This window comes from Phyllobates terribilis, unplaced genomic scaffold, assembly GCF_046119375.1.
Source record: "Phyllobates terribilis strain yellow unplaced genomic scaffold, ASM4611937v1 Scaffold_4__5_contigs__length_816908805, whole genome shotgun sequence".
Classification (NCBI taxonomy): domain Eukaryota; kingdom Metazoa; phylum Chordata; class Amphibia; order Anura; family Dendrobatidae; genus Phyllobates; species Phyllobates terribilis.
In genome coordinates, this window is record NW_027362764.1 from 726,637,358 (window position 1) to 727,203,982 (window position 566,625).

Sequence of the window (566,625 nt, forward strand, 5' to 3'; positions counted from 1 at the left end):
TACAGGAGGAGCAAGGACCCTGCCCGCGAGGGCTCACATTCTACAAGGGATGGGTGAGGATACAGTAGGTGGGGGTAGAGGAGGTCATGCAGTAATGTGGTGGAGCGGTGGTTACTGCAGGTTGTAGGCTGGTCGGAAGAGGTAGGTCTTCAGGTTTCTTTTGAAGGCTTCCATGGTAGGCGAGAGTCTGATGTTTTGGGGTACGGAGTTCCAGAGTAGGGGGATGCATGGGAGAAATCTTGTATGCGATTGTGGGAAGAGGAGATAAGAGGGGAGTAGAGAAGAAGATCTTGTGAGGATCGGAGGTTGCGTGCAGGTAAGTACCGGGAGACTAGGTCACAGATGTATGGATGAGACAGGTTGTGGATGGCTTTGTATGCCATGGTTAGGGTTTTGAACTGGAGTCTCTGGGCAATGGGGAGCCAGTGAAGGGATTGACAGAGGGGGGAGGCCGGGGAATAGCGGGGGGACAGGTGGATTAGTCGAGCACCAGAGTTTAGGATAGATTGGAGGGGCGCAAGAGTGGTAGAAGGGAGGCCTCAGAGCAGGAGGTTGCAGTAGTCGAGGCGGGAGATGATGAGGGCATGCACTAGTGTTTTTGCAGAGTCTTTGCTGAGGAATGCACGGATCCGGGAGATATTTTTGAGTTGGAGTCGGCAGGAAGTGGAAAGGGCTTGGATATGTGATTTGAAGGAGAGATCAGAGTCCAGGGTTACCCCAAGGCAGCGAGCTTGTGGGACTGGGGAGAGTGAACAGCCATTGACGTTGATGGATAGGTAAGATGGGGGATATGAATTAGAGGGTGGAAAGATGATGAACTCTGTTTTATCCATGTTGAGTTTTAGAAATCTGGCAGAGAAGAAGGATGAGATGGCGGACAGACATTGTGAGATTTTGGTTAGTAGGGAGGAGATATCGGGTCCAGAGAGGTAGATCTGTGTGTCATCAGCATAGAGGTGATACTGAAAGCCGTGAGACTCTATGAGCTGTCCCAGGCCAAAGGTGTAGATGGAGAAGAGCAGAGGTCCTAGAACTGAACCTTGGGGGACACCAACAGATAGGGGGCGAGATGAGGAGGTGATGCGTGAGTGGGAGACGCTGAATGTCCTGTCTGTTAAGTATGAGGAGAGCCAAGAGAGGGCTAAGTCCGTGATGCCAAGAGATGAGAGAATCTGTAGTAAGAGGGAATGGTCCACTGTGTCGAAGGCAGATGACAGGTCAAGAAGGAGGAAGATTTGGCGTTTAGTAGGTCGTTGGTGACTTTGGTCAGAGCAGTTTCGGTCGAGTGATGCGGTCGGAAGCCAGATTGCAGGCGGTCGAAGAGGGAACAGGAGGAGAGGTGGGAGGACAGTTCAAGGTGGACATGTTGTTCTAGTAGCTTTGAGGCGAAGGGGAGAAGTGATATGGAGCGGTAGCTAGTCAGAAAGGATGGGTCAAGGGAGGGCTTTTTGAGGATGGGTGCGATTGCGGCATGTTTGAAACATGAGGGGAAGACACCGGTTGTTAGTGACAGGTTAAAGAGGTGGGTTAGGGTTGGGATGAAGACTGTGGTAAGGTTAGGGATGAGGTGGGATGGGATTGGGTCAAGTTCGCAGGTGGTGAGGTGTGATTTGGAGAGTAAAGAGGAGACTTGACCTTCTGTAATGGTGGAAAAGTGGGGTTTGGAGGAGGAAGGTTGAGTAGATAGGAGGAGGGGTTGTGCAGACTTTAGGCAAAAGCTTTGTCTGATAGTGTCAATCTTCTGCTTGAAGAATGAGGCAAAGTCTTCGGCTGAAATCAGAGAAGAGGGAGGAGGTGCTGGGGGACGAAGGAGAGAATTGCAAGTGTTAAAAAGCTGTTTAGGGTTGTGAGACAGGGAGGATATGAGAGATGAGAAGTAGGTTTGTTTAGCTGTAGTGTGTGCGGACTTGAAAATAGTGAGGCATTGTTTGAATGCGATGAAGTGCTCGATGGAGTGAGACCTTTTCCATCTCCACTCCGCAACCCTGGAGGCCTGTCGCAGTTCTTTAGTAAGTTTGGTGTGCCAGGGTTGCCTGTTGATTGTGCTAGATTTGGTATGTGTGAGAAGGGCGATCGAGTCGAGAGCTGCAGCTATTGTGGTATTATATGAAGCGGCAGCAACATCTGCATTGTGTAAGGAATTTATGTCTGTAAGAGGGAGTAGGGATTCAGAGAGTGAGTGTAGGTCAAGGTGTTTGAGGTTTCTGCGAGCGTGTGTAAGTTTGTGGAGTGGGGTTTGTGCACCTGGAGAGGAGAGGGTAGAGAATGTGAGCAGGTTATGGTCAGAGAGAGGGAGGGGTGAATTAGAGAGGTTAGATAGGGAACAGAGGCGGGTGAAGATGAGGTCCAGTGTGTGGCCATCTTTATGAGTAGCTGCTGAAGACCATTGAGCAAGGCCGAAGGAGGAAATGAGGGATAGGAATTTAGAGACATACGAGTGGGAAGTGTCAATGGGGATGTTGAAGTCACCCATTATGATAGTGGGGATGTCAGTGGAAAGGAAGTGAAGCAGCCAGGTGGTGAAGTGGTCTAGGAAAGTGGTGGCTAGCCCTGGGGGTCGGTAAATGATGGCCAGTTGGAGGTCAGAGGGGGAATAGATGCGCACACAGTGCACCGCAAAAGAGGGCAGTGATATTTGGGTGAAAGCGCAGGTATCTGACAGGAGAAAACCTACGCCTCCGCCATGTTTGCTGTTGGGGCGGGGGGTGTGGGAAAGGTGGAATCTGCCATATGAAAGTGCAGCTGGGGAGGCTGTGTCAGAGGGGGTGAGCCAGGTTTCGGTGATGGCGAGGAAGGAAAGTTTGTTAGTAATGAAAAGGTTGTGGATGTAGGAAAGTTTGTTGCAGACGGAGCGAGCGTTCCATAGAGCTCCTGTTAGAGCAACTGAGGAAGTGGGGATTAGTTGGATGGGTATGAGGTTAGAAGGGTTGCGACAGTTTGTGGAAGGTTGTGGATAGGAGGTAGAAGTAACTGTGGGGATATGGCGAGGAGGACCAGGATTTGGAGAGATATCTCCAGCAGTGAGGAGGAGCAGAGAAAGTGAGATGAATGGGGAGGATGGAGGGAGAGATGAAGAGTTTCTTACTATGTGTAGGCATTTGAGGGGTTACTAGAAAGTGGAGGACTATAGAGGAAAAAGTGAGAGCTAACAGAAACATAGTTAAAAGAGAGTAAGTGGTCAAAGTGTTGGTTACCTGACTCATGCCCTGACTAACTGCCTCTGAAATAACTGCCACTTATCTCCGAAGCCACTTTGCACAAGAAAACGCATGCACAACCCAGCACGCGTGCACCCCTTAAAGAGCTTCTAAATATATAGGGCACACTAAATCATCAGGTGAGGGGCATTGTGGGAGCTGCTTGTGGCTAAATTATGAGCTGGGCATCTCACCAGGAGATGGCTGGGTGATCAAAGACAGAGCTAGGACTCTGCAGGCTCTGCAGTTTAGCACCTCTAAACATCGGATAAAATCTACAGTGGGGAAAGGACAGACATATGTGAGTATTGAGTGGAATGGGACAGATAAAGCAGAAATATCAAGCGGAGAGTCCAGTGAGTTGAATCAGGAGAGCAGAGCATTAGATGGCGGCATATACAGCAAGCAGAGGAATTATGCCAGAGAAGAGCATGTACCTGTGTGAAAAGAGAAGAAGAAGACGGGTGTTAGTCCATGGCCTCTGAAATAACTGCCACTTATCTCCGAAGCCACTTTGCACAAGAAGACGCGTGCACAACCCAGCACGCGTGCACCCCTTAAGGAGCTACAGATGGTGTTATGCTTGCATCAAGAATTTGTTTAAATTTCATTTTATCCATTCTTCCCTCTACCCGTGAAATGTTCCTCGTACCATTGGCTGCATCACAACCCAAAATCATGATTGATTCACCCCCATGCTTAATGATTGGTGAGATGTTCTTTTCCTGAAATTCTGTGCTTTTTTCTCCACACTTACCTTTGATCATTGTGGCCAAAGAGTTCAATTTTATCCTCATCGATCCACCGGACTTGTTTCCAAAATGCGTCAGACTTGTTTAGATGTTTTTTTTGCATACTTCTGACCCTGAATTTAATGGTGAGGACGCAGGAGAGGTTTTCTTCTGATGACTCTTCCATGAAGGCCATATTTGTACAGGTGTCTCTGAACAGTAGGACAATGTACCACAACACTAGAGTCTGCTAAATCTTTCTGAAGGTCTTTTGCAGTCAAGCAGGGGTTCTGATTTGCCTCTCTAACAATCCTACAAGAAGCTCTCACTGAAATTTTGCTTGGTCTTCCAGACCTTATCTTGACCTCCACTGTTCCTCTATATTGTAATTTCTTAATTACATTTTGAACCGAGGAAAGGGCAACCTGAGATCGCTTGGCTATCTTCTTATAGCCTTCTCCTGCTTTGTGGGCCTCCACCATTTTCATTTTCAGAGTGCTAGGCAACTGCTTAGAAGAACCCATGGCTGCACTTTTTGGGCTCAAGATAGGAGGAGGCTGTGTTTTTATAAAGTTGGGAAATTTTCATCACTTGGCCTTTCCCTACGATGATAGTGAACAAGCCATAACCCTAACAAGCTAATTAAGGTCTGAAACCTTATTCAAAGTTATCTGGGCAAAAAATTCAGCCTCTAGATGTGCAAAGCTAGTGGAGACATAACCCAAAAGGACTTGCAGCAGTAATTGCAGCAAAATGTGGTCCCACAAAGTATTGACTCTGGGGAGTGAATAAAAATGCCTGTCACAATTTCCAGATTTATACTTTTAAAATATTTAGAAATTACAAGTATCACTTCCTTTACACTTGACAAATACTTGCTACTTATTGTTGGTATATCACATAAAATCCCAATAAAATACATTTACATTTGGGGGTGTATCATGAAAAAGTGTGGAAAAGTTCACGGAATATGAATACTTCAAGGCACTGTAGCTCATAGCTGTAAAATTCTTTAGCTTTACTTCCCGATCACGATAATGATTCATTAGCTGCAGATATGGCAGCCGTCGACAACTAAAACATTTACGTCGTAACATAACAAAAAGCAACATACAGAAGCCAATCATGCAAGATAATTTTACTTATTACTAAGCCTCTAAACTACATGAAATGTTAATGTAAGTCATCATTATGTACGCTAGAGTGGGTAACACACTGACAATAAATGTATAAGCACTGCCTGCACTGAAGACATGAAGTTATAGACAGGAGAATGGCAGTCATCGTTGTAAGCTGACGGGATCCTTTGTTCTTGTTTTTTAGATTAAAGCCATCAATAACAATGCATGTAGAGTTTCATAGCCCCACAAGGAAACAGAACATACTGTACAAACTCCATTCAGATGTTGCCCTAAGTGGGATTTAACCCAAGACCCCAACTCTGCAAGTCAATAGTGTTGTGACGTCTGTCAGAAGCTGTAGGCTCAGAAATTATGTTGAAATCGCTGTGCAAGATCCTGGACAAGTTGGGCCATGTATTCCATTTGATCCACCACTGCTTGGAGGGGATCAATAATTTAGTGGCCCAGTTCATCTGTAACGTCTGTTAGAGACCGTAGGCTCCAAAAGGCTACCTTGGACAGATTTGGCACTTGCATTTCCACCTTGCAGGTTCCAGAGGAACTCCCGCATTAGCCCTATAACCCCTGTACAGGGATCTGGATTTACAATGGGGTCCACTAGATTGCTTCGATGGAAGGGCAGATAGCTGGAAGAGCTATCCAAGGGCGAGAGAAGTCAAGGTAGCCAGGTCAGAACCAGGAGGGCAGTCAAGGCATAAAATCAGAAAAGAAGACAAAGAATGGCCAGAAAAAGGCCACAATGAGAACCAGGAGGGCAGCAAAGGTACAAAATCAGCAAACCAAGAATGATGAAGAAAAAGGCTGCAGTTAGAAAACAAGAATTCATCAACTAAAGTAGGAGAAGAGAAGATAGCACAAGACAGAGCCAGAAAATAACTTTAACTGGCAGTGAGAGTCAGAGGTTCAGGGGTTTAAATAGGTGTTAGTCCCACACAGGGCTCACAGAAAGGGGACAGGAATTTACCCAAAAACTAAATGATTGAGCAGCACCAACATATCTGGGAATTAAACAAGACTGCTGCGCAGCAGCCTTGCATTGCTCACAATAGTGTATTAAAGCTGTCAAACAGTCACAAATCATGCGCACAGGAGTGACTTAAACATAACACCCGAGCACGCTGAAGATACTCGGAAAACACCCGAGCATGCTTGTAAATCTTGAGTAACGAGCATGCTCGCTCATCACTAGTCCCCACCCAAAGACAGCTCCAGGGATGCCCAAAATTAGGTGGTCCATTTCAAAGCAGGATTTGCCTGAATTTTCCAGGATTGTTTTTGAAAATTCCAAACAGTTCACCCAAATACAAAACTGTAGGCAACTCAGCTACACCAACTTGTTTTTTATTGTACTTTTATACCAATCTATCTTCCATAAAGTTTTCATTTGATTGTCTACCATTTGTTTCTTGCTCTAAAGCCAGATTCAGCACATTGCCCGGTGTATACTGCAGATATGCTTCTGATAATACAATACTGTATGGGGACAGATCTACTAGTGATTGTTCTGTGCCCATTGTTCTTCGTCAACCTGTGTAAAGAGGCCGGTAAACAAGCGCCGAATGACTTCAATATTGTCGACCGTGCTCGTTTAACGGGCTGAACGTGTTTGAGTGCGATGGTGCAATGTGTTAGCATTTGGGGCCCCACTTTAAAGTTTTGCCCAGGGCCCCACTTTTTCTAAAACCGGCATTGGACATCACTTTGCAGCCAATGACCTCAGTGGCATATGCCATGAGGCCGGTGAGCCCAGTGGTTGTCTTTGGCAGTCATATAGGTTAAGCAGGACACCACCACTGCAGCCGAGTCTTCAGAAGACTGGCAGAGAGGACCAGAGATGGGATATTGGAAAGGCATGAGTTAAGTGCTTGAGTATATCTTGTTTAGTCAATTTAAATTTGACTTTAATTAGATTTGTTGTATTTGTTATTTCTTTGCGCCTAAGGTGAAAATTAAAAATGCTAAAAGATTCAAACACAAAAGGGCCGATTCATCATTGTTTTTGCATCTCTTTTTTGGGGGAGGAGTAAAAATAAAACTAAGACCATGTTCACACTTTAAGTATTTGGTCAATATTTTACATTAGTATTTGTCAACCAAAATCAGGAGTGTAACAATCAGAGGAAACGTATTATAGAAACACTTCACCAGTTATGCATTTATCATCCACTCCTGGTTTTGGCGTAATATACTGACGAAATACTGAACATGTGAACGTAGCTTAATAGTAACTTTTTTATTTTTATCTTATTCATTGTTGAATTTGTGCCTTTCATTAAATCAACTCTACTTAGTTTCAGCTCTTTATTTTTTTGGCGACATTTTACACTTATTGAAAGGATCGCTTGACTTTTTTACATTAAGGGTTAGCAAAAAACAAATAAAAGAGCAAAATAAAAGAGCAACTTTTGAATTTACACAAAATTCACCAAACATCGTGGTCCATTTTAGTGAATTTGTCATAAGATTCGACAGTGCAAAAAGGACGACAAAAAAATGACTGGAATAAAACACAAATAATTAACTTGGCCCAAAATGTCCTACGTAAAAGAAAACATTTCTCCATAAACACATATGGGCTGCCCTTTATTGATTTTGTGCCATTTTTCTGGAGTATAAATGGTTTTATTAGTGACCTTTTTTTAGTGTCCTATTCATTATTTAATTTGCACGTTTTTTAAGATTATTTGGTTTCATCTGTTCTTTTTTTTTGTTAAACATTATGACTTTATTTTGGTTATTAAGATACTCCAGTACCCTACTGGTGTTCAAAATATGTCTGGTTTTTGCACAGTTTAAGTTTAATGCACAATATTTTAAAGCTATTTGACAGGATTGTGCAACTTTGTTTTCTAAAAGGTAAAAATGCAAAAAAAAAATTCATTTTTTAATTTGCGTCCTTTTTATCAAACATTGTGCGCCCCTTTTAAAGAATGAAAAAACAAGAAGTGATCCAGCATCCATAAGTCTTCTTTAAAATCAATAATCCTTTATTGGAAAAGTATTTTAAAAATCATATACAGAAGAGTCACAGCCCCCATGGGAGGAGGTGATGTACAGACGCGTTTCAGACTTTATGGTCATACAATGGTCATACAATGATTAAGGACCATAAGGTCTGAAACGCGTCTGTACATCACCTCCTCCCATGGGGGCTGTGACTTTTCTGCATATGATTTTTAAAATACTTTTCCAATAAAGGATTATTGATTTTAAAGAAGACTTCTGGATGCTGGATCACTCCTTGTTTTTTTCCAGCTTATCTCCCGGGGCACTTCCGGCTGTTCCATGCACCTGATGTCTAAGTAAGTTAAGCTGACTTTTTTTCTCTCTTGTTCCTTTTAAAGAATATGGCATAAAATCTTCCAGCACAATAAGAAAGATAAAACAAAAATAACTTAAAATGCATGCAAATAATGAATTGAGGCCATCATTTTCCATTTTGTTTACTATTATTGCAACACATACAGCTCCATGTACTGTAGTAGTTATGGTAAGTCCTATTTGAGGCATAGCTCCAAGATGTTCAATAAGGAAGAAGAAATGCATGGAGAATGCCAGGCATTCAACTGCTTAGCAGAGGGTTTTTTATACAATTGAATCATAGAATCATAGAATCATAGAATGGTAGAGTTGGAAGGGACCTCCTGGGTCATCTGGTCCAACCCCCTGCTCAAAGCAGGATTCACTAGATCATCTCAGACAGATGTCTGTCCAGCCTCTGTTTGAAGACGTCCATTGAAGGGGAACTCACCACCTCTCGTGGCCGCCTGTTCCACTCATTAATCACCCTAACTGTCAAAAAGTTTTTTCTAATATCTAATCTGTGTCTCCTCCCATTTAGTTTCATCCCATTGCTTCTAGTCTTTCCTTGTGCAAATGAGAATAAAGATGATCCTTCTACAATGTGACAGCCCTTGACATATTTGTAGACAGCTATTAAGTCTCCTCTCAGTCTTCTTATTTGCAAGCTAAACATTCCCAAATCCTGCAACCGTTCCTCATAGGACATGGTTTGCAGACCAGTCACCATTCTGGTCGCTCTTCTCTGAACTTGCTCCAGTTTGTCTATGTCTTTTTTAAAATGTAGTGCCCAAAACTGTACACAGTATTCCAGATGAGGTCTGACCAAAGAGGAGTAAAGACCGATAATGACTTCACGTGATCTAGACTGTATGCTTCTGTTAATACATCCCAGAATTGTATTTGCCTTTTTTGCTGCTGCATCACACTGTTGACTCATGTTCAGTCTATGATCTATTAGTATACCTAAGTCTTTTTCACATGTACTGTTGCTTAGCTCTATTCCTCCCATTCTGTATATGCTTTTTTCATTTTTATTGCCCAGATGTAGTACTTTGCATTTTTCCCTGTTAAAAACCATTCTGTTGGTTGCTGCCCACTGCTCCAGTTTATTTAGGTCTTTTTGAATCCTCTCTCTCTCTTCTCTAGTATTAGCTATTCCTCCTAGCTTTGTGTCATCAGCAAATTTAATCAGTTTACCCTTAATTCCTTCATCTAAATCATTGATAAAGATGTTGAACAATACAGGTCCCAGGACGGAGCCCTGTGGTACCCCACTTGAGACATTCATCCAGCTGGATGTGAAGCCATTTACAACCACCCTTTGAGTCTGATCACTAAGCCAGTTATGAATCCACCTAACAGTTGCCTGGTCCATTGCATACTTGGTCATTTTTTCAATAAGGATGGTGTGAGATACTTTGTCAAATGCTTTGCTGAAGTCAAGATATACTATATCTACAGCATTTCCCTGATCCACCCAGTCAGTGATTCTGTCATAGAAGGAAATTAAGTTAGTCTGACATGACTGGTTAGTTACAAGCCCATGCTGACTCTGGTTAATCACTTCATTCTTATCCATGTACTTACATACATGTTGTTTAATAATTTGTTCAAAGATCTTTCCTGGTATAGAAGTCAGACTCACCGGCCTATAGTTCCCTGGGTCCACCTTCTTCCCCTTTTTGAAGATAGGAACAACATTTGCTCTTCTCCAGTCTTCTGGGACTTCTCCTGTTCTCCAAGAATTTTCAAAGATTATGGAGAGTGGTTCTAAAATTTCTTCTACGATCTCCTTCAGTACTCTGGGGTGTAATTCATCTGGACCTGGAGACTTGAACTCATTTATGTTAGCTAAATATTCCCTCACAATCTTTCTGTTTACAGATTACTTGGATTCCTCTATTCCTTTAAAAGGACAGTGAAGATCAGTTGATGTTACATTTTCTTTCTGAGAGAAAACAGATGCAAAATAGGAATTAAAAAGTTCGGCCTTCTCAACATCCTCTCTTACCATTTCTCCATTTTCATCCTGTAAAAATCCTATAGCATCTTTGACTTTTCTTTTACTTTTGACATACCCCCAAAATACTTTTTTATTGCTTTTGACATCTCTTGCAAGCCTTAATTCATTGTCAGCTTTAGCTAACCTGATACGTGCCCTACAGGATCTGCAGACTGCATTATAATCTTCTTTAGATATGCCTCCCTCTTTCCATTTAATAAACATTTCTTTCTTTCTTTTTAGCATGTGTTTAAGTTCTGTGTTCATCCATCCTGGTTTCCTTAAATGCTTCCCATTCTTCCTACTTTTCGGGATTGTTAACGATTGTGCTTTGAGAATCTCATTTTTAAAAATTTCCCATCCTTCCTGGACATTTTTGTCCTTAAGGACATCCAGCCATTGGATCCCTCCTATTCTCTTTCTGAGTCTCTTAAAATCTGCCTTTCTAAAATCTAACCTTGAAGTTTGAGTCTTCACATGTCTTCCTCCTCTAGTTATCCAAAATTCTATAATAGCATGATCGCTGCCTCCTAGGGTCCCAGCCACCTTTACCTCCTCAACCATTTCCTCCCTGTTTATAAGGATTAGATCCAAAGTAGCAGATCCCCTTGTTTTCTCCCCTACCTTTTGGAAGATAAAGTTGTCAGCAAGAGAGGATAAGAATTTGCTTGACCTGTTAGTTTTACTTGAGAGAGATTCCCAACAAATGTCTGGATAGTTGAAATCTCCCATGACCACTACGTCATATTTTTTGGAGAACTTGGTCATTTGATACATAAAGAGTTCATCCATATCTTCAGCTTGCCCAGGTGGCCTGTAGTAAATGCCTACAATGGTGTCCTTTCCGTTGTTCTCTCCTTGTATTCTTACCCAAACAGTTTCCACAGAACTCCCAGTCTCTGAAGCTTCAATCTCTGTGCAGATATACGCTTTTCTAACATACAATGCAACACCTCCTCCTCGTTTATCAAGTCTGTTTCTTGCAAATAAGTTGTATCCTTTTAGCCTTTTATTCCAATCATGTGTATCGTCCCACCAAGTTTCAGTGATTCCAATGACCTCATATTCCTTTTCCTTCATTAGTAGTTCCAATTCTCCTTGTTTGTTGCCCATGCTTTGTGCATTTGTATAAAAACATTTTAGTTTGTGATTGGTTTCTCTTCCTCCCATATTTTTATTATTTCGATTTTTTTGTCTTTATTCTTCTTTTCCACTTCCAGTAGCAGAGATCTCAATAGTATTTGTCAGCTGTATGGCTTTTTCTGGCCTTTTGCTTCCCTTCCCACATTGTTCTAGTTTAAAGCTCTTCTGATGAGTGTAGCAAGGCGACTTCCAAATACATGTTTTCCAGTCTTCGTAAGGTGCACCCCATCTCTAGCAAGTAGTCCATCGTATAGGTAATTCATTCCGTGATCCAGAAATCCAAATCCTTGTTGACGGCACCATCGACGTAGCCAGTTGTTCACCTGTAGAATCTTATTCCACCTCATTGTTCCATGGCCATCCACTGGGAGGATGGATGAGAAGACCACCTGCGCTCCCAATTCTTTCACTTTCTTGCCTAAGTCTTCAAAGTCACTGCAGATGGTTTCCAGGTCCTTTCTTGCGGTGTCATTTGTCCCCACATGTATTAGCAGGAATGGGTAGTGATCTGTAGGTCTGAAAAGTCTTGATATCCTGTCAGACACATCTTTAATTTTTGCTCCTGGAAGACAGCACATTTCTCTTGAGGTTATGTCTGGTCTGCAGATAGCGGCCTCTGTTCCTCTTAACAGGGAATCCCCCATGACCACCACTCTCCGTTTTTTCTTCACAACATTCTTCTTTCAACATCCAGGAGTATTCTGAGGGCTTACAAGGTTATTCATTGCTGGCAAAGTCTTATTTTGCTGTATTTCTTCATGGTTCTCCTGCGTAAGAGCATGGTACTGGTTCCTGAGCAGTATGGGTGCTGACTGCCTCTCGATCCTCCTGCTTCTCTGGGTCACATGCTTCCATTCCTCTGTTTCGTCAGGTGCAGTTCGAATTTCTTCTCTTTCTGAATCATGAAGAGATAATTCTGCTCTGTCTAAGAACTCTTCACCTTCCTTAATGATTTTCAAGGTAGTTAACCTCTCTTCTAGATTTCGCAACTTTTCCTCCAACAGGGACACAAGCTTGCATTTCTGGCATGTGAAGTTTGGCTTTTCCACTGGCAAGTCTGTGAACATGTAGCAGGATATGCAGCTCACCAAATGGCTCCTGGACTCTTCCATGTTCTTATTGTTAATGTTCTGAAAACAGTGAAAAAAGCTTAAAAAAAAAGCCTCAAAATGCGCGCGCCAGTAGGCGCGCGGTTTACCGATGTCCTCTTTTCAGCTCCAACAGCCAAAATCCAGTGTTCTTTGAGCTCGCGGAGACTCTTCACTTACCCCAAAATGCAGTGGGAATACGCAAATTATCTCCTCAGGACTCCTCCCCTGGTTTACCGATGTCCTCTTTTCAGCTCCAACAGCCAAAATCCAGTGTTCTTTGAGCTCGCGGAGACTCTTCACTTACCCCAAAATGCAGTGGGAATACGCAAATTATCTCCTCAGGACTCCTCCCCTGGTTTACCGATGTCCTCTTTTCAGCTCCAACAGCCAAAATCCAGTGTTCTTTGAGCTCGCGGAGACTCTTCACTTACCCCAAAATGCAGTGGGAATACGCAAATTATCTCCTCAGGACTCCTCCCCTGGTTTACCGATGTCCTCTTTTCAGCTCCAACAGCCAAAATCCAGTGTTCTTTGAGCTCGCGGAGACTCTTCACTTACCCCAAAATGCAGTGGGAATACGCAAATTATCTCCTCAGGACTCCTCCCCTGGTTTACCGATGTCCTCTTTTCAGCTCCAACAGCCAAAATCCAGTGTTCTTTGAGCTCGCGGAGACTCTTCACTTACCCCAAAATGCAGTGGGAATACGCAAATTATCTCCTCAGGACTCCTCCCCTGGTTTACCGATGTCCTCTTTTCAGCTCCAACAGCCAAAATCCAGTGTTCTTTGAGCTCGCGGAGACTCTTCACTTACCCCAAAATGCAGTGGGAATACGCAAATTATCTCCTCAGGACTCCTCCCCTGGTTTACCGATGTCCTCTTTTCAGCACCAACACCCAAAATCCAGTGTTCTTTGAGCTCGCGGAGACTCTTCACTTACCCCAAAATGCAGTGGGAATACGCAAATTATCTCCTCAGGACTCCTCCCCTGGTTTACCGATGTCCTCTTTTCAGCTCCAACAGCCAAAATCCAGTGTTCTTTGAGCTCGCGGAGACTCTTCACTTACCCCAAAATGCAGTGGGAATACGCAAATTATCTCCTCAGGACTCCTCCCCTGGTTTACCGATGTCCTCTTTTCAGCTCCAACAGCCAAAATCCAGTGTTCTTTGAGCTCGCGGAGACTCTTCACTTACCCCAAAATGCAGTGGGAATACGCAAATTATCTCCTCAGGACTCCTCCCCTGGTTTACCGATGTCCTCTTTTCAGCTCCAACAGCCAAAATCCAGTGTTCTTTGAGCTCGCGGAGACTCTTCACTTACCCCAAAATGCAGTGGGAATACGCAAATTATCTCCTCAGGACTCCTCCCCTGGTTTACCGATGTCCTCTTTTCAGCTCCAACAGCCAAAATCCAGTGTTCTTTGAGCTCGCGGAGACTCTTCACTTACCCCAAAATGCAGTGGGAATACGCAAATTATCTCCTCAGGACTCCTCCCCTGGTTTACCGATGTCCTCTTTTCAGCTCCAACAGCCAAAATCCAGTGTTCTTTGAGCTCGCGGAGACTCTTCACTTACCCCAAAATGCAGTGGGAATACGCAAATTATCTCCTCAGGACTCCTCCCCTGGTTTACCGATGTCCTCTTTTCAGCTCCAACAGCCAAAATCCAGTGTTCTTTGAGCTCGCGGAGACTCTTCACTTACCCCAAAATGCAGTGGGAATACGCAAATTATCTCCTCAGGACTCCTCCCCTGGTTTACCGATGTCCTCTTTTCAGCTCCAACAGCCAAAATCCAGTGTTCTTTGAGCTCGCGGAGACTCTTCACTTACCCCAAAATGCAGTGGGAATACGCAAATTATCTCCTCAGGACTCCTCCCCTGGTTTACCGATGTCCTCTTTTCAGCTCCAACAGCCAAAATCCAGTGTTCTTTGAGCTCGCGGAGACTCTTCACTTACCCCAAAATGCAGTGGGAATACGCAAATTATCTCCTCAGGACTCCTCCCCTGGTTTACCGATGTCCTCTTTTCAGCTCCAACAGCCAAAATCCAGTGTTCTTTGAGCTCGCGGAGACTCTTCACTTACCCCAAAATGCAGTGGGAATACGCAAATTATCTCCTCAGGACTCCTCCCCTGGTTTACCGATGTCCTCTTTTCAGCTCCAACAGCCAAAATCCAGTGTTCTTTGAGCTCGCGGAGACTCTTCACTTACCCCAAAATGCAGTGGGAATACGCAAATTATCTCCTCAGGACTCCTCCCCTGGTTTACCGATGTCCTCTTTTCAGCTCCAACAGCCAAAATCCAGTGTTCTTTGAGCTCGCGGAGACTCTTCACTTACCCCAAAATGCAGTGGGAATACGCAAATTATCTCCTCAGGACTCCTCCCCTGGTTTACCGATGTCCTCTTTTCAGCTCCAACAGCCAAAATCCAGTGTTCTTTGAGCTCGCGGAGACTCTTCACTTACCCCAAAATGCAGTGGGAATACGCAAATTATCTCCTCAGGACTCCTCCCCTGGTTTACCGATGTCCTCTTTTCAGCTCCAACAGCCAAAATCCAGTGTTCTTTGAGCTCGCGGAGACTCTTCACTTACCCCAAAATGCAGTGGGAATACGCAAATTATCTCCTCAGGACTCCTCCCCTGGTTTACCGATGTCCTCTTTTCAGCTCCAACAGCCAAAATCCAGTGTTCTTTGAGCTCGCGGAGACTCTTCACTTACCCCAAAATGCAGTGGGAATACGCAAATTATCTCCTCAGGACTCCTCCCCTGGTTTACCGATGTCCTCTTTTCAGCTCCAACAGCCAAAATCCAGTGTTCTTTGAGCTCGCGGAGACTCTTCACTTACCCCAAAATGCAGTGGGAATACGCAAATTATCTCCTCAGGACTCCTCCCCTGGTTTACCGATGTCCTCTTTTCAGCTCCAACAGCCAAAATCCAGTGTTCTTTGAGCTCGCGGAGACTCTTCACTTATCCCAAAATGCAGTGGGAATACGCAAATTATCTCCTCAGGACTCCTCCCCTGGTTTACCGATGTCCTCTTTTCAGCTCCAACAGCCAAAATCCAGTGTTCTTTGAGCTCGCGGAGACTCTTCACTTACCCCAAAATGCAGTGGGAATACGCAAATTATCTCCTCAGGACTCCTCCCCTGGTTTACCGATGTCCTCTTTTCAGCTCCAACAGCCAAAATCCAGTGTTCTTTGAGCTCGCGGAGACTCTTCACTTACCCCAAAATGCAGTGGGAATACGCAAATTATCTCCTCAGGACTCCTCCCCTGGTTTACCGATGTCCTCTTTTCAGCTCCAACAGCCAAAATCCAGTGTTCTTTGAGCTCGCGGAGACTCTTCACTTACCCCAAAATGCAGTGGGAATACGCAAATTATCTCCTCAGGACTCCTCCCCTGGTTTACCGATGTCCTCTTTTCAGCTCCAACAGCCAAAATCCAGTGTTCTTTGAGCTCGCGGAGACTCTTCACTTACCCCAAAATGCAGTGGGAATACGCAAATTATCTCCTCAGGACTCCTCCCCTGGTTTACCGATGTCCTCTTTTCAGCTCCAACAGCCAAAATCCAGTGTTCTTTGAGCTCGCGGAGACTCTTCACTTACCCCAAAATGCAGTGGGAATACGCAAATTATCTCCTCAGGACTCCTCCCCTGGTTTACCGATGTCCTCTTTTCAGCTCCAACAGCCAAAATCCAGTGTTCTTTGAGCTCGCGGAGACTCTTCACTTACCCCAAAATGCAGTGGGAATACGCAAATTATCTCCTCAGGACTCCTCCCCTGGTTTACCGATGTCCTCTTTTCAGCTCCAACAGCCAAAATCCAGTGTTCTTTGAGCTCACGGAGACTCTTCACTTAACCCAAAATGCAGTGGGAATATGCAAATTATCTCCTCAGGACTCCTCCCCTGGTTTACCGATGTCCTCTTTTCAGCTCCAACAGCCAAAATCCAGTGTTTTTTGAGCTCGCGGAGACTCTTCACTTACCCCAAAATGCAGTGGGAATACGCAAATTATCTCCTCAGGACTCCTCCCCTGGTTTACCGATGTCCTCTTTTCAGCTCCAACAGCCAAAATCCAGTGTTCTTTGAGCTCGCGGAGACTCTTCACTTACCCCAAAATGCAGTGGGAATACGCAAATTATCTCCTCAGGACTCCTCCCCTGGTTTACCGATGTCCTCTTTTCAGCTCCAACAGCCAAAATCCAGTGTTCTTTGAGCTCGCGGAGACTCTTCACTTACCCCAAAATGCAGTGGGAATACGCAAATTATCTCCTCAGGACTCCTCCCCTGGTTTACCGATGTCCTCTTTTCAGCTCCAACAGCCAAAATCCAGTGTTCTTTGAGCTCGCGGAGACTCTTCACTTACCCCAAAATGCAGTGGGAATACGCAAATTATCTCCTCAGGACTCCTCCCCTGGTTTACCGATGTCCTCTTTTCAGCTCCAACAGCCAAAATCCAGTGTTCTTTGAGCTCGCGGAGACTCTTCACTTACCCCAAAATGCAGTGGGAATACGCAAATTATCTCCTCAGGACTCCTCCCCTGGTTTACCGATGTCCTCTTTTCAGCTCCAACAGCCAAAATCCAGTGTTCTTTGAGCTTGCGGAGACTCTTCACTTACCCCAAAATGCAGTGGGAATACGCAAATTATCTCCTCAGGACTCCTCCCCTGGTTTACCGATGTCCTCTTTTCAGCTCCAACAGCCAAAATCCAGTGTTCTTTGAGCTCGCGGAGACTCTTCACTTACCCCAAAATGCAGTGGGAATACGCAAATTATCTCCTCAGGACTCCTCCCCTGGTTTACCGATGTCCTCTTTTCTGCTCCAACAGCCAAAATCCAGTGTTCTTTGAGCTCGCAGAGACTCTTCACTTACCCCAAAATGCAGTGGGAATATGCAAATTATCTCCTCAGGACTCCTCCCCTGGTTTACCGATGTCCTCTTTTCAGCTCCAACAGCCAAAATCCAGTGTTCTTTGAGCTCGCGGAGACTCTTCACTTACCCCAAAATGCAGTGGGAATATGCAAATTATCTCCTCAGGACTCCTCCCCTGATGTTTTGTTAGGTTCTAAACAAACAGTGTACATGTGCATAAAGCTTATGTTCCTTATATAATACAAAACCACTTGACAATAATAACAGTAATACTTCAAAGAGAAGAATTAGAGAGTAAGGAGCTAAACAGCAAAAATAAAACGATGATGTTGGCCCTACCCTTAGGGCCGAGGTTGACAATTTCAGGACAGTCTGCCCTGTCGGTAAAAAAATTTAGGTTGTCTATTATTTTTTTTAAGCTAAAGAAAATTCTACAGATCATTTTGACTGTAATTGTCAAAAGTTTACAGTGAATGAAGCTGATTTTTTCATATCAGAATTCTGGTCTGTAGATATGTATCATTTACAATGAAAAGGATTTATTATGGTTTTCCAATATGTCTAAAAAAATGTGTGATTTTTGTCCAGAAAAATTAAAAGTCAGGTTGGCAACCCTGTATATTGTGTATCGGGAATCACTCATCCTTTCTACTTCTTTAGCTAACTACGTTGAAAAAGGAGAGAACATGAGTATAAAGGCATAAACGTCATTATTTTATTCAATGAAAATTACATAGCAAGGTTTACATAGTATTATAAATAGGGGGTATAAAGTGCAAGGTGTCGGGTATTGTAAGAACACATGGGCGATGGGCCAAAAGTATATCTCCGTATGGATATTAGTGGTGGGTGTGCGATATTATGGCATGGGAATCGCCACTTCTGAAAAGCTGCTTTAGCCTAATAAAGCCCTAGTGGGCTAAAGTATACGGGCAATCCCATATTACATGTCACCTTTCCCTAATTCAATCATGGGTAACACTCACCAGGAGATCAGAATTGTAGATGACTACGACTCGGTACCCGGGCCTTTGCCTGGCCTTGGGGATGTCGCGGTGGTCGGCTCCCGGGCCCGTACCCTGGGGTCAGCTTTTAAAAGGGGATTATTTGTTAACTCTATGAAAGTTTGTGACGCCACCTGTGGTTTCTGGTGAGAATCACCAGCGCTGTGGCAGTCCACTGAGGCCGGTGATAAGGCAGCTCGATGGTATAGCTCCCCACAGATGGAGCTAGGCCTCAGTGCAGCGTACGGAGAGGGGGATGCAGGACAGGCGAGACCCAGCCGGGTCAGAGCAAAAACGGGGACGGACATGGTAGTCACTTCAGTACCTTTTACTGGTGGAAAATCAGGCACATCCCGGAGCACTGTAGGGTGAAGGGTGCATATCAGGATCCTCCCCAATGAGCGGGTGTAGGGCCTCCTGTTGGGCTATGTTCACACGTACCGTTTTTGATGCGTTTTTGCACTTTTGCATTGCTTTCAACCAAGACAAATGCATTCACCAGGAAATGTCATTTTAACATTTTACAACCTTATCTGGCCATGTGGTGTGTGACACATCATCAGACACATGCATACAGTGCTGAAAAGACATGGGAACAGCATGGGGAAGACCTCTGGAAGCATCTCTGACTCCCAGGTCACTGCCTAAAAGTGTGCCCATCATAAGTGATCCTTGGCGCATGCGAAGATGCCTCCCGCAATGCACCTGTCACTGCAGACATGCAACAATCACGTCCTTGTCCCAGTGCAGCGTTCAGTTGTCCCTACCCATTCCTTGGAATGCAAGCGCAAGTGTTATGATCTGCTACAGGGACTAAGGAAAGACAGGAGAACTGTCCCTACAATAGAACTAAACTAGATCCCTACGATGTAACGGGGAACCTGATCCTGCGATCAGACCCGCTAAAGTCCTCGGCTAGTCTGTACGAAGACCTATAGATGTGAGGGAGGGACACCTCCTAGCAGAAATAGTAGCAGTCAAAGACAAACACACAACAAAAAGCATAGAGGTCAGAAGACCTAGCAAAACTAACAGAGAACGGCAACAGAGCACCAAGCTAGCTCAAGAGTAGTAAATACAATGAAGTCCAGCAAGACCAGGAGGGCGGAGCCGGATTAAATAGGCAAAAATGGTCATGTAACCAGCAAACTAAAAAAAACCTAACAGGAGAGTTCTAACAGTACCCCCTCTTCTAAGAGGATCCTCCGGATCCCCTAGGCCCAGGCTTACCAGGAAACCTCCTGTGAAATGCTCTGACAAGTCTGGAAGCAGAAACATAATCCGCCCTCACCCATGAGTTATCCTCAGGTCCCAAACCCTTCCAAGCGACGAGATACTGCAAACTCCCTCTATACCGTCTAGAATTTAGGATGCGGGAAATTTCATATTCCCCGTCCTCCACCACCGGAGGAACAGTGGCAGAGGCGTCACCATCCGACACATCAGCTTTTTTCAACAGAGAAACATGAAACACCGGGTTAATCTTCCAGGACGTAGGAACCTCCAACCTAACAGCAGATTGGTTAACTATCTGAAGCACCTTAAAGGGCCCTACGAACTTGGGACCCAATTTTTTAGAAGGAATCCTCAATCGCAGATTCTTAGAGGACAACCAAACCATGTCACCAACAGCAAACAAAACCTCTTGCCGTTTCCTATCAAAGTACCTCTTAGATTTTTTGTTAGCCTCCTGAAGATTACCACGCACATCCGTCCAAACTCTCTCCAAATCACCGGAAAAACTCTCCTCCTCAGGCACAGCCGAAACCAATTTGGAGAATGACCCAAAAGACGGATGTCTCCCAGAACAACAAAAAAAAGGCGAACACCCAGCAGAAGAGGATGTATGGTTGTTAAGAGCAAATTCAGCAAGTGGCAGAAACTCAGACCACCCCTCTTGATTGTCTGCCACAAAACAACGCAAGAACTGCTCAACATCCTGGTTCTTCCTTTCTGTCTGGCCATTAGACTCAGGATGATATCCAGATGAAAACGACAAATGAACTCCCAACCTGTCACAAAAGGCACGCCAAAAACGAGCCACGAACTGAGGTCCCCTATCAGAAACAATGTCAGTAGGAACACCATGTAGTCTGACAATTTCCTTGACAAAGGCCTTAGCGAGTGTCTTAGCGCAAGGCAGTTTGATGAAGGGAACCAAGTGACACATCTTGCTAAAACGGTCCACGACCACCCAGATGACCGTGAAACCTTCAGAGGGGGGAAGGTCAGTAATAAAGTCCATAGCCAGATGTGTCCAAGGTGCACTAGGAACCTCCAGAGGGCAAAGCAACCCCGCAGCAGGAGCATGCGAAGACTTGGATCTAGCACACATAGTACATTGGCGCACCCACTTAATGACTTCCTTCTGCCATCCAGGCCACCAAAAACTGCGACCCACAAGTCTCATGGTCTCAGAAATTCCTGGATGACCTGCCACCCGAGACTCATGACACTCAACAAACAAATCTCTCCTAAAGGTCCTAGGCACAAACAACCTCCCATGGGGAGTGTTAGATGGGGCATTCTCCTGAGCTTTAAGAATCTCATCCTCCAAAACGGAGTCTAAAGCAGCAATCACAACACCTTCTTGTAAAATGCTCTCCTCTTCCTCCTCAACACCGACCATGGGAGAAAAGCTGCGAGACAAAGCATCCGCTTTAACATTCTTGGTACCCGGGATGTAAGTAACGGAAAAATTAAACCGCGAGAAAAAAAGTGCCCACCTAGCCTGACGGGCATTCAAGCGCTTGGCAGCATCAAGATAGATCAGATTTTTATGATCAGTGAAAACCTGAATGGGAAATTCAGCACCTTCCAAGAGGTGACGCCAGTGTTCAAATGCGAGTTTAATCGCCAGCAATTCCCGATTACCAATATCGTAATTAAGTTCAGTCTCAGAAAATTTTTTTGAAAAAAAGGCACAGGGATGTACTCCATCCTTGTTTTCCTGAGACAACACCGCACCGACCCCCACCGAAGAAGCATCAACCTCAACCAAAAACGGCTTAGTCACATCAGGCTGCATAAGGATGGGAGCAGAGGTGAACCTCTCCTTTAGAAACACAAAAGCTTCAATGGCCTCAGAAGTCCACTGAACCGCATTAGCACCTTTCCTGGTGAGATCGGTCAGCGGTTTGACAATAATAGAAATTTTTTTTATGAATTTTCTGTAATAATTGGCGAAACCCAAAAACCTCTGTATCGATTTCAAACCAATAGGCCTAGGCCATTCCTGCACAGCTTGAACTTTAACCGGGTCCATCTCAAAACCTTCACTGGAGATAATGTAGCCAAAAAACTAATTCTCTGTACAGCGAACTCACATTTCTCCAGCTTAGCAAAAAGCGAATTGTCCATTAATAACTGTAATACCTCACGTACGCTCCGCCAATGAGACTCCAGATCAGGCGAATAAATCAGAATGTCATCCAAATACACAACCACATTTTTGCCGATTAAAGGTCTAAGGATGTCATTAATAAGATTCTGAAAAAATGCTGGAGCATTGGTAAGACCAAAAGGCATCACCAGATTCTCAAAATGACCCACAGGAGTGTTAAAAGCAGTCTTCCATTCATCACCCTCCTTCATGTGCAACAAATTGTATGCCCCCCGGAGATCAATTTTAGAGAACCACTTGGCCCCCACTAACTGGTTAAATAAATCAGGAATCAATGGCAGTGGGTAAGGATTGCGTACAGTAATTTTATTAATCTCACGAAAGTCCAGACAAGGACGTAAACCGCCAAAAAAATCCAACAGCCACAGGAGACTTGGAAGGCCTAATGTGACCGGCGGCCAAGCTTGTCTGTATGTATTCCTCCAAAGCCTTTCTCTCAGGAATAGTAAGATTAAATAAACGACTTTTAGGAAGAGTCGCTCCAGGGACAAATTCAATGGTACAATCATAGTCTCTATGGGGAGGCAAAATTTGTGACTCCTCCTCAGAAAAAACTCTCCAAAAATCCTGAATAGGTACAGGCAATTCCCCTTTATCCACAGCAGCAATACGTCCGTTACAACACTTGTCATAACACTTAGGGCTCCAGGACTTAATTTCATTGGTAGACCAATCCAGTACAGGATTGTGCAATTTTAACCAGGGTAACCCCAATATTACTGGAGAAGGCAAATTATCCAATACCACCAAATCCAAATTTTCTTGGTGAATACCATTAATAGTGAGGGGAAATTCACAGACCTTATGAGTAACACTCTTCAAGGGAGAGCCATCAACAGAAACCACAGCAATAGGGGATGACAAAGTTTTAGGTTCTAATCTAAGTTTTTCCAAGAATCCCCCATCAATCACATTCAGAGTAGAACCACAATCCACAAATACCCGAAATTCAATTAATTCATCCTGAGCAGCAGTAGTGGCAGATAGGAATACTCCCTTAGAATTTAAACAGGCAATACGGGCATAACTGACCATTTTTTTTTCTTTCTTCATACGAAGCACATAGTTCTTAATAAAATGACCAGAATTTCCGCAATAGAAGCACAAGCCTTCAGAAAGCCTGCGGTCTTTTTCCTGAGAGCGGGGTGTCATCGCCCCAATCTCCATCGGCTCTCCATTGTCAGCACAGACCCTCTCAGGACTCGGAGCTGACATAGCAGAGGATTTGCTCTCATTAACCCTTGCACGCAGTCTCCTGTCCACCCGTATAGCTAATTGCATTGCCTCCTGCAAGTTTCCAGGTGTGGGATAAGCAATCAGTAAATCCTTAACCCTTTCACCTAGCCCTGCAAGAAACAAGCTTTTCAAAGCTGAATCGTTCCACCCCACCTGGGCAGACCACCGACGGAAGTGAGAACAATATTTTTCCACATTACCTGATCCCTGCCTCAAACGTCTCAATTCAGACTCAGCAGATGAGACACGATCAGGATCATTGTACAACAAACCCAAAGCAGAAAAAAAACTATCCACTGATCTAACGCACGGATCACTAGGTTGGAGAGAGAAGGCCCATCCCTGAGGATCTTTGCACAAAAGTGACATTATGAACTCTATGCGCTGTGATTCATCACCAGAGGATCCGGGTCTCAAACGAAAATACAATAAACAAGCATTTTTAAAAGAAAAAAAATCTTGTTGTTCGCCAAAAAATAGATCAGGCAGACGTACCTTTGGTTCCACAAAATGCGCTCCAGAACAGCTACTCACGTGTTGTTGGAGCTCGGCCACCTCCAGAGAGAGTCCCTGCAAGCGTTGAGCCAAATCTTGAACCGAGACCATGATGGAAAACTGGAGGTCTTTCCTTAGAGAAATTTTTTTTTTTTTTTTTTTAGGGCTGGACTTACTGTTATGATCTGCTACAGGGACTAAGGAAAGACAGGAGAACTGTCCCTACAATAGAACTAAACTAGATCCCTACGATGTAACGGGGAACCTGATCCTGCGATCAGACCCGCTAAAGTCCTCGGCTAGTCTGTACGAAGACCTATAGATGTGAGGGAGGGATCCCTACAAGAACTAGGGACTGGGATAAGTTGGACACCTCCTAGCAGAAATAGTAGCAGTCAAAGACAAACACACAACAAAAAGCATAGAGGTCAGAAGACCTAGCAAAACTAACAGAGAACGGCAACAGAGCACCAAGCTAGCTCAAGAGTAGTAAATACAATGAAGTCCAGCAAGACCAGGAGGGCGGAGCCGGATTAAATAGGCAAAAATGGTCATGTGACCAGCAAACTAAAAAAAACCTAACAGGAGAGTTCTAACAGCAAGTATGCAGCCAGCCACCCACCAACCCACAGGCTGCAATACTACTCTGTGTTCCAAATTATTATGCAAATAATATTTTCTCAGATTTTCCCAAATTACCTATATGAATTGCAGTCATTGTAATTTTCCAGTTAAATAACTATTAGAGTACAATTGAAAGGTTTTTGTACAAACTGCCTATGATAACAGTATATTTTTAAAAAAATAAAACACTCAAACTGCACTCAAAATGCATGTTCCAAATTATTATGCACAGCAGAGTTTTCAACCTTTTCATTTTAATAAAGAACAAAAAAATGGTCATTTTTGAAATTATAAGCATTAGCAGGTTATTACAAACTGAAATCAAACAGTTTTCAACTCAAAACTTTATTCTAGGTGATGTTACATTTGCACATAGGACCGCTTGTTCGAAAGGAGCTTCTGAACTCTCTCGTCCATTGAATTTGTCAGGTTTTGGATGGTTTCTGCTTCAATTGTTTTGCATGAGGACAGAATACCCTCCCAGAGCTGTTGCTTAGATGTGAACTGCCTCCCGCCATCATAGACACTTCTTTTGATGATGCTCCAGAGGTTCTCAATGGGGTTGAGGTCAGGGGAGCATGGGTGCCACACCATAAGTTTGTCCCCTTTTATGCCCATAGCAGCCAGAGATGCAGATGTGTTATGTGCAGCTTGAGACGGTGCATTATCATGCATGAAAATGATCTTGCTGCGGAATACACGGTTCTTCTTCTTGAACCATGGAAGGAAGTGCTGTTTGAGAAACTCAACATACATTATGGAGTTCATCTTTACCCCTTCAGGGATCCTAAAAGGGCCGACAATCTCTCTCCCCATGATTCCAGCCCAAAACATTACTCCACCTCCTCCTTGTTAGCACCGTAGCCGTGTTTGCATGGGGTGTCCATCAACCAGCCATCCTCCACTCCATCCATCTGGACCATCGAGATCATTTCATGCATGATAATGCCCCATCTCATGCTGCACATAACACATCTGCATCTCTGGCTGCTATGGGTATAAAAGGGGACAAACTTATGGTGTGGCCCCCATGCTCCCCTGACCTCAACCCCTTTGAGAACCTCTGGAGCATCATCAAAAGGAGTGTCTATGATGGCGGGAGGCAGTTCACATCTAAGCAACAGCTCTGGGAGGGTATTCTGTCCTCATGCAAAACAATTGAAGCAGAAACCATCCTAAACCTGACAAATTCAATGGATGAGAGAGTTCAGAAGCTCCTTTCGAACAAGCGGTCCTATGTGCAAATGTAACATCACCTAGAATAAAGTTTTGAGTTGAAAACTGCTTGATTTCAGTTTGTAATAACCTGCTAATGCTTATAATTTCAAAAATGACCATTTTTTTGTTCTTTATTAAAATGAAAAGGTTGAAAACTCTGCTGTGCATAATAATTTGGAACATGCATTTTGAGTGCAGTTTGAGTTTTTTATTTTTTTTAAAAAATACTGTTATCATAGGCAGTTTGTACAAAAACCTTTCAATTGTACTCTAATAGTTATTTGACTGGAAAATTACAATGACTGCAATTCATATAGGTAATTTGGGAAAATCTGAGAAAATAATATTTGCATAATAATTTGGAACACAGTGTATACTGCCAAAGTTTTGACAGCTGCTTGCACTTGAAATGTGGCCTTTTAGGTTCGTGGAGGCGGAAACTGTCCACAATCTTATGGCGGCGGCGACCGGGTATCCATACTCGGTCCCCAGCCGCCACTATTTGTCCCGTTGTCGTCTCCGCCTTCCACAAGCACGGGTCCCACAACATTACCCGTGCCCTCCCCAGTGCACTTACTGGGAAGGACCACCTAACCACAAACACGTGGACAGGTGAATGTGGCCAGGGACGGTACGGAGCCAGTCCACAGCTTTTTTTGCTGAGATTTGTATTTCAGCACAGCCATATTCTTTAGCTCGGTGAAAAGACTGGCATAGAGGGAAACCGTATCTACTCTGGGTGTCATTTCTCCCAGGAAGTTCTCTAAAGCAGCTTTTGCAGAAGAAATGGCAGCCCGTCCAACATCAACTCGCACTTCTCGGTGGTGCTTTGACACACAAACATCTTTCTTTGCGCATTTAATTTCATGACTACAGAGTTGGGCAATGACCTGATCTGCAATCCGGTTTGAGAAATAACATGCATAAGCACGTCCGATCCACATAAAAAAAAGCTGCCATAGAGTGTCCAGGAACCTTCCCCCACACTTTTCTTAGCCAGGGTTGCTTCTCGGCAGGGTTGGACGGACCCACCAGAAAACCGGAGACTCCTCCGGAGGGCCATGGCTTCTCCTTCAGGATAGTTCATAGTGCCGATGTGAGGTCATGATGATGATGGAGGCCACCATCTGCTTAGTTTTCTGTTACTTGGAATGCAAGTGCAAGTATGCAGCCAGCCACCCACCCACAGGCTGCAATACTAAACTGCCAGATTTCTGGGCAGCTGCTTGCACTTGAAATGTGGCCTTTTAGGCTCGTGGAGGCAGAAGCTTTTCACAACCTCATGCCTCATGCCTCGTGTCCATACTTGGTCCCCAGCCGTCACTATTTCTCCCAGTGTTGTCTCCGCCTTCTACAAGCGCAGGTCCCTGAACATTACTGCTGGTACTTTTCTGTGGGAATTTGCTTGCCTCCTACCAGCCTGGAATATTTACAGTAAACTATGGTACGACGCCATGGTATTAGCACTGCCCCCAGTAACAGTAGCGAAGCCATCCCCAATTTCCTTCTCAGGAATTTTATTTGGTAGACTGAGTGGCTGCCCAAATACATTATTTTCTCACAAAGGAGCTGAAGATAGAGTGGCAGTAGGTGCAAGTTTCTCCAGCCTGTTAGATATTAGAGGGTGAACGGCAGCACATTGGATCAGTGGTTAGCACTGAAGCCTTACAGCGCTGGGATCTTGGGTTCAAATCCCAGCAAGGACAACATCTGCAAGGACTTTGTATGTTCTCCCCTTGTTTACAGGGGTTTCCACCTCAGTAAAAAAGCAGCCATAGAGTGTCCGGGAACCTTTCCACACACTTTTCTTAGCCAAGACTGCTTCTTGGCAGGGTTGGACAGTCCCACTTTAGCTCGGTGAAAAAACTGGCATAGAGGGAAACCGTATCTACTCCGGCTGTCATTTCTCCGTCACCAGGTTCCGCCCATTGTCACACACGACCATGCCTGCTTGTATGTTCAGCAGTGAGAGCCAAAGATCAAGCTGCTGTGTTACAACATTCAACAACTCTGCAGCGCTGGGTGGTTTGTCACCTAAGCATTAAGCATGTAATCTTCAGCACAGCCTGTTGCCGCTTGGCCAAGGCAGTGCTGCAGTGCTTTCAGCTTGTGACTGATGTGGTCATTTCGGAGATGGAGGAGGAGGTGCAGGAGCTGAACAATGTGATTACATTGAGGTTACATTGGCGACTCTGTTTTTATACTAAAGAAAGATCCTACTGTTTTTTTTTATGTTATTTTTTAAGGCAAATGCATTCACCGTGAAATGTAATTTGAACATTTTACAACCTTATCTGGCAATGTGGTGTGTGGCAAATCATCAGACACATCCTGTTTCATTGATGATGGAGGGACTCTGAAAGACACATAGAGCAGGGCCACAGTAACGAGTACGACATGTTCCCATTAGAAAGGAGAGAGTCTGCTATACAGTTATAGGGCATGCAGTGAGTCCAGTGGCTGACCAAATTTAGGAAAAACCCCACTAATAAGTTAAAGACACATAGAGCAGGGCCACAGTAACGACAAATTTCCATTAGATAGGAGAGAGTCTGCAATACCGTTATAGGGTATGCAGTGAGTCCAACGGCTGACCAAATTTAGGAAAAACCCCTCTAAGAAATTAAAGACACATAGAGCAGGGCCACAGTAACGACAAATTCCCATTAGAAAGGAGAGAACCTGTATACAGTTATAGGGTATGCAGTGAGTCCAACGGCTGACCAAGTTTAGGAAAAACCCCACTAAAAAATGAAAGACACATAGAGCAGGGTCACAGTAACGACAAATTCCCATTAGAAAGGAGAGAGTCTGCTATACAGTTATAGGGTATGCAGTGAGTCCAACGGCTGACCAGATTTAGGAAAAACCCCACTAAGAAATTAAAGAGACATAGAGCAGGGCCACAGTAACGACAAATTCCCATTAGAAAGGAGAGAGTCTCCCATAGTGTTGGCCTATGCAGTGAATGCAAGGGCTGCCAAAAATTTGGAGGCACTTCAATGCCGCTTGGAACAGACGTGGAGGAGGGCCTCATAAAAAAATGTTCCCATTAGAAAGGAGCGGGCCTCCTATACTTGCAATGCCCATGTGCTAAGTGTATGGGCTGACAAATATTTACCCCTTGGGGTTATACATGAACATACTGTATAATTTTTTTTTTTTACGGGCATTATAAACACCCTTTAAAAAAATTATGTAGGTGCCGCATCACGGACCACGGTCACCCTGGTGATATGGTGGTGGAGGATGAGGAGAAGGAGGAGGACAAGAGCAAATAGCCAAAATCAGGACGCTTATACCCATGTCTGGGTGTGAAAAGGTGCATGGGAATACACCTCCCAAGAAAAGACACTGGATTTGAGTTTATGTTGCGTTGCTATCATTCGGTGGTGTTGGGAAGTCTGGCCCAATCTAGCCCTTGTTCATTTTAATAAGAGTCAGCCTGTCAGCATTTTCAGTTGACAGGCGGATGCGCTTATCAGTTATAATTCCACCAGCGGCACTAAAAACCCGCTCTGATAAAACGCTGGCAGTAGGGCAGGCCAGGACCTCCAAGGCGTAGGGAGCAAGTTCATTCCACGTATCCAGCTTGGATACCCAATAATTATAAGGCACAGAGGAATCACGGAGGACGTTGGTACGGTCGGCAAGGTACTCCCTCAGCATCTTCCCAAACTTTGCACTCCTTATGAGAGTACCCCGCGCCTCAGGACCCGTGCGATGGGAGGGTCTGAGAAAACTTTCCCAGAACTTTGACAGTGTTCTCCTGCCTCTGCTGGATTGAAGTTGTGTCTCTCTCGCCTGTACTCCTTGGTTGTCCAACGAAGTGTGCCCTCTGCCGCCAGCGTTTTCAGATGGGAATTTTTTTAATAGTTCCGCAACAAGGGCCTTCTGGTACAGCCCCATTTTTGTAGACCTGTCCGCCTCAGGAATAAGAGATATAAAGTTCTCCTTGTAGCGTGGGTCTAGAAGTGTCACCAACCAGTAATGACTGTCACCCAAAATTTTGAGAACTCGAGGGTCATGGGAAAGGCAGCCTACCATAAACTCAGCCATGCGTGCCAGACAACTAACAGGCAAGACTTTCGTGTCCTCACCAAGAGGATGACTGACCATGCTCTCCTCCTCCTCCTCCTCTTTGTCCTCTGGCCATCCACGCTGAACAAACGGTAAATCAGCTGTGCAGGTAGTACCGTCTATAGTGCATGAAACTAGCTCCTGTCCTTCCTCCTCCTCCTCATTGTCGCCCAATCCACGTTGGGATGAGATGAAGCTGGGCTATGTGTAATCACCCTGTATGGTTCCTTGCTCCATCTCATCATGCTCTGCCTGAAATGCATCCTCTTTGATTGTGAGCAGAGAGCGTTTCAGAAGACAGAGAAGCGGGACGGTGACGCTAATTATGGCGTCATCGCCGCTCACCATCTTGGTGGAGTCCTCAAAGTTTTGGAGGATAGTACATATGTCTGACATCCATGTCCACTCCTGAGGTATTATGTGTGGAGTCTGAACTGAATACCGACGGCCTTGTTGATGCTGGTACTCAACAACTGCCCTCTTCTGCTCACGAATCCTTCCCATCATCTGCAGTGTAGAGTTCCAACGCATGGGGACATCACACACCAGTCTATGAAGCGGAAGAAGCAAACGCTGCTGAAATACAGCAAGGGCGGCGGAAGCTGTAGCTGACTTTCTAAAATGGGCACACAGGCGGCGTACTTTAACAAGCAGATCCAGCAGATCCGGGTAGGATTTGAGAAACTGCTGAACCACGAGGTTAAGCACATGGGCCAGGCATGGTACGTGTGTGATCTTGCCTCGCCTCAGACCCGCCACCCGGTTCCGGCCATTGTCACACACGACCATGCCTGGCTGTAGGTTCAGCGGTGTGAGCCACAGATCTGCCTGCTCTTTCAGAGCTGTGCACAACTTTTCAGCATTGTGTGGTTTGTCACCTAAGCATATTAGCTTCAGAACAGCCTGTTGCCGCTTGGCCGAGGCAGTGCTGCAGTGCTTGCAGTGCTTCCAGCTTGTGACTGATGTGGTCATTTCAGAGATGGAGGAGGAGGCTGAGGAGGTTGAGATGCAGGAGCTGTAGACTGTGGGGGCAACCCTGATTGACCTAGGGCCCGCAATCCTTGAAGTCGGGAGGACGTGTTCTGTCCCAAGGTCCGACTGTGTCCTGGCTTCCACTTTGTTAACCCAGTGTGCCGTCAGTGAGATGTACCGTCCCTGCCCACAAGCACTTGTCCACGTGTCCGTGGTTAGGTGGACTTTCCCGGTAACTGCGTTGTTGAGGGCACGGCTAATGTTTTGGGACACGTGCTTGTGTATTGCGGGGACGGTACACCAGGAGAAATAGTGGCGGCTGGGGACTGAGTACCGAGGGATGGCCGCCGCTGTCAGGTTGCGGAATGCTTCCGTCTCCACGAGCCTAAAAGGCAACATTTCGAGCGCAAGCAGTCGTGAAATGTGAGAATTTAGTAGTGTGGCCTGTGGGGCGTTGGCCGCATATTTGCGCTTGCGTTCCAAGGACTGGGGTATGGACAACTGAATGCTGCGCTGGGACAAGGACATGGACGTGCCTCCTGATGCTGCTACTTGAGAGTGTGCAACGACAGGCGCAGGGCAGGAGGCATCTTTGCATGCAGCATGGACAGGGGATTGGCTTGCATGCACAACAACGGAAGAAGCAATGGTGTCACCCGCAGGCACTGTTCCTGCACCCTGGGGTTCGGCCCACAAAATCAGGTGCTTTGCTGCCATGTGCCTGATCATGCTGGTGGTGGTCAGGCTGGTCGTTTTGCCACCCCTGCTGATGCTGGCCTGGCAGGTGGTGCAAATGGCCTTTTTGGGGTTATTGGCAGATTCTTTAAAAAGCAACCAGACTCGGGAAGACCTAACAGTTGTACTGGCAACTTCCTTCGTGTTGGTGTTACGGGGAACGGTTGCCTGCGCTCTGTCTGCGGCCACCACACTGCTTCTTCGTGACTGTTGGGGTGCTCTGCCTCCCTCCTCATGTGTGCTGCTGTCCTCGCTCTGCATGTCCTCCTGCCAGGTTGGGTCAGTTACTATATATGAATTCTTGTTAAGTAGAAATTTGTAGTCTAAAATTTTGCAAGTCAAAGAATAAGAAAAAAACTTTGTGGTGGGCGCTGTAATGATCAAGACGAGAGTGAGAAGGTGTAAAAAAATCACATTTATTAAAAGACAGCAACATGTTTCAAAAGTGATCTGATTTGTTCCTCGGGCTAGGCTTAGGAAAAGATTAGATCTATTTTGAAAGGTGTTGCTGTCTTTTAATCATTGGGATAGCGCCCACCACAATGTTTTTTCCTTATTTTATGACTTGCATTTGTTTTAATGAGCCGTTATGTCGGCTTCAGCAGGTGAAAGTAGCAGTCTATATGAGGAATATCACATCACTGCTTCTCTCACCAGAGTTGTGTCTGACCTGCACAACTCCAACAGGTGAGCACATTCCATCTACTCTTCGCTCTTTCGTATCACCAGGACTTCCCCATGGAGCACTCGCTCCTATTTTGTCTTCCAGTAGCCTAAACAATAGCTTTTCTCCTAAGAGTTTCATTAGGGTGTACTTTTGCAACATGATCTTGAATGAATTTGTTAGCAAAATTATTTTTGGGTTTGCAAAATAACAAATCTTTTTTTTCAATGAATTTGTAGGAGTATTTTGTAGTATGGTATCCCATAGAAAATATTGATTCTAAAACGAAACTAAAAGGTTTTTGGACAAATCTGTTGGGGTGTACTCATTTATGCTGAGCATTGTATGTAATACATTTCAGAAGGTCACTTCATACACTGGAGTTTATTTTCTTTGGTATGCATAGCATTAAGTATGCCCCTATTTGTTGTGTTTGTTCCGGTCAAGCACCTATTGGTTACATTTATCTTTTACTCTATTACTCTATTCTTGCAGATAGAGGTGTCTTAGCAACCCAATTGCTTTGTACTCTATATGGGATATTGTATTCTTTAAACAAAACAAGTACAATACATAATTGGACCTTTTGAAAAGACACAATCAAGGAAACGCATGGTAAGTCCATTACTGTTTTAGTTGTGTTAGTTACATCTCTTGAGGTCAGTATACTGAAAGTGGGTTGTGTGTCATTAGAATATTCTTGCTTATTTCCAGAAACAGCGCTACCCTTGTCAATGGGCTACATCTGGTATTACAGCTCACATTCATCTATACACAGGGGTTATCCCATAATTAAAGTGCTGTTTAATTGAGAGATGATGTAAAATTAAGTATTTTACCAATTGGATGTGTTTTAAAATAATTTTGCTGTGTCCAGCTACAGAGTTCTTGTACTGCACTGCTGTGATTTATTGAGGCGAGCTCCAATGGCCTCTCCTATAACACATATCATTGCTACATAAAAGAAAGGAAAAGACAGAGACGAGTAATGTCATAAGTATGGAGTCATCAACAGGGAATATCTTCTCAGGGAAGATAATAAGTGAATATTCTCTGCTGATGGCACTGGCTGGGGCTACTCCACACTTATGAAATTACTCCTCTTTGCCTTTTTGTGATAGTATTTGCTCTAGCATAGGACATTGGCGCTCACCTCAATCACAACAGTCTTTGTGAGAGCTCAGTACTGAGCACTCATATTGCCTTGGTGTGATTTATTGATGTGAGCTCAAAGGTCCTCTTCATGTGAAAGAGTGGCACGGTTTCTGGGAAAAAAAGGGGCCTTGTTTTTCATGCAAACCTATTATTAAACGTATGTATAACTATATGTAAAAAACAAATCCAATTTTAAACTATGCGAAAGGCAAACCTGATTAAGGTGCAAAAGCTTACACTAAAGCTTATTGTTTTTATTTCCCAATAAAATTGTTTCACAACACATCGTATCACTCTGATGGTAGCGCCACTCTTCCTTCTGGTACCTTTGTGGCTGGTGATGGTAGCTCCACTCTTCCTGCTGGTACCTTTGTGGCTGGTTTAACTTTTAGATTACCTTCCAAATCCCAACAGCAGTGGGAAGTGGAGGATCCCGGTTTAAACCTTATGGGAGGAGTAACTGTAAAAATGTAGATAATTTTAGTAAACATGACCCAGTGTCTAATTTTACCAGATTGGCTTGCTTTGTGCCATAATGCTGTGCAAAAATTTACAGGTAGCTTAAAAGTTGAGCAATTCTATGATACTGCTCTGGCATCCAATCTGGTCCTCCAAGGCAACCAGCATTCACTTCTGTACCTGATATTTTTTGGTCTGGAAGCCAGGGCACCTCTTGATCTTAGTAGGCCCCACAATGTCATGATGTTGAGTGAGGCCTAGTCACTAGGTGATGTGCATTGTGCTGTGTAGTCATGATCTTGCAGGGTCTAGTTACCACAACAGATGCCTTGGATGCTATGGAAAATATGCCATGCACAAAAGTGAAGACTAGCTTCCATGGAGGACCAGACTGGGTGCTGGTGAGAGCAGCATAAATAAAATTGTTCATTTGAGTTTATCTCGCTAAATACTTTGCAACATTTAACTGATGTTGATATCAGTAAAGAACCACATAGACATTAAAGATGGCTAAACCAGTCGAAAATCTGGTTTGTATGAGGGCTTCTCGACTCTCTCCTGATAGATAATATTGGAGGAAAGAAGGATTGGGCATTTGGAATATTAATGCCCAATAATTTTGTTTTCAGGTAATAAATGCCACTTCTAGAATAGCCTCTAGCTCTTTGATCATGGACTATGATTAGCCGCAAAGTGATCAGAAATATGGTTTAGTTTCAGCAAATTCTAACTTTAATCCCATCAGACAGAATTCAAGGAGCAAGGAGACATAACGATGGCGTAGTGCCCCCATGATGTTTTACAGCCTTTGGAGTTATGTACATTTTCTGAGGTTGTTACGTTCGGCAACCCCCTCATGTTGTGTTTTGTTTTGCTAGGCTCAGCTTAACTCAGTGAAATCCAGGTCAGTGATGTCCAATGGCATGTGCAGGTCAAATCTGTTGCTCCCTGGTGGCGCCTTCTTCTTTTAAAATGGATTGGTTTTCTCCAGAGAGCTAAAGATAAAAATAGCTGTTTTTTTCTGCCAGTCTTCTGCCAACATATGGAGAATGAAAAAGAAGAATATTACTGTCAAGTCGATCCCTGAAGCGTCGTGGTCATGTTGTCCTCAAGAGCGGTATGCCGAATTCAAGCTGACACCTTGAGGGAAAGAGCACCGAGACAAGCTGTTACATGGAGTGAAGAAGCGGCAAGGTCAAGTGGACATCTTCAGGAGCACCAGAGCAAGCTATCCCTGGAATGGCTTTGACGTGCGGGTCATGCATTCCTAGTTCAGCGGCAGCTGGAACTGAGAGATGGAGGATCAATTGAGCAATTAGATTAAAGAGATCTGTGTTGGGATAGTAGTTCTGAAGGTGCCTATCTGATGCTCTAGTGGCTGAAGAGGAAGAGAACAAGCATGCGGGCCTACAGGAGAAAGCTGTTTCTGAAGGGGATATCATAACAGCACCAGGGGCTGCTTCACTTCCAGAGGAGTGATTTTAAAAAGAAGCCAGAAGACAGAAGAGACCCAGCATCGCTTATTCACCGCCAACCAGGAAGTGGAATAGTCGTAGAGCTGGTTGTAGACACTCTTCCACAAGCCTCGTTCCCCAGATGTCCACTGTGGTAAGGAGCAGTCTCCCATCGGTGCATCACCAGCAGGGGCAAGATATTTGTGAGATCATGTAGGAAGATAATAATTATGTTTTAATTGGTTTTATTTAATGATTTTATTAAAATGGTTTCTCACTGGGCAGATGGCAAAGCGTCTAGTCAAAACTCCCCTGTGTCAGTTTGGACTGACAGTGCTATATCCACCCCTATGGTGGACCTTAGTGTAAGTTCACAGCCAACATTGGAGAAAGCTTTTGCTGTAACCGAAGCATGTGCATACATGCGCCAGTTTTATGAGACAAATATCCTCAGTTGTGCTCAGGTTTATTCCACTACATTGATGCTACTTTGGAGGCATTCTGTATTTTCAGAGGCCACACATGGTTTCAATATGATGAAATCTTAAGACAAAAAATGGTGATTCACACCAACATGAAATGGGGGTCTAAAGTTGTAGGACTTTGGCTAAGTCTTATGGTGTCTCAGTGGTCTGGGTATGTTCTGAAGTAAGCTTCTTCTTCTCAAAACAACATAAGGAAAGGTATATGCTTTGTATATAAGGAGAGTCAATGTAAGTGACTTAATAACTGTCATTATCACCACAAATGATCTTTTTGTGGTGGCCCACATCCCTTACTTCGCTTTTTCAGAAAACAATCCTCAAATGTCTCTAGACAATTGGTTCAAAAGAGCACAATCTCCAGTGATGATCAAAGGCAGAGCTACTGTTTAACAACTTTAAAAATGTATTAGAATTTTTTCATTCCCATATTTGAAAGGGTAGGTATTGTTGGATAGATAGTTTGCCATCTGAGTCACACATTTTTTAAATAGTTGGTGTGAAATTACAGAAAGAATTGTCTGAATGTAAGATTGCACGTTTTTAGTTCCCCTCCCATTCAGAAATTTTAGGTTGTCACCATTAGGCATTGTCCCCAAAATACAGGTGCGTTTTGTATAATCCATTATTTATCATTCCCTCAGAAATAGTTATTAAATGACCAAGTGGATAAAGAGTTGTCATCAGTTAACTATTCTTTTCTTGATGATGCATTGGGACAATGGCAAATGGTTAATGGAAAAAGCTGATGTCAACAAGTGAATAGTTCTAAACCACTTAGAAATACCATGGGCCAAATTCATTAAGACTGGTGTTGTGCATGGTAGTCTTAATGAACAGTCTTGTTGGAGTATGATGCACCTAACTGGCATCTCTTGTGCATCTTTTAACTGAACTCATTGACTGGAGTACATCTCTAGAGTAAGTTATACCACAAAAGTGGTGTAACTTTTCATGAATTTGATGGGCAGGCTTAGTCACATACCATCCAGTCCATATTGGCGTAGCTAACTTGTACGGGCAGTAAATGGTCAAAAGTTGCAATATTCTGAGTTGCGCAAAAATATTGTGACTTGTTAAAGTGTCTTACACCAGAATTCTGATGTACACACCTTAATAAATTGGCCCCCATGTGAGTATCCCAATACCTGACTCTAAACTATCACAAACTTGGTTGATTAATTACTCCAACATATGCAGGATGTCATTAATTATTACACAAGTTTTGAAGAAACAAGCCAACTTACATTTCGCAGTCTTGATGATCCTCTCTTACATCATTTAGCATCATACAACCAGTGGTAACAACATATATTGATGTGCTGGGTCTCTCCCAATTCCTGTCTCAAGTGACGCAACGTTTATGGGGGACGTGCCTTTCATCGTACACCAAAAAGGCAGATGTCAAATCAGAATTTAATTTATTACCTTTAAATCCAGAGGGATTTAACTCTTTGGGATTTCAGTATAATAATTTGTATAGGTGCTTGTCCAAAGAAATATCACTTTCTTGCTTTTATTTTGACGCATTTGCATCATTCATAGTGTAATGTTTAGGAATTTTGGAGAGGGTGGTATTATTCATTATTTAGATTAATTTTTTTTCATATTGGCCGGGCTGATTCCAGTGTTTTTATTTTCACTTATTGGAAGCATTTGTTAATGTTTGTAGGAATATAAATATTCTTTTTTTCAAGTGATAACACTGTGTTACCAAGTTGTAGATTAGAGCTTTTAGGCTTATTGATTGATAAAGAGTAAATGGAATTTAGACTTCTGGAAATTAAACTATTGAAGATGTTGGTTTTGAATAAGAAGATGTTAATGCTTAAGAAAATAACTTTGAAGGATATGGAATCATTATTGGGATTATTAGCGTTTGCTTCTAGAATGATTTCAGTAGGCAGAATTTTATTCTGGTAGTTTTTTTTTCGCTGCTGATGGTCTAAAATTTGACGTATTCTAATATTTGATTAACTAAGTAATTGAAAGAGGATCTCAGTGTTTGGCTGGGTTCAGATGGGCTTTTTTCAAGATCCATATATCGATTGTAATGCCCAGATTGTCTGCGGATCACCGGAATCGAACTAACAGCCTCACAAATACCTGGGACGCAGTTTATGGGAGGAGCGGTTTGTGGATGGAGTGGCTTGGGTTTCTTTTTACAGATGCATCAGGAGCTTTTGGCTTTGCCGCATTCAGGGATGGTCTATGGTCATCAGAACCCTGGAATGAAAATTAGAGCAAAATGGTTTGACTGAGAATTTATTTCTATTGGAGATTTTCTTAATTGTACTTTCTTTGGTAACTTGGGGTAAAGCTTTTAAGAATAAGCAAATTCTAGTTCATAAAGATAGTAAATGAGGTTTATTTGCAATTTATTTGCCTTTCATCAAGTTTCATAGTTTTATAAGGTTCAACGTAGACATAAGTCTAACGAATTCAACCTATAACCTAACATGTTGATCCAGAGGAAGTAAAAACCCCCATGGGGCAGACACTATTAGCTCCATATTAGGGGAAAAATTCCTTCCCGACTCCACATACTGCAATCTGACTAGTTTACTGGATCAACGTCCCATCACAGAATCTAGTGCCCATAACCTGTAATATTATACTTTTCAAGAAAGGTATCCAGGCCCTTCTTAAATTTTAGTAGTGAATCACTCATTACAACATCATGTGGCAGAGAGTTCCATAGTCTCACTGCTCTTACAGTAAAGAATCCCCGTCTGTGATTATGAATAAACCTTCTTTCCTCAAGACGTAGAGGATGCTCTCTTGTCCCTGTCGCAGGCTCAAGTGTAAAAAGATCATTAGAAATATCTCTCTCCTGTCATATATTTTACATTGTAATAAGATCACCCCTAAGCCTTTGCATTCCAAACTGAATAACCCAAAGTTTAGAACTTGTTTTGTTGTTGTAGTCCACCCATTCCCTTACTAACCTTGGTCACTCCTGTTCAGTTATGTCATTCTTATGTTATTCTTATTTTTCTTAATGAAAAAGTTATACAATTGTAAAGTAGTTGTAAAATGGTGACATATTTAGTTTTATCTTGTTTAAAGATGAATGTATGGCTAAAAGCAAAAATAGCGATTTAGTGAATTATCTCTCTCGCGCATAGTGGCCCGAACTGGCACCTCACACAGAACGAGAAGGGGTTCCTTGTCCAGCTCATCTCTGGAATTTATTCTGGGACTAGTTAGCAAACAGATTAAGAATTCTCTCGCTCCCAAGACTTTGGAAAGTTGCTCTTTGTCTTGGAGTATGTGGTGGGCTTTTTGTGTGGGATTGTAGATAGAAGATCTTAACTGTAATTTAGAGGTAGTTTTTTCCTTCCAGTGTAATATATATGTAATTTAGTGGACATTGGTTTAAGCCCATCAGCAGCACATTAAACAGTGGCAGGGGTTTCTTTCATTTCAAAGTTGGGTGGGTTGCTGCCGTTAAACAATTATTTTTAAGCTAGGCAATTTTCGAAAGTTTTTCTAAACTGAGGAGTACTTGTGATGAAAGATGATCCATTACATTTGGTTAATTGATAGAGTTAGTTGACATGTTACAAATCTAGATGTATTTTTTTCCTTATGAGTATGGTTTGTTTAAGAATTCATTAAAGTCTGTCGTTAAATTTTTTAACTGTGAAACTGTGCAGATATTCATAAGGTCCAAAACAGATCAAATTAGTAAAGGCGTGTGGTTGAGATTGGCTAGAATGGTAGACTCTCCGGTCTGTCCTGTTATAACAATTGAAAGCTATCTTCGAGTTAGATGTACAATTACAGGCTGCTTTTAAATTCATTTTAATGGGGTTTCATTGTCTAAATTTCAGATTAATTTGGTTCTTTAAAAATGCTTACAAGACATTGGTATGCAGTCACTGAAATTCTCCTCCAATTCCAAGATGAGGTTGCGAGGCTGAGTTTAGATGCTGCTATAATTGAGAAGATTGGTATGTGGGATTCAGGTAGGTTTAGGTCACACAGGTCAAATTTGGCCCTCAGGGTGATTATATTAGACCCGCAACGCTGGCACTGCCCCCTCAAGCTCCCCCCCCACCCCCACCCGGCATTTCACTTTACCATTACCTATATATTGTATAGAGAACTATTTGGAGCCATTATACTGCACGGAGGTCTATCTAGGACCCATTATTCTGTAGGGAGAACTATGTGGGTCCCATTATTCTGCATGGAAGACTATGTAGGGCCCATTATTCTGTATGGAGGACTATGTAGGACCCATTATTCTGTATGGAGGACTATGTGAGGCCCATTATTATGTATGGAGCAATATGTGGGGCTCATTATTCTGTATGGAGGACTATGTGGGGCCCATTATTCTGTATGGAGGACTATGTAGGTGTCACGCACAGTGTAGGAAAGACAAATTACAACACGAAGGGAAGAGGAGAAGGGAGCCCAGACCCTAGAGAAAGGGGAGTGGAGACCTCCTAGGCTGATCTAATATCACCCTTTCTCCCCTACCATCCCTATATTGGTTCCTCACCAATCGATGAACAGGAAACCTAAGCCCCGTAAATCCCTAGAGATAGGCCCTGGATAGGGAAGGGGGGATGAGCACTGGTCAGCCCCCACTATAAACTAAAAACAAAAAGGGAGACAAACACAGGGAGAAGAAACTGAGCCGACTTCAGAGAGATTACACCAAACGTTCTCCAAGAACCAAAGAGGAAGTTAGCAGACTGCAATTGTTCCAAGCCTTCACAAGGGAACATGTGAATATCACCGGCCCCTCCTTGCAGCAAAATGAAAGTATTTAAACACCCAGGCCAGGGTGTCAATCAGAGCAGGAGGGAGGTAGCCGCTGGGTCCTAAGGAAAGACAGATTTAAGAAGCGTCTGTAATGCCAAACGAAGTGACCTTCTGCAACCAGCTGCAGAACGACTGTCTGCTACATCTGACACACCTGTGATAGTACCCCCTCCCCTTCTATGAGGGGCACTCAGGACCAGGTTTCTCAGGATAAGAGGTGTGGAATGAACGAACCAGCCTGGGAACATTCACCTCTGATGCTGAAACCCACATCTCCTCAGGACCATAACCCTTCCAATGCACTAAGTATTATAGGGAACGACGATGCAGAAGAGAATCTACAGTCCTCGAGATCTGAAACTCCAGATTACCATCAACTATTATTGGGGGTGGCGGTAGAGGTGAAGACTCAAGAAGTTCCACATATTTCTTGAGTAGAGACCTGTGAAAGACATTGTGGACCTTAAGGGCCTGAGGTAGCTCAAGACGAAATGCTGCTGGGTTAATGACGGCAGTTATTTCATAGGGACCAGTAAACCTAGGTCCCAGCTTCCAAGAAAGAACTTTCAACTTGATATTCCTGGTAGACAGCCACACAAAGTCATTCACATTCAGGTCCGGACCTGGCAAGCGTTTTCTGTCAGTCATAAGTTTGTATCTGTCTCCCATGATCTTCAAATTACTCAGAACCCCCCGCCACACTGAGGAGAGCGACGAAGCAAAACGTTCCTCCTCAGGGACTCCAGAAGCTCCTCCCCTACTAAAGGTACCAAACTGTGGATTGTAATCGTATGCACCAAAGAACAGTGACCCGCCAGTGGATTCTTGAGGATGATTATTAATGGCAAATTCTGCCAGTGGTAAGTAGGATGCCCAATCCTCCTGATTTTCGGAGATAAAACACATGAGGTAGGTCTCCAAATGCTGATTGACGCGTTTGGCCTGTCCATTCAACTGAGGATGGAAGGCAGAAGAAAAAGACAGCTGCACCCCAAGTCAAGAAAAGAATGCTTTCCAGAACTTGGAAACAAATTTAGTCCCCCGATCTGACATCACACTGGAGGGAACCCCGTGAAGCTTCACGATCTCATTTATAAACACCTGAGCAAGAGTCTTGGCATTTGGAAGTGCCAGTAATATGACGAAGTGAACCATTTTACTGAATCTATCTGCAACCACCAAAACCACCATTTTGCCTGCAGAAACTGGTAGGTCAGTAATAAAATCCATGGACAAGTGTGTCTATGGCCTACTAGGGACAGGTAGCAGAGGAAAAGTACCTGACGGACAGGTATGCAAAACTTTAAAATGCGCGTAAATACTACAAGCAGATATGTGTTCAACCACATCCCAATGCAACCCCGGCCACCAAAAACTACGAAAGTGGAGGTCCACGGTTGCCTTACCACCTGGATGACCAGCAAGCACAGAGTTGTGATGTTGCTTAATTACTTTGCAGTGCAGATTAGATGGTACAAATAATCTTCCTGAAGGGCAGGAGGCAGGAGCATCCTCCTGAGCCTCCAACACCTCACCCTCCAGTTCACCCTCTAGTACAATGCCAAAATGACTACCCTCTTCTGTAATATCGGAGCAGGGTTCTCATGGTCAACACCACCAGGGAAGCTCCGGGACAAAGTATCAGCCTTGACATTTTTGACCCCTGGACGAAAAGTGACAGCAAAATTGAACCTAGTAAAAAACAGGGACCATCTAGCTTGCCTAGGGTTGAGACGTTTAGCTGATTGAAGATATGACAGGTTCTTATGGTCAGTAATAACAGTAATAAGATGGACAGCCCCCTCCAACCAATGTTGCCATTCTTTGAATGGCAATTTGATTGCCAAAATATACCCATGTCATAATTTCTCTCAGCCGAAGACAATTTCTGAGAAAAGAAAGCGCATGGGCGCAATTTACCAGGGGATAGACCCTGAGACAACACAGTCCCAACCCCTACCTCCGACTCATCAACTTCCACAATAAAGAGTTGGGAAACATCGGTTGACTGAGTATTGGTGCTGTGGCAAAACAATTCATTAAGGAGGAAAAAGCCTGCAGGGAGGCATCCGACCATTTGGAAAAATCAGACTCCTTCCTAGTCATGTCGGTAAGAGGTTTCACAATTACTGAATAATTATGGATGAATTTCCAGTAAAAAATAGTAAAGCCCAGAAAACGTTGTAGAGCCTTCAGGTTCTCAGGACGGTCCCAATCAAAGACCGTACGGATCTTCTCCGGATCCATCCGAAAACCTGAAGATGACAACAGGTACCCCAAAAACTGCACCTCCTGGATGACGAAAACACATTTCTCTAGCTTGACATATAGTTTGTTATCCTTTAATATCAGGAGAACCTGTTAAACATGCCACCGATGTGTCTCAAAATCAGGTGAGCAAACCAAAATATCGTCCAGATAGACCACCACAAACATCCCCACCAAATGGTGGAAAATATCATTTATGAAATGCTGGAACACTGCAGGTGCATTGGTTAAACCAAAAGGCATAACCAGACTCCTGAAATGCCCTTCAGTGGTATTGAACGCTGTTTTCCATTCATCTCCTTTTCTGATTCTAACCAGATTGTAGGCTCCCCTTAAATCCAACTTGGAGAATACCTTAGCTCCCACAATCTGGCTGAACAAATCTGGAATCAGAGGAAGAGGGTATGGATCTTGGATGGTAATTTGATTTAATTCCCGGAAATCTAGGACGAAATCTGGGACGAATGCCGCCATCTTTTTTCTTCACAAAGAAGAACCCTGTTGCTACGGGCGAAGATGAGGGTCTGATATGTCCCTTCTCCAGACTTCCCGCAATGAAATCCTTGGCTTGCTTCTCAGGGCCAGAAAGATTATACAGTCTGGACTTTGGTAGTTTAGCTCCGGGGGTCAGGTTAACAGGTCATATGCACGATGAGGAGGCAAATCCTGACACCCCCTCTCAGAAAAACCATCCTCAAGACCAGTCAGAAAAGCAGGTAAGATTTCCGTAGAGACTGTAGAAAGGGAAATATCTAAACTGTTCTCATGGCAGTAATCTCCCCATTCAATGATCTCCCTGGCTTGCCAATCCAGCAACGGATTATGTTTCAACAACCAGGGTAGACCCAAAACAATTAGGGTGGGAAGGCCATCCAGGACATAGCAAGGGATTATCTCACAATGAACCGACCCCACTCTCAGTTTTACATTATGTACAATCTTAGTTAGAGCTTTCTCTGCAAGTGGCGCTGAGTCGATGGTGAAGATGGGAATAGGCTTGACTAAAGTACAGCAACCAAGACCATGAGTTCTCACAAACTTAGCATCAACCATGGTGACTCCAGCTCCACTGTCAACAAACACAGAAATGTTCTCGGTTTTGCTCTCTAGCACCACCTCTGCTGTCAGAACAAACCGGGAACTGCTGGTTGACGATAAATGCACCCATTTGCTTATCCAACACCAGACTACCAAAGGTTAATCGAGTTTCCGGCCCCAATAAAATGTCTCTTTTTCCCACAAAAAAAATATGGCTTTTTTTTTGCGAATTTCCGGGGAAATGTACAATGCAGAGGCACCCCATAACTGCATGGGTTCCTCCACCTCCCTCAGTACTGGTTCACCGCCAGACCGCTCTCCCGGCAAAGGGGCATAACCCCGACAAGAAGGCACTGGAGAAGGTGGACTCACCCACCTATGCCGAAGGCGTCTATCAACACGTATAGCCAACGACATGGCAGCCTCCAAGGGCCCAGGGGCTTCATACACTGTCAAAGCATCTTTCATCCTTTCAGTAAGGCCCTGACAAAATTGGCTTCTAAGAGCTGAGACATTCCATTTTGTAGCCATTGCCCATCTACGGAATTCAAAGCTGTACGTCTCCACAGACCGATTACCCTGCAGGAGTCGACATAGCCTAGACTCAGCCAAGTCGATTCGGTCAGAGTCATCATAGATGAGGGCCAGGGCCCCAAAAAACCCCTCCACAGACTGGAGACAAACCGAATATTGAAAAGTAATCCTGCAAAGAAAAGGCCCAGAATTGAGGTTCTCCCTGCAACAGTGAGATCACAATTCCCACTCGTTGCTCCTCACTTCCTGAGGAGTAAGGACGAAGTTTAAAGTACAGTTTGTAGGCCTCCTTGAACACAAAAAACTTGTCCCTACCTCCTGAAAACCTGTCCGGAAGGGCAACCTTGGGTTCAAGCTGGACTGGCCTACCTGCAGAGACCCCAACATTAGCGACCTGCAGCCGCTGATGCTGCTGCTGAACCTCACAGCGGAGGTCAGTCAGATCCAGAGACAGACAATGCAGCTGCTCTGCCAGCTCTGCAACCGAATCCATAACCAAAGGAGAACGAATAAAAAAAACACGCCCTAAAAAAACAAACACACAAATAAAACCACGTGTCAGTTTTTTTTTTCTAAATATGCACGGCTGGTGATAAGGTCACGCACAGTGTAGGAAAGACAAAGTGCAACACGAAGGGAAGAGGGGAAGGGAGCCCAGACACTAGGGAAAGGGGGAGTGGAGACCTCCTAGGCTGATCTAATATCACCTTGTCTCCCCTACCATTCCTATATTGGTTCCTCCCCAATCACCGAACAGGAAACCCAAGCCCTGTAAATCCCTAGAGATAGGCCCTGGATAGGGGGGATGAGCACTGGTCAGTCCCCACTATAAACTAAAGACAACAAGGGAGGCAAATACAGGGGGAGGAAACTTAGCTTGAGCCGACTTCAGAGAGATTACACCAAACGTCCTCCAAGCACCATAGAGGAAGTAAGCAGACTGCAATAGCTCCAAGCCTTCACAAGGGAACACGTGAATATCAGCGGCCCCTCCCTGTAGCAAACTGAAAGTATTTAAACACCCAGGCCAGGTGTCAATCAGAGCAGGAGGGAGGTAGCTGCTATATGCTAAAGTAAGACATTTAAGAAGGTGTCTGTAATGCCAAACGAAGTGACCTTCTGGAACCAGCTGCATAACGACTGTCTGCTACATCTGACACACCCTTGACAGTAGGGTCCATTATTCTGTATGGAGGTATTCTATAAAGAATGATAAGGAAAAACTTCCTCAATAGTAGACATTTTTTTAATAAATATGAAGGTTGACCCGCTTTCACGGGTGTGTCAGAAGTGCCAAACAGTCGTCATGCAGTTGGTTGCAAGAGATCTCTACGTTTGGCATTACATACACCTTCTTAGAGGCTGTCTCTATAGGACCCAGCGGCTACCTTCCTCTGGCTAATTAACACCCTGGCCTGGGTATATAAATGCCTGCTGTGTTCCAGAGGGAGGTGCCGGCGATATTCATTACTCCTTGTGAAAGCTTTAGCAAGAGCAGTACTTTTTCCTCTCTGGAGCTAGAGGACATGTGCACACTTGTCTGGAATCATCTAAAGCTAAGCAATTTCCCCTTGTCTAAACTCCCTTGTTGTCTTTAGTGGTCAGTGGGGATCGACTAGTGCTCATCCCCTCCCTTCCCTAGCCAGGGTCAAACGCCAGGGAAAGACAGGGCGAGATACGCGTGCGGCGACTGGTGAAGGACCAATATAGGGACATTAGGGGAGATAGCGTGATATTCTATCTTTTTTAGGAGGTCTCCACTCCCCCTTTCCCTAGAGTCTGGGCTTCCTTTCCCTCTTTCCTTTGTGTTGCACTAAGTCTTTCCCATACCTTGCTTGAAATTATTGCCGGCCGAGCTCATTTTGAAAAGGAAAAAACAAAACAAAAACTGACACTTTGTTTTTTTTTCTCTGTGCGTTTTTGGGCGTGGACCTTTGAATGACCTCCGTGAATGACCTCCGCTGTGAGATTCAGCAGCAGCATCAGTGGCTACAGGTCGCCAATGTGGGGGTCTCTGCAGGTAGGTCTGTCCAGCCTGAACCCAAGGTTGCCCTCCTGGACAGGTTTTCAGGAGGTAGGGACAAGTTTTTTGCATTCAAGGAGGCCTGCAATCTGTATTTTAAACTTCGTCGTTACTCCTCCGGAAATGAGGAGCAACAAGTTGGAATTGTGATCTCTCTACTGCAGGGAGATCCTCAGTCATGGGAGTTTTCTTTACCACAGGACTTGGTTTGTCTCCAGTCTGTGGAGGGGTTTTTCGGGGCTCTGGCCCTCATCTATGATGACCCTGACGGAGTCGCTTTGGCTGAGTCTAGGCTACGTCGCCTTCAGCAGGGGAATCGGTCAGTGGAGACGTACAGTTCGGAATTCCATAGATGGGAAACCGATTCCAAATGGAATGATTCAGCCCTTAGAAGTAAATTTTGTGAGGGGCTTACTGAAAGGTTGAAAGATGCCTTGGCAGTATATGAAACCCCTCAGTACTTGGAGGCTGCCATATCGTTGGCCATACGTCTTGATAGACGCCTTCAGGATAGAGAGGCGAGACCACCTTCTCCGGGGCCTTCTTTTCGGGGTTGTGTACCTTCGCCGGGGGAGCGGTCTGGTGGTGAACCAGTACTGGGGGAGGTGGAGGAACCCATGTAGTCAGGAGGTGTCTCTGCATCATACATCTCCCTGGAGATCAGCATAGTTGATGCTGAGTTTGTGAAAACTCATGGTCTTGCTTGCTGTACTTTAGACAAACCTATTTCCATCTTTGCCATCGACTCGGCACCACTTGCACAGAAAGCATTTACTCAGATTGTACATAATGTAAAACTGAGGGTGGGGTCAGTTCATTGTGAAATAATCCCTTGCTATGTCCTGGACAATCTTCCTACACTGTTTTTTTGGGGGTATTTCTTGGCTTGTTAAACATAATCTGTTGGTGGATTGGCAAACCGGGGAGATTATTGATTGGGGAGATTACTGCCATGAGAACTGTTTAGATATTTCTCTTGCTGCTGTCTCTATGGAAATATTACCTGCTTTTCTGTCTGGTTTTGAGGACGTTTTTCTGAGAGGGGGTGTCAGGATTTGCCTCCTCATCATGCTTATGACTGTCCTATTAACCTGACCCTCGGTGCTAAACTACCAAAGTCCAGACTGTATAATCTTTCTGGCTCTGAGAGACAAGCCATTAAGGATTTCATTGCGGAAAGTCTGGAGAAAGGACATATCAGACCCTCATCTTCGCCCGTGGTGGCAGGGTTCTTCTTTGTGAAGAAAGAAGATGGCGGTCTACGTCCCTGTTTAGATTTCTGGGAATTAAATGAAATTACCATCCATGATGCATACCCTCTTCCTTTGATTCCTGATTTGTTCAGCCAGGTTGTAGAACTAAGGTATTCTCCAAGTTGGATTTAAGGGGAGCCTACAATCTGGTTAGAATCAGAGAAGGGGGCGAATGGAAAACAGCGTTCAATACCTGGAAGGACATTTAGAGAGTCTGGTTATGCCTTTTGGTTTGACCAATGCACCTGCGGTATTCCAGCATTTCATAAATGATATTTTCCATCATTTGGTGGGGAGGTTTGTGGTGGTTTATCTGGACGATATTTTGGTTTACTCACCTGATTTTGAGACACATCGGGGGCATATTAAGCAGGGGCTCCAGATATTAAGGGATAACAAACTTTATGCCAAAATGGAAAAATGTGTTTTTGCTGTTCAGGAGGTGTAGTTTTTGGGGTACTTGTTGTCATCTTCGGGTTTTTGGATGGATTTGGAGAAGATCCGTGAAGTCCTTGATTGGGAACATCCCGAGAACCTGAAGGCTCTACAACGCTTTCTGGGCTTTACTAATTTTTACCGGAAATTCATCCAGAATTACTCTGCAATTGTGAAACCCCATACTTACATGACTAAGAAGGGGTCTGATTTTTCCAAATGGTTGGATGCCTCCCTCCAGGCTTTTTCTTCCTTAAAGAATTATTTTGCCACAGCACCTATACTTAGTCAACCCGATGTTTCCCAAACTTTTATTGTGGAGGTTCATGCATCGGATGTTGGGATTGAGGCTGTGTTGTCTCAGGGTCCTTCCCCTGGTAAACGGCGTCCATACGCTTTCTTTTCTAAGAAATTGTCTTCGGCTGAGAGAAATTATGACGTGGGTAATAGGGAACTTTTGGCAATCAAATTGACGTTCGAAGAATGGTGACATTGGTTGGAGGGGGCGGTCCATCCTATTACTGTTATTACTGACCATAAGAACCTGTCATATCTCCAATCAGCTAAACGTCTCAACCTTAGGCAAGCCAGATGGTCCCTGTTTTTTGCTAGGTTCAATTTTGTTGTCACTTTTCGTCCAGGAGTCAAAAATGTCAAGGCTGATGCTTTGTCCCTGAGCTTCCCTGGTGGTGGTGACCATGAGAACCCTGCCCCGATATTACAGAAGGGGGTAGTCATTTCAGCACTGTATCCTGAACTGGAGGGTGAGGTGTTGGAGGCTCAGGGGGATGCCCCTGCCTCCTACCCTTCAGGAAGGTTATTTGTACCATCTAATCTGCACTGCAAAGTAATTAATCAGTAGTAGCCAGCTTACCCAGATCGTAGTTTCTCCTTGGTCCGATCATCTGCCAGGGATCCGCACGGAAATGAGGGAGGCACACCCTCCTGCAATCGCTTGGAAAACAAATAAAGTGTAGCGGAGGAACCCTTATTTTGGCATTTTTCTTAAAATATTTTTATACTTCAACAATCCTTAAAAGAACATCATTCCTTTTCGGACCAGATATGTACATACAGTGGGCACTTTATAGCAATATAGAGGACACAGCTGTCACGGGTGTGTCAGAAGTGACAGACAGTCACCCTGCAGTTGGTTGCAAGAGATCTCTACGTTTGGCATTACAGACACCTTCTTAGAGGCTGTCTCTAGGACCCATCGGCTACCTTCCTCTGGCTAATTAACACCCTGGCCTAGGTGTATAAGTACCTGCTGTGTTCCAGAGGGAGGTGCCGGCGATATTCATTACTCCTTGTGAAGGCTTTAGCAAGAGCAGTACTTGTTCCTCTCTGGAGCTAGAGGACATATGCGCATTTGTTGTCTAAAGCTAAGCAAATTCCCCTTGTCTGTTCTCCCTTGTTGTCTTTAGTGGTCAGTGGGGATCGACTAGTGCTCATCCCCTTCCTTCCCTAGCCAGGGTCAAACGCCAGGGAAAGACAGGGCAAGGTACACGTGCGGCGATTTGTGAAGAACCAATATAGGGACGTTAGGGGAGACAGGGTGATAATTGTGATAAGTCTTTCCCACACCTTGCGTGATACCTGCGACTTTGTCCAAGTTTTTAATTTTGGCCCTATGTGTATTTGAGTTTGACATCCCTAATTTAGGTTGTATATTCGACCAAATGTAATTATTGATTATTTTTCAGTTCCCAAACAGGTCTTTGTGTGGATATCCCGCCATTCCTTAGTGTTCTGCGCACAGAAGAGGACGGATATGTGCAGCTATGTGGAGAAGTTGTTCATAGATATTCCTTGTATTACTCTTTTAGTGAATGGGTTATCAGGGTTTGCGTTAAAAGCCTGTTAAAAGGTGGATTGCAGACTTTGCCTCCTCCTAGCATATTGTGGTAATAATATTGGAAAAGTGAAGATGCATGATTTGTTAGTAATAATAATAATACTCTTTATTTTTATATATCTCTAAAATATTCCGCAGCGCTTTACATACATAATCATTGCTGTCCCCATTAGGGCCCACAATCTACATTCCCTATCAGAATGTCTTTGGAGTGTGGGAGGAAACCGGAGAACATGGAGGAAACCCACGCAAACATACAAACTCCTTGCAGATGTTGTCCTTGGTGGGATTTGAACCCAGGACCCCAGCGCTGCAAGGCTGCATTGCTAACCACTGAGCCACCCTGCTAGTAGAATTGAATAAGGGATCTGGTATATCTGAAGTATTTGTTGCCTAACCAAAATTAGATTTTCCCTGAGATTGTGACAAGATTTATTTGGAATAATTCCCAGTCTTCCTTATTTTTTCTACAACGGAAGAGGATTATTAGTTGTTTGGCAAAATATTTGCTTTCATTTAATGGATTGTCCCAAGTTGACTTTGAAAGTTTTATTGCGGGTCTTTATAGGGAAGACCTCATTCATTTATATGAAATACAATAGACCTTGATTTACTTATGGATTTTAAACCATCTCTGAGAAGTCTGTGTTTGCCTAGTTAACCTTCTTTACTGTGTGGACCTGATCATTTACCTATTCTTTATGAATTGGTGGACTATTAGTTTAGTTAATTATTGAAAGGTTTGAAAGGTGTTTGGTGGGGGCCTGGATTGCAATCTCTTTTCTAATTAATTTCTAAGGTCATGGTTGGGTTTTGAGGTCACATCTGTGTGCGGCCGGTCAAGTTCTTACACACCAGACTTCCCCAACCACGTCTTTATGGACTTTGCTATGTGCACTGGGCACAGTCATGGGGAACAGAATAGAGACTTCCCCAAACTGTTCCCACAAAGCTGAAACCATACTGACGCGCCCCTAGGCCTGTGTCGCGCTGCGTTGCGCACGCGGGAGCTTACCCGGAGCCGGATCTCTTGAGGGTTGTAGTCTCGTGGCGGCGACCCGGTCCGTGCCCAGGGAGTCAAACTGAGCGGCGATGTACTAGCAGTAGATGGTTGGTGACTACGCCACCCGTTGAATGCAGCTATGGAGCTGCCGCTGCAGGGCAGACCGCTGAGGCCGGTGGAAGGATGGTGCAGCGTGGATGGTATAACCCCCAACGGGAGGGGTATGGCCTCAGGGCAGCCGACGTGGATGATGGGGGTAGCAGGAACCACTCAGAGACGGTGCGGTGTAGTTCAGGGTCTTTACTGGTGACAAAGATAGACCCTCCCGGAGTACTTGCTAGTGATAGGGGCCTGGTCAGTCCTTGAGCAGATGGGATTTCCCCTGGCCAGGCGGAGTTGTAGGCCTTCCCAACTAACTGTACTCTTCTGGCTACCTTGCTAGAGGCGGGAATAAGTAGCCCACGTCCCTGAGTGTACCGTGTGGTGCTCACCCGTATGGCCGGTGACTCGGGGCCTTCTAATGGCTTCCGCTCCACGATGGCGGTGCTGGTCCCACGCGTGTGACCGTGCCTTCGGGCTTCTGGGCCAGAGGACCTGAAATCCTCTGCCGGACGGTTTCTGCTGCTGGGTAGGAGTTAGTCCCCACAGCCTCGGACTCCGGGTCCGGTTAGAAATCTTCTCAGTCAGGGCGAGCTCTGCAGCTGCCAGCCCCTGACTCCTTGTAACACTGCTCCCCACAGAGCTCCTGATGTTTCTTGCTATGCTGCTTCTCTTCTCTACTCTTGTTCTGTCTTCTTTCTCACTCACTCTGCCTCAGCCCCGGGTTTATATAGGGGAAGTCCTTCCCCTCCCAAGACTGGGCAGGAGGTGTGGCATGCACAGGATCCCTGACCAAAGGACCTCCCACCTGCTCTCAGACGTAATATCTCTATCACTGTGGCAACCAGACCCCTGGGGTGTCACATTCCCCCCTAGTGAAATTTAGTACTCCGGGACTAAACATATTTTTTAGAAAAACATAACAAGGTATAGCAATAACAATACAATAAGAAAAACACATAAGATGGTTACGGCGTGTCCGCAACCGGGTGCAGTTTTGAAAAGCAAGGTGTCCATTTCACCAAAACAGGGAGACGTAACCAGGTAGGGGCCTGTCCTGCCCCGAGTCCTTAACAGTCTTTAGTCCATCCTGGGTTACGCTCCAACTATGTACAAGGATTCCCGGTAAATCCACCAAGGACTCCTAAAAAGAACTAGAAACACAAAATTATACACAAGCAACTATAAACAAGTAAACATTATAAGATAGCTTAAACATTTAGATCCTCCAACGTGCGGGTAGCTGGCCTCTAGTGGCCCTAGTGGACCTACGGAGCTGACTGTCTGGCCCTGAACTACAGGGTGTAGGAGCTGTCAAGGGTAAACTGGGCAGCTGTCTATGGGCCCTCTGGCTCACTAGGGGTATGGCAGGCTCACTATAAGCAGAGGGTTGATTTTCCGGGTCTGCTTGTGTAGAGTCTTCTGCCTCCTGGACCGGCTGTTCTTCCAGCTCTACCGGTTGCTCCGTAGGTTCTTGGGATGATGGTTGGAGGAAGGTGAGTACGGGTACCACAACTGCACCATTGACTTGAGTCCAAGACCGAGGGAAGTCCCCGAGCACGGTACTAACCATATCTTCCCTTTCCTCTACGGGTCGATGGTCTTCTTGTTCCTCTTCAGGGTTCCTCAGTTGTTCGGGACACTTCTTCAGGTGGTCCCGGGATACAATGGCTGTGGTTTCCCCTCCGTCTTTACTGATGGTACAGACCTTCGGGTTTTCGTGGCTTGAGGGCAGTACGGTGTACGGGTCCTTCTCCCACTGGTCGTCCAACTTGTGGAGCCGTCTCTTCCTCTTCAAGACCTGCTCTCCGGGTACCAGGGGAACAGCGGGAGCATACTGGTTGTAAGTTTTCTCTTGTCTTTCCCTAGCCTGACAGAGACTTCGCTCCACGCTCTCCTGTACTCTCCGGTACTGCTGCTGCCTCTCTGTGTCCCAGTCTGTTTCTGGTGAAGTGTCCTCGGGTGTCAGGACTCCCATTTCCAGGTCAACAGGTAACTTACCAGGTCTTGCCCTCATTAGGTAAGCCGGGGTACAGTTGGTGGAACCTACCGGGATGTGGTTGTATAGGTCCACCAGATCGGGCAACTTTTCAGGCCACAGACTGCGTTCTTCCAGGGGCAACGTTTTTAGAAGATCCATTACCACCTGGTTCATTTTTTCACAAAGTCCATTAGTCTGCGGATGGTAGGGTGTCGTCCTTATCTTCCGGCAGCCATACAGATTGCAGAATTCCTGGAAGACCTCCGCTTCAAAGGCAGGTCCCTGGTCCGTCAGCACTTGGTCCGGGTACCCGTGTGGACGGCAAAAGTGCTGCTGGAAGGCTCTAGCTGCTGTTTGAGCCGTTAAGTCCTTGACGGGGACGACAACCAGAAACCGGGAGTAATGATCCACGATGGTTAACGCGTAGACGTAGCCACTTCTGCTTGGGGTCAGTTTTACATGATCCAAGGCTACCAGTTCCAACGGTTGCCGGGTGACGATGGACTGCAGGGGAGTCTTCTGGCTGGCGCGGTCCTTCCTTCTCAGGTTGCACGGGCCACAGTCTCTGCACCACTTCTCAATGGTTCCCCTCATGCCTACCCAGTGGAATCGCTCGCGCAGCAGGAACTCCAGCTTCTTCCACCCGAAGTGTCCAGCTCCGTCGTGGTATGCCTCCATCACCATGGCTGCGTCTCTTCGTGGCACCACTACTTGCCAGAGTAATTCATGCGTCCGGGAGTTAACCATTCTGCGGCACAACTTCCCTTTGTAAAGGAACAGTCGACTCTTCTCTGCCCATAGTTGTTTGGCTTCCTCCGGAGCGTCTGGTTCAAGGCGAGCCTCCGGCCGAGTCAGCATCTCCTTCACCAGTCGGACGGCAGGGTCGCTGTCTTGCGTTTCCGCCCAGTTGTAGTGAGGTAAGGGGTTCAACGTAGCAGCCTGCTTACTCCTTACCCGGTGGGAATACTGGATAGTCCCATGACGGTGGAACGCAGGGAGTTCAATCTCTTCCAGTCCCTCCGGATCTTCTCCTTCGTCCGGCAGGTTGGGCATCCTGGACAGGGCGTCCGCGTTAGTATTGGAGCGCCCTGCCCGGTATTTGATTATGAACTCGTAGTTGGACAGACGGGCCATCCACCTCTGCTCCAGGGCACCGAGTCTTGCCGTGTCCAGGTGTGTCAACGGGTTGTTATCCGTGTACACGGTGAACCGGGAAGAAGCAAGGTAATGCTTAAAGCGCTCAGTGACTGCCCATACCACGGCCAGGAACTCTAGCTTGAATGAGCTATAATTCTCGGGGTTCCTTTCAGTGGGTCGCAGTTTTCGGCTGGCGTAGGCGATTACTCGTTCTTTCCCCTGCTGGATCTGGGACAGTACGGCTCCTAGCCCGATGTTACTGGCGTCGGTGTAGAGGATGAAGGGCTGGCTATAATCCGGGTACGCCAAGATTTCATCCCCCGTGAGGGCCATCTTCAGCTGGCGGAAGGACTCTTCTTCTAGCTCTTCCCATTTGAAGGGCGGCTTCTGGTTCTTGGCCTTCCGGGACTGGCCTATCAGGAGGTCCTGCATAGGCGCTGCCTTTTTGGTGAAACCGGGAATAAACCTTCGGTAGTAGCCTACCAACCCGAGGAACTGCCGCACTTCTTTTACGCTGGAGGGGCTTGGCCATCCCTTAATTGCGGTGATCTTATCGGGGTCGGGAGCCACTCCGTCAGCGCTCACCACGTGTCCCAGGTACTGCACCTTTGGTTTCAGGAGGTGACACTTGGAGGGTTTCACCTTTAGGCCGTAACTCGCCAGAGCTTCGAACACCTCCGCCAGGTGTTTCAGGTGGTCCTCATAAGTTTTGGAGTATACAATGACATCGTCCAGGTACAACAGGACCGTCTCGAAGTTTCTGTGGCCCAGACAGCACTCCATTAATCGTTGGAAGGTTCCTGGGGCGTTGCAGAGTCCGAACGGCATGCAGGTGAACTCGCTAAGTCCCATCGGGGTGGTGAATGCGGTCTTCTCCCGGTCCGCCTCTGCTACAGGAACCTGCCAGTACCCGCTAGTGAGATCCAAGGTAGAGAAGAAGTTAGCAGACCTTAAAGCAGCCAATGACTCCTCTATCCTTGGTAAGGGGTACGCATCCTTGTGTGTGATACGGTTGATTTTCCGGTAATCTACACACATCCTCATGGTGTTGTCTTTCTTTTTGACTAAAACTAGCGGGGCTGCCCAGGGGCTACAGCTATCCCGGATTACCCCAGCCTCCTTCATGTCTCTAAGCATCCCCTTGGCGTGTTGGTAATGTGCAGGGGGTACGGGTCGATACCTCTCTTTTATGGGAGGATGATCTCCCGTGGGGATGCGGTGTTCTACCCCCTTGACTCGCCCGAAGTCTAACGGGTGTTTATTAAACACTCTCTCATACTCTTGAACCACCCGGTAGACTCCCTGTTTCTGGTGGGAGGGAGTGGAGTCAGTTCCCAAGTGTAGTTGCTGACACCAATCCTCCATTACTTTCTTAGAGCCGTTACCTTCCTCCGGGTGAGATGGAGGCAAGGGTTCCACAGACTGTATAGAGTTTTGGTTGATGGTATAAAATTTTGCTAGCGTGGCATACCGGGGCAGGTACACTTCCCTCTCCCCGATATTGATTATGCGAACGGGCACCCTCCCATGGCGTACATTGACCACCCCCCGTGCTGTCAAAATGGTGGGCCTACTGTCTGAGTAAACTGGTTCTACCATTGCCTGGTAATCTCTACCTCTCAGACCAATAGCTGCCCGGCACCAAATCATCATTTCACTTTTTGGGGGCATGGCAATAGGGAAAGGGTCACACATTCTTACGCTACCAATCTCACCGCCGGAGAGTTCCACCTGTTGCCGTCGCATCAGTGCCCGGATCTCTTTCTGGAGCACTCGCTGTTCGCCGGAGCTGGCGTTCTTGGCAACCTGCTGTAGAAGGAAAATCACTTCTGCAAGACAATTCTCAATTACATTAGTTCCTAGAGTTATTTTTGGGTGGCTCTCATGTTTGTCAATGTCTACAATGATCAGTCCCTGTGCTGCCAGTTCGACTCTACCGATTTTGATGGTCACCTCTTTAAATCCGATTTGTGGCACGGGCTGGCCATTGCTGGCGATGATACTCAAGTCGTCGTCAGGGTAGCGGGTAATATCCGAGTCATTCCAGTACTGCTTAAAGAGCACGTACGGGATGGTGGTGACCTGTGACCCGGTGTCCAGTAGGGCACTCATGGGAATGCCATCCAGTACCACAGGCAAGACTGGACGTCCTCCCACATATCTGTCGCGCCAGTTCGATGGGCCTGGTGATCTTTTTCCTGGGGGTTGGCCCTCTACCCCAGGTTGTGCCCGTTTAAAGAACAGTACCTTTCCATATGTCCGGGTTGATTGCAGCGGCGGCAGATGGGTCGTCCGTCCTCGCTGTATCGGTCACTGGGTCTTCCTCTGGCCGGTGGGGTCCTCCTTGGTCGACGCCACGGGATGTCCTCCGGTCCGGATGCCAACTGGATCTTCCCTGGGGTGGAAACCTGTAAAGACTGCACAGTTCGGGTTAGCGCAGCAACGCTCTTAGCTAGCTCTTGGACCTGATGGCGTAGGTCTGGAGCCGGGTCATTGTCCAAAGCCTGCGCATCAGCTCCCACAGGCCCTGCCGACAAGGGCGCCGCCTCCTGGTGGTAAGTGATAGCTGGGCGCCTGTGGGTCACAACGCCACCCGGTGCCGGTTCTCGGAGCACCCGGATGGCTCTGTCCTTGAACTGTGCAAAGTCTAGATGGGGATCCTGTAAGGCCATTGCCCGCAACTGGGTTCGGTGGGCATTGCAATATAAACCCTCTATAAATTGTTCAGTCAACAGCCTGTCCTCGTTTCCCACCCCATCAGGGTCGGTCTGCTTTATGGCCCTCAGGGCCTCTTGTAGGTTTAGTGCATAGTCCCTTATACTCTCATGCGCTCGCTGCTTGCACCCGTAGAATCTAAGCTTAATCTCAGCTGAGGTGCGGGTATCAAAGGTGTCCTTCAGCCGGGTTAGTATCCCTGCGACAGTCTTCCTCCCAGGTGGCCAGGATTTTACTTCCCTTTTGGCTGCCCCAGTTAGTTGGGCCACCAGGATGCTCACTTTTTGCTCTTCTGTGAGGGGGTACACCTGGAAGAGGCTATCCAGCTTTTCTCTAAAGTCGTGCAGGGTATGTGACTCCCCTGAGTACTGGGGTAGCCAAGCTGCTCCCGGGATATAGGGCATGGTGAAGGGCATAACTGCAGCAGCGGTGGCGCTGGCGGCGGTTGAGGCAGTGAAGCTCTCCTCCGTATCCGACATCTTCCTCCCCCCTAGTGGACCGTGGCCTACCTTGCGATGATCCTGTTCCGTAGGCCGCGGCTCCGCAGTGGATCGTCAGGGTTGAGGACCTTCCGTCGCGCTCCGGTGACGTCGGCGTCTGCTGGGCTCCTTCCAGGACCTTACGCAACGTCCGGACGTGAGGCGGGGCTTCAGTTCTCGCGCGCTTTCGGAGTCCACGCCCCTCTTCTTCCCGCGCGGCGTCCTCAAGATGGCGTCCAATGGCGGGAAAACTCCACGGATGGCAGGAAGAAGGTCGAAGATGGCGCCGGATGGTGGGAAAACTTCGCGGATGGCGGGAAGAAGGTAGAAGATGGCGCCGGATGGCGGGAAACCTCCACGGATAGCGGGAATCTTCACCACTGGTAAGTTTGAACAGTCTTTGCTTTTCAGGCACGCAGTACCCGGTGGTTGCGGGCACAAGATCCTGCCGACTACGCCAAAGTTGACGCGCCCCTGGGCCTGTGTCGCGCTGCGTTGCGCACGCGGGAGCTTACCCGGAGCCGGATCTCTTGAGGGTTGTAGTTTCGTGGCGGCGACCCGGTCCGTGCCCAGGGAGTCAAACTGAGCGGCGATGTACTAGCAGTAGATGGTTGGTGACTACGCCACCCGTTGAATGCAGCTATGGAGCTGCCGCTGCAGGGCAGACCGCTGAGGCCGGTGGAAGGATGGTGCAGCGTGGATGGTATAACCCCCAACGGGAGGGGTATGGCCTCAGGGCAGCCGACGTGGATGATGGGGGTAGCAGGAACCACTCAGAGACGGTGCGGTGTAGTTCAGGGTCTTTACTGGTGACAAAGATAGACCCTCCCGGAGTACTTGCTAGTGATAGGGGCCTGGTCAGTCCTTGAGCAGATGGGATTTCCCCTGGCCAGGCGGAGTTGTAGGCCTTCCCAACTAACTGTACTCTTCTGGCTACCTTGCTAGAGGCGGGAATAAGTAGCCCACGTCCCTGAGTGTACCGTGTGGTGCTCACCCGTATGGCCGGTGACTCGGGGCCTTCTAATGGCTTCCGCTCCACGATGGCGGTGCTGGTCCCACGCGTGTGACCGTGCCTTCGGGCTTCTGGGCCAGAGGACCTGAAATCCTCTGCCGGACGGTTTCTGCTGCTGGGTAGGAGTTAGTCCCCACAGCCTCGGACTCCGGGTCCGGTTAGAAATCTTCTCAGTCAGGGCGAGCTCTGCAGCTGCCAGCCCCTGACTCCTTGTAACACTGCTCCCCACAGAGCTCCTGATGTTTCTTGCTATGCTGCTTCTCTTCTCTACTCTTGTTCTGTCTTCTTTCTCACTCACTCTGCCTCAGCCCCGGGTTTATATAGGGGAAGTCCTTCCCCTCCCAAGACTGGGCAGGAGGTGTGGCATGCACAGGATCCCTGACCAAAGGACCTCCCACCTGCTCTCAGACGTAATATCTCTATCACTGTGGCAACCAGACCCCTGGGGTGTCACAATACCATTGTGTGAAATGTCTCGATATGTTTATCCATTGATATTTCTATTTACTGTGACTAAGGGGCCAAGTTGAAACCTTGAAAAACAACCTTATAGCATTATTCCTCCTCCACCAAACTTTACAGCAGGCACAATGAAGTCAGGCAACTTGCATTCTCTTGGCAATTTCCAAATCCAGACTTATCCATCAGATGCCAGATAGACAAGTGTCATCTGTAACTCCACAGAACTCGTTTGTAACTCCACAGAACTCGTTTTCACCAGAGTCCAGTGGCATCTGCTTTACACCGCTCGATGCGATGCTTGGCATTGTGCTTGGTGATGTAAGGCTGTTTGCAACTTTTTGGCAATGGAAACCATTGCCATAAAGCTCTCAGCGCACAGTGTTGGTGCTGTGCAAATGTTAACCAATTCCAAACACTGCTATGTCTAATGTCAGAAGCTGGTCTATGAAGTAGATTCAGGAGCTGACCCCACACCATATCTATAAGATGCCAGCTTTAAAAGTATTGATCGGAGGTAAGAGCTGATTGCTGCTATTTAGTCCTTAAATGCCACTGTCAGTCTCAGCAGCATTAAGGCTGGATGATCCGTTCCATTTGCCCATCAGCCCTACTATGACTCAATCATGGGGCGTTGATGAGTAATACCCCATGCCTGGCATATTGGTACTTTTGTGAAGTCCAGCCATGAGCAGGGCTTAATAGGAGACCATGATTTTCGCTACATACTGTAATATTGTATTATTGTAGTATTTAGATCAAGCGATCAAATGATCACAGATTCATGTCCCCTAAAAGGACTAAAAAAAATAAAACATTTTTGTAACAATATAAAAAAATAATAGTTGGAATCACCCCCCTTTTCCCACTTGATAAATAGAGAAGTTAAAAAGCTTAAAAATTAAACTTATCTGGTATTTCTGCATCTGTAAAAGTCCAATCTATCAAAATATAAAAATATTTAACCTGTATGGTAAACGATGTAAAGAGAAAAAAAATCAAAACGTAGTATGTACTCTGAAATTGTATAAATAACAATGTGCCACTTCGGCGACTCTCACAGGCAGTAAGCGCTGCCCTACTAACTGAATCCACCGCTCTGCTCCTCCCAGTCTCAGGTCATCTCGCTGAGCTGCCTCCTGCAGCATTTCCAGGTCTGCTGTATCCTACTGCTGCTGGTGAGTCTCCACCTGGTTATAGGGAGGCGCGGCCAGACTTTGCAGGAATTTAACCACTTGTGTCCTGCAGAGTTTAGTTTCCCCAGGCTATCCCTAGGCAGCAGGAGATTTATTTGGCAAGTCCTCCCACCGCTTCTTGCCTGAACGCAGGTTCCTAGTTGCTTGTGTCTAGGTCCTGTTGGTGCATGTTCATTCTATCTCTCCTGCTATCGACCCGGCTTGTATACGGTTTATTCTGATCTCTTCACTCCTGACCTCAGCTATGTATATTGAACCTGTGCTACCTGCCCTGATTCGCAATATCTGACCACGTCTTTGCCTTCGTCTACCTGTACCTCATACTCGTGCCTCTGACCCACCGGTCAGCTTCTGCAGACCCGGGGACTGTCCCTGAGTGGTACCTTGTGACTACCTGTGGCCAAGGCTAGTCTCACAATCAGAGGCTCTAGTGAATTCTAGGTAGTTACTTAGTTACGCCCCCTTCAAAGTAAGCCCGGCCAGTGGCGCAGTGGGTCCACAACCACCATCATTACACAATGTTAGCTCGGCATGCAAAAAACAAGCCTTCACGTTGCTCCATCGATTGAAAAATAAAAACATTACAGGTCTCAGAAAACATTTTTTTTCGGGACTTAAATGAAAAAAATATATGCAAGTTTGACATCTCTGCAATCGTATTGACCTGGAAAATCATGTTGCCAGGACATTTTTTTTCCATACAATAACCATAAGAACTTTTTTTTTTCAACATTTCACCACACTTGAATATTTTCCCTACTTTCCAGTAATTGGCATGGTAAAAAGAATTGCGTCATGCAAAACTATAACTGTATGGCTGAAGTTTGAAAAGTTGAATCTGAACAAACCACATGACTTCTGGAACAATGTCCTTTGGACAAATTATACCAAAGTGGAGATGTTTGGCTGAAGTGTCCTGCGCCTCGTTTGACGAAATCAAAATAGAGCATATCAGCACAAACACCTCATACTAAGGCTAGGGTCACACCACCGTATTTTCCCTCGTCCAAGAGAATCGGTCCGACTATGGTAATCACTCTGATCAGATTGTGATCATAGTGTGATCTGATTTTCTCGGATGAGGAGAATATGGAAAAAAAAAATTCTACATCTTCTCTTTTCAGTCATCAGAGTGCAGTCAGATTTTTTCCACAGACTCATTGACTTGCATGGCCGAATGTGATACAAATGTTGGATGCAAATTGGTCACGCTGCTATTTTTTCCTCAGGAGATTGTCCACGGAAAAATTTGACATGTGCATAGCCCCATAGACTAACATTGGTCTGAGTGCGATCCGATATTTTGTCAGATCGCTCTCAGACTGAAAATATAGTTTTCTGCACTTCCCCTAATTGTCAAACACGGTGGTGGATGAAAGATAATTTGATGATTTGGGCTTCTTTTGCAGCCACAGGATCTGGCCACCTTGCAGTCATTGAGTTGACTATGAACTCCTCTCAATACCAAAGTAATCTAGAGTTGGTTGGAAAAGAAAAGAATCAAGGTGTCACAATGGCTCAGGTAAAGTCCAGACTTGAATCCAATGGAAATGCTGAGATGGGGCATTCTGAGAGCTATGTGTAACACCCCTTTAAGCCGCCTCCGTGGGCAGGGTGTCCGGTAGTTCTCACCTCAATATGGTGCAATGCTTCCACTCTACTCTTGCTGGGAGCTGTAGTGGGATGCAGGAGGATCTTCTTCTTCTGCCAGGGGTCGACTCGGGAAACCCCTGTCCACGCTCCATACACACTCACAAGAGATGAGGTTGAAACAATAAACAGGTTTATTTACAGAGGAATAAATGGTGTTAAATTTAGAGGGCATAACAAGGAACAGCAAAACATAAAATATCCCACAATCTATGATACAGCTTCAAAATGTTAAAGATGACACTTCCCCTTTAAGTGACAGCAGACACACTCCTAACAAATAACACGCAATAATGGCTGCAGCAATGCCAGTAACACAGTCCAACGATGGGGCCAAGTTGCTGTGATTGTTGGCGCACTTCGCAGAAGCCGTTTGTGCATGTAGTACAATAGGAACAAAATCCCCTCAGCAACAATTCTCTTATTAACTCACCAACAGTGGAACCACAAGTCCCAACATTAGCTACTCACTCCTTGATGTAGCAGGTTTGGGATCCCACAGGGGTCCAGTGTGGGGCTACAGGGCCTGGATGCCTTAGACACAAGAGATGGATTGTGGACTCGTTCCTTTAGTTAGGCCAGGCGGCGATGAGCATCTTCTGGTAACCTGGCTGGTCTGCGGGTGTGGCCCGACTTAGAATCATAGAATCATAGAATCATAGAATAGTAGAGTTGGAAGGGACCTCCTGGGTCATCTGGTCCAACCCCCTGCTCAAAGCAGGATTCACTAAACCATCTCAGACAGATGTCTGTCCAGCCTCTGTTTGAAGACGTTCATTGAAGGAGAATTCACCACCTCTCGTGGCCGCCTGTTCCACTCATTGATCACCATAACTGTCAAAAAGTTTTTTCTAATATCTAATCTGTGTCTCCTCCCATTCAGTTTCATCCCATTGCTTCTAGTCTTTCCTTGTGCAAATGAGAATAAAGATGATGTTATGCACACGCCCGGACTGACTGGCGTGTGCGGTTGTAGTGGTTCCACTGGACCATGAACCGGAGAGTGCCTGGAGGGGCGTAACTAAGTATCTGGCCGATCCGACCAAGATGGCACGACGGCATACGACGCCAGTGCACCAGGGAGAAACCGGGCAGAGGGACCAGGTGCTACTCCAGGTCAAACTCCGGACACGGGGGTTGACCCACACAGGGATTACTGGAACAGGCTGGTAGGCTGGCACACAGACTGGTGGGTATAGGCAGGCACGACTGGTATGCAGGCAGGCGGGTAAGCAGGCAGGGGGGTACAGGCAAGCACAGCAAGAGTGCAGACAGGGAGGCACTAGCAGGTAGGAACACAGGCGGGATAGGACCCAGTACACACTGGGACTCAGGAATAATACAGGCAGAGGGGTACAGGCAAGCACGGCTAGAGTGCAGACAAGGCTGAGCAGGGAGGACAGGGCTCTGTTCACACGGAACAGACAGGAAGGGAAAGGCAGAGCCAGACACCCACAGGGTACTTGCAGTGAAGTAGCGAGTGGACCGCAAACTCACAAACGGGAGTACAGAGACAACAGGCAGGAGTTAGGTACGAGTTCAGACTCTGCAGAAAAAGGAAGGGAACGGACATAGAGGCAAAACAGGTAAAGGATAGGAGAGAGTTCAGACTGGAACTGAGTGTACGGAGGAGACCGACACTGCAGCGGGATACAGGAGCGGGTCTGGGAATACTGCCCCCAGAGAGGCGGGACGAACAGGCAAGGAGCGTGTTCAGACAGGACAGACAAGATACAGGAGCGGGTCTAGGTAATCGGCCCCTAGAAGGCGGGAGGAACAGGCTAGGAGCGAGTTCAGACAGGACAGACAAGATACAGGAGCGGGTCTAGGTAATCGGCCCCTAGAAGGCGGGAGGAACAGGCTAGGAGCGTGTTCAGACAGGACAGACAAGATACAGGAGCGGGTCTAGGTAATCAGCCCCTAGAAGGCGGGAGGAACAGGCTAGGAGCGTGTTCAGACAGGACAGACAAGAGAACAAAGAAAGGACTCAGTTCAGACACGGGAACTAATACCGCAAAGCAGGAGACATACAGGACTCAGTTCAGACACGGGAGCTGATACCGCAAAGCAGGAGACATACAGGACTCAGTTCAGACACGGGAGCTGATACCGCAAAGCAGGAGACATACAGGACTCAGTTCAGACACGGGAGCTGATACCGCAAAGCAGGAGACATACAGGACTAAGTTCAGACAGGCCTGGAAATACAGCCTCCAGGAAAGGCAGACAAGGAAACAAAGAACGGGACCTGGCACCTACAGAGTGCAAGCACACACTGAAGGAAACACTATGCTCAGGCAGGGATAGAAGGGAGCTGCTGAGCTATATACCAAGTGACAGACAGCAATAGGCTGAGGACGCACAAGGGGTGTGACCCACAGCAGGTACAAAAGGCAGGAAGTGATCGGGCGCCGCCCTTAAGCAGCAGAAACAGACACAAACAGACAGCATGGAGGGAAGCCAGAGAGACATTCTGGACAGGAGATCAAGTGCGCCCTCTTGCACAGTGGGAGATGGACCACCATGCAAGGACGCCGCCAGGTATGTTACAGTACCTCCCCCCTTACGCCCCCTCTTCTTCAGGCCTGCCAGAATCTTCCGCAGGGAATTCGAGGACCAGTTGTTCACTGGGTTGGAGGGGGACAGAGACTTAAGGGTAATCTCTGCTTCGAGGTACATCTTGTCAAGCTCACAGGAAGAAATAGACGGGTTATCAGGTACATAATGAGAAAAAGTCACTGTCTCTTTGTTATCTGGTGGTATCCCGGAGGATTCAGGAAACAACTGGAGGTCCTCCGCCGGGTCAGAAGAGTGCAGAGGCTCAGAGAAAACAACTGCTTCAGAGTACACTAGGTCGGACTCACTGGAGGAAGCGGGCGAGGTATCGGGTACCGAGTATAGGAAAGTCTCTGTCCATTCACCACCAGGTGGCACCCCGAAGGGTTCTGGAGACAGCTGGCGGTCCTCCGCCTGGTCGGAGGGGTGTAGAGACTCAGGAGTAACCTCTGCTTCAGAGTACACTAGGTCGGACTCACTGGACGAAGCAAGCGAGGTATCAGATCCAGGATATAGGAAAGTCTCTGTCCATTCACCACCAGGTGGCACCCCGAAGGATTCTGAACACAACTGGAGGTCCTCCGCCTGGTCGGAGGGGTGTAGAGACTCAGGAGTAACCTCTGCTTCGGAGTACACTAGGTTGGACTCACTGGACGAAGCGAGCGAGGTATCAGGTACAGAGTATAGGAGAGACTCTGTCCTTTCGCTACCAGGTAGCACCCCGAAGGGTTCAGGAGACAACTGGAGATCCTCCGCCTGGTCGGAGGGGTGTAGAGACTCGGAGGTAACTACCACTTTGGGGTACCCATTGTCAGGCTCACAGGACGAAGCGGACAAAGTATTGAGTACCGGGTGTAGAGAAGTCTCTCTCCATTTGTCATCGAGTGGTATCCCAGAGGGTTCAGGAGGCAACAGGGGATCCTCCGCCAGGTAGTAGAGGTGCACAGACTCTGAGGTAACCACAGCTTTGGAGCATCCTTGGACATGCACACCGGTTAAAGAGAAAGAAGCATCTGATGCCGGGTGCAGGAAGTTCTCCTGTGTGGAGTCTGGATGGGCAGAAGTCTCTTCGGCCAGGAGAACTGGTGCACTACCCACGCACATTACCCATTGGGGTTTCTCCGGGATACAGGGAGATGAAGCTTCAGTAGGGACTTCAAGGTTGGGGTCAGGAGGTCTCAGGGAGGACAGACCCTGGCGTGACGGCTTGCCTCTAAGTCTAGCACGTCTGGACTGCCTCTTGAGGTTGAGAGAAGTATTCCGGAAAGCGTAGTCACCCTGTGAGGATTCTGGGTGGGCAGTAGTCTCATTGGGCTGGAGGACTATTGCGCTACCCACACACATTACCCGTCGGGGCTGCTCCGGGATATTGGGAAGTGAAGCTTCAGCAGGGGCTTCCGGGTTAGGATCATCGAAGACCATTAGAAAGGCCACCAGGAAGGCCATTAGGTCCAGGAGGATCGGATCCTGTGTTTCATATAGGGGGTTGATCCATTCCAAGGCATCACCCGCCAGGTAAGACATAATAAAGGCCACTTTAGCCCAATCGGAAGGAAAATAGAGAGGGTAGGCCTTAAAGTGTAGCATGCATTGCTCCACAAATGCACGACACTGTCTTGGATCCCCATAGTAACGTGGCGGATCCGCAGGAACGAGAGCTGATAGATCCATCTGGACGGTGCTTAATTCGCCTGGAACTCAGCTAAGGGAAAAAAAAAAATTTATTTATTTATTTTAATGCATGTATTCGCTGGAAAACTTCTCAGAGGGCGAAGGCCGTGGGGCTCAACGGGAACCATGGCCTGAGCATGCTGTTATGCACACGCCCGGACTGACTGGCGTGTGCGGTTGTAGTGGTTCCACTGGACCATGAACCGGAGAGTGCCTGGAGGGGCGTAACTAAGTATCTGGCCGATCCGACCAAGATGGCACGACGGCATACGACGCCAGTGCACCAGGGAGAAACCGGGCAGAGGGACCAGGTGCTACTCCAGGTCAAACTCCGGACATGGGGGTTGACCCACACAGGGATTACTGGAACAGGCTGGTAGGCTGGCACACAGACTGGTGGGTATAGGCAGGCACGACTGGTATGCAGGCAGGCGGGTAAGCAGGCAGGGGGGTACAGGCAAGCACAGCAAGAGTGCAGACAGGGAGGCACTAGCAGGTAGGAACACAGGCGGGATAGGACCCAGTACACACTGGGACTCAGGAATAATACAGGCAGAGGGGTACAGGCAAGCACGGCTAGAGTGCAGACAAGGCTGAGCAGGGAGGACAGGGCTCTGTTCACACGGAACAGACAGGAAGGGAAAGGCAGAGCCAGACACCCACAGGGTACTTGCAGTGAAGTAGCGAGTGGACCACAAACTCACAAACGGGAGTACAGAGACAACAGGCAGGAGTTAGGTACGAGTTCAGACTCTGCAGAAAAAGGAAGGGAACGGACATAGAGGCAAAACAGGTAAAGGATAGGAGAGAGTTCAGACTGGAACTGAGTGTACGGAGGAGACCGACACTGCAGCGGGATACAGGAGCGGGTCTGGGAATACTGCCCCCAGAGAGGCGGGACGAACAGGCAAGGAGCGTGTTCAGACAGGACAGACAAGATACAGGAGCGGGTCTAGGTAATCGGCCCCTAGAAGGCGGGAGGAACAGGCTAGGAGCGAGTTCAGACAGGACAGACAAGATACAGGAGCGGGTCTAGGTAATCGGCCCCTAGAAGGCGGGAGGAACAGGCTAGGAGCGTGTTCAGACAGGACAGACAAGATACAGGAGCGGGTCTAGGTAATCGGCCCCTAGAAGGCGGGAGGAACAGGCTAGGAGCGTGTTCAGACAGGACAGACAAGAGAACAAAGAAAGGACTCAGTTCAGACACGGGAACTAATACCGCAAAGCAGGAGACATACAGGACTCAGTTCAGACACGGGAGCTGATACCGCAAAGCAGGAGACATACAGGACTCAGTTCAGACACGGGAGCTGATACCGCAAAGCAGGAGACATACAGGACTCAGTTCAGACACGGGAGCTGATACCGCAAAGCAGGAGACATACAGGACTAAGTTCAGACAGGCCTGGAAATACAGCCTCCAGGAAAGGCAGACAAGGAAACAAAGAACGGGACCTGGCACCTACAGAGTGCAAGCACACACTGAAGGAAACACTATGCTCAGGCAGGGATAGAAGGGAGCTGCTGAGCTATATACCAAGTGACAGACAGCAATAGGCTGAGGACGCACAAGGGGTGTGACCCACAGCAGGTACAAAAGGCAGGAAGTGATCGGGCGCCGCCCTTAAGCAGCAGAAACAGACACAAACAGACAGCATGGAGGGAAGCCAGAGAGACATTCTGGACAGGAGATCAAGTGCGCCCTCTTGCACAGTGGGAGATGGACCACCATGCAAGGACGCCGCCAGGTATGTTACAGATGATCCTTCTACAATGTGACAGGCCTTGAGATATTTGTAGACAGAGCTATTAAGTCTCCTCTCAGTCTTCCTTTTTGCAAGCTAAACATTCCCAAATTCTGTAACCGTTCCTCATAGGACATGGTTTGCAGACTGGTCACCATTCTGGTCTCTCTTCTCTGAACTTGCTCCAGTTTTTCAATGTCTTTTTTGAAATGTGGTGCCCAAAACTGGACGCAGTATTCCAGATGAGGTCTGACCAAAGAGGAGTAAAGTCCGATAATGACTTACATAGTTTATAATACATAGTTACATAGTTTATAAGGCCGAAAAAAGACAAGCGTCCATCCAGTTCAGCCTATTTCTTGTGCACTGCAGCTATTCCGCAGCGTTGATCCAGGGGAAGGCAACAAAAAAACATGCGGTATAGGCCAATTTACATCATTGAGGAAAAATTCACTTCCCGACACCAATCGGGCAGTCAGATTAAATCCCTGGATTAATTAACTAAGCATAAGATGTAATTTTATTGTTCTCAAGAAAGGCGTCCAGGCCTCTCTTGAACTCTTTAAGTGAGTTGGACATCACCACTTCCTCTCCCAGAGAGTTCCAGAGTCTCATGGCTCTGACCGTAAAGAATCCCCTTCTATGCTGGTACAGAAACCTCCTTTCCTCCAGACGCATAGTGTGCCCCCTCGTCTTTGTCACCATCCTTGGTATAAACAGGTCATGGGAGAGATCTCTGTACTGCCCCCTGATGTATTTATACATGTTTATGAGGTCTCCCCTAAGCCTTCTCTTTTCCAATGTAAATAGGCCTAATTTTGACAACCTCTCTGGATATTCTAGTCCCTCCATTCCCTTTATTACCTTAGTCGCCCTCCTTTGTACCCTCTCTAGCTCCAATATGTCTTTCCTGAGCACCGGAGCCCAGAACTGTGCACAATATTCTAAGTGCGGCCTTACCAGCGCTTTATACAGAGGAAGAACAATGTTCTCATCATATGCCCCTATTCCTCTTCTGATGCATGCCATGACTCTATTTGCCTTCACAGCTGCTGCCTGACACTGGGCACTCCAATTTAATTTGCTATTAACCAAGATGCCCAGGTCCTTCTCCATGTCAGATTTCCCCAACGGTTTCCCATTTAATATGTATGGGTGACTGCTGTTTTTCTTTCCCATGTGCATGACCTTACATTTATCGGCATTGAACCCCATTTGCCATTTTTTGGCCCAACTCCCCAATTTATCTAAATCCTCCTGTAGCTGTGCCCTATCCTCATCTGTATTAACTACTTTACAAAGTTTAGTATCATCTGCAAATATTGCTATTTTACTATGCAACCCTTCCACTAGATCATTAATAAATATATTAAATAATATAGGGCCCAAGACAGACCCTTGAGGCACCCCGCTAGTAACCCTGACACACCCTGAGCTTACTCCATTGATAACCACCCTCTGCTTTCTATCACTCAGCCAGCTATTTACCCACTTGCACACATTATCCCCCAGACCAAGCATTCTCATTTTATATACCAACCTTTTGTGTGGCACGGTATCAAACGCTTTGGAGAAGTCAAGGTATACAACATCCACTGACTCTCCCCGGTCCAGCTGTGAGCTCACCTCCTCGTGGAAGGCGATCAGGTTTGTTTGGCAGGAGCGATCCCTCATGAATCCATGTTGATATGGAGTTAGACAGTTATTATCATTAAGATATTCTACAATAGCATCTCTAAGAAATCCTTCAAACAATTTATCCACGACAGACGTTAAGCTGACTGGTCTATAGTTCCCAGGGTCACTTTTAGACCCCTTTTTGAATATTGGTACAACATTTGCTTGGCGCCAGTCTAGTGGGACAGTCCCTGTCCATAAAGAGTGCTTGAATATAAGATACAGCGGCGTGTCTATCACATTACTTAATTCTTTTAGTACCCGGGGGTGTATGTCATCTGGGCCTGGTGACTTGCCTATTTTGATATTATTTAGGCGTTTCTGAACTTCCTCCTGGGTTAGGTGGGTGATATTTAGCGGAGGGTTTACTTTATCACTCTGCATTTCCTCCCATAAATTGTTTTCTTTTGTGAAAACAGTGGAGAAGAAGCTATTGAGTAGGTTTGCTTTACCCTCATCGCCCTCTATGATTTTACCCAGGTTATTTTTCAATGGGACTTCACGTGATCTAGACTGTATGCTTCTGTTAATCCATTCCAGAATTGTATTTGCCTTTTTTGCTGCTGCATCACACTGTTGACTCATGTTCAGTTTATGATCTATTAGTATACCTAAGTCTTTTTCACATGTACTGTTGCTTAGCTCTATTCCTCCCATTCTGTATATGCTTTTTTCATTTTTATTGCCCAGATGTAGTACTTTGCATTTTTCCCTGTTAAAAACCATTCTGTTGGTTGCTGCCCACTGCTCCAGGTTATTTAGGTCTTTTTGAAACCTCTATCTCTCTTCTCTAGTGTTAGCTATCCCTCCTAGCTTTGTGTCATCAGCAAATTTAATCAGTTTACCCTCAATTCCTTCATCTAAATCATTGATAAAGATGTTGAACAATACAGGTCCCAGGACAGAGCCCTGTGGTACCCCACTTGAGACATTCATCCAACTGGATGTGAAGCCATTTACGACCACTCTTTGAGTCCGACCACTAAGCCAGTTATGAATCCACCTAACAGTTGCCTTGTCCATTCTATACTTGGTCATTTTTTCAATAAGGATGGTGTGAGATACTTTGTCAAATGCTTTGCTGAAGTCAAGATATACTATATCTACAGCATTTCCCTGATCTACCCAGTCAGTGATTCTGTCATAGAAGGAAATTAAGTTAGTCTGACATGACTTGTTAGTTACAAACCCATGCTGACTCTGGTTAATCACTTCATTCTTATCCAGGTACTTACATACATGTTGTTTAATAATTTGTTCAAAGATCTTTCCTGGTATAGAAGTCAGACTCAAAGGTTTATAATTCCCTGGGTCCACCTTCTTCCCCTTTTTGAAGATAGGAACAACATTTGCTCTTCTCCAGTCTTCTGGGACTTCTCCTGTTCTCCAAGAATTTTCAAAGATTATGGAGAGTGGTTCTAAAATTTCTTCTGCGATCTCCTTCAGTACTCTGGGGTGTAATTCATCTGGACCTGGAGACTTGAACTCATTTATGTTAGCTAAATATTCCCTCACAATCTTTCTGTTTACAGATAACCTGGATTCTTCTATTCCTTTAATAGGACAGTGAAGATCAGTTGATGTTACATTTTATTTCTGAGAGAAAACAGATGCAAAATAGGAATTAAAAAGTTCGGCCTTCTCAACATCCTTTCTTACCATTTCACCATTTTCATCCTGTAAAAATCCTATAGCATCTTTGACTTTTCTTTTACTTTTGACATACCCCCAAAATCCTTTTTTATTGCTTTTGACATCTCTTGCAAGCCTTAATTCATTGTCAGCTTTAGCTAACCTGATACGTGCCCTGCAGGATCTGCAGACTGCATTATAATCTTCTTTAGATATGCCTCCCTCTTTCCATTTGATAAACATTTCTTTCTTTCTTTTTAGCATGTGTTTAAGTTCTATGTTCATCCATCCTGGTTTCCTTAAATGCTTCCCATTCTTCCTACTTTTCGGGATTGTTAACGATTGTGCTTTGAGAATCTCATTTTTAAAAATTTCCCATCCTTCCTGGCCATTTTTGTCCTTAAGGACATCCAGCCACTGGATCCCTCCTATTCTCTTTCTGAGTTGCTTAAAATCTGCCTTTCTGAAATCTAACCTTGAAGTTTGCGTCTTCACATGTCTTCCTCCTCTAGTTATCCAAAATTCTATAATAGCATGATCGCTGCCTCCTAGGGTCCCAGCCACTTTTACCTCCTCAACCATTTCCTCCCTGTTTATAAGGATTAGATCCAAAGTAGCAGATCCCCTTGTTTTCTCCCCTACCTTTTGGAAGATAAAGTTGTCAGCAAGAGAGGATAAGAATTTGCTTGACCTGTTAGTTTTACTTGCGAGAGATTCCCAACAAATGTCTGGATAGTTGAAATCTCCCATGACCACTACGTTATATTTTTTTGGAGAACTTGGTCATTTGATACATAAACAGTTCATCCATATCTTCAGTTTGCCCAGGTGGCCTGTAGTAAATGCCTACAATGGTGTCCTTTCCGTTGTTCTCTCCTTGTATTCTTACCCAAACAGTTTCCACAGAACTCCCAGTCTCTGAAGCTTCAATCTCTGTGCAGATATATGCTTTTCTAACATACAGTGCGACACCTCCTCCTCGTTTATCAAGTCTGTTTCTTGCAAATAAGTTGTATCCTTTTAGCCTTGTATTCCAATCATGTGTATCGTCCCACCAAGTTTCAGTGATTCCAATGACATCATATTTCTTTTCCTGCGTTAGTAGTTCCAATTCTCCTTGTTTGTTGCCCATGCTTTGTGCATTTGTATAAAAACATTTTAGTTTGTGATTGGTTTCTCTTCCTCCCATATTTTTATTATTTAGATTTTTTTGTCTTTGTTCTTTCTTTCCACTTCCAGTAGCAGAGATCTCAATAGTATTTGTCAGCTGTATGGCTTTTTCTGGCCTTTTGCTTCCCTTCCCACATTGTTCTAGTTTAAAGCTCTTCTGATGAGTGTAGCAAGGCGACTTCCAAATACACGTTTTCCAGTCTTCATAAGGTGCACCCCATCTCTAGCAAGTAGTCCATCATATAGGTAATTCATTCCGTGATCCAGAAATCCAAATCCTTGTTGACGGCACCATCGACGTAGCCAGTTGTTCACCTGTAGAATCTTATTCCACCTCATTGTTCCATGGCCATCCACTGGGAGGATGGATGAGAAGACCACCTGCGCTCCCAATTCTTTCACTTTCTTGCCTAAGTTTTCAAAGTCACTGCAGATGGTTTCCAGGTCCTTTCTTGTGGTGTCATTTGTCCCCACATGTATTAGCACAAGCACTATCTATAGAATATATTGCTGTCTACTGCTCTATTTACATGTGCGTTATGGGATCCACCTTCTTGTGATCGGTGGGGTTCCAAGTGGTTGTACTCCCAGTGATCATATTTATTTATGGGAAACCCACTTAAAGTTTCTGAGACCCAATTCAAAATCTATAAAAGAAACCCCAAGTATCACATATAATTTAAATTACCGGTCTCCACATATAGGGCAATAAGACATCACTTTTCAGGACATGGGTGTGACTGCATCCCTTTTACCTGCTTTAGCTATACCCCTGGATAATATGATGACTTTGATGTAGCAGATACAGTACAGACCAAAAGTTTGGACACACCTTCTCATTTAAAGATTTTTCTGTATTTTCATGAGTACATTCACACTGAAGGCATCAAACTATGAATTAACACATGTGGAATTATGTAGCGCCGGCGTCCCTGCCCTCTGCTAGGCAGGGACGCTGTTCCCCTCACCCCTCTGCTCCGAGCCCGGCGTCCTCCTCCCGCTCTGCTGGCAGCGCGTGCTCCTTCCCGGCCACTGTGCTTAGGGCGCGCGCTCCCTCCCTCTTAAAGGGGCCGCGCGCGCCGTCCTAAGGAGTCCCCGGCCAATGGCCGGAGGACTTCACCATATATAAGGCACCTCCTCCAAAATGGAGGTGCCCGAGCAATGTTGTTGCACAGTTCACTACTCTGCTTCAGTCCTCAGGTCCCGTTGCCAGTTACCTGCCAGTTACCTGCCAGTTACCTGCCAGAAACCTGCCAGTTTGCTGTCTGTTTCCTGCCTGACATTCCTCCTACCTGCTTGCTAGCCTGAGGTCCGACGGTCTGCCTTCCTACTCCTGTCAGTCTGTCTATGGACCAGCTTGCCCGCTCACCTGGGAGCGCACATCTGCTACCTGCCTGCTAGCCTACCTGGAGGCTCCGCCGTCACGTGCTGTGACCACCTGCCATTCCAGAGACTCCTGCCCGCTCACCTGGGAGCGCACATCTGCTACCTGCCTGCTAGCCTACCTGGAGGCTCCGCCGTCACGTGCTGTGACCACCTGCCATTCCAGAGACTCCTGCCCGCTCACCTGGGAGCGCTCATCTGCTGCCTGTCTGTTGACCTACCTGGAGGCTCCGCCGTCACGTGCTGTGACCACCTGCCATTCCAGAGACTCCTGCCCGCTCACCTGGGAGCGCTCATCTGCTGCCTGTCTGTTGGCCTACCTGGAGGCTCCGCCGTCACATGCTGTGACCACCCGTTTATCCAGAGACTCTCGCTTGCTCACCTGGGAGCACACATCTACCATCTGCCTGCTAGCTTACCTGGAGGCTCAGCCATCACAGGTCGTACCTTCCCTTTACCCAGAGACTGCCCCGGTCACTTGCCGTGACCTCCTGCCTGTTCATCCAGAGACTGCCCCGGTCACTTGCCGTGACCCCCTGCCCGTTCATCCAGAGACTGCCCCGGTCACTTGCCGTGACCCCCTGCCCGTTCATCCAGAGACTACCCCGGTCACTTGCCGTGACCTCCAGCCCGTTCACCCAGAGACTGTCCCGGTCACCTGCTGTGACTGCCTGCCCGTCTTCCCTGGTCGCCACCCGCTCCCTTACAAGGACCGCCCCCTTGTATAGTAGCTCAGAGGTTCCGCCTCCCAGACCCGTTTCAGTTTGCTCGGGCCATGGAACCCAGTGGCACCCAAGCTCCCTCACTCTCGGACCTGTGTCATGAACTGTCCCGTCAGAGGTCCCAACAGGAGTCCATCCTGGGTCACCTGCGGAATATCAATTCTCGCCTGGACACTCTGACTGCTCCACCAGAAACCACCGCCAGTGCCATGACTCGCAATCCGGCAGCTCCGCTGCCCACCAATACTATGGTATCCTACCCCGGACCCCGGCTTTCTGCACCTCCTCGCTTCGGAGGCGACTCCGCTCAGGCTCGGGGCTTTATAAATCAGTGCACCCTGCACTTTGAACTCCTGTCCCACCAGTTTAACTCCGACCGGGCCAAAATTGCCTTCATCATGTCCCATCTCACCGGGGAGGCCCTGGCCTGGCTAAATCCTCTATGGGAGAGAGGAGACCCCCTGGTGTCCGACTTGCCTGCCTTTCTCACGGCTTTCCGGAAAGTCTTCGACGAACCTGGACGGAAGACCTCATCCGCATCATCTCTGCTACGCCTCCGTCAGGGAAGTCTCACCGTGGGCCAATATGCCATACGGTTCCGTACCCTTGCCTCGGAGCTGGCCTGGGATAACGACGCTCTGGTATCTGTCTTCTGGGAGGGTCTGTCCGGCCGTATTAAAGATGAACTCGCCGGTCGAGACATTCCTACCACTCTCGATGACCTAATAACTCTTGCCACCCGGATTGACCTACGGTTCCAGGAGCGTGCCAAAGAAGTCACCCGTGAGAGGAGGTTTCCACGTCTAGCTCCTACTTTTCAGAAATCCGTCACTCCCTCCGTTTCTCCCCAGGTACACTCTCCTGAGCCTATGCAGGTCGACCAGACCAAGATGGTCAAAACCCGTCAGGACTTACGCCGTGCCGAGGGGAGCTGCTTCTACTGTGGCAGTAAGGAGCACCGGATCCGTACCTGCCCGGAGAGGTCGGGAAACGCCTGTGTCTAGGTTCGCTCAGAGAGGTCGACCTAGACAAGAATAAATCCTCTCCATCTCTGCTGCTGTCAGTCTCAATTATCTGCGGGGAGAATCGTTATTTCGAACTAGCCCAACTTGACTCTGGAGCGGCCGGGAATCTTATTTCACAGGCCCTGGTAGAAAAATACCGCATTCCCACCAAACCTCTGGCTATCCCATTATCTGTCGCTGCTGTGGATGGGGGCCTCTTTCCACGTCCCATCCAACTCATCACCGAATCCATAACTCTGCAGGTGGGAATGCTGCATTCTGAGAGCATCTCTTTTCATGTTCTGCCTGGACTCTCTCACGCCCTCTTACTAGGTCTACCTTGGCTCCAGAGACATGCACCCGTGCTTGACTGGCAGACCGGAGAAGTCCTTCGCTGGGGACAGGACTGTCATAAGACTTGTTTGGTTCCTGTTCATCTCGCCCGTCCTTCTCCTACCCCAACTAATCTACCTGGACTTCCGATTCCCTATTGGTCATTTGCTGATGTCTTTAATAAAAAGGAGGCAGAGACATTACCCCCTCATAGACCATACGACTGTCCTATCGACCTGTTACCCGGTACTACGCCTCCCCGTGGGCGTATTTACCCATTGTCCGCTGCTGAGACCCGGTCGATGTCCGAATATATTGAGGAGAATTTGGCCAGGGGATTCATCCGGAAATCTACCTCCCCGGCGGGAGCAGGCTTCTTTTTCGTAAAAAAGAAGGACGGCTCTCTCCGTCCCTGTATAGACTATAGAGGCCTTAACCAGATCACGGTGAAGAATAAGTACCCCCTTCCGCTCATTCCAGAATTATTTGATCGTCTGAGGGGGGCTAGAATCTTCACCAAACTGGACCTCCGTGGGGCTTACAACATGGTCCGTATCCGTCAAGGGGATGAATGGAAGACTGCATTCAACACCCGGGACGGCCGCTATGAATATCTGGTAATGCCCTTTGGTCTCTGTAACGCTCCTGCCATCTTTCAAGAGTTGGTCAATGACATCTTCCGGGACCTTCTCTACTCCTGCGTAGTGGTGTACCTGGACGACATCTTGATCTTCTCTCCGGATCTCCAGACTCACCGGAGAGACGTTCGTCAGGTCCTGCTCAGGCTCAGGCAGAATCACCTCTTCGCTAAATATGAGAAGTGCCTCTTTGAGCAGACCTCGCTTCCGTTTTTGGGCTACATTATTTCTCAGACCGGCCTACGAATGGATCCAGAGAAACTGTCTGCCATCGAGAAATGGCCCCGACCGGAGGGGTTGAAGGCCATTCAGCGGTTCCTGGGCTTCGCCAACTACTACCGCCTCTTCATACCGCACTTCTCTTCCCGGACTGCCCCAATTTCCGCGCTCACCCGTAAGGGCACTAATCCCAGAGAGTGGCCGCCCGAAGCAGAGGAGGCCTTTCTTTCCTTAAAACAGGCCTTCTCTTCCGCCCCGGTGCTTCATCGCCCAGATGGCAACAAGCAGTTCTTCCTGGAGGTTGACGCCTCCTCCTCTGGAGCCGGAGCGGTACTTACCCAAAAATCATCTTCCGGGAGAATGGTAACTTGTGGCTTCTTCTCCAAACTCTTCTCCTCTTCTGAGCGCAACTATTCCATAGGAGATCGAGAGTTATTGGCCATCAAGCTGGCATTGGAGGAGTGGCGTTACCTGCTCGAAGGGGCTCTTCACCCGGTAATAATTTACACTGACCACAAGAACTTGGCTTACCTCCAGCATGCCCAGAGACTTAACCCGCGCCAAGCTCGGTGGTCCTTGTTTTTTGCTCGCTTTGATTTTATTCTTCATTTTCGCCCGGCTGACAAAAACATCAAGGCGGACGCCTTGTCCCGATCCTTTCTGGTGTCTGATCTCGAGGAAGAACCGAAACACATCATCGATCCCGCCAGAGTAATGCAGGTGGCTCCCGTGAGTCTAAATCGTCTCCCTCCCGGTAAGACGTTCGTATCAGTACCTGATCGGGAGAAGATCCTACACTGGGGTCACTCGTCTAAACTAGCTGGCCACGCCGGTCAGAAAAAGACCCTCCAGCTTATTACCCGGCACTACTGGTGGCCTACCCTGCACAAGGACGTAATAGACTTTGTTTCTGCCTGTGTGTCCTGCGCCCGCAACAAGGTTCTGAGACATCTGCCAGCCGGTCGCCTCCTTCCGCTCCCAGTACCTGCTGCCCCCTGGCAGCATATAGCAATGGACTTTAGAACTGATCTCCCCGTCTCTGCCGGTTGTACGGTCATTTGGGTGGTCGCTGACCGCTTTTCCAAGATGGCTCATTTCGTTCCCCTGCCAGGCCTCCCGTCTGCACCCGAGCTGGCTAAAGACTTTATCCGCCACATCTTCCGTCTTCATGGCCTGCCCCTCCACATCGTGTCGGATCGTGGGGTACAGTTCACCTTACGCTTCTGGAGAGCCACTTGTAAACTGCTAGACGTCACCCTGGACTTCTCCTCCGCTTACCACCCACAGTCTAATGGTCAAGTGGAGCGGATCAATCAGAACCTGACCAGTTACCTCCGGCACTTCGTTAATGCCCACCATTCAGACTGGGTGGATCTCCTGCCATGCGCCGAATTTTCTTACAACAATCACGAGAGCGAATCTTCCTCCAAATCCCCGTTTTTTGTTGTCTTCGGTCAGCCTCCTCGGATCCCATTTCCCGTCTCCACCTCGGTGGACAATCCGGCTGCGGAATCTCTTGTTAACAAATTTTCCTCCATATGGGAGAGTACCCGATCCGCACTCCTTCTGTCATCCGAGCGTATGAAAAGACATGCTGACAAAAAACGTCTGGATCCTCCTCAATTCCGTCCAGGGGATAAGGTCTGGCTCTCGTCCAAGTATGTCCGGCTCAAGATTCCTTCCTATAAGTTAGGGCCTCGGTTCATCGGTCCTCTGGAGGTCATCAGTCAGATCAACCCGGTGGCCTATAAATTGAAACTCCCGGCCAACTTGCGGATCCCTAACTCCTTCCATGTATCTCTCCTCAAACCTGTGGTACTTAACTCTTTTTCCAAGTCTATAGGTACGCCTCCTGCTCCGGTTTCCGCTGAAAACGAATTTGAGGTAGAGAACATTCTGGCCACCAAAAGGGTAAGAGGGAAGACCTTTTTTCTAGTAGATTGGAAGGGGTTTGGTCCTGAAGAGAGAACGTGGGAGCCCCGGGAGAACATCCATGCCCCTCTCATCCTAGCTAAATTTCTCTCTGGCCTAAAAAAGGGGGGGCCTAAAGGGGGGGGGTACTGTAGCGCCGGCGTCCCTGCCCTCTGCTAGGCAGGGACGCTGTTCCCCTCACCCCTCTGCTCCGAGCCCGGCGTCCTCCTCCCGCTCTGCTGGCAGCGCGCGCTCCTTCCCGGCCACTGTGCTTAGGGCGCGCGCGCGCGCTCCCTCCCTCTTAAAGGGGCCGCGCGCGCCGTCCTAAGGAGTCCCCGGCCAATGGCCGGAGGACTTCACCATATATAAGGCACCTCCTCCAAAATGGAGGTGCCCGAGCAATGTTGTTGCACAGTTCACTACTCTGCTTCAGTCCTCAGGTCCCTTTGCCAGATACCTGCCAGTTACCTGCCAGAAACCTGCCAGTTTGCTGTCTGTTTCCTGCCTGACATTCCTCCTACCTGCTTGCTAGCCTGAGGTCCGACGGTCTGCCTTCCTACTCCTGTCAGTCTGTCTATGGACCAGCTTGCCCGCTCACCTGGGAGCGCACATCTGCTACCTGCCTGCTAGCCTACCTGGAGGCTCCGCCGTCACGTGCTGTGACCACCTGCCATTCCAGAGACTCCTGCCCGCTCACCTGGGAGTGCACATCTGCTACCTGCCTGCTAGCCTACCTGGAGGCTCCGCCGTCACGTGCTGTGACCACCTGCCATTCCAGAGACTCCTGCCCGCTCACCTGGGAGCGCTTATCTGCTGCCTGTCTGTTGGCCTACCTGGAGGCTCCGCCGTCACGTGCTGTGACCACCTGCCATTCCAGAGACTCCTGCCCGCTCACCTGGGAGCGCTCATCTGCTGCCTGTCTGTTGGCCTACCTGGAGGCTCCGCCGTCACATGCTGTGACCACCCGTTTATCCAGAGACTCTCGCTTGCTCACCTGGGAGCACACATCTACCATCTGCCTGCTAGCCTACCTGGAGGCTCAGCCATCACAGGTCGTACCTACCCTTTACCCAGAGACTGCCCCGGTCACTTGCCGTGACCTCCTGCCCGTTCATCCAGAGACTGCCCCGGTCACTTGCCGTGACCCCCTGCCCGTTCATCCAGAGACTGCCCCGGTCACTTGCCGTGACCCCCTGCCCGTTCATCCAGAGACTACCCCGGTCACTTGCCGTGACCTCCAGCCCGTTCACCCAGAGACTGTCCCGGTCACCTGCTGTGACTGCCTGCCCGTCTTCCCTGGTCGCCACCCGCTCCCTTACAAGGACCGCCCCCTTGTATAGTAGCTCAGAAGTTCCGCCTCCCATACCCGTTACAAATTATATACTTAACAAAAAAGTGTGAAACAATTGAAAATATGTCTTATATTCTAGGTTCTTCAAAGTAGCCACCTTTTGCTTTGATGACTGCTTTGCACACTCTTGGTATTCTCTTGATGAGCTTCGAGAGGTAGTCACCGGAAATCGTCTTCTAACAATCTTGAAGGAGTTCCCAGAGATGCTTAGCACTTGTTGGCCCTTTTGCCTTCACTCTGCGGTCCAGCTCACCCCAAACCATCTCGATTGGGTTCAGGTCTGGTGACTGTGGAGGCCAGGTCATCTGGCGTAGCACCCCATCACTCTCCTTCTTGGTCAAATAGCTCTTACACAGCCTAGAGGTGTGTTTGGGGTCATTGTCCTGTTGAAAAATAAATGATGGTCCAACTAAACGCAAACCGGATGGAATAGCATGCCGCTGCAAGATGCTGTGGTAGCCATGCTGGTTCAGTATGCCTTCAATTTTGAATAAATCCCCAACAGTATCACCAGCAAAGCACCCCCACGCCATCACACCTCCTCCTCCATGCTTCACAGTGGGAACCAGGCATGTAGAGTCCATCCGTTCACCTTTTCTGCGTCGCACAAAGACACGGTGGTTGGAACCAAAGATCTCAAATTTGGACTCACCAGACCAAAGCACAAATTTCCACTGGTCTAATGTCCATTCCTTGTGTTCTTTATCCCAAACAAGACTCTTCTGCTTGTTGCCTGTCCTTAGCAGTGGTTTCCTAGGAGCTATTTTACCATGAAGGCCTGCTGCACAAAGTCTCCTCTTAACAGTTGTTGAAGAGATGTGTCTGCTGCTAGAACTCTGTGTGGCATTGACCTGGTCTCTAATCTGAGCTGCTGTTAACCTGCGATTTCTGAGGCTGGTGACTCAGATAAACTTATCCTCAGAAGCAGAGGTGACTTTTGGTCTTCCTTTCCTGGGGCGGTCCTCATGTGAGCCAGTTTCTTTGTAGCGCTTGATGGATTTTGCAACTGCACTTGGGGACACATTCAAAGTTTGCCCAATTTTTCAGATTGACTGACCTTCATTTCTTAAAGTAATGATGGCCACTCGTTTTTCTTTACTTAGCTGCTTTTTTCTTGCCATAATACAAATTCTAACAGTCTATTCAGTAGGACTATCAGCTGTGTATCCACCAGACTTCTGCACAACACAACTGATGGTCCCAACCCCATTTATAAGGCAAGAAATCCCACTTATTAAACCTGACAGGGCACACCTGTGAAGTGAAAACCATTTCCGGTGACTACCTCTTGAAGCTCATTAAGAGAATTCCAAGAGTGTGCAAAGCAGTCATCAAAGCAAAAGGTGGTTACTTTGAAGAACCTAGAATATAAGACATATTTTCAGCTGTTTCACACTTTTTTGTTAACTATATAATTCCACATGTGTTAATTCATAGTTTTGATGCCTTCAGTGTGAATGTACAATTTTCATAGTCATGAAAATACAGAAAAATCTTTAAATGAGAAGGTGTGTCCAAACTTTTGGTCTGTACTGTACATCGCCCCATCAGATTGCACACTGGTGGTACTGATGTTATTGTGATTACCCTTCTTGTTGGGGTAATTTTACCATATTTTGTGAAGGTGTAAGGGGATGGAGGAGTGAAGAGATGCACACAATCAAGTTTAAGCCCAGTGTCTGCGAACAAACATCATCATCTGCTGAGCAAAGATGATAAGAATAGAGATAAAGGAGACAATGACAATGCTAGGAACTGAAGAGCGGAAAACACATCCCCTGAGGGAAAATATTAGAGGAGACATCAGGTCAGGTGACAACTGTGGTGCAGTTAATAATTATAAAAAGCCTGGGAAGGAGGAGTCGGCGCATGGACCTGTAGCAGGAAGGACATGCGGTGCAGCGGAGTGGCCTATAGCCGCCATTCCGAGTAACCAGAATCGAGTGAAAAACCGAGTAGCCGGATGCGAGTGAAGGGCCAAGAAACCAGATCTGAGTTAAGGACCGAGTAACCAAATCTGGGAAACCGGAGCCAGAGACCCAAGCTGAGTGATCTGAGCCATGACCGAGAGAAACGACCAGGCCGCAGAGATAGATGAGAGTTGTTAATTCCAGTGTATATGTACGGTACAGAGTGTGGGCCAGGGCCTTGCTTCAGGGAACGAAGATGGCAGGTGTGAAGAGCATACTGTGTACCAAGTAACTCACCAATCTAGGACTTGTGGCCTAGCGGGCAGTATCATCGACTCCCGTTAGAGCCTGGGTGACATTTTGAATCGTTTAGAGAAAAGACGACGGCAATGGGCCAAGTAGTGAAACTGATGCCCATTAAGCACTAGGAGTAGGCATTACTCATACCAGTCCTTTACCTGTAAATATAGAGGACAGTATATACTGTATATATATATATATATATATATATATATATATATATATATATGTATATATATATATATGTATAAAACGCTGTGTAGATATCCTGTTTAGTTGGATTATCGTGTTCGGATTGTGCCATTGTTCACTATTACCCTTGACATCGTACCTACGTATGTATATATAGATATTCATGTTAGTCAAATAAATAGTTGTTTGTTAAGCACCACTACCTCTCCTTTGTCTGTGCTGTTGCATTCGAGTATCTATTAACAAAGGTCCATGGATGATCTGTTTTAGCGGTGAGCATTAATGTGCACTGATAAAACTTGTTGCAAAAAGTTCATTGTAAGTTTGTTAGTGGAATAACAGCAGGTAAACGTCAGATGTACTATGACAATGGCAAATTCCATGAATGAGATGAAGCGCTCATTGTGTCAGCCAGTTGCCACGGGGAGATGCAATATAAATACAGACAGCAAGGTGGCAAAGTCACACAGTCTGCCAGCAGAGCAAGAGATACACCTGTCCTCTCCAATAACCTCAAAATCTGGTTACTGACATAGGGTCACGGGCCAGGTAAGTAACTACGGAGATATGGACATGTAATTCCATTTATTACATACTAATTATACAGTTAGTAATGGGAAAGATAGATAGATAATAGATAGATAGATAGATAGATAGATAATAGATCGATAGATAATAGATTGATAATAGATAGATAGATAGATAATAGATCGATAGATAATAGATTGATAATAGATAGATAGATAGATAATAGATCGATAGATAATAGATTGATAATAGATAGATAGATAGAGAGATAACATATAGATAATAGATCGATACATAATATATAGATAGATAATAAAAAGATAATAGATAGATAATGGCTAGATAGATAATGGCTAGATAATAAATAGATAATAGATAGGTAATAGATACATAATAGATAATAGATAGATAGATAGATAATAGATAGATAGATAAATAGATAGATATGAGATAGATAATAGATAGATAGATAATACAGAAGATAATGGATAGATAGATAATAGATGGATAATAGATAGATGATAGATAGATAGATAGATAGATAGATAGATAGATAGATAGATAGATAGATGATAGATAATAGATGATAGATAGATAATGGATAGATAGATAATAGATGATAATAGATAGATGATAGATAGATACACAATACATAGATAGATAGATAATGGATATATAGATAATAGATAGATATTTCATTTTGTAACAGTTTGTGTTCAGTGTTGATAGAAAATTGGCAAATGTAACTACTGAACAATCAATATTTATCACATCATTCATAACATTCCAATACCTGAATACAAAGTGTAGGAAAATTCTCATTAGGGCTCGTGCACACGGCTGTATTTCCGGCCTGAGTACTGTTCGTTAAAAAATTTGATCGCACTCGGGCCAATGTAATTCAATGGGGCAGTGCAGATTTTTTTTCACTGACTGAATCTGAATGTGAAAAAAATCGCAGCCTGCACAATTTTTCTCCAAAAATCAGCTGAGATTCACCCATTTAAGTCTATGAGTGCGAGAAAAAAAATCAAATGGCATACAGAGCCACAATATTAAAGCATCTGATTTTTACAGATACATTGAAATTCTGTAACATAGGAAAATGTAAGTGGTCCTGTAAATGATTTATAGCTGCTGAGTTAAAAAAACAGATTGTATATACGGATGACAAGTGAGAAAAAAATGGTCCCACTTTTCTGGATGAAATGTGAACAATTTTTTGAGCTGTTTTGTGCCCTTAACTTAAGGTATGACTAGTAATGGCTATCACCTTTCTACTACCAATAGTGATAACTGTAATAACCAGTCTGTTTCAATTAAATTTTGTTATGAGAATTTGGGATTTCTAACGTTTCAACTTTTCCTAACCGTGTGGAAAATCCACAGCAAACACCAACTTGTGAAAATGTCCTGAAGGAATTGCAAAGAATTTGATGCCTGTTGCTTATCTTGCTGATTGAAAACCCACCCAAGTGTATTGTTGCCAGCAGATCCATGTGCGGGCGGGAGAGATTTGTAATCTCCTTTGTTGATAGCAATGTCTGTTTAGTTACCAAGGATGAGATTAATTAAGTGACCTTTCCACCCAAGGAAATGTGACCTGGGAATATTTTTATGGGAACTTTTAAAATGATTAAAAAAAAAATATATATATATATTTCTTTTTAGCACGCATCATATGATATATAGTAATGGATGTGGTAAACTGCTAATTAGTCTGACTCTTGATTTGGAAAATTTATTTCCAAATATTCTACTAGGGAATTTCTGTTAACTAGAAAACAAGATTAGTCACAAAACATGTCTCTTCCTTTGGGGGACAGCCCTTAAAAAGCAACCATTGTTCTTTTTTTTAATTCATATTTATAAATCAATAGTACAGGAGATAATAAGAAACTTTGTAATATATCTTATTAGAGAAATTATTTTCCTCCTGAACTGATCTTTCATTTTTAATATTCCCAATTTACAGGTAAAGTATTCAGTGAATACACATTTTCCCATTCCTGACATAAGAGGTGACAGTTGGTGTTCATGAAGTTCTATGGAGAGGGGAGGGAAGAGGGAGGAGCTAGAAGCAGACACGCATTTTGCGGCCAGTTCTCCTGAAATCACAGTAACAATTCTCTATAGAACTTTATGAGCACTAATTGTCATGCCTTCTCAGTAATGGGAAGACAGATTTTACTTGTGAATTGAGAATTTTGAGAATGAATGATGAGTCCAGGAAGAGAAAGAAGCAGATTTCTCTGATAAGATGTATTATAAAGTTTTTTATCTTCACGTGTACTATTGATTTATAAAAAAAAGAAAAGTAACATGACGGTGATCCTTTAAATTACAACAGTTGTAAGGTTCCTAGGAGTCCTATCAGTGGGAAAACCTGTGATAAGCTAATAATCCAGATGTGTTACAGAAATTATACAGTTGCCATGTATCATCATATAGTAATTACTGATTAATGATGGATTCCCCTAATCTAATATTATGGCATAAAGCTAGAACATACTATATGCAATGTTACGTCATATAGCTGGAATATACTATAGCATTCATATTGTTTAGATGTAAACCCTAGGATCCCTGATGATCCCCGAAACAAATATTTCAAACCAAAGCCCCTTCAGCATTTCCCCTGCACAGTAGCCTTTCCCCTACACAGCTGCACTTCCCCTGCACAGCAGCCTTTCCCCTGCACAGCAGCACTTCCCCTGCACATCAGCCTTTCCCCTGCACAGTATCAGTTCCCCTGCACAGCAGCACTTTCCCTGCAAAGCAGCACTTCCCCTTCTCAGCAGCACTTCCCGAGCACATCAACCTTTCCCCTGCACAGCATCACTTCCCCTGCACAGCAGTACTTCCCCTGCAAAGCACCACTTCCCCTTCTCAGCAGCCTTTCCCCTGCACATCAGCCTTTCCCCTGCACAGCAGCACTTTCCGAGCACATCAGCCTTTCCCCTGCACAGCATCACTTCCCCTGCACAGCAGTACTTCCCCTGCAAAGCACCACTTCCCCTTCTCAGCAGCCTTTCCCCTGCACATCAGCCTTTCCCCTGCACAGCAGCACTTCCCCTGTACAGCAGCCTTTCTCCTGAACAGCAGCACTTCCCCTGCACAGCAGTACTTCCCCTGGAAAGCACCACTTCCCCTGCACAGCAGCACTTTCCCTGCATATCAGCACTTTCCCTGCACAGCAGCAATTCCCCTACAGAGCAGCACCTCTGTCCATCCCCATGTAGGTCTCTGTGCAGCAGGTGGCTGCTTCTCTGCTGTGTAGAGAAAATCGTGACACTATCACTTGGAACAGTTACCAGGTGTAGATGGGGGAGCAGGCATACTCTCCATGATGATGGAAACCACTACATTCTGGGAATTCAAATTGCTGAGGTAACTGTCCAACGCTCAGCGAGTGCTCCCAGTAACTCACATTTGGCCCCACTTTTTAGAAGCCAATTACTTTTCAGTCACTTCTTAGACATAGATTAAGTTCAGAAGTGCGCAGAACTTTCCACAAATTTCAGATGTGGCTGCCTCGTTGTGCAACTCTTTGTGCCTGTCCACACGAGTAACGAGCGCAGGAGCTACCTGCTATATACAATAGTCTGTAAACCGGACCAGTCCAGCACATACTGTGACTTTTCTCTACACAGACTTGAGGTTCATGTACTGTTTGTGCACGGTCCATAGCGGATACAGAAAGCACAAAGACTAAAAATACAATGGAGTGACGACGAACCCGTACAGTGATAAGAAAACATAGGAACTGCAATTTTCCCCCACGGAAGATATTTTGCAGAAACTTTGTAAAATCCATCCTATTTACAGTGGTGCCTTAAAGTTTGTGAACTGTTCAGAATTTTCCATATTTTGGCATAAATTTGACCTAAAACCACATCAAATTTAAACAAGGAAAATGATCCAATATCACGTCCATGAGTGATATGTAAAAGTATGTGAACCTTTGCTTTCAGTATCCGGTGTGACCCCACCATATGCTGCAATGACTGCATCTAAACGTCTTCGGTAATTGTTGGTTAGTCCTGTACATCGACTTCGAGGAATTTTAGCCCATTACTCTCTATAAAACAGCTTCAATTCTGTGATGTTGGTGGGTTTTCTCCCATGACCTGCTCGCTTCAGGTCCTTCTACAACATCTTTATAGAATTAATCCTGAAGGGTTCACAAACCTTCAAGCACCGGTGGAGATGAGAAGATCGATTCGCTGGACTCCGATCCAGCGTCTAGGTCAGTAGTATCTAAAGGAGAAGAAAGCAATACAATATCAATGTGTATACCTGTGTATAATATGAAAGATATTTTATTAAAAACTAAAAAATCTGTAAAGATCATAAAACCATAAAAATCCCAAGAAAGATCCACAATACTGAGATGCCAGCATAAATATGCATGTACAAAATATACAAAAAAAAGGAAATAAATCCTATATACAAATATGGGTGACAAATATTCAGGAGTAAAGCCCTTAAGTGTTGTGGATCTTTTCTTGAGGGGTTTTAATTGTTTTTATGGAGTATTGATTTTTTTGCTTTTCAGTAAAAAATCTTTAATATTATATACAGGCATGCACATCGATATTGAATGGCTTTCTTCTCCTCCTTTTGGACATAAAATGTTATACTGATGTAACACCCTTATAATATATCTTTGGGCTGTACAACTACTGTTCCTTATATATTTAGGTCAGTGGTACCTGGTAGCCAGATGGGAGACCTGCGAGTCTCTTACCTTTTAGCGTCCCAGCGCGGCATTTGATTTGCCAGGGCTGGTGTGACGTCACAGGGGACGCCGAAAGGTAAGAGATTTGCAGGTCTCCCGTCTAGCTGCCAGGTACCCCTGACTGAGACACTGGACCGGCGGAGACCCCAAAATCGATTCTTTCATCTCTAAGCACCACCATGTGAATGGCGTTGTAATACAATCACAGAAATATCGGCAATAAATCTCCCAAAGAATCCACATGAACACAAAGAGAATATGCAAACTCAGTGCAAGTTTGCAAAAGTTTCTAATGAGTGTGACAACGATACTGAGCTGACGGCTTTTCAGTTGCTATCTTTTTCATGCACGACCAGTTGTAGTTGGTGCAGTCATTAAAAACTGGAGACATTTCTCATCAGTAGCGATGAGCAAGCATGCTCGTTACTCGAGATTTACGAGCATGCTCGGGTGTTTTCCGAGTATCTTCAGCGTGCTCAGGTGTTGTGTTAGAGTCACCGCGTGTGCATGATTTGCAACTGTTTGACACCTTTAATACATAATAATAATAATAATAATAATACATGTGAGGAATGCCTGTTTCTTAGACATTCCTCACATGTATTAAAGCTGTCAAACAGTTGCAAATTATGCGCACGGCGTGACTAAAACATAGCACCCGAGCATGCTGAAGATACTCGGCGAGCACCCGAGCATGCTCGCCGAAAGGGTTAGGAGAACATACTCGCTCATCACTACTCATCAGTGATAATTTAAAAAAATTATTTCAGTCTCATATGTTACACTAAGGGCGCAGTCAGATGGCCATATAACACGGACAACGACTGCATGGCAATGCTCGGACTGACCGGTGGCCCTCCTGACCCGAGCGTGACCGCATGTATTTCTATGGTCGGGTCAGGAGAGCCGTCAGCCAGTCTGAGCATGGCCATGCAATGGTTATCCATGTTATATGGCCATCTGACTGCGCCCTAAAGACAACTTGTACACAGCGAGCGCCTCCATACCTAACCCTTCTAAAATTACTGATGAATGTGCCAATCTCTGTGTATCAGGAGGACACCTGCATTATGTGTATTCCTCCTGACATCCGAGGGCCCCTGTGTAACAACTCTATGTGGCTCCTTGTCCTTGTTTCCACCTGCTAATCTGATAACAGCAGGTGGCTGGTAATATTTTTTTTATACCGCACACCATTTTTTAAGATTTCAGTGAGCCCCCTCGCCTGTCGGGCCCCTATATTGTAGCACATGTTATCCAGGTAGTAATAGCTAGAGATGAGCGTTGCTCTACTCGAACTGTTCGCCAATCTCAAATTCGAGCTGTTTTGGGCGGTGTTCGAGCCGTTCGGCGAACACGAACAATTTGAGAAAAATTCGGCTGTTCGAGGTTATGTTCGATAACTGTTCGTGCACCAAAATCATAACTGGATTTTTTCTCAGTAATGATGAAAATTAATGTTAATACGCAGTTTGAGTGTACAGCGGGGCGGGGGGAGGGGCAGGGGATGGATCTCTGCAGGAACAATGAAGATCTCCATTTTTTTTCCTCTTTCCCACATTTACAGTGGGGAGGTGCAGTCTGTCAGCCTATCAGCAGCGCACACACGGAGCGAAGTGCTTTTTTTCACACAAGCAAGGGCATGTGTCATTGGCAGTGTATGTCACATGTCCTTGCCCTATAAGACCAAGCCATTTTCCCCGTCGCCACCATTTTCTCACTGCTGCAGCTGCGTGTTAGACGGCACCGCTGTTGCTGTGTGCGCTATACCTTGTTAATTTCAAGCCAATTTTCGCACAAATCTACAGATAGCTTGGGAGTAGGGAATAGTTGTGATTGCAGTCCTTTTAAGGACTAGGGTACAGCATTTCCTACGACTTTTATCAGACAGGTCTGTGCTCTTAAATAGATAGATTGTGGGAGTAAAGACTAATTGTAATTGGAGTCCTTTTCAGGACTAGGTTACATCAGTTCCTATCAGTTTTTGCCAGGCAGGTCTGTGCCAGTGCTGTGCAAGTTTTTTTCACAGCATTTGGCTGAATCTAGCAAAGCTAATCCTTTTTGGCCTATTGCAGAGTGTGTTAGTCAGTGGAGTAGCCTATCTGTGTTGCAAGATATACCACCTGTGTATAGAATACCAATTTTTTTACTGCACCTAGTGAAGTAAAATCTTTTGGGCATAGCATCATTCTATTAGTCCATCTATACTGACCTCCATCAGGTTGCAAATTGAATATAATTTTTTTCTGCATCTACCTCTGAAAAAATATTGGGCTTCTAGCTGTGTGTGGGACTTGTTGTATTAGTCCATCTATACTGACCTCCATCAGGTTGCAAACTGAATATATTTTTTTCTGCATCTACCTCTGAAAAAATATTGGGCTTCTAGCTGTGTGTGGGACTTGTTCTATTAATCCATCTATACAGACCTCCATCAGGTTGCAAACTGAATATATTTTTTTCTACATCTACCTCTGAAAAAATATTGGGCTTCTAGCTGTGTGTGGGACTTGTTCTATTAATCCATCTATACAGACCTCCATCAGGTTGCAAACTGAATATATTTTTTTCTGCATCTACCTCTGAAAAAATATTGGGCTTCTAGCTGTGTGTGGGACTTGTTCTATTAATCCATCTATACAGACCTCCATCAGGTTGCAAACTGAATATATTTTTTTCTGCATCTACCTCTGAAAAAATATTGGGCTTCTAGCTGTGTGTGGGACTTGTTGTATTAGTCCATCTATACTGACCTCCATCAGGTTGCAAACTGAATATATTTTTTTCTGCATCTACCTCTGAAAAAATATTGGGCTTCTAGCTGTGTGTGGGACTTGTTCTATTAATCCATCTATACAGACCTCCATCAGGTTGCAAACTGAATATATTTTTTTCTGCATCTAGCTCTGAAAAAATATTTGGCCTTCTAGCAGTGTGTGGGACTTTCTCTATTAGTCCATCTATACTGACCTCCATCAGGTTGCAAATTGAATATAATTTTTTTCTGCATCTAACCCAGCCAATAGTTTTGGCCTAATACCACAGTTTGGCCACTCAGCTCTGCTCGGTTCCCATCCATTGTTTTTTTGTGCAAACAACTCCAGAGTTGTTAATTAGTTAACCACCAAAATGAGTGGAAAAAGGCCTGCTGCTGGTGGAAAGGGGAATAGGTGTGTTGGGAAGGGGAAAAAAGGTTGTGTCCATGGGGTAGGTGTTAAAGCAACAGTAACATCTGCAGAAGAAAGACCATCTTCCAGCCAAACTAAAATGTCTACTTCTTTTAGCGGACAATGTGATAAGATCCCTTTCTTACGGCCACGCCAATCGCTACAAATTCCAGATGAGGCACAAAAACAGCAGGTGCTTCAACGGATATCAAGTGCTCCTTTAAGTGGGCTCTCCTTCACATCAACTTCAACATCACAAATACTCCAGTCCTCAAAGGTGTCACCCCAATCGCACTTGCTTCCTCACAGCTCCCAAATCTCCAGCTGCCCGTCTGAGTATGAGGTAGAACAGATGGTTGAGTCTGCAGAGCTGTTTACTCATACTATAGCCTGGGAATCAGAGGTCGACTCCAGCGCTTCTGTGAATCCAGACGAGGAAATGATCTGCACTGATGCCCAGAATCTTTATGAGTCGGATCCAGGACCAGACGCAGAAGGTTCTGACCATAATGTAGACCCTCATTCCCAAACTGTAACTCCTGTTGGTGGAGACAATGAGGAAGACGATGATAAGACTCAAATACCTGATTGGAGCGACAACTTTAGTTTTTTGTCAGGGCAGGAACAGGTTGGCTCTGAGGACGACGGGTGTGATAACGCACAGGGTGATGATGATGAGGTTGGAGATCCCACTTACTGTCAACCCACAGTCAGCCAAGAGATGAGGTCAGCAGAGGAGTTGGAGGAAGATGCTAGTGACGACGAGGTCAGGTTGCGCCTTCCTGGACAGAGACGTAGTACTGCAAGCACGTCAACAACTGCATCCTCAAACACAACTCTGCCTCTCACCACAAGTCGTGGTGGCTCTTCAGGTCGCATGGGTGCTAAGCCTTGCATAGCCTGGGCATTTTTTCAGATCGATAAAGATGACCCAACTCGTGTTATCTGTAACATTTGTCAGCAAAAGCTAAGTAGAGGCCAAAAAATACATAGTTTGAGTACTTCATGCATGAACCGGCACATGGACATGAAGCATAAGTTGCAGTGGGAAGCTCAGTGTGCTACAATGCGGCCTAGCCGGCCGGGCCAACCACCGTCTGCCATATCTTGTGCATCCGCGGCCTCTTCATCCTCTGTGACTGGGGGGACAGCAGTCACACCTGTTTTGGGGCGCAGACCTTCCACCTCTTTACCCGCAACAGCCAGCGTGATTGGCAGGTCATCATTTTCTTTGGAGGTGGTAACACCAGCTGGTGTTGAGCGCTGTCCGACATCGATAGCACCACCTTTGGATCAAGGCAACCTAACATGTCCGCCTGCATCTTCCTCACAGACCGGCAGTTTGCCGGGGACACCCTTATCAACCCCGTCTAAGCACAATAGCCAGCCCTCGGTCCCTCAGATGTGGACAAGTAAAAGACCATTTTCTCCTAGCCATGAGAAAGCTAAGAGGTTGAATTTCACCATCTGCAAGTTCTTGGCTACAGAAATGCTGCCTTTCCGCCTGGTGGACACAGAGGATTTTCGAGACCTTATGTCCATCGCAGTGCCCCAGTACCAGATGCCCAGTCGGCACTACTTCTCAAAGAAAGGTGTGCCTGCGCTCCACCAGCATGTCGCACACAACATCACCGCTTCTTTGAGAAACTCTGTGTGTGACAGGGTGCATTTCACCACAGACACTTGGACGAGTAGGCATGGACAGGGGCGTTACATGTCGCTGACTGGGCACTGGGTAACTATGGTGACAGCAGGACAAGGGGCTGCTGTCCAAGTCTTGCCGTCCCCACGAGTTGTGCGTCAATCCTCTTTATGTCAAAGTTCCTCCACTGCTTCTGCCTCCTCAACCTCCTCTCGGTCTTCCACCTGCACCCAAAGCCTGTCTGGTCATGCCACAAGCTTTCTAACTGCGCAGAAGGGATCCTGCACACCTCCTTACTATGCTGGCAGTAGGGCTCAACGTCATCAGGCGGTTTTTACATTGAAATGTCTGGGAAATGTGAGTCACACAGCTGAGGAGTTGTGGTCAGCTCTGGAGAACCAATTTCATGAATGGTTGTCTCCACTGGACCTGAAACCAGGGAAGGCCGTGTGCGACAATGCTGCAAACCTGGGTGCGGCCCTTCGCCGGGGCAATGTCACACACGTGCCTTGTATGGCTCACGTGTTGAACCTGGTTGTCCAGCAATTTTTAGCCCACTATCCCAGACTAGATGGCCTTCTGCAGAGGGCACGGTCGCTGTGTGCTCACTTTCGCCGTTCACATCCCGCAGCTCAGCGACTTACATCTCTACAGAAGTCGTTAGGCCTGCCACTTCACCGGCTAAAATGCGATGTGCCTACCCGGTGGAATTCAACTCTGCACATGTTGCAGCGACTGTGGCAGCACCGACAAGCCCTGGTGCAATACGTTCTGACGTATAGCCTGGGCCAACGAGATCCAGAGGTGGGGCAAATCACGCTGGAGGAGTGGTCTCAGATCAGGGACCTATGCACCCTTCTGCACAGTTTTGAAATGGCGACGAAGATGTTTAGTGCTGACGATGCCATTATCAGCATGACTATTCCGGTGATTTACATGCTGGAGCACATGTGAAACAGAATTCGGAGTCAGGTGGTGGCACAAGAGGAGGTGGAGGAAGTAGAGGAGGAGGAGTTGTATGCGGTAGGGCTAACATCTGCAAGGTCCAGACGGTCGGCAGCACCAAGGCGGCAGGCATGTGAGGGTGGGGGAGATGGTTTTACCAGGGCGCATGGTAGCAGCCAAACTAGTGAGGAAGGTGCAGGAGCCCAGGAAGAAGTGGAGGACGAACTGATGGAAGACTCATCAGATGAGGGAGACCTTGATCACATTTCTGTTGTGCGAGGTTGGGGGGAGAGGACAGAGGAAGGAAGCATGATTGTTACCTCGCCACCAACACAACAGGGACTTGGTGCTCCTGGATGCGCAACACACATGAGTGCCTTCTTGCTGCACTACCTGCAACATGACCCTCGAATTGTGAGAATTAGAAATAATCCTGACTACTGGGTTGCCACACTGTTAGATCCCCGGTACAAAAGTAAATTTGCAGAAATTATTCCTGCCATAGAAAGGGATACACGCATGCAGGAGTATCAGCAGAGACTGTTGCAGAATCTTACATGTGCTTTTCCACAAAATACCAGTGGTGCACATAGTGAATCTCACAGTTCCAACTTGCCAACCGTGGGACCGTCAAGTGTTCAGCACTCAAACCGTAACAGAACCACAGTATCTGCTGGTAACATCAATTTTGCGGAATCATTTCACCACTTTTTTAGCCCATCCTTTGCAAGGCCACAGTAGACAAGAAGTCTGATACATAGTCAACGCCTAGAGATGATGGTACAGGAGTATCTCCAAGTAAACATTGAAGCCACGACTGTGTCACTGGACCCTTGCTCTTTTTGGGCTTCCAATCTGGATAAATGGCCGGAGCTAGCCACTTACGCCTTGGAGATCTTGTCATGCCCCGCAGCCAGCGTTCTGTCTGAACGTGTGTTCAGCGCTGCTGGTGGTGTGCTGACAGATAAGCGCACGCGGCTCTCCACTGATAATGTAGACAGACTCACGTTCATAAAGATGAACAAATCATGGATCCGAAACGACTTTTCTACCCCTGTGTCATCCTGGGGAGAGTAAAAGCTTGATGATTGGTTAAAATCACCCTACCAACCGTTTTAAGCTTTCAAATTACTAATCATGTTTATCTGTATCTTGGCTGGAAAATAATTTGGGCTTTGTAGCAGTGTGCAGCACTGATTCTATTAGGCCATCTATAATAAGCTCCACCAGATTTAAAATTACTAATCATGTTTATCTGTATCTTGACTGGAAAATAATTTGGGCTTTGTAGCAGTGTGCAGCACTGATCCTATTAGGCCATCTATACTAAAGCTTCACCAGATTTAAAATTAATAATAATTTTTAGCTGCATCTAGCCCGGAAAATAATTTTGGGGCTCCGAGATGCGCAAGACACATAAGTGCCTTCTTGCTGCACTACCTGCAGCATGACCCTCATATTGTCAGAATTCGAAGTAATTATGACTACTGGGTTGCCACACTCTTAGATCCCCCAAACTTTTCGATCAACCTTTTCATTTTAATAAAGACCAAAAAAATGGTCATTTTTGAAATTATAAGCATTAGCAGGTTGTTAGAAACTGAAATCAAACAGTTTTCAACTCAAAACTTTATTCTAGGTGATGTTACATTTTCACATAGGACCCCTTGTTCGAAAGGAGCTTCTGAACTCTCTCGTCCATTGAATTTGTCAGGTTTTGGATGGTTTCTGCTTCAATTGTTTTGCATGAGGACAGAATACCCTCCCAGAGCTGTTGCTTAGATGTGAACTGCCTCCCGCCATCATAGACACTCCTTTTAATGATGGTCCAAAGGTTCTGAATGGGGTAGAGGTCAGGGGAGCATGGGGGTCACACCATAAGTTTGTCCCCTTTTATGCCCATATCAGCCAGAGATGCAGATGTTTTATGTGCAGCATGAGATGGTGCATTATCATGCAGAAAAATGATCTTGCTGTGAAATACACGGTTCTTCTCCTTGAACCATGGCAGGAAGTGCTGTTTGAGAAAATCCACATACATTATGGAGTTCATCTTTAGCGCCTTCAGGGATCCTAAAGGGGCCGACAATCTCTCTCCCCATGATTCCAGCCCAAAACATTACTCCACCTCCTCCTTGTTGGCGCTGTAGCCGTGTTTGCGTGGGGTGTCCATCAACCAGCCATCCTCCACTCCATCCATCTGGACCATCGATCGCTGCACGGCACTCATCCGTGAACAAAACAGTTTTGAAATCAGTCTTCATGTAATGTTTGGCCCACTGGAGCCGTTTCTGCTTGTGTGAAGTGGATAGAGGAGGTCGACAGGATGGCGTATTCACAGCTGCAAACCTCTGAAGGACCCTGCATCTTGTTGTTCGGGGGACGTTGGAGGCACAAGCAGCTTCAAAAACTTGTCTGCTGCTATGACAAGGCTTTTTTGCCGCTGCTCTTTCAACCTGACGTAATTGCCTGTAGGAAAGAGTCCTCAATTTGCCCTTATCAGCACGCACACGTGTGTACTGTGAATCAGCTACATACTTCTTGATTGCCAAGACACTTCATCCTGATCATCGCACAATGTTGATTGTAGTCATGCCTTGACCTAAACACTCCACAATTTGTTGCTTCTCAGCAGCCGACACATCCTTTTTCTTTCCCATTTTGGCAGAAAATGTAGGCTGCTTAATAATGTGAGACAGCCTTCTTAAGTAGTCTTGCCTTTCATTGGACACACCTGCCAAACTAATTAGCACAGGTGTCTGCAATTGCTTACAGTGATATAAAGAGCCCTGACACACATCACCATCAATGAGTTTAACTGACAAACAAACAAATTCTTCCCTTATCACTCCTAAACACTTTTTGCATAATAATTTGGAACACAGTGTACATGTGCTTTTCCACAAAACACCAGTGGTTCACGTAGTGAATCTTACAGTTCTAACTTGCCAACCGTGGTCTGTATGGAGTTGTTCAATAAAGGGCCCAAAATTAAGATAACATAGATGGGAGAGGTCTCTATGAATAGGAATTCCTAAGTATTTGATACCCTGTGAGGGCCAGGCAAAGGGAAAGTTGGACTGGATGGAATCCTATATGGATTTGGGGAGGGAGACATCGAGGGCCTCAGACTTCGCTGCATTGATTTTAAAATTTGACCATGTAACAAAGTGATCTATTTCAGCCATAACAGCATGGATGGATATATGTGATTGAGTGATATATACTAGGACATCATCAGCAAATAGAGAGCACTTGTACTCGGTGCCTCCCACCTCAATCCACCTAATATTGGGGTTATGGCGAATTGATGAGAGCAGGTGCTTCGTCACTAGGATGTATAAGAGAGGGGACAGAGGACATCCCTGCCTTGTCCCATTGGTGATTATGAAAGGTGATGAAAATGTTCTGACGCGCCCCCTGGGCCTTGGGACACCCGGAGCCGGACCCTTTTTGGTGGATGCTGGTGGTTGTAGTCTCCGTGGCGGCAACCCGGTTCCGTGGCTCAGGGCGGTCAAACCAGTGGCGGAACTATTTATGTGGTTTTGATGTTTAAATGTCCGACTACGCCACCCGTGGATTGCGGTCAGAGTGAACCGCCGCTCCAGGGCAGACCGCTGAGGCTGGTGTTGTGGGTGCAGCAGAGCGTAGCATAACTCCCCACGGGAGGAGTATAGCCTCAGGGCAGTGTATGCGGAGGATGGGGGTGATGGTGCAGGGCAGCAGCAGTAATGACACGGAGTCAGTGATGCAGTCCAGGGCCTTTACTCACAGTTCTTATTATCCAGACCACGTCTGCAGGTAACGGCTGCCCACGTCGTACTGTGCTCACCAGGTGAGGGGCTCAGACAACTCCCAGATAACTTTGGAGTGCTTCACAGGACCCCCTTTGTGTGTCCTTTGTCTGGCCTTTCTTACCAACCCTTCTGTCCGGCTGCCTCGGGCCTCCTCTTGGTAAACTTGGCGCCAGTTTCCCTGACCCTATGTGGTGCCTTCCTAGCGGGTGTAGCGAGGGGCTGCGCCACATAAAATGTCACAGCCTCCTGTTTCTAGCTGAGGGTCATTTCCTGCCTCCACTAGTTTCGGGGACCGGTCTCCCCCTTTGGCCTGACCCCTCCACGCAGGTGGATTCGGGCGTGCGGTGGCGACTCGCCCGTCCGCACCCCTGAGATCCCTTCGTTCCTCGTTCCTGGAGCCTTCTCCGCTCCTCTTCCTTCCTTCTCCCTCTTCCAGGCCTGGGCCTCTGTTACTAGGCCCGCCTCCGGAGCAGAGCTCATGCAGAGCCCCTGCTCCCTGCCACTTCTGCTCAGACTTCTCTGCACTGAACTAAGATGGTGCCCACCTTTTATACTCCCTTCTCAATGCACCCAGGAACTGCTTCCTCCCTGCTCCTGCACTACAGGGTTCCCCTTCCTCAGTGTTCCCTCCCCCCACTCCAGCCAGGGACAGGGACTGTCGTGCCCATCTCAGGGGCATATTGGTCGCCCTGCCCCACGGCAATGTGGTGTAATGCATGCAGGTGTCGGGTCCTGATCCACACTACATCCTTACCTGAGAGTGAGATATCACACCTCTGGGTGAGGTGCAATACCTCTGTAGCAACCGAGCCCTCAGGGTGCTACAGTTCCATTTATCTTCAGCCTAGGTGACGTATTGCGATACAGGGCCGTGATTTTGGCTATAAAAGGGTCCCCTAGACCCCTACCCCAAGCTTTTTAAGAGAATCATATATGGCGTGCCAGGAGACTCTATGGAATGCTTTCTCAGCATCCAACGAGAGTATCTAATTACAAATTTTTAACTGCATCTAGCCCAGGAAATACTTTGTGCCTAGTAGCAGGGTCTGCTAGTCAGCGGATTATCCCGGCTGTTAAGCAAGCTACACCACCTGTAGTTTGGACACTTCATTTTTTCAAAGGAAATGCTTCGGGACCACGGGATACTCAGTGAAGAGCATCAGGAGGCACCCCAAGGCATAGGGGCTCGGACTGGCAGTAGGATGCCTTGCGGTGGACAGCCGAGCTCGATCCTTATAAAAGCTTTTTAACTGCAGCAGCTTTAGTGGACGCTACTGGAGCTGGAATTACGCGGCTGCTGGCATGAGACTTGCCCTCCAATAGATCCTTGTAAATGGATTTAAAGTGTATTTATTCAAATTAGAGAGACAATTTAAATTAAAAAGCTTAGAGCTGCCTCCACCACAGGGGGGCTCGCTCGACCCACCAGCGGACAGGCACCAGTATTGGGAGAGGGGGGCTGGCCGTCAGGGTTCACCGCGGCTCTGGCACAAACCCGGCGACACGGAGGTGGCACGGGCAGGAGCGGACTGAACGTGTCGGCTTCTCACTTTTTGGATTTTAGAAGGGCATGACATGCCTATATCTGTGTCTCCCCCTCCTTTTACTCCTCCACCTCTTTTCTTTTCGCATGACTATATGTACTTGTCACTTTTCCATGTGTTAGTTGTGTCTTCTGAGCAGTTTGTCAGCTTTTGGACACCTTTGAAGGTGTTTTCTATGTGTTTCTATGTGTTTTTGTTTGCCTGCCATTGGTTTTAACGGTGTTCGAAGGTGTTCGACGAACAGTTCGACGAACAGTTCGGCGAACACACGGGTGTTCGACGAACCGAACCGAACTCGAACACTACGGGGGTGGCTCAACACTAGTAATAGCTCCTTTCTCACGTTTCCTTTTGTCACGCTTCTTCCTTATTCGCCTAAATCTCCATCGGCCGCTTACTGCAGCTTTACATAATCTAAACTAAATCACCGTTTCCTTTACTAATCTTCAGTGAGATAATTATCCTAAGACTTGATAATTCTCTCCATCCCTCACTACAAAGCCTACTGTCTCTCTCGAGTCCCTATGACAAGCCTTAGGGGCTTTGATATTCCTCCTTGCTGCATATTTAGATATACATTTTAGTCTTTAGCCTGTTTGGGTCACTGTGCGTGAAGTGAGGAGAGCATTTTACCTAAGGCTGCACTACCCTTCCTTTCCTGCAGGGGCATCATTTTGATAAGTATGTTGTCTGTCGCACCCTTAGCCCTTATAATATGGTATTATTATTATTATTATTATTATTAATAATAATAATAATAATAATAATAATAATATCATCTTAGGCAATTGCCTTTTAAGTAATTACAGAATATTCATAAATTGTTATTGATTAGTCTTTTACACAGTCTGAAAATGGATGCTAAGTTTGGCCAGAAAATACATGGGCATAGTTATCAGGGGTAGCCCTGATGGATGAGGAATCCCAAAGGCTCCTCTGCCACATATGAGGACTATAAGGTAATGAATTACACATATTAGGTAGGGGCCTTGTTACAGATTATGGATTTGGGCCTATACCTTTCAGAATTAAAGGGGTTATCCAGGACTTTTATTATTTTTGCACATGAGGCTAGGAACAAACAGGCAGGTAGAAGGGATTGTGTTCGGCACATCCGTCCAGGTGATAAAAAGCTAAATTTTATTATGTGAACATCAAACTTTTAAAACAAAAACCTGACGTGTTTCTGGCGCACTCAGGCACCCTTAGTCATAGGATATCTTCCTGAAACAAATAACAGGATATATATTGTAAGGTCACAACTGGACAGGTCATGGACGGGAGGTATGTGTCCCCAAGGTGCCAAGCTTCAGTGATGTAGGAACTGGAGAAGTAGGCTCCAGCACACCAGCACACCATAGTGCCGAGAGGTATGTTAATGAGCCTGGATTATGGGTCCAGGTTTTACGAGCTTCTGAAAGAGCTGGGTGGGGTTGGCTGCTCACTTACCTCCAGTCCAGGTCTTGGAATGTCTGATTTAAGGCAGCTGGTGCTGTCTCAGTCTGTCTGTGTGTTTTGCAAGGTGAGGAGACCATGCTTCATGGACTGGTTATTTTTCAGTTTTGTTCTGGAAGAGGCTGTTTAATTTGTTATTCTGACTGGTTTATGGACATTTAATAAACCGCCTGTTTGATTGCACCGATGAACTGCATCCATGTGTGTGAACCTGCGTCTACCAAAGAGCCCATCCCTCACAATATACACTGCTCAAAAAAATAAAGGGAACACTCAAATAACACATCCTAGATCTGAATGAATGAAATATTCTCATTGAATATTTTGTTCTGTACAAAGCTGAATGTGCTGACAACAAAATCACACAAAAATCATCAATGGAAATCAAATTTATTAACCAATGGAGGCCTGGATTTGGAGTCACCCCCAAAATTAAAGTGGAAAAACACACTGGAAAAACATCCAACTTTGATGTAATGTCCTTAAAACAAGTCAAAATGAGGCTCAGTATTGTGTATTGCCTCCACGTGCCTGTATGACCTCCCTACAACACCTGGGCATGCTCCTGATGAGGTTGCGGATGGTCTCCTGTGGGATCTCCTCCCAGACCTGGACTAAAGCATCCGCCAACTCCTGGACAGTCTGTGGTGCAACGTGACGTTGGTGGATGGAGCGAGACATGATGTCCAAGATGTGCTCAATCGGATTCAGGTCTGGGGAAACGGGCGGGCCAGTCCATAGCTTCAATGCCTTCATCTTGCAGGAACTGCTGACACACTCCAGCCACATGAAGTCTGGCATTGTCCTGCATTAGATGGAACCCAGGGCCAACCGCACCAGCATATGGTCTCACAAGGGGTCTGAGGATCTCATCTCGGTACCTAATGTCAGTCAGGCTACCTCTGGCGAGCACATGGAGGGCTGTGCGGCCCTCCAAAGAAATGCCACCCCACACCATGACCCACTGCCAAACCGGTCATGCTGAAGGATGTTGCAGGCAGCAGATCGCTCTCCACAGCGTCTCCAGACTCTGTCACGTCTGTCACATGTGCTCAGTGTGAACCTGCTTTCATCTGTGAAGAGCACAGGGCACCAATGGCGACTTTGCCAATCCTGGTGTTCGGTGGCAAATTCCAAGCGTCCTGCACGGTGTTGGGCTGTGAGCACAACCCCCATCTGTGGACGTTGGGCCCTCATACCACCCTCATGGAGTCGGTTTCTAACTGTTTGTGCAGACACATGCACATTTGTGGCCTGCTGGAGGTCATTTTGCAGGGCTCTGGCAGTGCTCCTCCTGTTCCTCCTTGCACAAAGGAGGAGGTAGCGGTCCTGATGCTGGGGTGTGGCCCTCCTACGGCCCCCTCCATGTCTCCTGGTATACTGGTCTGTCTCCTGGTAGCGCCTCCAGCCTCTGGACACTACGCTGACAGACACAGCAAACCTTCTTGCCACAGCTCTCATTGATGTGCCATCCTGGATGAGCTGCACTACCTGAGCAACTTCTGTGGATTGTAGAGTCCTTCTCATGCTACCACGAAAGCACAACCAACATTCAAAAGTGACCAAAACATCAGCCAGAAAGCAATGGTACTGAGATGTGGTCTGTGGTCCCCACCTGCAGAACCACTCCTTTATTTAGTGTGTCTTGATAATTGCCAATAATTTCCATCTATTGTGTATTTCATTTGCACAACAGCATGTCTAATTGATTGTCAATCAGTGTTGCTTCCTAAGTGGACAGTTTGATTTCACGGAAGTTTGATTTACTTGGAGTTATATTCTGTTGTTTAAGTGTTCCCTTTATTTTTTTGAGCAGTGTATATATTGTGGTAAAGCGACCTGCTCGGCTCTCCAGAGGCAGACACAGGACACATGGTTTGGGTAAATTCCCTGCGGGATAATTGTGCAGCATAAACTCCAGCAGCGTCCCATAAAAATAAACAGTCCCTCTTGGGGTTAACGGGAAAACAAAACAGTCCTCTAGCCAGGAAGGCCTTTGCCGGCTGCAGATAGTCCTGTGAAGTTTCAGCAACACCAGTCCTCCGGTGTTGCTCTCTGGCGTCAGCCACACACAGCCTGGAGACTCCAATCTCCATACCACACACTCCACACAGGAAAACAAACTGACTGAACATTTAAACCCTGTTCAGCCCCACCCTGAGGGGAGGTATGGGGAATGACATCCCTCCCAGCTCTACATCATTCCCATAAAACCACACCCTTTCAGTGAGTTAACCCCAAGCATATAACATGCTGGCAGAAAGTTCATTGGTTTGAGTACACACAGGCTAGCAACCTGTGTGACACATACCTCCCCTCATATATCAAACCAGTTACTCTGCCACACAATATACCCAGTGTATATGCTAGAAGCCAATCACAGCAGCAGAAACACTAATTACATTATAGAGACAAAAGCGGCGTTCATCCAATAGAAAGTCATATGGAAAAAGTCAGTTCTACAGAAGACATGATGTATATTGTATTTATACATGTGCAAAAAGTATATAATAAATATAGAACAAATCATTTTTACAGTTCATACCATGAGGGTATTGTGTATCTAGTTGTAAGATCAAAAACTCTTCACGCAAAGCAAAATGCCTCTGCCAATCACCTCACATACTGGGCGGGTAACCCTTTCTATGCACCAGGCAGAAGTGTTTTGCCGCACCTGAATGACCACTATTGTTGCTATTGATGTTGACAACATGCTCAGTAATTCTTTTCTTCAATTTCCTTATTGTGCAACCTATATACCGTTAATTACGTGTTCAGCATTCTATGCAATAAGCGACATGATAAGAGTCACAATTGATGAGAGATTATATATTGTACTCTAAACACTGTGGAGAAGAAAAGGATTGTTTTTTTTTATTAATGGCAAGATTATAGACATTACACCTGCTGCCTGCAGCTTTATGGAAGTCCTTGCATGAAAGCCATAAGGAAGATGGTTGTGGTTGTAGTACCATGTTGGTTGATAACATATTGCCTAGTGAGCGACCTCTCCTAGCTACATACCTGCGACCACCTATTGTAATAGTGCGTAAGGTATTGTCTTGATTAACAATAGGCATTTTAAAATAATCTCCTTTATTTCATTAAATTGCATGTTATATCCTGTCGAAAATGTAACTAAGAAGGAAGGATCAGAGGAGTTAATGCAGCTTTTTGGTTTATATAATAAATCAAGCCACAATTTTTTCATTGTATCTTTAAATGCATGTTTGATGCTGAGTTTATTACAACCACTACCTGACAATCTGTCACTTATGATAGCACCTTCCTTAAGAAAATATCATCACTTGAACAAATCTGTCTGGCCCTTGTAAATTTGCCACAAGGGATAGCTCGAATGGTGTGTCCTGGATGAGAACTAGTAGAAAGTAGAATTGTGTTGCCTGTAATATCTTTCCTAAAGAGAGAAGACTCAACTTTATGTGTATTGGAATTGCCAAATAATAATTTACAGTTGAAACCAGAAGTTTCCATACTGTAGCATCGGCGTCTCTGCCCCCTGCCAGGCAGAGACGCCGTCCCACTCACCTCCTCGCTCCCCGCGCTCCCCGCTCTGCGTTCACCAGCGCTCCTCTTCCTGCTGCCAGCGCGCGCAGCTCCCCGGGCACTGTGCTTAGGGCGCGCACGCGCTCCCTCCCTCTTAAAGGGGCCGCGCGCCGTCCTAAGGAGTCCCCGGCCAATAGCCAAGGGTCCTCCCATATATAAGGCACCTCCTCCAAAATGGAGGTGCCCGAGCAAAAGTTGTTGCACAGTGTTTCTGACCTCTGCTTCAGCCCTCCGGTCATCCCCAGAGTAGCACCTGGTCCCTCGGCTCGGTCCCTCCCTGATCACGGAGTCGGTAGCCGCTGTACGACAAGGGTCGGTCCGGGTTGATACTTAGTTATTCCCCTCTGGGTCCCTCCTTGCACCGTAGCACAGAGGTTCCACCTCCCTGACCCGTAACAGTTTGCTCGGCCCATGGAACCCGGTGGCCCCCAGGCCCCTTCGCTTGCTGACCTGTACCAGGAGGTTTCTCGTCAGAGATCCCAACAGGAAACCATCCTGACCTACCTGCGGTCTGTCAACACTTGCCTGGACACGCTGTCCGTACCACCTGTGTCCGCCCCTAGTCGAGCAACACCCGCTCCGGCAGCGCCGCTACCCACCAATACCACGGCATCCAACCCAGGCCCCCGGCTTTCTGCACCTCCTCGTTTTGGAGGCGACCCCGCTCTAGCTCGTGGTTTCATAAACCAGTGCACCCTGCACTTTGAACTCTTGGCACATCAGTTCATCTCTGACCGGGCCAAGGAGGCATTCATCATGTCCCATCTCACTGGGGAAGCACTGGCATGGCTAAATCCCCTGTGGGAGAGAGGGGACCCCCTGGTGTCCGACCTATCGTCTTTCCTCCCTGCTTTCCGGAAAGTCATCGATGAGCCAGGACGAAAATCCTCTTCAGCCTCCACTCTGCTACGTCTCCGCCAAGAGAATCTCACCGGGGGCCAATATGCCATACGGTTCCGTACCCTCGCTTCTGAGCTTGCCTGGGATAACGAGGCTCTGGTGTCCGTCTTCTGGGAGGGTCTTTCCGGTCGGATTAAGGATGAGTTAGCCGGTCGGGAAATTCCTACCACCCTGGATGACCTGGGGAGCTGTTTCTATTGTGGCAGTAAGGAGCACTTCATCCGTTCCTGCCGGGAAACTCCAGTGTCTAGGGCCACTCGGAGAGGTCGTCCTAGACAAAAATAAGCCCTCTCCATCCCTGTCTTTGTCTGTCTCTATCTCCTGGGGAGAGAACCGTCACTTTGAAATTGCTCACCTGGATTCTGCAGCTGCTGGAAACCTCATTTCCTAGTCCCCGGTAGAGAGATACCGGATTCCCTCCAAACCTCTGGCTGAACCATTGTCAGTTGCCTCCGTGGATAGAAGACTCCTTCCGGTGACCATCCTGCTCGTCACTGAACCCATAACCCTGCAGGTGGGAATGCTGCACTCTGAGAAGATCTCCTTCCATGTGCTGTCCGGACTCTCTTACTCCCTACTGCTAGGTCTACCCTGGCTCCAGACACATGAACCCGTGCTGAACTGGCAATCCGGTGAAGTACTCCGGTGGGGGCAGGACTGCCATAGGACCTGCCTGGTTCCGGTTCGCCCGGCTCATCCTCCACCTACCCCGGCTAATTTACCCGGTCTTCCGGCACCTTACTGGTCCTATGCAGATGTCTTCGGTAAAAAGGAAGCAGAGACACTGCCACCTCATAGGCCATATGATTGCCCGATCGACCTGGTACCTGGCGCCACTCCACCCCGTGGACGTATTTACCCGTTGTCGTCGGCCGAAACCCTGGCCATGTCGGAGTACATCGAGGAGAATCTGGCCAGGGGATTCATCCGGAAATCTACCTCCCCGACTGGAGCCGGATTCTTCTTCGTCAAGAAGAAAGATGGTTCATTACGCCCCTGTATTGACTATAGAGGACTCAACCAAATCACGGTAAAGAACAAATACCCCCTGCCGCTCATTTCCGAGTTGTTTGACCGTCTTAAGGGAGCTAGGATTTTTACCAAGCTAGATCTACATGGGGCATATAACCTGGTCCGAATCCGTCAAGGAGACGAGTGGAAGACGGCATTCAATACCCGGGACGGTCACTATGAATACCGTGTGATGCCCTTCGGTCTCTGCAATGCTCCTGCCGTCTTCCAAGAATTGGTCAACGACATCTTCCGTGATCTTCTTTACTCTTGCGTGGTGGTGTACCTGGACGATATCTTGGTCTTCTCTCCGGATCTTCCCACACACCGGAGGGATGTTCGTCAGGTCCTGCTTAGGCTCAGGGAGAATCACCTCTATGCAAAGTTCGAGAAGTGCCTCTTCGAGCAGACCTCTCTTCCTTTCCTTGGCTATGTTATCTCCCAGACAGGCCTACGAATGGATCCCGAGAAGCTCTCTGCTGTCCTTAAGTGGCCCCGTCCGGAGGGGTTGAAGGCGATTCAGCGATTCCTGGGCTTCGCCAACTACTATCGTCTCTTCATCCCGCACTTCTCTTCCCGGACTGCTCCCATATCTGCGCTCACCCGTAAGGGAGCAAATCCCAAGGAATGGTCGCCCGAAGCTGAGGAGGCCTTCCTTTCCTTAAAGGAAGCCTTCTCCTCTGCCCCAGTGCTGCACCGTCCGGATAGCAATAAACAGTTCTACCTGGACGTTGATGCTTCCTCCTCCGGAGCCGGAGCGGTGCTCACCCAAAAGTATTCATCCGGGAGAATGGTAACCTGCGGCTTCTTCTCCAAACTCTTCTCGTCTGAGCGCAAGTACTCCATAGGAGACCGAGAACTCTTAGCCGTTAAATTGGCGCTGGAGGTGTGGCGTTACCTGCTTGAAGGGGCTCTATACCCGGTGATCATCTATACGGATCACAAAAACCTGGCATATCTCCAGAATGCCCAAAGACTCAATCCGCGTCAGGCCCGGTGGTCTTTGTTCTTTGCCCGCTTCGACTTCGTCCTACATTTCCGCCCGGCGGACAAGAATGTCAAAGCCGAGGCCTTGTCCCGATCCTTCCTGTCCTCCGATCAAGAGGAGGAGCCTATGCACATCATCGACCCCTCCAAAGTGATGAATGTGGCCCCCTTGGATCTGACTCGCCTTCCACCCGGTAAGACGTTTGTAGCGGTACCAGATCGTGAGAAGGTTCTTCACTGGGGTCATTCATCTAAACTAGCTGGCCATGCTGGCCAAAAGAAGACCTTCCTGCTCATTACCCGGCATTACTGGTGGCCTACCCTGCGCAAGGATGTGGTAGACTTAGTTTCGGCCTGTTCGTCCTGTGCCCGCAACAAAGTTCCCAGACATCTTCCAGCCGGTCGCCTCCTGCCTCTTCCCGTACCTGCTGCCCTGTGGCAGCACATTGCCATGGACTTTATTACTGATCTCCCTGTTTCTGCCGGTTGTACAGTCATTTGGGTGGTCGCCGACCGCTTCTCTAAGATGGCCCACTTCATTCCTCTGCCTGGTCTCCCGTCTGCATCGGAGCTGGCCAAGGATTTTTTCCGTCATATTTTCCGTCTCCATGGCCTACCCCTCCACATAGTATCGGATCGAGAGATTCAGTTCACCTCACGTTTCTGGAGAGCTACCTGTAAGCTACTGGATGTCACCCTGGATTTCTCCTCCGCCTACCATCCACAGTCTAATGGCCAAGTGGAGCGTATCAACCAAATCCTTACCAGCTACCTCCGGCACTTTGTTAACGCTCACCATACTGATTGGGTGGAGCTCCTACCATGGGCCGAATTCTCCTACAACAACCATCAGAGCGAATCTACTTCTAAATCCCCGTTCTTTGTGGTCCACGGTCAACATCCTCGGATTCCGTTTCCCATCTCCGCCTCGGTGGACAACCCTGCTGCGGAGGCTCTTGTCAGCGAATTCTCCACCATTTGGGAAAATACTAGGTCCGCACTTCTTCAGTCCTCCGAGTGGATGAAGAAACATGCTGACAAGAGACGTCTGGATCCGCCTCAATTCCGCCCGGGAGATAAAGTCTGGCTCTCTTCCAAACATGTCCGACTCAAAATACCCTCCTATAAGTTGGGTCCTCGGTTTATCGGTCCATTTCAAGTTCTCAAACAACTCAACCCTGTGGCCTACAAGTTAAAACTCCCGGCCACCTTACGGATTCCCAACTCCTTCCATGTATCTCTCCTCAAACCAGTTTTGTTTAATTCTTTTTCCAATCTAGGTACTCCCCCTGCTCCAGTTTCCGCTGATGACGTTTTTGAGGTAGAGAACATTCTGGCCACTAAGAGGGTAAGAGGAAAGACCCTTTTTCTTGTGGATTGGAAGGGGTTTGGCCCAGAGGAGAGAACTTAGAAACCCAGGGAGAACATTCATGCCCCGCTTCTCCTTGAAAAATTCCTTTCTGGCCTAAAAAAGAGGGGCGTAAAGGGGAGGGTACTGTAACATCGGCGTCTCTGCCCCCTGCCAGGCAGAGACGCCGTCCCACTCACCTTCTCGCTCCCCGCGCTACCCGCTCTGCGTTCACCAGCGCTCCTCTTCCTGCTGCCGGCGCGCGCAGCTCCCCGGGCACTGTGCTTAGGGTGCACGCTCCCTCCCTCTTAAAGGGGCCGCGCGCCATCCTAAGGAGTCCCCGGCCAATAGCCAAGGGTCCTCCCATATATAAGGCACCTCCTCCAAAATGGAGGTGCCCGAGCAAAAGTTGTTGCACAGTGTTTCTGACCTCTGCTTCAGCCCTCAGGTCCCGCTGCTAGCCTGACTACCAGTCTTGCCCGCCAGCCTGTTACCTTCCTGTTACCTGCCTGTTACCTGCCAGTTACCTGCCGTGCCTGCCAGCCCGCTCACCTGGGAACACTTGCCTGTTAACTGCCTGTTACCTGCCGTGCCTGCCAGCCCGCTCACTTAGGAGCACCTGCCTGTTACCTGCCATGCCTGCCAGCCCGCTCACCTGGGAGCACTTGCCTGTTACCTGCCTGTTACCTGCCTGTTACCTGCCGTGCCTGCCAGTCCGCTCACCTGGGAGCACTTGCCTGTTGCCTGCCTGTTACCTGCCGTGCCTGCCAGCCCGCTCACCTGGGAGCACTTGCCGTGACCACCTAGAGACTCCTGCCATCACTTGCCGTGACCTCCTAGAGACTCCTGCCGTCACTTGTCGTGATCACCTGCCAGCCCACCTAGATACTCCTGCCGTCATTTGCCGTGTCTACTTGATAGCCTACCTGGAGGCTTCCGCTCGCCTGCCTGCCTGCTGTGCCTACCTGCTATTCCGGTCAGTCCCTGCCTTCTGTACCGTGGGAGTCACCTGCTCCCTTACAAGGTTGTCCCCAGAGTAGCACTTGGTCCCTCGGCTCGGTCCCTCCCTGGTCACGGAGTCGTTAGCCGCCGTACGACCAGGGTCGGTCCGGGTTGATACTTAGTTACGCCCCTCTGGGTCCCTCCTTGCACCGTAGCACAGAGGTTCCACCTCCCTGACCCGTAACACATACACTATATAAAAAGACACATATGCATGTTTTTCTCAATATCTGACATGAAATCAGAATAAACCTTTCCCGTTTTAGGTTAATTAGGATTACCATAATTTTTAATATTTGCCAAATGCCAGAGTAATGAGAGAGAGAGAATGTTTTAAGGTATTTTTATTACTTACTGCAAAGTCAAAAGTTTGCATATACTAAGATTACTGTGCCTTTAAACAATTCTGGACTGCCCATATAATGAGGTCATGTGTCTGGAAGCTTCTGATTGGATTTTTGACAACATCTGAGTTAATTAGAGACACACATGTGGATGTATTCTAATGCACACCTGAAACACACTGCTTCTTGGTGTAGCATCATGGGAAAGTCAAAAGAAATCAGCCAAGATATCAGGAAGAGAATTGTGGACTTGCATAAGTCTGGCTCATCCTTGAGTACAATTTCAAGATACCTGAAGGTGCCTCATTCATCTGTACAAATAATTATACACAAGTACAAACAAGATGGGAATGTCCAGCCATCATACCGCTCAGGAAGGAGATGGGTTCTGTGAGATGAATGTGCTTTGGTCCGGCATGTGCATATCAACCCAAGGACAAAAGCAAAAGACCTTGTGAAGATGATGGTGGAAGCTGGTAAGATTGTGTCAATAACCACAGTGAAATGAGCACTGTATCAACATGGGTTGAAAGGCAACTCTGCCAGGAAGAAGCTATTACTCCAAAAGGAACATAAAAAAGCCAGATTAATGTTTGCAAATGCACACAGGAACAAAGACCTTAATTTTTGGACACATGTCCTGTGGTCTGATGAAACTAAAATTGAACTTTTTTTTGCATAATGACCATCGTTACTTTTGGAGGAAAAAGGGAGAACACCATCCCAACTGTGAAACATGGGGGTGGCAGTATCATGTTGTGGGGTTGTTTTGCTGCAGGAGGGACTGGTGCACTTCACATAAATTGTTTGAGAACCACTGAATAAGAACTATAATTGTTTGAATGATATTGTATTGCTATCCTGACTAATGAATGGGGAATGATGGAGTAGAGATTCATTACATCGCAAGTAGCAAAGGAAAATTCCTGCTGCCATTGAAATGGATCAAATACTTTCAGTACGGAAGATTTATCTCTGAGGTGAGCAGGGGTTCTAACAATCAGAGGCTGGAAGTGCTCATCAAGCCATTCATTTAGGTTCTCTTTGAGGGATCCCGTGCCGGCTATAATTGAGAGAAGTGGAGGTGGAAAAATTCCCTTATGCGTTTTCAGCAGTCCGTGAAAAATGGCTACAATAGGATGATCTGGCAATAATCACCTGCGGATTTTGTCAATACTTCCAAATGTACACCTTCATCAAACACTGGGATAATTCATGTTTAAAGGAAAGAGATGGGATCAGATCTTAATGATCTACAATATAAGTATCTGTGTCACGTAAAATTGTCCATACTAATTTACAGTACAATGCAATGTCCAAAATAACTATACAGGGAGGAATTTTATATTTTTTCTGACAACAACCCTTTCTTTTTGTTATGCCTATGTAGTAACTCACTGGGGAAAATAGGTTATACGCTAAAAAATTGCAAGTGACCCTGCTGGTTCCTGTACAGACAAATATCTTGACACCGCAGTCCCCAGTGGTGCCTCAGGTTATAGAGATAGCCCTAACCACAGACTAGGAGATGGCAAATATGACCTAACTGCCTTAAAGGCCATCATATTGCTTCATTTCCTCCTAAAGAACCGAAGAGCAAAGCAGAGTGTGAATTACCTACAAGAAGAGAAGTGTGCTTAACAAAGGAAAGATCCCAGAGTGAGTAAAATAAATAACCAAATACCAAACAAAGAATAAAGCAAATACTGTTAACAAATGAAGAAATTTAAGAAAAGAATTGCTGAGCATGTTGCCAACATCAATCGCAGCAATAGTGGTCATTAAGGTGCGGTAAACCACTTCACCAAATCACCACGGTTCTGCTTTGATGTTGGGGCAACTCTATCGATGTCATGCTGATTGACAGCCGACTCCCGGCTGCCTAACTGCAAGGAGCAGGCAGTCAATCAGCATGACGATGGCAGTGATCCTCTGGCAACAAACCGCCCGGAAGAGAAAGAACTGCTCTGTTGACGTGACTTCAGTGAAAGCCGCTGGTAAGAACGAAATGAAGGTGAAATAAAGCAGAGGAATCACCGGCTGATCCGGCAGAGAACTTGTCATGCAGAACAGTCAGGTATTTAGCAACTATCTGCCTGTTAATTTTTAACCCCTTACACAAAAAAAATAAAAGTTCTTGATAACACCTTCAAATAATTGGAGTGAGATGATACTAAAGCTCCTAGAAGCCTTAAAGGTTATGTGCACATTGAATTTTTTTAAGAGTTGTTGGAGCAGAAACTGAGAGAAAACTCTCAAAATCTAACTCAAATTCTTAAAATTCCTCAAAAACCTGGAGTTTCTGCTCAGTTTTCGCTCCAAAAAGTCAGCAGAAAGGCTTAGTGCACACACCTTTAGGGTATACACATGGCGTCATTTAGACGCAAGTGCATTGTTGAGTTTTCTCAGATGATGCCACTTTAGGAAATGCTGGCAGTCATTTTCCAGAGGCAACTTCGCTAGTGACTTTGTTGTGATTCGCGCCGCAGACGTAGCTTATTCTATACGGTTAAGTATAGAGAGCGGGTGGCTTCGGAGCAGAAGTTGTCCTGAGCATGTCATTTTTTTAACCACTTCAGGGTTTCCAAACTGTAAAGCTGTTCAAATTAGTGACATAAGACGGAACATGGGGTGTATATCGTGTGCACATTTCTTTAGGTGTTTGTTTGTAAAGGTGTAGAAGATGCCCTGTATATATTTGGTGTGTTTTATCCTAAGTAGGCTGCAGTTTCCTGTTAGTCAAGGGTGACAAGGTTAACTGTAGGGCCCGCCCAGCATTGGGGAGTAGTAATGGGTACCAGTGTTTTAGGTCCTGGTTGTGAGGTCAGACTAGAGAGAACTGGAGAGAATGAAAGAACACCCTCATATAGTTCTGCCATCATTGGGTGTGTGTAGAAGTAACAGACCAGCAATGGAGCAAGTCATTCAGCAAGCAATCTTCAGTGCCTGTAGTTTTCCTTATAGCAGGCAAGTTGGGCCACCTATGCAAGAAGATTTCAAGCAGTGAAAGAATACGGGATCAGCCAGGCTGGGGTATGTCCATAAGGTGGTAGCTAGTGAGAGCTCTCTTACATCGTCCTCAAGAGTGCAGCTAGGGTACAGTGGGCACAGCATAACACATTGACTCGTGTGGCCCTGTACCGGGAAGATGGTGGCTCCCAGTGTAACCTGTTATGCATATGTAAGGTTCCTCATAATTGATGTACTGCTGTCTGAAACCGTTATGCACAAACTTATGTCATGTAATGCAGAAAAAAAGCCAAGCATTGTTCCTGCTACCTTTTGTACTGTATATATGTTCTAACCTAAGTAAACAAGACTTTATTTTTGCAAAGCCGTCTGTTTTCTTCATTGTGAAGTTAAAACAGTCTAGTGTGCCAGAACGTATTCTGAAGTTGTCCACAACCAAATCGCAATCCCATGCACACAACCATGGACCCTTATGTAAGGTGTGTAGAGGCACGGAAATAGATATTGGCCAAATTCCCTCCCTTACATGTTCACAAAGAATTTTTTTTACATAGACTTTTCACACTGAAAAACCCACATTAAAACACATTAAAAAAAACTATGTTTAATTTACGTCACGAGGGCACTGGAGAGATGCCCACACGATCGTTGCCGTGAGCCTGGTGTAAGTTATAGTCGAGCTCTGGCTATCACTGCCAGGAACAGTGCCTGAACCTCTCCAAGCCATTTAACCCCCTGAATGCTGCAATTGATAGTGATCACAGCATTTAGAATACTGTGAGAGGGAGGTGGCTCCCTCTTCCTCCAGATCAGCGCCCCCACGATGTCATTGCGAGGGTCCGATCATTGCCATGGCAACCCGAGGTCGTCATGACAACCCCTGGGTCTGACAGCTACAGCAAACCTGTTAGACCATGCTCAGCACATGGTCTAAGAGGCTTTTGTCAGTGCAGCACTGATAAATATAAAGTATTGCAATGCTGGTGCATTGCAATGCATTATACCAGCGCTCAGAGCCATGAAAGTCAAACAAAGAAACTAAGTAAAAAAGTTTTAAAAAAAATTGACAAAAAAAAAATCATAAAATAAATAAAGAAAAAAAATATTAAACCAATAAAGAAGTATATTTAAGTAAAAAAAGAAACAAGAGAAATACACATATTTGGTATCGCCGCATCTGGAATGACCTACACTGCTCAAAAAAATAAAGGGAACACTTAAACAACAGAATATAACTCCAGGAAAATCAAACTTCTGTGAAATCAAACTGTCCACTTAGGAAGCAACACTGATTGACAATCAATTTCACATGCAGTTGTGCAAATGTAAAAGACAATAGATGGAAATTATTGGCAATTATCAAGATACACTCAATAAAAGAGTGGTTCTGCAGGTGGGGACCACAGACCACATCTCAGTACCAATGCTTTCTGGCTGACTTTTTGGTCACTTTTGACTGTTGGTTGAGCTTTCACACTCGTGGTAGCATAAGATGGACTCTACAACCCACAGAAGTAGCTCAGGTAGTGCAGCTCATCCAGGATGGCACATTAATGCGAGCTGTGGCAAGAAGGTTTGCTGTGTCTGTCAGCGTAGTGTCCAGAGGCTGGAGGCGCTACCAGGAGACAGGCCAGTACACCAGGAGACGTGGAGGGGGCCGTAGGAGGGCAACAACCCAGCAGCAAGACCACTACCTCCGCCTTTGTGCAAGGAGGAACAGGAGGAGCACTGCCAGAGCCCTGCAAACTGACCTCCAGCAGGCCACAAATGTGCATGTGTCTGCACAAATGGTTAGAAACCGACTCCATGAGGGTGGTATGAGGGCCCGACGTCCACAGATGGGGGTTGTGCTCACAGCCCCACACCGTGCAGGACACTTGGCATTTGCCACCGAACACCAGGATTGGCAAAGTCGCCATTGGCGCCCTGTGCTCTTCACAGATGAAAGCAGGTTCACACTGAGCACATGTGACAGACGTGACAGAGTCTGGAGACTCCGTGGAGAGCGATCTGCTGCTTGCAACATCCTTCAGCATGACCGGTTTGGCAGTGGGTCGGTAATGGTGTGGGGTGGCATTTCTTTGGAGGGCAAGATGAAGGCATTGAAGCTATGGACTGGCCCGCCTGTTCCCCAGACCTGAATCCAATTGAGCACATCTAGGACATCATGTCTCGCTCCATCCACCAACGTCACGTTGCACCACAGACTGTCCAGGAGTTGGCGGATGCTTTAGTCCAGGTCTGGGAGGAGATCCCACAGGAGACCATCCGCAACCTCATCAGGAGCATGCCAAGGCGTTGTAGGGAGGTCATACAGGCACGTGGAGACCACACACAATACTGAGCCTCATTTTGACTTGTTTTAAGGACATTACATCAAAGTTGGATCAGGCTGTAGTGTGTTTTTCCACTTTAATTTTGGGGGTGACTCCAAATCCAGGCCTCCATTGGTTAATAAATTTGATTTCCATTGATGATTTTTGTGTGATTTTGTTGTCAGCACATTCAACTTCGTACAGAACAAAGTATTCAATGAGAATATTTCATTCATTCAGATCTAGGATGTGTTATTTGAGCGTTCCCTTTATTTTTTTGAACAGTGTATAAAACGGTCACACTAGTGTACAATGTAAACATTTTTCAATAAAAAACGTGGCATAAAACTATGTTTTTTAATCATGCTTTCATCATACCATAAAAACAAATGCGGTATAACAGTTGGTAAAAAAGTTGAATGTAAATATAAATGGTATCACTGAAAACGTCATCTTGTCTGACAAAATGTAAGCTACCATAAAGCTCAATCAGCAGAGAAATAAAAAAGTTATAGCTCTCAGAATATAACGATGCAAAAATAATTATTTTTTCTATAGAATTGTTTTTATTGTGTAAAAGCAGCAAAACATAAAAACATGATATAAATGTGATATCGCTGTAATTGTACTGACCCGAAGAATAAATCTGCTATATCAATTTTACCACACGTTGAACGTCATAAAAAAACGGCAGAAATATAGAAAAATTATAGCTCTCAGAATATGGTGATGGAAAAATTTTATTTTACAAAAGAAAGAGTCTTTTAGTGTGTGATAGCAGCCAAATATACAAAACCGATATAAATCTAGTATCACTGTAATCGCGTTGACTCAAAGAACAAAGCCGCCTAATCACTTATACTGCACAAGAAACGGCGTAAAAATTTATTAAAACTGTTAGAACCCTCCTTTCTCTGTCAAGTTCGCTTGGTCCTCTGGGACCTCTAGTACATTTTTGTCAGTTTGTCTTTTTGTGTTCAGCAACAACTTCTCTGTTTAGGAGGTGTCACATTTTTGTCCCAGTCCTTAGTTCTTTAGGGACCCCTCTTTTAATTCTATAGGTCTTTGTTCAGACTAGCCAAGGACTAAGGCGGGTCTTTTCACTAGGAACAGGCAGCCCGCTACATCGTAGGGATTCAGCATAGACTTACTGTAGGGACAGCTTTCCCCTATCTTTCCTTAGTACATGTTTCAGATCATAACAAAAACCAATTGTTCACCTGCTGTTGATTTGTTAATTCTGCCTCCCAAAGATCACAATAAGACTTGGTGCACATTTATCCTGCGCTCTACACTGAGCTCTTACATTGGTGTTTCCATGTAAATAGGTGATTCAGATGAAACCCCCGGTGGAAGATTCCCTATAATGAGGCAGATGAAGACACTGTGGTCTCTGTCTGGTCTATGATCCAGCGGTATCCATCTAAGTGTGCATAAATGCATGGTTAGCCACAGTTTTGGGCACCTCTGTAAAGAAGAACACTGCTAAACCGAGGCCAGACAGAGTCCAGAGTAACTCTGCTGCCTCATAGTGAATGAACCCTTTGGGGGTTTCATCTGAGTTACATTATTGGGAGATTTAGATGGAAACCTTGATGTAAGTGCTCAGCGTAGAGCGCAGATAGTTATGATCCAATATGTTATGTAAAATGTTCCCAATAAAGGCTTATTAAAACCTCAATCCATAAAAAAGCAAGTCCCCATTCAGGTCAGTCATCTGTCAATGCAAATATATAGGGCTTCCATGTTACTGACAATACAAAGGCTCTGGAAAAGCCCCCACAAGAAATCCAGTGAATTCTGCGCTCCCAAATCCTAATGCCCTCCTCCCTTCTGAGCGCCAGTGTGCCTAATCCACATTTAGCTTCCACATGTGTGCCATTTCTGTAGCAATTAGAGCCTGCTTCATTTATGGTTGCATGTCTCCAGAAGCACGAGCTGGGCACAATGTACTGGGCACTACAACATACTGGGCACTACAATGTACTGGGCAATACACTGGCAGATTTGCAATTTTCACTCATCAAAGTCCACTGCTGCTTGTTTCTGGAAAACACCCATGGAGTCAAAATCGTCACTACTCCTAGAGGGGTGTAATTTTCAAAATGGAGTCACTTGAGGGGGATTCTGTTCTTCTGGCACATAGGGGCTCTTTTCATGGCATCTGCAAACTATTCTACGATAATTTGTTCTCCAAGAGTCAAACAGTTCTCCTTCTCACCCTAGTCTCGCCGTGTGGCTAAGCATTACTGCGCCCGTCCCCCCACTTGCTCAGGGCCCCAGCAGCTGGCACAATACTTACCTCTCTCTGTGCCTCCGCAGCAGCTCCGGTCTCTTCTGTGTCCTCTAACTGTGACATCTCAGGTCAGAGGGAGCGGTGACGTCTTTTCACCACACCCTCTCCTGAGCCGTCACAGTGCAGAGCGGGAAGACGGCGGCGACGCTGAGGAGTCCAGAGCAGTGGCAGCAGGTGAGAAGTTAGGTGAGTATTTGATTTTTTTTTAACTTTATGTATGAAGGCATGGGGCATTATATGGGGGGGATGACATCCTGCATGGGGCATCATATTGGGGGGGGGAGTGACATCCTGCATGGGGAAATATATGGGGGGGAATGACATCCTGCATGGGGCATTACATGGGGGTGGGAAGTGACATCCTGCATGGGGCATTATATGGAGGGGTTAGTGACATCCTGCATGGGGTATTACATGGGGGGGAGAGGTGACATCCTGCATGGGGCATTATATGTGTTAGAACCCTCCTGTTTGTTTTTTCGATCTTGTGTTTTGCCGTCTCGTGACCACCTGCCTTTATATTCCAGCTCCGCCCTCCTGGCTGTGCTGGACTTTAGTGTTGTTTGACTGTCTTTCTAGCCAGGTGCTTCAGTGCCTATCTCTGTCAGTTCACTTGGTCCTTCTGAGACCTCTAGTACCTTTTTGTCTGTTTGTCTTTTTGTGTTCTGCAACAACTTCTCTGTTTAGGAGGTGTCCCATTTTTGTTCCAGTCCTTAGTTCTTTTAGGGACCCCTCCCCTTATGCTATAGGTCTTCGTTCAGAGTAGCCGAGGACTAAGGCGGGTCTGTTCTCTAGGAACAGGCAGCCTGCTACATCGTAGGGATTCAGCTTAGTCTTACTGTAGGGACAGCTTTCCCCTATCTTTCTTTAGTACTTGTTGCAGATCATAACAATATGGGGGGGAGAGGTGGCATCCTGCATGGGGCATTATATGGGGGGAGAGGTGACATCCTATATGGGGCATTATATAGGGGGGGAGTGACATCCTGCATGGGGCATAATATAAAGGGGAAATGACATACTGCATGGGGCATTATATGGGGGGGGGGTGACATCCTGCATGGTGCATTATATGGAGGGAAGTGACATCCTCCATGGGCCATTATATGAGGGGGAAATGACATCTTGCATGGGGCATTATGTGTGTGGGGGGGCAGCCTGCATGGGGCGTTATGTGGGGGGACACAGCCTGCATGGGGCATTATATGGGGGCCAGTATCCAGTATCTTCCCTTTATCTCTAAACTCCTGGAACGCCTGGTCCACTCCCGTCTAATTCGCTATCTCTCAGACAACTCTCTTCTTGACCCTTTACAATCTGGTTTCCGCTCTTTACATTCTACTGAAACTGCCCTCACTAAAGTCTCTAATGATCTACTAACAGCTAAATCTAATGGTCACTACTCCCTGCTGATTCTCCTGGATCTCTCTGCAGCATTCGACACTGTGGATCATCAGCTCCTCCTCACTATGCTCCGCACTATTGGCCTCAAGGACACGGTTCTCTCCTGGTTCTCCTCTTATCTCTCTGACCGCTCCTTCTCTGTGTCTTTTGCCGGCTCCTCCTCCTCCCTACTTCCTCTTACTGTCGGGGTTCCTCAAGGATCAGTCCTAGGCCCCCTTCTTTTCTCCTTATACACCGCTCCTATTGGACAAACAATCAGTAGATTCGGTTTTCAGTACCATCTCTATGCTGATGACACCCAATTATACACCTCTGCTCCGGACATCACCCCTGCATTACTACAAAAGACCAGTGATTGTCTTTCTGCTGTGTCTAACATTATGTCCTCCCTCTACCTAAAACTGAATCTGTCAAAAACTGAACTACTCGTCTTTCCTCCCTCCATTAATCTACCTGTGCCCGATATTGCCATCTCCGTTTGTGGCTCAACCATTACTCCCCAGCTACAAGCCCGCTGTCTTGGGGTCATTTTTGATTCAGATCTTTCTTTCACTCCTCACATCAAATCACTCGCTCGTTCATGTGATCTACACCTCAAAAACATCTCAAGAATCAGGACTTTTCTCACCTTTGACTCGGCAAAAACTCTTACTGTCGCTCTTATTCATTCTCGTCTTGACTATTGCAACGCTCTACTAATCGGTCTCCCTCTTACTAAACTCTCCCCTCTCCAATCCGTCCTGAACGCAGCAGCCAGGATCATATTCCTCGCCAACCGCTACACCGATGCCTCTTCCCTGTGCCAGTCATTGCATTGGTTGCCCATCCAATATAGAGTTCGTTTTAAACTTATCACGCTTACCCACAAAGCGCTCCATGCTTCAGTACCCCCCTACATCTCCTCCCTTGTCTCAGTCTACCACCCTACACGTGCCCTCCATTCTGCAAATGACTTGAAACTAAAATCCTCCATAATCCGAACTTCCCACTCCCGTCTCCAAGATTTCTCGCGTGCTGCGCCAATTCTCTGGAATGTACTACCCAGGACAGTTCGATTAATTCCCAATACCCACAGTTTCAAGCGAACCCTAAAAACACATTTCTTTAGACTGGCGTATCACCTAAACACACTCTGTCCATCCCAGCTTTCCCCCATATTAAAATCTTCTTCAACTTCGGGTTCAAACCAACCATGCACATAAAAGCCTCTGTCAGGACTGCACACATACTGGCAGGCGACCAGTCCATGTATTATTATTTATCCTATTCAGTATATCAAAGCTGTATTATACAATATATGTACTTTTTACCTTTTGTGTCTCCCCCACTTCCTCATAGACTGTAAGCTTGCGAGCAGGGCCCTCACTCCGTTCGATATGAGATATGCTTATTCTGTATTGTCTGTATAAGTCCCCCCTAAAATTTGTAAAGTGCTGCGGAATATGTTGGCGCTATAAAAAATAAACTATTATTATTATTATTATTATTATGGAGCATTATAAGAGGGCCAGTATCCTGTATGGAGTGTTATAAGGGGGCCAGTATCCTGTATGGAGTGTTATATGAGGGCCAGTATTATGTATGGTGCGTTATATCGGGGCCAGTATCCTGTATGGAGCGTTATAAGGGGGTCAGTATCCTGTATGGAGCGTTATATGGGGGCCAGTATCCTGTATGGAGCATTATAAGGGGGCCAGTATCCTGTATGGAGCGTTATATGGGGCCCATAATACTGCATTGAGGACTATGTGGTGCCCATAATATTGTATGGAGGACTATACTATCCGGTCTGCACTGTGCACTGTGAGGAGTCGACGGTTTCTGAGCTATTGTAGAATTTACTATAGATATCGCTCATGTAATTTAAGAAGTGAAATCTTGGCCTTTTACTATATATATATATTTCTCTGTGGTATCTGTGCATCATGAATCATGGTATGTGTTAAAGGGGCCCACTGAGACTCTTTCGCCCGGGGCCCACAAAAACCTGGAGCCGGCCTTGACTGCACCCTTAGATGTATTCACTGAGAGGTGATGTTTGTAAAATGGGGTCACTTATGGGGGTTTCTGTTGTTCTGGCACCTCAGAGGCTCTCCCAGTTGGTCATGGCACCCGCAAACCATAACAATAAAATCTGCAATGTGACATGGCACCTTCAAATCATTCCATCAAAATCTGAACTCCAATATGGTGCTTCTTCCCTTCTGAGCTTTGCACTGTACCTCAAAGGTAGTTTCTGGCCACATATGGGGTATTATCGTAATCAGGATAAATTGTGTAACAAATTATACCATTCATTTTCTCCTATTATCCCTTTTGAAAATTAAAAACTTGGGGCCAAAGCAACATTTTAGTGGAAAAATGGTAATTTGCCATGTACTCATCCTAATGTTATAAAATTCTGTGAATCGCCTGTAGGTTAAAAATGCTCACTACACCCCTAGATGAATTCTTCGAACGCTGTAGTTTCCAAAATGGGGTCACTAATGGGGGGTTTCTGCTGTTTTGGCATTCCAGACAAAATTGAGCTCCAAAATTCAGTTGGCGCTCCTTCACTTCTGAGCCCTGCTGTGTGCCTAAACAGTAGTTTTTCACCACATATTGAGTATCGATGTACTCAGAAGAAATTGCACAAAAATTTTAAAGTAAACATTCTTCTGTTACTTCTTTGAATATGAAAAATTTGAGGCAAAACCAACATTTTTGTGGGAAAAATGTATTTTCTCATTTTCACAAATCTACGTTATAAAATTTCTGTTAAGCACCTGGATGTCTAGTGGGGTCTAGTTTCCAAAATGGGGTCACTTGTTGAGGTTTTTCACTGTTTAGGCACATCATGGGCTCTGCAAATGAGACATGGCATCCGCTATCTATTCCAGCCAATTTTGAACTCCAAAAATCAAATGGCGCTCCTTCCCTTCCGAACCCTGCCGTGCGCCCAAACAGTAGTTTTCTCCCACATATGGGGTATCGGTGTATTCAAGAAAAATTGCACAACAAACTACACAGTCCATTTTCTCTTACTACCCCTCTGAAACTGCAAAAATTGAGGCTATATCAACATTTTTGTGGGAAAAAGTTAAATTTTAATTTTTTCCTTCCACATTGCTTTAATTACTGTGAAGCACCTGAAGGGTTAATAAACTTTTTGTATGTGGTTTTGAGCACTTTGTGAGGTGTGGTTTTTAAAGTGGTGTCACTTTGGGTATTTTCCCTCAAAGTCACTTCAAATGTGATGTGATGTGATCCTTAAAAAAATTGGTTTTGTAAATTTTGGTGGAAAATTGAGAAATTGATTATCAACTTATCCCTTCTAACTTCCTAACAAAAAAAAATCATGTTTCAAAAATGATGCTGATGTAAAGTAGACATGTGGTAAATGTTATTATCTATTTTGTGTGATATAACTGTCTGGTTTAAGGGCATTAAATGAAAAGTTTGAAAATTCTCAAAATGTAAAAAAAAAATTCTGATATTTTCACAAATAAACACAAAAAATATCAGCCTAAATTTACCACTAATATGAAGTACAATATGTTGCGAAAACACAGATTCACTGGGTTACGTTGAAGTGTTCCAGAGTTACTGCTACATAAAGTGACATTGTTCAGAGTGTCACTTTATGTTCACCCAGCTGTCTTCTTTCCCTTAGCTGGTTCATAAAAATAAGGAGGACCCCACACCATTTTTTTAATTTATTTATTTTTTATTTAGTAAATACAAGTACAGAAAAGTACACAAGCAAAGCACTGATCATATGTCTCACTGACATATTTCTATCTATCATCTATCCATCTATAGAAAAATAGAAAATAGAAAGTTTATTCCAAGAGTATATGAAGAGATTTTTCCGCAGATTTTTAGCCAGAAAAAACCCACTTCAAAAAACTCTATTTCAAAATAACCATCTAAGGCCGTGTGCACAAGGAGTCTTTTTGCTGAGTTTTCAGAGCAGAAACTAAGCGGAAACTCAAAGTTTTTGAGGAGTTTTGAGATTTGGAGGAGGATTTGTAGAGTTTCTGCTCAGTTTCTGCTCCAAAAACTCCTTGAAAGATCTGCGTGCACATAGCCTCCCTCCTAATCTGGTGAGGAAACAGGTTCTAAATTGTAAATCTGTAGTGACTATTTTCCACCACTAGGAGGGAGCTCAGGAAATCTAAACCTGACATCTGACAGTTGTACGGAAAGATGTTCCATACAATTCTGGGAACAGATAAACGTCTTACAGCCAAAGTCACATAAAAGCAGCAGAAGTTTCAGCTCTGTCAGAATGAGAAACTTTCAGCTGCAAGACGGAAGGAGCTACTGGAGCGTGTGAACGGATTCACGCCTGCAAACAGGTCGCACATAAAAGATGGGATATTCATTGGATTTCATCCATTGAGAGTTTACCCGACCTCCTACTGTAGTTTTCTGGAGAACGGCTGAGATTTAAGAGATCTGAGAGGAGGTATGGCGGAGCACATGTAATATATGAGAATATCTGTCCGAAATAATTTCATTTTTATTCTTTAAATTAGCCGAAACATTTTTGAGATACAAATATTAACAACTCTGCTTGCTGCAAGTGAATTGGATTAATATGTGGACGCTGAAAACTTGTTTGGTACAGTTGCATGTGACGCGCCCCCTGGGCCTGTGTTGTGCAGGGGAAATACCCGGAGCCGGATCGCTGGGGGTTGTAGTTCTCCGTGGCGGTGACCCGGTCCGTGCCCAGGGTGGTCAAACAAGTGGCAGTCTTAATGTATAGCAAATGTCCAACTACGCCACCCGTGGATTGCGGTCAGTGGGGACCGCCGCTGCGCTGCCGACCGCTGAGGCTGATGTTGGTTGCGCAGCCGAGTATGGGATAACTCCCCACGGGAGGAGTATTGCCTCAGGGCAGCTAATGTGAGAGATGATGGGAGTGATGGCGCGAGCGTCCCAGTCCCAATGGTGCCGGTGCGGCGAGGAATCACAGAGACGTGCAGTTGCAGTTTTCAAAGCTTTACTCACGGTTGTTATTCTGGTCACTTGTGCACATGAGGGACCGCCTGAGCCGTGCTGCGTTCACCAGGCAAGGGACTCGGTCAACTCCCAGGCAATTCCAGAGTGTGGTTCAGAGCTCCCCTCTCTTCCTTTCTACTGGCCGTCCCCACCAGGGACCCACCTTTGTCCAGCTTCCTCGGGCCTTCTGTTGGCGAAACCTATCTCCGGTCTCCCTGACCCTATACGGTATGCCTTTCTGGTGGATGTAGTGAGGGGGTCGCACCAAGATGTGGTCACAACCTCCGGTTTTGGCTGAGGATTAGTCGCCTCCACCAATTCGGGTTCCGGTACCCTGCTCTGCCAACCCTTCACCCTGTATCTCCTGGGCATATGGGGTTCCTTCTGTCCTCGTGTCTCTGGGCCTTTCTCTGTGTTCCTTGCTTCCTTTCTCCTCTGTTCCAGTTCCTTTCCTACTTTCCTTTCTCTTCCTTCTTCTCTCTCTCTCTCTCAGGCTCCAGCCTCCTGACAAGGCCTGCCTGCAGAGCAGAGCCCATGCAGAGGCTCTGCTTCCTGTCTTCTCCTCTCACTCTTCACTGAACTGACTCTAAGATGGTGCCCACCTTATATACCTCCTTCTGACACCCGAGCCCAGGTGACTAGCAACCAATGGGCTCCTACCTATGCCCAGAAACCCACCTCTATCTGCTCCTACACCACTGGGTATTCCACCCCCTCCCCACTCCAGCCAGGAACAGATGCTGTCGTGCCTGCACTTCTGTCCAGTGGGAGCACCGTTGAGCTGTTCCTCGGAAATGGGGTGTGTGTGGTGCATGCAGCCTACCGAGCCCTGGTCCACACTCCATCCTTACCCGGGAGTGGAATATCACACCTCTGGACTGAGGTGCAATACCCCTGTAGCAGCCGAGCCCTCGGGGTGCTACACATGTAGTTTAGAAGACAATGCTCTGTGAGCTAAATGCAAGAGCAGAACAAATCTTTCTTCTGGGTGATGGTTTGTTACAATGTGTCGGCACAGACAATATCCATAAGCCTGGATCCAGAATAGTTAGAGCATTTTCACATGTCTGATATTTGCGGTACATGGGTCTCCTGACCCCAGTGCAATAACCTCATAGGTTGTTGGATAGGTTCTTGGATGGGTCCGGAGACCTGAGGCCGGTCCAGACATTGCATTTCCTACGGTGCCCCTGTACACTGTGTTAGGTACTGCAGCTCAGCTCCTATTGCAGTAAATGGGAGTTGAGATGCAGGACCCAGGAATGGCCATTAAACAGAGCATGGAACTGTGGTCTTTGAGTCTACAGTTTACATCCGGCCGCCATTCCACTGCAAAGTTGATTTGTGCTGGTGTCGGGTGTTGATTGGTGCTGGATCCTCACTGATCTGAAATTGATGACCTATCCCTATGGTCAAACATCTTGTTTTTTTCAGCGTTTTTTTATGCAAATTTTCAGCTGCATTTTACAGTACCAGCAAAGTCTATGAGATTCCAGAAATATCATGCACACATCATGTTTTTTTTTTATCAGAATTTTGTGCTTTGCATGTTTTTTTGCAAAATAGAGCATGTCACTTCTTTCAGCATTTTTTCAGATTTTTCAATGTTTTTTTAGCGTTTTTTGTGCCAAAACCAGAATGAGATTTTTTTTTACACTGTACATGCATGAAAGAGACAAAAGGACAGCGAAAAAAATCCTGAAAAATCGCACCAAGAACGCACCAAAAAACAAGCAAAAAAACAAGAAAAATCCTGAACAAACCTCCTGGCAGGAGATCAGGTCTTGCTGCAGAAAAAAAGCACAGCAAAAATGGGCTGCCTAAGTGTATGCTAAGTGTATGTTCACATATTCAGTTTTTGCTGCAGACGTTTCTGCATCAGAAATATGTCTTTTGGTAGGAAAGATGCTACATAAAAAACACACGTTTTTGCATCCGTTTTTGTTGCGTTCTTTGGATGCGTATTTTCCCATTCATTAGAAAGTGTGAAAAATGGACCCAAAATGATGAAAAAATTGACATGCTGCAGACTGTAAACAGCTTCATATCTGCAGGAAAAAATAAGCAGAATGTGCAGGAAACTTCAGGAGTTTCATTTACTTTGCTGGGACAGTAAAATGCTGTGTTTATCATGGAAAACATGCAGAAAAACTGAAGGTAAAAATGCAGCAAAAACACGACATGTGAACGTACCCTACAGATCTCTGTAATGCAAATGGTGAACTCTGCAGTAAACCTGCATCATTTCTGTGTTAAAATCCTCCAAATTTGATGCAGATCCACAGATCCTGACACGGTGGATTCTGCCTGAGATTAGTTACAGTAGATAAGACGCATGTGGATGTGGCCAAAATGTTGTGTTTTTCTTCTGTGCAGGAAATAGTTTAACACAAACATAACGATCTGTGACGTAATACATGTGTAGAAATTATCTCATCCTGCAAAAAGTGCAGGAAACAGCAATTCATGTTCTTCACTAGGGCTGTTCGGATGAGACTCACTCATTCAAGTCTACGGGTGCATAAAAAATTGTATCACACATGGACCATCAGAGCGGCATCCGATTTTTATAGATACATTTCTATTATACACATAGAAAAACTGTATCTTAATCATGTACATTTTTAAATTGAGTTGTATGAAAACGGATCATACATGGATAGCACACGGACATAAAAAGAAAAAAAACAGGGATGAAAATCAGATAAAAATGAGAAAAAAAGTCGTCCAAGTTTTCGGGATGGATCTTGGACGATTTTTCATAAGCTCGTCTTTAAGGATATAATCACACTTTGCAGAATGGTTATCCCTCGATCAGTTATTTTCATTGAAATGTGGATGATTCTGCATCTTGTACGTGGTGTTTTCAGGTTGATGTGCAGTGTTAGTTTTTCACCACACATAGCTTTTTGCATTTAGCCACAAAAGTTCTACTTTGGTCTTCTCTGACCAAGGCTCCTTCTTCCACATGCTTGCTGTGTGCACTACATGGCCTTTTGTAAATGGGGCTTCTTATGGCTTGCTTTCAAAAATGGCTCTCTTCTTGCCACTCTTCCATAAAAGCCAGATTTGTAGAGTATTTGACTATGGCTATGGTCAGACAGCTGTATGATCTCTCATGCGAGAGAATTGGGCCGATTATGCTAACTACACTCGGCTCAAACTATGTCAGAGTTTGAGCCAAGTGTCAAGTTATTGTGATCCGATTCTCTTGCATGAGAGAATCAGAGCACACTGAGGAGAAGACGGAGAACTTAATTTCTCCATCTTCTCCATTGTCTGAGTCTGCTGTTTTTGGACTGCACTCGGATGATATCTGTGTTCAGTCTGATGTTTTACACGCACCCATAGACTGGTATGGGTGTGCAGGGTCCGATTCGGATGCACTCAATGCCGTGATTATTTTCTCATTCTAAATCGGCGTGAGAAAAAAAATAGCAGAACTCCACTGCCCTATAATGTAATATTGGTCCGAGTGCTATCCGGTAAAATATTGCATAGCACTCATCTGATGTATACGCTTGTGTGCTCCTGTGCACAGATCCTCCCACCTGAGCAGTGGATCTCTGCAGCTCCTCCAGAGTGACCATGGACCTCTTGGCTGCTTCTCTAATTAGTCCTCTCTTTGCTGGGATGTCAGCTGAGGTGGACGGCCATATCTTGGTAGGTTTTCAGTTGTGCGATACTCCTTCCATATTTGGATGATGGATTGAATAGTGCTCAGTGAGATGTTCAGAGCTTGGGCTATTTTTTTTATAACCTAACCCTGTTTTACTCTTCTCCACAACTTTATCCCTGACCTGATCATTTCCTTTACACTTCACAAATGCTCGCTACTTTGTGTTGGTATAGTAGATAAAATCACAATAAAATACATTTAAGTTTGTGGCTGTAACGTGAAGACATGTGGAAAAGTTCACAGGGTATGATTACTTTTTCAAGGCACTGTAGATATCTGCTCTATACATGGACAGTGCATGACTATTGTTCTATTTCCGTTATTGATGGTGATCCTAATACACATTCAATGTGTTACTGAGACATATTATTGGAATGTATAACTGAATATCTATGCACTTTATGATGAGTGAATTGTAATTAATACTGCCACATTTCTGATTGTTTTGTTTTTTGTTTTGTACAGCCCCGGCTGGTGGTGGGCACCAACTGCTGGCACCATGCTGCTGTCGGTACTTCTCTTCTATGTCTGCATTCAAATGACATGTAAGTGGCTTTACTTAGATTATATTAATGCTATTCATAAATAATAATAGGATTTTTGCTGCTACTTTTGAAAAGCACAGATGACGCTTGATGATTTTGTAAACCTTGTCGTGCTTCTTAGAAGTTTTTCAAAAGATTTCAGATTTTTTACATGATTCTATAAAAATCTCCTATGAAAGGAAGCAGCCGACAATATCCCACTCCCAACGTCCAAGCATTGTTTTTTACATTCCTGCTGTAGATAAGCAGCAGCAATAGATTTACCTGTCAGTCACATGTCTCAATTTAAAGAAATTGCCCAATACTTTTACATTAATGAACTATCCTTAGAATAGAGCATCAATGTCTGATCGGGCGGGGTCCGACACCCGGCACTCTGCAGATTAGCTGTTATCAGTGTCGGCGGTGACCACCGGCCGGAAGTACTCACTTCCGAGCTTCTCTGTCTTCTTGTAGTGGCCGCCGCAGGGTACTACACATACACCACCAATTGATTTGAATAGGAGGCGGATATGCAGTACCAAGCCCTGGCCACTACAAGTAGATGGAGCAGCACGGCAAGTGAGTACTTCCGGTCGACAGCAGCCACCGCTGCCACTGCTAACAGCTGATTGGCAGTGGTGCCGGGTGTCGGACCCCGGCCGATCAGACATTGATGGCCTATCTTAAGGATAGGCCATCAATGTAAAAGTAGCGGACAACCTCTTTAAATTACTGCGCACACTTGTCTGATGCAAATGTCTCTATATGGCCACCTGCTGTGCAAAAAAACTCAATACACCCCTACATGTAAAGAGGACCTGTCTCATAAATATGCAATCTGGTGTAAATGCCGCTCTTCTCCTGAATCTTGCATTATTTTTTGTTGTTTTCCTACACCTCTCCATTCCTGAAATATGGATGTCTCTTCCCTGTATATCTAGTTTGTTTAGCCAAGGGGGCGTGATCTTCATGAAGATGCATCTAAAAATAGGTGAGGGCCACTCCCATAAGACCAGATATATTTGAAGGGAAAATGGGGCCTTATGTTAGTAATAGAGAGGCAAAGGAACAAATGAAAAACAATGTCAGTTTCAGGAGAACAGCTGCAATTACAGCAATTAAAAAATTACTATTTATGAAAGGTGACAACTTATTTTTAAAGGGAATCTGTCAGTAGTATCAACCCTCATAAGTCATCTATATGGGCATGCAGGTCATAGAAAGCTGAATGAAATGATACCTTGATATGTGCAATCTGTTGTCTTATTCCAGAGAAATCCATGTTTTCCTTAATATGCAAATGTGATGCCCAGCTGCGCTTGGTATCACAGATCCTGGAAGAGTGCATTGATGGATTCCTCCACAAGAAGCCCCCATAACCATTCACACATCTCCACCTTCCACCTCAGACCACCAGAGGGAGCCCGTAAGGTATAGATAAATAGGGAAGGTGGAGCCAGGCAGCAGTTAGCCTAGACTGGAGTCGACAGAGAGCAAACCTGTTGAGAGAGTTCCTGCAGTAAAGAAGCCTGAGAGAGGTTAGTCTGCAGTGGAGCACAGTCCAGACTCAGTTGTAGCTCAGAGAAGTGAGCTTAGGTGTGCCGGCGCCATAAGATCGGTGAAGCGCGGCAAGCTGCCGTTAGTGTGAGTAGTCTAGTGAGGGCCCGAGTAGGCCGAAGGCGAGTGGAGAGTTAGTACATAGGGGGCAGAGGAGCTTAACTAGCTCACCCCGAAGAATTTACCGGACACCGGGTCCGAAGCTTACCGGGATCTCTATGACCCAGTAAGGCATAACCGGAATCCCTGGAGAACTACAAGTCCCAGGATCGCTAAAGTGCTGATACGTAACAGAGCCAGGAGACACATAGGCCCTACCACAGCTCAGGTGCGTGTACTCCAAGAAAGGGCCCTACCACAAGGTCAGCCAGCGCAGGACAGAGACAAAGTTAGGCCTAGATCCAGGCAGGTCAGAAACTTACTACGCAGAGGCAAGAAACAAGAGGCCCGAAACCCGCTCATTGGGGAGGATCCTGACATGCACCCTTCACCCTACAGTGCTCCGGGACGTGCCTGAATTTCCATCAGTAAAAGGTACTGAAGTGACTATCGTGTCTGTCCCTGTTCTTGCTCAGACCCGGCTGGATCTCGTCTGTCCTGCATACCCCGCCATACACTGCCCTGAGGCCCAGCTCCACCTGTGGGGAGCTATACCACCGAGCTGCCTTATCATCGGCCTCAGTGGACTGCGCAGCGCTGGTGATTCTCACCAGAAGCCACAGGTGGCGTCACGAACTCTTTCTAAAAATTAACAAATATCCACCCTTTTAAAGAGAGACCCCAGGGTACGGGCCCGGGAGCCGACCACCGCGACATCCTTAAGGCTAAAGGCCCGAGTAACCGAGTAATCCCCATCCCCTGGGCGAGTCACAAATGATCTGTTAAGATCTATGGGCCGGACACTGATCTCCATGAGAATCTGCCTCCAGAGCTTATTTTATATGAAAAGGAACGCTACCAGTATGAGACAAGTAATGACTGACAGTCTGCTGACCTGATTTACATGATAACGCCACATTTCATCTAAAATAATCTCTAGAGGTAGATTCTCATGGAGATCTATATCCGGCCTGTAGATCTTAACAGCTCATTTACATATTAAGAAAAACGTGGATTTCTCTGGAATTAGACATCGGATCACAGATATCAAGGTGTCATTTTATTCAGCTTCCTATGATCTACCTGCCCATATAGATGGTTTAGGAGGGTTGAGCCTACTGACAGGTTCTCTTTAAGTAGAGATGCATTGCAAAGAGGGATAATATGCATGATACTGACTATGAGAAATGTCAAAGATACATCCATGCCTTTTTCTTTGAATTGGCATGGGGGTTTCAGAGGTCAGGCTTCTATCAATCATAATCTTATGGAAAACAGGGGTATTCTCACTTTATACATTGATGGGATATTCCATAAATGCCTAATAACTTAGGGTTCCAACTCTGGGAGCCATGCCAATCTCCAGGTCCCTTGACCTGCCTAGTGAGGCTACTGGCGGCCTCCAAATCCAGGTGGACAAATAATGTGAAAGAGACTGTCCATGTGTACAACTTTTTCTATCCAATGCTGTGAGAGTCAAGCAAGCCCCCGGCCACTGTCTCTAGCAAGATTGGGTTTAGAGGACTCTAACTTGAGATAAATGTGGTTTCGTAAGTAGGTAACTTTATCTAAATGTCTAAGGTGGTAATGCCCACCTAAGTTTTTTTTTATTTATTTTAAAGAAGCTTACAACACTGGACCTGTTATCTGACTATGCTGCCCTATGTACCACCTCTCCCGGGGAAAGGCATTAAGGCTGCGTTCACACACAGTTGTCATGCTGCGACTTTTAACCCCTACAGCCCTGTGACGCTGTTTTCTTTTTACTGTTTTCCTGCACTGAATATTGTAGGTAAACAGTTGTTTCACCTACAAAACCGGGCAGCCATTATGATCGGCCGTGCAATCTTGCAGGTGAAACAGCTGTTTTCCTCCAAGATTAAGTGATTTCGCAAGGGAAACAGTGGAAAGACCAAAGTGGCACAAGGATGTTGAGGTTAAAAGTTCCTGCATGACTGCTGTGTGTGAATGCAGCCTTATACAGCAGTATCATATCTGTGATTCTTCTGGTCTTTAACTGCCAAATGGCCAGCACATTTTTGGTGCCATTTTGACTTGTAGGTATAAGAACCTGTATCTGTAAATGCTACATGTGAATGGGGCAGCATATTCAGCTTTATGAACCACTTTAGGGGCAGCCTCTGATCGCATGGATGGATGCATTCGCCTGAGCCCTGCGTAGGAAATGTGGGAAGATTTTCTTGCATCCTTGCATCTTGCATCGTTGACCTTTCTATAACACTTCGCGGTGAATTCCTGCGGAGTCACATTTAATCTAAATTCCAAAAATAAACAATGAACAGAAAATGTAAAATTCTCTCCCGATCAAACAGAAAGATAAAAAAAAAACCTGTAAAACAAGTCCAGCCTGTTTTTTTTTCCCACACTAAACCCATTTCCTTATCATTGATTTTCTTCGCAGGTGGACAAGTCATCGTCTCGCAGATTATGCCAAATTATGGCAGCATTAACGGAGCAACAAGAATTACCATCAAAGGAAACGGTGAGTACATTACACCAATTACACTGACCAAAATGAGAACATTTAAAAGGTTTTTTGACTGAAGCGTTTTGAGACCCGGTAATAAGTGGTGGTGGTCTGGTTGCTTTGTCAACCAGGGGCATTGCTCGTCCAAAAACTGCCACTCAGCTCTCATCTCTTGTTGCATGAAAAGAAGAGATCAATCAATCTACAGGGGAAAAAATGCATTTATTTTCCCATGATCCATACAGGACATTTCCCACAATGGATTTGGAAGTATATTATTATATACTTGTCATAGGTACAAGATAAGCCACTTTCATGGTCTCTGCGGTGGTGAGGAAAGTGGGTGCACAGCTATCTCAAGTGGGTAAGGACGTTTTGTCTCACTAGTACACAACCCCCAATTTGAGGACAGATTATTGCTGAGCCATTGCTAGTCTTTCCTTCACCACAAGTTCAGTTTTCTGCCATGGCCCTCAATCACTGGCCAAGACAAAGTGGCATGTTGGTGATGACCTTCCAAACTCCAACTCCGAGGACACATGACCCGGTTTGAGGACAGATTATTGCTGAGCCATTGCAAATATTTTCTTCACCGCAAGTTCAGTTTATGTCATGATCCTCAATCACTGGCCAAGACAAAGTGGCATGTTAGTGACCTACCAAGCCCCAGCTCCAAGGACACATGACCCGGGTGATTTTCTCTAGTTAGCACTGAATCTGTGCATGCACTGGAATGGGGGAGACTGGGCAGAAGGGTTATTTGTAGATTTGCCAATGAAAAATCTATAACAATGCCCTCATCTCACTTATTTGTGATATACCATAGGTGTTTTGGCCTAGAGGTGAGTGCTACTACTAGCTGTTCCTCAAGACTTGATGTTGGAAATGGGCATGCAGGCAACTGAGGAAAAGACAGAATTGCTTGGAAGTGGACAACTAAAACAAACCACATTGGATGAAAGTCAACTTAAGTTGGCTATTTCAGCTGTACAGCCAACCATCTAATGTGTATGGGATACATCTGACTATCCCTTGAAATGGGAGTTGAAATTTCAATTCCCAATCCTTTTGTTTTTAAGGGGAGACATGACTTAAGAGTATGGCAGCTGCTTACTTCCCTCTGCCCATTGAAAACATAAGAATGCTCGGCTAAACTGAGCATTCATGTGTATGTTGGGAGCGAAAAAAAATGGCACAGATCAAGATGGCATTTTCATTTTGTAAGAGGTTTTCGTTGCACATTGTATATTCCTGCAAACATAGTTATTTAATAGACATTCTGGACAGGGCGTTCTGTTCCGTTCATGGGAAAATAGATGTATGTATTTCATCTCAGTACATTGATCTCTTCTTTCCAGGCTCAATATGGAAGCTGAGATAAGCCCTAGTTGGCAGATAGTGAAAGTACGTAGCACTTTCGTTAGCACAGGAAGCCCTCCTCCCATTGCAGCCCTTTAAAGAAGACTCACTCCTGATAAGAACTAATAGTTACTATCACATAAGCAACGATCAAAGAAAATTTCCATGGAATGTTCCTTCTAGTTTCTACCATTCTATGTGAGCATACAATTTGCTGACTTATCTACAAGTGTAGTTTACCGTATACTTGAATTCGCTCCGAGGGAATAGTGAAAAGCCACAGCAAATCAGTAGACACTGATTGGCTGCAGCAGTCATGGGACATGACAATTTCATGTGACTGACAGGAGACACAGTGGTGACATCACTGGAACGGAGCCGGGTCGGGAGATGAATATATGTTTTTTTTCCCGATTATATATCATATAAGTGTTGCTCCAATTTTATCAAACATTAGAGATGATACATATATACACACAATAAATATTTTGTTGAAATACACAGCTACACAATAAAAATAGAACTTTAAAAGTTAATAATAAAAACAAGGAACAATGATAGCAAGGGGAGGCCAATGAGCGACACAAAATAATGAACATAAGATTACAATACCAAGGGTCGCCACCAGCGGAATACTACCAAGAAGTAATGATAAAAGGTATGTATAGGCACATTCAGTATATATATCCACAAAGTTAATTAAAATGCAATCCTGCAAGTTAGCGATGTAGAGATTTGGTGCAATGTAATGCACAAAAACTAAAATCAATAGTGAAAAAAATAAAGATTCATCATATTCAGACCTACCCAAGATAATAATAATAGATTGTGTCACCACATCGGCTTCCACCTCAGACCCTGACACGCGTTTCGACACTACTCATTTTTTTTATTTTATCCGGAGCATTTTAGCAGATAATAAATGGTCGCCCAGTGCTGAACAGCTGCATTAAACGCAATAATAACTCAGTAGACAGTAAGCAGCCTTTATTGACTGCTCCAGGTAGTCAGCATGCTATTTTTTAAATGGCCACTGTCATTTCAGCAAACTTTGAATACATGAATAATACAAACAAATATAAAAAAAAAAATTACTACATCTTTTCAGAATAATATGCTTCTTTCTACACTTATGACCACTTCTTCCCCACCTCCTAATGACTTGTCTTGAACTGCTAATTCACTGAGGGATCATATTACAGCTACCTACTAAAGTCAATGTAGCAGTAAGTGGATGAGTAAGAAGAAGCAGTGGGAGAGCGGCACATAGGTGATGCTGCTACTTTATAGTAAGTGATTTACTTTACCCCAGAGCTGGATTCACACCTACACTGCTCAGTACTGCTGTATAATTTCCTCCACGGGGCTACTACTTCTAAACATGTACTGCATACAGACAAGATAGCAGGAATCCCTTGGTGTCTGTGTGTACTGTGTATAGGAGACATCATAGCAGCTACTCTTCACCCACCAGCTCTGAGACAACTGGTAATTAAAGATAGAGCCTGCAAAGGGGGAAATTGGTAAAAAATGCAGGATACAAATATTATAATGGCCAGAAATAGTGATCTTCCTCATGTATACACATAGGACAATTTATTTTGAAAAGTCACTTGAAACTATATGTACTCTTTAAATTTCTATATATGCAGGGGATTTGGAGCTGTGTATCAGAAAAAAAGAGCTTCAAACTCCATAAAGATACTATTTCCCTTAGAATAAAGATAACCTCACAATGTGAACTTCACATGTTTTTGGCTGCATGCTTTCATCAATCATTGAATCCTATTCTTTTCTAAGCATCAGTCTTCATTAGTACTAACATGATCCATTTTTTCTATCATGAACAATGGGAAATGGAATAAAAACAGGTGGAAACTGATGCAATCAGATGGTTCTGTTCACACTAGCGTTATTCACTTTCCATCAGGGGATATCCTATTTATTACACTAGGGTCACGCCACTGTATTTTCTCTAATCTGAGAGAATTGGCCGATTATGCTAACAACATTCTGTTAAACTGATCAGAGCGTAATCATACTGTGATCTGATTTTCTTGAATAAAGAAAAGATGGAAAAAAAAAATTCTTCATCTTCTCTATTCTGTCTGTCCATGAAAATCAGACCACATGTCATCTGAGTGCAGTCCGATTTTTCCACGGACTCATTGACTTGCATGGCTGAGTGTGATACGAATATCAAATGCAACTCGGATATGCTGCAATTTTTTTCTCGGACAGACTCGGTCCGAGGACAAAATCAGACATGTGCACGCCCCCATAGAATAACTGGTCCGAGTGCGATCTGATGTTTTGTCAGATCGTACTCGGAATAAAAATACGGTCCAACTGCCGGTTCTCACGCAGCGCAGTAAAGTTCTCACACTGCGAGAGGTGATGTCATGAAGGTTACCGCAGTTCAGCAGCTGTGACTTGCGGTAACCTTACTGATGTCACTGCTCGTCACAGCAGCCGAGTTCTCGTGCTGCGCAGCATGAGAATTCTCAGTGGCTGCTGCTCTAGTCTATGCATCTGCATTCTCTGAATGGGGCTCCATAGAGTGGATGAAGAAGACGGGGATCTTTGTGGGACCTCCATTTAATGGATTATGGTGGACAGGTGCAGATTACTTTTTTTTGTTAATAAATGGGTAAAAGAGAGTAATTATCAGGAAGTGCTTTTTACAATTAAAGGACTTTTCTGTGTGTGTGTTGATTTCTTTGACAACAGGGTTATTAATGGGGGTATCTGACAGATGCCTTTCCATTACCAACCCCTGGGCTTGATGTCAGCGGACATTACACAGCTGACATTCAACCCCAAAACCATTACCCCAATTGCTACCGCACTAGGGCAATTGGAAAGTTCAGAGGATAAGCGCCAGAATTAGCGCATTTAATGGATGCACCATTTCTGGGGTGGTTGAGGCCTGCTCTTATTAGGCTTGAAAAGGGCCAATATCCATGGTCCCTCCCAGTCTATTAATATCAGCCTGCAGCTGTCTGCTTAGCCTTTACTGGTTATTAAAAAGAGGGGAGACTTCACGTCATTTTTTTTAGATCCTCCTTTTTAATAACCAGTAAAGGCTAAGCAGTCAGCTGTGAGTTGATATTAATAGGCTGGGAAGCTCCAGATTTATTTGCCCCTTCCCAAACTACTAAGATCAGCTCACAGGTGTCTGCTTTCCTTTAGCAGGTTATTATTAAATACTAAAATAAGGTGGACGCCATTCCATTTCTTTTTATTTTTTATTCATTTTTTAGTTAAAGATGAGTACAGAAAACTACACACACGTAGTATTGATTATATATCTCACTTACATCTATCTATCTATCTATCTATCTAATCTATCTATCTATCTATATCTGTATATAAGATTGCTTTATTAGTTTGAAAACTAGCTGTCAAATGACATAGAGGATGACAGTATGTAAAAGGTAATGTTAAAAACGCATTGCATGCGCATGTGATATGGAGGTCATACGGATGCTAGTTGAGAAAAATTGCATTGTACTCGCATGACACTCATCCTACTTTTCTGGATCAACATAGGACCGATTAATTTACGCAGATGAGAGTGAGCCTTAACATTGAGGCAGTCTTATCTTTTTCCTCTCTTCAGGTTTTGCAGACGCCAATCAATTCAATTATGGAGATGGAAACAACAATCTGGGAAACAGCGTCCAGCTTGTTTCATCGACCCTTTCAATCCCATGTGATGTAGAGAAAGATGCCAGTCACTCCACACAGATCACCTGCTACACCAGGTACGTGCCCTCCGACCTGCACCTAGAACCTGCATTTACTGGATGCACATCAGATTGTTAGTGAATATATCCACTACTTTCACTACTTGCTTGGCAGCATCCAAATTGGCTTGTGCCTGTGCCTAGAATTAGTGGAGATAGGATGGGGGTAACCTTTGGCTTTCTTTAGGTTTCTTTAGTGGTACTGTCACCCAGTCGTGTAACTTGAAGTTCAAGAACGTAAACTCCAACAGAGCTACTCAACTATCACTGGCCTTTAAAACCTTCATGACCTGACAATTTTCCATTTGTACTTGTTCATTTTTTCAATACCCTCTTCTAAAAGCCATGAGAGCTAGATTTTTTGTGGGATGAGTAAGGCTACGTTCACATGTTCAGTATTTTGTCAGTATTATACATCAGTATTTGTAAGCCAAAACCAGGAGTGGTTGAAAAATGCAGAAGTGGTGACGTGTTTCTATTATACTTTTCCTCTGATTGTTCCATTTCTTACAAATACTGAGGTAAAAAACCTCACCAAATACCGAATGTGTGAATGTGGCCTTATAGTTTTGAATGACATCAATCAATTTGCCATATGCAGTGGGTACGGAAAGTATTCAGACCCCTTTAAATTTTTCACTCTTTGTTTCATTGCAGCCATTTGGTAAATTCTAAAAAGTTCATTGTTTTCTCATTAAAGTACACTCTGCACTCCATCTTGACTGAAAAAAACAGAAATGTAGAAATTTTTGCAAATTTATTAAAATATCACATGGTCATAAGTATTCAGACCCTTTGCTCAGACACTCATATTTAAGTCACATACTGTCCATTTCCTTGTGATCCTCCTTGAGATGGTTCTACTCCTTCATTGGAGTCCAGCTGTGTTTAATTAAACTGATAGGACTTGATTTGGAAAGGCACACACCTGTCTATATAAGACCTCACAGCTCACAATGCATGTCAGACCAAATGAGAATCATGAGCTCAAAGGAACTGCCCAAGGAGCTCAGAGAAAGAATTGTGGCAAGGCACAGATCTGGCCAAGGTTACAAAAGAATGTCTGCATTACTCAAGGTTCCTAAGAGCACAGTGGCCTCCATAATCCTTAAATGGAAGAAGTTTGGGACCATGAGAGGTCTTCCTAGACCTGGCCGTCCAATCAAACAGAGCAATCATGGGAGAAGAGCCTTGGTGAAAGAGGTAAAGAAGAACCCCAAGATCACTGTGGCTGACCTCCAGAGATGCAGTAGGGAGATGGGAGAAAGTTCCACAAAGTCAACTATCACTGCAGCCCTCCACCAGTCGGGCCTTTATGGCAGAGTGGCCCGACGGAACCCTCTCCTCAGTGCAAGACATATGAAAGCCCGCTTAGAGTTTGCTGAAAAACACATGAAGGACTCCCAGACTATGAGTAATATGATTCTCTGGTCTGATGAGACGAAGATAGAACTTTTTGGTGATAATTCTAAGCGGTATATGTGGAGAAAACCAGGCACTGCTCATCACCTGCCCAATACAATCCCAACAGTGAAACATGGTGGTGGCAGCATCGTGCTATGGGGGTGTTTTTCAGCTGCAGGGACAGGACAACTGGTTGCAATTGAAGGAAACATGAATGCGGCCAAGTACAGAAATATCCTGGATGAAAATCTCTTCCAGAGTGCTCTGGACCTCAGACTTGGCTGAAGGTTCACCTTCCAACAAGACAATGACCCTAAGCACACAGCTAAAATAACAAAGGAGTGGCTTCAGAACAACTCTGTGACCATTCTTGACTGGCCCAGTCAGAGCCCTGACCTAAGCCCAATTGAGCATCTCTGGAGAGACCTGAAAATGGCTGTCCACCAACGTTCACCATCCAACCTGACAGAACTGTAGAGGATCTGCAAGGAAGAATGGCAGAAGATCCTCAAATCCAGGTGTGAAAAACTTGTATCATTCCCAAGAAGACTACATTTCTGTTTTTTTTTCAGTCAAGATGTGGTGCAGAGTGTACTTTAATGAGAAAAAAAATTTACTTTTCAGAATTTACCAAATGGCTGCAATGAAAGAAAGAGTGAAACATTTAAAGGGGTCTCAATACTTTCCGTACTCACTGTAATGTACTAGAAAATGGGAAATGCTGTCAAAATGACCAGGCAAAAGGATTCTCCAGGTCAGTACAATTATGATGATACCAAATTTCTAAAGTTTTTTTTGTTAATTTCCTATTTGATTAGTAAAAACAAATATCCAGAAATTTGTAAAAAAAAATTAAATATATTGTTTTGTGTCGCAATTTTTTGAGGCCCCTAACTTTTTTTCTGTTTATGGAACTATATGAGGGCTTGTTATTTGTGTGGTGAGCTGACTTATGTATTGGTACCGTTTTGGGGCACATATGATGTTTTGATTGCTTTTTATTTTATTTTTTGAGGGAGGCTCAATGACAGAAAAATGGCAACTCTGGCATTTTGATTTTTTTTTTTTAGCTTTACGACATATAAATTTATATTTTTATATATCAGACTTTTATGGATGCAGTGATACCAAATATGTTTATTTCTGTATTTCTTCATTTTTAAAACTGGGAAAAATGGGGGTGATTTGATTTTTTCGATTTTTTTTTATATGTTTTTAAAAACTGTTTTTTTTACTTTATTATTTTGTCCCCTTGGCGGACTTGAACTTGCGTTCATTTTGCAATATATAAAGAAACTTATGGTTTCCTATAAATGACCTCCCTTTGGGCTTTCAGCAGGCTCTCGGCTGCCTTGGTAACCAAGTGGCACCCCACAACAGCATCATAAGGGGACGATGGCTGCACTAAATGGGCAAAGACTGACAGCGGCATTCAAGGGGTTAACAGAAGTGATAGGAGCCAGCTCCAGTCACTGCTGTTAGAAACGAATGCTGTCTGTTTACCACAGCCAACATTGGCCATGTGTGAAGCAGGCTCAGGTTTAGCATCTTTGATGAAAATGCGAATACATTGTGATGTAGGAAGCATTTTCTGGTAGGTCTTTTTTAATTTTTATGTACAAGGTCGAGATTAGAAAAAAAAATGAAAAATTATAAATTAAAGGGAGCCTGTCATCTCCCAAAAAACTATATACCTGCAGATATTGAGTTAATCTGCAGGTATATAAAGTTATAAGACTTCTCCTGGAAGTGCAGCTACCAGGAGAAAATGAATTTATTTCCTCCAAGGCCACCGGCTTTCAGTCATGGAGGTGTGCATGGAGCCGCTACAGTCACCGTTCACTGCACCGAACACTACACTGTGAGCAGCCGCTGTAAACACGCCCCAACAGTTTGATTGACAGCTCGATCTGCACAGAGTGGTGACTGTAGCCTCTCCGTGCATGCCTTCATGATGAAAAGTCAGCTGCACCCAGTGAAGAAATAAGTTGATTTTCTCACAGTAGCCGCACTTTCAGTGAGGTGGCCAGGTGGCGTTGTAACACAATCTACTTGCAGATTAACACTAAATCTGCAGGTAAATGGTGTTTTCTGAGGTGGCAAATTCTCTTTAAACACTATTTTCCTGTGTTGCAGGCCAATGCCGGCAGATAGTTACATGGTGAGAGTGAGTGTTGATAGTGTTCCTGTGGACACCAGTAACATCTGTGGTGGAAACTTTCAGGTCTGGTGGTGTATGTTCCAGGTATGTAAGCACAATTTTTTACTAATATTTTTACTTGCCTACTATCCCAGAATGTTTGTAAAGTTCCCAGTATAAGGGGAGTCCTCCCAGAATCCGAGAAGGTCAGCAAATCTCCTAGGTCCCATTCATCATGCTTAAAACCTACCAGATACCAGATTTTCTGAGAAGTTTCTTCATTCAGATAGGAGGGGAATGGGACATGGAAAGGCATGGGAATGTGAGAGGTGTGTTTCTAAAAGGATGGCCGAAATTTACTATTGGCGCACTTTGCGTGCCGTAAATGGTGGTGGTATCATTGGCGAAAGCAGAAGGTACTGGTGTGTCCTTATTTTCTGATTATAGGGAAGGCCCAGGGTTTAGCTCTCTTGAGGGTCTCCATTACGAACTTTACTTGTTAAGGTCAGTACTTCCAATCATGTTATATTCCCATTTAGAATGGGAAAACTGGCTGTCTAGTAGGTTCAAGAGACCCAGTCATAAGAATTAACTTGTAGGCTATGAAGCAATGATGCCAAATTCTGAAATGGCAAAAGGGCCAGGTATGTATGGAAATAACCCAACAGTTTTTAGGAATGTTGCATGCAGCCACTATTGATATGAGTAGTGCATACATTCATCACCGACGACATCCCCCTCTGTGAAGAAAAATGTGTTTCCTATAATCCTATAATGGATGTGCGGAGATCCATTTCATCCTGAAAGAGGTAATGAGTTGGCAGTGCATGGTTGTGGCTCCCTTAGGATTTCCTATCTTAGTTTTATTTCTTCCATAAAATAGAGCAGAGGGAGCCATACGCCTCCCCTGTTTCTGGCTACAGTAGGTGGTCACGAATGGTCCAAGTTGACCAACACCTTTAATTGGGTCTACCAGCATTTTCTCTTTGTAGCAGCTAATGGAGGATGTCCATGCCATAAATCTGTGGGCAAGATGGCTAAGCAAGTTACTTTTTTAGGGCAGTGGTAGATTACACAGAATATGTGGGTGGTTTTCCATTTTATATATTTGCCCAAAGTAGATATTTCACGCCACATGTTTTTTCTCCAGTGAGACTGATTGGAAATGACATCTCCAGATTTGGGCCAATATTCTGAAACTGCTGATGTTATAATCCAGGTCTTAGTCTAACTATGCCCAGATCTAAATATAGTATTAGTAAAAGTATTCTTCGACCTACGTCCTATAGTAGACATTGGTAATGTTTTGTCTACTTGTCTGTTTTGACAAGTTGGAGACATCCAGTCTGGTCTGAACTATTGTGTAATAGAAGACAAGAACGAATGTTTTCATAGACAACAATACCCGGCTCTTCACTGTCACTGAACATCAGGTGTTATAATGCGATTCTAGCCAACTTAAAAGGAATCTGTCAATAGGATCAACCGTCCCAAGCCATCAATATGGGCATATAGGTCATAGGAAGCTGAATATAATGATACCTTGGTATCTGTGATCTAATGTCTTATTCCAGAGAAATCCACATTTTTCTTAATATGTAAATGATCTGTTAAGATCTATGGGCCGGACATAGATCTACAGAGAGTCAGCCTCCAGGGCTTATTATAAATGAAAGGAGACATTACCAGTGTGATGTGTAATGGCTGACAATCTGCTCTCCTGATCTACATGTCTCACAATGGTAACGCCCTCTTTCTTTTAAAATAAATTCTGTAGGCAGATTCTCAGGGAGATCTATGTCCGGCCCATAGATCTTAACAGCTCATTTACATATTAAGAAAAATGTGGATTTCTCTGGAATAAGACATCAAATCGCAGATATCAATGTATCATTTTATTCAACTTCCTATGACCTGCGTGACCATATAGATGACTTGGAAGGGTTGATCTTACTAACAGATTCCCTTTAAGCTGTGTTTTTCTGTTTTAAAAGGTTAAAGAGAGGTAATAATGATTTATATTTATCCAACTTCTCTTTTCAGCCACATATATACTACACTCCAGTGATTAATAGTATAGCGCCTGTTTCTGGATCTCCAGGTATTTTAAACTTTAAAATTTATTTTTACATTTTTTTTTTATAATTATTGAACCATTCCTGGTTTTGGATAATTAATTGATCAACTTTATTAAAACTGCAATTCAGCTTCCACTCTTTGCCTGCTACTTTTTAGAGAAATCTATTCATCAAAGGGAGCAGTCAGACGGCCGTCTAAATCAGACGTACTGGCTGGCGGCTCTCCTGACCTGAAGGTGACAGCTTCATGTGTTTCTATGCAGCTGTCATGCTCGGGTCGGGAGAGCCACCAGCCAGCCCCTGCGTTCCGATCTCGGTCCGATTTACACGGCCGTCAGACTGCGCCATAAATTGAATTAGTACATCCATACCTGCAGGATGACGACAATGTCTAATTTTATTCTAGAATTTTTGGTGGAATTCTGACATAAATGGAACCTGTCAACATAAAAAATTTCTGCAGATACATACCATTGTAAAAATGGGCAGGCGTCTAATTTGAAGAGCTGCTGCAGGGAGAAAATTAAGTTATATTCTCCCTGCATCCGCTCGCTTCAAGTCATCGGGGCGCCGCTGGGGCCATGAACAGTCAGTGCTCACTTTACATTGAGTGTGCCATAATCACTGCCACTGCTCCTTGACTGACAGCCTGCTCTGCAGAGTGTGTGCAGCGTGTGTGCAGAGCAGGCCTTATTTTCCCTGCAGCACCCCCACAGGGGAAATGAAGCATTACACAGTTCTCACAGTTTAGGCTAATACATGAGCCTCCTTTACAGGGGACTACTCTCTTCATATACAGAATTTCCTGTGTATAGGGTTTTTGAAAATGGATTCTAAACTAGACAACACTATTAATATAGGATAACATGAGTAACGGTATTGAAAAAATCCGATTACATATGGTGGATTGAGCAGTCTGGGTGTACATTTTATTTATTTATTTTTCTTCAGGTTCTATGATCACAATCACAGGGAAAATCTTCACCGATGTCTATGGCAGCAATACTGCTTTAAGTTCTAATGGAAAAAATGTCAGAGTTCTCAGGTAAGTTATTTACTTAAAGGGGTTGTTCAGTGAAAACAACTTATCAATTATCTGCAGGATAGGTGGTAACTTATTTATCAGGGGGGGGGGGGGGGTGTAACCACTGGAACCTACACCAACCAGCAGGACTATTATCCCTGTTACAAATTTCATTCATTCTCTATGGGGCAGACGGATAAAGCTAAATGGCAGCACTTGGCAGCCCCATACTGTAGAGAATAATTGGAGTAGCAGAAAGTGGTGCGCAGTTTTACTTTATTCTAATGGGGATACTGTAAAAGTGGCCTGTTCTGTCGATCCTTACTGGTCTCAGCGGTCGGACTCCCACCGATCAACAAGTGATCCCCTTTCCTGCGTATAGAGTACAACTTGTTCCACTGAGCGACAGCTTTAATTTTCTGATTTCATCAATTTTTCAAAAATACAATACAGAGTACCTAAACTTTTCGCATTGCAAACATAGGAATTTTTGCAATATATAAAGTAGTTGATGCTTCTTTAGAAGTTGCTTTCAACTGCTGCTCAGCCAAAATCCATACTATGACCACAAAGAGTATAAATAAAACATAGATCTTGGCTGAGAAGCAGTTGAAAGCAGCTTCTAAAGAAGTGCGAACTGGTCATATGAAACAATACTGCAGCATAGTAGGAGAGAAGGAAGCAAAATAGGGTAATGCAGTAGATTATAAAACCACATAACTTGGCAGGAGAATAACTGAATAAAGTATAGTTTAGTAACTCTTTAAGCACTGTTGCTTCTAAATGATCTGGAAATTCTACATTTATACGGTCTCTAGTCAAGCTCAACTCTCAAACTTTTGCAGAACTTCAACTTCTACCATTTCCTGACAACCATTGATGGTCATAGCATGAAGGTAGTTGTAATTTTTGCAAAACTTCTTGTATGGAGCATTGCCTTTAAGAATCTGACTTCATCTTTGGTAGGTCACTTCAAACAAAACCAGTAATTCCTTCCTGTTGTAAAATAGCTACAGGATGAGAAAGGAGATTGTAGGATGGAATCTGAATAACGGAGTGTATAGTATCAAAATGCCAAAATACTTCTATGCTGTGCAATGTATTTATTCTAACGAATTGATGCGATAGCAACACAGCCCTTTCAAAGAGTATCGAAAAGTATCAGTCATGGATTCAAGAACATTTCAAATTTTTTAAATATTCTTCCGGGATTGGAATTTTTTTTCAACAAAAAGACAAAGGGTCCAATTCATTATTGCATTTGGACCAGTTTTTGTTGGTGTGAATACTTCTCTTTTTGCGATTTATTTTTTTTATTGATTTGCGACAAATTCATCAATCGATTTGCGCTTTTTCCAAGTTATCTTTTGGGGTTCCGTTTTCTGATTTTTACATCACTGTGACTTTTCCAGATATTTTAGACAGATTCATAAAATGCAACTTTTTTGAAAAAAAAAAGGCCAGAAAATTTGGCACAACTCTGCTCTAGTCCCTCCTGGAATGAGTTTATGTACGCAAGGTCACATTTTTTGAGACGTTTTTCGAAAACGTGCTATCTTTTTTGCTATAAAAAGTCACAAAAAAGGTTGAAAAAAAAAAGACAATTTTGGGGTGTGTGTAAAATGCATGAATCGCTTATGCTATTTTAATGAATTTGGCGCAAAAAAGTCAGCGAAAAGCTCAAGTCAAAAAAGAATAAAATCCCAAATGATGAATCATAGCCTGAAAAGTTCAACGGTGGTGAAAACGCAGATCTGCAACAAATGTCATGAGATGTTTGAGTCATACTGACTCTTATGGCCTGATTCATTGCATTTCAGCTTTTTTGCCCAGTTTATGTTTTTTACCGCTCCACAGTAACTTTTAGGTACCCGACACACGCACTAATTCACTGTATAAAGAGTACAATCAGAATCAATAAAAGACGTAATCAAAACCCCCCCAAAAAATCTTATCTTTATATGTCGCCAGGTTTTTCCATGTAATCTGAGAACAGAATAAAGTAGGGACAGATATCCTGATTCCAGCGATGTGTCACTTGTTGGGCTGCTTGCTATAGTTAAAAGTGTAGCAAAAAAATTATTAAAAACATAAATAAAGACTATTTTTGACCTTGTCCAAAATTCACGAACCACGTGCGCCATCCTGAATAATTGGGAGCAAAAGCGACACAAAACATAAAAAGAAAAGAGACTTACGATAAATGCAAATGATGAATCAGGCCCTTAGTCTTTACACATTTACATGTAATGGATTGATAATTCTGATTTATGTCACATTTCACAGGGTGTATGCTGGAGGAATGCCGTGTGAACTGCTCGTACCTAACTCCGACACATTGTAAGTCGTGCTTATCGATTCATTTATTTTCACCTATTGATAAATATCCAGTTTTATTCCCCTATTGCATGCGATGTGGACACTAGGGGGCAGTAGTTGCACACCATTTTGCATTTGTCTTCCGCACAGAGGTATTACAGACCATACCATACAATTCTATCATCTCCATTCATAGGTACGGGCTGCAGCTGGACAGTACATCCAGTGACACCGGCTACATGGTCTGCCGCTCTACAGGGACATATGTCGGTAAGCTGAACATCCTCTTATGGGTTTCTGCATTTCAGGATATAATCACTGTGTCCATAGCTCTAATAATGCAAATTTACATATTTCCCAGAGGGGCATTGCAGCTTAAAAGTCTCCTCACTATGACACGCTTAACATGTCACTCTCTGCAAGGAGAAACGTTACACCTTGAATCTAGCTCTAAAACACCGGACCCCAATATATGTGGGAATGGAAGCCTATAGAATATTGATTGTCCCATAGCCAGATGATAGAAGCTTCAAGGGTTCTTAATGGATTATTCCCAACAAATAGAAAAAAAAGTTATAAACCAGCCAAAAGAAAAGTGATAACTTTCTAACCGTGGTTGTCCAATCACTGGAATCACCACCAATCAGGAGAACAGGGGTCTTAAATACCCCATTGGAATGGAGTGATGGCTGAGCATGTGCCCAAGCCCTCCATTTATTCTCTATGAGCTGCCGATTATAGTGCCTTGTGGATAGGTAATGGTTTTCAATGTTGGGAATAACCCTTTAATTCCATTGAATGTTCCTCTAAATTTTTGGAAGTGTTTTTTTTTTATTGCAATCTACATATTTTATAGGCAACATATCTGTGTAGGTTCACATAGACAAAAGTAAATGAGCCCTAGGTCCAATTAAGGTCCAATATCCTGTGATCTTTATTTTAGATCTTTGTTTTTTTAAGATACAGAGCTCCAAATCCCCTGCATTGTCATAAAGCTAAAAAAAAATAAAATTCTGAACCACTGTAGCTGCCACTTACCAAAACTTACTGCAGTGTACAGACAGTATGCAAGGAGCTCCCTCTAGTGGTGGCTACGGGCAGCAATAATGTTAAGTTTTAACCACCAACTGGGACTCAAATGCTGTGGGCTTGTGGATGAAAAATCCACAAGGTAATATAGTAAAAATTGGATTTTCAAACTTATAGCATGTCAATTTCTGGTGGATTTGTAACATATTTGTGGCAATTTTTCCCCATTTACTTTTATAAGAAAGTCAAGATACACAGACAAATTGTAATGTTGGGAATTGTGCTGTGGGTAAAATGCAGATGAGCAGCAAAAACCCAAAAGTGCAGGTAAAAGTGTAAAATGAAAAAAATCACTATGCTATCTTACCTGTCCCTAGGTGCTCCTGTGACCAGGGCCGGCTCCAGTTTTTGTGGGCCCCGGGCGAAAGAGTCTCAGTGGGCCCCTTCAACACATACCACGATTCATGAAGCACAGATACCGCAGATATATATATATATATATATATATATATATATATCAACAGAATGCAGCAGCACTCCATATGGCCAAGATATGTCTTAATAATGAAAATAATGAAAATATTAGATCTAAACTGTTTTGCTTAGCAACAAGTACTTACAAACAATGAAGGTTTTTAGCGCATGAATTGGCCAATTCATGTGTGCCCATCAACCATGGCAAGGTAACCTCCCCCTGATAGGTAACTGCTCAGCCTAACATGCCACTTTTGGGCTACAAGCCTACAACTAAACGGACAAACATGTCTTTTTCTGGACTAAAAACACCTACATTTAAAGGGCAAGCAGAGCTGTTTATACAACACCTGCTGGTTAATGGGAGGAGTGCAGAATCTTGGCCATATGGAGTGCTGCTGTGGAGCCACACTCTAAGCTCCGGGCCTTCTTGGTCTTGGTCCTTGGCCGGGTTGAGACATTCCCCGTCTACAACCTACCTCTCGTCCCAAGACCAGGGTACGAGGGCTGTGTCCCTTGCCGGTGCAGGCCCACACAGGATCTGCACTCCCCGAGCCAGGTTGTTCCAGGATGCACTGAAGACTAGCAAAGGACCAAAAAGGCGAAAAAAAACAAAAGAAAAGACGAAGACTAAAGATGGCTTTCTATTAAATCTAAAGTGTAACTAACTTGTACGTCCTCCACCCTCACCCACTAACTGGTTCCTACCACTTTGTGTGCCCCAGTCTCCCTGTAACCAGGGGAGCAGCACCTAGTGCATACCAGCTCCCTCTGGTGGAGAAGTGTGGTGTTGGATGCAAGGCTGGGTCACGACTATCACACTGGCCTTACCTCAGAGGAGGAACACTACACTCCATTACAGAAGTGCAGCATTCCTGTGGTGGTCGAACCCTCAGGGGCGCCACATTTCCCCCTGGTAAAACACAGCACGTCCGCGGGCTGCAAAAGAAGTAACACCCAGGAAATTTTCTTTTTATGATAACACAACTATCTTCCCTTTATGGGAGGCACATTTCTTAAACGTTGCATAACAAGGTATATAGTATAAAAATACAAAAATATAAAATAATAAAATTATAAAAGTGCTAGCATTTTCCAGAGACATTATTGCAGGCAGACAGATAAAGTGCATGGACGCAGAGTCAGTTCAGAAGTGCGAGGGACCTGTCCTAAACCCCCAACGTTGGCCCTGGGGTGGCTGCAGGGTATGAAGATCCCGAGTTGGACCTCCCAGAGAGGCACCCTGACAGGTTTTTCTTCTGAGGTTTTGAGGTAGAGAATATCCGCGGTTTTGTATAAAACCAATATGGAGCACCTAAAGAGATGCAAACTATATACACTGTGTTCTAAATTATTATGCATATAATATTTTCTCAGATTTTCCCAAATTACCTATATGAATTGCAGTCATTGTAATTTTCCAGTCAAATAACTATTAGAGTACAATTGAAAGGTTTTTGTACAAACTGCCTATGATAACAGTATATTTAAAAAAAAAATAAAAAACTCAAACTGCACTCAAAATGCATGTTCCAAATTATTATGCACAGCAGAGTTTTCAACCTTTTCATTTTAATAAAGAACAAAAAAATGGTCATTTTTGAAATTATAAGCATTAGCAGGTTATTACAAACTGAAATCAAACAGTTTTCAACTCAAAACTTCTGAACGCTCTCGTCCATTGAATTTGTCAGTTTTTGGATGGTTTCTGCTTTAATTGTTTTGCATGAGGACAGAATACCCTCCCAGAGCTGTTGCTTAGATGTGAACTGCCTCCCCCCATCATAGACACTCCTTTTGATGATGCTCCAGAGGTTCTCAATGGGGTTGAGGTCAGGGGAGCATGGGTGCCACACCATAAGTTTGTCCCCTTTTATGCCCATAGCAGCCAGAGATGCAGATGTATTATGTGCAGCATGAGATGGGGCATTATCATGCATGAAATGATCTCGATGGTCCAGATGGATGGAGTGGAGGATGGCTGGTTGATGGACACCCCATGCAAACACGGCTACGGCACTAACAAGGAGGAGGTGGAGTGTTTTGGGCCGGAATCATGGGGAGAGAGATTGTCGGCCCTTTTAGGATCCCTGAAGGGGTAAAGATGAACTCCATAATGTATGTTGAGTTTCTCAAACAGCACTTCCTTCCATGGTTCAAGAAGAAGAACCGTTCATTCCGCAGCAAGATCATTTTCATTCATGATAATGCCCCGTCTCATGCTGCACATAACACATCTGCATCTCTGGCTGCTATGGGCATAAAAGGGGACAAACTTATGGTGTGGCACCCATGCTCCCCTGACCTCAACCCCATTGAGAACCTCTGAGGCAGTTCACAATTAAGCAACAGCTCTGGGAGGGTATTCTGTCCTCATGCAAAACAATTAAAGCAGAAACCATCCAAAACCTGACAAATTCAATGGACGAGAGAGTTCAGAAGCTCCTTTCGAACAACAGATCCTATGTGCAAATGTAACATCACCTAGAATAAAGTTTTGAGTTGAAAACTGTTTGATTTCAGTTTGTAATAACCTGCTAATGCTTATAATTTCAAAAATGACCATTTTTTTGTTCTTTATTAAAATTAAAAGGTTGAAAACTCTGCTGTGCATAATAATTTGGAACATGCATTTTGAGTGCAGTTTGAGTTTTTTATTTTTTTAAAAATATACTGTTATCATAGGCAGTTTGTACAAAAACCTTTCAATTGTACTCTAATAGTTATTTGACTGGAAAATTACAATGACTGCAATTCATATAGGTAATTTGGGAAAATCTGAGAAAATATTATCTGCATAATAATTTGGAACACAGTGTATTTGGGGAAAGAGTCTGTCTGCTGCTAGTCCGCAGAGACACGTGTCTCTAGAAACCGGGTAAGAAATCAAACAAAATAGCAAAAGTCAACACAATAGAACTTGTAAACAAGAACAGAAACAGCCGGGAGCTGCTTTAAACCTCGGGCTGTCTTCTTGGAAAGGGCTCATTCCTCCCGATGGAGGCTAGCCGGTCCCCTGAGGCTGAGCGCGGGGTGGCGTTATCAGAGGGTGGCGTAAGCAGAGGGTGGTTATCAATGGAGTAAGCTCAGGGTGTGTCAGGGTTATAGCGGAGTGCCTCAAGGGTCTGTCTTGGGCCCTATATTATTTAATATATTTATTAATGATCTAGTGGAAGGGTTGCATAGTAAAATAGCAATATTTGCAGATGATACTAAACTTTGTAAAGTAGTTAATACAGATGAGGACAGGGCACAGCTACAGGAGGATTTAGATAAATTGGGGAGTTGGGCCAAAAAATGGCAAATGGGGTTCAATGCCGATAAATGTAAGGTCATGCACATGGGAAAGAAAAACAGCAGTCACCCATACATATTAAATGGGAAACCGTTGGGGAAATCTGACATGGAGAAGGACCTGGGCGTCTTGGTTAATAGCAAATTAAATTGGAGTGCCCAGTGTCAGGCAGCAGCTGCGAAGGCAAATAGAGTCATGGCATGCATCAGAAGAGGAATAGGGGCATATGATGAGAACATTGTTCTTCCTCTGTATAAAGCGCTGGTAAGGCCGCACTTAGAATATTGTGCACAGTTCTGGGCTCCGGTGCTCAGGAAAGACATATTGGAGCTAGAGAGGGTACAAAGGAGGGCGACTAAGGTAATAAAGGGAATGGAGGGACTAGAATACCCAGAGAGGTTGTCAAAATTAGGCCTATTTACATTGGAAAAGAGAAGGCTTAGGGGAGACCTCACAAACATGTATAAATACATCAGGGGGCAGTACAGAGATCTCTCCCATGACCTGTTTATACCAAGGATGGTGACAAAGACGAGGGGGCACACTATGCGTCTGGAGGAAAGGAGGTTCCTGCACCAGCATAGAAGGGGATTCTTTACGGTCAGAGCCGTGAGACTCTGGAACTCTCTGGGAGAGGAAGTGGTGATGTCCAACTCACTTAAAGAGTTCAAGAGAGGCCTGGACGCCTTTCTTGAGAACAATAAAATTACATCTTATGCTTAGTTAATTAATCCAGGGATTTAATCTTACTGCCAGATTGGTGTCGGGAAGTGAATTTTTCCTCAATGATGTAAATTGGCCTATACCTCATGGTTTTTTGTTGCCTTCCCCTGGATCAACGCTGCGGAATAGCTGCAGTGCACAAGAAATAGGCTGAACTGGATGGACGCTTGTCTTTTTTCGGCCTTATAAACTATGTAACTATGTAACTATGTTGCTCCCGGACACTTTATGTACGTCCAGGGCGTACTACCCACGCTCCCCCTGGTGGCGAGAGAAAGTCACTGTGTAACCCGGGAAGAGGTTCCGACCGGGGTGTCCCTTCTTGAGGCGCGGCTCAACGTCTCGCCGGCTGACGAACACATCGTCCTGGAACTGGGGACACCGGATGAATCCCCACCCGCCTCATGATGAAAACGGACGACTTGGCCTTCGTACCGGGGTCTGGGACAGGTGGCCTCCTCCTGACGCGCCCGAGATTTTGCAGCTTTGGTCCAGACCTCGAGGCGCTCGCAGCGCTGCTCCCGCTGACACTGCTCCCATGCAAGCTGGAATATCTGGTCTCTGCACCACTGGCTCCTTCTCCGCGCTTCAGCCCAGGTCTCCCTGGGGAAGCCCATTAAGTCGCCCCCCTGGTTTTCCCAGGCCCACTCCTCAGCTTCGGGCCAGGTTACTGCTGGTGCGGGTAGCGGGGTAAGAACGGGTTGCTGCGAGTCCTCTGTAGACGCAGACCAGTCCGGGTTGGAGCCGGTAGTTTCCTCTGCAGCTTCAGGCACCTCCATGTCAGGGTTTGGGCGGCATCGCAGGTCCCCACTCATGGCTGCCGATTGCAGCTCTGGAGCCAACGCTTGCTCCCAGGTGACCACGTGGGGAATCAGGTACTCCGTCATGAGGTCCAGGATAGTCACGGTTGGCTCTGCAGCCGGGGCAGGGGTTGCACACTCACCCGCCGCTGGGCCGCCCTCGACCTATGTCACCGAGTCGACTTGTCCTGGGATCTCAATTCCTTGGCGGCGGTCCCGGATACGCAGCAGCATCTCCTCCCGCCACGCAGCCATCGCCGCCTCCTGGGCCTCTCTCTGCCTTCTTAGGAGTTTCGGAGCTTTCTGCTGGAGAAATGCAATATTTCCCGGGGTCAACACGCTGCCGCCTTGCTCTCTGCCGGGTGAAGGGCCTGAACCGGGTTCAGTAGACGCGTGGTCTCGCTCCCCAGAGGCATCCATGTCTGCCTCTGTTGACTGCCAAGCTCCGACTGCAATGGCCGCACCTTGTTGCTTTTCTTTTTCCTCCTCTTTCGGGGTGGTTCCTGGGTGGAAGCTGACAGGCCCGCCTTCGCTCAGCCCATCCGGTTTGACGGGCATGTTTGTGGACAGTCTCTGATGGAAGGGGCAGTCCACATTTTTGGCGCCAAACGGGAGCCCTGCCCACGATGGGAGGCGTTCAAAGACAGTCTTTTTACAGTGTTATGGCGTCTGGTCTTCTTGGGCGGGCGCCATTTTAAGTGTGAAACAACAGTTCAAGGTGTAAGGCACACAGTACCCGGTAGCAATGGGCACTTCTTCCTTTGCAGCGGGCACGCGATCCTGCCGACTACGCCAGGTTGTGACGCCTCTACTCAGAAAGCCCGTGTTTTACCCTGGGTGTTGGGGGACTCGGAGTCGGGCCCTGTGATGGAGAGATGGGATGTAGCCGTGGCCCGGGCCCGACCCGTGCTCCGGACCGTCACATTAGAAAGAGATGGTGTGGGCTTGTCCGGGTTTAGTGGCTGATTAACGACTACGCCACCTGTGGTGCCTGGTGAAGGGTCACCAGTGCCGCTACAGTCCGCTGAGGCCCGATGTCATGGCGGCCAAAGTTATTACTGCTCCCCACAGGCAGAGCGTGGCCTCAGGGCAGAGGAACAGGAGGAAGGTCGTAGTAGTAGAGGGAGACGGGGGCCGCGTCTCGCGGTGTGACGCAGAATAAACAGTCTGGAGGCCATAGGGGTGAACTTCCAAGGCTTTACTCACTTTAGAGATGGCAGAAGGAAGGCGACTCCCTGCTCCTCGCGAAGTCCTGCGGTCACCAGGGACAGGGGTCCGACAACCTCCGAGTAAGTCCAGAATTCAGTTGAGACCTTACACCAGAGTGTTCCTGAACTACAGACCGAATCCTTTCCTGTCCGTGTGTGTGCAAATAGGCCGGGTCTCCCTCTGAGCTCCTCTCAGAACAAGGGTACGGGTGGCAATTCCTCTCCATCCGATACCCAGTGGGATCCTCTGGGCCTAACCGGGCTTTCCCGTCCAGGACGTAGAGTAGCAAGGTCGGGTGTCGGGGGCCTGTACCCCTCTTTGCAGCCGGAGTCCCTCTGAATATATCAGGTGGGCGAGGACAGGTGGCGTATACCGCTCCGTCTGCATCCTGCCTGGGATTCATTTGCTGTGGAGCCACACTCTAAGCTCCGGGCCTTCTTGGTCTTGGTCCTTGGCCGGGTTGAGACATTCCCCGTCTACAACCTACCTCTTGTCCCAAGACCTAGGTACGAGGGCTGTGTCCCTTGCCGGTGCAGGCCCACACAGGATCTGCGCTCCCGGAGGGAGGTCACATTACACACAGTACATGACAGCTCACAGCAACCAAGGCCGACTAGCCAGGTTGTGCCAGGATGCACTGAAGACTAGCAAAGAACCAAATAGGCGAAAAAGACCAAAAGAAAAGACGAAGACTAAAGATGGCTTTCTATTAAATATGAAATCTAAAGTGTAACTAACTTGTACGTCCTCCACCCTCACCCACTAACTGGTTCCTACCACTTTGTGTTCCCCAGTCTCCCTGTAACCAGGGGAGCTGCACCTAGTGCATACCTGCTCCCTCTGGTGGAGAAGTGTGGTGTTGGATGCAAGGCTGGGTCATGACTATCACACTGGCCTCACCTCAGAGGAAGAACACTACACTCCATTACAGAAGTGCAGCATTCCTGTGGCGGTCGAACCCTCAGGGGCACCACATCATCCCCCCTTATAATGCCCCATGCGGGATGTCACCCTCCCCCTTATAATACCCCATGCAGGATGTCACTTCCCCCCATATAATGCCCCATGCAGGATGTCACACCCCCATATAATGTCCCATGCAGGATGTCACCCCCCTTATAATGCCCCATGCATTATGTCACCCCCCCTTATAATACCCCATGCAGGATGTCACTTCCCCCCATATAATGCCCCATGCAGGATGTCACACACACACCCCTCCCTTATAATGCCCCATGCAGGATGTCACACACCCATCACCTTATAATGCCCCATGCAGGATGTCATTCCCCCTCATATAATGCCCCATGCAGGATGTCATTCCCCCTCATATTATACCCCATACAGTATGTCACTCCCCCCCTTTTGATGCCCCATGCAGTATGTCACTCCCCCCCTTTTTAATTCCCCATGCAGGATGTCACCCCCCTCCTTTTTAATGCCCCATGCCTCCATACATTAAAAAAAAATCAAATACTCACCTCACTTCTCACCTACTGCCGCTGCTCAGGTCTGGAGTCCAGCATCACCGGCGTCTTCCCACTCTGTGCTGTGATGGCTCAGGGGAGGGCGCGGTGTAAAGACGTCACCGCGCCCTCTGACCTGAGACGTCACAGGGAGCGCACAGCAGGAAGAAAGCGGATCTGCGGAGGCACCGGGAGAGGTAAGTATCCGGCTGCCAGGGCCCTGAGCAAGCGGAGGGGGGGCCCTGAGCAAGTGGAGGGGGGGGCGCTGGCACCACTCTCCTCTGCTTACGGGTCCCATAGCGTGGCGGGGTGCCGACGGCGAGTGGGCCCCCCGCTTGCTCAGGGCCCCCGGCACTTGCTCGGGTTCGCCGGGTGCTGACATCGGCCCTGCCTGTGACCACACTTCTCCCGTCACCTGCCTGTCTCTGTTTTCTCAGCCTCCAGTAATGGCATGTCGTGTAGACCCGTTATTACTGCAGTCAATTAGAGACTGCAGAGGTCACAAGTTCTGATACCTAAAAGTGTGTGTACAGGCGGATGACCCAGAAGTGTTGCCAAGAGAGAGGTGAGTTTAGTATTTCTTAAGTTTTGGATCAGATCAGTTGTTTTCTGTAGGGAAAATACACAAAAAAGTGCCAAAATCTGCACTATTTCATGCAGATTTCCTTGCCAATTTTAGGCTGGAATTGCTCTGTAAATTTTCTGCAATTTTGACTCAATTGGAGGTATAGATAAAGGGAATCTGTCAGCAGGATTTTACGCCCCAAACTATTTATATTTGCATGCAGCTCTTTCAAAGACACAAGCAATATCTTTACAGGGCCAAATCCTTCCTCTATTACTAAGAAATCAGCATTTGAACTGATATGCAAATGAGGTAGAAGAGCTATGGTAGATCTGAAGCATCTGTCACTCCAGCTCTATTCCCCGCCCAGCGCCACCTCGTAATACTTTACTGATGACTCTTTTGCTTGAAGTCACACAGCAGAGGCTGTCAGTAGAGATGAGTGGATCAGGCAAAACTCAAATTCACCTGGTCATACAGTCTTTTCCTGGAAATTCAATTTGCAAAAAAATTATTCTTGCAAATTTAATTTCCCTTATTATGGTCCGGGGTCTCTTCACTTGCATCTTCTGGTCCTCATTGCATCTTCTGATCCCCGTCACTTGCACGAAAATCTTCAAGCCTCTATATATTTTTTAACCTTTTGATGGTCCAGAAAAATAGCAGAATCGAATTACAAAAAATTTGCATTTTGGTGAATGCTAAATTTTGAACATTTCCGGTACAATTCAATTTCACTCAGATTTATTTGCTTATCTCTTGCTGTGAGTCAAATAGGAGGAGGTGGCGCTGGGTGGGGAATAGAGCTGGAGTGACAGAGGCTTCAGATCTACCATAGTCCTTCAGCTTCATTTGCATATCTATTCAAACATTGATTTCTCAGTAATGGAGAAATGGACTGGCCATGTAAAGGTATTGCTGAACTTATATTTTAAAGCGATATATGCACATTTAAATACCTTGGGGTGAAATCCTGGTGACAGATTACCTTTACATTAACAAACTAACATAATGTTGTAATGCATGTCTGTTAATTTAAAAAACCGCACAAAATCACAATAAGACTACGTTCCCACGATGATCTTTTGGTGAGTTTTGGATGATGCAGATTTTCTGCACCTATTAAGTAAGTTAGGTTACTTGTGTTTTGTTATTGCATCTTTTAGTGTATTTTTTTACATGCTTTTTTATCACGTTTTTGACTTTTTTTTTTGTCTCTTCATGTTATGTCATGTTTTAAATAAAGCTGCTTTGTTTTTGATACTTCCCTGTATTTGGCTTTTACAAAACTTTATTGATACAGTCATATGCGTATTACATGCATTTATGATGCGTTTCAACAGCGGAAACGCACTAAAAATGAATGTTCATTAATTACACGGGAATTTTTCACTTCTAATGCAAGTCTATGGGGAAAATCCGCACATAAAACTCAGCGTACCCGCAAGAGAAGTTGACAGATCAGTCCAGCTGAGTAAAAGAACAGCACAGTAGGCATAAGATTTCTATAAATCCCATCCACTTTGCTGGGACTGTAAGACACAATGTCAAAAACTCACCAAAAACTCATTGTGGGAACATAGCCTTAAAAACAAAATTGTGTTCAAGGTTAAATGTTCAGTTGAAGTCCCAGTAAAACTTCTACTTTTTTGATATTTTGCCACAATATACCTTGTTAATATTCCTTTCTATCTTCCCATAGGACATTTAAATATCAGTTTTATCCTAGACAGTAATTATGGAAGGTGAGTACATACAACATAACATAAAAAGGAAAGAAAATAGTCATAATAACAGCATGGTGTCTTCGGGAAAAATTTCTCATCTCCAGTTTGGGCTAATATGGCCGCCTAAAGCTACATACAAAACAAGACTAAGGCAAACTCCTGTGTCATACCCCGCTCCTTTAAGCCTTGCTTTAGGCACAGCACATTGTATACATTTTGCCCAGGGTGTTCCTCTAAGCAGAGTTGTAGCTAGCCTTTCCATGCAAAAATTCAGTCTTTACCTTAGCCTGTAACTGAATTCCCTGGTCAAGAAAGAGTGACTTATTAATATAGCCCCACCCATTTTCTGTGGTTAACCAATCATAGTGGTAAAGCATGGGAATGGGTGAGCCACAGAGGCAGTTGCCCCGGGCATAACATTTTTAGGTGTGCAAATTTTCAAAGTATTTTTTTTTTGCATTGGTGTCGATGTGCTGAAGATCCAGAGCGGAGCACATGCCCCAGACTGTCCGAGCTAGCAACACTTTGAATTGCATTGACATCAATACGATGCAGTTAGATCCTCTGGCAGAGCAGATATGGCCATAGGCCATAACTTCCCTGCTCTAGCACACTCCATCCTGTAGACTTCAGGCTGCTAATGGCCGTCAGCCTACAAAACGTCAGTGTCCTGCTTCAGGCGACACAATGATGCTCTCATGTAAGCCACCTATTATACCACGCTAAATAACGTAACGTGCAAACGTAACTGCGGCATCTTTTTCTGTTCCAGGAGTCTACCAGTATTGAGCACATATTATGTATCTTCGTTGAATAAAATTGCCATGTTCCAGACATATGCAGGTAACTCATATGTTGTTTTATACTATTGGACTCTGCTTGCCAGAAGTTCAAATTTTCATTTCTGCTCATTTTGGAGGCAGTCCAGGGGCTGGGCTTAAAGTAAAGGGATGTTTTAAAGTTTAAAAATTATTACCTATCCATGAAATAGGGGATAACGATCCAATTGCTAGGTCAATCACCGATCCCCAGAATCGGGACTCTGAAGAGCACCGGCTGAATAGAGCCTCTCCATTCAATCTAGTAGGAGCACCGAAGACCAGACGAGCGCTGTTCTCGGCAATTTCCAGCACTCCAATTAAGAATGATGGAGCGGTAGTGTCCATGATTGAACTCAGCTACATTCAGCTGGGGATCTTTAGAAACCCGATTCTCAGGGTCGGTGGGGGACACTGCGTTCGGACAGTTATCCCTTATCCCGCAGACAGGGGATAACTTTTAAACTTGAGAACAACCTTTCAAGTGTTCCAATTTTTGGCTTCAGAACATTGGTAGTTATTCAATTTACCAACAAACAAAAAAAAAACACATACATGTCTCAAACTACATTTATTATGTGTTTTAGACACCTTTTTACCTTTTTCCGCAATGGGGTGTATACTAGATCAAAATAGGTGTGGTTTGCTGGAAAGGGGTATGGCTTAAAATGCAACCCCAACATTTTGTAAAAATGTTGACATTTAAAATGTTATTGTTGAAATGTGAAACTGAGATGTGAACATGGCTTTTTTTAGAGATTACCGGAATTTTCCCCTCTGCTGGTGGTGTAAAAGGAGGCACAATAATCACAATAACTGGACAGTTCTTCGATGAAACCGATGCTCCGGCTAAAGTCCTTATAGGAGGTGAGTGAATTTTGAATTTTATTAATTATATCTACAGGTCTGCAGTGGTAAACCAAAGGTAGTTCCATGGAAGCGAACCATGAACGAACCCTGTGTAGTCTGATACACCTGTAAAACACTTTTTTATCTACTAGTTTGTGTCTGTAACCATGCACCATGAATCTGCATGGAAGCATAAAGGAAATCTGTTGCCTGATTCATGACGTCCAAACCGCGGGCAGCATGAATCAGGGCCTGGCTACACAACTGCAAACAGGTATATTCTTCATTGATACGCTCGAGTGTTTCAGAGAAAATGTGGCTGGAAGATCCAAGACCAACCATATGAGACATGAGTGTGAATAGTCCAACGCCTCTCCTAACCGGCTCTTCCCAGCACTGCCCTACGTATTGACAGGTCTCTCCTGTAGCAAGACTATCCTGCAGCTAGACTCTGGTAGCCCCCCCTATATCCCAATAAAAGGGGGGTCTCATGGGAACATGGACACTGGATTGATTTAAGTTTTATCAGTTTATGGTTTTCAATACAGTTTAATAATCGCCTGTGTATGGCTTTTGGGGTCAAAGGTTATGCTGTGGTCTCTGGTGTCCACGAGCAGGTTCTAACCAGTTTGAGCCAGTTATTCTTGGCGCTCTTTTGTGACCTCCTGATTCGTTATTTCAAGAAAGTGCAGGAATTTCAAATGTATAAATAGAACAGCGTGTCTGGGGTCCCCTCATTATCCTATCAAAAGAGCGAAGACTGAAGAACTGAAGACTGAGGATGGAGAGCTTATTACAGCAGCTGCTTACCCGGGCTGGTGAAGAAGACGGAGCCGAATGGGTCCGGAGCTGCTTGGCTATAAAACCTTCCATGGCAGCTCCCGAAGTTACCTCCTTACCTCCCGGATCTCCAGTACTTCTTCGGTCTGCTTCTGACTCCTCACCGCGGGACAGAAGAAGCCGCAGTCTACGCCAGAATCCCAGGGCTCGTATAGCCTATTCCCCACCGGTGCCAGCACCGAGGGCCACTGGGCACTCACAGGAAGTGCGCAAGCACCATCATTGCCCGCCCTCCCGGAAGTCGCGCAGTCCGCGGCGAGATGAAATCCGCCGGGACGTCATAGAGGCGGCATCGTTATCAAGGGGCGCCGGTGACATATTTACCCACCGCGGCCATAAAAGCGCTGCGGTGGTCCAGGATTCATTACCGGCATCATCGGATGCCCGGTCCCTCCCACTGAGAAGAGGACCGTCCGCTGAATCAGCCGCATCGCTCTCCTGGAGAAACGCTGAACAGGGAGTTGAAGAGGAGGAGGATCAAGTGGAGCTGCTTACGGTGCAGCCGCGCTTGCCCTCCAGGCTTGGCTTGAGCGCCGGCAACACAGAAGATATGGACACGGACCCGGTTTTAAGCAGAGGGGGTGAGATTTTCCATGTGCCCCTGAGGTGTTGCTGCTAGAGGTGTTGGGCAGGTCAGATAAATCTTGTCTGAACACTCTCAGCAACTCTTATCTCCTGGTCATACTGCTGTCAATATCAGGCCTGGTTTGCCTGAGACACATTTGAAAGAAGCACTTATGTGTGAGCTAAGGCCCCGTCACACTTAGCGACGCTGGAACGATCCCGACAACGATACGACCTGTCAGGGATCGTTGCTGCGTCGCTATGTGGTCGCTGGTGAGCTGTCAAACAGGCAGGCTCACCAACGATCAGGGGAGCAGCGACATCGTGGAATCTTTCCACGATGTCCTGCTCCTGGTTACGAGCCTGCTGAAGCAGGAGCAGGCTGGTAACTATGGTAAACATCGGGTTACTAGGGGCACACGCGCACCTAGTAACCCGTTGTTTATCATGGTTACCACTCTGCTACAGTGAGCGGGAGGTTACCGCTCACTTTAGCAGGCTCGTAACCATGATAAACAACGGGTTACTAGGTGCGCGTGTGCCCCTAGTAACCCGATGTTTATCATGGTTACCAGCCTGATCGCTGCTCCCGCTGGTCACACACAGCGATGTGTGCTGACCAGCGGGAGAGCAACGACCAAAAAATGGTCCAGGACACTTTGCAGCGATCAGCGACCTCACAGCAGGGGCCTGATCGCTGCAAAGTGTCACACATAGCGACATAGCTGGTGAGGTCGCTGTTGCGTCACCAAAACCGTGACACAGCAGCGATCTCGCTAGCGATCTCGCTATGTGAGACGGGGGCTTTATCCCCTTTGGGATTCCATTTAAGTGCGTCTGTCAAGGATTTAATTTGGAAAAGGGAGTAAGTAGATTTATTTTCTTTGCTCCCTAATTCAAAAGAACAGCCGAATAAATTTGAAAAGAAGGAGGATAAACCCTGAGGATAAGAAACATGTCAGCTTGTCAAAATCTTTTATCAACTGGTTGCAAGCTTTTTCGATTTATTCTGCGGTTCTTGGGGAAAAGTTTCCACATCTCTGTAGTGGGTTATTCCAGCATGTAGACATAATACTGGAAGCCTTCCGTAATTTTGGCGGCTCAGCCTGGCTTAGTTATGATGAAGCTTTCAGGCAGAAGCTGGCTGTATACCCAAACCTCAAATGGGGGACTAAAGACGTGGGGCTCTGGCTTAATCTGATGCTCCCTCAAAGACATTCTTTCTTTAGGCAAATTGCTAATAATCTAAATAAAAAGGAGTTTGCTTTGCATTCAATGAAACATCTTGCAAGTGGCTTCAAAATTGCCAGTTTCGGCATGAATGCTCCTTCTGTGGAGGAGCACATCCCATGTCTAAATGTTTCAAAAAACAGTCTCAGTCACAGCAGAATTTTGGAAAAGAAAATAATTTTAAAATCCATGACCCCAGTTAATCTGGAAAGAATGTTACCGTGGCTAGAAATAAACCCAGACCTTGAGAGTAAGGTTTTGTTATACCAAGGTTTTCTCAATGGGTTTTATATCCCCCCTTTTTTGGGTTTGGGTTGTATTATAGTTGATAATTTACCTTCTATTAATCTCTTGAAAGATGTAGTAAGAGTAAAATTAAGTAAGGAATTTGAATTAGACCATATTGCTGGTCCTTTTGATTTCCCTCCATTTTGAAAATTTTCGAATTTCCCCTCTGGGAATTGTCCCTAAAAAGGAATCTGGTTCCTTTAGACTCATCCACCATTTATCATACCCTCAGGGCTCTTCTTTAAATGATGAGGTTGATAAACCTGTAGCCTCTGTCAAATATACTTCTTTTGATATGGCGGTGGATGTTCTTAAAAAATTTGGTCAGAATGCCTTAATGGCAAAATCTGACATAAAATCTGCTTTTAGATTGTTTCCTGTCAACCCTTCTGGTTTTAATTCTTTGGGTTTTATTTTGATAAGTTATTTTTTAACAAATGCTTGCCTATGGGCTTTTCCCTTTCTTGTTTTTACTTCGAATCATTTTCTTCTTTTTTACAATGGGTCGTGGAATACGAATATAAGGAGGGAGGTGTCCTACACTACCTGGATGATTTTCTATTTATTGGTCCCCCAGAATCCCAGGTTTGCTTAGATTTACTTAACAAGTTTATTTCTATTTGTAATAATTTTGGCGTTCCTATTGCGTATGAGAAAACAATTTATCCTTCTTTATCATTGGAATTCCTTGGTATAAAAATCGATTCTGCAAACATGGAAGGCAGCCTTCCTCCTGAAAAAATCTCTGGTATGTGTAAGACAATTTTCAATTTTCTTTCCAGAGATAAAGTTACTTTAAAGGAGCTTCAATCTTTATTAGGTATGTTAAATTTTACTCTAAGGATCATAACCATGGCAAGAGTTTTTTCAAGGCGCTTGTATGATGCCACAAAAGGCTTTAGTTTGACAGGATCTCATATTAGATTGGGATCTGACATAAAAAATGATCTTCAAAATATGGCGTGAGTTCTTATTGGATTTCAATGGTAAGTCATGTTGGCAATGCTCTTTTGTCTCTTCCGATTCTTTATCTTTGTTTTTCTCAATTGACCAAATCACGGGTTATGGGATACTATTTTCTTCTCATTTGTCATCTCAAAATTGGCCTGATTCTTGGGTTTTAAAGAATATAACCAAGAATTTAACAGTACTTGAAGTTTTTTCAGTCCTGCTTTCTGTGATTTTTTTTGGGAACCATTGTTGAAGGATAAGAGAATTTTGGTGTTGCTAAAAAACCAGGCCTCGGTTTTTTCCATCAACACTTTGTCTTCAAAAAATACATGGGTTGCGAGGATTGTCAGAAAACTGGTTCTGAATTTTTTAAAGTACAGCATTTGGTTGAAAGCTGTTTTTTTGCACAATAAGACAAATTTTATCGCTAATATTCTTTGTCATCGCCAGTTAATAGAATTTCGCAAACTGGTGCCGGATGCAGATATGGAAGGAGTACCATGTCCGCAACATCTTTGGGACACAATTTGGGAATGATTCCTTATTTTATTCAAAATCCCTAGCTGATGGAACATGGACTGATTATTCAGTTGCATGGCAGCAATGGATTTTATTTTGCCAAACATATAACTATGACTATACTGAAGCTCGCTCAGAACCCGCTTTAAAGTTTACAGATTCTCTGGTTAGTAAGGGTCTGTCTTTTTCAGCAGTATCAAAGTATTTAGCAAGAGTTTTCTTAAAATTAACAGGTAAACCTTCTTTAACGGGTTTATTCCCGGTGAAGCAATTCATTAAAGGCTTTAAGAAATGTAAAAACAAGCTGGACAATAGACGTCCAATATCGTTTTCTTTATTAAAGGATCTTTGTTCGATTTTGGACTCAGTTTGTATTGATTTTAATGAAGCTTGTTTATTTTGTTCAACTTTCTCTTTAGCCTTCTTTGCCACTCTCAGGATTGGAGAATTAGTGTCAGCAAAGAAGGCCACACCTTCAGGTTTAATGGTTAATGCCATTTCTTTTCAGGATTCGCACTTAATGATATTCATAAAACGATCAAAAACAGATCAAATTGGTAGAGGGGCTTCTATTAGATTGAATGCCATATCTGACAACACAATTTGCCCTGTCACGAATGCAAAGAGATGGCTCGACGTAAGAGCAAAAATCCAGGGTCCATTTTTTATACATTGTAACACCGAACCAGTGACGAGTTTTCAATTTAATGCTGTCTTGAAGAAATCCTTAAAATTTTTGGGCAAGGACAATTTAAGGATCTCTTTGCATTAATTTAGTATCAGAGCGGCGTCTGAAGCATCCCGGTTTGGTTTTAGAGATGATAGCATTAAAAAAATTGGGAGATGGGAATCTAGGAGATTTAAGCTGTATGTCCGACCAGATTTATTTGATTATTAATTCTTCAACTTTGTTTTTTTTAAGTCCTCTGATAGTTTGGATTATTGGACATTCTTTCATTCATTGGGCCGAGAAGAGAGCAAGTCAGCGGTCGTACACAGAAAACCTTTCATTTAGTTCAGCCTTGGTCCAAGTCTGGTGGCATAGTATCAGAGGGATGAAATGGAAGAGTTTATTATCTGAAATGCGAAAATTAGCTATTCATTGGCCCATTCCGGGCTTAGTTATCTCTCACTTAGGTGGTAACGATATTGGAAAAAGCAACACCTTGGATTACTCGCTTTAATGAGAAAACACCTTTCCCTTTTAAAAACAGAATTTTACAATTCGGGTTTTGCTTTTTCCAAAATCGTTCCTAGACTGTTGTGGTCCAAGCCAAACTTAATTTTTATGGACAAGATTCGTAGAAGAATTAATAAGGAGATGGAGAAATTTATGGTACTCTTAAACGTTTTTTCTTATAGGCATTCAGATTTGGAAGGATTTACTCTAGGGTTATATAGAAATGATTTGGTCCATCTTTCGGAAATTGGTTTAGACATTTTTAATCTAGATTTTCAGATGATAATTGAAAAATGGCTGTGGTGTTTGGGGGGGGCCATGCCTCTTTGAGTCATGACGTTTGGGAAAATCGCACAGTTACTGGGTGGATTGGATTAATGTGTTGGTAATTTTATTGAATTTTATTGGTTAATAAATTATTCCGTTTATTTAATTTATTTAGTTACCCTAAATAAACATCACGGCCATTTTCTTCCAGCTGGTGTTATGTGTCGTTATTTCAGGTTATTTACACAAAATGTGTTCTATGTTACCATGATTAATATCTCCCGCAGTTTGGATAGCATGAAACAGGTGATAGGTTCCCTGTTAATACACACAACGAGATGAAATTCCTAAACATTACCATAATTATTTCTTTTTTTTTATCATTCTTTAATCAAATGTTCGTATGCAATTCACATATTAAATACAAAGTAATGAGAGGAAGTGCTATATAAACTGTGCAGCCATTCTTCTACATCTCTAAAGGTATTTAGAACTTAAAGGGGTTGGCCGCTTCTATTTTAAAGAGGACTTGTCGCCAGAAAAAATGTGGCCAGTTTTTGCTCCTTCCATACATGATACCATCACACACCATAATCCTGGCAGTAGGACTGATGTGACATTAACTTGTGAAGGTCTCTTTATGGCATTGTCCACCTGGTCTACAGACCAATCTCCTGTTATCATTGCATACAAGACAAAAGCAGGACTCATTTTTGAAGAGGATAGACCTCCATGCCAGACTCTATTGCTGTATTCCAGCCTCCAGCCTCTATTTGGAGACCACGTAGACAAGAAGCCTTCAGAAGAGAACATCACATTGGTCTTATTTCCTGGATTATAGTATGAGGTTGCACAATGTACGGTAGCTGGACCCCTCTAGTCTTCATTCCTGGTACATTAACACCGCAGCATACACTAACACGACAATTCCAGGCCGCATGTTGCTTGTGCTACTGTGAGCAGCCTGTGTGGTCTAAACGTGCGCCATGGCCTGCAGTGTCTCCGGACTTGTCTCCCATCGAGCACATCTGGGACCTCATTGGTCAGCAATTACAAAGGAGGGAGCTGCCAGCAGCAGATTTTGATGATTAGTCCAAGTGCATTCAGCATGACAGCCATTAATAACCTCACTGGTAGCAGCCAAGGAGTGTAAGTGAAGGGATTTATGTGTGTGCTCAACACTGAATAAATTGAAAAGTTTTGACATCTTTTTTCCCATTTTTTTCATCATTTGCACATCATGTCGGCGATTTCCATATTTCCATAAATTTTTCTTCTCGGTGTCGCAATGTCAATGTTAAGGAGTAAACTTGAGTTGAATGAATATTTATTCTTTATTGCTTCATCTTACAGGTCAGGAATGCCAAGTTCTTGGAATAACAGATACAATAATAACGTGTCGGAGTCCTCCACAGCCTCCTGTTATTGCTTCTCTTTACCCAGGTAAATACTATGTAAAGTTTGATGTATTGTAAAAAAGTTTAATGGTGCACTCCAATTTTATCCTTTGCCAAGACCTTTAGTGATCAACTGGAATTTGTCGGGAATCCTGGTAGTAAGTGTTCAATTTCCCTGCAGCGCCTCCACTGGGGAAATTAAGCATTACACTGTGTCTGTTTAAATGAAGACACAGGATGAGATACTCTTTGGCCAAGAGTTGAGGATCCGGAACTGGGGACTCACTTCTTTTAACTTAGAATTTTCTGATAGGGTACAGTATGTGAAAATGGTATTTCTAAAATAACCAACCCCTTTAAGTAATTTTATAATTTACTTTTAGGAAGCCGAGGACTGAAGCTGGAGATGTGGAACATTAGTATTCCACCGAGTAATGCACTTCAACTGAATGAAACCTCCACCAGCTATGTTGGTTCTTCTTGGTCCGATGGTGCATCCCAATCTTGGTCTTCGAATTCCAGTGAATTTATTGCTCGGCTCAGTGGTTTTTTTGTACCTCCTGATACCGATTATTACAATTTCTATATAAAAGGATATGATAATTATGCTCTGTACTTCAATGAATCGGGTGACCCTGCAGGAAAGGTAATTGGAACATGCTGTATGGCTTTATATGACCTGTGTTATGGACTTAAATATTTTAGCCTTTAATAATGAGGATAAATTCACGGACACGTTTTTGCTCATAAATTTAACCCACATAATACCATTTTACGGCCATGTGTTAGTAAGATGATAATGGCATTTACATAATTCTCAACATTACCTAGCTCCAACCCCTCCCTATCCTGCTAAGAATGTCCCCGCCCCTCTCAGTAGGGTCCTGAAATGCCCACTTTTGGGTGGGGTTTACATAAACCCTGCCCGGTTCAGTCCTGGAATCCCAAGAATTCTAGGACAATTTGCATATAAACGTATAGAACTTACATAATGCTACCATATAGTGCCTAAATAATATTCAATATCGTAATCATATTCCCTTAAAGAGCTCACATAACACTGCCATATAAGTACCACACAATACAGTAATCCAAATCCTAAATAATACCGTCACACAAGGCCAAATAATACTGGGTGGTTTTAGCTTGCTACATGGGTTGCCATTCTCTGAAAATTGCCCATTTGTCACCCTGGCCTAAACCCAGCCCTAGGCCTATGGAATATATGTCAGCAGGCTAATGGAATAACTAATATACAACGGAATGATTGTCAGATGGAGTAGGAAACAGGAAAAAACTCTGCTTACCACCACAATGGTCAAAATTGGTTATTTACATTTATAGTTAGGGAGAGATACCTCTTTGGGTTACCTTTTAACATGTATTTTTTTTCTGTCATTTTCCTGCTCTTTTGAATCTATGTGTGTTACTATGTAACACGGGTACTTTAGATGCAGTGACACAGAAGCACAGAGCAGGCAATACAGGGTTAATAAACAGGGAAAGTTTATGATAACAAGGTGAATCTCCACGCAGGGAGTAACAGGGGAAAATATGGGGAAATAGCAGGTATTAGTCTGTAACTGACAGTTTTCAGTTTAACTAGATGTAGCAGTCAAACCGGTAACAAACGACAGTTTTTTCACTTAGCTGACTTGTGTCCTCTACAAGGCAGTTGCTAGCTGGTGCTGGTGACGCTGTCTTCAGGCTTCCCCGCCCAAACAATGCTCCGTCTTCTGGCGGCAGCTGGCGGTCTCCGGTTTTACCCGCTGAGCCCCTAGTCCATAACAGTGCACCTCACGTGCTCAGCTCCACGGACCCTGCGTCTCTTCTCCCTACAGTCAGCTTGACATCTCCGGTCCACTGCACTCGGATCCCTTGCTCCAAGTCTTGTAGCCAGGAGCCTGGACCCTCTCACACTGCTTGGCTCCGCAGGACCCTGCTTCGCTTTCCCGCGCAAACGTCCTCTTCTCTCCCTCTCTCTCGTCACACCAGGAGTCCCTCTGTCACCTGACCTCCGAGCTCTCTCTCTCCACACACCCCCTGCTTCCCTGTCACATGACTCCTCTGCTTGCAGTCTGTCTTCCCCCTGCAACAAGAGGTACGGCCCCGGCAGTTCCAGATCCCTTGCTCTGAAAGCACTCACACCCCGGTCTTCCCCGTTACACTCCCACTCTCCTTTAACTCGCCATTCCACGGGCGAGAGTTCCTTCATAAAACGTTCACATTCTTGGACTTGCTGGACGATACGGTACCATATGAATTGATCTTGTTCATAACGGTGAGGAGGCACTCCTGCTGCTGTCCGTTCTGACTGGCGTAACTCAGTTTGACCGATGGGGGGTGCAGGGTCACTCGGATTGCCAATCTCCGCCTGCCCGGTGGCTTCAACCGATGTTGCTCCCTCACCGCCTGCACTGGGGACTGCAGGTAATTAAGTGCTGGGGCTCGGAGGTAGAATCAACAACTCTTCTTCGTCCACATCGTGGCTTGGGGCAACTGTGACAGGTCCCTCTCTAGAAGCAGGTGATTCTTCTCCACCCTCGTCATCTTTAGACAGACAGGGTCGCAGCATACTACGATGAACCACTCTGGTAGGGGCTCCTTCAGCCCCCTCGGGTTGAACTTCATACACAGGTCCTTCAGCGCCAATCCTGCGCTTCACTCGGTGCGGGGTCCGCTCCCACTGCCTATTCAATTTGCTCTGGGGCCGCCTGTCCTGAACCAACACCCGCTCCCCGGGCCTCAGAGCTGTCCCTCGAAGAGGCAATGTCTCATGATGTTTGAGCTCCTGAAACTTTTGTTGTACCAACCGTCGGAGGGTCTGCAGTCGATGCCGATGTTCTCGGACCCAGGAAGACACCCCCGTCCGTGGGTATTCCTCCTCGGGGTCCAGCTCTAACTCGGTGATCTCTCGCCCCTTTCGTCCGAACTGCAAGGTATAAGGAGAGAACCCCGTCGTACTATTCACTCGGTTGTTGTAGACCCACACCAGCTCGGCCACAAACTCAGGCCATCGTACCTTCCGATCTTCCTCCAACGTGCGGAGCATTTGGATCAGTGTCCGATTAAAGCGTTCACAGGCCCCATTTCCTTGAGGGTGGTAAGGAGTAGTCCGTGACTTCTCAATCTTGTACAACCGGTGCAGCTCTTCCATCACCCTGCCTTGGAAGCAGGTGCCTTGATCGGAATGAATCCTCTTTGGGCAGCCGTACACCCGAATGAAGTCTCGGCAGATGGCCTGCGCAGCTGACTCGGCGGTCTGGTCTCTGGTCGGGGTCACTACCGCAAACTAGGTGAAGTGGTCTGTCATTACCAGGCAATGTTCATATCCGAGATGCACCGGTCCAACAGTCAAATAGTCGATCATCAGCACCTCCAAGGGGGCAGAAGTCACAATAGTTTGTATGGGGACCCGCTGCTCCGGGGGCTTTACCAGCTCACAGCTCTGACATCTTCGACAAGTGTCTTCTATTGTTGCTCGCAGTCAGGGATGATACACCAGCCTCTGCAACCACTGAAATGTGTTCTCTGGTCCGAAGTGAGCCCCTCGTTTATGAGCCTCCTTAGCCACTACTCCGACCAACTTCTCTGGGATCACCACTTGCCAGGTGGTCCCGAACTCTCGCAGTAGCTGCACCCGTCGGTACAGCAGCCCGTCTTGCAAACACAGTCTCTCCCATTGTCCCAGCATTTTCAGTGCTCCCGAGGACAGGGTACTCCTCTCTTCTCGACTGGGGACTTGCCGCAAAGCCACCCATTGACGTAGTTGAGCAACTTCTCTGTCAGTCTGTTGAAGTCGGATGCAGTCATCTCTTGGCCGTCCTAGCACTTGTTCTTCCGACGTCTCTCCGATCTGTCCCTGCGCCGCAGCCAGCGGTCCCACGAAACTTCGGAAGCTAGGGGTCTCATCCGCCTCCAAATCTTCATTGCGGTCATGATCAGGCCGTTCATATGTCACTCTGGAGAGGGCGTCGGCGTGAGTATTCTCTGCCTTAGGCCGGTAGACAATCTTATACCGGTACCTGGCCATGCGGGCCACCCACCGCTGATCCAGGGCCCCCAATTTCGCATTCTCCAGGTGGGCCAGCGGGTTGTTATCTGTTCTCACCAGTACTTCAGACCCGGACAAATACTCCGCAAACTTCTCGGTCATTGCCCAAACCAGAGCCAGCAACTCTAATTTGAAAGAGCTATAATTATCTGGGTCCTCTCGGAGTCGTGAAGGGAGCGGCTGGCGTACGCAATCACGCACTCTTTCCCTTCCTGTACTTGGGATAACACGGCTCCCAGACCATGTAGGCTCCAATCAGTGTGGAGTATGAAGGTTTGGGAGAAATCCGCATAGGCAAGTATTGGGGCCTCGGTCAGGGCCATTTTTAGGGCACAGAAGGCCTCTTCCTGGCTGCTTCCCAACCGAATCGCCTGATTCTTGGAGCCCGCCGGCACTCCTTTAAGTAGCTCCAGCAATGGGTTGGCTATGCGGGTGAAGTTTTTCACAAATCTTGGGTAGTACCCGGCTAGTCCCAGGAAGGCCCGAACGTCCTTCACTGTCTTCGGGGTAGGCCACTCCTGTATGGTGGCCACCTTTTCCTGGGTGGGCCTGACTCCTTCACAGGACACAGTATGACCGAGATATTCAATCTGTTTGGGGAACAGGTGGCACTTCTGGGGCTTCACCTTTAGGCCATGACTCTGTAGGCGACTCAGTACTTGCTCCAGTAGCTGGAGGTGCTCCTCGAATGTGCCGGCATAGACAATTATGTCGTCAAGGTAAATCAGTGTCGCCTCGAAGTTCAAATCGCCCAGGCACCTCTCCATCAGACGCTGGAACGTCCCGGGGGCATTAGTCAGGCCGAAGGGCATCCTATTGAACTCGAACAGTCCTATGGGTAATATGAACGCCGTCTTCGCACGGTCGTGTTCGGCCACGGGCACCTGCCAGTACCCACTGGCCAGATCAAAGGAGGAGAAGTATCTTGCCTTCCCTAAGGCTGACAGGGACTCTCCGATTCGGGGTAGTGGGTAAGAGTCCCGTACTGTACAGGCATTCAGTCGTCTATAGTCCACACAAAACCGCAGGGTCCGATCTTTCTTCCGGACCAGGACAATCGGGGCTGCCCACGGACTCTGACTCTCCCGTATCACACCATTCTGTAACATATGGGCTAGCATCTCCTTAACCTCTTTATACATCTTGGGAGGTATCTGCCGGTATCTCTCCCACACTGGAGCAGCGCTCCCAGTAGGAATCTCGTGGGTAATGGCTTCGGTGCAACCAAAATCACCCTCATGGTGAGCAAAGACTTCCTGGTACCGCTCCAGCACATCCTCAACCTGCTGCACCTGTCGAAGTGTAAGTCCCATCAATTCAGCCCGCATTCGTTCTAGGATTCTTCGTCCCCCCTTCGCAGTAGCCTGGTGGGGTTCTGGCGGCACAGTGACCGCCAGAGTCCAGGGGTCTCCTCGTACAGTGGACAGCTGTACCACATCAGGTTGCACCAACTTCTCTGTCATTCCCAGAATCTGGGCTATTTCCGCCCTGGGATGGAGTGTGAGATCATCTTCGCCCAGATTAACACACCGCACTATAACATTGCCACCCTGGATGGTAGCCAGTGTCCGAGCCACCAAGAGTCCGGGGGGTACTTTGTCCATCGATGTTGGTTCTATCTGAACTTTGACCCCCTCAAGAGGTGTGCAGGCCCGTGCAGGTAATGTGAGTACAGTTTGTTCGGGCGGTAAGGTGAGCACCGTAGCTGCTGGCACTATTATTTTCCCCAGGATCTTCCCTTCACTCGACGTCTCCTGAGTCTGGGCAGCTCGGATTAGTTGTTGAAAGACCCTCCTTTGGGGAGTTCGCAGGTCCCACTGGTCTAGAGGAATCTCCTTCGGCTCACTAAGCAGGATTTGCCCGATCTCTTTCAGCACATTCATTCCGAGGGTCACCGGGGGTCCACTTCCGGTTCCCCCTGCGACCAGGACGACTCCTTTTTTTCCCACATCTTTTCCACACACTCATATTTTCATCCACACCACCCCTGCGACCGGGATGGGTAATTGATTAGCTGCCGTGAGTCTAATTACTGTTCCCATTCAGGCCGTGCTATCTCTGGAAATCGCTATTGAAAGTAGGCTTCTGTCATCGTAGTCACCTGGGATCCCGTGTCAACAAGGCAGTGAACAGCCCGACCGCTTATTTCGGACCAGACAGTCGGGCTGCTGGAAACTAGGTCCTTGGGACTTCCTCTTTTTCCTTCCCCTTCCTCAGGCTCCGTGCTGTGTCCCCCGAACACGGAGCCTGCTAGTTTAACGGCTGTCGCGACAGGGGCCTCCCTCGGCTAGCACAGCCCCTGGCGTAATGTCCTGCCTCCCTCCTCTATGGAACTCTCCTGCAGGGGGGGGTCCTGAATTCAATTCTTTCCAGAACTGGGGCAATCGATCTGGGTATCTCTAGTGTCGGGGCAGGGGTCTTCTTGAGACTGAACCATTCATCCCGCATCTCCTTCCGCATCTCTCAAGCCCATTCCGGTTCAGCTGCAGGCGGGGTGGGTACCTCATTACTCCGGACCATCCCTGCCAGGGCCGTCACCCCCATCTCCTGCTCTCTGACACGTGCCTCCGCCCCCACTTCTAGAAAAGTCATACATGGGTTGGCGCGCAGGCGCTCCCGCATGGCCTGCTTCAGCTGCACATCCCTGAGGCCTGCTACAAACTGGTCCCTTACATCAGGGGGGCCCATTCCCAAATTCCCCATGTCGCCTTTTCTAGTGATTAGAGATGAGCGGTGTTCGACTAGAACTGTTCGCCAATCTCAAATTCGAGCTGTTTTGGGCGGTGTTCGAGTTGTTCGACGAACCCGAACGATTTGCAAAAAATTCGGCTGTTCGAGGTTATGTTCGATAACTGTTCGTGCACCAAAAGCGTGTCCTGCATGTCTGGCGCTATTTAGAGCACCAATCATGCAGGGATTGTCTGCCACTCACTGTAATGCCACAGCCATGGTGGTTGTGGCATTACAGTGATTGCCCAAATCGATGGGAACAGTGCCAACAGTGAAACATGAAAAGCCGGCAATTCAGCAGCGGCATACACCGGTACCCGACAATTTAGAACCGAAAGAATAGAGCTTCACACATAGATTAGATAGATAGAAACATGTCAGTCACATATATATGAAGTACAGTGAAAGTGCTGCTTACTGTACTTGTCATTTAGCGTAAAGGATTTATCAAAAAAAAATATTAGTGTTTTCATGCACCGTCTCTTTAAAAAAGCCGGCCGGCAATTCAGCATCTGTACCCGACAATTTATAACAGACAGAATAGAGCTTCACACATAGATTAGATAGATAGAAACATGTCAGTCACATATATATGAAGTACAGTGATAGTGTTGGTTACTGTACTTGTCATTTAGTATTAAAATAAAGGATTTATTATTAAAAAAATTGGCGTGGGGTTCCCCTTAATTTTAGGCTCTAGCGGAGGTTAAGCAGACGGCTGGGGCAGATGTTTGAAGCCTGGGAAGGGGGTAATACCCACGGAGCTTCCCAGGCTACTAATATCAGCCCCCAGCTGAATACATAGCCTTTACTAGCTATTAAAATGGGGGACACCCCAAAAAAAATGACGTGGGGTCCCCCCTAATTTAATAGCTAGCAAAGGCTAGGCAGACAGCTGGGGGCTGATATTAATAGCCCAGGAAGGGAGCCATGAATATTGGCCCCCTCCCAGGCTAGAAACACCAGCCGTCAGCCGCCCCAGAAATGGCGCATTCATAGGATGCGCCAATTCTGGCACTTAGCCTCGCTCTTCCACGCTGCCCTGGTGCGGTGGCAGGGGGTAATAGGGTTGGGGTTGATGTCAGCTTATAATGCCAGCTGACATCAAGCCCAGGTTAGTAATGGAGAGGCGTCTATAAGACACCCTCATTACTAACCCCATAGTCAAAGTTAAAAAAAACACAAACACCCAGAATAAAGTCCTTTAATTGAAATAAAGACACAATCCTTTATTGTTCTAAATTAAACTATACTTACCGTCACGCCCATTCCAGCTGAAGCCAACGATCTCCTGCAATAAAAGAAAAATAATAAAGCAACCTCATCCTTACCTTTCCATGGTTCCAACGACAGCTTCAGCTCTGCTACATCGAGATGACAGGCTGGACCGCAGCAGAACGCTGCCATCCAGCCTCTCATCCCGCAGACACTGAGAAGCGCAGGCTTGCTTGCGCTGCTCAGCGTCTCTCTGTGACGACATCCAGATGAGCCGAGTTCATGTCCAATGAACTCGGCTCACCTCATGCACGTCACTGACAGCGTGGGAAAATTCTCACGCTGAAGCGGTGAGTGCAGGAGAATTCTCCCACGCTGTCAGTGACGTGCATAAGGTGAGCTCATGTCCAATGAACTCAGCTCACCTCCTGCACGTCACTGACAGCGTGGGAGAATTCTCCTGCACTCAGCGCTTCAGCGTGAGAATTCTCCCACGCTGAAGCGCTGAGTGCAGGAGAATTTTCCCACGCTGTCAGTGACGTGCATAAGGTGAGCTCATGTCCAATGAACTCAGCTCACCTCCTGCACGTCACTGACAGCGTGGGAGAATTCTCCTGCACTCAGCGCTTCAGTGTGAGAATTCTCCCACGCTGAAGCGCTGAATGCAGGAGAATTTTCCCACGCTGTCAGTGACGTGCATGAGGTGAGCCGAGTTCATTGGACATTAACTCGGCTCATCTGGATGCCCTCACAGAGAGACACTGTGGAGCGCAAGCAAGCCTGCGCTTCTCAGTGTCTGCGGGATGAGAGGCTGGATGGCAGCGTTCTGCTGCGGTCCAGCCTGTCATCTCGATGTAGCAGAGCTGAAGCTGTCATGGGAACCATGGAAAGGTAAGGATGATGTTGCTTTATTATTTTTCTTTTATTTCAGGAGATCGTTGGCTTCAGCTGGAATGGGCGTGATGGTAAGTATGGTTTAATTTAGAACAATAAAGAATTGTGTGTTTATTTCAATTAAAGGACTTTTTTCTGGGTGTTGTGTTTTTTTTAAATACTTTACTAGAAATTCATGGTGGTCATGTCTAATATTGGCGTGACCCCATGAATTTCGGGCTTAGGGCCAGCTGATAATACCAAGCTGGCCCTAACCCCTTTATTACCCAGTGAGCCACCGCATCAGGGCCCTGGATGAGTTGGGTACAGCGCCAGAAGATGGCGCTTCTATGAACGCGCCATTTTCCGGGGTGGCTGCGGACTGCAATTTGCAGCGGGGGTGGCCCAGAAAGCTTGGGCCTCCCTGCGCTGCGGATTCCTGCCCCCAGCTGCCTAGTTGTACCTGGCTGGACACAAAAACATGGCGAAGCCCCACGTCAATTTTCTTTAAATTATTTCATGAAATAATTAAGAAAAAAAGGGCTTCCCTATATTGTTGTGTCCGGCCAGGTACAAATAGGCAGCTGGTGGTTGGGGGCAGCCCGTTCCTGCCTGCTGTACCTGGCTGGACACAAATATAGTGCGAAGCCCCACGTCAATTTTTTTTTAATTATTTCATGAATTTCCTGAAATAATTAAAAAAAATTGAAGTGGGGCTTCGCACTATATTTGTGTCCAGCCAGGTACAGCAGGCAGGAACGGGCTGCCCCCATCCACCAGCTGCCTATTTGTACCTGGCCGGACACAACAATATAGGGAAGCCCTTTTTTTCTTAATTATTTCATGAATTTCATGAAATAATTAAAAAAAAAGTACGTGGGGCTTCGCCCTATTTTTGTGTCCAGCCAGGTACAACTAGGCAGCTGGGGGCTGGAATCTGCAGCGCAGGGAGGCCCAAGCTTTCTGGCCCCCCCCCCCCCCGCTACAAATTGCAGTCCGCAGCCACCCCGGAAAATGGCGCGTTCATAGAAGCACCATCTTCTGGCGCTGTACCCAACTCATCCAGGGCCCTGGTGCGGTGGCTCACTGGGTAATAAAGGGGTTAGGGCCAGCTTGGTATTATCAGCTGGCCCCAAGCCCAAAATTCATGGGGTCACGCCAATATTAGACATGACCACCATGAATTTCTAGTAAAGTATTTAAAAAAAACACAACACCCAGAATAAAGTCCTTTAATTGAAATAAAGACACAATTCTTTATTGTTCTAAATTAAACCATACTTACCATCACACCCATTCCAGCTGAAGCCAACGATCTCCTGCAATAAAAGAAAAATAATAAACCAACCTCATCCTTACCTTTCCATGGTTCCCACGACAGCTTCAGCTCTGCTACATCGAGATGACTGGCTGGACCGCAGCAGAACGCTGCCATCCAGTCTGTCATCCCGCAGACACTGAGAAGCGCAGGCATGCTTGCGCTCCTCACTGTCTCGCTGTGACGGCATCCAGATGAGCCGAGGTCATGTCCAATGAACTCGGCTCACCTCATGCACGTCACTGACAGCGTGGGAAAATTCTCACGCTGAAGTGCTGAGTGCAGGAGAATTCTCCCACGCTGTCAGTGATGTGCATGAGGTGAGCTCATGTCCAATGAACTCAGCTCACCTCCTGCACGTCACTGACAGCGTGGGAAAATTCTCCTGCAATCAGCGCTTCAGCGTGAGAATTTTCCCACGCTGTCAGTGACGTGCATGAGGTGAGCCGAGTTCATTGGACATGAACTCGGCTCATCTGGATGTCGTCATAGAGAGACGCTGAGCAGCGCAAGCAAGCCTGCGCTTCTCAGTGTCTGCGGGATGACAGGCTGGATGGCAGCGTTCTGCTGCGGTCCAGCCTGTCATCTCGATGTAGCAGAGCTGAAGCTGTCGTGGGAACCATGGAAAGGTAAGGATGAGGTTGCTTTATTATTTTTCTTTTATTGCAGGAGATCGTTGGCTTCAGCTGGAATGGGCGTGATGGTAAGTATGGTTTAATTTAGAACAATAAAGGATTGTGTCTTTATTTCAATTAAAGGACTTTATTCTGGGTGTTTGTGTTTTTTTTAACTTTGACTATGGGGTTAGTAATGGGGGTGTCTTATAGACGCCTCTCCATTACTAACCTGGGCTTGATGTCAGCTGGCATTATAAGCTGACATCAACCCCAACCCTATTACCCCCTGCCACCGCACCAGGGCAGCGTGGAAGAGCGAGGCTAAGTGCCAGAATTGGCGCATCCTATGAATGCGCCATTTCTGGGGCGGCTGACGGCTGGTGTTTCTAGCCTGGGAGGGGGCCAATATTCATGGCTCCCTTCCTGGGCTATTAATATCAGCCCCCAGCTGTCTGCCTAGCCTTTGCTAGCTATTAAATTAGGGGGGACCCCACGTCATTTTTTTGGGGGGGTCCCCCATTTTAATAGCTAGTAAAGGCTATGTATTCAGCTGGGGGCTGATATTAGTAGCCTGGGAAGCTCCGTGGGTATTACCCCCTTCCCAGGCTTCAAACATCTGCCCCAGCCGTCTGCTTAACCTCCGCTAGAGCCTAAAATTAAGGGGAACCCCACGCCAATTTTTTTAATAATAAATCCTTTATTTTAATACTAAATGACAAGTACAGTAACCAACACTATCGCTGTACTTCATATATATGTGACTGACATGTTTCTATCTATCTAATCTATGTGTGATGCTCTATCTTTCTGTTCTAAATTGTCGGGTACCGCTGCTGAATTGCCGGCCGGCTTTTTAAAGAGACAGTGCATGAAAACACTATTATTTTTTTAAATAAATCCTTTACACTAAATGACAAGTACAGTAAGCAACACTATCACTGTACTTATTATATATGTGACTGACATGTTTCTATCTATCTAATCTATGTGTGAAGCTCTATTCTTTCTGTTCTAAATTGTCGGGTACAGATGCTGAATTGCCGGCCGGCTTTTTTAAAGAGACAGTGCATGAAAACACTAATATTTTTTTTAATAAATCCTTTACACTAAATGACAAGTGCAGTAACCAACACTGTCACTGTGCTTCTTATATGTGTGACTGACATGTTTCTATCTATCTAATCTATGTGTGATGCTCTATTCCTTCTTGTCTAAATTGTCGGGTACCGGTGTATGCCGCTGCTGAATTTGCCGGCCGGCTTTTTTAAAGAGAGTGTCTTCTGAGCAGTTTGTCAGCTTTTGGACACCTTTGCAGGTGTTTTCTATGTGTTTATATGTGTTTTTGTTTGCCTGCCATTGGTTTTAACGGTGTTCGACGGTGTTCTAAGGTGTTCGACGAACAGTTCGACGAACAGTTCCTCGAACATCCCGGTGTTCGACGAACCGAACCGAACCCGAACACTACGGGGGTGGCTCAACACTACTAGTGATATAGGCATGCACACTCTGTAAGGCACTAACATACTGCGTCACAGTCTCCCCCTCCTGCTGCACTTGGTGAAACAGTCGTATCCTCAGCTCTCCTACATGGGTGGGATCCCCATGCATCTCCTCCAGTATCCGCACCACTTTTTCTACAGTATCCCGGTCATGTGGAAGTCGGTACATCACAGACTGTTGGGCCTCGCCGTCCAGGGCCAGTAAGGCTATTTCGGCTTGCATAGCTGGGGTCATCGGGTGCATGCGTAACATACTCCTAACTCTCTCAGTCCAGTCCCACAGCATCATATTGTCCCCGGTGAACTTTGGGAGATTGCTGAGCATGGCCCCCAGCGGCAAGCTAGATTTAGGGGCTCCCAGGATGGACTGCTCTGCAGTGTCTGTGTCTAACGATTGCATCCTGCCGACTACGCCAAATGTAACACAGGTACTTTAGATGCAGTGACACAGAAACACAGAGAAGCCAGTACAGGGTTAATAAACAGGGAAAGTTTATGATAACTAGGTGAATCTTCACGCAGGGAGTAACAGGGGAAAATAGCAGGTATTAGTCTGTAACTGACAGTTTTCAGTTTAACTAGATGTAGCAGAGTCAAACCGGTAACAAACGACAGTTTTTTCACTTAGCTGACTTGTGTCCTCTACAAGGCAGTTGCCAGCTGGTGCTGGTGACGTTGTCTTCAGGCTTCCCCGCCCAAACAATGCTCCATCTTCTGGCGGCAGCGGGTGGTCTCCGGTTTTACCCGCTGAACCCCTAGTCCATAACAGTGCACCTCACATGCTCAGCTCCACGGACCCTGCGTCTCTTCTCCCTACAGTCAGCTTGACTCCTCCGGTCGACTGCACTCGGATCCCTTGCTCCAAGTCCTGTAGCCAGGAGCCTGGACCCTCTCACACTGCTCTGCTCCGCAGGACCCTGCTTCGCTTTCCCGCGCAAACGTCCTCTTCTCTCCCTCTCTCACGTCACACCAGGAGTCCCTCTGTCACCTTGTAGCACCCTGAGGATTCGGCTGCTACAGGGGTATTGCACCTCAACCCAGAGGTGTGATATTCCACTCCCGGGTAAGGAAGGAGTGTGGAACTGAGCTCAGATAGACTGCATGCACTACATACATCCCATTCCAGAGGAGCAGGCCGACGGTACTCCCACTTAGAAATGTGCAGGTACAACCGAGCCTGTTCCTGGCTGGAGTGGGAGGGGGGTGGTACATCCCATGTAGTGTAGGGGCAGATAGGGGGAGCAGTCTGGGTAGTGATAGGAGCTCATTGGGTGCTGGTCACCTGAGCTCACACATAGAGGGATATATAAGGAGGGCACCAACTTAGATCAGGGTCAGACGCTGAGAACAAGTCAGTTGGAGAGGAGAGAGAAGGAAACAGCAGCCCTGGAGAGAGAGAGAGTGGAGCAGAGAAAGACCCAGAGGGGGAAGACTGAAGGGACCCAAGAACCCAAATTAGAGCACCGGGTGAGGAGTCAGCAAGAGGGTACCGGAACCCAAGCTGGTGGGGGCAAAGACATTCCCCAGCCAGAGACCGGAGACCGTGGGCAGTGTCTGTCACGGTCACCCACCACATTCACCCCGAAGGCACACCACATGAAGGGTCAGGGAACCCAGGGCCAAGGGTGTCCCAAAAGAAGGCCCGAGGGAGCTGGACCTAGGTGAATCACTGGTGGGGACGGCTGAAGAAAGGACAGAGGGAGAGCTCAGGGCCACGCTCTGGACTTGTTTGGGGGTTGGCTGGATCCAGGACCTGGTGGACGCAGCACGGCTCGGGTGGTCACTAGCAGCTGGAGTGACCGGAACATCAGCAGTAAGTAAACACCCTTAACTGCACAACCCGAGTCTGTCTTCATTGCCGGCTGCACCGCACCACCACAACCCCCATCCTCTGCGCCTGTCCCCTCTGAGGCTATACCCCTCCCGTTGGGGGTTATCCCACCAAGCTGCGCATCCACCATCAGCCTCAGCGGACCCTGCTGCAGCGGCGGCCACAGTGACCGCATTACAACGGGTGGCGTAGTCGACACAAAAGAACTTTAGTAACATCTGTAAAGCTGCCACATAACACTTAGCTTGACGCCCTGGGCACGGGACCGGGTCACAGCCGCTCGGAGACTACAACCCCCCATCTGATCCGGTGCCGGGGCCCTGGGCACGGGACCGGGTCACAGCCGCTCGGAGACTACAACCCCCCATCTGATCCGGTGCCGGGTATTCCCCTCAAAAAGGAATATGTCCCAGGGGGCGCGTCAACTTTGGCGTAGTCGGCAGGATTACGTGCCCACAACACCCGGGTACTGCGTGCCTGAAGAAAAGTGCAAGTTTACCTCAGAAAGAAGACTCCTGCCGGTTCCGGAGGGTCCACGCCATCGGACTCCATCACCAGTCGTTTCCCGCCGATTGTCTGCCATTTCCAACTTGTTCCCGCCATCTGCAGAGTTTCCCGCCACTGGGCGACGCTTCCCGCCAAAACCGCAGATTTCCCGCCTTGGAAGAGCAGCGGACGCCATTATGGGCGTGCCAAAGGAGGGCAAGAGGCCACCTCCCATCGTGGGCCAGGACAGAAAATGGCGCCAAAAGTGGAAACCGCCCCCACCAACAGAGACTGTGATGCTGGAGGTGTCTGTCAGCGTGAAAGAACTACCCCTGGAGCTGACAGTCACCGAGCAGCCCCGGGACCGCCCTCGAAGTGGGAGGAGACGAAAGAAGAGAACAAAGATGGGTGTCGCTTGGAGCAGTCTGGAGCGAGCGCACCCGGAGACAAGAAGTCTGGAGAGGAGTAGCAAAGAAGCTCACCCGGAGATGTCCAGAGAGCAGAGCAGCACCGGCCCGCTGGCCAGGAGCCTGCTGGAAGAAGAGCAGAGCAGCACCGACCCGTTGGTCAGGAGCCTGCTAGACACCACGACCCCACTAGGCCTAGTGGAGGTCCTTGCACAGCTCCCCCGAGACCGGGAGTGTGCGCAGACTGCCCTGGAGGGCCTCGCACGGAGGATGGCCCGGGTACAGCGCGAGATATTGGCGGAATGGAGCCGGGAGATGGCCCAGCAAGCTGAAACCAAGACGCAAGCTGAAACCAAGACCCGGAGCACGCCAGCCGAGATGAGGAAGGAGACCGCCTCTGAGGATGGCGCGGGAGGACCCAAGGCCGGAGACGGCGCCGAGGAGGGAGCCGAACGCATGGAGGCAGGTAAAGGGGACGCCTATACCCCAAGCCGTGACACCGCTTACCTGCCCCAGCTCCCCGTCGCAGAGCCCGAAAGTCCCCCTGCTGTGCCCGAAAACGCCATGTCACCGACGCAGACTAGGCCCCAACCGGAAGCCACCGCCGCGACCCCTGTGACGTCACACGCCTCGACCCCGAGCGTGACCAAGCAGGAAGTACCACCAGCCTGGTCGCAGGGCCTAGAATTCCCGGGCGCCGCAACACCAACAGCGCCCCCTACCTCCGCGGAGCCTCCGGCCTGGTCGCAAGGCCAGGTAGCCCAGGGCGCCGCCGTATTAACGGTGCCCTTCACCTTCCAGGTGCCCCAGGCCTGGCCGCAAGGCCTGGGCAACCCGGGCGCCACCACCACCGCGCCCGCACCCGTAAAACCAAGGGTGCCGCGTCTGGGAGAGGACTTGTTCAGCCAGCTCACATGGCCGGACGGGTCTGAAGTTACCAACAGCTACAAGCAAAGAGCAGGAGGAAGACGCCGTTGAGTGCGGCAGAGCAGGAGCTGTAAATAGTTACCCAATCGGGGTATATAGAAACTGAAACTGTTGCTGCTAAAATAGTCCCCGTTGGGACCAGGGAACTGTTTACCCGTTAACCCCTTCATCCTACAGGCTGAGGACTGTGAGCAGCCATTCCCTACCCTCTACCTGGCCGAGGACTGAGAGCGGCCAACTTCCCCTGTATATAGTTGCGCGTCCTAAAGCGCCCCCTACCGGTTTTATAAGAAAACCAGATTTTTCTAAGAGACTGTCGCACTTTTCCCGGACACACGTTGCACAGTGTCCGGAGGAGGAACCAGAGACAAGAGAAGTCTACGAGAATGTTTATATAAAAAGTTTTATATATATATAATGTTTATATGTTTTATATGTTCATATAAAAATTTTGTATGTTTTGGTGTTTTATGTCTTACAGCCCGAGGGCGTGCTGTGATTTACCAGGGGGGAATGTAGCACCCTGAGGATTCGGCTGCTACAGGGGTATTGCACCTCAACCCAGAGGTGTGATATTCCACTCCCGGGTAAGGAAGGAGTGTGGAACTGAGCTCAGATAGACTGCATGCACTACATACATCCCATTCCAGAGGAGCAGGCCGACGGTACTCCCACTTAGAAATGTGCAGGTACAACCGAGCCTGTTCCTGGCTGGAGTGGGAGGGGGGTGGTACATCCCATGTAGTGTAGGGGCAGATAGGGGGAGCAGTCTGGGTAGTGATAGGAGCTCATTGGGTGCTGGTCACCTGAGCTCACACATAGAGGGATATATAAGGAGGGCACCAACTTAGATCAGGGTCAGACGCTGAGAACAAGTCAGTTGGAGAGGAGAGAGAAGGAAACAGCAGCCCTGGAGAGAGAGAGAGTGGAGCAGAGAAAGACCCAGAGGGGGAAGACTGAAGGGACCCAAGAACCCAAATTAGAGCACCGGGTGAGGAGTCAGCAAGAGGGTACCGGAACCCAAGCTGGTGGGGGCAAAGACATTCCCCAGCCAGAGACCGGAGACCGTGGGCAGTGTCTGTCACGGTCACCCACCACATTCACCCCGAAGGCACACCACATGAAGGGTCAGGGAACCCAGGGCCAAGGGTGTCCCAAAAGAAGGCCCGAGGGAGCTGGACCTAGGTGAATCACTGGTGGGGACGGCTGAAGAAAGGACAGAGGGAGAGCTCAGGGCCACGCTCTGGACTTGTTTGGGGGTTGGCTGGATCCAGGACCTGGTGGACGCAGCACGGCTCGGGTGGTCACTAGCAGCTGGAGTGACCGGAACATCAGCAGTAAGTAAACACCCTTAACTGCACAACCCGAGTCTGTCTTCATTGCCGGCTGCACCGCACCACCACAACCCCCATCCTCTGCGCCTGTCCCCTCTGAGGCTATACCCCTCCCGTTGGGGGTTATCCCACCAAGCTGCGCATCCACCATCAGCCTCAGCGGACCCTGCTGCAGCGGCGGCCACAGTGACCGCATTACAACGGGTGGCGTAGTCGACACAAAAGAACTTTAGTAACATCTGTAAAGCTGCCACATAACACTTAGCTTGACGCCCTGGGCACGGGACCGGGTCACAGCCGCTCGGAGACTACAACCCCCCATCTGATCCGGTGCCGGGTATTCCCCTCAAAAAGGAATATGTCCCAGGGGGCGCGTCAACCTGACCTCCCAGCTCTCTCTCTCCACACACCCCCTGCTTCCCTGTCACATGACTCCTCTGCTTGCAGTCTGTCTTCCCCCTGCAACAAGAGGTACGGCCCCGGCAGTTCCGGATCCCTTGCTCTGAAAGCACTCACACCCCGGTCTTCCCCCTTACAACTACATGTGCTTTTTCATTGCTTTTTTTTACATTGTGCTTACAACCTTACAAGTCATGTGATTTCCAAATGGTAAAAAAAACAGTATATACGAGGAAATACAGTCATAAAACCCTGGTACAGCGCCCAGATCTGTATTCTGTAACCATAGGATGGAAGCCCTGCGAACAGCCTCCTACCTGACTGCATCCCCGGCTCCTCTTTTATTAAGCCTGCCAGATGCTGCGTAACCCTATGGCCACATTCACACGTTCAGTATTTGGTCAGTATATTACATCTGTATTTGTAAGTCAAAATCAGGAGTGGGTGATAAATACAGAAGTGGTGACATGTTTCAATTATACTTTTCCTCTGATTGTTCTGTAATAGTGGGGAAGGACGTAGCCTTCCCTAGGCACTGAAGTAGTTAAGGAAAGTGTTCCCTTAATTAATCCTTTCTGAACAGTGGTAGGCCAAGCTAAGGGGTTAGTTCTGGCATAGTTCCTTGTGGGCTGCAGTACCTGTAATCAGCCACAAGATTCTACTGTCCTGGGTACAGATGTCAGGTTGAGTCTGCTAGCAGTGTTATAGACAGTGATGAGTTAAAGTTCTGTGATGACAGCTCACAGAGGGTGGGCACATTAGCAAAAAGCCTCTGTTTTAGTGTCCAGAGGGCAGTTAGAGATAGGACAGTGACCATTACGGGCAGCCTGAATATATGTGGCTGCTAGGGTAGACGGGAGCTCCATACCCTCAGACAGTGGGATCAATAGTGCAAAAGTCTCCCTACGCAAGAGCAAGAGTTCTGTTAGCCGACCGGAGAAACTCAAAGGAAGTGTTGAGGACCCGGGGCACTTCTAGTCTGCGGGAAGCAGAAGAAGATAAATAGGACTCCAGGCTAAGACATGGGGGAGAGATTGGATCCAGATCACTGTTAGTATTACAGAAGAGTCTCTTGGGCTAGAGATAGAGTCACAGAGATGCTTCACTCAAAGAGGGAACCAGGGCTGAAGATGTTGCCAGCGCCTGTGAGAGAGATGATAACCTGTCGGGCCTTATCCATTATATCTGCCTGTAAATATTGTATATATTCCTCTTCCCCAAGTAAAGTTCAAGTTCTGGTTAAGAACCTCGTGTCCTCTGAATTTATTGCTGCCCTGGTCCCAGAAGAGAAATGCCTTGAGACAGCCGCGATCGGATGGCTTGAAGTAAGTGAAGAGCACCACATACACAGCCACACTTCAGAAGGAGGACACGTATTCTCTGTAGGGTGCCAGAGCGAGAGGGTGCTACAGCTCACCCACGACTACCTCGCTGGGGCACCTTACATTTGGCGTAGTCGGCAGGATGCGAGCTCCTCGCATGAAGAAAGCGGGGAAGAGCCGACGCAGAACACTGAGGAGAAAGTGTTGGAAGGCATGCGGCCCAAGATGGCGGCCCGAAGCATGGATTCCAAGATGGTGACAATGGCGGTAAAGTCTGGGAGACGAACCGCCTATCGTGGGAGTGGACGCCGCCGGAGAGTGCGAAAAGATGTCCAGCCCCTACGAGTTCCGGCCCGAAGAAGGATGGGCCCAGCGGTGAAGATGCGTCCCAGGATGGGACGTCCAGTGAGGAAGAGGGCGCGGCGTAAAGTGAAGTCCGGCCCCGTGAGTATCAGCACGCACAGAGAAGGGGCACGGCTGAAGGCAGAGCTGCCGAGAGTGACGAGTGACGCGGCGGTCGCGTCAGAAGGCCGGCCCAGGAAGAGGCGGAGTTGGACGCGCAAGACGCACCTCACCGGTAAGCGACCGGCGCCATTTTCTGTCTGGCACGCGAGAGGAAGGAGGTGCTGCAGTGGACGTCTTGGGAAGATGGCAGTCCGAGGATCTGATTATATGTGCGAGTCGAGCAGTGAGGAGGAACTCCTGGAGTTCACCACCCTAGGGGCCGCAGCCGGAAGTCGCTCACCCGCGGATGCTGCCTGTGAGCCTTTGCCCCCAGTGGCTGTTCAGTGGACCACTAGGCCCGATCCGGAGCTGGGCCTGCTCGTCCACGAGCTTCGCATGTGGTGCTGGAGCCGGATGCCGGAAGACACGCCCCCCTCGGCTGAGGGAGGAGAACATTCCAGTGGGGCCGGAGCAACAACTGCAGCGGAGCTTGAAGGAGGTGAGCGGTCTATGCCCCAGCGGCCAATTTCGCCTGCGGCGACTGCCGCGATAGTTTCCGCAGCGACAGGGAACCCAAGGCCTGAAGGGGATGGTGCGGAGGCGAGGCCCGCTAAATGGAAGGCCGCGCGGGAGAGTTTTTGGCAGCTGGCAATGGAGGCCGTCAACTCCCCTTCGGCAAAGCGTTATGCCGAGCTAGGGAGTCTGAAGTGGACTACCCGCAACCTCCCGATGACGCCACGAGAGCAGCGGCGATGGACCGATATCTTCCTAAGAGGCTGGCTGGAGGAGTCCAACGCAGCAAGGAGGGAGTCGGTGGAGGCGTCCCAGACTCGGGGGCGAGTCCTCGAGTTCCATGTCCGTGAGGGGTATGGATTCTTAGAAGAGGAATGGACTGGGCATGAAGTGTTTGTGACCCGTGAAGTGATAAAACGGGACTATCTGCCTGACCGCCTTCACAACTTATGTGTAGGAGACATCGTGCATTTTGTGAAATGTGAATGCTCTAGAGGGTGGTATGCGGCTGCACTCACCCGACCGTACAAGTGGGAAGATATCCTTGAGAAGGACGAGGAGGTCTTTCGGCGAAGGGCCAAGAGAGAGGCCCTGCAGTGCTGGGCTAGGGAAACCTGTAAAGGATTCTTCCCCCTCCCAAGGCCGGCGTCCTGCAGAAGGATGAACCCAAGAAACAGCAGTGGGGAGATGTAGTAGGTGAAGAGGAGGAAGATTTCCCGAGCTGCAGTGGAGCCGACTCTCCCAGCGAGGCTGATTCCGCAACCAAACACCCAGAAGGGGCTGAGGCGGTTAAGCAAGGAGCCGTCGGAAGGGCTCCGGCTGCTGTCAGTCAGGAAGTCCACAGCTTCACAGTGACTAGCTATGGCCCTACTCAAGTCGGCTGTGGCAGCGCTACATCCTCGGATGAGGACCCCGGGCGGAGCCGATATCCTGACCAGCCTTGGAGGTGGAAGGAGCCACCTTCGTATGCAGCATGGGCCGCCTTCATGAAGGAGCGGAGGGAGGCCCGGAAGAAGTGAGCTAGCTGGCTAGAAGGTCCGCTGACCTTTCACCTCTTCCCTTACTAGGACCCACCAGCTGTGGTCCTGTTTTTTCTTTTGGGACTGTTTCCCAATAGGGGTGGAGTACCCCATGTCGAAGTAAGTTAAAAAAATATATATATGGAGGACTGTTTCCCTACCTCCCAGGCCACAAAGGCCTTAAACAGCACTAAAAGTTGTGTGCCCAAGAGAGCTGCTCTTTTTGTTTTTATTTTTATTTTTGTTGCGCTTGTTGCGCCTTTTTCTGCTGGAATTTGAAACACTGAGTACATTTTAGTACATGACTCAAGAAGAAGACTTCAGGACCAGTCATGTACTAAAATGTTTTAGTAAATGTATATGATGTCATAGCTGCTGATATGTATTGATTGCTTAGTGTGGTCGGGGACGACCAACATTAAAGTGTTGGGGAATGTAATAGTGGGGAAGGACGTAGCCTTCCCTAGGCACTGAAGTAGTTAAGGAAAGTGTTCCCTTAATTAATCCTCTCTGAACTGTGGTAGGCCAAGCTAAGGGGTTAGCTCTGGCATAATTCCTTGTGGGCTGCAGTACCTGTAATCAGCCACAAGATACCACTGTACTGGATGCAGATGTCAGGTTGAGTCTGCTAGCATTGTTATAGACAGTGATGGGTTAAAGTTCTGTGATGACAGCTCACAGAGGGTGGGCACATTAGCAAAAAGCCTCTGTTTTAGTGTCCAGAGGGCAGTTAGAGATAGGACAGTGACCATTACGGGCAGCCTGAATATATGTGGCTGCTAGGGTAGACGGGAGCTCCATACCCTCAGACAGTGGGATCAATAGTGCAAAAGTCTCCCTACGCAAGAGCAAGAGTCCTGTTAGCCAACCGGAAAAACTCAAAGGAAGTGTTGAGGACCCGGGGCACTTCTAGTCTGCAGGAAGCAGAAGAAGATAAATAGGACTCCAGGCTAAGACGTGGGGGAGAGATTGGATCCAGATCACTGTTAGTATTACAGAAGAATCTCTTGGGCTAGAGATAGAGTCACAGAGATGCTTCACTCAAAGAGGGAACCAGGGCTGAAGATGTTGCCAGCGCCTATGAGAGAGATGATAACCTGTCGGGCCTTATCCATTATATCTGCCTGTAAATATTGTATATATTCCTCTTCCCCAAGTAAAGTTCAAGTTCTGGTTAAGAACCTCGTGTCCTCTGAATTTATTGCTGCCCTGATCCCAGAAGAGAAATGCCTGGAGACAGCCGCGATCGGATGGCTTGAAGTAAGTGAAGAGCCCCACATACACAGCCACACTTCAGAGGGAGGACACGTATTGTCTGTAGGGTGCCAGAGCGAGAGGGTGCTACAGCTCGCCCACGACTACCTCGCTGGGGCACCTTACAGTTCCACTCCTGGTTTTGGCTTACAAATACTGATATTAAATACTGACCAAATACTGAATGTGTGAACGTGGCCTTACAGACAGACATTAGATAAATAGATAAATAGATGATGGATAGATAGATAGATAGATAGTGAAAAAAGGAATGAAAAAAACAGCACAAGCAAGAAAAGTAGTTTCAGGTCCAAAGCCCCCTAGGTACATACCAGTCCTATGATATAATCCAAAAAGTATGGAGGCAACACAGAAATAGAGTGAAAAAATACTCAAATTTTAATAGCCCGTATGGCAACGTTTCGGTCCCATACAGAAGACCTTTCTCAATATAGAGAGATAGATAAACAGATAGATAGATGGATGGATGGATGGATGGATGGATGGATAGATACATAGATACCTGTAGATAGATAGATTGATAGATACCTGTAGATACAGTAGATAGATTGATAGATTCCTGTAGATAGATAGATAGATACCTGTAGATAGATAGATTGATAGATACCTGTAGATACTGTAGATAGATTGATAGATACCTGTAGATAGATAGATTGATAGATACCTGTAGATAGATAGATAGATAGATAGATAGATAGATAGATAGATAGATAAAAGAAAAACCATAGGAGCACTACCAGCAAAAATTTGAAGGTGCTGAGCCTCCCAGGTAAAGACAAAAGCACCAAGCAAGAATTTTTTTCTATATAGATAAAGCACTGAGCAGAGTGAACGCTCCTGTGTATCTGGGAAAGAATTACAAAGATTAGATGTCAAAGGATTCGTCATGTTGCCATAAGGGCCCTGGTGTTCCTAGCTGCAAATAACACAATTTTTTCCGACCAAAAACACAGGAACCCAGAACAATGTAAAAAAACAAACAAAACGGAAGATAAAAAAGTAGTGTTGACGTGACCCAAGTCATTTGTGGTTCATTTTCATATTTTCTTTTTTTCTCCCATACAACAGGCGAAGATTGCTTATGGCGGCTACACAAATTATTACACCTCGTTTCCATATCAAAAGTCTAAGACTTTTTACCTCCAGAAGGACAAGCCGTAAGTCAGATCAGGAGGTCACAGTTTTAAGAATTAAAAAAAAAGTTTAAAGAAGCTGACAGTAATGCAACGGGAGCAGTTTAACAAGGGGATATCTGATGACAAGTTTCCTTTATGTTCCTGAGAAAATGATCTATGAATGTCTATGTGATTTTAGTTAATAATCATTTGAAGTTGACCTGACTTTTCTGATTTTAAAGCATCTATCCTTAACACTATGTTTCATGTATTCTCCTGTTATTGTCCTTGGAAATGTATGAATGATTCATCACATTGACAAAGGGAATAGTACCACCCAGTTGTCTAATTCATTTATTTTGGACTAGCTATTGAACCCGTTCTATGCCTGGGTGGTGAGCATTTTTATTGGTATATGGTCTCCCATGCTGGTATGTGTGGTACGTGCTGCCCCCCTCCTGGTATTTGTGCTGCCACCATCCTATCCTGGTATGCATGTCACCCCTCATCCCTATTCTGGCATGCATGGCACCTCTCATCCCTATCCTGGTATGCATGGCACCCCTCATCCCTATCCTGGTATGCATGGTACCCCATCCCTCATCCCTATCCTGGTATGTATGGTACCCCATCCCTCATCCCTATCCTGGTATGTATGGTACCCCATCTCTCATCCCCATACTGGTATGCATGGCCCCTCATCCGAATCCCGGTATGCATGGCACCCCTCATCCCCAACCCGGTATGCATGGCACCCCTCATCCCCAATCCCGGTATGCATGGCACCCCTCATCCCCAATCCCGGTATGCGTGGCACCCCTCATCCCCAATCCCGGTATGCGTGGCACCCCTCATCCCCAATCCCGGTATGCGTGGCACCCCTCATCCCCAATCCCGGTATGCGTGGCACCCCTCATCTCCAATCCCGGTATGCATGGCTCCCCTCATCCCCAATCCCAGTATGCTCCCAGTATGCGTGGCTCCCATCATCCCCAATCCCGGTATGCGTGGCTCCCCTCATCCCCAATGCTGGTATGTGTGGCTCCCCTCATCCCCATTCCCGGTATGCGTGGCACCCCTCATCCCCAATCCCGGTATATGCATGGTCCCCTCACCCCACAATCCTGGTATATGCATGGTCCCCTCACCCCACAATCCTGGTATGTGTGGCCCCCTCATCCCTTTCACACTGTACACACATACAAAAAAAAATAAACAGTTATACACACCTTTCTTCTCTGTACTCCAGCGCTGCAGCGTCCTGGTCTGCCGGAGGGCGGGGGAGGAGTGTGGCTCCGGAGCACAGCGCTGTCCAACGCCATTTTGCTGAAGACACACTGCAAATGTGTCTTCAGTAAAATGGCGAAGGATAGCGCTATGCGCACGCGCCGATCCGACGCCTCACTCCGCCCCCGGTCTCCGGCCAGAATAGAGGCGCCGCAGCAACGTTCCTCCCGGTCAGGTAAGTATGCAAGTATGGCGCCGGAGATCGCGTTATGCGGTCAGTGTCTACGCATACCGCGATCTCCGGCGCCATACAACTCCTCTTACCTGTAACGGCTGGATGCGTGCTTCTGTCTGGAGCCAGATTGCGCGTCACGCATGCGCAGTCTATCGAGGCTTCAGACAGAGACACGCATCCCCGGTTATATTATAGATAAGATGCTCTAGAATTGACGTGTATGGAGAATATGTCAGGAGAGCCGACATTTCTGTTTATGACATCATGGATTGGAACTGACATCAAAACAGACTCCACAGTGTAGAATAAACTATAAACTATGTCCAGTTTACTGATCCTGTAGGAGAATTACTTTTTGGGTTGTTTCCAGGTGTTACTTTGAAGCATATATCCAAAATTATGGGGGACTGGCATTACTTGACGTTGGCTTGTACAGTCAGAAGAGTCAATATACAGATCAACAGACACCGGACGCAGTAAATGAAATACAGCTCATAAATTCGCAGAGTGCTACCATTCTAGAAATGCAGGTATGTAGCAATCAGTACATACAAAAGTTTAGTATATCTTGTGTTTGGTACCATATATAAGATAAAATTTTGATGAATTTCTGTTGGTTCCACTGAAATGTCATTATTTTTCTTCGCGAAGGTCATAGCGGTGCAAAACTGGAACAGAACCCAACAAGCAATAAATGAGGTTCAGACAATCAATATTACCAAGTACTGTATGTCTCCGTGTCCCACCATGTACTACAAACTGATCTATGGCAATGAGGAAACAGGTAGCTTTATATAAGTATGGCTAGATGATGGAGGACAAAATTATTTCCAATATCTATCTATCTATCTATCTATCTATCTATCTATCTATCTATTTTCTATTTTCTATTTCTTTATGTAAAAAATTCCTTTCCAACTACAGTATCTGAAAATCTTTATTCTATCTATTGACAGCTGCAATCAAAATTATTCAACTTCCACTACAAATTAGGTTTATTAGCAGAATTTACTAACATTTTGCGGTATGCAAACTCAAAAATAGTGGTGAACTGGAAGCCATTGAGCATGAGAAATGGGCTAATATTCCTCAGAAATGCTGCCAGAAGCTAGTGTCTGGCTATGCATCATGTTTGCAGCAGGTTATAACAGCCATAGGGCGTGTGAGCGAAATACACTCTCTTATATGCCTTTAGAACTACGAATTAATAAGATTTGTTTTATGAGTGCATGTGAAATCATGACAGCACAGCCTTGTATGGTGTACCCAGGATTTCTGGTTTATTAATAGAGAGGCAAAGGTTAAATGGTGCTACAGACAAAGGAACAGTTCCCTCCAAAATATGAGCCAAAAGAACTTTAGGGGAGTGAATAGAAATGTGAAACTTTCCTGCCCATCAGTGTTATTCGATCACCATAACAAAGGAGTTATAAGACAAGATGGATAATACATTCACAAAATGGAGTCTGTTCTCTCACATTCCCCCCTTTTGTGACCAATTATGGGTATCTCAGGAGCTATTTAGGAGTGTGTATTCCAACTATGGATTTTTTCTCATCTGGGTTCCATAATATACAACCAGGGTTACTTTGACAAGGTTCCCTTTACACCTGAATCTGATTACATTGGGTATAATGCAGATTAGCAATTTTACAGCTATATAAAACCAGGGGGCCGAGGGCTTCAGGAAAATCCCCACCGGGAAAGCAGTGATGCGCTCCGCTCTGCTCTCTGCCGTGATGGCAGTGACTGTGCCTGCAACATCACCACACTTTTGCTGCTGCTGGCGGCTTGCTGAGGTACTCCACAACCGCTGCAACCCCCAGTAAGCCTGCATTCTGACTATAAGATACACCGCCCATTTTCCACCCAAATTTTGGGGGAAAAAGTGTGTGCTATAGTCCAACAAATACGGTAGTTGTTTTTTGACAAATATGTTAGTCAATGGGTTACCTAGGCCATCAATGAGCCAAGACATTGTGGCAGACACAGTTTACAGACTTTGCTCAGTCTGCTGAGCTCCCTGTGTCTCCCACTCTTCCTGCTTCTGTAGGAATTTAAGAATATGAGGAGTGACAGGTACCGCTGTGTTCCTGGTCAGCATTGGTACTAGACTCTCAACTCTAGGCCTCTTTGTTTCTTCATCGGCAGCTGTCTATGTTCGAGCATTTCTTCTGGCTTCACCAGTGTTAGCTCAGGTGTGAGCTTTATCTTCAGTATACCAAGCTTGGTCAGTAACAGGAGAGCCTCCATCAAGGCCCTTACGCTCTGCAGTTTTTATCGGTTTCTCATGTCATGTTAGGAAACATCTATTGTCTGCATACACATTGGCTGTCTTACCCCTTTTCCACTCTACATGCCTCAGTGAGTGCCTTCAGCTCCTCCTCCTCTGCTGAAAGGTGAGAAAAGAGTGGTTCGGATTTTGTTACCGCATGTTGTTCAACCACAGCTCATGCAGTGTAGAATTCACAAGCATCTTGGTATCCGGATCCATGTACAAAAAACTGAAAATCTGCATTAAAAATGAGCTCATCTGAGACATGGTCAATCCCTGACGTTTGCTGTTTCATTAGAGCAATGCAATCATTACATGTATGTGTGCTGCCCCGGCAGGGTCGCTGCAGTCACGGTACTGGTGCACGGCGGTCCGAGTGCTGGTATGGTCCGACCGGGGCGCGCGCCAGTCTTTATCAATTGTGGGGGGGTTAATAAAATAATAAAAAGGTTTGTGACGCCAGTTGGGATGTTCGGCCTGGTATGGCCGGGCACTGATGAGGGCCACTGGGAGTTTGGTGGTGATTTGCAGTGCCAGATGATTAACCCTTCCCAACCAGGGCCTGCTCCCAGGGTAGATGGAGCAGGAATGGTGCAGCAGGAAATAATCAGCTTGAGACAGGGTGATAACCAGTCTGTACCTTTTACTGGAATCCAGCACACAGCTCCAACAGCTTCTGTACAGTTCACATACAGGGGTTTGGACAGCCCTGCATGGTGAAGGTTCAGTTTCTCTGCTGTGAGGTTGTGTAGCCTTCCTACTGCTAATTTTACCTCTGCTAGACAATTCCTTGGATCCCCAGGGGTCCAAGGTAAACAGTTACTGGATCTGTGATCCCTTCCAGCGAGCAGGCAACATGAATCCGGTCAGAACACTCACTTTCTATTGCAGCAGTGTCTCAGTGACTCCATGCGGTTGCTGAGCTCCCGGGAAAACATTTCACTGCTCGTTATATGAAGACCGAGCAGACTTACAGTTTAGCACAGACTCTGGAAGTCTCTGTGCTCTAGGGACTGGACCCTGCCTTAAACATGCAGAGAGTAGACTTTTCTCTCTTGCTCAGTGAACTCCATGCTGCTGCTTCTTCCTCACACACTACAAACTACAACTAAGCACCTCCTCCCCTCTAAGGGATTGTGCACAAATTCCTGATTGGGCAGAAGTGCAAAATCCTCCAGTAAGGGATCGAGTAACAATATATGTGTAACGGGTCTGGGAGGCGGAACCTCTGAGCAACTATACAAGGGGGCGGTCCTTGTAAGGAAGCGGGTGGCTCCCAGGGAAGACGGGCAGGTAGTCACAGCAAGTGACAGGGACAGTCTCTGGGTAGAAGGGCAGGTAGTCACGGCAAGTGACAGGGACAGTCTCTGAGTAGAAGGACGGGTACTCACGGCAAGTGACAGGGACAGTCTCTGGGTAGAAGGACAGCAGGCAGGTGCCTAGTGAGCACTCCCAGGTGAGCGGGCGAGAGTCTTTGGACAGGCAGGTGGTCACGGCAAGTGACGGCAGAGCCTCCAGGTAGGCTAGCAGGCAGGTAGCAGGTGAGCGCTCCCAGGTGAGCGGGCAAGAGTCTCTGGATGGGCAGGTGGTCACGGCAAGTGACGGCAGAGCCTCCAGGTAGGCTAGCAGACAGGTAGCAGGTGAGCGCTCCCAGGTGAGCAGGCAAGAGTCTCGGAACAGGCAGGTGGTCACGGCAAGTGACGGCAGAGCCTCCAGGTAGGTTAGCAGACAGGTAGCAGGTGAGCGCTCCCAGGTGAGCAGGCAAGAGTCTCAGGACAGGCAGGTGGTCACGGCAAGTGACGGCAGAGCCTCCAGGTAGGCTAGCAGGCAGGTAGCAGGTGAGCGCTCCCAGGTGAGCAGGCAAGAGTCTCTGGACAGGCAGGTGGTCACGGCAAGTGACGGCGGAGCCTCCAGGTAGGCTAGCAGGCAGGTAGCAGATGAGCGCACCCAGGTGAGCGGGCAGGCTGGTCCATAGACAGACTGACAGGTGTCGGAAGGCAGACCGTCGGACCGCAGGCTTGCAAGCAGGTAAACGGATATCAGGCAGGTATCAAGCAGGAATCTGGCAGGTGACTGGCAGGTAGCAGGCAGGAATCTGGCAGGTGACTGGCAGGTAACAAGCAGGAATCTGGCAGGTGACTGGCAGGTAACAGGCAGGAATCTGGCAGGTGACTGGCAGGTAACTGGTAACGGGACCTGAGGGCTGAAGCAGAGTGAAGACTTTGCAACAACATTGCTCGGGCACCTCCATTTTGGAGGAGGTGCCTTATATATGGTGAGGTCCTCCGGCCATTGGCCGGGGACTCCTTAGGACGGCGCGCGCGGCCCCTTTAAGAGAGGGGGAGCGCGCGCGCCCTAAGCACAGTGGCCGGGAAGCAGCGCGCGCTGCCAGCGGAGCGGGAGGAGGATGCCGGGCACGGAGTGGAGAGGTGAGGGGAACAGCGTCCCTGCCTAGCAGGAGGCAGGGACGCCAACGCTACAATATGTAGGTAATGAAAACAGCAGAGAACTTATCCCTCACCATTGCTGGCAATATATGTGAATTATATTACGCATGCAGGCATTTTGTGGCGCTATAGACACGGGCGCCACATTCCCCCTTAGTGAAGAGTAGCACGTCCTCGGGCTACTTAGCCGATAGGCAGTCCATAATAAAACAAAATAACATTAATGGAACATATATAAACAATCATATTAATCTGGTTGTGGATTACAGCCCAAAACCACTTCTGATCGTCCCCGAGTGCAGCTGCGGGGCACACAGACCATAAAATAGAATTCACTGCACTGGCCGTTTTGGATGTCTCCTTGACAAAGGCATAATGTACCAAGCACTTTTTAGTTTTTAAGTCCTTACAACAGTTCTTGTAGTAAAAGAAAGGTTGCTGAAATCTCACATCTCTTTTTCAACATTTTCATTAACGTTACATAAATCATAGTTTAACATATATACAACTCAAATCTGCTTATTGGTTTTCCTTGCTCTATCAATCATTCTTATAGCGAGAACGGGTCAGTCCCTGTGTACTACACTGTGATTTGAGCAAAATAGGAAGGGTAGGCAACTTTCTACCACTCTTTGAACTTACCACAGGTATGGCAGGCTGACAGCTAGCAGAGGGCAAGTTTTCTGGTCTTTGAGCATTCAAAGCATCAGGTGCTGGTGTCAGCTGCTGCTCTCCATCAGAAGGGTTTGGTGTTTCTGGTAAGGACCGTTGTGGAAACAACATCACTGGGACTACTACTGCATTGTCGACTTGCAGGCAAGAATGGGGAAATTCACCTAGGATGGTCCGAATCTTTGTATCAGTCTTTGGTATTTGCTGAGGAACTTCATTAGTTTCAACTCTTTCACGCAATTGGGCTGGACATATTTTTAGATTGTCTCGGGATACAGTAGTACATGTTTTCCCGCCCTGTTTGGAGATGTTACACACTTTGCTGTTATCATGGTTAGATGGTAGAATAGTGTAAGGCTGGGCCTCCCATTGGTAGTCCAACTTGTGGTTTCTTCTCTTTTTCTTCAACACTTGTTCACCTGGTGATAGGGGGGTTGCCAGCACGTGCCGATTAAAGTCTCTCACCTGTCTTTGTCTAGCTTGGGCAAGACTGTTCTACACATTGTTGAACCTTTTGATACTGCAGTTGTTTTTCTGTGTTCCAATGCGTGTCTTATTGGCTGGAAATAGTTTCAGGAGTTAGGACTCCCATTTCCAGGTCAATGGGGAGTTTACCTGGCCGTGCACACATCAGGTAGGCTGGGGCATAGCCTGTTGAGCTGGTTGGGATATGATTGTATATTTCTATCAAATCAGGCAATTTCTCAGGCCATTGGTTCCTTTCTTTCAAGATCTGTAATAAATTGATGACCAGATGATTCAATTTTTCGCAAAGACCGTAGCCTTGTGGGTGGTATGGCGTGGTTCTGATCTTTTTACACCCGTATATGGAACAAAATTCCTGGAAGACTTCTGCCTCGAAGGCTGGACTTCTGTCTGTCAGCACTTGGATCTGGGTATCCATGGGGTCTACAGAAATACTCTTGGAATGCCTTTGCAGCTGTTCTTGCTGTTTGGTCTTTCACTGGAACAACCACTGGGAAGCGGGAATAATGGTCCACAATTTTTAGAGCATAGTTATACCCTGATCGGCTTGGAGATAGTTGCACATGGTCTAGGGCCACTAGCTCCAGAGGTTGCTTAGTGACGATGGACTGCAAAGGGGCCTTTTGACTGGTGGGATTCTTCTTTCTAAGATTACATGGGCCGCACTCCCTGCCCAATCTTCAATGGACTGTCTCATGCCTATCGGGAAGAAGCGGTTGCGGATGAGAACTCCTAGCTTTTTCCACCCAAAGTGTCCAGGTTGATTGTGATAAGCTTCTAGGACCATGGGCACATCTCTTCTTGGGACTACAATCTGCCATACCAGGTCATGTGTACTCGGGTTAATGGCTCTTCAGACCAATTTGCCTTCATAAGTGAACAGCTTCTTTCTCTCTTTCCACAACTGTTGGGGGTCTGTAGGTGCATCGGGAGCTGGAGATTAATTTGCTGCACCAAGGAGTTCTTTGACTATGCATATAACAGGGTCACTGCTCTGTGTCCCTTCCCAACCATGGTGGGGTAGTGGATTAAGGAACACTTCTTGGACGGCTAGATTCCTCCCTGTTACACGGTTGGAGCCCTGAAAGATATCCTGGCTGTGGAATGCCAGCATCTCTACCTCCTCCAGGCCCATCAGATCTTCTTCTGAATCAGGACGATTCGGCATGCTGGACAAGGCATCTGCGTTCGCGTTTTTGACACCAGCTCTGTATTTAATGACGAATTCGTAGTTGGATAACTGAGCCATCCATCTTTGTTCCAAGGCACCGAGCCTGGCGGTATCAAGATGTGTCAAGGGATTGTTGTCTGTGTAGATGGTGAATTTGGAAGAGGCCAAATAGTGTTTAAACCTCTCGGTCACTGCTCAAACAATCACCAACAATTCTAGTTTGAAGGAGCTATAATTGTCAGAGTTCCTCTCAGTAGGACAAAGCTTCCGACTCGCATAGGCAATGACTTTCTCTTTACCATGCTGTTCTTGAGATAGGACAGCCCCTAGACCAGTGTTGCTAGCATCGGTGTGGAGGATAAATGGCTGATCATAGTCTGGATAAGCCAAAATTTCTGATCCGGTGAGTGCTTGCTTTAGGCTATTGAATAACTCATTCAATCTAGCATTCCACTCTACCAGGGGACTCTTGTTCCTTGTCTTTTTGAACTGGCCCACTAGGAGGTCTTGTAGAGGGGCCGCCAATTTAGTAAAGTTCTTCATAAAGCGACTATAATTGCCCACTAGCCCCAGGAATTGTCGGACCTCTCTGATGGTGGTGGGTACCTGCCAGTCTCTGATGACAATCAAGAAAGAAGGAATTCTGCGGTGTTAGTGAAGCGCTAGAACAACTAGACAGTGGATTAGGTTATAACACACAAACCTTTTATTGTTTAGTGCGCTCTCTAACGCCACGACGCGTTTCGATAGAAGACGCTATCTTCCTCAGGTATCTTCCTTCCTATCTACCTGAGGAAGATAGCGTCTGCTATCGAAACGCGTCGTGGCGTTAGAGAGCGTACTAAACAATAAAAGGTTTGTGTGTTATAATCTAATCCACTGTCTAGTTGTTCTAGCGCTTCACTAACACCGCAGAATTCCTTCTTTCTTGATTGCTAATCTATCTTGTGGAGAGCGGTGGAAGCTGCTCTGTTTACAACTAGCCTACTACAGGACCTGCCGTGATGTCATTGTGGAATGCCCACTTCGGTCACACGGTCCTGGTCATGTGACCGCTGAAGCAGACAGAAGCTCCCTACAACAGTTCCTGCTAAGTTGTGATCATCTTACAGACTCCCACCTGGAAGCGTTTTCCCTTGTTGTGCGGGGCTCCTTTGCACAACAGGACCAGGTGAGTGGTCACAACATCTCCCCCTTCATTCCCCCCCCCCAAACCTCAGGCTCTTCACCATTGGCGCTCCTACTGTTTTTGTTTTCCAGTCTCTGATGACAGTCACTTTGTCTGGGTTTAGTGCAACTCCCTCTGCGCCAACTACATGACCTAAGTACTGTACTTTGGGCTTCAGTAGATGGCATTTAGATGGCTTTACCTTTAAACCGAAGTTGGATAATGCCTCAAAGATCTCTGCCAGGTGTTGCAGGTGTTCTTTATAGGTCCTGGAATATACAATGACATCATCTAAGTACAGTAGCACTGTCTCAAAGTTCTTATGTCCAAGGCAACACTCCATACGTCTCTGGAATGTGCCCGGTGCATTACACAATCCAAACGGCATACAGTTAAATTCACATAGCCCCATAGGAGTAGTAAAAGCAGTCTTTTCTCTGTCAGCCTCAGCCACAGGAACCTGCCAGTATCCGCTGGTTAGGTCTGGAGAAGTACCTAGTCAACTTTAACACTGCCGCAGCTGCTACGCCACTAGGGTTGCTGGGACTAGACATTTCCCCACTTGTTAACCCCTGCAGGGGTGTGACTAACCGCTCCTGTTGCTGCAGGTCTTTACTCCGCTGATGCGCTTTCTGATGGGTTCCCAGGTAGCCGGACCTCGAGTGGTGTGAGCTAGCAATGCTCCACCCACCAAGAGTCCCGCCACTGCATGCACAGCCTATCACCGGAACTCCCTTGCTGCTGCAGGGACTTGAAACAAAACAACAGTTCCTTAGAAGAGTTAGAGTCCTTAGGCACACAGCATCTTGTTCGTGACGCCAGGAAGGGTCTGTGCCGCCCTGGCAGGGCCGCTGCACTCACGGTACTGGTGCACGGCGGTCTGAGTGCTGGCGTGGTCCGACCGGGGGTGTGCGTCAGTCTTTATCAATTGTGGGGGGGTTAATAAAATAATAAAAAGGTTTGTGACGCCAGTTGGGATGTTCAGCCTGGTAAGGCCGGGCACTGATGAGGGCCCCTGGGAGTTTGGTGATGATGAGCAGTGCCAGATGATTAACCCTTCCTAACCAGGGCTGGGTCCCAGGGGAGATGGAGCAGGAATGGCGCAGCAGGAAATAATCAGCTTGAGACAGGGTGATAACCAGTCTGTACCTTTTACTGGAATCCAGCACATAGCTCCAACAGCTTCTGTACAATTCACATACAGGGGTTTGGACAGCCCTGCATTGTGAAGGTTCAGTTTCTCTGCTGTGAGGTTGTGTAGCCTTCCTGCTGCTAATTTTACCTCTGCTAGACAATTCCTTGGATCCTCAGGGGTCCAAGGTAAACAGTTACTGGATCTGTGATCCCTTCCAGCGAGCAGGCAACATGAATCCAGTCAGAACACTCACTTTCTATTGCAGCAGTGTCTCTGTGACTCCATGTGGTTGCTGAACTCCCGGGAAAACACTTCGCTGCTCGCTATATGAAGACTGAGCAGACTCACAGTTTAGCACAGACTCTGGAAGTCTCTATGTTCTAGGGACTGGACCCTGCCTTGTGCAGCTTAAACATGCAGAGAGTAGACTTTTCTCTCTTGCACAGTGAACTCCATGATGCTGCTTCTTCCTCACACACTACAAACTACAACTAAGCACCTCCTCCCCTCTAAGGGATTGTGCACAAATTCCTGATTTGCCAAAAGTGCAAAATCCTCCAGTAAGGGATCGAGTAACAATATATGTAGGTAAAGAAAACAGCAGAGAACTTATACCTCACCATTGCTGGCAATATATGTGAATTATATTACGCATGCAGGCATTTTGTGGCGCTATAGACACTGGCGCCACATATGTATCTCTGCTGTGTCCTCCTCTGTTAGAGAAAAATAGGTAACTTTCTGTATCTTTCCCCCCCTTTTGAATCCAATGACAAGAAGCATAGTTGGATTCAAATCTGTACATACCTGCCTTGATTTCTACTTTTGGAAGCATGAGAAGGGCATATTGAAATCAAAGTTGCAGACCAATGAAATGTGTTTAGCTTGTAACTGACTAAGAACACCATAAATATCGTGTAAAGTGTACTTTTGTAATCAAGAACTATTTCTGTGTCTTTTTTAACCATAGAAATTATTTTGCCAGAAGAGGGTGCACCCCTAGCCATGGGGTCCAGTTTGGCTGAATAATAAGCCATAAGTATCTGCTGTAGACCATGTTTTGAGGCAATTTAAGCTGCTGTATTTTGACCTTCTTTTCTTCTTGTGAGATGTTTGGTACTTTGAGGCAGTAAGTGTCTTAAGAAGACTACGTTCTGCTGAGACCTTACATCAATATTCTGCAAAGCACAAAAGGGAGATAGATGAATCCTGACGTGAGATTTGATCAGGACAGCAAAGCAATAAATCATCCACATACTATAAACTATAGCAACACAACCTCCAGATATGGAGGGGTTAATTTTTATCAAAATTGAGGACATTGCAGCAGAATTCATTGTTGGAGACCTTGTGATAACACCCTCCATATATACTGTTTATGTCCATGGGTGAAAGGAAATAAATACTGGCAGTCTGGGTGTAGAGTCACGGAAAAGAGCAAGTTTTCCAAGAAAATCACCATAAAATGCCTCGATGATTTCCCAAAGAAAAACATTATATGCATACACAATATGCTTCCCTACCAAGGTAGGTCCTTCCCTACCAAATTCTAGGTCTTTCGGTGAATGTCTTTACCGAAATGCGCATCAGGGTGGGCGCCATACTCAGTCCTCCGGACCAGCAGGTATTACTCTGACTTGTGCCTTCTATCATGCAGGCCACTTTTTGTGCCACCAACAGATGTATATTGTATTTTTACACCCAGGTCATCAATTTCTTCCATTTTTTCTTGTACAAGTACTCAACATTACTATAACGTCTCAGTGCATATATATCTGGGTGGATTTTGTTTTGACATTATCTATCTAACTTCATTTGATGGTTGATAAACACCACATTTAACAGCTTCCTGCTGGATTGATCCCCCTAGTTATTACGCATTTGCCCTTCTCCTTTATATATAATGATTATCATCTCATATATTGTTATTGACACTATATACCTTACTAATAGTGTTGAGCCACCCCCGTAGTGTTCGAGTTCGGTTCGGTTCGTCGAACACCCGTGTGTTCGCCGAACTGTTCGTCGAACTGTTCGTCGAACACCTTCGAACACCGTTAAAACCAATGGCAGGCAAACAAAAACACATAGAAACACATAGAAAACACCTTCAAAGGTGTCCAAAAGCTGACAAACTGCTCAGAAGACACAACTAACACATGGAAAAGTGACAAGTACATATAGTCATGCGAAAAGAAAAGAGGTGGAGGAGTAAAAGGAGGGGGAGACACAGATATAGGCATGTCATGCCCTTCTAAAATCCAAAAAGTGAGAAGCCGAGACGGCCAGTCCGCTCCTGCCCGTGCCACCTCCATGTCGCCGGGTTTGTGCCAGAGCCGCGGTGAACCCTGACGGCCAGCCCCCCTCTCCCAATACTGGTGCCTGTCCGCTGGTGGGTCGAGAGAGCCCCCCTGTGGTGGAGGCAGCTCTAAGCTTTTTAATTTAAATTGTCCCTCTAATTTGAATGAATACACTTTAAATCCATTTACAAGGATCTATTGGAGGGCAAGTCTCATGCCAGCAGCCGCGTAATTCCAGCTCCAGTAGCGTCCACTAAAGCTGCTGCAGTTAAAAAGCTTTTATAAGGATCGAGCTCGGCTGTCCATCGCAAGGCATCCTAGTGCCAGTCCCAGCCCCTATGCCTTGGGGTGCCTCCTGATGCTCTTCACTAAGTATCCCGTGGTCCCGAAGCATTTCCTTTGAAAAAATTAAGTGTCCAAACTACAGGTGGTGTAGCTTGCTTAACAGCCGGGATAATCCGCTGACTAGCAGACACTGCTACTAGGCACAAAGTATTTCCTGGGCTAGATGCAGTTAAAAATTTGTAAGTAGATACTCTCGTTGGATGCTGAGAAAGCATTCCATAGAGTCTCCTGGCACGCCATATATGATTCTCTTAAAAAGCTTGGGGTAGGGGTCTAGGGGACCCTTTTATAGCCAAAATCATGGCCCTGTATCACAATACGTCACCTAGGCTGAAGATAAATGGAACTGTAGCACCGAGGGCTCGGTTGCTACAGACGTATTGCACCTCACCCAGAGGTGTGATATCTCACTCTCAGATAAGGATGGAGTGTGGATCAGGACCCGACACCTGCATGCATTACACCACATTGCCGTGGGGCAGGGCGACCAATATGCCCCTGAGATGGGCACGACAGTCCCTGTCCCTGGCTGGAGTGGGGGGAGGGAACACTGAGGAAGGGGAACCCTGCAGTGCAGGAGCAGGGAGGAAGCAGTTCCTGGGTGCATTGAGAAGGGAGTATAAAAGGTGGGCACCATCTTAGTTCAGTGCAGAGAAGTCTGAGCAGAAGTGGCAGGGAGCAGGGGCTCTGCATGAGCTCTGCTCCGGAGGCGGGCCTAGTAACAGAGGCCCAGGCCTGCAAGAGGGAGAAGGAAGGAAGAGGAGCGGAGAAGGCTCCAGGAACGAGGAATGAAGGGATCCCAGGGGTGCGGACGGGCGAGTCGCCACCGCACGCCCGAATCCACCTGCGTGGAGGGGTCAGGCCAAAGGGGGAAACCGGTCCCCGAACTAGTGGAGGCAGGAAACGACCCTCAGCTAGAAACCGGAGGCTCTGACATTTTATGTGGCGCAGCCCCTTGCTCCACCCGCTAGGAAGGCACCACATAGGGTCAGGGAAACTGGCCCCAAGTTTACCAAGAGGAGGCCCGAGGCAGCCGGACAGAAGTGTTGGTAAGAAAGGCCAGACAAAGGACACACAAAGGGGGTCCTGTGAAGCGCTCCAAAGTTATCTGGGAGTTGTCTGAGCCCCTCACCTGGTGAGCACAGTACGACGTGGGCAGCCGTTACCTGCAGACGTGGTCTGGATAATAAGAACTGTGAGTAAAGGCCCTGAACTGCATCACTGACTCCGTGTCGTTACTGCTGCTGCCCTGCACCATCACCCCCATCCTCCGCATACACTGCCCTGAGGCTATACTCCTCCCGTGGGGAGTTATGCTACGCACTGCTGCACCCACAACACCAGCCTTAGCGGTCTGCCCTGTAGCGGCGGTTCACTCTGACCGCAATCCACGGGTGGCGTAGTCGGACATTTAAACATCAAAACCACATAAATAGTTCCGCCACTGGTTTGACCGCCCTGAGCCACGGAACCGGATCGCCGCCACGAAGACTACAACCACCAGCATCCACCAAAAAGGGTCCGGCTCCGGGTGTCCCAAGGCCCAGGGGGTGCGTCAGAACATTTTCATCACCTTTCACAATCACCAATGGGACAAGGCAGGGATGTCCTCTGTCCCCTCTCTTATACATCCTAGTGACGGAGCACCTGCTCTCATCAATTCGCCATAACCCCAATATTAGGTGGATTGAGGTGGGAGGCACCGAGTACAAGTGCTCTCTATTTGCTGATGATGTCCTAGTATATATCACTCAATCACATATATCCATCCCTGCTGTTATGGCTGAAATAGATCACTTTGTTACATGGTAAAATTTTAAAATCAATGCAGCGAAGTCTGAGGCCCTCGATGTCTCCCTCCCTAAATCCATATAGGATTCCATCCAGTCCAACTTTCCCTTTGCCTGGCCCTCACAGGGTATCAAATACTTAGGAATTCCTATTCATAGAGACCTCTCCCATCTATGTTATCTTAATTTTGGGCCCTTTATTGAACAATTCCATACAGACCACGGTTGGCAAGTTAGAACTGTAAGATTCACTACGTGAACCACTGGTGTTTTGTGGAAAAGCACATGTACACCGCGTTCCAAATTATTATGCAAAAAGTGTTTAGGAGTGATAAGGGAAGAATTTGTTTGTTTGTCAGTTAAACTCATTGATGGTGATGTGTGTCAGGGCTCTTTATATCACTGTAAGCAATTGCAGACACCTGTGCTAATTAGTTTGGCAGGTGTGTCCAATGAAAGGCAAGACTACTTAAGAAGGCTCTCTCACATTATTAAGCAGCCTACATTTTCTGCCAAAATGGGAAAGAAAAAGGATGTGTCGGCTGCTGAGAAGCAACAAATTGTGGAGTGTTTAGGTCAAGGCATGACTACAATCAACATTGTGCGATGATCAGGATGAAGTGTCTTGGCAATCAAGAAGTATGTAGCTGATTCACAGTACACACGTGTGCGTGCTGATAAGGGCAAATTGAGGACTCTTTCCTACAGGCAATTACGTCAGGTTGAAAGAGCAGCGGCAAAAAAGCCTTGTCATAGCAGCAGACAAGTTTTTGAAGCTGCTTGTGCCTCCAACGTCCCCCGAACAACAAGATGCAGGGTCCTTCAGAGGTTTGCAGCTGTGCATACGCCATCCTGTCGACCTCCTCTATCCACTTCACACAAGCAGAAACGGCTCCAGTGGGCCAAACATTACATGAAGACTGATTTCAAAACTGTTTTGTTCACGGATGAGTGCCGTGCAGCGCTCGATGGTCCAGATGAATGGAGTGGAGGATGGCTGGTTGATGGACACCCCACGCAAACACGGCTACAGCGCCAACAAGGAGGAGGTGGAGTAATGTTTTGGGCTGGAATCATGGGGAGAGAGATTGTCGGCCCCTTTAGGATCCCTGAAGGCGCTAAAGATGAACTCCATAATGTATGTGGATTTTCTCAAACAGCACTTCCTGCCATGGTTCAAGAAGAAGAACCGTGTATTTCACAGCAAGATCATTTTTCTGCATGATAATGCACCATCTCATGCTGCACATAAAACATCTGCATCTCTGGCTGATATGGGCATAAAAGGGGACAAACTTATGGTGTGACCCCCATGCTCCCCTGACCTCTACCCCATTCAGAACCTTTGGAGCATCATTAAAAGGAGTGTCTATGATGGCGGGAGGCAGTTCACATCTAAGCAACAGCTCTGGGAGGGTATTCTGTCCTCATGCAAAACAATTGAAGCAGAAACCATCCAAAACCTGACAAATTCAATGGACGAGAGAGTTCAGAAGCTCCTTTCGAACAAGGGGTCCTATGTGAAAATGTAACATCACCTAGAATAAAGTTTTGAGTTGAAAACTGTTTGATTTCAGTTTCTAACAACCTGCTAATGCTTATAATTTCAAAAATGACCATTTTTTTGGTCTTTATTAAAATGAAAAGGTTGATCGAAAAGTTTGGGGGATCTAAGAGTGTGGCAACCCAGTAGTCATGATTACTTCGAATTCTGACAATATGAGGGTCATGCTGCAGGTAGTGCAGCAAGAAGGCACTTATGTGTCTTGCGCATCTCGGAGCCCCAAAATTATTTTCCGGGCTAGATGCAGCTAAAAATTATTTTTAATTTTAAATCTGGTGAAGCTTATTATAGATGGCCTAATAGGATCAGTGCTGCACACTGCTACAAAGCCCAAATTATTTTCCAGTCAAGATACAGATAAACATGATTAGTAATTTGAAAGCTTAAAACGGTTGGTAGGGTGATTTTAACCAATCATCAAGCTTTTACTCTCCCCAGGATGACACAGGGGTAGAAAAGTCGTTTCGGATCCATGATTTGTTCATCTTTATGAACGTGAGTCTGTCTACATTATCAGTGGAGAGCCGCGTGCGCTTATCTGTCAGCACACCACCAGCAGCGCTGAACACACGTTCAGACAGAACGCTGGCTGCGGGGCATGTCAAGATCTCCAAGGCGTAAGTGGCTAGCTCCGGCCATTTATCCAGATTGGAAGCCCAAAAAGAGCAAGGGTCCAGTGACACAGTCGTGGCTTCAATGTTTACTTGGAGATACTCCTGTACCATCGTCTCTAGGCGTTGACTATGTGTCAGACTTCTTGTCTCCTGTGGCCTTGCAAAGGATGGGCTAAAAAAGTGGTGAAATGATTCCGCAAAATTGATGTTACCAGCAGATACTGTGGTTCTGTTACGGTTTGAGTGCTGAACACTTGACGGTCCCACGGTTGGCAAGTTGGAACTGTGAGATTCACTACGTGCACCACTGGTATTTTGTGGAAAAGCACATGTAAGATTCTGCAACAGTCTCTGCTGATACTCCTGCATGCGTGCATCCCTTTCTATGGCAGGAATAATTTCTGCAAATTTACTTTTGTACCGGGGATCTAACAGTGTGGCAACCCAGTAGTCAGGATTATTTCTAATTCTCACAATTCGAGGGTCATGTTGCAGGTAGTGCAGCAAGAAGGCACTCATGTGTGTTGCGCATCCAGGAGCACCAAGTCCCTGTTGTGTTGGTGGCGAGGTAACAATCATGCTTCCTTCCTCTGTCCTCTCCCCCCAACCTCGCACAACAGAAATGTGATCAAGGTCTCCCTCATCTGATGAGTCTTCCATCAGTTCGTCCTCCACTTCTTCCTGGGCTCCTGCACCTTCCTCACTAGTTTGGCTGCTACCATGCGCCCTGGTAAAATCATCTCCCCCACCCTCACATGCCTGCCGCCCTGGTGCTGCCGACCGTCTGGACCTTGCAGATGTTAGCCCTTCCGCATACAACTCCTCCTCCTCTACTTCCTCCACCTCCTCTTGTGCCACCAGCTGACTCCGAATTCTGTTTAACATGTGCTCCAGCATGTAAATCACCGGAATAGTCATGCTGATAATGGCATCGTCAGCACTAAACATCTTCGTCGCCATTTCAAAACTGTGCAGAAGGGTGCATAGGTCCCTGATCTGAGACCACTCCTCCAGCGTGATTTGCCCCACCTCTGAATCTCGTTGGCCCAGGCTATACGTCAGAACGTATTGCACCAGGGCTTGTCGGTGCTGCCACAGTCGCTGCAACATGTGCAGAGTTGAATTCCACCGGGTAGGCACATCGCATTTTAGCCGGTGAAGTGGCAGGCCCAACGACTTCTGTAGAGATGTAAGTCGCTGAGCTGCGGGATGCGAACGGCGGAAGTGAGCACACAGCGACCGTGCCCTCTGCAGAAGGCCATCTAGTCTGGGATAGTGGGCTAAAAATTGCTGGACAACCAGGTTCAACACGTGAGCCATACAAGGCACGTGTGTGACATTGCCCCGGCGAAGGGCCGCACCCAGGTTTGCAGCATTGTCGCACACGGCCTTCCCTGGTTTCAGGTCCAGTGGAGACAACCATTCATGAAATTGGTTCTCCAGAGCTGACCACAACTCCTCAGCTGTGTGACTCACATTTCCCAGACATTTCAATGTAAAAACCGCCTGATGACGTTGAGCCCTACTGCCAGCATAGTAAGGAGGTGTGCAGGATCCCTTCTGCGCAGTTAGAAAGCTTGTGGCATGACCAGACAGGCTTTGGGTGCAGGTGGAAGACCGAGAGGAGGTTGAGGAGGCAGAAGCAGTGGAGGAAAAATGACATAAAGAGGATTGACGCACAACTCGTGGGGACGGCAAGACTTGGACAGCAGCCCCTTGTCCTGCTGTCACCATAGTTACCCAGTGCCCAGTCAGCGACATGTAACGCCCCTGTCCATGCCTACTCGTCCAAGTGTCTGTGGTGAAATGCACCCTGTCACACACAGAGTTTCTCAAAGAAGCGGTGATGTTGTGTGCGACATGCTGGTGGAGCGCAGGCACACCTTTCTTTGAGAAGTAGTGCCGACTGGGCATCTGGTACTGGGGCACTGCGACGGACATAAGGTCTCGAAAATCCTCTGTATCCACCAGGCGGAAAGGCAGCATTTCTGTAGCCAAGAGCTTGCAGATGGTGAAATTCAACCTCTTAGCTTTCTCATGGCTAGGAGGAAATGGTCTTTTACTTGTCCACATCTGAGGGACCGAGGGCTGGCTATTGTGCTTAGACGGGGTTGATAAGGGTGTCCCCGGCAAACTGCCGGTCTGTGAGGAAGATGCAGGCGGACATGTTAGGTTGCCTTGATCCAAAGGTGGTGCTATCGATGTCGGACAGCGCTCAAGACCAGCTGGTGTTACCACCTCCAAAGAAAATGATGACCTGCCAATCACGCTGGCTGTTGCGGGTAAAGAGGTGGCAGGTCTGCGCCCCAAAACAGGTGTGACTGCTGTCCCCCCAGTCACAGAGGATGAAGAGGCCGCGGATGCACAAGATATGGCAGACGGTGGTTGGCCCGGCCGGCTAGACCGCATTGTAGCACACTGAGCTTCCCACTGCAACTTATGCTTCATGTCCATGTGCCGGTTCATGCATGAAGTACTCAAACTATGTATTTTTTGGCCTCTACTTAGCTTTTGCTGACAAATGTTACAGATAACACGAGTTGGGTCATCTTTATCGATCTGAAAAAATGCCCAGGCTATGCAAGGCTTAGCACCCATGCGACCTGAAGAGCCACCACGACTTGTGGTGAGAGGCAGAGTTGTGTTTGAGGATGCAGTTGTTGACGTGCTTCCAGTACTACGTCTCTGTCCAGGAAGGCGCAACCTGACCTCGTCGTCACTAGCATCTTCCTCCACCTCCTCTGCTGACCTCATCTCTTGGCTGACTGTGGGTTGACAGTAAGTGGGATCTCCGACCTCATCATCATCACCCTGTGCGTTATCACACCCGTCGTCCTCAGAGCCAACCTGTTCCTGCCCTGACAAAAAACTAAAGTTGTCGCTCCAATCAGGTATTTGAGTCTTATCATCGTCTTCCTCATTGTCTCCACCAACAGGAGTTACAGTTTGGGAATGAGGGTCTACATTATGGTCAGAACCTTCTGCGTCTGGTCCTGGATCCGACTCATAAAGATTCTGGGCATCAGTGCAGATCATTTCCTCGTCTGGATTCACAGAAGCGCTGGAGTCGACCTCTGATTCCCAGGCTATAGTATGAGTAAACAGCTCTGCAGACTCAACCATCTGTTCTACCTCATACTCAGACGGGCAGCTGGAGATTTGGGAGCTGTGAGGAAGCAAGTGCGATTTGGGTGACACCTTTGAGGACTGGAGTATTTGTGATGTTGAAGTTGATGTGGAGGAGAGCCCACTTAAAGGAGCACTTGATATCCGTTGAAGCACCTGCTGTTTTTGTGCCTCATCTGGAATTTGTAGCGATTGGCGTGGCCGTAAGAAAGGGATCTTATCACATTGTCCGCTAAAAGAAGTAGACATTTTAGTTTGGCTGGAAGATGGTCTTTCTTCTGCACCTACCCCACGGACACAACCTTTTTTCCCCTTCCCAACACGCCTATTCCCCTTTCCACCAGCAGCAGGCCTTTTTCCACTCATTTTGGTGGTTAACTAATTCACAACTCTGGAGTTGTTTGCACAAAAAAACAATGGATGGTAACCGAGCAGAGCTGAGTGGCCAAACTGTGGTATTAGGCCAAAACTATTGGCTGGGTTAGATGCAGAAAAAAATTATTTTTAATTTGCAACCTGATGGAGGTCAGTATAGATGGACTAATAGACCAAGTCCCACACACTGCTAGAAGCCCAAATATTTTTTCAGAGCTAGATGCAGAAAAAAATTATATTCAATTTGCAACCTGCTGGAGGTCAGTATAGAAGGACTAATAGAACAAGTCCCACACACTGCTAGAAGCCCAAATATTTTTTCAGAGCTAAATGAAGAAAAAAATTATTTTTAATTTGCAACCTGATGGAGGTCAGTATAGATGGACTAATAGACCAAGTCCCACACACTGCTAGAAGCCCAAATATTTTTTCAGAGCTAGATGCAGAAAAAAATTATTTTTAATTTGCAACCTGATGGAGGTCAGTATAGATGGACTAATAGACCAAGTCCCACACACTGCTAGAAGCCCAAATATTTTTTCAGAGCTAGATGCAGAAAAAAATTATTTTTAATTTGCAACCTGATGGAGGTCAGTATAGATGGACTAATAGACCAAGTCCCACACACCGCTAGAAGCCCAAATATTTTTTCAGAGCTAGATGCAGAAAAAAATTATATTCAATTTGCAACCTGCTGGACGTCAGTATAGAAGGACTAATAGAACAAGTCCCACACACTGCTAGAAGCCCAAATATTTTTTCAGAGCTAAATGAAGAAAAAAATTATTTTTAATTTGCAACCTGATGGAGGTCAGTATAGATGGACTAATAGACCAAGTCCCACACACTGCTAGAAGCCCAAATATTTTTTCAGAGCTAGATGCAGAAAAAAATTATTTTTAATTTGCAACCTGATGCAGGTCAGTATAGATGGACTAATAGACCAAGTCCCACACACCGCTAGAAGCCCAAATATTTTTTCAGAGCTAGATGCAGAAAATTTTTTTATTCAATTTCCAACCTGATGGAGGTCAGTACAGATGGACTAATAGACCAAGTCCCACACACTGCTAGAAGCCCAAATATTTTTTCAGAGCTAGATGCAGAAAAAAATTATTTTTAATTTGCAACCTGATGGAGGTCAGTATAGATGGACTAATAGACCAAGTCCCACACACTGCTAGAAGCCCAAATATTTTTTCAGAGCTAGATGCAGAAAAAAATTATTTTTAATTTACAACCTGATGGAGGTCAGTATAGATGGACTAATAGAACAAGTCCCACACGCTGCTAGAAGCCCAAATATTTTTTCAGAGATAAATGAAGAAAAAAATTATTTTTAATTTGCAACCTGATGGAGGTCAGTATAGATGGACTAATAGACCAAGTCCCACACACTGCTAGAAGCCCAAATATTTTTTCAGAGCTAGATGCAGAAAAAAATTATATTCAGTTTGCAACCTGATGGAGGTCAGTATAGATGGGCTAATAGAATGATGCTATGCCCAAAAGATTTTACTTCACTAGGTGCAGTAAAAAAATTGGTATTCTATACACAGGTGGTATATCTTGCAACACAGATAGGCTACTCCACTGACTAACACACTCTGCAATAGGCCAAAAAGGATTAGCTTTGCTAGATTCAGCCAAATGCTGTGAAAAAAACTTGCACAGCACTGGCACAGACCTGCCTGGCAAAAACTGATAGGAACTGATGTAACCTAGTCCTGAAAAGGACTCCAATTACAATTAGTCTTTACTCCCACAATCTATCTATTTAAGAGCACAGACCTGCCTGATAAAAGTCGTAGGAAATGCTGTAACCTAGTCCTTAAAAGGACTGCAATCACAACTATTCCCTACTCCCAAGCTATCTGTATATTTGTGCGAAAATTGGCTTGAAATTAACAAGGTATAGCGCACACAGCAACAGCGGTGCCGTCTAACACGCAGCTGCAGCAGTGAGAAAATGGTGGCGACGGGGAAAATGGCTTGGTCTTATAGGGCAAGGACATGTGACATACACTGCCAATCACACATGCCCTTGCTTGTGTGAAAAAAAGCACTTCGCTCCGTGTGTGCGCTGCTGATAGGCTGACAGATTGCACCTCCCCACTGCAAATGCGGGAAAGAGAAAAAAAAATGGAGATCTTCATTGTTCCTGCAGAGATCCATCCCCTGCCCCTCCCCCCGCCCCGCTGTACACTCAAACTGCGTATTAACATTAATTTTCATCATTACTGAGAAAAAATCCAGTTATGATTTTGGTGCACGAACAGTTATCGAACATAACCTCGAACAGCCGAATTTTTCTCAAATTGTTCGTGTTCGCCGACCGGCTCGAACACCGCCCAAAACAGCTCGAATTTGAGATTGGCGAACAGTTCGAGTAGAACAACGCTCATCTCTACTTACTAATTCAAGCATTTCGTCTATAATTGTTCTCATACACAGTGTCTCATTATTTTTGGGTGTTTTTCATTTGGATCATTTTTTATCCTGCGGTTGCTCCAATTTTTTTGACAAACAGCTTCACCTTGTGGACTCTGACAGAACCATCTTGTATATACTTAATTTTTTACTAACCTCTTCTTTTTGGTCCATACTGACCTGATATTATATTCTGTTCAACACAGTTATTCCTTTTATGTTCTTTGGACAAACATCTATCTAGTACCAGCTGTCTATGTCCAAGTTCATTACTCGTGTACATTGTTGATTTGATTTACGACTTTGAATTTATTATTATCTCATTTTTCTCTGGTTTTGAAATATACTCTTTTCCTGTGTAGTTTAGGGTGTTTTAACTTATTATGCACACTTTTATTTACAGTCATATGAAAAAGTTTGGGCACCCCTATATTAATCTTAAGCTTAATGTTTTATAAAAATTGGTGTTTTTGCAACAGCTATTTCAGTTTGATATATGTAATAACTGTTGGACACAGTAATGTTTCTGCCTTGAAATGAGGTTTATTGTACTAACAGAAAATGTGCAATCTGCATTCAAACAAAATTTGAAAGGTGCATAAGTATGGGCACCCTTATCATTTTCTTGTTTTAAATACTCCTACCTACTTTTTACTGACTTACTAAAGCACTTTTTTTGGTTTTGTAACCTCATGGAGCTTTGAACTTTATAGCCAGGTGTATGCAATCATGAGAAAAGCTACTTAAAGTGGCCACTTGCAAGTTGTTCTCCTGTTTGAATCTCCTCTGAAGAGTGGCATCATGTGCTCCTCAAAACAACTGTCAAATGATCTGAAAACAAAGATTATTCAACATAGTTGTTCAGGGGAAGCATACAAAAAGCTGTCTCAGAGATTTAACCTGTTAGTTTCCACTGTGAGGAACATAGTAAGGAAATGGAAGAACACAGGGACAGTTCTTGTTAAGGCCAGAAGTGGCAGGCCAAGAAAAACATCAGAAAGGCAGAGAAGAAGAATGGTGAGATCAGTCAAGGACAATCCTCAGACCACCTCCAGAGAGCTGCAGCATCAACTTGCTGCAGATGGTGTCACTGTGCATCGGTCAACTATACAAGGCACTTTGCACAAGCAGAAGCTGTATGGGAGAGTGATGCGAAAGAAGCCGTTTCTGCAAGCACGCCACAAACAGAGTTGGCTGAGGTATGCAAAAGCACATTTGGAGAAGCCAATTTCTTTTTGGAAGAAGGTCCTGTGGACTGATGAAATCAAGATTGAGTTATTTGGTCTTACAAAAAGGCGTTATGCATGGTGGAAAAAAAAACACAGCATTCCAAGAAAAACACTTGCTACCCACAGTAAAATTTGGTGGAGGTTCCATCATGCTTTGGGGCTGTGTGGTCAATGCTGGCACTGGGAATCTTGTTAAAGTTGAGGGACGCATGGATTCCACTCAGTATCAGCAGATTCTTGACAATAGTGTTCAAGAATCAGTGATAAATATGAAGTTACAAAGTGGATGGATCTTTCAGCAAGACAATGATCCAAAACACCGATCCAAATCTACTCAGGCATTCATGCAGAGGAACAACTACAATGTTCTGGAATGTCCATCCCAGTCCCCAGACCTGAATATCATTGAACATCTGTGGGATCATTTGAAGAGGGCTGTCCATGCTCGGCGACCATCAAACTTAACTGAACTGGAATTGTTTTGTAAAGAGGAATGGTCAAAAATACCTTCATCCAGGATCCAGGAACTCATTAAAAGCTACAGGAAGCGACTAGAGGCTGTTATTTTTGCAAAAGGAGGATCTACTAACTATTAATGTCACTTTTCTGGTGAGGTGCCCATACTTATGCACCTGTCAAATTTTGTTTGAATGCAGATTGCACATTTTCTGTTAGTACAATGAACCTCATTTCAAGGCAGAAACATTACTGTATCCAACAGTTATTACATATATCAAACTGAAATAGCTGTTGCAAAAACACCAATTTTTATAGAACATTAAGCTTAAGATTAATAGGGGTGCCCAAACTTTTTCATATGACTGTATATGTGTATACTTACTATTGTTGTTTTTATTACTGTGTGGCACTCGTCTTCTATAGTGCCACCATATAACCATTGTTTGCTATTACTTTTACTATTCTGGTTCTGACTTTTTTAATGACCACAAGTTTGGTTTATCTTCTTTGGGCGCATATTTCTTCTGAATGGTCTGCCATTTCATAGTCCTGCAGATGTATGTCCATATATATATTTGTGTTATTTAATCCACATTTTCTATCTATAGTTGACGCACTGTATATCACCTGCTTAGTCCAGAATGTATTTTAATATTATATCATGCACGTCTGATCCCGGGTTTCGGCACCAAATTATGTGAGCGAAATACACTCTCTTCTATGTCTTTAGAACTCCAAATGAATAAGATTTGTTTTACGAGCGCTTTGGAAATCATTAGAGCATATCCTTGTATGGTGTAGTCAGGATTTTTGGTTTATAAATACAGTGCAAGATTAAATAGTGCCACAGACAAAAGATAGGTTCCCGCTGATATATGAGCCAATAGGAACTTTAGGGACATTAAAAGAAAAGTGAAACTTTCCTGCCCATCAGTGTTATTTGATCACGATGACAGGAGTTATAAGACAAGATGTATAATACATTCACAAAATGGAGTCTGTTCTCTCCCAGGGTGCACTACTAAGTACTAAATACACTTGTCATAAAAGGGTTGAATAATTCTGAGACTACAGTAGTCAGTAAAAGTGGCATTTTGTGTTGAATTTGGAGAAACCACTTGTTATACTAGCTGTTGAGCATTTTATTTTGTTATTGTTCTATTGGTTTATTGCAAACAGAAGTGAGATTGTAAATTTTGCATTTGGGTGAATAATTTTGAATTAAACAGTATCTATCTATCTAACTACCTCATTCTTTAAATTTATTCTGCCTTCTGCAAATGGACTGTTCATAAGAGCTGTGTTATTATCTCCCAATGCAACGTCCAACCTGTAAATTAAGTATTTTCTTTTTTCTACTCATAGATCCATTATCAGCTGATGGAACTGCTCTCCAAATTCAAGCTGCATTAAACAAGTTATGGTCTATACAGCCAGATACAGTCAGTGTTAAAGAGCAATCATTCGATGAAGAAAATGTCTACACTGTGACTTTCAATTCACAAAGAGGTAACTAAAAACAGTAAGAAAAGATCAAATATATAAATGAAAATCTTGAGCTGCCACCTGATGCCTGTGATGGTCATCATCATACATCAGGAGAAACTATATGCCAGATATATCAGAACTAGTACATGAGGAGCAATTGAACAAACCATCCAGTTTTTGTAGGATATGTAGAAAATTGTAACCAATGAACAACTGTTTACTACACAGGGTTTTTAAAGGTTTTGTACTTTTTGCACCATTGTGGCCACTGATTGGCTGCAGCAGTCACATGTCCACGTGCCCAGTGGAGAATACAGAGTTGGTCACAGATACAGCCAATGATTGGCTGCATTGGACACATGCCTGGAAGAGGAAGCTTGGAGTCTGGTGTAGAACCCAGACAATGCTAGGCGAGGAGCAATATGCATTAACCGTATACATTATCTTTTATACTACACAAGGCTGGCAATTAACCAAATTGTGAGGGGTACTGTATTCCAGAGAACTAGTGTAGCATGAGAGAAGCCTATATGTGAGAGGTTTGTCTTAGTATATCATTTGTCTTAGATGTTAGTCTTAGATCATTAGCAGAAAAGAGAGCACGGGTGGGGTGGTAGCTATAGATGAGGGAAGAGATGTACAGTGGTTCGGGACTGAAGAAAGTATGGGTAGGGTGGTAAATTGAGATGAGGGAGGAGATGTAGGTCAGTGCAGCACTGTGGAGAGGACAGGTAGGGTGGTGGATAGACATGAGGAGGAGATGTAGAGCTTTGCAGCACTGTGTAGAGGACAAGTAGGGTAATGGATAGAGATGAGGAGATGTACGGTGGTGCAGCACTGTGGAGAAGATGGTTAGGCTGGTAGACAGAGATGAGGGAGGAGATGTAGGTCAGTGCAGCAATGTGGAGAGGATAGGTAGGGTGGTGGATAGACATGAGGATGAGATGTAGAGCTTTGCAGCACTGTGGAGAGGACTAGTAGGGTAATGGATAGAGATGAGGAGATGTAGGGTGGTGCAGCACTGTGGAGAGGATTTGTAGAATGGTAGACAGAGCTGAGGGAGGACATGTAGGGCAGTCCAGCACTGTGGAGAAGATGGATATCGTGGTAGATAGAGATAAGGAAGGAAATCTAGGATGATGCATGGAGAGGATGGATAAGGAAGTAGGTAGAGATCAGGAAGGATATGTAGAGTGGTGCAGCAGTGTAGAGAAGACAAGTAGGGTGGTAGATAGGTAGGGTGAAGCAGGAGATGTAGGCCGGCACAGCATCGAGAAGACCATTGGTAGGATGGTAGACAGAGATGAGGGAGGAGATATAGGGCAGTACATCACTGTGGAGAAGACTGGTAGGGTGGTGGATAGAGATGAGGAGATGTAGGGTGGTGCAGCACTGTGGAGAGGATGTGTAGAATGTGGTAGACAGAGATGAGGGAGGACATGTAGGGCAGTGCAGATCTGTGGAGAAGATGGATATGGTGGTAGAAAGCGATAAGGAAGGAAATGTAGGATGATGTACGGAGAGGACAGGTAAGGAGGTAAGTAGAGATCAGGAAGAATATGTAGAGTGGTGCAGCAATGTAGAGAAGACAAATAGGGTGGTAGATAGGTAGGGAGAAGCAAGAGATATAGGCTGGTAAAGCAGTAAGAAGAGCATTGGTAGGGTGGTAGACAGAGATGGGGGAGGAGATGTAGGGTAGTTCAACACTGCCTTGTGGGTGAGTGTGATAAAGGTTCATTGGACTTATCCAGTCTTCCTAAATGTCCAGCATAACCAGCCCCAAGCCACGCATGTATCATGCACTGTCTGGCCACTCTAAATCTCTCGCTTGCGTGGAACAGCGGTGTCACATAAGCATTGTAAATGCTATTTTGTGGCTGGAGAAATAATTTCTATTTGTGCTATTCTGATTAGGCTTTAATCAGCGATACTGGGGCAGAATAAGGGCTGATTGTGCTCTGAAGACTTGAGATGGTGCAGGACTCAGTGTTTTAAACTTTAATTCATTTGTGATGTCATTCTTGGTGCAATGTAGATAACTAGTGTATAATAATATGATTTGTGATCATTTTAGGTGATTTCCCACTTCTTTCCTATATAATTCTGGGTGAAAGCAACATTACAGTGGATATTGAAGAGCAAAGTAAAGGTGTTCCTGACATGAAGACCTTCACTTTAGTGTGGGATAATGTTTACTCCACACCACTGTCAGCTAATGTGTCTTCTCTAGAGGTCAGTCATGAAACAGATGAATTGGCAGTGATTGGACACAGTTAAGGGCCTTTACCACTGGGATATTCACTTGTATGTCTCTGCATTTGCTACAATGCTCATAGTACATGAAATTGTGGTTATAGTTTATACTGTGAGATTTATGAGTATGCACAGACTCCTCCATACTGAATCAGAAGATTAAATGATACATTTCCTTTAACAGAAAACGTACAGAAAAACAAGTTCTTGCTTCTCTCATCCCCCAAAACAAATAAAACTGCTCTTGCTGATAATCCAGGAACAACCCAGATTATCATGCTCTGTAACTTTCCTTTTACTTTTTTTTCAGTGGGTTGTTCCTCTTTCTCAGCATTCTGCCAGCATTATAGGTGCAGGAATTTTCCTTCCCTCATTTCCCAGTATACATTGCTCCTGTCATTGCCCATTTGCTTGCCTGCTCTAAACGAAAGGTTTATTCTCTCATGCCTGCATGCATCAACTAATACAATTTGCTTCTTCTAGGTGCAAAATGTTTTATTGGAAATGGTAAGCGCCCAATGTCCGGACGCCATAGCTAAACAGAAGGAAAGTTCATCGGTCAAGTATTTCAGGAACTATGAAACAGATTTCAACCCGGTATGAAAAGATGAAATTGAACATATTTTTTCTTTTTGTTCACAAGTATAATACATACAAGTGGAGCAGAGATGGATTTCATATCCTGCTCTTTGGGACCGCATTGTTTGAGGGAGTTCTTAACTACTCGCCAACCTCCCATAAACTTTAAACACCCAGGTGGTCCGCATATTACCCTGCAATGATGATCTAAAATGATGGGAGCAGAGATTCAATAGTCAGACACAGCCAGACTCCCCATAGATATGGCAGTAATGGTTTATTACTATCTCTGCCTTCTTCATCACTATACAATGTACAGAACAATAACGGAGCTCGGTGTATATAAATTAGGAAGCAATGACAATTATGTTATACACAAAACCGTGAGACATTTTTAAAGAACACATATTTGCAAAGTTTTAATTTTAGATGATATGTGACAATAGTAAATGACAACATAGCCTTTAACACCTTATAAAACAATAACGACAAATTATAAAATCTGCTCTGCTACACCGTTGCGTGCAGTTGTGTACAGTGCTAACTTTTTACTTTTTATTTTACCTGTTGTACTTTTTTTCGCTCTATGTATACATTTTCCCTAATAACTATTCAATCTCTCTACAGACTTACTACCGGGGCACTTTAACAATTGAGAATGAACCATTTTGTGGACGTTATTCCTTGAAGAACCCCCAGAACCTGTATGATTATACCGAGCTGAAGCCAGTGACTCAGTTACCATACGGTTCTATCTTACTAGGTTCATACAGTAAGGTAAGAGCGGGGGGTTCCTGATTTATTTACCATTTATTTTTTTTGGAGAAGCATTAATAAATGTTATTAAAGGGGTGTATCCATACAATTTCAAACTATTAAATACAGGCCTCATCCTCAGTAAAAAAAAAATTGTCTTCTGTTACTAACGTGATACAGTAGGCCATATCTCAGTTTGAAATTGTTTGGAGCATATATTCTATTTAATACAGGCCTCATCAACAGTAAAAAATCGAATTATTTGTTGCTAATAGCATGTTCCAACCGCACTATCTGAGCAACATAAGTGGGAAAAAGCGAGTTTGTGGTAGAAGGGGGAATAGGCTTGGTGTTCAAGGTATATGTGGGGTAGGTGGCAATGTTAGTAAGAGCACAAGTGAACCACACCGTCACGTCCTATACAAACACAACTGACAACTTCTGTTACTGGACGGGCTACTCCACTCCTTTTCTTTGGCAGCTGCACAGCGGTACGCCTTTTAGATGAGGGTCAGAAGAACATGTGCTCCAGTGGATGGCAGTCGCAGCATGAAGTGGCCTCTCCTTGTCTTTCTCCACCTCAACATCACACACAATGCAGTCCTCAGAGTTGGCACCCCAATTACCCTGGTTTTCCCCCGTGTCACAACTCTCCAACCGCCCAACTGACTGTAGAGAACCAGAGATGGGCGAGTCTGCAGAGCTGTTCACACATTCTATGCCATGGGCATCAGAAGTCTGCTCCAAAGATCCATAGGCTCAAGAGGAGGAAAGCATCTGCACCAATGCCCAAAAATTTTTAAGGTTGGATCCGGGGCAGGGCATAGTAGGGTCCCAGCAGCATCCTGACCCTTGTCACCAGATGTTAACCCCCGGGGGAGGGGGGTGATCCTGATAAGACTCAGATACCTGAGGCTCATGTGGACTGTACTGTGCTGTCAGGGCAGGAAGAGGAGGAGGGTGACTCTCAGGCCAAGGAATGGGAAAAAAGAGAGGAAGAGAGGATGATGATGAGGTTGTAGATCCCACTTGGTGTGAACCCAGAGGTACACAGCTGAGTAGGTCATCTGAGGAGGTGGAGGAGGAGGAAGACGAGGATGTTACGTTGCACACTACGGCGCAGACACGGAGTGATGCAACTATGACGAGCACTGCATCCTTAGCCATAACTTTGGCTGTGGCCAGCAGCGGTTGCGGGTCTGCAGCTCGCAGGGGCGAAAAGGTTGCCTAGCCTGGGCCTTTTTTGACACCGCAAAGGATGAGCCAACTCACGATATCTGACAAGTTCGCAAAAAAAAAAACTTGGTAGAGGGAAAATTGCAATAATTTGACTACTGCATGCATGAACCTTCACATGCGCAATCAACATGCGTTATTCAGGCAATCTCATTGCGATAAAATGCAGACCTCAACAACCATCCGCCGCCCCATCAACCGCATCCGCTGCTACTTCCTTCTCCTCTGTTACCGTGGCAAGTATTGTCACGCAGGTCTCCAACAGCAGAACCTCTAGTTGTTTACCCGCTCCAGTCAGGCTGAGTGGGAGCCCGTCAGCTCTAACGGAAGTGCACATGCCTGCTGTTTTTGACCGATCTCAGACACCGAGCACACCACATGTTTCTCAATCCACCATAATATCTCTACCTGCACCTCACTCACGGTCCAGCAGTTTGTTCTGTTCACCATACTCCACTCTCTCTCGGCACTGTAGCCAGCCCTCGGTCTCGCAGTTGTGGTCACATAAAAGATTGTTTTTCCCCTTCTCCCATGACAGCACCACCTGAGAGAGGGTATCCGCCCACCAAGGACAGGAACCTACTGAATAAAAAGGCGGTACCTCTCTTCCGCATCAGTTTTGGTTCCTGTCCTTGATGGGAGCCTCTCTAGGTGGTGCCTCGCCTACCTGTTTGTGGGATCTGGAGTTGGATCCCGGGATCGATGCAGCCTGAAGGCCGTGAAGAAGCAGCAGATGGGTCCTCTGTTCCCAGCCCCATCTTGCTGGTACCTGGTTCCGCATGCGGGGGGGCGCCTTCCGGGGTCCTCTCCCATGTGCGCTGGGTCCTGCGGCCGGGTCTGCGCACGCACGGTGGCCGTGGCTGGGCGTACCGGCAGGCAGGCCTTCCGGGCTGCGCACGTGCAGGGTCGCGTCGCGCCCAGTGACGTAGGGCGCCGGAAGTCCGGGCTGCGTACGCGCGGGGTCGTGTCGCGCCCTAGCACGAGTGCGCTGGAAGCCCGAGTCTGCGCTTGCGCGGGGTGTGATTTCCAGGGACATCCCCGTTTGCAAGTGCGCCGGGAGCCGCTGGGTCTGCGCACGCACCGGAGGGATCCTGCGGCGTAGCGCGCCAGCTGGCATGTGAAAAAAAAATGAATGTATATTTATTTTAGTGAAAAATATAAAATAAAATAAAAAATATATATATATATATGTATAAAAAAAAAAAAAAAAAAAAAAGAAGTATAAGACAAAATTAGATGACAGAAAGAGAGAGCACACTGCTGCCGGAAGGGGAAGGGCCCAAAGGAGGTAGAGCCCCCATATGCTTTATAGAGATGGGAAGCAGTCAAGATGGCAGTGTCTGCATTTCCGTCATCATGAGTGAGGAGCCGCAGTCACCTGGGCAGCAGCTGTCACTGCCACAGGAGGAACAGCAGCAGCCACAGGTGCCTAAGCAGCGTAAACAGCTCAAGCAAAATGTGAGACAACCGGAGCAATGGGAGTCTTCCCATCATCAGAGCCACAGCAGTGGGGGTCGTATGAGTGCCGGCAGAATCGGTCAGAAGAAATCTCGTGAATCCACCTCCGCCAGATGGGAGCCTTCATGTGAACGGCAACCACTGCCTCCGGTACCCTAGTCTGAACGGCAGTGTGGTGAGTGATCTTCGTGAAAGTTCACCTTAGTAAAGTGCTCTTCTCTGTTATTTCTCTTTTCTCTCCTTTCATTTCTTTCTGGTTGTTAGGAACCAAAAAAGAGTAGTTCCAAGAATAAGAATAAAGAGTGTGCATTATGTAAAGTTATTCTTCCCAGCTCCTATGCTAAGAACCTTTGCTCTGATTGTATCCAGAAAACTATAGCAGAGGAGTCCCCTAGTTTTTCTATGGATTTAAAAACCTTAATCCAGACGGAGGTCAGGTATTCCTTAAAGAACTTGACCTCTCGTAAGAGAAGGAAGCAGAAATGGGTTTCCTCGGACTCAGAGGAATCAGTAGAGTCCCGTTTCACGAGGGAATATCCTTCCCCCTCTGACCTCTCTTCATCGTGTTCATCAGAGTCTTCGGATGATGATGGAGGGAGTAGGCTTTGTTTTTCGGTGGACAATACTGAAAGGTTGGTCAAGGCTATTAGAGTGACTATGGGTATTGCCGATGCCAAAGCTCCCAGAACAGTTCAGGACGTCATGTTCGGGGGCTTAGATCAGAAGAGGAGACGCACATTCCCAGTTAACGAGAGGATCAAGACTCTTATAGATAGGGAATGGGAAAAAAAGGAAAGGCCAGCTGCCTTCTTCTTCTAAGCGGAGATACCCTTTTGAAGAGGAGGATGCAGCTAAGTGGGACAAAACCCCTAAAATTGCGAAGTCCTCGAAAAGATCCACACTGCCCTTTGAAGATTTGGGGACCCTAAAAGATCCGCTTGATAAAAAGGCGGAGTCTTTTCTAAAACAGGCCTGGGCTTCCTCAGCAGGGGCTCTGAAACCGGCAGTGGCAGCCACCTGCACCGCCAGGTCTATGATGATCTGGCTTCAACAGTTAGAGGACCAGATCAAAGGGAATGTCTCTAGACAGAAAATTGTGTCGGGTCTTTCTCTTTTGCAGGGGGCGGCTGCCTCCCTAGCAGATGCATCGGCAGATACAGTTAGGTTGGCTGCCAGGTCAGCAAATCTTTCTAATGCAGCCCGTAGGGCATTATGGCTCAAGAGCTGGCCAGGGGATGTGCAGTCAAAATCTAAACTCTGCTCAATCCCTTGCAAAGGGGACTTTCTTTTTGGGAAGGCCTTAGATGACATCCTGGATAAGGCCGCGGACAAGAAACATGGGTTTCCTTCTGTGTCTGTTCCCCGATATAAGAGCTCCTTTCGGAAGAGGAAATATAATCGGAGCAAGTTTCCCAGAGACCAAAGTGGTTGGAGAGACAGGAAGCCGAATAGCAGAGGCTTCATGTTCGGGGGTCCATCCTCCGAGAATAAGAAAGCCCCTAAGTGGCGGACCTCCCCAGGTGGGAGGAAGGTTGTCCCACTTCCTTCCCGCCTGAGAAAAAAATCTCGTCCAGTGCTTGGATTTTAGGGATAATCAGGAGGGGGTTGAAGTTGGAGTTCAAAAACATTCCCAGAGACACCGTCAGGATTTCAGCCCCCAGAGGCTTAAGGGAGCAGATGGCCCTGCAGCAGGAAGTACTCACTCTGCTTGTGAAGGGGGTTCTAGTAGAAACACCTGTACCCGAGCAAGGGAGAGGGTTTTACTCAACTCTCTTTCTAATAAAGAAGCCGGATGGCTCCTTCAGAACCATTGTCAACTTGAAGAAACTGAACGACCATTTGATTTACAGGCCATTCAAGATGGAATCAATAAAATCGGCCATAAAAATGTTGTTTCCAGAATGTTATATGTACGTCCTCGATTTGAAGGACGCTTACTACCACGTCCCAATCTTTCCTGCACACCAACAGTTTCTGAGGGTAGCTGTACGGTTCGGCAAGCACACAAGGCATTTTCAGTTTGCAGCTCTTCCCTTTGGCATCTCCATGGCTCCAAGGGTTTTCACAAAGATTATCCTGGAAGTCACAGCGCATCTAAGGGAGAAAGATATCCTAGTCATCCCTTACCTGGACGATTTTTTAGTGGTGGGCAGATCAAAACAACTGCGCACTGGCTCTGGTGGAAGTCATGGCCAGTCTGAATGGCCTGGGTTGGATGTTAAATTTAGAAAAATCGAGACTAGAACCAAAAAAGGTTCAATCATTCCTGGGTCTCATTTTGGACTCGGAAAACCAGACTTGTCTTCTGCCAGAGGACAAGAAACTGAAGATCAGTTCCCTCATATCACGCGTAATCAGCAATCCATCCATGACCTTGAGAAATGCAATGTCTCTATTGGGTACGATGACATCTTGTATCCCAGCAGTTCAGTGGGCCCAGTTCCATTCCAGACGTCTTCAGCAGGAGATCCTGACAGCAGACAAACGGCTCTGAGGTCGCCTGGATGGAAGAATATTCCTTTCAAGTTTAGTAATCAACTCGCAGGATTGGTGGATCTCCTGCAACATGAGGGAGCTGTTGGCAGTCAGAAATGCGCTAGTAGAGTTCAGTTCTCTTCTTCAGGGTCATCACATCCGGATAATGTCAGACAACCGAACGAGAATCGCCTACATCAATTGTCAGGGGGGTACAAGATCCCTTCCTCTGATGTTAGTAGCGGATATGATCCTTCGTTTTGCAGAGAGTCATCTATTCACGCTCTCGGCGCTGCATATAAGAGGAGAGGAGAACGTAAAAGCCGATTTTCTAAGTCGACACATCTTGAAACAAGGAGAATGGGAATTGAATCCAGCGGTATTCCAGCAGATTGTTGGCCGATGGGGGCAACCTCAGATAGATCTGTTTGCGAACAAACACAATCGGAAAACCAAAATCTTTTGCTCCCTGAATCCAAAGGAGAAGCCGTTTGCGGTGGACGCGCTGCAAATTTCTTGGGACCTTACCCTGGCCAATGCCTTTCCCCCTCTAATGCTGATCCCTACTATCCTAAGGAAAATCCGAGAAGAACAGGTGAGGGTTATATTGATCGCCCCGTTTTGGCCCAGGAGACCATGGTTCACTTGGATGAAGAGAATGTCCCAAGCGGATCCATGGGTTCTTCCTGACACCTCAGATCTCCTAAGGCAGGGCCCAGTCTTCCATCCCCAAAGATCGGGCCTGAATTTGACGGCCTGGATTTTCAAAGGTCACTACTAACTCAGGAGGGGTTTTCTCCAGGTCTAGTTACTACTCTACTGGCGAGTAGGAAGCCGGTGACGACTAGGATCTATGGCAGAACCTGGGCTAAATTTCTGTCTACCTCGGGTCAGTCCGCCAAAGGGAGGGTTCCTATTGGGACCATCCTGGAATTCCTTCAGAAAGGCTTAAGCATGGGGATAGCCACCAGTACCCTTAAGGTACAAGTATCAGCTCTGGGGGCACTATATCATTGCGACTTGGCAGCAAATAGGTGGATCATCAGAGTCATTAAAGCTTGCAGTAGATATAGACCCATTCCTACTCCAAGGATGCCTCCTTGGGACCTTAATCTGGTTCTAGAAGCGCTAACCAAGCCTCCCTTTGAGCCCTTAGAGGAAGTTTCGGAGAAAATTCTCACCTTAAAAACAGCCATGCTGGTAGCTCTAACGTCAGCTCGTAGGGTTAGTGATCTGCACACGCTGTCAGTTAACCATCCGTTCACTCAGGTGTGTATGGATAAAGTAATCTTAAGACCAGACCCAGGCTATCTTCCAAAAGTAGCCTCCAAATTCCATAGGACACAAGTAATTACTCTCCCTTCCTTCTATCCTGACCCTAGAGATTCAGAGGAACAAAAGCTTCACACTTTAGATGTTAAGAGGGTATTAGTCCAGTATTTGGAGGTGACGAAGGCCTGGAGAAAAAGTGACGCCTTATTCATCTCATTTCAGGGGGTTAGGAAAGGGCTTAAGGTTACAAGGGGGACCATAGCTAGGTGGGTCAGGGACACCATTGGCTTAGCGTACTCTTCTAGCAATCTGCCAGTTCCAGAGAACCTGAAGGCCCACTCCACCAGAGCTGTAGCTGCTTCCTGGGCTGAGAAGGCGGATGTGCCCATCAACATCATATGTAGCAACTTGGTCATCCCCCGCTACTGTTATGTTCTGCTACAAGCACTAAGGAAAGACAGGAGATCTGTCCCTACAATAGAACTAAACTGGATCCCTACTATGTAACGGGGAACCTGATCCTGCGATCAGACCCGCTAAAGTCCTCGGCTAGTCTGTACGAAGACCTATAGATGCAAGGGAGGGATCCCTACAAGAACTAGGGACTGGGATAAAGTTGGACACCTCCTAGCAGAAATTGTAGCAGTAAAAGACAAACACACAACATAGAACATAGAGGTCAGAAGACCTAGCAAAACTAACAGAGAAAGGTAACAGAGTACTAAGCTAGCTCAAGAGTAGAAAATACAATGAAGTCCAGCAAGGCCAGGAGGGCGGAGCCGGATTAAATAGGCAAAAATGGTCATGTGACCAGCAAACTAGAAAAAACCTAACAGGAGAGTTCTAACAGTACCCCCTCTTCTAAGAGGATCCTCCGGATCCCCTAGGACCGGGCTTATCAGGAAACCTCCTGTGAAACGCTCTGACAAGTCTGGAAGCAGAAACATCATCCGCCCTCACCCATGAGTTATCCTCGGGTCCGAAACCCTTCCAAGCGACGAGATACTGCAAACTCCCTCTATATCGTCTAGAATTTAGGATGCGGGAAATTTCATATTCCCCGTCCTCCACCACCGGAGGAACAGTGGCAGAGGCGTCACCAACCGACACATCAGCTTTTTTCAACAGAGAAACATGAAACACCGGATTAATCTTCCAGGAGGTAGGAACCTCCAACCTAACAGCAGATTGGTTAACTATCTGAAGCACCTTAAAGGGCCCTACAAACTTGGGACCCAATTTTTTCGAAGGAATCCTCAATCGCAGATTCTTAGAGGACAACCAAACCATGTCACCAATAGCAAACGAAACCTCTTGCCGTTTCCTATCAAAGTACCTCTTAGATTTTTTGTTAGCCTCCTGAAGATTACCACGCACATCCGTCCAAACTCTCTCCAAGTCACCGGAAAAACTCTCCTCCTCAGGCACAGCCGATACCAATTTGGAGAATGACCCAAAAGACGGATGTCTCCCAGAACAACAAAATAAAGGCGAACACCCAGCAGAAGAGGATGTATGGTTGTTAAGAGCAAATTCAGCAAGTGGCAAAAACTCAGACCACCCCTTTTGATTGTCTGCCACAAAGCAAAGCAAGAACTGCTCAACATCCTGGTTCTTTCTTTCTGTCTGGCCATTAGACTCAGGATGATATCCGGATGAAAACGACAAATGAACTCCCAACCTGTCACAAAAGGCACGCCAAAAACGAGCCACGAACTGAGGTCCCCTATCAGAAACAATGTCAGTAGGAACGCCATGTAGTCTGACAATTTCCTTGACAAAGGCCTTAGCGAGTGTCTTAGCGCAAGGCAGTTTGATGAAGGTAACCAAGTGACACATCTTGCTAAAACGGTCCACGACCACCCAGATGACCGTGAAACCTTCAGAGGGGGGAAGGTCAGTAATAAAGTCCATAGCCATATGTGTCTAAGGTGCACTAGGAACCTCCAGAGGGCAAAGCAACCTCGCAGCAGGAGCATGCGAAGACTTAGATCTAGCACACACAGTACATTGCACCCACTTAATGACTTCCTTCTGCCATCCAGGCCACCAAAAACTGCGACCCACAAGTCTCTTGGTCTCAGAAATTCCTGGATGACCTGCCAACCGAGACTTATGACACTCAACAAACAAATCTCTCCTAAAGGTCCTAGGCACAAACAACCTCCCATGGGGAGTGTTAGATGGGGCATTCTCCTGAGCTTTAAGAATCTCATCCTCCAAAACAGAGTCCAAAGCAGCAATCACAACACCTTCTTGTAAAATGCTCTCCTCCTCCTCAGCACTGACCATGGGAGAAAAACTGCGAGACAAAGCATCCGCTTTAACATTACCCGGGATGTAAGTAACGGAAAAATTAAACCGCGAGAAGAAAAGTGCCCACCTAGCCTGACGGGCATTCAAGCGCTTGGCAGCATCAAGATAGATCAGATTTTTATGATCAGTGAAAACCTGAATGGGAAATTCAGCACCTTCCAAGAGATGACGCCAGTGTTCAAATCCGAGTTTAATAGCCAGCAATTCCCAATTACCAATATCGTAATTAAGTTCAGTCTCAGAAATTTTTTTTGAAAAAAAGGCACAGGGATGTACTCCATCCTTGCTTTCCTGAGACAACACCGCACCAACCCCCACAGAAGAAGCATCAACCTCAACCAAAAACGGCTTAGTCACATCAGGCTGCATAAGGATGGGAGCAGAGGTGAACCTCTCCTTTAGAAACACAAAAGCTTCAATGGCCTCAGAAGGCCACTGAACCGCATTAGCACCTTTCCTAGTGAGATCGGTCAGCGGTTTGACAATAATAGAATTTTTTTTTATGAATTTTCTGTAATAATTGGCGAAACCCAAAAGCCTCTGTATCGATTTCAAACCAATAGGCCTAGGCCATTCCTGCACAGCTTGAACTTTAACCGGGTCCATCTCAAAACCTTCACTGGAGATAATGTAGCCCAAAAAACTAATTCTCTGTACAGCGAACTCACATTTCTCTAGCTTAGCAAAAAGCGAATTGTCCATTAATAACTGTAATACCTCACGTACACTCAGCCAATGAGACTCCAGATCAGGCGAATAAATCAGAATGTCATCCAAATACACAACCACATTTTTGCCGATCAAAGGTCTCAGGATGTCATTAATAAGTGTAATGCACACGCCCGGGCTGAGCGGCGTGTGCGTGTGATTCCACTGGACCGTGCCGGAGAGTGAATGCCTGGAGGGGCGTAACTAGGTATTCACCCGATCCGACCAGGGTCGCACGACGGCATACGACGCCAGTGCACCAAGGAGGAACCGAGCAGAGGGACCAGGTGCTACTCCAGGACAGACCCCGGACACGGCTGTTGACCCACACAGGGGAATACAGGAACAGACTGGTAGGCTGGCACACAGACTGGTGGGAATAGGCAGGCACGACTGGTATGCAGGCAGGCGGGTATGCAGGCAGGGGGGTACAGGCAAGCATGGCTAGAGTGCAGACAGGGAGGCACTAGCAGGTAGGAACACAGGGGGAATAGGACCCAGTACACACTGGGACTCAGGAACAGAACCACAGATGTGGCGGACAAACACAGCAGAGTGAGGCCGCCCAGAGAGGTGAGCGAGAGCAGGGCAGGACAAGGCCGCCTGGAGCGGTGAGCAAAGGGTCAGAGCTGAGCAAGACTGCCGGAGCAGTGAGCAAGGAGTAAGAGCAGGACGAGGCCGCCTGGAGCGGTGAGCAAAGGAGTCAGAGCGGGCTAGAACCGCCAGAGCGGTGGGCAAAGGAGTCAGAGCAGGCTAGAACCGCCGGAGCGGTGGGCAAAGGAGTCAGAGCAGGCTAGAACCGCCGGAGCGGTGAGCAAAGGAGTCAGAGCAGGCTAGAACCGCCGGAGCGGTGAGCAAAGGAGTCAGAGCAGGCTAGAACCGCCGGAGCGGTGAGCAAAGGAGTCAGAGCAGGCTAGAACCGCCGGAGCGGTGAGCAAAGGAGTCAGAGCAGGCTAGAACCGCCGGGGCGGTGAGCAAATGAGTCAGAGCAGGCTAGAACCGCCGGAGCGGTGAGCAAAGGAGTCAGAGCAGGCTAGAACCGCCGGAGCGGTGAGCAAAGGAGTCAAAGCAGGCTAGAACCGCCGGAGCGGTGAGCAAAGGAGTCAGAGCAGGCTAGAACCGCCGGAGCGGTGAGCAAAGGAGTCAGAGCAGGCTAGAACCGCCGGAGCGGTGAGCAAAGGAGTCAGAGCAGGCAAGGCTGAGCAGGGGGGACATGGCTCTGTTCACACAGAACAGACAGGAAGGGAAAGGCAGAGCCAGATACCCACAGGGTACTTGCAGTGAAGTAGCGAGTGGACCACAAACTCACAAACGGGAGTATAGAGACAACAAGCAGGAGTTAGGTACAAGTTCAGATTCTGCAGAAAAAGGAAAGGAACGGACATAGAGAAAAAACAGGTAAAATATAGGAGAGAGTGCAGACTGGAACTGAGTGTACGGAGGAGACCGACACTGCAGCGGGATACAGGAGTGGGTCTGTGAATACGGCCCCCAGAGAGGCGGGACAAACAGGCAAGGAGCGTGTTCAGACAGGACAGACAAGATACAGGAGCGGGTCTATGTAATTGGCCCCTAGAAGGCAGGAGGAACAGGCTAGGAGCGTGTTCAGACAGGGCAGACAAGATACAGGAGCAGGTCTAGGTAATCGGCCCCTAGAAGGCGAGAGGAACAGGCTAGGAGCATGTTCAGACAGGCCTGGAAATACAGCCTCCAGGATAGGCAGACAAGAGAACACAGAACGGGACCTGGCACCTTCAGAGTGCAAGCACACACTGAATGAAACACTATGCTCAGGCAGGGATTGATTGGAGCAGCTGGGTTATATACCAGGTGACAGACAGCAATAGGCTGAGGACGCACAAGGGGTGTGACCCACAGCAGGTACAAAAAGCAGGAAGTGATCGGGCGCCGCCCTTAAGCAGCAGAAACAGACACAAACAGACAGCATGGAGGGAAGCCAGAGAGACATTCTGGACTGGAGATCAAGTGCGCGCTCTTGCACAGTGGGAGATGGACCACTATGCAAGGACGCTGCCAGGTATGTTACAGTACCCCCCCCCTTACGCCCCCTCTTCTTCAGGCCTGCCAGAATCTTCCGCAGGGAATTCGAGGGCCAATCCTTCACTTCAAGGAGATCACTTCCACTGTCCACAGGAAAAACTGATCTCATCTGGTTAGCTAGGATGCTACCTCCTATCCAGCCATCCTCAGCAACAGACGAAACGGGTGGAGTACCAGGAACAGCACACAAGGAAGTCTCTCTCCACATATTTTCAGGTGGCACCCCAGAGGGTACAGGAGACAACTGGAAGTCCTCCACCGGGTTGGAGGGGAGCAGAGACTTGGGGGTAATCTCTGCTTTGAGGTACATCTTGTCAAATTCACAGGAAGAAATAGACGGGTTATCAGGTACAGGGTGAGAAAAAGTCACTGTCTCTTTGTTATCTGGTGGTACCCCGGAGGAGTCATGAAACAACTGGAGGTCCTCTGCCGGGTCAGAAGAGTGCAGAGGCTCGGGGAAAACATCTGCTTCAGAGTACACTAGGTCGGACTCACTGGACGAAGCAGGCAAGGTATCGGGTACCGAGTATTGGAAAGTCTCTGTCCATTCACCACCAGGTGGCACCCCGAAGGGTTCTGGAGACAACTGGAGGTCCTCCGCCTGGTCAGAGGGGTGTAGAGACTCATGGGTAACCTCTGCTTCAGAGTACACTAGGTCGGACTCACTGGACGAAGCAAGCGAGGTATCAGATCCAGGATATAGGAAAGTCTCTGTCCATTCACCACCAGGTGGCACCCCGAAGGGTTTTGGAGACAACTGGAGGTCCTCCGCCTGGTCGGAGGGGTGTAGAGACTCGGGAGTAACCTCTGCTTCGGAGTACACTAGGTAGGACTCACTACTAGACGAAGCGAGCAAGGTATCAGGTACAGAGTATAGGAGCGTCTCTGTCCTTTCGCTACCAGGTAGCACCCCGAAGGGCTCAGGAGACAACTGGAGGTCCTCCGCCAGGTCGGAGGGGTGATGAGACTCATGGGTAACCTCTGCTTCAGAGTACACTAGGTCGGACTCACTGGATGAAGCAGCCGAGGTATCTGGTACCGAGTATAGGAAAGTCTCTGTCCATTCGCTACCAGGTAGCACCCCGAAGGGTTCAGGAGAACACTGGAGATCCTCCGCCTCATCGGAGGGGTGTAGAGACTCAGGGGTAACCTCTGCTTCGGAGAACACTAGGTCGGACTCACTGGACGAAGCGGGCGAGGTATCAGGTGCAGGGTATAGGGAAGTCTCTCTCCAATTGTCCTCAAGTGGTATCCCGGGGGATTCAGGAGGCAACAGGGGGTCCTCCGGTGTGAATTCTGGGTGGGCAGCAGTCTCTTCGGGCAGGAGAACTGGTGCACTCCCCATGCACATTACCCGTTGGGACTTCTCCGGGATACAGGGAGATGAAGCTTCAGTAGGGACTTCAAGGTTGGGGTCAGGAGGTCTCAGGGAGGACAGACCCTGGTGTGACGGCTTGCCTCTACGTCTAGCACATCTGGACTGCCTCTTGAGGTTGGGAGAAGTATTCCGGAGAGTGTAGTCACCCTGTGAGGATTCTGGGTGGGCAGTAGTCTCATTGGGCTGGAGGACTATTGTGCTACCCACACACATTACCCATCGGGGCTGCTCCGGGATACTGGGAAGTGAAGCTTCAGCAGGAGCCTCCGGGTTAGGATCATCGAAGACCATTAGAAAGGCCACCAGGAAGGCCATTATGTCTAGGACGATAGGATCCTGTGCGTCCCATAGGGGAATGATCCAATTCAAGGCATCACCCGCTAGGTAAGACATCATGAATCCCACCTTAACCCGATCTGTGGGAAAACATAGAGGGTAGAACTTGAAGTGTAGCATGCATTGCTCCACAAATGCACGACTCTGTCTTGGATCCCCATAGTAACGTGGCGGATCCGCAGGAACGAGAGCTGATAGATCCATCTGGACGGGTGCGTAATTCGCCTGGAACTCAGCTAAGGAAAAAAAAAATTATTTATTTCTTTTTAATGCATGTATTCACTAGAAAACGTCTCAGAGAGCGAAGGCCGTGGGGCTCAACGGGAACCATGGCCTGAGCATGCTGTAATGCACACACCCGGGCTGAGCGATGTGTGCGTGTGATTCCACTGGACCGTGCCGGAGAGTGAATGCCTGGAGGGGCGTAACTAGGTATTCACCCGATCCGACCAGGGTCGCACGACGGCATACGACGCCAGTGCACCAAGGAGGAACCGAGCAGAGGGACCAGGTGCTACTCCAGGACAGACCCCGGACACGGCTGTTGACCCACACAGGGGAATACAGGAACAGACTGGTAGGCTGGCACACAGACTGGTGGGAATAGGCAGGCACGACTGGTATGCAGGCAGGCGGGTATGCAGGCAGGGGGGTACAGGCAAGCATGGCTAGAGTGCAGACAGGGAGGCACTAGCAGGTAGGAACACAGGGGGAATAGGACCCAGTACACACTGGGACTCAGGAACAGAACCACAGATGTGGCGGACAAACACAGCAGAGTGAGGCCGCCCAGAGAGGTGAGCGAGAGCAGGGCAGGACAAGGCCGCCTGGAGCGGTGAGCAAAGGGTCAGAGCTGAGCGAGACTGCCGGAGCAGTGAGCAAGGAGTAAGAGCAGGACGAGGCCGCCTGGAGCGGTGAGCAAAGGAGTCAGAGCAGGCTAGAACCGCCAGAGCGGTGGGCAAAGGAGTCAGAGCAGGCTAGAACCGCCGGAGCGGTGGGCAAAGGAGTCAGAGCAGGCTAGAACCGCCGGAGCGGTGAGCAAAGGAGTCAGAGCAGGCTAGAACCGCCGGAGCGGTGAGCAAAGGAGTCAGAGCAGGCTAGAACCGCTGGAGCGGTGAGCAAAGGAGTCAGAGCAGGCTAGAACCGCCGGAGCGGTGAGCAAAGGAGTCAGAGCAGGCTAGAACCGCCGGAGCGGTGAGCAAAGGAGTCAGAGCAGGCTAGAACCGCCGGAGCGGTGAGCAAAGGAGTCAGAGCAGGCTAGAACCGCCGGAGCGGTGAGCAAAGGAGTCAGAGCAGGCTAGAACCGCCGGAGCGGTGAGCAAAGGAGTCAGAGCAGGCTAGAACCGCCAGAGCGGTGAGCAAAGGAGTCAGAGCAGGCTAGAACCGCCGGAGCAGTGAGCAAAGGAGTCAGAGCAGGCTAGAACCGCCTGAGCAGTGAGCAAAGGAGTCAGAGCAGGCTAGAACCGCCGGAGCAGTGAGCAAAGGAGTCAGAGCAGGCTAGAACCGCCGGAGCGGTGAGCAAAGGAGTCAGAGCAGGCAAGGCTGAGCAGGGGGGACAGGGCTCTGTTCACACAGAACAGACAGGAAGGGAAAGGCAGAGCCAGATACCCACAGGGTACTTGCAGTGAAGTAGCGAGTGGACCACAAACTCACAAACGGGAGTACAGAGACAACAAGCAGGAGTTAGGTACAAGTTCAGACTCTGCAGAAAAAGGAAAGGAACGGACATAGAGAAAAAACAGGTAAAAGATAGGAGAGAGTGCAGACTGGAACTGAGTGTACGGAGGAGACCGACACTGCAGCGGGATACAGGAGTGGGTCTGGGAATACGGCCCCCAGAGAGGCGGGACGAACAGGCAAGGAGCGTGTTCAGACAGGACAGACAAGATGCAGGAGCGGGTCTAGGTAATCGGCCCCTAGAAGGCAGGAGGAACAGGCTAGGAGCGTGTTCAGACAGGGCAGACAAGATACAGGAGCGGGTCTAGGTAATCGGCCCCTAGAAGGCGAGAGGAACAGGCTAGGAGCGTGTCCAGACAGGCCTGGAAATACAGCCTCCAGGATAGGCAGACAAGAGAACACAGAATGGGACCTGGCACCTTCAGAGTGCAAGCACACACTGAGTGAAACACTATGCTCAGGCAGGGATTGATTGGAGCAGCTGGGTTATATACCAGGTGACAGACAGCAATAGGCTGAGGACGCACAAGGGGTGTGACCCACAGCAGGTACAAAAAGCAGGAAGTGATCGGGCGCCGCCCTTAAGTAGCAGAAACAGACACAAACAGACAGCATGGAGGGAAGCCAGAGAGACATTCTGGACTGGAGATCAAGTGCGTGCTCTTGCACAGTGGGAGATGGACCACTATGCAAGGACGCCACCAGGTATGTTACAATAAGATTCTGAAAAAATGCTGGAGCATTGGTGAGACCAAAAGGCATAACCAGATTCTCAAAATGACCCACAGGAGTGTTAAAAGCAGTCTTCCATTCATCAGCCTCCTTCATGCGCAACAAATTGTATGCCCCCCGGAGATCAATTTTAGAGAACCACTTGGCCCCTACTAACTGGTTAAACAAATCAGGAATCAATGGCAGTGGGTAAGGATTGCGTACAGTAATTTTATTAATCTCACGAAAGTCCAAACAAGGACGTAAACCGCCATCTTTTTTTTAACAAAAAAAAATCCAACAGCCACAGGAGACTTGGAAGGCCTAATGTGACCGGCGGCCAAGCTTGTCTGTATGTATTCCTCCAAAGCCTTTCTCTCAGGAATAGTAAGATTAAATAAACGACTTTTAGGAAGAGTCGCTCCAGGGACAAATTCAATGGTACAATCATAGTCTCTATGGGGAGGCAAAATTTGTGACTCCTCCTCAGAAAAAACTCTCCAAAAATCCTGAATAGGTACAGGTAATTCCCCTTTTTCCACCGCAGCAATACGTACGTTACAACACTTCTCATAACACTTAGGGCTCCAGGACTTAATTTCATTGGTAGACCAATCCAGTACAGGATTATGCAATTTTAACCAGGGCAACCCCAATATTACTGGAGAAGGCAAATTATTCAATACTACCAAATCCAAATTCTCTTGATGAACACCATTAATAGTGAGGGGAAACTCACAGACCTTGTGAGTAACACTCTTCAAGGGAGAGCCATCAACAGAAACCACAGCAATAGGGGATGACAAAGGTTTAGGTTTTAATGTAAGTTTTTCCAAAAATCCCCCATCAATCACATTCAGAGTAGAACCACAATCCACAAATACCCGAAATTCAATTAATTCTTCCTGAGCTGCGGTAGTAGCAGATAGAAATACTCCCTTAGTATTTAAACAGGCAATACGTGCATAACTGACCATTTTTTTTTCTTTGTTCATACGAAGCACACAGTTCTTAATAAAATCACCAGAATTTCCGCAATAGAAGCACAAACCTTCAGAAAGCCTGCGGTCTTTTTCCTGAGAGCGGGGTGTCATCGCCCCAATCTCCATCGGCTCTCCTTTGTCAGCACAGACCCTCTCAAGACTTGGAGCTGACATAGCAGAGGATTTGCTCTCATTAACCCTTGCACGCAGTCTCCTGTCCACCCGTATAGCTAATTGCATAGCCTCCTGCAAGTTTCCAGGTGTGGGATAAGCAATCAGCAAATCTTTAACCCTTTCACCTAGCCCCGCAAGAAACAAACTGTTATGCACACGCCCGGACTGACTGGCGTGTGCGGGTGTTGTGGTTCCACTGGACCATAGACCGGAGAGTGCCTGGAGGGGCGTGACTAAGTATCTGGCCGATCCGACCAAGGTGGCACGACGGCATACGACGCCAGTGCACCAGGGAGAAACCGGGCAGAGGGACCAGGTGCTACTCCAGGTCAAACTCCGGACACGGGGGTTGACCCACACTGGGATTACTGGAACAGGCAGGTTAGGCTGGCACAGACTGGTGGATGTAAGCAAACACGGCAGGTATGCAGATGGGTGGATACAGGCGAGTATGCAGGCAGGGAGGTACTGGCCGAAAGGACGGGCTGGAGCACAGAGAGGTTAAGACCCAGTACAGACTGGGTCACAGAACCGCAGATGCGGTAGACAACCACAGCAGAGAGGGAACGCCCGAAGCGGTGGGCAAGAACAGAGCAGGACAGGGCTGCAGGAGCAGCGAGCACAAGCAGGGCAGGACAGGACTGCCGGAGCAGCGGGCAGAAGCAGGGCGGGGCGGAAACCGCAGAAGCAGTAAGCAAGATAAGAGCAGAGCAGAAACCGCAGGAGCGGCAAGCAAGGCAAGAGCAGAGTGAAAACCGCAAGAGCGGCAAGCTAAGCAGGAGCAGAGCGGACACCGCAGAGCGGTAAACAAGGCAGGAGCAGAGCAGAAACCGCAAGAGTGGCAAGCTAAGCAGGAGCAGAGCGGACACCGCAGAGCGGTAAACAAGGCAGGAGCAGAGTAGAAACCGCAAGAGCGGCAAGCTAAGCAGGAGCAGGGCGGTAAACAAGGCAGGAGCAGAGCAGAAACCGCAAGAGCGGCAAGCTAAGCAGGAGCAGAGCGGACACCGCAGAGCGGTAAACAAGGCAGGAGCAGAGCAGAAACCGCAAGAGCGGCAAGCTAAGCAGGAGCAGAGCGGACACCGCAGAGCGGTAAACAGGGCAGGAGCAGAGCAGAAACCGCAAGAGCGGCAAGCTAAGCAGGAGCAGAGCGGACACCGCAGAGCGGTAAACAAGGCAAGGGGATAGGACTCTGTTCACAAAGAACAGACGGAGAAGGAAAGGCAGAACCAGAAGCACGCACAGTACTTACATAGAAGTAGCGAGCGTACACTAAATTCACAACAGAGGTACAGAGACGACAAGAAGGAATTTAGGAGCGGGTTCAGACTCTGCAGAAAGACGCAGAAAACAGACATAGAGGGAAAAGGGAGACAAGGTTAAAGTAGAAACGAGGCACAGACAACAGGGAACAGAGGAATGGGAACAGAGACAGCAAGGCAGGAACACAAACAGGACTCTGTTCAGACGGGAACAGATACCGCAAGGCAGGAACACAAACAGGACTCTGTTCAGACGGGAACAGATACCGCAAGGCAGGGACACAAACAGGACTCTGTTCAGACGGGAACAGATACCGCAAGGCAGAGACACAAACAGGACTCTGTTCAGACGGGAACAGATACCGCAAGGCACAGACAGGCAGATCTAGGAATACGGCCCCTAGAAGGCGAAAGAACAGGCAAGAAGCGTGTTCACAAGAACAGACCACAGTTCAGACACAGAACAGGAAAACAGGATAGGACCTGGCATGTCAGAGACAAAAAGCCAACTGACAAGAAACAATGCTCAGGCGCCATCTTGAGGAAGAAGGTGGTATAAATACCCAAAGATGGACAGCAATAGGCTGAAGGTGCAACAGGGGCATGTCCGCAGCAGGTACAAGAAACAGGAAGTTCAGCGGGCGTCGCCCTATGCAGCCAAAGTGGAGCAGAGCACAAGGAAAGAAGCCAGACCAGGAAGCTGGGCAGGAGATGAAGTTTGCGATCTTGCATGATGAGAGATGGAACACCATGCAAGAACGCCGCCAGGTATGCTACACAAACTTTTCAAAGCTGAATCGTTCCACCCCACCTGGGCAGACCACCGACGGAAGTGAGAACAATATTTTTCCACATTACCTGATCCCTGCCTCAAACGTCTCAATTCAGACTCAGCAGATGAGACACGATCAGGATCATCGTACAACAAACCCAAAGCAGAAAAAAAACGATCCACTGATCTAAAGCACGGATCACTAGGTTGGAGAGAAAAAGCCCATCCCTGAGGATCCTTGTGCAAAAGTGACATTATGAACCCTATGTGCTGTGATTCATCACCAGAGGATCCGGGTCTTAAACGAAAATACAATAAACAAGCATTTTTAAAAGAAAAAAAATCTTGTTGTTCACCAAAAAATAGATCAGGCAGGCGTACCTTTGGATCCACAAAATGTGCTCCAGGGCAGCTACTCACGTGTTGTTGGAGCTTGACCACCTCCAGAGAGAGTCCCTGCAAGCGTTGAGCCAAATCCTGAACCGAGACCATGATGGAAACTGGGGGTCTTTCCTTAGAGAAATTTTTTAGGCTGGACTTACTGTTATGTTCTGCTACAAGCACTAAGGAAAGACAGGAGATCTGTCCCTACAATAGAACTAAACTGGATCCCTACGATGTAACGGGGAACCTGATCCTGTGATCAGACCCGCTAAAGTCCTCGGCTAGTCTGTACGAAGACCTATAGATGCAAGGGAGGGATCCCTACAAGAACTAGGGACTGGGATAAAGTTGGACACCTCCTAATTGTAGCAGTAAAAGACAAACACACAACATAGAACATAGAGGTCAGAAGACCTAGCAAAACTAACAGAGAAAGGTAACAGAGTACCAAGCTAGCTCAATAGTAGAAAATACAATGAAGTCCAGCAAGGCCAGGAGGGCGGAGCCGGATTAAATAGGCAAAAATGGTCATGTGACCAGCAAACTAGAAAAAACCTAACTGGAGAGTTCTAACAGCTACATTTTACAAGCATTACTGTCTTGACCTTTCCTCTTCTACTGATCTGTCCTTTGGGAGGAAGGTGTTGCAAGCGGTGATCCCTCCCTCTGGTGTCTGATCTCTCTAAATCTCTCAGGTGGTGCTGTCATGGGAGAAGGGGAAAAGATCCTAGTTACTTACCGGTAATGGGATTTTACAGAGCCCATGACAGCACCCTATTAATTCCCTCCCCGTTATCATTTAAGGTGTGCATCTCTTAGGGTGTTTTTTTAAGATATGTTTAGGTGGTAGTTATGTACTAACCTATTTTTCGGAGGCCCTCTCATGCTCTGAAACAAAAACAGTAGGTTCCTGTCCTTGGTGGGCGGATACCCTTTCTCAGGTGGTGCTGGCATGGGCTCTGTAAAATCCCGTTACCGGTAAGTAACTAGGATCTTTCTCCTACACATGACAATGCTAAGAGGTTGAACTCCACCAACTCCAATCTGTGAGCCACAGAAATGCTGCCTTTCCGCCTGGTGGATACAGACGGTTTCCGAAAGCTGATGGCCATCGCAATCCCCCAGTACCAGTTGCCCAGTCACCATTACTTCTCTAAGAAAGCTGAGCCTGCGCTACACCAGCATATCGTAGACAACATCACCCATTGCTTGACTACATCTATGTCTGCCAGGGTGCATTTCACCACAGACACCTGGACGAGTAAGCATGGCCAATGACGTTACATCTCGTTGACTGGACACTTGGTGACTCTGGTGGCTGTGGGAACAGGTGGGAAAGGGGCTGTTCCATAAGTCTTAGAATCCCCAAGGCTTGCAGGACAAACCTCTGTATTTCACACTTTCTCCTCTGCTTTACCTCCTCCACCTCTAGGGCCTCCACCTGCGCCCTCAACCTCTGCCTTATTAACACACGAGTTCTAACAGTGCAGAGCGAATCCACAACACCTCCATACTGCGCAGCCAGGGCTCACCGCAATCAGGCAGTCATAGAATTAATGTGTCTTGGAGATCGCAGTCATACAGCTGAAGATTTGTGGACAGCTCTCCAGGCTGAGTTTGAGCAATGGCTGTCTCCGCTGAACCTGGAGCCAGGGAAGGCCGTGTGCTATATCGGTGCTAACCTGGTGGTGGCCCTACGCCGAGGCAAGCTCACATACATGCCTTGCATGGCTCACGACCTCAACCTGGTGGACTATCCTGGCCTGGATGCTCTGCTGCAGAAAGCATGGAAGCTGTGTGCTCACTTCCGCCATTCGCATCCCTCAGGTCATCGGCTTGCATCGATAAAGAAGTCTTTGTCCATTACAGTTACCTAGTTGATATGCGATGTGCCAACATGGTGGAATTCCACTCTGCACATGTTGCAGCGACTGTAGCACCAACAACGAGCGCTGACGCAGTATGTCATGTCGTATAGCCTGGCCCAACACAGTATGGACGTGGGGCATATCACATTTACAGAGTGGGCACAGATTAAGGACCTCTGCATCCTTCTGCACAGTTTAGAAATGGCTACTAAGATGGTTAGCGCTGACGATGCCATCATCAGCATCACTATTCTGGTCATATACAGGTGCTTCTCACAAAATTAGAATATCATCAAAAAGTTAATTTATTTCAGTTCTTCAATACAAAAAGTGAAACTCATATATTATATAGAGTAACAAACAGAGTGATCTATTTCAAGTGTTTATTTCTGTTAATATTGATGATTATGGCTTACAGCCAATGAAAACACAAAAATCATTATCTCAGTAAATTAGAATACTTTATAACAACAGCTTGAAAAATGATTTTAAAATCCTAAATGTTGGCCTACTGAAATGTATGATCAGTAAATGCACTCAATACTTGGTCGGGGCTCTTTTTACATCAATTACTGCATCAATGCGGAGTGGCATGGAGGCGATCAGCCTGTGGCACTGCTGAGGTGTTATGGAAGCCCAGGTTGCTTTGATAGCAGCCTTCAGCTCGTCTACATTGTTGGGTCTGGTGTCTCATCTTCCTCTTGACAATACCCCATAGATTCTCTATGGGGTTAAGGTCAGGCGAGTTTGCTGGGCAATCAAGCACAGTGATGCTGTTGTTTTTGAACCAAGTATTGGTACTTTTGGCAGTGTGGACAGGTGCCAAGTCCTGCTGGAGAATGAAATTTCCATCTCTAAAAAGCTTTTTGGCAGAGGGAAGCATGAAGTGCTCGAAAATTTCCTGGTAGACGGCTGCGCTGACTTTGGTTTTGATAAAACACAGTGGACCTTCACCAGCAGATGACATGGCCCCCCAAACCATCACTGATTGTGGAAACTTCACACTAGACCTCAAGCAGCTTGGATTGTGGCCTCTCCACTCTTCCTCCAAACTCTGGGACCTTGATTTCCAAACGAAATGCAAGCTTTACTTTCATCTGAAAACAACACCTTGGACCACTGAGCAACAGTCCAGGTCTTTTTCTCCTTGGCCCAGGTAAGACGTTTCTGGCGTTGTCTATTGGCCATGAGTGGCCTGACACAAGGAATGCGACACTTGTTGCCCATATCCTGGATACTGCTGTGTGTGGTGGCTCTTGAAGCAATGACTCCAGCAGCAGTCCACTTCTTGTGAATCTCCCCCAAATTTTTGAATGGCCTTTTCTTAACAATCCTTTCAAGGCTGCGGTTATCCTGGTTGCTTGTGCACCTTTTTCTACCACACTTTTTCCTTCCACTCAGCTTTTCATTAATATGCTTGGATACAGCACTCTGTGAACAGCCAGCTTCTTATGGCTTATCCTCCTTCTGGAGTGTGTCAATGACTGCCTTCTGGACATCTGTCAAGTCAGCAGTCTTCCCCATGATTGTGGAGCCTACTGAAACAGACTAAGGGACCTTTTTAAAAGCGCAGGAAGCCTTTGCGGGTGCTTTTTGTTAATTATTCTAATTTACTGAGATAATGATTTTTGTGTTTTCATTGGCTGTAAGCCATAATCATCAACATTAACAGAAATAAACACTTGAAATGGATCACTCTGTTTGTAATGACTCTATATGATATATGTGTTTCACTTTTTGGATTGAAAAATTAAAATAAATGAACTTTTCGATGATATTCTAATTTTGTGCGAAGCACCTGTACATGCTGGAGCAGACTATGAATAGCCTGCGGGAGGAGGTGGTAGTGGAAAAACTGGTCCGATTCATTATTTGTGGATTATTTTAAGGCTACATTCCCATGAAGAGCTTTTGGTGAGTTTTTGATGTTGCAGATTTTTTGCACCATTTCTGCAAAATTTAGGTTACTTGCATTTTTCCATTTCCATTGCCTTTTTTGTACATGCCTTTTTGTCGCATTTTTGACTCTGTTTTTTTGTCTCCTGCGTGTATGTTATATTATAAATAAAGCTGCTTTGTTTTGTGATATTTATTGGTATTTGGCTTTGACAAAACTTTGATACAATCATGTGTGGATAATATGTGTTTTTGATGCGTTTCCTCTGCGGAAACGCACTAAAAGCGCCTGTGTGTTTTTTACCTGTGGATTTTCCACATCTACTGCAAGCTTCTGGGGAAAATCTGCACATAAAACTCCGCGTACCTGCAAGAGAAATTGACATGTCATGGATTTGAAACACGCACCGCAGGTCAGTTTACACTGGGTAAAAAAAAGCCAAGTGAGCAGGAGATTTGGATACATCCCATCCATTCTGCTGGAGCGCTAAGATGCTGCATTTTCGACACAGTGAGAATATGCAGAGTCAAAAGCCCATCTTGGACACCCAGCCTAGGTCTGTTTTCTTTTTTGTTTTGTGGTTTTTATTGCCATGTTTTGTAGCAAATTCTTCAAAATGACGAAAGGGGTTCCTGAATTTTGTGCAAAGTAACAAAACGGTCTTTATTTTTTACTTTAACATTTTTTGCAAAAAGTTGTAAGTTTTGAAAAATGACACAAAAAATTGTTCTAAAACAGCAGACTTACTTTAAAGCACTCCAAGGGAAACTGGAGTACATTTGCAACAAATTTGCAACCGTCACAAATGAAATAATTAGTCAGGTCCATTGTTTCCGAATGCTTAAAAAACTTCATGTGACCATAGCCTCAAAGTAGAATATTCCTGAAAGCTAATAACAACCTCTACGAAAGACCTTACTACATGTGAAAATTTCTATTAAGGGCAGGTGCAGACGGCCGTAGAGTCTCTCATCCGAGAGTATAGGGTAGATTATGCAAATCGCACTCTGATCAGGGATTGATCAGAGTGTGATCATAGTGTGATCTGATTCTGTTGGATGAGGAGAAGATGGAAAAAAAATGTCTCAATCTTCTCCATTGTGTCAGTTTGTGGAAATCGGACTGCACTCAGATGTCATCCGAGTGCAGTCCAATGCTTTCCATGAGCTCATTGATTTGCAGGGCCGAGTGCAATCTTACTATCAGATCAATCTCAGACATGCAGCAATTTTCCCTTGCATGGCCCCCTAGACTTACATCAGTCTGACAAAACAATGGGTTGCACTTGGACTGAAAATACAGTCGTCGGCATTTGCCCTAATAATGAGGATCAGATTATTGGATGGTCTCTGTTGATTCTTTATATTTGTTGCAGGCAGCTCTTTTTTTCTGCATATTTGATTATGTTTCTATGTTCTTTTCAGCTTTGCTTTGCCTATAAAGGATATCTTACAAATACAATTATCTTAAATTTTCAATATGAAGACAGCAGCAGTCTAGGAACCGTCAAAACCGTAACCAATAATTTCAGCTATGACTTTGTTCAGGGGAACAGGTACGATTCTCACTTTCTTTTGGTATATTTTTTAAGTCAAAATTAAAAACAAAACAAATAAAAACAAAAAACACTGTATCAAAACACTGACCCCAAAGGTTCTTCATCAAATGTAGACCACCAAAGGGTGGTTAAAAAATGCACACCATAGTACAGGACATCCTCTCTTCTACCCCCAACTCCCATTTCATTATAATTTCATATCCTCTTTCCCACCCCCACCCCAATTCATTATACTTTCATGTCCTCTCTCCAACAGCCCACCCCAATTCATTATACTTTCATGTCCTCTCTCCCACTCCCCACCCCCAATTCATTATACTTTCATGTCCTCTCTCCCACACCTCACCCCAATTCATTATACTTTCATGTTCTCTCTCCCACACCTCACCCCAATTCATTATACTTTCATGTCCTCTCTCCCACACCTCACCCCAATTCATTATACTTTCATGTCCTCTCTCCCACACCTCACCCCAATTCATTATACTTTCATGTCCTCTCTCCCACTCCCCACCCCCAATTCATTATACTTTCATGTCCTCTCTCCCACACCTCACCCCAATTCATTATACTTTCATGTCCTCTCTCCCACTCCCCACCCCAAATTCATTATACTTTTATGTCCTCTCTCCCACACCTCACCGCAATTCATTATACTTTCATGTCCTCTCTCCCACTCCCCACCCCCAATTCATTATACTTTCATGTCCTCTCTCCCACTCCCCACCCCCAATTCATTATACATTCATGTCCTCTCTCCCACTCCCCACCCCCAATTCATTATACTTTCATGTCCTCTCTCCCACTCCCCACCCCCAATTCATTATACTTTCATGTCCTCTCTCCCACTCCCCACCCCCAATTCATTATACTTTCATGTCCTCTCTCCCACACCTCATCCCAATTCATTATACTTTCAAGTCCTCTCTCCCACTCCCCACCCCAAATTCATTATACTTTCATGTCCTCTCTCCCACACCTCACCGCAATTCATTATACTTTCATGTCCTCTCTCCCACTCCCCACCCCCAATTCATTATACTTTCATGTCCTCTCTCCCACTCCCCACCCCAATTCATTATACTTTCATGTCCTCTCTCCCACTCCCCACCCCCAATTCATTATACTTTCATGTCCTCTCTCCCACTCCCCACCCCCAATTCATTATACTTTCATGTCCTCTCTCCCACACCTCACCCCAATTCATTATACTTTCATGTCCTCTCTCCCACTCCCCACCCCCAATTCATTATACTTTCATGTCCTCTCTCCCACACCTCACCCCAATTCATTATACTTTCATGTCCTCTCTCCCACTCCCCACCCCCAATTCATTATACTTTCATGTCCTCTCTCCCACTCCCCACCCCCAATTCATTATACTTTCATGTCCTCTCTCCCACTCCCCACCCCCAATTCATTATACATTCATGTCCTCTCTCCCACTCCCCACCCCCAATTCATTATACTTTCATGTCCTCTCTCCCACACCTCACCCCAATTCATTATACTTTCATGTCCTCTCTCCCACACCTCACCCCAATTCATTATACTTTCATGTCCTCTCTCCCACACATCACCCCAATTCATTATACTTTCATGTCCTCTCTCCCACACCTCACCCCCAATTCATTATACTTTCATGTCCTCTCTCCCACACCTCACCCAAATTCATTATACTTTCATGTCCTCTCTCCCACTCCCCACCCCCAATTCATTATACTTTCATGTCCTCTCTCCCACTCCCCACCCCCAATTCATTATACTTTCATGTCCTCTCTCCCACTCCCAACCCCCAATTCATTATACTTTCATGTCCTCTCTCCCACACCTCACCCCAATTCATTATACTTTCATGTCCTCTCTCCCACTCCCCACCCCCAATTCATTATACTTTCATGGCCTCTCTCCCACTCCCCACCCCCAATTCATTATACTTTCATGTCCTGTCTCCCACACCTCTCCCCAATTCATTATACTTTCATGTCCTCTCTCCTACCCCCATCCCTAATTCATTATACTTTCATGTCCTCTCTCCCACACCTCACCCCCAATTCATTATACTTTCATGTCCTCTCTCCCACACCTCACCCCCAATTCATTATACTTTCATGTCCTCTCTCCCACACCTCACCCCAATTCATTATACTTTCACGTCCTCTCTCCCACTCCCCACCCCCAATTCATTATACTTTCATGTCCTCTCTCCCACTCCCCACCCCCAATTCATTATACTTTCATGTCCTCTCTCCCACACCTCACCCCAATTCATTATACTTTCATGTCCTCTCTCCCACTCCCCACCCCCAATTCATTATATTTTCATGTCCTCTCTCCCACTCCCCACCCCCAATTCATTATACTTTCATGTCCTCTCTCCCACTCCCCACCCCCAATTCATTATACTTTCATGTCCTCTCTCCCACATCTCACCCCAATTCATTATACTTTCATGTCCTCTCTCCCACTCCCCACCCCCAATTCATTATACTTTCATGTCCTCTCTCCCACACCTCACCCCAATTCATTATACTTTCATGTCCTCTCTCCCACACATCACCCCAATTCATTATACTTTCATGTCCTCTCTCCCACACCTCACCCCCAATTCATTATACTTTCATGTCCTCTCTCCCACACCTCACCCCAATTCATTATACTTTCATGTCCTCTCTCCCACTCCCCACCCCCAATTCATTATACTTTCATGTCCTCTCTCCCACACCTCACCCCAATTCATTATACTTTCATGTCCTCTCTCCCACTCCCCACCCCCAATTCATTATACTTTCATGTCCTCTCTCCCACTCCCAACCCCCAATTCATTATACTTTCATGTCCTCTCTCCCACACCTCACCCCAATTCATTATACTTTCATGTCCTCTCTCCCACACCTCACCCCAATTCATTATACTTTCATGTCCTCTCTCCCACTCCCCACCCCCAATTCATTATACTTTCATGTCCTCTCTCCCACACCTCACCCCAATTCATTATACTTTCATGTCCTCACTCCCACTCCCCACCCCCAATTCATTATACTTTCATGTCCTCTCTCCCACAGCTCACCCCAATTCATTATACTTTCATGTCCTCTCTCCCACTCCCCACCCCCAATTCATTATACTTTCATGTCCTCTCTCCCACTCCCCACCCCCAATTCATTATACTTTCATGTCCTCTCTCCCACACCTCACCCCAATTCATTATACTTTCATGTCCTCTCTCCCACTCCCCACCAACAATTCATTATACTTTCATGTCCTCTCTCCCACACCTCACCCCAATTCATTATACTTTCATGTTCTCTCTCCCACACCTCACCCCAATTCATTATACTTTCATGTCCTCTCTCCCACACCTCACCCCCAATTCATTATACTTTCATGTCCTCTCTCCCACACCTCACCCCAATTCATTATACTTTCACGTCCTCTCTCCCACTCCCCACCCCCAATTAATTATACTTTCATGTCCTCTCTCCCACACCTCACCCCAATTCATTATACTTTCATGTCCTCTCTCCCACACCTCACCCCAATTCATTATACTTTCATGTCCTCTCTCCCACACCTCACCCCAATTCATTATACTTTCATGTCCTCTTTCCCACACCTCACCCCAATTCATTATACTTTCATGTCCTCTCTCCCACACCTCACCCCTATTTATTATACTTTCATGGCCTCTCTCCCACTCCCCACCCCCAATTCATTATACTTTCATGTCCTGTCTCCCACACCTCACCCCAATTCATTATACTTTCATGTCCTCTCTCCTACCCCCATCCCTAATTCATTATACTTTCATGTCCTCTCTCCCACTCCCCACCCCCAATTCATTATACTTTCAAGTCCTTCCTCCTACCCCCACCCCCTATTCTTTATAATTTCATGTCCTCTCTCCTACAACCCACAACCAATTAATTCAATTTAAAATAAAAATAATAAAAAAAAATAACTTACCTCTCCAATCACCCATGACTTCACTTCTATCCTCTTCTGGCCAGTGGGTACGTGCTAAGTGACGTGGTTGGCACAATGAAGTCCTGGAGCTGGGTGAGCCATAGTTGAAGTGCTGGTGCAATTTTCAAATGCCAACAGGACCGCTTCCTGCCCGGCGATGTATGCCGCAGATCGTTGCAAAAAAAATACCGTAATGAGGGCAATCTTGCCAAGGCTGACATCATTATATTCAGATTCTGTATAACATAATATACCGGTAGTTGATCATTGAGTTCCTTAATGTAAGGTTTGACGTATCTCCAAGGTGCAAATATAATTTTATGTATTTGCTGTTGACTTGTCTTGTGAACGTTATTCTAGAAATGTGACGATATTCCTGTATCCTCATTTCACGTCTTATTTTTCAGCTGGACATACACCTGTATAGATTTGTGGCAACTTGTGAAAAACAAGTACACGGGCAGAAATTTCTACGTGCTCTATATCAATTTACAGTCATCCCAAAATTATTATATAGACGTCCTCTACATTGGGCAGACAGTAACCACAAGTGATATGAATGGTAAGTCAGCACAGACGTCACACATACTAAAGTCAAATTATTTGTTACTTACAGTCATATGAAAAAGTTTGGGCACCCCTATTAATCTTAAGCTTAATGTTCTATAAAAATTGGTGTTTTTGCAACAGCTATTTCAGTTTGATATATGTAATAACTGTTGGATACAGTAATGTTTCTGCCTTGAAATGAGGTTCATTGTACTAACAGAAAATGTGCAATCTGCATTCAAACAAAATTTGACAGGTGCATAAGTATGGGCACCTCACCAGAAAAGTGACATTAATAGTTAGTAGATCCTCCTTTTGCAAAAATAACAGCCTCTAGTCGCTTCCTGTAGCTTTTAATGAGTTCCTGGATCCTGGATGAAGGTATTTTTGACCATTCCTCTTTACAAAACAATTCCAGTTCAGTTAAGTTTGATGGTCGCCGAGCATGGACAGCCCTCTTCAAATGATCCCACAGATGTTCAATGATATTCAGGTCTGGGGACTGGGATGGACATTCCAGAACATTGTAGTTGTTCCTCTGCATGAATGCCTGAGTAGATTTGGATCGGTGTTTTGGATCATTGTCTTGCTGAAAGATCCATCCACTTTGTAACTTCATATTTATCACTGATTCTTGAACACTATTGTCAAGAATCTGCTGATACTGAGTGGAATCCATGCGTCCCTCAACTTTAACAAGATTCCCAGTGCCAGCATTGACCACACAGCCCCAAAGCATGATGGAACCTCCACCAAATTTTACTGTGGGTAGCAAGTGTTTTTCTTGGAATGCTGTGTTTTTTTTTCCACCATGCATAACGCCTTTTTGTATGACCAAATAACTCAATCTTGATTTCATCAGTCCACAGGACCTTCTTCCAAAAAGAAATTGGCTTCTCCAAATGTGCTTTTGCATACCTCAGCCAACTCTGTTTGTGGCGTGCTTGCAGAAACGGCTTCTTTCGCATCACTCTCCCATACAGCTTCTGCTTGTGCAAAGTGCCTTGTATAGTTGACCGATGCACAGTGACACCATCTGCAGCAAGTTGATGCTGCAGCTCTCTGGAGGTGGTCTGAGGATTGTCCTTGACTGATCTCACCATTCTTCTTCTCTGCCTTTCTGATGTTTTTCTTGGCCTGCCACTTCTGGCCTTAACAAGAACTGTCCCTGTGTTCTTCCATTTCCTTACTATGTTCCTCACAGTGGAAACTGACAGGTTAAATCTCTGAGACAGCTTTTTGTATGCTTCCCCTGAACAACTATGTTGAATAATCTTTGTTTTCAGATCATTTGACAGTTGTTTTGAGGAGCACATGATGCCACTCTTCAGAGGAGATTCAAACAGGAGAACAACTTGCAAGTGGCCACTTTAAGTAGCTTTTCTCATGATTGCATACACCTGGCTATAAAGTTCAAAGCTCCATGAGGTTACAAAACCAAAAAAAGTGCTTTAGTAAGTCAGTAAAAAGTAGGTAGGAGTATTTAAAACAAGAAAATGATAAGGGTGCCCATACTTATGCACCTTTCAAATTTTGTTTGAATGCAGATTGCACATTTTCTGTTAGTACAATAAACCTCATTTCAAGGCAGAAACATTACTGTGTCCAACAGTTATTACATATATCAAACTGAAATAGCTGTTGCAAAAACACCAATTTTTATAAAACATTAAGCTTAAGATTAATAGGGGTGCCCAAACTTTTTCATATGACTGTATGTTTAGCTGCCTCAGAGGACAAGTACAAAGGATTGTTAACAGAGCTTGTCCCATCGCTGTATGTATAAAGGGAATTTATCACCAAGTGTTTCACCACCTAACCTAAGAGAAGCATAATGTAGAGATAGAGGCTGTGATTCTAGCGATGTGTCACTTAATGGGCTGCTTGCTGTAGTTCTGATAAAATCACAGTTTTTTTCAGCAGGAGATTATCCCTCAAGGACTAGCCATGTAGTCCTCCATTTTCATGAGCTCTGTATAACTATCATTGATTGGCAGCTTTCTGCCTATGCACAGTGTACACAGACAGCTGCCAATCATTGGTGTGGGCTAATCTCAGATTAGGTGGCAAAAAAAGGTGACAGATTCCTCTTAAGCAGTTAAAAAATGCATTAAAGGGAATATGTCAGCAGATTTTTGTAATAAAATCTGAGGGCAGCATGAGGTAGGGGCTGAGACACAGATTTCAGGGATGTGTCACTTATTAGGTTGTGTGCCGTAGTTTCTATACAATGAATGTTTTATCAGAAGGAGATTATCACTGACTGGACTACAGCTCCCATGAGCCCTGGTCCGACCACACCCCCTTCCTCTGATAAGCAGCTCACTGTCAATAGACAATGTACATAGAAAGCTGTGGTGTGGGCGGGGGCAGCTTTCTGAGCTCTGTTACCTGCTACATCTAAAAATTACGGTTGTGTCACTCACAACTGCTGCACCCAGTAAGCTAAGTGATACATCGCTGGAATCAGGGTCCCTTTTACTACATTATGCTGCTTCCAGATGAGGTAGCAAAAACCTGCTGATAATTCCCTTTAAGTCTTGTAAAAAAAAAATAAATAATAATATGTGATTTTATTATATTTGCTAAATATGCTTCTTAAAGCGTTGTCTCAACCAATTATCTTTTTTTAACATAAGACACCCGAAAAACAGTGGATTATTGTAGCTCTGCCTTCTGAGTACTCAAGATCAGCTGATATCACTGGAGAAAGTTATAGCAGCCTCTAATGGGGAAATGGAGTATTACATAGTGCCAACCAAATGATACTGCAACCATGTAATACATGACTGCTGTCCTCAGCTACACCGACCAGATTGTCATTATTCCCCTTGAAAGCATTGTCCAATCTTTAATGTTAATCGTTCGATCTGTAGCATGTGGGTCGCTGTTCACACTGGTAATGATAATAATGTTGTGCATGGGACAATTGTTTTTCTCTGCAGATCTGACGATTTTCTGTTTATTTTATATATTGCAGTTCACAGGAGGAGACCTGCCTTATCACAAAGTGGAAACTTTATAAATTCTGTCAACGTGGTTAAATCAGATGGCGCATCTAACACCCAGTATACCATCACTGTAAATCCAGTTAATTGTGCCTACAACTTTCCACTCTTTGCTGCTGGATTTGCAGAGGTGGGTGATGGATTGTGAGCGAGTAGCATAAATCATAATATATATATATATAAACCTAAATCTCTCAATATGGATAAGTGAAGCGGGCCGTTTATTATATTTATGGTATATAAAGATGGTAACACTAAGGGTCCGGCAGTGCACTGTGCATGAGAGGAGCCCGCTCTCTAGTGGTAGGTTCCCATGACCGTTTTCTCCACATCCAAGAAAAACAGATGATTATTCTATCATCTATGATTGATTGTTGATTCTATGATTATCAGAGTTTGATCAGTTTTTCTCGGATGTGGAGAGTAAGAAAAAATGCCTCCATCTTCTCCACTCTGACAATCCATGAAAATCGGTCCGCACTCAGATGTCATCCAATTTTTTTCACGGACCAATAGACTCACATGGCCGATTTTGGTCTGACACTCGGTCCGAGGAAAAAGTTGGACATGTGCACAGCCTCATAGAATATCAAAGGTACGAGTGCTATCCATGAAAACCATGAATAGACCTCGTCCAAAAAAATCGGTGGTGTGCGCGAGCCCTCATATGTATCTCCTGATGAAAGTCAGGTGCAGAGTTGACATGGATCCCCTGAGTAAATCCTAATCATCAAATCTAACACGATCTGGTACCTACCTGGCCTTAAAGTGTTACGAGTTACGACCGACATTGCAAATTATATTGTGTTGATTGGGGGGAGTCAGATAACTGGGACTCCTACTGAGCCTAAGAATGGTGAAGTCCTGTAGACCATGAATGGAGCGGTGTCGCACATGTGACTGCTACATTCCCTTGGGGCATTTGAAAAGCCAGTTTTCGGGATTATAAAAGATTATACAATTTCTAATGAATGAAATGCCTATAAAGAGGGGATTAGGAGGCACCCTGGACATTTACTGACTTCATGAGTCCAGCAGGTGTCTGGACATTTTAGGAAAGTTGGCAACTTTATGAATGATATCAATGTGACAAAAATCAATTGGCGCGTCCAAGAACAGTATATCCTACTTTTATGTAAGCATGAAAGTATCATATTTAAAGTGTTTTTCAGATTTCCATATTTTTTTTACATGTATTTATAAGCATAGTCAAAAATTCTGTACTCATTAATTTAATACGCTATCTGGACCAGAAAAGTTGGAAAGGTCTCGAGGAGCCAAACGAAAAACCTCAGAAGCAGTGTTGGGATTCTGCAGTATCAGACTTAGCCCTAGTGTCCAGATGCACATTTAGGAGGCTCAAATGGGAACCAATTGCACCAGGTCACATCAGATACTGCACTAAATTATAATTACAACGCTATTGGCAGTGTCCGACTAGGGTGCTAAGGGCATTGACTCTAGGGGCCCACTATTCAGCTATATGCAAATATTACATTAACCTCATTCACAAATGTACATACGCTTCTATGTCGTAACTAACTAGGTTGAATGAATGAATGTTGAGATAGTGGCTTTGTCTGTACACAGAGAATCAAATATATTGTGCCACACCTGCAGAGAGGCCCACCGGGAAATTCACCTGCTCCCCCGTGGGCCAGTCCGAGCCTGGATATTTGTCTGCCTCCATACAGCCGTCCGTCTTTGCACTGACAACAAGAATAAATTAGACAACATGAAGGAATGGCAGGCAGGTGGTTATCTGATACCAATGACTACCAATACTTATTATTATTTTTTTATACAGGACATTCTCAGTGCTTCAGATTCAGCAATCTATACCACCCCATCCTGGCCCCAAGATACAAAGATCCAGATAAATCGAACCCAGACAGCGTCCCCGCCCATTGGAGGAACATTCAGCATTCGTGCTTATGGAGGAGAAACGAGTGGTAGGATTACATCTCAAGCATCATTAATCTAGTTGGACTTACCTTCTCCCTGCTCAACTTTTTATGACAACAGGAATGTCTTCAGGGTCACGTAATACAATATTTTCCCACCGTAATTAGTTAATTGCCGATAATGATTTATTTTAACATTGAGTAGTCCTATTGGGACATTCCCCTTGATGATGTCTCATCAGAAGCAACCCCATTCAGAATGTAGGTGATCTGCCGATCACCCTATGTACCCCATCTCTGGTGTTCACATATCCTAATGGGACAAATGGACAGGATATTTTCCCTTTCTAGGTGAATCAGTATGCAGTAAGTAATAAATGTCTGACTGACAGGGGGCAGGATTACATTACAGAAACTTCAACTTGGGCCCCCTTCAGCTTGGAGTATTTGGTCCACCTTGGGGTGCAACCTCCTAAGGCCACCCTTATAACCAATAAATCAATGTTACCATGATACTATTATGCCTATACTCTCAGTCTACAATCCTCTTCTTTGGTCGTCCTGCAGATCTCAATGTAAACATCTCCAGCACCGATCTGAAATATGCATTAGAGACCATTCCAGAGATAGGACAAGTTTCCATTATTTCAAGCTACAGGAGCTGCAGAGGATACAATATGCAAGTCAAATTCTTAACAGCTACTGGATACCAGCCGCTCTTACAGGTACACATGTTTACTATCTATTCATATTCAGAGCTCATCCTACCAGGTCATGGCCCTCACATCTGCTTGATAGTGAAGGGTGTAGTGGTGTCTGGATTATTTTATTTAGTTTCATTTGCTAGAATTTATAGGGGAGCTTGGATTGTCAGATGTAACAGAACTGAGGCTGTACTGTATGTGGCACACCATATTAGTCTAACTAGACTAGCCTCTATATGTATACCTAATACACTGTCATAGCTAGACTTTCACTAAAGAAAGGCATTCAGTTTGCCACCCTGGGCATTGCCAAGGTAGAGTAAGCTGGTTGCGCCCCCACTAGAACTCAGCATCTGGGGCACAAGCCCCAACAGACCTAGTTACAGTATAACCCTGCCGACTACATTGACAAATGCTCGAGACGCCCCAAATCATAACTGTCTCTAGATGGTTCCTTTGTCTTTGTATGTAACTGTCTCTAGATGGCTCCTGACTCCTCTCTTTGTATGTAACTGTATCTAGGTGGCTGCTGACTCCTGTCTTTGTATGGAACTGTCTCTAGATTACTCCTGACTCCTGTCTTTGTATGGAACTGTCTCTAGATTACTCCTGACTCCTGTCTTTGTATGTAACTGTCTCTAGATGACTCCTGTCTTTGTATGTAACTGTCTCTAGATGACTCCTGTCTTTGTATGTAACTGTCTCTAGATGGCTCCTGACTCCTGTCTTTGTATGTAACTGTCTGCAGGCGGCTGCTGACTCCTCTCTTTGTATGTAACTGTCTGCAGGTGGCTCCTGATTCCTGTCTTTGTATGTAACTGTCTCTAGATGGCTCCTGACTCCTCTCTTTGTATGTAACTGTCTCTAGGCAGCTCCTGACTCCTCTCTTTGTATGTAACTGTCTCTAGATGGCTCCTGACTCCTGTCTTTGTATGTAACTGTCTCTAGATTACTCCTGACTCCTCTCTTTGTATGTAACTGTCTCTAGATGACTCCTGACTCCTCTCTTTGTATGTAACTGTCTCTAGATGACTCTTGTCTTTGTATGTAACTGTCTCTAGATTACTCCTGACTCCTCTCTTTGTATGTAACTGTCTCTAGGTGGCTCCTGACTCCTCTCTTTGTATGTAACTGTCTCTAGATGACTCCTGACTCCTCTCTTTGTATGTAACTGTCTCTAGATGGCTCCTGACTCCTGTCTTTGTATGTAACTGTCTCTAGATGACTCCTGACTCCTCTCTTTGTATGTAACTGTCTCTAGATGGCTCCTGACTCCTGTCTTTGTATGTAACTGTCTCTAGATTACTCCTGACTCCTCTCTTTGTATGTAACTGTCTCTAGGTGGCTCCTGACTCCTCTCTTTGTTTGTAACTGTCTCTAGGTGGCTGCTGACTCCTCTCTTTGTATGTAACTGTCTCTAGGTGGCTCCTGACTCCTCTCTTTGTATGTAACTGTCTCTAGATGACTCCTGACTCCTCTCTTTGTATGTAACTGTCTCTAGATGGCTCCTGACTCCTGTCTTTGTAGGTAACTGTCTCTAGATTACTCCTGACACCTCTCTTTGTATGTAACTGTCTCTAGGTGGCTCCTGACTCCTCTCTTTGTTTGTAACTGTCTCTAGGTGGCTCCTGACTCCTCTCTTTGTATGTAACTGTCTCTAGATGGCTCCTGACTACTCTCTTTGTATGTAACTGTCTCTAGATGGCTCCTGACTCCTCTCTTTGTATGTAACTGTCTCTAGTTGGCTGCTGACTCCTCTCTTTGTATGTAACTGTCTCTAGTTGTCTGCTGACTCCTTTCTTTGTATGTAACTGTCTCTAGTTGGCTGCTGACTCCTCTCTTTGTATGTAACTGTCTCTAGTTGGCTGCTGACTCCTCTCTTTGTATGTAACTGTCTCTAGTTGTCTGCTGACTCCTCTCTTTGTATGTAACTGTCTCTAGTTGGCTGCTGACTCCTCTCTTTGTATGTAACTGTCTCTAGTTGTCTGCTGACTCCTCTCTTTGTATGTAACTGTTTCTAGGTGGCTCCTGACTCCTCTCTTTGTATGTAACTGTCTCTAGTTGGCTGCTGATTCCTGTCTTTGTATGTAACTGTCTCTAGTTGGCTGCTGACTCCTCTCTTTGTATGTAACTGTCTCTAGGTGGCTGCTGACTCCTGTCTTTGTATGTAACTGTCTCTAGGTGGTTCCTGACTCCTGTCTTTGTATGTAAGTGTCTCTAGATGGCTCCTGACTCCTGTCTTTGTATGTAACTGTCTCTAGATGACTCCTGTCTTTGTATGTAACTGTCTCTAGATGACTCCTGTCTTTGTATGTAACTGTCTCTAGGTGGCTGCTGACTCCTGTCTTTGTATGTAACTGTTTCTAGGCAGCTCCTGACTCCTGTCTTTGTATGTAACTGTCTCTAGATGTCGCCTGACTCCTCTCTTTGTATGTAACTGTCTCTAGGTGGCTCCTGACTCCTCTCTTTGTTTGTAACTGTCTCTAGGTGGCTGCTGACTCCTCTCTTTGTATGTAACTGTCTCTAGGTGGCTCCTGACTCCTCTCTTTGTATGTAACTGTCTCTAGATGACTCTTGTCTTTGTATGTAACTGTCTCTAGATGGCTCCTGACTCCTGTCTTTGTATGTAACTGTCTCTAGATTACTCCTGACTCCTCTCTTTGTATGTAACTGTCTCTAGATGACTCCTGACTCCTCTCTTTGTATGTAACTGTCTCTAGATGACTCTTGTCTTTGTATGTAACTGTCTCTAGATGGCTCCTGACTCCTCTCTTTGTATGTAACTGTCTCTAGGCAGCTCCTGACTCCTCTCTTTGTATGTAACTGTCTCTAGATTACTCCTGACTCCTCTCTTTGTATGTAACTGTCTCTAGATGACTCCTGACTCCTCTCTTTGTATGTAACTGTCTCTAGATGACTCTTGTCTTTGTATGTAACTGTCTCTAGATGGCTCCTGACTCCTGTCTTTGTATGTAACTGTCTCTAGATGGCTCCTGACTCCTCTCTTTGTATGTAACTGTCTCTAGATTACTCCTGACTCCTCTCTTTGTATGTAACTGTCTGCAGGCGGCTCCTGACTCCTCTCTTTGTATGTAACTGGCTCTAGATGGCTCCTGACTCCTCTCTTTGTATGTAACTGTCTCTAAATGACTCCTGACTCCTCTCTTTGTATGTAACTGTCTCTAGATGACTCCTGACTCCTCTCTTTGTATGTAACTGTCTCTAGATGGCTCCTGACTCCTGTCTTTGTATGTAACTGTCTCTAGATTACTCCTGACTCCTCTCTTTGTATGTAACTGTCTCTAGGTGGCTCCTGACTCCTCTCTTTGTATGTAACTGTCTCTAGATGACTCCTGACTCCTCTCTTTGTATGTAACTGTCTCTAGATGGCTCCTGACTCCTGTCTTTGTATGTAACTGTCTCTAGATGACTCCTGACTCCTCTCTTTGTATGTAACTGTCTCTAGATGGCTCCTGACTCCTGTCTTTGTATGTAACTGTCTCTAGATTACTCCTGACTCCTCTCTTTGTATGTAACTGTCTCTAGGTGGCTCCTGACTCCTCTCTTTGTTTGTAACTGTCTCTAGGTGGCTGCTGACTCCTCTCTTTGTATGTAACTGTCTCTAGGTGGCTCCTGACTCCTCTCTTTGTATGTAACTGTCTCTAGGTGGCTCCTGACTCCTCTCTTTGTTTGTAACTGTCTCTAGGTGGCTGCTGACTCCTCTCTTTGTATGTAACTGTCTCTAGGTGGCTCCTGACTCCTCTCTTTGTATGTAACTGTCTCTAGATGACTCCTGACTCCTCTCTTTGTATGTAACTGTCTCTAGATGGCTCCTGACTCCTGTCTTTGTAGGTAACTGTCTCTAGATTACTCCTGACACCTCTCTTTGTATGTAACTGTCTCCAGGTGGCTCCTGACTCCTCTCTTTGTTTGTAACTGTCTCTAGGTGGCTCCTGACTCCTCTCTTTGTATGTAACTGTCTCTAGATGGCTCCTGACTACTCTCTTTGTATGTAACTGTCTCTAGATGGCTCCTGACTCCTCTCTTTGTATGTAACTGTCTCTAGTTGGCTTCTGACTCCTCTCTTTGTATGTAACTGTCTCTAGTTGTCTGCTGACTCCTTTCTTTGTATGTAACTGTCTCTAGTTGGCTGCTGACTCCTCTCTTTGTATGTAACTGTCTCTAGTTGGCTGCTGACTCCTCTCTTTGTATGTAACTGTCTCTAGTTGTCTACTGACTCCTCTCTTTGTATGTAACTGTCTCTAGTTGGCTGCTGACTCCTCTCTTTGTATGTAACTGTCTCTAGTTGTCTGCTGACTCCTCTCTTTGTATGTAACTGTTTCTAGGTGGCTCCTGACTCCTCTCTTTGTATGTAACTGTCTCTAGTTGGCTGCTGATTCCTGTCTTTGTATGTAACTGTCTCTAGTTGGCTGCTGACTCCTCTCTTTGTATGTAACTGTCTCTAGGTGGCTGCTGACTCCTGTCTTTGTATGTAACTGTCTCTAGGTGGTTCCTGACTCCTGTCTTTGTATGTAAGTGTCTCTAGATGGCTCCTGACTCCTGTCTTTGTATGTAACTGTCTCTAGATGACTCCTGTCTTTGTATGTAACTGTCTCTAGATGACTCCTGTCTTTGTATGTAACTGTCTCTAGGTGGCTGCTGACTCCTGTCTTTGTATGTAACTGTTTCTAGGCAGCTCCTGACTCCTGTCTTTGTATGTAACTGTCTCTAGATGTCGCCTGACTCCTCTCTTTGTATGTAACTGTCTCTAGGTGGCTCCTGACTCCTCTCTTTGTTTGTAACTGTCTCTAGGTGGCTGCTGACTCCTCTCTTTGTATGTAACTGTCTCTAGGTGGCTCCTGACTCCTCTCTTTGTATGTAACTGTCTCTAGATGACTCTTGTCTTTGTATGTAACTGTCTCTAGATGGCTCCTGACTCCTGTCTTTGTATGTAACTGTCTCTAGATTACTCCTGACTCCTCTCTTTGTATGTAACTGTCTCTAGATGACTCCTGACTCCTCTCTTTGTATGTAACTGTCTCTAGATGACTCTTGTCTTTGTATGTAACTGTCTCTAGATGGCTCCTGACTCCTCTCTTTGTATGTAACTGTCTCTAGGCAGCTCCTGACTCCTCTCTTTGTATGTAACTGTCTCTAGATTACTCCTGACTCCTCTCTTTGTATGTAACTGTCTCTAGATGACTCCTGACTCCTCTCTTTGTATGTAACTGTCTCTAGATGACTCTTGTCTTTGTATGTAACTGTCTCTAGATGGCTCCTGACTCCTCTCTTTGTATGTAACTGTCTCTAGATGGCTCCTGACTCCTCTCTTTGTATGTAACTGTCTATAGATGACTCCTGACTCCTCTCTTTGTATGTAACTGTCTGCAGGCGGCTCCTGACTCCTCTCTTTGTATGTAACTGGCTCTAGATGGCTCCTGACTCCTCTCTTTGTATGTAACTGTCTCTAGATGACTCCTGACTCCTCTCTTTGTATGTAACTGTCTCTAGATGACTCCTGACTCCTCTCTTTGTATGTAACTGTCTCTAGATGGCTCCTGACTCCTGTCTTTGTATGTAACTGTCTCTAGATGACTCCTGACTCCTCTCTTTGTATGTAACTGTCTCTAGATGGCTCCTGACTCCTGTCTTTGTATGTAACTGTCTCTAGATTACTCCTGACTCCTCTCTTTGTATGTAACTGTCTCTAGGTGGCTCCTGACTCCTCTCTTTGTTTGTAACTGTCTCTAGGTGGCTGCTGACTCCTCTCTTTGTATGTAACTGTCTCTAGGTGGCTCCTGACTCCTCTCTTTGTATGTAACTGTCTCTAGATGACTCCTGACTCCTCTCTTTGTATGTAACTGTCTCTAGATGGCTCCTGACTCCTGTCTTTGTAGGTAACTGTCTCTAGATTACTCCTGACACCTCTCTTTGTATGTAACTGTCTCTAGGTGGCTCCTGACTCCTCTCTTTGTTTGTAACTGTCTCTAGGTGGCTGCTGACTCCTCTCTTTGTATGTAACTGTCTCTAGATGGCTCCTGACTACTCTCTTTGTATGTAACTGTCTCTAGATGGCTCCTGACTCCTCTCTTTGTATGTAACTGTCTCTAGTTGGCTGCTGACTCCTCTCTTTGTATGTAACTGTCTCTAGTTGGCTGCTGACTCCTCTCTTTGTATGTAACTGTCTCTAGTTGGCTGCTGACTCCTCTCTTTGTATGTAACTGTCTCTAGTTGTCTGCTGACTCCTCTCTTTGTATGTAACTGTCTCTAGTTGGCTGCTGACTCCTCTCTTTGTATGTAACTGTCTCTAGTTGTCTGCTGACTCCTCTCTTTGTATGTAACTGTTTCTAGGTGGCTCCTGACTCCTCTCTTTGTATGTAACTGTCTCTAGTTGGCTGCTGATTCCTGTCTTTGTATGTAACTGTCTCTAGTTGGCTGCTGACTCCTCTCTTTGTATGTAACTGTCTCTAGGTGGCTGCTGACTCCTGTCTTTGTATGTAACTGTCTCTAGGTGGTTCCTGACTCCTGTCTTTGTATGTAAGTGTCTCTAGATGGCTCCTGACTCCTGTCTTTGTATGTAACTGTCTCTAGATGACTCCTGTCTTTGTATGTAACTGTCTCTAGATGACTCCTGTCTTTGTATGTAACTGTCTGCAGGTGGCTGCTGACTCCTGTCTTTGTATGTAACTGTCTCTAGATGACTCCTGTCTTTGTATGTAACTGTCTCTAGGTGGCTGCTGACTCCTGTCTTTGTATGTAACTGTTTCTAGGCAGCTCCTGACTCCTGTCTTTGTATGTAACTGTCTCTAGATGTCGCCTGACTCCTCTCTTTGTATGTAACTGTCTCTAGTTGGCTACTGACTCCTCTCTTTGTATGTAACTGTCTCTAGTTGGCTCCTGACTCCTGTCTTTGCATGTAATTGTCTCTAGGTATCTGCTGACTCCTCTTTTTGTATGTAACTGTCTCTAGGTGGCTCCTCACTCCTGTCTTTGTTTGTAACTGTCTCTAGTTGGCTGCTGACTCCTCTCTTTGAATGTAACTATCTCTAGGTGTCTGCTGACTCCTCTCTTTGTATGTAACTGTCTCTAGATGTCGCCTGACTCCTCTCTTTGTATGTTAACTGTCTCTAGTTGGCTACTGACTCCTCTCTTTGTATAAAACTGTCTCTAGGCGGCTCCTGACTCCTGTCTTTGTATGTTAACTGTCTCTAGATGGCTCCTGACTCCTCTCTTTGTATGTAACTGTCTCTAGGTGTCTGCTGACTCCTCTCTTTGTATGTAACTGTCTGCAGGCGGCTCCTGACTCCTCTCTTTGTATGTAACTGTCTCTAGAATACTCCTGACTCCTCTCTTTGTATGTAACTGTCTCTAGGCGGCTCCTGACTCCTGTCTTTGTATGTAACTGTCTCTAGATTACTCCTGACTCCTCTCTTTGTATGTAACTGTCTCTAGATGACTCCTGACTCCTCTCTTTGTATGTAACTGTCTCTAGATGACTCCTGACTCCTGTCTTTGTATGTAACTGTCTCTAGGTGGCTCCTGACTCCTCTCTTTGTATGTAACTGTCTCTAGATGGCTCCTGACTCCTCTCTTTGTATGTATCTTTCTCTAGGTGGCTGCTGACTCCTCTTTTTGTATGTAACTGTCTCTAGATGGCTCCTGACTCCTCTCTTTGTATGTAACTGTTTCTAGGTGGCTCCTGACTCCTCTCTTTGTATGTAACTGTTTCTAGATGGCTCCTGACTCCTCTCTTTGTATGTATCTTTCTCTAGGTGGCTGCTGACTCCTCTCTTTGTATGTAATTGTCTCTAGTTGGCTGCTGACTCCTCTCTTTGTATGTATCTTTCTCTAGGTGGCTGCTGACTCCTCTTTTTGTATGTAACTGTCTCTAGGTGGCTGCTGACTCCTGTCTTTGTATGTAACTGCCTCTAGATGGCGCCTGACTTCTCTCTTTGTACGTAACTGTTTCTAGGTGGCTCCTGACTCCTCTCTTTGTATGTAACTGTCTCTAGATGGCTCCTGACTCCTCTCTTTGTATGTAACTGTTTCTAGGTGGCTCCTGACTCCTCTCTTTGTATGTAACTGTTTCTAGATGGCTCCTGACTCCTCTCTTTGTATGTATCTTTCTCTAGGTGGCTGCTGACTCCTCTCTTTGTATGTAATTGTCTCTAGTTGGCTGCTGACTCCTGTCTTTGTATGTAACTGTCTCTAGTTGGCTGCTGACTCCTCTCTTTGTTATGTAACTGTCTCTAGTTGGCTGCTGACTCCTCTCTTTGTATGTAACTGTCTCTAGTTGGCTGCTGACTCCTCTCTTTGTATGTGTCTTTCTCTAGGTGGCTGCTGACTCCTCTCTTTGTATGTAACTGTCTCTAGTTGTCTGCTGACTCCTCTCTTTGTATGTAACTGTTTCTAGATGGCTCCTGACTCCTCTCTTTGTATGTATCTTTCTCTAGGTGGCTGCTGACTCCTCTCTTTGTATGTAACTGTCTCTAGTTGTCTGCTGACTCCTGTCTTTGTATGTAACTGTTTCTAGATGGCTCCTGACTCCTCTCTTTGTATGTATCTTTCTCTAGGTGGCTGCTGACTCCTCTCTTTGTATGTAACTGTCTCTAGTTGTCTGCTGATTCCTCTCTTTGTATGTAACTGTCTCTAGTTGGCTCCTGACTCCTCTCTTTGTATGTAACTGTCTCTAGTTGGCTGCTGACTCCTCTCTTTGTATGTAACTGTCTCTAGTTGGCTGCTGACTCCTCTCTTTGTATGTAACTGTTTCTAGGTGGCTCCTGACTCCTCTCTTTGTATGTAACTGTCTCTAGTTGGCTGCTGATTCCTGTCTTTGTATGTAACTGTCTCTAGTTGTCTGCTGACTCCTCTCTTTGTATGTAACTGTTTCTAGGTGGCGCCTGACTCTCTCTTTGTATGTAACTGTCTCTAGTTGGCTGCTGACTACTCTCTTTGTATGTAACTGTCTCTAGGTGGCTCCTGACTCCTGTCTTTGTATGTAACTGTCTCTAGGTGGCTGCTGACTCCTGTCTTTGTATGTAACTGTCTCTAGGTGGTTCCTGACTCCTGTCTTTGTATGTAAGTGTCTCTAGATGGCTCCTGACTCCTGTCTTTGTATGTAACTGTCTCTATATGACTCCTGTCTTTGTATGTAACTGTCTCTAGATGACTCCTGTCTTTGTATGTAACTGTCTGCAGGTGGCTGCTGACTCCTGTCTTTGTATGTAACTGTCTCTAGGTGGCTCCAGACTCCTGTCTTTGTATGTAACTGTCTCTAGATGACTCCTGTCTTTGTATGTAACTGTTTCTAGGCAGCTCCTGACTCCTGTCTTTGTATGTAACTGTCTCTAGATGTCGCCTGACTCCTCTCTTTGTATGTAACTGTCTCTAGTTGGCTACTGACTCCTCTCTTTGTATGTAACTGTCTCTAGTTGGCTCCTGACTCCTGTCTTTGCATGTAATTGTCTCTAGGTATCTGCTGACTCCTCTTTTTGTATGTAACTGTCTCTAGGCTGCTCCTGACTCCTGTCTTTGTTTGTAACTGTCTCTAGTTGGCTGCTGACTCCTCTCTTTGTATGTAACTATCTCTAGGTGTCTGCTGACTCCTGTATATGTATGTTAACTGTCTCTAGTTGGCTACTGACTCCTCTCTTTGTATAAAACTGTCTCTAGGCGGCTCCTGACTCATGTTTTTGAATATAACTGTCTCTAGGTGGCTCCGGACTCCTGTCTTTGTATGTAACTGTCTCTAGATGTCGCCTGACTCCTCTCTTTGTATGTAACTGTCTCTAGTTGGCTCCTGACTCCTGTCTTTGCATGTAATTGTCTCTAGGTATCTGCTGACTCCTGTTTTTGTATGTAACTGTCTCTAGGTGTCTGCTGACTCCTCTCTTTGTATGTAACTGTCTCTAGATGTCACCTGACTCCTCTCTTTGTATGTTAACTGTCTCTATTTGGCTACTGACTCCTCTCTTTGTATAAAACTGTCTCTAGGTGTCTGCTGACTCCTCTCTTTGTATGTAACTGTCTGCAGGCGGCTCCTGACTCCTCTCTTTGTATGTAACTGTCTCTAGAATACTCCTGACTCCTCTCTTTGTATGTAACTGTCTCTATGCGGCTCCTGACTCCTCTTTTTGTATGTAACTGTCTCTAGATGACTCCTGACTCCTCTCTTTGTATGTAACTGTCTCTAGATGACTCCTGTCTTTGTATGTAACTGTCTCTACATGGCTCCTGACTCCTGTCTTTGTATGTAACTGTCTCTAGATTACTCCTGACTCCTCTCTTTGTATGTAACTGTCTCTAGATGACTCCTGACTCCTCTCTTTGTATGTAACTGTCTCTAGATGACTCCTGACTCCTGTCTTTGTATGTAACTGTCTCTAGGCGGCTCCTGACTCCTCTCTTTGTATGTAACTGTCTCTAGATGGCTCCTGACTCCTCTCTTTGTATGTATCTTTCTCTAGGTGGCTGCTGACTCCTCTTTTTGTATGTAACTGTCTCTAGGTGGCTGCTGACTCCTGTCTTTGTATGTAACTGCCTCTAGATGGCGCCTGACTTCTCTCTTTGTACGTAACTGTTTCTAGGTGGCTCCTGACTCCTCTCTTTGTATGTAACTGTCTCTAGATGGCTCTTGACTCCTCTCTTTGTATGTAACTGTTTCTAGGTGGCTCCTGACTCCTCTCTTTGTATGTAACTGTTTCGAGATGGCTCCTGACTCCTCTCTTTGTATGTATCTTTCTCTAGGTGGCTGCTGACTCCTCTCTTTGTATGTAATTGTCTCTAGTTGGCTGCTGACTCCTGTCTTTGTATGTAACTGTCTCTAGTTGGCTGCTGACTCCTCTCTTTGTATGTAACTGTCTCTAGTTGGCTGCTGACTCCTCTCTTTGTATGTAACTGTCTCTAGTTGGCTGCTGACTCCTCTCTTTGTATGTATCTTTCTCTAGGTGGCTGCTGACTCCTCTCTTTGTATGTAACTGTCTCTAGTTGTCTGCTGACTCCTCTGTTTGTATGTAACTGTTTCTAGATGGCTCCTGACTCCTCTCTTTGTATGTATCTTTCTCTAGGTGGCTGCTGACTCCTCTCTTTGTATGTAACTGTCTCTAGTTGTCTGCTGACTCCTGTCTTTGTATGTAACTGTTTCTAGATGGCTCCTGACTCCTCTCTTTGTATGTATCTTTCTCTAGGTGGCTGCTGACTCCTCTCTTTGTATGTAACTGTCTCTAGTTGTCTGCTGACTCCTCTCTTTGTATGTAACTGTCTCTAGTTGGCTCCTGACTCCTCTCTTTGTATGTAACTGTCTCTAGTTGGCTGCTGACTCCTCTCTTTGTATGTAACTGTCTCTAGTTGGCTGCTGATTCCTGTCTTTGTATGTAACTGTCTCTAGTTGTCTGCTGACTCCTCTCTTTGTATGTAACTGTTTCTAGGTGGCGCCTGACTCCTCTCTTTGTATGTAACTGTCTCTAGTTGGCTGCTGACTCCTCTCTTTGTATGTAACTGTCTCTAGGTGGCTCCTGACTCCTGTCTTTGTATGTAACTGTCTCTAGGTGGCTGCTGACTCCTGTCTTTGTATGTAACTGTCTCTAGGTGGTTCCTGACTCCTGTCTTTGTATGTAAGTGTCTCTAGATGGCTCCTGACTCCTGTCTTTGTATGTAACTGTCTCTAGATGACTCCTGTCTTTGTATGTAACTGTCTCTAGATGACTCCTGTCTTTGTATGTAACTGTCTGCAGGTGGCTGCTGACTCCTGTCTTTGTATGTAACTGTCTCTAGGTGGCTCCAGACTCCTGTCTTTGTATGTAACTGTCTCTAGATGACTCCTGTCTTTGTATGTAACTGTCTCTAGGTGGCTGCTGACTCCTGTCTTTGTATGTAACTGTTTCTAGGCAGCTCCTGACTCCTGTCTTTGTATGTAACTGTCTCTAGATGTCGCCTGACTCCTCTCTTTGTATGTAACTGTCTCTAGTTGGCTACTGACTCCTCTCTTTGTATGTAACTGTCTCTAGTTGGCTCCTGACTCCTGTCTTTGCATGTAATTGTCTCTAGGTATCTGCTGACTCCTCTTTTTGTATGTAACTGTGTCTAGGCTGCTCCTGACTCCTCTCTTTGTATGTAACTGTCTCTAGATGGCTCTTGACTCCTCTCTTTGTATGTAACTGTTTCTAGGTGGCTCCTGACTCCTCTCTTTGTATGTAACTGTTTCGAGATGGCTCCTGACTCCTCTCTTTGTATGTATCTTTCTCTAGGTGGCTGCTGACTCCTCTCTTTGTATGTAATTGTCTCTAGTTGGCTGCTGACTCCTGTCTTTGTATGTAACTGTCTCTAGTTGGCTGCTGACTCCTCTCTTTGTATGTAACTGTCTCTAGGTGTCTGCTGACTCCTGTATATGTATGTTAACTGTCTCTAGTTGGCTACTGACTCCTCTCTTTGTATAAAACTGTCTCTAGGTGGCTCCGGACTCCTGTCTTTGTATGTAACTGTCTCTAGATGGCTCCTGACTCCTGTCTTTGTATGTAACTGTCTCTAGATGTCTGCTGACTCCTCTCTTTGTATGTAACTGTCTCTAGTTGACTGCTGACTCCTGTCTTTGTATGTAACTCTCTCTAGGCGGCTCCTGACTCCTGTCTTTGTATGTAACTGTCTGCAGGCGGCTCCTGACTCCTCTCTTTGTATGTAACTGTCTCTAGGCGGCTCTTCACTCCTCTCTTTGTATGTAACTGTCTCTAGGCGGCTCCTGACTAGTGTTGAGCCACCCCTGTAGTGTTCGAGTTCGGTTCGGTTCGTCGAACACCTTCGAACACCGTTAAAACCAATGGCAGGCAAACAAAAACACATAGAAACACATAGAAAACACCTTCAAAGGTGTCCAAAAGCTGACAAACTGCTCAGAAGACACAACTAACACATGGAAAAGTGACAAGTACATATAGTCATGCGAAAAGAAAAGAGGTGGAGGAGTAAAAGGAGGGGGAGACACAGATATAGGCATGTCATGCCCTTCTATAATCCAAAAAGTGAGAAGCCGACACGTTCAGTCCGCTCCTGCCCGTGCCACCTCCGTGTCGCCGGGTTTGTGCCAGAGCCGCGGTGGACCCTGACGGCCAGCCCCCCTCTCCCAATACTGGTGCCTGTCCGCTGGTGGGTCAAGCGAGCCCCCCTGTGGTGGAGGCAGCTCTAAGCTTTTTAATTTAAATTGTCTCTCTAATTTGAATGAATACACTTTAAATCCATTTACAAGGATCTATTGGAGGGCAAGTCTCATGCCAGCAGCCGCGTAATTCCAGCTCCAGTAGCGTCCACTAAAGCTGCTGCAGTTAAAAAGCTTTTATAAGGATCGAGCTCGGCTGTCCACCGCAAGGCATCCTACTGCCAGTCCCAGCCCCTATGCCTTGGGGTGCCTCCTGATGCTCTTCACTGAGTATCCCGTGGTCCCGAAGCATTTCCTTTGAAAAAATTAAGTGTCCAAACTACAGGTGGTGTAGCTTGCTTAACAGCCGGGATAATCCGCTGACTAGCAGACACTGCTACTAGGCACAAAGTATTTCCTGGGCTAGATGCAGTTAAAAATTTGTAATTAGATACTCTCGTTGGATGCTGAGAAAGCATTCCATAGAGTCTCCTGGCACGCCATATATGATTCTCTTAAAAAGCTTGGGGTAGGGGTCTAGGGGACCCTTTTATAGCCAAAATCATGGCCCTGTATCACAATACGTCACCTAGGCTGAAGATAAATGGAACTGTAGCACCCTGAGGGCTCGGTTGCTACAGAGGTATTGCACCTCACCCAGAGGTGTGATATCTCACTCTCAGGTAAGGATGGAGTGTGGATCAGGACCCGACACCTGCATGCATTACACCACATTGCCATGGGGCAGGGCGACCAATATGCCTCTGAAATGGGCACGACAGTCCCTGTCCCTGGCTGGAGTGGGGGGAGGGAACACTGAGGAAGGGGAACCCTGTAGTGCAGGAGCAGGGAGGAAGCAGTTCCTGGGTGCATTGAGAAGGGAGTATAAAAGGTGGGCACCATCTTAGTTCAGTGCAGAGAAGTCTGAGCAGAAGTGGCAGGGAGCAGGGGCTCTGCATGAGCTCTGCTCCGGAGGCGGGCCTAGTAACAGAGGCCCAGGCCTGGAAGAGGGAGAAGGAAGGAAGAGGAGCGGAGAAGGCTCCAGGAACGAGGAATGAAGGGATCCCAGGGGTGCGGACGGGCGAGTCGCCACCGCACGCCCGAATCCACCTGCGTGGAGGGGTCAGGCCAAAGGGGGAGACCGGTCCCCGAAACTAGTGGAGGCAGGAAACGACCCTCAGCTAGAAACCGGAGGCTGTGACATTTTATGTGGCGCAGCCCCTCGCTACACCCGCTAGGAAGGCACCACATAGGGTCAGGGAAACTGGCGCCAAGTTTACCAAGAGGAGGCCCGAGGCAGCCGGACAGAAGGGTTGGTAAGAAAGGCCAGACAAAGGACACACAAAGGGGGTCCTGTGAAGCGCTCCAAAGTTATCTGGGAGTTGTCTGAGCCCCTCACCTGGTGAGCACAGTACGACGTGGGCATCCGTTACCTGCAGACGTGGTCTGGATAATAAGAACTGTGAGTAAAGGCCCTGGACTGCATCACTGACTCTGTGTCGTTACTGCTGCTGCCCTGCACCATCACCCACATCCTCCGCATACACTGCCCTGAGGCTATACTCCTCCTGTGGGGAGTTATGCTACGCTCTGCTGCACCCACAACACCAGCCTCAGCGGTCTGCCCTGCAGCGGTGGTTCACTCTGACCGCAATCCACGGGTGGCGTAGTCGGACATTTAAACATCAAAACCACATAAATAGTTCCGCCACTGGTTTGACCACCCTGAGCCACGGAACCGGGTCGCCGCCACGAAGACTACAACCACCAGCATCCACCAAAAAGGGTCCGGCTCCGGGTGTCCCAAGGCCCAGGGGGTGCATCAGAACATTTTTATCACCTTTCACAATCACCAATGGGACAAGGCAGGGATGTCCTCTGTCCCCTCTCTTATACATCCTAGTGACGGAGCACCTGCTCTCATCAATTCGCCATAACCCCAATATTAGGTGGATTGAGGTGGGAGGCACCGAGTACAAGTGCTCTCTATTTGCTGATGATGTCCTAGTATATATCACTCAATCACATATATCCATCCATGCTGTTATGGCTGAAATAGATCACTTTGTTACATGGTCAAATTTTAAAATCAATGCAGCGAAGTCTGAGGCCCTCGATGTCTCCCTCCCCAAATCCATATAGGATTCCATCCAGTCCAACTTTCCCTTTGCCTGGCCCTCACAGGGTATCAAATACTTAGAAATTCCTATTCATAGAGACCTCTCCCATCTATGTTATCTTAATTTTGGGCCCTTTATTGAACAACTCCATACAGACCACGGTTGGCAAGTTAGAACTGTAAGATTCACTACGTGAACCACTGGTGTTTTGTGGAAAAGCACATGTACACTGTGTTCCAAATTATTATGCAAAAAGTGTTTAGGAGTGATAAGGGAAGAATTTGTTTGTTTGTCAGTTAAACTCATTGATGGTGATGTGTGTCAGGGCTCTTTATATCACTGTAAGCAATTGCAGACACCTGTGCTAATTAGTTTGGCAAGTGTGTCCAATGAAAGGCAAGACTACTTAAGAAGGCTGTCTCACATTATTAAGCAGCCTACATTTTCTGCCAAAATGGGAAAGAAAAAGGATGTGTCGGCTGCTGAGAAGCAACAAATTGTGGAGTGTTTAGGTCAAGGCATGACTACAATCAACATTGTGCGATGATCAGGATGAAGTGTCTTGGCAATCAAGAAGTATGTAGCTGATTCACAGTCCACATGTGTGCGTGCTGATAAGGGCAAATTGAGGACTCTTTCCTACAGGCAATTACGTCAGGTTAAAAGAGCAGCGGCAAAAAAGCCTTGTCATAGCAGCAGACAAGTTTTTGAAGCTGCTGGTGCCTCCAACGTCCCCCGAACAACAAGATGCAGGGTCCTTCAGAGGTTTGCAGCTGTGCATACGCCATCCTGTCGACCTCCTCTATCCACTTCACACAAGCAGAAACGGCTCCAGTGGGCCAAACATTACATGAAGACTGATTTCAAAACTGTTTTGTTCACGGATGAGTGCCGTGCAGCGCTCGATGGTCCAGATGGATGGAGTGGAGGATGTCTGGTTGATGGACACCCCACGCAAACACGGCTACAGCGCCAACAAGGAGGAGGTGGAGTATTGTTTTGGGCTGGAATCATGGGGAGAGACATTGTAGGCCCCTTTAGGATCCCTGAAGGCGCTAAAGATGAACTACATAATGTATGTGGATTTTCTCAAACAGCACTTCCTGCCATGGTTCAAGAAGAAGAACCGTGTATTTCACAGCAAGATCATTTTTTTGCATGATAATGCACCATCTCATGCTGCACATAAAACATCTGCATCTCTGGCTGATATGGACATAAAAGGGGACAAACTTATTGTTAGAACCTTGCTCTTAGGTTTTTTCCTTTGCTGGTCACATGACCTTGTTGGCCTATTTAATCCTGCTCCGCCCTTCTGGCTTTGCTGGACTTCATTGTATAACTACTTTCTAGCTAGCCTGTGCTCTGTATCTAACTCTGTTAGTTTGCTTGGTCTACGGACCTCTATGTTCTATATATTTTGTTTGTTCGTCTGTCTGCTACTATTTCTGTTAGGAGGTGTCCCATTTTCCTCCCAGTCCTTAGTACTTGTAGGGATTCCTTCCCCACATCTATAGGTCTCCGTACAGACTAGCTTAGGACTTTAGCAGGTCTGATCGCAGGATCAGGTTCCCTGTTACATCGTAGGGATTCAGCTGAGTTCTATCGTAGGGACAGATCTCCTCTCTTTCCTTAGCTCTGGTAGCAGAACATAACACTTATGGTGTGACCCCCATGCTCCCCTGACCTCTACCCCATTCAGAACCTCTGGAGCATCATCAAAAGGAGTGTCTATGATGGCAGGAGGCAGTTCACATCTAAGCAACAGCTCTGGGAGGGTATTCTGTCCTCATGCAAAACAATTGAAGCAGAAACCATCCAAAACCTGACAAATTCAATGGACGAGAGAGTTCAGAAGCTCCTTTCGAACAAGGGGTCCTATGTGAAAATGTAACATCACCTAGAATAAAGTTTTGAGTTGAAAACTGTTTGATTTCAGTTTCTAATAACCTGCTAATGCTTATAATTTCAAAAATGACCATTTTTTTGGTCTTTATTAAAATGAAAAGGTTGATCGAAAACTTTGGGGGATCTAAGAGTGTGGCAACCCAGTAGTCATGATTAGTGTTGAGCCACCCCCGTAGTGTTCGAGTTCGGTTCGGTTCGTCGAACACCCGTGTGTTCGCCGAACTGTTCGTCGAACTGTTCGTCGAACACCTTCGAACACCGTTAAAACCAATGGCAGGCAAACAAAAACACATAGAAACACATAGAAAACACCTTCAAAGGTGTCCAAAAGCTGACAAACTGCTCAGAAGACACAACTAACACATGGAAAAGTGACAAGTACATATAGTCATGCGAAAAGAAAAGAGGTGGAGGAGTAAAAGGAGGGGAAGACACAGATATAGGCATGTCATGCCCTTCTAAAATCCAAAAAGTGAGCTCCTGCCCGTGCCACCTCCGTGTCGCCGGGTTTGTGCCAGAGCCGCGGTGAACCCTGACGGCCAGCCCCCCTCTCCCAATACTGGTGCCTGTCCGCTGGTGGGTCGAGAGAGCCCCCCTGTGGTGGAGGCAGCTCTAAGCTTTTTAATTTAAATTGTCCCTCTAATTTGAATGAATACACTTTAAATCCATTTACAAGGATCTATTGGAGGGCAAGTCTCATGCCAGCAGCCGCGTAATTCCAGCTCCAGTAGCGTCCACTAAAGCTGCTGCAGTTAAAAAGCTTTTATAAGGATCGAGCTCGGCTGTCCACCGCAAGGCATCCTAGTGCCAGTCCCAGCCCCTATGCCTTGGGGTGCCTCCTGATACTCTTCACTAAGTATCCCGTGGTCCCGAAGCATTTCCTTTGAAAAAATTAAGTGTCAAACTACAGGTGGTGTAGCTTGCTTAACAGCCGGGATAATCCGCTGACTAGCAGACACTGCTACTAGGCACAAAGTATTTCCTGGGCTAGATGCAGTTAAAAATTTGTAAGTAGATACTCTCGTTGGATGCTGAGAAAGCATTCCATAGAGTCTCCTGGCACGCCATATATGATTCTCTTAAAAAGCTTGGGGTAGGGGTCTAGGGGACCCTTTTATAGCCAAAATCACGGCCCTGTATCACAATACGTCATCTAGGCTGAAGATAAATGGAACTGTAGCACCGAGGGCTCGGTTGCTACAGACGTATTGCACCTCACCCAGAGGTGTGATATCTCACTCTCAGATAAGGATGGAGTGTGGATCAGGACCCGACACCTGCATGCATTACACCACATTGCCGTGGGGCAGGGAGACCAATATGCCCCTGAGATGGGCACGACAGTCCCTGTCCCTGGCTGGAGTGGGGGGAGGGAACACTGAGGAAGGGGAACCCTGCAGTGCAGGAGCAGGGAGGAAGCAGTTCCTGGGTGCATTGAGAAGGGAGTATAAAAGGTGGGCACCATCTTAGTTCAGTGCAGAGAAGTCTGAGCCGAAGTGGCAGGGAGCAGGGGCTCTGCATGAGCTCTGCTCCGGAGGCGGGCCTAGTAACAGAGGCCCAGGCCTGCAAGAGGGAGAAGGAAGGAAGAGGAGCGGAGAAGGCTCCAGGAACGAGGAATGAAGGGATCCCAGGGGTGCGGACGGGCGAGTCGCCACCGCACGCCCGAATCCACCTGCGTGGAGGGGTCAGGCCAAAGGGGGAGACCGGTCCCCGAACTAGTGGAGGCAGGAAACGACCCTCAGCTAGAAACCGGAGGCTCTGACATTTTATGTGGCGCAGCCCCTTGCTCCACCCGCTAGGAAGGCACCACATAGGGTCAGGGAAACTGGCGCCAAGTTTACCAAGAGGAGGCCCGAGGCAGCCGGACAGAAGTGTTGGTAAGAAAGGCCAGACAAAGGACACACAAAGGGGGTCCTGTGAAGCGCTCCAAAGTTATCTGGGAGTTGTCTGAGCCCCTCACCTGGTGAGCACAGTACGACGTGGGCAGCCGTTACCTGCAGACGTGGTCTGGATAATAAGAACTGTGAGTAAAGGCCCTGAACTGCATCACTGACTCCGTGTCGTTACTGCTGCTGCCCTGCACCATCACCCCCATCCTCCGCATACACTGCCCTGAGGCTATACTCCTCCCGTGGGGAGTTATGCTACGCTCTGCTGCACCCACAACACCAGCCTTAGCGGTCTGCCCTGTAGCGGCGGTTCACTCTGACCGCAATCCACGGGTGGCGTAGTCGGACATTTAAACATCAAAACCACATAAATAGTTCCGCCACTGGTTTGACCGCCCTGAGCCACGGAACCGGGTCGCCGCCACGAAGACTACAACCACCAGCATCCACCAAAAAGGGTCCGGCTCCGGGTGTCCCAAGGCCCAGGGGGTGCGTCAGAACATTTTCATCACCTTTCACAATCACCAATGGGACAAGGCAGGGATGTCCTCTGTCCCCTCTCTTATACATCCTAGTGACGGAGCACCTGCTCTCATCAATTCGCCATAACCCCAATATTAGGTGGATTGAGGTGGGAGGCACCGAGTACAAGTGCTCTCTATTTGCTGATGATGTCCTAGTATATATCACTCAATCACATATATCCATCCCTGCTGTTATGGCTGAAATAGATCACTTTGTTACATGGTAAAATTTTAAAATCAATGCAGCGAAGTCTGAGGCCCTCGATGTCTCCCTCCCTAAATCCATATAGGATTCCATCCAGTCCAACTTTCCCTTTGCCTGGCCCTCACAGGGTATCAAATACTTAGGAATTCCTATTCATAGAGACCTCTCCCATCTATGTTATCTTAATTTTGGGCCCTTTATTGAACAATTCCATACAGACCACGGTTGGCAAGTTAGAACTGTAAGATTCACTACGTGAACCACTGGTGTTTTGTGGAAAAGCACATGTACACCGCGTTCCAAATTATTATGCAAAAAGTGTTTAGGAGTGATAAGGGAAGAATTTGTTTGTTTGTCAGTTAAACTCATTGATGGTGATGTGTGTCAGGGCTCTTTATATCACTGTAAGCAATTGCAGACACCTGTGCTAATTAGTTTGGCAGGTGTGTCCAATGAAAGGCAAGACTACTTAAGAAGGCTCTCTCACATTATTAAGCAGCCTACATTTTCTGCCAAAATGGGAAAGAAAAAGGATGTGTCGGCTGCTGAGAAGCAACAAATTGTGGAGTGTTTAGGTCAAGGCATGACTACAATCAACATTGTGCGATGATCAGGATGAAGTGTCTTGGCAATCAAGAAGTATGTAGCTGATTCACAGTACACACGTGTGCGTGCTGATAAGGGCAAATTGAGGACTCTTTCCTACAGGCAATTACGTCAGGTTGAAACAGCAGCGGCAAAAAAGCCTTGTCATAGCAGCAGACAAGTTTTTGAAGCTGCTTGTGCCTCCAACGTCCCCGGAACAACAAGATGCAGGGTCCTTCAGAGGTTTGCAGCTGTGCATATGCCATCCTGTCGACCTCCTCTATCCACTTCACACAAGCAGAAACGGCTCCAGTGGGCCAAACATTACATGAAGACTGATTTCAAAACTGTTTTGTTCACGGATGAGTGCCGTGCAGCGCTCGATGGTCCAGATGAATGGAGTGGAGGATGGCTGGTTGAAGGACACCCCACGCAAACACGGCTACAGCGCCAACAAGGAGGAGGTGGAGTAATGTTTTGGGCTGGAATCATGGGGAGAGAGATTGTCGGCCCCTTTAGGATCCCTGAAGGCGCTAAAGATGAACTCCATAATGTATGTGGATTTTCTCAAACAGCACTTCCTGCCATGGTTCAAGAAGAAGAACCGTGTATTTCACAGCAAGATCATTTTTCTGCATGATAATGCACCATCTCATGCTGCACATAAAACATCTGCATCTCTGGCTGATATGGGCATAAAAGGGGACAAACTTATGGTGTGACCCCCATGCTCCCCTGACCTCTACCCCATTCAGAACCTTTGGAGCATCATTAAAAGGAGTGTCTATGATGGCGGGAGGCAGTTCACATCTAAGCAACAGCTCTGGGAGGGTATTCTGTCCTCATGCAAAACAATTGAAGCAGAAACCATCCAAAACCTGACAAATTCAATGGACGAGAGAGTTCAGAAGCTCCTTTCGAACAAGGGGTCCTATGTGAAAATGTAACATCACCTAGAATAAAGTTTTGAGTTGAAAACTGTTTGATTTCAGTTTCTAACAACCTGCTAATGCTTATAATTTCAAAAATGACCATTTTTTTGGTCTTTATTAAAATGAAAAGGTTGATCGAAAAGTTTGGGGGATCTAAGAGTGTGGCAACCCAGTAGTCATGATTACTTCGAATTCTGACAATATGAGGGTCATGCTGCAGGTAGTGCAGCAAGAAGGCACTTATGTGTCTTGCGCATCTCGGAGCCCCAAAATTATTTTCCGGGCTAGATGCAGCTAAAAATTATTTTTAATTTTAAAACTGGTGAAGCTTATTATAGATGGCCTAATAGGATCAGTGCTGCACACTGCTACAAAGCCCAAATTATTTTCCAGTCAAGATACAGATAAACATGATTAGTAATTTGAAAGCTTAAAACGGTTGGTAGGGTGATTTTAACCAATCATCAAGCTTTTACTCTCCCCAGGATGACACAGGGGTAGAAAAGTCGTTTCGGATCCATGATTTGTTCATCTTTATGAACGTGAGTCTGTCTACATTATCAGTGGAGAGCCGCGTGCGCTTATCTGTCAGCACACCACCAGCAGCGCTGAACACACGTTCAGACAGAACGCTGGCTGCGGGGCATGACAAGATCTCCAAGGCGTAAGTGGCTAGCTCCGGCCATTTATCCAGATTGGAAGCCCAAAAAGAGCAAGGGTCCAGTGACACAGTCGTGGCTTCAATGTTTACTTGGAGATACTCCTGTACCATCGTCTCTAGGCGTTGACTATGTGTCAGACTTCTTGTCTCCTGTGGCCTTGCAAAGGATGGGCTAAAAAAGTGGTGAAATGATTCCGCAAAATTGATGTTACCAGCAGATACTGTGGTTCTGTTATGGTTTGAGTGCTGAACACTTGACGGTCCCACGGTTGGCAAGTTGGAACTGTGAGATTCACTACGTGCACCACTGGTATTTTGTGGAAAAGCACATGTAAGATTCTGCAACAGTCTCTGCTGATACTCCTGCATGCGTGCATCCCTTTCTATGGCAGGAATAATTTCTGCAAATTTACTTTTGTACCGGGGATCTAACAGTGTGGCAACCCAGTAGTCAGGATTATTTCTAATTCTCACAATTCGAGGGTCATGTTGCAGGTAGTGCAGCAAGAAGGCACTCATGTGTGTTGGGCATCCAGGAGCACCAAGTCCCTGTTGTGTTGGTGGCGAGGTAGCAATCATGCTTCCTTCCTCTGTCCTCTCCCCCCAACCTCGCACAACAGAAATGTGATCAAGGTCTCCCTCATCTGATGAGTCTTCCATCAGTTCGTCCTCCACTTCTTCCTGGGCTCCTGCACCTTCCTCACTAGTTTGGCTGCTACCATGCGCCCTGGTAAAATCATCTCCCCCACCCTCACATGCCTGCCGCCTTGGTGCTGCCGACCGTCTGGACCTTGCAGATGTTAGCCCTTCCGCATACAACTCCTCCTCCTCTACTTCCTCCACCTCCTCTTGTGCCACCACCTGACTCCGAATTCTGTTTAACATGTGCTCCAGCATGTAAATCACCGGAATAGTCATGCTGATAATGGCATCGTCAGCACTAAACATCTTCGTCGCCATTTCAAAACTGTGCAGAAGGGTGCATAGGTCCCTGATCTGAGACCACTCCTCCAGAGTGATTTGCCCCACCTCTGAATCTCGTTGGCCCAGGCTATACGTCAGAACGTATTGCACCAGGGCTTGTCGGTGCTGCCACAGTCGCTGCAACATGTGCAGAGTTGAATTCCACCGGGTAGGCACATCGCATTTTAGCCGGTGAAGTGGCAGGCCCAACGACTTCTGTAGAGATGTAAGTCGCTGAGCTGCGGGATGCGAACGGCGGAAGTGAGCACACAGCGACCGTGCCCTCTGCAGAAGGCCATCTAGTCTGGGATAGTGGGCTAAAAATTGCTGGACAACCAGGTTCAACACGTGAGCCATACAAGGCACGTGTGTGACATTGCCCCGGCGAAGGGCCGCACCCAGGTTTGCAGCATTGTCGCACACGGCCTTCCCTGGTTTCAGGTCCAGTGGAGACAACCATTCATGAAATTGGTTCTCCAGAGCTGACCACAACTCCTCAGCTGTGTGACTCACATTTCCCAGACATTTCAATGTAAAAACCGCCTGATGACGTTGAGCCCTACTGCCAGCATAGTAAGGAGGTGTGCAGGATCCCTTCTGCGCAGTTAGAAAGCTTGTGGCATGACCAGACAGCCTTTGGGTGCAGGTGGAAGACCGAGAGGAGGTTGAGGAGGCAGAAGCAGTGGAGGAAAAATGACATAAAGAGGATTGACGCACAACTCGTGGGGACGGCAAGACTTGGACAGCAGCCCCTTGTCCTGCTGTCACCATAGTTACCCAGTGCCCAGTCAGCGACATGTAACGCCCCTGTCCATGCCTACTCGTCCAAGTGTCTGTGGTGAAATGCACCCTGTCACACACAGAGTTTCTCAAAGAAGCGGTGATGTTGTGTGCGACATGCTGGTGGAGCGCAGGCACACCTTTCTTTGAGAAGTAGTGCCGACTGGGCATCTGGTACTGGGGCACTGCGACGGACATAAGGTCTCGAAAATCCTCTGTGTCCACCAGGCGGAAAGGCAGCATTTCTGTAGCCAAGAGCTTGCAGATGGTGAAATTCAACCTCTTAGCTTTCTCATGGCTAGGAGGAAATGGTCTTTTACTTGTCCACATCTGAGGGACCGAGGGCTGGCTATTGTGCTTAGACGGGGTTGATAAGGGTGTCCCCGGCAAACTGCCGGTCTGTGAGGAAGATGCAGGCGGACATGTTAGGTTGCCTTGATCCAAAGGTGGTGCTATCGATGTCGGACAGCGCTCAAGACCAGCTGGTGTTACCACCTCCAAAGAAAATGATGACCTGCCAATCACGCTGGCTGTTGCGGGTAAAGAGGTGGCAGGTCTGCGCCCCAAAACAGGTGTGACTGCTGTCCCCCCAGTCACAGAGGATGAAGAGGCCGCGGATGCACAAGATATGGCAGACGGTGGTTGGCCCGGCCGGCTAGACCGCATTGTAGCACACTGAGCTTCCCAATGCAACTTATGCTTCATGTCCATGTGCCGGTTCATGCATGAAGTACTCAAACTATGTATTTTTTGGCCTCTACTTAGCTTTTGCTGACAAATGTTACAGATAACACGAGTTGGGTCATCTTTATCGATCTGAAAAAATGCCCAGGCTATGCAAGGCTTAGCACCCATGCGACCTGAAGAGCCACCACGACTTGTGGTGAGAGGCAGAGTTGTGTTTGAGGATGCAGTTGTTGACGTGCTTCCAGTACTACGTCTCTGTCCAGGAAGGCGCAACCTGACCTCGTCGTCACTAGCATCTTCCTCCACCTCCTCTGCTGACCTCATCTCTTGGCTGACTGTGGGTTGACAGTAAGTGGGATCTCCGACCTCATCATCATCACCCTGTGCGTTATCACACCCGTCGTCCTCAGAGCCAACCTGTTCCTGCCCTGACAAAAAACTAAAGTTGTCGCTCCAATCAGGTATTTGAGTCTTATCATCGTCTTCCTCATTGTCTCCACCAACAGGAGTTACAGTTTGGGAATGAGGGTCTACATTATGGTCAGAACCTTCTGCGTCTGGTCCTGGATCCGACTCATAAAGATTCTGGGCATCAGTGCAGATCATTTCCTCGTCTGGATTCACAGAAGCGCTGGAGTCGACCTCTGATTCCCAGGCTATAGTATGAGTAAACAGCTCTGCAGACTCAACCATCTGTTCTACCTCATACTCAGACGGGCAGCTGGAGATTTGGGAGCTGTGAGGAAGCAAGTGCGATTTGGGTGACACCTTTGAGGACTGGAGTATTTGTGATGTTGAAGTTGATGTGGAGGAGAGCCCACTTAAAGGAGCACTTGATATCCGTTGAAGCACCTGCTGTTTTTGTGCCTCATCTGGAATTTGTAGCAATTGGCGTGGCCGTAAGAAAGGGATCTTATCACATTGTCCGCTAAAAGAAGTAGACATTTTAGTTTGGCTGGAAGATGGTCTTTCTTCTGCACCTACCCCACGGACACAACCTTTTTTCCCCTTCCCAACACGCCTATTCCCCTTTCCACCAGCAGCAGGCCTTTTTCCACTCATTTTGGTGGTTAACTAATTCACAACTCTGGAGTTGTTTGCACAAAAAAACAATGGATGGTAACCGAGCAGAGCTGAGTGGCCAAACTGTGGTATTAGGCCAAAACTATTGGCTGGGTTAGATGCAGAAAAAAATTATTTTTAATTTGCAACCTGATGGAGGTCAGTATAGATGGACTAATAGACCAAGTCCCACACACCGCTAGAAGCCCAAATATTTTTTCAGAGCTAGATGCAGAAATTTTTTTTATTCAATTTGCAACCTGATGGAGGTCAGTATAGATGGACTAATAGACCAAGTCCCACACACTGCTAGAAGCCCAAATATTTTTTCAGAGCTAGATGCAGAAAAAAATTATTTTTAATTTGCAACCTGATGGAGGTCAGTATAGATGGACTAATAGACCAAGTCCCACACACTGCTAGAAGCCCAAATATTTTTTCAGAGCTAGATGCAGAAAAAAATTATTTTTAATTTGCAACCTGATGGAGGTCAGTATAGATGGACTAATAGACCAAGTCCCACACACCGCTAGAAGCCCAAATATTTTTTCAGAGCTAGATGCAGAAAATTTTTTTATTCAATTTGCAACCTGATGGAGGTCAGTATAGATGGACTAATAGACCAAGTCCCACACACTGCTAGAAGCCCAAATATTTTTTCAGAGCTAGATGCAGAAAAAAATTATTTTTAATTTGCAACCTGATGGAGGTCAGTATAGATGGACTAATAGACCAAGTCCCACACACCGCTAGAAGCCCAAATATTTTTTCAGAGCTAGATGCAGAAAAAAATTATTTTTAATTTGCAACCTGATGGAGGTCAGTATAGATGGACTAATAGACCAAGTCCCACACACCGCTAGAAGCCCAAATATTTTTTCAGAGCTAGATGCAGAAAAAAATTATATTCAATTTGCAACCTGCTGGACGTCAGTATAGAAGGACTAATAGAACAAGTCCCACACACTGCTAGAAGCCCAAATATTTTTTCAGAGCTAAATGAAGAAAAAAATTATTTTTAATTTGCAACCTGATGGAGGTCAGTATAGATGGACTAATAGACCAAGTCCCACACACTGCTAGAAGCCCAAATTTTTTTTCTGAGCTAGATGCAGAAAAAAATTATTTTTCATTTGCAACCTGATGGAGGTCAGTATAGATGGACTAATAGACCAAGTCCCACACACTGCTAGAAGCCCAAATATTTTTTCAGAGCTAGATGCAGAAAAAAAATATTTTTAATTTGCAACCTGATGGAGGTCAGTATAGATGGACTAATAGAACAAGTCCCACACGCTGCTAGAAGCCCAAATATTTTTTCAGAGATAAATGAAGAAAAAAATTATTTTTAATTTGCAACCTGATGGAGGTCAGTATAGATGGACTAATAGACCAAGTCCCACACACTGCTAGAAGCCCAAATATTTTTTCAGAGCTAGATGCAGAAAAAAATTATTTTTAATTTGCAACCTGATGGAGGTCAGTATAGATGGACTAATAGACCAAGTCCCACACACTGCTAGAAGCCCAAATATTTTTTCAGAGCTAGATGCAGAAAAAAATTATATTCAGTTTGCAACCTGATGGAGGTCAGTATAGATGGACTAATAGAATGATGCTATGCCCAAAAGATTTTACTTCACTAGGTGCAGTAAAAAAATTGGTATTCTATACACAGGTGGTATATCTTGCAACACAGATAGGCTACTCCACTGACTAACACACTCTGCAATAGGCCAAAAAGGATTAGCTTTGCTAGATTCAGCCAAATGCTGTGAAAAAAACTTGCACAGCACTGGCACAGACCTGCCTGGCAAAAACTGATAGGAACTGATGTAACCTAGTCCTGAAAAGGACTCCAATTACAATTAGTCTTTACTCCCACAATCTATCTATTTAAGAGCACAGACCTGCCTGATAAAAGTCGTAGGAAATGCTGTAACCTAGTCCTTAAAAGGACTGCAATCACAACTATTCCCTACTCCCAAGCTATCTGTATATTTGTGCGAAAATTGGCTTGAAATTAACAAGGTATAGCGCACACAGCAACAGTGGTGCCGTCTAACACGCAGCTGCAGCAGTGAGAAAATGGTGGCGACGGGGAAAATGGCTTGGTCTTATAGGGCAAGGACATGTGACATACACTGCCAATCACACATGCCCTTGCTTGTGTGAAAAAAAGCACTTCGCTCCGTGTGTGCGCTGCTGATAGGCTGACAGATTGCACCTCCCCACTGCAAATGCGGGAAAGAGAAAAAAAAATGGAGATCTTCATTGTTCCTGCAGAGATCCATCCCCTGCCCCTCCCCCCGCCCCGCTGTACACTCAAACTGCGTATTAACATTAATTTTCATCATTACTGAGAAAAAATCCAGTTATGATTTTGGTGCACGAACAGTTATCGAACATAACCTCGAACAGCCGAATTTTTCTCAAATTGTTCGTGTTCGCCGACCGGCTCGAACACCGCCCAAAACAGCTCGAATTTGAGATTGGCGAACAGTTCGAGTAGAACAACGCTCATCTCTAGTCATGATTACTTCGAATTCTGACAATATGAGGGTCATGTTGCAGGTAGTGCAGCAAGAAGGCACTTATGTGTCTTGCGCATCTCGGAGCCCCAAAATTATTTTCCGGGCTAGATGCAGCTAAAAATTATTATTAATTTTAAATCTGGTGGAGCTTAGTATAGATGGCCTAATAGGATCAGTGCTGCACACTGCTACAAAGCCCAAATTATTTTCCAGTCAAGATACAGATAAACATGATTAGTAATTTTAAATCTGGTGGAGCTTATTATAGATGGCCTAATAGAATTAGTGCTGCACACTGCTACAAAGCCCAAATTATTTTCCAGCCAAGATACAGATAAACATGATTAGTAATTTGAAAGCTTAAAATGGTTGGTAGGGTGATTTTAACCAATCATCAAGCTTTTACTCTCCCCAGGATGACACAGGGGTAGAAAAGTCGCTTCGGATCCATGATTTGTTCATCTTTATGAACGTGAGTCTGTCTACATTGTCAGTGGAGAGCCGCGTGTGCTTATCTGTCAGCACACCACCAGCAGCGCTGAACACACGTTCAGACAGAGCGCTGGCTGCGGGGCATGACAAGATCTCCAAGGCGTAAGTGGCTAGCTCCGGCCATTTATCCAGATTGGAAGACCAAAAAGAGCAAGGGTCCAGTGACACAGTCATGGCTTCAATGTTTACTTGGAGATACTCCTGTACCATCGTCTCTAGGCGTTGACTATGTGTCAGACTTCTTGTCTCCTGTGGCCTTGCAGAGGATGGGCTAAAAAAGTGGTGAAATGATTCCGCAAAATTGATGTTACCAGCAGATACTGTGGTTCTGTTACGGTTTGAGTGCTGAACACTTGACGGTCCCACGGTTGGCAAGTTGGAACTGTGAGATTCACTACGTGCACCACTGGTGTTTTGTGGAAAAGCACATGTACACTGTGTTCCAAATTATTATGCAAAAAGTGTTTTGGAGTGATAAGGGAAGAATTTGTTTGTTTGTCAGTTAAACTCATTGATGGTGATGTGTGTCAGGGCTCTTTATATCACTGTAAGCAATTGCAGACACCTGTGCTAATTAGTTTGGCAAGTGTGTCCATTGAAAGGCAAGACTACTTAAGAAGGCTGTCTCACATTATTAAGCAGCCTACATTTTCTGCCAAAATGGGAAAGAAAAAGGATGTGTCGGCTGCTGAGAAGCAACAAATTGTGGAGTGTTTAGGTCAAGGCATGACTACAATCAACATTGTGCGATGATCAGGATGAAGTGTCTTGGCAATCAAGAAGTATGTAGCTGATTCACAGTACACACGTGTGCGTGCTGATAAGGGCAAATTGAGGACTCTTTCCTATAGGCAATTACGTCAGGTTAAAAGAGCAGTGGCAAAAAAGCCTTGTCATAGCAGCAGACAAGTTTTTGAAGCTGCTGGTGCCTCCAACGTCCCCCGAACAACAAGATGCAGGGTCCTTCAGAGGTTTTCAGCTGTGCATACGCCATCCTGTCGACCTCCTCTATCCACTTCACACAAGCAGAAACGGCTCCAGTGGGCCAAACATTACATGAAGACTGATTTCAAAACTGTTTTGTTCACGGATGAGTGCCGTGCAGCGCTCGATGGTCCAGATGGATGGAGTGGAGGATGGATGGTTGATGGACACCCCACGCAAACACGGCTACAGCGCCAACAAGGAGGAGGTGGAGTAATGTTTTGGGCTGGAATCATGGGGAGAGAGATTGTCGGCCCCTTTAGGATCCCTGAAGGCGCTAAAGATGAACTCCATAATGTATGTGGATTTTCTCAAACAGCACTTCCTGCCATGGTTCAAGAAGAAGAACCGTGTATTTCACAGCAAGATCATTTTTTTGCATGATAATGCACCATCTCATGCTGCACATAAAACATCTGCATCTCTGGCTGATATGGACATAAAAGGGGACAAACTTATGGTGTGACCCCCATGCTCCCCTGACCTCTACCCCATTCAGAACCTCTGGAGCATCATCAAAAGGAGTGTCTATGATGGCGGGAGGCAGTTCACATCTAAGCAACAGCTCTGGGAGGGTATTCTGTCCTCATGCAAAACAATTGAAGCAGAAACCATCCAAAACCTGACAAATTCAATGGACGAGAGAGTTCAGAAGCTCCTTTCGAACAAGGGGTCCTATGTGAAAATGTAACATCACCTAGAATAAAGTTTTGAGTTGAAAACTGTTTGATTTCAGTTTCTAATAACCTGCTAATGCTTATAATTTCAAAAATGACCATTTTTTTGGTCTTTATTAAAATGAAAAGGTTGATCGAAAAGTTTGGGGGATCTAATAGTGTGGCAACCCAGTAGTCATGATTACTTCGAATTCTGACAATATGAGGGTCATGTTGCAGGTAGTGCAGCAAGAAGGCACTTATGTGTCTTGCGCATCTCGGAGCCCCAAAATTATTTTCCGGGCTAGATGCAGCTAAAAATTATTATTAATTTTAAATCTGGTGGAGCTTAGTATAGATGGCCTAATAGGATCAGTGCTGCACACTGCTACAAAGCCCAAATTATTTTCCAGTCAAGATACAGATAAACATGATTAGTAATTTTAAATCTGGTGGAGCTTATTATAGATGGCCTAATAGAATCAGTGCTGCACACTGCTACAAAGCCCAAATTATTTTCCAGCCAAGATACAGATAAACATGATTAGTAATTTGAAAGCTTAAACCGGTTGGTAGGGTGATTTTAACCAATCATCAAGCTTTTACTCTCCCCAGGATGACACAGGGGTAGAAAAGTCGTTTCGGATCCATGATTTGTTCATCTTTATGAACGTGAGTCTGTCTACATTATCAGTGGAGAGCCGCGTGCGCTTATCTGTCAGCACACCACCAGCAGCGCTGAACACACGTTCAGACAGAGCGCTGGCTGCGGGGCATGACAAGATCTCCAAGGCGTAAGTAGCTAGCTCCGGCCATTTATCCAGATTGGAAGCCCAAAAAGAGCAAGGGTCCAGTGACACTGTCATGGCTTCAATGTTTACTTGGAGATACTCCTGTACCATCGTCTCTAGGCGTTGACTATGTGTCAGACTTCTTGTCTCCTGTGGCCTTGCAAAGGATGGGCTAAAAAAGTGGTGAAATGATTCCGCAAAATTGATGTTACCAGCAGATACTGTGGTTCTGTTATGGTTTGAGTGCTGAACACTTGACGGTCCCACGGTTGGCAAGTTGGAACTGTGAGATTCACTACGTGCACCACTGGTGTTTTGTGGAAAAGCACATGTAAGATTCTGCAACAGTCTCTGCTGATACTCCTGCATGCGTGCATCCCTTTCTATGGCAGGAATAATTTCTGCAAATTTACTTTTGTACCGGGGATCTAACAGTGTGGCAACCCAGTAGTCAGGATTATTTCTAATTCTCACAATTCGAGGGTCATGTTGCAGGTAGTGCAGCAAGAAGGCACTCATGTGTGTTGCGCATCCAGGAGCACCAAGTCCCTGTTGTGTTGGTGGCGAGGTAACAATCATGCTTCCTTCCTCTGTCCTCTCCCCCCAACCTCGCACAACAGAAATGTGATCAAGGTCTCCCTCATCTGATGAGTCTTCCATCAGTTCGTCCTCCACTTCTTCCTGGGCTCCTGCACCTTCCTCACTAGTTTGGCTGCTACCATGCGCCCTGGTAAAACCATCTCCCCCACCCTCACATGCCTGCCGCCTTGGTGCTGCCGACCGTCTGGACCTTGCAGATGTTAGCCCTTCCGCATACAACTCCTCCTCCTCTACTTCCTCCACCTCCTCTTGTGCCACCACCTGACTCCGAATTCTGTTTAACATGTGCTCCAGCATGTAAATCACCGGAATAGTCATGCTGATAATGGCATCGTCAGCACTAAACATCTTCGTCGCTATTTCAAAACTGTGCAGAAGGGTGCATAGGTCCCTGATCTGAGATCACTCCTCCAGCGTGATTTGCCCCACCTCTGGATCTCGTTGGCCCAGGCTATACGTCAGAACGTATTGCACCAGGGCTTGTCGGTGCTGCCACAGTCGCTGCAACATGTGCAGAGTTGAATTCCACCGGGTAGGCACATCGCATTTTAGCCGGTGAAGTGGCAGGCCCAACGACTTCTGTAGAGATGTAAGTCGCTGAGCTGCGGGATGCGAACGGCGGAAGTGAGCACACAGCGACCTTGCCCTCTGCAGAAGGCCATCTAGTCTGGGATAGTGGGCTAAAAATTGCTGGACAACCAGGTTCAACACGTGAGCCATACAAGGCACGTGTGTGACATTGCCCCGGCGAAGGGCCGCACCCAGGTTTGCAGCATTGTCGCACACGGCCTTCCCTGGTTTCAGGTCCAGTGGAGACAACCATTCATGAAATTGGTTCTCCAGAGCTGACCACAACTCCTCAGCTGTGTGACTCACATTTCCCAGACATTTCAAAGTAAAAACCGCTTGATGACGTTGAGCCCTACTGCCAGCATAGTAAGGAGGTGTGCAGGATCCCTTCTGCACAGTTAGAAAGCTTGTGGCATGACCAGACAGGCTTTGGGTGCAGGTGGAAGACCGAGAGGAGGTTGAGGAGGCAGAAGCAGTGGAGGAACTTTGACATAAAGAGGATTGACGCACAACTCGTGAGGACGGCAAGACTTGGACAGCAGCCCCTTGTCCTGCTGTCACCATAGTTACCCAGTGCCCAGTCAGCGACATGTAACGCCCCTGTCCATGCCTACTCGTCCAAGTGTCTGTGGTGAAATGCACCCTGTCACACACAGAGTTTCTCAAAGAAGCGGTGATGTTGTGTGCGACATGCTGGTGGAGCGCAGGCACACCTTTCTTTGAGAAGTAGTGCCGACTGGGCATCTGGTACTGGGGCACTGCGACGGACATAAGGTCTCGAAAATCCTCTGTGTCCACCAGGCGGAAAGGCAGCATTTCTGTAGCCAAGAGCTTGCAGATGGTGAAATTCAACCTCTTAGCTTTCTCATGGCTAGGAGGAAATGGTCTTTTACTTGTCCACATCTGAGGGACCGAGGGCTGGCTATTGTGCTTAGACGGGGTTGATAAGGGTGTCCCCGGCAAACTGCCGGTCTATGAGGAAGATGCAGGCGGACATGTTAGGTTGCCTTGATCCAAAGGTGGTGCTATCGATGTCGGACAGCGCTCAACACCAGCTGGTGTTACCACCTCCAAAGAAAATGATGACCTGCCAATCACGCTGGCTGTTGCGGGTAAAGAGGTGGCAGGTCTGCGCCCCAAAACAGGTGTGACTGCTGTCCCCCCAGTCACAGAGGATGAAGAGGCCGCGGATGCACAAGATATGGCAGACGGTGGTTGGCCCGGCCGGCTAGGCCGCATTGTAGCACACTGAGCTTCCCACTGCAACTTATGCTTCATGTCCATGTGCCGGTTCATGCATGAAGTACTCAAACTATGTATTTTTTGGCCTCTACTTAGCTTTTGCTGACAAATGTTACAGATAACACGAGTTGGGTCATCTTTATCGATCTGAAAAAATGCCCAGGCTATGCAAGGCTTAGCACCCATGCGACCTGAAGAGCCACCACGACTTGTGGTGAGAGGCAGAGTTGTGTTTGAGGATGCAGTTGTTGACGTGCTTCCAGTACTACGTCTCTGTCCAGGAAGGCGCAACCTGACCTCGTCGTCACTAGCATCTTCCTCCACCTCCTCTGCTGACCTCATCTCTTGGCTGACTGTGGGTTGACAGTAAGTGGGATCTCCAACCTCATCATCATCACCCTGTGCGTTATCACACCCATCGTCCTCAGAGCCAACCTGTTCCTGCCCTGACAAAAAACTAAAGTTGTCGCTCCAATCAGGTATTTGAGTCTCATCATCGTCTTCCTCATTGTCTCCACCAACAGGAGTTACAGTTTGGGAATGAGGGTCTACATTATGGTCAGAACCTTCTGCGTCTGGTCCTGGATCCGACTCATAAAGATTCTGGGCATCAGTGCAGATCATTTCCTCGTCTGGATTCACAGAAGCGCTGGAGTCGACCTCTGATTCCCAGGCTATAGTATGAGTAAACAGCTCTGCAGACTCAACCATCTGTTCTACCTCATACTCAGACGGGCAGCTGGAGATTTGGGAGCTGTGAGGAAGCAAGTGCGATTGGGGTGACACCTTTGAGGACTGGAGTATTTGTGATGTTGAAGTTGATGTGGAGGAGAGCCCACTTAAAGGAGCACTTGATATCCGTTGAAGCACCTGCTGTTTTTGTGCCTCATCTGGAATTTGTAGCGATTGGCGTGGCCGTAAGAAAGGGATCTTATCACATTGTCCGCTAAAAGAAGTAGACATTTTAGTTTGGCTGGAAGATGGTCTTTCTTCTGCAGATGTTACTGTTGCTTTAACACCTACCCCACGGACACAACCTTTTTTCCCCTTCCCAACACGCCTATTCCCCTTTCCACCAGCAGCAGGCCTTTTTCCACTCATTTTGGTGGTTAACTAATTCACAACTCTGGAGTTGTTTGCACAAAAAAACAATAGATGGGAACCGAGCAGAGTTGAGTGGCCAAACTGTGGTATTAGGCCAAAACTATTGGCTGGGTTAGATGCAGAAAAAAATTATATTCAATTTGCAACCTGATGTTGGTCAGTATAGATGGACTAATAGAACAAGTCCCACACACAGCCAGAAGCCCAAATATTTTTTCAGAGGTAGATGCAGAAAAAAATTGTATTCAGTTTGCAACCTGATGGAGGTCAGTATAGATGGACTAATAGAACAAGTCCTACACATAGCTAGAAGCCCAAATATTTTTTCAGAGGTAGATGCAGAAAAAAAATATATTCAGTTTGCAACCTGATGGAGGTCAGTATAGATAGACTAATAGAGAAAGTCCCACACACTGCTAGAAGGCCAAATATTTTTTCAGAGCTAGATGCAGACAAAAAATTATTTTTAATTTGCAACCTGATGGAGGTCAGTATAGATGGACTAATAGAGAAAGTCCCACACACTGCTAGAAGGCCAAATATTTTTTCAGAGGTAGATGCACATAAAAATTATTTTTAATTTGCAGCCTGATGGAGGTCAGTATAGATGGACTAATAGAGAAAGTCCCACACACTGCTAGAAGGCCAAATATTTTTTCAGAGCTAGATGCAGACAAAAAATTATTTTGAATTTGCAACCTGATGGAGGTCAGTATAGATGGACTAAAAGAGAAAGTCCCACACACTGCTAGAAGGCCAAATATTTTTTCAGAGCTAGATGCAGACAAAAAATTATTTTTAATTTGCAACCTGATGGAGGTCAGTATAGATGGACTAATAGAGAAAGTCCCACACACTGCTAGAAGGCCAAATATTTTTTCAGAGCTAGATGCAGATAAAAATTATTTTTAATTTGCAACCTGATGGAGGTCAGTATAGATGGACTAATAGAGAAAGTCCCACACACTGCTAGAAGGCCAAATATTTTTTCAGAGCTAGATGCAGAAAAAAATTATATTCAGTTTGCAACCTGATGGAGGTCAGTATAGATGGACTAATAGAACAAGTCCCACACACAGCTAGAAGCCCAAATATTTTTTCAGAGGTAGATGCAGAAAAAAATTATATTCAGTTTGCAACCTGATGGAGGTCTGTATAGATGGATTAATAGAACAAGTCCCACACACAGCTAGAAGCCCAATATTTTTTCAGAGGTAGATGCAGAAAAAAAATATATTCAGTTTGCAACCTGATGGAGGTCAGTATAGATGGACTAATAGAGAAAGTCCCACACACTTCTAGAAGGCCAAATATTTTTTCAGAGCTAGATGCAGACAAAAAATTATTTTTAATTTGCAACCTGATGGAGGTCAGTATAGATGGACTAATATAGAAAGTCCCACACACTGCTAGAAGGCCAAATATTTTTTCAGAGCTAGATGCAGATATAAATTATTTTTAATTTGCAACCTGATGGAGATCAGTATAGATGGACTAATAGAGAATGTCCCACACACTGCTAGAAGGCCAAATATTTTTTCAGAGCTAGATGCAGACAAAAAATTATTTTTAATTTGCAACCTGATGGAGGTCAGTATAGATGGACTAATAGAGAAAGTCCCACACACTGCTAGAAGGCCAAATATTTTTTCAGAGCTAGATGCAGAAAAAAATTATATTCAGTTTGCAACCTGATGGAGGTCAGTATAGATGGACTAATAGAACAAGTCCCACACACAGCTAGAAGCCCAAATATTTTTTCAGAGGTAGATACAGATAAAAATTATTTTTAATTTGCAACCTGATGGAGGTCAGTATAGATGGACTAATAGAGAAAGTCCCACACACTGCTAGAAGGCCAAATATTTTTTCAGAGCTAGATGCAGACAAAAAATTATTTTGAATTTGCAGCGTGATGGAGGTCAGTATAGATGGACTAATAGAACGAGTCCCACACACTGCTAGAAGGCCAAATATTTTTTCAGCGCTAGATGCAGAAAAAAATTATATTCAGTTTGCAACCTGATGGAGGTCAGTATAGATGGACTAATAGAACAAGTCTCACACACTGCTAGAAGCCCAAATATTTTTTCAGAGCTAGATGCAGAAAAAAATTATATTCAATTTGCAACCTGATGGAGGTCAGTATAGATGGACTAATAGAATGATGCTATGCCCAAAAGATTTTACTTCACTAGGTGCAGTAAAAAAATTGGTATTCTATACACAGGTGGTATATCTTGCAACACAGATAGGCTACTCCACTGACTAACACACTCTGCAATAGGCCAAAAAGGATTAGCTTTGCTAGATTCAGCCAAATGCTGTGAAAAAAACTTGCACAGCACTGGCACAGACCTGCCTGGCAAAAACTGATAGGAACTGATGTAACCTAGTCCTGAAAAGGACTACAATTACAATTAGTCTTTACTCCCACAACCTATCTATTTAAGAGCACAGACCTGCCTGATAAAAGTCGTAGGAAATGCTGTAACCTAGTCCTTAAAAGGACTGCAATCACAACTATTCCCTACTCCCAAGCTATCTGTAGATTTGTGCGAAAATTGGCTTGAAATTAACAAGGTATTGCGCACACAGCAACAGCGGTGCCGTCTAACACGCAGCTGCAGCAGTGAGAAAATGGTGGCGATGGGGAAAATGGCTTGGTCTTATAGGGCAAGGACATGTGACATACACTGCCAATGACACATGCCCTTGCTTGTGTGAAAAAAAGCACTTCGCTCCGTGTGTGCGCTGCTGATAGGCTGACAGATTGCACCTCCCCACTGTAAATGCGGGAAAGAGAAAAAAAAATGGAGATCTTCATTATTCCTGCAGAGATCCATCCCCTGCCCCTCCCCCCCACCCCGCTGTACACTCAAACTGCGTATTAACATTAATTTTCATCATTACTGAGAAAAAATCCAGTTATGATTTTGGTGCACGAACAGTTATCGAACATAACCTCGAACAGCCGAATTTTTCTCAAATCGTTCGTGTTCGCCGAACGGCTCGAACACCGCCCAAAACAGCTCGAATTTGAGATTGGCGAAGAGTTCGAGTCGAACAACGCTCATCTCTACTCCTGACTCCTGTCTTTGTATGTAACTGTCTCTAGGCGGCTCCTGACTCCTGTCTTTGCATGTAACTGTCTCTAGGTGGCTCCTGACTCCTCTCTTTGTATGTAACTGTCTCTAGATGGCTCCTGACTAGTGTTGAGCATTCCGATACTGAAATATCGGGTATCGGCCGATATTCGCGGTATCGGAATTCCGATACTTAATTCCGATACTTTTAGAATATCGAATACCGGAATCGGAAGTTCCCATAATGTCTGCGCTCTGCAGTGTCTCTGAAGGATGACAAGCTGGATGGCAGCGCTCAGCTGCGATCCAGCCTGTCATCAGAATGCCATCCCAGCGTGGGAGAATTCTCCTGATTGTTTAAAAACCGGCGGGCGGTAAAAAGCCGCCGGCTTTTAAACAATCACACAGCCCCATACTGCTTCCCCGCAGCCTCCCACCCCGATCTTCCGCTCCCCTCGCCACCTCCCATCCCGATCGTAAGTTAGGACCGGGCGGGGAGCGCAGCACCAAGGAGCGGGGAGCAAAGGACCCGGGCGGGGAAGCCGGCAGTGAAAAGACTTCACCGCCGGCTTTCCCGTTCTGTGCTGCGCTTTCCCGCAGGTTATTTCACATGAACAGCTGAGGTATCAGGTGATGCCGATCAGCTGTTCATTTGAAGTCACCGCTGTGCCCTCAGAGGGTTCATGTGAGTTCATGCTTGACTGCATTGCATGAACTCACATGTACTTTCCCACAGCCGCACAGGTCAGCCTCACCTTCCAGACCGGTCATGATTGGTGTGTGCGGTGTCTGTGCGATGTGTGCGGGTGTGTGCAGTGTCTGCGGGTGTGCGCGGTGTCTGTGCGATGTGTGCGGGTGTGCGCGTGCAGGCAGACATAGGCCGATGTGACACTACTACTCCCATCGGTCTATGTCTGTCCCCCGTCCCCTCGTGCCAGCAGGATCAGCTTGATGGGAGCAGTAGTTCCCATCAGCCTGATCCTGCTATTTAAACTGCCCCATATGTTATTTTGGCCCCATAGGTTTATATTTTTGCCCCTATACATGTTTTATTTTTTTAGGCCCCCATATTTTTTTTTTGTTTTTGGTCCCCAATAAATTTTAAATACATGTCATTGGTGGCCAGTGGTTACCTAAATTAAATTAGTTCATACATTACCTGTCCCCGCCGATCGCCACCTAAACTAAAGTAAAAAATTAAAAAATACACCTATACTCACCTAGACACCTAATTCCCCGAAGCCATCGATCTCCTGTAATAAAATATAAAATAATAAATCACAACCTTATCCTTACCCCTCCGTAGTAGTCCACGAGTGTCCCACGAAGATCTCCAGTTTAGAGCAGCCACATAGAATGTGACCGCTCTGAACCGCCGCTGCCGCTAGAATGATGGGGCCGTAAAGCAGCCCCGTCACTGCATAAGCGGGTTCGCCAGAGTTCAGGCAGCGCTGCTCCGGTTAGCTCCTTTACGGCCCTGCTGTACCGTGAGAAATTCCCACGGTACAGCAGTGCCGTAAAGGAGGTCTCCGGAGCTGCGCTGACTGAATGCACTCCGGTGACCTCAGTCAGTGGCTCCCGCTGCCGGGAGCGGACGTGTTCCCGGCAGCGTGAGCTTACAGCAGCCATGCACAGCTGTCACCATCTCCAGATGTGACACCTGTGCATGGGAGATCAGCGCAGGAACGTGGACAGGTAACTATTTTTTTTTTAGTAAACTAAGAATTAAATAAAATGTTGTGTTTTATTTCAAATAAATTATTTTTTTCTGGGTGTAGTGTGTTTTTTATTTTTAACACTTTGTAGGTTAGTAATGGGGGTGTCTTATAGACGCCCATCATTACTAACCTGGGCTTCATGGCAGCTGGCGCTGACATGAACCCCACCACTATTACCCCCTGCCACCGCACCAGGGCAGCGTAGAAGAGCGAGGCTAAGTGCCAGAGTTGGCGTATCCTATGGATACGCCATTTCTGGGGCGGCTGACGGCTGGTGTTTCTAGCCTGGGATGGGTCCAATATTCATGGCACCCTTCCTGGGTTATTAATATCAGCCCCCAGCTGTCTGCCTAGCCTTTGCTAGCTATTAAAATAGGGGGGACCCCACATCATTTTTTGGGGGGGTCTCCCATTTTAATAGCTAGTAAAGGCTAGGTATTCAGCTGGGGGCTGATATTAGTAGCCTGGGAAGCTCCGTGGGTATTACCCCCTTCCCAGGCTTCAAACATCTGCCCCAGCCGTCAGTTTAACCTCCGCTAGAGACTAAAATTATGGGGGATCCCACGCCAATTTTATTTTTAATAAATCCTTTATTTTAACACTAAATGACACTTGAGGGGTTAATAAAGATGCAGTCCCTAAATTATTATTTATTTTTTAATTAATTTTTCCCAAAAATGTTGACGTGGGCTTTGCCATATTTTTGTATGCCAGCCAGGTACAGCATCCAAGAACGGGCTGCCCCCAACTCCCAGCTGCCTATTTGTACCTGGCCGGACACAACAATATAGGGAAGCCCTTTTTTTAAAATTATTTCATGAAATAATTAAAAAAAAATTGACGTGGGGCTTTGCACTATATTTGTGTCCAGCCAGTACAGCAGGCAGGAACGGGCTGCCCCCAACTCCCAGCTGCCTATTTGTACCTGGCCGGACACAACAATATAGGGAAGCCCTTTTTTTTTAATTATTTCATGAAATAATTTAAAAAAAATTGTCCAGCCAGGTACAACTAAGCAGCTGGGGGCTGGAATCCGCAGCACAGGGAGGCCCAAGCTTTCTGCCCCCCCCCCCCCCCCCGCTGCAAATTGCAGTCCGCAGCCACCCCGGAAAATGGCGCGTTCATAGAAGCGTTCATGGCGCTGTACCCAACTCATCCAGGGCCCTGGTGCGGTGGCTCACTGGGTAATAAAGGGGTTAGGGCCAGCTTGGCATTATCAGCTGGCCCTAAGCCCGAAATTCATGGGGTCACGCCAATATTAGACATGACCGCCATGAATTTCTAGTAAAGTATTTAAAAAAACACAACACCCAGAATAAAGTCCTTTAATTGAAATAAACACACAATTCTTTATTGTTCTAAATTAAACCATACTTACCATCACGCCCATTCCAGCTGAAGCCAACGATCTCCTGCAATAAAAGTAAAATAATAAAGCAACCTCATCCTTACCTTTCCATGGTTCCCACGACAGCTTCAGCTCTGCTACATCGAGATGACAGGCTGGACCGCAGCAGAACGCTGCCATCCAGCCTGTCATCCCGCAGACACTGAGAAGCGCAGGCTTGCTTGCGCTCCTCAGTGTCTCGCTGTGACGGCATAAAGATGAGCCGAGGTCATGTCCAATGAACTCGGCTCACCTCATGCACGTCACTGACAGCATGGGAAAATTCTCCTGCACTCAGCGCTTCAGTGTGAGAATTCTCCCACGCTGTCAGTGACGTGCATGAGGTGAGGTCATGTCCAATGAACTCGGCTCACCTCATGCACGTCACTGACAGCGTGGGAAAATTCTCACGCTGAAGCGCTGAGTGCAGGAGAATTTTTCCACGCTGTCAGTGACGTGCATGAGGTGAGCTCATGTCCAATGAACTCAGCTGACCTCATGTACGTCACTGACTGCGTGGGAGAATTCTCACGCTGAAGCGCTGAGTGCAGGAGAATTTTCCCACGCTGTCAGTGACATGCATGAGGTGAGCCGAGTTCATTGGACATGACCTCGGCTCATCTTTATGCCGTCACAGCGAGACACTGAGGAGCGCAAGCAAGCCTGCGCTTTTCAGTGTCTGCGGGATGACAGGCTGGATGGCAGCGTTCTGCTGCGGTGCTGCCTGTCATCTCGATGTAGCAGAGCTGAAGCTGTCGTGGGAACCATGGAAAGGTAAGGATGATGTTGCTTTATTATTTTTCTTTTATTGCAGGGGATCGTTGGCTTCAGCTGGAATGGGCGTGATGGTAAGTATGGTTTAATTTAGAACAATAAAGAATTGTGTGTTTATTTCACTTAAAGGACTTTATTCCTCGTGTTTGTGTTTTTTTTTAACTTTGACTATGGGGTTAGTAATGGGGGTGTCTTATAGACGCCTCTCCATTACTAACCTGGGCTTGATGTCAGCTGGCATTATAAGCTGACATCAACCCCAGCCCTATTACCCCACTGCCACCACTACAGGGCAGTGGGAAGAGCGAGGCTAAGTGCCAGAATTGGCGCATCCTATGGATACGCCATTTCTGGGGCGACTGACGGCTGGTGTTTCTAGCCTGGGAGGGGGCCAATATTCATGGCACCCTTCCTGGGCTATTAAAATCAGCCCGCAGCTGTCTGCCTAGCCTTTGCTAGCTATTAAATTAGGGGGGACCCCACGTCATTTTTTTGGGGTGGTCCCCCATTTTAATAGCTAGTAAAGGCTAGGTATTCAGCTGGGGGCTGATATTAGTAGCCTGGGAAGCTCCGTGGGTATTACCCCCTTCCCAGGCTTCAAACATCTGCCCCAGCTGTCTGCTTAACCTCCGCTAGAGACTAAAATTATGGGGGAACCCCACGCCAATTTTTTTTTAAATAAATCCTTTATTTTAACACTAAATGACAAGTACAGTAATCAACACTGTCACTGTACTTCATATATATGTGACTGACATGTTTTTATCTATCTAATCTATGTGTGATTCTCTATTTCTTCTATTCTAAATTGTCGGGTACCGCTGCTGAATTGCCGGCCGGCTTTATTAAAGAGACGGTGCATGAAAACACTATTATTTTTTTTAATAAATCCTTTACACTAAATGACAAGTACAGTAATCAACACTGTCACTGTACTTCATATATATGTGACTGACATGTTTCTATCTATCTAATCTATGTATGATACTCTATTCTTTCTGTTGTAAATTGTCGGGTACCGCTGCTGAATTGCCGGCTGGCTTTTTTAAAGAGACGGTGCATGAAAACACTATTATTTTTTTTAATAAATCCTTTACACTAAATGACAAGTACAGTAAGCAACACTGTCACTGTACTTCTTATATATGTGACTGACATGTTTCTATCTATCTAATCTATGTGAGAAGCTCTATTCTTTCTGTTGTAAATTGTCGGGTACCGGTGTATGCCGTTGATGAATTGCCGGCTTTTCGCGTAATACATTCTACATTATTGTTAGTTGTTTTCCTTCATGTAGAATTAACCTACAAGGAAAGAAAGGGTTTATTTTCATTCCGATATTTGTGTCCCATTGACTTGCATTGGTTTCCGGTATCGGAATAGGCGATATCCGATACTTTTTGGGTATCGGTCCGATCCAATCCGATACGATATTTCCTGATATCGGAAGGTATCGCTCAACACTACTCCTGACTCCTCTCTTTGTATGTAACTGTCTGCAGGCGGCTCCTGACTCCTCTCTTTGTATGTAATTGTCTCTAGGCGGCTCCTGACTCCTCTCTTAGTATGTAACTGTTTCTAGGTGGCTGCTGACTCCTCTCTTAGTATGTAACTGTTTCTAGGTGGCTGCTGACTCCTCTCTTTGTATGTAACTGTTTCTAGGTGGCTCCTGACTCCTGTCTTTGTATGTAACTGTCTCTAGGTGGCTGCTGACTCCTCTCTTTGTTTGTAACTGTCTCTAGGCGGCTCCTGACTCCTGTCTTTGTATGTAACTGTCTCTAGGTGGCTTCTGACTCCTCTCTTTGTATGTAACTGTCTCTAGATGGCTCCTGATTCCTCTCTTTGTATGTAACTGTTTCTAGGTGGCTGCTGACTCCTCTCTTAGTATGTAACTGTTTCTAGGTGGCTGCTGACTCCTCTCTTTGTATGTAACTTTCTCTAGGTGGCTCCTGACTCCTCTCTTTGTATGTAACTGTCTCTAGGCGGCTCCTGACTCCTGTCTTTGTATGTAACTGTCTCTAGGTGGCTGCTGACTCCTGTCTTTGTATGTAACTGTCTCTAGGCTGCTCCTGACTCCTGTCTTTGTATGTAACTGTTTCTAGGTGGCCGAGCATGCGGAATAACTTTTTATTCTTCTGTCAGTATATCTGCACTCAGCAGTAAAAGTATAATTCCCCATCCAAGATGTCAGTCTTCTAGAGGAGTAAAAAGCAGAGGATAGTATATACAGAGCTAACCAGGATGGAGGAATCAAATTTTACTGTTGTGTGCAGCTATCATGATAGATTTACTGCACTTTCTCAGCCATCTTTCTTCTGTCCTGGTAGCTGCACACAGCAATAAAATTAGGCTCCTCCATCTTTGTATATACTGTGCCCCAACCCCCTGCCCCTCTCCCCTGCTTTTTACTTTACTAGAAGAGAAGCTGGAAGGATGGAGGATTATAATTTTATAGCTGAGCGCAGCTATAGTGACAGGAGAATAAAGTTGCTGCTCATGCTCAGCCAACTAGAGCCAGTTTCATACAAAGCCAGAAGACAGGCAATATTACTAACTATAGGGTATCGACTTTCTAAAAAAAAAAGTATACATATTTTTATGACTATTGAATATTTTTAATTGGAGTAAATTGAAAAAATAAAAAAATACAATTTTCATTTTAAATATGTATCTCAAGTACACCACACATTACCTTTGTCATCATTGACTCAAAGATGTAGATCAGCCCTTGTTTATCACTGTCGTCTACAACAATCAATTCTTTGGTGTCTACAAGCTGGTGTGAGAAGGTTCAGCATCTCCTAGCTCAGTGACCCGGCTGTAGGCCGCGGTGAGGGAGAGCTCCTGCAGCAGACAGTAGCCTTACAGTCAGAGCGAGGTTGATGAGAAGGAAATTTTTAATATTTAGTGTTACTAATGAAGATAATAGAAATACACATTGATTTCAGGAAATACTACTTCTTTGTTTCTAAGTCTAAGCTGTGTGTATTATTCAGGTAAATGACTCCAAGGTAACCGGCGTACAAGCAAGAGCTTATGCACAAAAAATTACTAATGGAGGCCTGTTTCGTCAACACCTGCTTGGAGATTTTGTGAGAACACCACATGAAAATCCACAGGTAAAGACAATTTACATTGCTGCATACTGATACTTATAAAGATGGTGTTATAATAGCAGTGAATGGATAGGGTACAAAATATGTAAACCCCCTCCTCACTTTGCAATTTCTCCTTTTGCTTTCTAATTTTTACCTCCCCTTCTTCCAAGAGCCATAACCTTTTTTATTTTTACATCCCCATAGTCATATGAAGGCTTGTTTTTTTTTGTGGGACGAGTTGTACTTTTTAATGACACCATTCATTTTATCATCTGATGCACTGGAAAGCGGGAGAAAAAAATTCCAAGTGCGTTGTAATTGCAAAAAAAAAAAGTGCAATTCCACAATTGCTTTTTTGGGTGTTTTTTAATTTACCATGTTCTTTATATGGAAAAAATGACCTGGCAATATAATTCCCCGGGTCAGTACGAGTACATAGATACCAAACATGTATAGTTTTCTTTTTATTTAAGTGGTAAAAAAAATGTGGAAATTTGTAAGAAAAACATTTTTTTCTTTGTCTTCTTTCTTTCATTTTACGAGACACATACATTTTTCATTTTTCGGGATAAAGGGCCGGGTGAGGACTTATTTTTTTCGCCCTGAGCTGACATTTATATTGATACCATTTGGAGTAGATACAATCCTTTGATCGCCTCTTATTCCATTTTATTGCAATGTTGCAGCATCCAAAAAAAAAGTAATTCTGGCGTTTTGATTTTTTTCTCGTTGCGCTGTTTACCGATCGTATTTATTTATTTTAGAATTTGATAGATCGAACATTTCTGAATATTTATATGAGCTGTTAAGATCTCTGGGCCGGACATAGATCTCCCTGAGAATCCGCCTCCAGAGATTAATTTAAATGAAAAGAGTCGTTACTAGTGTGAGACATGTAGAGCAGGAGAGCAGACTGTCAGTCACATTGGTAATGAATCAACAGCACCTGATGACCTACCAGGACTTCAGTGTGACTCATTACAAATCTTACTCCAGTCAGGGACTGGAGTAAGATTTCTGGCGTAAGGAACACCATAGCTCATTATGAATTAGAAAAATGGTAATATTACGCCCCCGCCGTGCCACCATCCCAAACCATTTTGTTGGAGCTGGGAGAAATTGGCATGAAAACGCCCAAAGTTGCAAATTTTTGTGCAACCCCTAGTTTCACAAAAATTTTGCAACTTTTCAAAGCAACCTACCCCAAAATTCTGGCAATAATATTTTGATGAATCGGGGCCAATATCTTGTAATTTAATTTTACTTTAATTATTCTTTTGGAGGGTTGGGGGAGTTGTTTATTTTTGACAATATATCCATGCTTGATATATTTTAGGTTGAAGTCTACATAAATGGAATCCCTTCAAAGTGTTCTGGAAACTGTGACTACACCTGGGATCAGAAACATACGCCAATCATCTATTCTGTTAATACAGGTAAAGATGGACGTAAAAAGATTTTTTCCTATGATTAGGGGAATACTTAAAATATAAATTGATCAAGGTTGAAGTTTGTCATGCTGCATTCATACATATTACATCGTCTGATCCCACCAAAATGACCAGGTCTGGACAAAATAAATTTAATGTTTATGGCTCTGATTGCGTCAATCTCACCTGAGCTCCCACAATTTATGTCTAGTAGATGACAAGAAAGAGTCAAAACACACAGAGGGTCAAAATGAAAACTTGGACAAAGTTGCGGGCCAACCAATATACAGAATAATGAGCCCCACATAGTCCTCCATACAGAATAATGGCCCCACATAGTCCTCCATACAGTCTAATGGGTCCACATAGTCCTCTATACAGAATAATAGGCCTCACATAGTCCTCCATACTAAATAATAGGCCTCACATAGTCCTTCATACAGTATAATGGGCACAACATAGTCCCCCATACAGAATAATGGCCCCATATAGTCCTCTATACAGTACAATAGGCCCAACATAGTCCTCCATACAGAATAACGGGCCCCACATAGTCCTTCATACAGAATAATGGCCCCACATAGTCCTCCATACAGAATAATGGCCCCACATAGTCCTACATACAGAATAATGGGCCCACGTAGTTCTCCATACAGAATAATGGGCCCACGTAGTCCTCCATACAGTATAATGGGCCCCACATAGTCCTCCATACAGAATAATGGCCCCACATAGTCCTCCATACAGAATAATGGTCCCACATAGTCCTCCATACAGAATAATGGGCCCATGTAGTCCTCCATACAGTATAATAGGCCCCACATAATCCTCCATACAGAATAATGGGCCCCACATAGTCCTCCATACAGAATAATGGGCCCCACATAGTCCTCCATACAGAATAATGGGCCCCACATAGTCCTCCATACAGAATAATGGCCCCACATAGTCCTCCATACAGAATAATGGGCCCCACATAGTCTTCCATACAGAATAATGGGCCCCACATAGTCCTCCATACAGTATAATGTACCCCACATAGTCCTCCATAAAGTATAATGGGTCCCACATAGTCCTCCATACAGAATAATGGCCCCACATAGTCCTCCATACAGAATAATGTGCCCCACATAGGGGTGGTGGTTCTGGTGTCGCGGGCCAAATAAAACCAACCTGTGGGCCATATTTGGCCCACGGGCCAGAGTTTGACACGTGTGATGTATGGTAACTCAAAATTTGTGTAAATAAAGGTGGAATATTTGGACAGATACTTGATGTTTGATGCAGAAACAGTCCAATGACGGACTGTTGTGATCTCCTGTTCAAAGGCGGAGTTCTTCTTTCAAGAGCAGCTCATTACGACTACAATGGGCAGTATGGTAATAACATTTTTTTTTAGATGTCAGTGGAGAAGAAGAGTTCTTGATAATAAATGGGACTGGATTTTCTAACAGTACTGCCAACGACACAACCTATGTGTCTGCCGGAAATATCACTTGCACTATTCTTGACCTCACTGGTAAGTTAAAAGAACATTCATATCTTAGACAGGATATGACATCAACTTATTATAGTCCCACCTCTGCGACCTGAACATATTGTCAAAATGAGAATCAACTGACCCTTGTTCCACCTGGTAGAGCTGTAGCGGATTGCAACAACCAGATTGAGAAGGAATGAAGAGGTGGCCATGCACCTTCATAGGTCTTTCCATTCACTTCTAAAAGATTTACAAAAACAGCTAAGCATAGGATACATCATAGATAAGGACCCAGACTCCAGACCCCCATCTTTTAACTGTGGTTGACTTGGATGCCTTAAAGTTTATATATAAGGCGATCACATTGCTGTAGAAATTATAGGAGGACACCCACGGTGAGACTGTGTCTACCTGATGGGTGGCATCTAAGGCACTACACAACCTGTGCCTACAGGATCTCGAGATGTCGATATGATGATATGATGTAGGGGACAAACTTATAGTTATGTCATGTTACACAAAAATGGATGTTACTAAAAAGAAATAGTACAACTGGATAAGCCAGTGTTCATATTCCGGTGGAGTACGAATGGAGTGGTGGACACACATATCTATTCACTTTCACGGGAGTTTAAGAAAAAGTGAAACATGGGAAATATGTACTTTAAAGTGAGGGACCATCACTCAGATCCAGCACTTTTAGGCAAAGTGGAGAATCACTAAATATGAGCAGCTCCAGGTCTTTTGGACTCTAACCAGCCACACATTTATTTAAATGGATGGCATGCAATTCTACATTTCCCCTGTAGTGGTCACTGTTTGTAACTGGCCCTTGCTAATATTTTCAGAAAGCGGACCCACGGCAATCAACTGATCACCACGTTGGCATCTTATTCATGATAATTACATGTATATAATCACACGTTATATATATATTATTTATTCAGTGTAACTTATTTTGCTCTTTTTTTCTGGGTGTATTTTACATGTAGATACTATGATACGATGTCAGGTTCAGAAAGCAAGTGCTGGGACGTTCCCGATCTCAGTGTACATTGCAAAACTTGGATTTGCAGAATCGCAAGGAGGAAATCTGACCTTTACTAGTCAGATCACTGTCTCTTCAATCACTCCATCATCAGGAAGCACTGCAGGTATTTAAGTACAGTAGATCCTTTATCCTCTACTTTAGACAAGTCCTTTTATGTTCTATTTTATGCGTTTTATATGCGATGCTGTATGTTTTGCTATTGCATGCTAGAGGATGAATTATAATGGAAGTACCCCATAAGAAATATTTGAAAAAATATATATATGCTGTTATAAGAAAAAAAAAACAGACCCTTTATCTAATTTCTTAAAGGAGTGTGTAATTTTTATTATTTTCAATATCACGATCTATATAAAAAGAAAAAATAGAAATATTCCAATATTCACACTGGGTACTGAGGCTATTCTTGACTATTACAGTCTGTTCTTTCAGGAAATTCAAACTTACATTAGCAGCAATACACCAAATCAGACCCTATCTTTTGTATAGAAGCATCTAATGTGCGTGTGCAAATATCATTTTGAAGGGAAAGGGGAGCAGCAGCATCTGGCTGTGCCATCACCTATAAATCTGATTTAAAGAGTTAATCCCAAAATCACTATGTGGTCTTATCATAATGAACATATACATTATTATTTTGTGCAAACATAACTAATTTTTAAATCTGTCCCATTTTGCACAAATCACCCATCAAAGGATATCATTAAAGGCCATAGTTACCCTCCAGCTGCCAGTGCAACCATCCTGCTGTAGTTTCAGTGCTCCTGGTTGACCATGTACAATACAGTCACTCTTAGGTGGCTTCTTGCTAGCACAGCTCTGCTCTGCCTCTAGTCCTGACACAGAGTGTATTCTACTTTTAGAATACACTTTTTGCTACTGTCCAGTACACTACCTGACCGATTTTAAATTCTATAATCTACATGAATATAGCTGCCTTTACATTATTGATAGCTGGTTTCTAGCAGAGCTCAACTCTTCTGCACTTCTCCACAAGAGAGATTCTAATAAGTAGGCAGTGCTGTGCTGAGCTGTGTTTGTTGTCTGCTGCTGACCAATCAATGATGTGAAACTGACAATGCTGCTCTGTTGATGCCTATGGCAGAGGAAATAATCATACAGTCACTGCTAAAAGTTTTGGCACCCTTCAAATTGTTTCAGAAAATGAAGTATTTCTCCCAGAAAGTTATTGAAATTACACATGTTTTGTTATACACATGGTTATTTCCTTTGTGTGTATTGGAACAACACAAAATAAAAAATAAAAAAGACAAACTGGATATAATTTCACACTAAGGAAATAAACATGTGTATAACAAACACTTTCGGCCATGAATGCATATGTAGAGTGACATTTGCAGTTTGTTTCACATCACTGCTTTCTCAGCAACGGGCAATAAAGACAGCTTAGCTGTGAACTGCTTCATTGTTACTAGCTCCATTGTGGTGGAACGCAGGAGAGTTGAGCTCTGCTAGAAACCAGTTAACAATTATGTAAAAACACATCTATACTGATCAGACTGGATAATGTACAGGAGCAGAGAGCGCACAGAAACAAAAGTGAATTCTACACTTACTGTAGATTAGCTTGATGATACATAAAGAATTGAAGCTAGTTGGGAGCACACAAGAGAGGGGGGACTCTGCAACACTGAAGAGAAGTAGGGTGCTGCTGGGAAATGTAGTTTTAGCAGTGTAAGAATAGGGCCACCCATTCTGCTATGTGAAGTTGGATGCACAGAAGGGCAGATAGAGATGAAAAAAACACAAAGGTACTAGAAAGAAATATTGTGTTGGCCTTAGTCTGTATATTAACAATAAGTATGTGTCTACTGTGCGTTAGGAAAAATGATGCAGTCACAAGATCTCTTACCTGTGAGGGGTGTGAATCTACATAGTTCTCATTAAAAAAACCAACTGGTCTTCCTGTACTATCCTGAACAATGAGAAGAGACACTTCATTTTGTTTTTTTATTTTGCCTAGCCATTCTCCTTCTACATTATCATTGTAAGTCTGCTTTCTTTCCAGGAGGCACGCTGGTAACACTTTATGGCTTCGGGTTTAGTAATGACTCGACAGTAAAACTTGGTGGCAGTGAATGTGCCGTGGTCTTCGCCAATCTGAGTATGATCATTTGCCGCACCTCTGCGGTAAGTAAACGTTATGGACTTTACTTTATCAATATTAGTATTTTCTATTTACAAGTGATGTTTTTATTTTATTTTTGAATTGTTTTGTAGCTTATTTTCAAATTACATACCATTTTTGTTTTTCAAAAATGTGGTTACCCCTTTGTCAAATCACAATTTACAATGAAAGATTTAGGTTTCCTTCCTGTAAAGGAACTTCTTTTCAAATTTTCATTGTCCACATGAAGTTATCCCAGAAAAATCACCATAAACCCATACTGCAATCTAAGTTGTTTTTGATAAAACAAAAGGGGTATACGTCTTGGGGGTGAACTACAAATGATAAAATGTGTCCATATTGCATAAATAATGTCTTTTTTTTTTTCAGGGACAAGAGGGAAATGTGGATGTTGTTGTTTTTACAAATGGACTGAATGGGATCTTACAAGATGCCTTCAATTTTACCTCTTTTTTGGCACCAACCATCACTTATATTCACCCAAACACCAGTAGTGTCTTGGGTAATACAACCCTGACCATTTTAGGCTTTGACTTCCGAAATCAGTCAGCGGTCAGTGCTGTTCTTATTAAAAATGAGACGTGTCAACTTCTGGAGTGGACTCCGATTAATATAACATGTCTTCTCCCTGCACTTCCTCCTGGGAAGTACAACATCCTGGTACACATCGAAAATTGGGGATATGCAACTAGCAGGTATTTGTTTTTGGTTATTTGATGTCAATTTTGCAAGACTTTAGTCTGTGTCATTCTGACAAGTATGATTAACATGTTTGGAAAGAAAAACATTTCATCAGCTCAGTCTCATAATTGTAAGTAATCTGGGGTTGATAGGAGAACAGGAACAATACAGGAAAATCGTTCCTGTTAGTAAGTTTCCAATGAAGTAGTTGGTCAAGCACCCATAACAGTTTCTTAAAAATGGTGTTTTATTAAAAAAATTATTAAAAAACACACAAATCAGTGTATGGTACAAGAATGGACTAGAGGAAAGACATATTAGTCATGGAAGTAGTTATGCATTTCAAACTACAAGACACCTTCGTTCTTAGTCATAACTGATTGGTGTATCTAGGAAAAAACTAGGGACGTAAAAGATCATCCTGTAAATATGAGGAACAAGTGTGCTAAAATCCACAAATAGGCTGATAACATTTTTTAATGTTTAATCAAAAGTAAACAGAAAAGAAAGAAAAGAAATGAAAACTGTTACATACAGATTAAAAAATGGTGCAATAATTTCTCTTATAAACAACACGTTTTGGGGAACCAAGTCCCCTTTTTCAAGTTAAAAAGAAATAAAATTTGTACCTCTTTTTAGCTTGATACAAGTTTTATTTAAAGTTTTAGCTTGATAAAGGAGACTTGGTTCCCCCGAAACGCGTTGCTTATAAGAGAAATTATTACACCATTTTTTACCCTCTATGTAACAGTTTTTATTCATCTTTTCCATAGTCTTTTGTTTATGTTTAATTAAACATTAATAATTTTTACTTGGCTCTTTATGGATTTTAGCACCCTTATTTCCTATATTTATAGGGTGATCTTTTACATCCCAAGTTGTTTTCTTATATATAATAATTCCCCAGACACCTATGGACAATGGGAAACACGGCTGCGCTCCACAATTTTTACTAGGAATACACAACTACATATACGTACATCCAATACATTGATGAGTTATTGACTTGGTACATTTTTCCCTATATTGTAATACTTTCCGCAGCGCTGATTTCTATTTCTGTTCCTTTTTTGAGTGCCACGCTTATGACTGATTCTTGAAACGGGAAATTTGTGGTTAAAAAGTCACATTTGCCTAAATAATCCCATTAGTCTTGTTTGAAAAACATTATTAATAGAAAATGAGAAAAGAGTAAGTTAATAAGAAAAATGAAACACACAGCAAAAAAGAAAATATAATATACTAATAAATGAAAAAAAAAATGTTGTAAACATGATTGACAACCAAAAATATTTTCGTCTCAAAAGAGAGATATTATATGTAAAAGTGTATTTTCTGTACACAATATTTCTAGAGGAATTATATCAGTGTAGTGGTAACAATGCCGATATATAAAAAGAATGATAGCAATTGATTATAGATCAGAAGAGAAGAATGGGTAGTATTTGAGTATCGCCACTCGAGCATGGCTTCTTCAGGGGTTACTGTTGATAACGCCATCCTAGAATGGTGATAGGCGAGGGGAGAACATTCCCCAACATCGGTGTTTAGATGCAATTTTTCTTTCCTTCCTTTTTTCATTAATTTACCATTTTTTCCCTTTGTTTTTCCTTTGTATATAGTGTTTCTTTAAAATCATGCCATTTTTTTCTTGATTATAGCATATAGGGTATTTTCTTTGAGCATTTACCGTAGTTTATTTGTTTATTCCTTATATATATAGTTATCTCTTGTGCATTCGCAATCCTTTGACCTTTTTTGCTACCATATTAGAGTAATTGTTACCCAATCTTGGTTCCTATGGAGTATTACTATTATCCACCTCTGATTCAAAAAGGTGTGTTTGCATTATACTGTATATTGTACTTTCATTATTTATAGCACTTAGCGTATTTTAGCTTAGTGTTTGCTTCCTTATACATTTTTGCATATTATTTGTATGCTTTTTTGTGCTTGGGGAATATCCTGATCTATATTTCCATTGGACCAGGAGGTTGTATTCACTACCTTCGGGCAGGAGTCTTCTGCCGCATGATATTTTTTACGTTTTTTAATTGTTTTTAGATGTCTGATATTTTTGTTTGTCTTCAATTCATTCATTTTTTTCATTCATTGGATGTCCAGCTTTATATATATTCTACTTTATCCTTCTTGTGTCTTTTACAAAGTTAAAATATGTAATTGTTTAGGAACTTCATCTAAATATAAAATGGGAAAGTAAGGGCTGAACTTCAGTAATCTATCTATAAATGGTTTCTTGGCTCCTGTTGAGGAATTGCAGAATAAAGTGTCAAGTGTCTAGATGAGCCAAGATGATATCCTTACCATGGTAGAAATAACCTGTAATACATACAGCGGGGTCAAATAAGTATTTGATACACTGTTGATTTTGTAAGTTTTTCCACCTACAAAGAATGGAGAGATCTGTAATTTTTATCATAGGTACACTTCACCTGTGAGAGACAGAATCTAAAAATAAAAAACAGAAAATCACATTGTATGATTTTTACATAATTAATTTGCATTTTATTGCATGAAATAAGTATTTGATACAATAGAAAAACAGGACTTAATATTTAGTAGAGAAATCTTTGTTTGCAATTACAGAGGTCAGATGTTTCCTTTAATTCTTGAGCAAGTTTGCACACACTGTAGCTGGGATTTTGGCCCACTCCTCCATACAGATCTTCTCCAGATCTTTCAGGTTTCGGGGCTGTCGCTGGGCAACATTGAGTTTCCGCTCCATCCAAAGATTTTCTATTGGGTTCAAGTCTGGAGACTGCCTAGGCCACTCCAGGACCTTGAAATGCTTGGTGCGGAGCCACTCCTTAGTTGCCCTGGCTGTGTGTTTGGGTCATTGTCATGCTGGAAGACCCAGCCACGACCCATCTTCAATGCTCTTACTGAGGGAAGGAGGTTGTTTTACCAAAATCTCGCAATACATAACTCCATCCATCCTCCATTTCATACCATGCAGTCGTCCTGTCCCTTTTGCAGAAAAGTACCCCTAAAGTATGATGTTTCCCCCACCATGCTTCACAGTTGGGACAGTGTACTTGAGGTTGTACTCATCCTTCTTCTTCCTCCAAACACAGCGATTAGAGTTAATACCAAAAAGCTCTATTTTGGTCTCATCTGACCACATGACCTTCTCCCATGCCTCCTCTGGATCATCCAGATGGTCATTGGCAAACTTCAAACATCAAACGGGCCTGGACATGTGGTGGCGTGAGCAGGGGGACCTTGAGTGCTCTGCAGGATTTTAATCCATGATGGCGTAGTGTGTTACTAATGGTAATGTTTGAGACTGTGGTCCCAGCTCTCTTCAGGTCATTGACCAGGTCCTCCTGTGTAGTTCTGGGCTGATTCCGGACCTTTCTCATAATCATCCTTACCCCACGAGGCGAGATCTTCCATGGAGCCCCAGACCAAGGAAGCTTGACAGTCATCTTGTGTTTCTTCCATTTTCTAATAATTGTGCCAGCAGTTGTTGCCTCTTGCCCTGTAGCCCATCCCAGCCTTGTGCAGTTCTACAATTTTATCTTTGGTGTCCTTAGACAGCTCTTTGGTCTTGGCCATGGTGGAGAGGTTGGAATGTGATTTATTAAGTGTTTGGACAGGTGTCTTTTATACAGATAACGAGTCCAAACAGATACAATTAATACAGGTAATGAGTGCAGAGCAGGAGGGCTTCTTAAAGAAAAACTAACAGGTCTGTGAGAGCCAGAATTCTTGCTGGTTGGTAGGTGATCAAATGCTTATTTCATGCAATAAACTGAAATTTAATTATTTAAAAATCATACAATGTGATTTTCTGGATTTTATTTTTAGATTCTATATTTCACAGGTGAAGTGTACCTGACGCGCCCCCTGGGCCGTGTGTGCACGTGCGTGGGATACCCGGGGCCGGGTCTCTGGGGGTTGTAGTCTCCGTGGCGGTGACCCGGTCCCGTGGCTCAGGGTGGTCAAACCAGTGGCAGTCTTTATAGGGGTTTTGCAGTCAGGGTGTACCGCCGCTGCAAAGCAGTCCGCTGAGGCTGGTGTGGTGTGTGCAGCTAAAGATGGGATAACTCCCCACGGGAAGAGTATGGCCTCAGGGCAGGGAAGGTGGATGATGGGGGTGGTGGTGCACGGGCGTCCCAGCACTAGTAGTGCTGGTGCGGCGATGAAGCACAGAGACGTGGGGTTGCAGTTCAAGTTCTTTACTCACAGTTCTTTATATTCCAAGTCACTCCGCCGACAATGACTGCCCAAGCCGTGCTGCGTCCACCAGGTGCGGGGGCTCGGTCAACCCCCAGGCAATTCCAGAGTGTGGCACAGGACTCCCCACTAGAGATGAGCGTTGTTCTACTCGAACTGTTCGCCAATCTCAAATTCGAGCTGTTTTGGGCGGTGTTCGAGCCGGTCGGCGAACACGAACAATTTGAGAAAAATTCGGCTGTTCGAGGTTATGTTCGATAACTGTTCGTGCACCAAAATCATAACTGGATTTTTTCTCAGTAATGATGAAAATTAATGTTAATACGCAGTTTGAGTGTACAGCGGGGCGGGGGGAGGGGCAGGGGATGGATCTCTGCAGGAACAATGAAGATCTCCATTTTTTTTTCTCTTTCCCGCATTTGCAGTGGGGAGGTGCAATCTGTCAGCCTATCAGCAGCGCACACACGGAGCGAAGTGCTTTTTTTCACACAAGCAAGGGCATGTGTGATTGGCAGTGTATGTCACATGTCCTTGCCCTATAAGACCAAGCCATTTTCCCCGTCGCCACCATTTTCTCACTGCTGCAGCTGCGTGTTAGACGGCACCGCTGTTGCTGTGTGCGCTATACCTTGTTAATTTCAAGCCAATTTTCGCACAAATATACAGATAGCTTGGGAGTAGGGAATAGTTGTGATTGCAGTCCTTTTAAGGACTAGGTTACAGCATTTCCTACGACTTTTATCAAGCAGGTCTGTGCTCTTAAATAGATAGATTGTGGGAGTAAAGACTAATTGTAATTGGAGTCCTTTTCAGGACTAGGTTACATCAGTTCCTATCAGTTTTTGCCAGGCAGGTCTGTGCCAGTGCTGTGCAAGTTTTTTTCACAGCATTTGGCTGAATCTAGCAAAGCTAATCCTTTTTGGCCTATTGCAGAGTGTGTTAGTCAGTGGAGTAGCCTATCTGTGTTGCAAGATATACCACCTGTGTATAGAATACCAATTTTTTTACTGCACCTAGTGAAGTAAAATCTTTTGGGCATAGCATCATTCTATTAGTCCATCTATACTGACCTCCATCAGGTTGCAAACTGAATATAATTTTTTTCTGCATCTAGCTCTGAAAAAATATTTGGGCTTCTAGCAGTGTGTGGGACTTGGTCTATTAGTCCATCTATACTGACCTCCATCAGGTTGCAAATTAAAAATAATTTTTTTCTTCATTTAGCTCTGAAAAAATATTTGGGCTTCTAGCAGTGTGTGGGACTTGTTCTGTTAGTCCTTCTATACTGACCTCCAGCAGGTTGCAAATTGAATATAATTTTTTTCTGCATCTAGCTCTGAAAAAATATTTGGGCTTCTAGCGGTGTGTGGGACTTGGTCTATTAGTCCATCTATACTGACCTCCATCAGGTTGCAAATTAAAAATAATTTTTTTCTGCATCTAGCTCTGAAAAAATATTTGGGCTTCTAGCAGTGTGTGGGACTTGGTCTATTAGTCCATCTATACTGACCTCCATCAGGTTGCAAATTAAAAATAAATTTTTTCTTCATTTATCTCTGAAAAAATATTTGGGCTTCTAGCAGCGTGTGGGACTTGTTCTATTAGTCCATCTATACTGACCTCCATCAGGTTGCAAATTAAAAATAATTTTTTTCTGCATCTAGCTCTGAAAAAATATTTGGGCTTCTAGCAGTGTGTGGGACTTGGTCTATTAGTCCATCTATACTGACCTCCATCAGGTTGCAAATTAAAAATAATTTTTTTCTGCATCTAGCTCTGAAAAAATATTTGGGCTTCTAGCAGTGTGTGGGACTTGGTCTATTAGTCCATCTATACTGACCTCCATCAGGTTGCAAATTGAATAAAAAAATTTTCTGCATCTAGCTCTGAAAAAATATTTGGGCTTCTAGCAGTGTGTGGGACTTGTTCTATTAGTCCTTCAATACTGACCTCCAGCAGGTTGCAAATTGAATATAATTTTTTTCTGCATCTAGCTCTGAAAAAATATTTGGGCTTCTAGCGGTGTGTGGGACTTGGTCTATTAGTCCATCTATACTGACCTCCATCAGGTTGCAAATTAAAAATAATTTTTTTCTGCATCTAGCTCTGAAAAAATATTTGGGCTTCTAGCAGTGTGTGGGACTTGGTCTATTAGTCCATCTATACTGACCTCCATCAGGTTGCAAATTAAAAATAATTTTTTTCTGCATCTAGCTCTGAAAAAATATTTGGGCTTCTAGCAGTGTGTGGGACTTGGTCTATTAGTCCATCTATACTGACCTCCATCAGGTTGCAAATTGAATAAAAAAATTTTCTGCATCTAGCTCTGAAAAAATATTTGGGCTTCTAGCGGTGTGTGGGACTTGGTCTATTAGTCCATCTATACTGACCTCCATCAGGTTGCAAATTAAAAATAATTTTTTTCTGCATCTAGCTCTGAAAAAATATTTGGGCTTCTAGCAGTGTGTGGGACTTGGTCTATTAGTCCATCTATACTGACCTCCATCAGGTTGCAAATTAAAAATAATTTTTTTCTTCATTTAGCTCTGAAAAAATATTTGGGCTTCTAGCAGTGTGTGGGACTTGGTCTATTAGTCCATCTATACTGACCTCCAGCAGGTTGCAAATTGAATATAATTTTTTTCTGCATCTAGCTCTGAAAAAATATTTGGGCTTCTAGCGGTGTGTGGGACTTGGTCTATTAGTCCATCTATACTGACCTCCATCAGGTTGCAAATTAAAAATAATTTTTTTCTGCATCTAGCTCTGAAAAAATATTTGGGCTTCTAGCAGTGTGTGGGACTTGGTCTATTAGTCCATCTATACTGACCTCCATCAGGTTGCAAATTGAATAAAAAAAATTTCTGCATCTAGCTCTGAAAAAATATTTGGGCTTCTAGCGGTGTGTGGGACTTGGTCTATTAGTCCATCTATACTGACCTCCATCAGGTTGCAAATTAAAAATAATTTTTTTCTGCATCTAACCCAGCCAATAGTTTTGGCCTAATACCACAGTTTGGCCACTCAGCTCTGCTCGGTTACCATCCATTGTTTTTTTGTGCAAACAACTCCAGAGTTGTGAATTAGTTAACCACCAAAATGAGTGGAAAAAGGCCTGCTGCTGGTGGAAAGGGGAATAGGCGTGTTGGGAAGGGGAAAAAAGGTTGTGTCCGTGGGGTAGGTGCAGAAGAAAGACCATCTTCCAGCCAAACTAAAATGTCTACTTCTTTTAGCGGACAATGTGATAAGATCCCTTTCTTACGGCCACGCCAATCGCTACAAATTCCAGATGAGGCACAAAAACAGCAGGTGCTTCAAAGGATATCAAGTGCTCCTTTAAGTGGGCTCTCCTCCACATCAACTTCAACATCACAAATACTCCAGTCCTCAAAGGTGTCACCCAAATCGCACTTGCTTCCTCACAGCTCCCAAATCTCCAGCTGCCCGTCTGAGTATGAGGTAGAACAGATGGTTGAGTCTGCAGAGCTGTTTACTCATACTATAGCCTGGGAATCAGAGGTCGACTCCAGCGCTTCTGTGAATCCAGACGAGGAAATGATCTGCACTGATGCCCAGAATCTTTATGAGTCGGATCCAGGACCAGACGCAGAAGGTTCTGACCATAATGTAGACCCTCATTCCCAAACTGTAACTCCTGTTGGTGGAGACAATGAGGAAGACGATGATAAGACTCAAATACCTGATTGGAGCGACAACTTTAGTTTTTTGTCAGGGCAGGAACAGGTTGGCTCTGAGGACGACGGGTGTGATAACGCACAGGGTGATGATGATGAGGTCGGAGATCCCACTTACTGTCAACCCACAGTCAGCCAAGAGATGAGGTCAGCAGAGGAGGTGGAGGAAGATGCTAGTGACGACGAGGTCAGGTTGCGCCTTCCTGGACAGAGACGTAGTACTGGAAGCACGTCAACAACTGCATCCTCAAACACAACTCTGCCTCTCACCACAAGTCGTGGTGGCTCTTCAGGTCGCATGGGTGCTAAGCCTTGCATTGCCTGGGCATTTTTTCAGATCGATAAAGATGACCCAACTCGTGTTATCTGTAACATTTGTCAGCAAAAGCTAAGTAGAGGCCAAAAAATACATAGTTTGAGTACTTCATGCATGAACCGGCACATGGACATGAAGCATAAGTTGCAGTGGGAAGCTCAGTGTGCTACAATGCGGCCTAGCCGGCCGGGCCAACCACCGTCTGCCATATCTTGTGCATCCGCGGCCTCTTCATCCTCTGTGACTGGGGGGACAGCAGTCACACCTGTTTTGGGGCGCAGACCTGCCACCTCTTTACCCGCAACAGCCAGCGTGATTGGCAGGTCATCATTTTCTTTGGAGGTGGTAACACCAGCTGGTCTTGAGCGCTGTCCGACATCGATAGCACCACCTTTGGATCAAGGCAACCTAACATGTCCGCCTGCATCTTCCTCACAGACCGGCAGTTTGCCGGGGACACCCTTATCAACCCCGTCTAAGCACAATAGCCAGCCCTCGGTCCCTCAGATGTGGACAAGTAAAAGACCATTTCCTCCTAGCCATGAGAAAGCTAAGAGGTTGAATTTCACCATCTGCAAGCTCTTGGCTACAGAAATGCTGCCTTTCCGCCTGGTGGACACAGAGGATTTTCGAGACCTTATGTCCGTCGCAGTGCCCCAGTACCAGATGCCCAGTCGGCACTACTTCTCAAAGAAAGGTGTGCCTGCGCTCCACCAGCATGTCGCACACAACATCACCGCTTCTTTGAGAAACTCTGTGTGTGACAGGGTGCATTTCACCACAGACACTTGGACGAGTAGGCATGGACAGGGGCGTTACATGTCGCTGACTGGGCACTGGGTAACTATGGTGACAGCAGGACAAGGGGCTGCTGTCCAAGTCTTGCCGTCCCCACGAGTTGTGCGTCAATCCTCTTTATGTCAAAGTTCCTCCACTGCTTCTGCCTCCTCAACCTCCTCTCGGTCTTCCACCTGCACCCAAAGCCTGTCTGGTCATGCCACAAGCTTTCTAACTGCGCAGAAGGGATCCTGCACACCTCCTTACTATGCTGGCAGTAGGGCTCAACGTCATCAGGCGGATTTTACATTGAAATGTCTGGGAAATGTGAGTCACACAGCTGAGGAGTTGTGGTCAGCTCTGGAGAACCAATTTCATGAATGGTTGTCTCCACTGGACCTGAAACCAGGGAAGGCCGTGTGCGACAATGCTGCAAACCTGGGTGCGGCCCTTCGCCGGGGCAATGTCACACACGTGCCTTGTATGGCTCACGTGTTGAACCTGGTTGTCCAGCAATTTTTAGCCCACTATCCCAGACTAGATGGCCTTCTGCAGAGGGCACGGTCGCTGTGTGCTCACTTACGCCGTTCGCATCCCGCAGCTCAGCGACTTACATCTCTACAGAAGTCGTTGGGCCTGCCACTTCACCGGCTAAAATGCGATGTGCCTACCCGGTGGAATTCAACTCTGCACATGTTGCAGCGACTGTGGCAGCACCGACAAGCCCTGGTGCAATACGTTCTGACGTATAGCCTGGGCCAACGAGATTCAGAGGTGGGGCAAATCACGCTGGAGGAGTGGTCTCAGATCAGGGACCTATGCACCCTTCTGCACAGTTTTGAAATGGCGACGAAGATGTTTAGTGCTGACGATGCCATTATCAGCATGACTATTCCGGTGATTTACATGCTGGAGCACATGTTAAACAGAATTCGGAGTCAGGTGGTGGCACAAGAGGAGGTGGAGGAAGTAGAGGAGGAGGAGTTGTATGCGGAAGGGCTAACATCTGCAAGGTCCAGACGGTCGGCAGCACCAAGGCGGCAGGCATGTGAGGGTGGGGGAGATGATTTTACCAGGGCGCATGGTAGCAGCCAAACTAGTGAGGAAGGTGCAGGAGCCCAGGAAGAAGTGGAGGACGAACTGATGGAAGACTCATCAGATGAGGGAGACCTTGATCACATTTCTGTTGTGCGAGGTTGGGGGGAGAGGACAGAGGAAGGAAGCATGATTGTTACCTCGCCACCAACACAACAGGGACTTGGTGCTCCTGGATGCGCAACACACATGAGTGCCTTCTTGCTGCACTACCTGCAACATGACCCTCGAATTGTGAGAATTAGAAATAATCCTGACTACTGGGTTGCCACACTGTTAGATCCCCGGTACAAAAGTAAATTTGCAGAAATTATTCCTGCCATAGAAAGGGATGCACGCATGCAGGAGTATCAGCAGAGACTGTTGCAGAATCTTACATGTGCTTTTCCACAAAATACCAGTGGTGCACGTAGTGAATCTCACAGTTCCAACTTGCCAACCGTGGGACCGTCAAAGTGTTCAGCACTCAAACCGTAACAGAACCACAGTATCTGCTGGTAACATCAATTTTGCGGAATCATTTCACCACTTTTTTAGCCCATCCTTTGCAAGGCCACAGGAGACAAGAAGTCTGACACATAGTCAACGCCTAGAGACGATGGTACAGGAGTATCTCCAAGTAAACATTGAAGCCACGACTGTGTCACTGGACCCTTGCTCTTTTTGGGCTTCCAATCTGGATAAATGGCCGGAGCTAGCCACTTACGCCTTGGAGATCTTGTCATGCCCCGCAGCCAGCGTTCTGTCTGAACATGTGTTCAGCGCTGCTGGTGGTGTGCTGACAGATAAGCGCACGCGGCTCTCCACTGATAATGTAGACAGACTCACGTTCATAAAGATGAACAAATCATGGATCCGAAACGACTTTTCTACCCCTGTGTCATCCTGGGGAGAGTAAAAGCTTGATGATTGGTTAAAATCACCCTACCAACCGTTTTAAGCTTTCAAATTACTAATCATGTTTATCTGTATCTTGACTGGAAAATAATTTGGGCTTTGTAGCAGTGTGCAGCACTGATCCTATTAGGCAATCTATAATAAGCTTCACCAGATTTAAAATTAAAAATAATTTTTAGCTGCATCTAGCCCGGAAAATAATTTTGGGGCTCCGAGATGCGCAAGACACATAAGTGCCTTCTTGCTGCACTACCTGCAGCATGACCCTCATATTGTCAGAATTCGAAGTAATCATGACTACTGGGTTGCCACACTCTTAGATCCCCCAAACTTTTCGATCAACCTTTTCATTTTAATAAAGACCAAAAAAATGGTCATTTTTGAAATTATAAGCATTAGCAGGTTGTTAGAAACTGAAATCAAACAGTTTTCAACTCAAAACTTTATTCTAGGTGATGTTACATTTTCACATAGGACCCCTTGTTCGAAAGGAGCTTCTGAACTCTCTCGTCCATTGAATTTGTCAGGTTTTGGATGGTTTCTGCTTCAATTGTTTTGCATGAGGACAGAATACCCTCCCAGAGCTGTTGCTTAGATGTGAACTGCCTCCCGCCATCATAGACACTCCTTTTAATGATGCTCCAAAGGTTCTGAATGGGGTAGAGGTCAGGGGAGCATGGGGGTCACACCATAAGTTTGTCCCCTTTTATGCCCATATCAGCCAGAGATGCAGATGTTTTATGTGCAGCATGAGATGGTGCATTATCATGCAGAAAAATGATCTTGCTGTGAAATACACGGTTCTTCTTCTTGAACCATGGCAGGAAGTGCTGTTTGAGAAAATCCACATACATTATGGAGTTCATCTTTAGCGCCTTCAGGGATCCTAAAGGGGCCGACAATCTCTCTCCCCATGATTCCAGCCCAAAACATTACTCCACCTCCTCCTTGTTGGCGCTGTAGCCGTGTTTGCGTGGGGTGTCCATCAACCAGCCATCCTCCACTCCATTCATCTGGACCATCGAGCGCTGCACGGCACTCATCCGTGAACAAAACAGTTTTGAAATCAGTCTTCATGTAATGTTTGGCCCACTGGAGCCGTTTCTGCTTGTGTGAAGTGGATAGAGGAGGTCGACAGGATGGCGTATGCACAGCTGCAAACCTCTGAAGGACCCTGCATCTTGTTGTTCGGGGGACGTTGGAGGCACAAGCAGCTTCAAAAACTTGTCTGCTGCTATGACAAGGCTTTTTTGCCGCTGCTCTTTCAACCTGACGTAATTGCCTGTAGGAAAGAGTCCTCAATTTGCCCTTATCAGCACGCACACGTGTGTACTGTGAATCAGCTACATACTTCTTGATTGCCAAGACACTTCATCCTGATCATCGCACAATGTTGATTGTAGTCATGCCTTGACCTAAACACTCCACAATTTGTTGCTTCTCAGCAGCCGACACATCCTTTTTCTTTCCCATTTTGGCAGAAAATGTAGGCTGCTTAATAATGTGAGAGAGCCTTCTTAAGTAGTCTTGCCTTTCATTGGACACACCTGCCAAACTAATTAGCACAGGTGTCTGCAATTGCTTACAGTGATATAAAGAGCCCTGACACACATCACCATCAATGAGTTTAACTGACAAACAAACAAATTCTTCCCTTATCACTCCTAAACACTTTTTGCATAATAATTTGGAACGCGGTGTACATGTGCTTTTCCTCAAAACACCAGTGGTTCACGTAGTGAATCTTACAGTTCTAACTTGCCAACCGTGGTCTGTATGGAATTGTTCAATAAAGGGCCCAAAATTAAGATAACATAGATGGGAGAGGTCTCTATGAATAGGAATTCCTAAGTATTTGATACCCTGTGAGGGCCAGGCAAAGGGAAAGTTGGACTGGATGGAATCCTATATGGATTTAGGGAGGGAGACATCGAGGGCCTCAGACTTCGCTGCATTGATTTTAAAATTTTACCATGTAACAAAGTGATCTATTTCAGCCATAACAGCAGGGATGGATATATGTGATTGAGTGATATATACTAGGACATCATCAGCAAATAGAGAGCACTTGTACTCGGTGCCTCCCACCTCAATCCACCTAATATTGGGGTTATGGCGAATTGATGAGAGCAGGTGCTCCGTCACTAGGATGTATAAGAGAGGGGACAGAGGACATCCCTGCCTTGTCCCATTGGTGATTGTGAAAGGTGATGAAAATGTTCTGACGCACCCCCTGGGCCTTGGGACACCCGGAGCCGGACCCTTTTTGGTGGATGCTGGTGGTTGTAGTCTTCGTGGCGGTGATCCGGTTCCGTGGCTCAGGGCGGTCAAACCAGTGGCGGAACTATTTATGTGGTTTTGATGTTTAAATGTCCGACTACGCCACCCGTGGATTGCGGTCAGAGTGAACCGCCGCTACAGGGCAGACCGCTAAGGCTGGTGTTGTGGGTGCAGCAGAGCGTAGCATAACTCCCCACGGGAGGAGTATAGCCTCAGGGCAGTGTATGCGGAGGATGGGGGTGATGGTGCAGGGCAGCAGCAGTAACGACACGGAGTCAGTGATGCAGTTCAGGGCCTTTACTCACAGTTCTTATTATCCAGACCACGTCTGCAGGTAACGGCTGCCCACGTCGTACTGTGCTCACCAGGTGAGGGGCTCAGACAACTCCCAGATAACTTTGGAGCGCTTCACAGGACCCCCTTTGTGTGTCCTTTGTCTGGCCTTTCTTACCAACACTTCTGTCCGGCTGCCTCGGGCCTCCTCTTGGTAAACTTGGCGCCAGTTTCCCTGACCCTATGTGGTGCCTTCCTAGCGGGTGGAGCAAGGGGCTGCGCCACATAAAATGTCAGAGCCTCCGGTTTCTAGCTGAGGGTCGTTTCCTGCCTCCACTAGTTCGGGGACCGGTCTCCCCCTTTGGCCTGACCCCTCCACGCAGGTGGATTCGGGCGTGCTGTGGCGACTCGCCCGTCCGCACCCCTGGGATCCCTTCATTCCTCGTTCCTGGAGCCTTCTCCGCTCCTCTTCCTTCCTTCTCCCTCTTGCAGGCCTGGGCCTCTGTTACTAGGCCCGCCTCCGGAGCAGAGCTCATGCAGAGCCCCTGCTCCCTGCCACTTCTGCTCAGACTTCTCTGCACTGAACTAAGATGGTGCCCACCTTTTATACTCCCTTCTCAATGCACCCAGGAACTGCTTCCTCCCTGCTCCTGCACTGCAGGGTTCCCCTTCCTCAGTGTTCCCTCCCCCCACTCCAGCCAGGGACAGGGACTGTCGTGCCCATCTCAGGGGCATATTGGTCGCCCTGCCCCACGGCAATGTGGTGTAATGCATGCAGGTGTCGGGTCCTGATCCACACTCCATCCTTATCTGAGAGTGAGATATCACACCTCTGGGTGAGGTGCAATACGTCTGTAGCAACCGAGCCCTCGGTGCTACAGTTCCATTTATCTTCAGCCTAGGTGACGTATTGTGATACAGGGCCGTGATTTTGGCTATAAAAGGGTCCCCTAGACCCCTACCCCAAGCTTTTTAAGAGAATCATATATGGCGTGCCAGGAGACTCTATGGAATGCTTTCTCAGCATCCAACGAGAGTATCTACTTACAAATTTTTAACTGCATCTAGCCCAGGAAATACTTTGTGCCTAGTAGCAGTGTCTGCTAGTCAGCGGATTATCCCGGCTGTTAAGCAAGCTACACCACCTGTAGTTTGGACACTTAATTTTTTCAAAGGAAATGCTTCGGGACCACGGGATACTCAGTGAAGAGCATCAGGAGGCACCCCAAGGCATAGGGGCTGGGACTGGCACTAGGATGCCTTGCGGTGGACAGCCGAGCTCGATCCTTATAAAAGCTTTTTAACTGCAGCAGCTTTAGTGGACGCTACTGGAGCTGGAATTTCGCGGCTGCTGGCATGAGACTTGCCCTCCAATAGATCCTTGTAAATGGATTTAAAGTGTATTCATTCAAATTAGAGGGACAATTTAAATTAAAAAGCTTAGAGCTGCCTCCACCACAGGGGGGCTCTCTCGACCCACCAGCGGACAGGCACCAGTATTGGGAGAGGGGGGCTGGCCGTCAGGGTTCACCGCGGCTCTGGCACAAACCCGGCGACACGGAGGTGGCACGGGCAGGAGCGGACTGGCCGTCTCGGCTTCTCACTTTTTGGATTTTAGAAGGGCATGACATGCCTATATCTGTGTCTCCCCCTCCTTTTACTCCTCCACCTCTTTTCTTTTCGCATGACTATATGTACTTGTCACTTTTCCATGTGTTAGTTGTGTCTTCTGAGCAGTTTGTCAGCTTTTGGACACCTTTGAAGGTGTTTTCTATGTGTTTCTATGTGTTTTTGTTTGCCTGCCATTGGTTTTAACGGTGTTCGAAGGTGTTCGACGAACAGTTCGACGAACAGTTCGGCGAACACACGGGTGTTCGACGAACCGAACCGAACTCGAACACTACGGGGGTGGCTCAACACTACTCCCCACCAGTGACACTACGTCTGTCCAGCTCCCGACCTCCGGTTCTTGGTTAAGGATTAGTCGCCTCTACCAACTTGGGATCCGGTACCCTGTTCTGCCAACCCGTCACCCGCAATCTCCTGGGTCCTTAGGGTTCCTTCTGCCTTCGTGTCTCTGGGCGTCTCTTGGTGTTCTGTTCCTTCTTACTTTCCTTTCTGTTTCTTTCTGTTTCCGTTCCTTTCCTCTGCCTCGTGGAGCTGGGCCCAGACTGAGCCACAGCTCCCTGTCAGCCCTCTCTGGCTGAACTCCTCTTCTCCTCACTCCTCTGACTGTACTGACCTTCTTCTCCCAGAACTAAGATGGTGCCCACCTTTTATACCTCCCTCTCTGTGTATGAGCCCAGGTGACTTGCAACTAATGGGCTCCTACCTATGCCCAGAAACCCTCCCCTCCTGCTCCTACATCACTGGGTTTTCCTCCCCCCTCCCCACTCCAGCCAAGGACAGATTCTGTCATGCCTGCATTACTGTCTAATGGGAGCACCGTTGAGCTGTCTCCCGGAAATGGGGTGTGTGTGATGCATGCAGCTAAACGAGCTCTGGTCCTCACTCCATCCTTACCCGGAAGTGGAATATCACACCTCTGGCAGAGGTGCAATACCCCTGTAGTGGCTGAACCCTCGAGGCGCTACATTCCCCCCTGGTAAACCACAGCACGTTCTCGGGTTGGAAAAGAGCAAAGACAATTTAAAACGTACAAAATTTTAGAATGCATTCGCATATAAGACAATAACTATTAGCCCATCCCTTTATGGGAGACACTTTTCTCTTTTAACGAATATTACATGACTTTCTTCGCACACATAAAATACTATAAAACTTCTTTTAGCAGCATATAAAACATCATTATAAAACATCTTTAAGTAAACATATTCTTGGGTACTGGCCGCGGTGCAACTTGCGACCAGGTGTTCACCCTTCTTAAAGGTGCAACAGTCCAGTAAATTCGTCCTGAGGTAGACATTGCAGTCTTTTTATAAAACCAGTAGGGGGCACTTTAGGAAGCGCAACTATTTACAAGATGGCCGCTCTCAGTCCTCGGCCAGGTAGGGAGGGGGATGGCTGTTCTCAGTCCCCAGCCAGATTAGGGAAAAGGGATGGCTGTTCTCAGTCCCCAGCCAGATAAGGGGTATACGGGATGTGGCAACTTTTCAAACTGGTAACAGTCCCACAACAGTTCTTGTACAGTGACGGGTAACTATTTACATTTGTGTGCTGCCACTTTTCAGTAGCGGTGTCCTCCTTGAGCACCTTCTTCCGGGTAGTCTTCAGGCCCGTCCGGACCCTCTTGACTTTCTCCATAATTGTATTGGAGCTCCTCCTCTGTGAGCCGGTGGACGTGGAGGGCATACAATCCCTTTGCGCCCTTGTGCCGGGTGTAGGTGACCACGTCACCAGGGTACAGGTCACGTCCGTGATGTCCCTCTGGCAGGTGACTCTCGACGTTCCTCCTTCTCACGAAGACGTCGTTCGTGGCCTCCGGGTCTCTAATGAAGCCCCAGCCGTGCTCCAGCTGAAACTTTACTACGGTCCCGGTGGCTCGGGGACCGCGGGCGGCTTGGGGATTCTGACGAGCTCTCCGCTTCTGTTCTGCGCTCCGGGCTTGGAGTCGCTCCTCCCTGACACGCCTCTCCCGCCGCTCTCTCTCAAAGGTCACCAGCTGCTGACGGCAGGACTCCAGGCGACGGGCTGCGTCCGCCCGGGTTTCCTGGGTGAACCCCATTAGGTTTTCACCAGTGGGGTCCCACTCGAACTGGACATCCTGTAGCGAGGGCTGGGTGACTTCCACAGGCTCCGGAGCAGGTATCAGGGGCTCGCGCGGGGGTTGAACTCTCCATGGGCGGCCGCTGGTCAGCTCGGCCGGCCACACCAGGGGCAGTCCATCCGGGCCGGTGTGCTGGGCGAATAGATCCGCGCCCAGGGATAGTATAGCAGGGGGCCCCGGTTGGGGAGCAGTGCCCGGGGGCACTCGGCCTTGCGACCAGGCAGGTGGTCTTCCGATCGTGCCCGGGAGTGGCGCAGTCGAGGAAGGGGGCGCTCGTGAGGCAGTCACGCCTGGGTGCACTAGGCTTTGCGACCCGGCCTGTGACGTCTCTCTCTTTACTGCGCCCGGGGTTAAAGGGTGCGGGGCGTAGCCGCGGCTCTTGCCGTCTGAGGCCTAGACGGTGGCTGCGGAGGCATGGCGACAGGTGGGGTCCCCGGGGCTTCGGATCCCGCAGCGGGAGGCGGGGGCAGGCTTGCGGCCTCAGAGCTTGGCGTGTTGATGTCCCCGTTACCTGCCTCGGTCTCTGTGGCCTCCTCCGCGGCGTCGTCCCCGGACTCCGGTCCACCTTCACCGCTCTCGGAGGCAGGCGTGCTGCTCGGCGGTGGTAGCGCCCCCTGCGGTCGGATCACGGCTTGCCGGGCCAACTCCTCCTTCCACCCGGCGATCACGTCCCGCTGTGCCCGGACCATCCTCCCGTTCAGGTCTTCTAGTGCTGCTCGCGCACGCTCCGGGTCTCTGGCGAGCTGTGCCAGCAACTCTGCCAAGCTGCATGGCGGTTGAGCCTGCAGCAGGCTACGGGCCAGGGTGCTGGTGGGATTCGTCGCTCCTTCCATTCCCGGGTGCGGCCTGTCCTGACTGATCCACTAGTAGTGCTGGTGCGGCGATGAAGCACAGAGACGTGGAGTTGCAGTTCAAGTTCTTTACTCACAGTTCTTTATATTCCAAGTCACTCCGCCGACAATGACTGCCCAAGCCGTGCTGCGTCCACCATGTGCGGGGGCTCGGTCAACCCCCAGGCAATTCCAGAGTGTGGCACAGGACTCCCTTCTATTCCTTTCTCTGGCCGTGCCCCACCAGTGACACTACGTCTGTCCAGCTCCCGCGGACCTTCTCTTGGGAGGGCTTCGTGCTCAGCTCCCTGACCCTATGTGGTGTGCCTTTCTAGTGGGTGTAGCGAGGGGTCGCACCAAGATATGATCACGACCTCCGGTTCTTGGTTAAGGATTAGTCGCCTCTACCAACTTGGGATCCGGTACCCTGTTCTGCCAACCCGTCACCCGCAATCTCCTGGGTCCTTAGGGTTCCTTCTGCCTTCGTGTCTCTGGGCCTCTCTTGGTGTTCTGTTCCTTCTTACTTTCCTTTCTGTTTCCGTTCCTTTCCTCTGGCTCTGGCCTTCACTCTAGGCCTGCCTCGTGGAGCTGGGCCCAGACTGAGCCACAGCTCCCTGTCAGCCCTCTCTGGCTGAACTCCTCTTCTCCTCACTCCTCTGACTGAACTGACCTTCTTCTCCCAGAACTAAGATGGTGCCCACCTTTTATACCTCCCTCTCTGTGTATGAGCCCAGGTGACTTGCAACCAATGGGCTCCTACCTATGCCCAGAAACCGTCCCCTCCTACTCCTACATCACGGGGTTTTCCTCCCTCCTCCCCACTCCAGCCAGGGACAGATTCTGTCGTGCCTGCATTACTGTCTAATGGGAGCACCGTTGAGCTGTCCCCCGGAAATGGGGTGTGTGTGATGCATGCAGCTAAACGAGCCCTGGTCCACACTCCATCCTTACCCGGGAGTGGAATATCACACCTCTGGCAGAGGTGCAATACCCCTGTAGCGGCCGAACCCTCGGGGCGCCACATACCTACAATAAAAATTACAGACCTCTTTACTTTGTAGGTGGGAAAACTTGCAAAATCAGCAGTGTATCAAATACTTATTTTCCACACTGTATTTACTATCCTTTATATGTCCTGGCGCTTTTATTACTAAAATGTGTAGCTTTGCATCCACCCAGGTACATACATTTTAAGGTATTTAATGCCTGACACTATAGGTCTTAGAGGAGGAGGAAATACTAATTTGTGAGTTTTGGGAAAACCATTAAAGGTTAGATGAACGGGATGTTCAGGACACATAAATTCAGCCTGTTTGGTAGTGAGAAATCCTACGAAGAGTCCACCTTTGAGAGATGTTGATGCATTATTTTGGATGTCATATACGGGATCGTCATTAAATAGTTTATATATGGTGTCATCTGTTAGGATTTGATATACCAATTTCACATAAAGTCCATCATCTAAGACTATCACCGATCCCTCTTTATCAGAGTCTTGAATATTGGTATTTTAGTTTTTAAGTACCTGTTGTATTGCAGATCTTTCAGAATTATTTACATTGGAATGATGTCGGTTTGACAACTTATGTAGCTTCTGCGATCTCCATTGAATTAGATAAAAATCTGTGTTCTGCACAGTGTGTTGTTCGTTAAAAGTCAGGACGCTAAATTCCTTGGCTGCAGTTTCATTAAAAGTTTTGTTCTCAGTTTGGGTGGTGGTGTTATCGTGAATAAAATGTTACATTACTGTGATCTTCCATTTACATGGACCAACCGGCGGCACTAACTGACCGCCAATCAGTAAACCTGTACCTGCACCGTTTACACAGGCAGTAAACAATGTGCACAGAGCCGTCTGGAAGAGATTGCTCGGTGCACAAAGACTGCCAACTGCCATATTGCTCGGCAGTATGAGTCTTGTTTACACTGGTCATCACATTTTTCATTCTCTGTTTTCTGGTCTTTATCATATTCCAGAAAGTTGCGTTTCAATTTGCGTTCTTTAATTCGAAGTGTAACTTGGAGTGGGGCGGTAGCCGTAGGTGAGGCACTTGTCTTCAGTGCCCCGACACGTTACATGAAAGTGTGGGTCCTGGCTGACTGTGTGGACTTGTGCTGTGAGGGCAAGGCCAGCTCCAGGTTTTTGTGGGCCCTGGGAGAAAGAGTTTCAGTGGGCCCCTAACACATACCACGGCAGAGAAATATAGATACAGTACAAGGCCAAAGATACATGAGTGATATCTATTGTAAATTCTACAATAGCTCAGAAACCGGCAAATCCTCGCAGCGCACAGTGAGACTGGACAATATAGTCCTCCATACAGTATTAAGGGCACCACTAAATCCTCCATACAGTATTGTGGGTCCCATATTATGCTCCATACAGAATACTGGCCCCCATATAACGCTCCATACAGGATACTGGCCCCCATATAACGCTCCATACAGAATACTGGCCCCCATCTAATGCTCCATTCAGAATACTGGTCCCCATATAATGCTCCATACAGGATACTGGTCCCCATATAACACTCCATACAGAATACTGGTCCCCATATAACGCTCTATACTGAATACTGGCCCCCCCATATAATGCCTCATGCAGGCTGTGCCCCTACATAATGCCCCATGCAGGCTGTGCCCCCATATAAAGCCCCATGCAGGCTGTGCCCCCATATAATGCCCCATGCAGGTTGAGCCCCCATATAATGCCCCATGCAGGCTGAGCCCCCATATAATGCCCCATGCAGGCTGGGCCCCCATATAATGCCCCATGCAGGCTGTGCCCCTATATGATGCCCCATGCCGGCTGGGCCCCCATATAATGCCCCATGCAGGCTGGGCCTCCATATAATGCCCCATGCAGGCTGTGCCTCCATATAATGCCCCATGCAGGCTGTGCCCCTATATAATGCCCCATGCAGGCTGTGCCCCCATATAATGCCCCATGCAGGCTGGGCCTCCATATAATGCCCCATGCCTCCATACATAAAAAAAAAATAAAGAAATCAAATACTCACCTCACCTGTTTCCGCTGCTCTGCTCCGGACTCCTCAACCGTGTCGCCGTCTTCCCGCTCTCTGCGCTGCCTGTGATGGCTCAGCAGAGGGCGCGGTGGAAAGACGTCATCGCATCCTCTGACCTGAGACGTCACAGTCAGGAGCCGCGGAGGATACAGGACCTGCTGCGGAGTCACCGGGAGAGGTAAGTATTGTGCCGGGCCCCTGAGCAAGCGGGAGGGGGCCCAGTCGGGCACGCTGGCATCGGACTCCTCTGCTCACTGGCCCCATAGCGAGAGGCCCCCCCACCTGCTCAGCACTCCCCACCTGCTCAGCGCGCCAGCACTTGCCCGGGTGCGCCGGGTGCTGACGCCGGGCCTGTGTGAGGGCCTTACATCTGTGCAGGCCACATGTAACCAATATTGCTGGTTTGCCAGGACCAGATTTTTCACAGTTCAATGTGGGAGACCACCATTCAAAATAAACTGTTTATTGAAAGGTAACTTGATAAGGTTTATATACAGAGTTTAGCGGGTGCAAAATCTTGTGAACATTTCTTTTACAGTATGAAGCATTTTTCCACACAGTACCTTTCGTCTGTAGTATGCCCCAGGGCTTTCAAGGCACACAGTTTCTCCCTACTTCACCACAACCCAGCTTTAATGCTACAGTCCTGATTAAAAAGTCTCCGTTACTTGCTCAGAGGTTCCGCGTCCTATTTCTTCCACTACTGACACCCTGGATCTCCTACTCGGGACACTTCATTAGTATCAGTCTCTCAGTCCTGCTAAGGCGTGTTACCTTCTGCACTACAATCTCAAGGTCTCGTGGCTAGGCGTCCTCTCCTAGGACCCAACTCCAGAAGGCCACTGTCTCTTTTGTCACTTTTCCTCAGGATCTCGCTATCCCTGCTCACTTTGCACTCCAGATCCTATCTGCATTCCTAGCAGGAAGCAGTCACTCTGTCTAACACTAGCTCCAAATGGGCTAGTCCCAAATATTAACTCCAAAATGTCCCAACAGACACACCACACATAGCTAACGCATTACATTACTTATCTTATAACACTGCACACTGATGGGATATATACAAAAGATGCAAGATATTATTCCCATTACAACACACTGACACGATTGGTGTCTTTAGGGGTAGGAACGCAAGAGCAATTGTCCACCATCCTTACATAATGATGGAGTTTTCTAGCTTATTTGGGTTAACTTGTAATTTTGCCTCAATATATCGTGGAGAGACACAAGAAGCGCATGTCGTCTAATAGAGCATTCAACATTGTAGTATCAGCAGGCATAACTAGTTGATACCATAAAAGATAATTAGCAAGCAACAGCAAAATCACAAACTGCACCAAATGCTACAGACATGAATGAGGTTTAGAATCATGTTTTTTTTTTGCTTTCTGAGTTTTTAATACTCTTATGGTTGAGCTCGACCATATATTACTTAGTCAACCATTCACTTCCCAGCTGCAATGAAATTCTTGGTCATCTGCAATTTTCCATTTTTGACACCAGCTAATCATTGGGGGGCTAGGCAGTTAGGATTTATAATGATGTAATATTTACTCACTGTGGCAGCCAGAAGGCAGTCGCTGTATGTAAATGTTCCCGTACGCTTTAAGCACACGGATGTATTATGGCTCTTCACTTTTTGTTTGTCCATACAGTACCTCTGGATTCCTTTGATTTATAATGGAGCTAATTACGGAAATATTTTCCTTTTTAGAGCCTATGGCTCCGTAGTACACGTGCCACCTTATAGTCCCTGTCCACATGAATTCAGTTTGTACGGGGAAATATACTGCAGATAGCAAGAAGCTTTGTTTTTAGTGCTTCTGGTCAGTCAATTTGGACTGCAACAACTTTTCAAGCTAATGAATAACTTTTACATGTACTTTTATGGAGGGGTGGCAGCACATTGGATGATACTGCTGCCATCAAACAAAGGGCGTGTGGGTCTGACTGTAAACCAAGTCAGCATATGCAGTGGGGGAAATAAGTATTTGATCCCTTGCTGTTTTTGTAAGTTTGCCCACTGACAAAGACAGGAACAGTCTATAATTTTAAGGGTAGGTTAATTTTAACAATGAGAGATAGAATATCCCCCCAAAAATCAAGAAAATCGCATTGTATAAATTAGATAAATTTATTTGCATTTTGCAGTGAGAAATAAGTATTTGATCCCTCTGGTAAACAACACTTAATACTTGGCAGCAAAACCCTTGTTGGCAAGCACAGCAGTCAGACGTTTTTGCAGTTAATGATGAGGGTTGTGCACATGTCAGGAGGAATTTTGGTCCACTCCTCTTTGCAGATCATCTGTAAATCATTCAAATTTTGAGACTGTTGCTTGGCAACTCGGAGCTTCAACTCCTTCCATAAGTTTTCAATTGGATTAAAGTCTGGAGACTGGCTAGACCACACCATGACCTTACTATGCTTCTTTTTGAGTCCCTCCTTTGTTGCCTTGGCTGTATGTTTTGGGTCATTGTCTTGCTGGAAGACCCAGCCACGACCCATCTTTAATGCTCTTACTGAAGGAAGGAGGTTGTGGAAAGGAGGTTGTTGGCCAAAATCTTGCGATACATGACCCCATCCATGTTCCCTTCAGTACAGTGCAATCGTCAGGTCCCCTTTGCAGAAAAGCACCCCCAAAGTATAATGTTTGAACTCATCCTTCTTTTTCCTCCAAACAAGGCGAGTTGAGTTAATGCCAAAGAGCTCAATTTTTGTCTCATCTGATCACAGCACCTTCTCACAATAACTCACAGAATCATCCAGGTGTTCATTGGTAAACTTCAGACGAGCCTGCACATGTACCTTCTTGAGGAGGGGGACCTTGCGGGCACTGCAGGATTTTAAACCTTTAAGGCGTAATGTGTTACCAATGGTTTTCTTGGTGACTGTGGTCCCAGCTGCCTTGAGATCATTAACAAGTTGCCCCCGTGTAGTTTTAGGCTAATCTCTCACCTTCCTCATGATCAAGGATACCCCACGAGGTGAGATTTTGCCCCAGATCGATGTCGATTGACAGTCATTTTGTATTTCTTCCATTTTCTTACTATTGCACCAACAGTTGTCTCCTTCTCACAGAGCATCTTACTTATGGTTTTGCAGCCCATTCCAGTTTTGTCCCTGACATCCTTAGAAAGCTCTTTGGTCTTGCCCATGTTGTAGAGGTTAGAGTCTGACTGATTAATTGAGTCTGTGGACAAAAGTCTTTTATACAGGTGACTATGTAAGACAGCTGCCTTTAATGCAGGTAACAAGTTGATTAGGAGCGTCTAACTAGTCTGTAGGAACCTGAACTCATAATGGTTTGTAGGGGATCAAATACTTATTTCTCACTGCAAAATCCCCCCAAAATTATCTAATTTATACAATGTGATTTTCTTGATTTTTTTTTGGATATTCTATCTCTTAATGTTAAAATTAACCTACCCTTAAAACTATAGACTGTTCATGTCTTTAGCAGTGGGCAAACTTACAAAAACAGCAAGGGATCAAATACTTATTTCCCCAACTGTACATGGAGTTTATATATTTTTACAAAAGCTATCTTTGTTTTCCCATAAAAACTAACAATTTTTTCGTATCCCACTACTACTGAACCTACAGAAACAGCGCCACCCTTCTCTATTGGCTATGTTTAGTATTACAGCTCATCCTTATTCAATATACAATTGTGAATAGGATACGTCCAAGTGATCAGTAGACTTTTTACAGTTTGTCTCCATGTTGTTGCAGAAATGACACTGACGCCTCAGTGGAATATATTCTGGAAGTGAATAGCATCTCCCCACAATATGGATCCCTATACGGAGGTTCCCGAGTCACACTGACAGGTTATGGGTTCAGTCTTGTCCCAAGTGATAACCAAGTACAAATAGGTACAATATTATTTCTTCAGCAGTTTTTTTTTATCATATCTCTTCCTGGGAACACTGGGATGGTCCCATTACAACTTCCACCGAGGTTGTCCTCCAGCTTTTCTAGACTTCTGACCCATCAACTTGTCTGGTTTTGCAGCACTTCTTCTTATATGATATGGCTGGGACTTGATGGTTTTACAATTTATAAAAGCATTGTGATGAATATATTTTTTATGTTCCAGGCTCCCTCCCATGCAACATCTCCACTAGTTCAGCTGACGAATTAATTTGTGTGATACAAAGTCCAGGCACAGTGTATAATGTAACCAATGACGGAAAAGACTCGGGTAAGTACAATGTCCAGTACAGCCATGCAAAACATCACCATAAGGTTAAGGCTGCGTGCCCACTTTGCGTTTTTCAAGCCGTTTTGATGGGGAATTTCCGCAGCGGAAACACTTTAAAAACGCTTGGTAAAACGTGCCCCATGGTCCCCAATGATAATAAGCAATTTCTTTGCGGAAAAATCCGTAGCAATGTTCATTATTTGTGCGTTTCCGCATGTGGATTTGACTTCCCACTGCAGTTGAAAAACGCATGTCAAATCCGCATGTAAAAGCTCTGCAAAAACGCGTAAAAAAAGCGTGTAAAATCCGCATGCGTTTTTACTGGCAAGGACATGCAGAAATGCTGCGGAAATTTTTTGCTTCAATTCTGCATCGTGGGCACATAGCCTAAGGTTTTTTTTTTACGTTTTTGATGCTGAGTATTTATGCTGCACAAAAAAACGCAACGTCTTACAGTTCCAGCGAAGTGGATGGATTTATAGAAATCTTATACCCACTGTGCTTTTTCATGTTGCGTAAACTGATTTGCGGTGCGTCTTGCGAATCCGCAACATGTCAATTTCTCTTTACGGTACGCTGAGTTTTCTGCTATAAAATTGCATAAGATGCCGAAAATACGCAGGTAAGAGACACATGTAACCCACACATGACTATATCAATATATTTTTACATAGTTATATAGCTGGAAAAATGACACGTCCATCAAGTTCAACCTTTCTCCACCGCTTCTACATTCTCTATTGCTAGATTATTTAGAACCCACAATGACATTTGTCATGAGAAAAGCGTAAAGTCCTTCTACAAAATCTGGTATAGACAGTGTCGGCCATCACTACCTCTTGTGGTCGGCATTCCACAGTCTGACTGCTCTAACTGTAAAGAACTCTCATATTTAACTGCCGGAATCTCCTCTACATGTAATGAGTGCCCCCTGCTCCTTAGTATGGTCTTTGGAAGGAATAAGTCATGTGCCAGTTTTTTGTATTGACCACACATGTAATTAATATTAGAGATAAAAATGAGATTGCCTTTAAGTGTCTTTTTTTCTAAGCTAAACAAGCCCACCTTTTCCAATCATATGAGAGGCCTTCCATCCTTTGTAATAATCTACTTGCCCTCTTTGAACTTACTTTAACTTTCTAATATAATTTTCAAGATGCGGAGCCCAAAACTGGATCCCATATTCAAGATGTGTCCTTACAAGTGATTTATAGAGGGGTAACAATATAATGGGATCATGGGATTCTATTTCTTTTTTTAAACACCCTAAAATCTTGTTTGCTTTTGCGGCCGCTGCTTGACATTGAGCACTGCTGCTCAGCTTACTTGTAATAAGAATACCCAAGTCCTTCTCTTGTTCTGTAATGTTTTGTGAAAGCTAAATAACAGGGAGTATAAAAAAGAAAGCAGCTTTATTTAAAGCATGACATACCAAAAAGAGTCAAAAACGCAATAAAAACGCATGTAAAAATCGGCATGAAAAAAAACCCCGCAAGTAACCTAATTTACCTGATAGGTGCAGAAATACTGCAGAAAATCTGCATCATCAAAAGCTCACCAAAAACTCATCATGGGAGCTTAACCTAAATATTCCATTGTACTGTTCATATATAATTATTATGGGGCAGATTTAATATCATTGGCCTAAAGATAGCAAGAACAAATCTAGACTAGAGATCAATTTGCTGCCATTCTACAAAAAAAGTAAAGAATTAGTTTATGGCAATTCATTTAGTTTATGTTTTCAAAGCCTCAGAGATAGAATCTGGAAACTCTAAGAAAAACCTACTTCTGACTTTTTGGTGCTGATAACGTTATGACATATTGATATGATGTTATATACTGTATATTCATTAGACACTTTCCAATGATTAATATATTTGTAATTTCTTTAGTGTATGGCGTTGGCTATGCCTGGTCTCCATCACAGCTGGTGATATCCACAGGAGACACTGTCGTTTGGCAGTGGTACTCTCAGCCTATGATCCTCGGGATTGGCTACAGAGTATTCTCAGTGTCGGATCCGGCCAACTTGACCTATGATGGAATTTCTTTCAACAGTGGAACTCGTGTGGCCTCAGGTCTGTACCCACTTTTTTAGTATTTTATTATTTTGCTGAGGTAGAATTATTTATTATAGCAAACGTTTTTTTAGTAATTCTAAAAGTTTAATACATGGAAAGTAGAGTATAAATGGGTTCCCAACATAGAGAGTCAATTTCAGAAATACAGTATGGAGCACATTATACCAAAGAACAAGGTATTCAAAACAAGATCCTTTTTTTAGCAACCAAAATAACTGGGGGGGGGGGGCAAAAAAAAAAGGGTTGGGAGTCATCCAAGGAAGGACTGTTTTACAGTCAAGTAATTTGGTAAGGCACAGGGTGGTATTAAATGTTCAGGGATCAGGGTGACAAAGGCGAGCGAAGACCCGGGATGTCAACATAGTTGACCCAAGGTTGCAAGGTCTTCAAATAGAACTTCATTCTGTTAGTGCTGATAGCATATAGTTTTTTGGGCTCCATGTCGTTTTTTGACATTATCCGTACAGAGATTAGGAGACTTCTATGGAGATGCCACATTTATACATGTTGTCATAATGGGAGAGTTTGTTGGCCTGGTTAGAAAGTCGTGAAGGTTTGACAGCAAGCAGTAGGACTGATAGGGATGTTGGACAGGTGTGGATAGCACCTTGGTGGTAATATGGGTAATTTGAGACCAAAATATTGACGATTGGTCTAATTTTTGCGATGCCTCATCAAAGAGCACCTCCATATCCATCAGTAATTGAGAGATATGGAGTCCAGTAGCTCAGTCCTTTATGTTGTCTGACAATGGGGAAGGTTTTAATGGGGCAATGGAATCCCTTACCTACACATCCTCTGTGTCATATATTGTGTATGGGTTCGGGAGTTTACACATTTTGCCTTACCTGACAGGACATTGACTTGATAATGCTTTGTGATATAATAGTATTGGTAACTTTAATTTTTTCTGTCTTTAAGGTTTCTTTTCTTATCAGTTCTCATTTCCGGGGACTTATTACTACAGCAGTGGTTATGTTAATGACGCACAGACATTGTACATGCAAGGAGTCATCAGTGTAAACCCGATCAGTGACCAGAGCAGCCAAGTGCATGTGTATGTCGGAGGAATGGAAGCCACCATTGCTTCTGGTAATCAAACATACTATATTGCTTCTAGCTTTAGACTTTGCAGTTCAATGGCATTAGCAGCCTGAGAAAGTTTTTTGGCAGGTCCAGTAAATTCATAATTCCTGCATTTGACCGGTGGGCTATAGACATAATTAGTTGTCCAATGTGGACTTCAAGATTTGTAAAGGCTGTTTGGTTATATATAGTCATGGTAAAGCATATTTACCAATCAGCAGGCTTGGGGAATTGTTACGGCTGTGTCTGAACCTTCTCCTATGACCTCTGCCTCTAGGCGGCGCTTGGGAGTTACAGGCACAGTCCTCATTTACTTTAGTTTGGCTGGGACTTTGGTCCTGCCCAGATAGGGTATCCTTGTCTTGCTGCTAGTTGCTTTGAGTGGGGCCACTCCCTGTTTAAACCCCGAGCAGCTACTTCTAGCTGCCAGTTATAAGTCATACTTACCCTGGTTCATACTCCTGCAACTTAGCTCTGATTCTGATTGATTCTCATCCATCCCTGACCTCGGCTTGTATTTGACTTCCTGAATATTTTTTTATTTTGTCCCTGACCTTGACCTCCTGGATACAACTTGGTTTGATGACCCCTCTCTCTGCCAGCTCGCTCCTCCAACCAGCAGCCACTCCATGTACCCAACCCTGTGGCTTCTTCATAAATCTAGATCCCTATTCAGGGGTTAACGGGTAAAGGCCATTGTCTGAGAATTGCTGTCACTCTGTAGCATTGGCCTTAGCGGATTCTTCTTCTAAGTTTTCTTTTTTTGCACAGCACCCCGCAGCCATTTCAGTTTCAGCTTCATGGGGGATCCTGATAGTCAGACCTCACCGATCAGAAAGTGATGGCTTATTCTAGCAATTAGCCATCATTTTCTGTGTTGGAAACAGCGCTTTACTTTAAAAATCAAAAAGAGTGGAAAATGTGATCAAGTCATGAAACTACAATGGAGGCACCAAGACTTCCTGTAAGATGGCTAGTAATGTGATACTGTCAAATGACACCTGAAAGGGAAGTCCATTTTTATTTTTGCTATGCTCCCACCAAGTCTTTTGTGTACATCACGGGTTTCCAATAACTATATTAACTACTAAAGCTGCATCTCTTGGGTTTATTTGATGTTTCTCCAGCTCCGATTCCATCCGCTACGCCAAGTGACTGCGTCACACCAGATCCGGACTGTCCAGAGTTACCCTCCTCACCTGTCAATGACACGTCTATTTGGTTTGGGTTCTCAAACTGCTATTCTCCTACTATTACCAGCATTACACCAAACTCAGGAACAATCCATGATTCGATAACCATCAACGGGACCGGGTTCAGTAACCTCACATGTGCCAACCAGGTATGCAACTTTATCACCATATTATACATAGTACTAACTCTGCTAAATGAAGTGTAATAATAAAGAATTAATGAATAAGAATAGACAAAGTGGTGAAAAGAATATCACTGGCAATATTCATCTCTCCATTATATATGAGACACTGCAGTAAATGGTACCCAATAAGTGCACTAATGCGGTCACATCACATTGCAGTGCCGTAACAAATGTCATGTATTCCTTTAGGGAATATGTACTATTTCGAATACAGATTGTATGAAGCCATAGTACTGCACTCCTTATATCTTCATATGCTTGTTTTCATATGGAGCAATACTGTAAACTGTTGTACGGAGCATCCAAAAAAATTCTTCAAGCCATGTGTATGCAGCCTTTATTGTTAGAAGTACTTTTCTTGCTCAGTCCCGTCATCTTGAGTCATATTATTCATGTTGACGTACTATGAGGCAGTATACTGATATCTAATAGTAATGCAATATGAATCTTATATACACTCTTCAGCATGGAATTGCAACATCAAGAAGATAAAGTTGTGGAATTATGGAAATCACAGGAAGGATAGACATGTTACTGATCTGCAAATTCTGAAAAATGGAAACTAAATTTTCAAAACATCTCAACTCATTCGATGTTGAGTATGAGCGTCACGCGCACAAATCCCGGAACTTACAGCCTTGGCTGCTGTCAATGAGGGTATCTGAAGAATGTTCTGCCATGCTGAATGCACTTGGACAAATCATCAAGATCCACTGCTGGCAGCTCCCTGTACAATTGCAGACCAGTGATGTCTGAGATGTACTCGATGGGAGACAAGTCTGGAGAAGCTGCAGGCCATGGTAGTATGTTAAGGCCCCACAGACTGCTCACAGTAGCACCAGGAACATGCATCCTGGCATTGCGGTGTTGAAAAACGGGCTCCTAGGACACTTTGGAAAAATAGGCATTGGTTCCACTACTAATCCATTGTGTACTGCAAGTGAAATTGGACATCACATACCGAGCTTATGGCGTCAAACTGTGTCTACACAAACCATCAGTTTGTGGCTTTCAGGCCATGTTCTCTGTCTCGGATGTTTTAAATGTTGTTAAAAGTGTGGTACTGCAAGATAGGGCATGGCAACACATTTTCAACAATACCTATTCTGTTATCCGACTCTCCATTAATGTTTTTTTTCATATGCAACTTAAGCTTGCAAGTGCACTTATAGTCTTCATCTCCCCTTTACTACTCCCACCAGCGGCGCCATCCCCCCACATCTTGATTGACAGTGGAGAGCAGAAGTGATGATGTCAATGAGGAAGTAAGGGCAGCACTGACAGGGAGAAGTGAAGAGGAGCTGATGACTGCAAGTGCAGTGATTCGTCCACCAGTGAACTTGCAAGCCTAATTTGCATATTAATATAAAATGAATTTGGGTGCAATGCAGCACTGGAGGGCAATAAAATAGGTATCGTTGGAGAATGTTAATCCTACCCTATCCTGTGCTACCTCTTTTTTTTTAGCGACAATCTTACTAACAGATTGCCTTTAAGCCCAGTTAAAAGTTAATTGTCCTCCTATTTATGCTGCCCTATCACTTATATTTCAAGATCTTGGAGTGTTCATAAAACCACACTGAGAAGGTGTAACATTAGCTAAGTCCTCAGCTTCATGTGAGACAGGCTACCTCCATCCACCCGCAGCTGAATATTGTGTACATGGAGAAATGTGACAATCAGCGAGTACAGGTTGGGGGTTGATTGCGGATAATCTGCAGCTCATGAATATTTAGGACTCTGCAGTAAATCACTGAGAGGACTCCTGACTCAGCTCAATCTGTAACTTTCCAGCTATCGTTTTCTGAAAAACGACAGCAATTTAACAAATAAATCTGTGTCTGTTTTATTCTGCCGTCAGAGCAATATAAATTTGGTGACAGATTTCATGTAGCTTGTCAGGATGTTTTTTTGGGTTTCTACTTTCATTCCCTAAAAAAAAACGTGTCCTCTTTTATTATATCTTAGGTTTTGGTTGGCAAGTATCCTTGTGTTGTGTCTTCTGCTGACGAGAATACATTGACTTGTAAGGTGGATCCTCAGGACTCCATGGACATTGGGGTGGCAGAAATGGTGTCACTCACAGTAAACAACCTGGGCAATGGCATCAACACTTTGAGAAATGAAATGGACAGGCGATTTGCTTTGCTGCCCCACATTGACTATATCTCACCAAACAACGGGTCCGTTACAGGATCGACTAGAATCACAATACATGGGTCCGGGTACATAAATGGCAGCATCGTTGTGTCATGGTTAGATTGTGACATTGTATCTGTAAATTACACAGATATTGTATGTGATACCCTACCGAGCTACTTCAAAAATGTTGATGTTGGGGTAACAGTGAAGGGAATCACCGCCCAGTGCATCGGATCCTGCAGCTTTACCTTTTCCAGTGAACTTACACCACAAGTATCCAGTGTTTACCCAACTGAAGTCCGAAATGCCACCACGGTCTACATCAATGGCCTTGGCTTTGGGGAGGATCTCAATGATGTAAAAGTATACATTGGTGACATTGAATTAGATGTAATAGATGTCAATGACACAGATTTAACAGGCAACATAGACCCCATTCCTGCCGGAAGCTATCCTGTGAATGTTATTGTACTAAGTAAAGGTTTGGCTCAGGGGTCTTTCACCATGAACAGTCCTGCAGAAGTCGCTCTTATGACACCTTCTGGAAGTGTTGTAGGTGGAACTCTTCTACTCATACAAGGGAATGGATTTTATTCTACCAACACCACAGTGCAGATTGGCGGTGCACCATGTCCAGTTACAGCAGTTACTCCTCATAGTATCCAGTGCATTACTCCTCCAAGCACCACTGCTAAAAACGCCACCCTGAACATCAACATACCATCTGCTTCTTACCCATCACTCAGCTTCTACTACTCCGAGGCCGATACCCCGACTGTAACTTCAGTTCTTCCAACCACAGGTAGGACCAAAAAAGCTTAATGTTATGTTATAGATTACATATTGTATGTGTGAAACTAAACTGAGAATGCACTGTGACATCATGATGTCCTACAGATGCTCTATCACTAGGTGCCTAAATCTGACAATGGACATGACAACTGTTAGCGAACACAAATTATTTAGACTTTTCTTATTATTTTACACTTAATTACACATGATTAATTATTATTATTATTTATTATTATAGCGCCATTTATTCCATGGCGCTTTACATGTGAAAAAGGGGTATACATAGAGAAAACAATTACAATAATCTTGAACAAAACATGACGGCGACTGGTACAGGAGGAGCGAGGACCCTGCCCGTGAGGGCTCACAGTCTACAAGGGATGGGTGAGAATACAGTAGGTGAGGGTAGGGCTGGTCGTGGAGCGGTATGGTGGAGCGATGGTTAATTCAGGTTGTAGGCTTGTCAGAAGAGATAGGTCTTCAGGTTCTTTTGAAGGTTTCCACAGTTGGAGAGAGTCTGATATGTTGGGGTAGAGAGTTCCAGAGTAGGGGCGATGTATGAGAGAAATCTTGTGTGCGATTGTGGGAGGAGGAGATAAGAGGGGAGTAGAGAAGGAGATCTTGTGAGGATCGGAGGTTGCGTGTGGGTATGTAACGGGAAACTAGGTCAGAGATATATGGAGGAGACAGGTTGTGAATGGCTTTGCATGCCATGGTTACAGTTTTGAACTGGAGTCTCTGAGCAATGGGGAGCCAGTGAAGAGATTGACAGAGAGGCCGGGGAATAGTGTGGGGACAGGTGGATTAGTCGGGCAGCAGAGTTTAGGATAGATTGGAGGGGTGCGAGAGTGTTGGAAGGGAGGCCACAGAGAAGGAGGTTTCAGTAGTCGAGGCGGGAGATGATGAGGGCGTGCGCTAGTGTTTTTGCAGATTCATGGTTGAGGAACATGCGGATCCAGGAGATATTTTTAAGTTGGAGTTGGCAGGAAGTGGAAAGGGCTTGGATATGTGGTTTGAAGGAGAGTTCAGAGTCCAGGGTTACCCCAAGGCAGTTGGGGGGGTTGAATGAGATGGCGGAAAGATGATGAATTCTGTTTAATTAACACTTAATTTACACATAACTACACTTTTCCAATTATTGGCCATTAATTGGTCAACTATTTCAGGGCTTTGGAGTCCGTAAGCCAAATCACTGTCTCTGACTCCTCAATTTCCCTGACTCCTGACTCCAACTCCACGACTCCAACTCCACAGCACTGCCTCACAACTCAACATGTACATAAAGTACAGCACAGACTTATCTCAACTAAAAGCCTACATCCTTAGATCAGGAACAGAACAGACATTTGTAGGACATTTCATAACTTTCCTAAATTCTTATGAAAACATTTACAGCACATCCTGTATTATACTAATGAACCCAATGTATTATATATTTTAGGAGTCAGTCAGTCCATTTTATACTGACTCCAATTCCGACTCCATCTCCACCAAAATGGACCATGACTCCGACTCCACAGCCCTGCTTAATGCAAATGGCCAATAATCAACATTAAATTCTCGCTGACATCTTTTCTCATTGTTAGGTTGTTAATCAGCCATAATTTGAAGTTAGTGATGAGACTTGACCATGGACTCCTATTCAGAGTTATAAAAAAAGTGTGTGCGTGACTTTTGTTTTTTTCCCGTCCCTGGATTTTTCACTGTTCACAGTTGTAAATGTTTGTTATGAAGTCAGTCAAAAAAAGTCTAGAACTAAATTCTACTCATTAGAGAAAATTAACTTTAAGCGTAAATGTCGTTTTAATTTTTATGTAATAATAATGTAGAGCAAGCAATTTTAATAATGTATAAAACATACCTTATAAATAAAATCTGAAATCTGTTTTTCTACTGTACGTGAAAAAGACGGACTGATTTTCATCAGTGTTTTGGATCACATTTTGATCAATTTTTGGTCATGTATCAGTTTTACCATCAGTTTTTCTTGAACGTTAAACTTAAGTTACTCCAGCTTCTCCTAGCAAAGTGAGGTGAAGCAGACAGCACTAGGATTTAACGGAGATGACACCAGTGTGGTGTCTGAATTTTTCATGGACCCGTAGACATGCATAGGCGAGTTTGAACTGTGACTTGGATCAAAATCAGACAGGGCTCCAAATTTTTTTTTTTGTGGACATTAAGACTCCAGTTCATTAAGATTGACTTTTCGCACATCAGTCTTAATGATGGAAGCGTAGGAATAAGATACGCCTAATTTATCAAGAGGCACATGACATATATTAAATTAGGAGCATCTTATAACCTCAGAAGAAATTTTACTCCAGGCAACTTTTAATGAATTTTTTGGGCAGATTTTGCCACATCCCGTCCTAGCTGTTCCCCAACCAACTGCAGCCATTTTGGCACAGCTGGCCAAAACCAAAATTCACCAAAAATCACAACATTTTGGCGCAACTTTGTTATGCATAAATTGTGAAAACTTTTTAAGGTGTTTTACGCCAGAATTCTGGCATAAACACATTAATGAATTGGGACCTTAGTCTGCAAAAAAAAAAGTACTTGTGAACAGCCCAAGACTCAGTGTCTGAAACATGAAATACAGTGTTCAAGAGTGCATACTCACTTTAGGACTAATTGTGCCCATGCTTTATAGAAAGTTTTATAAAGGTAAAATGAGCACCAGGTTATAGAGTATGTAAAGCTGTACCTCTGATTATGAATCTTGTTTCTTATGATGTTTCTCAGGACCTTCAGGGACCAACATCACAGTGTCCGGTTCTGGTTTTGGCTTAGAAACCTCACAGATGACAGTGACCATTGGCAATGCCAAATGCACCATCATATCAGCATCTGACAGCCAGCTAAACTGCACTGTAGGAGATCACTGGGGCGGCACATTTCCTCTTTCATTCCAAAATAAGAAGGGGTTTGCAAGATCCAGTGCCAAATTCTCCTATGAACTCAGTATGACTAGTGTGTCTCCAAATCAAGGTGAGTCCTAAATATAAGTGAGCCTGGATGAAGTGGCTCTGATTTTAGTATTTGAATTGAATTATCCCACCAATAACATGCACTATCTATCCACAGAATAGGTGATACATGTATGATAGATGCAACCTCGTCAATTGCAAAAATGGGGTCCAGCTTTACGATTTTTCTATGAAAGTGGTTGTACACATGTATGGACTCTGCTCCCACCGACAGTGAAAGGAGCAGTGGTCACACATGCACAGTACCTCTTCATATGGACCTCAGTTCATGTTATAAGTGGTGGTATCTTCAGAGGTGGACATAGAGAAGAGAAGGGCCCCTGTGCAAGAACAATAAATGGGCCCTTTGCAGCCCAATAGCTCACCATAATGCACAATTCCACCTGCTTTGGATGTGGAAGTTTGCCCTGTTACCTCTTGGGCCCCAGGTTGCACCAATGGTGTGTCCACCTCTGGGTACCATCCATCAGCCCCCACTAATCGTGATTTTTTAACTTATCCCATGAATAAGTGATAAATGTTATTTATTGAATAATCTCTTTAGTTGTGCTGTTGATACACTGGGTGCTTACTGCTAACCTAATTCCTGTGCAGGTTGTCCCTATCTACCTTGCACTTTTCTACATTGACTCTCCTGTCCTTTCAATCTGTAATGTGCACTTTGGGACCACTGATTCGGGAGGGATGCGATAGCCCACTGACTCTACATCCTTGTTGATTGGTGTTACACGCAAGCCACTAGGTTCAGATAGGGCGAGACGGGTTTCATGAATTTGTTGGAATCCTGGGCGAACCATCACTCAGGGTGACCATAGGCTGCAGCTCCTCTCAGGCACACGATAGATTCAGTTGCTGAATTTAATCTGAAGCACGGCCAGTGCAATTCAGGGATATTACAGCCACGATCTTCATTACAGTACAGGTTAATAAAGCAGGCACAGTAACTTCAGCCTCTTCAGTAGCATAATTCAGCAAAGATTAGATCTCTTCGCAGCACACTTCTATGCATACACAACCACAGGCTTTTCCTTCACAAGGACTCAATAGTACACAGCATTCTTTATCCTGCTTAGAGATGGGGGGGGGGGTTGATTAGGGAGATGATCCTAATGACAGGATTCCTTCCAGTCCTTATCTTTCTGCCCAATAATACTCCTCACTGTTAGCTCAGGGAGTACATCTGACCTGTGTTTAGCTTCCCTCCTGACCTGAATTCTGTTCCTTTGCCTTCTGTGAGATGCAGATCATACACCACTTTTCTCTTCGGCTCTAGCCAGACAGTAAACAACTTCCCCACAATGCCCCTGAGACTCTGCTAAAACACCCCCTGTCTCCTGTGACTGTGTTAACTCCTCTAGTTGCTGGATGCTTCTGGAGCACAATACTTCCTGTCTCCTGTGCTTGTGTTACTTCTAATAGTTGCTGGATGCTTTTGAAGCAACGGCACCACTTCTGCATGTCACACTCTGCAACAGCACCACTTGTGCATGTCACATTGGCTCCTTCTCCGTCTCCTCAGAGATCTGCTCCACACTGGTCTTCAATGCGCAAACACTTTTTTGCTACCCCAGGTGCCCCGCTCTCATTCCTCCAACCACTTTCTAGATCCCAAGATGCAAACTCCTCCCTTGGGAACCAATTCTCCTCATTTTGAGTCCTGTATTACAGCAATGGCAGATCTGTCTCATATATTGATATTGTAGTTATTTATAAATTACTGCAAATGTATCATTCAGTAAAGTAGGAACAGTGCGGCCTGTAATGCTGTAATGGCAGCAATTCGGGTTGTTATCAAACTGTCCTACGATTTCTTATAGTGTTGAAGTGTTCATCTAGTGAACATCATAATTTCTATTCGATCCTATACAGGCAGTTTTGGCGGTGGGCTAATTCTCACAATCTCTGGCTCTGGATTTGTTAATGAACTGTCCAAGGTGTTTGTGTGCAACTCTGAGTGTCAAGTGGACCAAGAAAGTTCAAATGCAAATTTTCTGTACTGTGCAGCGCCCATGAGGAATGGTAAGTGAGCCGCTATAACAATAGCAATTATATAATATAGGAAAATGTGTTAAAATTATAAAAAAAATGTATATAAAAACATCAAAATGTAGTTATCAAGTTGGGAGAGGCAATTTTCCTCCAAACACTGTTGACATCTGGCAGCAGCCAGAGGTGATAATAGCAAATCGAATGTAGTGGGCAGCCACTTTAGTTTTAGGTTCATCTCTTGTAATGCAAAAATATGGGTAAAATAACATCTCTAAATATAAAGGTACCCTTCTCCTGTCATGTAGGAAAATTATTATTACAATTTAAAGGGGTAATTTTATCAACAGCATTTATGGTGTATCCGCCATAAATTACTATTAGGTGGGATTAGGAAATAGCTGGGGAAATAATAAAAGCACAATAGCGTGTTATCCAAATTACAACATTAAGCAAAAGGCAGTACCCCTCACCTGATGCGGTTGTGTGAGACACAACACTGTAAAAGGTTTTATATAAGCACCCCAGCTGCTCCAGCTCCACAGGTTGGCATGACCAAGGTAGTGTTAGAACAATTCAGAACTTGTGGGTATCCTATGCTACTGGTATTGTATCCAATAAAGGAGTCCAATTCAAGAGAGGTCATCAGTGCTGTTTATTCTCTACGTGTTTCGCAGTATTCTTACTTCTTCAGGAGAACCACAGTGTTCTCTGTGGTTCTCCTGAAGAAGTAAGAATATTCAAAACACGTAGAGAATTAACAGCACTGATGACCTCTCTTGAATTGGACTCCTTTATTGGATACAATACCAGTAGCATAGGATACCCACATGTTCTGAATTGTTCTATTAGGTGGGACTGTCTCTTTCTGTAACTCTTAGAGGTCTCAATAGAGATAACTTTGATCAAGACCAGACATCTCTCTATAAGTTTAGTGGTGAAGTGACCATTGATGGCTGATTTTAATCAGCCGAAAGGTTACAGGTCACATGTTCAGTCCAAGAAAAGGAACCTCCACATATTAAACATTCTGATAAATCTTGTTATAGTTTATTCTAACCATTTACATCATGTCTTCCATCAGACACTAATACCTCCTCCCAAAGCTGTAATGTCAGCGTGGTGAATGAAAATAACTCTATTCAACTCAATAACTCCTTTACATACTCTTCTGCATTAACTCCCACCATATCTGATGTCACCCCCAAGAGAGGAGGCACAGCCGGGGGGACCAGACTCACAATCACCGGATCCAAGTTCAGGTATCAACCATATGTGTGGGTTACCACCAACAATGGCAGTATTGGTTTGGTGACATTAGTGGGTGTGAATGGGAAAGGGGTTGTCTCATTATTAAGATCATAGCCCATTGCATCACAATATTAAATTTTATTAAATATAATTAATTATCACAATAGCTTGTATCCTGAGCTTTGCTCTCATATCAATAAACCCCCTTTTGTTCTGAATTTGGTGCTATTTGACAAAGCCACCAGTTTATCTTGTTATGGTGGCTGGCCATTCACAGACGATTGTACATGCGAAACTGCAATTTTGTCACGTCAAAGCAGCCCGTAAGTCCACCAAAGATAAGGTAATAAGAAAGAGGGGTAGGGGGCAAGTCTAGTCACGTAAAAGTAATTAAGTCATTATTTCATACGCAAATTACATTGGGGCACTCATACTTGTACTACGCAGAGAGAGGAATTTGTTAATACAACTTTTGTAGAATTTCATCCACTATGCTCATACTGTAATACATAAAGGAGTTTTCGCTTAGAAAACCTGAATGGAAATTTCACTGTCTATCTAGATGTTCCATTTAGGTACTCATAAAAGAGTTCTCTGGGTATACAAACAAATAGATAACTAAGGGAAATTTCATTATAAAGAAATTCCTAAAAACTGTTAATTAGCAAATCACAATTGTTTTGTCTATGGAGGTAATCACTGAAGAATTATAATGGTCACAGCCTTGTTACACTAGCAGAAACCTGTCATAGACTGTTAGGACAAGTGGCCGTGAGCATGTGCAGTAGGAAGATCCTCTGCTTTCACCTGGAGATACATTTACCTTGATTGATTCATATAGAAATGGTGGACAGCAGTGTAAGCAGCCTCTTCTTACTTCAGTACCCATGGTATCTCCAGTATGTGGTCAGGTAGACATAGTGGACAGCAGTTTGACCAGCCTCTTCTTACCTTGGTACCTCTGGTATCTCCAGAATTAGATCAGAAAAACAAGGTGTACAGTAATGTAAGTGGTCTCTTCTTACCTCAGCACCATTGGTATATCCAGTATTAGATCAGAAAGACAGGATGGACAACAGTGTAAGCAGCCTCTTCTTACCTCAACACTCCTGGTATCTCCAGTATTAGATCAGAAGGACAGGGTGGACAGCAGTGTGAACAGCCTCTTTTTACTTCAGCACCCCTGGCAACTCTAGTGTTAGATCAGAAAACCAGAGTGGACAGCATTGAGAGCAGCCTCTTCTTACTTCAGCACCCTAGGTATCTCCAGTATTAAATCAGAAAGACAAGGTGGACAGAAGTATGAGCAGCCTCCTTTTACCTCAGCAACCCTGGTATCTCCAGTATGTGATCATATAGACATGATGGACAGCAGTATGAGCAGCCTCTTCTTGCCTTAACACCCTTGGTATCTCCAGTATGAGATCAGATAGACTGTCAAGGTGGACAGCAGTGTGAGCAGCGTCTTCTTATCCTCATTAACCCTGATATATCCAGTATTAAACCAGATAGACATATTGGATAGCAATGTGAGCTGCCTATTCTGACCTCATCCCATTTTATTCTATCTGTATACACTTTTGCGTCCCTCCCTGTCCAGGAGCTGAGGTATGATCAGACCACGTTCCTGTACGGTCAGACACAGCCATTACACAGTACAAAGCAGGGACACATTTATAAGATTATCTCAGCACAGGAACATTTTATTTAACACATCCAATTCTGGAACTTATTATTAATTAAAATGTACTTTGTTAGTGAGATAACCCCTTTAAGGTTGAATTTGGCATGATGTACGAGGGCTAAAATAAGTAGGGCTTTCTTTAATTTCAAGTCGGATGTATTGAAATTCAGATTGAAAGGAATGATCTACTTTGGCTAAGCTTATATTTTGTGATCTGTTCAGACATGTGAAGCTAATATACATATACATTAATTCTGCATAAATGGACATATCATAACGTCAATGAGATCTCTGCTATGTGGTTATATTGAGGGTCCCTCATAGTCAACAGCAATGAGACTGATTCCGTGATAAGACATGAGGTTTTCCACCTTCTTGTCTAGGACTTGTGTTAATATGCCAGTAATTAATCCATTTTCACCTTTCTTTCCTTTTCCTTTCTTTCCAGTACTAACACCTCCGCCATAAATGTCACCATAGCACAGTCCGCATGTGACATCCAGTGGGCCAATGTCACCCAGATCGTGTGCATAACAAGTGCTCATTCTCCTTCCCAAAGAGCCAAAGTTACTGTATATATTGAAGGCCAAGGCATTGCTAAGATGGTAAGAAACGTGCTAACACAATTAGACGTTACATGGAAGAGAGGGGGTAAAGCATGGTCCAGGATAGCATATTATGACAAAAATCTGATGATACAGGAAATCTTCAAAACAGGACGGATAAGCTCAAAACATGTATGTGACGCCTCTACTCGAAAGCCCTTTTCTTTACCCTGGGAGATGGGGGACTCGGAGTCGGGTCCTGTGATGGAGAGTTGGGGTGCAGCCGTGGCCCGGACCCGCTCCGTGCCCAGGGCCGTCACAATTTAAAAAGGATGGTACGGGCTTATCCGGGTTGAGTGGCTGATTTCGACTACGCCACCTGTGGCACCTGGTGAAGGCCACCAGCGCCGCTGCAGTCCGCTGAGGCATGGTGGTATGGCAGCCATCGTTGTTACTACTCCCCACAGGCGGAGCAAGGCCTCAGGGCAGAGAGACAGAAGGTCGGGGGTAGTAGTCTAGAAAGTCTGCATAGTGCGGTGTGGCGCAGAATAAAGAGTCCGGAGGCCATAGGGGTGAACTTCCAAGGCTTTACTCACAAGAGAGATGGCAGTAGGAAGGCGACTCCCTGCTCCTCGCGGAGTTCTGCGGTCACCAGGGACGGGGGGTCCGACAACCTCCGAGTAAGTCCAGCGTTCAATCAGGACCCCGCACCAGAGTGTTCCTAGACTTCAGACCGGGTCCTTTCCTGTCTGTGTGTGTGTGGATAGGCCGGGTCTCTCTCTGAACTCCTCTCAGAAAAAGGGCACGGGTGGCAGCTCTGCTCTTTCCGTTACCCGGTGGGATCCTCAGGGCCAACAGGGCTTTCCCGACCAGGACGTAGAGTAGCAAGGTCGGGTGTCGGGGGCCGGTACCCCTTTTGCAGCCGGAATCCCTCTGAATATATCAGGTTGGCGAGGACAGGTGGCGTACACTGCTCCGACTGCATCCTCCCTGGGATCCATTTGCGGTGGAGCTACACTCTAAAGCTCCGGGCCTTCTTGGTCATGGTCTTTGACCGGGTTCAGACATTCCTTATCTGCAACCTGCCCCTCGACCCCAAGGCTAAGGTACGAGGGCCGTGTCTCTGTCCTCTGCAGGCCCACACAGGATCCACGCTCAGGGAGGGAGATCACAATACAAAGACCCAGAACCAAAATGTTTTTTTTATTAAATATGAATTATTAAGTGTCACTAAAATGTGAGTCCTCCACCCTCGCTGACTAAATGGTTCCCCTAACTCTTGATTCCCCAGTCTCCCTGTAACCAGGAGGGCAGCACCTAGTGTATTCTAGCCCCCTCTGGTGGGAGAAGTGAGGTGTTGGATGTGGAGGTGGAGTCCTGACCATCACACTTTTCTTACCTCAGAGGAGGAACACTACACTCCATTAAAGAAGTGCAGCATCCTTGTGGCGGTAGAACCCTCAGGGGCGCCACATGTAAACTGGTGCACTATGGGAGAATCTAGAAGGGTACCTAGAAGAAGCAGAGGGGTTTGTGTTATTGTGCAAAATATAGCAAAATAATGGGGGTATTCGGCATCTGTTCCGGGTGGATAAGTGCAGTAGTTGCTCATGTACAGTCGCACTTCATAAACATTTCATAAGTTTTTAAACTTTTATTGATAAATACATCAATTTATGCAAAGTCCTCTGCAGCCCAATCCTAGTACTTCCTGCAAAGTTATTTTCTCTGATGAAGCCCCTCCAGACTGTTTGGGGCATCTGGAAGAATGATTGTCCGGAGAATAAAAGGAGACACCGCCATGAGTCTAATGTCATGCCTACAATGCCAATCCTGATGCCATTTATATGTTGGGGCTTTTCATCCATGAAGGGGGCTCACTCACAATTTTGCCTACGAATACTGCTATATACTGTATAAAAAATTGTATCTAAACGTCCTCCAAGGGCAACTCCTCCCAACTGTCCAGGAGCAATTTGGTGATTAACAATGCTTTTTTCAGCATGATGGAAACCATGTCACAAGGCAAAAGTGATAACTAAGTGGCTCGTTGAAGAAAACATTGACATTTTGGGTCCATGGCCAGGAAACACCCCAGATCTCAATCTCATTGAGAACATGTGGTCAATAATCAAAAAGTAGGTGGACAAACAAAAACACAAATAGTGATAATCTCCAAGCACTGATTAGGCAAGAATGGGTGGTCATCATTCAGGATTTGGCCCAGAATCTGATAACCAGAAGCCTAGGGGGAAAGGGTAGAATTCTTGAAATATAAGGGTTAAACACTGTAAATATTGAGTCTTTGCATAAACTTGATGTATTTGTCATTAAAAGTTTTTAAAAAATGTATGAAATGCTGATAATTGTATTTCAGTAACCATAGAAATGTCCAATTAAAAGCTCTAAAAACACTGAAGAAGCAAACTTTGCGAAAACCAGTTTCAAAACTTTTGGCCACGACTGCACAGTCACTCCCATGTTGTTTTATAGAAAATACAGTTACGGATGAGTGAGCATGAATAATTAAATTAATCTTTTCCAAATAATTTCATATATTGTATTATTTTAGTTTTTAGACAGTAATTTTTTTTTTTTTTGAACTTTTTTATATATTTTTTTTCCCGATTCTTTTTAGGACAATGCAGATTTTTTCTACATTGATGTCTGGTCTTCTAAATACACATGGGGAGGAGAATCTCCACCAGATGAGGGGTCACTGGCGGTCATCACAGAAGGGCAAACGATACTGCTGGATATGAGTACACCAGTGCTGAAGATGTTGCTGATTCAAGGTAAATGGGAATGCTTTCCATACACAGCATTAAAATAATAAAATGCTGAATATATAGGTGCTAAAACCTTTTCGTCTTTAAAACAGGAGGAACTCTGGTTTTTGATGAAGCAGATATAGAGCTGCAGTCTGAGAACATCCTGATAACAGATGGTGGCGCTCTTCAGGTATTCATACCCCCATATTTAGAGTGCTAATGATTGGCTAATAGAAGGATGTTGGAGGGAATTATGGGACTGAAATCATCACCTCTATTTCAATATTACATCTTATTTTCTATATTTAGATTGGAACTGAGGACGCTCCATTCCAGCACAAAGCAATAATCACCTTACATGGACACTTACGTTCTCCTGAGTTGCCATTATATGGGGCTAAGACGTTAGCTGTGAGACAGGGGACATTGGATCTTCATGGTAAGTATAAGCAGAATAACATGTACAGTAACAGGTAAAAAAAAATCCTTTTACAATTATTTCCATTGTAGTACCTTGAATCCACATCTAAGTTCATTATTTTACCCAAATCTACCATCAATTCCCTAAATTTTCATTGTGCATGCAAAGGCTGTGCATAATGTGAGATAATGTCTTTATGCCATGTACTGTGCAAGCAATCTCCTGCACCGTGCAAGTAATCTCCTGCACCGTGCGAGTAATCTCATGTACCGTGCGAGTAATCTCCTGTACCGTGCGAGTAATCTCCTGCACCGTGCGAGTAATCTCATGTACCGTGCGAGTAATCTCCTGCACCGTGCGAGTAATCTCCTGCACCGTTCGAGTAATCTCCTGCACCGTGCAAGTAATCTCCTGTACCGTGCGAGTAATCTCCTGTACCGTGCGAGTAATCTCCTGCATCGTGCAAGTAATCTCCTGTACCGTGCAAGTAATCTCCTGTACCGTGCAAGTAATCTCATGTACCGTGCAAATAATCTCCTGTACCGTGCAAGTAATCTCCTGTACCGTGCAAGTAATCACCTGTACCGTGCAAGTAATCTCCTGCACCGTGCGAGTAATCTCCTGCACCGTGCAAGTAATCTCCTGTACCGTGCAAGTAATCTCCAGTACCGTGCAAGTAATCTCATGTACCGTGCAAATAATCTCCTGTACCGTGCAAGTAATCTCCTGTACCATGCAAGTAATCTCCTGTACCGTGCAAGTAATCTCCTGCACCGTGCGAGTAATCTCCTGCACCGTGCAAGTAATCTCCTGTACCGTGCAAGTAATCTCCTGTACCGTGCAAGTAATCTCATGTACCGTGCAAATAATCTCCTGTACCGTGCAAGTAATCTCCTGTACCGTGCAAGTAATCTCCTGCACCGTGCAAGTAATCTCCTGCACCGTGCAAGTAATCTCCTGTACCGTGCAAGTAATCTCCTGCACCGTGCAAGTAATCTCCTGTACCGTGCAAGTAATCTCCTGTACCATGCAAGTAATCTCCTGTACCGTGCAATTAATCTCCTGTACTGTGCAAGTAATCTCCTGTACCGTGCGAGTAATCTCCTGTACCGTGCAAGTAATCTCCTGCACCGTTCGAGTAATCTCCTGCACCGTGCAAGTAATCTCCTGTACCGTGCAAGTAATCTCCTGCACCGTTTGAGTAATCTCCTGCACCGTGCATGTCATGTATGACAAACTAGCACACAATACAGACCAGATATACTACTGGGGACTTCTACCCAGTGACGGTCATATCGCCTGTGCCACTAGGGGGTGTTGTCAGGACGCTGGTTTGAACAGCACTTTTTTCATGTCCTGTTTTCTCTTTTTCCTACAAGGCAGGCCCAGGCATCCGTCTTCTCACACTGGATGCCTCCATATGTTTCATTCTCAACTTCTTATCACTGCTGGGATTCAAACTCATGACCCGTAACAGAAACACTAAGGCTTTTGGCTAACAAATACTGATGTAAAATACTGGCCAAATACTGAAGGTGTGAACGTGGCCTAACATTGAGCCACAGGCTAGGAAATTGTATATAAGAGAATTTTCTCTGCCTAAAAACCACAATGCAGCTTTTTTTCATACCTGATGTACTGGTATATATCGGTATATCTTTATAAGCACAAACATTATAGGTAAAAAAAAAAAAATCTGAAAAGTAAAAAGCCAAAGATTTTTTTTTTCAAGTTGCAAAAATCACAGTTTGTAATTCAGTTTTTATTAAATAAATATTGCAATCTAGTAAATAATAGGGATATAATTGGTATCCCTGTAATTGCAGAACCAGTACGATACAATCAATAAACTATTAATGGTGGTCAGAAAGTAGAATAAATAAAAAATGGCACAATTGGTTAATTTTTTTTTTTGCATTTAATGCATAATGAAAGTTTATATAAAAGTAATGCTACCTTGTCTTAAAAAAAAAACAAAAAAACTATCTCATATAGTTAAAATAAAAGGTATGGGTATGACAGTGGGAAGGTCAAAACATAAAAAAAAATCTTCTATCCATGCAAAACCAAAATTTGTATACATATAGGTGTCACAAGCCAATACTTGTGTATGCTCAGATATAAAGTGCATTAGTGTACAAGGAATATTATGGGATATTATGGAAACAAGGGATTGGAATTTTACAAATAATGTACAAGAGGAAGGGAATTAAGGGAAAATAGTCAGATCAGGAAAGGTGGTACGTCTCCATGAAAACGTGTTCTTAGGGTGTGTTTAAATCTATCAATGTTTCAAATTATTTTAATTATCCATGGTGTTAAAGGGGTTATCCAGGACTAGAAAAGTTGGAATACCATGAAGGATATGGGTGTGCCAAACCATCTGATCAGCCTTATTAGGAACTTTTACAGCAATCAAGAAGCAACAGTCTGAATGGAAAAGGACGACACGGCATGGGTCAAAGTAGAGTGGGGCATCAAACAAGGGTGCATCCTGTCACCATTTCTCTTCAATTTATATGCAGAAGCTATTTTCAGGAAACCTGAAGTTGCCGAAAAAGAAGAAGGAATCAAAATTGGTGGACAAATCAACAACAATCTTTAATCCGCAGACTATACAATAATCATAGCAACAAGCGTAGATGGAATGAAGGACTTATTACAGAGTGTCAAGATGGAAAGTTCGAACATGGGACTGCTACTCAATACAAAGAAGACAAAGATATTGACTACTGCCAGGTACGACCGAGACTCATTTTAGTGGAACGGCAATGAACTGGAAGTTGTAATGGACTTCCACCTACTTGGATCAATAATCACTCAAGATGAAGCGACGACATCGAAATTCAATAGGAGAATAGATATGGGCAAATCAACAGTGACGTCAAGTTCTTCAAATTGAGGAACATTTCTCTGGTGACGAAGACCTGGCTCATACATAGTCTGTTTATTTCTGTAGTAACATATGGATGCAAAACCTGGATGATAAAGAAAGAAGACAGAAGAAGAATCGACACCTTCGAAATGTGGTGCTGGAGAACGATGTTATCAATGCCATTGATGGCAGGAAGTACAAACAAATCAATCTTGGAACAAATCAGTCAGATATGTCACTCAAAGCAAGGATCACTAAGCTACAACTTGCCTACTTTGAACATATCATATGAAGACAGCAATCAGTGGAGAAGGACATCATGGTCGGAAGAATAGAAGGAACAAGACAAAGAGAAACACCAGCAACCCAATGGCCTGATACAATCAAAATAACGGTGAAGACCCTAGTGAACCTATCTAGGCTTGCACAAGATCAATCTGCCTACAGAACTTTCATCCATCAAGTTGTCATGGCTCAAAATCAAGCCAAAGGCCTTTAAATAATAATAAATATCCAGGGCTAAATTATTTTTTTACTATGAGACAAAAAACTAACAGGAAGTTAGTTGCTAACTAGTTAGCAACTATCTGCCTGTTCTATCCGGCACAGGATCAAGAGTTGTCATTGACCGCTCCTGCCGGCGATTCATAACTGGTCGTCACTGCCGATGTCATGCTGATTGACAGATGGCTTCTCACAGTTAGGCCGCTGAGAGCTGGCTGTCAATCAGCATGACATCGGCAGTCAACAGAGCAGAGGGGAAGAAGAGCCGCTGCTCTGTTGATGTGACGTCAGCCACAGAGTCTCCAGCAAGAGTGGTCAGTAACTGCTCTGTACCAGCAGAGATCTGCATCGGACAGAACAGTCAGGTAGTTACTAGTGTTGAGCCACCCCCGTAGTGTTCGAGTTCGGTTCGGTTCGTCGAACACCCGTGTGTTCGCCGAACTGTTCGTCGAACTGTTCGTCGAACACCTTCGAACACCGTTAAAAACAATGGCAGGCAAACAAAAACACATAGAAACACATAGAAAACACCTTCAAAGGTGTCCAAAAGCTGACAAACTGCTCAGAAGACATAACTAACACATGGAAAAGTGACAAGTACATATAGTCATGCGAAAATAAAAGAGGTGGAGGAGTAAAAGGAGGGGGAGACACAGATATAGGCATGTCATGCCCTTCTAAAATCCAAAAAGTGAGAAGCCGACACGGCAAGTCCGCTCCTGCCCGTGCCACCTCCGTGTCGCCGGGTTTGTGCCAGAGCCGCGGTGAACCCTGACGGCCAGCCCCCCTCTCCCAATACTGGTGCCTGTCCGCTGGTGGGTCGAGCGAGCCCCCCTGTGGTGGAGGCAGCTCTAAGCTTTTTAATTTAAATTGTCTCTCTAATTTGAATGAATACACTTTAAATCCATTTACAAGGATCTATTGGAGGGCAAGTCTCATGCCAGCAGCCGCGGTAATTCCAGCTCCAGTAGCGTCCACTAAAGCTGCTGCAGTTAAAAAGCTTTTATAAGGATCGAGCTCGGCTGTCCACCGCAAGGCATCCTACTGCCAGTCCCAGCCCCTATGCCTTGGGGTGCCTCCTGATGCTCTTCACTAAGTATCCCATGGTCCCGAAGCATTTCCTTTGAAAAAATTAAGTGTCTAAACTACAGGTGGTGCAGCTTGCTTAACAGCCGGGATAATCCGCTGACTAGCAGACACTGCTACTAGGCACAAAGTATTTCCTGGGCTAGATGCAGTTAAAAATTTGTAATTAGATACTCTCGTTGGATGCTGAGAAAGCATTCCATAGAGTCTCCTGGCACGCCATATATGATTCTCTTAAAAAGCTTGGGGTAGGGGTCTAGGGGACCCTTTTATAGCCAAAATCACGGCCCTGTATCGCAATACGTCACCTAGGCTGAAGATAAATGGAACTGTAGCACCCTGAGGGCTCGGTTGCTACAGACGTATTGCACCTCACCCAGAGGTGTGATATCTCACTCTCAGGTAAGGATGGAGTGTGGATCAGGACCCGACACCTGCATGCATTACACCACATTGCCGTGGGGCAGGGCGACCAATATGCCCCTGAGATGGGCACGACAGTCCCTGTCCCTGGCTGGAGTGGGGGGAGGGAACACTGAGGAAGGGGAACCCTGTAGTGCAGGAGCAGGGAGGAAGCAGTTCCTGGGTGCATTGAGAAGGGAGTATAAAAGGTGGGCACCATCTTAGTTCAGTGCAGAGAAGTCTGAGCAGAAGTGGCAGGGAGCAGGGGCTCTGCATGAGCTCTGCTCCGGAGGCGGGCCTAGTAACAGAGGCCCAGGCCTGGAAGAGGGAGAAGGAAGGAAGAGGAGCGGAGAAGGCTCCAGGAACGAGGAATGAAGGGATCCCAGGGGTGCGGACGGGCGAGTCGCCACCGCAAGCCCGAATCCACCTGCGTGGAGGGGTCAGGCCAAAGGGGGAGACCGGTCCCCGAACTAGTGGAGGCAGGAAACGACCCTCAGCTAGAAACCGGAGGCTCTGACATTTTATGTGGCGCAGCCCCTCGCTACACCCGCTAGGAAGGCACCACATAGGGTCAGGGAAACTGGCGCCAAGTTTACCAAGAGGAGGCCCGAGGCAGCCGGACAGAAGTGTTGGTAAGAAAGGCCAGACAAAGGACACACAAAGGGGGTCCTGTGAAGTGCTCCAAAGTTATCTGGGAGTTGTCTGAGCCCCTCACCTGGTGAGCACAGTATGACGTGGGCAGCCGTTACCTGCAGACGTGGTCTGGATAATAAGAACTGTGAGTAAAGGCCCTGGACTGCATCACTGACTCCGTGTCGTTACTGCTGCTGCCCTGCACCATCACCCCCATCCTCCGCATACACTGCCCTGAGGCTATACTCCTCCCGTGGGGAGTTATGCTACGCTCTGCTGCACCCACAACACCAGCCTCAGCGGTCTGCCCTGTAGCGGCGGTTCACTCTGACCGCAATCCACGGGTGGCGTAGTCGGACATTTAAACATCAAAACCACATAAATAGTTCCGCCACTGGTTTGACCGCCCTGAGCCACGGAACCGGGTCGCCGCCACGAAGACTACAACCACCAGCATCCACCAAAAAGGGTCCGGCTCCGGGTGTCCCAAGGCCCAGGGGGTGCGTCAGAACATTTTCATCACCTTTCACAATCACCAATGGGACAAGGCAGGGATGTCCTCTGTCCCCTCTCTTATACATCCTAGTGACGGAGCACCTGCTCTCATCAATTCGCCATAACCCCAATATTAGGTGGATTGAGGTGGGAGGCACCGAGTACAAGTGCTCTCTATTTGCTGATGATGTCCTAGTATATATCACTCAATCACATATATCCATCCCTGCTGTTATGGCTGAAATAGATCACTTTGTTACATGGTAAAATTTTAAAATCAATGCAGCGAAGTCTGAGGCCCTCGATGTCTCCCTCCCCAAATCCATATAGGATTCCATCCAGTCCAACTTTCCCTTTGCCTGGCCCTCACAGGGTATCAAATACTTAGGAATTCCTATTCATAGAGACCTCTCCCATCTATGTTATCTTAATTTTGGGCCCTTTATTGAACAACTCCATACAGACCACGGTTGGCAAGTTAGAACTGTAAGATTCACTACGTGAACCACTGGTGTTTTGTGGAAAAGCACATGCACACTGCGTTCCAAATTATTATGCAAAAAGTGTTTAGGAGTGATAAGGGAAGAATTTGTTTGTTTGTCAGTTAAACTCATTGATGGTGATGTGTGTCAGGGCTCTTTATATCACTGTAAGCAATTGCAGACACCTGTGCTAATTAGTTTGGCAGGTGTGTCCAATGAAAGGCAAGACTACTTAAGAAGGCTGTCCCACATTATTAAGCAGCCTACATTTTCTGCCAAAATGGGAAAGAAAAAGGATGTGTCGGCTGCTGAGAAGCAACAAATTGTGGAGTGTTTAGGTCAAGGCATGACTACAATCAACATTGTGCGATGATCAGGATGAAGTGTCTTGGCAATCAAGAAGTATGTAGCTGATTCACAGTACACACGTGTGCGTGCTGATAAGGGCAAATTGAGGACTCTTTCCTACAGGCAATTACATCAGGTTGAAAGAGCAGCGGCCAAAAAGCCTTGTCATAGCAGCAGACAAGTTTTTGAAGCTGCTTGTGCCTCCAACGTCCCCCCAACAACAAGATGCAGGGTCCTTCAGAGGTTTGCAGCTGTGCATACGCCATCCTGTCGACCTCCTCTATCCACTTCACACAAGCAGAAACGGCTCCAGTGGGCCAAACATTACATGAAGACTGATTTCAAAACAGTTTTGTTCACGGATGAGTGCCGTGCAGCGCTCGATGGTCCAGATGGATGGAGTGGAGGATGGCTGGTTGATGGACACCCCACGCAAACACGGCTACAGCGCCAACAAGGAGGAGGTGGAGTAATGTTTTGGGCTGGAATCATGGGGAGAGAGATTGTCGGCCCCTTTAGGATCCCTGAAGGCGCTAAAGATGAACTCCATAATGTATGTGGATTTTCTCAAACAGCACTTCCTGCCATGGTTCAAGAAGAAGAACCGTGTATTTCACAGCAAGATCATTTTTCTGCATGATAATGCACCATCTCATGCTGCACATAAAACATCTGCATCTCTGGCTGATATGGGCATAAAAGGGGACAAACTTATGGTGTGACCCCCATGCTCCCCTGACCTCTACCCCATTCAGAACCTTTGGAGCATCATTAAAAGGAGTGTCTATGATGGCGGGAGGCAGTTCACATCTAAGCAACAGCTCTGGGAGGGTATTCTGTCCTCATGCAAAACAATTGAAGCAGAAACCATCCAAAACCTGACAAATTCAATGGACGAGAGAGTTCAGAAGCTCCTTTCGAACAAGGGGTCCTATGTGAAAATGTAACATCACCTAGAATAAAGTTTTGAGTTGAAAACTGTTTGATTTCAGTTTCTAACAACCTGCTAATGCTTATAATTTCAAAAATGACCATTTTTTTGGTCTTTATTAAAATGAAAAGGTTGATCGAAAAGTTTGGGGGATCTAAGAGTGTGGCAACCCAGTAGTCATGATTACTTCGAATTCTGACAATATGAGGGTCATGCTGCAGGTAGTGCAGCAAGAAGGCACTTATGTGTCTTGCGCATCTCGGAGCCCCAAAATTATTTTCCGGGCTAGATGCAGCTAAAAATTATTTTTAATTTTAAATCTGGTGAAGCTTTAGTATAGATGGCCTAATAGGATCAGTGCTGCACATGCTACAAAGCCCAAATTATTTTCCAGTCAAGATACAGATAAACATGATTAGTAATTTGAAAGCTTAAAACGTTTGGTAGGGTGATTTTAACCAATCATCAAGCTTTTACTCTCCCCAGGATGACACAGGGGTAGAAAAGTCGTTTCGGATCCATGATTTGTTCATCTTTAGGAACGTGAGTCTGTCTACATTATCAGTGGAGAGCCGCGTGCGCTTATCTGTCAGCACACCACCAGCAGCGCTGAACACATGTTCAGACAGAACGCTGGCTGCGGGGCATGACAAGATCTCCAAGGCGTAAGTGGCTAGCTCCGGCCATTTATCCAGATTGGAAGCCCAAAAAGAGCAAGGGTCCAGTGACACAGTCGTGGCTTCAATGTTTACTTGGAGATACTCCTGTACCATCGTCTCTAGGCGTTGACTATGTGTCAGACTTCTTGTCTCCTGTGGCCTTGCAAAGGATGGGCTAAAAAAGTGGTGAAATGATTCCGCAAAATTGATGTTACCAGCAGATACTGTGGTTCTGTTACGGTTTGAGTGCTGAACACTTTGACGGTCCCACGGTTGGCAAGTTGGAACTGTGAGATTCACTACGTGCACCACTGGTATTTTGTGGAAAAGCACATGTAAGATTCTGCAACAGTCTCTGCTGATACTCCTGCATGCGTGCATCCCTTTCTATGGCAGGAATAATTTCTGCAAATTTACTTTTGTACCGGGGATCTAACAGTGTGGCAACCCAGTAGTCAGGATTATTTCTAATTCTCACAATTCGTGGGTCATGTTGCAGGTAGTGCAGCAAGAAGGCACTCATGTGTGTTGCGCATCCAGGAGCACCAAGTCCCTGTTGTGTTGGTGGCGAGGTAACAATCATGCTTCCTTCCTCTGTCCTCTCCCCCCAACCTCACACAACAGAAATGTGATCAAGGTCTCCCTCATCTGATGAGTCTTCCATCAGTTCGTCCTCCACTTCTTCCTGGGCTCCTGCACCTTCCTCACTAGTTTGGCTGCTACCATGCGCCCTGGTAAAACCATCTCCCCCACCCTCACATGCCTGCCGCCTTGGTGCTGCCGACCGTCTGGACCTTGCAGATGTTAGCCCTTCCGCATACAACTCCTCCTTCTCTACTTCCTCCACCTCCTCTTGTGCCACCACCTGACTCCGAATTCTGTTTAACATGTGCTCCAGCATGTAAATCACCGGAATAGTCATGCTGATAATGGCATCGTCAGCACTAAACATCTTCGTCGCCATTTCAAAACTGTGCAGAAGGGTGCATAGGTTCCTGATCTGAGACCACTCCTCCAGCGTGATTTGCCCCACCTCTGAATCTCGTTGGCCCAGGCTATACGTCAGAACGTATTGCACCAGGGCTTGTCGGTGCTGCCACAGTCGCTGCAACATGTGCAGAGTTGAATTCCACCGGGTAGGCACATCGCATTTTAGCCGGTGAAGTGGCAGGCCCAACGACTTCTGTAGAGATGTAAGTCGCTGAGCTGCGGGATGCGAACGGCGGAAGTGAGCACACAGCGACCGTGCCCTCTGCAGAAGGCCATCTAGTCTGGGATAGTGGGCTAAAAATTGCTGGACAACCAGGTTCAACACGTGAGCCATACAAGGCACGTGTGTGACATTGCCCCGGCGAAGGGCCGCACCCAGGTTTGCAGCATTGTCGCACACGGCCTTCCCTGGTTTCAGGTCCAGTGGAGACAACCATTCATGAAATTGGTTCTCCAGAGCTGACCACAACTCCTCAGCTGTGTGACTCACATTTCCCAGACATTTCAATGTAAAAACCGCCTGATGACGTTGAGCCCTACTGCCAGCATAGTAAGGAGGTGTGCAGGATCCCTTCTGCGCAGTTAGAAAGCTTGTGGCATGACCAGACAGGCTTTGGGTGCAGGTGGAAGACCGAGAGGAGGTTGAGGAGGCAGAAGCAGTGGAGGAACTTTGACATAAAGAGGATTGACGCACAACTCGTGGGGACGGCAAGACTTGGACAGCAGCCCCTTGTCCTGCTGTCACCATAGTTACCCAGTGCCCAGTCAGCGACATGTAACGCCCCTGTCCATGCCTACTCGTCCAAGTGTCTGTGGTGAAATGCACCCTGTCACACACAGAGTTTCTCAAAGAAGCGGTGATGTTGTGTGCGACATGCTGGTGGAGCGCAGGCACACCTTTCTTTGAGAAGTAGTGCCAACTGGGCATCTGGTACTGGGGCACTGCGACGGACATAAGGTCTCGAAAATCCTCTGTGTCCACCAGGCGGAAAGGCAGCATTTCTGTAGCCAAGAGCTTGCAGATGGTGAAATTCAACCTCTTAGCTTTCTCATGGCTAGGAGGAAATGGTCTTTTACTTGTCCACATCTGAGGGACCGAGGGCTGGCTATTGTGCTTAGACGGGGTTGATAAGGGTGTCCCCGGCAAACTGCCGGTCTGTGAGGAAGATGCAGGCGGACATGTTAGGTTGCCTTGATTCAAAGGTGGTGCTATCGATGTCGGACAGCGCTCAACACCAGCTGGTGTTACCACCTCCAAAGAAAATGATGACCTGCCAATCACGCTGGCTGTTGCGGGTAAAGAGGTGGCAGGTCTGCGCCCCAAAACAGGTGTGACTGCTGTCCCCCCAGTCACAGAGGATGAAGAGGCCGCGGATGCACAAGATATGGCAGACGGTGATTGGCCCGGCCGGCTAGGCCGCATTGTAGCACACTGAGCTTCCCACTGCAACTTATGCTTCATGTCCATGTGCCGGTTCATGCATGAAGTACTCAAACTATGTATTTTTTGGCCTCTACTTAGCTTTTGCTGACAAATGTTACAGATAACACGAGTTGGGTCATCTTTATCGATCTGAAAAAATGCCCAGGCTATGCAAGGCTTAGCACCCATGCGACCTGAAGAGCCACCACGACTTGTGGTGAGAGGCAGAGTTGTGTTTGAGGATGCAGTTGTTGACGTGCTTCCAGTACTACGTCTCTGTCCAGGAAGGCGCAACCTGACCTCGTCGTCACTAGCATCTTCCTCCACCTCCTCTGCTGACCTCATCTCTTGGATGACTGTGGGTTGACAGTAAGTGGGATCTCCGACCTCATCATCATCACCCTGTGCGTTATCACACCCGTCGTCCTCAGAGCCAACCTGTTCCTGCCCTGACAAAAAACTAAAGTTGTCGCTCCAATCAGGTATTTGAGTCTTATCATCGTCTTCCTCATTGTCTCCACCAACAGGAGTTACAGTTTGGGAATGAGGGTCTACATTATGGTCAGAACCTTCTGCGTCTGGTCCTGGATCCGACTCATAAAGATTCTGGGCATCAGTGCAGATCATTTCCTCGTCTGGATTCACAGAAGCGCTGGAGTCGACCTCTGATTCCCAGGCTATAGTATGAGTAAACAGCTCTGCAGACTCAACCATCTGTTCTACCTCATACTCAGACGGGCAGCTGGAGATTTGGGAGCTGTGAGGAAGCAAGTGCGATTTGGGTGACACCTTTGAGGACTGGAGTATTTGTGATGTTGAAGTTGATGTGGAGGAGAGCCCACTTAAAGGAGCACTTGATATCCGTTGAAGCACCTGCTGTTTTTGTGCCTCATCTGGAATTTGTAGCGATTGGCGTGGCCGTAAGAAAGGGATCTTATCACATTGTCCGCTAAAAGAAGTAGACATTTTAGTTTGGCTGGAAGATGGTCTTTCTTCTGCACCTACCCCACGGACACAACCTTTTTTCCCCTTCCCAACACGCCTATTCCCCTTTCCACCAGCAGCAGGCCTTTTTCCACTCATTTTGGTGGTTAACTAATTCACAACTCTGGAGTTGTTTGCACAAAAAAACAATGGATGGTAACCGAGCAGAGCTGAGTGGCCAAACTGTGGTATTAGGCCAAAACTATTGGCTGGGCTAGATGCAGAAAAAAATTATTTTTAATTTGCAACCTGATGGAGGTCAGTATAGATGGACTAATAGACCAAGTCCCACACACTGCTAGAAGCCCAAATATTTTTTCAGAGCTAGATGCAGAAAAAAATTATTTTTAATTTGCAACCTGATGGAGGTCAGTATAGATGGACTAATAGACCAAGTCCCACACACTGCTAGAAGCCCAAATATTTTTTCAGAGCTAGATGCAGAAAAAAATTATTTTTAATTTGCAACCTGATGGAGGTCAGTATAGATGGACTAATAGACCAAGTCCCACACACTGCTAGAAGCCCAAATATTTTTTCAGAGCTAGATGCAGAAAAAAATTATTTTTAATTTGCAACCTGATGGAGGTCAGTATAGATGGACTAATAGACCAAGTCCCACACACCGCTAGAAGCCCAAATATTTTTTCAGAGCTAGATGCAGAAAAAAATTATTTTTAATTTGCAACCTGATGGAGGTCAGTATAGATGGACTAATAGACCAAGTCCCACACACTGCTAGAAGCCCAAATATTTTTTCAGAGCTAGATGCAGAAAAAAATTATTTTTAATTTGCAACCTGATGGAGGTCAGTATAGATGGACTAATAGAACAAGTCCCACACGCTGCTAGAAGCCCAAATATTTTTTCAGAGATAAATGAAGAAAAAAATTATTTTTAATTTGCAACCTGATGGAGGTCAGTATAGATGGACTAATAGACCAAGTCCCACACACTGCTAGAAGCCCAAATATTTTTTCAGAGCTAGATGCAGAAAAAAATTATTTTTAATTTGCAACCTGATGGAGGTCAGTATAGATGGACTAATAGACCAAGTCCCACACACTGCTAGAAGCCCAAATATTTTTTCAGAGCTACATGCAGAAAAAAATTATTTTTAATTTGCAACCTGATGGAGGTCAGTATAGATGGACTAATAGAACAAGTCCCACACGCTGCTAGAAGCCCAAATATTTTTTCAGAGATAAATGAAGAAAAAAATTATTTTTAATTTGCAACCTGATGGAGGTCAGTATAGATGGACTAATAGACCAAGTCCCACACACTGCTAGAAGCCCAAATATTTTTTCAGAGCTAGATGCAGAAAAAAATTATTTTTAATTTGCAACCTGATGGAGGTCAGTATAGATGGACTAATAGACCAAGTCCCACACACTGCTAGAAGCCCAAATATTTTTTCAGAGCTACATGCAGAAAAAAATTATTTTTAATTTGCAACCTGATGGAGGTCAGTATAGATGGACTAATAGAACAAGTCCCACACGCTGCTAGAAGCCCAAATATTTTTTCAGAGATAAATGAAGAAAAAAATTATTTTTAATTTGCAACCTGATGGAGGTCAGTATAGATGGACTAATAGAACAAGTCCCACACGCTGCTAGAAGCCCAAATATTTTTTCAGAGATAAATGAAGAAAAAAATTATTTTTAATTTGCAACCTGATGGAGGTCAGTATAGATGGACTAATAGACCAAGTCCCACACACTGCTAGAAGCCCAAATATTTTTTCAGAGCTAGATGCAGAAAAAAATTATTTTTAATTTGCAACCTGATGGAGGTCAGTATAGATGGACTAATAGACCAAGTCCCACACACCGCTAGAAGCCCAAATATTTTTTCAGAGCTAGATGCAGAAAAAAATTATTTTTAATTTGCAACCTGATGGAGGTCAGTATAGATGGACTAATAGACCAAGTCCCACACACTGCTAGAAGCCCAAATATTTTTTCAGAGCTAGATGCAGAAAAAAATTATTTTTAATTTGCAACCTGATGGAGGTCAGTATAGATGGACTAATAGAACAAGTCCCACACGCTGCTAGAAGCCCAAATATTTTTTCAGAGATAAATGAAGAAAAAAATTATTTTTAATTTGCAACCTGATGGAGGTCAGTATAGATGGACTAATAGACCAAGTCCCACACACTGCTAGAAGCCCAAATATTTTTTCAGAGCTAGATGCAGAAAAAAATTATTTTTAATTTGCAACCTGATGGAGGTCAGTATAGATGGACTAATAGACCAAGTCCCACACACTGCTAGAAGCCCAAATATTTTTTCAGAGCTACATGCAGAAAAAAAATATTTTTAATTTGCAACCTGATGGAGGTCAGTATAGATGGACTAATAGAACAAGTCCCACACGCTGCTAGAAGCCCAAATATTTTTTCAGAGATAAATGAAGAAAAAAATTATTTTTAATTTGCAACCTGATGGAGGTCAGTATAGATGGACTAATAGACCAAGTCCCACACACTGCTAGAAGCCCAAATATTTTTTCAGAGCTAGATGCAGAAAAAAATTATTTTTAATTTGCAACCTGATGGAGGTCAGTATAGATGGACTAATAGACCAAGTCCCACACACTGCTAGAAGCCCAAATATTTTTTCAGAGCTACATGCAGAAAAAAATTATTTTTAATTTGCAACCTGATGGAGGTCAGTATAGATGGACTAATAGAACAAGTCCCACACGCTGCTAGAAGCCCAAATATTTTTTCAGAGATAAATGAAGAAAAAAATTATTTTTAATTTGCAACCTGATGGAGGTCAGTATAGATGGACTAATAGAACAAGTCCCACACGCTGCTAGAAGCCCAAATATTTTTTCAGAGATAAATGAAGAAAAAAATTATTTTTAATTTGCAACCTGATGGAGGTCAGTATAGATGGACTAATAGACCAAGTCCCACACACTGCTAGAAGCCCAAATATTTTTTCAGAGCTAGATGCAGAAAAAAATTATTTTTAATTTGCAACCTGATGGAGGTCAGTATAGATGGACTAATAGACCAAGTCCCACACACCGCTAGAAGCCCAAATATTTTTTCAGAGCTAGATGCAGAAAAAAATTATTTTTAATTTGCAACCTGATGGAGGTCAGTATAGATGGACTAATAGACCAAGTCCCACACACTGCTAGAAGCCCAAATATTTTTTCAGAGCTAGATGCAGAAAAAAATTATTTTTAATTTGCAACCTGATGGAGGTCAGTATAGATGGACTAATAGAACAAGTCCCACACGCTGCTAGAAGCCCAAATATTTTTTCAGAGATAAATGAAGAAAAAAATTATTTTTAATTTGCAACCTGATGGAGGTCAGTATAGATGGACTAATAGACCAAGTCCCACACACTGCTAGAAGCCCAAATATTTTTTCAGAGCTAGATGCAGAAAAAAATTATTTTTAATTTGCAACCTGATGGAGGTCAGTATAGATGGACTAATAGACCAAGTCCCACACACTGCTAGAAGCCCAAATATTTTTTCAGAGCTACATGCAGAAAAAAAATATTTTTAATTTGCAACCTGATGGAGGTCAGTATAGATGGACTAATAGAACAAGTCCCACACGCTGCTAGAAGCCCAAATATTTTTTCAGAGATAAATGAAGAAAAAAAATATTTTTAATTTGCAACCTGATGGAGGTCAGTATAGATGGACTAATAGACCAAGTCCCACACACTGCTAGAAGCCCAAATATTTTTTCAGAGCTAGATGCAGAAAAAAATTATTTTTAATTTGCAACCTGATGGAGGTCAGTATAGATGGACTAATAGACCAAGTCCCACACACTGCTAGAAGCCCAAATATTTTTTCAGAGCTACATGCAGAAAAAAATTATTTTTAATTTGCAACCTGATGGAGGTCAGTATAGATGGACTAATAGAACAAGTCCCACACGCTGCTAGAAGCCCAAATATTTTTTCAGAGATAAATGAAGAAAAAAATTATTTTTAATTTGCAACCTGATGGAGGTCAGTATAGATGGACTAATAGACCAAGTCCCACACACTGCTAGAAGCCCAAATATTTTTTCAGAGCTAGATGCAGAAAAAAATTATTTTTAATTTGCAACCTGATGGAGGTCAGTATAGATGGACTAATAGACCAAGTCCCACACACTGCTAGAAGCCCAAATATTTTTTCAGAGCTAGATGCAGAAAAAAATTATTTTTAATTTGCAACCTGATGGAGGTCAGTATAGATGGACTAATAGAACAAGTCCCACACGCTGCTAGAAGCCCAAATATTTTTTCAGAGATAAATGAAGAAAAAAATTATTTTTAATTTGCAACCTGATGGAGGTCAGTATAGATGGACTAATAGACCAAGTCCCACACACTGCTAGAAGCCCAAATATTTTTTCAGAGCTAGATGCAGATAAAAATTATTTTTAATTTGCAACCTGATGGAGGTCAGTATAGATGGACTAATAGACCAAGTCCCACACACTGCTAGAAGCCCAAATATTTTTTCAGAGCTAGATGCAGAAAAAAATTATTTTTAATTTGCAACCTGATGGAGGTCAGTATAGATGGACTAATAGACCAAGTCCCACACACCGCTAGAAGCCCAAATATTTTTTCAGAGCTAGATGCAGAAAAAAATTATATTCAGTTTGCAACCTGATGGAGGTCAGTATAGATGGACTAATAGAATGATGCTATGCCCAAAAGATTTTACTTCACTAGGTGCAGTAAAAAAATTGGTATTCTATACACAGGTGGTATATCTTGCAACACAGATAGGCTACTCCACTGACTAACACACTCTGCAATAGGCCAAAAAGGATTAGCTTTGCTAGATTCAGCCAAATGCTGTGAAAAAAACTTGCACAGCACTGGCACAGACCTGCCTGGCAAAAACTGATAGGAACTGATGTAACCTAGTCCTGAAAAGGACTCCAATTACAATTAGTCTTTACTCCCACAATCTATCTATTTAAGAGCACAGACCTGCCTGATAAAAGTCGTAGGAAATGCTGTAACCTAGTCCTTAAAAGGACTGCAATCGCAACTATTCCCTACTCTCAAGCTATCTGTATATTTGTGCGAAAATTGGCTTGAAATTAACAAGGTATAGCGCACACAGCAACAGCGGTGCCGTCTAACACGCAGCTGCAGCAGTGAGAAAATGGTGGCGACGGGGAAAATGGCTTGGTCTTATAGGGCAAGGACATGTGACATACACTGCCAATCACACATGCCCTTGCTTGTGTGAAAAAAAGCACTTCGCTCCGTGTGTGCGCTGCTGATAGGCTGACAGATTGCACCTCCCCACTGTAAATGCGGGAAAGAGAAAAAAAAATGGAGATCGGCATTATTCCTGCAGAGATCCATCCCCTGCCCCTCCCCCCACCCCGCTGTACACTCAAACTGCGTATTAACATTAATTTTCATCATTACTGAGAAAAAATCCAGTTATGATTTTGGTGCACGAACAGTTATCGAACATAACCTCGAACAGCCGAATTTTTCTCAAATTGTTCGTGTTCGCCGACCGGCTCGAACACCGCCCAAAACAGCTCGAATTTGAGATTGGCGAACAGTTCGAGTAGAACAACGCTCATCTCTATTCACTAGGTGCAGTAAAAAAATTGGTATTCTATACACAGGTGGTATATCTTGCAACACAGATAGGCTACTCCACTGACTAACACACTCTGCAATAGGCCAAAAAGGATTAGCTTTGCTAGATTCAGCCAAATGCTGTGAAAAAAACTTGCACAGCACTGGCACAGACCTGCCTGGCAAAAACTCATAGGAACTGATGTAACCTAGTCCTGAAAAGGACTCCAATTACAATTAGTCTTTACTCCCACAACCTTTCTATTTAAGAGCACAGACCTGCCTGATAAAAGTCGTAGGAAATGCTGTAACCTAGTCCTTAAAAGGACTGCAATCACAACTATTCCCTACTCCCAAGCTATCTGTATATTTGTGCGAAAATTGGCTTGAAATTAACAAGGTATAGCGCACACAGCAACAGCGGTGCCGTCTAACATGCAGCTGCAGCAGTGAGAAAATGGTGGCGACGGGGAAAATGGCTTGGTCTTATAGGGCAAGGACATGTGACATACACTGCCAATGACACATGCCCTTGCTTGTGTGAAAAAAAGCACTTCGCTCCGTGTGTGCGCTGCTGATAGGCTGACAGATTGCACCTCCCCACTGTAAATGCGGGAAAGAGAAAAAAAAATGGAGATCTTCATTGTTCCTGCAGAGATCCATCCCCTGCCCCTCCCCCCACCCCGCTGTACACTCAAACTGCGTATTAACATTAATTTTCATCATTACTGAGAAAAAATCCAGTTATGATTTTGGTGCACGAACAGTTATCGAACATAACCTCGAACTGCCGAATTTTTCTCAAATTGTTCGTGTTCGCCGAACGGCTCGAACACCGCCCAAAACAGCTCGAATTTGAGATTGGCGAACAGTTCGAGTAGAACAACGCTCATCTCTAGTAGTTACCAACTACCTGTTTGTATGTTCTTAGACCCACAGTAAAAAGTTAATATAGTCCTGGATAACTTCTTTAAATTCCACAGAACTGGTGCAGCGAGAGAAAAGTCTTGAAGATGGGAGTGGGAGGTTTGGATTGTAAGGAATATTGGTCTTAGGTAGTGATGAGCGAATGCGCTCGCCACTACTCGGTACTCGCCCGAGCATCATGGTGCTCGACAAGCTCGGCGAGTATTTCCGGGTTGCTCGGGCGGGAACTCGGGTCCCCTCCCTGCATGTTTGGCGCTCTTTAGAGAGCCAATGAACATGCAGGGATTGCCTGCCATGCATTGTAATGCTGTAGCCATGTTGGTTGTGGGCATTACAGTGATTGGCTGGCCGCACAGCGTGATCAGGTCTATATAAGACCTGGCGCCGCCATGCTCGTCACAGTCACTCCGGATCAGACAGTGTAGGGAGAGCAGCTCCTCTGTCAGGGAGAGATTTAATCATGTTTTAGGTAGTGTAGGGAGAAAAACCGTACATTACACATATCCATCTTAACAAACAGTCCTTCTGAGGACTAATCCATCTGCAGAGATATCAGGCAGGCAGTGTATATAGCAGACTGCAGTGCACATAGGACAAGAGGCTCCATTCTAGTTCTGCCTTCTGCTGCTGTTATATTTCTAGAAATAGGCCCAGGTCTCAGGGACCAGGAATAATTTTTTTTGCATCTTAATCCTCATAATTTGCTTAAAAAGCAATCCAGAGAACACCGTTTTTCTGCGCCATTTGCTTGTTGGCACTGCAGAATAAAGCCAGGTCCTTTCCATATTACAGCGCTAAAAATCCAGCTATTTAAAACTGTGTTTTCTCCGTCACACGGATCACATATACGTTTTCAGAAAATACTGCCATTTCTGGCCTCCTTTAAAAATTTCTTTCAGTGTGTCAGTGAAGCAATTCACAGCAGTTTGCTGATCAAACTACTTACCTACAGGCCAGGTATTTAAAACTCTGATTTCTCCGTCATACGCATCACATATAAGTTTGCTCCAAACTCAGTCATTTGTAGTGAGCATGGAAGATACTGTCCTCCATTTAAAATGGGCAAGGCACGTGACAAGGGACGGGGAACTGGACATGATGGTAATGGTGCATGCAGAGGCCGAGGACAAGGCCGTGGGCAAGCCGAAATTGTGCCACAACAAACACCCACATCTTCTCGCCTGACCTTCCTGTCCCAATTTCTAGGGGACCGCAGCACACAACTATGGAACCCAGAGCAGTGTCAAAAGGTTGTTGGTTGGATAGCGGATAATGCTTCCAGTCACTTAGCCACCACCACCACCCTGTCTTCCACACGGTCAAGTCTCAGTAGCCATGAGTCTGGACCGCATATTCCTCACGCTGATCCTCCTTCCTCCCACCATGCCGAGTACCCAGAGACAACTGATCTCACACTTGGACACTCTGAAGAGCTGTTCACTTTTCCATTTATAGATTCGGGCCTCTCGCCCGGTCCACTTGAAGCGGGGCAATAGGACATCGCGTGTAGTGATGCCCAAATATTTGAGCAGCCACGGTCACACGAAGGCGATGGTGGGGAAAGTGTCACAAGAGGTGGACGATGATGAGACACAATTGCCAGAAAGTCAGCAGGAGGACCAGGGTGCGGAAGTGAAAGACGAGGTGGTGGATGATATAGTAACTGACCCAACCTGGCAGGAGGACATGCAGAGCGAGGACAGCAGCACACAGGGGGAGGGAGGCAGAGCACCCCAACAGGCAGGAAGAAGCAGTGTGGTGGCTGCAGACAGAAGGCAGGCAACCGTTCCCCGTAACACAAACACGAAGGAAGTTGCCAGTACAACTGTTATGTCTTCCCGAGTCTGTTTTTTTTTTAAAGACTCTGCCGATAACCCCAAAAAAGCCATTTCTACCACCTGCCAGGCCATCATCAGCAGGGGTGGCAAAACGAGCAGCCTGACCACCACCAACATGATCAGGCACATGGCAGCAAAGCACCCGACTTTGTGGGCCGAACGCCAGGGTCCAGGAAAAGTGTCTGCGGGTGACACCATTGCTTCTTCCGCTGTTGTGGATGCAAGCCAATCCCCTGTCCATGGTGCATGCGAAGATGCCTCCTGCCCTGCACCTGTCGTTGCACATTCTCAAGTATCAGCATCAGGAACCACGTCCATGTCATTGTCCCAGTTCAGTTGTCCATACCCCAGTCCTTGGAACGCAAGCGCAAGTATGCAGCCAACGCCCCACAGGCCACACTACTAAATTCTCACATTTCACGACTGCTTGCGCTCGAAATGTTGCCTCTTAGGCTCGTGGAGACAGAAGCATTCCGCAACCTGATGGCGGCGGCCGTCCCTCGGTACTCGGTCCCCAGCCGCCACTATTTCTCCCGGTGTGCCGTCCCCGCATTACACAAGCACATGTCCCAAAACATTAGCCGTGCTCTCAACAACACAGTTACCGGTAAAGTCCACCTAACCACGGACATGTGGACAAGCGCTTGTGGGCAGGGACGGTACATCTCGCTGACGGCACACTGGGTTAACATAGTGGGTACCGGGACCCAGTCAGACCTTGGGACGGAACACGTCCTCCCGACGCCAAGGATTGCGGGCCCTAGGTCAATCAGGGTTGCCCCCACGGTCTACAGCTCCTGCACCTCATCCTCCTCAGCCTCCTCCTCCTCTTCAGCCTCCATCTCCGAAATGACCACATCAGTCACAAGCTGGAATCACTGCAGCACTGCCTCGGCCAAGCGGCAACAGGCTGTGCTGAAGCTAATATGCTTAGTTGAAAAACCGCACAATGCTGAAGAGTTGTGGACAGCTCTGAAAGAGCAGGCAGATCTGTGGCTCACACCGCTGAACCTACAGCCAGGCATGGTCGTGTGTGACAATGGCCGGAACCTGGTGGCGGCTCTGAGGCGAGCTCACACACGTCTGGCCCATGTGCTTAACCTCGTGGTTCAGCAGTTTCTCAAATCCTACCTGGAGCTGCTGGATCTGCTTATTAAAGTACACCGCCTGTGTGCCCATTCAGCTACAGCTTCCGCCACGCTTGCAGTGTTTCAGCAGCGTTTGCAGCTTCTGGCTCACAGACTGGTGTGTGATGTCCCCACACGTTGGAACTCTACACTGCAGATGTTGGGAAGGATTTGTGAGCAGAAGAGGGTAGTTGTTGAGTACCAGCATCAACAATGCCGTCGTTATTCAGGTCAGACTCCACACATAAGACCTCAGGAGTGGACGTGGATGTGAGATATATGTACCATCCTCCAAAACTTTGAGGACTCCACCAAGATGGTGAGTGGCGATGATGCCAGAATTAGTGTCACCATCCCTCTTCTCTGTCTTCTGAAATGCTCTCTGCTCAGAATCAAAGAGGATGCATTGCAGGCGGAGCACGATGAGATGGAGCAAGGAACCATACAGGGTGATTACACACAGCCAAGCCTCATCTCATCCCAACGTGGATTGGGTGACAATGAGGAAGAGGAGGAGGCAGAGGAGGAGGAAGGACATGAGCTAGTTTCGTGCACTATAGATGGTACTACCTGCACAGCTGTCATACCATCTGTTCAGCGTGGATGGCCAGAGGACAGAGAGGAGGAGGATGAGGAGGAGGAGGAGAGCATGGTCAGTCATCATCTTGGTGAGGACACGGAAGTCTTGCCTGTTAGTAGTCTGGCACGCATGGCTGAGTTTATGTTACGCTGCCTTTCCCATGACCCTCGCGTTCTCAAAATTTTGGGTGACAGCCATTACTGGTTGGTGACACTTCTAGACACATGCTACAAGGAGAACTTTATATCTCTTATTCCTGAGGCAGACAGGTCTACAAAAATGGGGCTGTACCAGAAGGCCCTTGTTGCGGAACTATTAAAAAAATTCCCATCTGAAAACGCTGGTGGCAGAGGGCACACTTCGTTGGACAACCAAGGAGTACAGGCGAGAGAGAAACAACTTCAATCCAGCAGAGGCAGGGGAACACTGTCAAAGTTCTGGGAGAGTTTTCTCAGACCCTCTAATCTGACAGGCCCTCTAATCTGACAGGCCCTGAGGCGCGGGGTACTCTCACAAGGAGTGCAAAGTTTGGGAAGATGCTGAGGGAGTACCTTGCCGACCGTACCAACAACCTCCGTGATTCCGCTGTGCCTTATAATTATTGGGTATCCAAGCTGGATACGTGGAATGAACGGGCTCTCTATGCCTTGGAGGTCCTGGCCTGCCCTGCCGCCAGCGTTTTATCAGAGCGAGTTTTTAGTGCCGCTGGTGGAATTATAACTGATAAGCGCATACGCCTGTCAACTGAAAATGCTGACAGGCTGACTCTTATAAAAATGAACAAGGGCTGTATTGGGCCAGACTTCTCAACACTACCGAATGATAGCAGAGTAACATAAACTCCAATCCAGTGTCTTTTCTTGAGAGGTGTATTCCCATGCACCTTTTCACACCCACACATGGGTATACGCTTCCTGATTTTGGCTATTTGCTCTTGTCCTCCTCCTTCTCCTCATCCTCCACCACCATATCACCAGGGTGACCGTGGTCCGTGATGCAACACCCACCTAATTTTTTTAAAGGGAGTTTATGATGCCGTAAAAAAATTTTTGATACAGTATGTTCATGTATACCCCCCAGGGGTAAATGTTTGTCAGCCCATACACTTAGTGCATGGGCATTACAAGTATAGGAGGCCCTCTCCTTTCTAATGGGAACATTTTTTTATGAGGCCCTCCTTCACGTCTCTTCCAAGGGGCATTTAAGTGCCTCCAAATTTTTGGCAGCCCTTGCATTCACTGCATAGGCCAACACTATGGGAGACTCTCTCCTTTCTAATGGGAATTTGTCGTTACTGTGGCCCTGCTCTATGTGTCTTTAAATTCTTAGTGGGGTTTTTCCTAAAATTGGTCAGCCGTTGGACTCACTACATACCCTATAACTGTAAAACAGACTCTCTCCTTTCTAATGGGAACATGTCATACCTTGTTACTGTGGCCCTGCTCCGTGTGTCTTTAAATTCTTAGTGGGGTTTTTCCTAAAATTAGTCAGCCGTTGGACTCACTGCATATGACGCGCCCCCTGGGCCGTTGGGTACCCGGAGCCGGGCCTGTAGGTGCTGGGGGGTTGTAGTCACCGTGGCGGTGACCCGGTCCATGACCCAGGTGGTCAATCCAAGGCGTATCTAGGTGTATATAGGTTATAATGTCCGACTACGACACCTGTGGAGTGCGGCTAATGAGGCTGCCGCTGCGGAACAGTCCTCTGAAGCTGATGGTTTGGCAGCAAGGGTAGTATAACTCCCCACAGGAAGAGTGTAGCTTCAGGGCAGTGTGTGTGGATGATGGTGGTTGTGCAGGGTGTCGCGGTACAGAAATAACCACAGAGTCTGTGCAGTGCAGTCCCAGGTCTTTACTGATGACACTTTAAACAGGCCTGGACTGGAGTACTGGCTAGTGATAAGAGTCCGGTCAGTCTGGGAGCAAGCATAGAGTCCTCCTGGACAGGTGGAGTTGTAGGCCTGCCGTTCTTACTATACTCTTTGGCTATTCTGCTTGTAGCTGTGTTGTAGCCCACGTCCCTGAGTGTAACATGCTGTGCTCAACCGTATGGTTGGCAGCTCGGGCCTTGTGGATGCCTCGCTCCTCCTTAGCGGTACTGGTCCTTCGGTGCTGCTGAGCCTCCGGGCATCTGATGGGGGCCAGGAGACCTGCAATCTCCTGACCTGCGGTATCTGCTGCTGAGCCTGCAGTGCCCCACAGCCTCGGACTCCGGTGTCCGGTTCTCTCTGTGCTCTGGCTAGGACAAGCTATCTCCAGCTCCAGTCCCTAGCTCCTCTCTCCTCGATGTCCTAAACTCAACTCCTCACACTAACTAACCCTGCCCCCAGATACCAGTTGCCAAGGGGAGGTGCCTCCCATTGTTGGCCTGGAGACAGGAAAGTGTTGCATGTATTGTGTTCCTGACCAGGAAACCCCTGCTTGCTTCTAGGCATGGCAATACCTCTTTTAAAGGAGGCAATACCACTGTGGCAACCGGACCCTCTGGGGTGCCATACATACCCTATAACTGTATAGCAGACCCTCTCCTTTCTAATGGGAACATGTCGTACCTTGTTACTGTGGCCCTGCTACGTGTGTCTTTAAATTCTTAGTGGGGTTTTTCCCAAATTTTGCCAGCCCTTGCAGTCACAGCATGGGCATTACCACTATAGGAGACCCGCTCCTTTATAATGGGAACATTTTTTTTACTGAGACCCTCCTCTATGTCTCTTCAAAGGGGTATTGGGTTGCGTCCAAATTTTTCGCAGCCCTTGCAGTCACTGGATACGCAATAACAGTATAGGAGACCCACTTGTTAATAATGGGAACAACAAAGCATAGCTGGCTGATGGCTCTCTAATAATAGCTAGGGCCGACTGCTGGCCTTTTAAGAATAGTAAGGGCCGTCTGATGTCCCTATAAAAATAGGCTTTATGACTTTCAGAGTCCCTCCATCATAAATAAAACCGGAAGTGTCTGATGATGTGTCACACACAACATTGCCAGCTAAGGTTGTAAAATGTTAAAATTACATTTCCCGGTGAATGCATTTGTCTTAAAAAAAAAAAAAACAATAGGATCTTTCTTTAGTATAAAAAACAGCGTCACCAATTTAACAACAATGTAATCACATTGTTCAGCTCATGCACCTCCTCCTCCATCTCCGAAATGACCACATCAGTCACAAGCTGACAGCACTGCAGCACTGCCTTGGCCAAGCGGCAACAGGCTGTGCTGAAGATAACATGCTTAATGCTTAATTGACAAACCGCCCAGCGCTGCAGAGTTGTTGAAAGCTGTAACACAGCAGCCTGATCTGTGGCTCTCACCGCTGAACATACAGCTAGGCATGATCGTGTGTGACAATGGGCGGAACCTGGTGACGGAGAAATGACAGCTGGGTAGATACGGTTTCCCTCTATGCCAGTCCTTTCACCGAGCTAAAGAATATGGCTGTGGTGAAATACAACTCCCACTGAGAAGCTGTTTCAGATTGAAAAACATTGTGCCCACCAGAGGATTTGATTGTGAGGGCTAACCTTTCTCCCCCGCTCAAGAACCCCATAGCAGCTGCAAAGTTAGCGCTGTCATGAACTCTCCTGAGGTAGAAGCCAAGGCACCCCAGAGGATTCTCTGGTGGGACCGTCCAACCCTGCCGAGAAGCAGTCCTGGCTAAGAAAAGTGTGTGGAAAGGTTCCCGGACACTCTATGGCTGCTTTTTTACTGAGGTGGAAACCCACGCAAACACGGGGAGAATATACAAAGTCCTTGCAGATGTTGACCTTGCTGGGATTTGAACCCAGGATCCCAGCGCTGCAAGTCTTCAGTGCTAACCACTGATCCAATGTGCTGCCGTTCACCCTCTAATATCTAACAGGCTGGAGAAACTTGCACCTGCTGCCACTCTATCTTCAGCTCCTTTGTGAGAAAATGTATTTGGGCTGCCACTCAGTCTACCAAATAAAATTCCTGAGAAGGAAATTGGGGATGGCTTCGCTACTGGTACTGGGGGCAGTGCTAATACCATGGCGTCGTACCATAGTTTGCTGGAAATATTCCAGGCTGGTAGGAGGCAAGCAAATTCCCACAGAAAAGTACCAGCAGTAATGTTCAGGGACCCACGCTTGTAGAAGACGGAAACAACACTGGGAGAAATAGTGACGGCTGGGGACCGAGTATGGACACGAGGCATGAGGCATGTGGTTGTGAAAAGCTTCCGCCTCCACAAGCCTAAAAGGCCACATTTCAAGTGCAAGCAGCTTTACAGGACTTCCTGTGAGAAATGACATGAAGGCTAGATAGGGTTTCCCTCTCTGCCAGTCCTTTCGCCAAGCTAAATACAACTGTCAGCAAAAAAAGTTGTGAACTGGCTCCGTACTGTCCTTGGCCACATTCACCTGTCCACGTGTTTGTGGTTAGGCGGTCCTTCCCAGTAAGTGCACTGGGGAGGGCACGGTTAATGTTGTGGGACCCGTGTTTGTGGAAGGCGGAGGAGATACTGGGAAATATAGTGGCGGCTGGGGACCGAGTATGGACACCCGGCCGCCGCCGGCATGAGGTTGTGAAAAGCTCCCGCCTCCACAAGCTTAAAAGGCCATATTTCAAGTGCAAAAAGCTGCCCAGAAATCTGGCAGTTTAGTGTTGCGGCCTGTGGGTGGGTGGGTGGCTGGCTGCATACTTGCACTTGCATTCCAAGTAACAGAAAACTAAGCAGATGGTGGCCTCTATCATCATCATGGCCTCACCTCGGCACTATGAACTCTCCTGAAGGAGAAGCCAGGGCCCGCCGGAGGAGTCTCCGGTTCTCTGGTGGGCCCGTCCAACCTTGCCAAAAAGCAGCCCTGGCTAATAAAAGTGTGGGGGAAGGTTCCCGGACACTCTATGGCTGCTTTTTCAATGTGGATTGACCATGCTTATGCATGTTATTACTCAAACCGCATTACAGATCAGGCCATTGTCCAACTCTGTATTCAAGAAATTAAAGAAAGATGTGTGTGTGTGTCAAAGCACCACAGACAAGGGCGAGTAGATGTTGGACGGGCTGCCATTGCTTCTGCAACAAGCTGCATTACAGGACTTCCTGTGAGAAATGACATGCAGGGTAGATAGGGTCTCCCTCTATGCCAGTCCTTTCATCGAGCTAAATACAACTGTCAGCAAAAAAAGTTGTGGACTGGCTCCATACCGTCCCTGGCCACATTCACCTGTCCATGTGTTTGTGGTTAGGTGATCCTTCCCAGTAAGTGCACTGGGGAGGGCGCGGGTAATGTTGTGGGACCCGTGCTTGTGGAAGGCGGAGACGATACGGGGAAATATAGTGGCGGCTGGGGACCAAGTATGGACACCCGGCCGCCGCCAGCATGAGGTTGTGAAAAGCACACCTCAGCTCATTTAGGTCACACCTCTTCCCCAGGCCATATATACCCCAGGCTCACCTCTACACACAGCGCACCTTTTCCACATGGCTTGTTTGACCTTTACACTGGGCGCTTAATCTCCTGGCCTCCCACCATAATAGCAATTCGGTAAGCTATACCCTCTTCATACCCTTTACATATCTTTATTCACCATCTGCATTCTCCGATTATAATACTGTTCTATACCTTATACTCCTCTCTTTGTTGTTACAGACTAGATATTCTTTTTTTAACACACATTGTTCCACTGTTTCCCTTTATCATTTTTTCTATTATTTGATTCTCTATTTTTATTTTTCTTCCCTCATTTTTTCTTTTCTTAAGAGCTGTATTTTTTCTATATCATGGGTCCAATCTCTTTGACATATGTCCTTTTTTCTTTGGCACATTTGCCAGTCTCACTATGAAATTCCTGTTCGGATATACTAATTTTTGATGAGGCTTGTTCAGTTCCCCATATGACCCTTCTCCATTTATTTATTCCATTACAACACATCGTGTTTACAACAGAGAGTATCCTCCACAAGCTCCTATGAAGTGTTCTATTACCTGTCTGTTCCTGGACAAAGTATTTTTTGCTATTTTTCACCTTATGTATTTTTTATTTTATTTTTTATGTTTATGCTTTATTTGTTTCTGTTTATACATTAGTGTCTGATGAAGGTCGTAGTTGGACGACCGAAACGTTACAGTGTATGGATTGCATTTCTTATGAATTTCTGAAGGAACTGTTAATATTCAATTAAAAATTATACTTCACACTACTGTATGAGTGCCGGACTATATACTTATATGTTGTGAAAAGCTTCTGCCTCCATGAGCTTAATAGGCCACATTTCAAGTGCAAGCAGCTGTCAAAATTTTGGCAGTATAGTATTGCAGCCTGTGGGTGGCTGGCTGCCTGCTTCTTGCGCTTGCATTCCAAGGAATGGGGTAGGGACAACTGAACGCTGCAGTGGGACAAGGACGACAGGTTCATGGCGGGAGGCATCTTCGCATGCACCAAGGATCACTTACGATGGGCACACTTTTAGGCAGTGACCTGGAAGTCAGAGATGCTTCCAGAGGTCTTCCCCATGCTGTCCCCATGTCTTTTCAGCACTCTATGCATGTGTCTGATGTGTCACACACCACATGGCCAGATAAGGTTGTAAAATGTTAAAATTACATTTCCTGGTGAATGCATTTGTCTTGGTTGAAAGCAATGCAAAAGTGCAAAAATGCATCAAAAACGCTACGTGTGAACATAGCCCAAGTTGTGGAGGAGTATTTTTGGTTTTGGTTATTTATTTTGCCTTATATACAAGTCATTACCCTGGAAAGGATGTTCCTTAACATATTTCCCAGGAAAATCCATTTTGGTTTAGTTTTTGTATGTTTTATTGTGAGTCCGTAAAAGTGGCGTAATACTCTGACAACGTTGCTGACAGCAGTGATCTGGGAGTCAGAAATGCTTCCAGGGGTCTTCCCCATGCTGTTCCCATGTCATTTGAGCACTGTTCCCATCGATTTGGGCAATTTTTAGGCCCTGTGCAAACTGCCGGAGGGAGCCGCCTGAAAAATGCTCGAGTTTCCCATAGACTTACATTGGGCTCATTGCTCGGGTCGAGTACCCGAGTATTCCAATTTGCTCAACCCGAGCAACGAGTACCCGAGCATTTTAGTGCTCGCTCATCACTAGTCTTAGGATAATCTTGTAGTGTTATCCCAAGCAAAGCTTTCATTCATTGGGTGAAATGTTTCTTGAATAGGATAAAAATCATCGTTCTTGGCAGTACATTGTCCTGTGTAAACAGGACCTGTGCTGCTGAGAATAATGGTAGCCTATGGGCACTTAATCATCTGTTCAATGTGCATTATTTAGCTCAATCCTCCTATGTAAGTAGAGTAGGCTGTTAGACTACTGCCTATCAGTAAATATTTGTTGATTGTCGTTTAGTATCGCCGGTCAGTTTTTCCAAACTGACCCTTACTTTTAGGATGGAAATTACTTTATTTATTAACTGTAGATCAATCTACAGTCTCACTGAGCTGGATTAACTATTGCGAATGCTCCATATCATATATCTCCCTACATTTCTTTCTGGTTTAGCATTTATACTGATATTGCTATATTGATTTTAATTCTGGGAAGATTTGTCTGTAGTCCATAATCAGTACAACAATGTATAGAAGGCAACAAGCTTTTGAACTATTTCTAATAGCAGCTGAATAATAAATGCAGCTCTGAAGTTATAACACAGGCTGTATCTCCGGACCAAAACTGTCACTGGTTTACCCTGACAGATAGGTGCCTGAAGACCGCAGCGTCTGATTTCCTGTACTCCTGCACTGATTAGAAGCACTTCACCATCGTATTAAATGGTGCAGGTTTCTGCCCGCAGTGCATCGGTTAAGCTGTTCAGTTGAGAGCTTCCAGAGCTTTCCAGCATTGATGGTCTCAGCTGTTCAGTGTTGGCCACTCTCCTCTGCTAAATATATGCGCCTCTAGCTATGTTAGTTTCATGCTGCCTGTTTATGAAGCTGGAGGAGTTGGTTGTTTGAGGAGGCATTTTGAGCATTTCTCTAAAGACTGTTGCTTGATGATTCGGCTGTGTGCAAATCTTCTTCCTCTCATATTTAGTTTTTTTCCTTCCTTCAATCCCCAGTGTTCCACTCTGTTGTTGTGAGTGCATAGTTGTATGACTGGTATTTTTATTCATCCCTGTACGTCTTCCCTTGCTAGTCTGGTTTGTGTATTTTTATACACTACTACTCCCCACTTCCCTCGGTGGGGGAGGGAACAGATTAAGGGCTGATTCAGGGGCTCATTAATGTACATGGCCCCGGCGTCTTCACCATTAGAAGTAATCCGGGGAGCAGGGATAGTTAGGGCACCCCTAGCATTAGGAACAGGGAAGGAGCCCCTGACCCCTGGATATCGGACAACAGAGTCATGACAAGAACAAGATAAGTAATGAAAGTCACTGCAAAATTGCATTGAAAGGACTGTGATAAAGGGTAAGAATTTTGGGAAATGCTTATGTTTTTCTCTTTGTTAGGCATTCCTGTACCGGTGACATGGACCAGACTTGCTCAGACAGCGGAGTCTGGGAGCTCATCCCTGATTCTACTGCAAAATGTGACTTGGAAAGCTGGAGATGAAATAGTGATTGCATCAACTGGTCACAGGTATATATATGAGAATACATCCTGAAAATGGCATTGTGATTACAATGAAGTCAATGGTAATTAAAAAGGCACGACCTGCTGTTTCCTATAATAGGTGTTTTCTTTTTTAACTTTCTTCAGCCCATAGTGCTAGCTAAGAATAATAAAATCAGCTCTACTTCCTTTCCGCTGGCTTATCGCTACTGCTCCAGGGCCAGCTTATCTCCTCTGCTCAAGGTGATCTTTACAGGATGTAGTGGTGTCATCATAACTACAATGCAGTCCCTTGGCTCAACAGCTCTACAGTGGCACAGCCGCTGAGCCCAGTGACAGGTTGCAGCGGTCATGTGCACTGTGGACGTGATGTCACTGATCCATCCCATCAACAAAGACTGGATCATTGACGGATAGCCAGTGTTGGGGCAACGGAGGGTGAGTAAAACTGATTTTATTTTTGTTAGGTAGCTCAAGCCTATTGGCTGAAGAATATTGAAAATTTTAAGGTCTGCTTCTAGGAAATCTATGTACCACTTTACAGATTGGGGTTATATATGCAGAATCTGTGATTTGTAATATGTTGGCAAAAGTTGTAGGTCAGAAGTGTTTCTAGAAATGCTGAGCCCAATTTCAATAGAATATTAAGTCATTTTGCCACTCCATATCTAAAAGAACCTTACATATTAAAGTCAATTGAACTCTGCAATTTCAAAGGGACCTGACAATCCCTTTGAAATTACTTTGGGCCTCCCAAAAATTCCCCGACAGATAGTGTTGGGGGAGGAAGAAGGATCCCGCAGTTTGGATATAAAAACCCAAGCCACTGATGCTCATGGAAGAAAACCTACCACTAGAGATGTCTGGCAGCAGCTTATTCCCCTTTCCCTATGCCGAATATATGCATGCTTGGCCAAGCCCAGCATGCACATCTGATGGAAGAGTTAAATCTGTTTCTGGGTAGTGGCAATAATCTAAGAAATAGATTAGTAGAAATATTAACAGGAGAGGATGACTTATGGATTCATACTTGGATATTTGCTTATGATCATTTACTTATTCACTAATCTATTCTTATTTGCTGCTGTGGGCATGCTCTGTAACCTGTGCAGAGGTCACTGTGCAGAGAGGAGGAGGGGCAACTGAACTGTTATAGATTACCTATCATCACTTATGTGATCCTGAGTTATCTATCTTTAGTTTTAGAACAGAGGTGTTGCCTTTCTTTGTATTCTTACCTGTGCTAATAATGAGATGTCACCTAACCCTGATCAAAGAGTACAGAGCCCAAGCCTCAAAGTGAAATCTAAATTATATTAAAAGTAAGATGTTGATCTAAACAATAAGTTATGTTCTGACTATAGATTCCGCAGTTTAACCATATTCAATTTTATTATTCTCTGACAGACACAGCCAAAGTCAGAATGAGCAAAGAACTATTCAGTCTGTATCTGCAGATGGCAAAAACGTGACCCTAACACAGCCGTTACTGTACAAACATTTGGGGATTTCGGTTACTCTACCTGATAACACTGTTTTTGAGGCCAGAGCAGAAGTTGGTCTCCTCACAAGAAATATCGTTGTCAAAGGATCAACTAATGTGGAATGGAGCGACAAAATAGCAGCCTGTCCGGATGGATTTAATACTGGTAATGTTATTAAGTTCTATGACTACTAGATATAAGTGCTGCAAGCATGGCAGACATTTTATGTGATCTACTGTACTACTTGGTGTATATGTCAGGAGTCCATTTCATGGTCATCTTGTTGCATCCTATGAATTGGAATATTTTTGAAGATATAATATTATTATAATATCCTTTTTGTTTTGCACTTTTTATCTTATTTTCTAAAAATATTGGTCATAAAAACATTCACTGGAAACCAGTGGCGTAACTAGAGTCTGACGAGACCTGGTGCAAGATTTGGACAAAGCCCCTCCCCCCTCCTGAATAAAGTATATATGCACAGCCCACAGTCCTTTATAAAGTATAATGCACCAACATAGTCATCCTATAAAGTATAATGCATCATTCATACTAGTATAATGCACCACATAGTCATCCTATAAAGTATACTGCATCCCATAGTCATCCTATAAAGTATAATGAACCCCATAGTCATCCTATAAAGCATACTCCACCCCATAGTCATCCTATAAAGTATACTGCACCCCCATAGTCATCCTATAAAGTATAATGCACCCCATATTCATCCTATAAAGTATAATGCACCCCCATAGTCATCCTATAAAGTATACTGCACCCCCATAGTCATCCTATAAAGTATACTGCTCCCCCATAGTCATCCTATAAAGTATAATGCACTCCATAGTCATCCTATAAAGTATAATGCATCACCATAGTCATCCTATAAAGTGTAATGCATCCCAATAATCATCCTATAAAGTATAATGCACCTCATAGTAATATATAGTTTATATATAATGGAAAAAAAAGTTAAAAATGGTTAAAAACCCATGAGGGGTATGTGCACTCAAAATCTTTTTCAGGCACATTCTGGTACAAAAACCACCTGAAAAAGCTCTCAGAAAACTCTCAAAAGAACTAACATACATTTCTATTGAGAAACGACTTGCTCTTCATATGTTTAGTCTTTTTGCATCTTTTAGCTGCTTCAGGTTTCCAAAGACTCCAAGTGGTTAGAAGTGAGTTGACCATTTTTCTGTCTTTTTCCACTATGAAGACATTCTATACTTTACAAGTCAATGGGAAGTCGCAAGAGATGCCTGGAAGACGCCCTGACATGATCTTGAGCCTTTTTGGAATAGCTTTTCCTGCAAAAACTGCTAGCGGTTTCTTCATTATCCCATGGAGTTAAAAAAATGCTCAAAAAACGCCAGTAAAAAAGTCAGCCAAAAAACGATGGAAAAATGCTGAAAAAAAATGGCTAAGACAAAAAACATCAAAAAAAGCGTCATATTAGTTGGTTATTTAACTTACTATTTAAAGATCATTTAGCAATATTTTTGTTTCGATAGAAGACCACCTTTAATGATGTATACATTAATGTTCATAGATGGTTGGTTCCAATCTCCTTGAATTAATGTGACTCCTCTACATGTAAAATCTTCAATTTACTCAATGAAGTTTTTACATCTTGTGATGTAGCAGACATCCCTTTAATGGTTCAGTGTGTTTGAGGGACCATGTACCTTCCCCTTTAACTGACTGGTCACATGACCGTGACATCACACAGGTCCTTATGCACACAGTTAAGGTCCTATCTGTGGCTGTGTGTGTGTGCTGCAGTATATATAAACCCTGTGTGTTCCTGTGTGGGTGTGTTCCGGTGTGTAGGAGTTCCTGTGTGTTGGGAGCTCCTGTGTGGGCACCGTGTGAGAGGCACGAGGCTGTTCCCTGTGTGTTGTGTGCGTGTGTGGGAACACCGCTCGTGTGAGACCTGGTGGACTCCGGTGGAGGTGAAGCCTGGATCCCTGTGTGAGAGTGTGGGGGATGCCAGTAAGCCTCGGAGTGCCACACAAGAGTCCTGGTGGACTCCGGTGGAGGTGAAGCCTGGATTCCTCTGTGAGAGTGTGAGGGATGCCAGTAAGCCTCGGAGTGCCACACAAGCGTCCTGGAAGGTGAAGCCTGGGTATGAGAGGTGTAATACGCCAGTAAACCTTAGAGGTTTAAAGTCAAAGGGGGAGGTGATCTGGTAGTCCACAACATCATGGGGAGTGACACAGACCCCATAGCTGACGGTGACACTACGGAAGTAGAAGGAGAGGTCAGTCAGGAGGGGCTAGACGAGGGGAGAGAGTCCACCTCTCGTTGTAGACGGCGCAGGGGTCACAAAAAGGTTGCTCCTGTACTCTTTGCTGAAAGTGAAAGTAAAGAAAATGTAATGGTGTGTGCCATTGTTACAAGTGTGGATCCTCCTTCAGAGGCAGAAGAGGAGGTGACGGACCTGGAGAACGTGTCCTCAGACCAGCGGAGCCTGGAGTCTGAACGGCAGAGGGTATACCAGGTTGTGAAGAACTTACAGCGAGATCTAAAGGGAAGCAACGAGGAAGTTGTCCAGTGGAAGGAGATGTTCCACGCAATTAAGGAGGACCGCCGCAAAATCAAGGAAGAGGTTTTGCAGTTGAAACTTGAGAAGGAGACGCGGCAGGATGGAGTTTCTGGACGTGATCAGGAACTAGAACGACTGCGCGAACAGTTCAACCAGGAGCTGTGTAAATCTAAAAAGGAGTATGATGAACTCATGAGGGAGCTGCAGCAGTTCCAGGACCAAGTAAAGCCTCTAATGCAGGAGAAGGAGCGGCTGGAGGACTCTCTGTACCAGCGAGACCAGGAGCTATCCACCCTGAAAGAGGCAATAAAAGTTGAAGTGTCTGCTCATGACCATGAGGCAGAAAAGAGGTATGGAAAATTCAATGAGGAACTGCAACAGAGTAAGAGAGATTATGAGGATCTCCTCAAGGTGAAAGAAAAACTAGAGGAGGATAAGGCGGATGCAGGTCAAGAGCACCAAGTGGTTGAGACCACTCTGCAAGATATCCGTGAGGAGAATGATGATCTCCGGGGAAAGACCCTAGATCTGGAAGCTCAGGTGAAGGAGCTACAGATGTCCTGTGATACTCTCCAGAAGGCGGAGACGTACCTTAAGGAAACAGTCAGCAAGATGGAAGCTGAGCGAGGGAAGATGGAGGAGTCCATCGGAAAAGCCACAGACCAGAGCCAGGAGTTGACCGCTGGTGATGGGAGGTATGAAGCAGATACCTCCTCGAGTGATGTGGGCTCGGAAGATTCGGTGGATGTCGGAGCCGAGATCAAGCAGCTCAAGGAGTTGCTACAAGCCCAGTGGACGCAAGAGAAGCGTGAGAGACTGGCTATTGAGAGCCGAGTGGGCGCATTGGAGACGGAGAGGTCTGAGAGAGCTCTGCTGATGGAAGAGCAGCTGAAGCAGGAAGAGCTTCAGAGATGGACTGCCGAGAGGCAAGTAACTGAGCTGGAAGGAGAAGTTTTAGAGCTCAAAGGTCGCCTAGCAAAGTGTCACGTGGTGAACGAGGTCTCCTTGGAGAAGGGAAAAGGCAAACAAGTTGCACTTACTCCCTTAGACCATGAGAAGGTGGACCTGAGGAGAGCTAAGAGTATGGTGTTGGAAGATAAAGGTGAAGTGGAGGTGGTCAAGACGAAAAGTTGTGAAGTTGTAGCTGTGAGTCAGCTCAGGGGAAGCATCCAGGGTGAAGAGCTGGAAGTCAGTTGTCCCTGAAACCTGAGCTGGTTGATCGTCTGGAAACCACTGGTGAGACCGAAACGTCTCTGTACAAGTGCCTCGTAGATGTACCCGAAGACTTGAGGGAAGAATGCACCCGTGAGTTCGTGCATGAGGAGTTTAAGAAGGCCGTGGGAGCCTGTAAGGTGTACTTGACCTCAGAGGCTAAACAGCTGGTGGTCCTGTCCACGACTGAAGTCACAGTGAAGAGGGTGGTGATCCTGAGTGACATACATTGGCGATGTATTCGCACGAAGCGGTTTCTCCGGTTGAAGACGGAGCAAGCCGCTAGACAACTGGAGCTGATGAGAAAGGCTCACAGTCTGCGAGAAGAGGTCATCCGGGTGCCTCGTGTTCTGGTGAGAGAGCTCATTGGGAGAAATGGCCGAGCCATGCAGATGATGGTGAAGAAGTCTGGTGTGGTAAAAGTAAGCAGTCCACGTGATCTTCGGGACTGGATGCCGGATGAAGACGGCATGGTGTCGTTCTACGCTGTAGGAACGGAAGAAAGTCTTGCAGATATGAGCATGCTGGTGGAGTACCGAGTGACCTACCTGCGAGAGGTGGAAAAGTTGAATCTCGCTAGACTGCAAGTGGATAGCCAGCATCATCTGAGCAGCAGAAGATGGCAGCCGTTTTGAAAGTGTTAGACCAGACAGAGAAAGGGCTCCCTAAATATCAGAACAGCTGAGGTTAGGGACCTTTCAAGATGTCCTGGGAGTGGGTTTGGAGGTAGTGAGACCTCCAGTGACTCAGGGTTGAGTGGCCCATACAATCGACCCAATAGAGGACGGAACTATGTAGAGTCACACTGTTGTATTGACCGCTGGGAGCGGGGGAGACCTGGTAGGGTTTCGACTGACCGCTGGGAGCGGGGGAGACCTGACAAGGTTACGACTGACCGCTGGGAGCGGGGGAGCCGCTGGGAGCGGGTGAAGTCTGACAAGTTTACGACCCGGAAATGTGACATGACGGAGTCGATGACATTGACAGATGGTAGATCCCTAAGGAGTGGGCTAATGTCAATGACTAATGTTCCTGGGGCTGGACAACGCAAGGGTCAAGTGCATGGTCTCTGTGTGAACTGTGGGATATAGACTGTTTGTGTATATTATGTGTTCAACCCCACAAGTTTGAACAGAGGGGGGGAATATGTGATGTAGCAGACATCCCTTTAATGGTTCAGTGTGTTTGAAGGACCATGTACCTTCCCCTTTAACTGACTGGTCACATGACCGTGACATCACACAGGTCCTTATGCACACAGTTAAGGTCCTATCTGTGGCTGTGTGTGTGTGCTGCAGTATATATAAACCCTGTGTGTTCCTGTGTGGGTGTGTTCCGGTGTGTAGGAGTTCCTGTGTGTTGGGAGCTCCTGTGTGGGCACCGTGTGAGAGGCACGAGGCTGTTCCCTGTGTGTGTGTGTGTGGGAACACCGCTCGTGTGAAGCCTTGTGGACTCCGGTGGAGGTGAAGCCTGGATCCCTGTGTGAGAGTGTGGGGGATGCCAGTAAGCCTCGGAGTGCCACACAAGAGGCCTGGTGGACTCTGGTGGGGGTGAAGCCTGGATTCCTCTGTGAGAGTGTGTGGGATGCCAGTAAGCCTCGGAGTGCCACACAAGCGTCCTGGAAGGTGAAGCCTGGGTATGAGAGGTGTAATATGCCAGTAAACCTTAGAGGGAGTGACGGCTGGAGACCACGTGTGGGAAGCCGTAGAGCCACAGTGGGGGCGTATGAAATGGACTATTACAGCTGAAGCCGGCAAAAGGTAATACTTTTGTGTTATGGACATCTACATGGACATTGTTTAGTATTACCTTGCGGAAGGCTGTAATTAGAGCCAAGTGGGCCGGTCTGCCACTTGGGCTCATGGACTTTATCAGTGTGTCGGTGAGCCACTAAGATGGACTGAGTGATCAGCAGTTTATGGAGTTAATAAACTGCTGAGTTGAGAAATACCGAAAAATATGGCTGGTGTGCATTGATTTGACGCAGCGAAGCGAGTATCCCCCAGGATAATAAGTAGCGCTGCCTTACAATCTCCATCCATAACCTGCTGTAGATTGCTGGTAGCCCTTGGATTGGTGCAATGATAAATTTCTTGAATGACAATGACCTTTCCCTAAAGCCATTTTAGGGGGAGCATATAAGTATTGTATTTTACGATGTAGGGAAATCTAAAGATTTAAAATCCTATAAAATAGCTCATTGTCTCCCTCTCGTCACCTTAGGTGAATTTGCCACACAGACTTGTTTCCAGGGAAGATTTGGTGAAGAAATTGGAAGTGATCAATTTGGAGGATGTATAATGTTCCATGCTCCACAACCTGGTAAACTTCTGTCCATCGGAAGAATAGAATACGTGGAGGTACGTTGGAAATCTAAATATTGTGGGCTAATTTTACTTACAGCATGTACATATTTGATACTATGAATGTGTCCATTGATGTTGATTTCAATCTGCACAGGGCATCAGGTAGAATACAGCACCAGAAAGGGACAATTCGTATCTCCTAGAAATATAAATTATTACCTGTGATATGGAAACCATTCTTTAGGGAGAGATTTGGAATAGACAGCAAAGGGTCTTCAGATTGCCAGTGAGATTCAAATTAAAATAATTCATCGATGAAGGGAGGGAGATGAAATACATGCGACATGCAATTGTCAGCGGGTAGAGTCTTGTGTGAGGCGGCTAAGACTCACCATATTTATTAGCTAGAGAAAGCGGAACTACAACCGTTACATGCAACTGAAGAGGAAACCAGAATAGACTATCAGTGATAACACACTTCCCGTGGCCCAACATAAAACCTTCTTGTCAGGGAACTCACAGGAAACCAGTAGCTTAGTCAGACATTCAATGAATCAAGTTTTATGCAAAGACTACAGACATAGAAAAGCATATAATTGTTTCTAAATAATAATGAAGCTAGATACAAAATATTAACCATAACACCTGGCATCAGGGTTGAGACAGGTTCTCATCGTGGCTTTTGAAAAATCAACCCACCAGCCCAGATTCCTCCTTAGAGTTCAGTATGATAGATGATAGAGATGAGCAAATAACTTTGATGCAAATTGTGTTTGTGTTGAATTTTTAGGAATTTGATGAATCCGGTCAATTTGAACAATTTGTGATTCTGTTTGCACCATTTTATACATTGCGGAAGAATGCAACAGCCCATGGTCACATGACCTTTGCTGGAGACCAATGGCTTCCTTATAATACCTTGTAATTATTATCTCACATGGTATAGCAAAGCCAATCAAAAGAGTTTATTGTAGCCTGTATAAAATCAGAGGCAGGGAATGCGGCAGCCATTTTATCAAGAATCTGGATATTGAGAGGACGTCACAGCTCACAACATAACCATAGGAATAGTGAGAAAGTCAATAAACACTGAAGAAACTGTACACATAGTGTGTGACAACAGAGCAGTGAAGTAGGTTAGTGTGTGAAGAACCCGCTGTTGGTTATCACCAGTTGCCATCTGTTTACCCATAGCCATATATGTTGACATTACTAAGGCTGTGTTTGCACTAAATAGGTTGAAAAGTGTTCAATTCAGTCCTAGGAGACTTCTGAGTGTTAAACATGTCTTCAAGAGTAATTGGAATCTTTGAAGTACTTTTGATTTGAGATTGATTTATTTTTTTAAAAAAAGGCAAATCTGGCAAATTCGAGTTTCCAAAGATTAATCTCTATTAGCGATCAAATGGACAATGATTCGACTTACAGCTTTAATTTCTAATTTACCCAATAAATAAATAATATGTATCTGGCTCTGCTAAACATGTTTGCAATATGTAAAGTACCTATGGTTGTCCTTTAGCATTATAGGCTATAGAAAGGAAATTAAAAGCAGAGTTCTCCCATGTGCAGTATTATTCAATTTGTGGAGACTGATGGACAGGTTTGGTCAGACGTTCCTCCATCAGTCGCCATTTTGAGAACAGGAGCAGTTTGAGATGAAGTCAGCAGTAACAAGTTGACTGCACTTCACGAAAGATAACTCTGATGAACTTGTAATACTTATAAAATGTACAAAAACATGTCCCCAACTCAGTTACAAAAATAAAGCTAAAGTGGACAACCCCTTTAAGTCTATAACTGGAGCTTTGTCCGTCAATGGCACACTAAGCTCTCTCCTACTAGGACTACCCATAATAAACACTAAAAGATCTTTATACAAGTTATTACATTGCAAAGCCTCATTCACACTTCACATTATGTGTTCTTTTTGCCCAAAGTAACTTTCAAATCATGGAACATCCTAATTATGTTCGTAGTAATTAGTGTTGAGCGAGTATGTTCTATCCAAGTACGCTCGGACCGAGCTCCGAGAATTTATAGCTGCTCGGTGATATGGTTGAATCGCTCCCGTGTGCATGATTTGCAACTGTTTGACAGCTTTATTACATGTGAGGAATGTGTAAGAAATAGATATTCCTCACATGTATTAAAGCTGTCAAACAGTTGCAAATCATGCACACGGGAGTGATTCAAACACATCACCGAGCAGCTATAAATACTCGGAGCTCGGCCCGACCGTACTCGGCGAAAGAGTTAACAGAACATACTCGCTCAACACTAGTAGTAATACATTTTACTTGTAAGACAATAACAAGAATATAAAACATTTGTTTTGCAGGTTTTCCATGCCGGGCAGGCTTTCAGATTAGGCCGGTATCCGATACATTGGCATTTAATGGGAGATGTCCAATATAAATCCTACGTACGAGGTTGTGGAATTCATCAAACCTACAACAGAGCGGTGACCATCCACAACACCCACCACCTGCTAGTGGAAAATAATGTCATCTACGACATCATGGGAGGAGCGTTCTTCATTGAAGATGGCATTGAATATGGAAATATACTTCAGTATAACTTGGCCATTTTTGTTCGTCAAAGCACCAGTTTGCTCAACGATGACGTTACCCCAGCAGCGTTTTGGGTTACCAATCCAAATAACACAATAAGGCACAATGCTGCAGCTGGTGGCACACACTTTGGCTTTTGGTACAGGATGCACACAAACCCAGATGGCCCTTCCTACAATCCCAACATTTGCCAGCAGAGAGTGCCACTTGGAGAATTTTACAATAACACTGTTCACTCTCAGGGTTGGTTTGGCATTTGGATTTTTGAGAATTACTTCCCAATGGTAGGTGGATCTTGCAGTTCTTCGACACCATCTCCAGCTATTTTCAGATCTTTGACCACCTGGAACTGTCAGAAAGGAGCTGAATGGGTTAATGGTGGTGCTCTCCAGTTCCACAACTTCTCCATGATCAATAATGAGGACTCCGGCATAGAAACAAAAAGAGTCCTTTCAACTTATGTTGGTGGATGGGGAGAGGTTAGCGGAACTGTCCTTAAAAATGCTATAATTGTGGGACATCTGGATGAGCTAGGACTTGGAGGTAGCTACTGCACGGCCAGAGGCATCACCCTACCGTTTGATGAAGGACTCACTGTCTCGTCTGTAAAGTTCATGAACTTCGACCGACCAAACTGTGCAGCAATCGCCGTTACAACTGTCATTGGTCTTTGTGGTGACAGATGTGGAGGCTGGAGTGCAAAGTTCGATGGAATACAATATTTCAACTCGCCTAACAAAGCGGGATTTAGATGGGAGCATGAAGTTGTTCTAATCGATACAGATGGAACGCTCACAGGTAATTCCTTACATAACAATCATACAGAGCTCAGCCACACAAAAATATAATCATTTTACTTTAAAATGTTGACACTGTATTGGGTATGCATCTAATCGGCCAAAAAAAATTTTTTACAACTCCATCATAAACATGCATGCTTGACTTGGCCAAGCATGCATGTTTATTTCAATATGGAAAGGAGCTATAAGCTGCTGCCAGCACCAAGCGGCTTATCTCCCAGTGGAAAAAAAGCATTCCATATGTTGTGTCTATCTTTCCCTAACATCTGAGACTCACATAGAATGAGATTGTTAGAAGATCTTATTGAACACAGTAGGATCTGTCAGCAGATGCTTTCCTACAACTTCTGCCTGAGTACCTTTTCTACGAGGGTAGATGTCGCCATTCATGATGTGAAATCAGCCTCAATCATTATTATATGAAGATTTTACAAATCTTTCCTTATTAGCCTAAAAAAATAGATGTATTTATAATTTAGTAATAATAAGAAATTAACAAAATATTTTGGTTTTAATATAGGAAAGATAGGAGGAAAGGTGGTACCAGGCAGTGGGCTACTGGATCCTTCCCAGTGCAGCAAAAGCAGTGAATGGAGCGCTGGCTTCCCTGGATATGTCTGCAATTCCTCCATCAGCTTCCACAGACTGGCCTTCAATAACCCATCTCCTTCTTCTCTTCTTGGAAAGGATGTCATTATTTCAAATTCTTTTGGTATGTTAATGATTTTATTTTTTTCACTTCCGAACACTTAAAGTGATTGTAAAACCATCTTTATTTCTTTGCCATCTTTAAAGTCAAGGTAACATTTACTTTCAGGCTCCAGCGTTGTACCTTTCCTGCAAAAACGCTTGACACACAAACCAGGATGGATGGCCTTGTTACCTAATGCCAATTCCTTTAACTGGTATTTCAGCAATGTAGATTTCATCACAAACATCTCCTATACATCCACTTTCTATGGATTTAAGGTAAAGTCAACACATAACAAAACAGTTGATTAAGACTAGAAAACTTGTCCTGACCTTTTTTTCTGCCATTTTTAGTAACTTTGCCATATGGTTGTATTATATTTAGAGTGAGGACTATGTGCTGATATCCCACAACCTTACTCAGAAGCCTGACATGTTCCAAATAATTGACATTCGCAATGGATCCACCCAGGCGTTGAGCTGGAGCAATAATACCAATGGAGACTGGTACTTTAATAATGACACAACTACACTAACATATCTAGGTACGTACATTTGCGTGACGCTATTAATCAATATTGCTCATTAACCTTTTTCTATTAATTTCACATTGGTTTTATTTGAAACACATGCTTGCTTTGGGGTTGTCCACTTTGGACTGCGCCTATTGGTCTAAAGGAATCATTGACAGTAAGTTGGTTCCAAATTGTACGCCTGCTGGGACCCCCAACAATTGGCTATAACCTTTGAGAAAATAAGTCCGTGAGGGACAATTTATATTGTGTGATGCACAGTGTTAAATGACCCCCAACCGGAAACATGTCTGCCAGTTGACTGCCCATGGGCTGACTCGGCTTCAGATGTGTAATGAACGATCTGTAACATTGTTCTGCTGTTGTTCTTGGCAGCACAAGTCCTGTTTACATTTTGCTCGTTCGTCTGGTGATAAGCAGCTGTTAGAACCTTGCTGTTAGGTTTTTTTTCCTTTGCTGGTCACATGACCTTGTTGGCCTATTTAGTCCTGCTCCGCCCTTCTGGCTTTGCTGGACTTCATTGTATATCTACTTTCTAGCTAGCCTGTGCTCTGTATCTAACTCTGTTAGTTTGCTTGGTCTACGGACCTCTATGTTCTATCTATTTTGTTTGTTCGTCTGTCTGCTACTATTTCTGTTAGGAGGTGTCCCATATTCCTCCCAGTCCTTAGTACTTGTAGGGATTCCCTCCCCACATCTATAGGTCTCCGTACAGACTAGATTAGGACTTTAGCAGGTCTGATCGCAGGATCAGGTTCCCTGTTACATCGTAGGGATTCAGCTGAGTCCTATAGTAGGGACAGATCTCCTCTCTTTCCTTAGCTTTGGTAGCAGAACATAACAGTAAGTCCAGCCAGCAAATTCTCTAAGGAAAGATTTTTCTGTTCCATCATGGTGTCGGTTCAGGATTTGGCTCATCGCCTGCAGGGACTCTCTCTGGAGGTGGCCGAGCTCCGTCAGCACGTGAGTAACTGTCCTGGAGCACATTTCTTGGAGCCTAAGGTATGTTTGCCGGATTTATTTTTTGGTGAACACCGAGAATTTTTTTCATTTAAAAATGCTTGCTTATTGTATTTTCGTTTGAGACCTAAGTCCTCTGGGGATGAATCCCAGCGCGTAGGGTTCATAATGTCACTTTTGCGCAAAGAGCCTCAGGAGTGGGCCTTTTCTTTGCAACCTAGTGATTCATGCTTCAGATCAGTGGATAGTTTTTTTTCTGCTTTGGGACTATTATATGATGATCCTGACCGTGTCGCATCAGCTGAGACTGAGTTGAGACGTTTAAAACAAGGATCGGGTAATGTGGAAAAATATTGTACACATTTTCGTCGTTGGTCCACTCAAACAGGGTGGAACGATTCTGCTCTGAAAAGTCTATTTCTTGCTGGGCTCAGTGAAAGGGTTAAAGACCTGCTAATTGCTTATCCTACACCTGAGGATTTGCAACAGGCTATGCAATTAGCTATACGGGTGGATAGAAGACTGCGTGCTAGGGTTAATGAGAGCAAATCCTCTGCTATGTCAGTTTCTGGTTATGATAATGTGTGTACTAACAGTGGTGAACCGATGGAGATTGGATCGGTGGCACCTCGCTCTCAAGAAAAAGACCGTCGTTTTTCGGAAGGCTTGTGTTTCTATTGCGGAAAATCTGGTCATTTGATTAAAGGCTGTGAGCTTCGTATGAAGAAAGAAAAAAAAATGGTCAGTCACGCCCGTATTGCCTGTTTAAATTCCAAGGGTATATTTTTAGCTGCTTCCACGATTGCTCAGGAAAAATTGATGGAATTTCGGGTGTTTGTTGATTGCGGGTCTACACTGAATGTAATTGATGGGGGATTCGTGGAAAAACTCAATTTAAAACCTGAACCTTTATCATCCCCCATTGCTGTGGTTTCTGTGGATGGCTCCCCTTTGAAGAATATTACTCTCAAGGTCAGTGAATTTCCTCTCACTATTAATGGTGTTCACCATGAGAAATTGGATTTGGTAGTGTTGAATAACTTGCCTTCTCCAGTAATATTGGGTTTGCCCTGGTTAAAATTTCACAATCCTGTACTGGATTGGTCTACCAGTGAAATTAAATCCTGGAGCCATAAATGTTATGACAAGTGTTGTAACGGGCGTATTGCAGCTTTGGATAGGGGAGAATTGCCTGTTCCTATTCAGGATTTTTGGAGAGTTTTTTCTGAGAAAGAATCGCAGGTTTTGCCTCCCCATAGAGACTATGATTGTTCTATTGAATTTGTCCCTGGAGCGACTCTTCCTAAGAGTCGTTTATTTAACCTTACTATTCCTGAGAGGAAGGCTTTGGAGGAATACATACAGACAAGCTTGGCCGCCGGTCACATTAGGCCTTCTAAGTCTCCTGTGGCGGTTGGATTTTTTTTTGTAAAAAAAAAGGACGGCGGTTTACGTCCTTGTCTGGATTTTCGTGAGATTAACAAAATTACGGTACGCAATCCTTACCCACTGCCATTGATTCCTGATCTGTTTAACCAGTTATTGGGGGCCAAGTGGTTCTCTAAAATTGACCTTAAGGGGGCATACAATCTGTTGCGCATGAAGGAGGGTGATGAATGGAAGACTGCTTTTAACACTCCTGTGGGTCATTTTGAGAATCTGGTTATGCCTTTTGGTCTTACTAATGCTCCTGCATTTTTTCAGAATCTGATTAATGACATCCTTAGACCTTTGATCGGTAAAAATGTGGTTGTGTATTTGGATGACATTTTGATTTATTCGCCAGATCTGGAGTCTCATTGGCGGAGCGTGCGTGAGGTATTACAGTTATTAATGGACAATTCGCTTTTTGCTAAGCTGGAGAAATGTGAGTTCGCTATACAGAGAATTAGTTTTTTGGGCTACATTATCTCCAGCAAAGGTTTTGAGATGGATCCGGTTAAGGTTCAGGCTGTGCAGGAATGGCCTAGGCCTATTGGTTTGAAATCGATACAGAGGTTTTTGGGTTTCGCCAATTACTATAGAAAATTCATAAAAAATTTTTCTAGTATTGTCAAACCTCTGACTGATCTCACCAGGAAAGGTGCTGATGCGGTTCAGTGGTCTTCTGAGGCCATTGAAGCTTTTGTGTATCTCAAGGAGAGGTTCACCTCTGCTCCCATCCTTATGCAGCCTGATGTTACTAGGCCGTTTTTGGTTGAGGTTGATGCTTCCTCTGTGGGGGTTGGCGCAGTATTGTCTCAGGATAACGGGGATGGATTACATCCCTGTGCCTTTTTTTCAAAAAATTTTTCGGAGACTGAATTGAATTACGATATTGGTAATCGGGAATTATTGGCTATTAAACTCGCATTTGAACACTGGCGCCACTTCTTGGAAGGTGCGGAATTTCCCGTTCAGGTTCTTACGGATCATAAAAATCTGATATATCTTGATGCTGCCAAGCGCCTGAATGCCCGTCAGGCTAGGTGGGCACTGTTTTTCTCGCGGTTTAATTTCTCCGTTACTTACATCCCTGGTACTAAGAATGTTAAGGCGGATGCCTTGTCTCGCAGTTTTTCTCCCATAGTCGGTGCTGAGAAAGAGGAAAACATTTTACAAGAAGGTGTTGTGATAGCTGCTTTAGACTCCGTTTTGGAAGATGAGATTCTTAAAGCTCAGGAGAATGCCCCATCTAACACTCCTCATGGGAGGTTGTTTGTGCCTGGGACCTTTAGGAGAGATTTGTTTGTTGAGTGTCACGAATCTCGGTTGGCAGGTCATCCCGGAATCTCTGAGACCAAGAGACTGGTGGGTCGCAGTTTTTGGTGGCCTAGATGGCAGAAGGAAGTCATTAAGTGGGTGCGCCAATGTACTATATGTGCTAGATCTAAGTCCTCACATACTCCTGCTGCGGGGTTGCTTTGTCCTTTGGAGGTCCCCAGTGCTCCTTGGACACATTTGGCTATGGACTTTATAACTGACCTTCCCCCCTCTGAGGGTTTTACTGTCATCTGGGTGGTCGTGGACCGTTTTAGCAAGATGTGTCACTTGGTTCCCTTCGTCAAACTGCCCTGCGCTAAAACTCTCGCTAAGGCCTTTGTCAAGGAAATTGTCAGACTTCATGGCGTTCCTACTGACATTGTTTCTGATAGGGGTCCTCAGTTCGTGGCTCGTTTTTGGCGTGCCTTTTGTGACAGGTTGGGAATTCATTTGTCGTTTTCGTCCGGATATCATCCTGAATCTAATGGCCAGACAGAAAGGAAAAACCAGGATGTTGAGCAGTTCTTGCGTTGTTTTGTGGCAGACAATCAAGAGGGGTGGTCTGAGTTTCTGCCACTTGCCGAATTTGCTCTGAACAATCATACATCTTCTTCTGCTGGTTGTTCGCCTTTTTTTTGTTGTTCTGGGAGACATCCGTCGTTTGGGTCGTTCTCCAAGTTGGGATCTGCCGTGCCTGAGGAGGAGAATTTTTCCGGTGATTTGGAAAAAGTTTGGACGGATGTGCGTGGTAATCTTCAGGAGGCCAACAGAAAATCTAAAGACTACTTTGATAGGAAACGACAGGAGGTTTTGTTCGCTGTTGGTGACATGGTTTGGTTGTCCTCTAGGAATCTGCGGTTGAGGATTCCTTCTAAGAAATTGGGTCCCAAGTTCGTAGGGCCCTTTAAGGTGCTTCAGGTTGTCAACCAATCTGCTGTTAGGTTGGAGGTTCCTACCTCCTGGAGAATTAATCCGGTCTTTCATGTCTCTCTGTTAAAAAAAGCTGTTGTGTCGGATGGTGACGCCTCTGCCTCTGTTCCTCCGGTGGTGGAGGATGGGGAATATGAAATTTCTCGCATCCTTGACTCTAGACGGTATAGAGGTAGTTTGCAGTATCTTGTGGCCTGGAAAGGTTTCGGACCCGAGGATAACTCTTGGGTGAGGTCAGATGATGTTTCCGCGTCCAGACTTATCAGATCGTTTCACAGGAGATTTCCTGATAAGCCTGGTCCTAGGGGATCCGGAGGATCCTCTTAGAAGGGGGGGTACTGTTAGAACCTTGCTGTTAGGTTTTTTTTCCTTTGCTGGTCACATGACCTTGTTGGCCTATTTAGTCCTGCTCCGCCCTTCTGGCTTTGCTGGACTTCATTGTATATCTACTTTCTAGCTAGCCTGTGCTCTGTATCTAACTCTGTTAGTTTGCTTGGTCTACGGACCTCTATGTTCTATCTATTTTGTTTGTTCGTCTGTCTGCTACTATTTCTGTTAGGAGGTGTCCCATATTCCTCCCAGTCCTTAGTACTTGTAGGGATTCCCTCCCCACATCTATAGGTCTCCGTACAGACTAGATTAGGACTTTAGCAGGTCTGATCGCAGGATCAGGTTCCCTGTTACATCGTAGGGATTCAGCTGAGTCCTATAGTAGGGACAGATCTCCTCTCTTTCCTTAGCTTTGGTAGCAGAACATAACAGCAGCCTGTTTAGACTGCAAGATTATCGTCAAATCAGCGTTCCTAGGAATGATCGTTCACCATAATTGTGCAGCGTTTCATTTTCCTGCAGTGTATCCAAAGGGATAATTAAGCATTACACAGTTACCATTCAAATCAATTGGTTGTCCATGTAATGCAGGACAGGACAGGTCCTCCAGACCAAGAGATACAAAGAATACTGTAACTGATTTCCATGCAGACCAGGAGCTGAAGGTCCAGAAAAGAGGATCCCCTATTATTATCTCATAATTCCCTATAAGAGTACATAAAAATGGGGATTTTTAAAATAGACGACCCCTGCAAGTAGTGAAGGTAGTACATATTATAGAAGCAGGTTATGCAATTTCTAAAGTCCGGCGGTTGACAGCATTGCCTGCTTAGGTTGGCTCCATCCTCTGTCCTAATCAATGGTGAGAACCTAATCAAGGGTTCATATCTTGATAGGCACGTCAACATTAGTAACCAGGAAGGAAGAAGAGGCCAGAGGGTCAAGCTGCTCTTTTCTAGAGTGGATGAGATGGATAAGATTGTATTTGGGGAGTTAACAAGTACTGACCTCTTGTGACCATATGAAGGTGATGTGAAGCAGCAATGATAGGTGTCACGATTGGGCAGGGGCAGAAACACACAATAGTAGGAGCTCTGCGAGGGGCGGGTAGTATGGTAAAAAGATTAAAGTCCTGTGGGATAAGGATGGGAAGAATGAGGTAGAAGGATCACAGTGGGGATAAAAGGAGGGTGTCAGAGGGAAAGCACAGGTTAGTAGCAAAAAAAAACTTAGCGGCAAAGGCTTTGAAGAAGCGGAAAGGAGACATTAGGTGACCAAAGCTCTGCAGAGGTCAGTTGGTGACAGGACACTTTGCAGGATCTGCAGAACAATTGTAGGTGACAAGAGCTTTGTGGGGGCAGCAGAGAGAAGTAGGTAATAGGGTGCTGGTTAAAGAGCTATATGGAAAGGACCTAAAATAGCTGGAGCTTTTTAAGGAGATTGCGGTATGAGGGAGACAGATGATGATGAGGCTCTGTAAAGAGATGAGGGGGTTAAATAGTAGCATGTTTTTTGTGGGGGAAGGCAATCAGTAAGGAAAAGGAAGATGGCAGTAGGGTTTTTTAGTTTATGATTGAGCTGCTGACAGGAGTATTGGCCATACCACCCTGATAGCGGCCATGCAGATTGTAGAGAGTATGTGTAACGGGTCTGGGAGGCGGAACCTCTGAGCTACTATACAAGGGGGCAGTCCTTGTAAGGGAGCGGGTGGCGACCAGGGAAGACGGGCAGGAGGTCACAGCAGGTGACCGGGACAGTCTCTGAGTGAACGGGCTGGAGGTCACGGCAAGTGACCGGGGCAGTCTCTGGATGAACGGGCTGATGGTCACGGCAAGTGACCGGGGCAGTCTCTGAATGAACGGGCAGATGGTCACGGCAAGTGACCGGGGCAGTCTCTGGATGAACGGGCAGATGGTCACGGCAAGTGACCGGGGCAGTCTCTAGGTAAAGGGTTGGTACGACCTGTGGCGGCTGATGATAGACGTGAGCTCCCAGGTGAGCAGGCGAGAGTCTATGGAAGAACGGGTGGTCACAGCATGTGACGGCGGAGCCTCCAGGAAGACCAACAGACAGGCGGCAGATGAGCGCTCCCAGGTGAGCGGGCAGAAGACTCTGGACAGGCGGGTGGTCACAGCACGTGACGGCAGAGCCTCCAGGTAGGCTAGCAGACAGGCAGCAGATGAGCGCTCCCAGGTGAGCGAGCAGGAGTCACTGGACAGGCAGGTGGTCACAGCACGTGACGGCGGAGCCTCCAGGTAGACTAGCAGGTGTGTGCTCCCAGGTGAGCGGGCAAGCTGGTCCATAGACAGACTGACAGGAGTTGGAAGGCAGACCGTCGGACCTCGGGCAAGCAGGCAGGTGGCTGATGTGCGCTCCCAGGTGAGCGGGCAGACTGGTCCTTAGACAGACTGACAGGAGTAGTAAGGCAGACCGTCGGACCTCAGACTAGCAGGCAGGTAGCAGATAATCAAGCAGGAATCTGGCAGGTAACTGGCAGGTAACTGGCAAAGGGACCTGAGGGCTGAAGCAGAGTAGTAAACAGTGCAACAACATTGCTCGGGCACCTCCATTTTGGAGGAGGTGCCTTATATATGGTGAAGTCCTCCGGCCATTGGCCGGGGACTCCTTAGGACGGCGCGCGGCCCCTTTAAGAGGGAGGGAGAGCGCGCGCGCCCTAAGCACAGTGGACGGGAAGGAGCGCGCGCTGCCAGCAGAGCGGGAGGAGGACACCGGGCACGGAGCAGGGAGGTGAGGGGAACAGCGTCCCTGCCTAGCAGAGGGCAGGGACGCCGGCGCTACAGTACCCCCCCCTTTAGGCCCCCCCTTTTTTAGGCCAGACAGAAATTTAGCTAGGATAAGAGGGGCATGGATGTTCTCCCGGGGCTCCCACGTTCTCTCCTCAGGACCAAACCCCCTCCAATCTACTAGAAAAAAGGTCTTTCCTCTTACCCTTTTGGTGGCAAGAATGTTCTCTACCTCAAACTCGTCCTCAGCAGAAACCGGAGCAGGAGGCGTACCTGTAGACTTGGAAAAAGAGTTAAGTACCACAGGTTTGAGGAGAGATACATGGAAGGAGTTAGGGATCCGTAAGTTGGCCGGGAGTTTTAATTTATAGGCCACCGGGTTGATCAGACTGATGACCTCCAGAGGACCGATGAACCGAGGCCCTAACTTGTAAGAAGGTATCTTGAGTCGGACATATTTAGACGAGAGCCAGACTTTATCTCCAGGACGAAATTGTGGAGGATCCAGGCGTTTTTTGTCAGCGTGTCTTTTCATCCGTTCGGACGACTGGAGGAGTGCGGATCGGGTACTCTCCCAAATGGAGGAAAATTTGCTAACGAGAGATTCCGCAGCCGGGTTGTCCACAGAGGTGGAGACAGGAAAAGGAATCCGAGGATGCTGACCGAAGACTACAAAAAACGGGGATTTGGAAGAGGATTCGCTCTCGTGATTGTTATAGGAGAACTCGGCCCATGGCAGGAGATCCACCCAGTCAGAATGATGGGCATTAACGAAGTGCCGGAGGTAACTGGTCAGGTTCTGATTGATCCGCTCCACTTGACCATTAGACTGTGGGTGGTAAGCGGAAGAGAAGTCCAGGGTGACGTCTAGCAGTTTACAAGTGGCTCTCCAGAAACGTGAGGTGAACTGTACCCCACGATCCGACACGATGTGGAGAGGCAGGCCATGAAGACGGAAGATGTGGCGGATAAAGTCTTTAGCCAGCTCGGGTGCAGACGGGAGACCAGGCAGGGGAATAAAGTGAGCCATCTTGGAAAAGCGGTCAGCGACCACCCAAATGACCGTACAACCGGCAGAGACGGGGAGATCAGTTATGAAGTCCATAGCAATATGCTGCCAGGGGGCAGCAGGCACAGGAAGCGGAAGAAGGCGACCGGCTGGCAGGTGTCTCGGGACTTTGTTGCGGGCGCAGGACACACAGGCAGAAACAAAGTCTATTACGTCCTTGTGCAGGGTAGGCCACCAGTAGTGCCGGGCAATAAGCTGGAGGGTCTTTTTCTGACCGGCGTGGCCAGCTAGTTTAGACGAGTGACCCCAGTGTAGGATCTTCTCCCGATCAGGTACTGATACGAACGTCTTACCGGGAGGGAGACGATTTAGGCTCACGGGAGCCACCAGCATTACTCTGGCGGGATCGATGATATGTTTAGGTTCTTCCTCGAGATCGGACACCAAAAAGGATCGGGACAAGGCATCTGCTTTGACGTTTTTGTCAGCCGGGCGAAAATGAAGAACAAAATCAAAGCGAGCAAAAAACAAGGACCACCGGGCTTGGCGCGGGTTAAGTCTCTGGGCATGCTGGAGGTAAGCCAAGTTCTTGTGGTCAGTGTAAATTATTACCGGGTGAAGAGCCCCCTCGAGTAGGTAACGCCACTCCTCCAATGCCAGTTTGATGGCCAATAACTCTCGGTCTCCTATGGAATAGTTGCGCTCAGAAGAGGAGAAGAGTTTGGAGAAGAAGCCACAAGTTACCATTCTCCCGGAAGATGATTTTTGAGTAAGTACCGCTCCGGCTCCAGAGGAGGAGGCGTCAACTTCCAGGAAGAACTGCTTGTTGCCGTCCGGGCGATGCAGCACCGGGGCGGAAGAGAAGGCCTGTTTTAGGGAAAGAAAGGCCTCCTCTGCTTCGGGCGGCCACTCTTTGGGATTAGTACCCTTACGGGTGAGCGCGGAAATTGGGGCAGTCCGGGAAGAGAAGTGTGGTATGAAGAGGCGGTAGTAGTTGGCGAAGCCCAGGAATCGCTGAATGGCCTTCAACCCCTCCGGTCGAGGCCATTTCTCGATGGCAGACAGTTTCTCTGGATCCATTCGTAGGCCGGTCTGAGAAATAATGTAGCCCAAAAACGGAAGCGAGGTCTGCTCAAAGAGGCATTTCTCGTATTTAGCGAAGAGGTGATTCTGCCTGAGCCTGAGCAGGACCTGACGAACGTCCCTCCGGTGAGTCTGGAGATCCGGAGAGAAGACCAAGATGTCGTCCAGGTACACCACTACGCAGGAGTAGAGAAGGTCCCGGAAGATGTCATTGACCAACTCTTGAAAGACGGCAGGAGCGTTACAGAGACCAAAGGGCATTACCAGATATTCATAGTGGCCGTCCCGGGTGTTGAATGCCGTCTTCCATTCATCCCCCTGACGGATACGAACCAGGTTGTACGCCCCACGGAGGTCCAGTTTGGTGAAGATTCTAGCCCCCCTCAGACGATCAAATAACTCCGGAATGAGCGGAAGGGGGTACTTATTCTTCACCGTGATCTGGTTAAGGCCTCTATAGTCTATACAGGGACGGAGAGAGCCGTCCTTCTTTTTGACGAAAAAGAAGCCTGCTCCCGCCGGGGAGGTAGATTTCCGGATGAATCCCCTGGCCAGATTCTCCTCAATATATTCGGACATCGACCGGGTCTCAGCAGCGGATAAAGGATAAATACGCCCACGGGGAGGAGTAGTACCAGGTAACAGGTCGATAGGGCAGTCGTATGGTCTATGAGGAGGTAGTGTCTCTGCTTCCTTTTTATTAAAGACATCAGCATAAGACCAATAAGGAATCGGAAGTCCAGGTAGATTAGCTGGGGTAGGAGAAGGACGGACGGGATGGACGGGAACCAGACAGGTATTATGGCAGTCCTGTCCCCAGCGAAGGACCTCTCCGGTCTGCCAGTCAAGCACGGGTGCATGTCTCTGGAGCCAAGGTAGGCCTAGCAAGAGGGCGTGAGAGAGTCCAGGCAGAACATGAAAGGAGATACTCTCAGAATGCAGCATTCCCACCTGCAGAGTAATAGATTCGGTGATGAGTTGGATGGGGCGTGGTAAGAGGCCCCCATCCACGGCAGCAACAGACAAGGGTACAGCCAGAGGTTTGGTGGGGATGCGGTATTTCTCTACCAGGGACTGTGAAATAAGATTCCCGGCTGCTCCAGAGTCAAGTTGGGCTAGTTCGAAATAACGGTTCTCCCCGCAGACGATTGAGACTGACAGCAGCAGAGATGGAGAGGATTTATTCTTGTCTAGGTTGACCTCTCTGAGCGAACCTAGACACAGGCGTTTCCCGACCTCTCCGGGCAGGCACGGATCCGGTGCTCCTTACTGCCACAGTAGAAGCAGCTCCCTTCGGCACGGCGTAAGTCCTGACGGGTTTTGACCATCTTGGTCTGGTCAACCTGCATAGACTCAGGAGAGTGTACCTGGGTAGAGACGGAGGGAGTGACGGGTTTCTGAAAAGTAGGAGCTAGACATGGTAACCTCCTCTCACGGGTGACCTCTTTGGCACGCTCCTGGAACCGTAGGTCAATCCGGGTGGCAAGAGTTATTAGGTCATCGAGAGTGGTAGGAATGTCCCGACTGGCAAGTTCATCTTTAATACGGCCGGACAGACCCTCCCAGAAGACGGATACCAGAGCGTCGTTATCCCAGGCCAGCTCCGAGGCAAGGGTACGGAACCGTATGGCATATTGGCCCATGGTGAGACTTCCCTGACGGAGGCGTAGCAGTGATGATGCGGATGAGGTCTTCCGTCCGGGTTCGTCGAAGACTTTCCGGAAAGCCGTGAGAAAAGCAGGCAAGTTAGACACCAGGGGGTCTCCTCTCTCCCATAGAGGATTTAGCCAGGCCAGGGCCTCCCCGGTGAGATGGGACATGATGAATGCAATTTTGGCCCGGTCGGAGTTAAACTGGTGGGACAATAGTTCAAAGTGCAGGGTGCACTGATTTATGAAGCCCCGAGCCTGGGCGGAGTCGCCTCCGAAGCGAGGAGGTGCAGAAAGCCGGGGTCCGGGGTAGGATACCATGGTATTAGTGGGCAGCGGAGCTGCCGGATTGCGAGACATGGCACTGGCGGAGGTTGCTGGTGGAGCAGTCAGAGTGTCCAGGCGAGTATTGACATTCCGCAGGTGACCCAGGATGGACTCCTGTTGGGACCTTTGACGGGACAGTTCATGACACAGGTCCGAGAGCGAGGGAGCTTGGGTGCCACCGGGTTCCATGGCCCGAGCAAACTGTAACGGGTCTGGGAGGCGGAACCTCTGAGCTACTATACAAGGGGGCAGTCCTTGTAAGGGAGCGGGTGGCGACCAGGGAAGACGGGCAGGAGGTCACAGCAGGTGACCGGGACAGTCTCTGAGTGAACGGGCTGGAGGTCACGGCAAGTGACCGGGGCAGTCTTTGGATGAACGGGCTGATGGTCACGGCAAGTGACCGGGGCAGTCTCTGAATGAACGGGCAGATGGTCACGGCAAGTGACCGGGGCAGTCTCTGGATGAACGGGCAGATGGTCACGGCAAGTGACCGGGGCAGTCTCTAGGTAAAGGGTTGGTACGACCTGTGGCGGCTGATGATAGACGTGAGCTCCCAGGTGAGCAGGCGAGAGTCTCTGGAAGAACGGGTGGTCACAGCATGTGACGGCGGAGCCTCCAGGAAGACCAACAGACAGGCGGCAGATGAGCGCTCCCAGGTGAGCGGGCAGAAGACTCTGGACAGGCGGGTGGTCACAGCACGTGACGGCAGAGCCTCCAGGTAGGCTAGCAGACAGGCAGCAGATGAGCGCTCCCAGGTGAGCGAGCAGGAGTCACTGGACAGGCAGGTGGTCACAGCACATGACGGCGGAGCCTCCAGGTAGACTAGCAGGCAGGTAGCAGGTGTGTGCTCCCAGGTGAGCGGGCAAGCTGGTCCATAGACAGACTGACAGGAGTTGGAAGGCAGACCGTCGGACCTCGGGCAAGCAGGCAGGTGGCTGATGTGCGCTCCCAGGTGAGCGGGCAGACTGGTCCTTAGACAGACTGACAGGTGTAGTAAGGCAGACCGTCGGACCTCAGACTAGCAGGCAGGTAGCAGATAATCAAGCAGGAATCTGGCAGGTAACTGGCAGGTAACTGGCAGGTAACTGGCAACGGGACCTGAGGGCTGAAGCAGAGTAGTAAACAGTGCAACAACATTGCTCGGGCACCTCCATTTTGGAGGAGGTGCCTTATATATGGTGAGGTCCTCCGGCCATTGGCCGGGGACTCCTTAGGACGGCGCGCGCGGCCCCTTTAAGAGGGAGGGAGAGCGCGCGCGCGCCCTAAGCACAGTGGACGGGAAGGAGCGCGCGCTGCCAGCAGAGCGGGAGGAGGACGCCGGGCACGGAGCAGGGAGGTGAGGGGAACAGCGTCCCTGCCTAGCAGAGGGCAGGGACGCCGGCGCTACAGTATGACTGAAGAATCAGACTGCAAAGGGCTTGTTTGTAGTCTGTAAGTAGTCTGTAAGCATGGAGACACAAACGCCTGCTACTGTTACGAGACTGGCATAGCAATGCTGGAATCCAGTGGCAAAAGGCGCACAAGCAGGAACAGCAAGTGGTAGTAGACGTTCTTGGAGTTAGCAAAGGAGTTGTAGGAAACAATACGTAGATAGGCGAGAACAGTCTGGGTAAGACAGTCCATCCGCTGGAGACTGGAACTAGACTAACAGCTAGGTACAATACTCAAGCAAGGAGTGAGAGAGCCATGCGATTTTAAGTAGGCCAAAACAGGAAGCAAGATGGATTCCACAGGTTCAGAATCTGCCATCTTAGTAAAGGGCAATTGCTGAACACAGCAGCAGCCTCCAGTGGTAAGGAGTGAAATAGCAGCTCAATTATTAAAGGTGTACAATAGCAGCTACTAGTGGTCAAACTGTAGAAGGACAACAGGAATCCTGACAGCATGGGAACTGTAGACAAAAAATGAATATAATGTTTTTAATGGAGATTATATGCAATGTCACTTCATTTTAGATGATTTTTTGTTTTCTCCCTTTTTTTCTTTGCTTATTTCAAACTTATTTTTGGAAAAAATATTCCTAGACACAAGAGACTAAGTACAATTGTAGAAGTGCATGCTTTACTACTCATCATCCCTGTTCGTGAATGTAATGTGTTGCCTCATGATAGGGGCCATATTTTAGCCATCTGTAATTTTCATGGTTGGTCACAAATCACACCAGCTGCTATATAACAACGCTGTGGTGAAACCAGTTATTGGAGTTGGTTAACCTAGACTGTTTTATCTAGGAGGTATTATTATTTACTAGACTTTTCTGCTTATAGTGTCTGGAAAACGCAAACTTCGAAGACGTGCCGTGGCGGGGGTCTTGGACACAACCATGTCAAACACCAATGTAAACCTGGTGGTTTACCAATGCTACTTTAAGGACTGCATACCGCCCCCTCCTCCAACCCAAGCCCCAGTCAGCCCTGCAGTCAATGAGTAAGTGTTACTTGAAGGTACTTTGATCAACATTTGTAATTCTTAAATTGTATCAGAAAATATCTACGGACAACTTATTTGTATTTAAACTATTATTCAACTTTAGGGTACATTCACACTAACATTTTTGGTCCGTGTGCTGTCTATGTGAGCAAAGGACCGAATGCAGACAGTACAAGGACTAATATAAGTTATGTGTTAGTGAACTTGGGTTGTTTTCCTCATAGAACGCAGGTCTGTACGGAAAGAATTTCAGCATGTGCAAATCTGGTCTGATTTACGGACAAGACTAGTGCATGTAAACACAACCCCTGGCAAATATTATGGAATCACCGGGCTCGGAGGATGTTCATTCAGTTGTTTAATGTTGTTGAAAGAAATCAGATCACAGACATGGCACAAAACTAAAGTCATTTCAAATGGCAACTTTAGGGCTTTAAGAAGCACTAAAAGAAATCAAGATAAAAATGTGGTACTCTGTAAAGGTAATTTTTTTCAGACCAAGCAGAGGGAAAAAATTATGGAATCACTCAATTCTGAGGAAAAAGCATTCCTTTTCATCTTTCAAACACTTCTTTTACTTTTCACAAGTTTTAACTCATTTTTTTGCCTCCTTTGTATAAAAAAAAATAGCAATGAACCAGTTTCAGCTTTTGGTCCAGTTTGATGTTATAGGATGCCATTTTCGTCTATATTTGCTTGTGTGATCAAGTAGAAGAGAGTAACGTGTGATATGTATCCATAACGTTAGTAATTAAATGAGCTGATATGTGAAAGTGTATAAAACAATTACTTCATCTTTACAGTTTATGGTCCAACCGTTCCTTCTGGGAATCATCACCAGAAAACAATTATACTGTCCCGACAGAGGGATCCAATGTTGTGATTCCACCAGGTAACAATGTGCACTTTTTTAACCTTATCCACAGGATAATAAATATATGATTACTAGAAGTCTGACTGCTGGAGTCCCCAGGGATCATAGTCTATGGGAGCTGCGGTCACGCATGTGTACTACCACTTCCAAAGACACACAGAAGTGAAGGCAGCCATGGTCACGCATGTGTGCTACTATTTCATTGACACAGACAGTCTTTGGGACCACCATTCTCATGATCGTGAGGGTTGGCACTGTCATTGTTCATACATTTATCATCATTATGATCGAGGTATTAAATGCTGGTTATGGGACATCCCCTTTACTGTATGGAAATTCCAAACAATAGTGAGGATGGGATTTTAGTATATTATACGTTTGGTAATTGCTTTGTCAAATATTTTTAACGGAATGAAACTAGTCTATTCCTATTGTAAAAGGTATTAAGGTCGTCTTTTCAGGAACTCTTGAGCAGTTTCCAGGATATCTTGATAGGGAAATACTTTTATAGATACTTGAGTTCTTGTTTGTTTTTTTGGCATTTATTACTTTACGTATCCAGTCATGAACGAATCATGAATATACAGATCATTTCTGCTACGATATCTGAACTTGTTAGAGTCAATGTGGATTAATGGTAAGAAAAAAAAAAGTTGAATTCTGTTGATTTATGCATAAGATTCTAGTACTTTCCTTCCAGGCAAATGGGTTATAGCTGACATACAAGTCCCATCCCTGAATAATCTCACTATTTATGGGGTCCTACAGATGAGGAATCTCACTGACAACTCGACAGGTTTAGCTGTGCCCACCTTCAAAACAACTGTACTCAATGCCACATACATTTCCATCCAGGTACAATATCTGGTTAGAATTAGATTTTGAAAAGTATCTATAAACCTTACTAATACCATCTTCCCTTCTTTGTTGATTATGAGTAGGGTGGGAGATTGATAGGAGGAACAGAGGACAACCCATTCCAAGGAGAATTACATATTATACTAAGAGGAAATCATTCAACTCCCGAGCTGCCTTTGCCAGATGGACCAAACCAAGGCTCAAAGGTTTTAGGTAAATTGAAATCTAAAAGTTGTAGTCATCTGAAGGCAATGTGGACATTATAAATGTAAGCGCCCATTTCTGTGTAGGGGTGTTCGGTCAACTGGACCTACATGGACTTCCTCGCTCTGTGTATAGAACAAAGCTGGCAAATACAGTATCAGCAGGATCACAAATCATCAATGTCACACAGCCAGTAGACTGGAAGGTGAGTTTCATAATTCTTGGTCCATTCTGAGGAACAGAAAAGTAAAGTGTAACTCAACTTTCAAATATCATAGGTGGGTTGGATTGGTCATCTCATCCTTCTAGAGATTGCGTGATATGCTTCCAATAAACATACGCATATCATCCAATCTTATAAAAGTAAGAAATTATTTAGAAGACAGACTATTAGAAATCCACAATCAGCATCTCTAAATAGACTTGAATTTGTAAAGTTTTGGGCTCCCCAGGAAGGATTTTATAGACTTGAATTGGTGATGTTTTGAGTTCCCCCAGAAGGATTTTATTTGACTTTACTATTGGATCTTCACCTTATTGAAGACTCTTAAATTAAAATTGATTGCTTACATTCTACCACATTTTCCTTTACAAGGCGGGAGAAGATATTCTGATCACCACTACCAGTTATAGTGCCTGGCAGACAGAAACCAGGAATATCATCGCTGTTTCTTCTGACAAGATGACCCTCACTCTTAATGAGACCCTGAGCTTCAACCACTCAGGTAAGTGAGATAGTAAAAGATAATTAAAATGTAAAGGTGTTATCTGGTTTGGACCATCTGGATAAAGTTTCTATGATGGGCTTCTGCAATGAGATCCACCCATGTCAGCTGCAATCACTAAAGAACTCATTGAAGTGGCTCTTCTGTAGTTCTCTGCGGTATCTGTGCATCATGAATCGTGGTATGTGTTAAAGGGGCCCACTGAGACTTTTCGCCCGGAGCCCACAAAAACCTGGAGCCGGCCCTGTAGGAGGGTGTAGACTCAATGAGCTCTGCTCTGCTTGTTCACCGCATCTGCGGGTTTTGCTCTGCTTTGCTAGTTCACCGCATCTGCGGTTTTGCTCTGCTTTGCTTGTTCACCGCATCTGCGGGTTTTGCTCTGCTTTGCTAGTTCACTGCATATGCGGTTTAGCTCTGCTTTGCTTGTTCACCTCATCTGCGGTTTTGCTCTGCTTTGCTTGTTCACCGCATCTGCGGGTTTTGCTCTCCTTTGCTTGTTCACCGCATCTGCGGGTTTTGCTCTGCTTTGCATGTTCGCCGCATCTGCGGGTTTTGCTCTGCTTTGCTTGTTTACCGCATCTGCGGGTTTGCTCTGCTTTGCTTGTTCACCGCATCTGCGGGTTTTGCTCTGCTTTGCATGTTCACCGCATCTGCGGTTTTGCTCTGCTTTGCTTGTTCACCGCATCTGCGGTTTTGCTCTGCTTTGCTTGTTCACCGCATCTGCGGGTTTTGCTCTGCTTTGCTTGTTCACCGCATCTGCGGTTTTGCTCTGCTTTGCTTGTTCACCGCATCTGCGGGTTTTGCTCTGCTTTGCTTGTTCACCGCATCTGCGGGCTTTTCTCCGCTCTGCTTGTCTACCGCACCTGCAGCTCTGTTCCTGTATTCCAGTCTGTACTGGTCCCTATCCTGCCTACGTTCCTACTTGCCAGTGCCCGCCTGTCTGCATGTCACCCGTGCCTGCCAGTGCCCACCTGTCTGCATGCCAGCCGTGCCTGCCAGTGCTCACCTGTCTGCATGCCAGCTGTGCCTGTCAATATCCACCTGTCTGCATACCCGCCGTGCCTGCCAGTACCCACCAGTCAATATGCCAGTTTAACCTGCCTGTTCCTGCATTCCCCGGTGTGGGTCAACAGCTGTGACCGGGGTCTGACCTGGAGTAGCACCTGGTCCCTCTGCTCAGTTCCTCCCTGGTTCACGGAGTCGACTGAGCCGCCGTGCGACCTTGGTTGGATCTGGTTGATACTTAGTTACGCCCCTCCAGGCACTCCTCGGTTCATGGTACAGTGAGATCACTAATCACGCTCACGCTTGTCTGCCCGGGCGTGTGCGTAACACCGGCACTACGAAGTGACTGTTTGGGTTTGTCTATTTATTACATTATCAGATAAGATGAAGTTGTCTGACATTACACAGACCATTTAAGTACAGGTAATAAAATAAGTATAACCATGGAATACAAGTGCAACTAATACAATGTAGGAAACCATGAACTAATATTATTTGTTCTTTATTTATATTTTAGCAATGTTTTATTGTATTTTTTCCTCCAGCTAACACCTATCAAGTGCCAAACACGACCCTGAATTACACTCTGGCGGCTGACGTTGCCTTACTTAGCAGGAATATTAAGATCATTGGTGAGGACTACCCTGGTTGGTACAGTGAATCATTTGGAGCCCGAGTTCTCGTCAGCACATTTTCAGACATCGATGTGGAATATCGAGGTATTGTAACTCTTACCAATGCTAATTATTTCTGTAATAGAGGAAAGTGTCTATCTGGCTCAGAAAAATATCTGATGCCACCGGTCACAGTCCCGATCCCACAGGGAACTATAGGGTCCGTTTCATCATCAGTTTCTCGTCATTTTGTCCTATAAACAAGACTAGGGGCTGATCATATGAGGAGGCAGCTTTACTGATCATTTATCATTATTATGTTTTTGAAGGTAGTGCAAGAATTGAGAATGTGGAATTTTACCACAGTGGGCAAGAAGGTTACAGAGATCCCACAGACCCGCGGTACTCATTGGCTTTCCTCAATCTTGCAGAGGTGAGTTGTCATGGACTTTATTTTACTTGTTTCTCTTTATATTGAAAAAAAGAAAAAATTGGGAGAGGGACACAGAATTCATATTCTGTATTCTCATGCCAAAGTAGTGGGAGAAGGAAAGCTTATGTAAAAATATATCTTGATTCCAAAAAAAGATAACACTTGTCTGCTTTGTTACCTATAGGTGTCATCGAATGAATCCTATGTTAAGGGATGTGCCTTCCACAATGGATTTTCTCCAGCAATTGGTGTGTTTTACACAAACGGACTCGACATTGATGACAACGTTGTTCACTTCACTGTAGGAGAAGGTAAATTTAACGAACAGGTGGACATAGAAAAAAAGGGACCACAGAGCAGGCTTCCAAATGGATCTTCTCTGGTGGGTAATGCCAACCAAGACAGAAGTGGAAAGATATGATTTTGGTGGCACTCAGGTGGTAAAGTAAATGGTGGGTAAGATTCACCTTTGAGTTCGGAAACGACACCAGGAAAGAACACACTCAGGAGTTGGGCAGATTGACAATAGGTAGAAGAATCGGTGAAGTGGCGATGCCCTGACCGGTAAATACCTTTACTAGGCAATGCACCGCCACTTTGTTGATTCTTCCAGTGAAGACAGAAGGGAGTTGGGCTTATTTGTTTTACCCTCTACATCTTCTTTACAGGACCGTTGTGCTGATAATCAATAATTAAATACTGGTAATATTTAAAAAATAAAATCTCTATTATGGTAAACAATAAAAAACAAACATAAAAACACTGCAACATAACAATCCACTCTTTAAAGATATTGTGTTACTTACAGTGGCGGCCATAAGTTTTGCATTTTTTTTTTAAAAGTGTGATTACTTCTGTCTGATTGTTGTGATGCCATTTCCCTGGTGATGAACTGAAAGTGCATGAAAGACCTTAATTTTAACCAAAATGCTTTTGAATATAGGTATGGTCATTTAATTAAAGAAAACTGACTGCCAAAAGTTTTGCGTCTACTATTTATTGATCACAACATTGTGTACAATGCCATAACTTAGTATTTTGTAGCATAACCTCTTGCTTTAATTACTGCACCACACTGACAGGGCATTGGAGCCACTAGGGTATTCAAGACATCTTGAGGGATCTTTCTCCATTCCAATTGCAAATCTGCAAACAATTCATCTTTATTGCTCTGGGTACGGGCCCCAACTCGTTACCCTAACTCATTCCAAAGGTGCTCTATAGGGTGTAAATCAGGTGATTGGCTAGGCCATTGCAACAGGCAAACATTTTTCTTTGCTAACCAATTTTTTACTAAATTGGATGTGGGCTTAGGATCATTGTCTTGCTGGAATTTCCATCCCCTGTATACTTTGGTTTTACCATGTGGCAGCATTACATTCTCCGATATATCCTTGTACATGGTAGCATTCATACTTCCATCAATTCTATGGAGAGGGCCAATGGCAGATGCAGAAAAGCAGCCCCAAACCATGACATTGTCACCACCATGTGTCACTGTAGGTGTTTGGCACCTTAAATCATTACGATTTCAAATTGAGTGGTATATTCAGTGCATACCATCACTACCAAACAGATTGAACTTGGATTTATCTGCCCACAACACCTTAGACCAAACTGTCTCTTTCCATTGGCTGTGTTCTTTGGCAAACTCAAGTCGGACCTTCCGGTTCTTTGCAGAGATGAAAGGCTCTTAGCCATCACACCACAGCTTGGCGACTCACTTTGACCCCATATTCTTCCTTCATTTCGTGTGAAATCTGTACAGCACTTTTATGGACATCAGATACTGACTTTTTCATAATAATGTGATCAACTCTGGAGAAAGTTTTCCGTGGTCGTCCACTTCTAGGTATGTAAGCTGTTCCATAACTTTCTTTTTCCTTCTTTAATACGCGTGACACTTGACTCTGAGAACAGTTGGATTCCATAGATCCCTCTTTTTGGCTTTTGCCTGACTTCACTCTCAGAATAATACGATTCCTGACATCTGGTGATAAATTTGGCTTTGTCTTTGCCATGTTTTAACCTAAAAACACACGCATAAAAAAAAAAATTGGCAAAATTTGACCCATGACAAAATATGCAAAACATTTGGCCCAGAAAATGTTGAAACCTAACACAAAGGGATAAAACAATGCCGCACACAATTTTCGTCCTTATAGCTGACATCCATTTGCTTCCAGTGTACTAAAATCACCAGGAAAATGGTATCACAACCACCAGACAGAAGTAATCACACTTTAAAAAAAAAAAAAGCAAAACTTTTGGTTGCCACATTACTTAATGCTGCAGATGCCATGTAAAAAACACATGAAAATTGAAAAAACATAAAAAAACAAAGGGAAGATTTTTGTTTTGTTCACACACTCTCCCAAAAGAGGTGCATTACATCAGTTCTGTATACATCAAAATTGTACCAATGAAAAATACAGCTTGTCCAGCAAACAAGCCCTCATAAAACTCTGTTGCTTGTAAAAATATATAAATATGAACTTATTTAAAAATATATATATATTTTGCAAACATGGTAAAATATAAAAAAAGTTATATAAATTCCATATTGCTGTATTATAATAACTTTCATGTTAAAGATAACATGCAATCTATACTGCACAGTAAACACTAAATAAATTCCGAAAAATAAAAAATAAATTCCCCCAAAAAACTTTTCTTCAACTCAAAACTGTGCCATAAAAAATCAACTTATCCACCAAAAAGCAAGACATCAAATGGCTAAAAAAATGTTAAGTTAAGAAAATTCATATTTTTTGGAATGGGGTGATAAAAAAACAAAGCCAAACTCCTGGGTCCTTAAACGCCTCGCCAATATACATCGTACATATACGGAGGATGAGCGAACTAGATATATGGACCGGGTTAAGAGCTTTACCTCCCAAAACAAATGGAAAAAAAAGAGATAAAGGATCTTATGTTCCGTAAAATAGAACTAATAAAACTACAGCAATGTAAGGTGCCCCAGCGAGGTAGTCGTGGGCGAGTTGTAGCCCCTGTTCGCTTTGACACCCTACAGACAATTTGTGTCCCTCTGATGTGTGGCTGGGTATGTGACATTCTTCACTTACTTCAAACCATCCGATCGCAGCTATCTCCAGGCATTTCTCTTCTGGGACCAGGGCAGCAATAAATTCAGAGGACACGAGGTTCTTAACCATAACTGGGATTTTACTTGGGGGAGAGGAGTATATACAGTATTTACAGTCAGGTACATTGAATAAGGCCCAACAGGTTTTCATCTCCCATACAGGTGCTAGAAACATCTTCAGCCCTGGTGCCCTCTTTAGGTGAAGCATCTCTCTAATTCTATTCTCTGTCCCAAGAGACGTTTCCTCACCAGAGACAGTGTGTCCTGATCCTATATCTCCCTCACGGCTTAACCTGGAGTCCTATCTTCCTCTGCTACCTGCAGACTAGAAGTGCCCCGGGGTCCTCAATACCTCTGTTGAGTTTCTCTGGCCGGCTAATGGGACTCCTGCGTGAGGAGATATTTACAGTGCTTATCCACTGTCTGAGGGTAGGAAGCCCCCGTCTACCCTACAGCCAATTTCCCTGGCTGTCCCCCCCCGTAAGGCTTCCTGTCACAACTCTGACAGGACTCCAACTGACACCTTCTGGAAAATTCTCCAGACGTTACCTAGGATGCCCCGCCCCCTGTGGCAGTTAATTCCTCACTGTCATTCTGGTAGCAGGCTCTCACTAACAGCTGCACCCGACAGTGGCATCTTGTGGCCAATTAAAAGTACTACAGCCCCACAAGGAAATATGTCAAACTAAACCCCAGATATACTCAACGCCTGACCGTGATACTGCGTTCCCCCCTCTACTCTATTGACTGTACCACTGAAGCTAACCCCTTAACTTGACCCGACAGCAGTTCAGAGAGACCTACCTATGGGAACATGTTATTCTAACTACTTTAGTACCAAAGGAAGGTTACACCCTTCTTCACTATTACAGCTATATTGTGTCATTTGAACTACAACTGAAAAAACAACAAGCCCCGATAAGGCTAGGTCGAAGAAAAAACAAAGTTATGGCTCTTGGAAGGAGAGGAAAACAAAACAATAAAAAACTTTATACTGACTGCTTCTCCAAGAGTTTAAAGGCATTGTCCCATCATGATCGGCCCTGCCGTGGTCCCTACTTCTGAAACTTCCATTGATAAGAGGTGAAGTTGCTGCAAGCGTACATAAATTTACTGCCCAGCGCCTGCCTCCGATATTAAGTAACTCTACGCTTTCGCACATAGCAAAGGGGGAACAGAAAAGTGGACCGTCTGTATGATATTAATATTGTACTACTACTAGGGGAATATAGAAAGGGGTTTTGAAACAATCCCTAAATTCTCCAATTTTATGTTATTATACCATATATATATATATATATATATATATATATATATATATATATATAATATTATATTTCATATTATAGTTATTAAACCATACTGGTTTCTTTATCCTTTGTTAATGCTGAATTTAGAAATGTATCAATCCTAAATTCTTATTTGTAGGAATCAGAGTATGGGGAGCACGTGTAAATATAAGGAGAAATCTGGTTGCCCTTGCCGTTTGGCCCGGTACATACCAAGACCGCGAGGAAGTAAACAATATACTATGGCATGCTGGAATAGACGTAAGTACAGTAGTTTGGCGCCACTCAGGGTGATTAAGATTGAATTAATCATAGTTACATAGTTACATAGTTTATAAGGCCGAAAAAAGACAAGCGTCCATCCAGTTCAGCCTATTTCTTGTGCACTGCAGCTATTCCGCAGCGTTGATCCAGGGGAAGGCAACAAAAAACCATGAGGTATAGGCTAATTTACATCACTGAGGAAAAATTCACTTCCCGACACCAATCTGGCAGTCAGATTAAATCCCTGGATTAATTAACTAAGCATAAGATGTAATTTTATTGTTCTCAAGAAAGGCGTCCAGGCCTCTCTTGAACTCTTTAAGTGAGTTGGACATCACCACTTCCTCTCCCAGAGAGTTCCAGAGTCTCACGGCTCTGACCGTAAAGAATCCCCTTCTATGCTGGTGCAGGAACCTCCTTTCCTCCAGACGCATAGTGTGCCCCCTCGTCTTTGTCACCATCCTTGGTATAAACAGGTCATGGGAGAGATCTCTGTACTGCCCCCTGATGTATTTATACATGTTTATGAGGTCTCCCCTAATCTACCCCTTTTATCATTATTTTGAGAATTCAGTGCAGATGATTTTAAGTTGACAAGTAATATACCTTTATATTCTCCAGAGCTTAATGGTTTTATACAATGCAGAAAATTCCTTGCATAGACGCTTTAGATTTAAAAGACAATATTGTGCCTGCCTGCAGCCACCACTAGAGGGAGCTTAGGAGCTTACTGTAAACTGTATTGCTATTGAATGTAATGTATATAGTATGCTCCCTCTAGTGGTGGCTGCAGGAAGCCATTCCCTGATCTAAAAGCTGTGTTGTTTTATATTCTAGATCAGTGAAGGAACTGACATTGTCCTGCAGAATAACGTGGTTTCTGGGTTTGAAAGAGCTGGATATCGCATCGATGGAGAAGTTTGCCAAAGTGAGTAGCAGGAGTAACATAATATACGGATGCTATATTATGGTCAGTTCTTTTAAACCGGTGATATTTTGACTTGTAATATGGAAACAGCCAAGTTGGTCTATGTCACCAGTCTTAGGCCTCTTTCATACATCAGTATTTCCGGTACGTGCGGTGACCATTTCCACAAGTACTAGAGACACTGACACACGTAGACCCATTCAAATGAATGAGTCTGTGCACATGTCAGTGTGTTTCCATTTACCGAGTGTCCGTGGGCAAAATACGCTGACATGTCCATTTTTTACACGCTGCACGGGCCGCAAAACGTCCCACACTGATGACACATGGATAACATCCGTGTGTCATCAGGGTGACACGTACCAGCGCCTGGGAATCAGTGGTACAGTTAGCGCTATTCCTAAGCGCTGGAGGCAGCTCTCATCATTGTCTCCTGCTGGCGCTGTGATCAGCGCCAGCAAGGGACAATGCTGACAATTGTATTGTGCCCCGCTGTGTCGAGCAAGTGTAAAAATAAGAATAAAATTAAAAAATCGTTATACTCATCTGTCCGAAGTTAAAAAAATTCAATGTCCCACGCCGTAATCCATTTGACCGACAGGCAACTGCTCCCACTCAGGAGCAGGGCAGAATGACTCCCTGCAGTTAGCAGGCGCCTGAGCTCACTGAGTGACAAGACACCGCTCACTGAAGCGCAGGTCAGGGGCCCACTCGCTGCAGCGAGTCATTCTCCTCTGCTCCTCAGCGCATGTGCTTGCCTCAAGCCAGGTGACTATAATGATTTTTTTATTTTATTCTTATTTTTACAGCTTTTGGAGACATCGGGAGCAGAATACTTCTCTCAACTTTGTCCCTTGCTTGCGCTGATCGCAACGCAAGCAGGGGACAATGATTTAACTGTACCTTTGATTCCCAGGCGCCGGTACATGTGATCCTGAAGCGGCACATGGTTGACACTCGTATGCCACACAGGTAGACTAGGACACATATCTCCAGTACTGTTTTTTCCAATACCGGAAATATCAAGACGTGTGAAAGAGGCCTTAAAGGGGTTTTTGAGTTTTGGAAAACCCCTGTTCCCAGACTGTAGTTTGTTTTCAAAAATCAAACTGTACTTTACACACCATCACTGGTTTACGCAATGAGTCTCCACCACCGCTCCTGGTGTCTGTTATTGTCTGCAGCGCTGACAACACGTTGCAAGTGCTGCAGCCAATCATTAGACTCAATTGCTCATTCACCCCAGGTCACGGGCCCCACAGCGGCCGTATGGTCTGCTGCATTGTCAGTATGCCCCTTCTGTAAAGAAACAGCACCAGATCTAATAAGTGAAATGTCCATGGGTTGAGGTCTCTTTAAAAACATGATACTGTAAATGATAGTGCTGTAGTTATATTTTGTAGTTGTGCTCAATGGTTTGATCTAAGGTATTGCATGGTTTGCAGTATTAGAACATAATATGTTAAAGGGGTGGCCCAGGATTTTATTAAGGTTGTTGCCACTGGTGTGTCAGGTGACAGACAGTCGCCCTGCAGTTGGTTGCAGGAGATCTCTATGTTTGGCATTACAGACATCTTCTTAGAGGCTGGCTGTCTCTAGGACCCAGCAGCTACCTCCCTCCGGCTAATTAGCTCCCTGACTGGGTGTATAAATACCTGGTGTGTCTGAGAGGGAGGTGCCAGTGATATTCATTACTACTTGTGAGGCTTTAGCAAGAGCAGTACTTTGTCCTCTCTGGAGCTTGAGGCCGTGTGCGCATTTGTTTGGAGTCGTCTAAAGCTAAGCAATTCCCCCCTGTTTGTCCTCCCTTGTTGTCTATAGAGTTTAGTGGAGATCGACTAGTGCTCATCTCCTTCCTTCCCTAGCTTTAGCCATACAACAGGGAAAGTCAGGGTGAGGCAGGTGTGCGGCGATTGGTGAAGAGCCAATGTAGGGACTGTAGTTGAGACAGGGTGACACTAGACCAGACTAGGAGGTCTCCACTGCCCCCTTTCCCTAGTGTCTGGGCTCACTTTCCCTCTTCCCTCTGTGTTGCACTAAGTCTTTCCCACACCTTGCGTGACAGTTGTCTAAAGCAGAAACTAGTATAAATTAAAAATAAATAACTTACCACTCCCGTGGTCCTTACTAGTACTGCACTGATTACATTATGTACATTTTTTTCCATGACTACTAGACTTAGTGGTGATGCTAGTATGTACAGCACATTATGACTGAGACCAGTGATTGGCTGCAGAGGTCACATGCATGATAGGTATGATGGCTCTGCAGGTTTGGCAGTGACCACTGAGGGAGTAATGGTTATTAGTTTATTTTATTCCATTTCTTACTGTTAGTCAAATTATTTTAAATCTCAGATGAAACCTCTAAAATTCTTGCAAAACTTACACTTCTCTCTTTATAAAGTTTTAGTAAACAGAGTTTACCTTGCAATATGCTCACTTCAATACTCTGCATGTCATTACAGTAAATATAAAAACTATCGCAGCTTGTAATTACATATAATTATTCCTACAGATGTCACTGATCCCAGTCTGCAGTGGTTTAACAACGAAGCCTATGGCGGGTTACATGGTATCTACATGAATCAAGATGGGCTCCCCGACTGTTCACTTATAAGAGGATTTAAATTATGGAAATGCTGGGATTATGGTATTTACTTCCAGGTAATGTATGAATATATGGCTGCCTACTTAAAGGAGAAATCTTGTCTTAAAGGGAACCTGTTCTGATCTGCTGGTACCAAGTTATAGAGCAGGAGGAGCTGAGCAAATTATTATAGTGATTTGTGGGAAAAGGTTGACGGATTTATTTTTTAAAAACTGCTCAATTTAGGCTAAGGAGTCCAGTGGGCGGTCCTACTCAGTGAAGAAGTCATAAATTAGAAGAGTTCTAGATAAATAAATGACAATTTGCTCAGAATTTTGTATTCAATCTTTTAGAACTTAATTCTGCTTACCTCCTGTTTCTTTATGACATTATGTCTGCAAAAGCACATTCACACAGATAACTTAAAAACCAAAAAAGACAAATACCTGAACCTGACAGGTAACCTGATTGCCGTCGACGTCTGGAACCCAACACTTGCTCCCTCATATACTCCGGCACAAAACTATGTGATAAAGCATCAGCCTCATCTTTCTTAGAATCAGGGAGATATGTCACAGAGAAATCAGCAAGAGGTTGACCGAGGACAGGATCTTTGGAAAAGGTTCTCTTGATGGCAGCTACAGCACCAATAGCCACAGTAGACCAAGAGGAAAAGTCAGTACCCTTCTTGGTCATACCAGTAAGAGGTTTGAATATGACCGAAAAAGTTCTTCATGAACTTACGATAAAAATGTGCAAACCCTAAGAACCTCTGTAAATCTTTAAGATTTGTTCGTTGTGCCCCATCAAGGACGGTCTGTAACTTAACGGGATTCATCTGAGAACAATAATAAGACCTATGTGGGAGAAGAACTTCACAATCAGTCTCAGAAAAAACACCCTCAGAATCCTGAGCAGAATCGGGAGGAAGAGATCTCACAGATGACTAGGGTTTAGATAAAGAACTTGAAAAATAGAAATTACCCAGGATTTAACCTTGCGAGTCTCCCAATTGATGGTAGGATTGTGTTTCAGCAGCCAGGACATGGCCAACACAATTTTAGCTGGCAAAGAAGGAGGAACCATCAATGAAATAGATTCTGTGTGTAACACACCCACTTTCATGAACACATTCTCATCCTTAGAAGTAACATAAGTCTGAGTAAGGGGGGAAATATCAATTGCAGATACTTCAACAGGATGACCAAGTGTTGCAGCTGTGTACCCACACTCGAGAGCAAAATCACTCTCAATAAGATCTAAGGCAGAACCTGAGTCAACAAATGCAGATGTAATTAGGACTACAGATTTGGTAGCCAAAGACACTTATGAAAAACAAGCAGTGGTCTGCATGTGAGATAACCTCAAACCTTTAGAAACAGTGTCCTTACATATTAATGACTCTTTTCTTCCATTCAACTTAGATTTAAGACATTATTGTATTTGAAACACTGAATCATTATATGACATCTTTAACCGCAGTATAGACAGAAACGAGCATGTGTCTCAGGTTTAGTTTCCCCCTTGGACTTTCTGAAGGCCCCAATTTGCATCAGTTCTCTTGCCTCAATAAGATGAGAAGGAGAAGACACTAAAACACCCTTGAAAGTTTTCTTATCCCTAAGACGTCTGTCCAAACGCACTGCCAGTGACATGGTCTCATCCAGGGACAATATGGATGGACTATAAGCCATAATATCTCTTATCTGACTAGTAAGATGTTACACGCATGTGACGCGCCCCTGGGCCTGTGTCGCGCTGCGTTGCGCACGCGGGAGCTTACCCGGAGCCGGATCTCTTGAGGGTTGTAGTCTCGTGGCGGTGATCCGGTCCGTGCCCAGGGAGTCAGACTAAGTGGCGCTGTATCAGCGGTAGATGATGGACGACTACGCCACCCGTTGAATGCAGCTATGGAGCTGCCGCTGCAGGGCAGACCGCTGAGGCCGGTGGAAGGATGGTGCAGCGTGGATGGTATAACCCCCAACGGGAGGGGTATGGCCTCAGGGCAGCCGACGTGGATGATGGGGGTAGCAGGAACCACTCAGAGACGATGCGGTGTAGTTCAGGGTCTTTACTGGTGACAAAGATAGACCCTCCCGGAGTACTGGCTAGCGGTTGGGGCCTGGTCAGTCCTTGAGCAGATGGGATCTCCCCTGGCCAGGCGGAGTTGTAGGCCTCCCAAACTAACGATACTCTTCTGGCTACCTTGCTAGAAGCGAGTATAAGTAGCCCACGTCCCTGAGTGTACCGTGTGGTGCTCACCCGTATGGCCGGTGACTCGGGGCCTTCTAGTAGCTTCCGCTCCACGACGGCGGTGCTGGTCCCATGCGTGTGACCGTGCCTTCGGGTTTCTTGGCCAGAGGACCTGAAATCCCCTGCCTGACGGATTCTGCTGCTGGGTAGGAGTTAGTCCCCACAGCCTCGGACTCCGGGTCCGGTAAGAAATCTTCTCAGTCAGGGCGAGCTCTGCAGCTGCCAGCCCCTGACTCTTTGTAACACTGCTCCCACAGAGCTCCTGTTGTTTCTTCCTATGCTGCTTCTCTTCTCTACTTCTTCTCTACTCACTAACCCTGCCTCAGCCCTAGGTTTATATAGGGGAAGTTCTTCCCCTCCCAGGACTGGGCAGGAGGTGTGGCATGCATAGGATTCCTGACCAAGAGACATCCCACCTGCTCTCAGACATAACATTGCATTACTGTGGAAACCAGACCCCTGGGGTGCCACACATGCAGCTAGGTTCAGATAGGGCGAGACGGGTTTCATGAATTGTTTGGAATCCAGGGGGAACCGTTACTCAGGGCGACCATAGGCTGCAGCTTCTCTCAGGCACACGATAGATTCAATTGCTGACTAGACACATCTGACCAGAGTCTTCATAAACAGTTGAACAGTGGAGTTTAATTAAGTACAGCCAGTACCATTTAACTCTTTGAAGCAACAGGCTTCACCACAGTACAGTCTATTAAAGCAGGCACAGTAACATCAGTCTCTTCAGTAGCATAATTTAGCACAGATTAGATCTCTTAGCAGCACACTTCTATGCATACACAACCACAGGCTTTTCCTTCACAAGGACACAATAGTGCACCGCATTCTTTATCCTGCATGGAGATGGAGGGAGGGAGGGTTTGATGAGGGAGATGATCCCTGTGACACGATTCCTTTTACTCCTTATCTTCCTGCCTAATCATACTCCACACTGTTAGCTTGGGGAGTCTATCTGACCTGTGTTTAGCTTCCCTTTTGACCTGAATTCTGTTCACTTGCTTTCTGTGAGATACAAATCATGCACCACCTTTCTCTTCGGCTCCAGCCAGACTAATAAACAAGTTCCCCACCATCTCCCTGGGGCTCTGCTAAAACACTCCCTGTCTTCTGTGACTGTGTTAACCCCTCTAGTTGCTGGATGCTTCTGGAGCACAACACTTCCGGTCTCCTGTGCTTGTGTTACTTCTAATAGTTGCTGGATTCTTCTGAAGCACAACACTTCCTGTCTCTTGTGACTGTGTTAACGCTATGGCTATGTGCCCACGATGCAGAAATGCTGCGGATTTTTCCTGAGCATTTCTGAATTTCCCTGGCAGAAAATACGCATGCGGATTTTACATGCATTTTTTCTGCCAGGTAGAAGCGTAAGTGAAGCATTTTGAACATGCGATTTCGCATGCGAGTTGTCTATCACTTTTCCAAGCGATTTTAGCATCACTTGGAAAAGTGCTTGATAACTTGGTCACACTATATAAATCCATGCAACCGGCATGGATTTATATAGTGTGACCAAGTTACAATGCTGCAAATGCAGCATCAATAGTAAAAAAAATTTTAAAAAAACATTATACTCACGTTCAGATGGCCCTGGTCTCCTCAGCGATGCGTCCGGTATCTTCGGCGGCTCCTGGTGCTCTAAAATGGTCATGTGATGACCATTTTAGAGCACCACTCACGCGACCATCACATGACTAAATGACGTCACGGAAGGTCCTTGCAGACCACCGCCGGAAGCCAAGGAGACAGCAGCGCCGCTCAGAGAAGACCGGGGGGTGCCGGAAAGGTGAGTATAAGGTTTTTTTTAATATTATTTTTTAACTATAGGTACTATGGTACCCGGGTCTAGAGGAGAGTCTCCTCTTCTCCAGACCCAGGTACCATCCGCGCATTGAACCGCATAATATCCGACTGTGCACGTGTAGTCATGCGGATGTCATGCGGTCCAATGCAAGTCAATGGCGGTTAAAATGCCGCGATTCCGCAAAATTAATGGTAGTGCTGCGGATTTTTCCGCAATGATAATCCGCAGCGCAAATTTCCACAGCGTGTGCACAGCACATGCGGAATATCAATGGGGAACATTGCAGACCCTCTACCAAGCATTTTTTAAGCATTTCCGTGGGGGAATTGCCGCCGCAGAAACCCTTAAAAAACGCATAGTGGGCACACAGCCTTATAGTTTCTGGATGCTTTTGAAGCAAGAGCACTACTTCTGCATGTCACAAAGACCTTGACAAAATTGACTGTGGAGAGCTGGGTCACTCCAGTAGGTCTCCACTGCCACTGCCCAGCATCTGATCTGAGAGCACAACTCCTCCACACTAAGTTTTGCCTGAACAAATCTGCAGATCATTGATTCAGCAACAGCAACTTTATCGGGGTATTCATAAATGAGCTCCAGAGCAGAGAAAAAAGCATCTACTGAGGAAAGCAGAGGAGAATCCTCAAGCAGAGAAAATGCCCAAGCCTGAGGATCTCCACGGAGCAACGACAGAACAATACCCACACGTTGACTCTCACTTCCGGATGAAACATGACGGAGACGAAAAAACAACTTACATGAAGAAAAAAAATGGAAACTCACTTCGGTCCTTGTCGAAACAATCCGGCAGATTTACCTGAGGCTCAGATGGTGGTTTTAGGTGTTGTAGAACCTGTGTAGCGGCAATTAATACATGCTGATATTGCTGCTTGATATCTGCCACCTCCAACGACAAAGACCGCAATTGCGCTGTCAATGCATCCACAGCGTTCATGATGAAAACTCAGCACAAAAAACGGAGTGGGCTGGCGAAAATGTTGTGACTGCCAAAGGACATTCATACGGATAACATATAAACCAGGAAGACAAATTCCTGAACCTGACAGATCCCTATTCATACTAGGAAAAGACCTTCTCTTACCCTGGTCTGTCCCTGCCTGACCACGGAGGTTGGCAAAATAAGATAATGAAATGGCGCCCCCACTTGACGACGGCTTACCCTGAATGTCCTTAGCAGCTCCTAGGATAGCTAGAGTAGCAGTTCCCTAAGTAATAAAGGAAACACACAAAAAACAACTGCAACTAACACAAACTACAGCAAAGTGAATGAATCCAACAAAGTCTATCACCAGCAGGAAACACCAGTAGGGGAAGGTATTTAAAGCTGCACCTGAAAGGTGATAGAACAGGCAAACAGAGTAAATGAAAAACACTTGTTACCTAAAACCGACAAAAACAAAGATAACAGGACTAAAACAGCCAAAGAAAAGGTGTATCTGTTGTAGCTTGGTGGAAAGATAAGCTGACCACTGAACACAAGCTCAAGGGATTGAATCCTGGAGCATAACATACCTGTTACTTGCATATCAAACTGCATTTTCAATCTGACAGGTTCTCTTTAAGGAGAATCTTATGGAATAGCAAAGAGAGATGCCACCAGGTAGTTCAGTCACTTTTCATTGTGCCACCACTGCCCATTCAGATCTGAAATTGTCTGATTTCATCTGTTATAGTGATATGTCAGAAGATGCTGCTGTGGTGCGTTTTCCCTTGTAACGTCTTGCTACTTATTTCTAACTCTCTTGTGTCTTTGTCTTTGCAGGTTACATCGTCAGTGCAGATCTCTGACGTCTTTCTAGCAGAAAATGGAATGGGTGTACTTTCTATAGTATACACACCAGCAGCAATCACTCACCAAATATCGAACAAAACAGTGCAGATTTCCGTGAGTATGCAAAATTTAGCATCTGCTCGCATCTGTTTGCCATTGACAGATCGGTCTGGATATTGTGGTTTTTTTTTACAAATTAAGCATAAAATATTTGGCACTCAGTAGATACAAGATAGCGATAATTTATTTCACCAAAATTGCCTCACAGAATATGCATGACGTTTCCGTCATCTAGACATTCCTCAGATGAACATAAATTCTGTAAAGAGACAGACATCAAAAGAGAAAAAGTGCTCAGGCATAGCAGAACCCCGCAGTATGAAGGTGTCTGCTTTTCACTGGCACATCTGAGGAAGGTCTAGATGACCGAAATGTAACGCAATTTTGGTAAAATAAATGTCACTATCTTTTCATCTACTAGGATTGCCAAGTTCTTTGTTTTCTGCATAAGGGGTGGGACCCAACTTGAGCACCTATAAAATAGGAGTGCCTTATTTATAGAAACATAAAATATGTGATCCCTGGTGTAAACATGTTTTACATATTCCAAATATATATTTTTTGCTATTATTGCCCAATAGAAGCCAAATTGCGTACGGTATATATGAGTGTTTGTCTAACAGATGTCCAAATTGTGATGCAAACCCTTGGAACACCATTTTATTTTTTTTTAGGTTGACAAAAATCTAAAATTCTTTGCTGATTGATTCCTTAAGTTACAAATTAAATAGACATAGCTTATTTTTTCATACAAAGCATCAAATCTTCTGCCTCAATATATTGATTTTAAAAAAGAAAATTCTGGCTCCCTACAACTACCTGCAAGAATGGCAGGGAAATTCTGTAAGGTGTTGTCCCTTTTCTTATAATTTGGTACTTACACAGTAGCAGCTCAATGGCAGTGATGCTTAGCCATATCTTCTGCTGTGCATGCGTCAAGCTGAGGGTAAGAGACATGCACAGTAGAGACCAAAACATGAGAGTGTATATTGAGACATGAAGAGATACACAACAATAGAAGAGAGGACTATTTATGAGAGGTCCAGAAAGGGGAGATCTCAGAAAGGTGGCAGAATTGTTATAGAACAATTAAAAATTTTCCAAGCATTGGACAATCTCTTAAATTCATACATTGTACTATTGTACTTAATAGTAAAACAGTATTATTAGAGCAGCCCTAACTTCAATTTAGAAGTTTTTGGGATTCAGTTTATGGCCAGTGAGTACAGAAAAATACACAGGCTTTTGATTTCCAACAATCTCCAAAGGCTTTCCTGGAGTGTTCATATATTTATAGGCTTCATGAATATAGACGATCCATAAACAAATTTAGGTGGTTCATACATAATAACAAATAGCAAAATTTATAGCTGCATAATAAGTAAAAGACACTCCATGTGTCATCCAACTTTCAAAGTCAAATTTCACTTCTAAACTCTACCAAGTGGTGGCTGTAGGCAGATAGACTTTTATTGTGGAAAGGAACACTGATCATGGATATAAACATATTGTAATGCAGCGGCTTGCAGCATTACTGTAATGGTCCAGGGTGTGTTCTGGCTGACCATGTACCTCTCCCTCAGAAGGACTGATCACATGACTGTGACATCATTGCAGGTCCTGTGTGCACTGAAGGACTGATCACATGACTGTGACATCATTGCAGGTCCTGTTGTGCACTGAAAGATATATAAACCCTGGTAGTTTTGAGACAGGGTGTGAAAGGCGTGAGGCCTGTTCCCTGTGTGTGGGACACCGTTAGCCTGGAGAGGCTTAGTGAGGCCTAGAGAGGCCTGGTGAAGCCTGGTGAAGCCTGAAAGGCAGAGGCTGGATCCTTATGTGTAACAGACGCCAGTAGCCTTGGAGGGCAAGAGGCTTGGAAGACAAGAGTCCTGAAAGGCAGAGGCTGGATCCTGTGTGTGTAAGAGATGCCAGTAGCCTTGGAAGGTACGAGGGCTGGAGACCCCCATCTGGGAAGCCGTAAAGCCACAGCGGTGGCAGAACAAATCTGATGTAAGCAGCTATGACCCGGCAAAGGTAAAAACGCTGCGTTATATGGACATTGATATAGTTACTTGCTGAAGGCTGTAACTGGAGCCAAGTGGGCCTGTCTGCCACTTGAAAGGCTCTTGAATGTTATGTGTGTAAACATGCCGGTGAGCCACTGAGATGGACTGTGTGATAAGCAGTTATGAAGTGTAATAAACTGCTGGATTGTGAAATACTGGAAAACGTGGCTGGTGTGCTTTAGCATACCTGGTGCAGCGAGTGTCCCCCAGCATGATGACTAGCGCTGCCTTACAATATATAAATGCATATTGTATGTGTATATATATATATTGTGGTAGATCTGCTCACTCGTCTGCACATGGAAGTAGACGTGGAACACTGTCTCTTTAAATTTTCTGTTGGTTTATTAAACGGCATAAACCAATGTAGAGTTCATAAAAATAAACACAGCCCATCTGGCATAACGGCAAAACAAAATAAGGAAATGTCAGCAAAGTCCTTGCACTGGCCGGGGTTCCGCCACTCAGGATTAGCAAAGCCACACGGTTCAGATTAGCACAGATTAGCACACAAACACAAGCTCCTCTCTCTGGAGCTGGCCTCCAGATACTGAACCCCACCTGAGTCACAAAGCTGGCTATTTACATCCCAGACCACACCCTGGGTGTATGGTGAATGGTCTCCCGCCCGCACGATGGCCATTCACCTATAAAACATGCCCTTTTAATTCCGACTGGTTAACCCTCTCTGCACCTACTATGCAGGAGAAGACTTCAATGTTTCACATCACTGAAGCTAACAGCCTCACTGAAATGTATCTCCCCTCCAGTATTCTGCCAGTGACTTTGACACAATATATATAGATGTGTATACACATCTGTATGAGATAAGTTTTTGGTAACCACTATACCCTGTACCTCATGTATGTTTACAAATATTTACAATATATACCAATATATTATTGGTATATACTTTATATATATAATCTACTATTTTCATAATAGGTATAGTCATTTTTTTCACAGTAGAAATGATATATAAAAAAAAATTTAGGTCAACATTTTTTGTGTTACTTATTTTCAGAAATCCTTGCTGGTGGGAACGAGTCCAGACTTTGATTGCAGTGATGTCCTGACAGACAGTGATGCCAATGTCAAGCTTTCTGATCAACATCGCAGTGCCAGGCCTCTGACAGGTTGGTATTCTCTGAACCGGAAAATGAGAACATGGAACATAAGTAAACATATAGTTGCTCACATGCCTCCAACAAAGCCGGACTTCAATGAGACATCATCCAAAAATGGAGTCCAAAACTTCAAATTTATCTCCTTTCCAGCAGTATCTGCCTTTGGACTCTGTTTAACCTCCTTTTCGAAAGTTTCTGCCTTTTTAGATGAACAAGTCCTCTAAACTGTGCATTCAGGAAAAAAGATGGATGCCATCAGGGACACATTTCAATACTATTGTTCAAAAATTAAAATGGAAGACCTTAAAAGGAGTCATGAACAGGGAAACAAACTTGGTCTGAACATAGTCTAATGCTGTTATTTTACCATGTATCACAGTCAACCAATAGCATGATGTTCATAGAGTTTTTATGTTCTTCTAGTACTCCTCCGGTTTAGTCCAGCTTTTTGAGCCTCCAGACAGATGGATGGTCATGATTTTACTGTACGGTTTACTGTACAGTCTTATAGAGTCACGTTTTATTTCCCTCATTCATTTACAGGTGGCAGAAGTGGCATTTGTTGGCCCAACTTTGTCTCTGGCCATAACATGGCGCCTGGACACCCGATGGCAGGGACCATGAGCTATAATGCAATCAGTGGCCTCCTGAGTGTGAAAGGTAAATGTTCTTTAATACTTCCTGGCTGACTTCTATTTCTCATCTTATAGAAGACTTGCACTTTATTTAATACATTATTGTTGTTTTTGTTTCATTTTTAGATACAACATTTGTGGGGTACAAATCTGTGTGTTCTGGACAGTCCAATGTAATGTTCATGACAAACCCAGATAGTGAGGATTTGCAGCACCCAGTGGAAGTCTCCACATTAACAATGTCAGACTGTTCAGTGGATCAGAAACTCTTTATCCATCGACCAGACGTATCGTAAGTAACTGCACTAATGTAAACTGGAGTCCATGTGACGCGCCCCCTGGGGCCGTAGGGTACTCGGTAGCCGGGCTGGTCCTGTATTGGGGTAGTCACAGTGGCAGTGACCCGGTCCGTGGCCCAGGGCGGTCAAATAAAGTGAAAAGTCAAAGTCAATTTGGGGAAATAAAGATTTGGGGATAATGTTCGTGACGCCACCCGTGGTATGCGGCTATATGTGGCCGCCGCTGCTATTCAGATCCACTGGGGCAGTTGGTGATGCAGCAGAGATGGTTCAGCTCTCCACGGGAAGAGCTAAGCCTCAGGGCAGTATATAGGATTGTTGAAGTAGATGTTGCTGGTGTAGTGCAAGGCAGGTGGTGGTGCAGCAATTATTCAAGGGCACAGTGGGGTGCAGTCTTCAAGTATTTACTCACAGTTGTCAAGCTGCTCCAGGTTACAATGGCCAGATTATAACCGCCCACGTCATCCTGTGTCCTCCAGGGAAGTGATCCAGCCAACTCTCAGATAACTTAGAAGCACTTGCACGGGACCCCTTTCTGTGTACCTATCCAGGTCATCTCCCTCTGCGCTGGCTCTCGCCCTCCTGCCCTGCGCCTCACACACAGTGTCCCAAGCCAGTGGCCGTGGGCCTTGTCGGACGACGTCTGGTCTGTCCCCTTGGTCCTATATGGCCACCTTTTCAGCGATTATGTGTGGATTTTGGCTACGGCACATAAAGGTACCGCAACCTCCAGTTTGCTAGCTGAGCCTTAAACTACTCTACTAGTCTGGGGCCGGTCCCCTCCTGCGGCCTTGATCCCTCCATGGTCAGCGTGAATTTGGGCGCACGGGTGGTTTCCCGCACTCGCCGTGCCCCTAGGATCCCTTCTGTCTCTGGAGCCCTCCTCCCTGCTCCGGTCTTCTCTCCTCCCTCTCCTACTGCTGGGCCCCACTGAACTCCTGCTTCAAGCACTGGAGCCAGGAAAATGGACCCTTCCAGATGTTTTTACCTGTCTTTTATATTCTTCCTGTCTGTGCTAAACTACTTCCTCCACCCACCTCCTCCACTTAGTTCCACCCTCCTGACAGGGACAGGGACGGTGCTCTCCCTCAGGAGCAATCTCGCCCTTCCCTTGGGAGTGGTGTGTGTTGGATATGAGTGTGTGGGTCCCGGGTAGTGCTCCCTCCTTACCTGAGAGTGGGGTACCACACCTCTGGCTGAGATGCAGTACCTCTGTGGCAACTGGACCCGCAGGGGCGCCACATTTTCCCCCCGTTAAACACAGCACGTCCGCGGGCTGGAACAACGTAAAACAAGAATTTAAGACATGCAAAAAATTTTAGAATGCATTCACATAGAAGAACAGTAGATAAATAACTTTTCTTCCCTTTATGGGAGGCACCGTCTCTTAAACGTTACATATAACTGCTAGGCATATAAAACAATATATAAGATCACTTTAAATAACATTTTGTCAAACAAGTTCAGTAGACTGTAGTGAGATCCTTAAGAAGTGCTAACTTTTCATAATATAAGTTTTTGGGTTAATCACTGTCCTTAACCATAATGTCCTTTTTACTTAACCGGGTAACTATAAAAAGAAACGTTTTTTATTTAAACACACATATTTTTTTCACAATACTGACATTAATACCCTTCCGGGTAACTATATACATTTTTCTGATTCTAAATTCAGTTCAGTAATGGTGCTACCTCCGGCGGAACATTTGTCCACCACTGGATGGCCCAGCCGGGTCATCAGCTTCAAATGGCAGGGGTACGTTCTCCTCCTCCACCACCCTACTCACATGTAGGGCGTATCACCCCCGTTCTCTGTGGTGACGGGTGTAGGTGACCCTATCTCCAGGGTATAAATCCCGTCCCGGGTGTCCCTGCTGTAGGTGGGACTCCACATCGCGCCGGTTTACGAAGAGGTCCATGGCCATTTGAGGCTCCCGAATGAAGCCCCAGCCCTTGTCCAGGTTGAACTTTACTACGGTGCCCAGCATTCTCACACTCGTGTTGTATTCACAGAGCTGCAGCAGCTGGGATGGATGGATGGATGGGATCACACAGCACAGGGCTGCAACAGCTGGATGGATAGGATCACACAGCACATGGCTGCAGCAGCTGGATGGATGGGATCACACAGCACAGGGCTGCAGCAGCTGGGATGGATGGATGGGATCACAGAGCACAGGGCTGCAGCAGCTGAAGGATGGGATCTCACAGCACAGGGCTGCTGCAGCTGGGATGGATGGATGGGATCACACAGCCCTTTGCAGGGGGAGGCAACAATCTCCACCCCCCTCAGTCTGATGCAAAGGGGAAGGCTGGCACCTTTCAGCCTGAGTGACAGACAACTCTGGTACAGTCTATGCAAGTGGGAGGGGCCTATTTTGGCACCATTTCCAAGGCTCCGCCCATGATGGGACACCCCACATATCATTAACTCCGCATGTGCTACAGTAATGGCTGCAGTCTATACAGTTATACACAGTCTTTGTGGCACACGGGACCCGGTTAACCCTGTAGATCCTGTTCTTGACGCCAAAGTTGACGCGCCCCCTGGAGCCGTGGGGTACTCGGTACCCGGGCCAATCCTTTCTGGGGTAGTCACGGTGGTAGTGGCCCGGTCCGTGGCCCAGGGCGGTCAAATAAAGTGAAAAGTCAATTTGGGGAAATAAAGATTTGGGGATAATGTTCGTGACGCCACCCGTGGTATGCGGCTATATGTGGCCGCCGCTGCTATTCAGATCCACTGGGGCAGTTGGTGACGCAGCAGAGATGGTTCAGCTCTCCACGGGAAGAGCTAAGCCTCAGGGCAGTATATAGGATTGTTGAAGTAGATGTTGCTGGTGTAGTGCAAGGCAGGTGGTGGTGCAGCAATTATTCAAGGGCACAGTGGGGTGCAGTCTTCAAGTATTTACTCACAGTTGTCAAGCTGCTCCAGGTTACAATGGCCAGATTATAACCACCCACGTCATCCTGTGTCCTCCGGGGAAGTGATCCAGCCAACTCTCAGATAACTTAGAAGCAATTGCACAGGACCCCTTTCTGTGTACCTCTCCAGGTCGTCTCCCTCTGCGCTGGCTCTCGCCCTCCTGCCCTGCGCCTCACACACAGTGTCCAGAGCCAGTGGCCGCGGGCCTTGTCGGGCGACGTCTGGTCTGTCCCCTTGGTCCTATATGGCCACCTTTTCAGTGATTATGTGTGGATTTTGGCTACGGCACATAAAGATACCGCAACCTCCGGTTTTCTAGCTGAGCCTTAAAGTACTCCACTAGTCTGGGGCCGGTCTTCTCTCCTCACTCTCCTACTGCTGGGCCCCACTGAACAACTGCTCCAAGCACTGGAACAGGAGACTGGTCCTCAGCCAGAACTCTCCACAGAACTCCTGCTCCAAGCACTGGAACAGGAGACTGGCCCTCAGCCAGAACTCTCCACAGAACTCCTGCTCCAAGCACTGGAACAGGAGACTGGCCCTCAGCCAGAACTCTCCACAGAACTCCTGCTCCAAGCACTGGAGCCAGGAAAATGGACCCTTCTAGATGTTTCTACCTGTCTTTTATATTCTTCTTGCAACACCTCAGCCACGAAGTGGAGACCACGTTAAGTTACAAAGTGGGATCACCAAGTGCTGAGGGCAGAAAAGTCAACAACGCTCTGCTGACTCCATAACTACAGAGTCCAGACCTCCTCTGGTATTAACATCAACTCGAAAAATGCGCCCCCGCCGGGAGATTCATAGCCAAGCAGACGCATGCAGTCTTACGTTACCTAACACAATGCCAAGAGTCGGATTGAGCTGTGTAAAGCCGCCACCACTGGACTCTGGAGCACAGATAACGTGTTCTGTGCAGTGATGGATCACACTTCTCTATCTGGCATCTAATGGACGAGTCTGAGTTGTCACATACCAGGAGAATGTTACCTGACTGACTTTATTGTGCTGGCTGTAAAGCTTGGTGGGGGGGGATAATGCTATGGGGTTGTTTTTCAGGGGATTGGCTTTAGCAGCTTAGTTCCAGTGAGAGAAAATGATATTGCTTCAGCATACAAGACATTTTGTGCAATTTCATATTTAGAACTTTGTGGAAACAGTTTGGAGAGGGCCCTTTTTTGTTTCCGATGACTGTGGCCCGTGCACAAAGCCGAGTCTATAAAGACATCGTTGGGGTAGTTTGGGTGGAAGAACATGGACTGGCCACATAGATCCCAGACCTCAACCCCAACCAACACCTTTGGTATGAACTAGAACGGAGATTGTGAGCCAAGGCTTCTCCTCCAACATTAGTGTCTGACCTCACAAATGCTTTTCTGGATGAAAGGGCAAAAATTCCTACATACACCTCCAAAGTCTTGAAGAAATTCTTCCCAGAAGAGTGGAAGCAGTTATAGCTGCAGAGGGGCAAACTTCACATTGATGCCTTTTGGTTTAGATTAAGAGGTCATAAAAGCTCCTGTAGGTAAAACGTGCAGTGTCCCTATACTTTTGTCCATATCTTGTATAGTGGTCTCTCAAATAGGAAATTAACTAGATGCCAGATACACTGGATTTGAAAATCCAGCGGAATACACTACAATGAGTAAAATCCTAGTATAGATCTGTGTGTGTATTGGAGATGTCACATCATTACTTTTTTTTTTCTTGTCACTACAGAAAAGCCAATCCTTCTGACTGTGTAGATATGACCTGCGATGCCAAGAGGAAGACCTTGTTGAAGGATCTTGATGGATCTTTCCTGGGGATGATTTGTGATGTCGTTTCACAATCAGAATTCCAGTGGGATGGAAACACAAAGTACGGCCTGGGAGACTACAGGATTCCTAAAGTCATGCTGACATACCTGAATGGAAGTCGAATTCCCGTGTCCCAGGTGGCGCCATACAAAGGTGAATAACCTAAGGCTACGGAAACTGAACAGTGCACTTAAAAGTCTTTGTAAATGTGAGATCATGTCATGAATCCACCCCTTGGCACTATGTGGCATATTTTATGGCAGAAGGTGTCATCAAGTAGAGCGTAGAGCGATTTTAGAAGTTGAGCTTGCAATGTAATACACAGCCTGGCTCCTGCAGCAATGGCGGGATCTGAAATAAAAGCCAGAAGCATGGCCTAGTAGGATGATGCTAACAAACCAACACACCGCAGTACAGAAGTATAGAGGTGTATTGTACAAGAGATCAAATGATGCCGAGTCACCAAGTGAAAGTCAAAAAAGGTAAAAAAGTTGGGTTAAATACTCTAAAATAGTGTGTGTATGTGTGTTTCTATCTATCTATCTACAGTGGTGGCCAAAAGTATTGGCACCCCTGCAATTCTGTCAGATAATACTCAGTTTCTTCCTGAAAATGATTGCAATTACAAATTCTTTGGTATTATTATCTTCATTTAATTTGCTTGCAAGGAAAAAACACAAAAGAGAATGAAGCAAAAATCAAATCATTGATCATTTCACACAAAACTCCAAAAATGGGCCAGACAAAAGTATTGGCACCCTCAGCCTAATACTTGGTTGCACAACCTTTAGCCAAAATAACTGCGAACAACCGCTTCCGGTAACCATCAATGAGTTTCTTACAATGCTCTGCTGGAATTGTAGACGATTCTCCTTTGGAGAAGGCACCCTTCAAATATCAGGGACCTGGAGCAGTTTGCCAAACTGCCATTTTGAGATCTCTCCACAGGTGTTCTATGGGATTCAGGTCTAGACTCATTGCTGGCCACCTTAGAAGTCTCCAGTGCTTTCTCTCAAACCATTTTATAGTGCTTTTGGAAGTGTGTTTTGGGTTATTGTCCTGCTGGAAGACCCATGACCTCTGAGGGAGACCCAGCTTTCTCACACTGGACCCTACATTATGCTGCAAAATTTGTTGGTAGTCTTCAGACTTCATAATGCCATGCACACGGTCAAGCAGTCCAGTGCCAGAGGCAGCAAAGCAACCCCAAAACATCAGGGAACCTCCGCCATGTTTGACTGTAGGGACTGTGTTCTTTTCTTTGAATGCCTCTTTTTTTTTCCTGTACACTCTATGTTGATGCTTTTTGCCAAAAAGCTCTACTTTTGTCTCATCTGACCAGAGAACATTCTTCCAAAACGTTTTAGGCTTTCTCAGGTAAGTTTTGGCAAACTCCAGCCTGGCTTTTTTATGTCTCGGGGTAAGAAGTGGGGTCTTCCTGGGTATCCTACCATACAGTCCCTTTTCATTCAGACGCCGACGGATAGTAGGGGTTGACACTGTTGTACCCTCGGACTGCAGGGCAGCTTGAACTTGTTTGGATGTTAGTCGAGGTTCTTTATCCACCATCCGCACAATCTTGCGTTGAAATCTCTCGTCAATTTTTCTTTTCCGTCCACATCTAGGGAGGTTAGCCACAGTGCCATGGGCTTTAAACTTCTTGATGACACTGCGCACGGAAGACACAGGAACATTCAGGTCTTTGGAGATGGACTTGTAGCCTTGAGATTGCTCATGCTTCCTCACAATTTGGTTTCTCAAGTCCTCAGACAGTTCTTTGGTCTTCTTTCTTTTCTCCATGCTCAATGTGGTACACACAAGGACACAGGACAGAGGTTGAGTCAACTTTAATCCATGTTAACTGGCTGCAAGTGTGATTTAGTTACTGCCAACACCTGTTAGGTGCCACAGGTAAGTTACAGGTGCTGTTAATTACACGAATTAGAGAAGCATCACATGATTTTTCAAACAGTGCCAATACTTTTGTCCACCCCCTTTTTTAGGTTTGGTGTGGAATTATATCCAATTTGGCTTCAGGACAATTCTTTTTGTGTTTTTTCATTGAAGACAAATTAAATGAAGATAATAATACCAAAGAATTTGTGATTGCAATCATTTTCAGGAAGAAACTGAGTATTATCTGACAGAATTGCAGGGGTGCCAATACTTTTGGCGAGAGAGAGAGAGGAGAGAGAGAGAGAGAGAGAGAGAGAGAGAGAGAAAAAGAGAGAGAGAGAGAGAGAGAGAGAGAGAGAGTGAGTATGTATGTATATATTGATCAAAAAGTCATTTGTGACCCGAAATGGTACTAATAAAAAAATATAGCTGATCTTGCAAGGTCCTCAAACACAATTACATTTTAATTAATAAAGAAATACTTCTTGTATTTTTTATTTTGTAAAACATAACAACAACAATATAAATATGGTATCCTGGCCTGCAATATAAAGGTAACATGTCATTGCCACTGAACAAAGTAAAAACAGACTCCATAAAGCAACATTAAAAACATTTTCCATCCCACCATGCAAAAAAAAGAAAAAATTCTGAACATTACAGTATATAGTATATTGAATGGCACCATATAAAATATAATTTAAAAAATAATACAACTGTGCCAAAAGAAAAATAAAGAAGAATTATGGCTCTTGTACTGTGGGGATGAAAAAAAAGTCAACACCACAAATTGCTCCAGCATCAAGGGACTACCTGATATACTAGAAAAGACATTGTAAGACAATTATAGGGCAGCTCAAGAGCCGTTTTTTTATACTTTCTGGATTTTTTTTGTATAGTCTAATTAATAATTTACTGAAACTATGCTTTCTGCAAATCAGTCCCCAGGAGCAGATCTCAGGTCCCGTGATCAAACATACATATTTCACATTTATGAATGAATGTATCTCTCTTTTTTCTTCTCCCAGTTTTGGACGTCCTTTAATATTCTGTGTTTGCTTCTACCAGGGATTATCAGGGATAACACATGTGTATACATGTCCCCCTGGGAGGCATACAGATGCAGCGGTCTGAACCATGAGATGCTTGTTATAGAAAGCCTTGATGCCGACACTGAGACGAGACGCCTGTCACCCGTGGCTGTGCTGGGGGATGGCTATGTGGATCTCATCAATGGTATGTGTCATTTACTATTTCCATTCATAGATCTCCTCTTTGTACTTGTTCTGATGGTTTCATCGAACTGTTCTACATTTTAATTTTAGGACCACAAGACCATGGTTGGTGTTCTGGATACACCTGTCAGAAGAGGGTCTCCTTATTTCACTCTATAGTGGCTACCAACAAGTCATTTGACATCTATTTTACCAGCACGAGCCCCCAAAGTCTCCGACTGCTCCTGCTCAACGTAGACAACACAAAAGTAAGCATATGTTGACTATCAGTCATGGATGACTAACACTACGTCACATGATTGTATATATTTTCCAAATAATCCCTTAAGTTAAAGGGATTGTCCCACAGTCATATGTGCTTCATGCCACAAAAATGGCATCATGCCAGGCCAGCTAATCAACAGAAGACTCGCAGATGTTCTCTAGGCTTCCATCCAGCCAGTGGTCATTGATTACCGACGTGATCGATGGATTGGCACCATCTCTAAAGCCAAGCCAAATTTTTTTCAGATCCAATAAAATTGTAGTTGGAGGCAAAGTTTTAAAACAAATTCTGCATTAAGCGCGTTTAGAGTTCTACACACACTATAGTCATAGTATTTAGTTCTTCATGGCACCTAGTGAAATAAATGGCCATTCATGCACAGATGTGTCCTAACTAATCTTTGCTCCTGAATCAATATATCCCGACATCTGTGGCACGTGATAACCAGCTTTTTAAAAAAAAAAATACAAATGCATCTTTGTGATACTCTGATACTCTATTAGGAGATGTTTATGCTATACTGTGCACCTGTCTTACCCTAATGAATAGAACAGATGCATGATATTTGCTGCTCTTGCACATAATCTGGCAGATATCTGTAGGAATGAAGTCACCAGCCCTGCTGATCCCCAAATGCGGAATTGAGCACAGCTGAAATACACCTTCAAAGAGGACTTTTCACCATTTTTTTTTATGTTGATCTAGACATACGATGTAATAGTGGCTGGGGGAAGGAGGCCAAAAACCATCAAGGATGAAACCAAGAACCAAAGTGTAAAGTACAAATGCTTTATTAATAAAAAACAAACAGGTAGGATGGTGAGAGACACATACACAGACTTCCATGTGGATAACACAGCAACACACGGCGTACAGTCACCATAATTGATGAGTAGATATAAAGGACAATATCAGCATAATGGTACAATTGAATGATCATATATATACTGTATAGCCCTCATAAAGTCAGTAAATGAGTATACCAATGCTAACAGGCGGTCACCCTAGTAAAGATATCAGCATAAGTGCCAATAAGTGTCACCAAGACACATGGTTGTAGTACCTGGATTGGTTTGGGACTGCAGACAAAACCTGACGCCGGTGCTGCAACCCCAAAATGTGCGTAGGGTTGCAGCTTCGGCACCTGTTTGTTTTTTTATTAATAAAGCATTTGTACTTTACGCTTTGGTTCTTGGTTTCATCCTTGATGGTTTTTGCCCTCTTCTCCCCTTCCTTCTCAATCATGCTATGATGAACCAGCTATATGCTATGTCCTAGGTGGGCAGTACTTAACATAGGGTTTTCTTCCTATATATGGACACTAGTTATACTGCTTTTCTCTGGATGCTTCCCTTATCTGATGTAATAGTGGCTGTAGAGCGGTATAAAATATTTTGGTTTTAGTTTTTTTTGCATCTTTGTTGTGGAGATATTAGCAATAATAGTATTTAGCACCTAATAGTTAAACTTTTTTAAGGTCCAAGTGGGTGTTATCAAACAGTTAACACTGAGGGGATGTACTTCATCTCCCTGTATGGTGCTAACCAATCATAAGCAAGCAGCAACACTCAAAGGAAAGAAGAGCATGTCCTCAACATAGCTTAGAGCAGATTTCTTAGTGTGTAAGATGTATGATAGACAGCTTTGATCTTCTGCTCTAATCTTTTACATGAGTTAGTGTGGAGGGAGAAGCAGCACAGCTGAGTTTAGCTGTGTCACATTGAAAACTCTCCTATCAGCTCTCCTCCTCTCTTAGCACTGTCAGCTTTGCTGTGCTGTCCCTTCCCCACACTGCCTGTCTGTCACAGGTGTGTCAGAAGTGACAGTTACCCTGCAGTTGGTTGCAGGAGATCTCTATGTTTGGCATTACAGACACCATCTTAGAGTCTGTCTCTAGGACCCAGCAGCTACCTTCCTCTGGCTAATTAACACCCAGGCCTGGGTGTATAAATACCTGCGGTGTGTCAGAGGGAGATGCCGGCGATATTCATTACTCTTTGTGAAGGTTTGAGCAAGAGCAGTAATTCTTCCTCTCTGGTGCTAGAGGACGTGTGCGCATTTGTCTTGAATCGTCTAAAGCTAAAAGCAATTTTCTCTTGTTTGTCCTCCCTTGTTGTCTTTAGTGTTCAGTGGGGGTTGACTAGCGCTCATCCCTTTCCTTCCCTAGCCAGGGCCAAACACCAGGGAAAGACAGTTCGAGGTACGCCTGCAGCGATTTGTGAAGAGCCAATATAGGGACGTTAGGGGAGACAGGGTGATATTCTATCAGCCTAGGAGGTCTCCACTCCCCCCCCTTTCACTAGAGTCTGAGCTTCCTTTCCCTCTTCCCTTTGTGTTGCACTAAGTCTTTCCCACACCTTGTGTGACATTGTCCATAGATGAAAGCTCAGTCTCATTATCACACTTATGTCTGTTGTACTCACCTTGTACTTCCTTATGTAGTGAGATCAGAGCAGGGTATCATTACATATCACTCAGGAGTAGTCCAGAACAGGCAGGCTGCTCCTATGTGAGATGTAAGTGATGTTCCCTTATCTCACTGCAGAACAATTTCAAGTTGCTTGAGCACAGCAGATGTAAGTGTGATTACTGATACACTCAGTAATCAGGAGATCTGATAGAAGGGTTTATAATGTGACACATCTAAACTCAGTTGCACTGCCCACTCCCCCCAAACACTGACTCGTGCAGGAGGTTAGACCAGGAGTTGAGGGTTGTATCATTACATCTTACACACTGAGAAACCTGCTCTAAGCTATGCTGGGGTCATGTTATTTTTTGTGTTGTTGCCTGCTTATGTATGATTGGTCAGCATCATACAGGGAGAACAAGTACCCGCCCCCAGTGAAAACTGCCTGATAACACCCCCTTGGAGATAAAGTTGACAAATGCCGAATACTTTGCTAATATCTACACAACGGAGAGGCAAAATAAGAAAAAAAAAATTATTCTGCTTTGTAGTCACTATTACATCGTGTGTACAGTTCTGCATGAAAAAAAGTGGTAAAAAATCCTATGCAAGGACTCCCAATTCTTACAATACAATATCACAACTATAAGGTTTAACACATCTGTAATACATGAAATTATCAACTTAGATTGGTTCTTAGATTAGGGTCCTGAGTCGGGCACTCCTTTCTACGAAGTCAGTCTGTTGTAATAGGTCATTTATCAGGCAGTTCTCTTGCTAAAACACCGTCTAAGACATAGGTGTCAAACTCTGGCCCATGGGCCAAATCTGGCCCGCAGGGTGATTATATTTGGCTCGTGACACCAGAACCACCACCCCTGTGTGGGCCCATTATTCTGTATGGAGGACTGTGTGGGGCCCATTATTCTGTATGGAGGGCTATGTGGGGCCATTATTCTGTATGGAGGACTGTGTGGGGCCCATTATTCTGTATGGAGGACTGTGTGGGGCCCATTATTCTGTATGGAGGACTGTGTGGGGCCCATTATTCTGTATGGAGGACTAAGTGGGGCCCATTATTCAGTATGGAGGACTGTGTGGGGCCCATTATTCTGTATGGAGGACTGTGTGGGGCCCATTATTCTGTATGGAGGACTGTGTGGGGCCCATTATTCTGTATGGAGGACTATGTGGGGCCCATTATTCTGTATGGAGGACTGTGTGGGGCCCATTATTCTGTATGGAGCACTGTGTGGGGCTCATTATTCTGTATGGAGGACTGTGTGGGGCCCATTATTCTGTATACTCATTGGCCCACAACTTTGTCCAAGTTTTTTATTTTGGCTCTCTGCGTGTTTGAGTTTGACATCCCTGGTTTAAGACTACATACACATGACCATGTCATACCAGCTCTTGGTTCACATATTTTTTATGACACCATATGTGTAGCACAGGGAATGCCTATGGATCTGTAATATGTAAAAGTTCCTAAGTACTGGCAGCATAGACCCCTTCATAAAGGTATATCATGATACCGTAGTTTTAAAATATTTGGCTTGCCTTCATTCTACTTCATAGCATCCCACCACTGACTTCATTACAATTCTTTTTTTGCAGTCTGTCCTTGTGGGAATCTACTACTCAAATCCTCAGCGATTGGATGTCTATGTTAATCAAGTCTATATAAACCCTACAAATATACAATGGAAGGGATCTGACTATACCTTCAAGGAGCCTACTTATAAGGGTAAGATCCTGAATCCTCCATGACCAAGTCTGTTTAAGGACCACTGAAATATATTGTTGGTACCGATCTAATATTATAGAGTCTGTAACATGATCATTACTGTACATTTAGGACTATAATAAACTTTCTTGCCAACTCTATCTAATTCAATGAGTTTCTTGGCCTTACAGAAGAACTTAACCTTGTTGATTACATACGGACATACTCCCTCTTTCATTACAATAACATTAGTTGGTTGATGATGTTCTCACTTCCTCTCATAGGACAATACATGCCTCAGCTCAACTCTACGATTTTGGGAGAAAACTTCTTTGACCGTGACTATAACATGCAGTATATCCTGGTGAGAGGCTCCAGTCCAGTGGAAATTCGCACATCTCCTCTGATTGTTATCGCATTTAATCTGCCGGCAATGACCGTGGACCAGTTTTACGGGGATAATCTTGTTAGGAACCTTGCACTTTTCTTGAAGATTCCGGCAAGCAAAATTCGTATTACAAAGATAGTGGCGGAGGGCTCCAAACGGAGAAAGAGAGCGGCAGGAGGAATAAGCGTATCTGTAGAAATTGCAGATCCACCGGCCCAAGGAATAAACTCTACTAGTAGTAACTCAACAGGTAAGACGGGAACTTTCACCATTGCGGATGAGACAAGGCTACTACAAAACACTCTTTACTCAGCCTCAGTTGTATAACATATAGGAATAATCTGTTATTTGTTATTGCAGACTTGGGCAAAGTACGGCCCGGACTGCAAATAAGAGTGGCCCACGGCCACACCATGCCCTCCCTTACCTGATGTCCCATATCTCGATACAACCGCTATCTGCATCCTCAGGATGCAGATAGTGGTGAACACATTGATAAAGGATGGAGTTGCTAGCTTTTTCTGTGGGGGATCATGCTGTATATTGGAGGCTCTGTGGGGGCTCATTCCGTATATTGGCGGCTCTGTGAGGGATCATTTCGTATATTGGCAGCTCTGTGGGGGATCATGCTGTATATTGGAGGCTCTGTGGGGGATCATTCCATATATTGGCAGCTCTGTGGGGGATCATTCCATATATTGGCGGCTCTGTGGGGGATCATTCCATATATTGGCGGCTCTGTGGGGGATCATGCTGTATATTGGAGGCTCTGTGGTGGATCATGCTGTATATTGGAGGCTCTGTGGGGGATCATGCTGTATATTGGAGGCTCTGTGGGGGTCATGCTGTATATTGGAGGCTCTGTGGGGGATCATGCTGTATATTGGAGGCTCTGTGGGGGCTCATGCTGTATATTGGAGGCTCTGTGGGGGCTCATGCTGTATATTGGAGGCTCAGTGGGGGCTCATGCTGTATATAGGAACTGAGTGGGGGTTCATACTGTATATGGAGGGGCTGTGTGAGGGCTCATACTATATAGCGGGGCTGATACTGTATGTAGTGGCTCTGTGAAGGCTGTATATGGCTGTGTGTGGGCTCATATGGTACATAAGGGGGCTCTTTTTGGGCTCATACATTATATAGGAAGGGTGTCAGCATACTTCATTCTGCTCGATCTTAAGTGATACAATTAATATTCATATAAAATAATAATTATAATTAATATATTAATATTCGGCAGAATTAATTTCAGTCTATTGGTTAGGCCCTCCAAAACAGTCACAGTCTCTGATGTGGCCCCTCGGGAAAATGAATTGCCCATCCCTGCGTTCTTGTATTCATGCATGACATATCTTCTGTCCTTGACACACGAATGAATACCGTTCTAATGACTGATTATACTATCATGCTTTTATAAACACATACAGGTCCCTAAAATCTAGGAGACCACATTAATGCAAATGAAAAATCTACAGCATTTAAGACCTGGTGGTTACCATAATTTTTAAAGGACTACTAGACCGTTGTGAATTCTACATTTCATATTCATCCTTATCCCATGGCTGAGAGTAAGACTTAACAAATTCGCCTGGTCTAACATTCCTCATCTTGCTGTGTGAGTGAGACAGGCTCCTCCTGAAGCTGGTTTCCTTAAGGCATCCGAAAAAAAGGGGAATAAACAGATAATATCCTACTTCTTATTTTTGATTGCAATAAGCAGTATTAGGCTATGTTCACACATTGCGTTTTTTCAGTGTTTTTTTTCTGCAGCAAAAATTGATCTCTTGCCAGGAAGGTTTATTCAGGATTTTGCTTGTTTTTTGGTGCGTTTTTGCTGCATTTTTTTCACTGTCCTTTTGTCTATTCATGTACATAAATTTCAGTGAAAAAAAACTCATTCTATTTCATCACATTTCTGCACCAAAAACGCTGAAAAAAACTAAAACCTGCGTTTTTGGTGTGTTTTATTTTCGGCACCCATTATTTCCAATGGGTGAAAAACTCTGAAAAAAACGCTGAAAGAAGTGACATGCTCTATTCTGCAAAAAAAACACGCAAAGCACAAAATACTGATCAAACAAAAACCAAGGTGTGTGCATGAGATTTCTAGAATGTCAGACTTTGCTGGCACTGTAAAACGTAGCAGAAAATTTGCACAAAAAAACGCATTTAAAAAAAACGCTGAAAAAACGCAATGTGTGAACATAGCCTTAAAAGGAGAGGAGTAAATTAAGTGAGTACCCTTTTACCATTACTGGAGTTTTCATAATGAATTCTGGTATAAAAAGTTGCAAATTTTGGTGCATGCCCCAGTTGATGGAAATTCAGACTATTTTAGGTTTTACTTGTTTCTTGGGTGAAGTAAAGCAGAAGGGGACTTGGTCAATGATGATGTGGCAGATTTATGATTTTTAATGACTCCAGAAAATGGTAGGATTTAGGGTGAAGATTTTCACTAACTCGTAACTGGCATAGATTTCACTTTGCGTAGCACACACAGTCCAACAAATTTGGGGAATCCTACTTGACCAAGTTTTCGTTTAAGACTAAACAAAACAAATATCGGCTGCTCATTATTCTTGATGGCAGAGTTTCTTCCGTACATGGAAACCCCAACAAATTGCAAAAAGCAAACTAAAAATCAGATAGTCCAGAATCCAAGAGACTCTTCATAAAAACATCCAACTTATTAATATTGTACTGTCCTCAATACACGTTACCCTGAGGGGTGTGCATAGTCTGAAAGGCAGCTAAACCGATCTGCATCTTGAAGTCTGTGCAGTTTATTGAACATAACAAGGTATCAGTACATGTATACAGGTAACACCGAAATACATGAGACAAATGGCTGAACAGTTTATAAACAACATGTGTTAAACCAGTCTGCTATCCAGCCTTATAAATGCAACTGACTAATGCAGGGGTGAGAGTCTTAGGTATCTGGTGGCTGCAAACAAGTACCACATAATCTTATCACGAAGGAGAATAAAATGGTGGATGTCCTCTGAACACCAGTCTGTGGGGTAATGAGCTTCTTCTTCCCCAAATGCACCACTACAGAGCAAGAGACAGGAAGAGCAGACAGACAAAAAGCTAGTGCCGACAAATAATTTCAGCCACTAGATGGAGCCTGTGTACTGAAGACAAACTCAACAATGAAGCTTAATGCTGAAGGCATGACAAATATGGTTAGAATAAAGTTGGTTGTTCTTTGTTTTTATGAAGATCTCCCTGGATGCTGGACTAATTTTCTTTTTAGGTTTTCAGACTGGTGTACGAAACATCAGTCCTAATAAATCCTCCATACTTCTTTCTGTTTCTGAAGTTTATGTGGATTTCCAGTAATGATTTTCTGTTAATTTGGTCTTTCTATTTAGATGCACTGACATACACAAATTTCCAGGATATCAGTAAAAACCTGGCATCTGCCGCTATTAATGGAAGTCTCAGCACTCAGTTGAATGTCACTGTGTCATCATTGTCCGTTTCTGATCCGGTTCCTTCTCCTACTGATCCGGCATGGAGTCAGGTAACTACTCCCTCAATCCTGTTGTATTATCAGATCATTTCAGCTCATACAGATGGGATTGTTTGCAGTGTAGACTGGAGAAATTGTAGGTATCACCAAAATATCACTTAAGGGTAAGTATGTGCCCCCTTAGCCCAAACTATGGTGCTATTCTCCTATCCTGAGACTGCGTTATTAGAAAGTGGTAGCAGTGGTGGGCGGTTGATCATGTCATCTGTCGTGTACTAATCTAATAACCCGTGACGGTGATGTGATGTCTTCTAGGTGGCATCTGAGACTGTTAACAGAACTCAATCATCTACTGGTCATTATTTGGCTACTGTATCTACACTTAAAATCATCCAGCAACCTGTGGCGGGACTCCCCGGGGAAATGCTTTCCCAGCAGCCATGTGTAATGGCGGTAGATTCCAACGTAAGTACTGTGCTTATATCACTTATTGTCCTAATCTGTAGAGCCAGGTTCACACCACATCTTTGTTCTTGTTCATGACTTCCAACCGAATCCCCGAAAAATATAATTTCGACATGCTGCCAACATAGTCATTGACTTCAATGAGGTAAACTGAGACCACAATATGAAACTTTAGACTACTGGCTTCCTTTCTGGCATGTCTTTTTAGTTGAACTCAATAGCATTGTGTCCGGCTAAAAACCCAATATCATCGCTCCTAGATTGAAATTCAGCAGTTAGGATAATAAGACTATTAGAAAAGTGCTCACAACACAATTTCCTGAAAGATCAGTTATGGGTGCTAGTATGTGTAACTACCGTATCATTTAGGGGGTGCAGTCAGCTGGCGAAACAACACGGACATTGATCACATGGCAATCCATGGACTGGCCGTCGGCTCTCCTGACCTAAGCATGACAGCTGCATAGAAATACATGCTGTCACGCTCCGGTCAGAACAGCTGACAGCCAGTCCGAGCATTGAAATGCAATCAACGTCCATGTTATGCGACCATCTGACTGCACCCTAAATGTGATGAAAAGGACAAAAATCAGAAATGTATAAAATTTATAACAATTGTAAGAAAAAAGTGACATCTATCTCGGGGGGATACTCATATCAATGTTAGTTTTAGTGAAGCCTGAACAGATTGTAAAACTGTGTGCTCGCCTATATTTTGGTGACAATAGCAACAATTGTTATGAATATCTCATAACAATGATTAATAATAAGGACAATTCTTATATGCAGCATGCTAAGAGCACCTTTAGTTCATACAAGCAATATTCAGTGGTTCACCATTGATATCAAGTGATGCAGGAATACAGAGAAGGCTCGTGTGTCACCCAGGGGGAATATAGGGGACTCGGTACCCGGGCCTTTTACCTTGTTTAGGAGGTCACGGCAGTCGGCCCCCGGGCCCGTACTCTGGGTCTCTCTTTAAAAAGGGGTTTTAGTGTACAGTTTGTCTCGTGACGCCACCTGTGGTTTCCGGTAATGGTTACCGGCGCTGCTGCAGACCTTTGGGGGTGATGGGATGGCAGCTGGGATGTTCTTGCTCCCCACAGGTGGAGTGGGCCCCCGGGGAAGTGTAGGTGCGGATGGTGGTGGTGCTGGGGCTTGTAGTGCAGACGAGATGGCGAAGCAGGAGTAACTGACAGAGACAGGGGTATAGTCCTTTATGAACCTCCTGTAGTACCCGACCAGTCCCAGAAACTGACGTACTTCCTTGATGTTTCTCGGTTCAGGCCACTTCTGGGTGGCAGTGACCTACTCCGGGTCTGGTGCTACTCCCTCTGAGCTGACTACGTGTCCCAGGTACTGAACCTTCTGCTTGAGCAGGTGGCACTTAGAAGGTTTTAGTTTCATCCCATACCGGGACAATGCTTCAAATACCTCCGCCAGGTGCTTCAGATGGTCTTCATACGTCCTCGAGTACACGATAACGTCATCCAGGTACAGCAGCACTGTCTGAAAGTTCCGATGTCCCAAGCAACACTCCATCTACCTCTGGAACGTTCCGGGTGCGTTGCAGAGTTCAAATGGCATGCTGTTGAATTCGCACAGTCCCATCGGGGTGGTGAAGGCTGTCTTCTCCCGGTCTTCCTCAGCAACAGAGACTTGCCAGTACCCGCTAGTGAGATCCAATGTAGAGAAGTAATTGGCAGATTTTAGTGCAGCCAGGGATTCCTCTATATGGGGCAAAGGGTATGCATCTTTATGTGTTATTCGATTAATTTGTCTATAATATACACACATCCTCATGCTACTGTCCTTCTTTCTGACCAGGACCAGGGGAGCTGCCCAGGGGCTACAGCTATCCCTTACTACCCCTGCCTTTTTCATGTCATGCAACATTTCCTTGGCTTTTTGGTAATGTGCTGGTGGTATGGGTCTGTAACGCTCTTTAATGGGTGGATGGTTACCTGTAACCCGGTGTCCAGTAGTGCAGGTGTTGCTATTCCGTCCAGCACGATGGACAGGAAAGGCCTTCCTCCTACAAACCGGTGGTACCAGCTGGATGGGCCTGGTTGGTCTACTCCTGAGTGTCGGCCCTCGGCCCCAGGGTTTGCCCGTTTAAAGGACAGTTCCGCGCGGTGTGGCCTGCCTTGTGGCAACGGTAGCAGATGTATTCTCCTGGAGGGCGATGTTGGTCGTTGGTCCTCCCACGGGGTGCGTTGTCCTCCTATGGCGTGGCGTTGTCCTTCTTCTCCTCATCCAGGGGACATCCTCAGGACTGTCGGTGAGTAGGATCCTTCCCTCCGGCTCGGGCTCTGCCTGTAGCTGCAGGGCGCTCAGGACAGTGGTCAGGGTTTTAATTAGCTGACACACTTCAGAGCGCAGGCTGTCCAGCTCGCTAGGGGGCACTGTTTGCATTTTTGTTTCAGCCGTTAATGAAGGAGCAGTGGGTGCTGCGGGCACTGGGGTGGCCCCACCCTGGTAACGCTGGATAGCAGTATCTGATGGTTCCAGGGGCTGCAGACCCTTAATAGCCATGTTCTTCAGGGTGTCAAAGGTGGCATTTGGATGATCTAAGGCCCACCACCGTACAGTTCTGCTCTCCTCCTGAGACCTCAACCCCCGGATGAACTGTTCTGTCAGTATTTTGTCCTCACCATGTATGCTGGCTGGACTAACCTGTTTCAGGGCTTCCTGTAAGCACCAGGCATAGTCCCGGATACTGTCCTCAGGTTTCTGGGTACAGTGGTAGAACCTCATCCGGAGATCTGTCTCAGTGCGGTTTTCAAAGACAGTTTGCAGTCTCTTAAAGATAATGGATACTGATTCCTGGTCTGCGGCTGGCCAAGTTTCAACTTCCCGCTCTGCGGCACCAGTCAATTGTCCCAGCACAACAGCGGCTCTCTGCTTACCAGTCATTGAGTACATATACAGTACACAGCATATTTTCCTTTTGAATCCAGACAGAGTGTCTGGTTTGCCGTCATACTGGGGAAGCCATTTTGCTCCAGGGATATACGGCAGGGCCATGGGTATTAATGGAGTCACGACCCCTGCTGGTGGGGCGGCCGCACCGGCCTGAGCAGCGCCGGGCGCAAGTTGAGCATCAGGAGCGTTAACCGGTGCTCCGGCATTTTGCTGGTCGTCGGCCATGGTTGCGCCCCCCTAGTAAACCGTAGCCTACCTCCTGTTTCTTTTTCGGGTAGGCCGCAGGTCCGCAGACGACGGTCTCCTTCCAGGATCTGACGCTTCCTGGTGTTGCGTCAGAGCGCGAGGCGGGGCTTGAGCTTCGTGCGCTTCTAGCAGTCATGCCTCTCCGATTCCCGCGGTTACGCCCCTCTTCTTCCCGCGCGGCGACGCGGTAATGGCTGCGATGTTCACCACAGTAAAAACACAGTTCAATTACGGCACACAGTACCCGGTGGCAACGGGCACGAAATCCTGTTCGTGACACCAGGAAAGAGAGCTGTGTCACCCAGGGGGAATATAGAGGACTCGGTACCCGGGCCTTTTACCTTGTTTAGGAGGTCACGGCAGTTGGCTCCCGGGCCCGTACTCTGGGTCTCTCTTTAAAAAGGGGTTTTAGTATACAGTTTGTCTTGTGACGCCACCTGTGGTTTCCGGTAATGGTTACCGGCGCTGCTGCAGACCTCCAGGGGTGATGGGATGGCAGCTGGGATGTTCTTGCTCCCCACAGGCAGAGTGGGCCCCCGGGGCAGTGTAGGTGCAGATGGTGGTGATGCTGGGGCTTGTAGTGCAGGCGAGATGGCGCAGCAGGGGTAACTGACAGAGACAGGGGATTCACTTCAGTACCTTTACTGGTGCGGATGTCAGGTACGGTCCAGGGTACTCGGTAGGAAGGGTGCACTTCAGGACTTCTCCCCAGTGAGCGGGTATAAGGCCTCCTGGTCCGTGTCTCCCTCTCTCTAAGCTCCTGGCCAGCCTGCAACTGGGCCTAGCTTCTGTGTCGTGCTGTTCCTTCACCTGTCGCTTGGTAGTAGGACCTTTTTCTGGCAACCACTATCCCTGGACGCCGGGGCCTTTGTGGTTCCTAGTCCTGTCAAAGGTTTAGTTTCTGGTCGACCAGGGACTTGTAGTCTTCCTGGTATGCCGGTGATCCCTACTGGGTATAAAGGACCCTGTAGGCGCGGACTCGGTGTCCGGTTCGTGTCTTGGGGTGAGCCTATGATGCTCCTCTGCTCCCTCAACTCCTCTCTCCTCTCCTCTTTGCCTCCGGCCACACTCGGGGCCCTCAATACAGCAGCAGCAGCCGTGCTGCATCTTCACTGCTCTCAGTGGCAGCACACTCTCTGAACATCTAACTCTGACTGAACTGCCTGGCTCCACCCTCCATATATATATCCCTAACAGGGCTCCCTCTGGTGGTATGAGGTGGAAGGGTGGAAGTGTTTGTTTGTAATGAGGGCCTCTTGTGGAGAAGTCCATCCATGCACCCTTTTGGGTCCTGTGGTACCTGTGAACAGCAGGGTGCCACCCTTGCTTAGTGCCTACTTCCGACTCGCTGCAGTTTCCAGTTATAGCTCTCGTGCAGGGTGGACATACCAGTGGTGCAGCCTGTGCAGTAGCACAAGAGCCTAAGACAGGGGTCCCCAACCTGTAGCTCAAGAGCCACATGTGACTCGCGGGCATGTGATGTGTGGCTCGCGGCTGTCTACCAGCTTGGTGCATTAGCACCAGGTCTAGCAAACAGCTATTAACAGTAGATCTCTAGATGGTGACTTTTGTGTGTAGACCTGCACAGAAGAGCAGATCTGAATGGGGGTAAGATAGGAAACCCTGGAGCTTGGCCTACTGCCTTGGTGTGATTTCAGTGGAAAAGCTTTGGCTGTCGTTATACTGGTAGGTGTCACTACTGTGAGTGGGACAGGAGCTGGATGTGGCTCACGACCCTCTTTCATAGCTGAATGTGGCTCTCAAGGTCAGAAAGGTTGGGGACCTCTGGCCTAAGAGATAAGGAGGCCAACTTCAACCTCAAAAGTTGCAAGCAGCTTCTATCACACACATTATTGGACTACAAAGGGCCCATATACTGCTCTTACACAGGGGCCCTCTTTTCTCTTTGTCCACCCCTGCTCCAGTGCATAGCCGAATGTATCAGAAGTCTAAAGAAGCCACTTCCTCTTGAATCCTCCCAACAGTGCCACCTGGTTATATGTTAGAAGGCACTCAGGTCAGAAGCATGCATCGAAAGTAAGCACAGAAAGTCCCATTAGCTTCAGTGATGTCATGCTAGATACGGATGGTTGATGTGGACAGATTCCTTCTAATGCTTTTCAGAAGATCCATCTTCATCTTCCTTCCTTCAACAACTCCATGAACGTTACCTTGTCCCACTTACTTAATGAGGCTGAGCTGCAATACCATACACTGACCATTTAAAGTGGTGGCGCTGTTTCTGAACAAAAGTAGCGATGTTTTTATAATCTCATATGACCTCTTTTATAGAGCTATGAAAAAATTGCGGCACCAGTCCTCTACAGTCATGGTGACAGTCACTATTCTGAATATTGCATGTCCATGTGTGGATTGTATGATTTAGTAGTGTATTCACATGTTTGCTAATTTTAATGTATCCCGTCACTTTTATTTCTAGGGGAACTGTGTCTCTGTAAGCACAAGCTCACTGACACTGACAGCAACGCTGAAAGATGCCAATAACATCATCATCAGCAATGGACTGGATGGAAACGTGACCATTGCATTCAGCAGCTGTTGGGCCAACTACACTGACCTTGTACTCAAGCTGCCAGGTAGAGTCTGAATCCACCATATTATATGTGAGAATTAAAGTGTTGTCATTTATATTTCATTAATCTTAGTTTATATACATGTCCGGACGTTGGTATTTCCAACAGTTTGCCACCTTGGTGGTCCTGACAATGCACAATTTTTTGAATTTTACTTTATACAGTAAATAAAAAGTAAAATTAAGCGTGTGCTCCTTAACACTGGACGGATACAAACTGTAAGGGGGCAGTACACTGTGTTCTGAATTATTAGGCAAATGAGTATTTTGATGACATGATACTTTTTATACATGTTGTCCTCCTCCAAGCTGCATAGGCTTGAGAGCCAACTACCAATTAAGTAAATCTGGTGATGTGCATCTCTGTAATGAGGAGGGGTGATGACTAATGACATCAACACCCTTTATAAGGTGTGCTTAATTATTAGGCAACTTCCTTTCCTTTGGCAAAATGGGTCAGAAGAGAGTTTTGACGGGCTCTGAAAAGTCCAAAATTGTGAGATGTCTTGCAGAGGGATGCAGCAGTCTTGAAATTTCCAAACTTTTGAAGCGTGATCACTGAACAATCAAGCGTTTCATGGAAAATAGCCAACAAGGTCGCAAGAAGCATGTTGGCCAAAAAAGGCACAAAATAACTGCCCATGAATTGAGGAAAATCAAGCGTGAAGCTGCCAAGATGCCATTCGCCACCAGTTTTGCCATATTTCAGAGGTGCAACGTTACTGGAGTATCAAAAAGCACAAGGTGTGCAATACTCAGGGACATGGCCAAGGTAAGGAAGGCTGAAAAACGACCACCTTTGAACAAGAAACATAAGATAAAACTTCAACAATGGTTCAAGAAATATCTTAAGACTGATTTTTCAAAGGTTTTATGGACTGATGAAATGAGAGTGACTCGTGATGGGCCAGAGGCTGGATCAGTAAAGGGCAGAGATCTCCACTCCGACTCAGAAGCCAGCAAGGTGGAGGTGGGGTACTGGTATGAGCTGGTATCATCAAAGATGAACTTGTGGGACCTTTTCGGGTTGAGGATGGAGTGAAGCTCAACTCCCAGACCTACTGCCAGTTTCTGGAAGACAACTTCTTCAAGCAGTGATACAGGAAGAAGTCAGTATCGTTCAAGAAAAACATGATTTTCATGCAGGACAATGCGCCATCACATGCATCCAACTACTCCACAGCGTGGCTGGCCAGTAAAGGTCTAAAAGAAGAAAAAATAATGACATGGGCCCCTTGTTCACCTGATCTGAACCCCATAGAGAACCTGTGATCCATCATAAAATGTGAGATCTACAGGGAGGGAAAACAGTACACCTCTCGGAACAGTGTCTGAGAGGCTGTGGTGGCTGCTGCACGCAATGTTGATCGAAAACAGATCAAGCAACTGACAGAATCTATGGATGGAAGGCTGTTGAGTGTCATCATAAAGAAAGGTGGCAATATTCATCACTAATTATTTTGGTTTTGGTTTTTGCATGTCAGAAATATTTATTTCTAAATTTTGTGCACTGATATTGATTTACCTGGTGAAAATAAACAAGTGAGATGGGATTATATTTGTTTTTTATTAAGTTGCCTAATAATTCGGGACAGTAATAGTTACCTGCACAAACAGATATCCTCCTAAGATAGCCAAATCTAAAAAAAAAACCACTCCAACTTCCAAAAATATTAAGCTTGGATATTTATGAGTCTTTTGGGTTGATTGAGAACATAGTTGTTGATCAATAATAAAAATAATCCTCTAAAATACAACTTGCCTAATAATTCAGAACACAGTGTAAAGTTGTTACCGTGATGGTTCTACCCCCATACAGCATTCATATTGACGGCAGCACATGCCCTGTTAATAAAATCTGATGCCCCGTATGATGATCCCATCAGCCAATAAAAGAGTGTTTTGCTTCACATGTTTACACAGGTCAATGAATAAGAGTGAACCTTGTTATAAACACTGAAAATGATAAAGTCCGCTCACCCATAAACTCCTTCCCGGTGTTTCCTCCTTTCTGCTTGGATAGCAGTAGGCTGCTGCATTGAACACAACTTCAGACCAAAATCCAGCGAGTGAGGAGACTCCAGCAATGTGGTGTAATTAAAATTTCCATTTATTTGAAGGATGATATTTCCATAAAATATGCACTTACAAAAAGAGCCAATTCACACCATATGGGCAAACAGAGTAAAAAAAAAAACGCTACGCGTTTCGGCTTAGAAAAGCCTTAATCATGGTGCCAAATGATAGTACCATGATTAAGGTTTTTCTTTGTTTGCCCATATGGTGTGAATTGGCTCTTTTTGTAAGTGCATTTTTTATGGAAATATCATCCTTCAAAAAAATGGAAGTTTTAATTACACCACATCGCTGGAGTCTCCTCACTCGCTGGATTTTGGTCTGAAATTGTTATGAACACTTGTTTGTTAATTATCTGCCAATGTAAAATTGGCATTTACAAAACATGAATTATTCATTTATTGGGTTGTCCCCTTTCGAAAAACTTTTTTTCCCCTAGGCCCAGTTACATATAAAAAACAACTGAGCTTTATTTACCCACCCTGGGTCCTGAGCTGTGTCTCTGCCACTGCCTCGGTCACGTTGACAGCACTGCAGCCAATCACTGTAGACAGGATGAGCCGCTGAGCTCAGTGGTTACCTGCAGCACTGTCAACATTACGTTATAGAGAAAAGCCACTTGAAAGAGTGTTTCCTCCACTGGAGGATGCAACATGTTAATAGGAATTGTGTTATTTATTTACTCACTTATATAGCGCCATTAATTCCACAGCGCTTTACAGACATTATGGACACTGTCCCCATTGGGGCTCACAATCTAAACTCCCTACCAGTATGTTTCTGGAGTGTGGGAGGAAACCGGAGAACCCAGAGGAAACCCACGCAAACACGGGAAGGACATACAAACTCCTTGCAGATGTCCTTGGTGGGATTTGAACCCAGGACCCCAGCGCTGCAAAGAAACTATGCTAACCACTGAGCAACCATGCTGCTACTTGTAATGATTAATTTATCTTGTGGTGGCGCTGCAGGTGATTTAACTTGCTGTTAGCTGATACCTGGGGGTCACCCAGTGACCTACATAACTTTAGGGGATACTTTTAAAAAAAGGATTTATTGTCTTGTACAATCATATTAAGGCACCGAAGAAGATGCGATCAGCCATGTCAGAAAATGTTATCTATAGATATCTACGTGGTGCCCCTATGGCTTCTGATGCTCTTACATGCCTAAAAGTGTCAGGGTGATTTACTGCTTCTGATATATTACATTTTGGGGCAATAATATAAATTTTATTAGATTAGAAAATTCTAATTTTATAATTTCTATTACAGGAAGCGGATATAAGCTTGAATTTGTGCTAAATAATGTCTATGCGCAGACAAGGTCATTTGATGCCAAAGCTGTAACAACCACCGCTACTTCCACAACCACTAGTTCTAACACGGATGGAGACGCTGCTACCGCCATATTCAGTCCGTTCCAGGCATTGTTAACTTTGGCCGTTACATTGATTACTGTGAATCTACTAATGGAGACGTTATAAAGACTGATGCACAGGTCAGATATCACCGCAATGTAAACTCTACAGATGGCCGACACTCAACACACTTTGTTTTCGCCATAAATTGTTTGTGCAGTTTATAAAAACTATTTTTATATGTCCTACAAGGAAAGTCTAAGTTACTAGAGGAGGTCCCGGCCCTTTGCTTAGGATCCTAATCTCTTGGCCATAGTGTAAGAACGCAGCGCTCTATGGAGGACCAGTCCTGCCCGACATTAGACAGACAACTCATTGATATGAAAGAGCATGATGTAATGCTTCATTTTCACTGCGGGGGCGCTTCAGAGAAATACTATTCTTCCTGGCAATCTTCTGCACAGAGTACAGAACAGGATAGCAGAGGACACAACGTCAAGGGACACTTCTAACATATAGGACTTGTCCAAAGAAGACAACTTCTTCACATTATAAATTCTCTTCCTGGAAATCTTGTCTGGGTGTAAACACATAAGGCCACCATTATAGATGTAAAAGGGCATGTCACCCAGTGAAATTATAATATTAAATAGTGTGAAATCTATCTAATAAATAAGGATGATTTACCATTCAGAAGCTCAGTAGCATTGCTATGTTTGAAGGTCCTGAGAAAAATGTGTCCCCTGTTGGTCATCAGAAGATGAAAAAAAATGATAAAACATCTCTTTAGGCTTTGTTTGATTTTTTTAAAGCAAAAAAATGAATCTAAAACTGTTTATTAGGAAATATCATGTAAATAATATACAGTACAGACTAAAAGTTTGGACACACCTTCTCATTTAAAGATTTTTCTGTATTTTCATGACTATGAAAATTTTACATTCACACTGAAGGCATCAAAACTATGAATTAACACATGTGGGATTATATACTTAACAAAGAAAGTGTGAAACAACTGAAAATATGTCTTATATTCTAGGTTCTTCAAAGTAGCCACCTTTTACTTTGATGACTGCTTTGCACACTCTTGGCATTCTCTTGATGAGCTTCAAGTGGTAGTCACCGGAAATGGTTTTCACTTCACAGGTGTGCCCTGTCAGGTTTAATAAGTGGGATTTCTTGCCGTTATAAATGGTGTTGGGACCATCAGTTGTGTTGTGCAGAAGTCAGGTGGATACACAGCTGATAGTCCTACTGAACAGACTGTTAGAATTTGTATTATGGCAAGAAAAAGCAGCTAAGTAAAGAAAAACGAGTGGCCATCATTACTTTAAGAAATGAAGCTCAGTCAGTGCGAAAAATTGGGAAAACTTTGAAAGTGTCTCCAAGTGCAGTTGCAAAAACCATCAAGCACTACAAAGAAACTGGCTCACTTGAGGACCGCCCCAGGAAAGGAAGACCAAGAGTCACCTCTGCTTCTGAGGATAAGTTTATCCGAGTCACCAGCCTCAGAAATCGCAGGTTAACAGCAGCTTAGATTAGAGACCAGGTCAATGCCACACAGAGTTCTAGCAGCAGACACATCTCTTCAACAACTGTTAAGAGGAGACTTTGTGCAGCAGGCCTTCATGGTAAAATAGCTGCTAGGAAACCACTGCTAAGGACAGGCAACAAGCAGAAGAGACTTGTTTGGGCTAAAGAACACAAGGAATGGACATTAGACCAGTGGAAATCTGTGCTTTGGTCTTATGAGTCCAAATTTGAGATCTTTGGTTCCAACCACCGTGTCTTTGTGCGACGCAGAAAAGGTGAACGGATGGACTCTACATGCCTGCTTCCCACCGTGAAGCATGGAGGAGGTGTGATGGTGTGGGGGTGCTTTGCTGGTGACACTGTGGGGGATTTATTAAAAATTGAAGGCGTACTGAACCAGCATGGCTACCACAGCATCTTGCAGCGGCATGCTATTCCATCCGGTTTGCGTTTAGTTGGACCATCATTTATTGTTCAACAGGACAATGACTCCAAACACACCTCCAGGCAGTGTAAGGGCTATTTGAGCAAGAAGGAGAGTGATGGGGTGCTACGCCAGATGACCTGGCCTCCACAGTCACCAGACCTGAAGCCAATCGAGATGGTTTGGGGTGAGCTGGACCGCAGAGTGAAGGCAAAAGGGCCAACAAGTGCTAATGACGCGCCCAGGGGATGGGGACGACTCGGCACCCCGTCCTTGCTGTTGCCTGACGTTGGGGGATGTCGCGGTGGTCGGATCCCGGGCCCGTACCCTGGGGTCACTCTTAAAAGAAGGGGGAAAGTTATATGGGATAGGGGAATGTTCGTGACGCCACCTGTGGTGTCTCGTGAGGATCACCAGCGCTGCGACAGTCCTCTGAGGCCAGTGTTCAGGCAGCTTAGTTGGTGCAGCTCCCCACAGGTGGAGCGGGGCCTCATGGCAGCGTGAGTGTAGGAAATGCAGGACAGAAGGGACCCAGCCGGGTCAGAGGAAGAATAGGGACACACACCGGAGTTCACTTCAGTACCTTTACTGGTGGTGTTTCAGGCACGGTCCAGGGTACTTCAGGGTGAAGGGTGCATATCAGGACTCTCCCCAGTGAGCGGGTGTGGGGCCTCATGTTCTTTGCCTTTCCTTGATAAGTTTCTGACCTGCCTGGAGCTAAGCCTAACTTGGTCTCTGTCTTGCACCTGCTGACCTGGTGGTAGGGCCTTCTGTTGGAGAACACACTCCCTGGTCTCTGGGGCTTCCGTGACTCCAGACCCTGGTACGTAATGAGTTTTTGGAGTTCCTGGGACATATAGTTCGCCAGGGGTTCCGGTGGTTTCTGCTAGATGTAAGAAATCCCTGCAGACGCGGACCCGGTATCCGGTAAATGGTTTTGGGGTGAGCTGGTTAAGCTCCTCTGCCCCCTATGTAGCTTGCTTACTCCACTCGCCTTTGGCCACGCTCGGGGCCCTCACTAGGCTTCACACTGGCAGTAGACCTCGCTACTCTTCACCGCTCTTTTGGCGTCGGCACGCCCTAGGCTCACTAACTAGAGCTTTCTGAGTCTGGACTGAGCTGACAAAGTCTCTGGCTGCAGCAGACTTCACACAGACTTCACTCTCTGTGGACTCCAGACTGAACTGCCTAGCTCCACCTTCCCTTTATATATCCCTATCCGGGCTCCCTCTGGTGGTCTGAGGTGGAAGGTGGAGGTGTGTAAATGCTATGAGGGCCTCTTGTGGAGGAATCCGTCCATGCACCCCTCTGGGATCTGTGGCACCAATGCGCAGCAGGGCGCCACACTAAGCATCTCTGGGAACTCCTTCAAGATTGTTGGAAGACCATTTCTGGTGACTACCACTTGAAGCTCATCAAGATAATGCCAAGAGTGTGCAAAGCAGTCATCAAAGCAAACGGTGGCAACTTTGAAGAACCTAGAATATAAGACATATTTTCAGTTGTTTCACACTTTTTTGTTAAGTATATAATTTTACATGTGTTAATTCAGAGTTTTGATGCCTTCAGTGTGAATGTACAATTTTCATAGTCATGAAAATACAGAAAAATCTTTAAATGAGAAGGTGTGTCCAAACTTTTGGTCTGTACTGTATATAATTATTATAAATGGTGATCTGGTAATAGAGCAGGACAGCAGCAGGGAAATGACAGATTCACAGGGTAGTGGTGAAAATTTCTACAGAATACAGGCTACTGTTTACAGGAGCTTCTATTAGAAATGGAGAGGAGAGCAAATGTATTCAATTCTCCTCAAATTTTACAAAAGTCTTTATTTTCCAGAATATGGATTTTTTTGCGGATCACACCACACTAGTTCGGACAATTGCCCAAGCTGCGGCCTCCATCTTGCTGAACCATAGAAGTTCATGCAAATGGTTAAAAAAAATAATACTCACCTTCCCGCTCAACTGCTTTGCTGCCCCCGCAGCCTGACATCTGGTCCAGAGGGTCTCTTCTTTTCTCCTTTCCCCTTGGCGTTCGTTCTCTTCAACCTCTTCACTCTAGACTGGCTAACCTGCTCAATAAGTCCTAGGATGTCACTCCGTACAGTGACACTAGTCAGAGGCTAGGGTCTGGAGTGAAGAGGTCAAAATTAAACCACTCAATGGGGGATGAGGAAAAGAAAAGTCCCTGAGGACCCTGATGATGGGCTGTGGGGGTGGATAGGCAGTTGATCAGTGAGGTGATTATTAAAGGGGTTGTCCGGTCAAAAGTGATAAGTCTGCAGTCACTCTGTGTGACTGCAGACTTATGAATCCCACCAGCGCAGACACTGCGCTGCTGGTATTCGCCGGTATGAGACCTGGAACCAGAGGCTATGTATAAGTTATACATACCCTCGGCCATTCAGCGCCGCCTTGCTCCATACACTTGTATGGAGCGAGGCAACGCCCCGTCTAGCGATGCAGACGTCCAGTGGGCGCGTCCAACTAGAGGGCACGGCCTCGCTCAATACAAGTATATGGAGAGCGAGGCCTTGCCCACTGGCCGGGGGTATGTATAACACATACCCTCCGTTACCGGGTACCATACCGGCGAATCCCCACAGAGCACAGTGCTTGTGCTGAGGAGATTGATAAGTCTGCAGTCACTCTGTGTGACTGCAGACTTATCACTTTTGACTGGACAACCCCTGTAATGTTTTTTTTTTTTACAACACATGTGTTTATTAGGCTCTGGGGTGTGGAGAGACCCCAGAGCATAAAAAGGAACATTCAATTCACAGAGGATAACATCGCCATGAATCGAATTTCCTTGTAGAATCCACATCATTTGGCAAATTCTAATCTTGGCAGATTCGACCATCTCTACCTATAATATGTACCATAGAATGTATAAATGCTTAGCAATGGTGTCTCAGATCTGGACCTACTTAATTGAACAGGGCTGAGCAGACACCGTCCATGGACAAGAGTGGCGCTGTTCCTAAAAGAAAGCAGCCTTGTATTTTTAATCACAACCCAGTAAGGGCATCATGTGAAATTAGTGGGGTAAGTTGACCATAAGTGGGAATTTTTCATCTGCTCCCCTTTTATAACCCAGGTTACTTACATCATTTCTCCTTCTGGCATCCATGATCCTTAGACATGCTGGTGATGCAGCATCTAGAGAGCATTTTAAGTATTCTGACTCCATAACTAGACTGCAAGTTTGGGGCTCTTTAGACCGCATTTCTATGAATGTCTGTGTATGAGCCAGTACTCACACCAAGAACTTTGTCAGACTGTGTATACTCAACTGCAGAGGCATGTGTGAAGATTCCAGGAGAACTCTATTCTTAGGCTGAATTCTTCGATTATGCACAAAATAACAGCAGCAGCACGTGAAAAGATGATTCTTAACCAGGGTTGTACAGAAGATGGACCTTAGATAATTATGGCTGACTTAAATGGAATCTGTCAGCAGGTTTTTGCTGTGTAATCTGAAGACAGCAGGAGATAGAGGCTGAAACACAGAATTCAGTGATGTGTCACTTGTCAAAGTGCATGCTATTGTTTTCCAACTGTGAAGAATTTATCACTAAGAGATTAACATTGCCAGACTAGTCTGGCAACTAAGCACCTCACTGTCTATGGCTTTGTACATGGAGAGCCTGGTGTGGGCAGGGTTAGCTGTGGTGTGGGTGGGGTTAGCTTTCTCAGCTCTGCTGCATTGCCAAATCTAAAAGCTCCAATTTTGTCAGAACGTCTGCACCCAGTAAACTAAGTGATACATCGTTGGATTCAGCTTCTCTTTGCCTACATCTGGCTGCTCTCAGATGAGGTAGCAAAAACCTGCTGACAGATTCCCTTTAATACTACTACATGAAAAAGGGAGGAGTAACTTACATCAGAGCTTGACTAACAGGATTGCATAGAATAGCAAGAATACAAGCGTAATACAATACTGTATAATTCCTAAGTCGTGGGACATGACAAGTATATTAATCTGCAACTTTCTGTTTCTACAGATGAGAATATTTCCAGAAGATTGGACTTCATTGTGTCATTTCTAGACTTGTAATATTTGCTGTATATGTGCTATAATGTAATCAATGTAACTTCTCTCTGTATTTAAAAGCCAAATCAAAAGTAATAGATTCCCATCTTCTTAGGGGAGTTTATTGGGACCCTTGTAGGATTGGGTCTCCATAATTGTGTCAAATATTTAAAAAATTTGAACAAAATTTTAGCAATGATGGAATCATTCAGGCATCACCAGTGTTATTATTAATAAAAAAACAACAACTTGGAAACGCAATGGAAATACGCAATGGAAATCTGATTTCTGGGTTCTGTCTAGATTTGTGGCTCCGTTATATCTATCTTGGCTACAGCTCCGATGACTGATCACAGCATTGATCAGAGGGAGAAGATCTAGACACCTCCTGAATGTAGTCATCTTATCCGTGATGAGGAAAATCTAGACTGTTAATGCGTCTAATTGTACAAGCCAGCAATAATGTCATAAAAAATTCAAACTAATAAAAATATGTTCGCTCTGCACTGGTTTCAGGCATTATTATTTCTTACTTTATGTGCTCAGTTAGAAATAGGAAAATCATTTTTGAAAAAAAAACATGTAAAAAATTGCAAATATAAGCTATCTGGGTTTTCAGTTCTTTAAAACATATCTCCACTTATGTGGGATGTTGGCCTGTCTGTCCAAAGTTTAAAATGCCCTCAGAAGTGGAGCTAGGCTTAATAACGTGGAGTAAGAATCCAGAACAAAATGAGCCTAAATTTATCAAAACTGTCTAACTGGCCTTGTTGCCCATAGCAGCCAATCACAGTGCAGCTTTCATTTTCCAAGAGCAGTTTAAAAAATAAAAGATGAGCTCTAATTGGTTGTTTTTAACAGAAAAAATGAGGTCCAGTCCCTTTGACTACATATACTACATATTGTTTATGTTATGATCTGCTACAAGCACTAAGGAAAGACAGGAGATCTGTCCCTACAATAGAACTAAACTGGATCCCTACGATGTAACGGGGAACCTGATCCTGCGATCAGACCCGCTAAAGTCCTCGGCTAGTCTGTACGAAGACCTATAGATGCAAGGGAGGAATCCCTACAAGAACTAGGGACTGGGATAAAGTTGGACACCTCCTAGCAGAAATTGTAGCAGTCAAAGACAAACACACAACAAAGAACATAGAGGTCCGAAGACCTAGCAAAACTAACAGAGAACGGTAACAGAGCACCAAGCTAGCTCAAGAGTAGTAAATACAATGAAGTCCAGCAAGGCCAGGAGGGCGGAGCCGGATTAAATAGGCAAAAAAGGTCATGTGACCAGCAAACTAGAAAAAAACCAACAGGAGAGTTCTAACAGTTTAAAGACCAGAATAAATCTGAAATAAGAGGCAACACCTTCTTCTTCATAGTGTGTATGATGCAAAATCTGTAAAAGAGCCTAAACCTACCATATTCCATTTATAATACTAGTAAGTTCTTATGTGGTATAGATGTATTTAGGCCATAGCAGTAGGGATGAGTGGTCCCGTGGAAGTTCGGGAACCATCTAAAATTCGGTTTGGGTACCAGAACTGTGCTTGATAGTGTTGAGCGAGCACTAAAATGCTCGGGTGCTCGAAGCTCGGGCCGAGCTCGCCGTGATACTCGGGTGCTCGACCCGAGCAACGAGCCCAATGTTAGTCTATGGGAGACTCGAGCATTTTTGCGGTGGCTTCCCCGGCAGTCTTTTAAAAGCCTAACCAGTGCCCAAAACGATAGTGACAGTGCTCAAATGACATGGGGACAGCATGGGGATCGCCCCAGGAAGCATTTCTGACCCCCAGGTCACTGCTGTCAACAACGTGGTCAGAGGTATTAAGCCACTTTTACGGGCTCACAATAAAACGTTCAAAAACGAAAGTGAAACTTTTTTCCTGTGAAATATGTTAAGGAACATCCTTTCCAGGGAAAAGACTTGTGTATAAGTTAAAATAAATGACCAAAAACAAAAATACTCCTCCACACCTTCGGCTATGTTCACAACTAGCATTTTTTATGCCTTTTTGCACTTTTGTATTGCTTTCAACTATGACAAATGCATTCACCGGGAAATGTCATTTTAACATTTTACAACCTTATCTGGCCATGTGCTGTGTGACACATGCATAAAGTGCTGAAAAGACATGGGAACAGCATGGGGAAGACCCCTGGAAGCATCTCTGACTCCCAGGTCACTGTCTAAAAGTGTGCCCATCATAAGTGATCCTTGCCGCATCAGAAGATGCAGACTTGCAACTATCCCCATGCAAGTTCTAGTCCCAGGGCAGTGTTCAATTGTACCTCCCCCATTCCTTGCAATACAAGCGCAAGTATGCAGCCTGCCACCCACCCACCCCAGGCTGCAATACCATACTGCTTGCTTGCTTGAACGTGAAATTGGGCCTTTTAGGCATGTGGAGGCGGAATCTGGCCACCACGTCATGGCTGTGTTGGCGGCCTGGAATCCATACTCAGTCCCCAGCCACCCGGCGGCCGGGTGTCCATACTCGGTCCCCAGCCGCCCCGCGGCCGAGTGTCCACACACGGTCCCCAGCCGCCTGGGGGCAGCCGGGTGTCCATAAATGGTCCCCAGCCGCCCCTATTTCTCCTTGGAACATCCCCCCACACACTTTTCTTAGCACGGCCTGCTTTAGGCAGCATTGGACGAGCCCACCAGAGAACCAGACTCCTCCGGTGGGCCCTGACTTCTCCATCGGTGGAGTTGAGAGTGTCAAGGTGAGGAGCATGATGATGATGACAGAAGTTAGCATCTATGTTTTCTTTTAATGCAAGTGTAAGTGTGCAGCCTGCCACCCACCCACCCCCAGACTGCAATTCCATACTGCTAGCTTGCACTTGAAATGGGGCCTTTTAGTTTGGAGGAGGCCGAAGCTGGCCACTACTTCATGGCTGCTTCGGCAGCGAGGTATCCATACTCAGTCTCCAGCCGCCCCTATTTGTCCTGGTGTGCCTTATTCATAAGATTAAGCGCGTATACCAAAACATTACCTGTACCCTCCCCAGTGCATTTAGTGGGAAGGAGAGCCTATTCCGCTGTAGTGTGTGCATACCAAACCCCTGTTCATGGTACATGCGAAGATGCCTCCCACCTTGCACCTGTCGTTGCAGACTTACAACTATCCCCATTCAAGTCCTTGTCCCAGGGCAGTGTTCAATTGTACCTCTCCCATTCCTTGCAATGCAAGCGCAAGTATGCAGTCTACCACCCACCCACCCCCAGGCTGCAATACCATACTGCTTGCTTGCTTGCACTTTAAATTGGGCCTTTTAGGCATTTGGAGGCGGAATCTGGCCACCACGCCATGGCTGTGTCGGCGGCCTGGTATCCATACTCAGTCCCCAGCCGCCTGGTGGCCGGGTGTCCCCGCTTGCTCCCCAGCCTCCAGGGGGTGGCCGGGTGTCCATACTCGGTCCCCAGCCACCCCTATTTGTCCCGGTAACCTTTCCCACACTTTTCTTAGCCTGGCCTGCTTTAGGGCAGCATTGGCCGAGCCCACCGGACTATCAGACTCCTCCGGTGGGCCCTGGCTTCTCCATCAGGGGAGTTGAGAGTGCCAAGGTAAGGAGCATGATGAGGATGATAGAAGTTAGCATCTGCTTTGTTTTGTTGTAATGCAAGCGCATGTATGTAGTAGCGGCTAGGCCTGAGGTGGTCAGCGTTTTGGCGCATATCCTACCTCCTCCGAGGATTGCTGGATGTTTTCCTGCTACTATCCAAGTTCTATGACTCCCGTTAAAACAAAGCTTCAGGTGATAAATGATGGATGAGGTAGTGGAAAAGGAGAAAGAGCAGGAGGAACAGGGACCATTCACATCAATATCAGGCCAGTCAACCAGATATGTCTTGTAGGATATGTTTCTGTAACAAAAGGAGCGGTTCGGCTACACAGTTATAGGGCATACAGTGAGTGCAATGCCTACCAAAAATTTCGAGGCACTCCAATGCCCCTTGGAAATGACATGGAGGTCAGAGGGCGTTAACTAAACCTTTTTTTCCATTTATAGCAACTGGGTCTCCTGTGCACTGTTGGCCTAAGCAGTGAATGAACGGCTTTCCAAAAATTATGAGGAACTGCAATGCCCCTTACAAGAGCCATGTGTGGCACCCCAGGAGTCTGGTCACCACAGTAATAGAGATATTACGTCGGAGAGCAAGTGGGAGGTTTCCTGGTCAGGATCCCTTAAACATGCAACATCCTCCAGCCCCAGTCCTGGGAGGGGAGAATTCTGCCCTTATAAACTGGATCTGGGGCGGGGTTGAGTGAGTCAGAGAACAGTCAGAGTCAGAGTGAGAGCAAGGGAAAGTAACAGCAAGGAGCTCTGTAGGAGCTAGGAGCTAAAGACCAGGGGCTGGAAGCTGAGCAGAGGTCGCCCTGGCAGAAGACAATAGGAACCGGACACAGGAGTCCGAGGCTGTGAGGACTTATATATCCAGCAGCAGAAACCAGCCGGCAGGGGATTTCAGGTCCTCTGGCCATAGAAGCCCGGAGGCTCAGTCACAAGCAAGGGACCAGCACCGCCGTCGTGGAGCGGAGGCTAACAGAAGGCCCCAAGTCACCAGCCATACGGGTGAGCACTACACGGTACACTCAGGGACGTGGGCTACTTCTACCCGCTTACAGCAAGGTAGCCAGGAAGAGTGCAGACAGACGGGGAGGCCTACAACTCCACCTGGCCAGGGGAACTCCTGCTTGCTCACAGACTGACCAGGCCTCTTATGCTAGCCAGTACTCCCGGGAGGGTCTACCTTATAATCATCAGTAAAGACCCTGAACTGCACTGCAAAGACTCTGAGTCGTTCCTGCTGCGCTCGTGCACCATCACCCCCATCATCCACACTCACTGCCCTGAGGCTATACTCCTCCCGAGGGGAGTTATCCCATTCTCTGCTGCGCACACAACACCAGCCTCAGCAGTCTGCCTTGCAGCGGTGGTACTCCCTGACCGCAATCCACGGGTGGCGCAGTCGGACAATTAACCTCAAAACCTAAGAAAGACTGCCACTGGTTTGACCAGCCTGAGCCACGGGACCGGGTCACCGCCACGGAGACTACAGACCCCAGAGACCTGGCACCGGGTATCCCACACACGTGTATACACGGCCCAGGGGGCGCGTCACATGCAGTACAGCATATTACAAACATAAGTCCCATTATTGGGGAGTGGGTCTCCCATAGTATTTGCTTATGCCTTGCAAGCAAAAGCTGCCAAAAATTAGGACGGAGCAACTTGCAATGCCCCTTACAAGAGCAATGCAGTACAGCATATTACAAACATAAGTCCCATTATTGGGGAGTGGGTCTCCCATAGTATTTGCTTATGCCTTGCAAGCAAAAGCTGCCAAAAATTAGGACGGAGCAACTTGCAATGCCCCTTACAAAAGCCATGCAGTACAGCATATTACTAACATAAGTCCCATTATTGGGGAGTGGGTCTCCCATAGTATTTGCTTATGCTTTCCAAGCAAAAGCTGCCAAAAATTAGGACGGAGCAACTTGCAATGCCCCTTACAAGAGCCATGCAGTACAGCATATTACAAACATAAGTCCCATTATTGGGGAGTGGGTGTCCCATAGTATTTGCTTATGCCTTGCAAGCAAAAGCTGCCAAAAATTAGGACGGAGCAACTTGCAATGCTCCTTACAAGAGCCATGCAGTACAGCATATTACAAACATAAGTCCCATTATTGGGGAGTGGGTGTCCCATAGTATTTGCTTATGCCTTGAAAGCAAAAGCTGCCAAAAATTAGGACGGAGCAACTTGCAATGCCCCTTACAAGAGCCATGCAGTACAGCATATTACAAACATAAGTCCCATTATTGGGGAGTGGGTCTCCCATAGTATTTGCTTATGTTTTCCAAGCAAAAGCTGCCAAAAATTAGGACGGAGCAACTTGCAATGCCCCTTACAAGAGCCATGCAGTACAGCATATTACAAACATAAGTCCCATTATTGGGGAGTGGGTGTCCCATAGTATTTGCTTATGCTTTCCAAGCAAAAGCTGCCAAAAATTAGGATGGAGCAACTTGCAATGCCCCTTACAAGAGCCATGTAGTACAGCATATTACAAACATAAGTCCCATTATTGGGGAGTGGGTGTCCCATAGTATTTGCTTTTGCCTTGCAAGCAAAAGCTGCCAAAAAAAAAGGACGGAGGAACTTGCAATGCTGGCACCCAGGTGGTATAGTGGTGGTGGAGGCTGAGGATAAGTAGAAGAAGATAAAACAGCCGAAACGAGGAAGCATATACCCATTTGTGGGTGTGAAGCGGTGCATGTGAATACACCTCCCGAAACAACACAGTGGATTTGACTTTATGTTACTCTGCTGTCATTTGGTGGTGATGAGAAGTCAGGCCCAATCCAGCCCTTGTTCATTTTGATAAGGGTCAGCTTGTCAGCATTGTCAGCTGACAGGCGAGTGCGCTTATCAGTTATAATTCCCACAGCGGCACTAAAAACACGCTCTGATAACACGCTAGCGGCAGGGCAGGCCAGGACCTCCAAGGCGTACAGAGCGAGTTCATTCCAAGTGTCCAGCTTGGATACCCAATAATTAAAAGGCACAGAGGAATCACGGAGGACGCTGGTAAGTCGGCAAGGTACTCCCTCACCATCTTTTGAAACTTTCCACTGCTTGTGAGAGTATCCCGCGCCTCAGGGCCTATAAGCTGGGCGGGTGTCAGAAAACTGTCCCAGAACGTTGACAGTGTTCCCCTGCCTCTGCTGGATTGGAGTTGCATCTCTCTCGCCTGTACGCCTTGGTTGGGCAACGAACTGTGACCTCTGCCGCTAGCGTGTTCAGATGGGAATTTTTTTAAGAGTTCTGCAGCAAGGGCCTTCTGGTACTGCCCCATTTTTGTAGTCCTCTCCACCTCAGGAATAAGAGAGTGAAAGTTCTCCTTGTAGCGGGGGTCTACAAGTGTCACCAACCAGTAATGACTGTCACCCAACATTTTGACAACGCGAGGGTCACGGTTAAGGCAGCGTAACATAAAGTCAGCCATGCGTGCCAGACTGGTAACGGGCAAGATTTCCGTGTCCTCACCAAGATGACGACTGACCATGCTCTCCTCCTCCTCTTCCTCCTCTCCCCTGTCCTCAGGCCACCCACGCTGAACCGAAGGTATGACACTTGTACAGGTACTACCGTCTACAACGCATGATAGCAGCTCCTGTTCTTCCTCCTCCTCCTCCTCCTCTCCCTCATTGTCCCCCAATGCACGTTGGGATGAGATGAGGCTGGGCTGTGTGTAATCGCCCGCTACGGCTTCTTGATCCATCTCATCATACTCTGGCCGCAATGCCTCCTCTTTAATTCTCTGCAGAGAGCGTTGCAGAGAGACAGACAAGTGGGATGCTGACACTAATGAAGGCGTCATCGCCACTCACCATCTTGGTGGCCTCCTCAAAGTTTGTCAGGATGGTACATATGTCAGACATCCAGGTCCACTCCTGAGGTCTTATGTGTGGAGTCTGACCTGAATATCGACGGCCTTGTTGCAGCTGGTACTCCACAACTGCTCTCTTCTGCTCACAAATCCTTTGCAACATGTGGAGGGTAGAGTTCCAACGTGTGGGGACATCACACACCAGTCGGTGTGCCGGAAGCTGCAAACGCTGCTGCAACACAGCAAGGGCGGCGGAAGCTGTAGCCGACTTGCGAAAATGAGCTGTCAGGCGGCGTACTTTCACGAGCAGATCTGGCAACTCGGGGTACGATTTAAGAAACCGCTGAACCACGAGGTTAAGCACATGAGCCAGGCATGGTACGTGTGTGATCTCACCTCGTCTCAGAGCCGCCACCAGGTTACGGCCATTGTCACACACGACCATGCCGGGATGTAGGTTCAGCGGTCTCAGCCACAGATCTGCCTTCTCTTTCACAGCTGTCCACAACTCACAAGCAGTGTGAGGTTTATCACCTAAGCTTATGAGTTTCAGCACAGCCTGTTGCCGCTTGGCGGAGGCAGTACTGCAATGCTTCCCACTTGTAACTGATGTGGTGATATCTGAGATGGAGGCTGAACATGAGGAGGAGAAGGAGGATGCGCAGGAGCTGTACACTGTGGGGGCAACTCTGACTGACATAGGGCCCGCAATCCTCGGTATGGGGAGGATGTGTTCCGTCCCAATGTCCGACTGGGTCCCGGCTTCCACTATGATTACCCAGTGTGCCGTCAGAGAGATGTACCGTCCCTGGCCACAAGCACTTGTCCACGTGTCCATTGTCAGGTGGACTCTCCCAGTAACTGCGTTGTTGAGGGCACGGCAGATGCTTTGGGACACGTGCTTGTGTAGTGCGGGGATGGCACACCGGGCAAAATAGTGTCGGCTGGGGACCGAGTACCGAGGGACGGCCACCGCCATAAGATTGCGGAAGGATTCCGTCTCCACCAGCCTAAAAGGCAGCATTTCCAACGCAAGCAGTCGTGAAATGTGCAAATTTAGGACTGTGGCCTGTGGGGCGTTAGCTGCGAATTTCCGCTTTCGTTCAAAGGTCTGGGATATGGACAATTGAACGCTGCGGTGGGACGTGGACGTTGATGCTGTTTCGTGAGAAACTGCCATAACAAGTGAAGACTGAGAGGAGGGGGCATCTTTACATGCAGTATGGACAGGGGATTGCCTTGCACACACAACAGGGGGTTCTATTGCACGCACAACAGTGGAAGAAGCAGTGGTGACACCCGCTGACACTGGTCGTGGACCCTGGGTTTTGCCCCACAAAGTCGGGTGCTTTGCTGCCATGTGCCTGATCATGCTGGTGGTGGTCAGGCTGGTAGTTTTGTCACCCCTGCTGATGCTGGCATGGCAGGTGGAACATATGGCCTTTTTGGGGTTATCAGCTTTAAAAAAATTCCAGACTCTGGAAGACCTACCGCTTGTACTGGCAACGTCCCTCGTGTTGGTGTTACGGGGAACGGTTGCCTGCCTTCTGTCTGCGGCCACCACACTGCTTCTTCCTGCCTGTTGGGGTACTCTGCCTCCCTCCCCCTGTGTGCTGCTGGCCTCACTCTGCATGTCCTCCTTCCACGTTGGGTCAGTTACTAGATCATCCACCACCTCCTCCTCTTCCACTTGCGCACCACGATCCTCCTCCTCACTTCCTGGCAATTGTGTCTTGTCATCGTCCACCTCTTGTGACAGATTGCCAACGTCGACTTCCTGTGGCCGTGGCTGTTCAAATATTTGGGCATCGCAACATGGGATCTCCTCTTCCACCACTTCAAGCGTATCAGGCGAGGGGCCCAAATATGGAAATGGACCAGTGAACAGCTCTTCAGAGTGTCCAAGTGTGGGATCACTTGCTGTCTGACGACACTCGGCATGGTGGGAGGAAGGAGCATCAGGGTGAGGAGGAGTATGCGGTCGAGACTCACGGCTACTAAGAGTTGACCGTGTGGAAGACAGACCGGAGGTGGTGGTGCCCAGGTAACTGGAAGTATTATCTGCTATCCAATTAATAACCTGTTCACACTGATCAGTTCTCAATACTGGTGTTGTTCTGTGCTTCCCTAGTAATTCGGTCAAGAAGTGGGAGCGAGAAGATGTGGCTGTTGGTTGTGGCACATTTTCACCTTGGCCACGGCCCCGTCCTCTCTACGAACCATCACCAGAATGTCCACTTCCACGTCCCTTGCCACGCGCCTTGCCCATTGTAAATGAAGTAAAATAGCTTACACTTGCACTATCAATGGAAAAAGGGTAATAAAGAGTAGATTAGAACCGTGGAAGAGGAAAACCACATTTATTGTTTACTGGGGTATACCACACATTTTTAAATAGAGATATTTGCTGCTGAACAGTGAGCGACACACTCAAACTGCTTTTTTTTTAGATACCAAAGGCCCAAAACTGGATAGTACAGCGATTTGACCCGTGGAACTGCGAAACCACACTGGGATGTCGGGCCTACACAAGACTATTTTCAACAGATATATTTTTGTGTCACAACAGTCAGGAGACACTACTGTTTTTCTTTACGGAAAATATACCAAAACCTGAATAATAGAGATTTTTTACCGTGGGATGGCAAAACCACAGTTATTGTTTACTGGGGTATACCACACTTTTTTAAATAGAGATATTTGCGGCTGAACAGTGAGTGACACACTCAAACTGTTTTTTTTTTAGATACCAAAGGCCCAAAACTGGATAGTACAGCGATTTGACCCATGGAACTGCGAAACCACACTGGGATGTCAGGCCTACACAAGACTATTTTCAACAGTTATATTTTTGTGTCACAACAGTCAGGAGACACTACTGTTTTTCTTTACGGAAAAACTACCAAAAGCTGAATAATAGAGATTTTTTACCGTGGGATGGCAAAACCACAGTTATTGTTTACTGGGGTATACCACACTTTTTTAAATAGAGATATTTGCGGCTGAACAGTGAGCGACACACGCAAACTGCTTTTTTTTTAGATACCAAAGGTCCAAAACTGGATAGTACAGCGATTTGACCCGTGGAACTGCGAAACCACACTGGGATGTCGGGCCTACACAAGACTATTTTCAACAGATATATTTTTGTGTCACAACAGTCAGGAGACACTACTGTTTTTCTTTACGGAAAAAACTACCAAAAGCTGAATAATAGAGATTTTTTACCGTGGGATGGCAAAACCACAGTTATTGTTTACTGGGGTATACCACACTTTTTTAAATAGAGATATTTGCGGCTGAACAGTGAGCGACACACTCAAACTGCTTTTTTTTTTAGATACCAAAGGCCCAAAACTGGATAGTACAGCGATTTGACCCGTGGAACTGCGAAACCACACTGGGATGTCGGGCCTACACAAGACTATTTTCAACAGATATATTTTTGTGTCACAACAGTCAGGAGACACTACTGTTTTTCTTTACGGAAAATATACCAAAAGCTGAATAATAGAGATTTTTTACCGTGGGATGGCAAAACCACAGTTATTGTTTACTGGGGTATACCACACTTTTTTAAATAGAGATATTTGCGGCTGAACAGTGAGCGACACACTCAAACTGCTTTTTTTTTAGATACCAAAGGCCCAAAACTGGATAGTACAGCGATTTGACCCGTGGAACTGCGAAACCACACTGGGATGTCGGGCCTACACAAGACTATTTTCAACAGATATATTTTTGTGTCACAACAGTCAGGAGACACTACTGTTTTTCTTTACGGAAAATATACCAAAAGCTGAATAATAGAGATTTTTTACCGTGGGATGGCAAAACCACAGTTATTGTTTACTGGGGTATACCAGACTTTTTTAAATATATAGATTTGCGGCTGAACAGTGAGCGACACACTCAAACTGTTTTTTTTTTAGATACAAATGGCCCAAAATGGATAATACAGAGGTTTGAACTGTGGAAGTGCAAAACAACACTTCTGTTTCTCTAGCCTACACCAGACTATTTTCAACAGTTATATTTGTGTCTGAAAAATCAGAGACACGCTTTTTTTTGGGGAGGGGGGGGACACCAAAAGGTTAATAAGACGGGTATTTGTACAGTGTGAAGGAGGAAAAAAAAAGGATTTTTCCTGGCCCCCGACACCTGGTGCTAAGGCCAGCAATTTCAGCAACAGGAGCACACAGGACTGTAATGCAGCGTTTGCTGGTATAACCACTGTGTCTCCTATACAGCCTGCCTGCCTGGTATCTGGGATGGATATTAGTCCTGAAAAGGACTGTTTGTTTGTTCTGGCAGCCTTTACAGACCCTACACTAACTATTTCGCAGTTTATATCTCTCCCTAAATCAGTAGCGCTGTCCCTACACTGTCTAATCCGGAGCGACTGTGTCCAAGATGGCGGCGCCCGGTTTTAAATACTCGAGGTGACGCTGTGCGGCCAGCCAATCACTGTAATGCCCACAACCAACATGGATGCAGTATTACAGTGACTGGCTGGCAATCCCTGCATGTTCATTGGCTCTGTAAAGAGCGCCAAACATGCAGGGCGGAGACCCGAGCTCCCGCCCGAGTAACCCGGAAATGCTCGGTGCTCGCCGAACATCCCGAGTAGCGTGATGCTCGAGCGAGTACCGAGCAGTGTCGAGCATGTTCGCTCAACACTAGTACTTGAACTTGAACCTGAACCCGAACCTCATTGAAATCAATGGGGATCTGAACTTTGGATCTGAAAAATCTTCCTCTTTCCTCCCAGACTCCGGACATTGATGAACGGTAAAACGGACTTCCAGCAGAAGTCCGTGTTCAGAGTTCAGCACTGTGTCCGGTACGAGCCCTGAATTTCAAAGTTTGGGTTCCCTCATCTTTACCCAGCAGTCTTGTACCTCTACACGCCCTATAAAACACCTTTTTCACTCATTTTCTGAGGATGGTAAAAAGAACAGAAATGTGCAACAAGCTTAAGATGCAGTGAAAATGGTAGAAGATGTTACAGCTTCTGCCCCCAGGCCTATCGGCTGCACAGAACACATAGGCCGCTCCCTAGTGTTCATACTTGAGTTGTTCTTGGTACAAATTTAAAGCCCACCTACATTCCTGTGTCATAAAGTGTGACCTAGGGTCCATATAAAAATGGTGCTCAGTCCAAATGCTATATATTTCAAAGTATAGAAAACATGCAAAAATACATTAATATATCTGGTTCCTCAATGTACCAGAATTGTGCCATAAATTGTGAAAATATAAAGCACATTTCGTACCATATCCAACAGTTTAATAAATAGTATTAATAAAAGTAGGGCCGATTTTAGACAAGGTGGGGCCACAGGCAAAAAATAAAAGTGAGGCCCCAAATTCTGCACTCAAATAATATTACTGGTATGTCCACTAAGCCATAGTCTGTCTAATAAGAAACGTGACTGATACCTGGCAATCATGCATTCCACCAGTTATATGTAGATGGGACGTCATCAGCTCATCTCACCTCCCGATGCAACAATGAATGATGCCGGACAAGGATTTTAAGTTTAATGTGACACCTGGAGTGCAGTGAATCAAGTACACCAGGTATGGGTCGGGTTCGTCTCGCTGTCACATGGGGGTTGGTGGCTGTGCCTGGTACCTGGCACTCCAGTGCAGTGAAAATGGGCATACATCTATGGGTGTGCGGGGATTACTGTTCCCTCTCTAGATGTGGTGGTTGGTGGCGTTCCCCGTGGTGTTAGTGTGGAGAGAGACAAGAGAGTAAGGAAACAGTTCTACAGTTAAACAGGTGCACTTTTACTTGAACAGCAGCCAAAAAGGTTCACAGCCGTAGATGGTATAATACATTCAGATGGCACATAGCCACGGATGCATGAAACTGCACATATGAGGTGTGCTATAAAGCAAGTGCAGTCGGAGCCTATCCCACTGTCCAACCTGACAAGAAAGAGTTCTCCTCTATCCCACTGGGGTGGAGTTCCCCAGCAGACCCCTAAGTCCCTGCTCCCTCTAACCTTCATGGTGTTGTAGGATTTCCGTATTCCCATCTGCATTATGGGGGACCACCCTCCAGGCCTGTACTCCTCCTGCTACCACAGCGCATTGTTCTTGTTAGGCTAAGGGTGCTGTGCAGACCAAGAAATTCCATCTGCCTCTTGGATCCTAGTCCTCAAGCTATCCTACACATTACTACAAGTCAGTCCATCTCTATTCGGCCCACTGGAAGGAAGGGGATAATTCCCTCACATGTTTTCTGGTATGTCCTCTGACCAATCTCCAACTGTACTCCTCAATACACTCTGAGACTCTGAATGAAAACTATCTTACTACAGTTTTAGTGCACCCAAAGATTCCAACCAACAAGCAAGGATAGATATAAGTGATCTTAGCATTCACCTATAAAGGCATGTGCAGGCACAACACCTATAAAGGTGTGGAAAGCCGCTGCTGCTGCCCCGTGGCTGAAGGAAATGGTTCTTCCCCCTAAACGTGCCAGCTTCCATTTTTTCCATTCTACGAACATTTGGTATACACATCTTTGATCTTCAATCCCTGTAAAGGACAAAATTAATGCAAACAATGTGTAAAAACGTGTAAAAAAATGTTTAAAAACGTGCATAAGTCCTTGAATAATTTCTTCTTAAAATAAGAGCACATATAAATAGTAAACACCCATAGGCAGTCTCTATGGTAAAACTCTTGAGGTAGCTTGTGCAGTTTTAGAAAAAACACAGTTCCTTTGGCAGGGATCCCCGGATCTTCTAGGTAAGGACCCTGGAACAAAGAAGGGGCAGTCCTTAAAACATGGACAGAAACACAGTCCGGTAACGAGCAAAGTCCATAAAAGTGCAAAAACAGTCCTTAAGATGGATCCGGCACAGTCCATAACTGAAGGTGTAAGGCCCTCCAGCTGCTTTAGGTTCCCAATATCCATCAGAAAAGGTGAAAATAAAAAAAAGTGAAATTAAAAGTGCAGCTTGTCCAGCTCTTCAAGTAGTATAGGCCTACTTCGGTCTTAAAGGGTTAAACAAACAAACAGTCCCTCAAATATTGCAAAAATAACAATGGCTTCCTCAGCTTAACAGCAATGTGAGCTTAGCAGGAACAATCACTTGGTAAGGGATTGGGAACAATCCTCTTATCAAAAGAATTTTCAAAGTGTAACCAGCACAACTAAGTGAATTTCCCTTTTGCTTTCATTTTCAGCTCACATGAGACGAGATTCTTTCTCTTTGTTGGTTGGTTTGGCATGAGCCAGATCGATCACAACTGAGTTAGGCTGAGTGGGGCCTGCAAAATAAATAATGGAGATGGAATTGTTAGTGCCATGCACGGTCCGGTAAGTAGGTGTTGCGGGAGCAGCTATGGCCCAGTACCCCTAGTAGTACCTTGGATGGAGGTGAATAATGGTGGTACTGGCATAGATTGTTGTTCCTCCTGGTTCCTTCTGGTGGCTTAACGAGGTGTTGGCCAGCTTCCTTCCTCTCATGGTACAGGCATCAAGCTTCCTTCTCTTGTTCCCTCTCCTCCAGCTAAGCCTCCATGTTTGAAGCGAAGCAGGGTCTGGAGGCCGCAACTGCATGCCAGGTCATAGATTGTGCAGCTTCTGGGGGAGGTAATGTCGTTTGAAAGACATACGATTTACAAATACATGATGGCCTGTACCATACTCCATAATGAACCCAAAGCCTCTTCGTCGGTTGAACTGCAAAACACGAAGCCTTTCTCTATCAATTCTGCATGGGGCTCAGCTAGCTACTACCTAGAAAATTTGTCGGATGACTTATTTTCCTAATCAGCCTCCTCGTATAGATGCTCAACTAGGAGGAGGCGTGGATTCCTTTTGGTGGTCGCCTGGCAGTAGTCTGTAGGGGCTCTTTGGAATTCTTCCTTACCCCATCTGGGTCTGGGAGCTGACGCAATTGCCCCTTCATCGGCTGACCCAGGAGGTGGAGGCAATGGCAGTAGGACTGCGACCAGCCCAGTGATAGGGACTTCAGTTGCAGCTTGGCAGGGTGACGAGGGCATGGCCGATGGTGTATGGCCTTTGACCATCCTGGTGGGCAGGGGCATTGGTGGCAGCTTAGCAAGGTGCCACAGGAGAACGTACAGTGGGTGGTACGGGGTTCACAACTGGCCAGGTGGTAGAGGTTGCAGCCGTGTATACCCACTCAGACTTCTCCCCATTCCATTCGCTATCGCCCCACTCACCAGTTGTTTTAGCTTCCTCTGTTGGGTTTAAGCTGGTAGGCGTGGATAAACCAGAGGTCACTTGCTCCTCCTCATAATCGTCATGGTCCTAGTTCAAGCAGAGGGACCGAAACTCCTGTCAAAAGGCTTGCGCATGGGCTTACGCAGCTCCTCCCTGTAGAAATCAGTTACTGTTGCATTGAGTGAATCCCTGGACTGATTACTTATCTTTGTGAGCTTATCAACAAAGGCAGTCAGTCAGTTTTGAAAAATGATACCCATGTTGCAATGTCTAATCTTACAACTATAAAATAATTAAATTACTAATACACTCAACAGAGTTGGTAAAAAATATATCACTACAAAAATCCTGCCTCAGGGTAATAGCCATAAATAGCATGGTAGCCTAATAACACACTGAATCATCAGCACCCTGCTTGTACACATCTGGACAACTAGGCCGCAACGTAATCCTAATATACTACAATGAAGCCAGCAATACTACGTAGAGGTGCAGTGGTTAACTCTCCTAGACGCTATCACCTCGGTTCAGTGACCTTGTGATGAAAGGTTTTGTTTAGTCTGAAAGAGTTGTCAGGAGGTGTGAAGGAGGTGGAGAACTCCTGTTCTTAAAGGGGTTGTCCACTACTCAGACAACCCCTTCTAAATCCCTATGTTTCCCCCTTGTAAAATAATATCACTTAGAGTCACATGACCATTTTTCTCTCATCCGAGAAGCTACTTTTATACTAATCACACACACTTGTATGCAGCTGCTTGGTAATGGAAACACATTGTTATGCAAGGTGTGGGAAAGACTTAGTGCAACACAAAGGGAAGAGGGAAAGGGAGCCCAGATACTAGGGAAAGGGGGGAGTGGAAACCTCCTAGGCTGATCTAATATCACCCTGTCTCCACTAATATCCCTATATTGGTTCTTCACCAATCGCCACACGTGAACCTCACCCTGTCTTTCCCTGGCGTTAGGCCCTGGCTAGGGAAGGGAGGGGGATGAGCACTAGCCGATCCCCACTGACAACTAAAGACAACAAGGGGGAACAAACAAGAGAAGATAGCTTAGCTTTAGTCTACTTCAGAGAGATGAACACCTGTCCTCATAGCTCCAGAGAAAAAGAAGTAAGGCAGTTGCTCCGAGCCTGCACAATGAGTAATGTGAGTATTGCCGGCACCTCCCTCTAGCAGACAGCAGGTATTTATACACTCAGGCCAGGGTGTTAATTAGCCAGAGGAAGGTAGCTGCTGGGTCCTAGAGAGACAGCCTCTAAGAAGGTGTCTGTAATGCCAAACGAAGAGATCTCCTGCAATCAACTGCAGGGAGACTGTCTGTCACTTCTGACACACCCGTGACAGTATCCCCCCCTCTACGAGTGGCCTCCGGACACTTAGGACCGGGTTTCTCAGGATAAGAGGTGTGGAATGAACGAACCAACCTGGGAGTGTTCACCTCTGATGCTGAAACCCACATCCTCTCCTCTGGACCATAACCCTTCCAGTGCACCAAGTATTGAAGAGAACGACATTGGAGATGAGAATCTACAATCCTCGAAATCTGAAACTCCAGATTACCATCAACGATTACTGGGGGCGATGGTAGAGATGAGGGCTCATACTTGAGTAAGGACCCGTGGAACACGTTGTGGACCTTAAGGGCCTGAGGAAGTTCAAGATGAAACGCTGCTGGGTTAATGACAGTGGTTATTTTAAAGGGACCAATAAACCTAGGTCCCAGCTTCCAAGAAGTGTTAAATATTAATTATGGATATTCATTTTATTCTGAATTCTGAATTCTGTACCATACAGGTTGCATCAGCCATCGTGTTAGGGTTTTAGCTGACATGCGCTATTTGTGTATTTTTAGTTCAGCACCATAATTAGAAGAACAGCTGCCATATGACCGGCCTATAAAAGCCCATGTTAGAGACAGGGGGGGTTGCTTGCCATTCCACAGGACACAGGACGAGGGACTGTGTTTAAACCAGCTGCTGATGTAGGCCCAACGGACACATGGTGTCATCCGGACACACGTGCTGGACACAGACAGACGCAATCTACCATCCAGGATCCCAGGGAAAGATGGGTGAATCTCAACAATTAAGCTAATTATGGACAAATGGACAATCACTTTGTAACTAATTATTGTATGTACCTTCTGCAATAATTCTTTTTAATGGACAACCCAAGAATAAATGGATTCATTTTTTTATAAGAATATCTTGACATTGATACTTTGAGAAGTCCTCGATAGAGAAAAAATACAGAAAGAAGTATTTTTTTTTACATTGGCGAGCCTTAGCCAGTCCTGATTTTTCGTGTTTTTAAGTGAATTTCCTTCTTGAACAAAGGGGGGAGAGAAGAGACGAGATGAGCTAAACAGCTGTTGTTCACGTGTCAGGAAATCCACTAACTTGTCACAAGAATCAGAAAGAACCTACAGATTGACGACTGATCTATTCTACAGATGGACTGACAGGCACCAGAGGTACTACAAGGATCAGATCAGACGAACTGAGGATAGTACGTGCTGATCATCAGAAGCTAAGAAATCTGAAGGTAAGAAAATATGGATATAATTTCTTCTTTTGCTAAACAAAGTAAGATTAACTTCAAAGTTAATGAAGGAAATGACTTAGATGTTTTGTGGCTTAGTTTATATAGAGAATGTGAGTTGTAGAATTTACAGTTACCTTCTAAATTGGTAAATAAAGACAAAGAAAAATTGAGAAATATTCTACATTTTGTAGATTTATTTCATCGTTTTGTGCTAGAGAGGTCTAAGCAGGGCAATTGTGTAGAAATAGTGTCAAATGGTGATATTGATTCTGACTGTAATGTGGAAATTGATCAAGAAGTGAGACACGTGTCTGTAACTGAAGGTGACCTTGGGTCTGACGAAGAGACGGACATACAAAAAACTGACATGGGAGGAGACATGAGTGACATACGAGAAACCGACATATTAGGTGATTTGGGAGGAGACATGAGTGACGTAGGAGGAGCTGACGTACAAGGGCCACTAAAAATAGCAGAAAACTTAGGAGCTACCGAGGCCCAACTTCAAATTAAAATGAGGAAAAGTTTGCTAAAATTATACAAAATCATGCCAAAATATGATGTGAAAATCCATGTCTGTAGAAATTCAGAGATATTTGACAGCTTTTCTCATAAGTTTGATTTATCCAATGAGGAGAGGAATCAATTATTTAAAATGTGGATTCCTGTGACATTTTCCAGACATTTAAATTTAATGCCCTGTGAAAATGACACTCCTAATGAATGGATAAATGATTCGGACAGATTAAAATATTTGATTTATTGTGCCACAAAGGATTTCCCCAACATAGATGATCTACAAAAATTAAGGATTGGTAGGAAAGAATGTACATATACATTCATGTCCATATTTGAACGGTTGTACAAAGCTCTCATCAAAAATGGAAAATTACAACAAATGATAACCACTTTTGTACAAAAATTCTAATTCTTAAATCCAGTATCTCGAGTTATTGTATCACAAAAATTTTCTTTATTTGAATGTGCTCAGTTGCTTGATTTTGTTAGAAAACATGAAAATCGTGAAAAGAAAATAAATCAAGCTAAATTTGTAAAACCAGAAAAGAAATCTTACCAAAAGCCAATGAGTCATCCTCAAAATGAAATCTATGAAATACGCAGAAGATTTTATATATGTTATAAGCCATATCAGATGATTTAAAGTCAATTTCTTCACAGATAGAGTTAACACTCAGTCAGAACTGTGACTCTCTAAAAAGGAAAATGGCTGAAATTGACGGACAGAGACAGGTGAGATGACCAGCTGAGAGTGACGTCATGGAATGTGGACTGAAGAACAGGCAGTTATCTGAGCTCATGAAGGATAGAAAGATGTCTTTTCTAAACAGAACTTTTCTGGAGATTTTTGACAGAGACAGAAGATTTGGTTTAGGGAGTGGCTAAGAAAAAATTGTAAATATATGTTGTAAAAGTGAAACAAATTAATTGACCACCAGGGTCACATATACAAACAGTTCTCTACAATAGGACAGCGCAGCTCAGTTCAACGTCTATAATAGCAATTCATACAGAAGAAATTACGTATGAGAACATTGTTTACCAAAATACACAACTTTTATTTGTACAAATGCATAAAAAACATACAAAGTGGCATAGATAAATAGATGGTGGGCTATAATTAGGATACCTAAGACTGAGCAATCACATGTAAAAGAAATTAGAAATCGCTAGGTGGAGCAGACAGAACTAAGGGTAAGTCAAACACATCCCCTATTCCAACTATAGGCATGTAATGTGTCTGAGCTCCATTCAAATATTAAAGTGCACAGTGCATAGCTAATTTATAAGGACAAAAGTCCATTTAACACATAGAAATAGGTAGGGATATAGCGCTACTCACATGTGTATATGGTCAGTCCAGGTACCCCTACGCTGGTTTCGGCGCTGTGCCTTCTTCTGGGGGTTTGAATGGAGCTCAGACACATTACATGCCTATAGTTGGGATAGGGGATGTGTTTGACATACCTTTAGTTCTGTCTGCTCCACTTAGCGATTTCTAATTTCTTTTACATGTGATTGCTCAGTCTTAGGTATCCTAATTATAGCCTACCATCTATTTATCTATGCCACTTTGTATGTTTTGTTATGCATTTGTACTAATAAAAGTTGTGTATTTTGGTAAACAATGTTCTCATACGTCATTTTTTATGTTGTAAAAGTGTTATACAATGTATCATTAGTTATTTATTCTCTTATACAGTAAAATTGTAGTTACATAGTTTCTAATAGTTCATATATATATAATCTGTTAGTTCATATATATATATATATATATATATATATATATATATACAGTTAGGTCCATATATATTTGGACAGAGACAACGTTTTTCTAATTTTGGTTCTCGACATTACCACAATGAATTTTACACAAAACAATTCAGATGCAGTTGAAGTTCAGACTTTCAGCTTTCATTTGAGGGTATCCACATTAAAATTGGATGAAGGGTTTAGGAGTTTCAGCTACTTAACATGTGCCACCATGTTTTTAAAGGGACCAAAAGTAATTGGACAATTGACTCCAAGGCTATTTCATGGACAGGTGTGGGCAATCCCTTCGTTATGTCATTCTCAATTAAGAAGATAAAAGGCCTGGCGTGGATTTGAGGTGTGGTGCTTGCATTTGGAAGGTTTTGCTGTGAAGTAAACATGCGGTCAAAGGAGCTCTCCATGCAGGTGAAACAAGCCATCCTTAAGCTGCAAAAACAGAAAAAACCCATCCGAGAATTTGCTACAATATTAGGAGTGGCAAAATCTACAGTTTGGTACATCCTGAGAAAGAAAGAAAGCACCGGTGAACTCATCAATGCAAAAAGACCTGGGCGCCCATGGAAGACAACAGTGGTGGATGATCGCAGAATAATCTCCATGGTGAAGAGAAACCCCTTCACAACAGCCAACCAAGTGAACAACACTCTCCAGGAGGTAGACGTATCAATATCCAAATCTACCATAAAGAGAAGACTGCATGAAAGTAAATACAGAGGGTTCACTGCACGGTGCAAGCCACTCATAAGCATCAAGAATAAAAAGGCTAGACTGGACTTTGCTAAAAAACATCTAAAAAAGTCAGCACAGTTCTGGAAGAACATTCTTTGGACAGATGAAACCAAGATCAACCTCTACCAGAATGATGGAAAGAGAAAAGTATGGCGAAGGCGTGGTACAGCTCATGATCCAAAGGATACCACACCATCTGTAAAACACGACGGAGGCAGTGTGATGGCTTGGGCATGCATGGCTGCCAGTGGCACTGGGTCACTAGTGTTTATTGATGATGTGACACAGGACAGAATCAGCTGAATGAACGCTGATTTATTCAGATCCATACTGTGTGCTCAGATCCAGCCAAATGCAGCCAAACTGATTGGTCGTCGTTTCATACTACAGATGGACAATGACCCAAAACATAAAGACAAAGCAACCCAGGAGTTTATTAAAGCAAAGAAGTGGAATATTCTTGAATGGTCAAGTCAGTCACCTGATCTCAACCCAATTAAGCATGCATTTCACTTGTTAACCCCTTACTTACCGGGGACGTATTAGTACGCATATTTGCGTACTGCCCGTTCAGTGAGGGCTGCTGCGCTGAGCCCTCACTGAACGGAGCACATGTCAGCTGATTCTTACAGCTGACATGTGCCCGCAACAGCCGCGGGTGGAATCGCGATCCACCCGCGGCTGTTAACATGTTAAATGCCGCTGTCAATCTCCGACAGCAGCATTTAACGCGCGCTTCCGGGTAGCGCGTCATAAGCCCCGCCCACCGGCGACCCCGTCACGTGATCGCGGGTCGCCGATGGGCGTGCATGACAACCCAGGGTCTGCAGCAGACGCCTGTGGTTGTCATGATCTTGTCGCTATGAGCGCCACCTAGTGGTCGGCGCTCATAGCACAGGACCATTTCTGCTGCATGCAGGGGACCTGCTCGTCCCCTGTATGTAGCAGAGGCGATCGGATAGTTGCTGCTCCTAGTCTCCTATGGACACTATAGAAGCATGCAAAAAGTAAAAAAAAAAAGTTTTTAAAAATATAAAAAAATATAAAAGTTTAAATCACCCCCCTTTCGCCCCATTCAAAATAAAATATATATAAAAAAAAAACCACATACACATATTTGGTATCGCCGCGTTCAGAATCGCCCGATATATCAATATAAAAAAAGAATTAATCCAATCGGTAAACAGTGTAACGAGAAAAAAATTCTAAACGCCAGAATTACGTTTTTTGGTCGCCGCAAAATTGCAATAAAATGCAATAACGGGCGATCAAAACATTGAATCTACCCCAAATGTTATCAATAAAAACGTCAGCCTGGCACGCAAAAAATAAGCCATCAACCAGCCCCAGATCACGAAAAATGGAGACGCTACGGGTCTTAGAATATGGCGCTATTTTTTTATTTTTTTTTTTACCAAATTTTGGAATTTTTTTTCACCGCTTAAATATAAAAGAACCTATACATGTTTGGTGTCTATGAACTCGTAATGACCTGTAGAATGAGAAGGGTAGGTCAGTTTTAGCATTCAGTGAACGTGGTAAAAAAAATAAATAAAAAACAACTGTGGTATTGCACTTTTTTTGCAATTTTACCGCCCTTGGAATTTTTTTCCCGTTTTCCCGTACAGGATATGGTAAAACTAGTAATGGCGTTGAAAAGTACAACTCGTCCTGCAAAAAATAAGCCCTCACATGGCCATATTGACCAAAAAATAAAAACGCTATGGCTCTGGGAACAAGGGGAGCAAAAACGAAAATGCAAAAACGAAAAATGCTCCGGGCTTAAGTGGTTAAAGACTAAACTTCAGACAGAAAGGCCCACAAACAAACAGCAACTGAAAACCACTGCAATGAAGGCCTGGTAGAGCATCAAAAAGGAGGAAACACAGCATCTGGTGATGTTCAAGACTTCAGGCAGTCATTGCCAACAAAGGGTTTTCAACCAAGTACTAGAAATTAACATTTTATTTACAATTATTTAATCTGTCCAATTACTTTTGGTCCCTTTAAAAACAGGGTGGCACATGTTAAGGAGCTGAAACTCCTAAACCCTTCATCCAATTTTAATGTGGATACCCTCAAATGAAAGCTGAAAGTCTGAACTTCAACTGCATCTGAATTGTTTTGTTTAAAATTCATTGTGGTAATGTCTAGGACTAAAATTAGAAAAATGTTGTCTCTGTCCAAATATATATGGAACTAACTGTATATATATCTACAATATATATACACTTGTCTAAGAAGAGATTGTGCATAATTGTATTTATATATTTATAGTAATATAATAAACAAAATATTAATTCATAAATTAGAACCTCATATATAAATTAAAGTAGCAATATTTTGAATTGCAGTAGAACCAATATATGTATAAGATATTTAAATAATTCTGTTTCTGTATGAATTTGATATTTAATTTTATTTTTTATATTTCCTTAGAGTTTTCATTCCAAATCAGGATTTGATCAAACAACTCTAAAATGGATTTATTTCTTTATTCACACAGGAAGTTGGAAAAATTGTATGATTTTATGTGTATAACATTTTAAAATAATAACAATATAACTAGTTGAACTATATTATGTGTAACACTTATTAATTATTTATTTTGTGCTTTATAACTAAAGTAGCTTTACTGCATGACGTGTGACAGCTGCAGCCTTTGAACTTTGAGCAAATAGTATAGAATCCCATTCATTCTATTTTCAGCTGACGTAACTTAAAACCTGGTAGCCAGTAAAAAAAGAATCTAAGATTTCTATTTTTGCAAGTCAAGAGTATTTTTTTCAAGCGTCCTAAATTTCAGTGAATTACTTCCATATTATATTATATGTACTTGGGGAATATTCAAAGAAATATTAAGACATTAAATTTAATAGTTTACCATGCGCATTGATAAATTATACAAAAATTTTGGGTTAAATATATATATATATATCTATAACTTCATATGTGCAATGTTTGAGTTGAACGAATCTGTGACAGTCAGAGTGAAATGTGATGAATTTATCAGCAGCTGCTAAGTGTGATTTGTGTGACAGAGGCCTCATGTATGCTAGGAAAAGAAACGTTTCTTTATGTGAAGGTACACAAATATATTTAATTCTGAGAAAATTATTATACATAATTAATTATTATCTACATAATATATATTTCTATATTTCTTTAGTAATTATTATTTCATGATTTAGCTAATAGTGGATAAGGGCAACCACACATCAATATGGTTTGCAAAGCAAATTTACATTTAGAATAATTTTTTCACATGATAATTTTATAGTATTCAAGGATATTATTATTTTTAATGGTTACCTAAATAGGTACACACCACTTCAGACAAATCTATGCTACACATTTATATGAAATTTATGCAAAATATTTCTAGAAGAATAATTATTTTTAATTTGGTTCTGATATATACATAAATTATTTTATAAAATAATATTTTTGCTATTAAGGGGGAAAATGTGTTTTTTGATCCTGATTACATAATCACTTTTGATCAATACTTATTTTTCACACATTTTAATGAAGAAGAAATATTAATAAGGTACAATGGTATAATTAAGAAGGGTATTACATGCAAAGTTGCATAATTTAATCATTTTTGGTAATACAAGGTTATGACAAATATGAAATCATCCAGATAATGGAAATATAAGGGTATTTTTATGAAGAATATAATTACTCGGCATTTGTCATTAACATATAAAGGCCTTATTTTTATTTTTATTCTTATTTTTACTCTTCTTCATTTTATTTTTCATTTTTAAATTTTATTCTTACTTTCTTCTTATTCTCGTTTTTTGATTTTATTTCAGTTTAATAACTCAATTGAGAAAACACATTAATATTTAATAAAGTAATGTCTAGTACAAGAATATTGCTTCATTAAATATAATGATATGGTTCGAATAAAAGAAGAAAAATGTTTCAATTTTTTGAGTAAACACAGCAATTCATTCATACATTCATATATTTATTCATTTTGGTCCATGAGTATACATTCTTTGGTATTATTGGTTTAATAAAGATATAAACACTTGTTGTTTCAAAACACACTGACACCTATGGGTTGGAAAAGGTAATTACACCTATGACATAAAAATGTTCTATCACATGAAGAACTTGATTAATAATGAATTACTATTATTGTTTATTATTCCAAACATAATTTATTTTGATATTTTGATAATAATTAGATGGATATTAGTGATTGCTATGGTACGCTGTGATATTATAGGTTAGGAAAATTTCCAGATTTGGTTTCAGATTAGGGAATGAAGACTTCAATCAAGACATCGCAATTATGAATTCTATCTTAATAAAGACTTTTCATATTTATAAATCAAAGATATTCTCAAAAGTTACAAGAAGAAGCAACCGATATCCGGAAGTCTCAGAAGGTAAAGATATTGTGAATGCTGAGTGTTATAATAGACTGTGTCAAATACAATTCACACCACTGATAACCACGACTGCAGAGGACGATGATCCTAAATGAACTGTGTTGTGTTTAAGTTTCATCACGTTCCAGTGGTTCCTTATCACCTACAATGCTTCAATGAAAGCTGGTGAACAGGTAATTGTCAGGATTCTGCCAGCCTGACATATGTGTCCTGTACATTAAGGACTGAGTACTGGTTATGGTGCTCTATAAAGCAGGGAAGTGTCAAGTTAACCCTTGCTTTGCTGACCAAAGATGTCACATCTGTTCCAAAAGTGACACGAGACCAGTGCGGACGACACGGAGGATTCCAGAATTACCAAAGACAATCCAACATAAGTCCAGGTGACACTACACGAATATTAAAGCTACATTTCATCCATGGACTTTGCTTTCTTATCAATTGACACACATGATCTTTCTAATAAAGAGTACAGTTTATGGACTGCACAATATCTACATACTATAATTTATTTCAAAGGAGTTTTCATCCATCTAAAGACTGTGTTTTAAAAGAACCAAGAAGAAGATAAGACGAAGACCCGATGACATCAGATGATGACGATCGGACCCGTGATTGCTTCGATTTAGATTTAGGAAAGTATAATTATATATGTTAAACGAATATTAGTCACGGCTTACCATAACATGAATTTACATCATTATATAACAATAATCCGATATTGATATTATTATTATTATTATTATGAACATTAAATGATATTGCCAAGGAAGAAGAAAAAGGAAAATGATCATGTTATCCTAATGATAAACCTATCTTCCTTGAGGATTACAGCTGATGCCTGTCATCCTCAAAAATGGGGAATTGTTAAATATTAATTACGGATATTCATTTTATTCTGAATTCTGTACCATACAGATTGCATCAGCCATCGTGTTAGGGTTTTAGCTGACTTGCGCTATTTGTGTATTTTTGGTTCAGCACCATAATTAGAAGAATAGCTGCCATATGACCGGCCTATAAAAGCCCATGTTAGAGACAGGGGGGGTTGCTTGCCATTCCACAGGACACAGGACGAGGGACTGTGTGTAAACCAGCAGCTGATGTAGGCCCAACGGACACATGGTGTCATCCGGACACACGTGCTGGACACAGACAGACGCAATCTACCATCCAGGATCCCAGGGAAAGATGGGTGAATCTCAACAATTAAGCTAATTATGGACAAATGGACAATCACTTTGTAACTAATTATTGTATGTACCTTCTGCAATAATTATTTTTAATGGACAACCCGAGAATAAATAGATACATTTTTTTATAAGAATATCTTGACATTGATACTTTCAGAAGTCCTCGATAGAGAAAAAATACAGAAAGAAGTATTTTTTTTACATTGGCGAGCCTTAGCCAGTCCTGATTTTTCGTGTTTTTAAGTGAATTTCCTTCTTGAACAACCTACAGATTGATGACTGATCTATTCTACAGATGGACTGACAGGCACCAGAGGTACTACAAGGATCAGATCAGACGAACTGAGGATAGTACGTGCTGATCATCAGAAGCTAAGAAATCTGAAGGTAAGAAAAATATGGATATAATTTCTTCTTTTGCTAAACAAAGTAAGATTAACTTCAGGGTTAATGAAGGAAATGACTTAGATGTTTTGTGGCTTAGTTTATATAGAGAATGTGAATTGCAGAATTTACAGTTACCTTCTAAATTGGTAAATAAAGACAAAGATTGAGAAATATTCTACATTTTGTAGATTTATTTCATCGTTTTGTGCTAGAGAGGTCTAAGCAGGGCAATTGTGTAGAAATAGTGTCAAATGGTGATATTGATTCTGACTGTAATGTGGAAATTGAGCAAGAAGTGAGACACGTGTCTGTAACTGAAGGTGACCTTGGGTCTGACGAAGAGACGGACATACAAAAAACTGACATGGGAGGAGACATGAGTGACATATGAGAAACCGACATATTAGGTGATTTGGGTGGAGACATGAGTGACGTAGGATGAGCTGACGTACAAGGGCCACTAAAAATAGCAGAAAACTTAGGACCTACCGAGGCCCAACTTCAAATTAAAATGAGGAAAAGTTTGCTAAAATGATACAAAATCATGCCAAAATATCATATGAAAATCCATGTCTGTAGAAATTCAGAGATATTTGAGAGCTTTTCTCATAAGTTTGATTTATCCAATGAGGAGAGGAATCAATTATTTAAAATGTGGATTCCTGTGACATTTTCCAGACATTTAAATTTAATGCCCTGTGAAAATGACTCTCCTAATGGATGGGAAAATGATTCGGACGGATTAAAATATTTGATTTATTGTGCCACAAAGGATTTCCCCAGCATAGATGATCTACAAAAATTAAGGATTGGTAGGAAAGAATGTACATATACATTCATGTCCATATTTGAATGGTTGTACAAAGCTCTCATCAAAAATGGAAAATTACAACAAATGATAACCACTTTTGTACAAAAATTCAAATTCTTAAATCCAGTATCTCGAGTTATTGTATCACAAAATTTTTCTTTATTTGAAAATTTGCTCAGTTGCTTGATTTTGTTAGAAAACATGAAAATCGTGAAAAGAGAATAAATCAAGCTAAATTTGTAAAACCAGAAAAGAAATCTTACCAAAAGCCAATGAGTCATCCTCGAAATGAAATCTATGAAATACGCAGAAGATTTCATGTTATAAGCCATATCAGATGATTCAAAAGTCAATTTCTTCACAGAAAGAGTTAACACTCAGTCAGAACTGTGACTCCCTAAAAAGGAAAATAGCCGAAATTGACGGACAGAGACAGGTGAGACGACCAGCTGAGAGTGACGTCATGGAATGTGGACTGAAGAACAGGCAATTATCTGAGCTCATGAAGGATAGAAAGATGTCTTTTCTAAACAGAGCTTTTCTGGAGATTTTTGGAGATTTTTGACAGTGACAGAAGATTTGGTTTAGGGAGTGGCTAAGAAAAAATTGTAAATATATGTTGTAAAAGTGAAACAAAATAATTGACCACCAAGGTCACATATACAAACAGTTCTCTACAATAGGACAGCGCAGCTCAGTTCAACGTCTAAAATAGCAATTCATACAGAAGAAATGACGTATGAGAACATTGTTTACCAAAATACACTTTTATTTGTACAAATGCATAAAAAACATACAAAGTGGCATATATAAATAGATGGTAGGCTATAATTAGGATACCTAAGACTGAGCAATCACATGTAAAAGAAATTAGAAATCGCTAAGTGGAGCAGACAGAACTAAGGGTATGTCAAACACATCCCCTATCCCAACTATAGGCATGTAATGTGTCTGAGCTCCATTCAAACCCCCAGAAGAAGGTGTTTTTTTATGCATTTGTACTAATAAAAGTTGTGTATTTTGGTAAACAATGTTCTGATACGTCATTTTTTATGTTGTAAAAGTGTTATACAATGTATCATTAGTTATTTATTCTCTTATACAGTAAAATTGTAGTTACATAGTTTCTAATAGTTCATATATATATAATCTGTTAGTTCATATATATATATATATATACACAGTTAGGTCCATATATATTTGGACAGAGACAACATTTTTCTAATTTTGGTTCTAGACATTACCACAATGAATATTAAACAAAACAATTTCAGATGCAGTTGAAGTTCAGACTTTCAGCTTTCATTTGAGGGTATCCACATTAAAATTGGATGAAGGGTTTAGGAGTTTCAGCTCCTTAACATGTGACATCTACAATATATATACACTTGTCTAAGAAGAGATTGTGTATAATTGTATTTATATATTTATAGTAATATAATAAACAAAATATTAATTCATAAATTAGAACCTCATATATAAATTAAAGTAGCAATATTTTGAATTGCAGTAGAACCAATATATGTATACGATATTTAAATAATTCTGTTTCTGTATGAATTTGATATTTAATTTTATTTTTTATATTTCCTTAGAGTTTTCATTTCAAAGCAGGATTTGATCAAACAACTCTAAAATGGATTTATTTCTTTATTCACACAGAAAGTTGGAAAAATTGCATGATTTTATGTGTATAACACTTTAAAATAATAACAATATAACTAGTTGAACTATATTATGTGTAACACTTATTATTTATTTTGCACTTTATAACTAAAGTAACTTTATTGCATGACGTGTGAGAGCTGCAGCCTTTGAACTTTGAGCAAATAGTATAGAATCCCATTCAATCTATTTTCAGCTGACGTAACTTAAAACCTGGTAGCCAGTAAAAAAAAGAATCTAAGATTTCTATTTTTGCAAGTCAAGAGTATTTTTTTCAAGCTTCCTAAATTTCAGTGAATTACTCTCATATTATATTATATGTACTTGGGGAATATTCCAAGAAATATTAAGACATTAAATTTAATAGTTTACTATGCACATTGTTAAGTAGGATACCACAATTTTGGGTTAAAAATATATATATCTGTAACTTCATATGTGGAATGTTTGAGTTGAACAAATCTGTGACAGTCAGAGTGAAATGTGATGAATTTATCAGCAGCTGCTAAGTGTGATTTGTGTGACAGAGGCCTCATGTATGCTAGGAAAAGAAACGTTTCTTTATGTGAAGGTACACAAATATATTTAATTCTGAGAAAATTATGATGCATAATTAATTATTATCTACATAATATATATTTCTATATTTCTTTAGTAATTATTATTTCTTGATTTAGTTAATAGTGGATAAGGGCAACCACACATCAATATGGTTTACAAAACAAATTTACATTTAGAATAATTTTTCAACATGATAATTTTATAGTATTCAAGGATATTATTATTTTTAATGGTTACCTAAATAGCGACACACCACTTCAGACAAATCTATGCTACACATTGATATGAAATTTATGCAAAATATTTATAGAAGAATAATTATTTTTAATTTGGTTCTGATATATACATAAATTATTTTATAAAATAATATTTTTGGTATTAAGGGGGAAAATGTGTTTTTTGATCCTGATTACATAATCACTTTTGATCAATACTTATTTTTCACACATTTTAATGAAGAATAAATATTAATAAGGTACAATGGTATAATTAAGAAGGGTATTACATACAAAGTTGCATAATTTAATCATTTTTGGTAATACAAGGTTATGACAAATATGAAATCATCCAGATAATGGAAATATAAGGGTATTTTTATGAAGAATATACAGTGGCATGTAAATGTAGCACCCCGAGGACTCGGCTGCTACAGGGGTATTGCACCTCGAACCAGAGGTGTGGTATTCCACTCCCGGGTAAGGATGGAGTGTGGGACTGAGCTCAGCTAGCTGCATGCACTACACTCATCCCATTTCCGGGGGACAGAACAACGGTACTCCCACCAGATAGATGTGCAGGTACGACAGCGTCTGTCCCTGGCTGGAGTGGGAGGGGGGGAGGAACATCCCAGTAGTTTAGGGGCAGATAGGGGAGGGACTCTGGGCATAGAGGTAGGAGCCCATTGGGTGCTAGTCACCTGGGCTCACACATAGAGGGAGTATATATGGTGGGCACCATCTAGAGACAGAGAGAGCTGAGAGAGTGAGAGGGAGAGTTCAGCCAGGAGGGCTGACAGGGAGCTGTGGCTCCGGCTGGGCCCAGCTCCAGGGCCAGGCCTGCAGTGGAGAGGAGGAGGAAGAGAGGCCCAGAGATGCAGGACAAGAGGGAACCCTGAGATCCCAGAAGCTAACGGGTGAAGGGTTGGCAGATCAGGGTACCGGATCCCAAACTGGTGGAGGCTAATGATCCTCAGCCAGGAACCGGAGGTCGTGGTCAAGTTTTGGCGCGACCCTCACCACATCCACCAGGAAGGCACACCACGAATAGGGTCAGGAAAGCCAGAGAAGGTTTTACCACCAAGAGGCCCGAGGGAGCCGGACAAAGGTGGATCCCTGGTGGGAACGGCCAGTAGGAAGGAAGAGAGGGGAGCTCAGGACCACGCTCTGGACTGCCTGGGAGTTGGCCGAGTCCCACACCCGGTGGACGCAGCACGGCTCGGGTGGTCACTCAAGGCCGGAGTGACCGGAACAACACCTGTGAGTAAAAACCCTGAAACTGCATCGCATGTCTCTGAGCTTCCTTGCTGCACCATCACAACCACCATCTTCCACATCTGCTGCCCTGAGGCCATACCCCTCCCGTTGGGGGTTATACCATCCTTGCTGCACAATCCTACCACCGGCCTCAGCGGTCTGCTCTGCAGCGGCGGCCTCCTGGCCGCAATCAACGGGTGGCGTAGTCGACACTTAAACAACATCTACAAAAGACTGCCACACACTTAGTTTGACCACCCTGGGCACGGGCCGGGTCACCGCCACAAGGACTACTACCCCTATCCAGATCCGGCTCCGGGTGTCCCTTGAACATGGCCCAGGGGGCGCGTCAACTTTGGCGTAGTCGGCAGGATTACGTGCCCGCAACCACCGGGTACTGCGTGCCTGAAGAAAAGTTCATATTTACCGTAAGAAGAAGTCTCCCGCCGGTTCCGGAGGGTCCCCACCATCGGACGCCATCTCGGGTCGTTTCCCGCCGTTTGCCCGCCATCTGCAGCCTTTTCCCGCCATCCACGGAGTTTCCCGCCATTAGGAGACGATTCCCGCCATCTGAGACGATTTCCCGCCCTGGCAGAGCGGACGCCATTATGGGCGTGCCAGAGGGTGGCAAGAGACCACCTCCCATCGTGGGCCTGGTCCCAGAAGAGCGCCAAAAGCGGAGACCGCCCCCACCAGCAGAGACTGCAATGATAGAGATGTCCATCAGAGCGAGGGGTCTGCCCCTGTAACTGACAATCACCAAGTTGCCCCAGGACTGCCCTCAGTATGGTCGGATCAAGAACAAAAGAGAGAGGATGGGTGCAGCCTGGAGGAGTCTGGAAAGATCGCACCCGGAGATGGAGGGAGAGTCAGGCAGCACCGACCCTCTGGTCAGGAGCCTGTTGCAGGCCGCCACCCCAGAAGGCCTGGTGGAGATCCTGGCACAGCTCCCCAAAGATCGGAAGCATGCACAGACCGCGCTGGAGGGCTTGGCTCGGAAGATGGCCCGAGTGCAGCAAGAAGTGCTGACAGAGTGGAGCAGAGAAATGGCCCTGCAGGCTGGAACCCGCCAGCAAAGGACGCCACCCGGGACGAGGAGTCTGTCTGCCTCTGAGGATGGTGCAGGAGGGACGAAGGCCGGAGACGACGCCGTGGAAGGAGCTGAAGAGATGGAAGCAGGTAAAGGGGACGTTACTACCCCAAGCCTAGAAGCCGTAAGCCTGCCCCAGCTCCCCGTCGCAGAGCCCGAAATTCCACCGACCGTGCCCGTTGCTGCACCGCCACCGCTCCGAACTAGGCCTCAAGCGGCAGGAGCCGCGGCCACGCCCCCTGTGACGTCACGCGCCTTAACCCTGAGCGCGGCCAAGCAGGAAACGCCACCGGCCTGGTCGCAAGGCCAAGTGCCCCCGGGCGCCGCCGTCTCCACAGTACCCTTCACCTTTAAAGTGCCACCGGCCTGGTCGCAAGGCCTGGTGAATCCGGGCGCCGCTACCACCACCGCGCCCTCGACCTCCACAGTGCTGCCCCTAGGCGAAGACCTATTTGCGCAACATACTTGCCCGGATGGGCAGCCCTTTGAGTGGCCACCGGAATACCTCAATCCCCGATTCCGGAAGGAATGGCCCCTGTGTGAGCCCCTGATCCCGGCTCCGGCACCCGCCAAGATCACCCCACTCCCGTTGGAGGAGGCGCAGTTCGCATGGGACCCCACCGGTGAAAACCTCATGGGGTTCACCCAAGAGACCCGGGCGGCCGCAGCCCAGCGTGCGGAGTGCTGCCGACAACAACTGGAGGTCTTCAACAAAGAACGACGAGAGAGGCGGATCCGCGAGGAGCGGCTGCAAGTCCAGAGCGCGGGGCAGAAAAGCCGGACCCGGAGAAACCCCCGTGCAGCCCACGGTCCCCGCGCCACCGGGACTGTAATCAAGTTCCCACTGGAGCACGGTTGGGGCTTTATCAGGGATCACAGAACCCCCGGCGACGTCTTTGTTACCCGCAGGGATGTCGAGTCCCATCTGCCAGAGGGACACCGTGGACGTGACCTTTACCTGGGTGACGAGGTCACCTTCACCCGGCATCAGTGTGCAAAAGGACCATACGCCCTTCATGTGCACCGGCTGACGGAGGAAGAACTGCGGTATGAGGAGGAACAAAAGGACCCGGACGGGTTTGAAGATTACCCTCAGGAGGAGATAAGGAGAGGACACCGCTGCTGAAGGGAAGTAGCATAGACTGAAACTGTAGATAGTTACCCGTAGGGGTACTTGATATGATGCAAATCAGAGTGTGGTCCCCGTTGGGACTAGTGTGAACTGTTTGCTGTGTGTCCCTTTTCCCACAGGCTGAGGACTGTGAGCAGCCATCCCTCTTCCCCACAGGCTGAGGACTGTGAGCGGCCATCCCTTTTCCCCACTGGCCGAGGACTGAGAGCGGCCATACCCTGTAAATAGTTGCGCTTCCTAAAGCGCCCCCTACCGGTTTTATAGGAAGAACTGATTTTCTTCTAGTGACTGTTGCACTTTACCCGGTCATAAGTTGCACCGTGACCGGAGGAACAAGAACGTTTTATATGAAAAAGTTTATATTGCTAGAATAATATATAAGTTACCTGTCATATTATATTCTGATAATGTTTTATAATGTTTTATATGTTAGTGTGTACTTTAAAAATTGTGTATGTTTTGGTATGTTTTATTCTTTTACAGCCCGAGGACGTGCTGTGATTTACCAGGGGGGAATGTAGCACCCCGAGGACTCGGCTGCTACAGGGGTATTGCACCTCGAACCAGAGGTGTGGTATTCCACTCCCGGGTAAGGATGGAGTGTGGGACTGAGCTCAGCTAGCTGCATGCACTACACTCATCCCATTTCCGGGGGACAGAACAACGGTACTCCCACCAGATAGATGTGCAGGTACGACAGTGTCTGTCCCTGGCTGGAGTGGGAGGGGGGGAGGAACATCCCAGTAGTGTAGGGGCAGATAGGGGAGGGACTCTGGGCATAGAGGTAGGAGCCCATTGGGTGCTAGTCACCTGGGCTCACACATAGAGGGAGTATATATGGTGGGCACCATCTAGAGACAGAGAGAGCTGAGAGAGTGAGAGGGAGAGTTCAGCCAGGAGGGCTGACAGGGAGCTGTGGCTCCGGCTGGGCCCAGCTCCAGGGCCAGGCCTGCAGTGGAGAGGAGGAGGAAGAGAGGCCCAGAGACGCAGGACAAGAGGGAACCCTGAGATCCCACAAGCTAACGGGTGAAGGGTTGGCAGATCAGGGTACCGGATCCCAAACTGGTGGAGGCTAATGATCCTCAGCCAGGAACCGGAGGTCGTGGTCAAGTTTTGGCGCGACCCTCACCACATCCACCAGGAAGGCACACCACGAATAGGGTCAGGAAAGCCAGAGAAGGTTTTACCACCAAGAGGCCCGAGGGAGCCGGACAAAGGTGGATCCCTGGTGGGAACGGCCAGTAGGAAGGAAGAGAGGGGAGCTCAGGACCACGCTCTGGACTGCCTGGGAGTTGGCCGAGTCCCACACCCGGTGGACGCAGCACGGCTCGGGTGGTCACTCAAGGCCGGAGTGACCGGAACAACACCTGTGAGTAAAAAACCCTGAAACTGCATCGCATGTCTCTGAGCTTCCTTGCTGCACCATCACAACCACCATCTTCCACATCTGCTGCCCTGAGGCCATACCCCTCCCGTTGGGGGTTATACCATCCTTGCTGCACAATCCTACCACCGGCCTCAGCGGTCTGCTCTGCAGCGGCGGCCTCCTGGCCGCAATCAATGGGTGGCGTACTCGACACTTAAACAACATCTACAAAAGACTGCCACACACTTAGTTTGACCACCCTGGGCACGGGCCGGGTCACCGCCACAAGGACTACTACCCCTATCCAGATCCGGCTCCGGGTGTCCCTTGAACATGGCTCAGGGGGCGCGTCATAAAAGTTTGGGCACCCCTGGTCAAAATTACTGTTATTGTGAACAGTTAATCAAGCTGAAGATGAAATGATCTCTAAAAGGAATAAAGTTAAAGACGACACATTTCCTTTGCATTTTAGGCAAAAAAATATAAATATAATGTAATTTTTTACATTTTAAAAATTACAAAAAGAAAAATAGGCCTATACAAAAAAGTGGGCACCCTTGGAGATTTGTGTGCTCAGATAACTTTGACCAAGGCTTCAGACCTTAATTAGCCTCTTACGATTATGGCTTGTTCACTATCATCGTTAGGAAAGGCCAGGTGATGCAAATTTCCCAGCTTTATAAAAACCCAGCCTCTAACTTTATGCCAAAAACAGCAGCCATGGATTCTTCTAAGCAGTTGCCCAGCACTCTGAAAATGAATACGGTGGAGGCCCACAAAGCAGGAGAAGGCTATAAGAAGATAGCAAAGCATTTTCAAGTTGTCCTTTCCTCAGTTTGAAATGTAATTAAGAAATGGCAGTTAACAGGAACAGTGGAGGTCAAGATAAGGTCTGGAAAACCAAGCAACATTTCAGCAAGAGCTGCTCGTAGGATTGCTAGAGAGGCAAATCAGAACCCTTGCTTGACTGCAAAAGACCTTAAGACAGATTTAGCAGACTCTGGAGTTGTGGTACATTGTTCTATTGTTCAGAGACACCTGCACAAATATGGCCTTCATGGAAGATTCATCAGAAGAAAACCTCTGCTGCGTCCTCACCATAAAATTCCGCTTAAGAAGAATACAAAAGAAAATCTAAACAAGCCTGATGCATTTTGGAAACAAGTCCTGTGGACCGATGAGGTTAAAATGGAACTCTTTGGCCACAATGATCAAAGGTAGGTGTGGAGAAAAAAGGGCACAGAATTTCAGGAAAAGAACATCTCGTCAACCATTAAGCATGGGGGTGGATCAATCATGCTTTGGGGTTGTGTTGCAGCCAATGGCACGGGGAACATTTTACGGCAGAGGGAAGAATGGATTCAATGAAATTTCAACAAATTCTTGATGCAATCATAACACACCATCTGTAAAAAAGCTGAAGTTGAAAAGAGGATGGCTTCTACAAATGAATAATGATCCTAAACACAGGTCAAAATCCACAATAGACGACCTCAAAAGGTGCAAGCTGAAGGTTTTACAATGGCCCTCACGGTCCACTGATCTGAACATCATAAAAAATCTGTGGATAGACCTCATATACCAGTGCATGCAAGACGACCCAGGAATCTCACAGAACTGGAAGAATTTTCCATGAAAGAATGGATGAAAATCCCTCAAGCAAGAAATGAAAGACTCTTGTCTGGCTACAAAAATCGCTTACAAGCTGTGATACTTTCGAAAGAGAGTGCTACTTGCTATTAACCATGCAGGGTGTCCAAACTTTTACATCTGACAATTTTCCTTTTTGTAATTTTTAAAATGTAAAAAATGACAATATATTTATATATTTTTGTCTAAAATGCCAAGGAAATGTGTCATCTTTAACTTTAGGCCTTTTAGAGATCATTTCATCTTCAACTTGCTTAACTGTTCACAATAACAGTAATTTTTTACCAGGGGTGCCCAAACTTTTACATGCCACTGTAATTACTCTGCATTTGTCATTAACATATAAAGGCCTTATTTTTATTTTTATTCTTACTTTCTTCTTATTTTTCCATTTTTTATTTTTAATTCTCATTTTTTGATTTTATTTCAGTTCAATATCTCAATTGAGAAAACACATTAATATTTAATAAAGTAATGTCTAGTACAAGAATATTGCTTCATTAAATATAATTATATGGTTCGAATATAAGAAGAAAAATGTTTCAATTTTCTGAGTAAACACAACAATTCATTCATACATTCATATATTTATTCATTTTGGTCCATGAGTATACATTCTTTGGTATTATTGGTTTAATAAAGATATAAACACTTGTTGTTTCAAAACACACTGACACCTATGGGTTGGAAAAGGTAATTACACCTATGACATAAAAATGTTCTATCACATGAAGAACTTGATTAATAATGAATTACTATTATTGTTTATTATTCCAAACATAATTTATTTTGATATTTTGATAATAATTAGATGGATATTAGTGATTGCTATGGTACGCTGTGATATTATAGGTTAGGAAAATTTCCAGATTTGGTTTCAGATTAGGGAATGAAGACTTCAATCAAGATATCGCAATTATGAATTCTATCTTAATAAAGACTTTTCATATTTATAAATCAAAGATATTCTCAAAAGTTACAAGAAGAAGCAACCGATATCCGGAAGTCTCAGAAGGTAAAGATGTTGTGAATGTTGAGTGTTATAATAGACTGTGTCAAATACAATTCACACCACTGATAACCAGGACTGCAGAGGACGATGATCCTAAATGAACTGTGTTGTGTTTAAGTTTCATCACGTTCCAGTGGTTCCTTATCACCTACAATGCTTCAATGAAAGCTGGTGAACGGGTAATTGTCAGGATTCTGCCAGCCTGACATATGTGTCCTGTACATTAAGGACTGAATACTGGTTATGGTGCTCTATAAAGCAGGGAAGTGTCAAGTTAACCCTTGCTTTGCTGACCAAAGACGTCACATCTGTTCCAAAAGTGACACGAGACCAGTGCGGACAACACGGAGGATTCCAGAATTACCAAAGTCAATCCAACGTAAGTCCAGGTGACACTACATGAATATTAAAGCTACATTTCATCCATGGACTTTGTTTTCTTATCAATTTACACACACGATCTTTCTAATAAAGAGTACAGTTTATGGACTGCACAATATCTACACGCTATAATTTATTTCAAAGGAGTTTTCATCTAAAGACTGTGTTTTAAAAGAACCAAGAAGAAGATAAGATGAAGACCCGATGACATCAGATGATGACGATTGGACCCGCGATTGCTTCGATTTAGATTTAGGAAAGTATAATTATATATGTTAAATGAATATTAGTCACGGCTTACCATAACATGAATTTACATCATTATATAACAATAATCCGACATTGATATTATTATTATTATTATGAACATTAAATGATATTGCCAAGGAAGAAGAAAAAGGAAAATGATCATGTTATCCTAATGATAAACCTATCTTCTTTGAGGATTACAGCTGATGCCTGTCATCCTCAAAAAATGGGGAATTGTTAAATATTAATTACGGATATTCATTTTATTCTGAATTCTGTACCATACTGATTGCATCAGCCATAGTGTTAGGGTTTTTAGCTGACATGCGCTATTTGTGTATTTTTGGTTCAGCACCATAATTAGAAGAACAGGTGAAATATGACCGGCCTATAAAAGCCCATGTTAGAGACAGGGGGGGTTGCTTGCCATTCCACAGGACACAGGACGAGGGACTGTGTGTAAACCAGCTGCTGATGTAGGCCCAACGGACACATGGTGTCATCCGGACACACGTGCTGGACACAGACAGACGCAATCTACCATCCAGGATCCCAGGGAAAGATGGGTGAATCTCAACAATTAAGCTAATTATGGACAAATGGACAATCACTTTGTAACTAATTATTGTATGTACCTTCTGCAATAATTCTTTTTAATGGACAACCCGAGAACAAATAGATACATTTTTTTATAAGAATACCTTGATATTGATACTTTGAGAAGTCCTCGATAGAGAAAAAATACAGAAAGAAGTATTTTTTTTTACAAGAAGGAACTTTCAATTTTATATTCCTGATAGACAACCACACAAAGTCATTCACATTCAGGTCCGGACCTGGCAAGCGTTTCCTGTCAGCCATATGTTTATACCTTTCTCCCATGATCTTTAAATTACTCAGAACACCCTTCCATACTGAGGAGAGCGACAAAGCAAACTGTTCCTCCTCAGGAACTCCCGAAGCTCCTCCCCCACTGTGGGTGGTAACCATATGCACCGAAGAACTGTGACCTTCCAGTGGATTCTTGACGATGATTATTAATGACAAATTCTGCCAGCAGTAAGTAGGATGCCCAATCCTCCTGATTTTTGGAGATGAAACCACTGAGGTAGGTCTCCAAATTCTGATTGACACGCTTGGTCGTCATTCGACTTAGGGTGGAAGGTAGAGGAAAAGGACAGCTGCACCCCCAGTCGAGAAGAGAATGCCTTCCAGAACTTGGAAACAAACTGGGTCCCCCGATTTGACACCACATCGGTGGGAACCCCGTAGATCTTCACAATCTCATTTATGAACACCTGAGCAAGTGTCTTTGCATTTGGAAGTACAGGTAATGCGACGAAGTGAACCATTTTACTGAACCTATCTACAACCACCAAAACCATTGTTTTGCCTGCAGAAACCGGTAGGTCAGTAATAAAATCCATGGACAAGTGTGTCCATGGGCTACTATGGCCTACTAGAGATAGGTTGTGAAAGCAGAGTACCAGACGGATGGGTATGTGAAACCTTATAATGCTCGCAAATACTATAAGCAGCTACGTGTTCAATCACATCCTGATGCAACCCCGGCAACCAAAAACGACGAGAGAGGAGCTCCGCGGTTGCCTTATCACCTGGATGCCCAGCAAGCACAGAGTTATGACGTTCCTTAATTACTTTGCGGCACAGATTAGACGGTACAAATAACCTTCCTGAAGTGCAGGAGGCAGGGTCGTCCCTTTGAGCCTCCAAAACCTCACTAGTTGAGGATACAGTGCTGAAATGACTACCCTTTTCTGTAATATCAGGGCAGGGTTCTCATGGTCACCACCAGGGAAGCTCCGGGACAAAGTATTAGCCTTGAAATTTTTGACCCCTGGACGAAAAGTTACAACAAAATTGAACTTAGTTAAAAAACAGGGACCATCTGGCTTGCGTAGAGTTGAGACGTTTAGCTGACTGGAGATATAACAGGTTCTTATGGTCAGTAATAACAGTAATAGGATGGACAGCCCCCTCCAATCAATGTTGCCATTCTTCGAACACCAATTTGATCGCCAAAAGTTCCCTATTATCGACGTCATAATTTCAGCCGAAGACAATTTTTTAGAAAAGAAGTCGCATGGACGCCATTTACCAGGAGACAGACCCTGAGACAACACAGCCACTATGCCGACATCCGTCACATCAACCTCCACAATAAAGGGTTGAGAAACATCAGGTTGACTGAGTATAGGTGCAGTGGCAAAATGATTCTTTAAGGAAGAAAAAGCCTGGAGGGAGGCATCCAACCATTTTGAAAAATCAGACCCCTTCTTAGTCATGTCAGTAAGGGGTTTCACAATTACAGAGCAATTTTGGATGAATTTCCCGTAAAATTAGTAAAGTACAGAAAATGTTGTAGATTCTACAGGTTCTCAAGACAGTCCCAATCAAGGACTGCACGGATCTTCTCCGGATCCATCCGGAAACCTGAAGATGACAACAAGCACCCCAAAAACTGCACCTCCTGAACAGCGAAAACATATTTTTCACGTTAGGCATAAAGTTTGTTATCCCTTAATATCTCGAGCACCTGCTTAACATGCCCCCGATGTGTCACAAAATCAGGTGAGTAAACCAAAATATCATCCAGATAGACCACCACAAACCTCCCCACCAAATGATGGAAAATATAATTTTCGAAATGCTGGAATACTGCAGGTGCATTGGTCAATCCGAAAGGCATAACCAGACTCTCAAAGGCCCTTCAGGGGTATTGAACGCTGTTTTCCATTCGACCCCTTCTCTGATTTTAACCAGATTGTAGGCTCCCCTTAAATCCAACTTGTAGAATACTTTAGCTCCTACAACCTGGCTGAACAAATCAGGAATCAGAAAAGAGGGTATAAATCACAGATGGTAATTTGATTTAATTCCTGGAAATCTAAACAGGAAAGTAGACCGCCATCTTTTTTCTTCACAAAGAAGAACCCTGCCACCACAGGTAAAGATGAGGGTCTGATATGTCCCTTCTCCAGACTTTTCACAATGAAATCCTTCATGGTTTGTCTGTCAGGGCCAGAAAGATTATACAGTCTGGACTTTGGTAGTTTAGCTCCGGGAGTCAGGTTGATAGGAAAGTCATATGCATGATGAGGAGGCAAATCCTGCCCCCCACTCAGAAAAAAACATCCTCAAAACCAGACTGAAAAGCAGGTAATATTTAAGTATATACAGTAGCAAGGGAAATATCTAAACAGTTCTCATGGCAGTAATCTCCCCATTCAATAATTTCCCTGGTTTGCCAATCCACCAATGGATTATGTTTAACAAGTCAAGGAATACCCAAAATAATAGCTGTGGAAAGACTGTCAAGGACATAGCCAGGGATTATTTCAAAAGGAACTGACCCCACCCTCACAATCGGAGTAAATGCTTTCTGTGAAAGTAGCGCCGAGTCGATGGCGAAGATGGAAATAGGCTTAGCTAAAGAACAGAAAGCAAGACCATGCTGACTCCGGCTCCACTGTCAACAAACACAGAAACTTTCTCGGTTTTGCTATCTAGCACTACCTCTGCTGCCAGGACAAAGCGGGAACTGCAGGTTGGCAACAAATGCACCACTTTTTTATCCAACTCCAGACTACCAAGAGTTAATCGAGGCTCCTTTTGTTTAGGAATTGAAGGACAGGTCCCAACAAAATGTCCCTTTTTCCCACAAAAAAAAAATATGCCTTTTTTCTTGTGAATCTTCAGGGAAATGTATGATGCAGAGACATACCCTAACTGCATGGGTTCCTCCACCTCCCCCAGTACTGGTTCACCTCCAGGCCGCTCCCCCGGCAGAGGTACACAACCCCGACAAGATGGCCCCGGAGAAGGTGGTCTCACTCGTCTATCCTGAAGGCATCTATCAAGACGTATGGCCAACAACATGGCAGCCTCCAAGGACTGAGGGGTTCCATCTTTCAACCTTTCAGTAAGACCCTCACAAAATTGACTTCTAAGGTCTGAGTCATTCCATTTGGAATCTGTTGCCCATATATGGAATTCAGAACTGTACGTCTCCACTGACCGATTCCCAAGCTGAAGGAGACGTAGCCTAGACTAAGCCAAGGCGACTCGATCAGGGTCAAAAAAGATGAGGGCCAGAGCCCCGAAAAACCCCTCCACAGACTGGAGACAAACCGAGTCCTGCGGTAAAGAAAAAGCCCACGACTGAGGATCTCCCTACAGCAGAGAGATCACAATTGCCACCTGTTGCTCCTCATTTCCGGACGAGTAAGGACGAACTTTAAAATACAGCTTGCAGGCCTCCTTGAATACAAAAAACTTGTCCCTACCTCCTGAAAACCTGTACGGGAGGGCAACCCTGTGTTCAGGCTGGACAGGCCTACCTCCAGAGTCCCCCACATTGGCGACCTGTAGCCGCTGATGCTGCTGTTGAACCTCACAGCGGTGGTCATTAACCTCCAGAGACAGGCTGCACAGCCGCTCTGCGAGCTCTGCAACTGAACCCATACCAAGGAGAAAGGAAAAACACACCCAAAATACCCACACAATAAAAAAAAAAGTGTCCCTTTTTTTTTTTTCCTTTTGAAAATGTGCTCGGCCGGCGATAATGTCACGCAAGGTGTGGGAAAGACTTAGTGCAACACTAAGGGAAGAAGGAAAGGGATCCCAGACACTAGGGAAAGGGGGGAGTGGAGACCTCCTAAGCTGATCTAATATCATCCTGTCTCCACTAACGTCCCTTTATTGGTTGTTCACCAATCGCTGCACGCGAACCTCGCCCTGACTTTCCCTGGCATTAGGCCCTGGCTAGGGAAGAGAGGGGAATGAGCTCTAGTTGATCCCCACTGACAACTAAAGACAACAAGGGGGAGCAAAAAGGGAAGATAGCTTAGCTTTAGTCAACTTCAGAGAGATGAACACCCGTCTTCATAGCTCCAGAGAAGAAGAAGTAATCCACTTGCTCCAAGACTTCACAATGGGTAATGTGAGCATTGCCAGCACCTCTCTCTAGCAGACAGCAGATATTTATACACCCAGGCCAGGGTGTTAATTAGCCAGAGAAAGGTAGCCACTGGCTCCTAGACAGACAGCCTCTAAGAAGGTATCTGTAATGCCAAACAACTGCAGGGTGACTATCTGTCACTTCTGACACACCAGTGACACACATGCTATGAAGCACCTGGCAGGTGAACAGTTTTTGTGCTGTTAAAGAGGAGGCAGCATCATACAGGGGAAAAAAATGCCCCAAGAAAAGGTCAAAGCTGGCTTTTTCAGTATGATATGGTAAGACTGATGTAATTCTAACCTGATCACACGGAGATCTCACTCCTGAGTCTTTCTGACATTACAAGCACCAGGAGAGGAGGAGAGCTGTGCTGTCATTACATACTACGCTCTGGATTTATCCCAGTAATAGGTGGAAAAATGCTTTGATACTTGGGATATATCCAGAGCATTGTATGGGATGAATGCTGCTCCCTCACGGTGCAGAGAGATCTCAGTGTAATCAAGTTTAGACACATCAGTTTCATCAGATCACTCTGAAAAAAAGCTAAGTCTGACATTCTCAGGGGGGCGTTTGCTTTTTTTTCCCCACCTGATGAACAGTGCCTGCTTATGATTGGGCGTTGTCATACAGGGGAAAAAGTAAATGCCCCCCAGAGAAGAATCTCTGCCAACACCCTTTGGCTGGAGGGGAAATTAAGATATAAACTTTACAAGCTAACATCTCAGCAACGTAGAGGAGAAATACAAAGGATAAAAACCATGTTTTATTCAGCTCATCAGCTCCATTATCATAAGGTAGTCAAGATAACGTGGAGAAAGTGGTCGGAAGTCCTCTGTAATAGCAGAGAAGGTGTGGACTCCGCAGTTATGGCGTCAGCAGAGCGGTGATGACTTTTCTGGCCTTTGCTCCTCTGCACTCGGCCCCCCACTCTGTAACGTTACAGGGGTCTCCACTTTATGGCTGAGTTGCTGCGGTTCCTTCCACGTCTCAATAATATCACTCACAAGTGATGGCGGAAGATTTAGGATGAAGAAATGTCATGAACGGACTTGTTACCCCAGTACAGAACCACGCTGGTATCAGTGAGCTCTGCACCAAAGGCCGTTTTGTCACACGTTAGTAAGGGCAGACGGCATGGCTAAAGATATTATATTCCGGGGGAGATGGGACTAGATGAAGAACATGAATTAACCCCTTAGTGACCACCAATACGCTTTTTTACAACCTGAGACATAAGAGAATAACATCCCCCGAAAGGGGTAAAAGACCAGCAGCTGTCGGCTGTACACTACAGCTGATATACCCTGCTGCATCTGCCACGAGAGGTATTGGCCGTTTAACCAGGACCATTTAACCTCTTAGATGCTGTTGTCAATAGTGACTATGGAATGTACATGGTTAACAGGGTGTGGGAGCTCCCTCTTGACCTCCATTGGCACCTTGAGATCTTGATTGTGTGGCCCTGACGATTTCCATGGCAATTCACCGACAAATAATGGCCGGCTATAGGGTCTGCCAGCTTTAGGGACATGTTCAGAAGTTAGGGACATTTATGTGGTAAAAATAAAATTTTTCTTTCCTGTTATGTCACTTTGCCTTAATTCCTGAACATCACCTGAAGGGTTAATAAACTCCCTGACAGCAGTTTTGGATATGTTGAGGGGCACTGTTTTTGAAATATTAACCCTGTTGGTGTTTTTCCAATATATAGGACCCCCCAAAAGTCACTTCAAAACTGAATAGGACCCTAAAAAATTAAGCTTTATAAATTTCCTTGAAGATATAAAAAAATTCCTGCTCCGATTTTCAAGCCTTAACAAACTAAGAGAACATTTCACAGACGGCACTGATGTAAGCCCGACGCGAGGGAAACGTGATTTATTAACTTCAAAGTTTGAAAATTGCAAAATGTTTGGACATTTTTGGCAAATTTCTGGTATTTTTTTAAATAAACGCAAAACATATTGACCTAAATTTACCATTAACGAAATCACCAGGATATTGTAAAGTACAACGTGTCCTGAAAAAAATAAATCTCAAAATCACCGGGATAATGTAAAGTACAACGTGTCCTGAAAAAAAAAAATCTCGAAATCATCGGTATAATGTAAAGTACGTGTCCTGAAAAAAAACAACTCAAACTCACTGTGATAATGTAAAGTACAACGTGTCCTGAAAAAAAAAAAAAATCTCGAAATCATCGGGATAATGTAAAGTACGTGTCCTGAAAAAAAAAAACCTCAAACTCACTGTGATAATGTAAAGTACAACGTGTCCTGAAAAAAATCAATCTCAAAATCACCGGTATAATGTAAAGGTCAAAGTGTCCTGAAAAAAAAAACTCAAAATCACCGGTATAATGTAAAGTTCAAAGTGTCCTGAAAAAAAAACAATCTCAAAATCACCGGTATAATGTAAAGTACAAAGTGTCCTGAAAAAAAACCTCAAAATCACCGGGATAATGTAAAGTACAGCGTGTCCTGAAAAAAAACCCTCAAAATCACTGGTATAATGTAAAGTACAAAGTGTCCTGAAAAAAAACCTCAAAATCACCGGGATAATGTAAAGTACAGCGTGTCCTGAAAAAAAACCCTCAAAATCACCGGTATAATGTAAAGTACAAAGTGTCCTGAAAAAAAACCCTCAAAATCACCGGGATAATGTAAAGTACAACGTGTCCTGAAAAAAAACCCTCGAAATCACCGGGATAATGTAAAGTACAACATGTCCTGAAAAAAAAACCTCGAAATCACTGGGATAATGTAAAGTACAACGTGTCCTGAAAAAAAAACCTCAAAATCACTGGGATAATGTAAAGTACAACGTGTCCTGAAAAAAAAACCTCGAAATCACTGGGATAATGTAAAGTACAACGTGTCCTGAAAAAAAAACCTCGAAATCACTGGGATAATGTAAAGTACAACGTGTCCTGAAAAAAAAACCTCGAAATCACTGGGATAATGTAAAGTACAACGTGTCCTGAAAAAAAAACCTCAAAATCACTGGGATAATGTAAAGTACAACGTGTCCTGAAAAAAAAACCTCGAAATCACTGGGATAATGTAAAGTACAACGTGTCCTGAAAAAAAAACCTCAAAATCACTGGGATAATGTAAAGTACAACGTGTCCTGAAAAAAAAACCTCAAAATCACTGGGATAATGTAAAGTACAACGTGTCCTGAAAAAAAAACCTCAAAATCACTGGGATAATGTAAAGTACAACGTGTCCTGAAAAAAAAACCTCAAAATCACTGGGATAATGTAAAGTACAACGTGTCCTGAAAAAAAAACCTCAAAATCACTGGGATAATGTAAAGTACAACGTGTCCTGAAAAAAAAACCTCAAAATCACTGGGATAATGTAAAGTACAACGTGTCCTGAAAAAAAAACCTCAAAATCACTGGGATAATGTAAAGTACAACGTGTCCTGAAAAAAAAACCTCAAAATCACTGGGATAATGTAAAGTACAGCGTGTCCTGAAAAAAAAACCTCAAAATCACTGGGATAATGTAAAGTACAGCGTGTCCTGACAAAAAAAACCTCAAAATCACTGGGATAATGTAAAGTACAGCGTGTCCTGACAAAAAAAACCTCAAAATCACCGGGATGTGTTGAAACATTGCAGTTATTGGCACTAACGTTTATTATGTATGCCCCTTCTCACATGTAAAGTGCCATGGAATAAATAGCGCTATCATAATAATAAATAATAATAATAATAATAATCTACATCAGATTAGAAAAAAAATGGCCTGGCCACTAAGGGGTTAAATGATGACCAGTTGCTTCCCCCTTCCTCATACAGTGCACATCTGCATGGCAGCAGAGATCTGCACACACTACAGGCTGCTACACTGCAGCATCGCTGACCGCAGTTCATGAGCAAAGGAATGATGGGAAATGCAGTTTCTGGACTAATACAGTGACTACAATTCCCAGGATGCTTCGCTTCGATTTCCACGTCGGAGCGCAGCGGCGTATTGACGCGTGGAACGTGCACTGGGTCGACGTCATCCTGGACAGAGCGGTGGGCGAAAAGTGCTCGTCCCTCTTCCCTGTGTTTGCCGGGACCTTGCCTCGCATGCTGCCGCCTGATGGGCGCTCCACACCCGGAGCCGGGCGCACGCTAAGCCGGGGCTGCTCGTCACCTGCAGGTGCATTGTGGGTAGTGGTATTGAGATAATGTGCTGCAGCTTATCTGCTCCGGGGAAAGCTGGGTGACAACCCGCTGCACAGCCTGCAGCAGAGCCGGGTGCTACTGCTGGTGCTCCTGTATAGCCCAGTGATGCCGGCTGCTCAGCCATCAGGGTGCGCTGGGATCTGTAGTGCCACCACTGATTGCTGACTTCCCATCTGCCTGATCATTTCCCGGTTGTCACATTGTGCGGTTTTTGTTGCAGGGTGGTGTGGTTTTTTTTTTTGTTTGTTTTTGTTGTTTTTTCTTTGGTCACATGGATGAGATTTTTATTTTTTTTAGAATTTTTACCCACAATGTTGGTTCTTGTTCACATGAAGCTTTATTTCTTTTAACATTTTCTCCTGTTTGAAATTGATGCATTTTCCTGTGCAAAAAAAACAAACTTTTTTTTACAGCGACAGCAGTTTTTTTTTTTTTTTTTGTATCTTTTTTTTGCTAATCAGTAAAAAAAAAAAAACCTTCAGAATGGATTCTCTGCTGATGTTTTCCAATTATTGGCCCCAATTTGATAGTTTTTTTTGTTTTTTGGATCTTTTTTTTTTATTTTATTTAGTTTTTGATGTTTTTAAGCCCATTTTTTTTTTTTTTTTTATTTGGCCAAATTATTTTTAATGTTCTCCTTTTTTGTTTGCCAGAGTTCACTGAACACATGCGGATTTAATTGCGTGATTTTCAGAGCACAGTGAAAATCCTCTGCGTCCAAAGTGCTGCTCTTCCTGATCGTGGGCCTTTTTTGTGAACTTTTTTTTATTTTTTTTCAACCCTTTACAGATTTTGATACATTTTAGCAAATCATGCAAATTTTTTATTTATTTATTTTTTTGGTCGAAAAAGTTGCAAAGAAAGAAAAAGACAAAACTAGGGCATCTTTGATTTTGCGGAAAATTCATGATACTCGTCCGCGGTGTTAAAAAAAAAAAAAAAAAAAAGTGCTAAAAAAAACACCAAAGACTTTTGAGTGAACATAACCAAACATGCTGTAAAATCTGCAGCACACTATGACTGTGTTCACATGCAGTGATTTTTTTTATTTATTTATTTTTGCTGCAAGAAAATCACAGATTTTATTTCCTCCCTACCCTCGTGTATCTTCCAGTATTTCTTTATATAGCGGGTGTTTTCTTCTATCCCCAGTGATCAGAGGACGGCTATCTACGATCTTCTCAGATCTTTGAATGAAGCTTACAGGTAGGGTCTACGTGTCACATACCAAGAATCTGTGGCTGAATGAGCGCGTCTTGACTATAGGATAAAGGAACAGGATGGGGATTGTTAGTATTCCAGGCCTGTGGGCACCCACCGGAGACAAGGCTTCCTTCTGTGTGAGTGGGGGGTTACAGCAGTGCCACTGGTTGACCCTTTGATGAGCAGATATATTTCGCTGACTTGCAGCTTATGACCTGGGACCATGGGATCCAGTGTCCTAGGAAGAGAAAATGGGGCTTGTTCCTTCTAAGATGTAAAAGGTTTCTTATCCCAATGTGCGCAGTGATGAGACCCCTCTAAATGTGTCTCTCTGAGGATGACCCCATGAAGGTGACTCTCCTTTCACGAATGGTTTCATAGTTTGTACAGACAGCAATTTTGGGACTGATTTGGCGCTGTTATGGTCTGGTTTAGATATCCGCGGTTAATCTGGAATCACGGAGCCTGAAACATGGACGTGTGAATCCAGCCCAAGGCTGAGCTCTGAGGTCCAACGTTTTTTTTTTTTCAGGTGCTTTTCGCCACAAACTGCTTGAAAAACTAAAAAAACAAAAGAAGGAACATTCAATGAAATAAAGGCTTGTTCAGGCAATTGAGTCTTTTAACAACTTCATGTTTTCTAAAATCTCCCAAGTGGTTAAGGAAAAATGTATCTTTGTACCGTGTTAGCCAGTAGATAGAAAAATATTAAGATTTGAGTCCTCAGTGGTTGATACCATCTTTTCAGTTAGCCATTAAAAAGGTAACAGATTGCAAGCTTTCCAGACTACTTAGGTCTCTTCATCAGGCATAGTATACCACAAAATCTGAAGAATCACATATTTATACACATCAGGACACAGAAATAATGTAATAGAGGAGACAAGTGACGTAAATATTGGAACAGTTTATAGATAAGGAGTGTGAAAGGTTTATTGTCCTGTGATTGAAGTCTGGTCCAGGGTTGTGATGACCCCACAGGTCTGAGGAGCAAATTCCTTAGTTGATTTAGAAACACAAGTGGTTAAGAGCTGCGAGCCGTCTGTTCTTCTCACGTTTTCCGCTCTGAAGATGCTGTGTACTTATCAAAGGGAAAGCTCAGACGATGCCCGGACATCTTTTGGAGCGTTTTTTTTTTTCCATTGTTTTTGCTTAAAAACTGTTTCTTCAATATCCAATAGAGTGGAATAAAAGGAAAGGAAAGCGATGGTTAAAAAAAAAGATGTAACAAAAACCATGGGAAAAACCCACCAAAAACCACTGCAGGCTGAAGCAGAAAAACACTTAGGAAATGACTAAAAAAAGCTGGGGAAAAAAAGGCAAGTTTCCTGCTTCTTCTGCTTTTTTGACCTTGACGGTTTCTCCTGAGTTGAAAAGAAGTGGTGTACACATAGCCCGACTGCATTACGGAACTTTTTTTTTCTTTTTCCAGTAGATGATCGATGTTCTCAGCTCAGAGGATCTCAAAGTAGTAAGGGTGCCGGCTCATAGTGTGACAGTGTAGAGACGTAGGTCGTGGACCCCACCGATGACGCTTCTCTTTGCCTGACGTCTGTGGACTCTCACTGGGTTTGGAGTAGAGATGGGGAGCAAAACCTGCCGGTCATATAGCTGAGGGTATTCATTGATCTACATATAATTCTTAACTATCGAGAGGCTACAGATAAAGATATGAGTCATAAAGGAGAATCATGGGCTCTTTTTTAGCTATTGATGGATTTCTTCCTCTTCGCGTTCAGGCACCCGTTCGATAGCCCCGTCAGGGCTCACGTCCAAACCCCCGCAAGATGGGATTCGGACACATTCGCCGATTTGGCCATAGACTATAATTGTGCCGGCAAAGCGAACGTGCGCTCTGCTTTTCATCATTTTCAGACGTGTAATCCTACTGGAGGCGGACACTCCGATATAGTAGACTGCATCTGAGTGTCCTCCTTCAATAGGCGTATACGCCCAAAAGTGATGCACGGCAGAGTGTATGTTTGCTCTGCCAGCACCATTTTACTCTGTGGCCCAGTTGGTGCATACAGTGGTGTGAAAAAGTGTTTACCATTTCTTATTCTTTTGCATTCTTGTCACACTTAAATGTTTCAGATGACAAAACAAATGTAAATATTAGGCAAAGATAACACAAAAATGCAGATTTTAAATGAAGATCTTTATTATTAAGGGAAAAAGAAATCCATACCTATAGGGCACTGTGTGAAAGTGATTGCCCCTAAACCTAATAACTGGCTGGGCCGCCCTTAGCAGTAACAACTGCAATCAGCCGTTTGCAATAACTGGCAATGAGTCTTTTACAACGCTCTGGAGGAATTTGAGCCCACTCATCTTTGCAAAATTGTTGTAATTCGGATACATTGGAGGGTTTCCAAGCATGAACCGCCTTTTTAAGGTCATGCCACAGCATCTCAGTCGGATAAGGTCAGGACTTTGACTAGACCACTCCAAAGTCTTAATTTTGTTTTTCTTAAGCCATTCAGAGGTGGACCTGCTGGTGTGTTTTGGATCATTGTCCTGCTGTATAACCCAAGTGCGATTCAGCTTGAGGTCACAAACAGATGGCCGGACATTCTCCTTCAGGATTTTTTCACAGACAGCAGAATTCATGGTTCTTTTTACCACAGCAAGTCTTCCAGGTCCTGAAGCAGCCAAACTGCCCCAGAACATCACGCTACCACCACCACATTTTACTGTTGGTAAGATGTTCCTTTTCTGATGCCGTGTTACTTCTATGCCAGATGTAATGGGACTTTTGTCTCTGCAGTCCACAGAGTATTCTCTCAAAAGTCTTGGTGATCATTAAGATGTTTTCTGGCAAAACTGAGACGAGCCTTTGTTTTTTGTTCAGCAGTGGTTTTTGTCTTGAAACTCTACCGTGCATACCATTTTTGCCCATTCTTTCTTATGGTGGAGTCATTAACACTGATTTTAACTGAGGCAAGTGAGGCATGCAGTTCTTTGGATGTTGTTGTGGGGTCTTTTCTGACCTCTTGAATGCGCTGTCGCTGTGCTCTTGGGGTAATTTTGGTTGTCCGGCCACTCCTGGGAAGGTTCACCACTGTTCCATGTTTTTTCCAGTTGTGGATAATGGCTCTCACTGTGGTTTGCTGGAGTCCCAAAGCTTTAGAAATGGCTTTATAACCTTTTCCAGACTGATAGATCTCAATTACTTGGTTCCTCGTTTGTTCCTGAATTTCTTTGGATTGCAGCATAATGTCTAGATTTTGAGGAACTTTTTGGTCTACTTCACTTTGTCAGGCAGGTCCTATTTAAGTGATTTCTTGATTGAGAACAGGTGTGACAGTAATCAGGCCTGTGTGTGGCTAGGGAAATTGAACTCAATTTATCACATCTTTGGAAAGCTAACTGTTGTTTTAAGGAAAGGCAATCACTTTTCCGACAGGGCCCTGTAGGTTTGGATTTCTTTTTCCCTTAGTAATAAACACCTTTGTTTAAAAACTGCATTTTGTGTTATCTTTGTCTAATATTTACATTTGTTTTGTGATCTGAAACATTTAAGTGTGAAAAACATGCAAAAGAATAAGAAATCAGGAACTTGGCAAAGACTTTTTCACACCACTGTATGTCCAAATTCCGTTTTGCGGGCGTTTCAGGCGCAAACAGGTGCGTGAACGCAGTGTGAAAACGCCCTTAGGCCATGGTGAGATGAGTGAATGTAAAAGTCAGATTTTTCCAGATGGCTGACAATTTTCATGTGTCCATATTTTACGTCAGTGTGGCACTAATATTATTTTATTTTTTTTTTTTAAAAAAGTTCCCTTAATTAAGAATATATCTGCAAAAAATCTGATCCTACAGTATGTCAATTGTGGTTTTGTGTTTTTTTTTTTTCTCTGCGTCTGTAGACTTGAATGGGCAAGTCTCGTCTGACAAATTGAAGAGAATAGTTCATTCTGCAAATTTTTTTTTTTTGTCCCGCATGGACCAAGTCTGTCACCTGAACAGCCCTCCTGATATGCATTGGTCGGCGGATTTTACTCGTACGGAATATGTCGGTGTAGTAGGCTCCTCTGAATGAGCCCTGAAAGGAGTTGTCTCATGTCCACAACTTCATCCACGTGCCCATCATAGATTGGCGACCCCTCTGTCACCCCAATCCCAGAGGTGGTCCCAGTTGTCGCCTGAGTGACCGTCATGTAATATTACATTTCCTATCAGGCAGCTTTCCCCCAAAAATCAACTCTCGACTAGTGCTGCCTGACAAGTCAAATATTAAAGAGCTTGTTCCCTTTAAATCTACTTGATCTAGCAGGACCCTCTTGACCCTATTATTAATGGGATACATGAGCATTGTATACTAACTGCCTGATATGTGATTTAACCCTTCGTGTGTTTGCCTTGCAGGTGAACCGCTCTCGGGATGGCCGTCACACAGTTCCGACTATTTAAGATTTGCACTTGCCTCGCTTCCGTTCTCGCCTTCTTCAAGAGATTAATATGCAGGTAACCTGCGCCTACATTCTGTTACTTTTCCAAAACAACTTTTTATTTTTTATTAATATTTTGTTTAATTTTTTATTAAGCAGAGGCTAGAATATTTTCCTGACCTAATCCTAGCCACCCAGCACTCGGTGCTCGGACATTCGTGTAGCCATGTGGGTGTTTAGCCTCAGTGATTGTGCTTTTCTTTCAGCTATTCACAATCTGTATTTTCTGCAATAGTTATAGGCCACTTTCCCAAACCCTCTCAATGATGATCCTCCTTGTTTATGTAGAATAGACAGTATAAACAGAGAATGCCATTCAGGAGCCGAAAAAAGCTGGGTGACGAGCTAGATGTTATTACTCATGGGTGCACTCATTTAAAAAGGGCGGTTGTCGATTTGCGTGTACACCAGCGACCCGATGCGCTGACGTTTTACAGAGTGTCAAGGCAGCTGGAGAACGCTGAAGACCCCCTGCCTTCTTAGTCCTCCTGTAAAGCGAAGGCTGTGGCCGAATGTCAAAGGAGACCGTGATTTTTTTTTTAATATACTGCAATACTGAGGTGCCCCTGAGATGCCAAATTAGCAAAAATCTCTAGTTTTGGAAACTGTACCCCTCAAGGAATTTATCTAGGGCTTCAGTGACCATTTGTGACCCACAGGTGCTTCACAAAACATTATACCATTAGGATTATGATGTTGCTTTAGTCCCAAACTTTTCGTATTCTCAAGGATAGCAAGTGAAAAATGGACCCCGTTGTTCTGCTAGTTCTCCGGAGTATGCTGATGCCTCTATATGTGGTCAGAAATGACTGTTTGGGCGCACGGCAGGGCTCGGAAGGGAATGAGCGCTTGACATTTTGACTGGAAAATATTGTGAATGGCATGTCGCATTTTCAGAGCCTCTAAGGTGTCGAAATGACAGCCCTCATTTAAATCCTCTACAGGTGTATTGAGCATTGGGAACCCACATTTGATTCACAGAATTTTATTACAGTAGGAGGTGAAGATGATAGTTTTTCCAGTAAAATGTTACTCTAGCCCCAATTTTTCAAGGATAACGGGAGAAAATGGACCATACAGTTTGTTGGACAATTTCTCCTCAGTGCGGCAGTGCCCCATAAGGGTATGTGCGCATGATGGGGATTTGAAGCAGAAATTTCCTGAGCGTCTTTGCCTCTCCCTGGCCGGAAAACCGCGTGCGGATTTTACATTAGTTTTTTGACGCGTTTTTGTACATCAATGAAAACTTTATTTAGCTCCAAAAGCAATTTGGTGGGACATTGCTTAAACCCTCGGATTACTATAGAACTGGGGTGAGTATATTGGTTCATTTAAATGATTAAAGAATGTGTCTGCTGTAATTCAAATAAGTGTTTGCTCTGTGTCTTTGTGTTTATTTAACTCTTTACTTTAACCCCTTTACAGCCTGTGCCGTATTAGTACGCACAGACTGTAACCCCACGGTTCAGTGAGGGCTCCAGCGCTGAGCCCGCACTGAACCGGGCACATGTCAGCTGTAATAATAAGCTGACGTGCCCGCAACAGCCGCGGGTGGAATCGCGATTCACCCACGGCTGTTAACATGTTAAATGCCGCTGTCCATCTGACAGCGGTATTTAACGTCGCCGCGCCGGAAGCACGTCACTTACCCCGCCCATCGGTGACCCCGTCACGTGATTGCGGGTCACCGATGGAATGGCATGACTGCAGCAGACTCCAGTGGTTGTCATGTCTCGCTAGCTATGAGCGCCACCTAGTGGTCGGCGCTCATAGCACAGGACCATTTCTGCTACATACAGGTGATCTGCTGATCACCTGTATGTAGCCGAGGCGATCAGACAAGTGCTGCTTCTAGTCTCCTATGGAGACTATAGAAGCAAGCAAAAAGTGAAAAAAAAATGTTTTTAAAAAATATAAAAGTTTATCACCCCCCTTTCGCCCCATTCAAAATAAAATAATTAAAAAAAAAAAAAAACACATACACATTTGGTATCGCCGCGTTCAGAGTCGCCCGATCTATCAATATAAAAAAAGAATTAATCTGATCGGTAAACGGCGTAACGAGAAAAAAATTCTAAACGCCAGAATTACGTTTTTTGGTTGCCGCAACTTTGCAATAAAATGCAATAACGGGCGATCAAAACATCGGATCTACCCCAAAAATAGTATCAATAAAAGCGTCAGCTCGGTGCACAAAAAAGAAGCCCTCACCTGGCCCCAGATCCCGAAAAATGGAGACGCTACGGGTCTTGGAAATGGCGCCATATTTTTATTTTTATTTTTTACCAAACTTTGGAATTTTTTTTCACCACTTAAATAAAAAAGAATCTATACATGTTTGGTATCTACGAACTCGTAATGACCTGGAGAATAATAATGGCAGGTCACTTTTAGCATTCAGTGAACGTGGTAAAAATAATAATTAAAAAAAATCTGTGGTATTGCACTTTTTTTGCAATTTCACCGCACTTGGAATTTTTTTCCCGTACACGATATGGTAAAACTAGTAATGGCGTTGAAAAGTACAACTCATCCCGCAAAAAATAAGCCCTCACATGGCCATATTGACCAAAAAATTAAACCGCTATGGCTCTGGGAACAAGGGGAGCAAAAAACGAAAATGCAAAAACGGAAAATCCCAGGGTTGCGAAGGGGATAAGTTTGGTCATGAAGTGGGGGGAAAACTACTGTTCAGGCAAATTGCAAAGCTCAGAAGGGAAGGAGTATCATATTGGATACAGGTTTTGCTGGAATGGTTTGTGGGTGCCATGTCTTATCAGGATCCTTGAAGTGCAAGAAGAGCAGAATACCCACTACTAGTGTTGAGCGATACCTTCCGATATCGGGAAATATCGGATCGGATTGGATCGGACCGATACCGAAAAAGTATCGGATATCGCCGATTCCGATACCGGAAACCAATGCAAGTCAATGGGACAGAAATATCGGAATGAAAATAAACCCCTTCTTTCCTTGTAGGTTAATTCTACATGAAGGAAAACAACTAAGAATAATGTAGAATGTATTGGGGGAGGTGGGGGAGACAATAAAGGCATAGAGGTTTAGCCCAATCAAATGGAATAGCAGGAATTAATATTTTTTTTTAAGACTTTCTGAGTTACGGAAATATTGACTATGTTAAGTATTTTTATATTTTGTCAGATATTTGTTTCACTACTTCCATGCTCTTCACCTTCTTTTTTACTTCTCCCACACTTTCTCCTTCATCATCCTCAGCATCTTTTTCATCCACTTCTTCTTCACCTTCTTCATCTTCTTCTTCTTCACCTTCTTCGTATTATTCTTTTTTTTTACATTCTTCATATTCTACTTCTTCATCTTCTTCATATTCTTCTTCTTCATCATATTCTTATTTGTGACAGGCATTCCTGTAGTTATCTATAAAAGGTTGGACATTACACCTTTCGTTCTGCCCGTCACAAAAGATTTACAACAGGATTTGTCCGCGTTCAGTGTGGCCTGCAGCAGCAGGTCTTTTCCAGTGGCACCACGAGGAGGAACGGACTCACCCCCATACACTGCTTAGTCGTCATCTGCTTATAATTTAGATATTATCTTTTGCTCTGATTTTTAGTCTTATGCTTAATGTTCTTCCGCTTTTTCTTCTGCAGCTTCTTGTATTTCTGCTTCTTGGTTTTCTGTCTCTTGTTCTTCTGTATCTTGGTGCTTGTCTTCTCTTCTTTGTCCTCTTGGTCAACTTCTTCAGGGTCATCTTCTTGGTCTTCTTCGGGGTGGTCTTCGGGGTCCTCGTCTTCTTCGGGGTGGTCTTCGGGGTCCTCGTCTTCTTCGGGGTGGTCTTCGGGGTCCTCGTCTTCTTCGGGGTGGTCTTCGGGGTCCTCGTCTTCTTCGGGGTGGTCTTCGGGGTCCTCGTCTTCTTCGGGGTGGTCTTCGGGGTCCTCGTCTTCTTCGGGGTGGTCTTCGGGGTCCTCGTCTTCTTCGGGGTGGTCTTCGGGGTCCTCGTCTTCTTCGGGGTGGTCTTCGGGGTCCTCGTCTTCTTCGGGGTGGTCTTCGGGGTCCTCGTCTTCTTCGGGGTGGTCTTCGGGGTCCTCGTCTTCTTCGGGGTGGTCTTCGGGGTCCTCGTCTTCTTCGGGGTGGTCTTCGGGGTCCTCGTCTTCTTCGGGGTGGTCTTCGGGGTCCTCGTCTTCTTCGGGGTGGTCTTCGGGGTCCTCGTCTTCGTCTTCGGGGTCCTCGTCGTCTTCGGGGTCCTCGTCTTCGTCTTCGGGGTCCTCGTCTTCGTCTTCGGGGTCTTCGTCTTCAGGGTCCTCGTCTTCGTCTTCAGGGTCCTCGTCTTCGTCTTCAGGGTCCTCGTCTTCGTCTTCAGGGTCCTCGTCTTCGTCTTCAGGGTCCTCGTCTTCGTCTTCAGGGTCCTCGTCAGGGAGATCTAGAGTGATTACCAAGAACCATTTCAAAAAGCTTGAACTTGGAAATGTAGCAGAAGGTACAAGAAAGCTGAGGAACTACCGAGGACCAGCTGACGGTACTGGAACCCGGATGGGTAGCAGAAGGTACAAGAGCCAATGGAACTGCCGAAGACCAGCTGACGGTACTGGAACTCGGTTACTAAGCAGGAGGTACCTGTGCCAGAAAGCACTACCAAGGACCAGCAGACGTTGGTGGAACTTGGATACCGAGAAGGAGGCACCTAATCCAAAGGCACTGCCGAGAACCAGCTGACGGTACTGGAACCCGGATGGGTAGCAGAAGGTACCCATGTAAAAAAAAGTTCAAGGCCGCGAGCCGGCCGCAGTTAGCAAAACCCACAGTCCTACAGGGGGTGCTTGTCCTATTGGCACTATGGAACCAGCCTTCAGTGCCAGATCCCGCAGCCCACATAGGAGTCACCTAAACTGCAGGCACCATAGAGTCGGCTAACCCGACCGCAACACGACAGGACAACGCATTGGAGGCAAAGTGACGTTGACACTACCCGGAAACAGCTGGCGTGCTGGAACCAGGCTGGGCAGGAGGGAGTACCCGTACCAAAGTCACTGCCGAGAACCAGCTGACGGTACTGGAACCCGGATGGGTAGTAGAAGGTACAAGAGCAAATGGAACTACCGATAACCAGCTGGCGGTGCTGGAACCCAGGGTGAATACTAAAAACAGAGTGGAGCCAGAGGTGTAATTGGAGCAAGTTTTAAATCCGTAGTACAGTGGATGTGGACAAAGCAGGAGAATTTGCCGGACACACAGCTGGGGATCAGCTGACGTTACTGAACCCCAATAACACTGGAGCAAGTGTTGACTGTGCAGACTGCATTTCCGAGCGCCAACTGGCGGTGTTGGAGCTCAGGGATAATACTGAAAACAGAGGAGCCAGAGGTGTATTTGGAGGAGGTTTTAAATCCGTAGTACAGTGGATATGGACAAAGCAGGAGAAATTGCCGGACACACTGCTGGGGATCAGCTGACGTTACTGAACCCCAATAACACGGCAGCAAGTGTTGACTGTGCAGACTGCATTTCCGAGCGCCAACTGGCGGTGTTGGAGCTCAGGGATAATACTGAAAACAAAGGAGCCAGAGGTGTAATTGGAGCAACTTTAAAATCTGTAGTAGTGAGAATGTGGACAGAGCAGGAGAAATTGCCGTCCGCACAGCAGGGGAACAGCTGACGTTACTGAACCCCAATAACACGGCAGCAAGTGTTCACTGTGCAGACAGCACTTCTGAGCGCCAACTGGCGGTGTTGGAGCTCAGGGATTACAGTTCAGGTGGTAGAAACATGAACACAACAGGAGACCTGGATACTGTTGCCAACCAATTATTTATTCTGGAAGAGGACTGGCAAATTCATGAGAGATCCAGGCCTTGTTCATTTTGAGAAAAGTAAGCCGGTCAACGTTATCGGAGGATAGGCGCATGCGACGGTCTGTTAGTACACCACCTGCGGCACTAAAGACGCGTTCCGATAATACACTAGCAGCAGGGCAAGCTAGCACCTCCAATGCATACTGACTAAGCTCTGGCCATGTATCCAGCTTACAGACCCAAAACTTGAAGGGAGAAGAGCCGTCTGGGAGTACACTGAGAGGGCAAGACATGTAGTCTGTCACCATCTGACGGAAACGTTGCCTCCTGCTGACTGGAGCCGTCTGTGATGGTGTAGACATTTGTGGCGGCGGGGACACAAAACTTTGCCACATTTCGGCCATACTGGTCTTGCCTTGTGCTGAGGCGCTGCTTCTGCTCCCTCTTTGTGCAGAGCTTCCTCCACTGCCTCGACGCACTGAGCTGCTTTGTAAAGCACTAGCAGCACTGCTCTCGGTTGGAATGGAGAACATGATGGAATGCACCAGTGCGTCTTGGTACTCCCGCATTTTACGCTCCAGGTTCAACGGTGTTATGAGGCTTTGTAAGTTGTCCCGGTAGCGAGGATCTAGGAGGGTGGACACCCAATAATCAGCCGTGTTGAGAATGTGGGCGATGCGGCGGTCGTTTCTCAGGCACTGCAGCATGAAATCAACTATGTGCTGCAGACTGCCAACTGGCCAAGAAACGCTGTCCCCTGCTTGAGGCGTGATCTCTGCATCACCCCACCCTCGCTCTAGATACTGACTACTAGAGCATTGTGTACTTCCCTCCTCTGGACAGATGTCTTCCTCCTCCATTGACTCCTCCTCATCCTCCTCACAAAGTGTCCCCTGCCTAGGCCTTTGTGAGGAACCACGTTGCGCAGACTGTAGAGAAGCAGATGGTATTTGTGACTCCTCATCCTCCACCTCTTCCAAAACCTCGTCCCTTAGTGCTTGCAGTGTTTTTTCAAGCAGGCAGATAAGGGGGATAGTCATGCTGACTAGTGCATCATCTGCACTCGCCATCCGCGTGGAATAATCAAAGGCACGCAAAACGTGGCAAATGTCCTTCATAGAGGCCCACTCAGTGGTGGTGAAGTGTGAACGGCGCGCACTGCGACTTGTTTGCGCCTGCTGCAGCTGGTACTCCATTACTGCTGCCTGCTGCTCACACAACCTGTCCAGCATATGTAACGTTGAATTCCACCTGGTGGGTAGGTCACATATGATGCGATGTTCCGGAAGACGTAATCGGCGCTGCAGAGCTGCAATGCGTGATCTTGCATTGCTGGAACGCCGCAAGTGAGCGCACTCTATGCGGACCTTGTGAAGCAGTGCATCAAGATCCGGATAGTCCCTCAAAAAACTCTGCACGACCAAGTTGAGCACATGTGCCACACATGGGATGTGAGTGAGGTTGCCTAGGCCCAGAGCTGCCACCAGATTTCGGCCATTGTCACACACTACCATGCCTGGCTGGAGATTCGCTGGCACAAACCACACGTCGCTCTGCTGCTTGATGGCATTCCAGAGCTCCTGCGCTGTGTGGCTTCGATTCCCCAAAGAAATTAATTTTAATACGGCCTGTTGACGTTTGGCCACGGCTGTGCTCATATTGGTCACCATAACAGGTAACCGTTCACGGGTCGATGTGGAGGTAGACCGTGACGGCTCCTGCAGCGCTGATTCAGAGGAACTGGAGTATGAGGAGGAGTCAATGTGTACAGACTGGATTCCTGCAATCCTTGGAGTTGGCAGAACACGTACAGCGCCACTCTCAAGCTCTGTACCCGGCTCCACAACATTTACCCAATGGGCAGTGAGGGAAAGGTATCGTCCCTGTCCATGCTTACTGGTCCACACATCAGTGGTCAGGTGGACCTTGCTACTGACGGCGTTTTGTAGCGCATGTTTAATTTTTCCCTCCACATGATGTTGCAGGGCAGGGACGGCTTGCCTGCTGAAATAAAATCGGCTGGGCACGTTGTATTGTGGGACTGCCAATGCCATAAAGTTACGGAATGTGTCAGTCTCCACCAGCCTGAATGATAGCATTTCAAGGGCCAGTAGTTTAGCAATGCCAGCATTCAGAGCCTGTGCTCGGGGGTGGTTTGCCGAGTATGGGCGCCTTTTCTCCCATGCCTGTGCTAACGATGGCTGTAGACTGGCCTGGGAGTGTGAGGATGACTGGGAAAGTGGTGCTGTGGGTGGAATAACACTGTGTCTCTGTACAACAGTGCCAGAGATTCTTCCATGGCGATCCTGTGAGGAAGCCGAACCAGCTGTGTGTGAGCTGGAGGAAGAGGCTACAACACGAGCTGAAGAGGTGGTAGGTGGCGCTGTAGGTTGGCCTAGGTCTTCAGTGTGTTTTTGTAACTCCACCACGTGCTTGGTCCGCACATGTTTCCACATATTTGTGGTATTGAGGTTGCAGACACTTTTCCCTCTTTTCACCTTCTGATTACACAGCTTGCATTTGACAAAGCAAATGTCATCTGCAACTGTGTCAAAAAAGGACCAGGCACTACAAGTCTTGGGAGCGCCCGCTTTGGATTTTGGAAGAGCCATGCTCCTAATGGGTACCAAAGTGGAGGCTACAGGCAACCAAGTCTGCCCCCTCCCTCTCCCTCCTTTTTGGGCTGTTCGGGGAATCTCTTCCTCAGAGCTGCTCCCACCACCTTCCTGTCCCTCACGCCATGATGGGTCAAGGACCTCATCATCTACACCACCCTCTTCAAACAACTGCTTCTCCTGGGTAGTCTCGACAGCACAGTACGCACCAGAAAGTGGCACCTGAGTCTCATCATCAGATGCGTACTGAGGTGTGCTGCTGACCATAGGCACTGGCCTACCCGCCTCTTCAGATTCAGAGACACAAAACGGTTGCGCATCACTGCATACTGTAGCGCCGGCGTCCCTGCCCTCTGCTAGGCAGGGACGCTGTTCCCCTCACCTCCCTGCTCCGTGCCCGGCGTCCTCCTCCCGCTCTGCTGGCAGCGCGCGCTCCTTCCCGGCCACTGTGCTTAGGGCGCGCGCTCTCCCTCCCTCTTAAAGGGGCCGCGCGCGCCGTCCTAAGGAGTCCCCGGCCATCACCATATATAAGGCACCTCCTCCAAAATGGAGGTGCCCGAGCAATGTTGTTGCACTGTTCACTACTCTGCTTCAGCCCTCAGGTCCCGTTACCTGCCAGTTACCTGCCAGATTCCTGCCTGATTATCTGCTACCTGCCTGCTAGTCTGAGGTCCGACGGTCTGCCTTACTACTCCTGTCAGTCTGTCTAAGGACCAGCCTGCCCGCTCACCTGGGAGCGCACATCAGCCACCTGCCTGCTTGCCCGAGGTCCGACGGTCTGCCTTCCAACTCCTGTCAGTCTGTCTATGGACCAGCTTGCCCGCTCACCTGGGAGCACACACCTGCTACCTGCCTGTTAGTCTACCTGGAGGCTCCGCCGTCACGTGCTGTGACCACCTGCCTGTCCAGTGACTCCTGCTCGCTCACCTGGGAGCGCTCATCTGCTGCCTGTCTGCTAGCCTACCTGGAGGCTCTGCCGTCACGTGCTGTGACCACCCGCCTGTCCAGTGACTCCTGCTCGCTCACCTGGGAGCGCTCATCTGCCGCCTGTCTGTTGGTCTTCCTGGAGGCTCCGCCGTCACATGCTGTGACCACCAGTTCATCCAGAGACTCTCACCTGGGAGCCCACGTCTATCATCAGCCGCCACAGGTCGTACCAACCCTTTACCTAGAGACTGCCCCGGTCACTTGCCGTGACCATCTGCCCGTTCATCCAGAGACTGCCCCGGCCACTTGCCGTGACCATCTGCCCGTTCATTCAGAGACTGCCCCGGTCACTTGCCGTGACCATCAGCCCGTTCATCCAGAGACTGCCCCGGTCACTTGCCGTGACCATCTGCCCGTTCATCCAGAGACTGCCCCGGTCACTTGCCGTGACCTCCAGCCCGTTCATTCAGAGACTGTCCCGGTCACCTGCTGTGACCTCCTGCCCGTCTTCCCTGGTCGCCACCCGCTCCCTTACAAGGACTGCCCCCTTGTATAGTAGCTCAGAGGTTCCGCCTCCCAGACCCGTTACACATACTACCTCTTCTTCAAATTCTCGAATTCTGCTTGGCTGGCCCCCTCTTTCCAAGCCAAGAGATTCAGAGAACAGAAGTAGAGATGGCTCCTGTCCAGGGCTCTCTGACTGCCTGGGCAATTTGGCAGGTGGTGAAGAGACAGATGGGTGCTCTTCAGTGCTCAGGACCTGAGAGGATCTGGAACTAATTGAAGTCGATGCGTTAGCTGCCATCCATCCGACAACGGCTTCAATTTGGTCCTCGCGCAGCAGTGGGGTACGGCTAGCTCCTACAAAGCTGCGCATAAAGGACTGTTCCCTGGTAAAACTGGGGGATGCTGAGTCACTGGTGCCCGCAGCAGGCACAGAATCCCCACATCCTCTCCCTGCAGGTACAGAATCCTCACGTCCCCTCCCTGCAGAAACTCCACGACCACGACCACATGCCTTACTCCCTGCCTTTTTCATCTTGGTAGACTGATAAAGATAGGCAGAAAAGTACTAAGGGCTTAGTGTGCTTATTCCTGAACAGCTGCTAACAGGTATAAGAAACACTAATTTTATGAAGTGTGGACTAGACTTTAATATGAGCTAATGTGGCCTACACAACTGTAAAGTGGAGTGTTTGGTGAACTTTATTTAGGTTTTTTTTGTCACAAAAAGACACTGGATGTGCCTAAAGATGTAATAACGATAGTATCACAAACTTTTTGTAGCTATTACAATGTAGGAAGGTAACCTACAATGCAATAGATGAGGCTGCAAAAAATAGGCTAATACTAATCTGGCTGGGGCTGCAGGGCACAATGCTGCAGAAAGGCTCCTCTAACTACTCCTATATAGTGTGTTTGGAACTAATCTAGCTGAATACGGATGGAACCACCACACTAATAGGAGAAATCAGGAAAAATTATGAATTGGCAATAAAGGACAATGTATGAGGCAGTGACACACACTGAGTGCACTACAACCAGACGGGGTTGAAGCACGCACTACAGGGTGAGCTGCACTCACACACAGAGACCTTGCAGACAGCGGTGAACAGCACAGAGAACTGTGCACTAGCACTGCAAGACACAGCGATTTATAAAGTAGCTTGGGTAAAGCAGAATAGACCAAATAGGTAGCTAAAACTGTCCCTCAGAACAACAGCGTCCTATCCCTAACTGAATTCACAGCAGCGTGAGCTCAAAATGGCGGCGGCGGCTTTTATAGTGCATCATGACATCATTTCAGCAGCCAATCACAGCCATGCCATTAGTTAAGATGCCTACATGCCTAACAGGATGTGCCCACACTTCTTAGGATCCTCATTGGCTGAATAAAATGAAAATGGCTCATTGCATTATGGGAACTTCCGATTCCGGTATACGATATTGCAAAAGTATCGGAATGAAATATCGGAATTCCGATACCGCGAATATCGGCCGATACCCGATATTTCAGTATCGGAATGCTCAACACTACCCACTACCTATTTCACAGTCTACTACATCCCTCCATCAGTCATCTACGGGTGCAGTGAGCATGCTGACACCACTGATGCTTCACATGTTGCATAGAATTGTATACCATTGGGTGGGTAAGATGGAAAAGAAAAATTTTAATTTTTTACAAGTAAAATGGTCTTTTAGCCCCAGATTTTCACAAAGTGGAAAATGGACCCACAACTTCTAACGCAATTTCTCTCGGGTTGCCTCAGTGTCAGAAACTGTTTTCGTACAAGGCTCGGAAGACAAGGAGCGCTATATTACTTTTGGAGCAGATTTCCCTTGAATAATTTGCTTGCGCCATTTGCAGAGCTATTAAAGTGCTAGAACAGCAGAAACCCCCCTCAAGTGACCCCATTTTTGGAAGTTACACTTCTCTGGGAATTCCTATATGGATGTAGAAATGAATTTGAGACCAAGTGTTTTTCAGAAAGAAGTACGAGTTGGTGTTGCAGACTGAGAATCCATTATGCCCAGCTTGTGCTCCTGGAGACAGGCACCCCATAAATTAGGCGAGCTCTCATCGCTACAGTAATGGGGAACACATGGATGCTAACTGTGGTTTAGGCACACTGTGGGGATCAGGAGGAGATGGCACTGGATTCCTTTCGGGACTGAGGAGCCATAGCGCTTTTCCAGAGCTGTTGAACTACCAGTAACGTGGAAGTCCCCTATATTTCCATCATCAGATGATGGACCTGAGTGGAGACTTCTTCAGTGCAGAACATTTTGGATTATTTGAAGGCTTCGTTCACATTTATCCTGTGCTCTACTCTGAGCACTTTGCATCAAGGTTTCCTCCGTCTAAAGCTCTGAAATATCTGATTCAGATGAAACCCACGTCGGATCCGTTCACTATGATGGGGCAGATGGAGCCACTTTAAACTGACTGGCCTCTATTCTGGTGGTGACTGTTTTTTAGTGGTTCACAAAACTGTGGTCAACCGTACTAATGTACACGCCTGAAGAAATGGTACATCCATGGGGAGTAGTCCAAAATGACTGCTGCTGTGAATTGTTTAGTCTGAATCCTGTTTTTCAAAGATTTGGGTGGAAACTTTGAGGTGCATTCTCAGCTTAGAGCGCAGGATAAATGTGAACTCAACCTTAATCTGAACTTTGGGAGGCAGAATGGACACACAGCATTTCAAGAACGTTTTTTTATTTTTTCCTACTTTCCTCACTGGCTTCTAAATACCATGGTTGCTATTAACTGTGGCATTTAGAGGGTTAAACGGCCAGAGATGTAGTTAGTTAAGCTGAGCCCCCATTTCTGTGCGCGCATGATCACCAGGACGTACCGGTACATCTATCTCTCAAGTAAGACATAGCTATGTATTATGTTGGGAAGGGGTTAATCATGATGTGTATGAGAGTAGAAAGAAAAGGGAGCACCCAGAGCAGTTCTGATGTAGAATGGGGTAAATTGGTACAGGAATGAAGCTGTGCTGATACTGGAGAGCCAGGGAAGACTGCGGCTCCTTGGATACACAGGGCTCGCATCCAGCCTGTATTACTGAGAGGAACAAGTCTTCATGAGAAAAGTCTAAGGCAATGAGCAGGTTACAAGGTGCATGTCAGGGAGTCTGAAAAAGGAAGATTGCAAACTCATTGTGCAACATTTTAAAAAGATGGAAACCACTATTTAAAATACATAGTTTTTTTCTTCTTTGTCAAAGGTGTCAATGGTCTATAAATGTACTGGTATTTTTGAAGATGCAATTTGCTTTGCTGCTGTAGTTGCCTGTGTAGCTGACCATTTCGACTTATCCATGTTGACTGTCTACTTTTTCTTTTTTTAAGGTCTGGACGTGGTAGAAAGTTAAGCGGTGATCAGATAACCCTGCCGACCACTGTAGACTATTCTGTTCCCAAGCAGGTCAGCGACCACTTCACCTCCGTCTGTCAGTTCTCCTTTTCTCGCGTTCTGTTCCATTGTATATACAGATATGTGTGCGCTTATATGTATGTTATATGCAGTATGTCACAAAATTGAGTACACCCCTCATGTTTGTAAATTATTTTTTTGTATCTCTTCATGGGACAACACTGAGGATATGACACCTTGATACAATGTAGTCAGTGTACAGCTTGTATAACAGTGTTCATTGTGTGTGCCCTCTAAACTCAACTTACAGCCATTAATGTCTAAACTGCTCGCAACAAAACTGAATACACCTCGTGAGTGAAAATGGCCAAATTGTGTTCAAAGTGTGAATATTTTGTGTGGCCACCATTATTTTCAAGCACTGCCTTAACTCTTGGGCATGGAGGTTACTATAGCTTCGCAGGTGGCCACTGGAATCCTCTTCCACTACTCCATGATGACATCACGGAGCTGGTGGATGTTGGAGACCTTCCGCTCCTCCACTTTCTTTTGAGGAGGCCCCACAGATGCTCAATAGGGTTTAGTCTATATTCCAAATAAAGTAGGGGGCCTATTAGATGCAAGACTTCATTCAAAGCAAAACCAATCATGAGAAAGGAAGTATAGATGCAAAATAAAAATACTGTTTGTTCAAATTATTTTAAAAACAATTCTTAAAAGTACATTTCTAAAAAGGAGAAATAAATAGAAGGATACCACAGTAGGTACGGTAGGTTGGAGATATAGTTCAACAGAATCGTAGACAGAAATAGACACGCCCAAGGTTATGTCAAGGCAGGAGAGGCCTGTCCAAAACAGACTTATTAAAGTGTCACACGCAAAAAAAATAATACTAGAACAGTTCATAATTCAATAGCAGAAGCAAAAACGATCAAAAAGCCATAGATATAGAAATATATCAAAGTTTATTAACGAATAATAGCATAAGGGGATAAGGGACATCCGAAACGCGCTTCGGGGCTCTCGCTCCACGTGTGTAGCCTCTCTACTACTGCCCCTGTGCCCTGACTGTTTGCCCATAGGCTTCTCCTGCATTTGATTCACTGGTATGTATAGTGGCTCTATACGTGTCTGTACATGAGTACTATTATTATGTCTAAACGTCTAAGGGCACACTATGATACTTGATATACATTTATTGATTGAAATTTGGGGGCCTCTCTGGCGATAATTTATCCTGCAAATCTGCCATTATATATTTTTATATGCAGCACGTGGATTAAGGTTCTATCCTACTGTACCTGTGTTTTATCCCCTTATGCTATTATTCGTTAATAAACTTTGATATGGCTTTTTGATCGTTTTTGCTTCTGCTATTGATCTATGTCCTTTTTACGATTTAGCCTATTATAAGTCCATATTTTGGTAGTTTTGGATATGAATTAATGGTTATAATACAGGCGATTCCCTTATGGGATAAAAAATTACTACCGTTTCCATGAATTGTATGTATTACTTAACAGTTCATAATGCAGAGGGCCCAAATTAATAGGTTGCTCAAGGAGATTCAAAGGTATAAAAAAAAAAACCTGTAAAGAGAAGTTATCATCATAGAACTGTAAAGTGTAGCGTGCAATAATAAGAAAAGTCCATGGATGATGCTATGTCAGGTCTTTAAAAGTGAAAAAAGGGGCCTCAAAATTACCACTGCCACTAAAAGTCCTGAAAAAACTATGAATTATGATAAAATAACATGAGGCTGAATGCCAGCTTGGAATATGATGTAGACACGTGTCAAAGGATATCCATCACAAAAAATATATATCACAATATAGTAAATATATAGGGAGTGGAAGAGGCAATACAACCTGATCACTGTGGAAGGAGGAGGGACAACAGGGTTTAGGGGACACACACCTACACACACACACCTACACACACACACCTACACACACACACACACCTACACACACACACCTACACACACACACCTACACACACACACCTACTCACACACACCTACCCACACACACCTACCCACACACACCTACCCACACACACCTACCCACACACACCTACCCACACACACCTACCCACACACACCTACCCACACACACCTACCCACACACACCTACCTACACACACCTACCTACACACACCTACCTACACACACCTACCTACACACACCTACCTACACACACCTACCACACACACCACTACACACCTACCTACACCAAACACACAACCTACACTACACACACCAACACACACAACCACACACCCACACACCATACACACACACACACACACACACACACACACACACACACACACACACACCACACACCCACACCACACACACACACACACCACCTACACACACACACCTACACACACACACCTACACACACACACCTACACACACACACCTACACACACACACCTACACACACACACCTACACACACACACCTACACACACACACACCTACACACACACACCTACACACACACACCTACACACACCTACACACACCTACACACACACCTACACACACACCTACACACACACCTACACACACACCTACACACACACCTACACACACACCTACACACACACCTACACACCTACACACACCTACACACACACCTACACATATACACACACACCTATACACACATACACACACACACACACCTACACACATACACACACACACCTACACACACACACACCTACACACACACACCTACACACACACACCTACACATATACACCTACACACACACACCTACACATATACACACACACCTACACATATACACACACACCTACACATATACACACACACCTACACATATACACACACACCTACACACCTACACCTACACACCTACACCTACACACACACACCTACACACACACACCTACACACACACACCTACACACACACACCTACACACACACACCTACACACACACACCTACACACACACACCTACACACACACACCTACACACACACCTACACACACACCTACACACACACACCTACACACACACCTACACACACACCTACACATATACACACACACACCTACACACACACACCTACACACACACACCTACACACATATACACACACACCTACACACATATACACACACACCTACACACATATACACACACACCTACACACATATACACACACACCTACACACATATACACACACACCTACACACACATATACACACACACCTACACACATATACACACACACCTACACACACCTACACACACACACCTACACACATATACACACACACCTACACACACACCTACACACACACCTACACACACACCTACACACACACCTACACACACACCTACACATATACACACACACCTACACATATACACACACACCTACACATATACACACACACCTACACATATACACACACACCTACACATATACACACACACCTACACATATACACACACACCTACACATATACACCTACCTTTAACCTCTGCAGCAATGCTGGCTGCTCTCATACGTGTATTTTGAGAAGACAACCTCTGGATATGAGGCTGCGCACGTGCTCTCGACTTTTTTTGGTCGACCATGGTCAGGCCTGTTCTGAGTGGAACCAGTCTTGTTACACCTCTGTATGGTCATGGCACTGTGCTACAGCTCAGGTTCAGGGTGTTTGGCAATCTTCTTGTAGCCTCGGCCATCTTTATGTAAAGCAACAATTCCTTTTTTTCAGATCCTCAGAGTTCTCTGCCATGAGGAGCCATGTTGAACTTCCAGTCACAAATATGAGAGAATGTGAGAGCAATAATACTAAATTTACCACACCTGCTCCCCATTCACACCTGAGACTGTGTAAAATTGAGTCACATGTCACTGGGGAGGGAAAATGGCTATTGGGCACAGTTTGGCCATTTTCGCTTAGGAGTGTACTCACTTTTGTTGCAAGTGGTTTAGACATTAATGGCTGTTATTTAGAGGGCACACCGAATGTACACTGTTGTACAAGCCTTACACTGACTAGTTTACATTGTCAGTGTCATATCTTCAGTGTTGTCCTGTGAAAAGATGTAATAAAATATTTACAAAAATGTGAGGGGTGTACTAACTTTTGTGATATACTGTAGATTTCCTCCTACTTTGCTTGTTTAGATTCTGGAGACCCTCTCCTAAAGAAGAAAATAGATGTATACATTATATGTATTTTAACTTTGTGCTTTTTTTTGTTTCTTCGTGGGGGGGGTACATACAGGATTTTTATTGCGTTCACAGCGACCAAAAATGTTGGTAACCGTGTTCTAAATTTTTTTTTTTTTTTTTTTTTTTTTTAATTTTACATTTACTGTATTAGTTAAACAATATTATAGACTTAATTCATTATAATTAGTTTATGCTCTAAATGACTTCACCATCCTTATCACCACACTATCCGACAATCCAAAATGACTGACACTTTTCTCTCCCCCATCAGTCCCGTTGTGCAGGTGCCGATCACCATCCTCAATGCTGATGATCTGGCCACTTACTTAAAAAAAAAAAAAAAAAAAAATTGCCCATGTCCAACAGGAATCTTTTCCCCATTTTCCTGATAGCATAGCTCCTCTTCCCTCCTGTACTTCATTTAGTTCACTTCCAGTCTTTGAACTGGTCATGGAAGAGGTTACTGTGCATCTCATTTGTTCTCACCTTACTACCTGCACCAGTGACCCTATTCCCTCACATCTCCAGTCCCTTTCCCTGGGTTGTCACCATGCACCTAACTAAAATATTTAACCTCTTCTGGTTTCTTTCCTCATTCATTCATTCATTCATTCTGTCATGAGCTCTTTATTTACAAAAAAACACAAAACACATCCCTCGACCAAAACTGCGCTGCTAACTACAGACTGGTCTCTAATCTCTCCTTCATCTCTAAACTCTTGGAACGCTTGGTCCACTCCCATCACATCCACTATCTCTCCGATCATTCTCCTCTAGACCCTTTACAATCTGGCTTCGGTCTTCAGACTACTGAAACTGCCCTCACTAAAGTCTCTAATGACCAAATCTAATGGTCACTGCTCCCTCCTGATTCTCCTGGATCTCTCTGCAGCATTCGACACTGTGGTTCACCAGCTCCTCCTCACTATCGGCCTCAAGGACACTGTTCTCTCCTTGTTCTCCTCCTACCTCTCTGACCGCACCTTCTTTTATCAGTTCTTATTCCTCTCCTCTTCACTCCTTTTCCTCTTCTTTTTTTTGGGTTTCCTCAGGACTCAGTCCCCCTTCTTTTCTCCTTATACACTGCCCCTATTGGACAAACCATCAGTAGATTTGGATTTAAGTACCATCTCTATGCTGATGACACCCAATTATACACACAGTCTCCTGCGTTACTACAAAATACCAGTAATTGTCTGTCCGCAGTCTGACATGTCTACTCTGTATCTGAAATTGAATCTCTCCAAAAATAAACGTGTTTCCTCACTCCACTAGCCTACCTATACCCAATATTTCCAATGGGTGCTTCTGCCATTACTCCCCAGCAGCACGCTTACGGTCTCGTGGTCATATTTGACGCGGATCTTTCCTTCACTCCCTACAGCCAATTATTAATTTGTGTCTGGACTGTTGCAGTGCTGTACTAATCGGTCTCCTTCTTACGAAGCTCTCCGATCTCCAATCCATCCTGAATGTGCCAGGATCTTCTGCCCTGCTGCTACACTGATGCCTCCACCCTGTACCAGTCATTGCACTGGTTGCCCATCCGCTACAGAGTCCAATATAAACTTATCACACTCACCCACAAAACTCTTCACAGTTCGGCACCACTTTACATCTCCTCCCTCATCTGTCTACCACCCTTTCCGTGTTCTTCATTCTGCTAATGATCCTAGATCAGCATCCTCTATAATCCGAGCATCCCATTCCAGTCTCGAAGACTTTCCTTGTGTTGCACTAGTTTTCTGAAATGCATTCCCAGACAATCCGATGTATACACCATTTTGTGTGCTCTAAAGACACATCTCTTTAGACTGGCCTATCACCTCACTAATCTAACTATAACCTGTTCTCCCTTCCTGCATTTTCTTCAGACTCTGCTCCCTCCTATTCCTCTGTCTCCACAACATCCATGCACCCAGTAGCACTTGGTGACTGTACTTGTACACACAGTGGCTGGTGAGCGCATCATGCAGCATTTTCCTATTCATTATAATGATGTCTGGACCTTACTATACAAGCATTTTTTTTTTACCTTTTTGTGTCCGCCCCTTCCCCTCCATTTCCTCATAGTCTAAGCTGTTATGAGTAGAGCCGTCACTGCTCCTCTAATTGTACAATAAGGTGTTACTGTGTAAGTTCTTATATAGTTCGTACAACTCTCCTCTGATCTGCAGATTCTGCATGTCTTTGCTATCGAAATATAGTTATTACACTGGAATTTTAAGTGGCATTGTCACATATATGCTACTTAAATTTCTGTATTTTTAAAGGGCTTTGGTGGTCTCCTGTGCCCGCTGCACACACCTGACCCACTTCTTATTTTTTTTTGTTTAATCAAGGATTTTTCGTTTTCCAGCATACTTTCTGTATAAATTTCTCTCCAATTTCATGATGTCAGTTTGCTGTAAGATCTTTGATTGTTTACGAATGGGAGGTTGGAAATCTGTCCTGGTCACGTGATAAACGCACAGACGCACTGCCGGGTCACGTGCTGGATGCACAGGCGTGCTGCCGGGTTACGTAGTGGATGCTGGATGCATAGGCGCGCCTCTGGGTCACGTGGTGGATGCAAAGGCGTGCTGCCGAGTTACATAGTGGATGCTGGATGCACAGGCGCGCTGCCGGGTCACGTGCTGGATGCACAGGCGTGCTGCCGGGTTACGTAGTGGATGCTGGATGCACAGGCGCGCCTCTGGGTCACGTGGTGGATGCAAAGGCGTGCTGCCGAGTTACATAGTGGATGCTGGATGCACAGGCACGCTGCCGGGTTACGTAGTGGATGCTGGATGCACAGGCGCACTGCCGGGTTACGTAGTGGATGCTGGATGCACAGGCGCACTGCCGGGTTACGTAGTGGATGCTGGATGCACAGGCGCACTGCCGGGTTACGTAGTGGATGCTGGATGCACAGGCGCACTGCCGGGTTACGTAGTGGATGCTGGATGCACAGGCGCACTGCCGGGTTACGTAGTGGATGCTGGATGCACAGGCGCGCTGCCGGGTTACGTAGTGGATGCTGGATGCATAGGCGCGCCTCTGGGTCACGTGGTGGATGCAAAGGCGTGCTGCCGAGTTACATAGTGGATGCTGGATGCACAGGCGCGCTGCCGGGTTACGTAGTGGATGCTGGATGCACAGGCGCGCTGCCGGGTTACGTAGTGGATGCTGGATGCACAGGCGCGCTGCCGGGTTACGTAGTGGATGCTGGATGCACAGGCGCGCTGCCGGGTTACGTAGTGGATGCTGGATGCACAGGCGCGCTGCCGGGTTACGTAGTGGATGCTGGATGCACAGGCGCGCTGCCGGGTTACGTAGTGGATGCTGGATGCACAGGCGCGCTGCCGGGTTACGTAGTGGATGCTGGATGCACAGGCGCGCTGCCGGGTTACGTAGTGGATGCTGGATGCACAGGCGCGCTGCCGGGTTACGTAGTGGATGCTGGATGCACAGGCGCGCTGCCGGGTTACGTAGTGGATGCTGGATGCACAGGCGCGCTGCCGGGTTACGTAGTGGATGCTGGATGCACAGGCGCGCTGCCGGGTTACGTAGTGGATGCTGGATGCACAGGCGCGCTGCCGGGTTACGTAGTGGATGCTGGATGCACAGGCGCGCTGCCGGGTTACGTAGTGGATGCTGGATGCACAGGCGCGCTGCCGGGTTACGTAGTGGATGCTGGATGCACAGGCGCGCTGCCGGGTTACGTAGTGGATGCTGGATGCACAGGCGCGCTGCCGGGTTACGTAGTGGATGCTGGATGCACAGGCGCGCTGCCGGGTTACGTAGTGGATGCTGGATGCACAGGCGCGCTGCCGGGTTACGTAGTGGATGCTGGATGCACAGGCGCGCTGCCGGGTTACGTAGTGGATGCTGGATGCACAGGCGCGCTGCCGGGTTACGTAGTGGATGCTGGATGCACAGGCGCGCTGCCGGGTTACGTAGTGGATGCTGGATGCACAGGCGCGCTGCCGGGTTACGTAGTGGATGCTGGATGCACAGGCGCGCTGCCGGGTTACGTAGTGGATGCTGGATGCACAGGCGCGCTGCCGGGTTACGTAGTGGATGCTGGATGCACAGGCGCGCTGCCGGGTTACGTAGTGGATGCTGGATGCACAGGCGCGCTGCCGGGTTACGTAGTGGATGCTGGATGCACAGGCGCGCTGCCGGGTTACGTAGTGGATGCTGGATGCACAGGCGCGCTGCCGGGTTACGTAGTGGATGCTGGATGCACAGGCGCGCTGCCGGGTTACGTAGTGGATGCTGGATGTACAGGCGCGCTGCCGGGTTACGTAGTGGATGCTGGATGTACAGGCGCGCTGCCGGGTTACGTAGTGGATGCTGGATGTACAGGCGCGCTGCCAGGTCACGTGGTGGGTGCGCATGCGATCTGCTGGGTCACGTGGTGGGTGCGCAGGCGATCTGCTGGGTCACGTGGTGGGTGCGCAGGCACACAACACAGCTCCAATGATTTTACTGTAATGAGCCGTGCATCCATTGTATGAACGGGACAGATTTTCAGCCTCTGGAAAGCTTTGCTTACACTGGTGACATCACTTCTTCTTTTATATGGATCCTTCCCCAATATGACCTATAATCTACCTTAATTTTTTTTTCCTAATAATAGTCTATTCTGATCGAAAAGAACAAAGCCTCCCCCCCTATTCATCAACTGTATTTTTGTGATTAATTTTTCTGTTTTGTCTTTGTTTTTCACTGGTAGACTTTCCGTCAAATTCATCGAAATGGTGCACAATGTTTGCATTTGTCTCAAATTGAAAGCTGCCTTTTTTTTCATTTTTTTTATTCCCTTTTGCTGATTTTTTACTCCTTTTTCAAAATGAAATGGTGCACATTTGTCTTCAGCTACAAAAAGAAAATCTTTTGCATTGTACCCCATGAGGGCATCGGAGTAGCATTGCGCAAAAACTCTTGCAACAGTCGCAAATGATGGATCGGCAGAAAATATCCGGCTAATGAAAGCCGCGTCCACCTTGTCGAGACAACCCAAAAAAATAAGGGCTGAGTAAATAAGCTTAAAAATGGCACAAAAGCTGTTCTGAATCTGGTAAAAAAATAATTATAAATAATAAATACTACCCCACCCACCCCTCGCCTTCCCCCAAAAAATCATAAAGCATGTTGAAATGGGGACTAATGGCGAGAAATATGTTGGCGCCAAATCTCGGTCCTTGCACTCGTTAACTCTTGTGCATCTCATTTAGGTGGAGGAGTGGAGTTCTTGGGACGATGAAGTCCCCACAAGCGTCAAGATCGAAGGCGGGAATGGGACTCTGGCCACACCAAATTCCGGGGAGCAAGAAGAACCCGACTACTTCAAAGACATGACGCCAACCATCAGGAAAACCCAGAAGGTCAGTGCCCGCACCTGAAAGTGGTATAGTAACTAAGCTGCCGTCTGACCGCTGCTGTGCGGGGGCTCATTGAATCCAAGAGGCAAATGCTATGCGAAATACTGCAAAAGCAGCGTCTGCGTTCTCCCATCACTCTCCTAAATTATTCCTAAGCTGGCAGACGTAGCAGGACAGACACATCCCAATTAGTGATGAGCGAGCATGCTCATTACTCGAGATTTACGAAAGTACTCGGGTGCTCGCCAAGTATCTTCAGCGTGCTCTTGTGTTATGTTTGAGTCGCGCTGTCCATGATTTGCGACTGTTTGACAGCTTAAATACATGTGAGGAATGCCTGTTTCTTAGGCATTCCTTACATGTATTAAAGCTGTCAGTCGCAAATCATGAGCACGAAGTGACTGAAACATAACACCTGAGCACGCTGAAAATACTCAGCGAGCACCCAAGCATGCTCGCCGAAAGGATTAACAGAACATACCCGCTCATCACTAATCACATTCTGATAACGCTAGAGATATGGGTTTTGTATAGGCCTGCCGGTTCACGCAGGGTTGAATGCAACTTTTAATATTTTACTCCCAAATGTGGTGAATATCGTACCGAACCCAGTCTAATCTAAAGCTATCACAATGTGCAAAGCAGGCGGCGCTGGTAAATGGTTAACCCGCCACTGGCCATCTAGTGAGTGCAGTTTCCTGATGACGACAGCAGGTGGCGCTGTATACACACACTTCTATTAGAGAGCAGCATGCATACTGACATAATGGCCGCGTGTTCGCCACTTTCTGTCCTTCGTGGCTTTCGCCGCCGCAGTTTTTGATCTCTCCTCCGGCTTTTTGTCTGCAGATCATTGTCAAGAAGAGGGAGCCAATCAATTATAATATCCCAGATGGGAGCATAGGATTTTCAAGTCGACTGGCAGCTGCGCAGGATAGCCTCCCTTATGTGCAATCTGTGAGTATTTGATGAGATGGTGGAGGTTCTCCACAACGCCGGTCTTCTCAGAAAACAGTTAGGTCCTTATATATTTGGACAGAGACAACATTTTTCTAATTTTGGTTCTAGACATTACCACAATGAATTTTAAACAAAACAATTCAGATGCAGTTGAAGTTCAGACTTTCAGCTTTCATTTGAGGGTATCCACATTAAAATTGGATGAAGGGTTTAGGAGTTTCAGCTCCTTAACATGTGCCACCCTGTTTTTAAAGGGACCAAAAGTAATTGGACAGATTAAATAATTGTAAATAAAATGTTCATTTCTAGTACTTGGTTGAAAACCCTTTGTTGGCAATGACTGCCTGAAGTCTTGAACTCATGGACATCACCAGACGCTGTGTTTCCTCCTTTTTGATGCTCTGTCAGGCCTTCACTGCGGTGGTTTTCAGTTGCTGTTTGTTTGTGGGCCTTTCTGTCTGAAGTTTAGTCTTTAACAAGTGAAATGCATGCTCAATTGGGTTGAGATCAGGTGACTGACTTGGCCATTCAAGAATATTCCCCTTCTTTGCTTTAATAAACTCCTGGGTTGCTTTGGCTTTATGTTTTGGGTCATTGTCCATCTGTAGTATGAAACGACGACCAATCAGTTTGGCTGCATTTGGCTGGATCTGAGCACACAGTATGGCTCTGAATACATCAGAATTCATTCGGCTGCTTCTGTCCTGTGTCACATCATCAATAAACACTAGTGACCCAGTGCCACTGGCAGCCATGCATGACCAAGCCATCACACTGCCTCTGCCGTGTTTTACAGATGATGTGGTATGCTTTGGATCTTGAGCTGTACCACGCCTTCGCCATACTTTTCTCTTTCCATCATTCTGGTAGAGGTTGATCTTGGTTTCATCTGTCCAAAGAATGTTCTTCCAGAACTGTGCTGGCTTTTTTAGATGTTTTTTAGCAAAGTCCAGTCTAGCCTTTTTATTCTTGATGCTTATGAGTGGCTTGCACTGTGCAGTGAACCCTCTGTATTTACTTTCATGCAGTCTTCTCTTTATGGTAGATTTGGATATTGATACGCCTACCTCCTGGAGAGTGTTGTTCACTTGGTTGGCTGTTGTGAAGGGGTTTCTCTTCACCATGGAGATTATTCTGCGATCATCCACCACTGTTGTCTTCCGTGGGCGCCCGGGTCTTTTTGCATTGATGAGTTCACCAGTGCTTTCTTTTTTTCTCAGGATGTACCAAACTGTAGATTTTGCCACTCCTAATATTGTAGCAATTTCTCGGATGGGTTTTTTCTGTTTTTGCAGCTTAAGGATGACTTGATTCACCTGCATGGAGAGCTCCTTTGACCGCATGTTTACTTCACAGCAAAACCTTCCAAATGCAAGCACCACACCTCAAATCAACTCCAGGCCTTTTATCTGCTTAATTGAGACTGACATAACGAAGGGATTGCCCACACCTGTCCATGAAATAGCCTTGGAGTCAATTGGCCAATTACTTTTGGTCCCTTTAAAAACAGGGTGGCACATGTTAAGGAGCTGAAACTCCTAAACCCTTCATCCAATTTTAATGTGGATACCCTCAAATGAAAGCTGAAAGTCTGAACTTCAACTGCATCTGAATTGTTTTGTTTAATATTCATTGTGGTAATGTCTAGAACCAAAATTAGAAAAATGTTGTCTCAGTCCAAATATACATGGACCTAACTGTATATATACACGTGTGAGGCCGGGCTTTTCATTTTCTCTTGTCTCGGTGCACAGGGCTGTGTTGTGCTCTTCCATGGTGTTGAAGGTAGTAATCACATTTATCCCATGCGGCTAGTCTCTTCAGTCCTCTCCTAGTCGTCCGTGAAGCTGCGGTAAACTTGTAAATCACATCCAACACATCGTGTGACGGGAGCTATTTGGCCCTCATAGTCCTCCTTGATGTACGACCAAGCGCGCAGCAATGAACATAGAAGCCGTATAGCACCAGGGGGGGCTAGTAATGTTTGGAAAAGGATGGCGATCTTTATTTAAAGGGTTATTTGCCAAAAAAGAAGCCATAAATGCCTGATAGATGGGGTCCGACCACTGGCGCTTAAAGGGAATGTGTCGCCACCTTGGAGTTATCAGACCTCTACAGGGTATAGAAAAGTAAATCTATGCATACCTGTATGGCCCATGGTAGAGGTTTGATTGCAGAGAAAAGCGCTTTAGTCAATTCAATTTTGTACGGGCTTGGCGTATGGGGGACGGCAAGCAATCCCTGCCTATGTGCTTATTATTCCCCCAAATCCCCACCTATATGCTTAATTATCATATCCCCCTCCCCTGCACATCACGTCGCTATGCTGTGCACTGTGCTTCCCGGGCATGCGCAAAGTGCTACTCACATAGAGCGCGCTTTGCTTCATCTCTGCCCCGTCTGTCTGTGCACTGCGCTGGCGCCGTGACAGACCCTGTGCTCCCTGACTTCCCGGTCATGCGCAAAGCGCTGCTCACATAGAGCGCGCTTTGCTTCATCCCGGCCCGTCTCTCTGTGCACTGCGCCACAGGTTTCTATTCCGCAGGCGCCGGGACAAGACAGTGACTCCCCGGCGCCTGCGGAATAGAAACCTGTGGCGCAGTGCACAGAGAGACGGGCCGGGATGAAGCAAAGCGCGCTCTATGTGAGCAGCGCTTTGCTCATGACCGGGAAGTCAGGGAGCACAGGGTCTGTCACAGAGCCCTGTGACGTGCAGGGGAGGTGGGGGATATGATAATTAAGCATATAGGCGGTGATTTAGGGGAATGATAAGAACATAAACAGGGATTGCTTGATGTCCCCCGATCGCCAAGCCTGTACAAAATTAAATTGATTAAAGCGCTTTTCTCTGCAATCAAACCTCTACTATGGGCCATACAGATATGTATAGATTTGCTTTTCTATACCCAGTATGCCCATAGTAGAGGTCTGATATCTCCAAAGTGGTGACAGATTCCCTTTAAAAGGAGTCTCAACCCAAACGGACAGCATACTGACAGCCTTGTAGGGTATATTGCCCCTTAAAAAAAGGCTTTTAGTGCTTCACTTGCTACTTCTGTTCTTCAGAACTTGATAATTAAATGTTTGATGCACCCTGGGTGTGGCCAAGAGGCTCAGTGCTTCGTTCTGCTCACTGTTTTTTCCCTGTCCCTGTGCCTCTCTTGTGATTGACAGCGCTGGCTTCCCTGGAGGGAGCACTGTCTGCAGCGAAAGCTTTGACTGCACTGGCTTGCCTATCATTAGTGAGAGAGACAGAGACATACAAAACTAATGGTCACTAAACCTTTTGGCCACACTCGGGGTGCACCGAGCTCACAAATTAGCATATTGGATCAAACTTTAGATTCCGCAGAATAGAGGCAGTGATTAGCGCACTAAAAAGGAGAATTTTATAATGCTCCATCCTCCTAAAAGGTTATGTGCTTAGTTCATACTGTCAGGAATTTGTCATCAGAAAATTACCTTTTTGGATGTGTGTGTGTGTATATATATATATATATATATATATATATATATATATATATATATATATATATATATATATATATATATATATATATATATATATATATATATATATATATATATATATATATATATATATATATATATATATATATATATATATATATATATATATCCAGTATCATTATATTAAAGAAATTTCTGAAGTTTTGCAAATTTAACACCGAACTAAAGACCCCTGTACTGATCTAAGTCGCTGTCTATTGTCACTTGCACCAGAATGCAAAAAATACATTTTACATTAAAAGCGGATTAAAGCAATAGATGACTTTCTAAATACAATCCGCATCCGGCCGTAGACCGCAGTGATAACTTTGTCTCCTTCTCCAAGGGAAGATCATGTAAAGGCCAGTAGAAGGGTGCACGTGCCCTCGCTGCTGATCAAAGGGCCATCATTTACCTAGATTTCCATCACGCACAGAACGCTGATCTCAAGGCTATTTTACCCTCCTATAAATATCTTTTTAGGCAGAATTGGGCGACTTAGAAACATGGCAAGAAAATTCGAACGCTTGGGAGGAAGAGGAAGACGCTGCCTGGCAGGCGGAAGAAGTTCTGCGGTAATAAGCCATTGTTAAAGTCAGTCATGCACACCTGATATTATGCACTCAGCCTATAAAATGTACAAATTCATTTTTATAATCATTTATAAGATAAGAATGTAATTTGGATTCATTTTGTAATCAGGTTAATTACCTTATTTTGCTGCGTTACTGCTGAAGTCTGCTGTGTATAGATATGTACTCAAGATCTCCCAACTTATGACGGTTGGGGGGGGGAACAGTCTGCACAGTGCCCCCTTTCCCTGTATTTAGCAGCCATAGTGAGAGGAGAGCGGGAGCTGGGTCTGCACAGTGCCCCCTTTCCCTGTATATAGCAGCCATAGAGCCATAGTGAGAGGAGAGCAGGAGCTGGGTCTGCACATTGCCCCCTCTCCCTGTATATAGCAGCCATAGTGAGAGGAGAGCAGGAGATGGGTCTGCACATTGCCCCCTCTCCCTGTATACAGCAGCCATAGTGAGAGGAGAGCAGGAGCTGGGTCTGCACATTGCCCCCTCTCCGTGTATATAGCAGCCATAGTGAGTGGAGAGCAGGAGCTGGGTCTGCACATTGCCCCCTCTCCCTGTATATAGCAGCCATAGTGAGAGGAGAGCAGGAGATGGGTCTGCACATTGCCCCCTCTCCCTGTATACAGCAGCCATAGTGAGAGGAGAGCAGGAGCTGGGTCTGCACAGTGCCCCCTCTCCGTGTATATAGCAGCCATAGTGAGTGGAGAGCAGGAGCTGGGTCTGCACATTGCCCCCTCTCCCTGTATATAGCAGCCATAGTGAGAGGAGAGCAGGAGATGGGTCTGCACATTGCTCCCTCTCCCTGTATACAGCAGCCATAGTGAGAGGAGAGCAGGAGCTGGGTCTGCACATTGCCCCCTCTCCCTGTATACAGCAGCCATAGTGAGAGGAGAGCAGGAGCTGGGTCTGCACAGTGCCCCCTCTCCCTGTATAGAGCAGCCATAGTGAGAGGAGAGCAGGAGCTGGGTCTGACCAGTGCCCCCTCTCCCTGTATACAGCAGCCATAGTGAGAGGAGAGCAGGAGCTGGGTCTGCACAGTGCCCCCTCTCCCTGTATACAGCAGCCATAGTGAGAGGAGAGCAGGAGCTGGGTCTGCACAGTGCCCCCTCTCCCTGTATAGAGCAGCCATAGTGAGAGGAGAGCAAGAGCTGGGTCTGCACAGTGCCCCCTCTCCCTGTATAATGCAGCCATAGTGAGAGGAGAGCAGGAGCTGGGTCTGCACAGTGCCCCCTCTCCCTGTATAATGCAGCCATAGTGAGAGGAGAGCAGGAGCTGGGTCTGCACAGTGCCCCCTCTCCCTGTATAATGCAGCCATAGTGAGAGGAGAGCAGGAGCTGGGTCTGCACAGTGCCCCCTCTCCCTGTGTAGAGCAGCCATAGTGAGAGGAGAGCAGGAGCTGGGTCTGCACAGTGCCCCCTCTCCCTGTATAGAGCAGCCATAGTGAGAGGAGAGCAGGAGCTGGGTCTGCACAGTGCCCCCTCTCCCTGTATAGAGCAGCCATAGTGAGAGGAGAGCAGGAGCTGGGTCTGCACAGTGCCCCCTCTCCCTGTATAATGCAGCCATAGTGAGAGGAGAGCAGGAGCTGGGTCTGCACAGTGCCCCCTCTCCCTGTGTAGAGCAGCCATAGTGAGAGGAGAGCAGGAGCTGGGTCTGCACAGTGCCCCCTCTCCCTGTATAGAGCAGCCATAGTGAGAGGAGAGCAGGAGCTGGGTCTGCACAGTGCCCCCTCTCCCTGTATAGAGCAGCCATAGTGAGAGGAGAGCAGGAGCTGGGTCTGCACAGTGCCCCCTCTCCCTGTATATACAGTTGAAACCAGATGTTTACATACACTATATAAAAAGACACATCCATTTTTTTTTTCTCAATATCTGACATGAAATCAGAATAAACCTTTTCCATTTCAGGTCAATTAGGATTACCATAATTTTTAGTATTTGCCAGAAAGAGAGAGAGAGAATGTTTTAAGGAATTTTCATTACTTACTGTAAAGTCAAAAGTCCACATACACTAAGATTACTATCCCTTTAAACAATTCTGGACTGCCCATATGACTGTCATGTGTTTGGACGCTTCTGGTTGTTTGGCAACATCTGAGTTAATTAAAGACACACCTGTGGATATATTGTAATGCACACCTGAAACACAATACTTCTTTGTATAGCATTATGGGAAAGTCTAAAGAAATCAGCCAAGATATGAGGAAGAGAATTGTGGACTTGCACAAGTCTGGCTCATCATTAGGTACAATTTAAAGATACCTGAAGGTGCCTTGTTCATCTGTACAAACAATTATATGCAAGTACAAACAAGATGGGAATGTCCAGCCATCATACCGCTGAGGAAGGAGACTGGTTCTGTGTCCCAGAGATGAACTTGCTTTGGTCCGACATGTGCATATCAACCCATGGACAAAAGCTAAAGACCTTGGAACACAATTACAAAGGCAGTATTTAAAATAATAGGCAGGTCACTGAAAGCACAGTGACCTGTCAGAGGCCAGAGATATGAATACATAAGCAGAGCACCAGTTACAGCCCTCCCCAAAGTCCCGCCCCAGAGCTTGAGCATATTATGTCAGAAATGAAAATAAAGATGATAAAAGAACCACAGGATGGATTTCATCAACAAAGGTATCATTTTACTCAGTGTAATGTCGCCCACCTGACAGTGTATGTAGTTTACTAAGCACAATCCTGATGACAGTTGCGCTTTAGAGTAGAGGGGGTTCTCTCATTTCCGCTTTGGACAGTTCCAGAAGTATTTCCTAGAAATGAGCAGATCACAAATTCCCGTGCCTCATCCCATATAGGTGGGCACTCTGATTACAGGACCCCCTCAGTATTCTGCGTCCTATGAAAATGGGTTGTTAAATCTGGACATTTCCTGAATATCCTGCCTAGTGGCACAGACACCTCGGCTTTGCCGCGCATATTTGTTCTCCTAATCTTGGGATATAATTTATTTTGTAAATTGTGATTATCTGGGTCACCGGGCGTTTTCTGATGTAAATAAAGGTGGTGACTTTTTGGACGGCTCCCATCTGTTTTGGATTGATGGTGCCCATTTTCCAGGCCAGATCCATTCTACTCCTGTCACATCCAGACCTGCACTGTGTGCGGTTTCCTGTGAGCTCTCGGGTTGCCTGACTTTGAATTGTCCTTGCAGACCATTATAGGAAATGCAGTGTTTATGGAGGGCACATAATAGAATATATCTCACAATACACCTCTGCACGGCACAGGATCCCAGCCAGACTGTCAGTCCAAGTGCCAGCATATACCAGCAGAATCAGATCTGCAGCTCTGGGTCGGCTCGTGCTGATGCATGATACAACTTGTAAACCGTACCGGAAGGCGAACAGTCATCAGGGCAGGAAACTTTACAGAATGGGCTATTGCTTGGGGATACGGCTGCTGCTATTACATTATCCCAGCAGCCACCTATTTGGGTAAACTGGGTCTGCCAGAACTGGTTCATGAAGGGTAGTGAGGCACTCTTCTGATTGCGAAGTTCTTTTCTAGGGTATATTCACCTTAGTGATGTGTATCTATACATCACAGGTCTGGTGCGTATGTATAGACTTGCTCGGGAGCGGCAGCTGCCCCGGTATCTGTCGATACCAACAGCGAACTGAGCTACCTCCGATTGCTGCAGGTGCCATTGTCAATTTGACAGTAGCATTTAAACGGTTTGCAACTGTGCAGTCATGTGGTGCTGATGGGTCAACATGGCAGCTGGGAACCTACTGAAGTCCAGCGTTACCACTCCATTGTCTGAATTTTTTTTTTTGCTTCATAATGCAATACTAAAGCATTGCAGTATATAGTACAAGCGATCAACCAATCACAGGTTCAAGTCCCCCCTGGGGTCTTATAAGAGTTGCAAGTAAAATGTGGTTAAAAAAGAAAACAAAAGTTTGAATACTAAGCTATAAATTACCAAATGTGTATGTCTGTGTGTATAATAATAATAATTTTTTATTTTTCTAGCACCAAACATATTCCACAACACTTTACAATTTTAGGGGGGCTTGAGCAGACAAAAAGACATTACAAAATAAGCATAAATCAGATATTAAAAGGAGTGAGGGCCCTGCTTGCAAGCTTACAGCCTGAGTATGTGTGTGTGTGTGTGTGTGTGTGTGTGTGTGTGTGTGTGTGTGTGTATGTGTATATGTACAGTGGGTACGGAAAGTATTCAGACCCCTTTTAAATTTTTCACTCTGTTTCATTGCAGCCATTTGGTAAATTCTAAAAAGTTCTTTTTTTTCTCATTAAAGTACACTCTGCACCCCATCTTGACTGAAAAAAACAAATGTAGAAATCTTTGCAAATTTATTAAAAAAGAAAAACTGAAATATCACATGGTCCTAAGTATTCAGACCCTTTCCTCAGACACTCATATTTAAGTCACATGCTGTCCATTTCCTTGTGATCCTCCTTGAGATGATTCTACTCCTTCATTTGAGTCCAGCTGTGTTTAATTAAACTGATAGGACTTGATTTTGGAAAGGCACACACCTGTCTATATAAGACCTCACAGCTCACAATGCATGTCAGACCAAATGAGAATCTTGAGCTCAAAGGAACTGCCCAAGGAGCTCAGAGACAGAATTGTGGCAAGGCACAGATCTGGCCAAGGTTACAAAAGAATTTCTGCATTACTCAAGGTTCCTAAGAGCACAGTGGCCTCCATAATACTTAAATGGAAGAAGTTTGGACCACCAGAAGTCTTCCTAGACCTGGCCGTCCAGCCAAACTGAGCAATCGTGGGAGAAGAGCCTTGGTGAGAGAGGTAAAGAAGAACCCCAAGATCACTGTGGCTGAGCTCCAGAGATGCAGTAGGGAGATGGGAGAAAGTTCCACAAAATCAACTACCACTGCTGCCCTCCACCAGTCTGGCCTTTATGGCAGAGTGTCCCGACGGAAGCCTCTCCTCAGTGCAAGACATATGATAGCCCGCATAGAGTTTGCTTACAAACACATGAAGGACTCCCAGACTATGAGAAATAAGATTCTCTGCTCTGATGAGATGAAGATAAAATTATCACCAAAAAGTTCTAAGAGGTATGTGTGGAGAAAACCAGGCACTGCTCATTGCCTTCCCAATACAATCCCAACAGTGCAACATGGTGGTGGCAGCATCATGCTATTGGGGTGTTTTTCAGCTGCAGGGACAGGACAACTTGTTGCAATTGAAGGAAACATGAATGCGGCCAAGTACAGAGATATCCGGGATGAAAACCTTTTCCAGAGTTTTCTGGGCCTCAGACTTGGCCGAAGGTTCACCTTCCAACAAGACAATAACTCTAAGCACACAGCTAAAATAACAAAGGAGTGACTTCACAACAACTCTGTGACCATTCTTGACTGGCCCAGCCAGAGCCCTGACCTAAACCCAATTGAGCATCTCTGAAGAGACCTGAAAATGGCTGTCCACCAACGTTCACCATCCAACCTGACGGAACTGGAGAGGATCTGCAAGGAAGAATGGCAGAGGATCTCTAAATCCAGGTGTGAAAAACTTGTTGCATCATTCCCAAGAAGACTCATGGCTGTACTAGCTCAAAAGGATGCTTCTACTCAATACTGAGCAAAGGGTCTGAATACTTATGACCATGTGATATTTCAGTTTTTGTATTTTAATAAGTCTGCAAAAATTTCTACATTTCTGTTTTTTTCAGTCAAGATGGGGTACAGAGTGTACATTAATGAGAAAAAATTAACTTTTTAGAATTTACCAAATGGCTGCAATGAAACAAAGAGTGAAAAATGTAAAGGGGTCTTAAAATGGGTGGCGTGCCTCACAAAGAGAGTGCACAGGGATGTGGTCAATCACAAGCCTTCATCTAAAGGATGAGCAGTGTGCGGGGCGTCCACCTTCCCCCACTAGAGCTTAGGGAGGAGAGTCCTTCTTGCACACTGCGTCCACCTGGGCTACCATCCTTGTGTCCACTAATGGCCTCAGTTGAGACTTTTTTCCCCACTAACTAGGGTACCTCAATGTTCACAATCCCATTCAATCCATAAAGACCTCCATGATGGATGACCCTGTAGGGCACAGAACAGAATCTTCCTTCTGAAATAAATGTGGACGAGTGAATTTAAAGTGACATGAAAAATAAAATAAGTGAAAGGTGTGTGTCGTACACAACGCAGATATCTGTTAGTTAAGATAAAAAAAAAAATCCTCAGGCGGGACAAATAGATGTGAGAAAGTAAAACGTGTACAAAGGGCCTCTGTAGGGTTATGTCATCCCATGGTCCGTTTTCTGCTGGTTAAAAGGTGTGAATCTGTCTGCCATAGGACAGCACTGGTGGAGAGAGTCTTCTCAGTATTGTGAGGAGGAGAGGGGGCAATGGCTGATCTTGCAGAACACAGAGAAGAAAGTTATCCATCTGTTAAGATTACATTATGGGATTGAGAGAGAGAGATTGGGCTTTTCAGGCCAAGCACAGGCGCTCTGTCACCTTTGCATGGCCAAACAGTTCAGTGCACCTTCACACCGACTTGTTTTCTATCCATGTCTGCCTCTATAAAATCAGAGCTGTTAATCAAAGAGAGGGTGTGGAGATAGAAAACAAGTAGGTGGGAGGGTGAACAAGTGGCTTACACAGTCACCCTGTGCTGACTCTTTTAACTCTTCAGAGTAAGCTGTCATGTACATGAGGAATAACTTTACTCATATTCTGCATTTTCACCAGTTTTCCCCTCTGGAGGTGCTTTTTATTTTTTGCACTTGACTCTGAGCTAGTGGGTGGAGACGAGCTGCTATGAGGTCTCCCATGCACTGCCCACACAGGCATGAGTGATTCCAGCTCTCCTGTCTCCCGCACATTTTCAGAGGCAGCTATATGGAGGACATTATACAGCAGTACTGAGTAATGTTGCTGTGAATCCAACAATGAGGTGAGATACAACACTTGCGCGCACACAGTGCAGCAGCTTTTTAGTGCGTCTGGGCCTCTTTCACTCTGTTCATTCTCCCCTCTCCATAGACCTCCGTAGGCAGCTGGAACATGATATAGATGAGGCTGACTTGTTTTGACCAAGATGGTTTTTTAGTAGTGTTGAGCGAGTATGTTCTATTAACCCTTTCGCCGAGTATGCTCGGGCCGAGCTCCGAGTATTTATAGCTGCTCGGTGATATGGTTGAATCGCTCCCGTGCCTATTTCTTACACATTCCTCACATGTAATAAAGCTGTCAAACAGTTGCAAATCATGCACACGGGAGCGATTCAACCATATCACCGAGCACGCTGAAGATACTCGGTGCTCGCCCGAGCATACTTGGACAGAACATACTCGCTCAACACTATTTTTTAGCATTTCAGAGTGAATCATAGAATCATAGAATGGTAGAGTTGGAAGGGACCTCCTGGGTCATCTGGTCCAACCCCCTGCTCAAAGCAGGATTCACTAGATCATCTCAGACAGATGTCTGTCCAGCCTCTGTTTGAAGACGTCCATTGAAGGGGAACTCACCACCTCTCGTGGCAGCCTGTTCCACTCATTAATCACCCTAACTGTCAAAAAGTTTTTTCTAATATCTAATCTGTGTCTCCTCCCATTTAGTTTCATCCCATTGCTTCTAGTCTTTCCTTGTGCAAATGAGAATAAAGATGATCCTTCTACAATGTGACAGCCCTTGACATATTTGTAGACAGCTATTAAGTCTCCTCTCAGTCTTCTTTTTTGCAAGCTAAACATTCCCAAATCCTGCAACCGTTCCTCATAGGACATGGTTTGCAGACCAGTCACCATTCTGGTCGCTCTTCTCTGAACTTGCTCCAGTTTGTCTATGTCTTTTTTAAAATGTGGTGCCCAAAACTGTACACAGTATTCCAGATGAGGTCTGACCAAAGAGGAGTAAAGACCGATAATGACTTCACGTGATCTAGACTGTATGCTTCTGTTAATACATCCCAGAATTGTATTTGCCTTTTTTGCTGCTGCATCACACTGTTGACTCATGTTCAGTCTATGATCTATTAGTATACCTAAGTCTTTTTCACATGTACTGTTGCTTAGCTCTATTCCTCCCATTCTGTATATGCTTTTTTCATTTTTATTGCCCAGATGTAGTACTTTGCATTTTTCCCTGTTAAAAACCATTCTGTTGGTTGCTGCCCACTGCTCCAGTTTATTTAGGTCTTTTTGAATCCTCTCTCTCTCTTCTCTAGTATTAGCTATCCCTCCTAGCTTTGTGTCATCAGCAAATTTAATCAGTTTACCCTCAATTCCTTCATCTAAATCATTGATAAAGATGTTGAACAATACAGGTCCCAGGACGGAGCCCTGTGGTACCCCACTTGAGACATTCATCCAGCTGGATGTGAAGCCATTTACAACCACCCTTTGAGTCCGATCACTAAGCCAGTTATGAATCCACCTAATATTTGCCTGGTCCATTGCATACTTGGTCATTTTTTCAATAAGGATGGTGTGAGATACTTTGTCAAATGCTTTGCTGAAGTCAAGATATACTATATCTACAGCATTTCCCTGATCCACCCAGTCAGTGATTCTGTCATAGAAGGAAATTAAGTTAGTCTGACATGACTTGTTAGTTACAAACCCATGCTGACTCTGGTTAATCACTTCATTCTTATCCATGTACTTGCATACATGTTGTTTAATAATTTGTTCAAAGATCTTTCCTGGTATAGAAGTCAGACTCACCGGCCTATAGTTCCCTGGGTCCACCTTCTTCCCCTTTTTGAAGATAGGAACAACATTTGCTCTTCTCCAGTCTTTTGGGACTTCTCCTGTTCTCCAAGAATTTTCAAAGATTATGGAGAGTGGTTCTAAAATTTCTTCTACGATCTCCTTCAGTACTCTGGGGTGTAATTCATCTGGACCTGGAGACTTCAACTCATTTATGTTAGCTAAATATTCCCTCACAATCTTTCTGTTTACAGATAACTTGGATTCCTCTATTCCTTTAAAAGGACAGTGAAGATCAGTTGATGTTACATTTTCTTTCTGAGAGAAAACAGATGCAAAATAGGAATTAAAAAGTTCGGCCTTCTCAACATCCTCTCTTACCATTTCTCCATTTTCATCCTGTAAAAATCCTATAGCATCTTTGACTTTTCTTTTACTTTTGACATACCCCCAAAATCCTTTCTTATTGCTTTTGACATCTCTTGCAAGCCTTAATTCATTGTCAGCTTTAGCTAACCTGATACGTGCCCTGCAGGATCTGCAGACTGCATTATAATCTTCTTTAGATATGCCTCCCTCTTTCCATTTAATAAACATTTCTTTCTTTCTTTTTAGCATGTGTTTAAGTTCTGTGTTCATCCATCCTGGTTTCCTTAAATGCTTCCCATTCTTCCTACTTTTCGGGATTGTTAACGATTGTGCTTTGAGAATCTCATTTTTAAAAATTTCCCATCCTTCCTGGACATTTTTGTCCCTAAGGACATCCAGCCATTGGATCCCTCCTATTCTCTTTCTGAGTCTCTTAAAATCTGCCTTTCTAAAATCTAACCTTGAAGTTTGAGTCTTCACATGTCTTCCTCCTCTAGTTATCCAAAATTCTATAATAGCATGATCGCTGCCTCCTAGGGTCCCAGCCACCTTTACCTCCTCAACCATTTCCTCCCTGTTTATAAGGATTAGATCCAAAGTAGCAGATCCCCTTGTTTTCTCCCCTACCTTTTGGAAGATAAAGTTGTCAGCAAGAGAGGATAAGAATTTGCTTGACCTGTTAGTTTTACTTGAGAGAGATTCCCAACAAATGTCTGGATAGTTGAAATCTCCCATGACCACTACATCATATTTTTTGGAGAACTTGGTCATTTGATACATAAAGAGTTCATCCATATCTTCAGCTTGCCCAGGTGGCCTGTAGTAAATGCCTACAATGGTGTCCTTTCCGTTGTTCTCTCCTTGTATTCTTACCCAGGACTCCCAGTCTCTGAAGCTTCAATCTCTGTGCAGATATACGCTTTTCTAACATACAATGCAACACCTCCTCCTCGTTTATCAAGTCTGTTTCTTGCAAATAAGTTGTATCCTTTTAGCCTTTTATTCCAATCATGTGTATCGTCCCACCAAGTTTCAGTGATTCCAATGACATCATATTCCTTTTCCTGCATTAGTAGTTCCAATTCTCCTTGTTTGTTGCCCATGTTTTGTGCATTTGTATAAAAACATTTTAGTTTGTGATTGGTTTCTCTTCCTCCCATATTTTTATTTATTAGATTTTTTTTGTCTTTGTTCTTCCTTTCCACTTCCAGTAGCAGAGATCTCAATAGTATTTGTCAGCTGTATGGCTTTTTCTGGCCTTTTGCTTCCCTTCCCACATTGTTCTAGTTTAAAGCTCTTCTGATGAGTGTAGCAAGGCGACTTCCAAATACATGTTTTCCAGTCTTCGTAAGGTGCACCCCATCTCTAGCAAGTAGTCCATCGTATAGGTAATTCATTCCGTGATCCAGAAATCCAAATCCTTGTTGACGGCACCATCGACGTAGCCAGTTGTTCACCTGTAGAATCTTATTCCACCTCATTGTTCCATGGCCATCCACTGGGAGGATGGATGAGAAGACCACCTGCACTCCCAATTCTTTCACTTTCTTGCCTAAGTCTTCAAAGTCACTGCAGATGGTTTCCAGGTCCTTTCTTGCGGTGTCATTTGTCCCCACATGTATTAGCAGGAATGGGTAGTGATCTGTAGGTCTGAAAAGTCTTGATATCCTGTCAGACACATCTTTAATTTTTGCTCCTGGAAGACAGCACATTTCTCTTGAGGTTATGTCTGGTCTGCAGATAGCGGCCTCTGTTCCTCTTAACAGGGAATCCCCCATGACCACCACTCTCCGTTTTTTCTTCACAACATTCTTCTTTCTCCATCCAGGAGGATTCTGAGGGCTTACAAGGTTATTCATTGCTGGCAAAGTCTTATTTTGCTGTATTTCTTCATGGTTCTCCTGCGTGAGAGCCTGGTACTGGTTCCTGAGCAGTATGGGTGCTGACTGCCTCTCGATCCTCCTGCTTCTGTGGGTCACATGCTTCCATTCCTCTGTTTCGTCAGGTGCAGTTCGAATTTGTTCTCTTTCTGAATCATGAAGAGATAATTCTGCTCTGTCTAAGAACTCTTCACCTTCCTTAATGATTTTCAAGGTAGTTAACCTCTCTTCTAGATTTCGCAACTTTTCCTCCAACAGGGACACAAGCTTGCATTTCTGGCATGTGAAGTTTGGCTTTTCCACTGGCAAGTCTGTGAACATGTAGCAGGATATGCAGCTCACCAAATGGCTCCTGGACTCTTCCATGTTCTTATTGTTAATGTTCTGAAAACAGTGAAAAAAGCTTAAAAAAAAAAGCTTCAAAATGCGCGCGCCTACAGGCGCGCGGTTTACCGATGTCCTCTTTTCAGCTCCAACAGCCAAAATCCAGTGTTCTTTGAGCTCGCGGAGACTCTTCACTTACCCCAAAATGCAGTGGGAATACGCAAATTATCTCCTCAGGACTCCTCCCCTGGTTTACCGATGTCCTCTTTTCAGCTCCAACAGCCAAAATCCAGTGTTCTTTGAGCTCGCGGAGACTCTTCACTTACCCCAAAATGCAGTGGGAATACGCTAATTATCTCCTCAGGACTCCTCCCCTGGTTTTGGATGAGTAGTGGATGAGTAGTTTATCCGGGGAGGAGAAGTGTCTGATAAGTGGAGAAAGAAGCAGACGTTTTTTAAGATTTATTGCAAAGTGTTGTATTTGCTTGTAGTATTGATTTATGCAAAGGTTGTTGAAACGACCGTAACCATTTTTACATTTGTTAAACAGGCAGCAGAAAGTAGCCGAAAGGGAAAAACGAAGCGCAGAGCAGCAAAGGAAGAAGATGGAGAAAGATGTGCAGCGGCAGATGAAGAAGGAACAGAGCAAAATCGGAGTGAAATTATCTTAACAACGGGCGCCACTCATCACACAAACACTTCTCTGCTTTTTATAATCTTTCCATTGGGATAATGGCACCTCGCGCAGCACAAAGTCACTGGGACTTATGGGAACTCGGAACCCTCTTATCACATTTCTAAGATTTTGGATTACAATACCAGCTGATTTAATTGCCTCCTCAGACTCGCGCATGGGACTCTGAAAAACTAAGATTAAAGGAAAAAAAAAAAGGTGTAAATAATAATTAGGGGAAATTGACTGCTCCATTATACCGTGTGACAAATGTAATTATTGATTAAAGGATTTTAAAGAACTCGCTGTACTGCAGTATGTTTAGTTGCCCCCGGGGTGCGCTCACGAGCATGTATTCGGTCTGAGTTCTGCAATGGACAGCACTAGGACCAATGTCATTCAGTTGGGCTGTTCAGACGAGCGTTTTGTTTTTTTTCGCAGACAGAATCTGCGTCTGAAAAAACTTCCAAAAGAAACCAGTGCATGAGGGATGTGCTTGGTCTACTCAAAGCTATGGATGCATTGCAATTCTTAAAGGGAATCTGTCAGCAATTTTCTGCGATGTTATCCAAGAGCAGCATAATGTAGTAGCAAAGACCCTGATTCCAGCGATGTGTCACTTATTAGCTTTTTGTTTTCCGTTTAAATAAAGTCAGTGTTTTATCAGATTATCACTAGAGGACTAGGTATCTCGTGCCTCCTGGTCCAACCGTACCCTCACCACTGATTGGCATCTGTCAATGTAAAGTATATACAGAAATCTACCAATAGGTGGTGTGGGCACATCAACAAAATCCTCTGGTCAGTGGGTTCAGGATTATCATGAAGATACTCTAATGTATGAATGAATTAACAAGTGGTATTCCCATTCCCCTTGTCTACTTTCTGCCTCGCAAGCAGAATGCCTTTTCCCAGTTGTAAATATATTCATACTTTCCTTAGACGTCTGCATAGTCCAGGTCCTCTTTTGTTCCCCCTTGTAAAGACTCAAATTACCCTGGTACGGTGCCCTATTCGCTCTGCCAGGGCAGTATTCCCTTCTGTGTCAGCAATACCCTGACCCTCCTCCTGGGCACTTCGGCTTCCTTTGATTTCCCCCGTGATATCTTGGATGCCAGGCACAGGACTGTCGAAGCAGAAGTGACCACTGCCCTGGTGCGACTAGGGGGAGAGGTGGGAAAACTGCTGTTGGACACATCTTGAAGCAACTTCTCTCCCCCAAGCTCTAACCCTTGTGCCTGTGGCCAGTCTTCAAAGGAGATTGTGATGTTTGCTATATGCAGCAACGCTATAGCATTTCTGTATGTAGCACAAGCTATCTGTAGCCTGCAGTGATAAGTCCTCTTAAAGCAAACCTGTCAGCAGGATTTTGCTAAATAAACTGCAGGCAGGGTCATGTTGGGGCTGCTGCACTGATTAATAGGATACCTGAGGTGAAGAAATCAGTCTTGTGGTTCTTGTGTAATCAGTGTTAGAAGTTTTGAGTAAATGATATGCCCGTTCTTCGGGGCAGGTCTGTAGGCAGGTCTTTTCTTGCTGATCTGGCCTAGAGCACCAAGGAAAGACCCCCCCGCCTACAGGCCCGCCCCGGGCACGGGCATATCATTAACTCAAAAAGTTTTAACCCTGATTACACAAGAACCACAAGACTGATTTCTAAACCTCAGGTATCATATTAATCAGTGCAGCCGCCCCAACATGACATTGCCTTTAGCTTACTTAAAGTGAACCTGTCAGCAGGATTTTGCTAAGGGACTAAGAAGAACAGTGAAAAGTTAAAAAAAACAAAAACAAAAAAACCTAACAGTTTAAATTTAAAAAAAATACACGTATCGCGTTCAGAAATGTCTACTCTACCAAATATAAAAATGAACCCAATCGGTAAACTCCGTAAACAAAAAAAAAAAAATCAAGCGCTCCAAAATTTACGTTTTTTTTTTTTTTTTTTTTCGGTCGCTGCAATTCCACAAAAAAAATCTGTAACAGATGATCAAAATGCCACATCAATCCCAAAACAGTATTAAAAAAAAATAAAGACCTCGCCCCACAAAAAAAATAAGCAGTCACACAGCTCCAGCAACCGAAATATAAAAAAAAAGTTACAGGTCTCTGAATATGGCGACCTGACCTAAACATTTTTTTTTTTTTTTTGCAAACGTCCGATATTTTTTCACCACTAAAATACTAAACTCATGTTTAATATTGCCGTAATTGTACTGATGAGCAGAATAATTTTTACCCCAAAATGTACACCTTAAAAACAATACCCAAAAAAACGAGAATTTTTTTTTGTCCCCACAATTTCTACCCACTTAGGTTTTATTCCCAGTACACTTAAGTGGTAAAATGAATGAGGTCACTGAAAAGTACAACTTGTCCCGCAAGAAAAACAAGCTCTTATGTCGATGTGGACCTAAGAATAAAGTTATGCCTCTGGGAAGAAAGTGGTGAAAAAAACGAAAACGCAAAAATGTAAATTGGCCGCGGCGTGAAGGGTTAAGGCTGGATACCGTTCTTGTGCCGATTGAAGAGCTCGGTATTATAAAAGTGCCTGTTTATGCATGCAATCCAGCCTATGGCTTCGTTCACACTGCAGCATTGGCAACAAATGGGTCCTAAACATGTAAATCTTTCCATTTTTCCTGTTGTGTACTTGTTTCAAAATGATCCGAGAACCGCAATATGAAACTGGCCTATGTCCTTGTTCAGACAGTGTATTTGCAGTTTTTTTTTTTCCACTTCATGAAGGAGTCTAGAACAGCTTTTCTTTCTGTTCTGTGCCCTTCCTTTGCAACGTTATGCCCCCTCGAAAAGCGAGAAATTCCGTGGTTGTAAACCACGAAACTCCCCTGTAGGCGTTTGCCTTTTCTCCTTTTGACGCCGGCCAATCAAAGCACATCTTTGCCCACGGAAGTTCTGTTGTACACGCCCAGTTGGCTGAATGGAAAAATTTGCATCTCTATCACTGGGGGGGGTATAACTTTAAAACAGAGGGGCACAGAAAAAAATAATATTTCGTAATCAGTGGCGCATCGGCAGTTGAAGGAGGGAACCGTTTAAAATTTTAAGCTTTCTAAACTGTTCTTTTCTCTTACGAAGAAATTGGCCTCGTTATCTTTATTTTAATTAATGTAAGCGATATAGTTTTCATGACCACTTGCTTTTTTTTTTTTTTAAATTGTGCAATTCCTGGGGGAAAAAAATGAAGTGACTGGATTTATAAATATCAGCTTAATGCCCTATCAATAATGGAAGAAAAATAAACCTCCGTTAACTTTTACCAGCTGCAATGTGTTACATGGGAGAAACACTCCTTGGCTGCGCTACATGTGTAATTAATAGCTTTGTACAATGGTGTTCCTGGGATTGGAAATATGCAAATGACCTCTTCAGAGAGGAAGAGGACTAGAACTCTAGTGCCACCTATAGGAACTCTCCGCAAGGAGAAACGTTACCCCTTGGATACCAGTCTGACGCCTCTCACCCAGCAAAAACAGATCTCACACTTTGCACTGACGAGGGGCAGTATCCCGAAACACGGTGCCTGCAAACTGAGATTATGGTTCTGGCTTTTATCCTAAATCATGTGACAAGGCTCGATATTGACTTTTAGGATTACTACTTCCTGTAGGTGGCACTAGAGTTCTTCACCTCTTCCTCTCTGAAGGGACAATTTGCATATTTACCAGAGGAGCATTGCGGCTTAAAATTCTCCTCATCTTGACATGCTTAACATGTCACTGTCCGCAAGGAGAAATGTTACCCCTTGGATACTAGGATTGGAAAAACATGGCTGATTTTTTTCCAGATTAGTCCACCAAACCAGGCATATTCACATCCCATGGGCATATGGGGTGGTCCGAGTCCTAATCATGTAAACATTGGCATGCCATATAGGGATCATTGTTAAATAACGTCCAGCCCATGGGACGGAAATGGATTAAGAGTTATGATTTATGCCATCTTCAGAGAAGACATTTCAACTAATTTTTCACGTTGAACTGGACACATGATGTAATAGGCACTACAGAGCAGAAAATAAAGATGTTTTTTTTTCTTTTATTTTGTCTTTCCGGTGCGTAGATATTCGTGAGCAGAGGATTTGGCACCTTTAAAAAAAAAATTGTTGAAGTGGCCATTACCAGATAGATTTCCCTGGGGGCGTGCACTTGTTTGTTTTCGTAATGTTGACCAATCCTAAGCAGGCAACATGGCCATGTTAATAAAGCATTATAATGTCTGACAAATTAAGGGTTACTACATTTGTATTTGTTAGCAGCCATAAAAGGGGTTGTCCACTTTTGTGATGAGGCTGCAGTCATTCTACAACCCCTGCAAAAATTATGGAATCACCGGGCTCGGAGGATGTTCATTGAGTTGTTTAATGTTGTTGAAAAAAAGCAGATCACAGACATGGCACAAAACTAAAGTCATTTCAAATGGCAACTTTATGGCTTAAAGAAACACTAAAACAAATCAAGATTAAAAATGTGGTACTCAGTAAGGGTAATTTTTTTCAGAGCAAGCAGAGGGAAAAAATTATAGAATCACTCAATTCAGAGGAAAGAATTATGGAATCATGAAAAACAAACACACAAAAGAACACTCCAATACATCACTAGTATTTTGTTGCACCACCTCTGGCTTTAATAACAGCTTGCAGTCTCTGAGGCATGGACTTAATGAGTGACAAACAGTACTCTTCATCAATCTGGCTCCAACTTTCTCTGATTGCTGTTGCTAGATCAGCTTTGCAGGTTGGAGCCTTGTCATGGACCATTTTCTTCAACTTCCACCAAAGATTTTCAATTGGATTGAGATCCGAACTATTTGCAGGCCATGACATTGACCTTATGTGTCTTCTTTTAAGGAATGTTTTCACAGTTTTTGCTCTATGGCAGGGTGCATTACCATCTTGAAAAATGATGTCATCATCCCCAAACATCCTTTCAATTGATGGGATAAGAAAACTGTCCAAAATATCAATGTAAACTTGGGCATTTATTGAAGATGTAATGACAGCCATCTCCCCAGTGCCTTTACCTGACATGCAGCCCCATATCATCAATGACTGGAAATTTGCATGTTCTCTTCATGCAGTCATCTTTATAAATCTCATTGGAACGGCACCAAACAAAAGTTCCAGCATCATCACCTTGCCCAATGCAGATTCGCGATTCATCACTGAATATGACTTTCATCCAGTCATCCATCCACAGTCCACGATTGCTTTTCCTTAGCCCATTGTAACCTTGTTTTTTTTCTCTTTAGGTGTTAATGATTGCTTATGTTTAGCTTTTCTGTATGTAAATCCCATTTACTTTAGGCGGTTTCTTACAGTTCGGTCCCAGACATTGATTCCAGTTTCCTCCCATTCGTTCCTCATTTGTTTTGTTGCGTATTTCCTGTTTTGGAGACATATTGCTTTAGGGTTCCGGTCTTGACGCTTTAATGTCTTCCTTGGTCTACCAGTATGTTTGCCTTTAACAATCTTCCCATGTTGTTTGTATTTGGTCCAGATTTTAGACACAGCTGACTGTGAACAACCAACATCTTTTGCAACATTGCGTGATGATTTACCTTCTTTTAAGAGTTTGATAATCCTCTCCTTTGTTTCAATTGACATCTCTCGTGTTGGAGCCATGATTCATGTCATTCCACTTGGTGCAACAGCTCTCCAAGGAGTGATCACTCCTTTTTAGATGCAGACTAATTTGATGCAGGTGTTAGTTTTGGAAATGAAAATTTGCAGGGTGATTCCATAATTTTTTCCTCTGAATTGAGTGATTCCATAATTTTTTCCCTCTGCTTGGTCTGAAAAAAATTACCCTTACTGAGTACCACATTTTTAATCTTGATTTCTTTTAGAGTTTCTTAAAGCCCTAAAGTTGCCATTTGAAATTACTTTAGTTTTGTGCCATGTCTGTGATCTGCTTTTTTTCAACAACATTAAACAACTGAATGAACATCCTTCAAGCCCAGTGATTCCATAGTTTTTGCCAGCGGTTGTATGTGATTGTATACGTCTGAATTCTCACAGTGAGCACTGCACACTGTCAGGATCCTCTGGTGCCGGCAGTGAGAGCGAAGGTCATGCAACCTGTGATTTGCTTACATGCAGTCATGTTCCAACTAAACACGTGTGGCCTCACTCAATACAAATAAATTGAGCGAGGCCGGATATGTCTAGCTGGAATGTAGCCGTAAGTATGCAAATTGCATACCTGTATTTTTTGGACTATCAGGCTATGTGCCCACGTAGCGTTCTTGTAGCGTTTTTACGGCCTCAAACGCTTGTAAAACAGTCTGCCATGCAAAGCAATGTGAGTTCGGATGTGCTGTACACATGATGCGCAAATTAGCGCGCCGAATTCTCATTGCAAAACGCAGCATGACCATTTCTACCGCGATTACGCCACAAATTTGCAGCCATTGAAACGCAGCAAACCCGCAGGTATATGTAGATTTGCTGCGTTTCAATTAAATTCAATGGCCGCGTAATCGCGGTGCGTGTGGTACCCAGGATTAAGAGGAAACTACAACTCCTCTTCTTCATCCCGGCTACCACGCGGTGAAAAGAAGAAATAAAGTTGAAAATAAAAAACCTGTATACTCACCTCTCCGGTCTCCTCCCTGTGGCAGTGATCCTCTCTCCTTGGCATCCCGCGGTGTACTGGTTGGACCTGTGGTGATGTCATTTCGTCAGTTGATGGTCGCGTGACTGCTGATGTCAGCGGTCAGGTGATGGTCGCGTGACCATCAGCTGACTAAATGACATCACCACAGGTCCTGCAGTAGATCACGGGATGCCGAGGAGAGGACGTGGCCGGGAGAATACCGGGGGCCGCCGGAGGTATATAGGTTTTTTTTTTACTTTTAACTTTTTTTTTTTTTTTTTTTTTTACTACAGCTGCCGCATTTAAAGCATCTAAGTTAGTCACACAATATAAATCCATGCCAGTTGCATGGATTTATATTGTGTGACCAACTTGTCAAGCAAGTGATGCTCAAAATCGCTTGGAAAAGCGCTTGAAAAAACACACGCGAAAACGCATGTCAAAACGCTGAAAATACGCTTCTCCCTGGCAGAAAAAAATGCATGTAAATCTGCATGTGTTTTTTCTGCCAAGGAGAGGCAAAAACGCTCTGCATCAAATCTGCATCGTCGGCACTTACCCTAAGACGCACCCCAAATTTGGGGAGGAAAATAGAAAAAAAATATTTTTTATAAGATGGGGGTCCTTCTTATAGTCCAAAAAGGTATCTTACCTGGGGGTGGCGGGGGTCATAGGAGGCATGGTGCCTCAGGATACCGGCAGCAGAAGTGAAGCAATGCGTCAGGTCCTGGGTGGGAGAAGGGGGTGCCCCAGCTGCCAAGGGTTGCGGTGGCATTGGAGCAGGATCTCAGGAAGCAGCATCCCTCCCTCGGGAACCCGGCGGCAGCTTGCTCTTCCGGCGGCCATCTTCCTGAAGCCGTGGTCTATGGGGAAATGGCTGCCTGAGCATGCGCAGACTGGGATCTTGGCGGCCATTTCCCTGAGGCCCTCTGCCTCAGAAAGATGGCCACCGGAGGGGGCACATGCGCGGTTGAGATCTCAGCTAGGTCGAGATCCCAGTCTGCGCATGCGGCCCACAGTTTCAGGAAAATGGCCAGTGGGAATGCTCTGCCTAAAACTGCAGCTACCGGGCCCGCAGCATCACACCACTTCTGCCACCGCCGGGTTCCTAAGGGAGGGACCCTGCTTCCTGTGAACCCGCTCCACCACCACCGCAACTCCCTGGCAAGCTACATTTGGACCATAAGACGTACCCCTCGTTTTCCTCACAAATTTTAATGGAGGGAAGCGCCTCTTATGGTCCAAAAAATACGGTACTTGCGGTTGCATAATCGTCCACTCTTGCATTGGCACGTGAGAATCCTGACAGTGTGCCATGCATGCGCTATGAGAATTCAGAAATCTGCAGTCCCCAAGAGTGACTGCAGGCTTTCATCACAAGTCTGGACAACCCCTAATTTTAACATTAAGCACTGCAGTATGCCCAGTCCTAAGAGCGTGTAATATACACACTGTCAGGATTTGGCTCTGCTGGCCGGTTTCAGCAGTCATCACATGCGATTTTCATACGTCCCAGTTCTCTGTGAAGCAGTGGCAGTAGTATTTCACTGAACATTTAGAGAATCAGGAAAAGCAGCCAGTGGGCATGTGACCAAATACACAAATTGCATGTAAAAGGTCACATGACTACTACTCAAACCACTTGAGCGGGGAGGGGGCGACAAATTGATTTCTTGCCCCAAGTCAAAGGTAACCGTAATGATCTCTCAGTGTAAGTCTATGAGAGTCTAGTTATGGCCTCAATTTTGGGTCTGAGGCTACGTGCCCACGAAGCAGAAATGCTGCAGATTGTTCCTGAGCGTTTCTGCATCTCCCTGGCAGAAAATAACGCATGCGGATTTTACATGCATTTTTTCTGCCAGATAGAAGCGTTTGTGAAGTGTTCTTCACTTGCATTTCTGCATGCGGGTTATCAAACGCTTTCCAAGCGATTATAGCATCACTTGGAAAGTGCTTGACAACTTGGTCACACTATATAAATCCATGCAACCGGCATGGATTTATATAATGTGACCAAGTTACGATGCTGCAAATGCAGCATCAATAGTAAAAACAAAAAAAAAAACATTATACTCACCTTCTGATGGCCCCCGGTGGCTCGTGGTGGTGTGAAAGGACCTTCAATGACATCATTTAGTCATGTGACAGGTCACGCGACCGCCGACGTCAGCGGTCGCGTGACCTGTCACATGACTAAATTAAGTCATGGAAGGTCCTTTTACACCACCACGAGCCACCGGGGGCCATCATAAGGTGAGTATATGTTTATTTTTTATTTTAATTATTTTTTAACTACAGGTACTATGGTACCCGGGTCTGAATGAGAGCCTCCTCTTTTCCAGACCCGGGTACCATCCGTGCATTGTATCGCATAATATCTGCATGTGCACATGTAGTCATGCGCATATTATGCGGTCCAATGCAAGTCAATGGCGGCTAAAACGCCGCGATTCCGCAAAGTTAATGGATGTGCTGCGGATTTTTCCACAATGATAATCCCCAGTGGAAATTTCCGCAGCATGTGCACAGCACATGCGGATTATCATTGGGGAACATTGCAGACCTTCTACCAAGCGGTTTTTTTTTTTTTTTTTAAGCGTTTCCGCAGTGGAAATGACCCTGCGAAAATGCTTAAAAAACGCATCGTGGGCACACAGCCTGAGACTTACAATGAGAAGTGACTTCCAGATCCCCCGACAAAAACTGTAGCAATCTGGCAGGTCATAAAACTACTGGTGGCCGACCGGAGCGGTGCTGATAGAAGATGAAGACGGCGGCAGGTGATTATTAGACTACGGACAGTGAACTTTGATTAGAAGCACCACTCCAGCGCTGCAAGAAAAAAAACAAAGCGATGTAGTGGCGCAGTAGAGAGTGAATTACACTCAAGGTTGAGTTGCCGCAAGAACGAACCTCTGGTATTCCACCTTTTAATAAGGTAACAACATTAATTCAGTTAACCCCTTAACAACCTTGGGTTTTTCAGTTTTTGCGTTTTCATTTTTTGCTCCCCTTCTTCCCAGAGCCATAGCCTTTTTATTTTTTGGTCAATATGACCATGTGAGGGCTTATTTTTTGCGGGACGAGTTGTACTTTTAAACGCCATCACTGGTTATACTATATAGTGTACTGGTAAACGGGAAAAAAATTCCAAGTGCGGTGAAATTGCAAAAAAAATGCAATTCCACAGTTGTTGTTTTTTTTTACCACGTTCACTGAATGCTAAAACTGACCTGCCATTCTTATTCTCCAGGTCATTACGAGTTCGTTGACACAAAAAAAAAAAAAGGCGCCATTTTCCAAGACCCGTAGCGTCTCTATTTTTTGGGGTCTGGGCCAAGTGAGGGCTTATTTTTTGCGTGTTGAGCTGACATTTTTATTGATACTATTTTGGGGCAGATGTGATGTTTTGATCGCCCTTTATTGCATTTTATTTCAATGTTTCGCCAACCAAAAAAAAGTAACTCTGGCGTTTAGAATTTTTTTTCTCGTTACGCCGTTTACCAATCGGATTAATTATTTTCTTATGTTGATAGATCGGGCAATTCTGAACTGGGCAATACCAAATATGTGTGTGTTTTTTTTTTGTTTTTTTTTATTTTATTTTGAATGGGGTGAAAAGGGGGTGATTTAAACTTTTATAGTTTAATTTTTTTTTATATTTTTAAAAACTTTTTTCCCCAATTTCTGCTTGCTTCAATAGTCTCCATAGGAGACTAGAAGCTGCAGTTATCTGATCGGTTCTGCTGCATACAAGCGATGAGCAGATCACCTCTGTGTAGCAGAAATGCTCACTTGCTATGAGCGCCGACCACTGGGTGGCGCTCATAGCAAGCGAGACATGACAACCACAGGGGTCTGCTGCAGACCCCGGGCTGTCAGGCCCACGCATCGGTGACCCGCGATCATGTGACGGGGTCACCGATGGGCGCTGTTACATACCGCTGTCAGACATTGACAGTGGCATTTAACTGGTTAACAGCTGCAGGTGGATCGCGATTCCACCCGCGGCTGTTGCGGGCACATGTCAGCTGTAAGAATCATCTGACGTGCCCGTTTCAGTGCGGGCTCAGCGCCGGAGCCCGTTCTGAACCGAGGGTGATGGCCTGGGGCCTACTAATACGCCCCAGGCCAGTGAGGGGTTAATATCTGACTGTATTCCTTCATATTATGAATAGACAATGTCCAAGATTAATTTCTCCAAAGAAACCACAGTTTCCACGTGCACATCTCAGAGAGGCATGGAGAAGACAAGTATTAGGCCACGGCCCCACTATCAGTATTCGGTCAGTATTTTTTCTCAGGAGTGGGTGATAAATGCAGAATTGGTGACTTGTTTCTATTATACTTTTTCTCTGATTGTTCCTCACCTGGTTTTGGCTCCCACTCCTGAGAAAAAATACTGACCAAATACTGACCAAGTACTGATAGTGGGGCCGTGGCCTTACTGGGAGAAGTAGATGACCGGTGATCTGCCTCACTGCGTAATCCTCATATCAATCTTGGATAAAGGGGGCCGGGACACACGTCCTTTGCTCAGAATGGAAAGGTCAGGGGCTCATTCAGACGTCCGTATTTGTTTCCGCATACGCAATAACCGGTCTGCATTTCATCAGCCTTTGGTCAGTGTCAGTTTGCACTGCCAGTTTTAATCAGTTTAAGCTTTTTCAGTTCTCAGGCAAAAAAAAACAACACAGGCAGCACGCCGATGGCATCACAGTGCTGTCTGATTTGTCAAAGACCTATAGGCCTGCCCTGGCTAGTTTGACTTGAGATTTGGAGATCGCAATCCAACATGTCTCCATTTTTTGGTGTAGACCACTTGATCTGAAAAAATGCTCATACATGTGACCAACACTATATATAGACTGATGGCACTCGCCTATCCATGGAAAAAAAATCATCAAGGGAACTCTTACAAGAAAAACCTCAGTAGTTAAAGGGAGTCCATCACTCCTAAAACGCATTTTAAATGGGCTACACAACGTTGTAAGGGACTTAGCCCCTATAAAAACTTTACTATTGCTGAACATGGTACTAGTACAGTGCCTGAGAAAAGAACTTAATTTGTATGCAAATGAGTGGGCTATGTTACCTCCTCATTTGCATATTTGCTTCTGATTGTCAGTGCTTGCCTCTCAGAGCGCGCACGTGTGCCGACATGGACTGCTCCGGGCCGCGCGCACGTGTGTCGACATGGACTGCTCCGGGCCGCGCGCACGTGTGCCGACATGGACTGCTCCGGGCCGCGCGCACGTGTGCCGACATGGACTGCTCCGGGCCGCGCGCACGTGTGCCGACATGGACTGCTCCGGGCCGCGCGCACGTGTGCCGACACGGACTGCTCCGGGCCGCACGCATTCTCCAGGTGCAGTCGTCTTCCTGCTGATACCACTCGCTATGTTAATACACCCAGAAGTGCAGCAAGCAGCTTCAGAAAACTCCTCTCAGAAGCAATGTACAGCAGAATATGGAAGACAACACCCAATTAATGAATAAAACTAATTTTTATTATATTAAGAATGTAAAAACTGACACATGGTCAAATAAAAACCATGTAAAACCAGGGAAAGGAAACTGGAAAAAATCACAGGGAAATGTATACAGAGAGGGTATCAAAGAGCGGAGCTATTGGGCTGCTATAATTTGGTATTAAGCCCTTTTTTATTCAATTATTTTTAGCACTGTGATACACCTATGAATATTTTTATAGCAAGCGAGTTTACCTTTGGTCCGATTTCTATTATGGCACTTAGCATATCAAATATTGATTAATATACTTGAAGGATACTGTTCCCATTTGGACCGTTGTATACACATTCTTTGAATTTCTATGGTTTATGATCTACTCTCCTAGTATATTATTGCACTATTTATACCAATTAATGATACCCACTCTGTATATGTTTCCCTGTGATTTTTCCCGTTTCCGTTCCCTGGTTTTACATATGTTTTTATTTGGCCATGTGGCAGGTTTTACAGTACATTCTTCATATAATAAAAATTAATGTTTTATTCATTTATTGCGTGTTGTCTTCCATATTCTGTTGGATCTCTTTATTAGTTTATAGCAAAGCAGAGGACAATTTAATGATCACTACACAAAT

The 566,625-nt window shown here is 45.3% G+C and overlaps 2 protein-coding genes across 4 annotated transcripts; both read left to right on the forward strand.

Annotated features, from left to right (window-relative positions):
• The first annotated feature begins 82,251 nt into the window (after positions 1-82,251).
• PKHD1L1 (PKHD1 like 1) lies at positions 82,252-461,240 on the forward strand. 2 transcript variants are annotated; one of them, XM_073679777.1, is made up of 78 exons: positions 82,252-82,348; positions 126,893-126,972; positions 131,033-131,113; positions 136,080-136,224; positions 139,747-139,855; positions 141,794-141,851; positions 142,780-142,873; positions 145,139-145,192; positions 145,368-145,441; positions 156,435-156,477; positions 157,232-157,302; positions 158,034-158,144; positions 165,319-165,408; positions 165,746-166,008; positions 188,694-188,782; positions 190,573-190,732; positions 190,854-190,986; positions 215,154-215,297; positions 217,351-217,508; positions 218,013-218,126; positions 218,736-218,885; positions 243,254-243,384; positions 247,761-247,915; positions 250,883-251,040; positions 252,718-252,862; positions 253,382-253,539; positions 297,895-298,017; positions 299,333-299,432; positions 300,826-300,945; positions 301,899-302,060; positions 303,987-304,108; positions 304,476-304,801; positions 329,639-329,781; positions 330,006-330,110; positions 332,006-332,191; positions 333,116-333,286; positions 334,408-334,622; positions 336,627-337,602; positions 340,341-340,586; positions 342,455-342,604; positions 343,656-343,833; positions 345,955-346,111; positions 348,690-348,846; positions 348,933-349,012; positions 349,132-349,261; positions 379,558-379,687; positions 381,068-381,309; positions 387,131-387,267; positions 389,555-390,584; positions 391,107-391,298; positions 391,404-391,555; positions 391,662-391,821; positions 405,851-406,010; positions 406,817-406,905; positions 407,588-407,742; positions 407,829-407,958; positions 408,036-408,154; positions 408,545-408,674; positions 410,225-410,398; positions 410,623-410,726; positions 410,911-411,037; positions 415,261-415,382; positions 416,223-416,313; positions 418,831-418,979; positions 424,755-424,877; positions 427,917-428,028; positions 428,563-428,679; positions 428,781-428,946; positions 433,596-433,828; positions 436,640-436,807; positions 436,897-437,054; positions 441,099-441,228; positions 441,492-441,845; positions 444,973-445,124; positions 445,389-445,538; positions 451,150-451,306; positions 454,653-454,878; positions 460,708-461,240. In XM_073679777.1, the coding sequence occupies exons 2-77, from the start codon at positions 126,927-126,929 to the stop codon at positions 454,862-454,864; spliced, it is 12,606 nt and encodes a 4,201-aa protein (XP_073535878.1). In that variant the 5' UTR covers positions 82,252-82,348; positions 126,893-126,926; the 3' UTR covers positions 454,865-454,878; positions 460,708-461,240. The 2 variants fall into 2 exon arrangements, with proteins under 2 accessions (XP_073535878.1, XP_073535879.1); XM_073679778.1 differs by lacking the exon at positions 82,252-82,348 and adding an exon at positions 122,004-122,212.
• Positions 461,241-508,249: 47,009 nt separating this feature from the next.
• EBAG9 (estrogen receptor binding site associated antigen 9) lies at positions 508,250-554,202 on the forward strand. 2 transcript variants are annotated; one of them, XM_073676788.1, is made up of 8 exons: positions 508,251-508,446; positions 509,625-509,678; positions 514,044-514,142; positions 527,304-527,379; positions 536,787-536,936; positions 537,783-537,890; positions 541,887-541,978; positions 553,779-554,202. In XM_073676788.1, the coding sequence occupies exons 3-8, from the start codon at positions 514,060-514,062 to the stop codon at positions 553,897-553,899; spliced, it is 630 nt and encodes a 209-aa protein (XP_073532889.1). In that variant the 5' UTR covers positions 508,251-508,446; positions 509,625-509,678; positions 514,044-514,059; the 3' UTR covers positions 553,900-554,202. The 2 variants fall into 2 exon arrangements, with proteins under 2 accessions (XP_073532890.1, XP_073532889.1); XM_073676789.1 differs by lacking the exon at positions 509,625-509,678 and having other exon boundaries at positions 508,250-508,446.
• Positions 554,203-566,625: the final 12,423 nt, after the last annotated feature.

What these genes read in the sequence shown, in the direction of transcription:
- PKHD1L1 (XM_073679777.1), top strand. Translation starts at nt 126,927, where the DNA reads ATGCTGCTGTCGGTACTTCTCTTCTATGTCTGCATTCAAATGACAT. An exon ending in CCTGAGCTTCAACCACTCAG is followed by an intron (nt 408,675 to 410,224) that starts GTAAGTGAGATA and finishes TTTTTCCTCCAG; the next exon opens with CTAACACCTATCAAGTGCCA. An exon ending in TCACTTCACTGTAGGAGAAG is followed by an intron (nt 411,038 to 415,260) that starts GTAAATTTAACG and finishes TCTTATTTGTAG; the next exon opens with GAATCAGAGTATGGGGAGCA.
- EBAG9 (XM_073676789.1), top strand. Translation starts at nt 514,060, where the DNA reads ATGGCCGTCACACAGTTCCGACTATTTAAGATTTGCACTTGCCTCGCT. An exon ending in ACTATTCTGTTCCCAAGCAG is followed by an intron (nt 527,380 to 536,786) that starts GTCAGCGACCAC and finishes CATCTCATTTAG; the next exon opens with GTGGAGGAGTGGAGTTCTTG. An exon ending in CCATCAGGAAAACCCAGAAG is followed by an intron (nt 536,937 to 537,782) that starts GTCAGTGCCCGC and finishes TTTTGTCTGCAG; the next exon opens with ATCATTGTCAAGAAGAGGGA.